This window comes from Atractosteus spatula, chromosome 3, assembly GCF_055471065.1.
Source record: "Atractosteus spatula isolate fAtrSpa1 chromosome 3, fAtrSpa1.hap1, whole genome shotgun sequence".
Lineage (NCBI taxonomy): Eukaryota > Metazoa > Chordata > Actinopteri > Semionotiformes > Lepisosteidae > Atractosteus > Atractosteus spatula.
The window spans coordinates 55862466-56433343 of NC_142708.1; the positions used below are offsets into that span (position 1 = coordinate 55862466).

At 37.0% G+C, this 570878-nt stretch overlaps 12 protein-coding genes across 22 annotated transcripts; 6 read left to right on the top strand and 6 right to left on the bottom strand.

Annotated features, from left to right (window-relative positions):
- Positions 1-8898: 8898 nt before the first annotated feature.
- slc4a4a (solute carrier family 4 member 4a) lies at positions 8899-115321 on the bottom strand. 3 transcript variants are annotated; one of them, XM_088910450.1, is made up of 26 exons: positions 114858-115321; positions 97430-97503; positions 90424-90597; positions 77104-77239; positions 72295-72455; positions 70898-71077; positions 65381-65457; positions 55911-56068; positions 54126-54213; positions 51180-51334; positions 50162-50275; positions 48293-48467; positions 44041-44174; positions 41369-41640; positions 34792-34862; positions 31113-31298; positions 26550-26663; positions 25410-25571; positions 24151-24329; positions 21947-22019; positions 20002-20070; positions 18680-18853; positions 17809-17970; positions 16625-16721; positions 14752-14828; positions 8899-11919 (listed from the first exon to the last, which is right to left on the bottom strand). In XM_088910450.1, the coding sequence occupies exons 1-25, from the start codon at positions 114875-114877 to the stop codon at positions 14785-14787; spliced, it is 3249 nt and encodes a 1082-aa protein (XP_088766576.1). In that variant the 5' UTR covers positions 114878-115321; the 3' UTR covers positions 8899-11919; positions 14752-14784. The 3 variants fall into 3 exon arrangements, with proteins under 3 accessions (XP_088766576.1, XP_088766577.1, XP_088766578.1); XM_088910451.1 differs by having other exon boundaries at positions 70925-71077; positions 114858-114974; XM_088910452.1 differs by lacking the exon at positions 16625-16721 and having other exon boundaries at positions 8903-11919.
- Positions 115322-118227: 2906 nt separating this feature from the next.
- dck (deoxycytidine kinase) lies at positions 118228-136250 on the bottom strand. Its single transcript, XM_088911810.1, has 7 exons — positions 136089-136250; positions 134258-134373; positions 126323-126516; positions 124607-124754; positions 123780-123895; positions 120991-121090; positions 118228-118975 (listed from the first exon to the last, which is right to left on the bottom strand). Exons 1-7 carry the CDS (start codon positions 136177-136179, stop codon positions 118949-118951), a joined length of 792 nt encoding a protein of 263 aa, XP_088767936.1. The 5' UTR covers positions 136180-136250; the 3' UTR covers positions 118228-118948.
- A 2277-nt stretch (positions 136251-138527) lies between these two features.
- LOC148837973 (MOB kinase activator 1B) lies at positions 138528-162443 on the bottom strand. The gene is made up of 6 exons (XM_088911812.1): positions 162246-162443; positions 148934-149100; positions 144499-144592; positions 143785-143918; positions 141798-141961; positions 138528-141492 (listed from the first exon to the last, which is right to left on the bottom strand). Exons 1-6 carry the CDS (start codon positions 162257-162259, stop codon positions 141415-141417), a joined length of 651 nt encoding a protein of 216 aa, XP_088767938.1. The 5' UTR covers positions 162260-162443; the 3' UTR covers positions 138528-141414.
- A 610-nt stretch (positions 162444-163053) lies between these two features.
- Positions 163054-173304, top strand: grsf1 (G-rich RNA sequence binding factor 1). Its single transcript, XM_088910696.1, has 10 exons — positions 163054-163503; positions 165207-165354; positions 165710-165865; positions 168635-168769; positions 169998-170136; positions 170222-170385; positions 171234-171346; positions 171594-171729; positions 172576-172625; positions 172975-173304. The coding sequence occupies exons 1-10, from the start codon at positions 163282-163284 to the stop codon at positions 173005-173007; spliced, it is 1296 nt and encodes a 431-aa protein (XP_088766822.1). The 5' UTR covers positions 163054-163281; the 3' UTR covers positions 173008-173304.
- A 1012-nt stretch (positions 173305-174316) lies between these two features.
- rufy3 (RUN and FYVE domain containing 3) lies at positions 174317-208234 on the bottom strand. 3 transcript variants are annotated; one of them, XM_088910695.1, is made up of 19 exons: positions 207719-207963; positions 201020-201176; positions 191879-192052; positions 190800-190917; positions 189959-190060; positions 189125-189248; positions 188796-188860; positions 187843-187908; positions 187641-187710; positions 187247-187339; positions 186696-186779; positions 184805-184972; positions 183789-183886; positions 180970-181089; positions 177886-178018; positions 177530-177606; positions 176790-176814; positions 176368-176445; positions 174317-175863 (listed from the first exon to the last, which is right to left on the bottom strand). In XM_088910695.1, the coding sequence occupies exons 1-19, from the start codon at positions 207749-207751 to the stop codon at positions 175720-175722; spliced, it is 1929 nt and encodes a 642-aa protein (XP_088766821.1). In that variant the 5' UTR covers positions 207752-207963; the 3' UTR covers positions 174317-175719. The 3 variants fall into 3 exon arrangements, 2 of the variants coding, with proteins under 2 accessions (XP_088766821.1, XP_088766819.1); XM_088910693.1 differs by lacking the exon at positions 201020-201176 and having other exon boundaries at positions 207719-208234; XR_016090815.1 differs by lacking the exons at positions 174317-175863; positions 176368-176445; positions 176790-176814; positions 201020-201176 and adding an exon at positions 180101-180192 and having other exon boundaries at positions 207719-208228.
- A 4341-nt stretch (positions 208235-212575) lies between these two features.
- vimr1 (vimentin-related 1) lies at positions 212576-215160 on the top strand. The gene is made up of 3 exons (XM_088910699.1): positions 212576-213058; positions 213518-214186; positions 215005-215160. Exons 1-3 carry the CDS (start codon positions 212593-212595, stop codon positions 215079-215081), a joined length of 1212 nt encoding a protein of 403 aa, XP_088766825.1. The 5' UTR covers positions 212576-212592; the 3' UTR covers positions 215082-215160.
- A 245-nt stretch (positions 215161-215405) lies between these two features.
- nop14 (NOP14 nucleolar protein homolog (yeast)) lies at positions 215406-236662 on the bottom strand. Of its 2 annotated transcripts, XM_088910698.1 has the most exons (20): positions 236598-236662; positions 235929-235986; positions 233964-234156; positions 232059-232193; positions 231024-231165; positions 229848-229996; positions 228826-228960; positions 228020-228142; positions 227483-227614; positions 226378-226696; positions 225868-225998; positions 225307-225392; positions 224394-224529; positions 224132-224233; positions 223659-223812; positions 221981-222140; positions 219827-219974; positions 218606-218724; positions 218245-218400; positions 215406-216598 (listed from the first exon to the last, which is right to left on the bottom strand). In XM_088910698.1, exons 3-20 carry the CDS (start codon positions 234144-234146, stop codon positions 216499-216501), a joined length of 2610 nt encoding a protein of 869 aa, XP_088766824.1. In that variant the 5' UTR covers positions 234147-234156; positions 235929-235986; positions 236598-236662; the 3' UTR covers positions 215406-216498. The 2 variants fall into 2 exon arrangements, with proteins under 2 accessions (XP_088766824.1, XP_088766823.1); XM_088910697.1 differs by lacking the exons at positions 235929-235986; positions 236598-236662 and adding an exon at positions 234723-234835.
- Positions 236663-236942: 280 nt separating this feature from the next.
- On the top strand, positions 236943-253185 carry slc75a1 (solute carrier family 75 member 1). The gene is made up of 13 exons (XM_088910700.1): positions 236943-237056; positions 239337-239541; positions 240773-240869; positions 242032-242135; positions 244513-244671; positions 245826-246014; positions 246637-246745; positions 247254-247365; positions 247954-248062; positions 249284-249374; positions 251155-251202; positions 252438-252527; positions 252883-253185. Exons 2-13 carry the CDS (start codon positions 239356-239358, stop codon positions 252984-252986), a joined length of 1398 nt encoding a protein of 465 aa, XP_088766826.1. The 5' UTR covers positions 236943-237056; positions 239337-239355; the 3' UTR covers positions 252987-253185.
- Positions 253186-253954: 769 nt separating this feature from the next.
- On the bottom strand, positions 253955-307052 carry add1 (adducin 1 (alpha)). Of its 4 annotated transcripts, XM_088910701.1 has the most exons (18): positions 306885-307052; positions 288418-288631; positions 285263-285425; positions 284766-284917; positions 282615-282695; positions 281856-282005; positions 281602-281745; positions 281059-281157; positions 279908-280081; positions 279078-279422; positions 274299-274394; positions 272361-272450; positions 272237-272254; positions 269344-269430; positions 266066-266222; positions 264955-265197; positions 263290-263391; positions 253955-257665 (listed from the first exon to the last, which is right to left on the bottom strand). In XM_088910701.1, exons 2-18 carry the CDS (start codon positions 288610-288612, stop codon positions 257295-257297), a joined length of 2667 nt encoding a protein of 888 aa, XP_088766827.1. In that variant the 5' UTR covers positions 288613-288631; positions 306885-307052; the 3' UTR covers positions 253955-257294. The 4 variants fall into 4 exon arrangements, with proteins under 4 accessions (XP_088766827.1, XP_088766829.1, XP_088766831.1 ...); XM_088910703.1 differs by lacking the exon at positions 264955-265197; XM_088910705.1 differs by lacking the exons at positions 264955-265197; positions 269344-269430; positions 272237-272254 and having other exon boundaries at positions 279171-279422.
- Positions 307053-308356: 1304 nt separating this feature from the next.
- Positions 308357-310167, top strand: c21h18orf32 (chromosome 21 C18orf32 homolog). The gene is made up of 3 exons (XM_088912134.1): positions 308357-308468; positions 309132-309351; positions 309837-310167. The coding sequence occupies exons 2-3, from the start codon at positions 309172-309174 to the stop codon at positions 309915-309917; spliced, it is 261 nt and encodes an 86-aa protein (XP_088768260.1). The 5' UTR covers positions 308357-308468; positions 309132-309171; the 3' UTR covers positions 309918-310167.
- A 1470-nt stretch (positions 310168-311637) lies between these two features.
- Positions 311638-458670, top strand: dym (dymeclin). Of its 2 annotated transcripts, XM_088910898.1 has the most exons (18): positions 311651-311844; positions 314050-314152; positions 322805-323001; positions 327928-327980; positions 328258-328351; positions 332187-332320; positions 334901-334973; positions 344027-344152; positions 345934-346076; positions 369479-369661; positions 371811-371989; positions 374317-374442; positions 385526-385639; positions 385998-386092; positions 410336-410441; positions 441531-441713; positions 443304-443417; positions 456745-458670. In XM_088910898.1, exons 3-18 carry the CDS (start codon positions 322862-322864, stop codon positions 456892-456894), a joined length of 2013 nt encoding a protein of 670 aa, XP_088767024.1. In that variant the 5' UTR covers positions 311651-311844; positions 314050-314152; positions 322805-322861; the 3' UTR covers positions 456895-458670. The 2 variants fall into 2 exon arrangements, with proteins under 2 accessions (XP_088767025.1, XP_088767024.1); XM_088910899.1 differs by lacking the exon at positions 314050-314152 and having other exon boundaries at positions 311638-311844.
- Positions 458671-475092: 16422 nt separating this feature from the next.
- smad7 (SMAD family member 7) lies at positions 475093-496752 on the top strand. Of its 2 annotated transcripts, XM_088910923.1 has the most exons (4): positions 475093-476687; positions 477727-477780; positions 482592-482663; positions 495804-496752. In XM_088910923.1, exons 1-4 carry the CDS (start codon positions 476222-476224, stop codon positions 496340-496342), a joined length of 1131 nt encoding a protein of 376 aa, XP_088767049.1. In that variant the 5' UTR covers positions 475093-476221; the 3' UTR covers positions 496343-496752. The 2 variants fall into 2 exon arrangements, with proteins under 2 accessions (XP_088767049.1, XP_088767050.1); XM_088910924.1 differs by lacking the exon at positions 482592-482663 and having other exon boundaries at positions 475104-476687.
- The last annotated feature ends 74126 nt before the right edge of the window (positions 496753-570878 follow it).

The following is a 570878-nucleotide window of genomic DNA, read 5'->3' on the forward strand; positions in this document are numbered from 1 at the left end:
TTTTTTTTTAATTATTCATTTTTTTATTTGTGTCTATAATGTTAAGTGATATTAACTGGGACTTAGGAAAAGCTGGTAGAGTAAGATCCAAGAAAACAAGAGTTTGTTGACACTGGACTAATTAGAGACAAAAGCAGTAATTCAGTAATGTTTCTTACAAAATGAACCAAACAAGCATTAATTCAACCACAGTGTGAACATTGGTTGAACATTGAAAAAAAACATACTAATTGAGCTCTATAATCTGAAGAACAGGAGATAATGACACACAACAATTCATTGATACTGTCGATTCATGGCACAGCAGGAATGTCCAAAGCTGAGCCAGTTGATCTGCAGGTTTACATTCCACATCAGCTTTTAACAATGTAAAGAAGTTCATAATTATGGGTTTAACTGGACCATTTTGGCATCAGATGCTGCTATTTTAAAGAGACATAGAAAACCCACTGACAGACCTGATCTCCAGGATCAAGATTGGACTGGCTGTAGGGTGTTTGCAGAGTTTCTGGCTGCTGCTTAGTCAGGAATATGTCATAAGGCAAAACAGCAAACTTTTTTTTAGGAGTGTAGTGTCATCATTTTCTTAAAAGATATTATCTCCAGTGCCTTAATATATTACTGCACCTGTGATCCACTCCAGGCAGGCTCTCTCATTACCAGACAGCTAATGACATGACATATACTGTAGAAGGTGGTTAACTGATATCTATATTGTCACATACTGTAGTTTAGTTTTTAGAAATTCTGCTTGAATTGATTTTCTACAACAGCTCAAGCTGTTAACAAATAGACTTTGCAATAGAAAGCACAAAATTCAGTGTTATCACAGTGTATAGTAGAACATTAATGGTATGAGCAGAAGAAAGCACAGTTCAGTCAACCAGTAGACACTGGAAAGTTTCAGCATGGAGGAGTGGGTGGATATCCCTGAAAACCTAATAAAAAAGCTACAGGAAATACCTGCTCAAGACTATCAAAGCTAAAGGTTTACAAAATACTGATTTCAAAGATATGAATACATTTGAATGTTTGGTATTTCTAAATGTACTGTATGTAACTCTGCTGGACAAACACTCTGTTTCTAGATACAACATTCAAATTAGATGACAAAAGAGATGGAGAAACAAAAAAATGGATAAACAGAAACTTGATCAAGGATGGAGAAAGCTAGAATCCAGCAGCAAAGATAGACATGGACTGGGATGGACTTTGCAATGAGAGAAAGAAGGGTCAAAACAAGCAAAAACATTTTGGTAGTGATCCAGAACAAATTCAGAAATATACTGTATGTTTGAGGGTCAGGAAGTACTGTACATTAGCCACCTAGTTTGAAGAGGAAAAAGTAAGTAACTGCTTTTAAGAGAACTAGGTTTATGTTTGGAGTATTTTTATTCTGACAACAACCCTGTGTCAGATGGTGTTATGTGCTTAGAACTGTCCCAACTGGCCCAGGTGTCCTATGCACCTAGGATACTACATGGAGATCTGTTATATCAAAAACAGTATAAAGTCTATCAATTTTCTGGATAACTTATTTTTATATGGCAGCCGTCTAAAGAGCAAGTGCTTACAGTATCATTCTCTGTACTGTATATGTTTCCCCCTACTTCATTCACTGTGCTGTTCACATTCAGAACAGAGTGTACTGTACAGTGTAATATGGGATCAGACTATTGTACATTACTTCCTAGAGGCAGCTGAACCTTTAGCTAATTTGCTTCTGGTGATTGATATGGGAGGAAAATTAATAACAAATTCCTCATAGCTTTATTGAAAACTGTGTAGCATAGCATCAAACCCATTGTCTCACAGGGGATACATTCAAATGCAAAATAATTGACTTTATTATAAAAAGCAGTAATGCCAACTAACCATGCATTCACTTTGAACTCTTCAGATTCTTTTCTAGTATATATTATAGAAGACTATAATGTTTTTTTCAGAAAACATAAGAACTGTTAGAAATGTGAAAGCCACTTAGCTCATCTCTCTTGTTTGGTTGCTAGTAGTTAATTGATATGAAACTCAGCTGTTTCTATAATGATGCTATGGAACCAGATTTCACAACTTAGCTGGGCAGCCTGTCCCATGCACACACACCCCTTTGTGTAAAGTGCTTCCTATTTTCATTTATAAATGCGTTACTCTTACCACTATTTCATTTTTCATTGCTGAGTTATGGTTTGACTGTTGATTCTGAAGTACAGTAGGACATACCTGACCAGGTATTAAGCGAGTAGATCCTTTAACTCTTTTTTGTATGTAGTACAAACCTATATTTTTTCGCAAAAATGGGACATACAGCCTCTTAATGTGACAATCGTGAAACAAAATCATTGCTACAGTAAAAATACAAAAGGCAAACCCATGCTATATATTTAAAGAAAAATAGTTTGAAAGATTCTACAGATTTATATTTTCAAGCAGTGTTTAATTATTCATGAATTTGTTACCCTTTTGCTTTCATGAGAACTGGAACATAGATTATTGAAGGTATTTACTATCATAAGTCAAAGATGTTAGATTGAAAACTGTGGGAAAAATCACAGACCTTACAAGATCAAAGTAAAGACCAATTTTTAGCAATTAACTGTCTTAGCCTGGAAAATGCTAGATGATTTTAGAGACCTGTCTTGACACAATTTAGGTCAATCCTGTCTTGTGACAGGAAAATATTTAGCTTTCAAGGCATTTTGTCTTTAACCCTTGCTTTATATGTCTAATATGAATTACTGTAAGTTTCATAATACCTGAACCTTTATTCAACCTTATCATATACATATTCTGCTTTTTCACATATATGCATAGCATAAAACCTGGTTTTCACAAGAGTTATGCATGGACATAATCAGAGTCTACCAAATGACATTCTGAGGACAGGGGATGAAGAATGATTTAACTAATGTATATTAAGTGCTCCTACCCTGGAGTATATTTTTCCTGAGAGATTTTGCTTTCCACCTCAGTGATTATAGTATTTCTATCATACCAGTTAGATCATTATTAAGTACAAGACAGAAAATGAGACTGCTTGCATGTAACTAAACTTCCGTGATCAACACTGGAAAATTTCATGTCAAAACGAATTTAGCATTTAAGAAAAAGACCAAATCTTTCTAAATAGCTAACAAAAAGCTTGCACGGTTTTACATTTCGCTTCTTTGTTTGATCTAAATAGTCTCTGAAAGTATAGGCTGACCTTCTCAGCATTTCAAAATGGGTTTCTGGCTGACGTGAATAGAAGCCTTAACTGTCTCGTAAGCAGCCATAGGACACCACCTACAGCGCAGCGTTCTATCTATATATGTCAGCATGATATTACAATATTAAAGACCTAAAAAAGCAAGCCAAAACCTTTCATTTAGTGCTGAAGGGGATTTTAACCTTAGTTATGCTTATGTTATCCTATTTGTACTGGAATGTGGAAAGAAATGTCATCAGTCTCCTTTTAAATCTGCTTGCATTTTCAGGTTTTTGATAATATAAGTTTCTGGAATCATACACCTAAACAGGCTTATTACGTGTATTTTGAAAATAGAACATTCTGTACTCTGTTCGTTACAGTGTGTTCACCTCGCATTTGTTGTTTATGTGCAATTCTCTACAAAATGCCCAAATTATTGTAATAAAATTACTGTCAAAACATCTTGCTCTCTCCAGGGACCACTATCCAAAATATTTTGCACAAATAAATATATGCCTGTGGAAACGGTGTTCTCTAACACCTTAATCTGGCACAGAGTGATGAAAAACCTTGCTATGCTGAAAGTCCTAGGGCCTATCAAACAATCAGGAATGATTAATATCACAATGCAATAATGCATTCCTTCCTTTGTTCTGATTGCTACCTAGTACAGGCCTAACCAACATCAAAGTTTACTTTTTCTCTGAGAAAAACAGATGAAATTTAGGCCTAAAATAGGAGTTTGTGTGATTCATAGTAAAGAGAATTCACAAAGCAAAGCTTGGCTCCAAACCCAGGTCACAGGTATGATATTGGGAAGCATTACCAATGTCATACAAAGTGCACTCAACCATGTTCAGGTACAGTACATGGAAGAAGACGTGGCCTAAAATGTTCTGACAATGACATTATTCCTCAATCTGGAGGGTTATTCTGACTGTAGACGTGAAGAATGCAGCCTCACCTCTGGGCTCATAATTTACTTCAACTGTGAGTCGTAAAATCTACCTTCCAAGAGTGAGAAACATAGACCAGTACAACAAGTCACAGAGACCACTGTGAGGGTTCGAAAATGAATGTTTTATTCCTCAAGTAAATTGATTTACCAGAAGTAAATTTAGATTAAATTTACAGGTGGTATTTAGAACTGGCTTTCTACTAGAAGTAATGGCATATTTAAAAGATAATTGATGCCTCTGACAGACGCACTGTTAGACAAGGTGGCTCCATGGGTCTGACTGCATGGAAACCCATGAGGAAGATACTGTACAAAGGAGAAGGCTTTATTGCAGAGTTAATAGTGATTCTTCCACTTAAAAGACTATGAAGTGAGGCTTCCCTTCACTATTATGGCTAAAACTGTCCTCAAACTGCTACCTAAAACCCAATCTCTTTATATACCCAAAACAAGTGTGGGATTAATGCTTTAGAAGCATCACAGGCTCCCTCAAACCAATTTATGTAGATAGGCTTTATTTATTTTCTTGCTTTGCACCCCAGAACATCCAAAGAATGGTTTTGTCAGTTCTATTTATTGGTGGAGTCAGATTATGGATCCAAGAGAACTCTACTAGCCTTTAACCAAATAGTGATACTTGTAGCTGCTGCTGAATAGCAATTCTGGTAGCAGTATTCAAAGTAAAAAGTAATTTGATCATTTATTTTATACTCAGAGAAGGTATCTAAGTTATCAGACAGTATTAAAACATGCAAATTCAGAAATAACTAAAAAAACAGGAAAACATCACTGGCATAGATTGAAACATGATATTTGGACAACTGCATGTCAATGAGAGTAATGTTGATAAGGTCAGCATTGCACATGATGCTAGCTGATGAGGGACTTGGTACACAAGTAGATCCATATTACCCACTCAAGCCAATCTGGTCATCATGGATTAGATTATTTGTTTCCATCTGCTTAGAAATAATTTTATACCTGATTTTGGCAGCAATGATGGACTATAAGTACAGTATAGCGATCTACAGGGTCTTTGGCTTTTTAAAAAGAAGAATCAAGAATGGAGATGATTTTTGTTCTAATGGAAACAGCCATTCTCGGACAGAGCATTACAGGGCTAATTCGATCCCACGCTGTCAGCATCTGTTCAGGTGGAATGCCAACTAATACAGAAGATTTCCACTGCTGTATCAATTGAGCAGCTGCCTTTAACTCCTGCAGAGTTTACTAGGGATCATAAAATTTCAGCTCTGTTAGTTCAGGAGGTAACTGAGATAGTTTAAATGCGTATAAAATGTTTGTGATCTTTGCCAAGTCTGCACTGGCTTCAGAAACTTAGAGATGCAAATAGCATCTTCATTAATCTGCTCAGATACGAGGACTGGAAATACACAGTTTCTGTGGAAGAAATGGTTTAAAGCATAGATAAACAACTTTAGTATGATAGTATATTATGTATACTATCTATAGTATACTACTATGTTTACCTTTTCACAATATCAACAACATATTTTTGACCTCCAAGCCCAAATCTAGGCTCCATGAAGTTGCCCCTCTACAAACGGCACAACTAATGAATCTCACTGAACGTGTTTAGTGGTCTGCTTGTGCCATTGAAAGTAATGTGTGCTACTTTCATTACCAAGCAATCACTTTCTGCAAGGTCACAGGAGAATCGAACCAGTCTCATTCATTTGTGTTCCATCTGTGGCATTGAAAGTAACTGCTGAGCTGCTTTCATCCCTGAGATATAGTGTTTTCACCCACCTTGTAGCTGGGCTAAGTGCTGTCAAACCCCCCAAAAGGACGGATGCTAATTTCAACTGGACAAACTCGCACTAGCAGAGCAGAAATGAATGACACCAGTTTGGTTCTCCAGTGCAGTTGTAAGGGGTTTGGGTGACATTACAGCCTTTGTTTGTGCTGTTTGTAGGGAGGCCAGCTTCATGGAGTTCCACACACAGTATGATGTGGAAGGTTTTAGAGAGGGAAGGAACAAAAAATGTATTATAAGAAGAAGAATTGAACAGAAATTAAATTCTACTCCTAAGACAAGTATGCACTCCACACAGTGTATACAATTCTAAGAGTTTAAGAATTTTGTAATCTAGACAACATGGATCAAAAACATAAAGTGAATAAACTAAAAGCACAGCTCAATACAATTCAACATTACCAGGACTTTACAGAAACAACCTCTGGTTTCATTATTAAAAATACTGCCAGTAATATTAATCTTCAATAAGAACAGCCTTTGTTTTATCCTTTGTGCAGAAACCATTGACTTTGTAATGCTTATTTTGTAATCTGTGATTATCTTCAAGTGGTTCTGGTGAAATAGAGCAATGTGGACATTGTACAGTGTAAAAGTACAAACATTTATTTTTTTTGATGGGTAAATTCAATAATGGGATTATTTTTGCTTTTGTTTTTCCACGAAAAAGAAATGTTTTAATATGGATTTTAGTACATTTATTTTTTATTACATGACATATTACATTTATTTTTCGTATGTACCAATAACAAAATATTACATACCTATTGGCATTTGATCAAATCAAGGTGTACCAGAAATATTTTTATAGTAAAGAGACAATTGACATGAAGATAATAATTGTTATAATTCCTGTTCTTCTGAATTATGTTCAGATGAAACAATTTGCCTACATGGAGATTTTTCTCTCTATTTGCCTTAAAATCAGAATGTTAAAGGAACAATTGAGATAGTATATTGTTTGCACCTGAAATCAATTCAGTTCCATCTTAGTTAAACAAATTGATCGAGCTGAAGCTCCTTCAAAATAAAGTACCGGGACAGTTGGCTCACAGACATCTGTTCTTGATCAGGTCTTGATTAGGCACCCATAAAAGAGTTGTGACCATTCTATCAGCCTGGCTTAGGTTGACTTAGTTTGAACTTTGTAGCTAAAAGGCAAAAAAAAATGTGAAGGCCAAAGACTTTTTAGTGGAAGAGAGACATACTGTATTTTTGATGCTGAAATTAAAGAAATTCAGTAAGAAAAATAGCCCAGAAACTGGGCATACTACAATCAACAGGAATAGTGAAAAAGAAAAACATGTCTAATTATCAATCAAACAAGAATGTTTTTTTCACTGTAGGTCCTTACCATGTTGGCCAGGAATCCTCTAAAACAACTGTCTGCAAAATTATCAATAACCTGCAAGGGGTGAAGTTGACAAAATCCAACTTCAATGGACTAGAATGACTGACACAGCAGGTTTACAAAGGCTACATCACAAAAAGTAAACCTCTTCACCTGCAAAGCATAGTAGAGATAATGTCATAGCCTGGGCATCCATAGTTGCCTCTGGAACTCACTCTTTAGTGATGATGTGTGACATATTGGCAACACATAAAAATGCTTCTGTACTAGGCAGGTGGAACTCTGCTATGCAGCATGACAATGGCCCAAAACTTGTGAAAAAATCCTAAGACTGTCCAAATCAAGATTTATTTTACATGTTTGTTTCATATTCCTACAACCCTTAGTATAAAGAGTCTTCCTCTTGTGTCTGGTTCATGCTTCACTGTTGAAGTTCAGTGTTCTGACTTTGTCAATACCTTTGAAACGCCAGTATAAAACATTTTCTTAAGCCCAGGGTGCATCTGGACTAATTCCAAAGCAGCAATATATTTTCTGTAGTGAGGTGACCACAATTATACACAATTTTCTAAATACTATTAAATTCTACACCTTTCACAATGCTTTTAAATATCCTAATATTTTGTTTGCCTTTTTTACCCACATTGTAGAAGATATTTTCTACAGTACATGTCTTAATGTAATAAATTTTATTGTAATTATAGTCAGACGTTTGGAGAAGTGGGTAGGACTTCTGCTGTAGGATTGTATGCTTAAACACTAGTTGTGGCACTGCAGTTATACTCAACAACAAAGATTCACTCAGATTGCTATAATAAAGTATAAATGAGTACATAGACAAGTTACTTTTAATAATAGCTTAATCCAACCCATTGTTTTTGTGCAGTACTTGTTATTTGTAAATTTACTTTGTGATTTTCTTTACCTCTATTAAGTATGATGTACTGTAACAGTGCAGAATTAGGCTGGTATTTCAACAGAAACACACTAAGTGCCTAAAAACCCCATCTGAAAGCATATTGAAGCACTTTCAATTAAGCATGCATATTGATGGCAGAGCATGATATAATGATAAAACAATTTAGCCATGTTACTTTTCCTGTTTGCTGTAGTTTTAAATAAATCTACAAAATCCACCATAGCTTCCACAGAAATATCAAATAATATATTTAATATAATGCAGTGTATTACAGCAATAAATAGAAATCATCTACACTATTACAACAATATGTATCTGTACTTATGCCGAAATATTTTAGATTGTCGGTCCTGTTTGAAACAAACCTAACATAAATAGCATCCAGTAGTATTTGAAAACTAGTGTTTATAATAACCTTGAAAATGCAATTCCTCCAATCATCTGCTTTACACAAACAGATGGAACTAGCTCATTTATTGCTGTATTGATCCTTTTAATTTAATAAAATGATTGGAGCAAAGCTGTGTAATGGAGCAGATAGAAAGGTTTCAAGCTCAGTAACCCTGCTGTAAAGAGTATCTTTAACCTGGATCAATGACATTAAAGCAAGAAGATAACACTTGTAAACAGCATGCTATTAATATCCAGTTGTAGTAACAATTGTTCATATTTTAGGCATAAAAAAAGAGAAGATAACATGGTGAAGTGCTTTAAGTCAGTTTATTTTCAGTATACATTTCATTTGAAAAATATAAATGCTAAAATAAATCATTTCACTTGTTTTTATTCTAAAAAGTCACAATAAAATCAATGAAAAAATATCAATTATTAATATCCTAGAATTAAACGTATGTTTCAAACAGCCTTAGTATATAGAATTTGTACGACATGCTGATATATTTGATTCTCTTTAAATAAATTCCATAAGTGATTTATGTGGTTATAACATTGCCTTATGGTGAAAGTACAGTACACTCAATTGTGCAGAGCTACATTGGTTTGGAGAACAGCTATAAATTAAAGAAATAACACAAGGAATGAACCAAACAGTATGGATTTATAAAAGATAAACATAACTTTAGGGATACATTACAGGTCATCGTAGTAGTTGTTTTTTTTAAATTGTATTTTTATCCCATTTCTACACCATTCTTTATATTTAAGATTAAGACACAGAAACTTTATTTTTTTAGGTCCGAGAGTATAAACTTTAGTAGACAGTGGAATACTTCTTAAAAATGTTGGAATTACAAATCAAAATATAAATTAATAGTTGTTAAAACTAAAACAGCATCATGGGCTGAAAAAAAGCAAAGATTTGATTCATTTAATGTTTGATCTATTTTCATTTGTATGGGTAAGGCAACTTCTATCTTCTCTCATTTGAAAACATTGCAATTGAACAAAACAAACTAACTCTTCTATAAAATAGCTCAATTGATATATACTGTATTGATAGTTACCTGCATCATCATTTTACTTTACATGTATAAGCCACTTACTGTAGGTAAGCTACTTGGTGCAGAATAAGCGTTACTTCTTATCCAAATACAGTTGGCAATCTGCTGAAACCTCATTTTTAGCATTATTGTGCTTGCAACTGGGGAAAATGTGCTGTTTATAATTGAGCCTGTGTTGGTCATAACAAGAAAACATGAAAGTGTAACGTGAGTCATGCAGTTGTTTTACAATGTGAAAAATTGGACTGAGGTCAATTAAACGGCGACTCTTCAGAAATAATGTCACACTGATGGTATTAAACCCATGGCTTCATCTCCAAATGTCATGTTTTCCAAGCACATTCTGAAACGGAAACTACTAAAACATCTAAAAAATAACACTACAGTACATCTCCAAGAATCTTAAAAGCGAGTTTCAAAAAGCATATGGGAAATTGTTTTAAATGTACCTGAGTACTTATCCAGATTCAACCCAACTGAACTTGCAGGTGCAGAAACATTTTTTTTTTAAATTGCAATACATTAGTAATAACTCAAAATGTCCCCTTTACAGAATGATGAGCCTGTTTCTTTCCTAAGACATACAGTAGGTATCTTTCTGGCAACATTGTATCACCAAAAACTATTTACAAGGAAAACAAACACATTGTAGGAACATTACTTTAGATTAAAAATGAAAGATATACTAGTACAAATGACTGAATGTTCCTGTTTTGGTTCACAATAGTGAGTGATGACAAGCAAACTGGCTATCTTTTGAGAATTGCCTTTTCAAGGTAGTAATGGAAACATTAAGTGCTGTCCTATATTAAATATACAGCTTGTTTTTTTAAGATTGTGTTATAATGCAGCACAAAAGCAGCATGTTATTTATTTTAATGTGAATAAAGTGCACATGTTGCTTTTAAAAATATTATTCCATCTGCAAACAGTTCAGCTTCCAAAAACAAATCAGTTCTTCACAAAATGAACACCAGGTACAGTATTTAAAGGACTGGTCCACTTTTCTGACCTCTCTGTACAGACAGTTGCAAGTTCTGAAGGGTAATACCCATGAGATTTCAAAAATAGGGTACTATTTGGTCTTGCAATGATGCAAGGTGCTTTGGAAAATCTTCAATACCAGAACTATCAAACACTGGCACACATTTAACTTAGTGAGAGAAGACATTTGATTCAATACTTCATATGAGATATTCATTGTTTTTTGTTAAACAATCATCAAAAAATACTGTATTTACTGTAGATCATCAATGTGATTACAAATAGCAATAAAAAGGGCATTAATGCAAACAGATCAGAGAATCATTATCATTGAAACTTCTTACAAATACTGTAAGCTTGTCACTATTATTTGTATATTACAAATGTTTTTTTTATTTCATAATACTTTTAATCTCTTGATTTTTTTGTTCCAAATGAACTCAAAAAGACAGAACAAGAATAAAGAATATTAATACTCTATTAAAATCCTATGCTGTGCCCTTAAAAAATTGATTAAAAAATCAACATAGTTTGTTTTACAGAATGCCTGGCATCTAAAAATAAGAGGTAGAGCTACAAAAAAGATCAGATTATTCTTTTCCTGCTACAGGAAAGTTTAATTACAGTAATTTCTTTTTTTAAACAAAGAAAAAAGTTCAGATAAGAAAAATAAAAACAGCAGATTAGGCCTCAAACTTCATTGCCATGTATATTGAAAAATGACAACATGAACTTCACTAATGCAGGACAGCAGATGACAATGGTGATGTTTTGCATAGTAAAGGATGTAAAAACATTTAATATGAGATGGCAGTGCTTAGTACTGTTTGTGCATGTGTGGAGGAAAACAAAAAAACAGAAAGATAACCAATTAAGGTTTCTCACACTTAAAAATAATTTCTAGGCATGAAAGTAGCATGGCAACCACAGTGCAAAAGTAAAAACACATCTTTCCTGGGTTATTCAGTTTCAGCTTGTTCTCTTAACAGAAAGCACTAGAGAGGGGAAGACGTCCTCCAGATTCTTACAAACAATGCTCTGGTCCCTCAATCGCTTTCAGGAAAGAACAGAATTCCGCCAGTCTTGATTGCAGAAAGATATGAAGACAGGGTGGAAAGGTTTCTTGTGTCTGTGCAAGGATTGGCTAGTTCAGAGAAACAGGCTGGATGTGTGTGCATTACAGTGATGTCTCTGATCCCCGACTCATCCAGAAGAAGCCATTGTCTTCAGGTTCAAGTTCTATTCTAATCTGAGGCACAGCTTTTATTGGATTTCTTTGCAGCCTGAAAAAGAAAAGTGTCCATTCATCAGCTGTCACAGGTCTTACAGTGCATTGCAAAATTATCTGCTCCCCTTCAAAAGTACTACATGTTGCTGTCTGAGCTGACAATGAATACAGTTCCAAACAGGACTTTGTTTAGAATCTACACAATCTACTCCAAACTGATCACACTAAAATGCCTTTTATTTTAAAATAAAATAATATGACGTTTACAGAAAATTACAAGATTTCACATGCGTATTGTAAGTATTGAACCCTTTTGCTATGACAACCCTAAATAATTCCATGTGCAAAATGACAACATTCTTGTCTGTGGAAAATCAAAGTTTAATTTGACTTCAAAGTTAATGCATGTGACTCTGTAAATTCTGTAACATATTGAATATGAAGCAACAACTCACATACTGAATGCAAATTGACCATGAAGACCAATGAACATTTGAAAGAAATCGGATAGTGGCAGAGAGGTACTGATCAGGAGATGGTTATTCCTTTGAGTACAGTTAAATTCATCATGAAGAAGTGGATTGTGCATCATACCACCCAGCCACTACATACAGTAGATCTAGTACATTGATCAAGTCACCCTTCTGAGCAAGCTAGAAACTAGTTAGGGATGCCACTGTGAAGTCAACAGCGACTTCAAAAGTTCTGCTATATACTGTCTACTGTATATGGATGATTGGTAAGAACGATGTCTTTACAGATTCATCTTTACTCAAGGTTGTGGTAGCGTCTTATGAGGGTTCTTCTCATCGGTAGGGGCTGAGGTTTGTCAGGTTTTGGGGAAAATTAAATGGTGCAAAGTACAGGCAAATATTGAGAAAACCTTGCTTGAGTCACCCAAGGACCTAAAACAGGGTTGAAAATTCAGAGTTCAGCAGGACAATGACAAGAAGCACAAAGACAAAGCCACAGAGAAGTGGTCTGATCAGAAGAGAGTGAATGTCTTTGAGTGGCCTAGTCATTGTCCTGACTTGAATCCAACAGAAATTTTATGGTGAGTTTTGATAATCGCAGCCCCCAAACTTACAGGGTAAGAAATGGAGCAATTGCACCAGAAAAAAAATGGGCAAAAGTATACCACCCAATTGTACAAAGTTAGAAGAAACCTGTTCCCCAAAAAACTGACAGCAGTAATAACTGCCAAAGGTGCTTCCACAAGTACTCACTTAGGGGGGATAAATACTTGTGCAGTCAATAAATTTCACTTTGTATATCTTCTTAAATATAGGCGTGGTCTCAAATAACTGGTTAAAGAAATTTTGCTAAAAGAAAGTAATTCCTAAATTAATGTAATGTTAAAGTTTATTACATAAGTTGTTTTTTTCACTTTGGTATTATAGTGTTCATTTTGTAGAAAGGTATGCATTGCACGGTTGATTAAGGATAATTTCCATACTAAAGTAATAGTAGTCTATCTTAAAAATATTATATCTAGCTGTAATTTAAGTTTGAGGATAAAACAAATGATCAATGTTATTTCAGAAACAGTTAGTCATACAAAACCTATAAACCAAATATTTCAATTTATAAATAATATAACAACAAAATTATATTTTTGCTATATTATTATTATTATTATTAACTTTAAGTAGTAAAAACATTGTATTCAGTTGTAATATTGAAATGTGGTGGTGAAACTCAATGAAGAAGTACATTTCATATTTCCAAATAAAATCAAAGGTAGAACAATAATACAGTCCTCAATTTCAGTCCTTCCAAGCAAAACTTGGTGCACCTAAACACTTAAACAGTACTCTACACCAAAATGATCTTATAAAATCTTTTAAAATACTTTTAAGCTCCCTGAGTCTTCCTGTCCTGAGCTCACTGGTAAAGCTTGAAATTGGCTTTCCTGTTGTAAGCCAGCATGCCCTTGGCTATCTTTGTCTAGAAGATTACCACACAAGATGTGTACATGAAGAGGATCTAAAAAAAGATACTGATTTTTTTTTTCTTGGAGAACAATTTCAATGGGATTTTAACTCAGCCCCCACAAGTCAGATAACATGGTTACTGTATTTTCAGTAAAAAAACACCAAAATTAGAAAAAAACAGGGGAATGACTTGACATTTGAAGAGCTTATTGTTGTCAATACAATTAAAATAATAAGAATTATTATTACTGTTGTTGTTGTTGTTGTTTGCGAATGCAATTGCAGGATTTATCTAAAGCCACACTTTAGCAAGATAAACCTCTTCAGTAGTTTACAGTCACATGCTGTGGCCAGCACTCTCATGTTGCAGTTTCATCATCACACGCTGGCTGATGGAGGCAGTTTAAGCTCAAATTCCCCCTTTACTGACAAATCTCATCTCCAAGGATGATCTGTCATTCAGCTAGAGAGCTCACTGAAAAACTGCTTTTCAATCATTTTAAACATTAGTTGTGTTCACATCTCATTTGAAAAAATAAACATTTTTAAGGACACTTTAAACTAGACACTACATTATTATAATTTTTGGATGTTTGAAACCCTTTATTTTTTGTATCATCTGCAAATAATCAAATGCTAACTGTAGCTGAATCTAAACAGTTGATATAAATCGGGACGAGCAACCAAACCTGATTTTATATCATCAGATTGCATTCCTTAAAAACAGTATATGCCTCCCGGGTACATTCCACATGTTCTTTCTCACATGTCAGTTTTCCATGAAACATGACCACTAGCCACCAATGCCTAAATGGACTGTTGCCCTCTCACCCAAAAACTAGCCCTGTTTAAACTGCACTGAACAACTTTATTCCCAGCCTTACTGAGTTACTGAAAGAAGCCTGCTGTGCTTCTAGTAACTTTGCTTTTTTTTTCACTACAAAATAGATTACCTGGACATGGAGTTGGATTTTAAATAAATCCGCTCAGCATGATGTGTGTCGTTCAAGGAAAGCTGGTGATTTTTCTCCTGTGGAATAGAAGACGTATGGTTTCTGGTTATGACAAGCATGAATTACTGTCGAGTCTTGTACAGCACATACTGTACGTTCCAGGATCTGTTTATGAGCTACACATTCCCTGCTCAATTTTAATTTACAAGAACAGTCATCAGAAACATTCTAATAACCACAATTCAGTACTGATTGTACTTCACCAGTATTGTATTTAAATTAATGAAAATGATATTTTTTAAAAATAGCTCACTTATGATGGGATAGATTTGTATGACAGATATAATGAGAGGGATTAAACACACAACAAATTAGTATTTGGAAACCAATAACATAAGGTGCCATTATATATACTCTCAGTATATTTATTATAATATATTAATAACTTAAATTAAAATAATGGACATATAATAAGCCCAAGAACTGCTAACTAGAAGTAAAAACATGAGAGCTTCAGTTTACCAGCCATCCTCTGAATACAGGAGATTCATCATAACCTCCACAGTACATTCATACAAGATGACAGTAAATATCCAAGACTCTAAAAATTCTACTGATTAACGTGAAAAGAATTTTACACCCTTCACAAGGACCATTCATGCACATCCTAGGCTCTAAACAGCTAAACTAGCTGCCCCTGTTACAGCCTTAGTCTCAATGGCCCAGAGGCAAACAGCAGTGAGGCACTCCCTTCTCACCCCCTGCAATGACAGAATTGCAGCTGGTGGTCTACAAAAGAACTGTAACTTTGGCCCAAATATATCAAGTTCTCCCACTAGGACTTCGGGACTGTCTGACGCTATTTATCTAAAAGAGAAATATTTCTGGATCCTAAAATAAATCTGAAAAGCAAGTCAGGCCATGACCACCCTACCATAACCTGGGTAATCACCAGAAATTAAGCTTATTGTACAATGAATTTTTAAAGTGTCCTGCTTGTCCAATACAATGCAGTTAAAATATACTGTATGAGTTGCACGTTAGTCAATGCAACTCAGCGAACCATTGTACAGAAAATACCATTTTCACACTCCTGTAAATTATCAGCTATTTCTACATAAAGTAGATCTTGTAATCCAATCAAAAGAAAAACAAATGTGAAAAGTGAATATCATGCATTACATAGGTAAAAAATACAATGCCTAGTCACAGTATATTGCCTAGGCTGTACACAGAATGTCCTGCATTTACTGTAACTCACGTAGCTATTTATGTTCATATCTAGTTTCAAAATAAGAAATGTAAACAGATGAAGAAGGATTTTTGTTTCCACTATGCTATGTCATAAAACAAATATATTTTTAATCATTTGAACCTTGTGTACAACAGAAAAGGTTTATTTCCTTCTAGTCATTTATTTGTACACTGCAGAAACACCTACTCTTAACACAACATGCCCAGTATATAACCAATCAAATATACAGTATAGACAACTTTGAGTAAATGTACTTTTCAATGATATCTTTCAATGAGTCACAGAATGACATTGCTTCCCATACTTTTATTTGCTTAGATTTTTTAAAAGGCAGAATTAAGCTATGAATGGGATTAATGGTACATGGAAAAAAAAGTATGGTTAGTAAGACCAAAACAATCTTGGGTGGAATTTCAGTCAAACAGTATGACTGAAGAGTTAGCAACAGAGTTGACCTAATAAGAGTCCAGAAAAAAGGGAGTTAGTCTAAGAGAAAAAGGAGACAACACAAAACCAGACAAGCAATGTGTGAGCAGCTCGTGGAAAAAAAAAAGTCAAACACAGAAAATGAGTTACTAGACAAGGGAGCAGAGAATTGGATAAGGCTCTGCTACTCACTGTCTGATGTTTTGCTATCACTTAAGAAGGGCTCCTGTTCCATCATGTCCATGGGAATTTTAATGCTGGGAACATTTTCAGGATATGGAAAATCGGACTGTGGAGGAAACGGGTAGAAATCTTAGAAAATAAAACATCTGCATTCACATTTCTAGCTTGAAAATCGGGTCTTCTAATACACATTCAGGAACACAACTGTGAGAAAAAGATTAATCATCTTATATAAGGCACTGTACTTCATCTTGTATGGCACAGAAAACACTAAAATAGACAGCAGAAAACAACAAAAGCCTGGAAAAAGTAGGTCTTCCTCTGCTTCTTAAATGTGTTTAATAAAATGAACACAAACACATTCTGATCTGAATGAAACAAATGTTGGTCCTGAAGATTATTTCCATTCTGGCAGAGTTGATAAAACCCCAGAAGCTTATTGGAAATGTAAATAAAAGATGCTGTATTTGATTCACACAATGTACAGTACGACAGGGATCTGGAGGCCTGAAGGACAGGTCTCTTTAAAGAACCGGCACCTGAAGAGCTGGAAGAAGATGTTTTTTTGTCCTATGAAGTCAATAATGAATAAATTTAGGAAATTAAGATCTGAATTGGAATGAAAATGTGCAGACACACAATTCTCTAGGACTTTTTTTTCTGGGTACTTTTATCCCATCCCCTAAAATTGTTTTTCGTACTTTGTAAAGATATATTTTCTAATTTAGTTATGCAGACCAAGCAATCAGTCTCTTTTTTTTCCAAATTCTGCCTAGTTTTAGAGGTTCATGAGAAAACTCTACACTTCATCCTATGGATGCGTAACCAGTTGAACTTGTAGATCCCAGTAGGGTTTACTGTATATTGGTTTAATAACTGTCAGCCTTCTGTTAACTAAAAGAGAAAGATTTGTAATGACCTAACCTGAATTTAGTTGTGTATATTTTCAAAACGTCAACATGACATTCGGTTTGGCACAAGCCTCCAAAAATGCTTAAGCTTGAACAGTCAGAATTACTCATTCAGGAATACCCAGCTCAGCGCTAAAGTTATCTAACACAGCTTTGAAGAAAAGGCCAACCCGTAATCCATTAATCCACGGATAAGTAAAAATGTTACACCTACAAAAGCTTTTTAATCCCTTTCCTTTTACATACAATGCTCTGACCCCTTTAAAATAATAAATTGCTCACATCATCAAGGTCACTGTCTATGCTCCCCTTCTTCTTCTTCTTTTTCTTCTCATCCTCCTTCTTCTTCTTATCCTTTTCAGGAATCACATCATCCAGGAAGCTCAGATCGTGCTGTGAGAAGAGGTAGTCCATAGCCTTTCTCACAGCCACTAAGGCAAGGATCTGTGGAGGGCAACACCTTGAAGTATTAGAGCCCAACAAAAGAATGTGACAGCTTATCAAAATGAAGGGGCAAAACAAAACTGTTTCAGCTGTTGAGTCTCACACCTGGAGAAGAGAGATCACTTTATTGGCCATATACAATTTCTTGCATTAGGAATTTATCTTTTCACATACCCCAACTTGCTCTCCATGAGACACACAGACAGGGAGAGAAGCTTGGGGTCAGAACACAGGGTCAGCCATTTATGCGGCGTCCCTGGAGCAGTTGGGGTTAAGGGCCTTCCTCAGGGGCCCAACAGAGTAGGATTTTTACAGCCAGTGCAGATCCACACTCAAAACAACAGTTCATTATAATTCCAATGAACAATAATTCCAAGGTTTCTTCTAATGACTCTGATCAAGTCATCATGTCATGCCATTGTCTATTCAATTTGTTACTTCTAAATTTATCTCATTCAGTAGGGGTTTAATAGTCTTTTACTAACTTCCCTTAGTATGTTAAGTAGAAAACATTTAATTCGAAATGACAAACATAACTTCAAAGTTGAAGTTGAATTCAAATCTTACAATACAGTGATCTCCATGCGCAAAACCAAATTAGTTCTAATGGTGCACAGTGGCCTTTATTTGGCAAAGTGTTGAGTGAAATGGAACAGGTTTGTGGCTTCTAGGAAGCTGGAAAGGAGGTGTGCCCTTACGCAGGACTTACCATGACTGGGAAAATAATAGCAGCCACGGTTGACTTGAGAATCCAGAGCAAGGCCAGACAGAGCACCTGAATAAAGGTGAACAAATGCACTCGACGCAATGGGACATGCCGAAGGTAGATAAAGTCAGGCTGATGTTTCGCTGGCATTAAAAGCAGTTGCAGGCGGTCCATGAACTATAACAAAACACATTCTACACTCAGTGTAACCAGTCACAAAATGAGGGAGCTAAAGATTTTTTTACAAAGTTTAACAGAGCTGTGAATTTTCTCTTTGCAAGAATGTTTAGTCTCAATCATCTCAATGGCAAATAACACACTGAATTTGCCATAATAAAAAATTAACCTTTTTTCAACATTTAGCTTTGAGTTATGACAAATATCTCAAGCCAACACTTCACAAGCAGATTCGCAAAATGTTATTAATAAAATATTAATGCCTTATAAAGCAATTACAACTATTTTATGACAACATCATATATCACATTTGATTGTACTGTAAGTACTCTCTAAGAAAATGTACAATTGAAATTGTGACTGCTGAAACTTCTCTACAAAGCTACTGTATGATACAATACACTTCCTTTTTCTATTATCAATTAAATTGAGTATTGCCTGCAAAACCTTTCTAACTTTCTAAAATGAACCATTTTGTAATGGTATTTTATTCTGAAGGGAGGCTAGTTATTTCTTGTGTGCTGCTCTGGTTGTTAAGGTCAAAAAGCACTTGTTATCAGAGGTTCAAGACCCAGTTTTTTTTTAATTAAACTACACATTATTATGGAACAAGTAATAGGTTTATTCCATGCTGAAAAGAGAAGAAAGAAAACACAACGTTTTGGCCGTGGAGCCTCCAATTACCACCAATTACTTGTTCCTTTGCAGCCTACGCATGCTGATGCAGCTACCCACCTGAACTACTACATATTATTATTCTGTGAAGGTAGAATATAGAGCCACAGTTAATGTCATTAGTCATGAATATTAACCATTAATCAGCAAAATGGCTATAAATAATAAATTAATAAGTTCCTTTGCTGAAAATGATGTTAATAATTTACGTTTGTTTCAAAAGGAAATTAAAAATCTAACAATGTGTGATGAAGGTTTCACTCAAGAGATGTTGCTGATGTTTATTCTGTGAGTACCACTGGTGTTTTCAACACTGAAGTGATATTAAGCACATTAAAGAAAGACATGCACTGATCATTTTTGCCACGCCAAGCCTGGCTTGACTAGATTCAGTGGTTGCCTGGTTAATGATTATTCACCCCTGTGTGACCTCTATTCAAACACCTTTATACATTTACCTTCTAATAACTCACCTGTACTCCATTCAGGGAAGCAACACCCATGTAAAGGAAAACTCCATACAGCACGGGCATTGGAATGAACTTAATAAAAGAGAATATTTCAAAGTTAAAATAACATAGCCAGAAATTAACATAGGTAAAGTACAAAATGTGTCCTCTTTGTATTTTAAATTGGTATACATCTCAGAAAACTGAAATTGCTTTATTCAGGTGTTCATATTGCTTTTAGGGAAAGGAAATTTATTTTTTTTCCAAAGAAAATAATCAGAAGGGTAAAAAAATATTTTTTTTGGAGTTAGGAATCATGCAGAACTGAAAATTAAGGTGAGGGTAATTTCTTTACACTCCTTTCATATTATCTTCTCTGCCTTTCTTTCTCTCAAATTTATATAATTTGTAAATGTATATTTAAAACAATTTTACACCTTTATCAATATCCCTATATACAGTAGTGTCCATTTGCATTAATTTTCCTATCCACCTAAATTTAATTTGACCACATATACAGTATATAAGATATTAAAGCAAATAACCACTGTGTGATATTATTATTTATACAATGCATTCTGTAATATAACTATTTTAAATTTGGTTAAAGGTGTCACAAAGTGTACTGGGGAGGCTATCCCTTTTTGTAACTGGACATCCTTGATCATTAACCAAACACCATTGGCAAGCCCTTATTCACCACCTACTGTACTGTATATACTTAGCATCAAGATCAGTAATTAAACACAAAATAAAACACACTCCCTGATATCACTGCAATATGGGCTATTCACAATTTTCAGCAAAAAAAGGTGGAATGACGCCGCATGTTTATGACAATAAAGATGAGGTAGAGTATGTAACAGAGTTCTGGTGGATGCTGGTGGCGACTGCTTTACACTTGCTTCACCCTAACTCCGTGATAGGAGCACCAGGCAGTACTTGCTCTTTATGTATCTAATGTAAACCTTCCGTAACTCAAATGGTTTATTATGGGACCAATGAAAGTTTTTATATAATGTCAAATTTTCGTACTGTATGTCAAGCCATGTGTAACCTGGGGAGAGGGTGTATTACAAAACACAAGCATGTAAAAAAATGGAATATCCATCTCAGGAGGACAAATACTGTACATCCATGCAAAAAAAGTAAAAACAGAAACGAAATAAAGTAAAAATAATTGACTTGTGCTGCAGGCTATATGAATAATGTGTATAATTAAGATGATCTCATTTCAAATATTCAAATTCAGTAAATTGAGCTTGCCACTAGGAGGCAGACACTACTTCACAATGTGAGATGTAATCTTCATGTCTTGGGTCTACAGCTCCTGGAAAGCCATAATATCTTCAGGTTTTTCTTATAGCTCAGCTCTGAGTGACTGAATTACAACAGTCAGTTACTTAAACAGGAGACATTAATATGCTTTTCAAATCTCTGATTCTTGACCCTTCAGTGATATTTATAAATCCTGCAGAACTATTGTTCTCCAATACCAAGTCCTCTGTTACATGCACATTGAAATGTCCACTATTAGTTTTTTCCCTAAGCCCTTTTTAAATATAAAATGTAAAGAGTTTTTTGTTCAAATTTAACAAGAATAAAAAACAAATGTTTTTATGAAGAAAGATAAACCTAAACCTTTGTTTTCCCAGATACTTAATAAGATTTGTCAATTAATTTCAGTTAATTAAGACTAAAACATAAAGCAACTACTCTGACACTGGCAAAAGCAGACCTGTTTATTTCCTTTTAAATAGGTTATAATTAACACTTGCATTATGCATGATACATCGGTTTGTTTTTTAAAGAAAAGTTAAAAAAGTAGGCCTGTATTGTGAGCAAACATTTGAACTACAGAGCACTGCAAAACATTGTCTTGATTCTCCTAATTTTGTTCTGCCCACAGCACATGATTTTGCACTTCTCTAAAGATAATTCCCACTACTAAATAACAAAATCAGTGTACCTTTAGCATTGGAGACATGAAGACAGACACACCCGTCAGAATGAAGACAACGAATCCTGTAACCCTTTGTTCTCTGAAAATACACACAGTTTTGTTCACCAAACCTGCCATGATTTTGTATTCTCTTTCTGAAACAAAACAAAGTTGTTCAACTGTATTTCAGGATTTTTTGAAAACTTACTGAGCACTCTAACTGCTATGAGCTGCACATTTAGCCATATTTAATTCCTTTGATGTTTAAACCATTTTGAAAAAAACTGCCCTGCTTTAATCAGATGTTTTAATCTTTTCGATCTCAAAGTGAAAGCATGCATATGCCAAAGAAAATAAATTACCACTTGCAATGATATTAGTATGAGAACAATTCTTGTACCCAACAGCTAAAGCCCAGATGTTTGGAGGTTTAACTCACTCCAAAATCCGATACAAAATACATGGATTTACACAGTTAACTAACGTCAAAATACTCTTAGCATTGTAATCGCAAACATAACAATACAATAAATAACTGTACTTTGTTTATTTTTGTACCAAACTGAACCTGATTAGAGGAATACAAAGATGGCCTTTTGTAAAAGCATTCATAAATCTTTGTTGTTTATTATGAAACAACTGCATGGAAATGAAATATTTTAACATTAAAAACACAAACGACATAGAGGTACTGTGTATTCTTGACTGAGCTACATGTAAATGTATCTATGGACATCCTAAACTGTTGGGGGTAGCTTTTAACACAAGCAGCCTGATATACTGTACTGTACATTTACTATATGTTTATTACATTGTTATGGTAAACTGAAATTTCCACACTGTGTCTTTTACCAAACACTCATCTCTACATTTTTGTGCATTAAATATACCATACACTTTTGGTTTGCAAACTTCATTGTGCTTCATAACAATGGCCTAATTTGTTGGTTTTGCCAAGTTATCTGTTCAGCTGCCTCATGACCTAATAGGGGGTAGTTAAGATTATTCATCTAGTTTTCATGCCTGTGGTCAGTTGCTTACCTACATTTTATAGACCTGCTTAACAGCTAGATGGTAGCAAGAGTAACTCAGATCAACTCACTAGTATTACAGATTATCATGCAATAATGACCGTGCTGAAAAACTACGTGATAGAACTGTGGGGTGGACTCCTTCCTCCGGAAAATAAAAAAGTAATATCTCCACCCCGGAAGAATCCCAGAATTTGTGAAATTGTGAAAGACCACAGGCATATGAAACACTGGTGGCACTAATGCTTAAATTTAATTTCGTACAATATTTTACATTGAAATAAGAAACATTGTATTCAGTACGTCTACAAGCTACCTGTTTATTTAAACCAATACTGACACATACAGTAGGCATAAATATGTTGTTCAACCAATAGCATTATTTTTGGGTATTAGTAAACCTACTACTTAAAGAAAGAGATTTAAGGTTTGTTAGAAAGAAGAACTACATCAAGAAGGAACGAATAGCCTGCAAAAATAATAACTACAAAATTTAAAAACATTCTTCAGCAAAGCCATGTGGTCACGGAAGTCAAAATAAAGCCATTAGAAAAATGTGTGGTAAAGAGTGCCTGCAATGTGTTTTAAAAGATACTTTGAATATAATGGAAAAAGCTAGACAAAAGTCCTGTGAACCAAACACATGCAGTACTGATTTATTTTTTTCAGTACATCTACAGTAATACTTTTTTTAAAAATATCATAAAACCGTCATTTTTCTTTCTTCACACTGTACTTTAGATGCAAACAAGAAGCCTTTTCTTGCATCTTTGGTTTTTAATATCAAATATTCTAATAAAATAAGAAATTCTGAAAACCACCTGAATAATTATTCTAGATAATGCATGTGTATACACATACATTGTTGAAAAGTTGGTCTCTGTCCCCGATAACACTGGCTTGGAAGGATTCTAAGAAACCTTCTAATGTATGTGGTCTTACAGTACAGTATACAGTATGTGCAGTCACATCTTGGATTCAAAACGGCACAACACTGAGAGCATAAACCACACAGTCGAAACAAATGTGACTCTGCTACAACAAAAGGTCCTTTGATGCAAAGGATCTGATAACTCAGTGGAGTGACAGGGCCAATGGTGCACAATAAGCAAACCTGGAAACAATATCTGGAAGTTGTAGTCAAAACTTTTTGAAAGCCAATTTTGTTAAAAAAAAAAAGAATTAAATCACTCTGCCTACCTTACTCCCAAAAACTTGGGCTGTTCTCCCGGAGCCGACGTTTCAGTTTCCATCTTCAAGCTATCAATGTGTGCAATTGAGATTACAGTTGCAGCTACATACCATGGGAGTGCCATAAATGAGCACACAATCATAATAATGGCTACCCAGAAGAGATCCAGGTGGTACCCAGCACCTTTCTGTAAGAGGAGAAATAAAAATGTATCCTCAATACATATAAACATAAATAGTTCCCCATGAAATAAAATAACAAAGGGGTCACAGCCATCTAGTGAGTTTCCTGACTTAATGGCTTTTTTCTCAAAACTACAATAGTATGCAATAAACTAAATTGTTATAGTAGGCGATAAAACATGCAATTCTCAGAATCTTGTCCGTGTCTTTATATGATGAAAAGCAAAAATTATATTTTTAAAACAATAACCTGCAGTATTAATAATAACTCAATAAGATTTTTACACAAATTCCAGTTCATCAGGCCTTGATAGTGACCCTGCTGCATTAAGACTTCAGAGACGCTGAAAACAGGCAAGGCTAACCTGCCTCACAATCCCAACATTGTACTGTTCTGCCAAATCATCCCAGATATTGTGAGTGATGAACACAAGGGATTTGGATCCATTGCAGAGTCGCAAAAAACAAACAAATCTATTGCTACAGTAAGACCAGCCATAAAAGGCAGAACTACCACTTAACCTCCATTCAAGGCCTGCAATTTCCCCCATGTGATCAATAAAGTATCTGTCTATTCTTTCAAACTACACATTAGAGAAATATAAAATACTTAACTTTTAACTTTGTGTTTTTTCTTTTCCATTCAAACTGAGTGCAAGCATTACATTATACAGTATGAGTGATGAGTTTCTACATAACTGTGTAGAGTAATTGTTAACCACTAGAAAACACATTTTTTTAGTTAAAATCAGTCATGCCTACACACATTTATTTATAAAATGCAAGTTCTTATAGTAGATCTTCTTTCTCACAACCTGTTTGTGATTTTTTGTAATGTAAAATATATGCCTCAGCAGTGCCGTTTTTTATGTTTTCCAATTTCAAAGAATGTTTTAAAGAACAAACATGATATAAGTTTATCTGAAAGAAAAAGATACACCTTATCTAAACAGTCAACACAAAGGTTTGAAAACAAAATGACGTCTTTAGCCTACATGTGTTTCCTGTGTCCAAGAATTTGTTCTTTAAGCACTACAAGGCCATTCTGTCTAAGCCTGCAGAGCTTTCAAGTCCGACTGACCCACCTTGAGCTTGTGTTCTTTCCTGTTGACAATGACAGCAGTGATCTGCTGGTCCATGAAGATGAGGATGGTCACTAACAGGGCAGGGAGGCCAGCAGCCAGGTACACCCACCAGGGGTTCTCTCCAAACGGGAAGACAAACCATCCTCTGTTGGGACTTGTTGGCTGAAAACGCCAAGCAGAAAACATCAAACACCGACACAGTCCCCCAGTTGTCTCAACTACAGTGTAAAATCTTCTAAATAAAAATATATTCATACTGTTTAAGAACCTCTAATTCATATTTTGTGGGTCATAATATGCACTTTTATTGCCATTATTAACATTTTTAATTTATGGGTACAGTAAATATTTTACTATCCAATGATATTACCTGATGAGATTTGATGACATTGAAACAGTGTTCAAGAAAATATTAATTAGGGGTGTACAGACTATGTATTTTACTGTGACTACATGACACTCAAAATCAAGGACATGATTTCCTTCATACTGATTTAAACCCTTTTGTAACTGACAGTATAAATCAATGTGGCCTTAGTTGTACTCACTATCAAAGTACTTTTTAAAAAACTTGTCTTCATATTATTTGATATATAGAACTTCCAAGACCAAAAAATAAGAAGAGGAAGTGTCTGGGCTACAGGGAATATAAATCTGTTTCTATGGTATTTGTGGTGAATTTATGTAAATTCGGTGGTAATTTAATACAAAACATTTTAGTGCTAGAATACTTAGCAAAGCCCCGCAGTTAATTTGAGGACACAAAACCCTACTCTTTTATCACCTGCATGGAAGGGCCATTCAGTAGCAATCTTTGCATATTAGATTAAATATATTTTTCAAGACAAAGCAACTTTCTAAACAATCTAATTCAAAATTCAAATTTGCTGCACCTCCTCTAATTCTAAATGAATTTAGAATCAGCCAGCTGTGCACAATATGTTTTGACTATTTAAAAAATACCACTTTCAAGACCTGTTTTGTTCTTTTAAGCATTTAGAAGCACTGAATAGTTTAGTTAATAAAAATATCTTCTCAATAGCAAAACCATTACACTCAGCATGTTGAAAATATATGGTCTTGGAATGCACATAAAGTGAGTTGTTTAAATACACATACAGTAAATAACAAGTCCCATACCTTGAATTCACTTGGCACAATGAGTTTTGGTGTATCCACTCCAATCAGTGCATCCACTCCACAGAAAATCAGGATAGCCAGAATAATGGCAAAGTCACTGATCAGCTTTCTAACCTGGAATGAAAGCCAATATCACCTTTTATCCAATGTAAGGCATTAAGTGAAAAGCAGCAGAGTTTTTCTGTAATGTCAATTAACATTTCAAACATACCCAGGTATAAAACAATTTTCAAAAACTAATTTACAGATTAGTAGGAAAGAAGACTGCTGTTCTGTTCTCTTACAGAGAAATCAGTGAATTATTTTAGCATTTTCATCCCAAATGCGACAAAAATAACAATTCCTTAGCCAACAATAATCTAACTAACCCATCCTCCACAGCAGTATTCCCCTCCAGGTTTCTACTTAATGGCTCCTAAAAATATGGTCAAACAGCTCAATGGAACCCCCATGCAATAAGGCTTTGACTGTGTCCTGCATCAGCAGGCTGGCCCTGGGGCACCACACCAGCACCATGTATCCTAGCAGTCAGAAGGTCCCTATACGCCTCACCTGAAGGACGGTGCCCTTTTTTACAGTATAGTGTCCCCGTCACTATACTGAGGCATTAGGACCCACATAGACCGCAGGGTGAGCACCCCCTGCCGGCCTCACAAACACCACTTCCAGCAGCAACCTTAGTTTTACCCAGGAGGTGTCCCATCCAGTTACTGACCAAGCTAACACCTGCTTAGCTTCAGTGGGTTGCCAGTTGTGAGTTGCAGGGTGATACAGTATGACTGCTCGCCATAATGTCGTGAGTGGCCAGGACCCAGTGATGCCAGGAGAAGGAATGTGGAGGCAACAGCACAATGCCAACAATTGTTGGCAAAAGCCAGATTTCTGCTGCTGCCAGAGGCCCAGACTAGAGTCATCATCCTGCGAGAGTACTAAATGTAACAGGGAATATTCCTATTTAGAATAAAGGACAGGCGTGAAAAGACCTTTTTTTCCAGAATCTAACAATCTCTGGTGTACAAATGTGCCTGTTGGCCACAGTGTGCTTATCTTTTAAATAGGTATGCAACAATGATATTAACTACAGAACCTTCTTCAATGGCTATATCATGTTAAGCCAAAGAGGAAAAATCTTGAGAGGGGTGTCGTTAATGCCAGGTATTTTACCCTTCGTCATGCCATGATCCTTCTCCTTTAGCTCAGAAAGATATATTCTTGCCTCTAACACAGCTGCCTCAGCTGTAGGAAGACAAAGAACCTAAGCAAGAGTTCTGACAATTAGGATTTTTTTGTTGCTCAAGATGGAAATATGAGAGCAAGAATCTACATGAGTAAAAAACTGCTTAACATGTAACTTCATTAAGGATGGGTTCAAATCCACGTAGTTTAACAGCCAAGACCTCATTTGGTGTTGCTACAGTATGTATCTTTTAAGAAAACAAAAGTTAAATGATAACATGCACAGTATTGTCTGTGCAGGGTTCTACACATATGCTTTTGTTTCCATGGAAGCAGACACCCATGGAGGTTTATAGATAGTGTATTCATATGCCAGTGCCTGCATGAAATACGAGTAACTAACTGACGGACCTGGACAAAACCTGTAATCGCCTAACAGCAATGGAACGGAGATCATATGGTAAATTGAGCCAGGCTTTGGAAATTTAATTTGCTGCACTTTGTCAGATACACCTTACGTATAAAGAATGGATTTTAGTTGGTCAAATCTAGTTGGTCAGCACTATATTCCTGAAAACCTCCAGTTTGTAAACTCTAGACCTGCATGAAAGGAAAACTTCATTAATATCTAAAATTGCAGTCATATATCATGTCCTCATCTTATACTTTTTTGACAAAAGCCATTTTCATATTGTTTTGTGTTCATGAATATGATACAGAATGTATTAATATCTCCATGTCCTTTGGTCCAAGACTCAACTGAGTGATAGCAATTAATGCACACTTAGTATGATGTACCGAACATAGTCTATGTATTGACAGCATTTAAGCCACTACAATACTATAGGGCAGTAAATGTTTAAAAACGTAAGTGTGAGAGCAGTCACGTTCCACGTCAGCTAGAACCTCCCTGCTTGGATACAAAATCACTTATACAAAATACAAAACATTTATAAAAAATCTGGTTTGGACAAATAAAATGCATAATAAAGAAATATTTGTCATAAGTTTGAAACAAACTGAATTATTCTTTAAAACCTTTCTTTGCTATTATACCTTTACTTTTATTACTTAGCTGGGAATTTGGGCTTTCTGTTGAGAAATAGTTTAATAATTCCAAATACGTTTCATTTCAGAAACCAAAATGTTTTTTTCCAATTGTCCTCCCACTGGCTTTGGACATTGGGGGTTTTACTCCAGGCCTTCATTACTGATTACATACCAATGAATGGGGAAAAAAGATGATAGCCTAAAAATATTCCTGGAAAACCACCAGAAGCCCCATCACTATATGCAGGCAGCAATACTCTTACATACCACAGAAGGAACAAAAGAAAATTAAATTATTTTAGTACAATTGTAAGATTTGACCCTACTTATTACAGTTTGTTTTCTATCTTCTGCTGAAAATACTAACCCAAATTCAAAAGTCAACAATATAGTATTAAGTGATATTAAAATGCTCCATGAAATACAAAAAGAGTAATTAGAGCATTTAGGAAAGTTTAATTTGAACTCCCCAAGAGATTTGAAATAGTAACCTGTGTTTAAAAATATTTAAGAAACAAATCACTAAGAAGAAAGGGTTTCCCAAGCCCAAATTTTATAAAAATTCAGGCATTTTTAAATGTCTGGTTTGTCTTAAAGCAATTGTATGTTCCAAGTCCCCTATGCCAGGAACTTGAACCAAAGCTTCACAACAAAATTGTTCTCTATTTTTTCATCCTCTTGATGCACAGGTATTTTATTTTATACCTCTCTTGTACTTTAGATCCTGAATTAAACAACTTTAATTGTGCTTGCTACACCAACCTAAAACTACTCTATCAAACAAAGTAATACAGTAGCTACTCCAGTGGAATTGACATACAAAACATGCTTTGTTTGGAACACTTAACACTCAAAAACTGTTAACAAAGCCAACACATGCTGTATAGTCTGATGAAGTGGGAATAGGACAAAAACTGTAGGGTTGTGGATATCCAAGACTTGTTTGCTCCAGTAGAGCACCTAAGAAGTGGAGACATCCTTGTAAAAGTCCTGGAAAAACTTAAGTGAGTGAGGATGTAGGGGCTATGGGGACAACTGCTTTGTATGTCTCCTTAATGATTTCTACAAGCCAATATGAGGACATCTTGAAGAAGACTATTTTCTTTAACATGGGATCTGAAACCAATGTACAGCAAGAGGGCACTGTGGTGTAACATTGTAAATACCTGACGTTTACTCATACTCCTTACTGATTTGCCTGATTTGATGTCCACCACCCAGGCTCTCTTCAAAGTATGTGGTGACACAGCCTTTGACAAATGGCTTGTTATTTAATTTATTTAATTCTCATATTCAGGACTTTTAATGTGTTGTACCAAATTGAGCAAGGCCTGATTGGTCTTAAGGTGCATTAATCAGTCAATCCACCCGCTATGGGAAGATTGCTATGCCGTGCAGCTGAAGACAACCCGCATCTTCCTAACAGCACTTAAAGAGACCGTGAATGCCTTTAATGTGGAGAATCCAAAACCTCTTCTTTGTGGACTATGATGGTTTCCAAGTGCTTTTCTAAGTGGAATCAACTTCTATTTGCAAATTGAAATTATCATATTTGTACTTTTAAATGTCACTTTTTTTAATAATGTCAACAAGGCCAAATATATACACAGTGCATAATTGTGATTACTTGGTTATGTAAGCTTTGTGGAATTTTGTGATGCTATTTAAATTATTATTCAATGAAATCTCAAAAACCTCAACCTTATTCAACCTCATTTTTCATTGTTTATCAGTTAATTTTTCATACTCAGCTGCAATGTATCTACTCCCAAGCAAGAGTGTTCCCTCAATAATGTCTATTCATGGAGTGCAACTGATGAAGATGCAGAACATATTTTAATTTTTAACCTGCAAAACCACCTGCTATAATGAATATAAATGCAATAGTAATATGCATTACCTGTAGCCTTTTCTAGGAAAAAGTGAAAAAAAAACAACAAAAAGTTAGATGATTGATGGATCGAATAATAGATAACCTTTTACTAGTAATGCTATTTTTCTGATCTTACCCCTCATACACATTACTAAGTATGTTTTTTTTATGTGTTCACTGGAAGGGCAACTTAAACCCGATGACATGTAAAACAACAAAAAAATTCCAACATAAAGTGGTGCCTAGTGTACTTACAATTTAACCATTTTCTGGTAACAATTATAGCAAAATCCAAGGGGCATCAATAACCATGTTTTTGTTGGGGAAGCAAATGTTAACTATTAACATTAATAGTGGCATGCACCGATGTCTTTAGGTTCACAACACCTACAAATCAAAGCTGTCTTAAGAGACAGAGATACATTCAGTAGATCTAAACATCATACAGCATATTTTTAACTTACAGTAGTGGGGAAGAATGGGCTGGTCTTGAATTTCTTCAGACACATGGAGCAGGTATACGTTCCAAGGAACAAAATAAAGGACATCAGGGTTATATCTGGAACATACTTGCAGGCCTCTCCAACTAGCTCCCCTCCATACTTCAGGCATTCCTTCTTTGAAAGGGAAGACCATGTGGTATTTAAGAGCTGAGGAATTTAAAAACAAAGAGAGCACAAATGCAAATGCATTAAAACTCAGTATAGTATGATAATTGTCCTGGCTGTTGTCATGGACATACAGTATGCAGAGATAGTCTTTAACAAAAATAAGAGCACTATAACTTTAACTATTACTTTTGAAAATTCCAAATATACAGTAAATACTGCACTGATATTTATTTAACTAAAATCAATTGATTCTGTGTTGACATTTGAATAAGTCTTGCAAAAGAAATGTCTGGTTTGGTCTAGAGGCTATCATGCAAATCTTCTCAAAGGACCTGCAAATACAATGAACCATTGACATTTCAAACCTTAATCAAGAGTTTCATATGTCACGTGGTTTGTATAACACATACAGTAGACCTGGAAATATCTTCAGGGCTTTTTCCATATCTATATAGAAAAGATGTTTAACTTTATTTCCATTTTTCTTTTAAGTATCATATGGAAACCTAATATCCATGCTACAAACCACAGGTAAGCAACAACAATATGTTAATTCATGTCAGAAATTATCCTCCCAACCTATACTTGCAAAATGCAACGTGCACTGGTTCACCAGAAATGCACAGTCTTCAGTTAGCCTGAGCAGTAGCAAATGTCCAACAAAGCATGATTTCAATTGAGACGTTTTTGCAGGCTTCTATCATACTTTGCTGTGAAATAAATATAGGGGTTTGCAATAAGGATACAAAGCAACATTCAAGAGCTTCCTAAACATTTTTATTGGAAATAACTCAGACCTTCCCAGTTTCATTACTGAAAACCAGAATTCAGTAGAATTCTATGTCTCCTTAAGTTATAAATTGCACATCACCTGGAGAAATATTCAATTATTTAATTAAGAGATAAATGATGCCATTTGAACCTTCTCCACACCATTGATCTGTTGATGACTTAGAGAGATATGGAAAACCCTCTAGATTCTAGACTCCCAGAACCTGGGATTTCTGACATAAGATTACATTGAAGCCTGGAGATTCCTTCATCTCTGAGGAAGTCATCAGACTGAACTTGGACCAACATCTATTACGAAAGGTTTAAATGATGAGCAAGAGAATGCCTTCCATTTGAGTGGATGCAGTGACCCAACACAATGCTAAAGACATTGATGCATAGATCTACAGTATATCAATCTCTTTCCCATGTTCTTATGCCACGATCATTGTAGTGTCCTCTTTCAGAAGCCAGAGCATAGAAATGTAATGATCAGGTTCACTCCGTCCACCTACACATCAAAATTGACTTTGTAGAACATACAGTACTATGAATCATCTGCGAAGAAAATAGAAGCTTCACTAGTTCATGGCCTGTTTGTCAGCATAAGACTCTCGACAACTCTGATGCTGTGGCTATAAAGGGACATAAACCACTGGTTGTTTGGCATATGGCACTAGTGTGTGTGGTCAACTCCTCATTGTTTGCTTTGAAATACAACTTCCACTTGCTTTTAAGGGGTCAAAACAAAGACTCAGGCAGCTGTCGCCTGATGTTTCTGCATCATCATAAGGACCACATCTGCTGTTGGGGCAGACCATGTATGACCTTGCCCTAAAGTTCTATGAACATCTCCAGGCTCTGAGAAATAGTCACAAACTCCCTTGATCACCCCTTTCTAATGACGCAGATATTTGACTCTATTACAACAGTTCCATGTTCACACCAGGTTTCTTCTTTCAGACAAGATGATATAATGGTTTTGTCACCACTACAGTACATATTTTTTTAAAAGACTTTCTTCAAAGTAAAAGCCTCTTATGTGCCCTGAATCCTAGTATTCCAAACCAAATCTACAGGACAAAGATAAAACTGAAATATGATTTTTAATGCTTTTCTACATGTTCTTGTATCATTACTTTACAGAAATTAGTTTATTTAAAATGATCAGTTTGTTAAATAAAACCAGATTTTAATGTGAGTGATTTTCGATCTACAATTGCTAATTGTAGCACAACTGCTACATTGCTAAGCATTAAAATAATCTTTTGTTTACTTTCACTTACTGTCACTATCAAAATAATGCCAACAACAATGGTTTGTATAACACGTAGACTTGGAAATATCTGCAGGGCTTGTTCCATTTCTGTACCTTAAAAGCGTGACCAACATTAATTAGCTTTGTTGTCTTGTCATAAAACATGCCATTTTCTCATTCATTACACACTGACAAATGGCACAAGTCCCCTGCATTTAATTGGTTCAAATTATCATGTTGCAATTTAATTTGATTTTCATGAACTTTTCATTGATCATTAAAAGGGGATATTTTCAGTCCACTCATTTCATTTTTTGTCTAATTAAAACCTTATTAGTGTGACTTAACGTTTTATACAGATCTCTATTTTTAATATTGTGAAAATAAATGCATTTTAGTCATTTAAAGCTAGATTAAAATGTTCAAATACATTAAACTGCTGAAAATTAAAATGTCTATATCATATGTTTCCATTCTTTCCAGTATTAAGTTCATGTTAAATCATCCATACTAAATTATAGTAACTCTTCTAAACAATAGATTATACACAAGTGGTCTACAGTATCGCTGCAAAGGAACAAGTAAAGGTTTATTCCATACTGAAAAGAGAGGAAAAGAAACACAACATTTCAGCTGTGGAGCCTTTTTCAGGTGTCAGTATCGCTGCCTGTTAAGGGCCCCAGGAATGGAGCTTTTATTATAATCCATGTTATAAGGAGGCTTCAGTTTTTATCTCTTTACCAGAAACTGAAACTTTCCAGGAACAGCGGGAGAAGCAGTAACTATCCCTAGATGAAGACATTGAAATTTGAGCAAGTACCCTAACCAAGATTTAGGGATTCATTGTTGCTAATAAACAACACGGCAAATAATTCACCGGTATCTTTAAATAAAGATAAAAAAACAGAATAAACATGCATTCTGCAAACACAGCTTACATTGTCTATACAATATCTGAATGGATACAATATGCAATATACAATATTACAGAATGGATAGGGAAATTACTGTATAATATCCTCCTCAATGCAAGTTAAATCCGAACAAATAACGTGGACTGCCTGAGTGTGCATATTTGCAAACTATCCTTCCTGCTTTTCAGATTTCCAGAAAGTCAGCTTTTTAACCAACTATCTCTAAAATGTAGTTAAGTTACTTGAGAAAAAGAACCACTAGGTTCATAGTTGAAGTGGGAAGTGAACTGAATTTTGTACTCTAATACATATAGTTGATATATCTCTAAGAAATTCATAAACGTAAGTGTAGGCATTTGGTGTCCCAATACAGCATTGCATCAATAACACTGCGGCCTTATGCATTTGCCAGTGAAACGCTGAGTGCTCCTCTAAGCTGTTACACAAATATCATTAAAGCAAAATGACCAAAAAAACTGATATTCATTGAATCGAATGTAATGCTTTACAATGTAATGGGCATTAAAATCCCAGATGCCTAAAATTTGTTCTCACTCACAACATCTTAGAGAAAAATTGAACATTTTACCAATTCGGTATGATTCAGTATCCAGGATGGTGGAGAATCCAAAGAATCAGTGAAGGTTCCTGAGCTGTTATCTATGGAAAAACACAAAATAAGAATTTGTAAGAAAAAACATTGTTTTAATCACATAGTATTTTTAACAAATTCTTCTTTCCTCATAAACACTTGAAATAGTGAATTTCTATGCACAAGTTAATATTGAATTCTGTTTAAGCTGTCAAATTGAAGAAAGACAGTAAAATAAAGGATACTGCATTTTACAAACAGAGCAAAAATGTCATTATTCATATAATTTTATATAAATATAAAAATTCTCCAGCACTGAATAATTAAGCATATCAATTTTGCTTCCATATGTATTTTATTGTAAGTATTAATTCAGCTATCAGTAATTCATAACTGATTTTAGTTATCAAGGCTAATATACAGTAGGATAACAACAACCGGTTTCCCCTGACAGCAGAATTGTTAATTACTTATCAAAAATTATGAAAAAGATGTTGAAAATTTTTATCAAACAGTTCTGACTCAATAGTGAATTCACAATTTTTCACCAGAAATCAAAACATTAGATGAAGATCTGTAAAAGGTCAAATTAAATTAAAGGTATCCACCAGACTCATGACATTTACATTACAAAGAAAAAATAAAAGCAAAAAGTCTGTAAGAACCAAAGGTTGGTAAAATAAACTGGCCATAAAAATTAAAATTAAAGTTCGCTTTCTTTGATCAGCTTTCCTGATCTTCCTGATCAAACTAATAGTTTTTGTTTGTTCATTTCAAGTCATTTTTAAATAAATAAGGGAGATTTACTCAAAATGAAACAATTTTTGAGTATGCAACAAATTTAACTATATGGATTTGATGAGCAGGAAGGCTAGGTATGCCAAGGAACTGCACCTTCTAGCATATCAGTAAGCTGTACACTGCACAGATAGTCTTTCTGCTTTTACGGTACATGTACTGTACAAAGGCAATGTAGTGTGACTAAAAGGAACAGAACAGTTTGTATTGTCTCAAATTAGTACAAGGATTGTAATGATTGTTCAAATATTTTTGAGTTGTGCCACAAATCTTTTACATACCTGTAAGAATAAAATAAAACAATACCTCAGCAATTGTACTGAAATGCTTTGATTCCAATAGGAAATAAAATTTCAAAGTTTGTTATACACATAACAGTACACTTAAAAGAACTCTTCTTTTAAGCCTGCATTGAGAGTAAGCAATCAAATGTTATAACTCTGTATGTCAAAAGAACAAGAACCAGAAAACCCTCCAGCAGACAGGTGCCATTTACACACAGTCAGAGTATAATTTAGATTATGTACTGTACTTTCCATGGATTCTCACCATTATAAGTACACTTTGACGTGCACTTTCAGGTTCTGAAAAGACATGAAGCACTATGGAAATGGAGAAATTTGTGGTGAAAAATCACTTTACAGCTAAAGTTAATAAGATTAGTAATTTATATAAAACTGTTCATTTTTCATGCTACCAGTCTGTTTTGACACTAGTTAGTGGTTGCCCAGACTAGTAAAGACACTACATGTACTGTAGACCTTGAAATTCTACCTTCCCATCTGTTTCAACAACGTGAGAGAGATCTCTGCTTAATATCTGTGATCATGACTTGATGACAAAGCTGTTTTCTTCTTTCTGTCTGAAAACATTTAGTCTAATACGTATGTATAATCAAGGTACTCTAATGCAAAGGTTATTCATTATGCACGATAATAGACATTTTCAAAAGCAACATTAAAATAAAATGAAAAAATACTTCAATTTCCACCAAAACAACTATGTAAAATGAAAGCAAGAAAGCTGGTTTAATGAACAATTGGAGAGCAAGAATCTATCATTCTTAGTACGTTTCTGAATGGCTAAACTTCATAGGTGAACAGAATCTAATAGTAATTCAATAGGAAATTGTGTCTGACAATAAATGCATTATGAATGTAAACCCATAACTCTTAACATACAATGAGATGCCCTTTGTTAGCTTCCATTATTCTTTAAAGAGTTGTCATTATACTGTATACTGCCTTCAGTATTCAGTATAATTACTGGAACTACATTTGTAATCTCTAGCATCTGTTGTTTCCCCTAGTGCTGTCTATCGCATTAAATTGTGTTTGTGCCTTCTCATGCAAGGCAGAACAGACTACACTGTTACAGCCAGAACCGAGGGCCATCATAGCAGAAGACTGCTTGTGGAGAGAGCAGACTCCACAGCGGTCCACTTTACACTGATGTATTTACTTTCCAGTTATGGGAGATAACAGCTTTTGCAGTCTGTTTGCTGAGTCACACTGTATCTGTTTAGCTAATTTGGTGGACGTTATGCCTAATCGCTAAATGTTGAAATGAAACATTTGAAATGTTCTGACAATTTTATTTATTTTTTTTTAGTTTTGTTTTTGTCTTTTCTTTTTGTAAGTAAGAATTCCATTGTACCAGTACCGGTTACATATGGCAATAAAGTTCAAGTTCAAGTTCAAGTTTTCTTTCAGCAACATACTGTCTATGGTTTTATACCTTGAGTGAATCTGTCCACAGTATATGACGTTGAAAAGGGGGAGCATTAAAAGCCATTTGCGCACATTCAGTCACGGTCATCTTAGTTTATCTCAAAATGTTTTGTACTTGATTAATTGTTTGGTGTTCTATTTAATCTGAATGCAAGTTACACATTTCCAGATGAGAAACAAGAGTACGAAAATATCTCTGACCTCAGTGATTGCAACTATGATGCAATTCAAAGATCATATCCACAGTATGCTGAAAATGACAACAGCTTCTAATGATAAAATACAAAAGGTATGTACACAGCATGAGATAGGGTCATATTAAAGAGTGACACACCAATGAAAGTATCACTTGGAGTTTTAGTGGAGCTCAATGATCTTGATAACATTATTCTCACTGGCAGAATGCCATTATACTTCCAAAGTAGAAGTGTAAAATCAGAAGAGCACTGCCAACATTGGATTGGGATTAGATGGCCAGGATTTTCTTGGTGTCCTATCAAAGTGACTGTACTAGGCATCTACAGGCTTGCAATATGTAAATGCCCCTCATCCATTCAGTACTTAGACTCTTGTATGACACCATGGAGCTTGTAACATGTTTTGATCATTTTGAATTACAGCAGTATTACCACATTGTAATTCTGATCTTGTTAGACTTGTTTAAACAAGGGGGCACTGTGCTGCAGGAGGTTCCATCCTCCAGATGAGATATTAAACCAAATTTCTGACTAATTCATTAAAATCATTAAAGTTTCCATGGTACTGTCGGTAAGGGTAGGATGATCAACCTTGATGTCATGGCTAAATTCCACTGTGGGCTTGCAAAATCCAGCATACCTGAGTCTAAATTCAATTGATGATTTACTTTGTCACTTGATCTGTTAGCACATAGAAGCTTCCCCTTTAGGTGCTACATTTTAGCTGTGGGTCAATTCTCATAAGTTTGTATACTTTGGGATCATTTGGGATGAAAAGCACTAAGCACTAATTGGCTTAGTGATTGGAAGTAAAAATGCTTTACAAAGGCGTAAAGGAAATCCTTCTTGCTGTCTTTCAGTACGTGAAACGTTTGTCATTATGAATCACATGATGTACTGTAGGTCTAATGTTAATTGTTGTATCATTGCTAATGTGATTTTGAATGTATCTGAATTTTGAAAATGAAAACCTTTCTAGAGATGTATTTGAAACTTCTGAATTTATGTGAAAATCTGACATTACAAATCCACAGATAAGCAATGTCTTTTGACTGGCAAGACTGCATGAACACTGATCTTATTAATAAAGCAAATGTAAACTTTTCTTACTATACATGAAACTATTAATGAGTAGAAATAAAGTACTCTATTTAAAGTCTAAGAAGAGTGAATGAATACACTGTCAGAATTAGACTCAACACAATTGTATGTTACTGCACACAATTGTCCCAACATCCAGTTAAGTATTGGCCAGAATTCAGTCATTTGTATACTTTTATGAGAAAATAAAACAAAATGAAAACTTACTAGTGAAAGTATTTTATTTTAGGACTTCTAAGCAAAGCTGAAAAACATCTCTTTGAAAAGTAGTGACTGAATATAAACCTATTGTACCCTTCCTTTTTGTCCTTTTGTGTTATCTTAAAATCTATATTTTTAAGGTAGCAACGAAATGTCATGTAGATGGCAAAATTATAGAAAAGTTGAGTATCCAGACATTTGAATACAGAAAGACATGACAAAAACATATGCCAATAAGGATTGTCAAAATGTAATGTAAATGCAATTAATAATTTAGGAAATGTCAGCAACCATTCTCTGTAAGAAAGACTCTCCAGAGGTATGATAATGTGACTAATTGCTTTTTACAAGCAAACCTAGAAAAATTATACAAAACTTTAGCTGCTAAAGCTATCTCATAGAAAATACTTGAAATTTGCAATAAGGAATGGTTTAGTCATCTGCATTATTTTGTTTAAATAATAATAATAAGCAGTATTAAATAGCATTAAGTATTGTCACAGTTCCTGAGCATTTATCTACAGTCTACAGTACTGGCACCACACTGCTGCTGGAACTTGTTTTGGTGGCCCAGTAAGCGGTTGGGGTTGCTCAGACTGGACAACAGTACCTTAACCTCCCCCTTAAATCAACTGGTAAAGCAACTGAATTGTAAACCTTCTGACTTGTGTCATGGGGCTACTGGCACAGAGTGGCTGGCATGTGCCACTAGTTGGGTGCCAGTCTACACCAGTGGGTAAAGACTTTCCTTTACATATTGTTATCTATTGTGGATGTCATTGAGGAAATTTCAGTGAAATGTTGAGTTTAGTAAAAGCTGAGAAAATGGAAAAATTCAAGACAAACAGCTAGAGATTAGCATTGTACAGATAATATTACTTATGGAAAAATATAATAATGAGGGAGCTCTTTTGCCTTTAGTTCTCTTTATTTAGTTACTGTATCTTTGTTAATCCAAATCTCTACTTGGCAGCTGTTTGAGAAACCCTCCCTTCATGCTAGGTGTTTCTATAACATATTATCCTTCTGCTACAGTATTTCTTAATGGTATTAGCACTACAACAGATGCCTATTATGTGGTCCCTAAACGACATTTGTTTCCTGTAAAGGATTTTTTCAGCCAACAAATCTTCTCATTAACAACTACAGTGACTCAGTCCACAAAGCATTACCTCACTAATGTTATCTGGTAGTTCAGTCAAAAAATCACTCCCTACTCATTGTTCGAAACTCTAACACCAATTTTTCCACTCCAGCCCCTTCTTTGTTTCTCCTTGACATAAATTAACCTTGTGATCTGAGTCAGTTTTCAACCTCATGTTGATTTAATTTGTGTGGACTTTCAGAAATCAATAGCTTCCACAGATTGCTATTTCAGCTTGCATCAGTTCAGTCCGGAAAGGCTCTCAGCAGCACCATGCATTAATGAAAGATAGCTGAAGTTACCATATGTAGAGCTATGAGAGCAGAGGAATGCCCTAGCCTCTGCACTTTGGTGCCCTTTGTAAAACTTTGAAAACCGTTTTATTATTAACCAAGCTGCAGCAAGATTAATTTAATCATATTATGAAAAATGCAATATACTCTCTTCTGTTTTGAGTTTTAATCAAATTAGGTGAGTACACCTTATGAGTACATCTTTAATGAGTACATTTCACTGAGTGAAATTAAAAGTGTTAGGAAAATGCATTCTATTGGGTTAACTCTCTCAATTCTGTCATTTCAAGTGGAAACAGAAGCATAAATGGTATCAAAATTGGATGGGTCTTCTAACTCTAATCCTAGTATGGCCTGAAATGCATGCTCATTTAAATAGATTTTCTAACGGTACTTTTCAAGTGAATGAAAATTTGCCTCCAGAAAGTACAGTTACTGCTAAAGCTCATTTCCCCTCCTAATCTACTCTGTAGCAGGACTGCATATGACAGATAACAAACATCACCAGAACAATCTTTGTTCTTTAACTTCACCCCCCCCACCCAAATACTTTACTCAATTACTTGAAATCTTACTTTGGCACCCAAGATAGACATTCGTTAGTTTGTGGGTCTTCATCCTTCTGGGAAAGAATAAGATGCCAATACTTGCCTCTTCAATATGCCCAGCTGCAAATGCATTTATTACTCAATAGGTTGCAAGCACTGCAGAGACTGACAGGAGTGTTAGTGCCAACTGGAGACACTATCTTGAGATCATATCAAACCTGTAGTTACCTGGGAAAGCACAGCATTTGGTGTGTGCTGAAAGACTTGAGGGAGCTCAGACTGATTAATCCCAGACCTTGAAAGCACTCTGCCAACTGTACATCTATGCTTGAGGAATCCCACTCACAGTAGGCTACTGACATGACACAGGCTCTGATATTATAGCACAATCTGCTCTTTTTCATAGTTTTCATCATTTGGTTTTTCTTCCTTTGTTAAATTCTTTCATGACACATGTGATATGCATGAGATTTGAGGTGACCAATGAATGGAAGTCATCAACATTATTATCAAAGCTTAGAGAACTTAATGGAAAATAACAATACAGTAAGTGAATTCTTACCTGCCGATGGTGGCATACAAGTACAGTCATATTGTGTCACATAATCAAATTTATAGTCAGAGTTGATAGGGTAATAATGAGCCAACTTGAGCATCTTCTTAAAGGCATCATAGATAAAAATGAAACTAATCAACGAGGAGAATCCTTCTTCAGTGAAACGGGTGAAATATTGTACAAGGAAGCTGGCATCCGTAGCAACCAGAATTAGGCAGAAAAATGCAGACCACAGGCCTATCCACAGTCGAAACTCCAAATAGTCAAAGCTATTATCCCTAAAATAGAAAAAAAACAAAACTGAAATACAGTTTTAGTTTTACCGCTAAACATTATAACACCAACCAGTTACTATTGAAGAAAAATATTCTAAAATTTTGCACACTAGAGAATTGTTCCAGGAACTCCGGAAAAATAACCTTGTACTTTTCATGTAACATAATCTCTTGTATTTGCAAGTGGTTGTTTGAAATCGTGAACTAAAATATTTGTTAAAAATTCCACCACCCACGATATAAAAAAATTGCTGCACTCTCTGGAATCAGTCCAGAGAAGAGCGATTTGATACATTCTGTGATTAAGTGAATGTCCAACAATGAGGTTGAAAGAATTGAACTTTTTACTCTTACTCTACATTTTAGTAGTCTTAGCAATAAAAAGTTCAAAGCACAACATAAAATGTAGCCTCCATTGACCTACTTAAATTTCCACCAAAAATAATCTACTGTATCATAACACTAGTTTAGCTCATTACTAGTAATAGAACAGGTAGCGGGTTTATTCCGTGCTTAAAAGAAAAGAAAGGAAACACAACGTTTGGGCTATGGAGCCTTCCTCAGGTGTGAAGAAGGCCTGAAGGCCACACTTTGTTTATTTTATTTTATTTTCAGCATAGAATAAACCCGCTACCTGTTCCTTTGCAGACTACGCATGCTAACGCAGCTACTGTACCTACTTGAACTACTAGTAATAGAATATAATTAGATAAATCAGCATATCTGTAATATCACGTATAAACCTACCCCAGGTAACACAAAGCACCTGAATGAGAATTCTTTATCTCAACAGGGTGTAGAAATCAGGATTCAGAGGAAATTAATCAACAATTGGGCACATCGGATATCTGTGGTTCACATATTTGTTTTGTTTTTTCAGATAAACACAAACACAATATATTGTGTTCAAGCCAGTTCTTATACAAGCATTATATTATTATTCTTCTAAACACATATTATAATTCACACTAGAGATTACTTTAAAAAGTACCCTTTACAGGTAACATGATAATACTAAAGTTATATAATGTCCATTATACTTATTCAGAGAAAAGCATTATACATTGCAGTTGCACTTTTTTTATATCGGTTATGTACAGTACATGTGCAGTATATTGCACTTTTGTACAGTAATTAGTACATTTATACTCTTAGTTCTGTTTAATATTTTAGCCTCATGGGTAAAACTAATGTACAGTAAGGCCAGTGTACACAGAGAGACCAAAAAGAAAATTGAAATATTAAGGACATAAAAATTCAGAACTGGGAGGCATACAATTGATTCTGTTATCAAATTAAACAGAAAGTACCCTAGTATTATAATATTTTTAGATCTTAAAGTAGACCAGACCCCTTATTTACTTCTTCTACAGATGCCGCCTGTCCATTCTGCTTTCATAATCTTCCAAAATTATTTTAATGACAGTCTGCTAATGTGCACACAATACTTCAGAGTATACAATTCCAAAACCAGCTTTTTTCACCAAAAATGCTTGATGGAGCTTATCCATTTGTTGCCCTGTAAATATCAGTAAAAACAAGCTTGTTTCCCTTCATGAAAGCACATTGTTGTTAAGGGTCTATTGGACAGCAAATATAAGTAAGCCTGATCAAGTAATAGCCAATCTGGGAAATACTGTTTGTTTAACATTATTAGTTCTGAGTCATCAGCTTTTTGTATTTTTGTAGTGAATCATTTCAGTGTTGAAATTGTTTTTTGAAACTTCTTTTTAAAAGAATGGACGAACATAATAAAAACATAGAAAGAACATGTTTTTAATGTTCTATCCATTTAGAAAATATATTTCATAATGGTAACATGACTACACTCAATTGAATTGCATTGTTACATACAAGGTCATCATTCATTAAAATTACAAGAAATATGTTTGGGTTCAAAATAGCAAAAACAAGGCTTTTAAATGTAAACAATCAAACAAAACTAAATCAATTCATTCATTTTCTAACTGCTTTATCTGCTAAGGGTTAATGGCAGATGCTGGAGCCTACCCCAGCAAGCAAAAGGCACAGGGCACTCACATCAAACAACAAAATCTGATTAAAATAGCTGTATGTCTTTGGACTGTGGGAGGAAACTGGAGCACCCAGTGGAAACCCATGCGAACATGGGGAAAAACTAACAAACTCAACACAGATATCACCTCAGGAATTGAACCCAGGGCCCCAGTGCTGTGTGCCAACCTCTTCCAAAGCACAATGACAAGCAATTTTTGCATTAACAAAGATGGTCTCTGCACACAGGAATTAAAACAGGAACTGCCGCAAGGTGGGATAAACCAGAAATTCTAAAAATGGTTAGCAGTATTTTTATGTCGCTGTGAATCATGGTGGTGCATGGTTTCTGCAGCCTACGGTTTGACTGGTAAAATACCTCGGACCTACTTGCTGAAATTGAAGAGCAGCCTCTCGAAGACCAAAACAGGACCTGTACTGCTGAGGATAATTAGAGGCTGACCACCAAAAAGGCAGAAAACAGCTCCAGAAACCGCAGTGCCCAGGAAACTCTCCAGAACTCCCTAAAAGAGAGGGGACAGCACGTTTGTTCATGAATTAATAATGCTGTGTGGGGGACATGCAGGCCGGAACCTCTCAAAGCAGCAAGCCTGCCTGCGCACAAACAGCATGCCGCTGTTTGGTGGAAGAAAAGCTTCTGTGTGAATGTGACTTTACGTTTGGCGGAAATCAAGGGCATCTGCCACATTTTGAGCACTGTCAAGGTAACCACATGATTTAAGTTCCAACAGTTACTTCACCCTTAATGTCTTTACATTATTGGAGGGTATTTTATGCTATGAGTCAATTGGAAAATGCAGCATAACATAAGAACAACATAATCTCTTTTTACACATCATTATACTGATTCAAGGTTGAATATAAGGTGTAAATCAAAAGTATCATTCTGTTTGATTACCTGACATTAGGAGATAAATTATATATATATATTATAGTATAGAACATACAGTATATACTGTATAGTCTAATTGACATACAGTAGTTATTTTAAAAAACCACTGGAACAATTGTGATCTTAATATAATACTAACCTCTAAAGCTTCCTTCAAGAATTAGGGTTGATAATTTTAGAATAGTACACTATATATCAATGAGGCAAAGCTTGCAAGCAGTGAACATGGAAGTGGTTAAACAGTCAATAGAGGTAGGATAGATCAACTTAACAGCGGATGCTCTGAACAAATTAATCAAGTCAGTGGTATGCAGTGGTATACAGCAAGAATTTTAGGGATCCAGGTCTGGATCAAATGTTTACATTCTGACACAGTTATCAAAATAGTTTAAACTTTGCAGGTGAAAAATAGAGTGGCAAACCTAGATGCACTGCAAAGCAAGAGTAAGACACTTTGAAAAAAACATGGATCGACCAGACACTTGACAGATAACATTTAAAATGCAAATTTAAGTGTAACGTGATCTATGCATGAAGTAGGCATAGACACAACACATCTCTTATGGGTGACTCCGAGCTGCAGTAAGCCATAATGAAAATGATTGGGTATTTAAGTAGATTCTTCTAGGCCCTCATCAATACAATGTAGACACATAAAAAAGAGAAGGTTTGGGTATGTAACAAAACTGTGTTTTAAATTTCTATAAATAGACGTAATGCTCAAACATTTCAATACAGGATCCCATTTAGAAAAATGTACTCAAAATCTCTTTACCAAAAAAGCATATTATAGCCATAGAGCTCAAGTAACTGCAACAAGAATGATTCCTGGTTTCAGGAGATTGTTATGCTGTAAATGGACTAGTTATAGGGATAAAGCTCTTCAATCAAGAGCAAAGTACTGTAGACTGAGAGGAGATATGAGCCAACTGTAAAATCGTAAGGAATACAGATAGGGCCAATACACTATTTGAGATTCTGTAACATAAGAACACAGGGTCACATTTTAAAATTAAAAGAGAATCCACTTAAATCAGAGCACAGAAAACACTTTACTTAAAGAGCTGAAGGTATCTGTATCAACTTCCAGATTGGTGGTTTAATAGGAAATTCTAAACTCCAAGAAACAGCTGTTTGAGATTTTTGATTCACTTAGCTATTAAATTTAAAATAATGAGTAAGATGCACTGAAAGGCTTTTTCTCATGTCTAACTCTTCTTATGTTGTTATATACAGTAATAAATGTGTCCTCATCTTTTAGCAGCATAAGATTGCTCAACAATACAAAAATAGGACATTGTTTTGTTCTTTCACTTTTCTATTTCCAGGAAGTTCCTTTGCTGTTGAAAAACAACTTATTCTGAAGAATGCAAAGTTTATTATCAGTACATTAGAGACATTACAGTCCACTGTAATTGGAGGTGCCAATAAAAATAAATAAAAGTTCAATGAAAGCCAAAGGAAATACACTTAAATGCACACTGTTGAAGGAACAAATCTCAACATTAAAAACCCAACGTTAAGACCAAGTTTTTGCCTGCTTTTATTTATGAAAATGTTATTGTCAGTTGGCAGTCATGATATCATATGATAAGATTCCTTTTTTAATTAAAATTTGATATTGTGACATCGACCAGACTTCAAGCATTCTTACTTATACACAATATACACAAATATTGTTTTATGTTTTTAAGACAGTAGATACGAAGATAACGTCTGTATCTACAATAACTGTGTCTATAAATACAATTTGTATTTGCCAAAATCTCTATGAACTTCAGACTTTGCCTAAGACTTTGGCCAAGAGTTCAATGAAGAGGAAAATGATAAGGAGATAAGTGTTAACAGTATCATATCTAACAACTAGAACTAAATATACAATAGTTTTACTTAATTAAATAAAATACATTTGATACATGCAGTACAGTATACCTATCCATCCATTTTCTAACTGCTTTATCCAGCACAGGATCACAGGGGAGCTGGAGCCTAACCCAGCAAGAAACAGGCTCAAAGCAGGACACACCCTGGAGAGGACCTCAGTCCATCACAGTGCACAAACAGACAGAAAAACACATATACTCCCACCAGGGCCAATTTTACAGAAGCCAATTAACCTACCAGTATGTCTTCAGACTGTGGGAGGAAACCGGAGCACCCAGAGGAAACCCACATGAACAGAGTGAGAACATACAAACTCCACACAGATAGCTCACCAGGAATTGAACCCAGGGCACCATCACTGGAAGGTAGCAATGCCAACCACTGTACCACCATGACGGCGTATATATACAGTATAAAGAACAATTAAATCTCCATTTGAAGGTGCTTTCTTTTTTTCTGACAGCAAAGTTTAATACATCAATGGCAAATAAATTTTTAAGGCTTCAAATTTTGTTAGTTTTATTTGCTCAGCTTTTTTACCATTTCTTCTAAGTTAAAACCTCAAAGACCAAAAGCAGAGAGAAGATACAGTAACTCAGACAGCAGAGACAATAAAGACCCACTGTAATATCTTTAGCAGCTGGTAGACGGATTATGTTTCCTATAGCAGACTTTTGATAAACTGTACACAATCTGATGCTATTCGGTGTAAACCATGAGAGCATGCCAAAACAAAACAAACTGCTATAGTGAAATAGTGGCATAAAAGTTAGAAAACTGAGCTGTGTATCTTTTACAAGAGATCATGGTGCTTTTATACAGAAATAAAGAACTAGTGGACTTGGCTGATGTAGCATGTTGAATAGTAGCTGTAGTATACTGAGAGTAAGGAGAAATGATGAAGATAAGCTGCTACCAAGTCTTGTTTACATGTCAATTTGTACAGCAAACCACAGGTGTTACTATGTTTCTGGCTTGAATGGATTTTCAGCTCATACAGTATATGTCACCCCAAGTAACATAAGATTAGTTTTTTTTCAAATATCTGTAGTTAGGCATGCTTCAAATTTTAATGCGGAGCACAAGATGCATTCACCCATGAAACAGTGAAGCATTACACTTAAATCAATTCAACGATAAACTATTGTTTGTCTAATAAGTAGCATTCTCACTAAATTTCTTATCCTATATACTGTATCATTTCCATTTTTTTAAACAGGTTGGACAGAAATCTTGCTATCATGTGTACAGCATGTATATCTATTCATCCATACAGTACTGTATGTGCAGCAATATTTCCTTTAAGTTATGTCATGCATATAATTAAAACAACTGAACGCTGAATCTTTGATTTTCAGTTCAAAGTTGAAATGTTTCTATATAAAGAGCATTCAGAATATTACAACATTTTAACACTAATGTGTTGTTTTTTTAAAGGTTAGTATAACATTCCTCATCCTTTATCTTTACCATTTACAAAAAGAAGCATACAAGCAGAAGCCGACTTTAACAAGGACTGCTTTGTAATCTGGCTCCTTAGTTATTTATAGCTCTGTTCTGAATAGCTCAATCAAGTCCATTGTAACTGGTACCCGCAGGTGCCGCACAGCTACTGCTGCACATCATTTTCAATCTAACTGGCTCAGCTACATAATACAAGGCTGTATGACCACATGCAAAAGACCAAATTACAGGGCAACCAGCAGGCCTGATTATATGAATCCGGACAGCTATCCTACCTATATATGCACATAAGGATAAAAGAAAAAGTAGCTGATGAGTTCTCCAAATATTTTTCTCAACCAAATTACCAACAAAGTATTTCGAAGAACAAAAACGGCTCACCTGCATATTGTCAGTCGCATCACCTAGCAAACCTCCGAAAGTGATTGCGTTGGTGACTGTTGCCAGATAGATGAAAAGAATTGCAGATAGTGATTGGATGTTTAAAGCATCATAAAAGTCACTCGCAAAATATGGGAGCTTCCTTTTGATGTCAAGGATAAGGCCACCACAAAACCTGACAAGAAACAGAAGCATGGGATTTGGAATTTTTTTATTCAAAATTTCACAAGAGTCAATTTTAAGAATATAAAAGCTACAGATTGCTCGCATTTCATCCCTTTTCTCCATATTTATTTTCAAAAAGATGCATCATAGCTATTTTAAAATGTTTTTAGTTGATGTGGATACTCAGCATTTAAGCATTCAGCAACACTTTCAGGACATATTTTATTACCAAATGTAAATTCATATTTTAATATCAAATGGACCTATAAAACTCAAAGTGAATGATGTTTGTTTCAATCATATTGATGTAACAATGAATTGAAAAGTACAGTAATTGAAATAAGTGCCAAATAATTACAGATGTTACAGTCGTTTTCAAATGTCTCAAGTACTTCTAACCTCAGGGACAAGTTACTTTACCCGTTTCTCTCCAGGTTATCACCCTTACATTTGTGTTATTAGTGGAATGTTTCCTAGAGGGTCATACTGTATGTGGTGCACTAGGGACAGCCACTTCCTCTCTATGGCCCAATTGAAGACATATTTATTGCTTCTTGTAGAGACTAAGAGTAACCCTGTTTCCTGTAGGTAGGCAGTTGAATGCTACTGGACTCACAGCTCAGACAGTGCTGTGCCAGAGTTTAAGCAATTGTATGGCCTGTGTGAATGAAGTAATCCAATCACTGTTCAATAATAAATCATGAATTAATTTCAAGAGACATCTGCTGTCCATAAATGGCAACCTTCACATCTCCATCTGACTCTATAAACTGGAAAATAATTACAGGAGGGTCATATTTTTTACATTGAGCCTGATGAAACATGCTTAAACACTGTTGTGTAGATTGCATTAATCTCTTTGCTTTGCTTATTTTTTCTGTGTTTATTTTTTCTAACTCACCTCCAAAACCTGTTTTTATCTATTATTATCTGTTCACCACAGTAATTCCCATACCAACACAAGACAGACACCGAACACAAGAAAAACAAGCAAGAAAGACACAACTTTAACATATTTCTGCTATACAATGTTTATCCTTATTAATATTTATTTAAGGCCAGTTTAAGGTCAGTGTGTCTTCAACAAGAGTAAAATAATTTTGTCTTTTCATTATTTCTGGGTATACAGAACATCATGTTTATAACAGAAAACAATACGTATTTAAGGGTCATTATGAATTTTCCTTACATCTACAGCATATACTGTAGTATGCAACACAAAATCATTTACCCTTCTGTATAGAGTATTATAAAATTTGTATCAAAACCACTTTCTTACAAACCATATAATACCTACAGTACACAGTGTTTATGTAATGTTTGGGCAGATTTACTTAATTTTTTTCATAAGTGTTTCCAGAAAATGAGGAGTTATCATTTATACAGTACAAATATCCAGAAATGCATACTGTAGCACTACAGCACTATGAAAAGGAGACAACGTACTGTACTTATTTCTATTTACCTTGTAATGCTGTTGTAAACATGCTTAGAAAATGAAACCACATACTGTACTACAGCCATCTTATGCTTTGCATTTGTCATACTTCTGCACATCACGCATTGACTGTCAGACCTGTCATTAGCCATTGTGCCTGTAGTTTCACAGTACAATAGCTCTTTGTGGGAAAAACAATGACCTGTGAAGTGTGTGTTTAATGGTTCTATTTTAAGCATTAAGCACTCAGGCAATTGATGGTTTACCTTCCAGTCTTCTTCAGCTCATCACTCACATGGTGCCCCCCACCTCCATGACCTCCGTCATGAGGTGTGTCTCCATTCATCTGCACATTATCCCCTCCAGCATACATGTTCTTTCTGTTCAGAGGGAGAACAGACTCCATTAATAACATATAGAGACAATTTCATTCACCAGGGACATAATAAATAAATAAAAGGCAAAACACAATTCATGAACAAGGCATATACAATAATGTGTTTGAAAATGTTCCACATTTCTTTTACAAACCATTAGCGGATCCACCTAACAACTATACCATTTAAACAATACTGAACAGAATAATCTAATTCACAGATTCAAAAAGTTATTATCAAGAAGAGTACTAAATCTTTGTAGTGTGTGTACTGACATTTTATTGAACAGACATAGGTAAATTCATCTGACATCATCAGTGCCACTCAATATGAGTTGTACTGTGAAAGCTGTGCATCTGTGACACTTAGCATCAGTTTGTAAATGTTGTATTTTTTGTCCTACTGTATTCCTCTCATAGACCGTGGTGTGATTCTGCCAGTGGGGCTAATACTCTCCTAACAAATTAACAGTTGGTCACCTTTATTGCAATCATTATTATTATTATTATGTGTCAGTTTTATTTCTCAAAGAACCAAATAAAATAAACAGAGCAAAATGATTTAACTTTTTTTACAATACAAATTACAATATTTTGTAGATAAGTTTTACTGACATTTATCTCAAAGGTTTCCATGTAGGATTATAATTTCTGACATTAATATGAGGGTCAATTAGATATTTTATGTAAATTCACAGCATTTTAATTCACGGTCATACAAAGCCTTCAAGCCTAACCAACAGCTCCGACTAAAGATGATGATTTCATTTTTGTTTAAATGAAACCAAAAGCAACAGCAAATTTCAAGTAAGCTTGAGGCTGTCAGCACAATTTTCTATCCCATAGCTCAGTGAGTGTGAACCGCTGCTTATTAATAAAAACACAGTTTTTTTTGCTCTTCTCTTAACCTTTTGTCTGAAGATGGAAGTGATTTTGGAGGTTCTATCCTAATGGCTGGATCCCATTCTCCTGGTGGAAGCACAATAACCTCATCCAAGAATTCATCAATGCCGGCCAGCAGGTCTTGCCTGTCCTTGGCTTTGTATGCTATGTCATGGAACACCTAAAGGCAATTAGAAACAAGATAGTGTACATCAAGAGGTGGCATGGTGGTACAGTAGTTGCTTACTTTAGACATTTTTTTTTAAAACACTACAGTGTAGTAAACAGAAATAACTACAGCGCAACATTAACCATTTAAAAATCTGTTTTCCTGTCATTATTTGTGAATAAAATCAATTTATGAATTGAATTAATTTCCTTTTATATTAAAATGTTTAAATGCTAAAGCCCTTATCACCTCTTATCACTTCTTTCATCAAATTGGTAGAAATTAACTACCAAACATTAATGCAAATGTTTAAAAGGAGGAAGCCTTTATTAAGCTAATTCAGTTTTCAAAATTATTTCGATTATAATATTTTATTTATACATATATTTTGAAAGAGATCACACATTTTTTATCATTCCGTGCATTCTGTCAAATACTGAAAACTTTAAATCTTTAAATCTTAAGGTGCCTAAAATGTTTTTTAAAGAGAAGTTACAGTAGGTCCTATTTTCATGTGTTTACAGTCAATAATGTCAACTTACAAGAGAGAAAAGTATCAAATGCTGTCTGTACAACTTTGTTAGGAACTGTACCAGAAATCTAAAGTTTACATATGGGTTTTGGATAATATACAATATATTCATGTACTGTATAGTAATGCAGTATATCTCAAGTGAACCATTGAGTGGCATTAAGCTTAGAAAACAGATTTCTATAATATTTGCTATGTTACTACATATTTATATGTACACAATCATTTAAACTTTTTTCTCCCTCATTTAGTGCAAAAAGTAATTCTTTGTAGTGTGGCTCTTATAAAAGAGACAAGGGAAAAGGCTCAACCCAATAATGGTCTTACAGGACAAATCTGTCAAAGCCAAAATCTGATAAATACTTTCTGGGCGCAGTTTTCACAGGGAAGTCACTAATTTTGTTTCAAAATGTAATTTTAGGAAATCCTGTTTTTGTGAATGTTTGCTTTTCTAACTACAGTGCTTGCTTATATTCAACAGATGGTGCAACTGGAAAGTACTGTATGTTGATAGTTAGCTTTAATATTCAAAACTGTAGTCGAAATCACACACTAAACTTTTGGTTCAAAAAAAAAATAAGGGTTAAAATAAGTCTATGAGAAAAAAGTCAATATCAGGGAAATAGAGATATGCAGCGCTTGTAAACATTCAGTACAACTTGAGGAAACAACAAAACCTAGATTAAAAGATAACTGAAGATACATTTGTAGATTTGAGTACAGGATCTTGGTCATAAAGCTTCTCTGCAATACTGAAAAAACTAATTTTATCACCTGAAATACATGTTTTTGTTTTTATAAACTTGTGGGAACAATGTAGTTAGTTACCTAATGCATCAAAAAGGAGTTACATTATCCACGATTTTCTAATCTGACCTAATTACATTTTTCTAATGACTCTAAAATAAGTCTAGACGCATAAAACTACTGTTTGAAAGCCACCATTACCATATAAATTATATTTATATATAATAGATATTTTGATTAGATTTTCTTAAATGGAATGCAGTAGTAGAATACATTTTAATTAATTGGTGTGTCTATTATGTTTTTCCATTTAGAAACAAAGTGTAAAATTCACAAGTGAAAGCTTTCTAGAGAAAAACATTGTTTTAGTAGAAAGGTTACATCCTTATATCTTCAGTATAAAAGCATGTGCATATTGTAATGAGTGGCCAGTAATAAGGAACATTTATTACTGAACTAATACAACAATTCTATTTGCTGTACTGCTGAAAAAAACAATGAAATATATAATAGAACACACAATTGCCTACAGAAATAAGCAAAAGGAAGGAAAGTGACAAAGAAGAATAAGGATAAAATGAAAAATGCCGCATGACCAGTGATGAAATTCTAAGACAACTTAAAGCACTTTTTATGCACCAAAAAGATCCTAATGTACTGTATGGTAAATAAATACTACATTCATTCTCATTTACTTCATTTTCACAAGAGACTGGTATACATGTAGTCACTTTAACTTTTATAGATTCCTGGACCACCAATTATCCAAATTCCCCACATCCAAGCATGGTGCGGTGGCTCTTTTCCAGTATTCCCTAATCTTTTAATAAATGGCATGTGTCCAATGATTAGCCCTGAGAAACCATTGCTGTACCTCAAAGCTACTAAAGCTGTCAGTCAGGGAAAAACATGGACAAGTACACTTCTATGTTGAGATTTGTTTTCTGTTTTTTAATACAAAAAATAACATTTAAAACTGAGACTTTGTCCAGATGTCCAGATTTCAATTAAACATGTTTAAGATGCAAACTACTAAAATTGTAAGACAGCACATAATCAAAAGGTAAAAGATGTGAAGACAGCATTAAATTAATCCTTTAAAGTGAAAAAAAAAACTAGAACAGTCTAAAGAGGATTTACCAGTAAATGATACCAGATTAAAATCCTATAATTTGCTAGTTACCTTGTTTAATTCATTTGCACTAGTGCCTTAATGACTCCTCGGTGTTACAGGATGGGAGCCCATTAATTAGTTATTTTGTGATGTCACGAAAAGAAGTCTTGTTAAATGAAACTCACCTAAGCAGAAGCACACCAAAGTATACTTTTAATTGTTACCAAATCTCCTGCCTCCTGGGACCCTCTGAGGAAATAGGTTGGCCCATAATCTTTTTTGATCTCTCCAGACCCAATTTGTAATCTACCTACTGATGTCATTAACCCATCTGAAAGTTTCCATTAATTAGCGGCACATTACCATCCCATATAAAACTGACAAAAGTCACCGGCACGCGGCACACGTACCTCGTCTGACATGAGGGTGGCTATCGCCCTTCCAATTTCATGGTAGGACTTGGCTTTGCCTTTAGGTCCCAGTAGGATAAACAGGAATCTGATAAGGAGACATGGTTTACATTTTTAGAATAAGGAAATCATGCAGTGGGTAAGTTTGTGCTAGACGCTTATCGCAATCACTTCCTTCAGATGCGACAGCCCCTTAGTTTGTGCTTGTGAATCTACAGTATGTCTGTGGCTCATAAAATCCTGGGAAAAAAATAGTTTCTTCTGTTTCTTGTAATAAACGTAGGATACATGATCATAATGGGGCCCGGTCTTCATTTTGTATCTACTTGTTTTCACAGATTATCTACCATGGCAAATTAAAACATTTAGTTGAATTCAGCTTCTGAAGTGTTTTTTTTTTCCAACCATTAAATGTTATTATTTTCAGATCCAAAGTAAACACCTAAAACAGTTCAACAAAAAAGATTAATATTTGGGGGGGGGGGGGTTCCCATTTCTTGGCAACAGGATGCTTAAACATGAATATGAAGTAGTCAGGAAATAACCAATAACTCATTTTATCTAACTTTACCTATACCCTTTAACTTGATTTAAGTTCATTTCTCTCTAGGGTGCTATAAGCCACATTTATTTGAATTTGAAGTAATCAGCAGATAGTATCATCTTGCATGTCCGCAATTACATAAAAGAGCGGTTTGTGCCGGATTTCCTTATTTTGGTTAGATTTTTAATGCTGTAAAGGTTAAAGCTTAAAACATACTTCATATTTCAGGTCCTCACCATTTAACATATTCACCTTTTGTCAAAATATATAAAAACCAAAGCTAAGATTGTTTTTAAAATGTCACGGTACAAAACACTTCCAAAATATTATATAGAAATACAATGGTAAAGGTCCTATTCTAACCCAATTAGTATTTAATTATCAATTTGATAAGGGTTTTAAATAGCTTAAATAATATACCACATTTAAAACATAATAGATATACCAATTCTCTATTATTACCATATCTTGGATAATGTTTACATTTGTCTCAATGCACAATAGTTTACATCTCTTTTATGTATATGACCTGCCTTAATACAATTCCTTCAAATAACTTTAAAGGACAATTGACCATTTATTAGAAAAAAAAGGTTACATCATTGCCTCTGGATTAAAGACATCTGTTCATGAAAAGAGGGGGAAACAAAATGTAATCTGGAAAAGACTTAGATGAGAATTATAATATAAATATAAATATAAATATAAAGAAATATAAGATAATATATAATATAATATTATATTATATTTATAATATAATAAACATTGTACTACATATACAGTATATGTAAAATGTTGTATAAGCAGTACTTAAGCAAAATAATATACCGTAGGATGGGTGGGATGAGGGATAAAAGATTTAGAAAAGTAATTCACAGCATGCTTGGATACATGGAAAGATTACTTCTTTAGAATGCTGGTGAAGATAGTTAAAACTCAGTTTGAAGGATATAATGCTAGAAACTTTCAGAATTATGACTCAAGTGGATATAGAAATGATAAGCGTTCACAAAAATGGCCTCAGTGGTCAGAATGAATTGTTTGCCAGAGGTGGATGCTAAAAGTTGTCGTGTTTGTAACTCCTCTCGATAAATATAAAAAACCAAGAGCTGAAACAGAGGTTGATTTAACCGTCATGACATTAACGGGTGTCGACATTCAGTGGAATCGTCTAACCTGAAAATATTTTCTGTCCCGTTCCTTTAGGTTTTTTTTCTCTCAGAAACATCTACATTTCTTACCTTGTTGGAACCGGAACTTCGGTCAGAGCTCCCAGCATGACTGCTTGCTGCAGCCGGACAAACGCCACAAAGGGGCTGTCCAGGAAGTCCACTTCACCCACCAGCACATTGGAGGCCTCCGCATCCCGGGGCAGTTTTTTCATGAACTTGTTTTTCAGCTTGCAAACGACAGAAAGAATGAGCAGGCCAATTAAAATAACGAGCTTAAAATGAAACCCCTCACACCAACTTTTTGTAATATACATCCATAAGAGATGACAACTTAATTTTAGTCAATGTGAAAAGAAATCATATTTTTCCTGGAATCTTTAAATACCATCCAATTTTGCTTTCAATTAAGCCAACACAGGTTCAGCATGACATTACTGTATGTGCTAAGATATGATATGTGGAATTCATAACTTTTAAGATTCATTTGGATTCATATTAATGTTTCAGTTTATATTTATTTACTGTATACAAAACAGTCACCTTCAACCACTTAATATACTGTAACTGTGTATAATCAATTAACTGTATATTAGTAAAACATTCATGTTCTTAAAAATAATTTACCATTTAGTTGAAGTAATTATAAAATAAGGACACTTCTGCTCACATAGTAAGTTATCAATTACTTTAAATATTACAAGTTACTTAAGTGGATCTTAAATAACTACTGTATGTAACATACATTATCAATCAATGGAACAGAAAAGGTGTTAGCCGATTCATTGTTTTACATCTACTTGAGCAGGGCACAGTACTCCTTCTATCAAAGAGATCATGGTAATCTCTCAAGACCTTCAGTCTACTACTGTACTGTATGTTGTTATAAAGATTTTCATTTGTATTGAATGACAGCTTTTACAGGTCAATGTACACACAAGTGACTAAAAAACTTTAAATAAGATCATAAATTTGCTCATTGGTCAGAAAACAAATGGGTGTATTAGATATTTCTAAATTTCTAAATAACTGAGTAAAACACTATTTTCGAATACTTTCAAAAAGAAAGAACTGTAGAAGACATACTGTATACGATGCAAAAAATTTAAATACAGAAAAGATTAAGATAGAGAATTATTTTCAGCAATAACCTTCTTACAGTGTACAGTAGTTCCAATCTGACAATGCAAGGGCAACTTACTGCAGTTCAGTAAGTATTCTTGGAGTTGTCTTGGTTATGTGTTATAGTGCATCTTCTCAACACATGTACTGTAATTGTGCCAGAAAAATTAAGCACTTGTGCCTAAATTAATTTAATTCTTGGCCAAACTGCTCGCTAGATTTGGATATGCTGGAAGCTTCAGCTCATATAAGCATAAACAGCTGAAAAAATGAAGGGATTTAAAATGTCAGCTACATTTCGAAATAACACTTTCTTTTGGAACAAAAAGAGGCTAATTCTTCTCTAAAAAGTAAGAAGAAAAAATATTTTAGCAGCTCCCCAACAGTGACACAGCTCCCCAATCAACCCTCTTCAGTGCCTCTTTAGTCTTTAGGAAAAGGGAATGTGATTCAAGTTTTCAAAATCCTTAACGCTAAATTAAAGTCAACTCAAGTTGAGTAGTTTTTTTTGCTCAAAAGGATGCATAAAAATCTTTGGGGGTATGAAACCTACAGGTCAGCCACAGCAATGATGCAGAGTACCTGAAAATCTTGAAGAAATGATTAAAAGAAGGACTGAAAAGCAAATTTTGGCGAAGCAATTTGTTTCGAGCAATACAGCATTCAGGATAGACCAAATGGTCTTCTCTTGCTGTAATCATTATGGACTTGTGTAGCAGAGAAAGTTTTCTGTGAAATACTTTTGCACATAAGACTATATCCCTGTATAAAACATCATTTAAAGTAACACATAAGAACTGAAAAGTCTAGTTAATAAACTAATTAACCAACTATAACCCCAAATAAAGAGCATTATTAAGGGATTTACTAAATCTGATTATTAAAATTAAATTGCAATGAAACATTTCTAGACAGTTTTACATATTTTGTCTAAAACTATGATTTCTACAACATCCACTCAATAATAATTAGAATATTAACAGTAATCTGTAAGATACAATGTAGGGAATGCTGAGTCAGTATTCATGTCCTCATTGTAGTATGCAGCCTTGTAGCACTGTGCAATCGGACATTGACAGCCTTTGCCCTTAGTTCACAAGGACACTCTTCTTAAGGACATAGAGCAAATATTCTGGAAAGGTTCAGGTTGTACTGTTCTTGTAATTGGCTTACAACATACAGCCTTCATTTATCTAATTCGTGAATGAATACTGAAATGCATTTCTGGATTTTCTTTTCTTTTATTGCAGAAGCAAGATGGTGGCAAGAAGGGGAGGGATAGCTGCAGGTTTTTTAAAACTTGGAAATGTTGACTTGTTTCTATTCAACTCTTGACAACTAAAAGTCATTTCTCAGCACAAGGTGTCAGAAGATTACACACACATTTAGCTGGCAACAGTGACAATGAATGTGATGGGGATAAAAACAGCTTAATTCCACCCTGAGAAGTGAAAAGAACATTTAACACCAGTGGCATCTCCCAGTCCAGGCAAGGTTACAGGACTGAATCAAGGATTTTTTTTTTCATAATTTCAAAAAATGTCAAGTAATAGAGTGTAACTATTACAGAAACCAATAGAGTACAATCTGTATGACTTCTGTGTTATATTCTATGTAGAATAGAATGTAGTAATAGTAATAGAATATAGTAGTACAGCAATTATGGAGCATTAAAGCACTGAAAGGACAAATTCAGCCCTAGGCAGGTGGAGCCTCACAAAACCTACAGGTTACAATGGCAGTTTGATGAACGAGGAATCACAAACTACCAATTTGATCCAGCACGTCAACATAACATGAAAAACATGTGAACAACATGAAAACTTTAACCTGCATGTAACTTTTACAATTTAAAAGTAATTTTAAAGATAGCTGTTGTTTTATCTCTTTGGAGTCTCTACCTGCATTTCTGCGAAAAACGCATTTGCTCATTATACTGTATGTGAACCCTTTCAAAATTGGTTTGAAGTATAACAAAATGGAACAAGAATCAGAGACTAATGCCTCACCATGTACACCGCTGGTGTAATTTGTCAGGAACTGAATGAGATTGAGATGGGATGTATTTTTCACTCCAACTGTTGTACATTTACTCAGAAATGAAGAGAAAGTTACTTGAAGACACTGCACTCCTAAAATCTGGACAAATGCCTGATGAGGCTAATAATTTCAGCAAAATAAATACCTTGATTGTTTTACACACTTGCTCATACAGTTTTTATGTTCATGAAAAGTCTGGTATACTCAGATTGGTTATTGTTTTTGGTGAATGATCAAATTCTAAGATTTAATGTAACAGACATACAGTACAGGTACGGCCTTCTTTCTTATGGCCTCCTTTCTGTTGTTTGGTTTAAAATGGAAATCTTCTGTTGTATATCTCTGGTCAAGTTACACTGTGGAGTGCTGGTACAAAACAACATTGAACTACAGTGGCAGTTATGAGGTACCCGCCTGGAAACCTGCAACCCCTGGGTGATGTGAAAAGCACTATAAAAATGAAGGTTAAGTTGTAATTCAGTCTAGCCAAGCAGAGTGAACTAACCATTAAGCCCTACCACTGCTAGAATTAAAACTTGAAAACAACGAAATCAAAATCCAGTATGTGCTTCAGTAAGTTACATTTTACTACACAACTATTACCTTACCATCTCCTTTACAAACCTATTATGAAAATAATTAAGTGAAAAAATACCTAAATAAAGGGCTCCAATAAGACATATGAGGAAATGCTTTTCAAAATTGAATTATTACTTTTTGCAACTAAATGAATATCAGAAACAGCATGACACTGTACCAAGTTAAAAATCAAGCTGTTTAAACTTTGAACTCTGACTGCCTGTTTCAATAAGGTGCTATAGTGTATCTGTCAGGTTTAATAGCTGCTGTAAACTTTCAAAGTTGCATTTATTAGTGTGTACAATAATTTTCCTACTAGCTGAGCTGAACACTAACCTTGCAATTGTTCTAGTAAGTACTAAGTTACCTTATTTCAGTGCTTTTCAATGCATTTTATACAAATAAAAACAACAACAACCTTTGTTCTGTGGCTGAAATCTACACAAGAGTTTCATAACAACCACAAGTCTATTAGGATTTTTTAAATACTGTCCAAGCTGTTATTCATTATGTGACTGGTGCTTCTTAAGGTGCCTTCTATAACAGCTTTGCATTCATTACTGTAATCACACAATTACAGGGCTAACCTGACCAAACACACTAATTAGCATTACCAATTAATTCTAGATATTGTAACATGGCAGGTCTGTATCTGCCTTGAAGAACATTATATCACCCAGGAGAACTCACTCAAGCAAAACAGTTTTTGCAAGCTAGAACACGGTTTCTTCACAATGAGAACTGTTTCCTGCTTTTGGGGAGGGTCACCTCATTGTTAAGTTTATTGAATCATAAAAAAAGGAAAACCTGCTTAATTTGATACACCTCTAATGAATTCGGTGATGCCATTGTATACCACCGATGAATAATACTAAGTCTTCTAGAGGTATGAATATCAATACAAATCTTTCTTCAATCAATCCTGAATATAATGTATTAGAGTCTTTCTTAATGTATCAGAAGTGTTTAAAAAGTGTCAATTTTAATCTAGAGATGATGATCAACAACTCCTTCATAAGTCAACAATTTCTTCATAAGTTTTAAATGAAAAATCTAGACAAGGCAATTATCTTTATCAGTCTGGTAGTTATTTTATTAACTATTATGGTAGTATTAAGGCATTTGACATGCAGTGAATTAAAAAAAAAACTCAGATTGCCAGGTGATAATTAACCAAAGGCTGGAATGTTTTTCTAAGGCAGAATGATAAATAGGGAAGGGTATTTTCAGGTTAATTTTTCAAAAGCACTGCTACTGAGCTGACAAGGTTTCTGTTTAAAAACAAAAAAAAAATATATTTCCTAATGTTATTCTCAGGTCACTTAGGGTCATGTGAACATTGTCTATGTAGTCTGCGAAAAAAGTTTGAATAGTAAAACTCAACTCATGGTTTGAGCCTTCTTTGATTATGGTATCCAGTTTTGACTGGTTCTTTAACAGTACTTATAATTTCACTAAGTTTCACATGAATTCCTTTTGGCTTTAGCTCTTAAGAATTAAGCAGCATACCAGTCACATTGTGACATTAACTCTGGAATACACAGTTACAACAACAAGGATGCTGTCTGTTTTGAGAGGCACTGAAAATGATATTAAATAAATATGTAAAATAAAGAAAGGATTAATTAGATTTCTCAACAATGTCAAAAAACAACATATAAACAGTTATAGAGACATTTTTAATAAGTCACTGCATTGTTAACTTATGATTATCAAGAAATCCCAGAAGATATTCAAGTATTACACTATATACAGTACCTTATACTTTGCTGTGAAAAGAACCAACAATCAGAACTACAGTATGTCATCATTCACACAAGGTCCTGTACTATAAAATCACCTTTCCTCTTCTTGTCTCTATTAAACTGGGGTATTGTTAGATGTATAATATTGTTGACACTATCTAAAGCTTGGGATCATTGGAACTCTTCATGCCAATGCATTAGAAATTAATATGTTTTTTTTTTATACAGTCAGACTTTCCCATATTAGCCTCTTCTTACTTATACAAGGAATAATCCTTCTTTTGGCAAGAAAGATTACAATATCAAATCACTTTAAGCTTAATAAGCACAATAATTGGAAGTTCCAGCATGTAACTAACAGTGTTTGTGTGATTAGGATTCCTGTAAAAATGAGAAGAAGCAGAGAGCAGAAATGAGTGTCATGGAATATTAGAAGGGTACTGTTTTGCATTCCAGTTATATCGAAGTCATGGTCTTGCATGAAAATCCACAAGAATATCCAAATGTTGGCCTTGTTGTTGAAGATAAATAAGCCCATGGTAAAGTCCCTCATCTTATCTAAATAAACAGTTTACCAAGGCACCCAGGCGCAAGAACTGTGAAAATGACTGTTCTGACAACATGTGGCTCTGCACGTGCAGTGTGGGGTAGAATGTAAAGACAAGGAGGAGTGCAAGGTGAACAAGTTAATAAACAGTCAGTGGAATTCAAAGCACAATCAGTAAAAGAAGGATTGCCCAAACATCCAAAACATCAAGCAATGGGAGTGCTTTACATCTGATCCAGGTGTAGTAAACAACATTTTCAAAAACACATGAGACAATGCAAATTAGTGAGCAAGAGAGTTGATCAAAGAGCAGCACCACAGCCATTCAACTCTTTTATAAAAATAAATCAAACTTAAGCCCCTCTAACCAGATCATCAAAGCAGTGGAAGCATTTATACAATTCAAGGAAGTGCCACAAGAAACCAGCTGGCACAGTGAAGGGACACCCTAGCTGTTTATTTCATTTCTGACTGCATGGCTTATGTGAGTTTACTGTACAATCCCTTGCAGTGACGTCCAACTGTCCTACATTGACCTTAGTATTTAGATATACAAGCTGTTGCTTTTTCCAGGTCACAAGTCCTAATTCCCTTATTTATACACAAATGCAAGAAACACTTAACAGCAGAGCACTACTGTAAACTGCACATCTCTGGACGAATGTCTTAAGTAGAGTTCTTTTTCATACAGTAAATACTGATATGCCAATTAAGATTATTGTATGCATTCAAGACAGATAGTCCAACAAGGACTTACAAACAGCAACATTATTTTTCAAGATATTCACTTTTGTTATTAATGAAGAGTTAGACAGCCTGTTAAACAGGTTACAGGCTCAGTCATTCTATCAAGGAGTCTCTTATGTTAAATTAAAATTGTCCATTTTATATGGTTATGGTAAATGTTTCATTTTTTCTGAAATCCAGAGAAACACATTATAAATATACAAACAGTATATATACTATATATATATTATATAGTTTATATATACTCTTCATATTAAAAATGTACCTTAACAAAAAAGATCTCAAACGTAAGTGATTAGTTATTTTAGGAATACTGTAAACTAATTAACTGCTTTTATAAGCCCTGGCATTAGGATACTTACCAATGGTGACAGTGAAATGTTAAAGAACTCCTATTTTAGTTTATGTGCAGGATTAAGTAACTGTTTTGGCTTTCCTAACTGACCACATAACATTGGTCCTTAAAAAAATCAAAGCAAAAAAAAAACTTGCCTGATGTCAAATTAATGTAATGATAAAAACATGACTGATAATAATCTACAGTAAACTACAGTATGGGTGTTACATACAGTAAAATATTATTAATAATATTAATATTATCCCAACAAAATATTGTTAACATTTTTGCTCTACTGTATGTTCTAACCATCATGTGTGAAAACTTTACCTACTTGTATATAACCTGACACAGAGATTTCAGAGAATGCCCATTAGGCACAGGGCTCTGAATCAGCACTTCAAGAAAAATGTCTGATGGGTGTGGAGGAAATGTGGTAGGTCTTACTGTTGATTTTGGACTGCATTACATATTAAAATTTCACATCGGAGACACTATAACGTCACATAGTTTGGTTTTAAATGTGCAAACCTAACATCATCCGCAAATACAGCTGCATTTCCTGTAATAATATACCATCTATGTGAATGGTAACAACATTGCAAATTCATGAGGCACCAGCTTTCAGTAAATGTTACAGTACATCCAAAGTTAATGTTTTGTTCAGTCTTCTCTATGGCTCATTTCAACCTTATGCATTATGCCCTTTAGGATTATGCACATACTGTATAGGAAACAAAAACAAAAACAAAAATCTCTAGGGAACCATACATTCGGATATTAGTTGTCACTTGTACTCTGGATATCTTCTACCAAAAGGGGCTATCAAAACATGTTATTTTTATTGTATCAATAAGATCTAAAAAATAATGCCTACTTTGGGCTCTCATATTATTCAGGTAACAAGTCACAGTTCAATCTGGGTAATATGAAAATCCAACCATCCACCCATTTATCCATTATGAGAAAGCATGTCAAGCCAAGAGGCAGTACAAAAAAAAATGACAGAGCACTATCCTGACTGAATAGGCTACATACAGTACCAGTAGGAGACACCCTCCTATGTTATATCCATCTTGCCTTCTCAAGGCTATTTTGACCTACCAGCAAGGCAATTTTATTTACACACACAGTTCATGAAAAGAAGTGTCAAATTATTAATCACAGTTATTCTAAGAATTTGCATTTATCAGTTCTCCCTTGAGCAATAAAAGGTTAAACAAAAAAAAAACATCTCACACAAACAAGAAAGAAGTCCAAACAAAGATGTTTATTTAAATGGACCTTGGCATATAAAGCAATGGATAAACATCAAAATCATAACAAATGAGGATTCACGACATGTGACATTTACTTGAAGTACTTACTGTATTATTAGAAATACACCTTAGATGATCAGCATCATCACAGTCAGCAATGATACTGTTTTTATTGTAGACTAAACTGAGATTTCTTTGACCAGTTTAAGTAAAATGTACTGTAACTACAAACGTTATTCATCTTGCATTAGACTAAAAGAAACAGCACAAATGCTGTGCATATTTTGTATCAAAGAGCTATATTTTTACATGTTATATTATAATATATTCTATATTATAATGTAAAACTTAAGAGTGGGGAGCCATGTCAGTGTAAGAACTGCGAAAGAATAAGTTGAATTCCATACTGAAAAGTAAAAAGAAAAGAAATTCAATATTTCACATGTGGAGCCTCTTCTCATTGTGTTTTTATTTCATTCTTTTTACTTATCAGTGCAGAATTAACCTCTACTTGTTCCCATACCAAACTTCACAGAGATTATAAAGGGATTATCCTTCCCTCAACTGTGACTAAAGTACAGTTATCATCAATCCAGACGTTAACCCCTGTAATTTTCTATAATTTAACTGCCACAGCTTTAGTTTGTAAGTATCGCACAACTGTCTATTAAAGGATAAGAACTTCAGTTTAGGAAATTATCAAGGGGCACCTGACTTTACCTGTTTACAGGCAACTAGGATGCACTTTAAGCAATGCAATTCAGTGAATAACAGGAGCCATAAGAAGGGTTATAATTATAACTGTTAATTTCATTAGATGCATGTGAAGAGCTGTTGTACCATGTCTGCGGCGTAAAGGGTCAGTCTGACAACAGCAGCGCTAATTGTGATGTAGGTGTTAAACATATATACAGCATTATGATTCACCACACTCTGTTTCTCCAGAGTCCAACATTTAACCACAGCACATGTTTTTGTCAAAGGGAAACTAAACTAGTCTACATGTATGTATATACCGCAGCCTACAGTGTACTGTTACAGAAGTTGTGATCTGTCAGTTTTTTACAGTTCTGATCACTTATGCTTATTTGAACATTACGAGTGGTAGCAGGCATCAGCACTTGTATATCCTTTAAAATAAAAATAAATTATGTCAGCACACCTACCTGCTCCTTCTCTGGTTTATCAGAAATGTCATTCAGGCTGCTTGATGTCAGGTTTCGGTGGGCAGTTGTTGGACTACCTAAAGAAACGAATGCCATGGACTTGTTAATGCAATCTCAGCCATCTCAACTTAACATAGAATGAAATGAAAGCTCAAGTACCAGAAATGGCAGCAGCATCTCAGTTTACTCTGGAACTGAGGGAAAGATGGAGTCAAGCAGAGAATGAATTTAAACTGTTCTTGTTTGGTTCATAAATGAATCAACCATCGACTGGGGCCCTAGAATACCTGATCATTTGCTTGTTGCTGCTACTGCTTGGAAACAGAAATCATTTCAATCTAAATTATGTTTTCTTCAATTAAAGATAACAATAATCAATTTAAGTGATGTTGGTTAAGATATGAATACTTTTGTAATGTCCAAAATAAAAAGCATTATATCTGGGGACAGTAGCCTGTTTGGGTACTAAATCTTCCCTCCTTTAAGGAGAATGTACAGTACTCTCCTAGGTAAGTGGGAGAAAGTTGTCACAAAGATCTGTGGGCTGTATTATTGAGTTGTGCATTTACACTGACAATCTGTTCAATTTGAATAATTAGTGTACACTTAAATACCACAATAGAGAATAAATATGTTTGTCAAATCGTCGTGTCTTGTGTGCCTTATATCTCTTGCAAGAAGTGTGGAGGGCCAACAACTAACCAATGCCTAGGCATAGCCTCATGTAGGTCAAAGAAGTTCACTGAGCTCCAGAAATAGAGCAAAGGAAAGCTACTCCTAAACCAGATTCCAGCCTAAATGGGCTGGGGTTCATTCATCATTTAGATTTAGATTTAAAGGGGAAAACACTCTGAACTACATTTCATAATAAAAATCTTGTTAGGACATCCAACAAGTAACAATTAGTCCTTAACAATGAACTAACTGCCTAAAATATTTAATATGATAAGCTAGTGCCAGCCAAGGTGATTGTATATGAACCAGAAACAAGACATAGTGACATAATGTACAAGAAGGATACTTAAAAAGCAGAATAGAGAGGACACAAACTATTGCCACTGTGATTTTCTTCTAAAAAGCTTTCTTGTATCCACTTTCCTCATGCTACGTCTTGTTCTCTAAGATGATATTTTTAATTGTCAGTTTGGTGCAGCCACTTTGAAAAAAAACATTTCTCATTCCCTCTACTGGGGGTGATAACACTTGGCATTTTGTTTAAAAAATAAGGTTGCAGCATATTTGAAATGGTGTGTATGTATGAGAACTGCATGTGTCTGTGCCTGGTAGTGGTCACTGGAAATTAGGTGCGATTCAGGGTTCAGTTACGTTCTGCATCAGCGGCAGCCATTCGCAGACGCAGCACAAAGTGTTCTACAGTAAAGCATAAAATGTATCCCACTTGAAGGCCAGGGATTCAAAAACAAAACATTGTTTTGAGCACTTTATAATCTTTTATGATAAAGTGTGAAGGTTAAATTTTCAAATTAATTATCAAACAGAGCCAACTTGCAGATAGTTGGGCCTTTTGATAAGCCCAACCACTCATCACTTCAAAGTGCACCTTCAATATAGCTCTGATAAGACTGGACAGCTGCCAAGAAGCATAAAACTGACAGGATTAATCTGATTCCATGTATTTACTTTTAGGCTACTTTATTTTCAAGATTTAATATAAGAAATGAAAGTGACATGCTACTCACAAGTTCTAATGTTCCTTGAGGTCACTCAACTTCATTTAAAATAAAAAATACATTTGCTGTATGTACAGTAAGATATCTTTGAAACTTAAACTAAATTTAAAAATAAAATTGCATGTTTGCATTTACATTGAATAATTTACAACATAATAAATAATACTGATTTAATAAGGCCTTAACTTTATAGTTCCTAAAAGCCCAATTTTATGACTGAATTCACTTGTTTCAAATTAATTCACTATTTACCATTTTCAGAAACACCAAAGGCTGCTGTATAATGGCAAAAAGTCCCTTTCAACTTACTAAGCCATCCCACGCTCGAACTCCGCTGGACTCGAAGGTCCTCCTCAGAGGTGCGGATTGTTAGACAAGGCACAGAGTTTTCAAGCGGACTACGTGCTTTAGTGGCAGAAGCAGATTTGGAGTTCAGGCAGTAGCAGCAAGGCAGGAAAAGGAAGGAAAGAGAGTAAGTGTGACAGAGCCAAAAGGCAAGCAGTAGCGGTTAAATAAACAAATGGAAGTTACAAAAAAATCCATTAAAATATGAACAAGTCTCTGAAGCTTTATGGTGCAGAAAAGACAGAAAGACATTTCAGAAATTTATTATGAGTCTAAATCCCAAGTCACTTTGGTTGAGAGAAATTATAATTCCAATTTAATGTGAACTTCAAAAGTTTTTTTAATACCTAATATCCTCCACATTTTCTCACACAAACTCCTGTGAACAATCCCAAACTGCACTTGTTAAAGCATATACAGTATTTACCGTATAACATTGTTTTTAATTACTAGATCTTTGTTTTAAGACAACTGAGAATGAACGGGCATAGACAGAAAAAATACAAATCGACACAAGTTTTCAAATGCTGTTTGAAATTAAATATTGTTTGAGAGATTTGTTTGAGAATAGATTGGCATTAATTCACATCTCATTTTATTCCAAAGAAAACAAAACAGTGTTTTGCTGGAAAATCCCAAAGAAGCACAAATATCAACTGGCAACTTTACCTTCTAATTACTGTGAATCTGAATACACTAAAGCTAAATTATTAACTAGGTGGGGATATGAATAAAACCTAGAACACATAAACTAAAGCTGAGCATGGATATCAGACATCTTGTACCAAATATCAACATGAGAAGATACCTCTCTACAATGAAAGGATACATACTGTACTACAGTATACCTTAATAACAAATTAGTTTTTTTCGCACTTAATATGATCACAAAACAATGCTGACTTTGAAAACTGAGACAAATGCCTGAAACTGATTAAACTGCCATAAAACCTTTATCTATTTATCCAACAAAGAAAATCTACAAACCAGGGATCATTTTTTACAATTAATTTGTGTCTACTCCTGTTGAACTTCCCCACCTTGGGTATCTAGTTATGCATGCAAGTGAATGTTCAGCTTATACTATAGAAAAACACAGTGGTTCACCCTGCACGGTCCTTCTTTTTGGGAAATCCGATGGGAACCAATGTTCAGTAGTTAATACAGTCAGTGAAGGTTCATTAGATAAATCACCCTGCCAAGGGCACAAGTGTCAAGAGTGGGTAGTGGCTGGGTTTGCTATAAAATGTTAATTAGTCAAGCAAAAAATGAGCTCTAGTATTGGCTGTGATGTTTTGAGTGCTTTAGGGAACAGTTACAGCATAACCTGAAAATTATTTTTGCCAACGATTTGTTAAAAAACTCAATGACATTTAACATCTTTTACGGCAGGGTGTAGCACAATAACTACCATAAATGAGAGTTTGTTAGAAACTCGAGCACAATATTATACATATCTAAATATATTACGCAATACACTCTCCGAGTTGGATTAATATCTTCTCAGTTTATATACAGTAACTGAAGACAGCAAAGGTTTTTTTTTATGATATAGTTCTGCACTCAGAAATAGAATGTGTTCCATAAACATTCAATCAAATTCAGCTCAATACGGTGTATAAAATACTAAATCAATTATCAAAATGTAAATTAAAATGGGAAAATTCACATAAGGGATAGTAATCTATGAGGTTTTCAAGAAGTAATCATACTTCTAAGAAGTATGATATTAGTTTTAACAATTTAATTGCACTATTTAAAGGTACAAAACAAAATTTACTGTACACAGAAACTAACTTAGATAGCCATAAAACTTGCTGTCAATGTGAAAGAAAAGAAAATTAGGTAATGCACTATTCAGCCATAATGTTTTAACAATTTTGTTTTGTTACATCTTTCCTATATTCATAGTACTGTTATAGCTGTTTTATCTTATTTATACTATGTAAGGTTATTTTATCATCTATACCTAAAAAACACCCTATTACTAGAAATATTGTAAGTCAAAACTATTAATTATTACTAAAATTAACTGGAGTACACACTACCCAAATTACTTGTGTAAAGGATTACATTTTAAAATTCATATGTCTAGGAGAAATTGTTTTTAAGAGATAATATATTACTTTACATAGTAACTAAATACACTGTATATTGTAGATAAAATATACTGACAACCTTTTAAAAATTATTTCCCACAACTTTTGTTCATTTAAAAAATAATCCCTTGCAAAAGTAACTTGAAACGGTAGTGGATTATTTTAACTTTCCCCAACACTTCTTTCTGGTTTGTTTGTATCTCTAACAACAGCAAGGATTTCACGTGGATTTTCATTCAGATCTAAAGGAGTTGTCTATATCATTACTATTTTTACCCCTTTGTACATACGGTATATAGAGGTGGCTAATTACTTTAAATTTGAATACTTAGAAGCCTGTATAAACAGCTTCTGTTTCAAGCGTTGTGAAACATTCTCACAGTTCATAGCGAAAGCATGAGTTAAAAAAACACCATAACATTGAATGGTGTTTTTTGTAACATACAGTATACCGTACAGTATATACACTTCTTGTTACATTTCTCCATTATCCATATGTGTTGTTCCTGCTTATATTATTATTTAATGTGCCCATCACACATTACAACAAAAACACCTTTCTTCACAAAACACAAAAACATGAAAGGACCAGACTAGACCAGAAGTAGCAGCAGGAGAAAGCGTGTCAACGGTACACTACAATACCTTAGCAGTACTGTAGGTAAGAATGTCTAGGAGTAACACAAAGGACAGGATGGGCTATCAAACCTTAGTATTAATGTCAAAAAGAGGTCTAAATATACTGTATTTGTACACTTCCTATTATTGTACATTATTTAATTATAAACAGTTACAGGTATACCTCTACTGGGTAGCCCATGCACTGAAAAACAAATATTTACCTTTATTATAAAATATTGTAGTTGCTTTTTACACAATCTGTCATGGTTTCTATAGACTTTGAATGAAGTTCAAAATGATTTCTCAAAAATAAACATACTACTTCTTAAAACATGATTTTGGGAAATGCATGACGCGTACCACAGCTCACTTCTGGATTGTTTTACAAAATCTTAATATTCTGGTCATATATTTATGCAAGAGGAAGGCACTGTTAAGCTTTGTTTATTGCGCAGGGATAAAAGCTAGCCATAAAGACTACAATAAAGCTCTGGATATCTATAATAAATCTATACTTTTCTTTGTCTTGTGATGTTGTGAACTATGAACATTAAAAAGGACTTGGTCACCTACTGTACATTAGTCACCCCAAGGAAAATCAAAACCTGGGGTAAAAAAGAAAGAAGAGGTGAAAAAAATTGTATGTATACTGTATACATACAAATTGTTGGTTGTAAGCAAGAAAAAAAGATGAAAGAATGGAAAAAAGATTCTTAAAAATAGTTTAAAAAAAGACTGCAACAAACTGGCATCTGTATTACCGTTATCCGGGTTGGAAAACAGCCTACTTGCACTGGAGACTGTCTTGCCAATGTCAGCCAGTGACCGCAGGTTGGACTTCTTGGTCTGGTGACGATGCTTGCGTAGAAGTGTGTACATCACTTTGTCCTTCAGGTCTGCTTTCAGCTGGCCACTGTCAATCTGGCTGTCAGTGATCATTTCTACAATAAAAGGACAAGACAGCTCAATCTTGAGGCTGTCACATATAAATTCATAAAGCATCCTCTCATGCCAACTTACTCACAAAAAATGAACTTTAAAAGATTATTCAAGATAGAACATGAGGATAGTGATACGTCACTGCTGAATTCGTTGGCTTATTATTTTCTTTTTCTTACAGAATTCAAACATACATGCAAGTATATTTCTACAATGTCAAAGAAGAAAACCACTAAAGAACAAAAAATAAAGAAAAGTCACAACAATTAACATAAGATCTCAAATTCTACATGATGCTCTGTTCTGCTGTCAGACCACAAAGAAGAAACAAAGCTGTTCTAAATGTCTTAATGAACACCTTGCCAGTATACATGCATTTGTTTCCAACACAAACACTTTTTCACAGAAAAGCTTGAATGTTATAACACTTATACTTACACAAACATATATGAGTAAAATGATATGGTGTACCAAAATGGAATGAGTGATTGCAAAGAAATACTTGTAGGTTAAATTGACTAATTTATTTTACAAATACCTGTTATGGTACTGAGGGGACGTTACTTTAACTAAACATTAAATTAAATTGCTTTTCCATTTTGAAAAATCAACTCACACAGACCCTGTTCAAAGTGGCTCTTTCATGATGAACAGCTTTTGCCATTTTTAAATTTAATTTCTATATAACTGTTATTTCTTACTTTTAGATTTCTTTCCTGGTAAGTGTCACAGCAACCTGGAGCCTAACCCAAAAATACAGGGCGAAAGGAGTGTCTCCCTGGACAGGACACTAGTTCACAGCAGGGCACACCACACACTGGCACAATTTAGGGTATCAGTTAACTGGGCCCAGGATGTCTTTGGAAGGTGGGAGGAAACCTAAACATGAAAACCAGTGAAAACCCACCCGAAGGTGATGAAAATATGCAAATTCCACACAGAAAGTGCCCCAATCCAGAATCGAACTCACAACCCAAGAGCTGAGAGCAGCACTAACTGCCTCATCACCGTGTTGCTTAGCAGCATTCCATTCCTCAGAAAACTGCACTGTGTGGCTGTCACACTCAGGCTCTCAAAACATTGTCTTCTTTGAATGTTTTTTTATCATTTGCTAAAATCACTATATGACCAAAAATCTCTCAATTCATTTAATCCAAGTCTTTTATACATTAAGGCCAGGCAGTCAAGAGAGCAAAACGGCCTGGTTCCCGCAACTTACCAACAACCTGAGGAAGAGTAGAAGCCTCCATGTCCAGCATGATGGTGCCTTTTTCTATACAAGTTCTCAGCTCAAACAAGCTGTGTAAGGACAATGTGGCGACATGAGGCTTACTCCACCGTTCCCCTCCTTTCTCTACTTTCTCTTCAAACTTTATCCACCTGTTTCAAGACAGAAAGTATTCATCAGGCTGACATCTTTAAACATTTTTTACAATGACATCTCCCTGAGCCTTCTCATCTTAGATGGGACACAGCTTCTATTAAACCAGTAGTTCCCAATTCTGGCCCTGGGGAACCAGACAAATGCTGTTTTTATTCAACCTCACCAGTCAATTAATTAATTGAATTCTTAATATACATAATAATAGGTTTAATTTGAACCCTTAACTTGTTTCAGTTCCTAAACACATAGGAAGTTGTCTTTTAATCATTGTGTTTCTTAACAGTTTAATTAGCCATTATTTAAATCAGTGAAGTACATATCTAATCCCTGTGTTTCTCTAGAAAATGTCTTGTTTATGGGTCCTGATCATGTAGTAAACTTGCACGCCCTGTTGCTGCGTTTAGAGGCATAGTTAAGTTTCAGCTGGAACAGAAGACCTGAAGAATGGTCTTCAGAAAAATGAGCCTTCTACAGGTACGTAAGTTATCTCCACATAGTGCACATGTGCATATAGTACTGCCATCAGTTATTTAAAGAAATACGTTCCTCAAACAACAGAAAAGAAGTAGCTAAATAAAATTTTGTGATATGGAGCACTGTCTACGATTTAGCCTCCTCGTTCACTCAAAGCATTGTACAATCTGTGTCAAATGTCATTTTTATTGGTTCAGGCATTTACCCTTTTAGAATAATAAATGTACTGATATTAAGGCTGAACTACCTCTTTATAAATAGAATACCCACTTTACCTCCTCACCTCATTCACTTTTGCTGCTTACTATAGCTTTTTTGAATCAGACTGCCGAGTAGACGCATGTAAGAATCTCTTCTCCACTCATATTCACTCCAAATCCTGGAAGACTACAGTATGGTCTTCATTCCATCCTGGGCTCTTAATTATTGTATTTATATCAATTATTCACTTTATTGTTCTATACTACCCCTGTTTCCAGATCTCGCTGAGGATTATTAAATATCTATAAAACGTGATGGACTGCAGCCCTCCTGGATTAGGAATGAATACCACTGCCCTATAGTACCCAGTAAAGTAATCTGAGGGATGAATGCATTATTGATTTAAGTTCTCAGTAACTCCAGTGATGCCACATGGGGCAGCCCACAACAAGGGCACAGATTCTAGAACACACCCCACACACAGCATTTAAAGTGAAAAATAAGGTTTTAATTTATAGAAATTTATAGAAATCTTGCCCTGCACTAAAAAATAAAGAGTAAATAACAGCCTGCACTGTGGGGAAAAATAAAGCTTCTCCCACAGGATTATGAGGAAAATACTGTAGTTATCCATGACACTGCCCTTCAGCCTGAGCTAGAGAGGAAAATAATAGTAACAGTAGTGCTGCCCTTTCAGCCGGAGCAGGGAAAAAACATTAATTAGTAGCAAGCCTTTAGATGAGGGACAGATTCGGTCTGTATTGGTTAAAAGCTGAGTGGTCTGACAGGGCTCCTCCTAGGATTCTACTCCTTGTCAACACCCTCTGCTTCTCCTCTTGGCTGTCCATTTATACTGTCTGGAGCAAGATGTACAGCTGATCCTGCTCCAGTGAATGCTGGTGTCCTATCCACCAGCCTGTGATCTGCATGCTGCAATTGTGGGCAGGGGAAATCTTTGAATAAGACTACTCTAAACCACAGGAAAGGCCACACTTCATGAGGTACATCCCTATGCAGCATCACACTATAAAGTAATAAAAGTCATTAGGTATATTTAGACTTAAGGTCTCCAACCACAGTCATGGCCCCAGTTATAAACCGCAATTAAATCAAAAACTTCTATAGTGCTTGCAACATTGTGATCATTTCATTGTGATCAGTTATGCTTCTTATTCATTAAATTTTAAGATAATAAGCAATTTTAAGATAATATGGGACCACAATCTGAGTGTCTTTCTGTCCTCATGGACTAGAAGTTTGTTAATTGAACAGAATTATTTTTTTACTTCAACAGTAATTCACCATCATTTCATCAGTACTTTACAGGTAGTACAGTACCAGTCTTAAGAAACAGGTGACCTACTGTATCAAACTCAGTGGATTATAAATCTACTGACAAGACTGGAAAACTCTGTTTAAGACAATAAGAAATCTAGGATTACAATGTCATATAAGAAAATTAATTTGAAGGAAAAAGGCCAAATGTAACTCCTATACTGTACATTTCCTCTTTAATAGCTCTGCAATCAAAAATGTTTTGCCTTCAGACAAAAACATTTTATTATGTTTTTAACTTCCTTAAAATTTAAAATTCCACCATTCTTTATGCAATTTTGCTTTCTACAAATTGCATTTAAATGTTTTATGTGGATTCTTACTTATGATGTTATTTATGTTATACTATCATCACTGAAGCCTCTTGCAATATGTTCATGTATTTTTATAATCAAGGTTAATCAAAAGCTTTTGATATTCCAGATCGTTTAATTCCTCCAGAAAAAAAAATGCATAGCACTGGTCCTGATATGGATTCCCTCTAAAGTTTTCTGAATTACTTATAGAACTGCATATAACGTGTAAAATCATTCATTTCACAACCTCTTTCAGGTATTAAGGAGGTTGAATGGAGGAGAAAAGTCAAAGGATTGTTTTTATGCATTCAGTTGAAGGATACCACGACCACAGGGCCCCACCATGCCCCTTGTACCCAAAAACAAATTGCACAAGAGACGACAGCTTTAAAACAGAGTGCTATGAGCTAACCTTTTAGAATAAAAAATAAAGATGTGAGGCTCCCAGGTCGTTCAAGTAATAAATGTGCTTGCTACGAGCTGAAACTGAGCTCTGTAACCAAGACTCTGTGGATGTGAGTTGATGTTATACTACTAGTCGAGCGTGACCGGATTTCCCCCTAGCAGCGTTACACAGTTGGCACACCGCTACCTAGTGGCAGGGCTGGGATTAGACAGCCACTGAAGGCTACTGTACGAGGCTATAGCATCACAAAACATTCCAAAATGCACAGGTATAACAGAAAGAAAAATTACTGATTCTAAAAAACAAACTGTCAGGATGAACAATGACCAATTTACTGCTGTTTTATGTCAATACCTTGCTACTTGTAATTGTTTTTTGACAGCCAGACTCTTAGTTGTATGTCAGTTTAGGCTCCTATAGTAAACTGGATGAAGAGTCCCCATCAGTAGGATTTTACCAGAAATTACTTGTATGCAATATATCCTAAATATGTCTTTATCTGTCATTTTCAGCCAATTTTTTATGTTTGCAGGAACAATGCAAAAGCGAGATTACATTTGCAACATTCTGATTATTTCTGATCAGCACAATCTGACTGACCAAATTATTTCCATTGACTGGATTAGGACACAAATCAAGAAGAAATACACTGTGCAATGTGACAACTACAGTAAAGTGGTAATTCAAGAAGCTTCATAAATTAATCAGAGAGTTGTTTAGTCACATTTGTTTCAAGCAGACATTATCACCACACAACAGAAGCCGAGTTTACTCTGGTCACAGGTCAAACCAGAAACAAAATCTAAAGTATCTGTTTTAACCCTATGCCAAATTTATCATCCCTCCTTGGAAATAAAACATGAAATGAACATTTTTTAATATGAAATGGTCCTCTTTTATTTCTTTTTAAATTAACATGCAGTACATAAAATAATTTATTTCAATATCTCATTTTGAGTACCAGCTTTATCCTTAGATGGTGAGACAGACCCTAACCTGGCACACACACCGTGGATGGAATACTAATCCATCTCAGGGTCCACAGACAGACATATGTGGGGGACATTTTAAAGATGCCAATTAACCTGAACAGCAATATTTCAACTGTGGGAGGAAAACAGACCAGCCAAAGAAAACTCACAGTGCCCTAGGGATAGCATGCCCTGGAACTGAACCCAGGATATGAAGCTGCAGCACTAAACACCAGTTCAGTCGTTGAGAACATTAAAGGAAGAGTATTGAGTCTACAGTATACTGTATGTGTTTCAGACAATCTTGCCAGGATTCTATTTTTAATCCATTACTATGATACATTTACTAATGTTACTAGACTAAAGCATCCTTTCAAATGGATGGGTTTTTTTTCAAAGCCTACTGCTGCACACTATCATTTTAACTCAAACGGGTGCTTGCCAAGTATTTCACATGCTGTAGATCCATCCTGAGCAATGCAGCTACCAGATAAACAGCAACGTCTGTCTCACAGAAGGTCTGTTGTTTAATTTGATGGGTGAACTTTTAATAATTGTCATGGGTGGTATTTTATTTAGACTGCATTATATTTTACCTACAAGTGCAAAACCGTAATATATAAATATAATAATTTAATATAATAATGTTGCCTTGGATCATACTTTGAAAAAGAATGTTTTTATCCAATTCATCTGAGGATTTGTATTTGTATCTTATTGGCAGTTTGTTATAGATTATTTTGGGGGTTCCTCCCTGTTAAATTTGTAATGCTTTTGGAAATCATTTTTTACATATTTCTTTTTTCGATATTATTATTGATATATAACATTTGTTTTAAGATCAGCTTGCAAGCACTTATCAACATCAGTTATGGCGGAATCTGGTGGCCTACCACCAGATATCTTATTCTGCTGGATTCTGTCACACCAAGCAGAGCCAGCGTATTTCGCGCATACTTACCGAGCCGTTTCCTTCCATTCCATCTCCTGTCCATCTACAGCCAGCAGTTCATCAAGCTCCGTGAAGAGTTGTGGGGGGGCTGGGCTGTCATCGTCCTCCCCCAGAATGAAGCGAATCCTCTCGGCTGCCGGGGAGACTAGAAAAGGGAAAATACTCCGGTTTACTGCCTGGGAAGCAATTGTGGATGTGAGGTTCTTCTTCTTGTCCTCTTCCCCATAGCCATTCAATTCCGTTTCCGGTGGCACCTTTCCTTTTGCCCTCAAACTGTTCCTGTCTCTGGAAAAAGACATCTCAATTCACTAAAGGATAAGGGGAGCCGTTTAAATGTGGTTTAAATGTGGAGCCGTTTAAATTCAGTAAATGTGGCTTATTCTTCTGGATGGCAAGATAGATAAGCCCCCAGAGAGTCAAAATTATAGCTGGACATCTACTGTAAGTAGAGCTTGAAAAGCAAGATCCACCTGTACTAACTGCTTATCTTCTTGGGTCCCCACTTTAAAGCAGTCTGTCCCAGGTAAAGTGGACAGAATTAAATCTGACCACTGTTAGCACCCTCCTCCAGACCAAAAAAGTGCACTTCATCATTGGACTTCAGTGTGGCTTGGCTGTAAGCCCTCAAACCCCTCATTAACAACTAGGAAATGCTTCACAAAACTGTCCATTCTTCACAAGAGGGCTTTGCTTGCCTTCTCTCTTGTCTTCTAATTTGAATATTTAGTTAAGCATCACTGCACACGAAAAAAAGGACTTGAGAATGCAATACTGCTGATATATAAATAAACTTTCCCACTCTCTGGTAATGCATTGAAATTATGTTCATAAGTTTGATCACTTATATTCCGTATAAAAGCAGTTTCCTCATTCAAAAGAGGGTTAGAAAGACCAGAATCAACAGAGGTACAGCACTTGTGCAACCTCTGGTGCAGGAAAACCAGTAGGTAGAGTTTCTCCCACAGGAGAATTGGAAAATCCAAGGTTCTGAAGTTACATCTCTTCAAGTAACCATTTCAACTCCCTGCTTTTTTTTTTTACTTTGGAGTCATGAAAACAGCATGAAGATTCGATTAATTTTAATTCACTCTTCATCCAGTCACAGAATATGGACCTCTAACTTCATATGTGACAAACAGCAGAATAATTAGTTATGAGACTTCCTTCGCTTGAAATGTTGTGATTGATGAGGAGTAGTCAATATACATATCTACAACACACTGAAAAAGATTTATAGTAATTTGTGCATCAGTTTCACAATGCATGGCATTTAAAAATACGCTTTGTATCAATGTCAGTCAATGTTCAGTATTGACAATCAACCTTTCTTAAATTTTGACACTTCATTTATACTGGTGCCTGTTTTACTAGTTTGTTTTTGTTTTTTTAACAAATAATTATTCTACATCCAAATACATTTTAAGAGAAAATAACATTAATGGCACTTTTGTGTTTTAACAGACTGTCTCATCATGTATCCATACCCTACAAAACAATGCTGATAATCCTGCATTAATATGATAGCCAATTACACTGAACAAATTGTTTCCAAATTCACAGACAGGAGGAATGCTGTTGAATATTGCACTTACAAAACATTAAAGTTGTTTTCCCTCAAAAACCATTTGGGCATAGAATAATTATTTGTGTGACTGGGTACATGCAAGTCATTATTGCATATGTTATTTTACAACAAAGACATAAAACGCAATAAGATACAACTGTAACAGTGTGTGTCAGTTCTGAATCATTTATTCTCTAGTAGTGGAGGATGGTTTTCATCTCTATAAACACAAACCCATCAGTATGATACCTGGTTGTTTAGGTCTTGTGACGTTTTTGAAAATGTCATGAAGAACCCTGAAGTGCTGCATGATTCCACTCCATTCGATTTCTAGTAATGTAAATATCTCAACTTGGATTGATTGCTTCCGGAGTTTCTTCATCTGCCCCAATCTCCCCCTGTCCTTCTTTATATTACTTTTAGAACTCAGCTAGGCTAAGATACACAAGATACTGCACTTTGACCTTCCCTTGGCCAGTTGAATCAACAGTACCTTGCCTTCAGAGGATAATCTATCATTACCATGTTTTCTAGGCTTTTTTGTGTGTTTTGCAGCGTAAGATACTGTAAGCCCTCAATACACAGACATACAAAATGTCATGGTGCCCAGAGTGCAATATGACTCTGCTTAGCCCTAGAACCACTTTCAGCAGTCCAGCTATTCATGGAGACTTTGTATTTGACTCTATGTGCTGTGGCTGTACAGTAGCTGTCGCTGCACACAGCACACGTTTCAGTCACACAGCCTTGTTGCCAGTGAAAACAGATTAAGTTATTGCACACACAGAACAGGTGTTTTGCCTCAAAGAGCAGCACTGTCAAAACTGAAACATTTCTGTTAACATAAACCATACGACTTTTGTCTGGTACTACTCAGTGTTGGGAACCAAAACACCACAGGTGCTGGTATACACAGGTCTTTTCTTAAACCAGTGTGAAGGAAATGCAGAAAGCTGTACAGGAACATATAACCTAGACATCATTGGAAAACAACACTGTATTGGTATTTACATTATCACGTGTCAGTCAAATATTAGGATTGACAGTTACCTACAGCATACAGTTTCAGATGTAATGCCAATGTACTGTTTAATTGCTGTATATTTTTAATTGGAGAGCCTAATTTATCGCAGGAAATACACAACATGATTTTGTATAATTTTTGTATAGTTAACAAATCACAAGTTGTTTTTTTGCTTAGTCTTTTCTGTTGTTCTTTATAAAAAAAACATTCAGTGGTTACTTCATAAAGGACACTGTTGTATAGAAAAACTACCTCATAAATTCCTTGCACTGTAATACCAGAGGCTATTGGCCTCTAACTCTTGCAGTTGCTAGGGGGAAAGGGGTTCAATATGGGTAGGTAACAGGGAGAACAAGGGGGAAGAAGAAAGATATAAATGAAAATGACACAGTTCAAGTGAATTTCAAAGAGATACATGCACTGCAGCCAAGAACCATGCCTGTACAAAGAACACTTTGTCTCTTGTGTAGAGCACATGGAAGTCTGAAAGAATGCTAGTTGCCAAAATGAGATTAGCTGAATTGCCATCGTTTGCAGCCTTAAAAGATTCTGAGTTTAAGCAAAAGTTGTCACTATAAATAACGAAATTTCTTTTTTATCATTTAACATAGATGCATTGAAGGAATAACAAAACAAAATTGAATATTGTTAAAACATTTTAAATTACAAAATAAATTTACAACCTGCTCCATGAGTACTGAACAATATTACGTAAAGTAATAATTTGCTTATTCATTACAAAACCAAAGCTGTCCTGTGATGAAAATGGCTCGCATAATCAAATCATTAGTTAATACTAACAGGGGCAGGTAATGTACTGATGCACAAAAGAAATGCAAGACTAAAAACGAATGTATTTCATTATATATTGTGAGTATATATATATCAAACAACAGAAAACAACACAGAAAATAAGAATAAAATAATTAATAAAATAAAATAATTAAAAAATAGATCAAAGAATCAAGATATGTATAAAATACAAAACTTGACCCACTGTCAAAATGAAAGCATGTCAAAATTGAAACTGGATGTGAGCTCCCTGACCATTAACACAATCCTCACAACATCAATGCAGATCTTAAATAATAGACTTTAATACCATTAATAGACCTGATAATACTCTATTCTGCCACTCCATCTGTGCAGTTGCAGCCAGAAATTAGAGGCTGGACAACTGTGATTGACAACAAGGCCTCAACATTGATTTCCTGAAGCAGTTAAAATCCTAGCACTGTGTGCTCTTGCATCGTCCATTTGGAAAAGTGACACTTCTAAATTGTCTTCTAGGAACAGAAACATTATGCATGACTACACTTAACTCAACAATGAAACTCAGAAACAGTTAAACTGGAATGATAATTAAAAAATAATCAAAGCTCACAGCTACCCACTGATATATTTTTAAGTAAAAATATTCATACTGTTACAATATTGTATTACATTTTGTGGATGTCTGGTTTATTTTTAAATCTGAATGTAAAAATAATCCAAGAAATTATTTTAAAAGTAATGAAGAAATGAGATATTTTTCATATAACAAAAAGGACGTTGTGCAGTGGGAGTGGAGCTAGGAGGTTCTTACTCATGTACCACCAGGGGGCAACGCTTCAGTTTTGAGGATACTGAGGTCAAGTGTTCGTGTGCCTTGCAGAACAGAAAGGAAAAATGAAATAACACTAAAGTGTCCACCATCCCAGAAACCTGTAAATGGTTGTGTAAACTCAGCTTCAATAGACAACAGTATTCACCATGCAGAATTGCACTTATTTTTAACATAATCTTTTTTAAAAACAAATAACTTTTAGATGCAATTACTAGTATTGGACACATGACTTATACTATACTGTCAGTGCTATTTTACAAGATTAAGTATGTCTTTAATAAGAAGAACAGATTAAACTGTTTCTAACCTTTTTTCACCTCAGTATTTATCTTACTGTGAGAGGTGACACAAATGCCACTATGCCTTTTTCAGCACTTCTTTACCATATGAAGCATTTGACATTCATCCAATAAAAAAATATAATTTATAGTTCGCTGATTTACAGTAAAATGTAAAGTTTCATAATATTTCTACCTCCTCCATATTACAAATACTCTTAAGTTGAGCCCAGTTTACATCACACGTACAATAAAACTACTATTATTTTTTAGCTGTTACTCTTATCCACAGCCATTCATACTAGTACCATTTGTACAGCTGTGAATTTCACCACAGCTATCTGAGTGAAGAACGGGGAATAACATGAGTGCCCCACCCAGAATTTGGGAACTCAACCTTCCAGCTCAAAGTCCAGAGTTATAGCCACTCCTCCGCAGTGCTGCCAAAATGTTTAAATATTTGCAGTTAATTCACCAGCAACATATTTTAATACCTAATTATGACCGTGAAAATCATTGGTTTCTAATGTGCTCACAATATTCTTCAGGTCAGATACAGTATGTGCAGATGCAAATCACAAAAGTGAAGCAATTAGTTCAAACCAGGAAATACACGATCTGGAATTATATTCAGCTAGAAAATATTAAGGGAATATATTGCTGTTTTTTATGATAATGTTCCATTTAGCTATTTGATTCGGGACAGGTAGTATAAGCAAGAGGTTAAATATGGTCTAAAAAATCTGTATGCAGGGAAAGGCTGGTGACTTTAAATATTTTATAAAGAAATCTCTGATCCTCAGACCCATGCTGATTTAATCACAACACATCAATGTGCAATGATAATGAGAAGGCTGTGTCCTATCCATGTGCAGGATAGGCAAATTAATATCTAATCCCGAGCACGCAACCAGTCTGAATCCTGTTGTCATACAAACTGTGTCCTTCCACATTTAGTCCAATTGTCCAAGGACTAAAATGCTTAAAATAAGAGTCCTATTAAAAGAATCATTAGAATACATATGTTACATCTGTTATTCCAATAATCATACTAATAAGATAATACTAGTAATGCTAATAACCTTATGGCAAATACGTTTATGGAAACAAGTTTGCCTTTAATACCTTATTGACTTTGTGTTGCTTTGATCTGAGGTCTGTAAATTGGGCAATATGATATTCAGACAACCACAAAATGCCAAATCAGAAAATATTGACAGCACGCCATGATTTGCCAAACTGTGCAATTTAAAAGTGTAACCCTCCTTGAACTCCAATCTATTGGTCAAGAAAAAATATGTAAAGGAAACTGTGCAGAAACAGCAGGGCTGTCTTTACTAATTACATCTGCCACCTAAAAGACAACTGTTTGCTAATTTATTTGGACTCCTAAACCAACATTTGCAGCATGTTTTTATCCCAGCAGGATGTAATTCTTCCTAAGTGACCACCATTCTCAAGAACGGCATTGTCTGGATAGAACAGCCCTATGGTCGATATATAAACGAAGTGCCGTTTGCCACTACTGAGGCTGACTGCTTTATTACTGAGCCTCAGACAGGTCTGCCAAGTAGAAAGAGGAGCCAAGGCGTATTTGGCCATCCAATCTGAGACAGGGATTCAACGGAGAGATTTTTGTAATTACATTTTAAATCATATTTTGAAACTTTTACTGCTGCAAATGTAAAAACAACTAAGATACTCTCCAGTTTTTTTTAAATGTAAAATTACTTTTATAAAATAGTCTCCAGTAGCTGGTTTTAACACATCAGCTGCAGACTGGACTTTTGAAAATAAAAATAACATTTCTACCAAATTTCCCAGCAGTTAACCATGTACATGTGGACACACAAGGCAGATTTATTAGAAGAATTAGGGTAGATTAGCTAATTATAACCCCCTACTGGGGAAGCGTTAGTAAGGATTAGTGTGGACTGGCTTTCAAATTAAGGAGGCTGCCTTGTGTCTGCAGGAGACAAGCACTCCTGTGCAATTCTAGCCCTCCTCCTTCAGAGATAAACCTACAGCATATCCCCGAGGTCTTCCAGACCTTCCTGACACTGACAACATGGACCAAATACAGGATCCAGTCTTTGCATAACTGAACCACAAAGATTAAACAGGATGCTGGGAATTGAGATGTAATTTTATCTACAGTATGTACTGTATATAAGTTTCCATTTATTTGCTGTTTCATAAGTAAAATGCAATATGTTTTTAATGTTTTTAAGCCATTAGCACATAATGCAATCCATATATGTATTCCTGAATCAGTCACTTCAGGTGCTGAGCCTTAAACTGTGAAATAATGTAATGTATACGGAATGCATTAACTTTGCAACAATTATCACAAATAACTGCCTTTACGGTGTTAAGCCATAAGGCATACAACTCCATTCTCTACATTGTATACAGTAGCTTGGATGATGAGCCAGACTCTGGGGATTTCAGTTTAACTTTCGCTAAAGGTTAGAAAAAGAAGTCCTTGGGACCTGCATATATATTTAACACCTGTTTTCATTATTTTATCTTTAGAACATACTTTTTTTCCTCACTAATGCTCAAGAAGCTTTTTAGGTCCTTGAACTTTGCCTCCAAGTCACATTCGTCATACTGTAGGTCAGGGGTGTGTTGTAAATTACATTTTAAAAGTTTTTCATATACTGTATCTACCAAAGCAAACTACAGATAGTTAACAGCATACAGTATATACAATGAAGAGCATCAATGAAATCTGCATAGAAAAATATGGGGAATTGTTTTGAGCATCATCTTAGGGACCCCTGCAGTCTGCTCCTTTTTGAATCAAAATGCATGGCAGTTTTTGTTTTGCTGTGTATCTGTTACTAATTTCTTTATGATGTTTCTATAATTATAGGAGAGTTACAAACAAAACATAACAATAACAAGGTCCTTTGCATGAGTCTGCTTCACCCCTATGAGTATTTCTCAAGTACTGTATATTGGAAGTCTATGCAAATCTTGATTTTCTGTGTACTGTAATTGTTAAATTATAGGTACTTTAACTTGGAGAATTTTTTACATGCTACCTGATATCAAAACATAAATAAATATGACAACAGCAAAAAAGCATTTTTAATTTTAAATTGTGGCTGTGTCTTAGGCAAACTAAAAATTTCTCCTTCAAGCTTATTTCTAAACCTGCAAATTGTCAGAACAATACTGTCTTTACTGAAGGAGTAAAAAAGGTCTTTACTGCATTGGTACATTGTCATAACTGTTAAGCAAATGTCAAACAAGCTGGTGCAACAGTTGACAAAGTGTGATAACTGAGAAACACCCAATTGCTTGACCTGTTCTTGTATAAATTAAATCCTAACTACTCATAAAGAATGTGTGCTGTAGGCAAATTTCTAATACTGCATTGTTTGTTCACCCGGAAATTCTGAATAAAAGATGGCTGCCTACTTGATGGCCAAGCACCAAAATGTAAATGAATCCCTGGCAGTGAAGGCCCTGCACAAGGCTTCAAACAAGACCTCTTTTAGGAGGAGGGTGGCAGGAGTACAGGGAGGCTTTATACAGTACCAAGATATAAAACTGGGAAAGGATAATGGAGCTACCAGACATATCAAAAACAAAGTCTGACAAAAAATGATCCTCCATTTTATGAAATATTCTTTCAAACTCTTTGTTGATATGAAACATTTAGCTAATACTGTATCTTACGTATTTACACACAAGCTATTCATGGCTTTATACTGTATACTGTATAAAGTGCTTTTTTCTCAAGCGAAGCCTCCTTAAAAATAACCAACAGCTATTTACTCTGCTTTACAGGCCCTACAGGGAGTGCTTATACACAAGTGCATTTGCGATCCATGACAACTGTGATGACTTCAGATTTCAATAATAACTTCATTTCAATGTAAATCATTCTGCTTTTTTTCCCCATCATCAAGGATTCAACCTGGTTTGAAATATACTGCGGGTGTCTGATTCACACATAGATGAACCCCATAACAGTTAACATTGTCTGCTTGAGATTGCCGTAGGCTGTTAATGTATCATATGATGACCACTTCCCTTAAAATGATCATTCTTCTAAAGTGCAAATGCTTCACAGAACGATCTGAAAATCATGAGGATGCATTAATCACCAGTCACGTTACTTTGTGCATGAATCCAACACACAGCATGAGAGATACATTTGTATTTGCTAAATACCACTCTGAGCTTGCATACTCTGCCCTCCCTAAATTTCCTCCTTCATTCAGTTGATGATGTAACTTCTCACCTCACTTCACCTGCTGTGTCGTTGGGCTGCTGGCACATAATAAAACATAATATGTACTGTATATGATTATTATAGTAAACTTCATATTTGTATTAGAAATTATTACAGATTAATACTACTCACCGTCATAATCTCACTAGGATTTTAAAAGCTCTGCAAAAACTCAGGGGTGTTTGAACTCGCCTTTCAATAGCCAAAGAAAATCTTTGTTGTGAATTACACTCCTCCCGTGCACTTTTACAGATTTTATAGTAGATAAGTGGCCTGATTTCCACAGAAAAGCTTGCATCTGGCCATGTGGGTGCCTGTGTATCCACGCATGTGAGTGAATGTTTTTTTAATCTCCACTGAGCAGTTGTTAAAAATTATGGAACAACCATAAATTTATATTTTAATAAGTAGTCTTAAACATTTTCAATCTATGACATACTGTAGATCTCTAGGCCTTTGCTGTTGATATGTAGCCAATACCTAAGAAGATGATAGTAATTCATCTGAGGAGGTCAGTGAGCTCCAGAATATTTTGTCAGAGATCAATAATGTTGTTATTGAAAAGTTAAAAGTGAAATGGTTAGGACCTGGTCAATCAGAGGTGATCATTCTGTTGTTGTCCAAAACAAGAAATTGCTGTGATGCTGCTGCAAAAATGGACAGTTCTGCTTCAGGTGTTTGTTGTTTACAGGGGACCTGGATTGAAACTAGAATGATAAAAACAAATCATGTAAATCTCAGAATTATATACAGAATATACTGTATATTTCCATTCAAATATATACAAAACAATTAGACAATAGCTACTGCATAAAAAAACAGAATTTGATCAAAACCGAAACAGGCCATTGAATGTGACTGATTGCTTGCAATTTTGTAGTGTTTTTGAACTGGCAATATCATGGATACAATTAACCGGAATCATCTTTGAACCCAGGAATGTTTTAATGACCAAGCGGACTTTGTGTTGAATACTGATAATGCAGTACAGAGGCATTTAAAAACAGTTTTGTTTAAAGATATTTCCAAGTGTGCAATGAACAGTTGGACTGTATGCTTGACGTAACCAGGAACATCCGAAATGAGCACTCCAAATGCAATATATATCACCTCAATCCCATTATGCAGCAAGCTGAATAAAAAAATATGTTGATTGAGGACTTTATTTTGCCAGTTTGTCTGACTTTTACTTTCTTTCTATATTCCCCAAGAGGACTGAAATTCTGAACCACTGCTTTAAAAGATTAAGCTTTGAAAACTGAATCATAACATAAGAAAAGTTACAAATGAGAGGAGGCAATTTGGCCCATCAAACCAATTTAGTACTGTAACTATCTTTTAAAACGTATATTTTTAGTTTTTAGATTATCACTTTACAGATATGTATCAGCTCCTACTCAGAACATAAGAAATGAAAGGAAAAAAAAATAAGGCCCAACTTTTCTATTGTGTCTAACATTTAACGTAGGATAACAATTACCAAAACCTATTTGTAACCTAACATTATTGTGTTCTTCGGAAAAACAATTATGTAGGTCACCGATAGTGTCCTTTTAGTACAGTTTCTTTTGTCACAAAATCTTTTTTTTTAGAAACTGGAACTTTATTCTCTTTAACAACAATAAGCCCAATTGTATTATAAATCAATATCCTAAGAGACAAAAGATGTCAGGAGCAACCTGAGATCACTGCAGAAAAATCCAAAGCTCCACTAAAAATAAGCCTAGAAAATCTTTAAAAATAAGCCTAGTAACCTGCCACTGACCTGAAAAAATATTTGAACTGTTTTGAATGAATCAATAGCTAGCTGTAACAGTGAACACTTGAATGTGAAAATGTTTATGACACCAAAACACTTTTCAACTGTCAAAAACATCAGCTACTGTGACTTCTGCATGTACCTGACTTAATGTTCAGATGCACACTCTGTAAAAAAAAGAACCTCAGTTGAATCAATACCAAGATACCTTCCACAGGGTTGGCTCATTTTAATCATTCAGATTCATACTGACAAACGATTAAGTGATTTTTAACACTTATTTTACATGGTTTCTCAAAGAAAAGACAGGAAAAGAATATTTGGAAAATGTTAACACAGGCATTTTAAATTCTAACTGATTAATACAAATACTGTTTACTATACACCAGTCTATTCACATTGGATTTCATGCATCTGAAAGGAGAAAGATGAAGTAGCATTGAAAGCAAGTCAGTTCATCAAAGCAAACTCATAAGGTACTTAATGGTGACTTGATCAATATTTCACTGCTGAACAGGGTATCAGTCTGAAACAGGTATAATGGCTACCTAACAAACGTAATTTTTTTTTCAAATTATTTTGTAAGCTAACAAAACATCAGGTTACTATCATCCAAGACATTTAATAGTTTGACTTTGTATACATTAAGATAATGCTTTCTTTTCATTATTACATGTACAGTATTAGATCTGTGATCCTGACTTCTAGGTCATCTGAAACTTGGTTGTGTCTGTCTAAAGAGATGTTCGTAGACTGGATTTTAAGAGTATGTTATAAAAGATTCACTTATTTTGTTTATACAAGTAACAGATAATGGCTTAATTCATTACTACTGTATATACCCCAACGCATATTACTGTGCTTAATAATATTTTACATACTGTACAGAACATACTGCATTGCACACTAATAGATGAAAATATTCATATTTCATGTACAGCAAACCGATCATTAAAAAGATTTTAAATGGCTTGATATGAATAACTATCCACAACCAACAACTCTCAACAATATTATTTACATTAATATTAAATGTACTGTTTTTAAAGCTACAAACACAGCTACATTAAAAATTCTTTCTTAATTAAAAAATATCATTTCAAATGAAAAAACACTTAAAAGCAAGTTTGTTAACCTGATCTTCTAGCCTCTCCACCTTAGGCCAGGGATATCCAATCTTAGTCTAGGAAGGCCTAGGGCCGCTGTGTCTGCAGATTTTTATTTTTCAATTTCAGTTTTTAACAAGTTCATGTCTGGGTTAACATAACCAATTTCACAACTTCGCCCAGCTCTTCAGGTGCTGGTGCTTTGAAAACCTGCTGACACACCAGCCTTCCCTGACCAGGGTTGGACATACCTACAGTACAAGTACCACAGGCCATGGAGAACTGCTATCAAAATTAAAAGAGTGAGAAACAATCAGTGAGAAAAAAAGCATTACCCTGCAGTTTTAAAATCACAAAGTTATTGTCTAATGAATTAGGCATGAAATATATTTTTTAATGATGATATTATTGCTAAAGCCAGCAGCCATATCACACTGCAGCTCTCAACTGGCTACCCACTGAAGCTAAGCAGGGTTGAGCCTGGTCAGTACCTGGCTCCTTGAAAGCTATGGTTGCTGCTGGAAGTGGTGTTAGTGGGACCAGTGGGAGGTGCCCACCCTGCGGTCTGTGTGGGTCCTAATGCCCCGCCATAGTGGCGGGGACACTATACTGTAGTGGGCGCCATCTTTCGGATGAGACGCTTAACTGAAGTCCTGACTCTTTGTGGTCATTAAAGATCCCCGGGCATTTCTTGATAAGAGTAGGGAGTTATCCCAGTGTCCGGGCCAAATTTCCCCCCTTGGCTTTACCGTGGCCTCCAAATTGTCCCCATGTATGACTGGCTTGCACTTGCCCTATGATGGACTGGCGCCCCGTCCAGTCCAAAGTGTACCCTGCCTTACGCTTGTTACTTGCCAGGGAGGCTCTGGCTTCCCGCGACACCATATGGTATAAAGTGCTTTGGTAAATGACATGACATGATATAATTGCTGCAGATCAACACTGATGCATTGAACAAAATGTATGGCCCATTTAAATACAGGACTAAAACACATTTAATTTACTTTGATCATGTAATAATTGTAAAAAATTCAAAAACAAAACATAGTGCACCTAAATTTACTCAAAATAAATGTTCCTTGTATCACCCTGTTCTCCGTGAATCTAACAAAGGTCACAACTTCAATTAGTGTGGAAACTATAATTCATATTTACACTGGTTTTGGTCAGGCTATTTGCTTCCTCTGTTGTTAGAAAGCTGAATTCACTTTCCTAAACAATATACAATAAACAGCACTTGATAAATAACAGTAGATTCAGTTCTGAGCAGAGACCAATGTCCCTGAAATGTAGAGCAATTCTCAGCTACTGACGTCCACACACAGTGATAGACACTGAACCATCCTGCCCCATTTGTGTGGTTATTACTTACACACTGAGAATCCCTATCAAAGTACTACTCCCAGGGGAATTCTGCACATGGAATTTTCCACAAAAATTGCTTAACACTATGTGTTACTAAAATATTGTGTAGCTCATATGTCGCTGACTTGACTTGAAAATACTATTCCTCTCAGATATCTAACTGATCCAGTGAGAGACAAGCAATTCTGATGGAAAATTCCACACCGTACCCAGCAGAGCAAAACCCATCTGTCTGATTTGACTGTCAGTACTCCATTCGTTGGGTGACCTAAAAATATCAAAAGGCTAAAAGTCCCTATTCCACGAGTAAGCGCCACTCCTACAGAAGACATCACAGGCTGTAAATGGAATGACAAGCGCTTTGCAGTAAGTACTTACTGAGTGGTTTGAGGATGCTGGTGCTGGTCTCATCATTGTTTTCCACGTCTGACTTGTCAGAGGCATTTTCTGTCACTCTCTCCTTCCTCTCCTTGTGTGTCGTTCTCCTCCTATGGCGTCTTCGTCTCCTGTAGCTTTTGGGCACGTGAACCCCAATATAGATGGTGTGGTGACCTACAGTAAGATGACACAATATATGACAAATTGCTCCTTGCTTGGCAATTTAACTCTTGCACTGGAATGGCTAACTGTATAGATAACTTAATTAAATTAATTTTGTGACTTAAGCTTATTGTGACTTATTATATGCTGTAAAATATACTGATTTTTTTTTGTCTGTTCAACCACACAGGCAATATTGTTTATACTGTATGTATATATGGTGTGATGTGAAAGGGAAGGAGTTCTCTGTTGTATCCGTGTCTCAAAGTAATGATTAACTGCAGGAAATAAAACAAATCATGCTAAATCAACACCTAATTTGTCCATGTACTGATATGGCAAGGCAAACCTTTAACATTTTGGCACCATAACAAAAATGAAAAAAACTCACGATTTTCTTTAAACATTACTGGAAGTATGTGAATATTCCTGTAATCCATTCATTGCCTAAGAAGGCTACCATTCAAAGTTTTCATGGCTTCATATATTTTTCTAGGTTTGCACAGATCGAAATTTAACACACTTAACCAGTGTAAAACCAACACACAAATCCAAAATGTCAGTTGCAATGCAAAACGTAGATCAGTTACAGATTAGCTAGTTAACAATTCACATTCAAGTGTATGGAAGGTACAGTCTAAAGTTGAGCTTTGATAAGAGCTGCTTTTGAGCGAATTAAGTTATGAATTAAGATACTTTAGCCATTACCTAACTAGACTGTTGTGAAATTTAAAGTTCTGTTGATTTTTTTCTTGTTGAACAAGATTGAAAGACTGTACATTCCTTCTTGTAACATGACATCATCAAGGCTCCTGAGAAATCTGGGTGTTTACACAGTTAGGGGAAACGTTGAACAAGATGGTGAAGTCAGGAATTGGGTGTCAATTGTTTCCTTCTGGACTACAGGGAGGGGATTTCAGCCCTTTGCCACAAAGTGAGGATGTTAATAAATGCCAACCACTTCCTAAATGCAATTTATACAGGAAAATGCTAAGCTTTTCCAGGAAACAACTTCTGAAAAATTACTTTTCGACCTCTTCTACAATTGTATACAATTGTAATTGTGTCAACCTATACAATATTTTAACTAAACAAAGTAGCAGGTAGATGAAAAGTTTGCTTTATTTTGGATGGCGTGGAGGGTCAGTAGTTACTTAATGTCCAAATGGTTTATATTGCACTTGTCAATTTTTACAGTTTTTGGAAGCTATGTGCTAAAAGGTTCATTGTATTTCATCTAAATAATATTTAACAGTACATAAAAAGCAAGCTCTAACAACTGAATACTAAAAGCATTGTATAGCTATGGTACACACTTGTAGGGCTTGTCTTAGTTGCTTTAAACAGGCTTTAATGATTGTTGAATCATGGCTGTTGTAATGTAACTTTTTAATGCTAGATATAGCACTAAAAGACCTGGGAACACAATATCCAGAACTGACATTTAGTGCTGTGTACTACTGGAGTGTTTTACAGGTCGAGCAAGCTCCTGCAAACAAAAGAATTCTTCAGCTTGTTCAATAGAATTGAATTGTTTTTGCAATCTTTACTATTACAATCCATATTACATATTACAAAAATATTTTATCCTGAGCAATTTTGGTATGAAGAAAATAAGCACCAGTGAATCAATTTTCAAGAGAACAAAAATCACCAAAATAAAAGATTGAACATTTACTATTATTTGTATGTCTGTTTTCATGTAAATTTGTACTTGTACAGGAGTGTTCTCCTTGATAATTACTGATCTCATTCTGTAGTGATTTTATAACTGCGGAAAGAAGTGAAAAAGAAAAGCTTACTTTTCTTCCTTTCATATGAGAAGAGTGTTTCCTTGACAACCACAGGCATTCTTAGGAGGAGGTATTAGCTCAGTTACTGAAGAGTTTCAGGAGCACAACTCTGACCTTATTACTTATGAGCCACAAGTCTCTGTCACCAAAGTGGGGAAATGATATTGCCTAACAGAACAATATCTTTTGAAAACTAGTCAGTTTAGTATCTCTAAATGTCTGTCAATTTTTTTAACAGTCAGTGCTCTTCTTTATACTTAATCACCATATTGAACTCTCTATTTGTTCTCCTACCAACCATAACGGTGACCTAAAAGCATTTTAAGATTGCAAAATGACAACTAAAACTTTTATATACTAATGGAAAAAAGAAACACAACCTTTTCTGGAATGAGAATACTATAGTTATAGCTTATGTACTTTCACAAAAAGTTGTCAATTTGTTTTAAGCCCTCTGACCAGCAATACAGCTTGTGCAGTGAGGCACTGCAACTTGCCAATTACTCAAAAGCTCGTTAGGTGCACTTTTACACAATGAGGTCCAGGTGGAACAATGGCTGATCAGGTCACCCTTAAAAAGGCCTTAATTCAAAGCTTAGGCCACTGCAAGAAAAAGGCCACACTTTTTTGTGTATTCTATTATGTCATCAGAAGCAAGGGAGAGGGCCATTGGTCTGCTGCAGGCAGGCAGGCACGTCCTGTGCCAGCGTTGTCAGACACTATGGAGTAAGCTGCTCCACTGTGTTCTGATTGCAGAGAAGGTTTCAGCAGACCAGCAGGACAGATGAACGTCCAAGATCTGGTCGCCCTCGAGTGACCACACCAGAGCAGGACCGACACATCAGACTGGTCCATCTGACAGATCGTTTCCGTACTGCTGCTGAAAGTGCCATCAGACACAATGCCCGCATCAGTGACAAGACAATGAGGCTCCATGCTGGTTAGAGCAAGGCGACCTGTCAGAGGCCCTCTGTTTACACCTCCTAGACCAACGGGCTTGGGCCAGACAGAGGCTGTGATGGACTAGTCAGCAGTGGCATCAGGTCCTTTTCATGGCTGAGGCACTCTTCAGCCTGTTTCACGCTGAAGGGCCAGACGGGAGGGCCAGAGTGTGGAGGTGGCCCAGACGGGAGGGCCAGAGTGTGGAGGTGGTTTTTTCCATCAGTATATTTATGTTACTTCTTTATCACAATTTTTTATACCAATAATAATTCTTTTTCTTCCATTCACCCATCAATTTTATATCCACTTCATCCAATTCAGGGTTGTGGGGGAGCTGGAGCCTATCATGGCAAGCAACAGAGGATACACCCTGGACAGGGCATCAGTCCACTGCAGGTTACACACAGACATAAACACAGAGATACACCCTCCTACCAGGACCAGGTTTGTCCAGAATCCAATTAACCTAAAACTATGTATTTGGACTATGGGGGGAAAGCAGAGCACCTGGAGGGAATCCACACGAACACAGAAAGAACATACAAACTCTACACAGATAGAACACCAGGTCTGGAATTGAATCCAGGTTCCCTCATTGCGGCAAGGCAGCCTTGCTAATGACTGCACTACCATGCCACCCTATTTATTTTTTAATGATTCTATTTTTTCTGTTTTTACATACTGTACTCAATGAGCTGCATAATAAGTAACACTTCATTTTCACATCCAGGGGCCAAATGTTAATACCAGTAAATAACAACTAAAGTAATAAAAATTGATGCTTCAAATTAAGAGCAACAAAGTCTTCCCATGCAAGTGTACTGTATATTATTAACTTTTTGTTATGACGTGTTAAAAATACAGCTTTAACAGACCTATGGTTTGTTTCAAATGTGGGTTGCCTTGGATAACAACTTCCGGCAAACAAATCAATAATACAAATAGCACAAATTGAATTCACAAATCAGAACTGTAGTTTCATTTAGCAGGTAATTCCAGGAAAACATCTGTAAGTTCCTTAACAATAAAAACATAAGAGAACAAAACAAACTTTATTTTTTATATTTAAACTAAACTTAAACTAAGCATCTCCACAATGAGTGCTGTCAGAATTCTCAGTTGTATTGCAGGGCTTTTGGAAGCACGACATACTACTACATTATTCCTGATGTTATTGGAAATGAAAAGATATAAAAGACAAGACAGAAGAGAAAAGATGTAGATGAAGATCTGTAGGTTAGTAGTTCATACATTTATATAGTGTTAATCCCATTGTGGTCTTTTTACTGGATCCACACTTTATTTTCTGTTTTTGTCATTTTATATGTTTTGGATATGCTTGGTTTTAAAGGCTTTACAGCTGTTTCACAAACCCTTCCTAAACCTGAGCTGCTGGGAGCTGTGTGTGATCCAACTAAGAGCCTTTCATGAGCTCTTAATGCACATCAAAATCAAATCAAACCACTTGGCTGTCGAAGGCTGCATGGAAATGTTCCTACAGCTAATAAAAGGTGGGAAAATTGCTTTTTAAAAGTGCCAGCAAAGGCAGAGCTCTGTTCACCAAGTTGCAAAGCCCCCCTTGTATTGCACTTCCTGTCCTTCCGTGAGGAGATTTATTTATAACATTAAAAAAGGGTCTGAATCAAAATGTTTATCACGCGATGAAGAGAATTTCTCGTGTTTGCAGTCAGTTTGGTTCTGCTCATTTAATCACTGGTGTTGTTTGCTTGCAGTTACCCCAGTAACAGAGTCAGAGGAATAGTTGCGATCAATGCAAGAGGTGGCACAGTGCCACCTGGCCCACAGAGCATGCTAATCAGACATGTGATTCTCCAAACAATCAATCAAGCACTCTCCAAAAATAAGCAAAGAGACATGGCTTAACTGTTATGATAATTCATTTTTAATTCCCTTAAATTACTTTATTCTTCTTTGCTATTAGCTATAAAACCATTACCGTAGCCACAGAGTAAACAGTTGCCACGTAAAAGTGGACACAAGTATGAAAGAAAATTTTCACACATCTGTGTGCACTGCACTTAAAGTCGGCCTTTAACAGTTGTGCATATGATTACTCTTCAATGGTTTTCTTTCTTAGAGTGTCACACTTTCAGTTTTCTATGGATCCTGTCTGTGTTCCTTCAATATGTAGTAGCTCTTAATTGTTAAAATGCAGACAGAAGGGTCCTGCAATAGGTCACAGCCATTAAGATAGCTCTCATTTGTGACCAGGATAGCATTAATAATGGGCTCAAGTAGTGTGACAGAAGCTATTGAATCCCAGAAGATAAAAGTCACTTTAATATGTCCCATTATACCTAGCATGTTCAGGAAACATTATAAAAAGGTCTTTTTCACAATAAAAATAAACCTAGTATTGAGGCCTTACTCAAATCAGGTGATAAAATCTCTGCTCCCTGAAGTCTCTCTTCTTTGATTCACATTAAAGTATGTTTCCTGCCCAGGGCAATTTAATGAGGCTGTGTTCTGAAGCCTCTGGGAATCAATGGTAGCAATTAAGATATTTTATTTCTTACAGTATTTTTACACAGTTGCTTCTATGTTTAAGATGTCAAAAATAAACAACTTATTGGACTTAATAACGTCTGAATACTTATTCTACATTCACTGTAATCACAAAGCAATGATAAAGAAAGAATATCTTTTAAAATAACTCTAACATAATGGTTTATTCACATCAACAAAATGTGCAAGATATGACCTGTGTGAACAATGATATAACTGAAGAATTATACAACACATTTTGGATTTTAAAGATACATACAAAAGGGTAGAGACAAAAAAAGTTGTATGTTTGTTTTAGAGCAGTATATTCTTAAATAAAATGTATCAATTTTTAGAGCTATGAAGATAAGCTGCAGACTGCAGAGCTCACTTACAAGTAGGACATCTAGGGTGTACAGGTTGAGTCCACGGTTAACATACAAGTCAGTGTTTCTTTCATACAAACTAGCAGTCCTTTAAATTCAAAAGCCATTTGATGCTAACTAAACTATTGCCGTGTTTGTTAACATTTCCAAGAGTGCTACTAAATTGTTTCCAGCGCAACACTCATTACTACCACTGTTCTCAGAGAAATGAGCAAACAGTGATGGGCCCTCAGTGAAAATGAGGTGGAAGATGGGAGCAAAGCAGAACGCCCTGTAAAAAACATCTAAATCACATAGCAGGATGTTTGGACAATGAATACCTGTGCAGAGGGCAGTTCAACCTTAAATAAACACTACTGGATTTATAATGGTAGACTGATGAATTAGCGTGTTTGATTTCAAGAGAAAAACTGGTAACCTTAATAAAAAAGGACTCAGAAGCCTACGGAAGTGTGCTGTAACCTTTATTCAAAGCCGCACCCCACAGAGGAAGCCAAAGGGGGCATCAGGGACAACGGAAAGCCAGCAGGAGGATTTTGCCCCATGCCGGACACAGCATTACACAAGCAGCAGGGAAGGGGATTATTAAGGGAGTCAGTTTAAGGTAAATGAGAAAAACAGACACTGCCACTAAAATGAGCAGCTAAAGATAAAAAATCTTCAGATTCATTTTCTTCCAGGGTGTGACATTTTTCGATGCGCCGTCTACATAAATGTATGTTCACAACATAAAAAAAACAACAAATACAGTGAAAGAAATGTTTCATGCGCACGCTATTGTTCTTCCAGAGAAACTCACTGAAAGATGACAACAGGCAGCATCATTCAATAATCATCCTGGATTTTTCTCTGTACTATTTTTCTTTATACTATATTGGAATATTTAAACAATGGAAAAATCATTCTTTCCCCACTTTAAATTTCAGCTCAGGTGAATATCCATCAGAGGGATGTTCTGCGTAGAATCAAAGGAAATAAGCAGGTAAAATTCCTGCATATCTTTGTTTTAATACCCCATTTTTATATCCAATAAAATGCCTGAAAAACAAACTGCTGTACAGCACACTGTACTGTTGTTTACATGTACAACGGTGTAGAAACATAGAAATTGAAAAGGACCAGGAAAGATTAAATAATAAGAGCAAACTGGTAGACGGTGCAGAGGAAACAGAAAAAACGTCAGCTGGGGGTTTATATTACAGCTTCCAGCTAGCTTACCTTCCACCTCTTCCTCATCACAGACATGCTTGAGGAAGGATGCCCCTCGGTCCAATACTGCCTCGTCCTCCATCCTGTAGTAATAAAATAGAAAGAAAGACTGCTCACACTTCTCCTGGAGGGAACTCGTAGAGCAAAATCTACTCCTGGGGTTGCTAACTTGCAAACTGTTGTTCATTTTTTTTATGACTCTTGTAATCTCTGTCAAACACAAAAAGACACTGTCCAAAGTGGTCTCACTTTACTAGAAATCCTGTCCTTGGAAGGACAAGGATGCTGACAGGTGTGAGTGAAGTAATCCACAACAGCGTGTCGATGGAGTGGGGGTGGCTTGTTGGTTCAAGTCTGATTGAGTTTGATGTCCACAGAGGTGACAGCTAGCGGTCCTGAATAAATCCTACATCATCCAAGATGTCCACTCTAGTGCACTGTCTGTATAGTAATGCACACATGAGATTCCAGCTCCAGCTGGCCTATAATACTATCGTATCCCACGCTCCTCACCTCAGCAACAAGCTGCCCATCACGTGGCTGCCCTATAATGATCTGTCGTTTAGGGATTAGCCCAGCTATAGTTAAGAGTGTAACACACAAGCACACAACAGGCATCCACTTGGGGAAGTCGACTGCTAGCTCACTTGTATTGACTTGCACCATATCTACTCAATGTGAATTCACATTTCCACAGTAAAGCATGAGAATCCAGCCTCAAGCATACATTTTTGCTACCTTAATAAATATCAATTTAGCTCTAATGATTTTGGTCACACAGCCTAAACATCTAAAGTGAGGATGTGTGAACTACTGTACGAACATCAGTGTCGTTTATTAACATACATTTTCTACAAAAGCCCAAAAACAAGAGATTCCTAAACACAGAGGAAATGCAGTTCTGCACTGCAGAGCTGGTGTTTCAGTGGATGGCTTTTAGAGTCATTCATTGCAACATTTTCAAGACTGAATTACGGGATTTTAAAATTGAGATTTCATTTTGTTATTATATAAACATTCTAATGGAAAACAAAAACAGTTTATGGGGTTAACAACTTAGAAATCCTAGTGGTTTAGAAAATGAGAAAAATTAAAAGTCCTAATAATTTCCCATTGGATGTTAAACACCACAATGTGCTGTAACAGCTGTTTTTGATTTTCACCTTACTTGGCAGTCCACAGTATAGTCCAGGAAGAAAAACTGTCACCCTCCTTGCAGACTGGTGATAAGAATAAGTGACACTGTGAAGATGCTTTTTTTAAACAATATGTCCCTTGTTCTTGTCCAGCATTTTCAAATACAAATTTGAGGACAGATTAAAGCCATCACTAGCTAGAAGTTTTGAAAAAGATTACATGAATGGAAACAACATTTTGTGACCTGTAAAGTGACTCTTTTAATCAATAAAGATGATTCATTGGCGGTAGCAGTATGTACAGTGTACATTTGTTGACTATTGATTTTCCTAGCTCCGTAAAATGAAATAGTAAGATGAGCACTTTACTGACAGAATATTCAGAAACCTCCCATGTTCCTTACATGTAACAGTACTGTATGTTCCTAAACTGTACACTGGGTCAAGGAGATACAGTACCTATGCATTATTATAAATTATTACATTATTAAATATTCTAAAATAGCTGTTGAAGAATTTTTAGACACGAAAATGACGCTATTATCAGAGAATAGTATTATCAGAGAGAGAGTATTATCAACTACCTCAGAAAAAAAGGGTACACAGTAGTCCAATTCACAGATTCAGTTTCTTTTACCTACAGTACTGTATATCTATGGTCATTATTTATGATTATTTTTTTACAGCTCTTTCTATTGTATATAATGAAGAAATGGTTAAACGTGAAATCAAGCAGGTAAGATATAGATGGATCTGATATTCTTCTTGTGACCATTACAGTATGTATTTACAATGGCTTTTATCATTATTAGTGATATTTAAACATTCCAGAAATACCTCAATGACAGAAAAGTTAACTCGGGAAATAAAAGACAATATCTTCTTTTACATGTACACATATATCCCCTCCTAATATCCTGCTGTACGATTCAGTAATCCTAGAGAATGAGGAACAGGCAGCATGCTCTCTCTCGCCTTAAAGCTATAAGCTTTCAACTTCGGAACAGGAGTGGCTGTGTTACCTCTGAAAACATCTGAAAATCGGCAGTGGAACTTTAGTGGTGAATATATGAAGGTCATTTGAAACCATAGGTGGATTGGAGAGATAGTCATGGGCCAGTCAAGCAGTAATGAGAAAACTGTTTAAGAATACTGGCTAGGACAACAAAGACTGCATTTATTTCTATTTGCATAAAAACTTTTGCAGGATTCATGCATCAGAAAGGTCCTTGTTCCATTCCCAGATCTTTTAAGCTCTTCTTTTCTGCAATCTAATAAATGATGATGATTAAGTAACCTGCCCCACATTTTTTCTTTCAACCTACTTATTGCTGGGACACTCGCATCCTAAGGGTACAAAAGCTTTGTGATTTGAATCCTCACAGATAATAGTAAAGAATCTATAGACATGTTTGCAACAGTTAAGATACAGAAAGACCTACAAGCCTAGCACAGAATCTACTTGATACATCTTCTCTGGAATATTAATTTACATCATACAGTATATGCAGTAACTTCAAACAATCAAGAAGAGTCCAGCCAGCGGTTAGTGACTAGCGATTAGAGGTAATACATCTTCCTCTAAGGTGTCCAAGACCACATGAACTTTGTTTTATCAAGAAATATTTAGGGCAAATCTAAAATTACTTCAAAAAGGAGAATACAATTGATTCAAATTCTCCATATGACCACCACATTCACTACCCCCATTCCATAAAAAATACATTATGCATCTAAGAACATTTAAACTTGTTTTCAGATGTGTTTTCTCACAAGAAAAGGGACCCCATTCACATTTTCTTACATTTCAATGAAAGTCCATTTCAGTTAAAATACTTTTAAATCACCATGAGTGAGTGTGGGAGTGAGGGAAGGAGATCACAAAGTAATTACAGTACATTGAATATGAATGTGCTGGAAATTTCAGATTGCTATAATAATTTACTGTAAAGGGCTTATTCTATGGTGCAGGTAGCTATATGAATCATAATGGTCAACCTTATAAAGGCAAGCCACACAGGGTCCCAATCAGCAAGCACAAATCTGTAGTCTGTATAATTTCTGATGGCGAGTCCACGTCACAACATAATGCATACTCTCATGTATAGCAGTGTCTATCCATGTAACATTTGTGTGTGCTGTTTAAACAATAACCATATTTTTCCTAAACCTCTTTTTTCTTTACATTGATTAGTACTCACATTTTTCAATTTTCTTTCAAAGTCTAGTTTTAATTTAAAAATGCATATGTCACAGCATGAAGTTACTGTATATAAGTTAGGTTAAAGATTTGCAGTTCATACCTGTGATCAGCTCGATATCCCTCTTACATTAGTACACAGAGTCAAACTAAACTGAGTACTGGTCATTGAGGGTAAAGACATCAGAAGCCAGCTGTGTACTAATTTATCCCACATAAAAAGAAAGGGGATCAAAAACAACATTGGGGCATTTGATCAGTGGAATTAGTATGGACCATTGACCTAAGCACTTAATGTCACTGGAAACCAGAACTGAGGGAAGGGTTCAAAATCCCTTTCTTAAAGAGGTCCTTACTGCATTGTGCAAGATCAATCAATGAGTTTGTAAGTTAATACATTAGAACATTTAATTAGTGACACTTGAATGCAAACTACGTATTTGTTACCTTCTGATATGGTAATTGACAAGTGTATATGAAAAACACGAAAAGAACTATCATAATGAAAGTTTAAATACCTGCTGATTTGTTCAATCAAGAAAAAAAATGTAAACAAATTAAATGGCTAATTCCAAACTGAAAAGTATAAAAGGTGTTTTCATGTTGTCCATACCAAAGCAAGCAAGGGCTACACATAAGGGCCAAATTAGCATTTTATGAACACACATTCTAGAGAGCACATCTACAGAATATATGAGGAGATTGCTGAAGTGTACAGGAAGGCTTAAGTTAAATTCTGTTAGCTTATTCACCATATTACCACTGTGGAATCTCCAAGTAAAGGAAGTCCTTGGAAGATGTGAATGTAACTGAAAATGTGGTATTATTTTTCACTCATACTCACTGGTGCAATAGCCAGCTGAAGATGCTGAGGCCAATTCTGGATGTTCCTGCAGAGGCCCTAGAGGTCCTACACTATATAAGTTGGTGCCTTTTCAAGACATCAAGAACATTTCCATTACATTTGACCTTTATTCTTTTGATAGATGCTTTTTATCCAAAGTGACTTAGAATTGATGGGCCCCAGCTAATCAGTGCCAGCAATGTCATCACATGTGTCCAAGGTTTACATTATGCAAGAGCGCACATCAGTGATGACCTACAGCAAGATGGTGGTAACCATACATTTATCAACAGAGATGCAATTCCAAAGTCGATGGGAAGATGGGAAGGTTTCAACATAACAGCGTGTCTGCATCTTTAATGGAGTTTTTAATGAAAGTTCGGGAGGAATGAAGGCAGCCGCGCTCATTCGACACAGCTGCTGCAATTCTCACTAATCCTGACGTAAGCAACCGGTCTCCATAAATATCAAATGTCACCCTCTCCTCTTCATCGTTTGTTTTCTGCATGGTTTGTTTTTGCCTAGCTCGAATCCGTGCTCCCTTCTCATGGATCTACAAATCCGCCGCTCCGATGAAGACTTTTTCTGCAGCGCAGGAGACTCTCCTATCCCTCTCGTCCAGTCCACCCCCCACAGCTCCCCTCACCTCCGTCTCATCGCCTCCTTCAGCCGCCGTGCCACATCAGCACCGCTCATCTCCCAGCCAGTCCTCACAAGATCCAACTCCTCGCCGAAGACTGCATTCCGCCGTCGTAGTCACTCTCTCATTACAAACCCAGCCTTCCCGTTCCTCCACGGCAAAATCTCCAAACAACCCCGGCTTCTCTTGAGGATGTCCCTGCCGCCGCGCTTCATGCAGATCGGCCCCCCCTTCTCCTGGATCATCTCTCGCGATTTCCAACCGGACCGTAGCAAGCCTCCAGAGGATACTTCGAAAACATGGCGTCCATTTTAAAAGAAACGGTTCCAAAAAAAAAAAAAGCTCCGTTTTCCCCGTACTTAACCGCAGTCTACACAAGGAAACATCAACTCCCCAGCTTCCCCCGGCGCCCTCTGATGACATCACCCGCGCCGCCGCCACTCATCCCAACGCGAGGACCCCGAGGCCGCCCACGCCTCTGCCTGTCGCATCTTCTGTCTTGTCTTGTCCTGATATATCCGTGTCTGTCTCTTCTTCCAAGCAATCCATTCCTCTGCTGAACAACTGCACCTAGCCTCTTCCACCCAGCCTCCTGCCCCCTTGCTGCCGAGTCTAAGGCCCCAGGCTCACGCCCCCCCCCTTCTCCGCTTAATCTAATTTCTGCACTCTCCTCTGTCTCTACCTCCGGCGTCCAACACGGCTCAAGCTCCGCCAGCTTGGTGCCTTCGGCCCCGGTTTCTTTTCTTTCGGCCCATGCTGCTGTCTCCACGGCCCGAAGGCCAGCTAGTAAACGACCCCCAGCTCAGCCAGCAGGCGGCCCTTACCCTCCCCCACCCCCTGGCGTCCAAGACGACTCGGCAGCCTCCTCAGTCCCTAACGCAGCCTTCGCCCCCGCTTCAATTCCTCAACAGTCTTCGGCTTCCATATCCCAAGCCACTGAGCTTCAGGCCCCAGATCCGTCAAACCCCTCCTACCACAACCTGCTTTCCGCTCTTCTTCTCTCCTCATCTTCTCCCTTCCCCGGTGTCCAACACGGCATCCGTCATCCCATGCCTTCGGCCCTGGATTCCAATCTCCCCTTTACTAAGGACTTTCCTCTCCGAACAGCCGTTCCTCTCCCAGCTCCTCCTAACACTAACGTTTAGTCCTCCTCCCATTCCCTTTTCACTCCGGCAGCAAATTCTGAGGTGCGGACGTCAATCTAGCTCACCTTCTCTCTTCCTCCACTTACAACTCTGATTCTAAAACAGTCGACTGCAGCTCGATTTCCGTTACTCTCAAACCTTCTGACCCTCACTCTGCTTCAGTCCTTCGAATTTCCGACTTCTGATTGGCTTTCAGCATTTTCTGCGACACCACGTGCTCCGCCTTTCCCCAACGTCGTCAGGAACTCGACGATTACATGCACAGCATCCCCGATCTATCTGTCCTTTTCGAGGGCTCCCTGTTCTACGATTACCATAAGCAGTTCTTGGCCGAGGCCGCTGCCCGCCTACTCCAACGGAACCAGCGCACCTACTGGGGAGCCCTCGACATTGAGCTTTACTGCCGCACTTTCACCGATGTCCAAGCCCTTTCCTGCGACTTCTGTTCCTCTCGGACACGTTCATCAAATCTTTGCCCAGATACCATCCGCAAGCCCAACCCCGACTCCGCCCCTTCTCCCCCACAGCATCTATTCTCCCGCCAGGTCTTCTTCAAACCTTCCCGGTCCAAAGATGTTCGCGGTCGCCCCATCGTGACGATCAGAGGCCAACAAATTTCCAACATCTTCAATTCCTCTACACGTACCTCTCCCCTTCGTCGCTTCCTTCACATCCGCAGCTTCTGCGGCGAAGCTCATGCTCGCTCTGCCTGCCCCCGCCGGCCCTTCCATGCTCGCTCCACCTTCAGCGTTCCCAAAAACTACTGGCTTTTCCGTCTACCCCAATCGACATCCCCGCTCTTGCTTTTTGCCTGCTCCGTCACCCTGACCCCTCTTCCACCCACATCTTACTCGACGGCCTTTCCTTCGGATTCTCACCAGGCCCGTGCACACTTCCTTCTTCCTTCGTCTTTCGCAAAAATTTGCAATCTGCCACCGCCGATCCCCAGTCCATTGATTCCATGCTAGCATCCAAAGTCGAGAATGATTTCATGATTGGCCCACTTGATTCTTCCCCATTCCCCGCATACCACATCAATCCCATCGGCATATCGGTCCGTCTGGGCGCCTGGCTTACTAAGGCCAACATCTCCAGCGCCGTTAAAGTTATGCCTCCTGACCCAGACCTCTGGCACCTCTTCGGAGTTCATTGGTGGAACAAGTTCTTCGCAGTCCGCCTTACCTTCGGACGTAGGAGTAGCCCAAAACATTTTCGGTACCTTAGCCGAAGCTCTCGGCCGGATCCCCTCGAATAACTATAAGCTTCCTTTTCTCGTCCACCTTCTCAACGATTTCCTTACCATAGACTTTCCTCACACCCCACCTGCAAGAGCCTCCACCACACTTCTTTCCGTTTTTAGGAAACTAGGGGTACCCCTTGCCATGGACAAAACAACTGGCCCCTCTCATATAATCCAATTCCTCGGGATCACCCTCAATTCCATCAATTTCTCCGCTTCCCTGCCTCGTGACAAAATCGACAGGGTCCAGATGTATATCTCTATCTATTCTTCCGCCAAATTTTGCACAAAGAGGGAACTTTTCTCTCCGCTCGGCCACCTCAATTACGCCATGCGTATCATCCCTCAAGGACGGTCTACCTTCTCGACCTCGCCTCTTCCGTGCCCTCTCTTTACCACCACGTAAACCCTTCAGCCAACTGCAAATCCGAGCTCAGGCTTTGGCAGCTTCTCTTGGCCAACTTGAATGGCATATCTCTTTTCTACGATGACCTCCTCTCTGACACTGAGGATATCCAGCTTTTCACAGACGCAGCCCTCTCAGTCGGTTTCGGAGGCTATTACAAAGGCCAATGGTTCACGGCCCCTTGGCCTCCTGATTTCTTTCCAATCCCTCTCGCCAACCAGTCATCGGCCTTGTTAGAAATATTTCCAATTGTCGTTGCTGCTTCTTTTTGGGGCCACAATTGGAAACAAAACCGTCCTCATCCATTCGGCCATCCATGCAGTAGTTCATATAACCAACAAAGGAAGGTCTTCATCCCAATCTATCATGAAATTCCTCTGCTGCCTTAAATGGATTTCTCTCACACATCAATTCATCCGCGTAGCTGCTCACATTCCAGGCCACATTAATGAGATAGCTGACTCTCTCTCTTGCTTTCAATTCAGAAACCTGGCACCAGATGCAAGACTGAACCTGTGCACAGTACCTCACGTTCCTCTGAATCATCCTTTCCATCGCTATCTCCAGCTGGCCTAGCAAACTATCCTCTTAGGGATCGCCCCTCGAACTCTCAATTCTTACTGCACTGCCCGGAAGGGCTTCCAATCCTTCCACCTCTCCGCGAACATAAAATTCCGTTCTTTCGACATTCTCACCGTATCATCCTTCGTTTGCTATCGTAGAAACTCACTCAAGCTACGAGCATCCACCACCAAAGTATACCTGTGCGGCATCCACTCCTTTTCGGCACGATCTGTCCATCCCTTATCCACCCTCAAATTACTCTCCTTAAAGGCTTTCAGTGGCTTGAAAACCCCTTCCGAACCTACGCGCACCACTTACCTCAGACATCCTTGAATCCTGCCTCAACGTTGTCAGGTCAGGTTACCACTCACCCTGGGTCGACCGCCCTCTTGAATCTTTATTCTTGTTAGCCTTCTTTATCTTCCTAAGGCGCTCCGAAATTACCGCTAATTCCACATCCTTCGATCCTTCTCCCCAACCCTGCTTATCCAACATCTCCATCTTACCTTCCGAGACGCTGACCTTCTATCTCAAGAAAAGCAAAACCAACCAACTCAGATCCGCCACTCTCACCTATTATTCCAAACTCTGTTCCTACATAAGCCCTTACGAGCCTCTATCCCATTACGCACATTTTCGCACCTCTGCCGGAGCTTCGCCTACTGCCCCTCTGTTCGCAAATGAGAAGGGCCGCATCATGATACCCTCCTAAACAATTCTCCGGGCACTCCTTTAGATCAGGGGCCGCATCCTCCGCCGCTCGCCAGGGCATACCCGAGTATCTCATCAAGCAACTCGGCCGTTGATCCTCCGAGGCTTACCATGCATACATTAAAACTAACCCCGGTATCCTCAAGCAGGCACTTTCTCTCCTCAGCTGAATTGGCCCAATAATCTTTTGTTTTTGTTTTTCTGCACTGGTGACTGGGGGTCCCGCTTGCTTCTTTTGGGGGTCCTATCCTCCCCGTCCAACGGCCGGGAGGTTGGCCCTCAGCCAAGCGGGTTACGCCAAATCTCCACATCACAATAAACGATTCTAATTTCTCCCAAGCTTTCGGCTGCTGTCATTCCTCGTGAAATGGAGTTTTTAATGAAAGTTCGGGAGGAATGAAGGCAGCCGTGCTCATTCGACACAGCTGCTGCAATTCTCACTAATCCTGACGTAAGCAACCGGTCTCCATAAATATCAAATGTCACCCTCTCCTCTTCATCGTTTGTTTTCTGCATCCCTCCTCCACCCCCTCTCCACCTTTGCAGCTACCCCATTGGTCGCATGGGGGTCCTATCCTCCCCGTCCAACGGCCGGGAGGTTGGCCCTCAGCCAAGCGGGTTACGCCAAATCTCCACATCACAATAAACGATTCTAATTTCTCCCAAGCTTTCGGCTGCTGTCATTCCTCGTGAATTTCAGATTGGGTATGTATAAGCAAGAAGTGGGCTGCACGAGTAACTGCTGGCTAACATGGTCACCTTCCTACTGATAGTTGCTGATATGGCTAAATCCCCTCTGCCAATACAATTTTCATATACTGTATAACCAACCTGTCACAATTGTCATCCCTCCTCTTAAGGGCGCTCTGAGCCTTTCGTATTTTACTTTATTACATGCACCTGCCCCCTGTTTAGTCTGTCATTATTTAAGCCTGGTGCTCTCACTATTCCTGGCTCAGTATTGGAAAATGGATGCCACAAGGCTTGCCCATTCCCCGGATCACCGTCGGCACCGCCCCCTGTCAGTACCTGTCTCTCTCTCATGTCCTGTGTGTGTACACTCCAGGCCCATATGTGGTTGGGACAGTTCCTGACTGTGTCCCCTGTCCTGTGTGTGTACAGACCAGGCCCTTCTGTGTTTGGGTCAGTTCGTGTCTGTGTCTCCTGTCCTGTGTGTGTACAGACCAGGCCCTGTTGTGGTTGGGTCAGTACCTGTCTCTCTCTCCTATCCTGTGTGAGTACAGACCAGGCCCTTCTGTGGTTGAGTCAGTTCCTCCCATCCATTCCTCTCCGTGTTTTCCCTATGTCCTTCTCCGGTCTCTTCTGGAATTTACTGTCTGCATATGGTCCTAAATACGCACTACATCGGAGTTAGGACTGGCTCCCGTGACACAACCTCTCCACTGAAATCAGCAGCAGTATCGCTACCACTGATGGTTCTTCTGAAATGTCAAATGTCCTGAGCCAGAGTTATCTCAGATGAGACAAGAATACTGTTGGAATTCTATCCATTTACCCCAATTAGCCTGGAAACATCTAGCCATACCTGTTTATCTGCGACAAGTTTTCAAATACGAATGGCAAAACCTAAGCGATTCACAGTTTGGGGAATGATGATCAGGTGTAACAGAATTGATGAGTGATGATCTTTTGTGTATAAAGCCATAATTCCTCATAAGGCAATAGAAGCTACAGTACAATGTTATCTGTCTAGAGTTCAGTTTCATCTGGATTTTTACAGTAATATATTGTAATAAATGGAAATGATCATCAATTCTATTATAAGTGGCAATAAAAACAAAAAAGACATGGATGTTCTGCCAGTTCCTTTTATCTTTAATACATAACTATACATTTCATTAACTAAAGTTAGGATTTGACAAAAGCTGAATGTATACAGTATGTGGGTAGAATGTGAATTGATTAAGTTAATCCTGCAATTAAAATATTGGATGTAATTGAACTGGACTGGAGACAGAACTGAGTTGTAGTGGAACTGACCCCAGAATTGGCACACATGTAGATTATTTGTGTTTGCTAATTCATTGCAACTGGTTAATCACACTCTTTTGTTCTAACCATGAGATGATCCCCAGTTAGTATACTGCTTTTAGTGTGGATCAACTAACCCCTGAAGTTTCTAAGAGTCGAAATAACTACCACACCAAACATAGGCCTATCAAACTACAGTCCTGTAACATGAAATGAGGCTGTTCACCCTCTCATTTCTTAAAGTTGGCCTCCAGCAGTGTCAAGAATGGGTGTAGAGTAAGGTCACAGTGTATCTGCATTCCCCTTCTGGCTACTTCTGTTAAATCAAATATATGTTGAGGAGCAAGTAAACTGAAAAACAAACAAAGACAGGAAACACCTACAGTTTTCATCAGATAACACTCCTGCTCATCTCTATTTTCCAGGTGGCTTTTTTAAAACAAACCTGGCTGGAACAAATTAATTATTTGATAAAGAGGTTGTCTCTAACCCAGCTAACACTGCGCAGGATCCTGTAAATATAATATAAAGGAAATATGAAGAAAAACACCTTGTTCTTATATAAAACCTAACTGAAAAACTAAAGAATCTGTTGAACACAGCTTTAAACAGTTTAGAAATCTCTGTGGGACACAGCTGCCTTACTGCACTCCCACTTTACAAGAAATCCAATGAGCATTGTGTCGAGTTCTGTTTCACGACAAGGAGCTTTATGCAAACATGAGCCAAACTTTAAGGGAATGCACATTTGTCAGCTCATCTGGAACTTAACCCACCAGCATTAACTCTTAGGATTAAATGTTACTAGCACCCTGTGCTGCCTCACTTTGACACCAGACATGGAGCTCTTATTTCACTAAGTGCCAGGCTACTTTCAATTCCAGAACAGATAAAGTTCTGTACTGATATAAAGAGCCCTTACTAACGAAGCAATGCAACAGTCTGCAATAGTAAGATAAGGATTAGTGCAATCTTACTATACTAATAATTATTAAATCAGGGGCAATTAATTATATACGGTTAGTCATTGTGGGACAAGTACAGTTCAGTATTGCACCCAGTAAACAGTATATTTCTTTAAGTTTCTAATGTAGTGTTTTAGATCCAGTGGTACAGTACAATCAACCATGTTAAAATGAGGTGTTTAAATTCTAGGCAGTACCACAAAGACAATCATTATTAGCTTCTGCACAGATACAAATAAAAGAGTTTTCAAGCCAAAATTTGCTTCATATAAACAAAACACTTCATTCTTTGAGAAGAAAATCTGTCTAATGTCCAAAAATCTTTGCTTTATGGGAGACAAGGCATTTTATTGCTGCTCAGCTCTCTGAGTAATACAGTTAACACAAGTAATACAAGACTGCAAGAGACTTTGAATTCTTTAGGATCTTAAAAACACTACTTATTGCACAAAAAAAGGTTATTTTTATCCTCATAAGCTAATATTTTCCAGGGAATCTCTAAGAAGCTAGATCTCACAGGGGTAGATCATCAGCAGGGGTTCCACATGCTCACTGAGGTGAGGCTTCCCAAGCCCATATTCTCTTTTCAGCCTGCAGGTGCACATTACAGGGCTTCCTATGGGTTCACAGCCAAGGCTGACTTCTCTGCAGGTCTGGGACTGGTACCAGCTACTGGCCTGTTGTATGACTCACCCACTGCACCACGCTTTGAGAGCGTTCTGCTAGGCGAAGGACAGATCTTACTAATATCAGAACAGTGAATCTCATTTACCAATTAACCATCTTTTGGTAAATAAGGTATTTTTAAAATTTTTAAATGAATATTTTTGCCATTACATTCTAAACGTGGTGCTAGTCCTATAGGGTGTACAAAATACCTGTAATTTTGCTTTTAATACAAAGGTTATACCAGGTAATACTGATCTTTTAATTGTTGATGGTACCTATAAAGGTAAACATTGTTGTATTTATTATTTTTAAATATATTTTTAACTGTATTGGAGTGACACGATAGGTCAGTGGTAAGCATTGCTGTCTAGCAGTTCTAGGGTCCTGGGTTAAATTCCTGGGGTGCTATCTGCATGGAGTTTGTAATTTTTCCCTGTGTTTATGCTGGTTTCTTCCCACAGTCCAAAGACATACTGTTAGGTTAACTGGCTGCTGTAAAACTGGCCCTGTTGTGAATGTGTGCATGTTTATGTCTGTGTGTTCCCCTACGAAGGACTGGTGTGCCTTCCAGTGTGTATCCTGCCCTGCGTCCATAGCTTGCTGGATTAGACTCCTACTCCCTCATGCCCCTGGAGTGGATAAACTGGAAAATGGATGGATTGAAAAACATATTTCTTGTACAATACATTTAACTTTTACAGAGAGAATTATGAATCAAATTCTAAAGGTTATAAAACCTACAGAATTTTAGAGTGAATCTTGTTAGTTAAACGACATTTTTAAATTTCAATGATTAGTAACTGCCTAATCACTGGCTATTCACCGGAAAGAATACATTATAGGCTTTGGGCTTTTTAATGTTACCATTGGCATATAACTGTGCTCAATTACATTTAATGTCACTCTTTGATAGAAAACAGGAAAGTGAAAATTCATGTACACATTTCAAATCTATTTGTGCATTCAGAACTGAATGTTTAATAAGGTAAGTGTGTTTCCCTACAGTATTTTCTTCAAGCATAGTTTTCTTTTGACAAAGGAAAAATGTCAAAAATACTCATTAGCTTGTTACTCAAAGTGTTTGATTGACACAGCTTTGCAAATTTGTGAGCCTGTTAATTGTTGTGTCTTTTCTAAAAAGGAATGTTATATCACTGCAGGAGATAATGTTTCAGAACTGAAAATAGATTTAATTTAAACGTTTTTTCTTCTGGGACTTCAAGGTGGCATGATGATTAGTGCTCCGAGGGCACTAATTAGTGATTAAGGCTGGGGCACCTTCCATGTAGAGTTTACATGTTCACCCCACAATTAACTGGCACCTTGTAACCTGTGTTTTGGGGATAATCCTCAGATTGGACCCATACCAAGGTTTTCAGATAATAATAAATTAATTTAGGAACAAGTAAAGGTTTATTCCATGCCGAAAATTGAAGAAAAGAAACACAACATCTCAGCTGTGGAGCCTTCTTCAGGTGTGAAATTAATTTATTCTAAGCCTCCAAAAACATTTTCTAAACCTTAAAAGGTTTAGAATTACCAAGGTAATTCTTTGTTAAAGTGCAAAGAACCAGAAATTGATCACATTTACAACTCAGCAGATAGGGATTTTAGTTCTTAATGCTTATCGTGACATGAAAATAATGCTGTGTAAGAAAGAGCCTAAGCTCTGTATGAATGGCTCAAAGGACCTTTTCGCAAGAACCTTTACTACAGACAAGGATGTGATCAAAAGCTAAAGATGGTTTCTGGCTCTAGTAAGATGGATTTGTACCAAGCAAAGGCTTTTGCCAGCTCTCTAACCTTCTACCCTTAGTCTCCTCTCCCCATCTCTCTCAGCCTCTCCCTCAACTGGCTCCATTCTCTGACTGCTTTGACACACCCTTTAATACGAACAAGAAAATGTGAGAATTTCATTCAACTACTGCTAACTACAATCACTGGTCAATTATAGACAAGACTACCCTTGAGGCTGTCTTCCAGGTAGCTGCCAATGGTGCCTCTTGTCAAAACACCCCTTCCATAGAGCGATCTGTGCAAATATCACTAACATGTCGGTAAAGGCACTAATCCGATTGCATGTTAAGCTCTGCAAGCCTGATCATTTCACTAACTGACTGTGACCAGCATTTCCCAAGCAGTATAAGAACGATTAGTAGACATAGAAGATGCCAGGGCTCTCTTGGCTCTCAGTGATAAAGCAGTCCCTGAGGGCTCCTGGGCACTTGGTGGTGCTGTTGATGAGAGTTGATTGAATGACGTGTTAATAGTAACTTGAAGGTGGGTGGGTTGGCTCATTTCCATTTTCCCCCATGTGCAGCTGTGGGGTTTGCAGCTCTGATCTGATACAAAAAACTGGCTACTCCAACTCAAGTGCGTGAAACAAAAATATTTGGCGTTTTTAAAACAGCTTTGTCGTGTTCCAGATAAAGTCACAAATCTAACTGAAAGGAAAATTCTTAATATGCTCCTTGAAAATGCACAGTGAAAACAAGAACTAGACATCAATGCAATACTGAACTGCAACATATGTGTTATATGCTTCAATGGTCATGTCACTGCTGTTATAGTGTGTCATCAAGGATGTAGTTCCTTCTTTAGCGTGACTTGCAGTACACGCTTTGAAAGCAAACCATTGTTAAATGTATCCCAAATACTTTTAGATATCTTATCTACAGTTTATCTATAGTTGTAATCTTCCTGTGACAAAAGTTTCTTTTTTCTTTTATGTTCTCCAAGACCAACTTAAATCTGTCTCACTGTGTACACAACTAAATTGATACCAAAAACGCTGCAAGTAACTTGTTTCCAATACAAAATGTCATTATTTGACCAACATTTTTATTCTCCTCTGAAGATATACTTCTTAATTTCTTCATTCTTCAGTGTGGTATGAGAAATATGCCCAACTATAGATTACATAACCTACAAAATAATGTGAAACTACTGCAAGGTAATAAAATACACCTGCTATCCCAATTTTCTGAAGCTGATATCTCTTATCTGTTGCTTTAATGAAACCTATTTTCCTTCAACCACACTGTCTTACTGAATGACTGAACTATGTATTCAGATTAAAGTGTCAAGGATCAAGGACAGATTATATTAATTCCTTAATTGTGCTCCAGGAAGTTTAATGATTGCTTTTTCACCTGAAAATGTGATTTACTTTATAAAGCAGGCTATTCATCTGTGCAAGTCTGTAGTGCTAGACACGTCAAAGGCCGCTGCAAAAGTCATACAGTATGTTTAAACCTTCGCACAGTAGCGCAGTATTTCAAGCTTTTGAGGTTTACTACTGCTTCAGAAAAAAACACATGAATCTGAACATTTATTTTAGTATTTTCTATGCTTACATCCATTTACACAAAGCTTCATTTTTAAACAAAGAATGACTTGAACCTTGAAACTGCTGAACCTTCCACCACTGTTTCAGTGACCAACAGGTATATGTCATCTGTATGTCTCAGAATCTTCCCATATGTAATCATATATCAATACAGGTTGTAAAATATGACATGTTAAATGCTAATGATTAAAGTAAAGATTCAAAACAATGTGCAATTAATTCTGTTTTTACGTGATCTTGAAGGTACAGAAACTGAAGTTTTCTGCTTTTGAATTGCAACCATAAATATTAAGTTACATAATGTCATAGAAACTGGTGTTTTCATGTATCAAATTATGATTTTAACCTCTTCTATTTGATAATTGTCTTATTTTTTGCTTGCATGTTCTTTCTTTGAAAAATAACCCAAATTCATTAAAATAAGAATGCTAAGTTACTAAATTACTGATGTCAGACTGGAAGAAAAGGAATCCAACTTATTAGCAAAAGGTGGATGTGTTAGAAACAAGTTATTCTTATTCTTTTTTCTCTCCCTCAGAAAAAAAAATCCAATATCTGTTAGGAAATTACATTTTTTATATAGTTTATGAAAAAAACTGCAAAAAATCCTATTCATTAACAATTTAAGGAAAGTAAAAAAAAGTCCCGTTTAGGAGTACAAGTAACTTTAAGACATGACTGTATATTGCCTCGTGCACAGACACTGCACAGCAAGTGCAAATCAGAACAAATCAGTGTACAGTATATTTATTCGTACAATTATTTATTTTCAGTTATTAATATTCTCCTAAAATCTTAATGTTTTGTCATTCTACATACACTTTACAATTTATTTTCGGGAATTTAATTTTATTTTCCTGGATTTAACAAACTCTTCACACACACAACACTGTGCAACTAAACAAGAAGGAAGACTATTATACAAAACAATTTCACATCGTGACTATTAAAGTGGAAATCATACAAAAATCAAATGCTAATTCTCAAACAGAATGATCATAATCGCGAATTACCCCCCCAGATGTCGTCTTGTAATAAACTGGATGAATATAAGCTTTTTTTTTTGCTGTCAACGCATTTAATTATTAGAATATGGATATTTCTTTATGAACCTTCTTGCTAGTTACATTAGCCAGTCACTAAAATAAACAATAAATGCCATTAGTTTGTTTTTTAGTTAAATTGTTCTTATTTACAAAATTTACTACATTGGGTTCCGGATGTTAGCCTTAATCCTGTTAGTGGTAAATATCTTGAACAGCAGTACTTGAAACATAATGCAGAAACAAAAACTAATAACAAATCTCTATGTAAAAAGCACGTTTTGATCCTCAGTGTGTGCAATATCCAAGACGCTGAAATCTGATACAGTTTCCAATAGGCTTCTCTCTCACATCTGCTGCAAGATCTTATTACCTACTTACTTTTGACCGGGGCAATATTCATATTAACTTTACAGCTGGTTTCAAAAGTACATTAACCGGAGGCATAAATCATACGTGAACTAGTTTGAATACAATTTTTAAGATCAATTAACACACAATCGTAACGCTTTAAAATGAATTTGATCACTTACTTGTTCTTATCGGCGCTCATTTTGTCTTTTTCTTATCCTGAGCGATTTCCTCTTCAAGAACCCAGGAAAAAACTGCTCAGTCAAGTGCGTTGGCTCAGTTAAAGGGGCGAAGTTGTCTTATCTGTTTTCTCTGTTTTGATATGCGGTCTTACCTTTATTTTTTTTAGGTTTAGTATTTTTCCAGTGTGCTAATCCCTGATATGATAAGGCGCGGCGATTAACTTCCAAGATAAAAGTTTCACCATGCACAATGAATGCCTTGCATGACTACTGCAGTGTCCTTGATTATAAGTATCACTCTTCAGACAACTTTTAAGTTAATTCTGTGAACAGCTAAAAAATGCTGCAATGCCCAACAAAATGGACAGACCATCTAGTAATACCTTCCTTTATTTGTACGTGTGTGCTTTCTGTGTCGGCATGCAAAATGTCTAGTGTTATGTGCCCGTGTGGTAGTACTACTCAGTGTTCTGCGTGTCTTTTTTCCATATTTAAAGCACCATCCCTCCTCCACGTCACAAACCACAAGTGGGAGGTAGAGACAAGAGGTCAGTTACTACTATGCTGAATCTTCTCACACTTCATTCAAGTTCGTTATGGTGGGTTTTGCTGTCATGAATGAACTGAAATTGGTGACATAATTGTATAGCGTAGACAATTTCAAGTACGTTAAAACACATAACGCGCTTACGTTTTTGAAGTTTTTAGAATCGGCAAAAAATATACAGTATATAATTATTATTTTTGAAAAATGTTCAAAAACCTGTCGTACGTTATATTGATCCACTTTTATCATTACATCAATAACGTTATATGCTAAAATTGATGATTGTTGTGATATTGTTTACATGACGTGTATATAATACAAATTTAGTTTTATCACTAAAATTCCCAAAATATCTGCTAGAAGTACTTTTCGTCTAGTAATTGGTTTTAGTCAAGTTAAGCTAGGAAGGCCACAGTAACAAAGGCAAAACGCTTTGAAACAGAATTGAGCTTTTTGCGACCTCTGCTGGTAAAATGAATTTCTATTTCAATATTTCTCCTCGTGATAGGTAATACTATTGTTTACCGTACCTGTGAAGTATACTGTATGTGAAATTACAAGAGTAATGATTGATGGTTAAAAATAACCACTTACACTCAATGATAGAAATGTGTAGTGCAGTTTAATCATTTTTAATTCCTTTCAGCATATCTTGAAATTCCAAGATATGCTGAAACATCCAAACATTAATTTAGAACTAATGTGTGCATACATTGAGAATGCATGCTGATGCTAATCAAATGTTCACTTCAGAAGAAAATAATAATGTATGAATACTGTATGAACACACTTACTTCAGGATTCCTAACAGTATGAAAACAGACAGGACTGCTGCAGAATACACAAAAATTCTATAGAGAATGTAGAATTCCTTAAGGATTAGCACTGTGGAAGTTCTGTAGGGATTTCTTCAAGATCCTTCTTGCCTCCTGTAGGAATGTAGGATTTTGCTGGATTCATATGGGACTGTGGATTATCCATAAAAATCCAATATTCTGTTTTCAAACATAGAAACTCAGAAGCACCCATTTGTGATCTTGTTTTTTTTTTAAAAGGTAAAACCATTTAATGACACAGTAGTGAATACCACCTTGACAAGCAGTCAGCCACAAGTCAGAAGAGCAGGCAGCCTAAACACACTGCTCTGGTTTTAAACTTGTTAGCAGCACAGTGGTGTCAGTTCATATTTGAGAGGTGGCTCACAGCTACAGGGGACAAGCTTCATTTGATAGGTTTTAGTGTAAGGTGTTCCATCAATGTCATTTAAATTCTCATATATAAATGGACTTTTGTACTTTTTAAATGCCAACAATGAACTTACCTGTAAAATATTCACTCATTCTGTCCTCTGCCGGTCCCTACCTGTTCTAAAGATCAGGTTATAAATGATGTGATAATCGCACCCCCAAGTGTCTTACAGAATTTTTTGTATCAGAATGATTTTTTTAAAACTTTTTACAGGGAAAAATGCATTATGAGCAGTGAAAAGGAAATGCTGTATATCAGTAGCACACAACAATTGCAGATTCAGTTTATCAACAAATGTATTCTGTTTAAGTAGCAGAGAGAATAATTTTAATATTCACAATTTTAATAAGTTGAGGCATTACTCTTGGGAAGAGCCCAGAGCCCAGAGTTCAGTCCAGTTGTGAATTATTGGGATTGATATCTGCTTCATGATACTTAAACTTCTGCAAGAGACTCAGATTAGGGAATGTTATTGAGTTTTATAAATCCAATAGTTTGTTCCATTTGTACACATGCCCATTCAGGCCTGTAAGCAAGTTAAAACTGATTTCAACAGTTGCCAATGAAAATGACAAATGGCACAGGAGAACACATGACTCGAGTAAAATTAGATTATCTTTAATGCCAACAATTGTTCTTAACTTGACTGTTCGGATGCATTTTGATCCCCCTTCAATAGACAGTTACCAGACCTTGTTATCTGAATATATTTAATGTTAATACAATTAGCATAGGAAAAGGCAGAAGATAATTCAATACCAAAGAAGCCTTTACACCTGTAATTATGTTTTTCTTTTTCTTTATTTCTACTTTTCAGTGTGGAATTTACCTCTGCCTGTTCCTTTGTAGCTCTCTCCCTGATGCTGCTTCCCACTCAAAAACTGTATAACTAATATCCCTAAGTTCCTGTCCATTCCTAAATTAAATGTTGCTTTTCCTTTGTATCTTTTGTCAAAATAAAAATGAACTGCATATACAGTAACACAATCATATTTTGCTGTTTAGAATCAAGCTCACTTTATTCTCACAACTGGCAAAAAAGGTGGGACTGATATTTCAGGTACAGTGCCTCCCTTTGTACAGGCGTAATGAATCTGTGCCTTGTGTGGACAAGATCACCTGTCTCTTTCAGGTGTTTTTCTTGTTTTTCAAACTTGCTGATCTTGTCTATGGAGTTTCTTCATCATACAGAATTCCCTATTCAAATAAACCCAGTTATGCAGTTCAAGTCCATTTTCAAAGTGATGATGTCAGACAATGTAGGAAAATCAGGCACCACTAGAATCATTTCACTAAAACCACTACTGGAAAAGCAGAGCTGGTCTTTGCAGATGACTCCTGACTCCTTCGGTGCCACACTGTTGAAGTGTCACATGCCATTCACTTCTTTCATGTGATTATATTAGCTTTCAAAATGTTTCAAAATACCATTCGAAGTCAGAGCATTGTTTGAATTACTTTTTTCGATTAGTGTCACTTCTAATGCAAAGTGAGACCAAGGGCAATATTACTGCACAGCATGTTTGATCAGGCAGTGAAAAATGGAAAATTATGTACATTTCATACATTTAATACTTATACTTTCAACCTTTATTTTAAAAAATAATTACTGACCTTTATTCTTTAGCAAAAGGCTTTAACATTTTAATTTAATACGTTCTGTGTTTGTGTATCTACTACAGAAAAAGTAAAAAATAGCAGTTCTTCTAACATTTTGGAATCCACATTACAATGGCACTTTTTATCAATCCATCCAGTCACAGAACTACAAGGATTCTTTTAAAGACTCAGACCTAATAGAACAAGTTTAACACTTAGAACTTTGAATAGGAGTTCTAATGAAACAATTTTACTTTTTCTCCAAGTAGTCGAGATCAAGTCTTTTACACATAATTATAGAAAAATAACAGGGATTTATATTATTGGTCTGTTACTCTAGGTAACAAATGCTTACATGGTATATTTTAAGTAATTTCTCATTTTCATTCAGAATAAAGCAAGCTGTTTACATCATAATATGCAAAAACATCATACAAATATAAAATTCTTTTTTGCAGATACCTTTAGTTATCACATAAACCAGAAAACACAAGTCTTCCAATCTTTAAAAACAAACCTGGCAGCACAGATGACATAAAAAGGAACAAAACAACAACAACCGATTACTTAATTAGATAATGCCTAACTTTTAGTTTCAAATACTAGATAAATGATTCAACCAAACATCTTTGCAAATACAGTACGTCTTTTCTTCACAGAATTCATAAGGAGCTGATGTGCAGACATTCACTTCAGTCTATAAAGTGCTCAGGAACTCACTGACCTGTAAAATAATGATCATACCATTATAAGGAAAAAGACTCTCTATGGGAAACATTTTGCAGAACAATTTACAATTTTACACAAACAAGATGAGATCTGCCTAATGGACAGGAACATGTAATTAGCATTGTAATTATGAAAACATGATGATTACCCATTTGCACTTTATATATTACTCTTCAACTATAATTTTAGAATTCCTTATTGTAACATAAACATTGTAAATCACAAAAAAGCAGAGTAACTATACGGTTGTGGGTTCAAATCCCAGGCATGGCATTGTTGTTGTATGACAGAGCAAGTTATTTCACTTTAATTGCTTCAGTAAAATGCACACCCGTACAAAGGAAAGCTCCTTCGGATCAAAAGTATCGACTATATAAATTAACAATAACAAAAGTAATCAATTTATCAAAAATGTAAAACTTAAGTTAGAAATGGTTCACCCCATATTTCTAAAACAGCACAGTACTTCTGTATTCAACCTACAGTTTGCTGTTGTTTAGTGAATTTGAGAATTTTGAGCTTCAGCTTGTGAAAATGTTTCTTATTGTAGCATTTGGATATGCATTTCTAGAATTGTAATGTACAAGTCGGCTTGTTTTTGCAGAACTGTTAGGCACCCCTTTATAATTAAGTAATCCAAGGCAGACAGTGAACATGGTCAGATGTTTGGATATTTCTGCATAGGAAGGATTTAACATATGTAACTGTATCTCTATGTATATCTGAAGATTTAAGTGATCTGTTCAATTTGAAATTTAGTGTTTACATTGTTACAGTTTTCTTACTGAGCTGTGAGTTACCAATAGGTAGGAATGTCTATGCAGGTTTAATATTGACACAACCAGACATTGATGTTCAGTTACAATAATTTGTGAAAATGAATTCAGCATCACACACAATGAACACAGCGACACAGTCCTGCAATGACAAGGAATTGTAGGAGGTACAAATGTCTGTTTTTTATTCAGATTTATTAATCTTTTAATAGCAATTTACTTATTTAACTGTAAATTTTTGTTTATTTGCTCATTTGAAATCACCTTTAGTCCTTGCACTCCCTGAAATATAAATATAAACATACATTTATACCTGAAATTATATTTAAGTGTTGTGGAAAAAGCATTAAGAGAGCAGCCAGCTATTATTGATGAATAGAGCATAATGATAGTTTATGTGGAGTTATGGCAATGAAACACTCCTTATTAAATGATGCAGGCCATGGATCTAAACTATAATAAATAATGTTCCAAACATCACTTTTTAGATCTCAACAACTGGCTGAACTCCAAACCATGTTTTATGACTTAAAGTACCACCTGAATTACAGTTTTAACTTATTCTAAGAACAGCTACAATAATAGAGAATTGGTTTCAGAGAACCTTCAGTTTTATCTATATATTTTTCAGGAAGGGGACTGACAAGGTTCTGAACCAACTCATTTGTGAATTGTCTTGCTGGATGTTTTCACCTGTGCAGTCATTTCAGTGTACACCAAAAAAAAAACCGTTTTTCTTCATTTTTCATATCCCAGAGACATTAAAAAAACAGTGGACCGTTGTCTGTGATCGGGTATGTGTGTCTGTCTGGTAAACATTAGAGCCTCATATATCCTAAAGTCCTAAAAAAGGGGTAAAAGCTTCTGTTAGCTCTGCTAAGACGTTTTTAGATATTGCAGGATTTACCCAGCTTTCAATATGTCTCAATTGAATGTCTGGGTCTGGGAACATTATTTTGGCAAGATCTACTGAGATGGATCTCATCTCTAACACTGAGATGAAGTATGGAACCACAACAACACTCAGGGAAAGAACATGTGTCTTCCCCACCTCGAGCAGCATGTTCTCAAAACAGAATTATATTATTACTCATAATATTGTTCTCTGACACAAAGACAACTTAAGGGTTCCTATTTCAGACATGTTTAAGCTGACATCAAAGACCATTCTTTTCTAGGCTAACAAAAATACAGATTCAAAACTGCCCAGAGAACACAAAAACATTTTCCATACCTTTTCAATCATAGTGGCACACTTTCTTTTGTCACCTTTAAAGTCTTCATTTACATCCAGAGTCAAGACAGGAACATCATTCAAGTAGTCAAAATCCATGCTGCAGAAAACAAATATTAAATTGTTTAGGTGTTCTTATACAATTCTTAAAAACAGTATCATGTCCCTGGATTTTTATAGCCTGTTGACTAAACCTGACAGGTTCTAATGACAGGTTCTACACAGTCATCAACGTTTAGTGTAATATACTGTATTATGAAATTAACATTATATTGAGTAAAGGTACAAATTCTGACCAAGGGTCTGCCACTGACATGTAAAGTATTGCTTGTGGTTTGAACTTGAGTTTTGATTTCCCCATTATTAGCAGCAAATTTTATCAAAAAGAAAATATCCTGTGGAATATAACAGAGCATTTAACCTTTCACTTAACAGAAATTCCTGTAAAACCTATTTGTTAACAATATATGCAGTAGATCAAGAAACAAAATATCCTATGAAATATTCTGAAATGACAGATGAACATGTTGTTTTCACATGTAGCATGTTTTATATGCTTATTTAAAGCACTTTAATATTTCAAAAAGCAACACAGTTGGTGTGCTTAAGAAAACTCTTCTCCACATCACTAAAACCACATGAAACTCAACCTAATCAAGCACCTACAGAGTCTTTAAAGAGGACATGACGGTAGACCACCAGCTTGCTTTCTTTATGGGAGTTGGGAGTGTAATGTTCAGTGCAGTCTGAGCACTGTTGTCCAATGAAGGAGCAGTTTCATTCTATACCTCTAATTATTGAAAAAGTATTAGTTTCCTTAAAATATTAAAATTTCACGTTCGGTCATATCACTATTATTGATCATTATTATTTAAATATTATAATTAAATTTACATTTTAATATATAATTATTACAAATATTAAGGGCAAAAATAATATTTAGCATCGAGTCCTATGTGTTGTATCTGAAATGTTTTAAAAATTCTGCTTTGAAGCAGATTTGCTGCACACAAAATACAATTTGCCTGGCATTCTAAAATATAAGTTAGAATTCTGTATAAATAAATACAAGTTTGTTTTAAATATCACCATTTGTTCTGAACATGTGTTGATTAAAATCTTTTAACCAGTCCAATGTTCTGGCAATATTTAATGTGTGATGCATGTACATAATACAGAGCATTATTTATTTTTGCTCCCTAGAACAGGACCTGTCTTCCTCTGCTATTCATTTCTTTGCTTAATTTTCTGCTTACAACATTTAAAAAGCTGGAAATAAAAATTGTATTCCTTTAAACCTATTTACTTGAAAACTCTCCTGAGGATAATATGAAAATATTGTTGTTTAAAGTACTTTAATTGCTTTCACGAATGCTTCCCAGCAGGTGACTCGAACACTGAATCAGTCATTGGCACAGTAACAAAGTGTTGGAAAGGCTGACTTTTAAACAATACAAAGGGTCATTTTAGGTATCTGCTTTGTTCATGATGGCCTATGACCTTCTTCAACTGATTGCAGTTTTGATCCTATAACCTACAGGTTAGCAGAGTATTAAAAACAATGAGACAAGAAATACATGTACCATCAGAAGAATGATTATAGCATGATACAGTACCTGTATATATATTTGTTTTATCATACTTTCCTAGTTTTCATGCAGCTTTACCATATTCTTACTTTAACTTCTCTGTGCTTTACTAAACTTTACTCATCTTAAACCATACAATTTTTAATAAGGGTTTATTTGTTTCAAGCGGAATCTTTGCACCAAGCCAATGCAATTTAAAAACCAAACTGCTTTGACCTAGATTCTACGGTCAATTGAGTCTCTATTAATCATTCTACACTTACAGTACATGGTGATAGCTTTTATAATTCTAAGTAAAACGTCCAAGTTAGACCTCTAAGCAACACTTTCTGGCACACTCTCAAATGCCCTTGTTATGAGACTTTACAACTCAAGCTCTTGTATAACTTTAATTGAACACTCACTGCACAAGGCACCGATCCCTTCTCTGTCATAAAACAGTCGCAGGGTGTCTGTGTGTCAACATGAATATGTATACAAGTCTGTCCAATGCATCACAGAATCTTATTAATAAGAAGAATTCCTTGCACTTATATAGGGATTTTCATGTAATTTTTCATGACAATTAGTGAGAAATTGTCACACCGATCGGATTAAGGGACAACTTTAAGAAGGAACAACTACACAAGCCCGGAGAGAGATTTAGCCAGGCCCAGAGTAATAACCCACTCTTACAGTCCCACAGGATTCATAATCAGGACATCTGTTTAACATCTCATTGGAAGGACAGTATCTCCTAAAGCACAGTGTCCTCTGTCAAAGTGAGGCGAACTGGGTTGAAAGGTCTGGTCTTGACGAAAGAGTACTACCTACCAACCCTCCTGCCCCACTTAACAGCAGTAACATGAGATTCTTTAGAGGTCTCCCATCCCAGTATTGATCAGGCGAGAAAGTGGTAATCAACACCATGCAGGTTTTCTATTTCGTACTTATAACAAATATCAGAGGTTGAAAAAAGCAGCACTTATGTAGATATGGTACTCTTAAAAATACTGTATGTTATTAGTCACAACAATGGACAAAAAATAGCCAAGGGTAAAAATACCCATGGTTAAAAACAAGAATCTTGAGATTTACAGCATCTACATCAATAGGGATTTCAGTGCCTCTATGACTGTGTTTTGCTTTTGAAGTTTTAAATGAACTCCTAAACCACACAGCTGGGAGGATGTTTCTCTGCAGCAGGGATAGAGGTCTCACCGCATGGTTTTATGCTGAAGCCAGCTCTCGTGCTTGAAGTGGAGCTTCTCCAGATACTCCAGGGGAATGCCTTGTTCTTCCTCTCGGCCCCGCGCATGCAGTCGTTCCATGCATTTCTAATATTGAATAGTGACAACAATTGACAAATTTGCCAACACCAAGCACTATAAATAATAATTCATATATAATATTCTACATACTCTCACTTTGAGATCACTGTTTCACCCCCTCTTTTTCTTGTGATCATAATGCAGCACACTATTTAAAACAATAATGACTAGCACTTTATAACAAGAATCTTTTTTAATACAGTGCCTATGATGTAAGTAATTAGCGTGCAAGTTTACTAGACCAATTTAAATTTCCTTTGTGTGCTGAGGCCTGAATTGTTAAAACCCTGCACTGAACGCACATCTGGGTTTCAAAAATAAAAACAACGCTCCTACAATGAACCTAGGACTAATTATATAACCATAATAAATAGTCCGAGACCTTTGATTGTTGTCAAATGCCGCATGTATTTTATATCACATGACAACAGGCCAGAGAAAAGCTGCCATGCCTGAAAGGAATGTCCAACAGGACAAGCAATACTGACTGCTCTCCATTACAGAGCATAATGACACCCTTCCCGCCAATATTGCTCACATAACAAATGTACAGCTGAGGGCAGCCTGTATCTCCCTGTACCAGAATAAAAGCAGGCTGCCTCACAGGGCCTACCTAAAAGGACCCTGAATTTTACACTGAGTGTCTAAAACGCTGAGGATATTGGTTACTGGATTCTAAGACTGTGAAATAAAGTGAAATTCCAGGTGCTCCCTTACCTCAGGAATTGCGCGGAGATAGATAATTCCATCTAGCGCAAGCTGTTTTCCAAACTGAGAGTGCAGCCATGTATGCCAGTCCTGATAGATAGCCCATTCGGTTTCATTAAAGCATTCACTTTCATACATATTAGAAGCAAAAATGTATCTGAAAAAAACAAAAAAGACAGGACATGTATATCTGGGATGTTGCAAGTGCCATAAAACAAAGGTAGCCTACTTCAGTATTCAAGTGCTCAACTATCTCTTTATTCTCTTTGTTTTACCACATTAAACCACAACATACTACTTTTTCCTCTGCAGGTGGTTTAATAGAAAAACATTTAACACCCTGTTCTTACTGTATGTGTCGTAATAGATGAGTATTTCAAGGTATATGTTTAGTATGGAACAGAGCGGACTGCAGTCTTTGAAGACTGAGAGGGTGCATGACTGATCAATAAACAGTTCTACAGGAAGCTGCACTTACGATATTACTCTTGTTCTGGAAGATCTGACTGAGTGGAAAAATGATACTTTGGAATAGGTAACTAACTCAGAGATATTGCTTTCCTTTTAAGTGTTAATGTGTAACGAAAAAGCCATAAAAATGAACTTATTAGAACATGACCCTTTCTGAAACAATTCTACTAATGCCAAGAAACACTGTAAAATATAAATGTCTTAAACCAGTTACAACAGGAAAGGCACAACTGAAAATCATTTTCTGAACTAGAGCTGGGGATCCACAATTATGGTATAAACATAAGTGTTAATAGCCATAAAAAAGATAATTACTTTAATTTAACTCTTGAACAATGCTTTCTAAGTGAGAAAAAAAAACAAAAATGTTAAGAGTTGACTTTCTGTAGCTGATTAGGTCAGGGACTTTTAGCATTTTCCAGAGAAAGTTTTGATTTGTGCAGTATACTATTTACATATCCAAAAGAAGTGGACAGCTATCTATGATTTTAATATTGTTTGTATTAAACAATGTGCTCATTTTTTGTTATCTATGATTTTTAACATTAACCATGTTAAAATGCTCGCTGTCAGTAGCATAGAGACAGGATTGTTTCACTACATGCTGGCTTGGGAGATAGAATTACATCATATTTGACAGTTAAATATCAGGTACTGGACTAATGTATATATATACATTATATTATATTTTATAATTATAAGATATTAAAGATATATGATTAATTTCTTACTTCTTGGCATACTCAGACTTCTGCAGTGCATCTGAGCATCTTCCTCTGAATACCCTGGCTTGAGATTACACATGGCATGTGCACACAGCATTATAATTCGACTTAAGTAAATCAATTCAGATAGCACGCAATACAACTGTGTTTTTAAATGCTGGAAAAATCAGTCAGATAAAAATAAAATTAACCTTATTTGCCTACCCACCAACTGATCACAAAATAACAACACACTCGTTATTTACCAGGGGCTTCACTGGGTTTTTGATTTGGTCCTGGAGGGTAAGTCAAACGTTTGAATTAATCTGAGACAGAGGCTTGAATCGTGTCTAAAATGACAGGGACAACTATGATTCAGTAACTTCCAGATACTGCAGGTCTTAGAAACAGGCACTAGTTCAAAGCCTGTGAAAAACACTCAATGTGTGACGTTCTAGTCACGTGGCTTACTAAAACTGGTAAGACAGAACATGGTGCACAGAGGAGGGGGAAGAACACTAGCACAGTCCATCCACCTTGCATACTGTACCTGTCACTGTAAACCGATCTCTCAAAGAACTGCACTGGGTTCTCAGCGTCCAGGAGCTTTCCATTCCGATAATTGAGCTGTGCACGCACTCTGCTCATGCAGGCATAGGTCTGAAAGGTGTAGGCCCATCTCTCTGGTTTCTCATACATCATCTGGAGGACATTCCCACCACTCTTCTGAGACGTTGTTAATTCCTTTTTTAAAGAAATTAAATACAGTGTTACCTTACAGCTCTATAAATGAGGTGGAGTAAAGAGAAAGATCATTTAACAGACGTACAGTTATATAAGCTTCACTTAGATGAAACCTGTGCAGTATATAATTAAAGGTTTTCTTGGGATCATTAAGGAATATTATTTTTTTTCCAGGGTAATGCTCCCACGATCATTCAATGCTGAATTGCACTGGGGGTTTTTTTCTCACATCAAGTTGAAGGCTGTTTTCATATGAGGACATTGCACATGAATATCTAGAGAAATACTTTCTATGACTCAGAGCTGTAAGATATTAACAAATCCAGGGAATGAAGAATATTGTCTCTTCCCTTAAACTTCCAGTACATGGTACTTCCAAACATTTGAATGGTACCACATAAACATATATAAACATAAATATATTTACATACCAATAAATATACAAAATATAATAACAATTAAGTACAATTTCAATTATGTAAAGCCAGCAAGGTTTTTTCAGAGTCTATTAGAACAGCACAGGGGACACCACTGTACATTATTCACCACTGGTGATTACTGTATAAGGAAAGGTGAAGGTTTACAGTTTAAATCAATAAAATGTCCCTTAAGGAACTCAAATTGCATTACCCATTCCATGAATACTGTACTATATTAGTGCCAAACATTAGTGCCAAAAAGATAAGACAGTCTGATTTGGTACAGTTAGTTTTACTGCAAATATTTGCAGTGCACCAATGGTAAATTTACTGAAGTTCTAGTCTGTATAACAGCCAGCAAATTTACATTCTCTGCTTTAAACAGATTATGAAGTTTAGATAAAGATAGCAAATTTCCACAGATGGAAAAGGTAATTTTTTCCAAGAGACTGTCAATGTTCATAGCATCTGACATCATGGAGTCCAAAGCATCAGATGACCAATATGATATGTTGTCTTGAGAATGACATGGAGCAGCTGGGGGACAGCTGCCTCTGCATGCTCCTAACAGCCACTAAAGGTTTGTCGCAATGGGAACTGTCAGGAATTGGAGCACATGACCATATTCTCTATGTCAGATACAGAGTTGCTCATGTCCCTTCATGACTCCTCACATTAGAGAGGCTGATCAGGCCTTGGGTACTTTCAGAAACATCAAACAAAGCAAATGTGGTCTGATAAGTAATAGTACAAACTTCAGAGTGAACACTGTTTATGGAGAGCATCTGTCCGTCTTCATCTCTCGCCTACAAAGGGATCCTAGGGTAAAGTATGGGGATTTGTCAACACAGACCTTCCCATTGTTTCACTTATTCCAACATTACTGTTATAACATCTGAGCATGTCATCCTCCTGCCCTTCTTGAGCTGCAGCACAAGGCCACCTGATCTCAACCTACTGTAACTGAATGTGAGTGGAAGACTCTTCCAGGATTACGTTCCCACAACATACTCCTACAGTAGATCCATTCCCCAGCAAGCCACTGCCCTTGAAGAATACGTTAGACACAACTGAAATGAGCACTGAACTTAAGGAAACAGCCCTTACTGTTAAATAATAAACCTTTACGTCCTACTGAAATAAATACATTTCCATTATTTCTACCTTATGACTTCCAAAAACAGAATTTATACAGTCATAACACTGACCTTTGCATCGATATTTGCATAGTCTGTTTAATGTCCAAAGGTTATCTCCGCCATGTCTTGAGTAACAGCATACCATTTGTAGCCAAAGGAAGAACCTTGATCAAAAGCTGCCTTTGTTCCTAGATCTGCTTACACCGATCGAACAATGTAAACATTCTCCGTTAAGGGAGTACATAAGTTACACCTTTGGCAGTAGTTTGCTTTTCGAGCCTCGCAAACACCTTGTGCTTCTGAATCTCCTATTTAACTTGTTTTTTTAAAGGTTTAGACCGGACTCAATCGCTGCTATAAAAAGGACAGTGCTAAGGAGAATATTTTAAAATGTCCCCCACTGTTACCTCTCTTCTTATGAAAGAGACATTGCACGTCTGTTGCCAGGTGAATGTTTTCGTGTGTCGCACAAAAGAAAAAGAAATCACTTCAAAACCTACTGTCACGGCACCAGCTAAAAGCGATTCAATACAATGAAAACATATAAAGCTGAAATCAAACAAAATGGATACGGAAGATCAAAAAAAGATTTTTTCAGGCAAGAATCAAAAACACGCAATGTGGCTGCCTAATGTGGCTGAGTCCTTCTATCTCCGGGGATGGAGACGAACATTTGGAACACATAATAAACCAGAATCTACCGAGTGAAGGCAGTGCGGAGGGAAGTTATGTAATGGACAGTAGAAACAGTAGAAACTTGAACAATAGCAAAATGAAGGATCTCAAAACCTGACAGGAAGGCAGTGCAAACACTCCAAAACAGGAGTCATCACTTACAAAGACACATTCAGAATTCTAGCTGCCGAATTCTGTTCATATGTGTATAGTAATATACCGTAAGTGTTGTTTCAGAGGCTCTCCAAGTAGGGTAGTCCATAAACAATCATTGAAAACAATGCATGAACCATTTGTTCAGCTACAAAGACAGACAACTTATCAGTTTTTTTGTGATTTATTTAGATTTCCAGAAGGCCTTTGATCAAGTTCTCAATTCTCAAGTTACAGGTAGTTGGCATTCAGGAAAAAGTTACCTAAAACTTGATTTACAGTATATCAACAGTCTTGAGTTGATTCTGATGACACACGATTCTGCTATAGTTAGTAGGCAAGTTTGTGGATGATATTAAATTAGGAGGATCGGTGAACACTGCAGAAAATGAATTTAGAAAAGATTTTGATAAAATTCAAGATTGGGTAAACATGTGCTAGGTAATGTTTAATGTAGACAATTGCAGGGTTTTGCATGTAGATAGTAAAAATATCAACTATAAATGCAAAACTTAAAACACTAAGCTACAAGAGGCTACTTATGAAAAAGACATGGGTATTAATCTTGACACATTGTTTACATCTTCCAGACAATGAGGATGAAATAAAAAAGAGACAAGCTATACAGCCATGTGTTTGAAACCCATGGCTGTTTCCTTCAGCAAACAGCTGATAAGATCCTAGATTCTTGTAGCAATATGCTTATAACCACCAAATAGGCTATATCGGCCAAAACGCCTCCTCACTTCTGTAATTTTAGTTGTGTTTTTATGGCAGCAAAGGAGTGAGCCCGGAAATATTTCTAACACAGAAAAACAATACTTTTTTCCAGGAAGTTCAAAAGCCAGTACAGGATAGTTCAGATAATCTGGCCCGTGGCATCAACTAAAGATAATAAGGCATTGGTTTCACATAACAGATGGGAGGAAAACAACCGAGGCATAGTGCATTAAATACTGGTAGGGATAGGGAAAACAATGAAAAGAAGATGCTACAATAATTTATGAGCACTCATGGATCCTCAAAAGCGGTATTTAAGATTCCTAAGAAATAATCAATTTAAAACGGGGTGTGTAACCCTACAACTCCACTAACTTCTGCGGAGAAGCAGAAATAGACTGTGGCTTACATCTGTCATTTAAATAACAAGTAATTATATTTAATAATTAGTAAATAACGATGCTGGAGCCAATACATATGTTTGTGAATGCATTTAGCTCTTTTCGATTAATGTGCATAATGGTACAGTATCTATTTTTCAAGTTACGCAAAGAGCCATTCTCTTGCCACGCCCCTTGGTAGAAAGGCGTGTGGCTAAGGCAGAAAGGCTTTATTGCCTGTCTTTGTTTCAGTATTTTGTGAGGACATTGCCACCTTGTGGTTAATAGAAGAAATAAGCTATAATAATCCCTTACACTTCCACAGCGTTTTTCTCAACATTCCACACTAAGTGCTTTACAGGTAATAGGAACTCCCCTCCACCACCACTGACGTATAGCCCCCACCTGGAGGAAGTGACGGCAGCCATTACTCTCACCACACATCAGCTGTCAGTGGGGAGGAGAACAGAGGGGTGAAACCAATTCAAAGATGGGAATCATTGATAAAGGCCTGGGGAAAATATGGCCAGGACACTGGAGTTCACCTACACCTTTCGAGAAACACCCAGGGATTTTTAATGACGACAGGGAGTCAGGACCTTAGTTTTATGTCTCATCCGAAGGACAGTGCCTTTTGACAGTATAGTGTCCCCATCACTATACTGGGGCATTAAGACCCACATAGACCTCAGGATGACTGTGCCCTACTGGCCCCACTAACACATCTTCCAGCAGCAACCTTAGCTCTCCCATCCAGGTACTGGCCAGGCTCACACCTGCTGAGCTTCAGTGGGTTGTCAGCTGTGAGTTGCAGGGTTATATCAGATATATTAGAACTGTGGAAATGAAGCTCTTGTCATCCCTTTAAGTATAATGCCTTAGCCCTTTATAAACTACCTGTTGAGCATTTCTGCCCAGAGTAGCACAGGCCAATTCAGAGGCTATGGAATGGTGTGTGTAGTAAAGGTTAAAGCTGCCTTTAAGAATGTACAGATACTTTGTGAGAGGTTTGCAAAAAGTTTGACACATGAAGCAGAGACACAGATTTAGTGATGGGCTAAAGCACTATGGTAGATTATGTGCATGTACTGTTAATATACTTTAATTACCCCTATGTACTGTATGGAAATTTCCTTGCTCTGGAATACATTAAATTGTATTATTTATTTTATTTTTTCATTTTTCCATTTTTTTAATTGCAGTGAATATTTGTTTTTGTGCATCTCTACATTTTCTTGTGTATGAATTGCTTTCAGTTACAGCACTTGTGAAAGTTCGAGTAGGGAGCCGCGTCAGTTTGCGTAGGTTGTAAAGAACAGAGAAAGGTTTATTCCATGCTGAAAGGAAAAGAAAATGTTCTCTTTTCTTTTCCTTTTAGCGTGGAATAATCCTTTACTTCACTTGTAAAAGTTGTTTTTCCTTTAAAGGAGCTATATAAAGTTAGATAGTTGCCAATAAATAAAAAACATGAAATAAAACAAGTCAATATATTTTTACAAGTGTAATAGCTGTCTAACATTTAACTCAAGCTTGTTATAATTAGTTTGCAAAATGGCTCCAGTGCAGACTTTCTCAAACCACACAGTATTTTATTACCCCACTGTGAAATATGTGACTGCCGTTTGCCAATGAGATCCCAGGAATTTGTCAGAAACATTCTCAAAGTCGCTTACGAGATCCAGTGCATGCCAGTTAGCAATCTAATAAAGTCATTTTTTTCCCTAAAAACACTTGTTCAGAATCAAAGAATTACTCTACATTCTGTCCACTGATCAAAATTGTAAGCAGTGCTCAAGGAATGTCACAAAGGAACTAGCAATTCACATACTTTTATACAGATCCACCGCGCTGGTGAATTAATGAGATGCATAAGGCAGAAATAAAGACAGCTGGTCATTGGGGCATTTTGTCAACAGACGTGTGAAATGCATGAAGGCACTTGTTGGGGCATGATTTCTGAGACGGATCACTGGCATACCACATGCACATTGTTCTGCCCTCAGCAGGAATGTGAAATACATTGTCTGTGGTGATAAAGCAGCTCTCTGTAAATGTCTATCTGTTGAAAAGGTGCCCTTTTAAAAGCTTTTGTGTGTAGGAAAGCACTGCATCTTGTTTTCTGTATGGTACGTTTCACCTGGTTGGCACTACACTACAAGACACAGTAAAGATGGCATTCCGAGTGTAGGAGTGCCTACTGGCTGTAAAACGAGCCTGCAGTTATGCATTGAATCTACAAATAGAAACACATAGAATCATCTGTGCCTACTTAGATGCAAAATGCATTCCTTCCAGCTCACAAAAGTACATCTCTTGCTATGATTCTGGTGCGTCACTTACCCTAAATTACAATTGATAAATTGTAGTTATGATTACAGACTATTAGTTTATACTTTTCCTCTCTGTGCATATATGCAAGGGTCCCTTTCACTTATTCAAAGGATGTTTCCTACCTGAAAATGAAAATGTTATTTTTTCACGTGTTTGGAAAGGCTCCTTATTAAATGTTTATTTAAACTGTATACAAATGTTATGCATTTACAAAAGACCCTGGATGCCACAAAAAGTCCCTGACTTCCTATGGCGTTTCTCAGGTGCTACTAAACAGATGGTAGGTTTGCACTTCTGAATAAGGACAGCTGAATCCATGGTGATGTGCTCTCTGCTGTAGATCACCGCAAGGCAGATAACTGGAGCCGGAAGAGGACTGGATCAAAACGCAGCTATTCAAAACTATGCCATCTGTTTAGCTGCTGTGTTTAACCTAATACTGCAGGACGAAGCAGCTGCCGTCTCAGAAGTACCCAACAGATGGCAGCCTGCATTCCTCACGCAGCACAGACAAACCCTCCTTTCCTTAGGACAGAATCCTGTCAAGCTTCAAGATATTCCCTTCAGAAGGCAAAGTGATGGTGTATTTCATTGGACCACTCCAACTGGACCAAACAACAAACTCAAAGTCAAAACCGCTATAACTTGTGGACAAAGTTTAACAAACAAAAACTATGTTTCATTTCATATATCCTTGACAGGATTTTTCCAAAGTTTGTCTAAAATACCTGGGATTGGTTTATTCAGACAATTACAAAATTTAATTTTCATTCAGACTTGATTTGAAATTTCTCCAGTGTAAGCCATGTGAGAGGAAAGCCAGAGGTTAGTCACACACCTCAAACACAGGTGGTCATGTTACCCATTATTACCCATAATGCTAGACCATTGCTACTCACCCCGGGGTCCATGGAGAGGGAGTCCCTAGAAACAAATTAAACTTCTGATCTGTTCTGACGAAGGTAATACATTGACTGCTCAGTCTGTGCATTCTCAATATTCATTTTATTTCAGATAGGATTACTAAAATTAATTGTTAATTTCTGGGTTTTATGTTTAATTAGGGGAACCTTATTAAGAGGGATTTCTCAGATAGGAGTTCCAGCCAAAATAGGCTGAAAACCCTGGTGTAGATTATTACATTTCAGTGATATCAGGAATTGTGTATTCTCTAGAGATCCCTGTTTAAAACAGGCACATCAGTTCAGCTAGTATGTGCACCATCTGCTTTACAGACTTCAGGCACACCCTGCCCTCCATAAAATGTGAACATTTTACAGTGGAGCATTTATCACAGCCACTAAAAGTACTGAATAATCGGTGCACAAGGTCCCCTGCAAAATACCACTTTTACAAACCTTCTATAACACATTACATCACTGAGCAACCAAACTTAGTTTTTAGCAGAAATGTTGTGACTAATTGATTGTGAATTTGAGACTACATTGACTTACAGAAAATACTCCATTTTGAATATTGCCATTACAGTTGTGTATTCTGTCAGTTTAAATAGGACGTTCCTATTCAAAGTGATATCCTTATAACAGGTCCCTCTTCCAGAATACTCTTGAGCAACACCAATCTAGACAAATAGCTTGAAATGCAGTAAGATGTCATTTAATATCTCCCTAAACCTCCACACTGCACCAGTGTATTCGGCTGTAGACCTGGGTGCTATGTGAATGGAGTTGGTATGTTCTCCCTGTGTTCGCATAGGTTTGCTCCCACAGTCCAAAAGACATACTGGTAGGTTAATTGGCCTCTCAGAAAATTGTCCCTGGTGTGAGTATATCTGTGTTTGTTTCTGTCTGCCCTGTGATGGACTGGTGGTATCCTGCCACCAGGGGTTGGGCTCTGGCTCCCCTGTGATCCTGTTTTGAATAGAGTGATTAGAAAATGGATGGATGAATCGAAAATCGGGCACCTCATATTCGCTGTGTTGAGTCTGTACATTGCACCACCTGGCTATGGGCTCAGGTACGATCTCCCACTCCTCGCTGTATCCCTCCAGCAGACGCACGAACGTGGACTTGCCTGCAGCTGACAGATCAAATAAAACAGGAATTCAACTGTTATTCAAACCTTCAGAACCGGACAATCTGATATTTCATATCCTGGGGCAACACGTCCATCATTACAAAGGGGATGTCCTTAAAAAATAAAATGCCTGTCCCTGAAGTGATGTCCTTAAAAAATAAAATGCCTGTCCCTGAAGTGAAAAGCTAATTTGAAAAAGAATATTCTCCCATTGTTAGAAAGCTTTGTATTCCTGGTGATGGTCATGGCAACCTGGAGCCTAACCCGGAAGCACAGTGCAAGACTAGACTCTTGACAGGATGGCAGTCAATCATGGAGACACAGACAGGGACACTTTTGAGACACCAATTGATCTAGACAAAACAACAGAAGACAAAACTGGTGCCCTTTGAATAAACTCCAGGTGAACATGTACACTCCACACAGAAGGTGCTTCAGTCTGGAATTTAACCCAGGATCCCAACAATGGCACTAATTACCACGCTCCAAGCTGATCTTAAAGGTAATAGTGATACACTAGGTGATTAGTCTAATTTAACTAATATCTACTGGTCAGCTCACATCTAGACATCATTTTCACACTTCTAGTTACCAGACTAGTTAAGTCACCAGGCCAGAAGAGACACATTACCTAACTTGTCTTCTTCATAGTGATGTATTTGTTCCAAATTGACTAAGTTGCAATTATTAAATATTGCAAAGGAACAAGTAATAGGTTTATTCCATGCTGAAAAAAAGAAGAAAGAGAACACAACGTTTCGGCCGTGGAGCCTTCACGTTGTGTTCTCTTTCTTCTTTTTTTCAGCATGGAATAAACCTATTACTTGTTCCTTTGCAGCCTACGCATGCTGACGCAGCTACCCACCTGAATTATTAAATATTGTTTAATACATATATCTATTTAGAAACATAAAATGGATGTGTCAATTACCATGTTTATTGATCACTATGTGCACAGTGGTTACTTGACTTGTGAATAGGGCTAATTACAATGAACTGTGAGCAAGAAAATTGACAAAAACGTGTATTATTACACAGTCCTATTTATTTTTACACATTTGCCTTATTTCTATAAGAGTATAGTAATCTGAACAACATACTGTTCTATTAATTAGAATCCATTTTTACAGAGGAGAAAAGCCTTCATTCTAGGTATTGTATTTAAACAAACAGAAGCATAAGCTCTCTACACAAACGACTCTAAGATACTTATAATAGCATCTGTTTTATTGTTCTGTTTGATCTACTAAGTATTCATGATTTTTAAGAAATGTTTTATTACACGACTGAAAATAAATTGCGAGACCAAAAAATGGACACACCATAATGAATACTGAACTATGCGGCACCTTCGGGGAAAAACATTTTAGGTATATTTTACATTTTAAAAATGCCTTGGTTTGAATTACTTGATTTCACAAAATAAAAGAAAAGCTAATTTCTTCTTGTTGACACAACATCAATACATATTAAGTTACTGTAAGATCTTACAATTATGAAAACGGCGCATAGATTAAGAATTTGGCGCCACATACGAGGAATGTATGAAACAAAACTGCAGCTCTGCCACTTTAAGCAGTAAAACTTTATATTAAGAGAATTAAAAACACAGTCATTCTCGGAACATTTTATGTGTAAGACAAAATAACAGTCTGGATATAGATTACCAAGCTCATGTCGAAAGAGAAACTCCAGTTGACGTTTTATTTTATACTTACCAATATTGCCTTCTATTGATATTTTCTTAACCCTTGTCTCTAAACTGTCGTTCAGAGGACTTGTGCAGGCTCTTTTCGGCGTAGGTGACATACTTAAAAGACTGAAACTTTAATTTTAAAACGACAATAAGCGCTTCCCGGTTCTGTGTGCAGACTGCAGCAGAAGTACAGAAATCGCCCAGGAAGGAAGACAGTTTGAAAATTTGGCGCTCAGAGCTGTCAGAGTGTCAGTCCTATGAAATAAATCACGATTTCTTAAGCACCGCCTACTGCAACACTGCAGCTGTCAAAACCAAAGTGTTGCACTTTTCAGCTGTTTCAAAAATGATATGCTTTCTGAAACTTGAACTATATAAAATATATGAAATGTACTCCAGTGTATAAAACAAGGTGTATTACAATAAATAAAATGTAATGTTGTTTATTATTGAGCAGAACCCCTCTAGCGCCTTCAGGTTGCACAGGACTCCCCTACTACTGCAACACCTACTGTACCATAATGTTCAATTACACTGTGAAGACCAATCAAGAACATGGAAGTAAGTTTGATTAATGCTTTATACTTTTATTTTTTTGTAAAATATATTTACAGCCAAGCTTGAGCTTCATGATGTAATGTATTTTTTTTTTAAATATTCTGGTATATTTCAGAATCTGTCTGTTCCTCAATTATAACAAGGACACCAGTAGTCCAGGATACAAACCACCTAAAGAACAGATCCAATTCTGTCCTGACAATTCCTAAATGAGCTTCACCTGTCTGTGCTAGTAATACTGCCACAAAAGTCAGTGTGTGTTTTCTCCAATAACATTGTTTAATCCTATTTCATGTGGGAGTTGATTAGTTGCTGTTTGGCGAATGCATGCCTTTTCATTTGATGTTGTCATGGAACTCTGGCACTGACTCATGATTCATGCAGTCAACCTCGATGGAAGTCTAGGAGACATCATAGATTTAGGATGCCAAAGTTTTTTTGAAGTAACCTAAACTAATGGTTGTGTGATCAAAAAATGCTTTTTCTGATTGTCCATTTGGATAACACTTTATGTCCTCTTCCTTGTAGGGTAGCAACCATTGCATTAGACTTGCACCTCTATGGACACCACAGTCACAAGTGAGAAATCCTCTAGACTAGTTTTATCATTCAGATATTAAATCCACTATTTTGTGTGTACTGAAAAAGAAAATGAAACTATTTCAAGTACATTATACACAAGTTCTAAAAAACCTTAAAATACATTCACAGTGTGCTTTCATCAATGAAATATTTGTCGGCCCATTTAAAATATTAGTCATTAACAGCTGCTGTACTGTACATACTCCTGCAATTAGCCTAATTGAAGAAAAACACGTATTAAAATTATTTTGCTTTGTTTGAAGTAATACTTCCTCTGTCTCCGTCTTCTTCTATCTTCTTTTAATTTAGAAGAGTCCATTACTCCATTAAAGTCCATTAAAGGAAGGATAAGTAATTCTTTGTAGAAAAGCACGGAAATTAAAAGAAAGTTAAAACCTGGAAGAACCATTTTTTTCATGTGTCGTCCTATTTTTTACCCTCTTATTGGAGGGAATTAAAATCTATACGTGCCAAACGTTTATAATTACATCATATTTTTGTAGGTGAGGAAAAACAGCTAGTACTTTTTCCTGATTTCAACCAACGGTAGAAAACATTCTGAGGTGATTATTGTTATGAAAGACTTTTATGGATGCAGTGGTCACCAGTATTACATCAATTTGAAGTTTTATGGATCTTTCAACAATGTATAGTGGTAATCTGTCCAGATGCACACAACAGAAATGTGTGCTACCCACCCAGAATAAGCTTTCAGTGGAAAGTACCCTAGAGAGAAAGGGGTATCCCGTTTTCTAAGAGAGAGTTCACTGTGTGATAATTTGCAACTTAATCTTCAGCTATCACACGCTCATTTAAAATAGCCCTTCTTCACTCCCATCACAAGCCCTTCATCCAAGTGAGCCCTAAACCCTGAGGAAATAAAAAATGCTCTAATGGAAAGGTTTCTTATTAGAAAAATATTTATTAGGAAGCATGTTTAATCTGCTTGAAATGTCAGCATTTTGCAAGGAAACCAATTAGTTAAGGTGTAAATTTTTAATCTACGCATTAGAATCTGGCAGCATTGGGGAGTAACGGTTAGGGCTCTAGATTCACATCTAGGTGGTGGGTCCAGATTGTGGTAGGGCACTGTTGTCACACTCTTGGGCACACAACTTTATTTAGATTGCTTCAGTAAAGTGCCCTGCTTTACAAGAGGCTTTGGACAGAAGTGTCAAATAAACAAATTTAAACAGAATCCAAAGAGTAAACTCTGCAAAAGGACTAAAATCTTCAATGACTGTTAGGAGCTCCTTTGTTTAGTTATTGGCGAGAGCACACATATTTGATTTTCAAAGTCTTTAAAATAACACAATAACGGTTTGGTCAAAGGTAGCTTTTATTGTCCTTATAAACAGCATTCATCATACCACAAAATCCTATAATTTTAATATCTTAAATCCCACCACATAACACAGTCTGTGTACATTATTTACAACCTTCTCCGCATAAATGTGTTGTATATAACAACTAAAAAATTAATTTCACATGGGCATTTTTACAAATCAGCACAAATCTGCCTGAATCTCTTTTTCAAGAGCAGAAAACAGTTGGCACAGGTACTTTACAGTATGTCAGTCCAAACAGCATTATATAATGAACTCTTCAGTTTCTTCCCAACACATTTCATTAAACATTAATGAAACAAATCTTAGATCGCATATTATTATTTTCAAAATAAACGTGTCACTTATTCTTTTTACTTAAACCCCTTAAAAATTTTAAAATGGACACCTATGAATAAATCTATGCCCAATGTTTAACTGAGCTCTGATGTAGTAGTGTGTGATTTTCTGCATATGCTACAACATATGTAGTTTTGTGGAACAGTCAGCATTCCTTAACTTTAGCTAAATTGGACCTCCAGAAAATGCTTTAAAATAAAAGCAATAATATAAAAAACTTAAGTGCAAAACATAAATAAGAATACTAATAATTATAACAGTAATAAACTAAAGCAAGTACTTCGGATGACCAGTTTTACAGTGAATGAGTTAAATGCAATTTACTGTAGTCTGCACCTTACAATGAAAGATAACGTGGAAGTCCTTTGAGTGACCTATTACTCTCTATTTTAATTCAGTTTTAAGTAGTCTGTGTATCAGGTTTACTATGGAGTTAAAAGAAATGTCGTATTATCTGAATAACTGTAAAACTACAACAAACTTTCATTTAACTACACAAAATGCTTTAAAAAATCCCAAATATGTAATTTTTCCCTCAGGCAACATCCTTTTAACTATTACCACCATAGTCCTTGAAAATGCAGGCAGCTGGTGTCCTCTAACATGCAACAATGCATTTCTGGATGAATAACTCTGAATATCTGTATATACGCCTTTTGAAAAAAGAACATCACCACACTCCAGCCAAAGGTTAATATTCATACCTAAAATTAAGCTAATTCTGAAGTTTTAAGTGCTACAAGGATGTATATGCAAATACTTATCTAGTGCAATGGAAAGCACATTAGATTGCATAGTAAACTACAGCTCAAATACAATTTGAAAGTCCCTCACAAGCCCTCCCTTTACTTCAGGACTTTGGCTCAGCTATTGCTCACAGTGAATCACTATACTTAAATGCTGTAACAAAATTCTGTCCATAGACTGATAAAAAGGTCTGCAAGTCTGGCACTTTGTGGGGAAAAAACTGGGGCATCCTGAGGGGATACATTGAGGAAGGCATTTAATTTCAAGTTATCAAAGATGCTGAAGTACATCCTAATCTACCACTGATTTCAAATTCAATTCCATTGAATAGGTTCTCTGAACCTGAGGGTGTGTACTTCAAACCATTTAGAAAATTCACTGTCTTTTACCAGTGCTCTTATGCTGCCACTGGACAATGGTACTAGAGCTATTCACAGTGTTGGACATTTAACTGCCCAGTGTGAGGTACTACAAATCATTTACTAGACAGTTAAAATGAGTAACAGCACAAAACCTTTTCTGTGAGATTTTTTTAAAATTTGGTTCCATTGTAGAGACTCCTTTGTTGACTATTATAGCAAAATAGTTCAATAGAAGTTGTTAGTTGTGTTCAAAGCAGAATAAAAAGCAGAGAAAAAGAAAACAGTGTTGAAAAAGGTATAAACATCATTTGGCTTGAAAAGCAGTCACACCAGCCTTTCTGATTCATCCCAAGTGAATCAGCTTTTTCATTTTTCTAGCTGTTTAATTAAAATCTTAATGTGAAGGTAATTAGGTGAAGACAAAGCGATCCATTAAATTGGGAAAATAAGTAAAAAACAGCAATACCCACATAAGGATTACATGGTACCATGGCTGGTGTATTCGTAAACCAATCTGTTCTGTGCCTTTTATACTGAACTATCCTTTTCAGCTAACCTCTCACACTCCATGTTTTACAGTTTTAACAGAGAAACTGTCACTAAGACCTAAGATTTACCAAATTCTCCATAGCCGAAACTACTATAACGTTGCCCTGGACCAGTAGCTAGCATCATCTTCTTTTGTCTAAGGTCTTATTCACTGCCTGTAGTGTGGCACAATAAACTGACAAGTGCTATGTTTCCAAAAAGGAGGTTTTTCAAAAATGTACACACATATACTCTGTAAATTGTTCAATATACAACTTTCATTATACAACGCCAGAGTTCAGCATAGCTATTCATAAGTTATTATTTTTTAAAAGTCTCAAACAAAACAAAATGAAAGCATATATCCTGAACGCCTTCGTAGTGTACCATCAGGAAGGTCAATGGAAGTACCTTTGAGTGTGTGAAGATTTTCTGCACAAAGACAGATCTCATCAAGCAAGCATAGGTAAATAAATTCATTAAATAAAGTCTAGAGCACTGATTTTAATTGCATTTTGTCAGTCATTTAAATGTACTGTAATTGCAGCTGTTTTCAGCAGGACTGTACCTACATATCTGTGAACCTGATTAGGCACTTGAATAAGACATGAGCTCTGTTTAGGGATTTACTTCAGAGTTACACTGGTGATATGTGAAACATTAACCCACCAGTAATGTAAATGTGTACGATGTTAAAGTCACTGCCCCAAGTAACATTTGCCAACAATCTGCTAAGCATCAAAGTCTGTCTTAGTTCTACAGCACTAAGAAACATCCCCCTAATCCTTATCACATAATGTAGTACATAAAATGAAGCGAGTTGTCTGTACAGAAAAAAAGAAACTGGAGAAACTGTGAAAATAAAACAGAGCTGGCATATCCCCATTTATCTGTCCTTGGAAGTCAGCTTTTCAATCAGTTCCTGAAGGGGAGCAAGTTCTTTTCTATCTATCAGGTTGAACTCCTAAAAAAAAAACAGAAGAACAATTTCAAGTACTGAAACTATTTAAATCATCTTTCTACTCTATAGCACTCTTTTTTTAGTGTTTTTTTTTATTTGAACTCACAAATGCATTTTTGACAAGATTTTGTCTTCAAGTGGTACAAAACCCTTCCAGTCTTTGAATCTTTTATTACGCTGATTTTAATCACAAAAGTGAAAAACAACTCCATACTTTGCATGCTTATTTTTAATATATGTTTCAAGACAAATCCAATAAACCTCTGAACCTCTGTGGCCAATCACATCTGTGCAAAGGATTCATTTACCTGAACGAAGAAAATAAAATGCTTGAACGATGTATTAAGGTGAGCCTCTTCTTGTAGCTGAATTACAGCATCAAAGTGCTGGTGGTATATATGGGCATACACCCGAAACAGACGCTTCAAGATGGTCTTTGCCACAGACATGAAATTCTTTGGAAAGGGAACACCTAAAATAAGAAGTTTACAATGAAACACACAGGGGAAAGTTGAACCACCACATTCTGGAATTACACTGCAGAACCTTGTAATGTTTAAATAATGAGCAATTTAAAATATGGGTAGGGCGGCACGGTGGGAACTGTAACTAGGAAATGATGACGCTCTGGCTAGAGAATGGTATCACAATGCACAGTAGACAATCAAAAAAGCACAACAGGCAGAAGAAGAAAAGGAACATGACAGAATTTTAAATTCCAGTCAAGCTTGGAACAGACACACACAAAATTGTTGATACTGAGTCAGTGCAGTGTAATTTGAAAAGAGCATCTGCTGTTTCTGCAATAAAATTTTATGTAGATATCCAAACGCGAATGAGTCTGCTACAGCAGGGATGGAACGTACTAATCGTGTTTGACAAGGGGTGGTCCATGCAAGGCTACAATCCAGTAGGTTTCATGGGTCATCCATAAATGATCCATTTCTAAACATGTGGAGCATTTTTGACTTCTGAAGCTGATTACTTGTTCCATTAAAAGAGAACTGCAGTCCCAATTTCTCAGACCCATTATTAAATCTCGGTAACAAAATAAACTAATCAATGGTACAGAATAAATTTACAAATTAAGTACAAAATAGTTAACTTTGTGAAAGTACTGTAAGTCATGTTGTCGTAAAATTCTGGTCTCGCCACGGGTAAGAGCAAGAGTTCACGAGAATTGCAACGTGAAGCGGCCATTCCTGCTCACTAGTCACTGTAATGAATGACTTTCGGCAATGGCTAATGCAATGGATGTACGAGTGCATAAGTACAGGTTGTGCAGCAGACATTTCACCGTAGAAATCTTCCAACATGATCTTCATGCAGAGCTGACAAGTAAGGTCCATTTATTGGCAAAACCATTGGGAGCCATATTTCTATTGGATCAAAAAAAATGTGTTCTGCCTGCTTGTTTACAATGTAATAAGGCTGCTTTACGTCACCTGATGTTTTGTTGTCTCATTCTGAATCGCGAAATATGTGCATACCTGGAAATTCCATCTATTTGTCCTTCTGATGTGAATTGGAGGTTTTACAAGTGTACATTTGACTTTTATTGTGGTTTGAAATGCACCCGTTAATGCTGATTCTAATCCCGAAATATGAATATATTTTTGCATTTTCCCTTTAAGCAGACAGCTCGATTGAAATGGAAATATTAACACCCTGTAGATCTCAGGACCACAGCTGGCAATTCTTGACTTAATTGAATCAATCAGCTTACAATGTTGATCAAAACCAATGTGTGCTCCCATTCTGTACAAACTGATTATTGAAGGATGAGATACACCCATGATTTACAGTAGACATTCACTGCATAATCCTGGAATAGTGGGACATAATCCAAGATGAGCTTGTTTTTAAGAGGTCTTTTATTACAACTGTTTTTGCAAGTTATTCTATTTTTATAATTATTCATTATATAGAATAAACTATTTTAAGAATGTTTTGTAACCGCAAATGATCCTTTGAAGACATCACGTAAAGTGCTAATTTAACACATTTTCTGTTAGTTGTCATGACTTTGAGCTGTATTCTTTTTGTCAGGTTATCACGTATCACTATATGCCACTTAAAATAAAGGAATCTGCCAAATACAAATACAAAATCCTTATGGATATCAGGCATATTTCTAGAAACACAATATCATTTCCATAAGCGTTAAAATTAAACAACATTAAAACAAGCCAAAACTGACCTAAAAATAATAATTACTTAAGACCTACTGATACTGATACTTTATTTTTTGCAAAGTTTGGAAGAAACTACATGAAGCGGAGAAGCCTTTTGTACCTATTTTTGATGGAAAGAGTGTCTCATCATCAAGTTGGTCCTGTACCCAAGTCATTAAGTAATCAATATATTTCGGTGCAGAACATTTAATTGGCTTTTTTATATTAGTTCCATCTGCCCAATGGTACTCATACCTAAAAGAGAATAAAGCAAAAACAATAAAGTCAGACCTACATCTCAGTCAATGTTTCCCTTTGTTCTGCACTCTCTACTTGCTTATTCATTCTTCTTTTCCATATTGTTTCATAAATCAACAGCACATACAAACATTGTATCAAACAAATAATCAAAATGTGCTATAGTCAACAATTAGGTAGAAGATATATCAATTCTTAACAAGCCATTCACCTAGGCAGTTAAATAAAATAAAATAAGCAATGAACTGAGCAACCACTCAACAATATGGCTGAAATTAAATACATATACCCATCTATTATTAGGAATCTGCTTATTGCTGGTGTGGTAACTTGGAATCAATCCTAGATGCATTCGGCACAAAGCAGGACTACACCCTGGGCTCAAGAGCTAAGAGGCAAGAGCACTAATCAACATGCCACTGTGTCACCCTAAATAAATACATGCAAGTACACAAAACAGACATTCCTCTAATTAAAAATAATTTAAAATTTAAAGCTTGACAGGATGAGGGAGTTCTTCTACTTCCATGCAGAAAGGACAGCCACAAACGGAAACACAGAAAACAGATTGTCATACTTGGGTCCAGCTGACATAAGAGGGCAGCTCTCTTCCGTGCAGAAGTCAGTGATCGTCCCATACAGCATGTTGATCTGATTGAAGAAATCTACAGCTGCATAGCAGAAATAGAAAGGTAGAAATAAAGTGTTCACATGCAAAGCTGGGATATGTATTGGTACCTACATGAAAAGCATGAATTGGAAAAGAAAACTGAACTAAGCATCTTAGACTTCACAGAATTGTTCTGAAAGGACAAACACAGTTGTGTTAAATCAACTGTAAATGAAGAACTGTTTTCAAGGTAACTGGGATTTACAGTACTGTTCAAAGGTTTAAGAACACAATATTGTGCATTGGTCTTTAGTGCTGTTCCTAATTTCCCCAATATCATTGCTGTCCTGGAAAAATAACAGTGTCCACTTCTGTAATATAGGATACTACAGACACCTACTAGAGTCTACATTTATTGACAGCCCAAACAGATCCATCCTTTCAAGAAATCAGTACTTACTTAATTACTTAATGTTACTTTCTCTGAACACTGTGGCTTTCCTAAAATGTTGTAAACATGGTGAAGTGTGAGATTATGTACAATTTAAGCTATTATTCAATGCACAATAACATGATTTATCAGGCATCACACAAGCCCTCTCATATTATGAAGTATTTTTGAGCCCACAGCAACAATTACACTGCACAATGTTGTCTAAATTAGCTAACAGTTCTATTCACTCATCAGCCTTACTTATTATAATACATTATATCATATAGTCCTCTGCAATCAAGAACAAAGGATCAATTATATTTATGAATGTGGCATATTGCCACCTATTGATTTCTAAGACTGTTGTTTTCAGCCCAAAGCACTTGTTTATAAAACCATTCATCCATTTTCTAAGCACTTATTTCAACTCAAGGTAATGGAGTCAGAGCCTATTCAGGCAAGCATCAGGTGCAAGACAGGATACACCTTGGATGGGACACCAGTTCATCAAATGGCAGACACACAGACACAAACACAGACAGAGAGTTGTGGCTCTCGACAAGAGGCAGTCCAGCTCACAACCTTTTTCCATTCCAAACTATAAGACTGCCTTCGGAATTCTGCCGAGACAGTGCAGAGGTCAAAAACTGTGCTGGTTTTCCACATGAAATCCAGACAAATTGTAACCCTATTTCCCGCACAAATATTATTTTTTATTTGAATGCACATAAGACAGCAGCAGTGGGTTAATGTAACTATAATACATGTATCCCTAAGTATTTTGGAAAAATGCAGATGAATTAATGCAAATGAATCGTGCCAAAAGTTAACACAAAAATTGACTCAAATTTACGATGACTGACCTGTGTTGGCTTTATAAAACATTCATTTTTTACATTCACATGATCTATTTCAGGTGTGTTATTGGCTACTTTTGTAAAGTCCCATGAGGGCAAAATGAAAACTCAAACCCTTTTGATATCAAAAAATTGCTTGAATAACGGTCTCTCGTCCTCCTGAAACTCAGTTCCAACACTCTGTTCCTGAAAATGTGGCATTGTGTTCCCTAAGCCTCACAAAGCATGACCTTGAAGCCACGCTAGTGTCGGTAATATATCCCACGAGCAAACACTCAAAGGAAAAGGAGGGGAGGCCGGGCATCAATTTAACGCCGATTACACTGAACGAGTTCCAGTGTCACAGAGCGTGAAAAGGGAGTTGCTTTTCCATTTTTATTAAATGTCAGAAGTAAATCTTTGATGTCCAGAAAACAACCCAACATGATTAACGGACATCTTTCCAGCGCAGGAACACCATAAGTTATTATACTGGCTAATGCTGCATTATTTCTATCTTTTGGTATGTGCTTACGTAGACTCTGGGGAAATTAAGCAATAACAATGCTTTCCTGGTACTTTTTGTCTGGATCTAAATTGCCACATAGCTTAGATTCAGGGGCAAGTAGAGAGAACAAAGAAACCATGGAGGCTCTTTAGGAAATTCCGTGTTTGTCTATCTGGAAAATTTGGAAATGTGTGGTGGTTTTTGACATACCATTTAAATTGGACACTCTCAACTCTATCGACTACAAAACTACAAAGGCCCTATATTATAGACTACGAAATTGAAATTGTTGTCTACCATAGAGGCCTGCTTATGTAATAAAGTATACATTGATGCATCAAATAGAAAAGGTTATTTGAGGTTTAACACTCTACACTGTTCCAAATGTGTACCAACCACTCAAGCAGAATAATGTCTGGATCTGTCATGAAATAATTTAAGCACACCCTCAACAGTAAGCATATTCCTTTACCAGTTACACGCTCAGTATCACTGACAATACAATCAATAATATTTTAATTGGGATACTGACTCTTCTTACTTACATCCCTTTTATAAGAGACTGTTAGATTAAAAAAAATAATAAACAAAAAAGGAAAACAGCTAGGCATACTCATTAATCTCATTCTCCATTAGCATAACATCTAACATCTCTCCATACAGTCTTTTTTTGAATGCTTACATATCATCATTCAAACCATACTCAGCTGTGTCTGTAGATGGAATATTGATCTTTTTTTTTTCATGAGGTCACAAAGTTGTTTGTCCTAGGGGAATGCATCAGATAGTCTCCCTCTTTACCCTAGACTGCAAAGGACCCTCCTAATTGCCTAGGGATGTCTACAATTGGGCTTACTGAGCCCAATTCTGAGACAAGTAGAAAAGCAGAGACACCTCAGTGGTGATTTACAATAGCTCCTTCATAAAGGGCATAGGGAACTTGACTAAGTGAAAAATGGTAGAGTGGGGAGCTGTAATAGAAACAAGTAGAGGTCAATTCTATCTACAGTGAAAAAAAGAAGCAAAAACACAGTGATTCGGTTGTAAAGTACAGCACCCAGAATGCTGTTTTTTTTACCTTTTAGTAAAAGGTTTTCCATGAGCTGTTTTTGGGAATTGACCTCTACTTGCTCCTAAGTGAAAATGAGCCTGACAAGTTTAGGCTACATCCAGCACTTTCATTTCCACTGTTTTACACAAATTCAAAATTTATTTTAAAAAGGGAGCAGTGATTGAAAAAAATATCCAGAGTATTGGAATAAAATGATACTGAAAAAATCAGAGCTGCTGACACACACTTTTTTTATTGCATATTTTGTCAAATTCGTGCCATTTTGTCATCTTTTTTACAGGAGTAGAAACTGTGGATTTAATACTTATGACACCACTGTGTACATACAGTTGTCTGATATTGCCTATATAGTATTTTCATTATTGCACTGCAATATGTTTTCAAGTCTAATTTTTAAACTGCTTATTCTCTATTGTAATCGGCTAGTACTGTACATACATGAGAGCAAATACTGAGGTTTTTGAGACTGGAAGCAAAGACAATTATACATTTTAATATAAAATGTAGTTATATTATAGCAGTTAATGATCATTTTGCTGCCTGTTACTCTACAAACCCAATGTTCTAGGGCAGAGGTCTCAAACACCATTCCTGGAAAATCGCAGTGTCTTTTGTTCCACCACAGCTCTCAGTTACAGTACATACTCTAGTTGTGCTAATCATTAAATGAACTGAATCACTGTAATGCTTCTAACCTGGCCCCAAGTTGATTTGTTGGTAACAGTACCCTTACTGAAGTAAATACTTTGAATAATCAACAGTTATTAAGACATTAAAAAAATTCCATACATGTTCAAGAAAATAATAAGCCTATTTGACTGCTAAGGTTGGAACAAAAATCAGAAGACACTAAGCCCTCCAGGACCTGAGTTTGACACCTCTGTTCTGTTCTGTTACTAACATTTCAACAATTAGTATAATTAGTAGAAACCAGGGATACTCATCTTGTAGCCCTTCCAAACTAAGCCATTTATGAAATTCACTCCAACCAGGTCTATATTTATTCAATTGGCCATCAGGAGGATATATATAAGAATTAGCAAGGTGTTGGGACTGGACTGAAAGGGCCACATGTTAAGTAGCAGTGATTTAAACTGCCCTGTACAGCCTCTGTTTGCAAACAGTCTACTGTCATTGTCTAACCTCTGGACAATGATAATTTCAGTTTTGGAATGGTCGCATTAAAAAGCTTTTGGCCAACTGTGAAACGACTGTATTCATTTCTGTTTGGTGATGACATCCTATTAATCATGACAAAGATTTTGTTCTCTTTCAGTAAGCACTACCTTCCCACATCATTCTTCAGCCAGTGGCACTAAATCCAAGGAAAAAAGAAAACTATGCCGGTGATCTGCAAGACATTTCTTTCCAAAGTACACAGATCTGTACACATACTCTGCAGAGACTGGTCCTATTTTTAAGAGGATGCAATACTTTGTCAAGATAACTGCCAATTTTATACCGATTTAAGAGTGTGCACAATTCATGCATTCACCTCCAATTACTTTCAGTGAATGTTTTTTGTTCCAGTTGTTGCTGGCCTGCACACTTACTGTTCACTGCCACCCACTCATTCAAGTCTTCCCCTTCGGGCAGCATGACAGCCATGCAAAGGTTTCCACTTCCCAGAGTGGCTTCGGCATGTTTCAGGAGTTCATACTGGTGGGAGCCCTCAGGAATATTTTTCTTCGGCTTAAACGTCTTCGATGAGCGACTTCCGCTGTGAGCAAGAGCAACAAGAAAATGAAATTATCAGAACACATTTTTGTAGGAAAGCAAAGCAAGGCATGGAAAAACTGGATACACCGTTATTGTTCGAGGGTACCTGATGGCATGAAGGGTAGTATACATTGTTTATAGGTATTAGATGACATGAAGCTCTATAAATATTAATGAATTCAGAGGAAATTTCAAATGCTTTGACATCAATAAAAATGGTTAATTGGTATCACAGATTGAATACTTAAAAGCACATCTATCACCCCTAGGGAGATGCAAGCCCTCCAACTACAATGTCCAGCAGCACAAGCCATTGGATTTGGATTTGTGTGAAAATACAAACAAACCCTAGGAAACCATAAAGTACAACAAACTATTTTTTTCACATTTTAATATCAGCGAAACATCCAATGCTTGTTAAAATAACAGCACTATTAAAATCTGCCTACATAACTGTAACTTATGTCATCTGAAATCAGATTTAGGATCATCATTTGCTTTAAAGTACAACTCTGAATTGTTGACATCAAAGTTTCAGAGTGACAGACAAATGGGATATTCTTCCCATATTTGCCTACAGCAGAAGCACCTCTACTTTAATTTGAGAACATACACTGAAAACATAAAGACCTTTAATCAAATGTTTGTGCATACAATCCTACTATAAATGTTCTGGATTTTAAAATGACCTTATATTAAGCAATATGCCTTATACAGTATTGACAAAACACACCTTTAAGATAAGTAGTAGGGCATGAAGTACTAGTATGAAATTTGTTTTAATATATATGATTTATTATAATATAATATTATAATTTATGTATTATAATAATTCAACTTTATAACACTTTCAAACCCAGTATTTAGTGCCTAAGCTATATTTCATAACCCAACCAGTGAAAGATGGTACCATTAGGTTAAAGTTTACTTTGAGCTAAAAAAATATTAAGGGTAACTGCAGGCAACAAAATTCTTGTTTCAGAATTCACATTTTCGTTTGAATGGCAACAAATTACCTAAACGAAAGAAACTTGATGAAGTTTATAGCCCTGGAGGGTAAACTTTCTACTGAGAAACCGAGTCAGAGGTTTTTTGCTTGGCTTGTGAAAACACACTTCCCTGTGCTGACTTGCAGAAGATTCCCCTCATATTCCAACATGCATATAAAAACTCTCGCGCCATTTGAGTGTCAACAGAAATGAAGGTGATGATTCACCGACTTCTGCTCTGGAAGCTGAAGTTGCAACAGGCACAAAATAAAATAATTTCCAACTGAAATGAATTTACCTGGTGGCATCCCAAAAACACAGTAATACAAACTGTACTAAAATCTATTTGAGTAATTTACACCTTCTGATTAAAACAAGTGAATGTCCAGACAGTGCTGTTTATTTCATTTTAACAAAAAAAACTGAAACATTAAAATAAAAAAAAATCTGGTTTAAACTGCTAAAAGGCATCACTGATATACATACAGTACACGACAGATAGTTAAAATGCTCTTAAATACAACATTCTACAGAGACAGAGGTACAGTATACCATTTTCTAAACAAAATGACGAACTCTATCCAATTTACCTACAAGACACATTCATTAAGTATTTGACACATTATATGGTTTTCACTTGGGGTGCTTATATTGGTGTGATGCAGATCTTTTATGACAGTTAATGGTTTAGCAGTTTTCCTTCTGTAATAGCTGTACAGCATATATCACCCAGTCTAGTCCTGGAATGTCAACATGTTGGATTTTCATTTAATTTAATTAAGCTAAATTAAATGAGCTATTTACTTAAGGCCTCAATCCAACTGAAAGTCATCTCACACCAGTCCTTTTCAACTCTCATTCCAACTCCATTTCCACCACAAAATCAGATGACAATTTCAAACTACATCAAAAATATCAAAGCTCTCGTCCTTAAAGCAACCTGATAAATGATTGAGAACATGTCTGGTTACGTTAATTACTTCAATAATGTGTCCAACTAAGTAACCTGGTAATCAACTGGAATGAAAATCTGAAGGTACTGAGGTTCATCATACTCGATCTTGGGGTTCCCTGTTCTGCTGCTGTATAACTCTGTAAGGATTCAGAAGCTCTTTCAACAGAATTACTGCCATAACTAATTTTTGCGGTATAGTCGTGCACAGACGTTACAAATAAAAGATCAATAAAAATGTACCTTATATACAGATAAAACACATCCTCTAGATAAATGTGTATATACTGTAAATGTATCCAATACCTTCTACCCCAGAGTCTTTTCTGTGGGGGCAGTCTTGAACATGATGAAGCATTGCTAATTTTGGAGGTGATAAGTTCACATTGTACACTGTAAAACAAATCTCATTACCGTATTAGTATGCTTGATAATTTGAAGCATGTTTATCTCAGCCTTGTGAGAAGATCACATTGTAGCATCCAATCAGATAAATAGGCCTTCAAGGACAGCCCCACCACATGCAGTCATTTTAAAGAATGCAGTGCTGTTAGCAAGGGATGTGTTTCTTCTCCCACTGGCAAAGGAGCTGTATTATGGGACTGTGGATCCTGTGACATGTTAAAACACAAGTGGCTCACAGGTGGGCAGGCCTCAGGACTCTGCCCACACTTCCTCATTTTCTCCTATGTATGGCCATGGGGTTGGTAGCTGTGAGCCATTAGCCGAGAAGTAAAAAAAAAAACAAATCCATCCATTTTCTTCTAATTACTGGAGCTATCCCAGCAAGCAACGAGCCCAAGGTCTGGCCATTTTCTCAGTACACTCTGGAGGGGATGCCAGTCCATCACAGGGCAATCACACAGACACAAACACAGTCACCAGGGCCAATTTTCCCAGAAACCCAGAAACCAGAAACCTGGGGCCCCAGTGTAGTGAGGCATGGTGATTCTAAATTTGTATATAAAAAGCTTCTGAAGGCTGCAGCAGCTCCCCTTTGGTATACAGGCCATGAAGATATTTCCAAATATAAATGCTAAGAAATAAAATCAGCGTCAGGCCAGATCCTCACAAACAACACTGGGACAAATCAATTTGGAGAGCGCTGCAAATCATGGCCCAAGAGACAGACATGGCTTTTGAATGAAAGGGAGCAGGAAAAACATTCAAAATAACCTGATTAAGGTACAGGTTTATTACCCACACAATGCAATGTTGTTTTAATTTGGGATCTTGAAATGGCAGCAGTGTGCCAGACTCACTGGAGGATGTGGGTTAAAATACCAGGTGGAGTACTAATGTTTTACCCTTGAGCAAGACACTTCTGTACAAGAAGAATTAAAAAGATTAATTAGAAAGGAATGAAGAAAAATATTCAATCCTGAACAAAAACTATTCTTTTATATTTGCTCAGCACTGTACCACCCATAACCCATCCTGCAGGTACATCAGGCAGCTCAAGTCAGAGCTTGACCAGGGTTTAAACTAACATATCAAAATCTACTCTGAACTTTTTATTCAAATATGCTGTCTAACACACTAAAAACACACAGATAAAAATTATTTCTGATCCTAAAGAAATTTCTGTCCATACAAATATCAGTTAGTGTAACTGATCTCAGTCTGGCCATTTCCTGAGTAAATCATAAAAAATCTTTATTCTACACTTTGCTCGTCATTTTTTTTTAACAATAAATAAAATTAACTCACTCATTTGTCCTCAGATACAATAAAAAGTTCCTATTTTTTTGCAAACAAAGAGTAACTACAGAAAATTAATATATAGTTTTTAATAAAAATGTGAACAAAACATTTTTACAATTTCCATTTCTCCTGAAGCAATGAATTGGATGAGAAGTCTGAAAATAAGATTTGGGCTATTGATAGGTGCTCTCTTGTATTACACTTGGCTTATTTATTTGCCATATTCACATATATAGTTCTATAGGTACTGATGTAACTTCTATAAAATGCAGACAATCCTAACAAAATAAAAACTGGCATTTATTAACCACTTAATACAGACTACCCCGGTTTAGCAATTTCGTTTTTTTTAAACGAATCTCCCCTTTTCATTTTCAAAGTCTTGAGTATACAAATGTTTTATCTTGTTTCCCCATTTATCATCAGAGTGCACGTCTTCAAGCTTTTACTGGTATTATGCATCAAAGGCCTGAAATCACGGCAACACTTAAAAGATTTCTATATGGCTGTGGCCTGCTTTTTCATTCAAACCAGAAAGCTGATAAAACAATTGGACAAATGCACAACACTTGCACAACCACATTAGTGCAGCTGAAGAAATGTATGTATGATAAGCATTTGAAGAGATTTTTCAATTCTGGGTACACATACTGCATTAACAATATCTGAAGTTATTAACAAGGACATGCACGTTCTTCTAAGGAAACTCAAGAGGATTCTCAGTGCAAACTAAGATTAAATTCAGTGTTTCTTGAAACACAGATTCTATGCATCTGTGTTTCAAAAACAGAACCTCATTGTGTGTGATATTCCACTTTGGAATTGCGTGACCTGGCCTACCTAAATTCCCTCTTAACTCAATTCATGAAGTAATTTCTAATTTCTCTGCCTGACCCTTCTGTGTAATGGGGCTGTTAGAATATTTTTCTATCCCTCAGAACAGCGATTAAAATGACAATCTAAGCATAATAACCACAGTTCTGTTCTAAAGCTGCATTCGCAACTAACAATGAAATAACAGAAAAATGCAGATCTGAGCTGTTCAAAGGCACTTGTCCATCAGAGTTCATGGAGTTGTGAAAAATGTAGCAAGTGCCAGGTCTTCAGGATTTACTGTCACACCCAGATGAGAGAAAGGAGTTTTCTTCAGAGTGTGAAGATGAAGCTAAGCATTCAAGGAGCATTACTGTAGCTGATGGGCATTAGTCTTTTCATTTAAGTGGTGAATTTCTGCCATACCTGCCATTCCAAACTGGAATAAGAACAACAACAAGACTTTGCAAAGGACTCCTTTAATGTGTGCTTCACTAAACACAAGAACGTCAGGAACATGGTTTTATCATATTTTATTTTTCATTTTGAAATCAAATCAGATGGCTTTACATAAACTCAAAACCGAAGAACTTGCTGACTTTTTATGTGGGCTTTTCCAAAGGTTCTTTTATTCCAGGTCCCAACCCAAGGCTTTGCGTTTCCCTAGCAACATCTGAATTCACCTACATCATTGCTGACGATTACACAGGGCCTCAAAAACAATTAGCTTGGCCACACATTTTAAGCAGCTGTCATGCATAAAAAGAACTTATGCTCTACATATTGTGAACACATTAAATGGTCTCTTCTTTTACTTATTGATCCTTTCAATATACTGGTCATATGTAATGCTGTAATGCTCCTGTGATAGATCTCCCACAGTTGCAAAGAGGCAAGCTCCTGTCCTAAATTTGTAAACAACTTCGAAAGCTTATTTCTTTAGAAGGTAGTTTATAGGACCAATGTTAGGTACAGAATGTAGGATAGATTAAATTAAAACAGTCTAGAGCACAAAAAAAATACTCAGCCTTCAAACCAATCGGGCAAAAAGCCTAATTCAGTTTTAACAGTTCTAAAATGGAAGGTTACAAGAACAAAATGAAACATGTGTCCTGTAAAATTAAAACTGATAATTCTGACATCAGACAATTTCCTAGCCTTCTGGAACAGTGACTTTTGAACAGCATACCATATACTGTACAACCACTACCCTTGGTAACAGCTGGTACTTGGAAAAAACCTTACTCACACCAGCACTGAAACATCAAATATGCCCACTAAACAGCAGGTTTGATGAGTCATAAAAAAAAACTGTGAGAAACGGGGAATAATGCTTTTCATTTTGCAATGTACAGACCAACGATGAGCCAGAGCTTACCTTCACGAAAAAGATTCCCCTCCAAAAAAACCTTTATAAAGGACACAGAAGATATTCCCACAATCAGTTACAATTGCATACAGGTATGAATTTATCAACTTGTAGGAATAAGCATTGAAACAAAAAAATCCATGTCCTATTCATCAGAGTTGCAATGCCAAACATACTTTCTTTAAAGAGAAAGAACAATGCACTTCCATATACAGCATAAGCAAAGAAAGAAGGAAAACAAAGAGTAAATAAAACAAATATGAACTATACTAAAAAATGACAGTGCAACTGAAAATACTATTAAAATATCTGGTCATGTCCTGCTGGTAAAAGAAAAAAAATGCATAATTAGAAATGTATACCCATTAGAAATGTTCACAAACACCTAAGGTAGAGTGGTCCCCAATCCTGAGCCTGGAGTGCCAGTATACAGTGGTGTGAAAAAGTGTTTGCCCCCTTCCTGATTTCTTATTTTTTTGCATGTTTGTCACACTGAAATGTTTCAGATCATCAAACAAATTGAAATATTAGACAAAGATAACACAAGGAAACACAAAATGCAGTTTTTAAATGAAGGTTTTTATTATTAAGGGAAAAAAAAACTCCAAACCTACATGGCCCTGTGTGAAAAAGTGATTGCCCCCTAAACCTAATAACTGGTTGGGCCACCCTTAGCAGCAACAACTGCAATCAAGCGTTTGCGATAACTGGCAATGAGTCTTTTACAGCGCTGTGGAGGAATTTTGGCCCACTCATCTTTGCAGAATTGTTGTAATTCAGCCACATTGGAGGGTTTTCGAGCCTTAACCACTTTTTTAAGGTCATGCCACAACATCTCAATCGTATTCAGGTCAGGACTTTGACTAGGCCACTCCAAAGTCTTCATTTTGTTTTTCTTAAGCCATTCAGAGGTGGACTTGCTGGTGTGTTTTGGATCATTGTCCTGCTGCAGAACCCAAGTGCGCTTCAGCTTGAGGTCACGAACAGATGGCCGGACATTCTCCTTCAGGATTTTTTGGTAGACAGCAGAACTCTTGGTTCCATTTACCACAGCAAGTCTTCCAGGTCCTGAAGCAGCAAAACAGCCCCAGACCATCACACTACCACCACCGTATTTTACTGTTGGTATGATGTTCCTTTTCTGAAATGCTGTGTTACTTTTACGCCAGATGTAATGGGACACACACCTTCCAAAAAGTTCAACTTTTGTCTTGTCAGTCCACAGAGTATTTTCCCAAAAGTCTTGGGGATCATCAAGATGTTTTCTGGCAAAACTGAGATGAGCCTTTATGTTCTTTTTGCTCAGCAGTGGTTTTCATCTTGGAACTCTGCCATGCAGGCCATTTTTGCCCAGTCTCTTTCTTATGGTGGAGTCATGAACACTGACCTTAACTGAGGCAAGTGAAGCCTGCAGTTCTTTGGATGTTGTTGTTGGGTTTTTTCTGACCTCTTGGATGAGTCGTCGCTGCGCTCTTGGGGTAATTTTGGTCGGCCGGCCACTCCTGGGAAGGTTCACCACTGTTCCATGTTTTCGCCATTTGTGGATAATGGCCCTCACTGTGGTTCGCTGGAGTCCCAAAGCTTTAGAAATGGCTTTATAACCTTTTCCAGACTGATAAATCTCAATTACTCTGTTTCTCATTTGTTCCTGAATTTGTTTGCATCGCAGCATGATGTCTAGCTTTTGAGGATCTTTTGGTCTACTTCACTTTGTCAGGCAGGTCCTATTTAAGTGATTTCTTGATTGAGAACAGGTGTGGCAGTAATCAGGCCTGGGTGTGGCTAGAGAAATTGAACTCAGCTTTCCAAAGATGTGATAAACCACAGTTGATTTATGTTTTAACAGGGGGGGCAATCACTTTTTCACACAGGGCTATGTAGGTTTGGATTTTTTTTCCCTTAATAATAAAAACCTTCATTTAAAAACTGCATTTTGTGTTTACTTGTGTTATCTTTGTCTAATATTTCAATTTGTTTGATGATCTGAAACATTTCAGTGTGACAAACATGCAAAAAAATAAGAAATCAGGAAGGGGGCAAACACTTTTTCACACCACTGTATCTGCAAGTATATCTATAAGTGTCAAAGAGCTAAGAGGAAGTGTAGATGGTCCAAATAAGCTAATATAAAGCCGATTAAGGTGATTAAGAGCTCCGCTGGACTGAAAATCTGTAGATACACAAGCCCTAGGACCTGAGAGCCAAGGCAAAGAGTTAAATGGGGGATGTAAATTGAAGGAGAAGCCTTTTTCTGTTGTTCAGATGAAGCTGATGCAAATGATGGGGATTTCTGTAGTAGAAGCCACAACATGACTGAATTGTTTCTGCTGTGTGCTGAATGTGGGTATGTAGAGGAATGACACTAATTGCTGTGAATGTTTGCTCCATTTTTTTTACTTTTTTGAACTTGTATATCCTTAGCAAAAAGCCACCACCACCTCTTCTAAGAGTGATTATAAGTGGAATTGATGCCATCCAACAATAAAATAAGAAATTCAGATTTATTCTCACATTTCTAGGCAGGTGTTACAGAATCAGTTTTTTGGCTGTTTCCTGTGGGTTTTATTGTAACAAATGCTTCTAATACAGTTTTCTTGTTTACTGCACTGCTGTGAGAAAATGTGCAGTTCAGTAATATCCTCAGGAAAGGTCCATCCTTCTGGATACAAAATAATCCTTCTTGCTCCGTTTCTTCACTATCTGAGCATTGTGTACTTAGAACAACTGCTTCATGGCAGCAAAATAAATACTTAATTTTTCACCATCTGTCTGGTCTGCTCTCTACTTTATATTAGAATGTTTAGGAAGTATGACTGGATATTCAAACAGGACACTATGGAATCATAATTTAGAAAAAAACGCTATGTCAAATCTGTTCTCTGTGTAAGTATATTACACTGCATCTTAACATGGCAGAGCTGAACAACACTTTTAATGTTTGTCATTAACATGAAATGTTGTCAGTGATGGGCTGATTCCTTTTTATAAATTAAGCTGTTTAAAAAAAATATCTAAGAGTTCACTGCAAAACATGTGAAAAGTCAATTCAGTTACTTAAAATTTTAAATAAAAGCCATTTTCTTTGTTACACCAAGCATTTTTTTTTGCTCAGATTCTGTACATTAGCAGTATTTTAGAGAGTAAATCAATTACAATATTTTCCAAAAAGCAAAAATAAGGTTTCATTTCATCAGGCATCAGTGCCATTTCCTACTTGGAGAAGTCTGAAAGGGTGGAACATTTAAGCAGTGATAAGAGGTCAGAAGCTACTGTGAGTCAGAAATTGAACAACACAAATCTTTTGAAAGGGGAACTGAACAACTGACTAAGAAATAATGTAGAACACTCTAGCGAGCTGTTACTTGTTTCCTGTTGAGGTTCATGAAACATCAGATTTTTAATATTTCTTCTGCCCAAAATGCAAAATCTGGACTAAAAATTTTTACAAATACAGAAAATAAGACAAATATTTAACATTTTAGATATTTGAAAATGTATAATGTTGGATGAGCTGCTATGATGTTGTATGACACTGGAAGGACTGTATTTTACTTCTCTTAAATTGTTACATATTAATTTTATTGCAAATACTATTCATTTATTCATATATCCTTCCATTACGGCAAATCACACAGAGTCAGTTCCTACCATTTCAACCTTACTGTGTCATGGGACAAACACATTCAGACATGATAACAGAGCCTAGAAGAAATTTCCTACATGAAGAGAAAAGAAAAACATCTAGGAAAGGAGAAAGCGGCTGATTTCACCTCATTTGTTTCATGCATATCAACCTTATACATTTTAGTTGCATTTAAGATGCATATCAACCTTATACCTGTACATTTTGTGTGGGTATCACAAAGTTAAAATGAAGGAAAATAGAGAAACACTAAATAAAAGAAATTGAGTACCACATCCCAATATACTCAGGAAAATTCAATAAAATATTAGTCTTGTTTATATATGTTAAAATACATATTCTGCTTTCTGATTTCTTTCTATGTTTTGGAACTATGTTCTAAGAAAAATGAAGACTGACTTACTGCATACTAGATTATCGATATACTGAAATATAACTAGAGCAAGGTGACTGTTTAACAGATATCTCCAGTCAAACAAAATCCTTTCAGTGTCAGCATGCTAGAAATATAAATCTTTATTTTGGAGATGCCTTCAAAACTGAAAACAGAGACATCTGACATGAACCTCCCAAGAAATTAATTTTGCCAAACTAAAAGGCCTACATAAAAATGACTTATTATCATGCAAGACTGTTATTTTTCCAAACCCAACCATGTGTCAACAGCAAGAAGTCTCTGCTGACACTGGGGCAGCAAATAAGCGCTGAGACTTTTCCTGGAGATTTTCAGTGTGACTTATCAGAATTCTGCTATAATTTCTACTACTGTGCTTCCTGATGCTGCGAGATTTTTCATAGGATCACTATGGGAATTCAAGACACTATCTCGTTTTTGTTCTCACTTGATAATTTAATTATACAATTAACCTAATTATTACCTCAGACTTGTACTATATATAGTATCTAAAAGATGCTCAAAAGTTGTAGTCTTGCAGAAATACAGCATTCAGGAATGCTGTGGCTGGAAGGTTGCCGGTTCAAATCCCGCAGCCGGCAGAGGAATCCTACTCCTTTGGGCCCTTAACCCCAACTTCTCCAGGGGCGCTGTACAATGGCTCATCCTGCGCTCTGACCCCAGGCTTCTCTCCCCGTCTGTGTCTCATGGAGAGCAAGCTGGGGTATGTGAAAAGACTAATTCCTAATGCAAGAAATTGTGTAGTGCTAATAAAGTGATCTTATCTTATCTTAAATTTGGGTAAGGATTACTCATTGACATTTCAATAACAGTATAGTTAACTAAAACACCTTGGAATGTGATCAGAAGTATCGAAATTCTGCAGTTAATTATTCAGACCAATTATGTTACCAAGAGCTCAGATGGAACGAAAACAAAACCAGAACAGAAACCAGAATCCATTAGACCCAGCCCTCCAGGAAGCCCTTGTTCTAGGGGCTGGTTTCACACACCATGTTAAGCTATATTCCTAGACTGGCTTCAAAAGATTGTTAATTAGATAACTGTTAGGGCTTGTCAGCTGATTGTATTTAAAGAGTGGAGAGAACTCCTGATTTTATCTCTGCTAAATCACTAATCTGAACATTTCACCATTAATTAGACGAGCCTTGCTTGCAATTCCTTGTTATCCTTAGGTTATCCAAGATAACCTGGCATTGTGCATGCACCGGCAAACGTTTAGCAAAACCCAACTTCGAGCAATTCGCTAGAGCTTTAGTCTACCCAAGCATAGGTTCCCAATATAAATATTATTTCTGACAGATGACAACTTTCGATCATCTTTCAGATACCGTTTAGAAATACAGTACACAGTACAGCAGGGAATACAGTAAGAGGTTCATCAAGAATGAGTATCTTTTATTTTTTAATCAAGGAAATTTTGCATAGTTATCATTTCTAAGCTCTCCCTTACGACAGAACGCATTATATAACTCCAGAAGATGCAAGTGGAAACTTTGTGGAGCTACTTTTTTAACCAAAACGGGTAATGTCTAGAACAAACCACCCAGCCATGTTGCTAAAGCAGATACTTCAACTTTTAAAAAGAAATAGCAGACCACGATCCTCAGATCAAATAGTTACTCGGACCCAAATGAGCAAGAAACTGAATGGCCTCTCTTATACTCTTACGTAATTACAAGAATAATGTTACGTGGATGAGTAGTCTCTCATTTGCTCTTCATTGTCTTTAGTTACATGTACAGTACAACCACAAAGAAACGCACCATCTGGATGATAAGAATGAATGAACACTAGTTAATAAAATACTGCACGTTCATAAGCATTTTGCTGCCGAGTTGAGCAAATTTAGTTTTTCTTTAACCAAATCTCGCTATGTTTACACAATACAGAACTAGTTACTAGATTTGTTGGACTGTTGGAGACATAGAGAAGAAACTTTAAAAAAAAAACCCAGTCAGGGCATTTTTGTTTAGAGAAGATAATAACTAAATTATAACTAGGCCAGAAAAATGCGTAGTACATTAGTAATTGCTAGATTTACTGCAAAACCAATCACAGTAGAGGTATTAGGCTAAACCTTAATTCCACATGTACTTCTATAATCCACAAAACAAAGCCGTAGACACGATTTGCATAGATAGATATTTAAAAACGCTAGTAATACAACTTCTCCAGCTATATAATCTCTAAACACTTAAGTACAGCATTTTAGCTCATTTCAAAACCGACTTGTCAGAAGGTACACTTACATATCTATATCTCTGTGACCTCGGTATTATTCATTCAGCTCAGATAGTCAATGCACTGGAAAGCTAGCCAATGATAATTTTGAGGTCGTCCAACAGAAATCTCCGATAAAATAGTAACGCACACAATCAGAAAACGGGCATATACCTGGTTCTTGGGAAAACACATACTGTATATACAGATTGAAACACTTCGTTAAAACAGTACTTGATTACAACACTGTTCTGTAATGAAACAAGCGTTCAGACGAGCAATGCTGGCCTACTACAGCTTGAATTACTAAATCACAGTACTATGGCTCACGAAATGTGCAGATGTGACTTTATATGACAAGAAAACGCCAGAGATTTTTTGCAGCTATAAAATTGTTCATCCAGATTTGTGCTTTTTAGCTGAATGTTCGAAGTCACTGTCTCTTTGTATCAATCTAGTATATATTAATAGTTACTGGATTGACTGCATGCAGAGCCATAGACTCGGTTTCACATTGTCCAAGATTAGTCTAGAAACAGCAAAAAGTAATAAACACTGCATAACGTAATACTGATGACATGTATCACCTTAAGACTACACTGATGTTTTAGCGATACCCTACCATCATTTACATGTACTGTAAATACGGCGACTTGCTTGATGCGGTTGACTGAAAAAAACATGTCAACGCCACCATCTACTTTGTCACATTTATAACTAGAGCAGTCGAGGTTTAAAAACGTAATGTATTGTACCGGCTACACTCAATGACAGCGTGCAACTGTAGCAGTACTTAAAATCCATCGTCCACCCCTTAGTTATGTAAAATAATCGCCCAGTGCAGTAATATCAAGTGATTCCGTTTTACTTCAAACAGCAGATTACCCACTTCTGCATCGCAAAAGTAACACCTCGGTTGAGTTTTAACCTTTCGAAAAAGACCTTAGCTGATATGAAGCAGATCTGCAGTACCATGCAGTACCGAACCTTCCAAAAGCAAGTTGATCACAGGCACGCACACAAAAAACATATACTCACAACAAAAAGCTCATTTCTCTTTGCGAAAGAAGCTCTGCAAAAAAGAAAAAACTCGAGGACAATTGGACTCCAAAATGCTATTAAATTAAATATCAGTGTATCCCAATCCAATTAATAATACAGGACACAATCGGCAGCTCTTCCCTTTTCCTTGTTCTAGAATCCGAAGCCAAACTTCTTCTTCCTCTGCGAAGTCTCAGCGTCTGGTACCAGCGCCTCGCGAGAGCGAGCTGTGCTGTGCTGACAATGCGAGATTGAGAGATCAGTGGAAAAAAACCAAGACTCATGTGTTAAAAAATAAACGAGAAAGTCGATTTATTGAAAACCAAAAACGTCAAGTTTTAAAAATATTTCGCTATATAAAAACGTTCACTTCCATAATTAATACATTCTAATGTTGCTTTAACTGGGTATGAGCCAGATAACGAAATTGCACATGTGTAAATGATGCATGTTTTAATTTATGGAACTTCGTTCTCTTCGGAGTTCAATGTAATGCTCCTTAATATGAAAGATAATTTTTAAGTGAAATATACTTTTATGTGTATAACTCACGATTAATGTAATAAGGTACGTGCTTATAGAAAAAAAATAACTTTCAGTTATAAATACTTTCATGGTATAAAGTAAAGAATATATATAACTTTGAACCTATCACATTATTTTAGCATGTACTTCATTATAAAGCAAGACACATTCTTCCGTAAGGTACACCACAGTGCAGCCAAACCGTATCTTCGCCCCTAGATGTCACTGTTCCGATATTATGTGCGAGTTTTGATGAAGGACGTTCTCTTTGTGGTCTTGTTTATTCTGCTTGACCTTAGCGCACATGCGTTCATTATGCTGTTCCTTTTGCAGTTATATTATGCTGTTAACGTTATAATTAATATAGTACAGTGTATCTCCCTTTACAAGTTATCTGAATACAGTAGCAATTTAAGTACAAAGGCTAAAGAGGTGCTGTACAAAACAAGGTACTGTAACGACTATCTGAAGAGATCTAACTTTTCCGTAGGTTAATGTAGTACCGAAGATGTCAATGCTCATCTCCGTGCTTCTCCGAAGGTTCAATGGGAGGCTGTATTTTTCCTCGAAAAAAATCTTGCAGCACTCAAATGTGCCGATAACCTTCTGTCCTACTGCAAGTACAAGCGGACGACTTCCTCGCCACCAGTGTGTATCTACGTATGCTCACTTGTTTCAGGCCCCTAATAATCGGGGAAAGCTTCCGGCTCAGCGTTGTCTATCCAGTCAGGTAAAATCATTTAAAGTGCAGTGATGCACAGACATTTTACATGTAAACCTCATTATGCATATTCTATTGGATCTAGCAGTACCCTACTGTCTTTTGGATTTGGTTTCAGCTCATTGACCTGTATCTAATTATTAGGAGTATTAAGAAGCTGGGTGTGTTTACTTATTGCATTAATACTGACCTTGAACGAGTTTCTGGGATGTACATCTACCCCTCATTAAGGTGTGCGGAATGTAAGTTGACCCCAGAGTCGCTTGTTTGAGTGGACGTTCGATACGTCACCTGGACTCATGTCTAGTATGTATTACCATTAAGTCAATCCATTACGAGTTGCTAAAATGCAGCAGCAGCCTGATAAGCAAATTGGTAAGACAAAGATCAGGGTTCTGTTTGCTGTCTGTATTTGTTTACAACAAAACACCTGCAGCAGAGTATTTGTGAATCCAGATGTTGGGTACAGAAACTTAAAAGGTTTTAATCATGCAAGAAGTTCAATAATAGGGATCAGTTAGCCTCATTGATTAAGAGGTCAGTTAAAAGTAAAACCAGAAGAGACTGGAATCAGAAGGTCTAAGAGTAGCCACCTTACCTCAACACCTCTAGTTCACGGTGTTACAGGACTTTTTTAGTGTCCAATAAGGTTTGAAAGCGTGATTTCTTAACTCATCCTGCAGCTCATTTTTATCATTAAAGATTAGCTGGAGCAAAGACTTGTAGTGGAACAAGTAAAGGAGACACAACCTTTCGACTGTGGTGCCTTCTTCAGGTATGTCCTGAAGACGTGCACTTCGCACGCCTTAAGAAGACTCCACAGCCGAAACACTCTTTCTCTTTTCCTTTCAGCATGGAATAAACCTTTACTTGTTCCTTTGCAGTCTGCACCTGCTGATGCAGCTACCTACTCGAATGTCAAAAGACTTGTAATGACTTGTAATCCAGGTGTTAAGGATGACTGTGGATGGAAAACCCTGGTTTTGGAGGACTGGTGCCTCTGTGGATTTTTGTTCTAACTCCAGTCTTGATGATGTAAAAGTTTGTTACTTTTTTAATGGGGCCAATCTGACAACTTCTTCCAGCGCTTCAGGTGCTGCTGCTGCTTTGTAGAGTGATCTGTAGCACCCACTTAAACTGTGTAATTAAGAACCAGTTCAGTAATTGTTACTGGAAGTATAAATGTCATGGAATCTAGATGCCAGCATTTCCCACCCCTGTAAATTGTATTTATAATTTAGAATGTCATAGATTGTAATAATCAGAACAAAATACTAAAGTTAACCCAAATCTTGAAGTTGTTTTATATGTATCGAGAGCAATGTAGTTCACAGATGCAATGAACAGTTTTGCAGAAACTGTCCAACACACATATTAGGCCCCAGAGTCTACGGCCCCAGAGGCCCCAGGAAGTTAGAGAAATTGAATTTGTTTGAGCTATAATGATGTGTGTACTTGTAAAAAAGCAACTTTTGTGCCTGTGGTTTACAAGGAAGTTGAATAGCTGCCAGTACCAAAAAAATTCAGTTGATCTTCAGATGGTCATAAGCTGAACATCTGAACACAATTGAATGTTTCATCTATGTGGTGTAATAAACATAAACAGAACCTAGTGCACAATATGTATATATCTATTTTTGCTAAACAGCTTAGATAATTGATGGAAATGTCCATGCCTGTTCGATGTAATGTCTGATTCATGTCCACAGTAGATTGGGCTTCCTTTCCAAGAAGATGAATACCCTCCCCTGCCAGACTACAATGCAAAAACAGAAGCAGAAGCAAAGGAGATCTTTATTGTGCGAGCCAAAGGCCTTCCCTGGACCTGTACAGCTGATGATGTGCAGAGGTTTTTTTCAGGTAAAAGCATAATCTTAGTTAAGGCGGGTAAAGTAAAAGTGATCAAGAAAAGTTGTGTAGCTCGATGACTCCAGAGAGATTTATATGACTCTTTTTTGGAAATATGCTTGTGTATTACCAGCAATTCTTCCTATCGTTGCATTTATATATATATCTAAATAAATAGGCATCTTATCTTACACTGTAAATCAAAACCATCTTTTTGGAGAGACCACTGTCTGCTGAGATAAATTAAATCTCTCTGTAGACTTTTTAGATTTTGTATCTGTGTCATTGAAAGTCAGTTAGATAGCTAAGTTTTTATTGATGGCTTTAATCTCTTTTTGGCAAAATAATAATTTTTGCTGCTTTACAGAATGTAGAATCCGCGATGGTGTAAACGGAATACACCTAACTACGAAAAGAGATGGAAGGCCAAGTGGCGAGGCCTTTATTGAGCTAGAGCATGAAGAAGATGTCCGAAAAGCTTTAGAGAAGCACAGGCAGTACCTGGGACCCCGCTACATTGAAGGTTTGCCATTTTTCACATTCTGTGTTACAAATGCCCAGGTAGTAAAACTCAGGTAAACTCAGATTTGCCCTGAATGCTGTTTTTTTCCAATACTGTAGTCCCACATTTACAGTTTGTCATACTATAGTTATCTTAAATAATATCCGGAAATAATTTCGGAAACGTTGTTTTGTAAATGTTATTTTTGGTCAGGTCCTTAAATAAGAAAACAAATGTGTTTTTCCAAGCTGTGATTATGTGAAGCAATGTGCTATAGATCACACTTATCTAATAATATTTTAAAAATTAGTATTTTAACATAATAAGATTTTTTTAAGGACAGTCTTTAGTACAGTTCACAATGGAATAGATTTGTAACTTTTTTTTTCTGTTTTTAATAGCAGGAACAGAAAAGTAAAATCTGCTTCATCAGAAGCTAATTTACTTCAGTAAGTAAATCTGAAGTAAGTTAGCTTTATTCACAGAAGTTAACTAACTGGATTGAAATATGAGCAAAAATGTGGTGGATAGAATCACTATAGGAGACCTGCTTTATACCATATACAGTATTTAGAATAAACATTACACAGGGCGATAAACTACCTAGTTACCTTTTAAATCCACAATAAGCAATCCTCATTTGTCTAAAAAAAATCATTGTAAACTAGGATTTTCAACAATGTATCTCAGCTGTAAGACTATGGGATGATTCTTTGCCCAAACAGATTCTTTCAAACCCTTTGGATAGGAATAGATGAGCTGGCCTATCTGGTCACATTGTACCTGGAGGGCAGTTCCACTGCAGTTAATTTATTCCTTATATATACAGTGTGCTAAATTAGTGGTAGTAAGCTGATCCAAGGTTCTCAAATGACTGGGTGATAAGCCGTACTTGTCGTTTACTAAATTATAATTAATTCACATTGATCAGAATCTTCAAACCTCTAATTACAACAGTTCAAGTTAAATTGATTTATACATAAATTAAAAAAATATATATGAGAAGTGTAAAAGCAGACTGTAGACTTCAGGATTTAATCTAAATGGTGTTCTCCACTTTTAATTACGATTAGATGTCTTCTATAAATATTGCCGAAATTCCAGAATACATAAAATTCCGCCTTCCTATTTTCCAGTAAAAGGTAAAGTTAATACCAGAGTGAGGGTTTCTGTAGTGTTTAGCAGACTAGGGAGCATGTGAACCCCCTGGATGGGTGTTCACTTCATCGCTAGGATTAACCCCTGGCGACGATCCCGACTTACACAGCTGGGAGGAGCTAGTTGGGTACCTCACTCAAGATACAACAGCAGTGTCTGCAGCAGGAATGTAAGCCCACAACTTGTCAGTTATGAGTTCAAAGAGTTACACACTGTGCTATGCTGCTGTCACAAATACCTACAGTGATATGAAAAAGAAAATTACACCCCCTTACAATTCTAGGGTTTTACATATTAAGAGATACCTGACTTTCATTTAGCCATCACCAAGTTCCAGCAGCAGATAAATCTAGCTTCATGTAACGGATAGCACAGAAATTATACTTTGTCATAAAAAATCAACATTCAGTAGCCTTGTGTGAAAAAGTAATGTGTGGTACCCCCTTTAGCAGCAATAACTTGAAGTGAATGTTTACCTTAAGAGGTTATCAGTCTCTCACATTGCCTGGGAGGAATTCTGTCCCACTTCTTCTTACAGAACAGCTGGGCTTTCAGCTCAGTGATGTTTGAGGGCATCTGTTTATGCACAGCTTTAGGTCCTGCTTCAACATCTCAAGACTTTGACTTGGCCATTTCAAAATCCTGATTCTTTTCTTTTTAAGCCATTCTGTTGTAGATTTACAAACATTAACCAGCTGTTACCGTTAGGAATAATGATTTTAATGTTACAGATGAAGAAACATAAATATAGTTGTACATTTTTATCATCTGCATAAACCTTAAACCATTTTTGTCACTTTTCTGGAAGGAAGGAGTCTTGGTAGTGTGGTGGAGGAAATGTTTTGACCTCAGGGCCACACCATGACCACATTCTGCGAACTGTTAATGGAAACTGGCAGATATGCAATTTAAGGAGAGACTGGTGTGAACCCTCTTGCCTTGTGACAAAAGGCAGATACTGGGCAACTAGAAATCTAAGATTAATAGATTTACATTTCTTGCTTGGCTTAAAGGTTGCCTTTGTCATCTGTAGAGATGCTGTGGGGGCGTCTTGCATTAGTGAGTGATCATTCACTGCAGATGTCACCACTCTTTTATCTACGGCTTAACTCCCCTCATGAAGACGTTAATTGATGACATACCCATCTTAACACTCAAGAGACGGTTTTAGCACTGTGAGCTTCCTTCCTACATATCTCTAGCTTAATTAGTTATGACTAAAGAAAAGTTAGTACTCTGAGTACATTTTTAGAGCTTCCACAAATAGTGTCATCAAGGCAAAGTTTAAAGAAAAAATAGTGTTTTAATAAAAACACAGAATGACATATTGCGTGTGTTTGGGAATCATAAGAAACTTACTCTTTCATCGCCAAGGTAGGGCAATACAATAAGGCTCATTCATACAGTAGTTTTTTAACATAGACTTTAGAAAAAATAGTATGGTTCAAACATATTTAAAACGTGTCCTAACAGTGTGTAGGAATTTCAGCTGTTAACTGTTAAACACTCATTACCACTTCCTTAAATGCTATTATTTAACATGTTCCAGGGCAGTTGGACTAACATAATAAAAAATGGCACTTTTCTCAAGCGGTTCTAAAAGGTACCTGAGGCATGTTTCATTTTTTCCAGTGTTTGAAGTGACAAACAACGATGCAGAAGATATCCTGAGGCAGTCTGCAGATTCTCCAGTTAAGGATGGAATTGTTAAACTCCGAGGACTTCCATACACCTGCACTGAAAATGATATAATTCAGTTTTTTTCAGGTTTGTTTAGTTTTGTTGTTGTCAAAGTAGAAGTACCATTTACTGCTGCATACTATACTTTATTTCTCAGCTTTGTTTTTTCAAACCTTTTTTAATAAAAGTAAACGTAAGGTACAAAACATAAGTAAATCATAAAGTTAGTTTTTTGGTATTTACAATCCCAAATTGTCACTGCAGTATGTGTTCTTTCAGTACATATGTAGAGACATTTATTACCAGCACTGTGCTTTAGCGGCATGCATTGTCAATCCAGTCTAGCATTTTTTAAATGGTTTTCAATGTCTGACAGATCTTTCCAGTTTTTATGCTAACCATCAGCCGAGTATTCCTTGAGGAATAGAGCATGAGCATATTTTTGTCTTTATTTTCATGACTGTGTTGCATTGTTATTTGAATTATTTCTTTGTTGTTATTATCATCTGTTAATTTGTATTAATCATTTGTATACTGTATTTCAAGGATTACAAAATTGTACACAGAATACAAAAACAACAGGCAACTCTCCAGAGTCATACTACAGAAGATAAGTTGCATAACAAGCAGAGTAAAAGGAAAGCCTTTTTATTTCTCTCTCAGAGGATCTGAGCATCCCTCAAGCTCCTTCCTGTCACATTTAAAATGTATTAGGATCAAAGGAAGATGTTCCATAAATTTGATACCAGTGACAAAAAAAATATTCTGTTCCTTATTGTATATGCAAGCCATTTTAGGGCATATGCATCTAAAGCATTCAGAAAACCCTATTGAGATTGCTAATGCTAGCTAACAATTTAAAGCTGTACATTTTTAACTATGGCCAGTGCTAAGTTATTAAATCTATATTAGTGATCTGTCAGTAAATCTTCTATTCAAACAGACCAAAGGGTCATCTGGAAAGGGATTTCATCAAGTGCATGACATAAAAATCTTTGAAGGTTAGATCTGTGTAGATTATTCTGTAATCTTTGAAATATAATCTGTTCCTCCAATTACGTATTAAGGTTTTTAGCTGCACAAGCACACTGACGGATAAAAAAAACTAACAATAGAAATGTCACCTCGTGGCTTGTATGTTTCCTCTCCTACCTCACATTCAGAATGCACTGAAAGTAGTGCAAGGTTAAATCTGTGTAACTGTGAAGGAGTGTTTTGCTTTTTTTTTTAGAAAATTTAAATACTGTATCACCTTAAACATTAAAAAACACTTTCATGCTGCATCTGTAATTAGTTGAAAACATTTTGCACACAGGTCTTGACATCATTCAGAATGGAGTGACACTGGTAAAGGACTCCAGGGGACGGAGTTCTGGGGATGCTTATGTGGAGTTTGCATCACAGGAATTGGCTGATCAGGCATTACAGAGGGACAGAGAAATAATGGGAAACAGGTACGAACATACTTCACAAGGATTGCTTGAGCATGTGACATTTCTATGACTTTGTTTATATTAAAAACTACCAGCTCCTTTTCAGATATATCGAAGTGTTCCCGAGCCAGAAGCGTGCGATTCGGGCCCAGTATGGTTCGCAGAAGAAGAGGGCAGACTTCCAACCTTCATTTCTGGAGCCTGGGTCCAATCATACAGCCAGAAGGACTGTTGAAAATGTCACTGATGTACCTCCTCAGCATGGGAGAAGTAAGATTAGCAAGTGAACTACGTGGCTTTAACTGATATGTTAAATATCTGAATAGCTCTTCCTTTTTTAGGTTGCAGTTAAAAGAAGCCATGTGACCCCCACTGCGTTGTCCTGTTTCACACTTGCAGATCCTATTCTCTCTCTGCTGCATGATCACATTTTTGTTCGTTTTCATCTTAGGCTTAAAAGAGCAAGTGGTTCTTCTTGCCCTACCTCCTCTTAAAGTAATATACATTTAGGCAGAAACAAATGTTTTTCACTTTTAACACATTACATGGAAGGCAGCAAGAAGAGTGGAATTAATGACTTCTGACTTAAAAGTACAACTTTAAAGCACATGTACATCTGTTAGCAATAATCACTCAGTCCCACACAGCACAGGGTGATGGTGGGGTAGGGCATTAATCTGCCAGGTTCACAGTTCACAAATCAGGATATACCCATAACAGGACATCACTCCATCGCAGGGCACACGTACATTTATTCACATGGGAGACAATTTCGAAACACCAGTTAGCCCACACTGGCGAGAAAATCACAACAGCCAGATAAAACCCATGAATAAGCACATAGAAGGCTGGCTAGGCTGAAACTGGACTCAGAACCCAAGAGTTATGAGACAGCAGCACTAACCACCACACTGCCGTAAGACATTCTGTATTCTCGTTAAATCCCTGTTCACCGTGGCCGTTGTTCACTATAAAATTAATTCCTCAAATTATTACGTGTATTTAATTTTTTAAAATTGAAATAAAATTAAAAATCTTTTGAGTTTAACCATTCACTGTAAATTTGGCATCTTGGAACGCTGCAAGTTTTAAGAATGTAAATGTTTTATTTTTAACAGGCATTTGTGCTCCGGAGTGGGAGTCTGAAAATGAGCCGAGTGCAAACCTGTGTGCTTACCACATACATATTAGAGGCTTGCCATTTCAAGTTACTGGACAAGATGTTGCAGATGTAAGAAAATCTCCAATTCTTTAACAAAAAGTTTCATTTATTGTGCTTATTCATGTATCGTGAATAACGGTATAGCATGCAAGTGACTTAAGAAAATCCAGTACTCACAAGTGATTAGCCCTCCTGTTTACAGTATTATAAAGAACTTTAAGCACAAGATTTTATGTTACTTAAATCCTGTTCTTTCTAGAACAATTAATTGTAGTTATGTCACCAGTAATGTGCAAGCTTTATTTTATTTTTGCAGTTTTTCTCTCCGCTGAAGCTTGTGAAGATCCAGATCGAGTACAGCGGGGATGGCAGAGCCACTGGTGAGGCCGATGTGTACTTTGCCACTCACGAAGAGGCGGTGGCGGCCATGTCCCGAGACAGGATGCACATCCGTGAGTTTCCTTCACTTCATGCTCTTACCACGGGCCCTGCAATATTTTTTGCAGTGCAGAAAATTCACAATGCAGCCAGCGGCTCCTTTGTTGGGGTTTCTATTTTATGGCAGAAACATAAAATGGTCTTAAGTGGACCATTTTAATCGTTTCCCTGGTCTGAAGCAAGCAGGTCCATAAGGGAAGGTACTATATGTAACCTGTAGACTGTAGCCTCAAGAAAAAAAAATGTAGAACACTTTTCTGTAGCTCCTTTAGGCTGAGTTACTTTGTGAATTACAATTAGAATTAAAATATGAACCAAATATGCATCACAAACAGAGGAATATATAGCACTAGCTGTATAGTATGCATGGCCAAATTCAGAGGGTTTAATTCTCAGGTTGCGTGGGGTTTTTTTTCCAGAGATTTTTAAAATATTTCGGCACTATCATGACCTGGTACGTCAAGACTTGGAAGATTTCCTCTGCCATCGACTGGAATGTATTCATATTATGCATATTTCACATAGTTCTGTGATCCTGCCATATTATAATAATATCTGTGCAGACAAACACCAAGCACAAAAGGGAACAGACTAAAACATCAACAAGAGTTGATGTTTTTATGTTGTTGACTTTGTTCTTTAGTCAACAAGAGTGGGCAAGAGTCCAACATAACCTGTGTTTCAAAAACTGAATGCATTCAGTACATATGAATGTGCTTGTTTTAACATGACAGGGCTCCTTATGCTAAATTGCAAATGTTTCGTTTTTAGGTACTGTCACTGTAACTTTCTTTGATAGTTTTTAACATTTCTTGTACCAATACAGTGGATATTAATAGTTTTTCTTGTGTTGTACCCAGAACATCGGTATGTGGAGTTGTTCCTAAATTCTGGAAAAAACAAAGAGGAGGTAAGATTAAAGCTAATATCTGTCCTAGGCTTGAGATGTTACAGTAAAATTGTGGGGGGGGGGGGGGGAAACAACTTAATGAAGTTTTCCTACCTACTTCTTGATTGCATGAGTCACTTAACCTTAGTTTAAAACTAATTTATATTTCTTATTATGCAATTAGTGATAGCTATTCTGAGAATGTCTTTTATATTATTTTGAAAAAGATTGTAACTTTCAGCACAGTATCAGCTATCAAAACGTAAAAGCTGTAGTATTAGGAATGACATACATATTCATAGTAATTTTATTCAAAAAGAAACATTTTTACTAGTAGTAACTCTTACTAAAATTTCTTTACCCCCTTCAGGTGAAAACAGGAGCCAGTGATGAGACACTGTGAAATCTCAAGAATGCTTTATAGAGCAATATCATTTTGGAAATCTGAATGTTTATTTATTGATTTTTAAAATTACCATGCTGCTTTTCAAATGGCTGTCCATGCAATCTGTTGTACACTTAGAATAAATTGCTTCTGTGATTTGATAATGAGTGGACGAGTAATACCCATTTTATTTCTCTTGTATATCCACACTGTTACATGGTGCAGTGTTAATACAGTGTTTTCCAGGGAGCTATCCTCTTCCAAGTCCTTACACATTCAATGACAATGGAAAATAAAAAGAAAACTGCAGAACCATATGATTTTGTGTATCATTTCACCAGAATATTAAACATGTTCTTTAAACATTCACTATTAGTATGGTTCTCAATGTACAAATGAATGATCAATAATTCTTTAATGAAAAATGAAGTATCCATATGCACAGTACTGAGATGTATTGTACCACATATTACCAAATTGTTAAAATAGCTTTTAAATAAAAATATGTTCTTGAGATTCTTGGGTACATCAAATGAACATTAAAATGTGTGTCTGCAGCAAGATATGTGCTTAACTTTGCATTTTGTGCACTGTAGATGCAGGACTGTAGAGCATGGTGCAGTCTGCCAGTCTAAACTAGGCCATTGGAAAAGTCTGAGCTGTCAAATTACAAAATTATTTTGGCACTTAGCATAAGCTGTTTGAATTGAGAGGAAAATTCATTTAATAACTTAGACTCCCCAATCTACTGAGCAGCATGCACAGTACAGTAGGTCGAAAAAAAATATGAATGCACAATGACAAAATATTACTGCAGGTTTGGTTTATGAGTAGCTCTAACCTTATTGTTTTGGAAGGCATTTCGTGGGGCTGTGCTGCACTCAGGCAAAATTCTCACAATTGGGACCAGAAGATGAATGCACTCCTGATTACTCTTGGGAATGCTAAACTAGATTGATGTCTGCTGTTAATATAGAAGATGCCTTATTGACATCTTGAATGCTGTTCAGAAGATCACCTTTTTTAAAAAGTACTTCTGAATTGTTCTAAAGGCATCCATCCATGAAAGCAGAGTGTAAGAATGAAAGGAAGGATGTGATGCAAGACCTCAGTAGTACTACACCCCAATGTTTTTCAACATACCCCAGCTCTGCAGGTGCATGTTCTGGTTGGACAGCTTTGTTCTTTTAAGATGACTTGTACAATGCTGTTGGACCTTATTATAAGTTATAGTTATAAGCATCTGAGGGCTTAATGACACAAATTGTGTTTTTTAAATGTTGGTCTAGAAATACTATGTATCTAACTGAAGATCTTAAACACGCCAGTTATTTAATCATTTATTTATTCATTCAAATCAAGGAACAGATTTATTTTAATAATCTAACCATTATTCTGTCACAATTTCCATAACCATATAAAACAATGAAAAACATCTTAATTACTCAAAATGATGACCATTCTATATTACTTTAATAAAAAGTTAAGGTTTAACAGTTTTCAAAATAAAAACTGAAGATAACTCAGTTCTAACCAGTTACTATTCTGCAAGAAAGTCTGCATCTTGAGAATCCAAGTTATGAGGATAGAGCACGATTGTGAACCGCTTCTATTATTAAACAGCAAAAACTTCAGCTAATAAATGCTCAAAAACCAGTACTTTTGTGAATTGAGAGGTCACAAAATGCTTTTCACACTAAAGCTCCAATAGACTGCACACTCCTATTCTGATAACAGGAATAATGATTAAACTTGTGCCAGCCACTAACAATACATCATACAAAGCAAAAGTTAAAAGGTCTTCCACTTCAGTTTTTTTTAATTGTAAAATCATACTACTTCAACCAAGAATCCATATTTATTCCAACTGACAGGCCACAAACAAATGTAAAGTAGGGAAGTGGTGTTAAGTTTGGCTTAAATTTGTGCATGTTTCTATGGCTTACAAAGTACAGTGTAGGAAAAATATGCCTTCTGTATTGCCCAGTGACATGAAAGTTTTGGGGGTGTGCTGCACACATTTGTGCAAGAATTTAAGAGAGAGGAAAAAAAGCTGTCCTGCATATTGAACTAAAAAGGGTTACTTCCTAAATTAAGATTGATAATCATAGGGTGAAATAAAACACTGTGTATTGCACTTAGAATCATTATCACAATTGTAACATTTTGATGGTATAGTACATAAAGAGAGATTAAAATTAATTCAGTTTGCACATACAGAAAGTATTGGTCACCTTTTAAAATGGTAAATAGAATTGACAGATGATAGAGTTTATATTTTTTATATTGTGTAATACAACAAAGATGTTACCATTTAGATAACCTTTCATTGCATTGCCTGATATTATATATACACAAAACACAACAGATTCAGAAAAATCAGTTAACTCATGCACCACATAAATCCACTCGGTGGACATTTCTAAAATTTGTCATAATTCATTCTGATACAATCATCAGAAAGAGGTATTAAATGTACAATACAAGCACTTGAAAGAACATTTCATGCATTGCCTTGACTGTGTTGTTAGTAACTATTGTTGATCAAAGTGAGCATTCAGATTAAATCACTGAAAATAAATCCAAAAAGCCTTGTAGTATTTTTTTCTCAGATAAAAGCGCCCAATTAAGATAACTGAAACCCTTTTACCTGTTTTAGATGATATGCTAACTCATTTATACAAAATAAACAGCTGCTGAATTCCTGGTTTTACCAAGGTTCTCGATAGGTTAAACTGGACTTGAGGAGTACTGCTTGAGTAATTTCTTATGACACACAGTGCACACTTGCACAGGATTTATTGAAGAGGGCAAAGGCAATTCGTTCGCAAGACAGTTCTCACAGAAGTCTTCTCTGCAGTTATTACACTGCTTCTGTAACGATAAAAAAGTTAAAATCACCAGACATTACAGTTTTATAAATGAATCATGCCCTGATTATAGCTCTCCTTCATGGTCCAGACTGCCACCGAGTTGTCCTAGGTACTGTGCAGAGTTTATTGATGTTAGAAATGCAAGAGTTAAATGCACACCAATTTTCTGAAGGTTAAAAACATGAATAAAACATAAAATAAGTAACGCTTTATAGAATTAAAGTTCTAGAAACATTTTGCCATGTCTTTTAACTTCTGATGCATTACATTCTGAGACATGTAATCTATTTGCAACCACTGTCACACGTCACAAAGCGGGTCGATGAACATTAGCCACTGGCTACATTATTCAGTTAATCTTCGTAGTTAAATTAGTGTTTCCATGTAAAGCCAAAAATACATTTTAATAGACATCAGGAAAAGCCTATATTGAAAACAATGAAAACAAAATTAATATCAAAATGTACTACTTTTTCCTTCACTTAATGTTTCCTTTCTTGCATACCTTCACTCTTGTTAAGGAATCTTCCTCTTTGCACAGTCTGCATAATGAAGGTTGACTGTTTTTAGTTGAAGACTGGTCCTGGAACAGCATGCAAACCATAAGTGAAAAAACATGGCGCAATACAACTTAACCCTGGTAGAACACAACAGAAAATATGGATTCAAGAGAAAACATCACTAATGAAAACGTGATACAGACACCCATGCATGTGTCTGCCTTTACATAACATCACGCAAACTTTGTCAGGAAACAAATTATAAAGTTATCTCAAAATAAAACACTGACTGGGATGTGAGGCACACAAACAGCTGTTCAATAAAAAAGCCCTACAACTGACCAGCTGATATTGTCTTCACATTCCATTAGCAGTACAGGGTACTGTACCTAGCTGGGGGTTTAAGTATCTTGCAAAACCTCATTACCTGTTCTTCTTCAGTCTGAGACGATCTTTAAACAAAGAAAAAAAAATAAGTGCATTATATCCTGCATCCAAATCAAGTTCCACATTTTACTCACACAATCTATACTGACAAAGATGGCAAGATTTGATCGATTTTGATTTTTCAAAGGTATATTTTAGAGTACTGTATATAAATTTCAGCTATGTAAAACAAAATTGGCAAGACTAGATGAGAAGACACAATAAAAAACAGTTTCTTTTGCATGTAAAGGTGTTACACTGTATTTTATGGAACTATACTTTCCACATCTTTTTACACTTATAGACACTGTGCCCACCACAGTCTTCTCCAATTTTGAAAAGGCCATTTTAAAAGGCTTTTCAACCCTCTGGACCAGCTGATGTCTAGACTGCCTTGGGTTATTTTGTAGTTGATGTCTTTAACCTGCTCTTTGATGTAGGCTGCAGCATTAAACCATCTCATTGTCAGTCTTTAAAGGCATGATCTTTCCTGGCTAACAGTTCTAGTTTATTTCAACAGCTGTTTCATAAGTTACACCTTTTGTCATGTGTATGGTAATTGGTGTCAAAGAGTCACCAACATTATTAGCATTAGTCATTTTTATTTGCATCTCTTTTTAATTTCCTTCAACTGTGTTAAAACGTGCTGTGAAAAATTTCTCACTACACTAAACATGTTCACACTGTTCCACAGTATTATTACTGTGTTATACTGTGTATATTATAAAACAACCAACTTACAAACTTGAGTTGAGGCTTTCTTTTCCATCTAAAACAGTTCTTAATTTAACATTTTCTTCTTTAACAGCCTGAAGCTCCTGTCGAACAAGAAATTCTGTTAAAATTCATTTTAGAATTTCCATTGTGTTACTAAACACAGACAAGATAAACTGCAGCAAACACAAGAATGCAGACCAATGTATTTTGATGGAAAAGAATTTCCATACCAGAATCTCAGTTTGATGGCTTATTAATTTGATACTTCTTCAACTGACTCCAAACAACAAAGCTGCATACTGTTTTATGCCTGGCAAGAGCGATTACATACCAAGCATACCTTTAATACACCGTTAAATGTCGTTTCTACTGGCTCTCACCCTTTTTATATCCTTCATCTGCTGCTTGTAGTTTTTCACTGGTGGAGATGCCTTTATATCCACTGCTACAGACTCAATATGGAGGCCTGTCTTCCTCTCTCTTTCTCTTTTCAATTCCAGCTCCAAAACGGACCTGCAGAAAAAAAGATGTGTAGATGTCCATTTAAAGATTGCAAAAAAACTGATGTGGTAATCAGCTTTAATTAAGACCAATATATTTTGGTATACACGTGCATACTTCCAGATTTTCAGAAAACCACTCAATCCTGGTAAGGGTCACTGCAATCTGAAGCCTATCCTGGAAGCACAGGGTGTAAGGCAGGCAGGACTATGCCCACGAAAGGACGTCAATATTATTTTTATATTCAAAATGAGTGATATGCGCCTTCAGTGAATCATGGAGTCCTCAGTCACTGCATTAAAAATGAAGTTTTAGTAAGGCATGTAATACGCATCTGTAGAATATTCTCCCACATGCATTTACAAGCCAATTAAAGAGCATATACTGCAATTTGTGTGTGCATGGGAAAAAGTAACATTTGAAGCAATCACCCACTTTATCAGTATAGATGTTTTGAAAACACTGGATTAGGACACTCAGATTTGCACCACAACATAAAGAACCAGCTCTGGCTAATCTGCTACTATGCCCTATGCACAAAACATCAATTTTTCACACAGCTGTTTAGATCACTTCCTACAGTTTTGAAGACGTGCTAATGTACAGGCGTATCACAGAGACTTAAGATCAGGACTGTAGGACGGTTCTGCAAACTCTGCAAAGTTCTGTGCACCTTCTAATATGGCACATTCCTTGAGTGTCTTTACAGTGCCTGCAGGATCAGAACATGCCCCTGCCTCATTACCTAACATGGCACCAGCTAAATACCTTTCAAACAATCTTTAATATCGTCGCAGCGTCATGTACTGCCTCGGAAATGTCAACAAGTCTTTTTCTGTTCACAAGTAGAAGAGGAACCTTCAAGAATTTAATTAATTCATTTTATTACTGAGGTGGCACCGCATAACCTGAGTTACCAGTAATGAACATCACAAACAATAATAGCTTCTGAATGCAGACGATTTCCAAGTTAATCCTCTGTGAATACGAATCAGTGTTCAACAAGTTATTTGAAAGAATTTCTATTTACTCACAATACATTAAGAAAAGTGACACTGCTCAAAAACATATCTTTAAAGCTGGCCTGTCAGAGAATAAGGTTACATATCTTAAAAATGTACACTACATCTGGACTGTAAGAAATAGAAGAGAACTATTTATGTAGGCCTGAACATATCCAGTAATCACTAACTTCATTCTTTCATCCAGCAGTTGTAATGTGATCCAATTAATCACTATCAGATGTGACTGACAGAGCTCTAATTAAAAAGGAAAGCTTGCTTATCAACAACAGATTGATGATCCTGACTAAGCACTATTCTGCAAAGAGCACATCCCCCTGTTATTATTACAAAAGTTGTCTCTTTTCTGCAAGGTCCACAGCAATCTTTTAGTAGACTTTAGGTGCTCTGTTCACTGTTTCTTTATTTGCAAGCTATGTTGGAAATAATGGCAAACTAAAACTTCCATGACATTGAAGCTTACGTCAATAAAGAACAAATTTTAAGAGCAAATGAAAAAATCCTAATTAGCTCTAAATGTTCTTGAAAGTCAGAAGTTTTTCATAAACTTTAAGTACCCCTGGCCTACGGTCATGATAAAAGACACGTTAAAACGTGCAGCAAATGGAGAAAACATCTTTCCTATTAATTAATGAGAGAAACTTCAAATAATCCATCATAAAAGAAAGTGATCTGCAGTGCATCTGACACAAATGTGCCAGGGCTCCAAACTCTATCACTTCAGAGCTTCTGTTTGACGCAGATGATATCAAAACCAACCCGATTTTCATTCTTTGGATATAACATGAAAAGTTGCAATGATTTTGTTTTATACATTTTATAAAGATGCAAATTACTGATAAGTAAATACACGTTTTGAATAAAGTGCATTGTTTTACCTAGGAGATTGTCTTAACGAGTTTAGGTACTTAGCATAAATCCATAGGTTCTGTATTTCAAAAACATTAAAAAGTTACTACTACATAAGACTACATTTTTGTTTTCAATCGTTTAGAGGGTTTAAGAAAACTGAAGGATAACATAAATGAACATTCCTATTGGTTTCAAATTGAAAGCAAAAGTTCATACACACCCACTGCCTGCATTCCCACTTCTGCAGTGTGCCTTATAAAACTTGTTTCTAATTGCTGCCCTCTAAATCCTGATATCACTCTCTTCCTGTAACTGAAGAGGTAAAAAAGAAATATCTGTGATTTCATTTAAACCTTTGGTAATTTCTGCTGCTGTTGGTATGGTGTAAATATGGTGGTACAATACTTAAGTACGGTTGTACATTTAATTAATAAACATGCTAGGTAATTAGAGTATTCAATTTTCCCCAACCATGAAAGTTTAAGATTAAGTTACAATAAAACAGATCTATCAAATTATGCCTCATTTATTTCTGAATATACAGTTATTTGATTGCAACCAGTCTCCACTAAATAGACGATATACTGTAGAAATCAAGACGTGCAGTAAAAAGACAGGGAGGTAAGTATTGTGTAACTATTTGTGTGCAACTACTAAGCGAGGGTGTGACTTGTTATTTTTAAAGAGAATTGAGAGGAAAAAATATAGGAAAGTATAAATCTACAGGGTTCTCTTTGTGAGAAAGGCAGAAGTATTCAACTTGGTGTGGTCCACACAGCTACTAAAAGTGGGAAGGGTTAAGACCAGAGAACAGAAGCCTTGGAAAGTCATTAAGAGCTGACACCTTGGAGAAAAATAAATGTTAAAAATAATATCATGAAGGCTGGTCCTTTGCAGGGCCAGATGCATAAATTGATTATTTAATACATTGTACAAAAACCCACAGTGGGGAATGTGCTAATGGTCACATGTACTGTGCTGATATAATACAGCAGGTTTTGAATTCCAATAAGGCTTTGGTAGGATTAACAGACCTGGAATACCAAGAACCTCCTGGCTCCAGGCTCACCGGTGAAAGGTGTTGCATACCTCTGCTTTCTCAGCTGCTCGATCTCAAGCTGCAGGCTCTCAATTTTGTCCCCAAACTCCTTCTTGAACAGCCGGTTGGCCTCTTCTGCTAAATCCCGTTCCCTCTCTGCTTGACGCGATCTGGATTTGAGCCAGATGAACTTGTGGTAAAAAACTAAAGTCATGGTGGGGAGGAAGATCCATTTTAAAAATAAAAACAGAAGAACCCAAATGAGAGTTGAAATAAAAGTTAAGGACTGTGAGAAAGATGGAGGGGATCTGTCAAAAGAATGTGAACCAGGCAGATTTTTTTTTAAAGTTCTTTTATTATGCTATTTCTTACTACAGTTTACACCTAGGTTAGATCAACATACATTTCCACGTCTTTCATATGCTGCATATAAATAACCAGCCCATCCATGACTTTCATACAGACAAGAAATCCTTACGTATTGTTGTGGATTGTTTATGGTTATGTTATGCAACTATCAGTTTTATTGTCTTAAAAACTCAGATTATTTTCTTTCTCCAGATCGTACTGATGCTACCAGCTAACTATGCAGTTCAGGCACATACTTCCTTTGCAAACCCTAGGCAGGCATATGACATCCAACTCTTTGTTGTAATTAGACTTGTTTTGATCCAAAGCCAAACAACCTTTATGGGCCCAGTATTCAAAACACTTAGCTGCTTGGCTTCCTATAGGAATATAAGGACCCTAGTGTTGTGAACATAAATTATAATATAGCAGGGCGTTTTACTAGAACAAGCTGGATCAAACACATTGATCAGGGGCACAACAGCTTTGCCTCATCTGGGATCTCATCTAATCTGGGATTGTGGGGAAAACCCACAATCTCCCAACCTCTGGAAACAGAGCCCTGACCACTCCTCCAAACTGCTGGAATCCAACTGTTATACAAGAAAAAGCCTTTAGATTTGAAAATGGTTACATTTGCTGCGATGAAATGAAAAATGTATTGGTAAGCTATTTCTAAGTGGCTGACAGGTTTAAATGCTTTCAAAAGAAAAAAACCTTTTTGAATACATACCGTATTCAATATTGTTAAAAACAATCATTATGCCCCTTTGTGGTGCAGATCATCATAGCTTCCAAATTTACCTTACACAACTAACACATCTTTGATTTTGCAAGCATTATCAGCCAAAGTCAGCATTTTATAAACATTTTAAAAAGGTCTTATACTCCAAAACATTCCTCCTTGTTAGTACAACTACTTGTTAGTTCACGTCTGTTCTGTTTTTATTGATCTGTTTACAAATGCAGAACTCCAACTGGCTCCTGAACCACAATGCCGACAAGGCCACACGCACACAGCGTCAGATAAATCCACCATCAAGAGTTTATTTCCTTTCCCACAAAGCACTAGAAAGAATTCTCACGTTATAAAAACATGTGAAGGCAAAAGAGGAGGCAGTCTAAGGTTAAACTGTACTGACAGAGAAAATTCAGATGTCTAGGACCTCAAAATTTCACTGCATTTACCCTAAAAACTGGAAACAGTGTTTTGCGCGAAACAAAAGGAAACAGAGGAAAAGGGACTGATTTTAAGTTGCCACTTCATGATTAAAGCAGATGCTAGGAAAAAGTTACCTAAGAAGATTCAAGGAGATTTATTTTACAGATGATAAGAAAAGTAACAGTTATGATCCACGTTTAACCTTGAGATTATTTTTCTGGCTTGGTCATATCTATATTACACGGGGTTTAAATTCAGTCATTTGCAGATTTACGAAATGGTTCATCATGTAGGTTACAGCCTAATGCTGTTTCGGGAGGAGTTTGCCTGCAGCAGAATTTAGGTTTCTGGCCTGTTTCACCATATCTTTTTCACTTTTTGGAAAACACAAAAGAATAAGCAATGAAGAGGATGAAAATGAAGTGATGGAACAAAACAATAAGAGACAGAACAGGAGAACAGTTGTTATTACAGGACAGGAGAACCACCAAGTCCTTCAGAAGTGGGTTTGTAACTCAAAGGAAACAAAATACAAATCTCAAATACACATAGGTGTACAATAGACACACATTTACCCAAAGGTCTTTATAATCTGACTCAGCAACACAATGCTAAGGCAAATCTAAATCAGAGATGGGCAGCTTTTCAATAGCAACCGATCAGAGCCTACATCACAGGAGATTCTGCTTCTTATCCAAATAATTGAATCGATTAGGAAATTGTGCCCAAAGGTGGAATAAAAGCTGTGGGATACTGCAATTCTTGAGGATCCCTGATCTTAATGATTTTAAAAGGCGTGTCAGATGTTCTGCTTGTTGACTTGTATCATTCTGTACAATGTTTTTCTCCAAAATCTGACAACAAAGTAGCAAATAAAAATGTCTGTCTGCTAATAATCAGAGTTTAAAATCTTTCTAATCTGCATATCAAACAACAGACATCAAAAGGAATTTTTCCATGTGTTATATATTAGAGGCATTTATGTCTTAGTAATATGGCAGAATGTTATAAATCTACTAAGAAGCATTTAAATCTGTGTTATTACCAAACAGGTATTTATTGAAAGCTGTTTCAAAAATATGTTTAAGTAGAAGAGGACACTTTACGTAAAAATGGTGCAAGGATCCCCAAGTTGTCATTTAAAATCAGTTTGATTGTTTAGTATTACACAAAACATATTCATATCAGTAAGTCTGGCTAACTACTGATATAACCCTGACATGATCCTCTATTTGTCTGTCAAACAACACACAAAGCCAGCAGTTACAATACTGGCTTTATTAATTATCGACATTTGCAAAATATCAAGAGATGTTTTGCAAAATTGCCCCGAGGAAGCACATGTTCCTTCTTTCTTACCTCTGTTCAAGTACTTTAATTGTTCCAGCCATCTGGTTTGCTTTTTCTTCTAAACGGCTGATAATGTCACTCTTCTGTTTTAGAGCAGTGTCAGAGCTCTAAGCAAAAATAAAATGGATATGATAACATGAAGTCTGATTTATAACATGGGACAATCTAGGAATTACATCTCAACTCTGACACACCCATAAATCTCAAATGGCAGCTGTCCAATGGCTAGAAGCAGCAAACTCCAGTAAACAGGAAGTCATCACCATATGCTGGTTTCGGAATTTACTGTAGGCAGATGAGCTGGGGCTTTGACTTAATATTTAACACAGGAAAATCAAAAAAATATTTCACTTTCACACAAAAATTAGGATACTTGCCACATGGCTGATTGTGATGTTAATCACAATTCTCTTCAGTTTAGAATCTTTATTCTATTCTGTTATAATACATTTCTAAAACTGATACTGCTACATTTCTCTGCATCATTTCACAGCCAGCTTTAGAGATTACACCTGACTTCACCCCAAATAACTTCACTTATCCTGAAGCTCTGACTGCATTATAAAGTACATCAGTACATATAAAATAAGAACACACACTTCCTGTTTTCTTCATCCTTAAATTAATGTCTAACAATTTTTAGCTACAATGTTCTTCTGGCTGCTCCAGCTTACGGGGATACTCATCAGGATAGCTAGCTTACAACCAAAAGGATGGAAGCTGATCAGATCAATTTTATTAAAACAAAAATGCAATTGTATACTGTATCTCTTTTCCATTCAATAATATTTTAACCTAAGAATATTTAGAATCCTGACAACTTAAAAACCTCTTTAAACAACTGTTGTACAAAAAGATGACTGGGATTGTCTTCCTTAACTTCATTACAAATTAGAAGAAAAAAATAACAGCTTTTTTGACTTTCATCAAATTAATCAGAACTATTTTTTAACTCTAATTTCCCTCCACACTAGCAATGGCTAGGATGGCCTTGTCTCATTTGTTCTTATACCCTTATACTATACCTGTGACTTATGAGAAAGTTCATGATTGAGTGTCCTGAGGTCATCCAGCTGCTGTCTGAGAGCCACCAGAGCATCCTGCTTTTCGCAGATGTCTTTCTCCAGCATCTTCATGGACAACTCCATCTCCTGCTTCATTCCAATCTGCACTTCCAGCTCTTTCTCCACATCCTAATTACAAGGAAAAACCTTAAGCTAGGGCCCTGATAATCTTCATTTCGCTTCATTATGCCCAATTTTTTTGTTACATTCCATCAATATGCTGTCTATTTTCATTGTGGGTTTGGTCGCGATAGGAGCTACAAAACCCAACTGTATGTAAATGAGAGTGTGCAGGGGACTTGCTTTTCTAATGGATCAGGTTTTTCGTAATAAGGTCATAACACCTTTTATGTTGTTTAAGCGAAGAAGAACAAATTTCACATGCATTCATATGTTTGGTGCTTTATGGTCAGCATAAGCAAATCACATTTTGATGCCTGAGCATTGCTTGTAAATTTTGTTAAAAATAAACTAATGAACCTGCTACACCAGCTTACAACTAAAATACCAGGTTATCTGAACCAAATGTATGAGTTACCTAATAGTAAATACTTTAAAGCAAAGGTAAAAAAGGAGACTACATGGCTCAGTCAGTAGTGATGCATGCTCTGGTTGAGTCTGAATTTCTGGTTTGAGTCTGGACTTCATCCAGCTGACATCAGCCAACTGACTTTTCTGTGCTGTCCGTCATGCTGTATGAATGTCACCAAGACTTCTGGAAGTTGGTAGTATTTAGAAAACTCAATGCGAGAGGGTCAGTTTCAGGTGTAATAACGTTTTGTACAGTAAATTACTGCATGGATGCCTCTAATGTGACTTTCTACACTGAAGAGTTAAATATACTTTCACTGCCCAATGTAAAAGCATATTTTTAAAGATAGATAGATAAAACTTTATTAATCCCATAGGGAAATTGATGTGTTACAGCAGTCCAGCCCAAGACAAGCAAAACAGACATCAGAATAGTTATAAAACAAAAGACAAACAAGATAAATAAAAATAAATACATAGGTGTGTGCAAAATGTGCTGATCATAGTCACTGTAAAAACAATAAAATATGTGCAAAATGTGCATAGGTTTATACAGACTGATTGTCCAAAAAGTACAATGGAGTAAACATGCTGTCCACAGAGGAGCAAATGAAGCGCTAACAGTCCTAGCCTAGGGCAGCGTTATACACCCTGACAGCTGCCGGGAGGAAAGACCTGCGGAAACGTTCCCTTGAACACCGTAGCTGGAGCAGTCTATTGCTAAATGTGCTCCGCTGTCCAGTAACAGTCCCATGAAGCGGATGAGAGGTGTTGTTCATGATGGCTGTGAGCTTGGTCAGCATTCTCCTCTCAGCCACCACCTCCATGGGGTCAAGGCTCATCCCCAGCACAGTGCCAGCCTTCTTGATGAGTTTATTGAGCCTATTTGCATCTTTTGTCATGATGCTGCTGCCCCAGCACACCACAGCATAGAAGATGGCCGCCGCCACCACTGATTCATAAAAAATGTGTAGCAGTGTTCCACACACACCAAAGGACCTGAGTCTCCTAAGAAAATAGAGTTGGTTCTGACCCTTCTTGTACAGGGCATCAGTGTTACCAGACCACTCCATCATCCAGGTGTACCCCTAAGTACTTGTAGGAATGTACGCCCTCTATGTCCTCACCCTGGATGGAAACAGGGTTCAGCGGAGACTTATTCCTTCGAAAGTCAAAGATCATTTCTTTGGTCTTGCTGGTGTTAAGATGGAGATGGTTAAGATGACACCACTCCACAAAATTAAAGAGCTTCTATCAGAAAAAGGAAACAATGACTCAAATAGGTGTGGTGCCACATTAACATATATGCAATCAGACATACCAGACGAAGCTGGGTTTCTTCCTTGAGCTGTTTCCGTGTTTCACCTAATACCTGTCCATCAGCACTCCCATCCACTTTAGACACCTAGGAAAATCACAAACATAAAAGACCAAATAGTTATATGGTACTGATAAGCACTTCAATACATATCAATTAATGCTTGGATTTAATTATGCATTTAAAGCATGGTTTCCAATCTTTGTCCTGACAGCCCATAAACCTGTTCCACAACCCCCCACCCCCACCCCCCCATATTAAGGACACTGAAATCTGGTGTGCTACTACATAACAAGCTCCACAGTGAGAGACAGAACCTACTAGAGGAACAGCATGGCTCTTATTGGTGTCACTTAAGCTTATTGGATGAGGCTAGGATTACAATAGAAAAAATACAATTTTGTACAAACACCTATTGAACAAATGACTTGTTGTAAGATTAATTTACAAAATATGCTTAGAATGCATGCAGGGGTGCGTTTAGGATACCAGAGCCTGGCCCTGGCTTAATGAACAAGTGTTAACTGCTTGCTTCACAAAGACTCCAAACCTACCTTACGGTTTGACTCCAGAAGATAGGAACTCTCTTCCTTAACTCGTTCTACCTCTTCTTGCATGGTTATGATCCTGTTGTTTGCCACTGCCAACTGACCAAAATGAAATGGACAGGGATGTTTTGGTTGAACTACAGGGAGGTGTACATGCATGACATTTTAATAAGGTGCTCCACCGGTGCCCCACCGGCTGCTAATCCAGCCAGAAAATCTAGACAGGACAAAAAAATCTCAGAGGACAGGCATGTGTGGTCCTAACCTAAGCTAATAAACTAATAAGGACAAAAATTAAACTTTTAGTTTTAAAATGCTTGACTGAGAAACCATGGCTGATTTAAAAAAACTTAAAACTTTCACATTAAAATATATGAACAAACTCAAAATAAATACGAACCTCTTCTGTTAGTTTTGTATTTGATTTCTCTAGAGCATCCACTTTCGCTTGCAGGTTATTCACTGAAGCACTGTTGAATACGAAGTAGACCAGAGAAACAAAAAAATTATCTTAGTCAACTCTTTGCAATTAAAAATCCATTTTGTAAATTTTCAGTTTCACTTATATCATCATCAGAGTATTCTAACAAAAATGCTGATACCTGAGGTGTCTGTTAAGTTCTTCCACATAATTCTTCTGGTCGAGAATTGCTGTAATTTGCCCATCTCTAAAATATAAAGGGAAAATAACAGTGAGCATATTTTGATATTGTTATATGTTGGGTATAAGGCATAATGGATATTTTCAATTGTCTCTCGTCTTGGAGAGCTGCTCTGGTTTTATCTGACTTGCTAGTCTTGTGTTCATGCAATGCATAGCTATCTGACCAGATAAACTGCCCCAAACTGAGGGAACCCCCAGATGTCAGACCACCTTCAAGACTGGAACTCCTTGGAACTTGACATCCAAGTTCAAGTGACCAACTATAGGCCACAAAGATAGATAGAAAAGATATACTGTAGAAGGGACAAGAAAAGCCCAACCTTGGTCTGCACTGCTGATGCACTGCAGTGCAAACCCTGTCAATCACTGGACACTAAAGAGCTTAAATATGGATAAAGGATCTGTATGTTTCATGTTTGCTGAAATATTTGTAATTTAAAATAGGCAGGAATAGTTTGTCATCCATTTGTTTTGGAAGAATCCATCCAAATACAGTTTTACAAAGGTCTGCGTTTACATCTAAGCGTATTACAGTTTGTCGATGTGAGTACCTCGGTGTGGAAAGCTGGACATATTAAATCAATATTAATTCATGTTTTAGTTTTGTATAACCAATCATACTCTGTATTGTCCAAGCTGTAAGGGACTATTATTTAATTTACATATTTTGATTGTATTCAAGCTGGTGTGAGGACTGACTGATATTTTATCTGTTACCTACTGTACTAACATTTATATAACAATATAAAATTGTTATTTTCTTTCAAAAAGATCAGGCTAACTCACTGAAGTTGACAAATAAAATTCCACAACTTCAGTGAAGGCTACACAGGGTGTTAATAGATAAATTCCATCTATAATATACTTTGGACATGTGTACAACAGCCTTACCCTTCAGTGCTCTTACTGCTGTGTCCTCCATCTTTTAAATACATAGAAAAATCTATAACGCCAACCTGCAGAAAAAGAATGCAATTAAAATTTGAATGTGAAATACTTCTATTTCACTAACTTAGCCACTACGTGCTTAGGATTTGAGGAGAAAACAAATTTATCAGTAAAAACATACAAAAGTCCACACAGAAGGCAAACAAACCCAGGATCCAACAGTTGTAAGACAATAACACTAACCACTACACCTTCAAGCCCCCTTCAAGCATAAAAACAACCTAAAGCTTAAGAGTGCTCCACACACTACATATATTCAAAGAGGGGTGCACCTGAGAATCTAGATCTTCTCCCTTCATGCAAAGGTTTGCATCAATCACATTTAGGCCCACTAAAAGTCCAGCAATCACAGCTCCTTCTTCTTCCATCATCAGTGCATTTGGTTCGTAGAATTCACTGAAAGTAGAAATGAAATTTTTGTTTAATTTTCATTTTGTTGCCAGAATATATCTTAAATATAAGGGTCGCTGCTGTGGGAATGGCTTGAGTCAGCCAGGGATTCCTTAAATTTCCATTAAACTGCTACTCCTGGGAGCAATCAGGCAACTGCTAGCCTGTAAAGACATCAGTGGAGTGACACACTGCTCCTCCAATTAGTGCAGACTCTCCTGTAAGGCTCTATGGAGCTTGCTGCATGAATAGGTCCTGTCTCTCATGTGTAGTATAAAGAGGCCCAGTGGTATGTATGTGGCTTGTATAGATAAAACACATCACTCAGAATATATATAAAAGAAATTACATGCCAATTCCAAATTTAAATAAAATTCACACTTCATTACACCATTGTCTTTGTATTCAATTTACACTTAAAAAAACCTTCTTTGCGAAAGGAATTATAGTTTTTTAGCATTATATGTCCAACTAGATATTGTTTAAGATGACTCCTTAGGACGTGTGACTGAACAGATATAAGTTACCTAATCGATCAATTACTAACAAGCAAAATGGGCCCCATGGCTTACTCTCATTTTAAGCCCTTCTTTTGTTATTCTTATACTTGTTACTATGGGTTGTTCTAAAATATGAAACATATGCAGTCTGTAAAGCAGATGAAATCTAGGGTATTAAGGAAATAATTCTTCAAAGAGGAAAAAAATCCAGTTTACCTGAGAAGGTCCTTTCTGTTGATTAAAGTCTTCATATAATCAGATAATTTTTTCTGCATTAAAGCAAGACGGAGCCAGGCTCTTCCTCTGCCTATGGGAGTTCTAGAACAATAACAATTATATTATAATAACAGAAAGAATTGCTCTAAATATAAAAAATAGATCCAAATGTTCACAATTTAACGTGATGAAAAAGATCATTATCAAAATTCTACATTCAGCTGTCAAGAGTAGGAAGATCCTGGATATGTATGGCAGTGGAGGCTAATTTAAGGAGAAAGATTAAAACAGAACACGGAATAAGGATCATTAAATACAGAATGATTTAAGATGTCCATTTTTCCTAAGCTACCTTACTTGTCCTCCCCCTGATTTTCTGTATCCACATGTACATTTATATAGGCAGCAAGCAATGCAAAATATATTTTTAGAAGTTATCAAACGAAAGGGGGACAGCATTTGCTTCCCTGAAATCCAGAACCAATGCAATTTGTCAAACCAGAAAACTCAAAAAGACCATTAACTATGAGCTACAGAACATTTTTCAAATTTAAGAGGAAAAGAACTGATTAGTGCATTGCTCTTTCTTTGGCTCTCTGCATTACAGTACTCTGTACACAGGGAAAAGTATAGCAGGCTAGATTTGGGTTTTCTACAATGCTAAACTCATGGTGTTTTACAAATACCACATAACTTTTATTAATTCCAGCATAAACCTAGTATGGCATCTCTGAGCATTTTCAGACTACTAAAAAAACTAAACTTTTTTATGCACAAGCCTGTGAAATGTAATCAGTTCCAGTAACAGCACCATGTCAGCCAACAATATTGCTTTGCTTACTTGAGTCCAGGCAGATCCTTAACACTGGCTGTGATTTCACCTGCTTCAGGGGTTAACTTTTCCACCAACTCCAGGGGTCCCCAGAAAGACTTATTCTGTCCAAGAAAAGTCTTCTTTGCTGCAAGAAAATAAACCATATTGAAAATCATGTGGTAAAAAGTATGCATGACTTCAATAGAATACAAAAACCTGTATTCTTTCTGAAAATAATTTTAAATAACTTAAAAATAAGTACATTGGAACTCAGTTCTCAAAGTTTGAATCACAAAATGAAGCAAAAAAAAAATGTAAAAAACCTTTAGTTGCACTCTCCGGCAAAAGGAGCATTTTTTCCAGTGCTCAAAAAATTCACAAAGTATTTTGAGCATTTATGTCCTTTTCTGCGAGTGTAATCATTTGTATACTTGTTCAAAATGTTCTCAAATACAAGTGTGTGGTAAATGAAAAGCTTTCAAAATAACACCACAGATGGACAATTAAGAATAGAGGAAAAAATGCTGCAAGCAATGTTACCACTGTTACATAAGTATAGGAATGTTTCATTTCAACCAATACAAACTGCTTAAGTTTTAGAAAAGATTAGAATGGGGCTAAAAGGTCTAAAAACAATGAAAGAAATGAACTGCAATAACTATGTGGTAAAAAGAAAATGTCCTCACTCCTGTGTGTAAGATCACCAGCACCAGACCATCTTGTAACAAGCTCCACAAAGCATTTTGCACAAGATGTTTTTCATTTCATGTTTTTAGATTGGTTCTCAGGGAGTGTATCTTCAATTCTTACTTACATATCTACTGTATGCATAAATCAAACCAATGGATGGAAAGCAAAGATCAATTTCAGAACAATCGCTCTTTTCCATCACCATTATCAAAATACATTGCAAGACAAAAGTTCAATACTTTTTGAATGCAAAATGCAGCAGTCCAAGAAGATATCACTCCCAGTTGAGGAAAAAATGGGAGAAATCTTTACTTCACAGCACAAAAAAACAGCTTCACACCTATTTTCAAAGCTGTGGTGCTTTGATCCTGTTTTTATAAACCTGTTAACATAATATATAACTTAAAATATCATACTTTTTAGTCCGTGTTTTAGACAGTGTTCCATCACAACAAAGAACTGCTGAAGAGGAGCGTAGTCAGAGTCCAGCGTTCGCCCAAGGTTCAGCGCAGACTCTATCAATCCCTTTATGCTCAATTTAGCCATATTCATCAAATTCAGCCTTTCAATTGCAATAGGATCCTTGGGATCTAGGAAGAATGGTGAAAAGAGTTAGACATAAGGCACCATGTCCTAGAAATGACAATGGGCCAAAAGAATTCTGTATGTCTGACTTCAATGCAGCCATTTGTACTTCATTCACTTACACCTGTGAAAACAAGGTCATTTAAGTGACATGACAATGAAGAAAAACAGTAAAGTATGTTGAAAATTACATAACAGACTAAAGAAGAGCAAAGGAACAAGGTTAAACATTATAACACCGACCATACACGACATTTTAAATGCAGAGACAAACCTACAGATTTATGTTTGTACAAATTAAAAATAAAACATGCCTGCAATAAAAAAGAAGTCTATTAAATAACTGATGCCAATGAAGTACAGTAACTGCAAATACTTCCTCGTGATAAACATAAAATGTATATATTTGTTATATTTTGTAGTTTCTTACACTACTTAAAAATTTTCAGACTGAATAATAGATGTTTTAAAATGTAATTAAAAATCGGACACTGGCTACAGCAGAAGCACAAATAATTGACCATACTATAATGATTAGAAACATCTCATCATGGCTGAGTGGCCTCACAATTCCTGTGATGAATAAAACTCTTAACTGGACTTGTGCTATTACAAATGACAACCATTCTTTAAGAACGTACATCCTACGTATGCACGATCTTACTGCTTTTTGATTGTTTCACAAGCACAATGATCATCATAACAATAAAATCCCACTTTATTAAAAAAGTCAGTTTTATTTTTTTAAGTTGGCAAAAAACATGAACTAATACAAGTTACAGACGTACAGCTTTTCCATATCATTTCAACACTGTATGAATGAATACAACAACAATACTGCCAGTATCACCTATTTATTAATCAGAAAAAAAAACACAATAAATAAATAACAGTGTTTACTGTCATCGAAAATAACAAAGATTTTTTCTTCTTTCAGATTTTTGTGTACAGTTTTGCTTATAAAAAATATGTTAATAGAGGAGACTGTGGGACAACTTGATACAAGCAAGATCCTCAAAGGTTAGTTAATGCAAATTACTATGTTGACAGATATAATTCCCACTTATGTCCTTGATAGACATGAACTAAGGATGTGCATTTAACACTAAAGACAAGATTACTTTTTAGACGGGTCTTGTAGAACACATTTGTGAAACAGAGTCTCTGAGATACTTCAAGAAAAGCTGAAGGAGATTCTCTGATCCATAAGTAGGAACTAAAGGAGTCAACCATGACAGCTTATGAGAGGAGTCTTTTTATGTTATTACATTACACTAAATATTATACCAAACAAACAAAAAAACACTAAGAAAACAGATTTTCTTGACAAAATCATAACACTAATATTAAAAGTAGTATTTGGATACATGATGTTCAAACAGTATGGATTTGCAAGATCTTCTGTCTGGATGTTCATATGTACCATGTACTAAACCTATTGATTTTCCATCTACAAGAAAAGAGTTACTGGATGTTATCATCTATCATCTATCCTTGAATTTTATTTCACTGTTTTCCTAGAGGATTTGATCAAAATCATGATTATAGATAAGAAACACATGTTCTGAAACTGGAAAAAAAAACATAACTGATATCATAAAGAGATGTGTAAGAAAATTAAATTGATTTAATGTTAAAATGTCTTGTAATGGGACCTCCTGAGTGGCTCAACCAGTTTGGGGTTTTCGTAGTCATGAGTTGAGACCTGAGAGAAATTTTGGATTCCAAATTGTTTGGGTACAGAGCAAGATAATTGCTAACTTATTTTATTAAAAAAGGAAACTTCAGCTCATAGCTAGGTGACTGCTGGACAGTATGTCTTTCTTTTGCATACTAGTGTTTTGAACACACAATAACCCCGTTTTAAGTCGCTGTAATGGCTGACAAAACTGAAAAGGCTACGGAGTTGTCTGGTAAGGCAGATTTTCGATTACCTGCCACCAAACCAAACTTCATGACGAAAAATCGGTTTAAGACAAGACAAAATTAGAGCTAGCAATGAATCTTTTTGTACCAGGTCTGAGGAGGTCCTTTCTGATAACTGATTTTTATTTTAGAATAACTGATAACTGTTTTATTTTAGGAGTGCTACAATGTATTAAACATATTTTGGATGCTACTACCATTTGTACCTCCTCATGGGTGTCTTATTGTCCCACATCTACTCTGGCACCCAGCATTATCTGAGTTGCTAGCTAGAAGGTGATAAGATCCACTGACAGCTTGGTTTTAACCTAATCAATCAGCAGGAGACCAGATGGCTCAACAACCTTTGGAATTGGAATTTTCCATTGATAATCAGCTAGGTCCTGCAACCAGCTGTGTCCTTAAAAAGTGGAAACCCTAAGAATAGGCCAAGTTAGAAGAAAGAGCAGGAGGAAGAGAGACTGGAGTGAGGAGCTTCAATACTTTATTTTTCTTTGACACACTGAATCCTATCTCATATTTGGCATAAAGTGACTTGGAATAAATGTAGGGAAAGAAGCTTTAATTTTCCAATTTGTGGAAATATTTCACATTTAACCTATCCAAGCAAATTTTGTCACTCTTGCTTATTTGAGTGCATTTTTGGATAAGGGCTAACATTTGGATGCTTAAAAGGGGACTTTATTAGCCCTTTAGAATTTAGAATCCAGGGCCAAAATTTTAGGCTACTGAAAACAATACTCTAAATGCACAAATGTATTTCATATTAAAAAAATCCAGAGTAATAAGTCATCTGAATAATATATTTCAAAACAAAAATATATTATTAAGTTTTGACAATAAAGTCATAACACAGGGACTTTAGACTTCAAACACTAGAAATACCAGATTTATCGACTTCAAATGGAAGTTTTTGTTTTTTTATTTAAAAATCCATATCCTCACAAAATCCGAATTCCTAAAAAGACAACAGACAACACGATACATGTAACAGGAGTTACAAATAGAAGATAAATATATAGAGTACTACTGAAGTGCAATTTTAACCAACAAATTATAAAGGCAAACATGTATAAGATAAGCCCAGAGAAAACTTACATGTTAAAATGTAAAGACTACTCTATGATTTAACTACACCAGACGAGGCAAGAACCTAAGACAATAACCAATAATGACCAAGCTTACTGCAGGTGTTTCATGCAATGTAGTTCATCAAATGTCAACTGACAAATACTTCAATTATAAAAGAATTTAGTATGGCACACTATGTGTGAGCAAGGGGGATTTGCTTCATGAGGAAATGGAACAAGAAATACTATGAAATGCAGAGGAATCATGCAGGTTTATCAGATCCTGGCCCATAAGCATGAGGAAGACAAGTCAGAATAGCAACTCAACCAGCCATCTACACCCTAAATGGCAGCTCTGCGCGCAAGCTGGAATGGGAGGAGCTGGATGGTGATGCTGTGATACGCACCTTCAAACTCATCAAGCATTTGCATTTGCTCCAGCAAATCTGTGAAATCCTCCCATGAGTCTTTGCAAAGGGCAATGGCAAGAAACAGAAAAGAAAAAGAAAAGGGTAGAATGTCATGCACACCATGGTTTGAAATAAAAGTAACACTACGATTGCAACCAATGGGAAGGTGGTAATGTCTGGGCAATAGAGGCAATATAACAAAGCAATCTTCAAAAAGTTTCCTTCTCTCATACACTATATAATGGATGGACATGGCTTTATTAACACATTAAGAATTTCAATATCCTCTAATGTGATGTGTTAAATTCTACTAGCCATGATGTTTGGAAGTGTTTTTTTATTGCCTTAATATAGCAATGTAATAGGTGGGATCAAAATCAGGAAAAAAATGTAAATCATTAAGTTCATACTCATTTTTCTTCTGTAATAAATTAGGCTAATACAAGTTTAAGTAAAAATCTTGCCTGACTATGTACTGTAAGTTGCGACACTGAATTATATAACATGTCTATAAATGTAGACTGAAAAAGAGTACACTTGGCACTATGTAGGACAATTTGGAGTGTTTAACTCAATTATTCACCACCACCCATGAGATGTGTAATTTTTCTATTAGATTATTTTATTGGGCTCCTGTACTTGACAACTATTCTCACACAAACATTTGCCATAAACTGTGCTTGGCTCACTCATAAAATCCTTCAGAAATAATTACTGAAAACTGTTCTTGCATAAAAAACAAACCTTGGAAGAAGTCGTGATTTTCTTGGTAACCAAAATTCTTCAAAGACTGAAAACAATCAGACTAAAATGCTTTCGGGCTTATGATCCATGATTCCATTCATTTTGTGAAGCTGAACAACACTAAGCTCCTCCAAAATGTTGTGCATTTTACCAATGTTGACTTAGTTCCTTGTCTGCTATCATTTTTGTTTAACGTGATACACATTTAATAATATAAGAAAATACTGTATTTTTTTGTTTTTTGTGAATTTTAGGCACAATGATTCAATTTCATGTCAACAACAAATTATTACTGCATATGTTCTCAAAAGGTGTACATTTTTGCATCTGGAAAGCCGAGTACTTAGTGAATTCATCATACCCATCTAAGACAACTTCGAATTCTCAATTTAAAAACCAAAAACAATTGCAGTGGTCAAAACTTCTGTGTTTATAATGTAAATGATAACCTATATTGGAAATACTAAAGAAGAATACATAAACACTTTCCATTCATCCATTTTCTAACCGTTTCTTCCAGTTCAGTGTTGCGGGGAAGCCAGAGCCTAGCCTGGCAAACCAAAGATGCAAGGCAGGGTGTGTCCAGGCCAGTCCATCACAGGCCACACACAGACATGCACTCACTCACATCAGGGGCAATTTCCCTAGAAGCCAGTTAATCTACCAGTATGGTTTTTATGGACTGTGGGAGGAGACCCACACCAACACAGGGAGAACATACAAACTCTATGCAGATAGCACCCCAGGTCCGGTATTGAACCCAGGACCCCAGTGGGAGCAAGGCAACAATACCAACCACTGCGCCACACGTAAAGACATTCCTTTATAATGTCTCTCAACCGTACTCATGACTAAAATGAGTCAATCAGTAATTTCATACAGTTTGCCACCGTGTTCTGCTCCTTTAAGGAATTGTCTATCAAAATAATGTATGTACGGATATCAAAGTTCAATGCATCCTTTATCTATGGATTCTTAGTGTTTGCAGAGTGATTTCTGTATTAAAACTTGATTAAGATTTCCATTAGTCTTGTAGAGTACCTGTCTCTGTAACCAGATTCTTAATAACACTTTGAGGGCATGCTAACTATGAGGGTAAACTTGATAAACTTCAGTTTACAAAACAAAGTAATTCACAGAATTACTCATTGGAAAAATGGTTAAAAAGTAGATTAAACAATGAATAAACAATGCAAAAAAAACAGAGAATCAAAGAAATAAAAGCAATACTATCCAAAAGTTAACATTACATGCAATGATATAAGGATGTCTCTTTGCTACACCTCTTTATAATTATATATTATTTATATATATATATCAATTATATTAAGTTGTATGTGGACACTTCCGGTTATTCATCTAAGATTATTCACTCCATTTAAGACCACATCAGGGTTTTTTTTATTTAAATGATGGATGGATATTTCGTTTCATGTAACTGGAAAACTAGAATTCAGTTAAAAGACTGTGCTCCCTAGATTCTTTTTCAGGATCTTTTTCAGTCCATTCCAATATTTATTGCAAAGACTTTCTTCAAAAAGCTCACCCTTCATTTGGAATAATTAAACTCGAGGCATTTGTTTGCAAAGGTGTGCTTCTATGTGTTGTATGGAACATCATCAAGTTAACAATGTTTCTTTTAATTAAAATATTTATCAACTATGCATTTTCCTCATAATATCTTGGTATAGCAATGTCCTAGTCTAATTCACACACTGCTGGCTTCATGGTGGATTTTGAAAAAAATATTTTTATGCTGGGACCACATTGTTAGCTCTTCAGTCCATAAAGATGCAGAAGACCTTTAAGAAACTCTTGAATCAAACAGTTGTGCTGTTGCATAATTTTAATTCAAGCCTGTTACCAATACTCTGTTACTTTGACAAGCCTTGCTCAAATTTTGCTTTGAATAGGTTTGAAAGCTCCAATGGAATCAGTGACCATGTGATATGCTGAGTTCCCTAATGACATGCTAGTCTGGACTAGGATTGAAATAAAGCTTTACAAACCCTAAAGGAAGCATGAACAACTGCCGTCTTACTCAGTGATTCATCATACATTGCCTTATGACATTGCTTGTTTCAAGGGCATTACTAAAAATATTTTTTTCTGTCACATTTCTACCTGATAAAGCTATGAAAACACAAAGACTGCACCAGATTTAAATCCACTCTATTGTATTAAACATTTCCTGAGCATTATTGTGGTATGGTATTGACAAATGTGATATGCAGTGGATGCAACACTGATTAGAAGATTAAAAATAGGTCTTAATTAATCAGTTCTTAATGTCATTGGTTCCTTTGATGATAATCTTCAAAGCTATGTTATTGGTATTGGCTTATCTCATTTTAAAGAAACCGATGAGTAACTAATGAGCAACTGCTATACAAGTGATGTGCAGGAGGAATACGGAGATGAGGAAATTATAGTTCTGTCTTCATAGCCTACACTTAGCAAGCACCAGACTAGCCTTATAATTAACAAAAAATCTTTTTTCCTCAGACAACAAAAAGGAAAAGAGTACCATATTAAATCATTTTCTTTACAAATGTAGCTTTTGACATCCTGTACGTAGGCTGCTGTCATATTCTTTATGCAGCCACAGTCGTTTGAAATGATTAATTTCAGATCTTATTTACCCTAACAGCACCTTTCACAATTACATGTTCTGATTTTATGGGGTAGCATAAGTACAGTAGGTTAAGAGAGCCTAGTTTCTTTATATCTTTTCTTATATTAGCATGCTTTTCCAGGTCCAAGTCTTTGGATTTTTAAAAGAGAAGAAATTGATTGACCTAGAGTTTTCTTGGCCACAGGTATTGACTGTGTAAATATCTAGCTTGTCATACAAATCACCAAACACTTCGAAAAACCAGACACCCAATACATATCCGAGTTTCTGTATGAATCATGGCTCTTGTAAGCATAATATAACCTTTAGTTTGAAATATGTAAATAAAGATGTATTTTTTCAGACGCTGACTAAATACATTTTTTAAGAGTGAGAGACTGAAAACAATTACACTGTACTGACATTAGACTTTAACAAATGTAGTTCTTCCCCAACCATATATCATTTTTCAATACTTAGTAACCTTTGGTCCCTCAATCAAGGCTATACCCTTGGGTTTTACACATTTCATGAGCCTCTCACCAGTACAGCATCTTTGGAAGTCGGGGGCTAAATTAAAGGCCCGATTGAAGGCAGAGAACCAGACAGAAGGTGCCACCTCCCACCACCACCTCTTGGAACACAGACCTAGCAGATGCTGCATTCGTCCATTTAAAAGCAATTATATTCTGATGATGTAGCTTACTTAGGCCAGGAAATCAAATGTAATTCTAACAAGCTACAGATTAAAACTCTTCGTTTTGCATTTGAAAGTCTCAACAATCATATTAAAATGATCATTTAGAGCCTGCATAATATGCTTTAAAATGTATTAATTTTTAACAACCAAAAGACACAAATGAATTGGATAACATAACTACTGTAACAGCATATGAGACAGTGAATCGCTACAATACTGTTGCTGAGTAGCACTTTGAGGTCTTCAATTTAAGAATTGAAAAGGATAAAAAGGATTCATCAAAACTCTCTAATACAAATTCAGTCATTATACAAATAGCATGGACGGACTCACATATGGTTTAAGCTTCTAAACACAAAACTGTACTGCAAATTGCGAGTGGTACCCAAATGGTAGATGTAATTTAAACAATATCCCAAGTACTCTACTACAAAGTGTGAAAGTACAGTAATGCACTAAGCGTTATGATTTCTACAACTTAACCTTTGCTTTATTGTGTACAATCCATCCTTTTCTTTTCTACAGAGCTAAATTTATTAACTGTATCCCAATTTATGAACAACAAGAATGATGATGGCTAAGAAAAGGCCTGGCATTCCTAAATTACTATAGTGCTGTACACAAAACAAAAGATGGTGTGAGACAGTGAGTGTCTAAAAATGTTTATCACATCCAGAAAAAAGGATTAAAGGACTTGTTTTTAAATGCAATAACTCTGTGTAAAAGATAAGTGTTTAAACATACAGCAAAAGATCTAGAACAGAGGCACTAAACATATTTCTCTAAGCAGATTTTTTTTATTTTTAGCTATTCCTTTAAATGCTTACTAAACTACAACACAGTGAAGACTGAAATGTATCTGAAACTCGTGTCACAATGGTAAATATCAAATCTGCATTCTGCATTTACAAATGCCCTGGAGACTACACCAGGCTTATTAAGATGAGTAAACAAGAAAAGTAATTATGCCGCAAGCTAGGACAATTTCTTCCAATTATGCAAACTCTGAATTTAATCATGAAACATTCAGAAGCCTTCCGGCAACACTGACTGAAACCAAAATGCTAAATTTTTATACTTGCACACTATGCGTTATCCATAAAACTGTTGCTACCTCTGCATGAAGGAAGCAGAGCAAAACTGGCATCCAGAAAAGTCATTCCAATTATTTTTGTATTAACACACTTGACAAAAATAAACAGGCATGTAATCTGCTGTCTTTTCATGTGGATTAAACATGTTTGCAAAAGTGGGCTTTTCATGGGATGCCCACATGTAAAATTTAACACCTTTGCAATATCTTCGTCTTCCAAGTTTCCAGTGATAAACTCTCTCTCTTGATACCGGAGTTCTTTTCCTGCATTTAAGCCATTAAAACAAGACATTATGTAAAAGCACCAAGAGGTACGTGTCAGAAATAATAGTACAGGACTACAGTATGAAGTTCAGCTATCTTTTAGCTCCTTTTCGTTGTCATCGGCAACACACTGACATTTTTCACTACATACCTTCGTGGGCTGGCTCGGGGTCGGGAGTGAGAGAAATGTCGTTCAGTTCTCGCAGGCAAAGCCATTCTCCATCCACAGAGACCCGAAAGTTGCAAAGGTAAATGGTCTCCCTGGCAGCCTGTGTGATCTTGTCAGTGGTGGGGGTTGGGGCATCACTCTGAGGCGTCAGATCAGACATGATGACTCAGCTGGTACCACAACACAGAAAACTCAACTCTCCCCGATGAGCTCAGTGCCAACACACACCCCAAAAAAAATCAACGCTGTAGCTGCGGCAGCAGTCTTTACACAAACAAAACAGGCTGAAACCAACCTCAGCAATGCAGCAGGAGCACAAAGATTCTCTTTTCTCCCTCTATATCAAACCCCCACTTTGCTCCCCCCCCCCTCGACAGATGAGTAAAAGGAACACTGCTGTGACAATAACAAAGGCTTGCCCTGCTGTTCACTGAGCAGCTGCCACTATGAAGCACTTGGCCCCAGAAATTACAGAAGCTAAAACGCCTAGTGCTCCTGAAATCACAACCTTCCTCTCTCCTGGTCAGCCTGGTTCATACTAACAGGATTGGCTGTGCGCAGTGCACTGGGTGTAGACCAAAATGGCCGGCTAATAAGCTGTATTGAAGATCAAGAGTCACGTGAGCAGATGGGCTAAGCAAAAACAATTCCCAGGATGCCTCACTGATGCTAGGGATGCTGATGCAGGGAATCGCTCATCGCTCTCTCTTCCATCCCAGTCACCCCTGCCCAGGCTGTATTAATTGAAAGCACATTCACGAGGACAGATTCATAAGGAACACACACAGTGATTGTAGTACACACTGAAATGACTGAGGTAGAAATTAAATAAAAATAATGGCTATAATTTTTGGTTGGAGAGTTCACATTTTTTTACCAGGTGTTTTTGAACAGTATTTGTTAAAAAATGCAGTGCATAGAAAGCTGGCTGTATGTTCCATTATGACCAGGAACCAAAGTGACTAGCAGCCTTCTAAAGCTACTCTGTAGCACTGATAAAGCACTAAGATTTTGTAGTAAACCCACAAATAAATACTTTTTTAATTTTATGCCACATGGTTCTAGATCTCCAGCATACAGTATAACATTGAATTATTGAATTTATAGTGCTCAATGCATACTTAAGTTCATAAACATATTTTAACTTTAGAGGCCTTAAATAATAAAAATTGTGAAATAGTATTTTTCCTGTTTTAAAGGATATCATTAATTTAAAAAAGCCATGTTCATTTCTCCTCCTTACATCCTTCCTCTGCAAAATGCATCGTGCTGCAGCTCTGAAGTCTTGCTGACACAGTATCTAACCAAAATTAGACTGAACATAGTTCCTCATGCAGTTATAACAATGAAAAAATGACTGCAGACATTTTAAGATGCTTTATTCCCACTAAAATCAAAAATAAAACCCTCTTCACTTAGAGAATTTATCATATTTTTCAAATGATCACAATGCATGTCATGTTTGTATTGTACAGCTTTCCTTCCACACAGATATTAATGCTAAGAGACCTTTGAACCTTTCAGTTAAAATCCAGAGTTATGTTATCACTGTTTTTCCTTGTGGGGGAGAAGGTTCCAAACAACAAAACAACTGTGGTGCAGGCTAAGAGCCATAGATCTATGATCTGTAGTATCCAACGCCTACAGGACCCATCATGCAAAACAACAATTCTGCAAGCGCTTAGCTTTTAATCCATAATTGTTTATTAATATTTAACTTTCATTTCAAACTCCAACAGTCTTTTCAGGTACAGCTCAAAATCAACCATTTAAACCTTAATATTAGCTGTTTTTTTTGGCTTCTTGTATTAAAAGGGTTATACATTCTAAATCAGCTTTTGATTCAGACTAACAAAACTAAAATAGGAAGAGTAAAAAGACAGAAAATCTGTGACATTTTCATTTGTGAATAACTCCTAAATATTCAGGGAATCTCGGTGCTTTCCTGAACAGAATCAGAGATATGTCACTCATTTACTAGTGTTGAACAATACTGTTTCAGTATCCATGTCCAGCCAACAACTGTACAAATTACAAGACTTCAAAATTAGATGTCTTTAAAATTTAATGATAAAATAAATTAGAAACATCAGCTACAAAGAGACACTAACTACTGATTAGATAAAATGCACGCTTAATCAGAAAGCTTTAGAAAACTGAAACCTACTTCAATTTCTAACATTGATGTAATTATTAACTCATACCTCATCATGTATGTTTATAACGTTCTACTTTTTTAATTTAGAACATGACCCAGACAATAAAACATGGTACAGATTTAAAAAACTTAGTTAAGCAATCAAGTGATAACATGTGAGAAAGGATTAGAAATTCACACAGTGAAACAAATTGCAGGCAAGAGAAAATAGCTAAAATTGGTTGTAAAGTTGTTTTCCACATTATGATTCTGTACCAGATATACGAGCTGAGGTCTAAGAGAAGAGCTCATTTATATAACTTGCAACTTCAGTGAAGGGGGCTATTTCATTAACACAAATGTGAGGAATTTTCCTTAATTTCAAGTATCAATTGTTTCAGGGGGAAATATTTTTCTTCAGGTCAGGAGGTAACATGTTACAGAGGTCAAATTACAGTTCAAAAACTACTTTCAACAAATTACCCAAGATGAATCAGTCTTTTAAAAGTTTCATTAAGCTCTTGTTCAGAGTGACATGTTATTTGTCTCCTCTTAGAGATTCCTGAAATGAAGAAAATCTTGTGAGAAAACCAAAGGAACATACACTTTAACAGTCATACTGTATGGCACTGATTGAAAATTGAATGACCTTTTAATATTCTAAAAATCTGTTGCTGATAAGGCTAGGGTGGTCTATTGAATAACAGCTAAATTTATATATTAACCATCTATACCCAAACCTGTGCACCTATATTTTTCTCTCAGGAAATTACAAAGCTTCCTCTACCAACCTGTATTACATCTGACTAGTTTTGCATTAAATTAGCCTAATAACTGTAACCTGTCAAGCACCATATATTTTGCCTCTGGAATTTCCATACTAGAACAAAACTATTTTGTCCTATATAGAGTCATGAAGATTCTAAACATTTTAAACTTTCTGATACTATATCTATAATATTTTTCTTCTCAAATATTCATTTTATATCATACTTTCCACTTTACATTTACAGCTTTGCTTTCTTTTTTTACACCATTAAAATAAAGGATACTCTGCAGGAGTTACAAGTATAACTGCATCTGGGAGGGAATGCAGAATAGAACTTATCTATGTTTTTTTCTGTTACAGAGTCTGACATTTCATCATCAGTTAGTTTGGCTGGTTATTGTTTGCTGTGAGGGGAAAACACTACATTAATTTAGTCTGGACACAGATGTAACTAACAATGATTTAGCTGTCCTTACAATGTAATAATTTGATATAATCAAATAATTTGTATCTAGGCACCCAAATATTCAAAAAAGCAGATTAAATTGTTTGATCAGCACGCAGCAGGTGCACAGATGTATCTACCAGGAGAAATCCTTAAACGTGCCCAAGCTACAGAAGATTTTAAAAGGTTTTTATATGTTAGAAATGGCAGCACCTGGCAGGCAAAAATTTGTCATACATAACATGATTACAGAATGCAACCCTGCTGTAATGTTTTTTTTTTACACTTTTACTACCAATTTCTGTGTCAAACCTAACATTAATATTACAGTAATGTTGACAATGTTAATGTCCCACCTTGTGCTCCGCATGTGAGACAGAAACAATAAGACAGCGAGTCCTATCCTGGTGCACTGAAACAATTAACTTAGCTTGTTGCACATAAATTCAAATGGTTTTCAACTCTTGGTTGAATACATTTTACCAATGTCTTTCCTACCTCTTCAGTAATCTCAAGAGGAATCTTTTTTGTACATGGAGAAAAATTATTTGCCTCAGCTCAAGTTTCCAATGATACACCATAAAAATATGTCTCTCCAATTCATTGGAGCTAGCAGCACTATTCAGACACAGTTATATCACACACTCCCCTGTCAGTTGATCATATGACTATTTGCTAATATGAAGCTCCTGCCCTTTGTATTATTCACCTGTAGTATGTCAAATGAATCATCTGTGCTCTGAGGAAATTACAGCTACGCTATGTGATTTAATTCAGTGTTTGCACTTAAAAAGAAATAATGTTCTCCAGGACAGCCAGTTACAAATGCAGCATTCTTCTCTTTTGTTGTGTGTCTTCGTTAATGACAACACAAATGTCAAGAGACATGACAAATGATTTTTGGCTCTAATGCTTCCCCAGAAGGGTCAGATTCGCTTTATTTCCAAACAAGTCAGTAAATGTGAAAAATCAACTTCACACAGTCACCTGCTTATTTGTAATACTGTATGTGGTAGAATATTTTTCTGATGTGCCACATTATTGCCTCTATGGCAGGGGGCACAGAACACCAAGCAATATGTGCACTAATTATGGCCGAATCAAAATGCCATGACAGCTGCAAGGTAAAAGGAAACAGACACCATCACATCTGCAGTCATGATGCGTTCAGACAGGTTCAGCTCAAGAGTGACAGCAGCTGAAGCAGCTACTCTTCACCATGCCTGCACACAATCAGTATATCCGACTGAGGTATCTCTCGGATCTACACTGTCCTACATCCCTGCATCCAGAGACACCCGAACGTCACTGTACTTAGGCCAATTCCTGTGCAATAAGATGGCAACTCCAGGATAAGGTCATCAGAGCTTACAGTACATGTCGACTTCGCATTGAATAACTGACAAATCGCAACCTATCGCTCCAGGACACAAGAGACGTTCCAACAGAAACCTACGAAATGCACATTGGCACAATTTTGTGTTCAATAATGAGCCACAGTTCAGTCTACACCAGCATGATATTAAGCAAAGACAGATGCGGAGAAGGGTACCAGCCACAAACAAATAGGTGCAGAGAAGGTAAGGCTTTAATACAATATGGAGATTATAGTATTTATTCGCTGCTACCCGACTATCCAACGCGACAAAAAATGTTGTCTTTGTGTACTAACTGCACCTCATTTTGCACAAACTTACATGTATGCTCTCACATTCATGCTTTTGTCAGACCTTCGTGTCACAGCCCAATCTACAAGTAATTGCAAGTAGGTGGATAGCCCACAGAAGCTCATATTCAAAACTCCTAATCACCACTTGCTGTAGACTAAAAAAAGTACAAGATGTAATACATACTGTAGGCTACACATTTAGACATTTTAACCAAAGTGTATAATAGTAACAAATATATACATAAAATGCAGTACTAAACCACACAAGACAGCTAAGGGATCAGTGCAAAAGTCATTTTTTTTGTCAAGAGTCTCTGTATGTTCTGCAATGTATTTTTTGGAGATTTGACTTTAGCATCAAACACATAAAGGACAAAGGGCCAATTTCCCTTCAAAATGCCATATGACTAACAGCAAAACTCAAAGTACCAATGTCAATATAGCTGAAGTCTGCAGTCAGACAAAATCAGACTTCCGCAGAATGATCTGGAAACAAAACTCCCACTTGACAATGTCAACGGACAACAGTGGCAATTCAAGAACTAAAACCGTATGCAGAGTATTTATTAAGGATGGGCATTTCCTTGCAGTAAAACGCTTGCTGCGTTCTACAGTAGTTTAAACCAAGTTGTTCAAGCACGGTATTGCCAATGGTTTCACCAAATAAACAGAATAGTCACACTTTTAAGCCAGAGCCGTTTAAATTATCCCACTTGTAAACTTAATTAAGCACTGTTGCATTACTTAGTTTAATCGAACCAGTAATATGTCCAAAGTCATATACATCAAAGTCATTGCTTAATTTGTCGTTCAACACAAAGTCCATTAAACTAAAGTACTAGGACTGGAATACGACTGCAATGTCTACAATAAATCTATATTGTAATGCTTGTTTAGGGGCAAGGGGATAATTAATGACAAATGGCATTTTAAATGCTGTAACAACTTTTCAATTTTAGGATACGTGATGCATACAGTATGTCAAATACGGTGCTGCCAATAAGGACCATCAAAAAATTAATTTATCTTTCACGTACGCATACTTAAGATGATCTGCCAGTGGTCTTGATGAGACTTCCATTCATCATTCGGAACAATGTTGCGTCTATTTAATACTAGTCAGGAAGTACTGTGCAGGTTACTCAATTATCACTGATAATATCAGGTCATTTAACAGCTTCTCGCAATCACAAGTGAAAACTCTCTACACAGTGTTAATAAAACTGAGGAGAGGTACGCACAAAACCAAAAGACCAAGACATTTTTAGACACCAGTCTTCCCAGGGGGAATCGGTAAAGCAACGGGACTCCCCGCAAAATTTGCTGCACTCCAAATATTACTCACAAAAACACATTTTATTCAAATAACTATGGTCTCAGCTGTGCGAGTTTTACGTTTTTTGTCGGGTCAGAGCGCACAGCTGCACTTTCACGGTTCATGAAAGCGAAATAATTTGAAAGTGGAAATAATTATTCTTCCATAGTAATATTTGCAGAAATACACTGTTGCCCCAGCGAAAGATATTTTAATTTCAATGCATATATTACATGCACAGATGAAAATAATAAACATTGCAAGCATTCGTAATTATTAGACTTTTTCATAATCTTGAGACTGCAGAAAAAAAGAAAATTTGTAAAACCATCCAAAGACTACTTACTTTTCTTCTTGGGTTTCTGAATCTCAAAATCATATTGCAGTGGAGCGGGAACCGTGGGCTCTGTCCTGCCCATCTGTATGCTACTCGCCGCGATTAGGGCTTCCTTAAAATAAATGACCGAGGTGGGAGAATGAAAATCCTCTGTCCTGTGTCCATTTTCATCTTGCTGTGCTGCAGTCTTACCGTCCTCCGCGGGATCTGAACTTTCTAAAACTTGCAATTGCTGGAGTTGCCCTGCTGATGCTGTACACTGCTCCGCCATCTTCAGCAGCTGCTTCTCATGTGACTTCTTCTCGCAAAAACGAAAGAAAGCAACGTTGCCGAAAAAATACTCATTTGTAATTACGTGAGAACGGAACGCGTCAACAACTGCTTATTGTGTATCTTAAAAGAGATATATCAAGACTTAAACTTACTGAAATCTCTTTCCTTACACTTCTTTTAAAAACTTAAATGTACTGTCTCAAGTATGACGCGTCTTGCTGTTTACCTGCGCGGCTGAACTTCTCTGTCTCTTAAAGGCACAGAGACACTTCAGAACGATCTTCTAAAGAGCAATGGGGCTGCAGTATGTCGAAAGTAACCTTTTATCAAAATGACAATTGAAAGGGTTTCTATCTGATCTATTGTTTGTTTGTTTGTTTGTTTTCTACATGCCTATCTGTCTTTATCTATTAGTTCATAATCACACATTCCTGAATGTCAAGTGAATCGCTGAGCCAGGAGATACTGACATCTCCCTCATGAATAAATAGCAGAATGAAAGCTGGAAGCACTGGGCAGTACAGACTGTAATCCCACAACACACGGTAGGTTTAAAAGGGGTCTTTTAGTAGTTTAAATTAGGAAGTAATTTTATCCATTCTTTGTCCATACAAATACAGTTTATGTCCAAGCATACTGTGCTCAAAACTCCTGAAGCACAGGACAACATATTTGAGCAGAGCTGGATGTCCAGCAGCGCTGTCGGCGGTCGGCGTAATTCCACTTTCTCTGGCCCATTCATACGAACCACAAACCCTTGCATATCCATATGCATGTGCATTCTGTGTTTTTATATTAATCTGCTCAGCATGAATAATATGAATTTAAAAGAGCAAAGTAAGCAATCCATCATTCAATACACTGATGATTTACCTAAAAACTAATTTTGATTTTTTTTCTGGGGGGAAATGTTAGTCTTCACAAGCCTTACACGTTGTCCGTACGGTCTGCTAATGATAAAATAATCCACAAGGTGGTGCTAATATTTTCTTTATCATTAACTTCATAAAAACATAAATAAATTTGCCTCAATTTATTCTTTTCCCATTATTTCATGGGCCTTTTAAGGCCTCTCTATAGTTTGTATGTTCTTTAAAGTGTAAAACTGTCAGACCATGCACTATTTTATATACCTGCTACAGTAGCATGACTTTCAAAATGTGTTTGATTGAATGAAGAATAAAGATCTGTTCTTTTGAGTCAGCTTCTTCAATTTTAACTTGATCTCTAAATGTGATGAAGCTGTTAAATATTACTGTTTTATTATTACATTCAATTCCAAAATAGGTTAAACGTGTAAACAATTATCTTCAATTTATATAATGTGTTTGATATATGCCTGTCCATTTTTATCACATTATGATTATGTATTAAAATGGTCTTATTAACAGAAGTCTGTCCATCCTTTGTCTAGTTATTGTTTCAGTACCCAACTGAGAATTGTGTATACTGTAGTTAAGGAATTCCCTAATTACAGTTCAGGTTATGATCATGGTAGGTGGATCACATTGGTTTATTTATTTTTCAGTTCCTTGTTCTGAAAACTATCTTTCAGTTCCTCTCAGATTTAAACCTGTCTCCACCTTCTTCCTTCAATCTAAATCCTTGTTTAAACACTAGTTGTTCTATCAGTTCTCTCACCCAGCACACAAGACTCTTTCTTGTTCAGGTGGAGTCCACACACCTATATAAGCCACACCTTTTCCAGAAGGTTTCCCAGAGCAGCAAACTCATGTTTTCATAGCCGGGTACATGGCACTGATAGTTTTTTCAAGATAACGGCAGCGTAGCTTTTGCTGTTTTTTAGCTAGCTTTTTTCTTCTCCCAGCCATGGCTACAAACCTATCCTCTTCTGTTGAGGTATTGGATGCTTGGGCACTGGGCAAGCTACATATTTTATGATACAGAAAATCCACAAACCACCATCTGTGCTCCTGATAATTGAGTCCCCACAATGAAGTGTTGCCCATTTTGAATGGATTTGGGGATGCAGTGATGCTGAGCTTGTACTCTAGAGTTAAAAAACACTTGAGGAGCATGATCCAGACAGAACTCAGCTTCCATTAGCCCCTATGTCTATTGTACAGTATGTCTTGAGTATGTAAAATGGTTCGCTGCACATTACAAAGGTTATGTTGCCACCTTCTGAAATCTAGAAAGTGTAAAACTGCTGTGGCCCCATGAAAAAAATGTTGCCCATTTTGAATTCTTTGAGGAAGTTGTGATGCTGAGGTAAAGGTAAAGGTATGGAGTAAGATGTTTTTACTCTGGTATGCGTTACCCTGAATATTCACACTGTGGCAGCTTTGTAGTTCAGTGTGTTTCACTATGTATTTCAAAATCCAATAACTGAGTCAGTAAAGAGAAAAACCTGAGTATACATTGTTTTTATCTGTTTTCTATTTCTACAGGGATTTGGTTTAATTAAGGGGCAGTGCAGTGGCTCTGTGGCTAAGGATCTGCGTCTGTGGCTGGAAGGTTGCCATTTCAAATCCTGTGGCTGGCAGAGGAATCCTACTCCTTTGGGCCCCTGAGCAAGGCCCTTAACCCCAACTGCTCTAGGGGTGCTGTATAAATGGCTTACTCTGTGCTCTGACCCCAAGGTTCTCTTCCTGTCTGTGTGTCTCATAAAGAGCAAGTTGGGGTATGTGAAATGACAAATTCCTAATACAAGAAATTGTATATGGCTAATAAAGTGATCTTAATTTGAAACTTATTTCCCTTACCTGTCTACAGAAACAACATGTTTGCATTTTAGCCTTCCAAAGCATCTTTAAACAATACCTATAAATCAGAAATGAAATTGGAATTTTCACTTGGCCTCAGAGAATATCGCAGGCACTAACTCATTTCCACTCTGCCTTTGGATGAATTGGATTGTCAAAGACCTTTTGGTGCCTCCTTAATTGGAATGTGGTCACCACATAACAGTCAATCACACATAAAAGATATCTGTGGAGTGTAGGCAACAGTTATCTGAATATTTGAGAACTAATGTAGATCTTAAAAGTCTTTTTGAAATACACTTCTAAAGCCAGAAATTTTACAAAAATTATTATTTGTTTTAATTTTAATATTGATGTGTATATTTGTGTGGTGGAAGAACCGTGTGAAGAGAAACCTTTCACAGGAAACTTCAGTAACAGCATTGACACAAAGCAATAGGACAGTATTTTGTGAATGTGTCCACTAAGTGGACAATATTTCAGAAGAGAAGTCTACTGTAACTTTGTTATGATTAAGATATCCTTGCACATTTACGTCTATGAGTCTCTACACTTAAAAAAAATAAACTCTGTTCTAACTTTTCTGTACCAATCAAATATTTTGGGATTTTAAACTGAATTAACAAGTTAAGTTTGCACTTCTCTATTCTGCCTGTTTCTACAGAAATGTGTCAACCAATGCTGAAAAAGCTAAGTTTTGAACATATTCTAAACACAAATCACATCTCACACAGATAAATAATCAGGATCAATTCCATGCAAATTATTGCTTGAAATGGCTGATAACAACATGTTTAAGTATTGCCCCCATATACTGTACATTTGTCAACGGAACCGAAATTAGTCCAGTAAAAAGGTATTTATAAATAACTACAGCATTGAAATGACAAAGCTGTACAAAATATGTAAATTTTCCTTTCAAGAGTTTTGGTAGTGCATATTAATAGGTTTTGTCATCTTATAAAAGGCCCATCATCTAGTTTCTAACAGAATATTCTGATAGTGACCAGTTAAAATATGGTAGCAATAAAAAAGTCAATTCCTACAGTTTCAACAGCATACTGTATGTGGTAGCAACAGCCAATTTCTTTATTAAAGTCTTCAAAGCAGTGGTTTTAATTACATTATTACATTTAAAAAAGTGGTTTTAATTACATTACAAACAGCAAAAACTTTTTGGTGGCAACTTATCATGTCTTAGCTGCAGACAGTCTAACAGTCTAATAGTTTTCAGAACAGGAAAGATCATATGTTTTCATATCTTCTCTTTTAAGGAAGATTTAACCAGTGGAAGACTTTTCTTCGGGACTTTTTAAAAGCCTCTTAAAGGTTTTCCTTGGGATATCAGTTCTTGAATTATGCGCGGACATGCCTCTATTAAAACACATAACATTACTGCAGTGGAAAATTGTTGCCAAGACACTTTTCAAGTGTTGCCACAAGCACAAGATGCCCTTCCCTCAAGCACACAGCCCAAGCTGAGAACAAAACGAAAAATAACATCATACACACACCTGCAGGCATGTACCACTGAGGTGCAAAGCCGGGTCAGGCCATCTTGACTCCATGCTCCTCATGACAATGCAATTCACCAACAGTTAATAAAGTGTGTGGTGAAGGTCTTGGCTAAAAGTCATCCTCCCAATTTAAAATGTCTAAAACATGTGTGATTTTCAAGAGTAGCTGCAACATTCCTTGAGGCTTCATAAAAAGCTGCAGCCATCCACAGGGAGCAGCAGTCCTGAGGGTCATACGCCTGGAACATTTTTAAAACAAAGGACTTTGATTATTTAAACAAAACAGCCAACTTAAAAGCAATATTTCTGCTTCCCTGCAGACCTGTTACAGACAAGAAACCCTTGACGCAATACATCTCCATCTGCCATGAGGAGCACATCCTTTTCCCAGAAAACACTGACGGTGAGCGGCTCGAGCAGGATGCGGGTGCAGAGCCCCTCTCCCTCCCGCTGCAGAGCGTCCTCGTACAGCCGAGGCCGCCAGGGGTTCCCAGGCGCCGCAATTGAGGTCGGCACGGAGATCCACCACCACCATGCCAACGAGAAGGAGGAGATGCAAGAGCTGAACACCCGGTTCGCCGGCTACATCGAAAAGGTTCAGGCCCTGGAGCAAAGGAATGCCTCGCTGCAGGCTGAGCTGGCGGCGCTGCAAGGCCGCTACAAAGGGGGGCCCTCCAATGTCGGTGACGAGTACGAGCACAAGTTCAAGGAGCTGAAGGAGCTGATCGAGACGCTCACCAATGAGAAGGGAGCTGTTGACATTGAGAGGGGCTACATCCAGGAGGATATAGAGGTTTGGAGACTCAAGGTAGAGGAAGAACTGGCACTTAAAGGTGAGCCTTTTCCTTTACACCTCCTTAGCCTGCAGCCAAAGATTAAGTACTTTTTAATAGTATTTCTTTCTACAGTTCATTAATTGTCAGTAACTCAGTAACACAGACACTCCTCAATATATAAAAAATCCCAACTTGGAGCATACAAATTAAAGCACTACACAATATTATCTGCACTGTTACAATTAAAATCCTACATTCCTATGTTCTTGTAAATCTTTTATATTGCTATGAATGAGAATGCTGCAAAGAAAAAGTTACCTATTTACCAACCTAAAATAGTCAGCCTTAGTAACGTGCAGCATACCATGAAATATCCCTTGATTTGAAAACACTCTTCATTCTTTATAAGCCACACAAAATCTCTAATGTTCAAGTAAAATACCAAGACACCAAACCGGGATAAAAAGATTTTCTCTCCTCGATGTTTGTAACCTTGTTTCCTTGCCATGAGCGCAGAGGAGGCTGAGGCGATCCTGCGGGAGTTCCGTCAGGATGTGGACAATGCCACGCTGCAGAAGGCCGAGCTGGAGAAGCGGGTGGAGCAGCTGGCGGCAGAGATCGAGTTCTTGAAAAAGCTGCACGACGAGGAGGTGACCGACCTAATGAAGCAGATCGAGGACTCCAAGGTGACTGCCAAGCTGGACACGGAGCGGCCCGACCTGGCTGCTTACCTGCGGAACGTCAGGGCCGAGATCGAGCGGGTGGCCGCCAGGAATGTGCAGGAGGCCGAGAAGTGGTACAAGAACAAGTTTGACTCGCTGAAGGAACACGCCAGCAAGCACGAGGGCCAGATGAAGAGCATGAAGGAGGAGATCACCATCTTGCAGAATCAGGCCTCCGAATTGCAGAGCCAGATTGATGCTTTAAGGAGCCGCAACAATGCGCTGGAGCTGCAGCTGGAAGATATGGAGCTCAGTCACCTGGACAAAGCAGGCGAGCTGCAGCACCTCATCAACCAGCTCGAATGCCAGCTTGGCGAAACCAAGACGGAGATGAGCAAGTACCTACAGGACTACCAGGAGCTCCTCAACATCAAGCTGAGGCTGGATGCAGAGATTGCCACCTACAGAAAGCTCCTGGAAGGAGAGGAGAAGAGGCTGGGCATTTCTTCACAAAGCATTTCAGGTGAGTGCTTCCATAGAAGTGGACCAGACTGATTTAGGATGACCGGGTGACAGTTCAACATAGACAAAGTGACAAATCACCATGCATTCTAGGAGAAAGCAGTTTTCCAATGCATGTGATAATTCTAATTCCAACACCTGTTTCAAGAGTATGACAGTAGACAGGAAATGAAAATGCTAATTTAGGGTTTGGGATGACAAACTTGAACGATTTTTAAATGATATTTTTGAACTGAAAATATTACTATCCATCTAATTAACACAATAAAAACCAGACCCCATATCCCTGCAGCAGCACCAAATACAGGGATAAAGGATAATTAAACTGTTTTATACAGTTCAATCATCTTCTGTGCCTGTCATTTAATGGACATAGACAACCATGTTCTTTGAAGGTTTGACACACAAAACTGTTTGATGAATCATGCCATAAAACAATGTCAATGTCTGGGATACCATTGAAATGGGAGCACTGATTCTGTACTGGTGGGCCTGCACAAGTAAAAAAAGAACAGCCCCTTACACAAGAGGGTGCAAGCTTTGCATACTTCAAATGGCCGTGCCCATGCATATGGGAGTGAAGTAAGCACCTCCTGTTCATCACAGAGTGCTGTGAAAAGTTGTAAATGGGTTTCTGCATCTAAGCATCACTTGAAATACCCAGTACTTTCTGAAAAGTGGTATTTTTAAGTGTCAGTCTGAGGGGTAATTGTACTGGTTTCCTTACCACAGATTCAGTGTCAAGGTTTTATAGCTGTACGTCTTTTATTGCAGTGCAGTAGGAGAAAAAGCTCCATTTTTTTTTGCTTCTCTTTTCAGCTCACGGAGTCACAAAGGAAGAAAGAACCACCGCAGTGTCTCGCTGTGTGGAAACGGCCACCAAAGTCATTGCCTGAGAACCACTGGCCAGTACTCAAGCCAACCCACACTCTGAAGGCTAAGAGTGCCTTACAACCAGTGTTTTCACCCACACAGAAAATCCAATGATGTGGGTAGTTATTACTAAGCACAGGTTCAAGTTAATGAAGAATATACCCTCAGTCACTGCCCAAACCCTCACCAATGTAACAACAATAAGAGTGTTCACATCCATATATAAACCAAGTACTAGAGTGTAACCTCTTAATAAAGCTTGACTTTAAAGCAATAATGTTGTGGATTATTTTTGTAGCTCTTAGCTCTAGGAAAGTTGCACAGAAAAAAAAAACATGGAACTGGTATTTTCCTCTTTTTAAGGAGTCTTTAATTTAAGTCTGTATTCAAATCTGCAGTTCCACATTATCCTCTGCAATGAAACAGTGGGTGTGATACACCATGATTCCTCATTAAAATGGTACTTTTTATGTATTTTACAAGGGAGCATAAAACAACCCATCTGGATAATACAACAGTACAACCATTTAATAAAAGTAACTGTGTAAATAAATGGGTAGCTAATGCAATCTTTTATATTCATTTACAGTAATGAGAAGAAAAGTCTCACTAATTGCTTTCTATAGAAAGCAGCTAAAATGGACAATAAAAAGATCAGAGTTTTACTCCCTCATCAACACTAAAACATTTTAAATCTTTTATGTATTTAAAAATATCTTTAGCAATTTAGTCAAACACTGTCATTACCTAAGAGAATAGCGGCAGCGTCATGGTTGTAGGATACCGTTTGTGTTTCACTATTAAGACTGCACACATGGAAATTAAGTGAAAGTGCATTTCAAATTGAGAACAGAAGGCACTTCTTTACCTAAGAGGGGTTATGGGAGTATGGAACAAGCTGCATGGCATTGGTTAAAGCCGATACCCTGGTTTCTTTCAGGCCATTGGCCTCCTCTCACTTGTAACCTTCCTAATGTTCTTATTGTGGTAGCGCTGACGGGACTCAGGCAAGATGGGTTTTTCTGCCCTGTACAAATGTGAAAGCAAGCCTTTGCTGCACATAAGCACACAGATGTGAAACACTGTAAAATGCACTTTACTGAAGTTCATGTTGTAACCCTGTCCATTATAAAAAGAAACGCACCAAGACTCTTGAACACACAAGATCAACTGCTGTAATGCAGTACCATCAACAGAAAAACAGGACATGAAATTGGTTTGTTTTTTGAGGGGGGTTACACAGCTCAGAAATACATAATGAACATAACTGAAATCAAAAACAGATGGACAAGAAACCATTAAACAAAGACAACAGCTTTTTTTGCAGGCTAAGAGAGGATTTGATCCCAAACTCCTCTGGTTATGCACACGATGAGATTAACAGGACAACCCCAATGTGTGCCGGAGACATGTTAAAGGGCAGTGAATCTTAGCAGGACCTCAGCTCTTGTTCTTCCGTCTCTTCAAAGCTTTCCACTCTCCCTCCTGTGTCGCCAGGCTGCCGAACAGCTCTTTCACCTTCCTCTTCCTCTCCGAGTCCCTGTGGCAGTAAACAAATAACGATTCATACTCTCAAGAACATACATGGCCCATGTAAGATAGATGAAACTGATTAACATAGAATACCAATTATAAAATGGAATTTGAACAATTTATGAATAATGATCTAGCTAACCTAGATACATTTAAGAACGAATCCACACAAACCATATACCATTAAAAAAAGGCCTTCTAGTCTGTGACCATTTGCCCTTGTTTCTCAAATGTGAATTAAAAATTACAAATGGATGACGTATCAGAACAGCTATAATATCTGGGCTCTTGAGTAGAATGACCAGGTGTAGACACTTGAACCGAGTACAGTTTAGGTTTAGGTTTAGGTCATGTCACTAGTCCCTATCACCGTGAGAGGAATTCCCCAGGCAGTGGCGCTAAGAGTTGGACATAGATGTGTTAAGGTTTGGACACTGATGGCCAGAGCTTTCTAGGCTCTCAGTCAACAGTGACCCCTGTGACAGTGAAGGCCACTTCTCTCCTTCGAAAGGTGTTTAATCTCCTATATAAACCTGTGAAACTTGCAGCATGTAAAAAGATGGGTGGATTGATGGCTGAGCAGGTGGGAAAAGCTCATTCTACAGTTCCTCATTCTACCTGTGAGAGCAGTTATACAGTATTGTATGCTGAGATGTAAAGACACACCTGGCAATTCCTAAATGATTATTCAATATTCCATATATATATATAAATGGCAATTCTTAAATTTAAAAAATGTTTGATTTATTGAGTGTTCAACTGAACTGCTACTGCATGTCATCCAAGAAAGCAATATATCTTCTCCACATTAGAACAGGAGTATTGTTGAAATCAGGGTTCCCCAATCTGGATCCTGGAGGGCTGGTGTGTCTACAGGTTTTCGGTTTAGCTCAATCAATCACCTTAACTTAGTAGGACAAGTTTAAAAACTTTTCTGAGACTTTGGGGTTCTGGCTCTTTAAAAAGTCATAAAAAACCTGCAGACACAATGTCCTTCAAGGAGCAGGACTGGGGATCCCTGAATTAAACAAAGGATTGCGTTCCACTGATGCAGCAAAAGCGACAAAGTTGTTTGTAACAACAAGCTGTATGTAAAATCCTATTTATGTTTAAAAAGACAGTGTATAGAAGTTAAAAATCTATTAGCCCTGGAGGACAATATTTTGCTTTAGAGAAAAATACAGATTTTTGACTGAATGTTACAGCTTTTCTTTTCAGAACAATCTACTCAGAAAAACATTTTGAACAGCTTCAAAGCTTGAAGCAACAATATGAAGCCACAATTAATCACACAAAGGAGTGTAATCATTATCTCTCTCTTCTAAGTGTCTGGATACTTTTAAATTGTACATATCACTGATCATTACTTTTATCTGTAGATTTCTTTTTTGTTACTTTATCTTATTGGAATTTATGTCAACACCTGCACCATGAGAAATTCCTTGTATATCGTGTACTTGGCAGGTAAAGTTTCTGATTCTGAATGGGGCTTTCCAAAGCATCCTTTTATGGCGTACGTTATCTCAGCTGAAACATTACAATTAATATAGACACAAACCAAAATCAGACAAAAGCAATTACACACAAAACCAGCAGGAACTCCAATAACACAGCCCACCAAGACAGAAGCAAACAATGAAAGACTTTACGTACCTGGCCATAACTTCAGACAGCTTCTCCCTGGCCAAGAACCTGGTGTCCTTGCGGATCTCCCGCAGCGCTCCCTTGAACTCCTTCTTGTACTTGTGCTTCAGCCTCTCTCGCTCCCTCTCCTGTTTCGTGCAGCCACGCTTCTTTCCGTAGTCCAGGCTGGAAACACAAGCAAGTCATGAAAAAATGGAGACCAGAAACAATTTCAGGGGAGACCACAAGTTTGTTTTTACGCCACACGTTGAAGCATTTCCACTGTGTAAAAATCTGTAAGGTGCCCCCGAGCTAGCTTTGTAAAATATTCAGTTTCATATTTAGCAATACTGAAAACTTTAACTCGGCTGGACTTATTTAAGACACTTACACTTCCACGATTTTCGGCGTGTACAATTTCAGAGGAACAGGCTTCTTTTTTTCAAACACTAGCGGCACATGTGATGTTGGAGTGCTGTTTATTGCTTCCAGAATGTCTTGATGAAGTGCCTAGATAAAAAAAAAATGGATTACTGAAATTAACCAAAACAACCAGGGTTGTGTTGGGACTGGTTACAGGATTTTACGTGAAACCAACTAAACAAGCGAGGTTCTTTGATAACTTCTTTTTAAGCCAACCCTTTTTTAATATTTTGAAATAGTGATCTGTTTATGTTTCATGGGTTCTGCTGACATGAAAGAAAAACTATTTACTAATTAATCTTGTAGAAGTAAAACTGCTGGCAAGAAGCACATCCTAAACTTTTAATAGCCAACGTAAAAGATTGGAAGTCTGTGATACATATCTGGATGTTTTGCCTTGAACTGTAAGCTTAAAAGTTGTCTGCTTTTGTTTGGAATGTAATCACACTCCTTTCCATCCTCATATTTAAACCTTTTTTTCTTCTAACTGATGCATCACTATTACAAATTCCATCGGTGGTGACCAAATTTGCTTCACAGGGGTTAGTGGTCACCCATCATTGGCATTCTGTTTCTCAGGCTGAGCATCTTGCTGCTCAGTGTGAACTCCTAGTGGTTCCATCAGAACATTCCTTCCATCAGCATTTCACAGAGATCTTAATTTACCCTACAGAGGAATTTCTCATCTGCTCCACTATGGTCACAATCAGAGCTTGGCCTGATCTCTCAGTAAAGTGTGATGAATATCTGCTCGCCTCCCATACATGCCACACAGGTAAGCCTCTTCTTAGCTCAGGGTTTTCTCAAGCAATACTGCTGACTTCTCCTTGATAGTATTTTCAGATTTTGGCATCTTCTTAAGTATTAAATCAAGGTGTAGAGCCACTTTGGTTTTAACAGAGTATGTCTGAGGATTTCTGTAGCAGCGAGTTGGTACAGCGTGAGCTGAAAAGTAAAATGTATACCAAAACAACCTGGCCAACCAAGACACTGTCATGTTTCCTTACTTTAATGAATTTTTAATTTTTATGGAGACTGGAGCAATTCATGACTGATACTTTGTCTATTAATATTTATTGCTTGAGGAATACTCCAGATCACCGTCACTGAAAGGATGCTTGTCCTGTTAGACCTTTATTTATTGCAAGCTATTGACCCACACTATCAGTATGGAGGTAACAGTACTAACCTGTAAGTGTGAAGGATAGTTTTCTACAGGAAGATGTTTCATAAGGAGAGTTCCGATTGGCTGGAAGACTTTGCTGAAGGAAGGTAATGATTTATACAGTGATGTGCACCTTTTCACAAGGTCTAAACAAGTAGCCAATGAGGAGAATCTGCAACACAGAAAACAAACAGAAGTGAAAAAAGGACAGTTGTGACCATCTTCTATCTCAGTTTCTCAAACAACAGAAGTGTCTACTATTCTGCCACCATTCCACAGGAAAGACTAAATCATTTTTTTTTACAGTGTAAAATTAATTATCTTTTTTTACAGTGTCATACTACCCCAAATTTTCCTTGCTCTGAAAATGTAAAGCATATTACTTCAAGAATCTGCTTTTTCTTATATTGAGTAGAACATGAAGATCGGGCATGAAAATAGGTCCAGTACTTAAATTTACTGAAGACTGTACCTCCTTTCATGGAATAACAAAATTATGGAATGCATCTTGTTCTGGACTGATTTTGAGGACTTAAAAATGTCAACAGACATTTAAGTATTTTAATAAACACTGCCAGTGAGGTCTTCCACTCTTAAAAAAAACAACAAGGTTTAATATCAGAATTCTAGATTTAAAAATTGAAAGTTCAAGTTCAAGACAAGGGAAGGGAGTTTAAGTCTTCTTCTAAGTAGCAGAGGTCTCAGTTTCAAATTGCTCATGAATGCAGCTTTCTGTATTAAACTCTACAGCTATTTTATCAGGTTCAGTAATTTAACAAACTCATAAAATAGTCTCAGGAGAAGAAAATGTCAAACACGTCCTATAAACACCTGTCTTTTAAGTCTCCTGATCTGTTTGCTGGAACATACAAGGTGTTAGGGTCCTACAAAGACAGAAGCCAGCAGCTAAACAACTATAACTTTAGATGCTGCTAAAATAAAAATGCACAACTTGCTGTTCACACTTCTTAAAGTGAAACTTTACTAGGCTCTACAGAGACATCCTTGGCCTTTTTTAGGGCTCACACTGTTGTGATAATTATGAGTATTTGCAAACACTTAACACATGCTTGTCTCAGCATGTATCTTGATACATGAATTAGGACTACGAAAAGGGTGCTACAGTACACTTAACTATGAAGGCTGTACAGCAGTGAAAGAAAAAAAACAGTGACTGAAGGCAGCCTGTATGTGAGCAAAATGGCACAGAGAATGAGATGCATTAACAATAAGCAGACTAGTCTAGAGGAATTAGTAAACTGCTTCTGTGAGGCACAGACCACTGAACCAGGACTGTCACTATCTGTGTTATCATCTTCAAACTGCTGCAGCTACAGCACAAGACATTCAAGGAAGTGGTGATCTGAACATCAGCAGAATCACTGTAGCTCTCTGCATGCTACAGTTATTCTGCTATTACATGCTACTACTTTAGGTCACTCAGGCATGACATGATAAAATTACCATCTGTAAGTAAGACCCGAGGTGCAAGTACAGAGTGAGTGTTTTATTTACCAACGAATGTAATTTTGCCCTTCACAGACCTGAGCATAGTGTGTGTAAAGATGTTGTATTGTATGCTACGTGGACAGTCATAATGCTCAAGTCAAGCAATGCTACTGTTCAGTGATACACCGAAGATGACCTTGAGCCAACAGTTGTTCTGCTCCTGCAAGCCAATCTTGATTTTCCAGCACGGCAATGCAGGACCACACAGAGCTAAGATTACAATGGCAACGTTCCAGAAAAAAAAATCCAACAAGGGTTCACTATAACCATCCTTTTTTCCTGACTTGAAACCGTCAGAAAGGCCATGGGACCAAACATTAATTAATCATTAATTAGCTGCTGGCTGTAGCTGCACAGGAGGAGTGATAGAGCATCTCCTTAGCAGCCTCACCAGAAACTCATCTGGTCTACGTGCAAATGCTACAAGGAGTTTTTACCAGTGCATGCTCAGGAAGGTCATTCCAAAATATTAACTCTATGTTTCCAGTTTCAGACTTATCATAATTCTCTGTTCTGAAACTTTTGTTAACAGTATTTAATGTCTATTCAACTTTGGTATTACATTTCTTCTGTACCTCACTATATTAAACACCATAATATAATACAACATATGCAAAAAAAGAGAACAACTTAAATGTCTCCAGCCACTTTCACAGACTGTTCTCTTACTTGAAATGGTCAATCTCCAAACTGTCCTTAAACTTCAGTCCCTGAACAGCAGAGAGTGGCTGTTGCTTTAGCTTCCAAACTTCAGCCGCCTTTTCGTTCTTCACCACCAGCAGGTCAGAGCTCCTCCCTTTTGCCTTGAACGGAGGCACCACAGCGTACCCTGAAAGACCCAGTGAACAAAATATAATTGACATGTGCCTGCAGGTGTCGTACATTGCAGCTGTCCAGCACTACTACACAAGCTATCTTAATTCTATAATTAACCGTTAAGAATTTTAGTACACTTTGAGCTTTTGTGTGCTGTATGCCTCTTTCATAGGAACAGCATTTGTGCAGTTTTGATTTGAACAACTCAGCAACCTGTAATGATCATACATGAGTACATGAATGATGACAATGTGGGCTAAAAGCCTAAATTGGGATCAAAGTCCAAAACTCAGTATTAATTGGTATAAAACTTTTTTTTAAGAAATATTACATGTTCTGGATCATTAATCAAGCAAAAAAAGCTTCTTAAAGTAAAAGTGTCTAAAAAGAAAATAAAGAAAATAAATTTAGTGTGATCAATTTAAAGATTATAGATAGCACTTTACCACTGAAAATGCTTCTGAGACAGAGAAATATATCATTGCAATCAGATCCTAACAGACCTTGAAAAATTCCACTGTGTCCACTGTGATGTATGTTAAAGTGACAGCACGTTGCAAGTATTTAGCTAGCCTCTGCTAATGCTATAATTCCTGGCATTAGAATTAATTATCAGAATGTGTTGTTGGCTCTTTATTGAGTTTCCTTCCTTCCTTCTTAACTATTATAAAATGGTTATCTATTATCTTATCTATTACAAAACCTCTACAACATACTTAAGGTGATAAATGTTTGTACTAGCAGGGTCCAAGTCCAGTTTAAAAAAATTATAAAAGGGAAAAGAGAGGCAGAGCTATAGCTGCAAATGGAAAAGGCCGAAAAAAACTACTGTTTTCACGAAATGGTGACTTTGGTAACATTATTCTAATGTTACACCATGTTATACAACAGAATACAAGTCACACTCATTTTACTAAGTCTCTCCTGATGAAGAGATTAAAAAACCCAATAAAAGTAAGTTTGTTGTGATCCCTGTCAATCAATTCCTTCCTCAATCCATGGCTTTTCTTACTCCACATACACACTTTCCTTTCTTAAGTTTAATCAGGGCTGTGACACAACCCTTAACTGCACCATCTTAACAATTTAGCTCACCTCTTCAGAAGTTGCCGCTTTAAAGAGACCTTTAAATAACCTGCAGAAACACTGGGCCTCCAGGACTAGGACTGAACAGCCCCATCTTATATTAAATGCTCTATCATACTATGATTGTCTTGTTCCTGCCTACTACTACTTTCCCTCACAGGACCAACCACGAAAGTTTTGAAAAAACAAAACAAAAAGTTATCAAAATTGTTGAATTTGATGAGATGTGAATAAATGCATAGACCCTATTCCACCTAAAGGTTTACCATTTTTAAAGGAATGGAGCCGTGCCACCGGACGTGGCTATACAAGATCGGCGCTACGGACCTCTGTTGTCCAGGTGTTATGATGATGATGATGATTTTGTTACTGATCATTCAAATCAACTTAGTCACAGACACAACAAATAACCAGAACTGAGACCGGAACATCACATATACTGTACCTAATGATGTTTTATCAGGGACTGCTAAATGCAGAATCCCCAACAGGAAGTTGATGAGTTCTGGTACAAATCTCTGGGATAGCGATACATATTCTACGGTGAGGGAACAAAGCACAAGTCCTGTAGTCACATCTTCCAACGTAGTTACTGGACACTGCAAAGAAGCACAAAAAGAATTTTCATTTCATTTGTTTATATAGTCTGCATTTAACATTTGCAGAATGATGAGTGATTTTTTTTATTAAATAAACTATTCAGTGCTAAAAGTGACAAGACAATAACTGTCATATCTCAGTCAGCCTGGATCAAAGGTTTCTGAAGTTTCATCAGCTTGTTTTTAAAATAATCAGAAAGTTGTCAGAAGAGCTAGACAACAGCGCACATTCCATAAATCAGTGGCTGAGAGGAAGTAACTGCATTGATAAGTAAAGCTGGAAAATAGTACAGCTGGACTGATGTTAGTAAATACCCACCTTTGTAAGTGACTGACTGATGTAAACCATAGCAGGAGTGACCACAGGGTGTCTGAAGTCCGAAGCAGGGAACAAAAGGGATGCAATCTTCAGATAAATCAGCTGAGAAGAAGGGAGAGGATGATTAGAAAGAAGCCACAGTTTACTAACACGTTTCATAAGATGTGATCTGATGGAAAGCTAACTTATATGATGGATTATACAAGAAGACATATCTGAAGACAAAGCCATCTACAGTACTATATTTCTGGAACATCCATACCATGTCAAGACCTGGAAAAGGAGAACGTCCTTTAAGTTCTATTGTTTCCTCCATGTCATGTGCACTGTCACACAGAATTGACTGCATTGATGTACAGGCGGCTTCAGGGAACATCTGGCACAGGCCATACAGCTGCCTGGGTGTGGGACAAAATAGCACAAAAATAACAGTTCTATAGCTGCAGTTCTGATTGGCAAATGGTGACCTGCCGTTCAATGTGGGTTGATACCAGTCAAAAACTGCCAGTTTTAATAGTAACGTTATAATAATAGAAGAAAACGCTGGTGGAGACTTTAAGCTAATTGTTTATGCTAATAACACAATACATATACTGTAACTTCTTACTGTATATAAGATGCCTTTTGCACGTCATATAACGTTCTCTGTACAATTTACAATGCATACCTAAATCAGGCAATCAGGTCAAAAGGTACATGTTCACAATGACTCATATCTCCATTTGGTGCCCTTTTGTAACTGCCTTTTTAATTACTGAGGCAGCTTTTGTAAGGCATTTGGTCAGGTATAGTCAAACAAAGGCTTTTAATTTTGGGATAACTAAACTTTCAAGTAGATTTCAAAGGATGGCTTTTTGTAAAACATTAGTATAAAAGTATTTTGTGAAAAAAACTAATGAAGTTATATGTACAACTTAAGTATCTTATTAGCAGACTTCTATTTCAGTCACAACACTGCACAGGAAAAGCATGTAGAGGCAACTTCCTGTTCTATGCACTTTTCTAGATAAGTGTACAAGCTCCATCAATAAAACAGACATCAATGGGCCAAATTAAAGAAGTGTTATAGGTCATCTTCTGCAAGAATAAGCCATTCAACTATTTTGCTCATTTAGCTGCTAGAAGGCGTAGGAGTGGGCAGAAAAACAATAAGAAGGGTGGTGGTGGGTGCTTACGGAACAAGCTTGTTCACTGTTAGCAGGTCAACGGGAGTTCTGGTTGCCAGTTCACCAACATATTCGAGTAGGAAGCCGAATAATTTCTGAAAAATAAACAAGTAACAGAAGCACCGGTTACGGCACAAAAAAAAAAAAATCAAAGCAAAAATATTTTCATAAGGACAAAAAGATAAGGCAGTTTAATTTTAAGTATTGTGTATTCTGATTATTGAAGCACTTGGGTTTTATTTCAACTTGTAGCTTTTCACTTTCATTTCTCTCTCTCCTGGAAATCAGAATTAAAAATGACGGCAACAGCTGATAAACATACGACAGAATTATATGATTTAAATAGGACAACTTAGTGGTATAATTTGCATACAGCTGCATGGGTGTCTGACAAAACACCAAATATATTGTCGTACATCCAGGCAGTATATAAAACATTAACATCCTCTATAAAACACATTGCTAATAGAATCCAAAAAGCTTTTTTATTCATGATATTACTAGCATAGACCCCAATGACAGCTACAATAATGTCTAATAAACTTAGGAGATTTATTGATCATCACATACTTGAAGTTTGAATTTGTTTCCTGATGCAAGACTTGGGTGATTGCACTTCTGAATCCTCCCAACAATAATGCACTGCTTCTCAGGTGAATGCCCCTGGATTAAAGACAGCAAATCACTATAGCTTTCAGGAGCTAAAGAGGATAGAAAAGAAAAAAAGGGTAAAAGTTAACATCACTACTTTTGTCTAAACTGTAGTTTAATTTACTGCAAAATTCTAAACATTTTCAGTTCTATTCAAAGATTCATCAAGTTCCAGTTTGAAATACAGACACAAATCTAAACCTTTTTCTGTGCTGAAAAGTAAAAAACTGAAAGTACCTAGAGCTTAATAGAAAATTGAAATAACACCATTTTGTCAGAAAGCCTTATTCTTGCAAAGTTTTAAAAACTCCAGACTCACAGAAGAAAAAGCAGAATGGACGTTTGAATTTTTTTCAGACAGAAGAACTGTCCTGAATTTGAGTCCCACTCTTAGTAGAAACAGACAATATCCTGAGGCTGTTGTCTAACCTGCAAATGTATATGGGAGCTCAGCTTTTGCGGCCTCCTGCTGTGCTATTCTCTCCTCCTCAGTCAGGGTCTTCTGCACTACGGGAGAGGCCTCTGTCTTCTCCTTTTCATCTTCCTCCTGGTTGCTGTCCTGCTCTGAGTCCAGGTCAGAGTGGCTGCCCTCATCACCACTTTCTGCATCCTCCTCAGATTCCTCCTCCTCTTCATCTGCACTCTCCCCACCTTCCTCTCCATCCTCTTCCTCCTCTCCTCCTAGATCTTCTTCATCTTTCCCAGATTCCTCACCCTCCTCACCCGCCTCGATGTTCCACTTCCCATCCTGAGTAGGCAAAGCACAAAAGTTAGCTTTAATAGGACATTAAAAAACTAAAACACAATAGCTAAACTCTGAAAACATAATGACACAGAAACTCAACTGGTCCAGTAATTATGCCTGAAACCGATTTTAAAGTGCTTAAAACTGACTATAAAAACATAAATAATTGTGACAAAAAATAAGAAACATCTTTATAGACTTTAGGCACTTCCAGAAGGATGTCTTCTGTTATTGTAAGGAGTTAATTAACTTGTTTAAACAATTTTAAAGTGAATATTTTTATTTGTATCTTGGAATGTCAAGTTTTTCATAGCAACTACACAATTTGGGATCAACACAGAAAAATGTCAAAATCATCTCTTTACCAACATCAACATTCCGTATGGATATCACATTTCAAGGTACACCTAATTTAAGAAACCAGAGGATGAGAAAGCAAACTATACAAAATTCCTACTTTGCAAATTATTAGATGGCAGTCATTTTGTATTTTAACTTTATACACTTGCAGCGTGCGGCTCTAAAAAAGTAGTTTTTCACAGACATTCAAGCTGAATGAACACTTCTGTGCAGCATTTATTTTCAGGAACATAAGCAAATGAATTTTCATTATTTCTTTCTTAGCATTAAAAACAGAAGTGACAAAAATAATGCTTCCCACTCAATTCACTGTCAAAACCTTAGTGATGTCCCATGGGAGATGTTAAGAATGTGTACATATTTTAATATAACCATGTTTCTATAGTCACTTCGAACTGCAGAGTTGTGGCATACTTTCTAATTACAGACCTGGTACGAGAGTGTACGACGGTCCTCTTTATCCAATATGAACCCATCATTCAGATCATCTGCAGAGAGATGAGAGACCTTCTTTGTGCTGTCCTCTTCAATGTCCCCCTGCATTCGGCGCAACCTGTCGGCCTTCAGAAAACGCACATTTTAAAACAAGTCTTTTCTTGGTTATAAAGTCAGGAGCATTACACTGTGTCAGCTTTTATATTTATCTTGAGATTAGCAAAATAAATCTTTCCCAACACTGAAATACAATACAAAACAACAAACAGAAATCCTTGTTGATCACACTTTCTTAAAAAAAGTATAAAAATTGTCTCACTATTTTGTTAACGGGAGCTGCAAATAACTTTGCATTCGTCCGTACCTACATGTGGAATTCACCTCAGTATTTGTCGTGGTGTACTTACTGTACCTTTTGTAATCTTGCCTCCAATAAAAATAAAATCCCTTTCCGAGCAGTATTCCTTAGCACACCAAACAGAAATGAAAGCTTTTGCATTTAACGACTAGTTAAAGAACAGAACAACCCACCTCCAGTTTCTGGAGACGTTCCTTCTCTTCCCTGGCTAGTTCCTCCTCAGTCTTCATCCTCTCAGATGGCTGAGCTTTCATCTCAAAGCCCAGTTCCCGTACAATCATGTCATACTCATCAGGCTGATGCACGGCAAAAACAGATTGTAAGACTTTGCATTATGTTTTATTAGAATACTTTCGGCTTTATTTTACTGAAAGTCATCATGATGAGAAGTGCAAAATTAAGGTACTGGAAGCAATTTAGCCTATATGTCTAAAGAAACCTTGGTCTTCCTATTCTTAGGAAGGCCCAGCTCAATGCATAACTCCCAAACTGATCCTTTTCATTCAGTTCTTTGCCTCCATGAAGCCCAGCAGTTAAACAGCTGCTGACAAAGTCTGAATCCAGATCATCAGATCGGTTAAATCATGACGTCAGAATTGAACGGAGTAAGTTAGTGTCCACCTCTTCACTGATTTCAGCACTGAACTTTTTTTTTTAACTTGAGTATTACATTGTGTAATTAATCTACATATAATATACCTTTACCTTTTAATAGAAACATATATTATAGTGTGCAGTTCTGCAATTTGACACAGATATATTGTAAACCTTTTTACAGGCGCTGTTATAGCCGATCATTACGAACTTTCCCACTAAACTTCCATCGTACATTTTGTATCACCACCTCGTTTTACCTTTTAGATAGATGTTATTATGAAATTGTGCAATCCAGTATTCAAACGTATTAAGCATTTCAACTCTCATAAAAACCACAGTGCTGTGAAGATATGGCTTTCTAGAGCAGGTCTGTCTGCATTACCTTGGGCTTCTCATCTGCTTCCTTGAGCTCAGATTTTGGAGTCCTGTGAACCAGCAGGCTCTGAATGGATTTCCAGTCATTGTCGAGTTTTTCTGTCAATTCCTGTGCTTCCTCTCTCTGCGTCTGTCGCTCTCGCTGGGAAGGATAGCAAACAGTTTATTCATTCAATACAGTACTGACACCCCCCCCACCACATCTGATCATCTAGTTATCCAACACAAACTACAGTCACCTTAATTATGGTGAAAGGCAGACCAACAAACACTTCTATGTTTAATCTTGACATCATGAAATTATAGACGTATCTGTGTATCCATTGCTTAAGACAAGGGATTCAAAGAAATGTCCAAATCTGAATGATCAAACTATATAAACAGCACATTTATGAATGGTGACTTAATTATTTCCTTTAGACTAAACGATTCTCCCTGAAGTCAGTAGTAAATGATTTATGTGATACAAAGCTCCTCTGTGCTGCACTGCATTTCACAACCAATAAAATCCAAGGATAAGAATTAATACATTCCAGGGAAGAACACATGCTTTGTGCCTAAAGAATGTTTTTTTCTGTCAGCCCGCAGACAAAGTCATAAACTATATGGAACAGACAACATTAAAGAAATGTGACTGCAGTCCCTTTTGTAGCGATGCCTCGCACAGAAATAATAATTTATAATTACCTTTAGACTCCTTCAACTTTTAATGAGAGCTTAATACATTAAGGACAACAAGGCATTTAAGAAAGCATCTGGTTGAGTATTTACATTTGAGTAAAAGCTAAGAAAACATCTGAGGTGCTTCTATTTTCAAGACAAATGTGAAAAATTCACCAGTTGAATTGCAAAGTTACTGCTAATTGTATCTATAGGATACAATTTTAATATAAGGATACTTCAAGCTTAAGAATTTCCAGAGTTTGCTCTGTTCAACAGCAAGTTGATCTCCAGAAATTTTGAACTGAACTGTCTGATCAGTCCATGCTTAGACAGAAACATTGCGAGTGTTGCTGCAGCTTCCTGTACCTTCTCCAATTTTGACTTGACGATCATCTCTTCAATGAGTTCCTGGCGGGTCTTGGGCTTATGAGTGCCATCATCATCGTTTTGCTCGTGTGGAGACTTTTTCCTCAGCAGGCCCCCTCCTCCTCCAAAGTGGGATGCAGTGAGCTCCGCTGTCAAAACAGGGACGCAAAGCATGTCAGAAACAGGGAAGGGGTTGAGACACTCGTCTTCTAACAGTGCTGGTTCGTGACTGAACAACTGTAGGACATTTAAGGAAAAATAACATTTCTTCCATTTCCATTTCTTCTGGCTTCAGCATCCATTCAAAAATTACGCCCACATCAGCTTTGCCTCACTACATCTTGTAACTTTTCTTTAATCTTCAGCAAAATAAATGTAATTTGCCCCACCATTAAAATGAGTCACATTATGTTGCTATGCAACACAAGCAATTGATGGAAGCTGAAGGAAACAAAACCTCAGATTTCACTAAAATAAAATACTAATGAAGACAGTGCCTATAATAATCAGGGAACACTAGTTCTTACTTTCTTATCATTTTTAATAATGAATTTAAATAATTAAATAAAATGCTCTGTATTGTCAGGTTTTGAGTGTATTTGGTACAGTATAAAACATCTTAAACGAGTGATTTGTTAATGAGATTCCTTTATATAAAATTACAGCTTTTGTGCTCCACAGAAAAGCTATATAAAATACAAATGTTAGCATTATGCATTTATTTCAGACCCTAAGTAAACTTTAATGTATTTTGTAATTAGAGTATCTTATTTCATTGTGAAAATGTAAACGCTGATCTAAATTAACTTACTTTGTTAATCAAAAGCATGGTCACCAGTATAAACCTGAATAATTTCACTCTAACTGTACTGAAAGTAAAGTCCATGTCCATCCCACATCTTTCATTATCAACATGAAGATATTTGTACACAAATGCATGCTGATTTAATATCAAACTCGGATAACACCGTATTGACACTCTCTGAAAGAGCCTTTGGTTGCTACGGTTACAGAGCCTTGTTAAACTAGGGAGAGACTTTAGGAAATGGGGGCTGCAGAACCTATCACTTACAGAACTTACGTCATTTAAAAAAATGTACAGCAAAATACACTGGGGGCAGAGGAATAAAATCATTAGTTGAGTGATGCTCACACATTTACTCTTCCTGTACGTACCTGACAAAAGACCCTTTTCCTCTGTGTCACTGTCACTCTCAACCACATCATTCAGCTTCTCAATGTCTGCCAAGGACTGGCCATAATGGGTTAATTCCTCCTCTTCGTTCAGGTTATAGATATCCTTCTTGTCATGAATGCGCTGCAGAAGAATATCCAAGTTAAAACCTGCATAATCAATCTTAAATGAAACTTTAGGACCGGTGACTTCAAAATATTTACTACCCATAGAGGTCTGCCCCATTTTTTAAAAACGTTTTCATTGACTTGAGTTATAGTGCACAACAAGCTGTGGCCGCCTGTGAAATGCTGGACTATCAGTACTTGGTTTGTGTGTCCTAAAAATGGGTGCTTGTTTCTTACATGAGCTCCAGTCACACTATGAAAGAATGAAAATCCTAACTTTGATTTTCAGATATACCAGCATTCATGTCTTTCCAGTCTTGCACCATTCTGATTTATTCGCACTTGCAATTCTTAAACTTGGTTCTTCCTGGTCCCATCAACACCTTTGCAGGCCCTACATCTACTTTAGCTACGTAGTAAAAATATCAATATTACAGCATAGTGTGATGAAAACACAGGGGGGTGTTTGGACAAACTGTTCAATGTACAGCATGATTACATGTATACTTATCACATTAACACTATTCTCTACGTATTTACTTTACCTGATGTTAAAACTCAGGCAGTCACATATACAATCCAGCATTTTGGTTAATATAATAATACCCGATATCCTTTATATATCATTGTTTTCAAAACACAGCATCACCTCTACTTGAATCTGCCTCTGAAACAAGCACACTGAGCACAGATGAGCGAGGACTGATCTCACTTTCTTTACAGGCAGACAATTTCAGATGCTGTTTTTGTGAGTACAGGATGACTGACTTCTGTCTACTTCGTCTCATTCAGGTAAAACAGAATTATGGTCACAGAAACTCAAGAAAAGTGCCCAACCAACTCACTGTCCCTCTGCCATTCTTGTTTTGCTTTTCACATTTTCAGTTGTATAAAAGCACTGATAAGTACCTGTCTCTCCAAGGCAAACCTCTTCAGTATTTTTTCTTCTGGGGCCATTTTTGTATCATATTCTCCAAACCGTCTGTCAATAATTTTATTGGCCTTGTTCTTCAGTTTGTATTCTTTCAGCAGTGTCTCTTTACGCTAAGGATAAAAAAAACATTCAGAAATATTTTCAATTATTACAATTTATTAAAACAAATACAAATAAGGAGCCCAAAGAACCTTACTTTATGCCTGTTCCTGTCTGAAAATAATGTCTTCCTGAACTAAAATATGTGTATTTGCTCACTTTCTGGTTTTCAGTTATTTCTTTAAAGCACTGCTCTTGCTCCAAGTTTGTGTGTTTTATGATAATATAAACCAAAGTGGTCACAATAATCAACAAGATTATAGCAGCAACCTGAAGGCTGTATTAGAGGTTTTACCATATACTGTATATTAATACTAATTGTATTACAGAGGGTTTTCTGATTCAAAAACATTAATTGAAAAAAACTGCAAGGTCTGATGAAGAGTTATAGTTTTAGGAGTTATAGTTTTAACCCTTAGTAAAAATTTTGATCTCAGGACCGAAAAACCAAACTCATGCTGTGTTGAAGAACAATACTAGAGTAAGACATACCACGTAATTTTTAAGATAAGTTCTAAAATGTTAAACATGTTAAAAGGGGCAGCTATAACAGAGATTTAAGAAAACACACTGCTTAAGTCAGAGATGACTCAAACACAGTTCTATCTGGTAGCTTGACCCTGTGTACCATCTAAAGTCTGACACAGATTCTAATGCAGACAACTACTATTTATACTCAGCCCACAGAGGTGTTGTGAGAAATGTGGATCATTCCAGTGTAAATGGGTGGGGGGCCATATATATATAAATATGCCAGAGATGGTGAAACAAATCTGATGCACTGATTCGGGATGCATGGTACATTCGTAAATTCCCAAGCTCCTTTCAACTTACAATGATACGAGGGGGAGATAACTTAAAAGTCCAGCTGAGGGATCCTCTGAGCTGCTCCACCGAGCGCAGGTTGAGCTCTATAATAACCAGCTTGGGACATGTCATTAGCTGCCTGTTCTCCTAAGCAACTGGCGGAGTGCTGCCAAGGACAAGCTCAACAAGCACAGCCACCCCTGTAACCTCCCGGGATGCTTGTAGGTTGTAAGATGTAAGATGTAAGATCACTTATTAGCCATATACAATTTCTTGCATTAGAAATTCGTCTTTTCACATACCCCAGCTGGCTCTCCATGAGACACAGACACACAGAGTGGGAGAGAAGCTTGGGGTCAGAGCGCAGTGTCAGCCATTGTACAGCTGGGGTTAAGGTCCTTGCTCAGGGGCCCGACAGAGTAGGATTCCTCTGCCGGCCGCAGGATTTGAACCGGCAACCTTCCAGCCACAGGCACAGATCCTTAGCCACAGTACCACTGCTCCACCCCAGTGCTGGAGCAGAGCAGTGCTGGTTGGCAGTGCTGTTGGTGCTTTCCTTCAACCGGCCGGCAGGAAATATCCAGTTTGGGGTGCATAGCATGTAACAAGATAAAAGATAACTCGATGGTAGGCGGGCCTGAGGAGTAAACACTTCCTCTTTCTCCCCTGTGTGTGGTCACAGGGCTTGTAGCTACAAGCTGTGACTCATGACACACACAGGTGCCTATTCCAGATCACGTGAGTAGAACTAAAAACAACTGGCTCTTTGAAATCTTTTGAATCTTTTCTGCTGTAAGCACTAAAGTGTACATTCTCCATCTCATGCTGATGCATCACTCACAGTATCCATCAGATTTTACAGGCAACAGGCAGATCTATATTCTTGTGGGGTGATGATGATAAAAGATAAATAACGTGGTTATAAATTTTAAAAAAAGATAAGTAATTTACCAACTCTCAACCTATGCTCTCACCTTTTTTATGGCTTTGGAACGGGAAACACCAGGCAGGCCGACATCGTGCTTTGTCTTTCTTCCTAGAACGTCAAACTTCTTTCTATTTATCTTCACCTCAAAGGGGTTGTTCTTTATCTCCGTGGCAGTCTTGGTCTTCTGCACTTTGTCAGCAAGGCCTTTTTTCTTCTGTGTCTTCCCCATCTTGGACAATCTGTTACACAAACACACAAAGATTGACTGATCTGGCATTGTTACACAGTATTAGGGTTTATTCATCTTGTTGGTTAAGAACTTTTACGTAAGAATAAAATCCTATAATGATTGGCCGACATACTGTATATATGTAATAAGTTGCAATTATGGATGTACTGGCTTTTTAAAGCATCTTAAAAATGGTAAGTTGTACATAATCAGCAGCAATACTTTAGAATTTCACAAAGAGTTGTGTCTAATTATTTTTAATTATCACTAGCGTAGGCTGAAGCTGGAGAACCCATTAAAATAGTTTGAAGTACAACACTAAAAATCTTTCTGTATATTTTAAGTTATTTTAGTTATAAATCAAAGTGCATCGTTACATAACAAAACACTAGTTTTACAAACAAAACATCGCGTCTGTGCATTTATATCAGGCACAGCAATCAGTGCTGACACTTGTAAATAATTCTGCAAAGAACTAACCACTTATCTCATTGTCAGATTTCTGTTGCGTAACCTGAAAGTATGATATACTTCCTGGCGATTAGTAGAATTACAGCAATTCAAATCGTTGCTTACCCTTTCTTGGATAAAAAGTCAAAACAAATTTAATTTTTCAAATTATTAGAACGAAACCCACGTTGCTACAACACAGTGGCCATGTTTCAATGCATAAAAGGTCGGAGTTCAACAACCCTCTCTTCCGCCGTTCGTTACTGAAAAAAGTTAATTTTCTGTTTATCGCCTACTGCTGGTAGCCTCCCAAAAGACATTTCTTTCGTCTTTGTAGTACATTACGTTGTTTTCAACTTATTACTGCCATCTACTGTATTGGAGTATAAAGTGCACCTACCGTCTGGAGTTGTACTGTATACTGACAACTTGCTCCTGCTTTCCAATTCAGGTTCTGACTTTCAGCTCTTGTAAAAGTGATTGGGATTTATAACGAATTTCGGTATCTGCCAGAATATATTATTTCACATATACTACATAGTACAGATATCATGTGTTGGACTACAGGAAGTTGCTGACAATCTTTAAAAGATATTTAAACTTTCAAATGTTCTTTTAAATATATCTTGTGTTCTCAAAAGATACATAATTCCTATAATTATCTGATGTTATTATTATCCACCTGTTATTATCTATAATTTACTATAATTACAATAAATATGTTTACATTTATGAAATGTAGGTTTTACTGTAGGTTTTTGCACAACTTACAGTATTACATAGTGCTATATTGGTTTAATATAACAATTCCATAATTGTACTATAACAGGTGTGAATAATACTATAAATTAGTGTTTTAATTATGGAAGTCCATAATTGCTTTATATTAAAATTATGTTTATTGTAAACTTTAACTGTGTTTAATAAATCTTTTTTTTTACTTTTTAATATAATTATTGCTTATTACAGATGAGTGAGATACAGCTATATCTTCCTAATCTACAGTGCATTGATTGTGTCTAGTTTGGGATGTAAAATTGCCACCCCACCACCACATATTTTAGTCTATTAAAATATGCCAGTCAAAGAAATGTATGCAAAGTAGAAAGACTTAGGCAGTGTTTCTAATACAAAACCACGAGTCTGTATATGATGAAAAATTGACTAGAATGAAAATAGTGTCCTCTTATGAAACAGAATAAATGGTGAAGGAATAACGATAATAAATCGCAATTCAATTCTGAGGTCACTGAAGGCTTTACCTTAAGTAAAAAAAAAGTCAACTCACTTCAGATTTTAAGTCTAGATAAAAGAAATGGACAGAGGGCTTACCTTACAGATGCAGCAGTGCTTTGTAAGGCTTCTCTGTATATTTTGCCTTCAACAAACCCTTTTTTGTTGGAAACAAATGAGAATGTAAGAGATGATTAGCAAAATTACTTATGGGATATCTCTGTTCACATGTATTTCAGTGTCTTAGAAGATCAATAATATATTCAGACTAATACATTATTTAAACTGTAAAATAAAGACTAGAGCTGTTTTTGTGTTATATTCTTGACTTAAATTGACAAACGTTTTAGATTTCAAGGCTTTCTTGATTGTTTAATGAATACACTGTCAGATCACACACAAGATACTTCTGACAGTATCTTGTAGGGGGAAAACAACCAAATTATTAATAGGTGGGTAGCTGCGTCAGCATGCGTAGGCTGCAAAGGAACAAGTAATAGGTTTATTCCATGCTGAAAAAAAGAAGAAAGAGAACACAACGTTTCGGCCGTGGAGCCTTCTTGACACCTGAAGAAGGCTCCACGGCCGAAACGTTGTGTTCTCTTTCTTCTTTTTTTCAGCATGGAATAAACCTATTACAAATTATTAATATCTTTGTTTAATTTTACATAAGTAAAAAGCTAAAGTAACAATGTATTGAAATGTTTAAGAACTATTGCTGCCAACTACTGGACAACATATGTAAGGAATCTATACAGTTGTACCGACCAGTTTCTTGAAGAACCTGGAACCTTATTGTAGGCCAACGAAAGTAGTCTTTTCGTTTAAACGTATCTCAGTTGGAAAACTAGATTTTTTTTTTCTGTTGATAAAATAGGTTTTCACCGGAGTAAAACCATTAGGAAGTCGTCTTCTATATCTCAGTTGCAGATTTACGCCCTAAAATAATATCTCCGTCAGCGGAACTATTACTTTTCGTGTCAGTATTACACATTTCACATTTATCACGTCTTTGTAACCACACATTACTTAAGGATCTGCGTTTCCCCTCTTTAAAGCCAATGTTTTCAACGCATGCGTCGCATTTGTGTCATTGCAAGTGAAATCTGAAACCGCTTCCTGGTCCTTGCAAGACACAAGTCTGTGATGTACAATTGTAACTTGATTTAAATGTTAATGCTGCTCGGAGACTTCATGTCGCATACCTGTAGTCAGTTTGGAAGAAAGGTAATAACAATATTAGTTTGGAAAAAGTTTTTCTCGGGCATGTTTATATTTATGGGCTTAATATTTTTATTACACGTTCAACCTTGTAGAGCATCAGTGCCGTCCTGCGTTAGAAAAGAAATAAAACTAAGCGTATATGATGTCTAGAATGTAGCTAATGACAGTACAGCACTGCGAAATGAATTGAACCATCATCTTAGCTTGAAGTCGTTTTGTAGAGATGAGATGGCTTGACGTCGCACTAAGCTTTAGTAAAATATTTTGTATATGGAATATATTATGTTAACATGCACGTAATAATTGTACACTTCACGAGATAAAAACTTTAAATGCAGTAGCATTTATTAAGTCACTGTGACTTAATAAATTTGGTCTGTTTTTACTTTCTTACATTATTTTAAAAATATTGAAAAAGTGGTAATTTAATTCAGAAGTAGCCATAAAAGAGATGGGCGGGTTTAAACCTATACGTTTTATTCATTGGAACACTGTTTTATAAATTATTTTCAGCGTTTACAGGATTGATTTTTTTTGTGACTCGTCTTTGATCTTTTCAGACTTCAGGGATAAAGATACAGGTGCTAGACGGATCAACAACAAGTGCGATTCGGTTTGCTACAGCAACACACCACTTTTTTCTCCCTGGCTTTCCAAAAACATTTAACTTGTGTCCTAAAAGTGAATGCTTTTGTATGTAGATAAGGATATGTCTTAAACCATAATTTTTCAAAACCGTTTGTGGGACAAAATTAAAAAAAAAAAAAACATACTGAGATCTGTTGCAATGCATACACAGTTTTATTTGGCCAAAAAATACTGGACACAAAAGTATTGTACTAAATGGTTTTATGCTGCACAAGGAAATGCTTTAGCTCATTCTGAAATTTCCAGTTGGGTCAAATAAAATTCTGGTGGTAATATAATTGCCAGGTTCCTAGCAGACAAAGCACAGTGATACCTTCGATTTTTCACAGCTCAGAATATCACTGAAAAGTAATCATGCCTGATGTAACTGCATTTGTAGCTGTTATTTCAAATGATGTGCTGGTATACCAAGTGGATTTGTTTATTGTCAATGTATTACACCAACAAGAACAGTTGGAAAGCAAATAAAATTCAAATTCATCCCCAGTAATGCCAAAGCTTTATCTGTGGCATGCTTGTCATTTTTGTTCAGGCTCTGATGTTTGGTGAATAGCTTTAATCCTCTGTTCTGTACTGTTCACCTGCCAGTTGTTACCTTCAGAGGCTCCAAGCTCAATAAGTAGGATAAGGAAGGCTAAGAATAAGGATAATATTCAGCACACTTTTATCTTGCCTGTTTTCCTGTCATTACTCCAGGAAGTAAATTCAAGGAACTAATGTGTTTCAGGTCATATTGACTTGTCGGTACAAGTAAGGGTGTTCTTACTGGCAAGCATTTGTTTTTTTATTTTTCCTTTATCATAGTCATTCTGATTATAGAGTACTTCTTAAAACATGTTTTTATGGTGCATCTGTGATTCTCATGCTGCTTCTTTTTAATCCTGTAACTTTTAACAAATATTTTGCACTGTATTCAGTCAAAATTTGTACAGCTGGATTTTTTAATTAAGTACTGTGTCAGTGTTTTGCTCCTGATCATTTTAAGCAGAAGAAGGCAGTAACTGCAAAAATTGTTTGAAACTTTGGCTAAAAAGAGTTTGAAACAAATACATTTAAAAATATTTCTTTGTCACATGTAGCTAGTACAGTATACAGTAGTTAATTTAGAATTATGTTCTAAGTGTACACTTAATAAATAAGAAATCTTCAATCTGAAATTAAACAGCTTGTTTTTTCAAGTCTGCAAGGATGCAATGTCAATGTACATCATTGTTTAATTCACTGTTAATGAATAGCTAAGAAGTATTTCTTTCCTTGTTCTTACAGTATATTGCGTAATTATGCATCTCCGACCTCTAAGACAATGTTTCACCTTTGTTGTTTGAGGGAATCGCGTCAGCCTTTTCGAGGAAATATGACACAATCATTTATAGCCAAAGTAGATTTCACCACAGGAGAAAAAGAGGAACAGTTTGTTTTTATTTAACTGATATTTGTGGCATGTTTGTTTAAGGTATTACAGTTACAATTATGTCCACTAGTTGTTGGTTAGAAAGCAGTGCATCTAGTTCGGTATTATAATCCTATTAGTCATGATATGCATGCAAGCTAGGCAGTAAGGATTTCTCTGCAAATTAAATTTAAGTTTTCACTACTTATAGTTTTTGTGCCGTCTCTGTTTTCTTGTTGTTATAGGAAGTTCATCTTGAGAAGTATGAGTGAAAGAAAACAGGCAGGAGGCAACATGATGGCAAACCCTGAAAAAACCAACACTAAAGCAGAAAGTGACTCTTCGCGGGTCATTACTGTGGTTTTCCTGGCTCTCCTGTTGGATCTTTTGGGGTTCACTCTGATATTACCACTTCTCCCTTCAATTCTGGACCACTACAGTCAGACCGAGGTAAGCACAACACTTTCAAGGTGCATCTTTCTGCCGAGCCTGGGTAATCCTGAGTTAATGGGGTTGTTTTGACATTAATGCACAGATATTCGAAATGAGGGATTCCTAAAACAAACTTTTTGATAGAGACGGTCAATGGCTTTCTTCAGCTTTCTTAAGTTAAATTACAGCAGATAACTTTCATTGTTCCATTTCTTATTTTTCTGTTTTGTTTTAAAAGAGTGCTTTTATGTAAAAAGGCATTCAAAATATTAGGGTATACTTTTACTAAAAGCAAATTTTCCATTTGTGTTGCTTACTTCCCTTCCGAAATGCCCAGTCATGTTCCTGAGTTTCTAAAACAACTGCAACTTAAAATGTTGTCAAACCTTAATATAAACAGTTGCTTTATAAAAATAACTAAAAAAAATAATCTTCACTTATGGCAATGGACATAAGCTAAGAAAGGATAATAAGAAAACCACTTTTAATAACATTTTTTGGGCTGTCATTTTTTACATGCTTAAGTGTCAAAGTATGTTTTGGAGACAGAGAGATGAAAGACAGTTGGCTTTGAAGGAGCTTGACTGTTGTGCAGGAACAGTTAGTCCTTTGTTTTGCTGAAGATGCACATGGTAACCCGTGGTGAAATGTCAGATAGGTCAGCTGGCTATCTAGTGTGTGAAACCCCAAATTCTTTGTCGCCATATTTGTATGAGCTTGAGAAAGCCTTTGGTGTCCCTGCATGCCTAAAAGTATTTTCAGAAGATTAACATAATGACTTTGTTACATGAGGCAATCGGCTGGCACGCTTTATCTCTTGCACCTACAGTATATCCTGCACTGTTTCCCTGTGTAACATTCCTAGAAACCCACTGTTGATGCCCCAGCCACCACCTGGTAACACGATGATGGATTGTACCCACCCTCGTCAAGTTCCGGTGAATAAATGGACACTATGAAAAGTGCTCATCTATATGTGCTTCTGTGTGTCCAGGGCGCACTAGTGTCCCATCCAGTCCTGTCTTGAGACCTGTGATTCCAGGACAGTCTTAAGTTTGCCATGGCCCTTACAAGGAATAAGCTGCTTTGTGATAATAAGTGGACAAGAACTAATATTTTCCCATGAATCAAAAACAAAGTTTTGAATCTTTTAGTTTTCGTTAAATAAACAAAAAATAATCTTTTTTACTGTTCTGAAAATAAAGAATAGATTTGCGACGGAAATTAAACTAGTTCTTTGTTTTAACAGGATGGGATGTATCAGTCTCTACAGAGCATTGTGGACTTTTTTGGGGCAAGCATTGGGGTTCCAGTGGAAAGGAAATACAATGGTGTTCTGTTTGGAGGTAAGTTGGAGACAGAGACAATGACAGAGGTCCTTAACCTGGCCTGCCCTCCAGCCATGATGAAACACTGGGCAAAAAGATCAGTTCAGTAGTCTCCTTCCATAGTAGTGCTTTAAATGGTTATGAAAATAGAAAAATCAGAAGTGCTCTTTGGTGTCACCTGCCTACTTAAAAGAAGCTCATGTTCATTGAAATTTGTGTCATTTTTAAAACTTTGAAAACCCTTCAGTTATTCAGAGAAGAGTACTACACTGTGCTGACTTGCTGTGGTAGTAAAGGCTCTAGAAGTAAAGAGACTGTCTTGACTAACTTCTGTGCTGCACAGGTGCTGCCAGTCTTTTGTTGACCTGTTTTGCACCGCACGTTGTTTAAAGGTATACCATGCTCCAAGCACATTATTCCAAGAACTTCAGCAAACAGAGCCTCACACGCTCTCCTCCACTAAGAGTTGGCTGACTGAACAGAATAATAGGTTGGTCATTTTTTACGTACAGACAGAAGAGGGAATGACCATGAAGACTAGGACTTAAGGCACATCTGTGGAATACATTGCAAAGCTTAGAAATGAGAATATTGTTGCTCTTAACAAGCACTCGAAAGACCACTTCTGAGTGCTGAAAAGAAGACATCCTAGTCAGTAGGGTTTATGTAATTACTGTAATTCCTCATTCCCCAGTGTTGCAAGAATCTGTTATCATTGCAGATGTACTCGCGTTATTGAGCTAGGCCACTGTTTCATAGATATAGTATATCTCTTCTTCTCAATTTGCATTGCATCATCGTAGTGATAAATGGCAAACAGACTCAAAAATCAAAATAGATTTTTTCACATAAAAACCATCCTCAGCACGTTAGAACAGTCATTTAAATGAGTGATTTGTTTGATTTGAAATGAACAATATTTTTTTTTGGCAAATTAAGAAAACGCATAACTCAAAGCTGTGAGAAGAGGATGTAAAGTGGACAAGTGTTTCAGAGGAAAGCCAGCTAAAGTTGGTTCACTGGTGGATGTTTCTGCTTGCTGTGGTGCCAATTTGCATCTTTCCACAGATTTCTCAGTTAAATGCCAGGGAAAGTATCTTCAAAAGCCTTTTTATGTGGAATGCTTTGTGAGGTTTCAGGTCTGTGGATTTTAGCCCAGTTCTTTTGCTCTTCACATCAGGTCTGATTGGCTCCCTCTTCTCCCTGCTGCAGTTCCTATCTTCCCCTCTCACGGGTGCTGCCTCAGACTACTATGGAAGGAGACCACTGATGATGCTTTTAACGGTAGGGGGCTTGGGTCAAACATGACCCCAAGATAACTACTTGAACTGCTAGCAGGGCAGTCAATAATCAAACTACAGATGACACATTTGGTGAGTTGATAAGGATCAGTCACTTATTGCAGTAACTTTGGTCTTGACAGAGGTCTGATTTAAACGTTTTTGTTGAATCCATGTTACATCATCATCTAAACAGTGCTAAAGGCTAGTGTTTAATTATCATCAGGTTTAGTGGGAACACAAGTTTGCTTGTGATCAATATACAGTAGGAGTGCTTACAAAGAATCTGATATAATGATAGCATATAGATATACAGTAGATACTAAAAGGATTTTGACAAGGACCTTGTGGATGTGATCAACTGTGTTGAACTGATGTGAGCAACTTGTTTTCTGTTAGTTAGATAACGTTGAAACCACAGCTAACAGCAAAGCAGTTCCAGTAATACCAACAACCCTTTCTAATCTGTTAGCAAGGTGGTCAGCAATAGAAAAGACAGCAACAAGGTTCAGCAAGAATGGATACAAAACATTCAGCAGTTATTAGCAGATCATTAGTAACTTTATATAAGAGCAGTTTCTGTACTGTACTTTGAGTACAATGAATAGAACCCAGAATCGAATGGCTTGTAGATTTTATTTAAAGTGAGCTTATAAATGCTCAAACGACCCAGTGATCCCTGAAGCCTCCCGGATGCTTGCAGGCATGTGGTGTTGTACTGTAGGCTGTTTTAGAACCTTTGCCAAAATGGAAAGTTAGATATTACTAGGCAGGCCAGGGTCTACTTTCTGCTATTTTTATTTTTAATTTAGAATTGTCAGGTAGTTTTGTTATACACATCCAGTCAGCTTTTCCAAATTGTTTCTCACATCTTGGCTTACAGCTACAAGCCTCACAATCATATACACAGAATATCCGTCAACAATCTTCTAATCGGCCGACCTTGAAGCCATTTGTCTTTTGATACATGCGTCATATGCTACGCAGCCCGCTACTGGTACTGGATGTTTATTACCAATTGGAGCAGAAGCCCCTCTCCTACAACACTAAATGCCTGCAAGCATCCGGGATGCCTCAATGTGTAGCTGAGAGCTGAGGAAGCTACAAGCCTCACAAGTACCCCCGTCCAAGTACCTCTGGATAAACTCAGCCAATTGATCATCACATCTCAACTCTCAGCTACTAACCTAGTGGCTGTACACAGGGGAGAATAAGGAAGTGTAGGCAGATCCCTCTGCCAACTATAAGTCTTTTGTCTTTCAACACATCAGCCCTATACTGGAGGTTAGGTGCCGATTGGAGGAGAGGAATGTCCCTCACTGATACGTTGTTGCCTCAGTTGGCCATGTACTGTGTCTCTTAACTGTTACTTAGTATTTGCCGTTATTCATGCAGATGGTTCCATAACAGGAATTTTAGTTTAGGGCTAAAAAACCTGTTCAAAAGATTTAAACAAACAGAAATTATTCAAAGTACAGATGATAAATAATAAAACTTGGATGGGCTTTCCCTTTTCCGTAGTACAGTCTTAAATTTTACCCTTTTTTGGTCTCTAAAAGTGTAAATTTGCTTTTAATTATTTAAAAAAAAAGTCTCAAAGATTCACTCTGTGCATGCACCTGAAAATAGAAGGGTTTGCCTCACCAACACAAGTACAGTCACCAACAAGACGTCCTTGAAACTAAACATGCATGGCACAATTCTGTGTCACTCCTATGAACACCTCAGCCTCATTACCACTTTTTTTTAATTGGCCAAATCCAAGATGCAAACTTTCTTTCTGAAGCACTTTGAAAATCAATCAGTTGCAAGTCAGTCCATACAAATTCTTTGTAGGAATCACCATGATCCTTAATGAGCAAAAAACAGTAGTGGTGAAAAACAGCATCTACCTGTGCTCACTCAGCTCAGGGTTGGAGTATGGCATAAGGACACCTTGCCAGATTAAATGTGCATTAATTGTGGCAGTAGATCATAATTGAATGTTGTACATTTTCATTTGGATTGTTAAGTATGCTATTTTCATTGCATTGCAACTGCTTGTTGAAACAGCTGTGTAATTAACAGCTTTTTTTTAAGTAACAGTGAAATACTGCTTGAATTAAAGATACAATGTGGATCTGAAGTGCTTAGGTTGCTTATGCCTAAGACATTACAATGTATTCATGCATCTCATACTCATGTGAGACAGATTTTGTCAGAATAAGAAGATGTGATGATTTTTCATATCATCCACTACTTGGCTTGGTCTGGCTTTCTTTCCTAACAAGCTGGAGAATAATTAGATATGATCTAGACAGTAACCCTGCTTTCGACATGTTTTGAAAACAGGTACCCCCAGGTGCTTCTACACTGCAGACTTGTGTTCTCTTGGTTCATAGATGGGGCTGATGTCTTCCTATGCACTGTGGGCAGTGTCCAGGAGCTTCAGTGTCTTTCTCCTGTCCAGAGTTGTGGGTGGAGTATGCAAAGGCAACGTCAGTCTCTGCACAGCAATAGTGGCCGACCTGACCTGCCCAAAAGCACGCAACCGAGGAATGGTATGAAATTGGATGGATTAGGAGCTGTTTGCTTCTGTTTTTATGTTAATCTACCCTCTTTTATTTTTAGTCTATGCTTGCAAATAGTTAAGAAGGCTTGCACTTAATTTAATCTGATACCAGGGAAGTTTAGCGCTTGTAAATACTGACCAGATTCAGTTTACTGCTACTGGTGGAATTCTGCCAGATTTTTTCAAGCCAGCTTCTGATAGAGATGAACCTACTGTTTGAAGTTATGCTTCAATCAGTAGGAAATGCAGTGATGACTACTGGGACCAGTATTTTTCTTTAAGCACCATATCTTAGAGAGCCAATACTACTCCTCCAAAATACCTTACCCTGTATGTTGCTATTTATTGAACCCTTGTGTTTGGTTGGTGTGGCTGGTCAGCTTTAGGAGGGGCTGTAGTAACAGCTGATCTGCCGCTAGAGGTTGCTATTTATCATCTAATCTTTATAAATAGCCACAGTGGGTGTTTATTAATTTTTGTAATATTGGTAAAGGGACGCAAATTTCACATTCTCACATGGGTGCAATTAAGCTTTTGTTTGGTATTTTTGAGATGTTTGAGTGCTGTCTTTTTGTTGTCTGTGACCTGAAAAAGCATTTGATAAATACTTTTGGACTTTACATCTTGATCTTAGCAGTTTTTGTGTGCAGACCCTTGGGATCAGCTTGGTTAAGGAGAGGGTCTGTGACAGCTGTATTTTCATTTTCATTTTAGATTTCACTTTTGATTCATTTTAGCTGCCCTGTATAATTCATTATAACATTTAATGGATTTTAGTCAATGTTTAGTTATATGTTGTGTCACTTGAAGAACTTCAGTTCACTAAGAACTTCAGAACTAAGTAATTTAAAAAAATAAATAAAAGTGTTTTACTTCATATTTAAGGGTGACTTCAAAAGTCATGGCCTCTTGAGGTTGGAGCAGGACTGTAAACAAGTATAGAATTTAGGCTACAGTATTTTTTATTATCTGACAATGTAATGTTCCTTGATGTCTAGTTCTAGAAAGGTATTATTTGGGGACAAAATTGACCATTGACAGAACAAATGCAGCATTAATAGAACTGTCTGCCCACCTAGAATTTCTGTAGAACCAGAGATCTGTAGTTCACACTTTCACATGTATCGCTCTTCACTGTTTTAGGCTATGATTGGTGTTGCCTTCTCTCTGGGCTTTACCTTTGGTCCGATGATTGGTGCCTACTTTGCCCTGAAACCCACAGAGGATGAGATCTTTTACCAGGGTCCTGCTGTGCTGGCTCTCTTGTTCTCTGCAGCCGATTTACTCTTCATATTTGTCATGCTTCCAGAGACACTTCCCAGGAACAACAGGGTAAGACAGTCATGCTGGATTCTACCTGAGGAATCTGCGGATTACATGACACATTTTAGAATCTTCTGCTGGCACTTGATAAAAAATGGTAATGAATTGTGTCAAGTATTGTATTCACGGGAGTGTACTACGCTTAAGAAAAGCAGAAAAGTAACATGATGATGAGATTTTGTCAGATCTCAGATCAGCACTTGAATGTGAGTCCAGTGAAAACCAGGTTGTTGTTGTAAGAGGTGTCAGTGGATTTATTGGTGGGACTCTTTATGCTAGACTAGAACTTTTAAATCAAAGCCCCAGTGTGATATTGGAGTACCATCCTTTGGATGAGATGTTAAACTGAGGCTGATTAATCGGGTTTACTTAAAATACCCTCTTAATTCATTTAGTGAAGCATTTTTTTGGTTTTCTATAAATGGGTCTCCTTCGACATGTAAAGATATTTGGGATTCTTTGTGATAACTAAACAAACTTTAGTACAATTATTTTAAGTATGCTTTAGTAAACCAAAAAAAGTGACAAACCAGGAGATGTTACTGCCTGTATTTTTCTATTTTCTTAAAGATTTTTTCTCTTAATACCAAAAGGGGAAATCCACTGATGGGGATCAATTTGTTCTCTTCAGGTCTCCTCAGTGACTTCAGGGATACAGGAATCCACTGACCTGCTGAGCCCTCTTGCCTTGTTTCAGTTCACTGCTGTAACAAGGAGACAAGACTCTCCTTCTAAAGAGAGTGAGTATCCATTGTAAAAGGGACTTCATTGCACAAAAGGCTTGAGTTTCCTGAACAAATTACATGGTCCTGCTGACGGCATTACTCTGGGTCCTTAAAATGGAATGGAAAAAAGTCTGTTTTGATTTGCTATTAGAAACTGAGTAATCAAGATGAGCCCAAAGAACCTCCTCTTTTTTCTAAATGCTTTTCTATATAATGTGCAAGAAGGAACATGAAATAAAGTTGTTTAATAAAAAGAAAAGAAAAATCTTTTAACAGTCTAAATATACAGTATTCTCTCTGCAGAAGAATTCTGGTACATCATTCCCAATTTAAACTTTTCAACAAATGTTTTTATTGTAAAAAGAAATACAATAATAGGTTCCTTTAAATATTAATAAAAACATTTTGTTTACAAAGAGTGAACATTATACAGTGTATCTTTTATCACTAGTCCCTTATTAATCTCTTATCTTTATAAATAGTTGAATTTTCCTTTTTTCTGTGCTGTTTTTCTTCCTTTCAGGTGTACAGAATCTTAAAGTCTTGGGCTTTGTCTACTTCTCCTACTTGTTTCTCTTCTCTGGGCTGGAGTACACATTGAGCTTTCTGACTCACCAGCGCTTTCAGTTCACTAGGTATGTAAGTGTCCAGCTGTGCACCAAAGGTCCTAATTTCCTTACAGTCTGAGCTGTCCTGGTAATTAATAACATGGGTGGTTTATTAAGGAAAATTATTAGACATTAGCTAGAGATCTAAAGAAGTGGGATTTATAATTTAAGATCCCTTTTATACATTTCTTTTCTGGTCTATTTGGAACTCTGTAAATCTAGGGGCTCATAGACTGATAACACTATGGATGGTGCAGGGTTTAGACATCTCTAAATCAAGTGGGCTGTGAATTCTGACATTAGAAAGGAAATTAAGTATTGGGTGCTTCAGGTGGCTTAGCAGCTATTGAAAACCAACAGCTGGCTTGCCAGCTTTTGTTTTGTTATTGTCTTCTTTTACTTTGCTATAACCTTACCAAGGCAGTTCTGTAGTCTGGTAAAAAAAAAAATCTAATTTAATATCTAATCTTTTTGGGTCATAAATAATTACCCTTGTCTCACTGGATCTTTGCTTTGTATTTAAAGTGTTTTTTCACAATCTTGGGAGTGTAGGCACTGTGCTGACAGAAATGCTGTTCTTTCATGTTAAGGCAGAGGAGTGTCCTTGTCTTGCAGCATGCAGCAGGGGAAGATGTTCTTCTTTGTCGGCATTGCCATGGCGTTAATTCAGGGAGGGTATGCTCGGAGGATTAAACCAGGGAAACACATCAGAACGACCAGAATGGTAAATATAAAGATCTTGCAGGATGTGATTAAAGAAAAAAAAAGTGCAGAGAGAGTTGGTAGAGACAGTTATTAAAACATGTTGAAATGAGTAAACCAGGACCGTTGGTTTTTTACGATACAGTACAACATGTTTGTCGAAAGGAACAAGTTGTACAATAGAGATTTGAAAAGGTTTTCATTTCAGGGAGATATTTCGGTGGGGGGGGAGGGGGTTGTAAAAGAAATTTCTGTTCACAAGTCATTGGAAATCATTTGTTCTTTTCCTAAAAAAAGAATCGCCAATTATTTGGGTTGTAGGGTATAGATAATTGTGACAAGTATAAACAGTATAGACAATATTTTAAGGTTTGGCTCACAACTTCAAACCCCATGAACGCACACAGGAGAATGAGGACAGAATCCCCTGACCTGCCCCTGTCATCACGTCACAGCCGACCAACTAGTCTCAGCCTACTCTGGGTGGCACTCAGCCAGTTGAACGCTGCCACTTAGGAAATCTAGTTTTGTGACATGATCTCTTTTTTTAACATGAATTCCTAACTTATGAAAAAAACTCATGAGGGTTGAATCATTATATCTTGCCACACCGTGGAATGCTTCAGTCTGAGCTGAAACATCCTTTTCCGTGCACAGGATAAAGTAAGCTGTTATTTGACTTTGCTCGCAGAGTGTTTTGGGGCTGTACTCTTTGAATCATGAATTGAATCAATTCCAAAGTGTGGGTCATGATTCTCTTGTGCTCAAGTACCCCTCTTCCCAGATTCATATCACCATATAGCTTTATAAGTGGTAGTAATGAGTCGGATTCAGAATGTTTATGTGAATTACTACAATTGTATCATATATTTAAATCTGGGAACCTGCTGTATTCAGACTAAATACCATACCTTTTTCCTGTAACCAATATACTAGGGCCAGCCATTCAATTTTGACTAGCAGCTTTCCTGAATGAAGACTAATTGTACTGCAAATCTACATTTTATAATGGCCCTGGCGATGCAATAGCTCTGTTTTGGCTTTAAACCCAGAACATTTATAAGCTTGTGAAGATTCAGTAACAGTTATGCCAGGCTAGTTGAAAAATCAGAGTAAATATAGTTTTTATTTTAGATCCATGTCTGTAATGTGTGAAATAATTGAGTTCATGGGATTTGTGTACCGGGATATTTTTCTCAAGTTATTTCAGTGACGAATTTCTGTGTTCAATGCTTCTTTTCAGGCAATAATAATTTTGATCCCTGCTTTCATTCTTATTGGCTTGGCTTGGAGTGTATCGATGCTGTATGTCGGACTATTGCTGTACTCCTTTGGTAAGCCTCAGAATTCTGTAACTTCTCAAAAAAGGAGCTTCATGAGTGTCTCAACGCACAAACAAGATGGCTAGAAACAGAGGTTAAGGCCTATAGTTAAGACATTTACCATTTGAGTCTAAGCACAATATGTTAAATAATAATAATGAGGCTAGTTCAAACTAAATGAGAAAGTCCAGTGCTGCACAAAGCAAATGAAGCAGAATAAAAAAGCACAGAGATATACTGTAGGTTTGAGATGAAATGTTCCACTCTCAACATAGAAAGAAGAAAAACAATTTGGCTGCAGAGCTGTTTGTGCTTACAAACGTCGACCTCACGTTTGTTCTTTCTTTTTTGTTTTTCAGTATAGAATTAGCATCTACATTTTCCTTTGCAGTATGCAGAGTAGTAATGTAACACCCTGCAGCTATGTACTGTATACCTTGTTTACAGTGAGATCAATTAGTAATTTGGATTACCAGACTGAAGGATTAGGAAACATAGCAAAATATAGTTATTGAAAGATGCGATTGAGAGCTGAGAGATCACAGGTGTCTAACAGGTTGTCTAAACAAGTCTTGAGCAGATGAGGGTGGAGAATGAAGAGGGTGGCTGTAGAAGAGGGAGAATACAGAGACAGTACAGAAAGTCTGGCATGAACTGTAATGCACTAATGCTTGAAGGAACATCAGACATTGATGAAGTCAATCAGTACTATTGATGATGATAATGAACACAACGCTAGTGGCATTGCTAGTCAGCTCTTAACATAAATATTCTCTCAGGTAATCTCTATTCTTCTCTCTCTCAGGTATTAGGCAGTGAGGCAGTGAATTAATTACTGATAATTTCACTGTATTTAGCATCTTTTACTTTGGAGATTCGTACCTTTGTTAAATATATTGTTATAATTTCATGTGTTTAACAATTCACCGCAACTAAAACTAGTCAATTTTGCTTTTTATCATAAGCTGAAAGAGGGTACAAAGGCACTATGCTACTTTTGATTTGGGCAAGTTCAATTGATGGAAGAATTAACTTGTGCCAGCCATGAATTAACTTGTGCCAATTCATGGCTGAATTAACTTTCAGCCATGAAAGGGTGAAGAAAATACTATACTTAAAGGAAAATAAAACTCAGTAATTGATCTGAATAGAATTGACTAACATGTAGAGCAATTTGCATGCAGACAAATACACCTGCTTTGGGAGTCATTATTTTCTGAAAAAAGACTAAAAAGACTGCATTGCTCTGCCACTGATAATAGCTTATGATAATGTTCCACTGCCAAAATATACTACCAGGCTGCATCTTTAGAAAATAATGCTAATTTATGTTTGCTGCTATTAAGGACTGGTTATATGCTTATTACAAGCAGTATTAATTAAAGCTCTGTGCTATCTCTCAGTATGTACTAGACATAATTTCATAGCCTAATGTTACATAGGTCATACTGTAAAGAGAATTTTAAATGTTTAAAATATAGATTTTATTGAATTTGCTTTTCCTTTTCTTCCATAAGAAATTCAGCAAGTCCAAGTGGGGCCCCGCTTAAAATAATTATACAGCACACTTGTTGTACATGTAACCAGATTGATTTTTTTTCATCTTTAGGTATTTAGGATAGTTTCAACAGAAATTTATTTTTTAAGACTTACTGAAGCCATTACGTTTTTTTTATTCAAATGAATCTATGTTTCATTTTCAATATCAGAATAATTTGTATTTTTAAAACTTTACCAAGGATCACAGAGTGAGTTCCAATAATTAATGGGTGATGAATATATTTGATTGCAGCTGCTGCCGTAGTTGTGCCTTGCCTGTCAACCCTGGTTTCTGCCTATGGTAAGTGAAACAAATGTTTTCTTCCACTATACCTCCATCACATTAGATTTAGCTGCTTTTGAAGGTCAGTGAATATTAGGACGAGATTACAGGATCAGTGACACACCAACACGGACCTTTCATTCCCTAAGTAGAAGAATTTCTATATAGACTATTATAGATGTGTGCTGTTACTCTCACACAGCAACATATCTGGCACCTGAAGAAAACACAGCTTGTGCTGAGAAAAAAGATGTTGTTTGTCCATCCATTTAATATGTCTCGACTGGGTTACTGTTATCCTCTGTCGGATATCACTGCAGTGCTTAGATCTTCTGCTGGAGAAAAAAATGTTTTTTCAATGGATTTTAAAAATAGTTACAGAAACTTATAAAAACCCTCATGGCCGAGGACCTCCACTTGATCCAGGTCACTTCTCAAGATCATAAAATGGGGATTTATTCATTTTCCATGATAATGTCTCCAGCTGGCTGGTGAGGGAGTATTCAGCTACAGTGTCTTTCACTTGTAAAACTGGACTATTTTCAGATGTCTAGATACAATTACTTATTAAGTAGTTATTTTGTCAACTTGCCACTATTTACTTTTAAAATCTAACTGAGAAAATGTAGTGAAACAGTGTTACAGTGAAATAGCTAATTAGTATATTAAATTCTACACATGATCATAAAATCCATAATAATGTTATAAAGAAGATCAAGTCAAGTGTTCTTACTTAAGGTCATAAAATATAAAGCACCTTGAATTTGTTCTAGTACAGCGCTGACCCTGGGACTTGAAAAAATGCAACCACAATAAATCTGCAAGAAAAGCCAGGCATGGTTTCAGTCCTGAACAGAATGACTCTAGTTAAGATGCTGAAGTCTTTTTAGAATTGAAACAATCTAGCCAGCAGTGTTGAGGAAACCCTCCCTATTATCAGTAAATGGCTGGATGAGATCAATTAGCTACTAACAACAAAGTGAACACGATAGCTTGAATTGCTCCTCTCATTTGTAATCATTAGTATATTTTAAGTGGTTACATTCTATGTTCTATTCTGTCTTTTCAATTATATCCACTAGTTAATCAGCACTGAATGTATATTAACACAAAAAATGAATACTCTGCAAGATGCTCTGGTCGGAATACAATCTTTTTATTTTACTGTTAACAATAAGTAGTCTGCTCCAGCTGAACTTCTAACAAACTCCAATTCTGCTCATACGGCATAAAATCAATTGTTTTGTCTCCAGGCTCAGCTAGTCAGAAGGGCACAGTGATGGGGATCCTACGCAGCCTTGGGGCTCTTGCAAGAGTTCTGGGTCCTATTGTAGCATCTTCAGGTAAGTCATTCACTGTTCTTATGAAATAGCATGGATGTACTATATTGAATTTCATTTTAGATTTCATCCTAGCTTAGACTGATGTTAGTTGTTTCTCTTTGGCTAGTGGTGAGCCAATCAAAATAAATCAAGATGAAAAAAGAAATGCTCATGGGAATTGTAACTGTTTTAACTGAAAATAATGATATACAGACATAAAACAGGAAATTTAGAAGGCAGTGTGACTTCTGTCAAGGATTGTTTTGACTGTCTTGTTTATTGGAAAATCATCCAATATTGATTTATGCTGCCAGATTTTTCTGTCATCATTTATCCGCACAAGGCGAAACTCCATGATCTTTTTTCCACTTTGCAGTGTATTGGCTGGCTGGGGCACAGACCTGTTTCATCGTGAGCTCGGCCTTCTTCGTTGTGCCTCTGGCACTCCTCTGGAACTTCAAGGACACAAAAACAGAGTGAGAGGAGGTCCATCGGGCATTGTGAGGAAGTTGGGGTGAATCAACATGCCACGCTGATCAACAAGGGTGTCTGAAAAGTGTAAAGATGACACATTTAATAAGTTGTATTATTATTTTTACACCTTTTTTAAATAATGCTATTATATGTATGTTTGGAACATAGAATATATTTAGTTGATTAAATGGTACAGTTGGAAAAACTAAGAGTACTGTTGTCATTACATTTTGCACCATTCCGTTTTAATCTTCAAACTGATTTCATGGCTGCTTAAGACCATTAACACTTTGCTGAGACTGTATGTACAGTAGCAGTTGAAAAGGCATGACTGGTGAGAAGAGGGTGTGTGGCTTCAATAGGATTATTCCAGAATATCCACAATATACAAGCAGGCTAACCATTCCCAGAATCCACAGCTTACTCCATCTCTGCGCAGAATCGCCTCCTGTTGTGCACTGTCTCACTGTGGCTTCTGCGTTCTAAATCCAAAACAGCCGATTCTTTACTTCAGCCGTGATTGGAGGAAGGAAAAGAATCACTACGAACAAAACCCAGCAGATTCAGTTTTATCAGAACTTTATTTTTTTTTACCCGGATCTGACAAAAATATGTACTGTATATCTCAATATACCTGTATAAATGCAGCTGTGCTTAGCACATCCTAACTGTGACCCTGCTTCCATTATTTCTCAGTACATGTATTTTCCACAAATGCTGCATACTGTGTATTTTTGCCTTTGGAAATACAGGAGAGGGGACTGTTCCAAGTATTTAAAGGAAAGGGGAGAGGTCTGGTACTCCATGGATAGGACAGTGAGCAATGCTCATATGCACATCCCAACTAATTATACACAACAGATAAAAAGGCAAATGTGCCACCTTCTTAAAGCGGATAGTTCAACAGGTCAGAAATTTAAATTGCTTGTTTTTGTCTGAAATAATTCTTCCCACAGAAAAATATGAAATCAGACTTTTTTTTAAAGGAAAAGAATTTATTCATGGATAAAACAAAACAGTACCATGAAAATAGGAAAGCATATGTCCTCCACAAATGCACAGAAGAACATACCAATGACTTTAAAAAGAATTTAATGTGAGTACAAAGTAGAGCTTTAAAATTGATACATATATAATACAGAACTTGACACTAGATGATTACTGAAATGTGTCTGATGGCTTAGTACTGTTATTACATAAATCTGTCAATAAAACACAAAATAGCAAAAGAAAGTTACAGAGTCTTAATGTACAAAGAACAAAGTATACAAGCTGAAAGCCATTAATGCCATGCAGTCCTTCAAGAAACTTTTTGCACAAAATAGTTAGCAGTTTTATAGTGGTTTGTAATTGCAAGATTCACAAATTGTCTGGTCAAATGTAATCAGCATTGGTCCAGTGTCAAACTGTCCACATTCTTATTTCCACATGAATGATTGTTTTTTTAACAATTACCTCCCCTTTGTGTCCGATTTTAAGATTTTAAAATATCTTCACATGATTTCTAAAAGTCACCTTTCCAAAAAAAATGATTCTGAGACAAGAAGGAAAATCCAGGTGAAGTAGTTCATGACATCCCGTGAGAACCATGAAGCATAGTCTAACAAGAATATTACCTCTGCCTTATCCTAAGAAATGGAAGAAGTACTGGAATATTCCCTTTTCTGATTAAAAAAACATCAAATTTTGATGCTGGATAAAATGGAATCCAGAGTGTTTTCATAACAAATACACTTTAAAACAATAATTAATTTTGCTTTGGAAGCACTATTTAATTTTGCAGTACAATACACTGGTGTCTTTTTCTTTTGGTACTGTCACTCATTTCCTTACTTCCCAAAGCATCGTTCCCCATCACCAGTACAATGACAGACACTGCCTGAGGGAGCAAGGAAATATTTTGTCCTTCCAAAGCCAAGAACTGCATATATAAAACCGATTAAACTGCTAAACAGTACAACTAAAAGGACACAGGAAATTTACATCGCATTTTTGATGCATAATCCCAACCCAGCAGATTCCTAAGAAAAAAGAAGTTTGTTTACTTATTCTATAAACAAACTAAGATATGCAGATTCTTGTATTATTTTGAGCCACGAGTTTGCATGATACTTTTCTTTGTAGCTGATGCAGTTTGCCGACAACCACAATCAGTTTCTTTGCTCCAGGATGCATTTATTGTGTCATTACAGCCATGCTTGTTGAGGACGGAAATACCTATTCTAAATTAAATGTACTAAAATCATGTACAATGAGTATTTTCATTCAAATCTTGCGGCCTCCAGAGAGTAACAAATGAGTAACGTGAATACATTGAAGCATTTTAAATTTTTCAAAAACTCTGATTTGGCCGAAACAGATTCCCTTCAATTACAACTGGTTTCATTCATTTAAAACAAAATTTTCCATTAAAATATTACTTGAAAGAAATCTGGCTAGGTTATATTTTATTAGTGCAAAGGGGACAGTGTGGTCATGGATTTTGTAAGGTTTGCTGCATTTTTCTTCAAAATTGTTCAAAATTTTACACCCAAACCATCCACTCTGTGGTCTCCAAAAGTGATTAGATGTACATTATCTTACTGAAGTCACTGATATCATCTCCACATATACTAGAAGGCACCACTACTTATACTTAACAGCCAACATTTTAACAGTGTCTAGGGCAATGGAATTTAAAATCAATCTGTGTATGTTTTTGTCAGCTGCTGGTAATTAAATTCAGAAAACACTTGCCATCAAATCTGGGATTGGTGAGTGTGGCAAATCTTTGATTTATTCCAGGTTGATTTTAAGACAAATCCTCATATTCTTTTCCTTTTTGTACCGTGCCAATGCCACCTGCTTTTCAGGAACATCTGAGAGGTCCGAGCTGGTTAACTGAAGTGGCAAGAAGAGTCACTGAACTGCACTGGAGTTCAAATATGGTTCTGTTCTGTACTGCCTTCCATTACATGCAAAGGTCAAAGTCAAACACCTTGATGTAAGCAGGACACCAATGTCATGTGTGTACTTGGCAACATAGTTTGACTTCTTATAATTGAGGCTTTTGTTCTTAATACTGGCCAGTACAAACTAGGCTCAGCAAGAAAGCATCTGAATCTAATTAACCAGCCTGTCACAAGGCAAAGCAGAACTGTAGTTGTACTCATTAATGGAGCACTAGAAAGACCTTGCAGCAGGCAGACTACATGGTCGGACGCAGAGCTTGTTCCATTTTGAAATGGATTTTATTGAAAGCTGCAGAGATTAACAGCAGGAGTAAGGTCTAAATAAATTCACACTCCACTCTCAGCGAAACCATTATTTTTTCTTCTTCTAGAGTTTGTTTATACATTTCAAAAGTACTTTTACATTTTTCTCACCTATAACTTACTATCTTGAAGTGGAAGAGCAAATGTCCCAGAATAAAAAGAGAAACAGTGCAAAATGAGACTAGTTCTCCAGATTTCCAAACCTTCGAAGCCAGCAACATTTTAAACAAGTAATATGAGCTCTGGATTCTTTGAGGCATTTTCTCTTATATTTCTGTACAGGTAATGAAAAACAGTTCGGCCAGAAGAACAAGAAACATTTACTACCAACCTTTTAGCTCATTCTCAAGGAAAGTAATAATGTAAGTATTTCCGGCCGAGTTCTGTTTTAGAGCCATCTTGGACTTGCTCATCGAACATTTTATGAATTCTCAAAAATGTATAAAAATCATTCAGATCAAAAATAATAAGATAGAGGTTATTTAAGTGAGACATGAAACAAATATTCTGAGTATGTAAACACAGAAGGAAAATATTCTACATGTTTCTGAAGGCAGCTTAGCCATGCTATCCTGTGTTTCAATATGGAACAATAGAAATAGTTGAATGCCAGGCTTTTCTCCACAGCGCCATAATGGACAGCCCACAATAAAACACTATCAGACGTAGATGATTAGCACCCTATTATTTTGCTTTTTAGATTATGGTGACGTCAATTAAACACAATGAAAAGCCGTTTCTTCTTGTTTTTGTTGCATTCCTTAATCTAAAAGATAGTACTGATGCAGTCCCAATACATTCTAGTGGTTAATTGCATTTAGTAATATAAAAGTAAAACACTAATGCTCATGTCAGATGTGCACCAAAAATGACAAGTGTAACAAGCCACATGCTGCACTTCATGGTACTTTTTGAACTCAATCGCCCCTAAAAGCACAGTTCCAATGCATCCAACTATAAGCAACTTCACCCATCTTTCTGGTGCATATTGGAGGTGAACACTAGCCTAAACAAACAAAACTCAGAGAAAGGGTATAATCGGCTGCGCAGAAGACAGGCCTTAGGGCTCCGATTTCTTCTTGTTCTTCTTGAGGAAGGAAGGCGTGCGGAATTTCTTCTTCTTCTTGGAGGGGGACTTGCTCGGGGATTCGTCACTGCCCAGGTCAGCGGAGGCAGCAGCGGGATCGTCGGGGGTGAGGGCGACTTCCAGGTCAGCCGGGGTGGGCTGGCTCTCGGGGACCTCAGGCTGTGGTGGGGGCTTCTCGGCCTGGGTCTGGGGCTCGCTGTCAGGTGGGGCAGCGGCGCTCTCCCCCGCGCTGGCAGGAGGAAAGGCTGGGGCTTCGGAGGGCTCGTCTGGGGTCAGGTCTGGGAGGGTCTGTCTCAAAGTGGCCGCATCACTCTCGTCCTTGTACGTCTGATCCTGCTGAGACTCTGCAGGGTGAAGGAGGAAAGGGGGTGAGAAATGTAAGCTTTTCTAAAGGAATACCCATTACCGGAGGTGTTAGGAAGCCAGCCAGGAAAGAAGCAGCAATGGAGTCCTTTACTTGTTTTATTTTTTCCCATATCCCACAAATCAATTATTTATGTATTAAGGACTCCAGTTTGTGAGTACTATATGCCTCATAAATACACTTGATCTTCCAGGCTGAACTTCTGATCTGATCAAAGTCAATGCGTCTGCTATAGCTTCCCTTAGTACTTACCTAGTAGTATTTTAATGGCTGGGTTTACTTTAAAATAATAAAACAAATAAGACCATTTTCACCACACCACTTTTGCTATGCTTGTCAACAGTAAAAGAGTTCACGTGTTGCTGTGTCTGTCACAATAATCAATATTGTCAAATGGTGCCCCAAATTAAGTGGATTCAAACTAAATAGTAGAAACTGGTTTTCATCTATACAAAAAACGTTGACTGAGACATGAATGCATGGGTTTACTGATGACAAAATTAGGAAGATTCTTTCTCGTAAAACTTTTTTACACCTTCGCTAACACCTGTTGGTATAAAGTACACAAACTAAAGAGTGCCATGTCTCCGGATTATGACACCCACATAATAGTCTTAATTGAATAATTAACACTAAATGATATTTAATTCAGTTGGTGCCAATTCATACACAATTAATTAAATTAGTAAAGTACTAATTTACAAACTATTAAGAAAACAAACGTGAAACATACCCTTACTTTCTCATCAAGCTTAAAGAGAATTAGTACAGTACCTCTTCAACCTGTGTGCTTCATAAATTATCACATAGTGTGACTATCACTATCAAAGCCTTCAAATAATTTTTGAAGCACTCTTACTTTCCCTTCTGATTAAGTCTGCATTTAGCCATTGCCCCTTATCTATGGGTTATGGTATCTCATTTTGTTGCGTAAAATGTAAACATGAGTCCTCGCGATGTGCCATCAGATGGCAAAGGAAATGTTCATATTTATTTCTTCTAGACCTTTACGAAGTGTGCTCGATACAAAAAGTGTAAAAGCAGCTCTGGCAGGTCACACATTTCAAAAGCAGCTCAAGCCCAGTTTTATTAAAGTGTCACTCTTCAAAACACTTTAGGAATAACTCCTTACAAAATTACTTTCAAAATAACTTTACAAAAACAAACATTAAATTTATTTTGCTTATTTTTTTCTGAATTCAAATTTGGGAAATCTCCAATTGCTATGCAACATGATGAACACTATACTTTATCGCTGACAGACTACTGAACTGCTTGAAAATCCATAATGTAAAAATATAGGAACCTACCTAAATATAACTCACTTCTACCCAGAAATCTAAAGATTCATGCCCTCAACACTCAGTTCCAGCTGGGCTATGGTATGCATATCACTATGGTATCACTTTTGTGCAGGCACTGGAGAATCGCAGATTTAAAGCTGACAGGTGGCAGTCAGGACTCAGCTATGCAACCTCCAAAATCAAGTGTTATCCTGTCTCCCAGTAAGCATTTTATATAAGAGTTCCTGAAGAATACTACTTACCCTTCTTAGAAAATAAGGAAATGGAGGCTGCCTAGTACTGAAAATCTTACTGCCTGAAGCATTTAACAGCACCCTAAAGCTTAAAATGTTTTTTTTAATGCTTCTGATACAGTATGCTGAACATCAGCAGATTACACTTCATAACCCATGATTCAGACATCTGCGAAACGTCTGATTTTACTTTAATATAATATGGATGTTATGAGCATCAAGTCTGCTTCAATAAAATAGTTGCTCAGAGAGAGGCAATACCTTCATTCCCAGACACTGGGAATGCATTTGAAGTGCACTAGCTATTGGAAGCAGTTGTCAATATAATGCTAAGGCAACACAAAGCTTTAACCCTGCAAGCTGTAAAGCACCGAAGAGTAAAGCACCAATAGTTTTTATTAATAAAGCACAGCCATAAAAATGCTAAAAAAGAGGTAGACACATACCTTCAACTGGTTCCCTTAACATTTCACACATTATCTTAAACCTCTAAATAGAATGATTAGAATACAGGTATACTGTATAATACATAGAATTTCTGAACAATTTCTTAACTGTAGTTTAAATATTCAAAGAATTGTTAAAAGTAACATTTCTTAATATTAAAGGTAGAGACTTTTTGTTGCTAGGATTATTATGAACTGGTCAGGTTATTTTTCATCTCACACAAACACCTTCTTTCGAGTTGCATCATTCAAGGAAAGGGTGTGTTTCTTGAAAACAGTTGAGTTTTTGCAATAGTGAATGAATATTAAAGGTGCAACTTTTCTTTTAGCTATACCGCAGGAGCGTCTGCTATAAATCACAAAAATGTAGTTATTATAGATTATATAATTGTATTATATTGTAATTTTCCCCCAATTCAACTAAGATATTTAAACAGGGAAGGTTTCTCCTTTCTTATGCAAACCTTATTATACTGTCAGTGGCTTCTACAGTAAATTCAGAAGTGTTCTAAACTTTATAAGATGAAGAGAAGGAGGTTTGCAGTTTGTTTTTAAAATCAGTCTATAGAAGAATTCTTTATATTCCGATTCTTATGGCAACCGAATAAAAGTGTAGTTGCTGAGAATGTTGTGTTTTTGTGTACAAGCGTGTAACACTACACAAAGAGCAAGGTGTGTAAGCTGTTCTATGCTGGGTGAATGTTTTGTTTTCATATGAGACGACGTCTGGAATAGTACCTGTCCCCAAAAGGAAAAAAAAGAAGTAATACAGTCAAAAAGAAACCAGCAAATGAATTAAAGCGCAGAAATGCAGGATAATCAAGCCATGCAGGAGGAGGTTAGAACTGAACAAGGCCATGAGATGTTGTACAGTACTTACTATGGCAACAGGTACTCTTTTGCATATCCATCTCCTGTTTGTAATGCAGGCACAGGAAGAAAAAAAAGCACAAGTAGAAACATGTCTATGCGGTCATCACAGCCATCGTGTTAAAAAGAAATACATAAAAAGAATGGAGAAATACCATTCTTACAAGATCTCAGAAATGAAATGGAGAAGTGAATGGGGAAAGTAGAACAAGACAAGTGATGTAACTTATAACACACTTGCTTAGATTACACCTTCTTTAAACTTATATAATACAGCAATTTAAAGTTTCCTTCTTTAGAGAAACTGTCTTGGTCCAAGACAGTGAGTGGACTTGCCATGGCCGATGGCATTGCAATACAACAATATTTTGAGGGGCTGGCAGAAAACCTTGGAACAGGGCAAAGACAGTTTGTTCTGTGCATTATGCCAGCATGCTAATCCTTTTCCCTGAAAAGAAGGTACATTTCTTTGGTCATTCTCGGCTATTGTGCATATACGATACTCTGTACTATTCAGAAAAGTTATTTAGCTCCCATATCCCATAATATAAGGTGTAATCCAAACACAATATAGACAAAGAGGTGTATTTTGAATACTCCTATCAACTGTAGTGGATATATATACTGTATAAACTGAGCATCAAAAGATACCTCACTTGCAACTACAATAGAAATCATGATGCTACCCTAAACGAAATGACTTTTTTTGGCAGATGCAGAGATATTTTAACAAACAAACAGGACACAGGAAGATTCATTCATTCGATTATCCCATTATTCATTATGCTGAAGAACTTTTGTCATTAATAGAGATCATCAACAAGCCGTCTACTGTTCAAGTCACAGGCTATCAGCATGTCTTACCACCACAGGAACCTGTGTATCTATGACATGATGATGCTGTCTTGTGGGATTCTTTCCTATTTCCTTTGTAGAGTCTAGAAAGTAGGGCATCTAAAGCATCACTAACATTCTCATCACGCAAGAAAGCCAAAGACACTTAATCAGCTTCAGGATGTGTGTTGTCATGCTGGAATGTTGATCAATGCAGTCAGATTGCCATCAAACACTACAAGTGGAAATCTGCCATGACAAGACTCTTTTGTCCACACCCGCACACATAGGCTCCCAAATGTTTCCACATTTGTTGTGCTATTCTCTCTGAAATCCATCAAGGTGGTGTACACAAACTTGATTAGTCCCTAAAGAGGACTTGGCACCAGGGCTGTCTTCCTGCAATGCACTAATGTTACAACTGTGAAAGGTTTACATTCTTGATTAGCGGGACATGTTGGTTCCTTTGTCTGTTTTTTATTTTTATCACAATCAAACACACCTCATCACTTGTGTCCATTCACCTGTCTCACTACTAAGGTGATTTAATACTTGTGCAACAGACAAAGTTGCACGGGTGCATGAAGATCTCTTACAAATTATTGATCAAAAGAATTCCAAAAACATTTAAAATAATATGCAAAATCTACATACTTTTTCTAAAATCAAACATATACAGAGTCTAATGAACCTTTGGATGCTCAGTATATATAAAGTACCCTTCATACATATTTATACCCTCAATGAAATAGGAACATCATGTAACAGAATCAGTTACACATTGGATAATGTGTCTTGCTTAAAAAATATTTTAAAAAGTTAATTAAATCATAATAGCATTAAACATTTCAGCTGTGAAATATTAGGAACAGGGCTCTGTTATGTTGTTTTAGGGGTTGTTTTACACCCCTTGATTAGATAGAATGAATCATGAATTTACTACTGAGAAGCAGAAAAAGGATATTATAGCATGTGAAAATAATCCAAAACATATATCCAATTCAACACAGCAATGCTTAAATGCACACAAACTAAAAGTTCTAGACTGCCCACCTCCATCTCCAGTTCTCACATTTGTAGTTTAAAATCTAAAAGCTACTGTAGTTCACAAACAGAAACCAAAGAACCTGGTTTCTAAGTCTGAAGGACCTAGAGCAATCCTGGTTGGAGGTATGGTCAAACATGTCTCCTCACAAGCACCAGAACCTTTTTTTACACCACAGGACTTGTGCTGTCAGTGTAAACTATGCCAGAAGAGGATTTGTATACAAACTACAGGGGCATTAATAAATGTGACCCATGTATGTTTTGAACACAAGTTAATTATGAGAAATATGACAATTTGTTTTCAGCAGCACACATTATCCAATCTGTAAGGCTTTCTGTTATGCAATGTTGTATTTGTTCCTGTTTCATCTGGGGTATGAATAACTCTGTTAGGTATAAAAGTAAAACAGATTAATGTTTGGGTAGTGGAATGAAAATTAAGAAATGTACAAGAACTCAAACTCCCTTAAGTGTCTTTTCTTCTAATTGAATACTTGGAGCTTGTTCAGCCTCATTCCATTCAACAATGTCAAAGCTGTCATTGTCAATTGCACTGGATCTCTACAAGCTAAGGCATTGAGAAATGCCCAAAGAGACTTAATTGTGTTGCTGGCAGTTTCAATTTAATGCTACTGCCTCTCAAAACATAGGAATCTTAATTTAATAAATATACAATATTTATTTTAAAGATGAATCCTGACAAAAAATAATTAAGTAGCAGTACAAAAACTGTTAATTAAAAACACCTCTTCGTCTATTATTGCATATAATCAACAAGCACTTTAAATTCAAAAGAAATATACACTGCATTCCTGTTATATTCCATTAATCAAACTCCACGGTGGACCGATCGAAGTGGAGGCAACGTACCTTCCTCTGCCCTGATGGGAGTGCTTGGAGGAGTGCGGGTTGGGGTGCAAACAGCAGGGCTCTGATCTTTCACTTCCTCCACCGCCTCCTGCTGTGACTGGTCTAAGACACACAATCGAGAAGCTCATCACAAAACAAAGCAAAACCGTTTTGTCCGGCGTTCATGTTGGGATGAGATGATGCACACATCCGGTCCTTAAGTGCTATAATCTTCCAGATTTCCTGGATACCTTCAAAGAATTGATGCACAGTTGCAAGAAAAAGTTTGTGAACCCTTTGGAATTACCTGGATTTCTGCATTAATTACTCATAAAAATGTGGTCTGATCTTCAACTAAGTCACAAAAATAGACAAACACAATCTGCTTAAACTAATAACACACAAACAACTGTACTACTTCTTGTCAATATTGAACACATTGTTTAAACACAGTCCAGGCTGGAAAAAGTATGTGAAACCTTGTATTTAGTAACTGGTAGAATTTCCTTTAGCAGCAATAACCTCCGCCAAATGTATCCTGTAGCTGCTGATGACACTTGCACAATTAATTCTTGCAACTGTATTTATATCAGTAAAAATATGAACTGTTTAAGATCAACAGAAAGTGAAGTCCTATTTAGTTGCTAAAAGTCAGAAATAAGATTCAGCGCATCTCAGAAACTGGAGTTGTGCATCACTTGTGTGACAAATTCCATTAATACTGTATATCAGTGCTCAGGGTTCCCACAATTCCTCACAGTTAATTTTCAGTGATTTATTCAGGATGTCTGTGGTGGCCTTGCCTTCACCTTCTATAATAATCTAATCCTCAACACTCTTTATTTTACTTTAATTTTAAACGCTGACTGAGGGAAGAACTGACTGCCTTTACCAGACGCCTCAGAGTATGGCAGCCAAATCTCCACTTTATTTTGTCTAGCCGCTTTTGCATACAGCTGAGTTCAACCATTTTTCCTAGCTGAAATTAAATATGGCTGCCTCCTTCATCCACTACAGTTAATAAACGGAAGCCGCTATACTTCAAAGGTCAAACAACAGAGACACATGAGATGCACTGATTAAGCACATCTCAAAAGAAGCAGAAACTCTGCTTAAACCTTCTGGTGTTTTTTGATTTGTTTTTTAGGATGCGTGGGAACCCCAAAGAGAACTCAGTCATTGGTTTACAAAAACAATATTCTCTGGGCTTTTTATTCATCCAAACAAATATGAAAAGCAAGCCTGAAACATCACATAGGTCCAGGTAAACACTGATTAGAGGACTCTGACACCAAAGGGAATCAAGCTAGATGCACATGCTACACTCTTTACCACCACCCAATAAAGCTAGTTATGGGTTATCTGGAAAATGAGAAAATAAAAATATTATTAATATTAGTATAGCTCCACAAGCCCCACAAGACCATGATCGGTATTATTAGAGGTATTGTCCAGCCAGTATAATTTTGTATTTTTTTTTTATTATTTGCTCTGATCGTACCATCACCTTTAAAAATCACCATTAAGATTTCCCAGATGAATCAATCACCAAGAGGACCCAGGGTGGAATCAAAAGCCAGGCCAGGGTCAGATTCTTTTAGAAGACACAAGTGAGGGGAGGGGAAAACAGCCGGGCATTTCATCTGAGAAATCCCCGAATGCAAGACAGAGGGGGCTCAGAAGTACCTGAAGCCTCATTCAAAAGGTCAGTGTTCGAGCTGAGGGCTCTGAGGACTGCAAAGTGAAATTCCCTGTGCGGTGATTCCACTGAGTCCATTTCCTCTACTGCAGGTGTCTCGGAAGCCCCAAAGACGGGAAACTCTTCTCTCTTTTCAATATCATGAGGCACCTCAGACCCGACCGGGAGGTTTGAGGAGGGCAGTTCTTGCTGGCTAGTGCATTCTGTAGCTTGGGCCTCTTCCCCCTGTACTGAATGCAATGTAACAGTTTCTATCTGCTTCTTGCCCTGCGCGAGGAGAAAACATGAGACGGGACTGCTGGACATCCAGTATATATCACACATGAAGTGGCATATTCTTGCATCTCCCCCATTACACCACAGGAGCAGGGGTGCAGATGGAGGCAATGACTTGAATAGCTCCCAGTGTGAAAGATAAAATGGGTGAACTTTATCCATAGTTCAACAGCTACATTAAAATCATTTCAGTGTCAGTACCTGTTATGATTAAAGAATTCATCTGAATGAACTTTTTTTTGAGTGTCATTATTTCTGAAAAGCAGATTCAAATACAAAAAAATTTTCAAATACATGGAAAATACTGTTTCATAAAATCTCTTCTCACTGGGATTAATGTTTCTCCCATTACTTCCAGGAATAAGGCATTTTGATGGAAAAGTAATATGAGAGATTAAGCTAATAATAGCTTGTGTGAAATAAAGGGACAACAAATGAAAACTGATCCGAAAATACAAGAAGGCATTATTTTATTTCTACCTTGCTGGGTGAAATAGTATGTTTAAAAAGCCATGGAATTTCATATTTTTAGATAAACAGTTCCAAGACAAAGCCATGGTATAGCAGCTGTTTCAACTGGATTCACTGGCTGTGGGGATTATTTCCACTTCTGCCTTTTTATTCCTGGGTTCCTATTTTGCCATATACGATTTTGTTTTCAGCCTGCATCGAATACATAACCTTGGCATTAATCAGCTGCTCTAAGGCATACACTGACACTTCTGCAAACAATACTGCCCTTCCTGTTCCGTTTCCACGGCATCACTCCCATGATGCTAGCAAAAGTTAATGACAAGAATGAAGCCTCATGGGACACCTTACCTTCAGGGCCTTTCTGTTTGCGCTCCACCTCCTTGCGGTACTCTTCCAACTCCTGGTCGGTCAGCTTGTTGAATGGGTTTGGTCCAGTGGTGCTCATAATCACTCGTGGCTGGTACTCCTTCTCAATAATGGCTTTAGAGGCCGTCACCAGTTCTCCCTGAAACAAAAATACAGAATACATCCTGACAACAGGTCTCTACATTTTTATTTTCACTTTATTATGTCCTTGTAAATTGAATGCCTTGTTTCTATTTGCCACTAAAACTGAAAATAAGCACTTCCAAACTTGTAATTAGTCTGGATTTGTCATACCTGTTGTGGAATTATTCCTATAAAGCGAATGAAAAAAATCACTTAATATACTGTAAATGAAGAGTATACACACATTTGCAGTTGAACATGTCAACTCGATTCTTCTAGATTGGTGTAGGTTGGTTTCTCTGTTAACAGATATTTCAATATTTTCATAACATTGAGCATTTTCGTACTTCTGAAACTCGTGTCATTTATTTGCAGTGAGCTCTTTTTACAAAAACATGAGGAGACTCTAAGTCACTGTTTTCTTGTTGCTAAAAATCTCATTACTAACATTTAGTATTAATCCTAGAGCACTGAAGTTTTTAAGAATGTCTAAAAGAGAGCTTTTTCACATTTTCATAAATCATAAAAGTCTTTAAATACTCAAGTCTAAGGATCTATTTAGCCCATTGGAAAGTAAAAGTATGTTTGAAAACGACAAATAATGAATAATAAATATAAAAAATTAACCACTGCAGCATATAAAACAATACTGCATATGAGTATCACATTGCTGTTCATTTTTATTTATAACAGGTCTTCAATTCCGGTTTAACACTTATTGTACCTCTCAGCATCCAAACTGCATCACCACAAAGAAATATTTTTAAAAGGTCAGAAATTTTCTAGCAGCAGTTCCAATTTTCAAAATCCACAGCCCAGCAATTAAACAACTTAAACTTTAAGGCCAAGAACTACCCGTGGCCACCTGTTTCCAAAGGTTTTTTGATGGCTCTAACCCTCTAAATAATATTTATTTTTTATTTTTGAGGAGGGAATTGGTTTGTTTGTGTGAATGAATTCTTTGAATTCTCTTTAATCAGCCTCCATATTGTTTCATTTGCCTTTGAATGTCCCTGCAAAGCTAAATAACAGCAAAGTGTTATTTTACAGAATATACAATTGAATAAAATAATTTTACAAAGCACAAAAGTGAAAATAAATCAGAATCAGTTACTGGAACGTGTTAAGAAAAAGATGCTCCACTTTCACAGTTTTTCTTATTAATGTTTATAAGTTTTAGTTATACAGAGTTTTGCCGAGATACAAAGAGAAAGTCCACAAGACTGTGTTAGGAGGAGAAGCTCAAGAAGAGATTTAGTTAAACTAAGAAGGATTTTTCCAAACATGGAATGGACTTCTTCAAAATAGGATAATTAGACTGGCCTCTGATGGCATCTCTCATTTAATGTCTATCATATAAGTTCTCTTTTTTGGTCTATCACTGAGTCTCTTCAAGGTACTTTTACAGTCAGAACCCCCAAAAAGTTGCTGCAGTTAAAGATTTATTATAGACATGAATGACGTATAACAAAATGTTAAATTAAGACATTACACTAAACCATTTAAGGAAAATCTCATTGCAAGCCAGACTTTGTCTACATGCGTTCTACAAAGCCAAGTCAATCTTCACACAAAACAGGCTATGAGCAGATGATTTCTTTGACAGACATGCAGCAGTCTCACAGGACACGTGCTACTTATGCCATCTTATGAAACAAACATAAATATTATCTAATCAAATTTACAATGGCTTACATAAACTTTACATATTATTATTCATATATTTTATTAAAGCTTTTATCTAAAGCAACTTAAATTAATACAGGGGGATATTTTGTTGGTGCCATCTGAATGAAGCCCCTTGCTCGGCAGCTGTCCCTCATCCAGGATCTGGACCCACAACCTCCCTGTTGCAGGCCCCAAGCCCTAGCCTCTAATCCACACTGCTGCATTATTCACTTGTTTAAAAAACAGACTACTGTACTATATGGCAGTGGTTAATACTCTGAACATTGTACTACTTCAAATCCAGTTTCCTGGAAGTCTAACATATGATTCCTGTGTATCAAATGTACTGCATTACATGTGATTTAATTATGTATTTAGTATGATTAAGTTAAGATTTCATCATAACTTCAGAAATCTCAAATGTGAAGAGGCCATTTGTGCTCATTTTAATCTATCACTCCCTAGTCCTATAGCCAGTATTGAATTTCTGTTGACTCCCCACCCCCACACTTTATTTGGACAATTTAGACCTGACAAATCTAAGTTGCATGTCTGGGAGGTGATGAGAAACTGAAGTACCTTGAGAAAACTAAAGCAACATGGGTAGAGCATGTGAACACCACATGGACAGGTACTCTATTCTGGAATTGAACCCAGGACCCAAGTCTTGTGAAGCAATGCTCAACATCTGCCAACCTCATGTATAATGTAATTTAACAACCAAATAAAATACCAAGTATTTGGCAAATTCTCTGTATTGTTTGTCTTCCTTTAACGATGTAACAAGAAGTCAAAGATATTAGCAAACTAGTGTTGGCTTCTTTGTATCAACAATGAAAGAAGAAACTGCTACAGTCTATTCTAATCCACTGAAATATTTTTTCAATGAGTACTTTGTCCTATTTAGCTCTTTGTTCTTCTCTACCTTTGCAATCATTGTGGTAAACACACCAAATGCGCGTGTTTTTATTTTTTTCAAAGCTTTTTAATTCCAACACCACACCCACTATGTACCAAAAGTCAGATTTTCCCCCAAAAGGAATGTCTGAGGAGAACCTTAACATAAGTCATAATTTATCACAAAAATCTAAGCTTACTTGTTTTCTGATCTGTTGCCACCTACTTTGGAATAATATTAATTATCAAACATATTTCAAGGGAAACATCTTTTCGGCCCAATTAATGAAAAATTATACTGTGCATTACAGTGTTCAGGAATTTGAATTTGTTATTCAAATGGAATAACAAATAAATTCAAATCCCATTTAAGACAAATATTTTTTAAGTATGCTTAAAGAAAACTCCTTAATTTCCCTTATTCAACAGTTGAATAATAATACCCGAACCCCTTAATTTCTATCTTCTGTAGGGCAGTGGAGAACAATACAGGGTTAAGGACTAAAACAGAGACCGGGTCAGAAACAGGAAAACAGTGCAGGGTTAAGGTTTAGTGACAAGGCAGTAAGTACCTTTCTAATAGACTTAGCAGGGCTATTTGCCTGCTCTGTGTGATCGAGCCCATCAATAGTTTCCGTACAGTCAGAGAGGGGAGCATCCTGAAACAGTAAACTGAGTGAACAGTGCACAACCAAGCCCTGACTTTTACACCCATAAACCAAGAAATGGAACACTCCACACAACACATGCAGAGAACATTCCCAACAGTGATGCACAGAGACATGAGGATGAGTGAATTGTCTGAAGTCATGCATTAAAAGAAAGGAGCAGGCAAATGTAAACTAATGTTGTACGTCACCATGTGTCTGCTGTTTGAGCCACTGTTAACTTCATAACTTATAAATTGCAGTGTCTTTGCTTTCAAGTGATTTCTCAGCATTATTAGTTATCTGAAGTCTATCTCTGGGAATGGAGAGTTGCTACTTTCCGCCTTGTTGGCTGTGGTTTGGAGACAAGCTTCTCTAGTAAATTTTTGTGAAATTAAACATACACCCCTGATGCACTGAATAGAAATCCTTCTTAAATACCCAATTTGAAATCACCTGTTTTGTCTTTGCATTCACTTCCCTTTGCCCACATGGGGAGAACGAGAAAGCGCAGATAGGCTTCTCTGATACACACAACCATCTAGCCATTTGGCTTCTGACACTACAAGCTGTGCAGCACCATACAAGACCACTAACTGGAGGAGGAAAGTGCACCTAACTGACGTCACCAGGGGAGACAGGAGATAGGAGAACCCAGGCTATCTAACCCTCACTTCGCCCCTGGCAGTCTTGAGCAAGCTGGGCACCGCTGCTTGGAGAGAAACTACTGTAACATCTTGACAGTGTCGGAATTGATTTTTTTTACTAATTTACAAACACGAGACAAAATAAAGATCAGAAAATTAATTAAACAGTAGCAGAATTGCATGGTGATGTAGAACGCATTTTTCATAGTCCCACTATTTTTTGTTTAAACAGAGACATAGTACCTAGTCGTACTTCACAGACTGTGAACCATGATGACTCATTTTCACATGCACTCATAGTTACAGATGCCAACATCAACTGTTTGGTTCTCTAGCTTTACTAGTGATATAGTGTTCATGCTATTTTCACAGCAGTAAAAGAGGATTATTTTTCAACCTCACTTCTTAGTAAATGGTTTGGGGATTTCTGAGATTGTCTGATAATGTAAATACTGCCTCTCTGATTGCCAATGGCATTGCCATTTTGGAATTTTTTTTTTTGGTAAGAGGTGAATAACTAGCAGTGAAAGGGATGGGGCACTTAATGCATGATGCTACTGTATTGAACTGGAGCACCAGAAAACCAAACATGGCAACTGACCAACACTGACAGCTACTAATGTAATGAGTCAAATATCTTTTTATCACTAAAATCTGTTGAAATACTCCAAATGTTTTTTTTTATAATCTATATTATTAGTGGTGAAAAACCAAAGTTCATAAAGAATTTAAAACCCTCAGTGACTAAAAACTCACTCATGAAAACTAACAGAACAGCAACAAAAACCATAAAGTTGCTGAGAGATAGGATGGTATGAATATCCCTCCTATGAAACTTGCAGCACCCTAGACCAGAGGTATCATTCCATTATACAAGTGGTCCCTACTCCCTTCCACTCCTCTCAAGTTAGGGTTAGATGGGTGTTCTCTCTGTTAAGCTTCATAACATGACAGTCCAACATCATCTTAATCAGGAATGGCACAACTGTTGCTCACTTTAATACATTCTGGTGTCTTGATTAGTAAAAAAAATCTTCAGAATTGCTTATGATGAAAGTTACTGTGTGGGTGAAACAAACTAACCAGTCTTTCACCCTGACTGCCTTTCTATTTAGTTTTTGTAGCGGTGTGATTATTTAGGCCATTCAAGACAAGTGAGCTGGATTCCAAGTGGGGTTATACAGCTGCAAACCATGTGCAAGAGGTCTGGATTTCTATTTCATTGTCCTGGTGTGATAGCTTTTGTAAAACAGCTTCAAGGACAGATCTGACAAACCACAAATGTTGTAAAGACATGTTATTTTACTCTGAGCTGTACGCAATGCTTGAAGAAAACTACTTTAGTAAAACTACCTACTTGTAACTAATTTGTTACATTATTCTGCAGCATATGACAATGTCTAATAATAAATGTGAACATAATAAAGAAAAGTTAAAAAAACTCCCCAAATATAATTAAAATAATTACTATCTAAAAGCAAAAAATACAAATAAGGCTTCACAATGGTCTTATAATTTATAAAGTACAACCTGCGAAATATGGAGTTTGAGGAAAAAAGTGGAATTTTTTCCTTTATTCTGTCTTTTTATCTAGGTTATGAGTAGCTTAAAGTCTACTTTAAGCTGTATTATGTGCTACTTGGAATAAATAGATAATTTTGTAAATATCAGAGCTTCTCTCAATGCACAATTAAACTTCTTTGCATATATTTAGGTTATTCTGCCATTTATAAATTGCAGAATAAAACAACATGCCTTTATTTATATGGGTACGGGAAACTGTTCTGAGAACAAAACACTCCTCAACACAGGACAATATGGCAACAGAAGTGCCATAGTAACTTCAGAAGCCAACACGTGGATAAAACAAGGCCAGAATCCTAAAGCCACTCACTCAAAAGCACCAATCATCAGAACACATTTTAAGAAGTTAAACTTCTAAGTAGTAAATGAAATTTAACAAAACAATGGGGGACACAAAAGCTGAATGTCACACATGCAGTTTCAATGCTCACATTGACCAAGAGCAATGTGTTCGTTTGACATGCTGTAGCTGCTCATTTAAAGCTCAGCTTATAAAAAAAAGCTCACTAAACCAACAAAAAGAGGGACACAATCTGTCTCTTGTTGCAGAGGTAGTGACACAGAATGTGGTTACCTCTAACACTTACCTGCCAGATTGTAACTCTCTGCAGTCAAAGAATAATTTTACAATTACTATTGGGCTGTAGTTACGGAAAACCAAATGTCAAAAAGCATAAAAAATGCTGGTTTGCGGCCTGACAAGAGGCTCACCTGGACGTAGCTGCGATCAACAACGGCTCCAGACAAAACCTGGGACTGAGGTCCTGCGGTTTTGATGTCTTGCAAATTCTGTTCACGGATCTAAATGAAGATTCAGATTAAATAAACTTTAGAGAGTCAAGAAGCATTTTCACACTTAATTCAGTCCACCAAAACTAATTAAACTGCTCAACTATGATCAGAGGCTGTGAAAGGACTGCAGAAAATGCCAGTACTCTTGTAACATTTTTCTACTCCTCATTACCTACCAAGGGAACTGCAACAATAAGTAGAAAGGTGTGCTTGTGAATTTAAGTGTGCAAAGGTGATGCAATCATGTGTAGAAGGCACGCAGGTTCTTTAATCACGCTAGAACAACACTGTGGCTTAGGGAAAGAAAGCTCATTGTAAGCTCGCTGCATGGCATTGCGTCAACAGCTTTTTGAGACCAGACCTGTGGTATAACTATTATTAAAGCAACAAAAGTTCAGACGTCATCTCATTTCCACACAGCAAGCCATTCAAGGCTATGTGGATCAAGCTGGGATCAACGTCATCAACTGGACTACTTTAGAGTCTGACCTTAATCCAGACTAGTAACCTGAGGAATGGGGTGGGGTGGAGGTGTACAGGGACATCAGCCACTACCAAGTAGCACTGCTTAGATTACAACATCATTTCAGGTGACACTCTGGAACATCCGTGTGGGATGATTTCTATAAATTTACTCCATGACACCTGCACGCATTTCAGCTGATGAGGGAGCACATGACCTGACTGCGTCCCACTGCCCACAACAACACGTAACTCTTTTTGGAAACTTGTTTGCAAGTGATAATCATAGAGGTAATATTTAAAGTGTAAACCTTCCACGGGTCTTTTAATGATTATCTGCGATCTTGGGTTGTGTTGGAGTTTCTTAAGAGGTGTTTAAGAATGCACCTCACTAGGTTTCACATACTTTCAGGATCAACACTGACTTGTGGCCTAATGCAAAGATACCAGGCCAATCAAGTCCCTGATGCATTTATTATTCATGTGTCATGGACAAACAAGTCCCTGTTACATTTCATGTCTTACAGTTGTAGTCTGTCACTCGACTAAAGTTTTGCTCCACTGGAGTGATACTACACTTGTCTAGAAGCATCAGATTACATCAAACAGATATGGCAGATGCTGCAGGAACAAGATCACACAGAAGTACAAATCTTGTTTTTATTCCAAATTTGAGATACCTTAAAAACCAGATCTTAAGTTTTTAGCTCTGGTAGCCAGAAATGTATACCAGTCTCCTGTTGCACTGCATTTTCAGAAGCTTCAGGTTTAACAATTACATACTTGTGTACATTAGTTTGCAGTAATTGGTTAATGATTTGAAATTAATCAAAGAGAAAGACAGCAAGCTAAATTTTCTCTCTATACATGACTGTATACTGTATATGGCTTTCTGCCCTGTACAATTTCTTCAACTACTATAGCTAATATATTCTGAAATGGATTAAACCATCATTGAACAGGATTTTATTTCCCTGAAGATTACTGATACTCAGACCTTCCACAGCTCTGAATTGAGGAGGAGACTCCCAACATTTGGCACCTTATAGGCAACATAATTTAGAGACAGTCTATTATTTTATAGTCTTAACAAAATGTATTCACAGACATAATGGCCATGATTGACAATTAATATGCCACTTTTGGGCTCATGAAAGTCTAAAATACAGTACACTGTATGTACTGGACTTGCCTACAAGGCACCTTTCATCGGAGACCTCCAACTCCTTCACCTTTCTACAGTTTGTTTTAAAGTGGTATCTTCTCCGACACATACAACAGGGCCCACGCTGTAAGCCCGACTAGAGATGCTTAGAAGCTCAGCTGAGAAAGCACTGCGCTTTTCCAAGGCTGCTGAAAGACAGCATGTTGTTTTTCTCGGTGACAATACCAGACCTTGTTCCTCATCTCCTGGACCTCTTTGGGGTTAGTGTTCAGTGGGACAAACTGATTGGCAGCAACCGCCTGTCGGAGTCCTTCTTCTTTAGTCCACTGTAATACCACGACAGAGATTAAAATTCATTGCAAAATAAACACACTGGAACAAAACAAGGCACACAAGCTATACTCCACAATATGTCATGCATCTTGAAAAGACTATGTACAAGAAGAGCAGCAAACCAATGATGATGCAATTTAAAGCTAAAAGGACCTGAACATTTAATCTTTTTAATTTGCATATACATTTTATGAAGTGCAGTAGTGTTAAAAGCATAAACAAAACAAAATGCTAAACTCTACACTGGTATGTTTTGTCAATCTTAATTGTGGTTGCTTATTCCTGGTTCAGCTGACCTAACATCCAGAGTACATCAACATTAGGTTCTCAAACATTTAAATTCTTTGGTAGTGCTATACTGTATCTTTACAAGAATCAAAACTAAACCCTTACTATCACCTTTTTCAACAAGTCAATGATAGAAAAGAGCAGAAAGCTGAGCACTGTTCAAACTGCTTTACACCACGCTTATGCAATTTAAATAACACGGATATGTAAGTGATCTGCAAAGTTGCTTTGCTGTTAATTCTGATACACCTTTAGTTAATCTGAGTGTGTATCTCCAGAAATACCAAAAGGGGAAAACTGATTTTTTTTTCAGACACGTCAATGAAAACTCATGATTCCTTCTACTACAATAACCTACGACAAGTATTTTTTTCACAAAAGGAAAGACAGAAATGTTCCAGTTCTACTTTGGTGATAACAATAGTTACACCTTTCGTAACACCACTGCAGTAGTAACACGTTCCAGTGAAAAGGGGATTTGGCATTTGACACTATTATGGTCTTCAATTTCACAGCCTAGTGACAGCCCCACCCTTGTCTCTATCCCTTCAAAGAAAGGCTATCCAGTTAGTTTTCTTACCTTTTTGAAGCGGTTTAATCTTTTTTTGTACCATCACCCTTGTGGTCAGATATGCTTTTGGAACTGTACATGAAAATACAAAAGTGTCTGCAGATACTTGCAGAGTCAGACTCTCATTACTAAAGATAAACTGACATGTATGTGCTAATTTAAGAAATATTTCTTAAGAAACATCATAAAGTCAATGATTAAAAAAATGACTCCTACACTCACTGATAAGCATCATACAGATTGTGATATTAATTGACCACTACCAACATTTTAGTCACTTACAGATAGTATACCCTTATTTTTCAGCCTAACACAAGGTTAAAACACTGCAGAGATTATTTTTATGTTCTTACTATGTGTACTATATCTCTTCATATGGAACAAAGTGAGGTGGACACACTTTTAACATTCACATTTTATAACCTACCTTGTACAAAAATCATTAACACTACTGCATGCATTTACCAACACCAAGAAGAAATTGAATAAAAAATATATGTTTCTAAAATTGCATTAATTAACAGGATTATTATCTGATCGGTTATCTAATCTAAAAGTTAACTAATCTTTTTGGGGCAATGGACTATTTTAAATAATCTTTGAGTCATTAAAATGATGACAAAAACTTTTTGCTTATGAAATAAAATGATCAGCTTTTTAGAGGGAGAAAGCTGTATTAAGTAGCTTTTCTCACTGGGTGCTGGAAGAAAAACTATGTTGGTGGATTACTTAGAAAAATAGTTCAGATGTATTCTAAAGAGTTTGGTTTTCATTCACCATAATATGTAAAATACAGTTTATAATAAGATTTATACATGGAACACATACAGGTTAATTCCATGCTTAATATGGAAAGGAGAAAATATTTTGGCTGTAGAGCCTTCTTCGGGATGTGAAAAGTTGATAAAATTTCTATAAAAACTTCACACTAGCTGACCTAAGTCAACCTTATAAGCTAAACCAAACTGCTCACAGTGAGTACACTAACAGTTCATGTGCCATTCCACACAGTAAATTCACAAGATGTTTTTGGGGCAGTGTTAAGATTTACCTATTTAATCACTTAAAGTAGCAAAATAGGAACGGGACAGACAGTTGGCCCATTAGACTAGTCTTTATCATCATTGATAATCGCTCTAGAAAACATCAAACACAAAAGCCAACTGAAAGCATAAGATGAGGTGTCCATGGAAGGTGAGGCGATATAACTGGCTTTGAAGCTACATGAAAGAGCAATATAAAAGCAATGCATGAGCGGGCATCACCAAAGTTGCATGTCATTAGACTATTTTACAACACCAAAATAAACATTCATCTTGAAACCACTTTTTTTTACGTGGGCTACTTGCCTAACACATTTAGATGAAGGTACAAGATTTAATACTTTTATATGAAGTCTGGTACAAGAGATAGTACAAAATGGTTAGGTCTATAATTAAATTTAAAATGAAGATCAGTAGGCTAAATTCTACCCTAACAGTTAATGTTATATTTTTTAAACGTTTAGGCTTATTTCTGTAAATTTTCTGTAGCTTAAGGCTCTTTGTTGCACACATTAAATGTAAATGTCTTCCAAATATTCCGATATAGAATCTGTCTTAAAATTATTATATTCTTGTGATGTTAAAATGTTTTGTTAATTTCGTAATTCTTTAACACTGGTAATGCTCAGCTCAGGTAAAAGAAATTCCTTTAACATTTTTTGTCTTAATACAAGTGAGATGTCCTTATGAAGGCACGTCTGTAACAGTAAGTGCGATGTTTTAATGCAATCCTAAAATCTAAATATGAAAATTTCCAAACAGCACATACTGTTAAAACAAGGCCTTTAAAATATTGCATATGCTATTAGTTCAGAGTTATTATAAGATGTTTGAACACAGCAAGTTAATTGCAAAATTAAAAGTAAAAATTTAAAAATGTGGCGCTAAAAGGGAACATGGAATGTACATGTAGACATGAAATACTCACTGATTACCTCTTCTCTCACAACAAAACACTTCCACTTTTCCACTAGACTTGTTTTGGAGAGTCAAAAAATTTAACAATTTAAAACAAGTCGTTCATGCCTGGTAAAACTTTAAGAAATGCACATATTTTTGTTTAAAAGGAAACTTAAAACAGGAGCTAAATGACCTGAGAAAACACAGGCCAGAAGGTAGGAGGGACGGGCATTAAAATTATAAGCAGGCTGTGACTCTTAGAATTTAGCCTTCAAACAAAAGGCTCCAAATCTTGAGCTTTTCTTTCATCAGGTTCACGCCAGCTGACAACAGAAAGTAGTGGTCAGAGCAGCAGAAGTGAATGAAAGAATGGCTACAAGATGAAGGAATGACAGACTAGGGAAGACCAAACAATGTCTGAAAAGAAACTGCATGCTACATTAGGGAAGGCTCCATAAAAAGCAAACAGTTCAATTAGCTGTCCTGTGTGGCTTGAAAGGTAAAGACCTAGCCAATGTTAAGAGGGATTTCTGGTCAGGGCAACGTAGTCAGGAGAAAACCCAGCAACAGCAAAACCTGTGAACCTGTTTGAAAGGTCTGTTATCTTCCTCTGGCATTATCGTTCTTTTGACCATTTTAACATTTATATTCACTTCTTCATATTGTCAGTGCATTCTCAAAAGTGGATAAAATCAATCTAACAGACTCTAAATGGTTTCAATTTAAATTTCAAAGTTCTGGATGATTTAATAGCTGAGTTACACTCATCTCGATTTTGACTATAATGCAAGCCAGCTAAAAATGCACTTTATATTACCTTTCTTTAGTTTTTTCTAAAAGTTGCAATGTTTACTTCCTCATTTAGATTTTTCTTGTTGTAAATCTAGTACAAGTTTCCCTTAAGGATACTAAATTTGGTCACACTGATAGTTACATTAGATTAGATTAGATGTCTTTGCGACAGCACAGTTGTTGCTCCAAATAGGAGTTTGCAGACAGAATGGAAATGGTTCCTAGTTTCCTACAAGCCATACTACTGTATATTGAAACTGAACTGGGTTTTCGTACCGACAGTCAGAAACACTCCCCTGCGTGCCATTCTAATTATATAACTTAATCTGTCAGAATAGCTTTTTTGTTTTGTTTTTTGTCATTTTAAACATGCCTATTATTAATTAAATAAAGCTCAGGGGAATTCTTGGGATTATGAACAGCACAGGTAAAAAGAACAGTGCTGATCTGGAGTGTCAATCACTAGGCATCTGCTGCAGGCCATGGCTAGTCTTCAGTTATGCCACACCCTGAGGGTTCTCCAGGAAAGCATTCACAATGTCATCTGCACGCATGCAACATTTCATGCAGCGGGCAGCTGGGAATGGGCACGTAAAGGCTTTAGGGATTTCAAAGACGTGTTCTGATAAATGGGTTAAAAAAGGAGAGAAAAAGATTATAAACTGCTTAAGGGAAGTAGTAGGATTAGTAAAAACACAGGTCAGTGAAAAGGAAAGAACGCTCTTAAAATTAGTACCAAAGGAGTTTTTAATGAATCTGTCATTTCCCAAAGAGACATAGATTAAACCTGCATAATGTACAGAAAAAAAGGAAAGCTGTAATTGATATGAAACAGCATCATTAGCAAGAAAAGCAGTCTTAAGCAGTTTTTGCTTTCTGTAAAGATTTGACAGACAAAAGTACTGATAGCAAGTAAGAGACAGAATAAGATAGAAGCCAGAGGGAAGCTACTGAATTCTTTAGGAGGCGACAGGCAAGATTTGCAGAAGATTGCTAGTTAACATCCCCAGAGCCTTCAAGAGCCAGCCAGCTGCCCAAAGTAGCTGTACGGTCTAACTATGAACAATAAGGTAGGCACAGACCAAGCAGTTGGTAATACAGCTTGGCACGCAGACACCGGACGAGAGAGACTGCAGCAAGGGTTTCACGTGATCGTGTGTAACGTTCGTCCACACCTTAGTCTTCGACTTGGGGCTACCGTCATTGGGGCCTTCTTCAGAGGTATCATCCCCCCGGCCCGAGTTCAGCCACCTTGTCTTCTCTCGCTGCTGCCTCTGAAAGCTGTGCTTGAGAGGGGAGCGAGCACCTGAGTCACTGTCCTCTGCAAAGGAGTAACCCATTGCAGAGGGAGGGATCTCTACATCACTGTATTTTTTTGTTTTGTCACGCAGAGAAGGGCACCGGTAAGGGTAGCCAGTTCTGTACCCCTGGAGAGAAAAAGACAGAAATTAAATAGTTATAGAATGGCCTAAATACATGGCACAATTATTTGTGTCATGAACAAATATTTGAAAATGTAAGACCTGTAAAAAAAACTGTTAAATACTGCTGTTAATCTTTCAGACATCATGACAGATCTTTGGGTAAACATTTTTGTAACACTCATGAACTCCTGGAATTTTGGACAATTTGTTCAAAGGAGCAATAGAAATGAAGCCTAATTAATTTCCAACTTTAGCACCGGCATTTTGTCTTGGTTTGTGATTGCCCTCTCAGAATTATCAGTTTATTCATGACTGACCTTTCTCCAAAGTCTGCAATTAACAATCTGATGGTTTATTTGAGAATAGGGACAAAATGTTCTGTCCAATTCACGTCATTTTCACCCTTTGTTTTTTTTTTACTTCTGATATATGAGAAATCGACATTTTAAATCACAGAAACATGAAGTATAACCCCCAAAAAGTCTTACCAGGTTATCCAGCATTCTCATGAGCGCCTCAAACTCCTGTTCTCCGACCTGCCACTTAGGATGAGAGACATTCGTGTCGGAGGCAGACTCATAGAAGTGGGGCTTGGCTTTGTACTTCCCAGGGTCCAGCATTACCAGGTTATCAGGCCCTCCTGCGCTGGCCAGAGTGCGCACCTGTCAACAACATCAGCACTTACACTCAACCACTTTGTCTGGAAGGATCTTCTGCTCAGGGATGTGAAAAGAAAACAAGGTACTTACAAACCTTTTTTCTTCTCTTAAAGATTGCTTTCTGTGAGAGCATTTGATAACCTGCTCTAGACAATTCATGTTGATTTCAACAACATAAGCACATTTGGAAACAAAGTAAAAATGTTTATATAATGCAAACCACACATTACAGATAATTATTTTTTGTCTAAAAATGTTGGATAATACAATAGTATACTGACATGCTACAATATCAATGGTTACCAGGCAACCTCACAGAAAGTACTACCACTTTCAGACCTACATAAGTACAGACAGTGAAACCATTGGAGAGTTTTAAAGATACAGTAAATATTATAGCTCCTGGCAAGCAACGGAACGCTCATATAACATAGAAATCAAAATTTTAACTATTCCTTTTGACAGCTTGCAGCCTAGCTTTATTCTTCACCTAGTATTCTCAGACTTTAAGGGGCAATTCCTCAATCTTTTACTGTCGACAAAAAAAAGTAATATTAATTTCCTTAAAAGCATTAATGTTTTTTCTTAACATTAACATTACACTACTATAGATCACGCTATGCAACAGCTCAAGCAGAGAAGTGAGACTTGTGTAAGCCAGACTATAATAAAGGACACCAAATTAACAGTGCTACTGTTTCTAAATGTGCCAGAAGATCTTTAATGAAGAAGCTTCTATTGTTCTTTCCTCGGTTACCAAACTGGGGCACTAGTCTAGAAATTCTTGTCCAGAGACAAAAGTGCCACCTACTGGACAACCAAAACCACCTACAGCAACTTCATTTTCCTTTGATGTCTTCCACTCCAGTCAGGCTACAAGATGGTAACTCTGCTATATAAACTTACTCCTGCCAAAAATAACTAATAGAAATGATGGTGATTATCGACAGATTTCCAAGGGATAACATCGTTGCTTCTACCTGTATCTCACAAGCTCTGACCAGGTTGTGAATGTAATAAAAAGCTTCTTCTACTGTTTCTCCAACTGAAACCAGGCCATGATTTCTCAAGATAAGAACCTGCAATGGAAAAAATGAAAAAAAAATCTGTTAATGCAACAATTATGTAATATTGTCATCCTCTTAGCAAACACATAAAACTATCCAGAGTTTTCGTCCTGGTGCATGATTAACTCCAGTCAATCACTCCTCAAGAAGAATCTCCTTTAAATAAGAACATATTAATTGATGGTAAATCTGAATACAACTGATCACCACTGCAGAGCACTAAAACTATAGCTAGTGCTTTGTGGTTTGGAGAAAGGAACCAGTTTCCAAGTTCAGGAAATCATGACCTAAAACACTATTTTTTATTAAAAAAAGCCAATCCATTCCTAACCACCATTGTCGCCATAAATACTTTTTGCTTCTGTTTCACTCCAGGGGAGGTGCCTTTACTAAAGCTGAAACACTGTGCTCACTGAACTCAGGCCATCGAGGATGATTTCCTTTATCCTGAAATACCTTGCTCTTAGGTCCTAGATTTTTCTGTATTAGCACATTCTCCTCCTCATTGACCAGGATCCCATGGTAATCATGATAGGCCACCTCCCCCAGGGCAAGAGCTTCTGGGGAGATGGGCAACAGGCCGCACTTCATGGCTGACACCTGCAACACAGCAAGGACAAGGCTGATAAGATGTGAGGCCCATGCGTCTTATCACACGTAGCTCACCCAGTTATTTCAGGGTCAAAACTCAAACAACATTTGAGACGTACCGCGGCCCCAGCAGGTGTGTGGATGTGTACGATACACTTGATGTCGGGCCGGGCGGAGTAGATGGCAGAGTGCAAGGTGAATCCTGCTTGATTAACACCCAGGTTAGTGCTCCCACGGTCAACAATTTCCCCTTGCAGGTTTATTTTAACCTAGAATTACAAAATGCATTTAAGTTATAAAAACAGAAGGGTTTTACAAAATGCCCTGCCAAGTCTACAATCAAACCAAACACCAGGAACATCTGGGGATGTTTTGAACATTTTGAATTATAATTCACTAGATTTCAACTCACTACGGTTACACAGAATTCATACAACCCATACAACAGAAGTGGCAAAGATTTACCATTTAATAACAAATGCCAAATCATAACAATGTCCCTAAAGCGCTTCTTATTTCAGTACCTAAAAAAACAAACCTTTTCATTTAAATTAAAAAAAGATGACATAAAATCAAGTAGCAGCACAGACTACATTGACCAGTATCTAGTTTTCAGACAGATATAAAACTAAAAAGATATAACTGGTGTATCATTATCTACAGTCTATTATTCTTTTTTTTCCCTTAAAGAAAGCATACAAACCTTCAGTGCCTTTTCATATCAACAATATTACATAAACCTACAGTACCTAAAGCATTCTTAAGACAACGAATGGAAACTGAAACACCAATGAATGAAATTCTGTTGTCATCTCCACCCTGGTGTTCACTGAAGAGATTCCTTCTTAAATGGTTCTAATATAGAAAAGGCAGCATACCAGGTTAGAGGCAGTGACTTCACTGTACAGAAGCCCAAATGGCACAATCAGGAAACGCTCTTGCTCTGAATTCAGCCTGACCTGTAAAAAAAAAACATGCAATCTTTTGTCAGTACTCAACAAGGGAAAAAACAATGATTCCCATGGCCTAGGTTTTCAAAGTTTTAAGGGCAAGAAATAAGGGTGAACACTTAAGTTCAGTTTAGATTAATTCAGTGAGTGTAAAATGTATTTGGAAACTTGTTAGATGTCAATTCTGCACCGATATTAGAAAACACGTATAACAGATTTAACAATGCAAGGAATAGGTTACCAAACTTTATTACAAAATTGAGAAACTACTGGGATTTAAGATGTGTTTGAAACAGAGTTCACAGAAAAATGGCAAGATCTGAAATGGTAAAAGTTATGTTCTATTACGTTTCCTTTTCTCACTGCATTCTCACACTGCATTCAAGAATTACTAAACAATCACATGGATTAAACAAAAAGATTTCAATGGCTGAAGGCAAAATCGACCTGTTGCACAACAGCTAAACAGCACGGTGTTTAATATATTTCACGTGACCTGTGGTAGGCACTTTGGGTAACAACCTTCAGCAAGCATGGGCAATGAATAAAGAACGCAATGAGGCCACTTTCCATCATGGGTATTTAATAAATATTAATTATGTTAGAAGATAGCAATTAGAAACATTTTGCTGAATAGCCCTTTCCTTATGTAATAATGGCAATAAAAACCTAAGAGTTCTTTTGCCTCACTTCACTGTTTTTCACTGGCCAATCTCCAGGAGGACACACTGTCCTACAATGTAGGAATTATGGAAAGCTGGAGTAGTAGCTGGAAAGTAATGCTCTATTGAGGTTGTGGCAGAATGAAACAAGTCTTCATTTGGATTTCTAAATCTATCCTTCAGAAGTGCTGCTTTTATACTCTTTATTGGAAGGTAAAGTCCTCCTGCTGTTAGATTTTGGTCTTTCATTATACTATAACCATAGTGTCTATGACACAAAGCTTTTGAAAGAAGCAAGAAATGCTGTTTGCTAAGACCGCACGTGTGTCAGGAGCTAAACGAATATGCTCTTACACAAGTCTAACAAGAAGCTTGATGCCAAATGTTTCTTCTCTCACAAATTGCTGTAATTTTGCATTCATTTGATGAATACAACATTCCCAAACCCTGTATATGAACATCTCTGATTCAAACGCAGGATTTGCCAGTCTATTATTCCTAGCAAAGAGCCATGGCTGCGCTCCATGGATCTGAAGGTATATACCACTATGTTTTGGGGGGGTGGGGGGGGGGGTTATCCGGTCATTAAGTTGCTTGTCCCTTCACATCAAGCAGTGTTGGAGGGACCTGCCTGACATATTCTTTAGCACATATGCATGTCTAAGCTTAGTTACACAGAAACTCTAGTATTCTGCGATTCTATGGCAACCACCAAAAATCACTGCCACGAAAAACACACTAAAAAAAAGAAGCATAATTGTTTCTTCTTTACAGGCATGCCATACTGTAGCAACCGAGAACTGCCGCAGCAAAAACTTCAGTCATGAACTCCACAGATCTCCTTATAGATAATGCAACTGCAAAGATCAAACTAAACACTGCGAGCCAATGTCCTCCAGGAAGACAGCAGGAAACCTTCTGAAATTTATGCAACATTGTGCAAATTAACTGTCCAAGTCAATATGATTTCACAAAAAAAGAAACATTATGATTTGAACCAACTTAATTAAAAGAAAATGACCATAGCTGTGTTATATGACTGTTGTGAATGAGTGAAAAATATTTTTTGTTAATAGAGTGTACAGTTCAAGTGATTTTTAGCTGAAACAAGATATCAGAAAATCTCATTGGCAATCACAGAAAAACAAGATTTCAACATTAACTTGGGAATCGTTCAGAAATGTCCAGATATGTATTTATAATTACCTCGCTACACTGCAGTCAATAGTTAAGGCTTTTTAGTATCATTCTAGTAACTGAGACTTTTAATGCACTTTTGATATATTTCTCAGTACCATTAGCAATGCCCTCATTATCCCAATGTTGCAAATTCCAGTAATAGCTCCGTCTTATCAAGCCCAACTCTTGAAAAATCCCAAATACTGCCCAGTTAACCCAAAAGTGTTAAAGTGCTTACCGTTAAGTGGTTGTAAATCAGTTGCGACCACCCAAATAGGTCAGTGAGGCGGTAGAAGGCAGCCAGTTTACAACGAAGCAGTTTCTCGCCCTTCTCGTAAGCAATGGAGTCGGAGCCTCGCAGGTCATTGACTGGAGTCACCATCCCTAAACCTGTAAATATCAGCACGGCCTCATAACTACAAGTTATAACTATCCACTCTGCTACTGAGCTGGATTTGGAGTTCACACCAAAAATTGACATCATGCTTGGATAATGTAGACGTAAAAATCCTGCACCTTTCAACAACAGTTAATAACTAGGAAATTCTGTATTCACGCAAAAGGTCAGGTGGCTTTTTATCTTTGCGTTATTTAAAAATGATCAAACTGTGGATGCGTCCTTCTGAAAAAACTGAGCCCAATGAGAAGTATGAAGCAGAGAGGCCTGCCAGGCAGCATGGGAGAATGCTTTCTCCGGTTCTGATGTTCAGGTCATCACTGTTAAGTTCTACTCACTCATATTGAGGGCTGCCATCCCGCCCTGTGGAGTGGCTGGGTAAATGCTGGGCATGCTAGTATTCATGAAGTCTGCGATCTGCTGCAAGGCTAGCAAGCTTGTAGGGTTCTTGCCCTTCTTCAGCTGGTCTTGGATCATTGTCTCCAGTTCCTCACAAAAGGCCTGCAACGCAAACAAAACATCTCAGAATTCAAACCCCACCTCTGTTGTTTTAAGAAGACAACCAACAACACCTTCAAAATACCAAACCACAAATTTATTTCAGGATGTATTTGTGTTGATGTATACAGTATATTGCTGTGAAAAAACATTTAGATATCTTCTCACAATCAGCAATTACAATAGATGCAGATAATGAGCACCATCAACTTCACTAGTGTTTTCTACTATAGACTACATGGCCTGTCAATACAAAGGGTTGCAGCAGTAAATTCATCACATTTACAATCAGAAATAATGGGTTCATTGTCAGGCAGTCCTCATATTTATCATTTGCTCCTCTATACATATCCAGAAAGCTTAAACTCTACTTTTTGTTCTACAAGAATAGATCTATCAGGATTAACTGTTAATTTAAAACAAAACAATTAAACTTTAGATAGAATTCTATCTGCACAAACATGGAAAAGCAAGTGAAAACTACAAAACAGATTTTTGCACAACACTACATAAATCAAACACAATTACAGGCATTGGAAGAAACCAAACCTTGCTCCCTTGCATTTCCAGTTCATAATGTATGTTCACCCGATTTCAAATTCTAGTTTGATATGTGTCACTATATGGGAGAGGATCAAAACTGCCCCACAACTGTGAAAGAGCAATGTATTTTGCTGGAAAAAAGTTTATTAAGAATAGTAAATCCTAGGAGAGAAATGAGTGCAGGCAACATTAGAACAAAAACAGGAAACAGGAAACAAAGAGAATCACAGATTGAAGTAATAAAAGCTCTATAGACCATAGCTCTATGTGCCAAAAAACAAACAAATCCCACTGTCTCTATTTAAGATATCATACTATCAGTGTTTTCTAAAATATCTATCCAATTATAAATGGCACCAAAAGTGAGGTGAGTAAATTATACACACTAACTGCAAATTCACAAAGAGTAAAAATACAGGCAGGATTGCTCTGAAAGGATAGATTTGCTAAGCAGCTAAATAAATCTCCCAGATGTTTTTAGTTTTGCATTGCTATTGTGGGATAGCAGTGCGAATAAGACCATGTTTCCATGAATTATATTTGCCTACCGTACCACAGTGAACAAAGCCTGCCAGGATGTCTCTGTGAAAACTGTATAGCTGTGGATAACAGAATTGATGCAATAAAAATAATTGTAACCATGGTAACAACTAGGTCTCAGAAACATCAAGACACAGATTTAAATCAATTTCTTATGGTTTAGTAGTGATTTTCAGCTTCATTTTACATAAGGAACTCACAGGGGATTCTCAGAAGAGGTAAGCCAAATGTGTATCCTCATTCCATCTTCACAGCAGTGAAAAGCATTTTGTTCTATTCTGGTATTTGTAAGATAGTTGTTGATAAACTTTTTTTAAGTAGTCATCTAACCATGATCTTAACAGTGTTTTAATTTCATGATCCTCCCAGACCTACCCAAGCTCTGCCCTTACCAGTGTTAACTTTCTTGTGAAATGACAACCTCATGGACATCATTTACTTTATTAAGAGGTTACCAGGAATGTTTGCCTAACTTAAAACACACTGTAGTATTTAAAACTACTTGAAGGTGGGAGAAAAGAATTGCTGCTAAAATGTTCTCCTGGTGGATTTTTTGGACTATGTAGTGCAGATTTATTTTACTAATTTCTTTGGGAAAAAAAAACAGGTTTGCAGCACAGATTTAATTCCTGATCTTCTGATTCTGATTTATTAAATTTTCTTCTTTTTTGAACAATTTCCATAACAGCTGCTATAACTGCCTTTCTGTACAATGGTTTAAACAGTGCGTCTTCCATGCAATCTGATCTGCCTGTGCTAATCATATTAACACATCATAAGCCAGACACAATCCAGTCATTTGTACCCTGTAGAGTTGAGGTTACAGTTGGATAAGGCCTGCCTCCTACTGACATTGTCCAGGAATGCAGACACTTGGCCACATTTCCAGCTCTCAAAATATTTGCCTAAGGAGTGTTCACCTCTCTACCATCTATGATACCTTTGTGCTGACGTAACAGATAGCGTAATCACTTGGATCTCTGCCTGCTTTTCCTAGAGATCTTACACTCTATATAGAAACTATATCAAATCTGCAGCGCAGTGGCTCTGTAGCTAAGGATCTGTGCCTGCGCCCGGAAGGTTGCTGGTTCAAATCCCGTGGCCAGCAGAGGAATCCTACTCTGTTGGGGCCCCGAGCAAGGCCCTTAACCCCAACTGCTCCAGGGGCGCCGTATAAACGGCTGACCCTGCACCCTGACCCCAAGCTTCTCTCTCCCCGTCTACTGTATGTGCCTGGAGAGCAAGCTGGGGTATACGAAAAGACAAATTCCTAATGCAAGAAATTGTATATGGCTAATGAAGTGATCTTATCTTAAAACAATGACTTGTTTTATTGTACTCTTAAGGAAAATGCATGAACACTGTGGGATTTTATTGTTGCTGTTACACAACATCCTCTTGTATCTGCTTCCTTCAATGCTAAGTACTAAACAAAGAGCCTTCTGATTAGTTTGAGAATATAACTTTAGTGAATCATAACCTTTCACATGGAAAGAAATAGGAAGTAAAGTTTCACTGTGTGAAAGTTTATTAAAAGAACTGCTTTTTAAGGATCAGATGAACTTTGAGCTATTATTACCACCTAAGGGAATGAATATACAGCATGTATATCAATTTGCAAACTGCAGGATGTTTGAAATCAATGACGCAATACAGTAACACATATACTGTACATGAGTGAAGTTATACAGGATCCGGGCATATTGAACTGCTGTAAACTCTGCCTGAGAGATCGATGAGACTAACACTTAATAACTGTAATGTGAAATCTAGCTTGCCTTTTTTCCACAATTAGCAAAGTCAGTGTTATATGTCCATTGATGACAGAGTTAAAAAAAAAGAGTCTGGATATCCTCAAGGTTTTGCATTTACAGCACTCAATGGCATGGAGACCTGGAAGGGTAAAACTAACCGGACTCTGCAGGATCATAGAGACCCTCTTCCTCTGCTCCATCATATTGAAGTCCTGGCGAAGGTCAGGCGCCATGTTCCTCTCTCTCTGGTACTCGGGGCTGCTTTCGTCGACTCGGTCAAAGTAGCGCTCCTTGTGAGGGGCTGTGGTCGGGGGTGGGGAAGTGACCACCCCAGCGCCGGAGTCACCATTCATAGCAGGCTGAACGCAGCTCCTGAGAACACGTTAAACAAGTATGCTTAGAAGAACAAAATGAATGTGCTTTGCATAGTGTGCAGAAAAGCACTGCTATACGGATCACCAATCCTAACCTTCAGGCTCAGGACATGAAGGTTAACCATAGCATTAGGTAACTGCAGTGCAATTCTGCATTTGCGGTCTCATATGAGACCGTAACATATTTTTAGCATATTACTCTTTTCGTGTCCATTCCTCAGTACCATTACCTGTACTTAATAAAACCAAAAATTACCAAGAAAAAGTTTCAATAAACCACTATGGTAAAATGATTGATAGATAGATACTTTATTGATCCCGTGAGGGAAATTGCAGTGCAACAGCAGCTTAACACAGACAACACAGCCACAGCGTAACGAATGATACAATAACAATAATAATACAACACATACAATACAATCAGTACAGTGAGGGGTGCACTTAAAGAGTTACTTTTAGTAACTCTTTTAGAAACTTAGTCTTACAGAAAAATGTCTTCGGTTAACTATGCTCGCAAAGTTATGCAAGTCATTATGTCACAATTTTTTCGCCCATTTATTTTACCCTATTCATTTAAACATTGTCTTTCTCTTGAGCTTCTTCTGTTGAAAACTAGATTCTCTCATCATGTGGGCAAGGCCTTCTCAGAAACATACCCTAGGCAGACAGCCTATAATTTAAAGACTGCTAGAAATAGACACCTCCTATATAGGGTGACACTAAACTTGAAACGCCTTTTCTTGGATTACATGCTAAAGACATTTGACGAAGTGTTTTATTCGTTTTTGCAAATGAAAGGAAATTCTGTCATACAGTGCTGCAATTGGGATCTTTGATGAACTCCAGGTCCTCTGTATTACTGTTAGCTATTTTAAAATTTGGAAATGAAAAGAACATTAGTGTAAGATGCCTTCAGATAATCAATTATTACACTTGCTGCTAAAGCACTTCATAAAATAGATTCCATTAGTGCTGCCAACACAACGGCAGGCATTCTGCTTTCATATTTTCACAATACAGCTCTGAACATTTCAATCACATGCATCAAGGAGCAGATTTTATTACCAGATCATCATTAGTGGAAGTCTGTATCTTGTCTCCAGCTCCAGGCATTGATGAGTGTCACAATCCCACATTGTTCCAAAACTATTCAGTACTGAGTACAAATGTAATGCTACCCTTCAAATTAAAGACACTTTCAAATTCTCAGAAACTGATACAGATTGGGGTCACAAAGATTTATGCAGATAGAAAAAGATAATAAAAGTGTATGATGTTTGAAAATAAGAAAACAAACTTCAACAATACAAGGCTAACAAGTCATAATTTAAATATCTTCTCTTCAGCAGTTATGTGAGAGACCTTGCGTTTGGCTACTAAATTCTCATTATGATCTATCAACTAAAATTATATATTTTACTCCATCTAATAGTTTAAAGGACTGGCTGGTAATGGTATTTATAGGTAATTCTGTGTTTTCTGCTAAGTATATATTTAATGGGACTATTGTATACTACAAACATTCACACTCTATACTTTTCAAATGGTTATGTCTATACATAATACATTATGATACATTATTGATCCATAATGCTTTTGTGAAGGCTACGGTCTACATTGGAACTGCTAGACAGGAAATGCTACATGATCAATAGTAGACAACACTAATGAAGATAATGCTCAGTCAAAAACAACAAAGTAAAGCAGAAATCAAAGGCATTTTGAATATTTGTACATATTCCTGTTATGTATTAATTATCAATGAAGTTATGGGTTGGTGGTTGGTTATATTCATGCATCTATAACTATTATATGTGTTTTTTGGACTAAAACTACACTACCTCCACTGTTAATTAAACTTCATTAATCTATATTAATTCAAAAGACCAGTACTGCAAAGTTGAGCTGACAATTCTTAGTAACACATTGCATATAAAAACATTTGCACACATTTTAAACATCTACACATAAACCAGTTGCTGTTCAGTTACTCTGACATTCAAATTAACTTAACGTTTTCTGTGTGCAACACTGTATATTGACAGCTACAGGTACTGTATTTTATTCTTCAGTTCACAATAGCAATTGATGAAGACAATTTACATCAATGTTTGATAATGTTGTTAACTCTGGCTCAATGCAGACAACTGAATTGTTGCAGCCTGTGACAGGTTTCTTTTAATTGGCTTGTTAAACAGATTTTGATTTACACGTTTAACAACAGACATAGAGCTATTAATCTGAAGATGTGTGAAGGCAACATGTCAAAAGTCCAGGATTACTTGTCAGCATGACTACAGAACTTCCATTAGTGTCACCTAATGTGCATGTAAAGATGGAAAAGGGAATCTGCACATAAAAGCAGAAAGCATCTAAAAAGGAAGGCAAGAGATTCTGGACCCATAATCACATGTTGGTGAACACTAAAAATGGTGTGGATTACTGGTTTGGGCTCTGGACTCTGGACCATAGAGTCGTGGGCTCAGATCCCATATAGATCACTGCTTTTGTACCCTTGAATACTTTACTCACAATGCTCCAGTAAATGACTTGCTGTTAAGGGGGTCTCCAGGTCATTGTTGTAAATGAGAAATTATTCCTAATTGACTTGCCTGGTAAAATAATGAAATAAGAGTGCAGATGCAGACAATTTAAGTAAAAAAAGTTTAGAAAGCAGGAATAGTACTGGCCACACAAGCCACTAGAGAACACAAGTCAATAATTGTAGGATTATGTAATGGCATCCACCCTAACCCATGTGCAATGCGATTTCACAACTTGTTTTAAACAAATTGACAAAAATTCTCCATTTTGCTGCCTTAAAAGTTTCTTTGTAATTTTAGATGTCATTATTAATAGAAATGCAAGCATGATAGAGAAAAGTTCTGTTTTGCAAACATCACAATATTGACTAGACCTATGCAACAAATGGAGGAAGCCCATCCATAATCAGTACAAAAGAAAATGCATTATTATTTAGTACACTCTTTGTAAACTATATTAGTCTAACTTTACTAGGCCATCCTACAAATGTAGTTATCTCTAAGAGAATTTCTCTAAGTTTTACTGTATTTAGCAATGTTGGAATTCTCAGATCCTGCTGTTTGTACCAAGGATGTTCGTGACAGGACTGTCAAGCAGGAACCATAAATTTTCCTTTACTAAAGAATCTCATCTGTATTCAGTTCCGTCTGTTCTACCCCCAAACTTTTCGTTAACTCCTCGGGCGTTACAAAAATCTACACAAACAATATTTTACAACTGTAAATTTAACCGGTTCTAAGCTTTGAAAAAGTGTAGGAGAAATACAGCATGTACTACATCTCATTTTAATGGATTCAAAACAAAACTTTTACTTTGTGTTCCATATGATCATTCACTGCTTGGTATACTCAACAGAACACATGCTATGCAAAAGTGCACTTCGTAGAAACAACACACTGGACTAACTCCAGACATGCTCAAAGTGCTCATTTCCTGTGAGGCCATTAAAAGAAAAAAGGCCATAACAAATAAAACATCAAAATTGAACAAACTACAAATTTATACTTGATGATACTGGCATTTTCTATTCTTCCAGAAGGACACTTGCGTGCTTCTGCAGTCAGTGTGCAGTCCCAAGAGGCACCCAAGCTTGAACAACAAATAAAAATGAATACTCTGGGGAAGATCTGCATACACCTCAAAACAGCTTAGACATGCAACACCATTCTGTCTCTGCTTGATATTGATGCCTCTGAATAAAAAAATAAAGAAATTTAAACTGTACAGCACAAAGAAATAAATATGCAATGCATGCTATTACTTCCAATACTCATTTATTGGGTGTTGATCCTTCTCAATATATATAGTTAAGATATAAAGCAATGTACATAAATGTCAAAGCATCAGAGCCATCAATTCAACAACTTGTTTGTAACACTGCCCAAATATCCCATATAAGCTATCAGTCAGGTGCATCTTTCTTAGGGTTGAAAATTTATATTTTCCAACACTAAAGTGACACACCCAAGCAGACACCTGTTCACAGACACACATCAACATTATCAGAAAGCTACTTCGTACTTCTATGTACTGTATTACCGTACACACTACCTTGCTTATCATTCACGAAACAGTGTTTCTCAGCCTCAGTCCTGGAGTATTGCACTCTGCCTTCAGTTTTTTTTTTATCAAAATGTGCTTTTTTGAAACTTTAATTGGACTATTTGGTTTTTAAACTTGGTTTCAGGGTTCCTGTGTTCAGAAAATCAAAATTATGTTAAGAGACCTTACGGAAGTAATGGAAAGGAAAGGTTAGAAATACGCGGATTCACATGCGACTAGTGTCTGTAATGTGAATGAATCTACCAATTATGCATTGATAACTAATTAGGCTGAGCTGTTTAGAACGCTCTAATAAGAGCATCAGAAAAGGCACAATCAGTAGGAGTATGTTGCAAGACCTGTTGCAAAACCTCTATTCTGGGACATTTCTGCACTGTTGTCCTCTCAATCTGAGCTTATACAGTTGTTAGAGGGGTCTCACCAAGATTGCTTTGTATATTACGCCTAAAGCAGGGGAAGAGGTGCCATCCCCCAGTGACATTTATAGTGTAAATTCAGAAATAGTAAAACCAATGGCACAACCAATTGTCAAAGTACACAGCTGAGCAAACATAACAGCTTGGTAGCTATACTCTGCAGAACACATGAAGGAATGCATCTTGTACTGTTTATAGTACATGTAACCAAGAACTAACACATTCACATATCGCCACCAACTACATGATAACAATACAATTTTTATGTAAATGCACTCAAGTTCATAGGCTTAACAAATCCAGTTGTCTCAATATGGGGGAAAATGAAAAAACCTGCTGAGATATACCAGATACAGTCATCTTATTCATTATAGGATACACAATAATTCCATGATACTACTCTACATTCCTTACTTCACACTAACAATGCTTTTGCAATGTTTTTTTAAAATTAAACTATTTTAAATAATGAATTACCTCCAGTATCCTCCCCGTCTGAAAAAAGAGCTCTAAACTGCACCTCTGCAGCCAACCCCAAACAGGCCTCCAGCCTCCCACATCAATTGTGCTCGATTTCCAGTACTATGATTTCTGCCAGCACTCCAGAGCCAAACTGTAGACAGCTCTGCATTGTTCAGTAAATGACTACTGCTGAGCTCTTACTCATCCAGCAGTGGCTCTATTCAAGTACCGTTAAGGAGAAAAAAACATCTACTAATAATTACCAGAAAAGCACTCTTAACATGCATCCAGATATGTAGATTGCATTTAAAACGAAACACTGCTCCAAATATTTCCAAGTTCTGACACAATTTCAGGAATGTATTACATTGCAAACATAATGTGCTATTTGAATAAAATAGCACAGCTCCTCCAGTTTCCATTTAATCTCCAAAAAAGTGTTAAGTGCACGTATCACAAATCTCTCAGGTCTTGCATCCTCCTAGGTCCAGCCTTTACTGAGCAAGAACATGTGGACCCGGTTTAAAAGAAAAACAAAGCAACAGTGTTATAATTTATATACAACACCCTACATTTATTTTACTTCTCCTGTTAGCCATTACTTGCTGAATTCCAAAAACAAGTACAGACATATTTCTTCCTTGTGCTCAGTATTAGTAAACATGGGTAAGTTCAAAGATGCATGAACAGATGACAAAATAATTAGAGTGTATTTAAACGAGTTAAATTCTCATGTTTTGTAAAAGTCTGAAGCCACCTTTGACAGGTTTGAATTACTCATGATCTTATATTAAAATCTTCATTGCTTTATAATAAATCTACACCCAGCTTTAACCAACTAACAGCACTCTGTGACCACCAAAGCCTTTAACAATTTTTCACTTGCACTACCCCAGTCACAGGCAGCCAGTGTCATGACCCAGTCTCGAACTTGAGATCGTAGAGCTCAGCTTGCACTCAGGTTGGGGCCCCTGAGCAACTTGAGAGTCCCCGGATCTTTGTTTTTAAAGTTGTGCTGCCTTCTTCCATCTCTGAACAGAATAACCATCTCACCACATTTAAAACTGCCTAACTATTTAGAGAGGGCTCATATGTTTCATACAACTTCTTGCTAGGTGAGTAAGCTTTGTAAAACTTATTTTATATACTGTACACAACTCACTGACACCCTATATTTATTATAATATGTCAGATGAAATGCAGTATATATGTATTGGCAATCAGAAACCCAGCATGGCTGAGCCTGGACAGCAGTCTGATGGGAGAGCACCAATGAAATGCAGGACTCCAATGAAGCGTACAGAGTGACTAGAATAAAGTTTTAAAATAAAATAATGCCAGAGGATTGCGACTATAAAACGAGCGTAAAATGCTTCACGGTCACGGCATGAAAAACACTATATAAAGTTCAAGGGGATTTTAATACAAAACTAGCTAGTGTTAGGGTTTTTTATTAAGATGCTCAAAAACAACAGGTCTTAACCTGTCATTGAAGACTTTCTGACAGCTGACATTAGCACAAAACCTGAAAAAACAAAGCATCGGTCTTCACTATCACTTTGGATTTTGAGGAACACTGAGTGTGCCACTGCTTGCATTATGAACATAAGGAGAAAGAATCCACATGGCTTTTGTTTAACTACTCTAAAATCCATTAGCCTTTCTTCACAAATGTTATGGCCCTTTCTTCAAGATTAAGCAGGGAGACTCCACAAAATGAAACCACTCTGAAATAACGTAAAAGGAAAAGAAGTGAACAAAGAATCAGTCTTTTTTAATACTGTATTTGGAAGAAACATTAAAAAGGAAGGTTAGTTAAGCAGAAAAGGTATTACCATTTGCTTCCAAAAGAATGGAAATATCTAATTGCTCTATGTATGAGTATTAGACACTAGCTCTTTTATTATTCCAACTAAATTAAAATGCTGCATATTTAAGGCACAAAATACTAAAATGAAATGTCCATAATTTAAGGTAAACTCAGCTCACCCAACTTTTTTCAAACCATTTAAACGATGCTTCAGATGATATTTCATGGATTTAAAACAGTTTAATGTGTTCAGAACAATCAGGCAGAAGATTCTGAATGCAGGAATTAAGATGTTTTTTTTATTTTTTTACACACTTATTGTCAGTTGACGATAAAAACTAAGAGTACAAACTAACAGGGAGGGAAGAATGCTACAGCAGGCTCTCAACATTGGTCTAAATAAACATTCGCTGGGGGGCCCTCTGAAATGATTTCAAAGCAACATCCCACTGAGTTGCAGGACCATGAAGCACTGAGGGGAACTGAATGTTTTTTTCTTTGTTGGTACTAAGGCAGTAAGATTTCGGACGTGACTGCAGCACTAGACACCAAACTTCCAATGTCCAGGAAAGAGTTGTTAAATAAATATGGATTAACATTAGTACAACAGCTGAAAATTGGTATTTCTGCTAGGTTTAGAAATTAAGATTTAAGAAGATTTAAAATGTGAAAAGTTTAGTACATCTGTCTTATTAAAAGATTCTTAAAAATAATATTGTTTAGCAAACTTAATAAACCAAGGGAATATGGTATATTCTATCAGCATTAACTCTTTGAATTTACAAGACATGGCTCCCAGTGTTAAAAAATAATTTACCATAATGACTCATCATAAATTATAATAAACTAATCATCCAGACTAAAAGGGTAGACCTGTCCACAGTGTGGTTTTAAACAAGGCACAGGACAATGGAAGGCTTTTCTTAAGGTTTTAAAGAAACAGTACTGTTTTGACAGCCGCTGAAGGGTTCTGACCTCTTCCTAACCCGAGCACTGGGACTGTACACACCCGTCAACTGAAGCATTACTGCTGCAGAAAATATGCACTGCACATTGAAAGAAAAAAATGGATATCTACAGTATAACTAGGGCTGACTTTTCAGACTTCTTTACCCATCTTTATAGCTATAATTCCCACTGTTGTACCACATCTGCTTCTTCTTTTAATACTTAAACAAGCTCATGCATTTATCTTACAATTCGGTCTTTGAACAAAACCAGTCACTTTGTTCTTGCTATAGGGACCTGACATGAGAAGGTGTGTGAAGAATGCAAGATTAATTCCAATCCAAAGACAAAACTGAAAATGAACCTGTAATAATTGAGTTTTACAAATGAGGTGTTACTCACAAGCAGACACTATTAAGCTCACATTTAATTTAAATGAATTCTAGCTTGCCTTCCTACTACACTGTTGTAACAACTCCTGATAATATGAACTGAACAGATGGCAGGAAATTATTATACAGCGAAGAGCAACAGTAGGTCCAATAAGAACAGACTGTGTGCTCAAACGGAATAGAATTAAACCCTCCTCCAACTGGCCTCTGCTCTCTTAAAGTTTTGGTTCTCAGGACAGCCATTTCATACACACCAGCTGCTCTGAATGTAAAATAAAACCTTGCTGACAGCATCACCTGTAAATACCTCATTTGAACTGAAGAGAGCTTTTCAATTAATCTCTTTTAAGATGAAAGATTTCAATAAAACAAGTTGTCTCAGTGAGCTCAGAAAAGCCATCCTTAAATAGAAATCACAGAATTATGATCATTTTAAACCCAAAGTTGTTGAAAATCGTACAATGAATGGAGTCACAGTTTGGTAAAATATCCACTAACATTTTGAGAATGTTAGTTATTTTAGCTTCCTCCTCATTGATTTGCTGATATTTGAGAGTGCTTCGCTTCCATGAGCTAAATGTCACTGTGCATTGGAAACTTCCATGACTGCAACAAGTAGTGTCTCTTTAGTTTCCTTGACTTCACTCGTCAGAGAAGTTTTTTTGGACATTGTACCGTGGAAATTAAGCTCCGACAAATAAGGTGGTACCGTAGCTGCTGACAGAATTACATGCACTTTCCTCATGTAATTCCACCCCATCAAATGTACTCTTTAGCAACATGTTGCCCTGCAGATTAGCTGTCCTGGGGGACCCCTGTCTGATGATTTATATTCCAGCTAAGCTCTATATACCAGTGCTAACCAATCCCTTTAATTGATCTGCCTTCTTGTTTAGACTTAAGCTTGTACTCCTTTCTGCTCCATGTTTCAAAAATATCCTTTGCAATACAAATCGTTTCCAATGACGTTAGGATGGTCTGACCCCAACTTGCTTACCCATATGTTTTACCAAACAGCTATTAATACAAGATATGATGTGCCGTGATGTGTTTATGATGTATTAATGCGGTTTATAATTAACAACACATGAGGGATTAGCATTCCTACAATGAGAATTTTGTTTTCCCTCTGCCATGTCCAGATGGTTACATTTCAGGCAACAAACCTGAACGAAGACAGTTCTGAAACTGGGCTCATCTGAATTACAAATCCATTTCAATGTTTCACTTGATGGAAAGCACATGAAAAAAAATAAACTAGCTTTTCATGAAGAAACTGTACTGTGAAGTTGCATTTTGGCACAAACCTCTGTTAAGTGGTAAATGATGTCACTTCACCATGCAGTGTCGCCACTAGTGGTCTGTGACCTTGTAGGCTGAGGTTCAGGTTTTTCAGCTCATGTGTCTGCAAGGAAAGTAAGACCTCATCCTCAGGTCCCGGCAGGGCTGTTCAACTCTTCCATCAAACATTTGATCTGTTTTCTTGGATGAAAAAGTTTTTCCTTAACTCATGTTTCTCTGTGTTATAAAATGTCCCAGTACCACGACTGGAAAAAAAAGAGTACCTGCACTGCAGGGCCTTGGCTCGAATCAAACTGACACACCACACAACTACTGAAATAATACGATTTGGTTTGCCTTAAAGATGAATCATACATTGCTGCAATGCATAATTGTATAATTCCAGTACCATCTGTTCTTATAACAGCTAGCAATGTCCAAGGCTACCCTTCGAAAGGCTACTCTGCCCATGGCCTTTCCAGCTTTTTCAGTATTTTGTTTCCATTTTTCTGTCAGCACCACAAATAAGAATTTAAACCTAGAACTTGATGCTTCTAACAAATATATACTTGCTGGATCTGGGTAGGCACAGAATGATTTGGCTTCTGGAAGGTGTTTACTGTGATCACTTGCCAGGTCAGCTATGTCATCAGGCATCTGACAGCAAAGCCATACTTGCTGCTGTTCTCTTTCAGGAACCCAAATCTCTGCTACCTTATTGTGCATTTCAGTCACTAGCTCCAAATACCCCTTCAAAGCTATTTCTCCTATTGTAAATGCAACGTTTTCTTTAACTGGAGAACACTGTTGTTTTCCTCTCCTCGGTATCTGTCCTATAGATCTGCCACAGTCTCTCTGCAAATCAGACATACACCATTCAGTTTGTTTTTGCAACAATAACATTAACAATAACAATAGCAATAACAGTCCACATTTCTTGAATTCATGATCTATTTACTGTTGAAATACTGTCTGTGTATCTGTATTCTTGAACCACTTTCCTCTTGTTTATACTGATAAGCCAGGGGGACTGGGCTAAAGCATTGGGGAAATGTTACAAAATTGAAAACAGTGAGGAAAACTATATACTATGCACGTAACAGTAACACTGGATTGTGAAAACAAAGTTAAGACCTAGACAAAATATTTATAAGAGGTCAAGTTATTACTTAAATAGTAATAACCACAGAACCTAAAACAATTTCAGTTATTCCCCCTCTCAATCTCATCTTTTAAAATGCAACACACTTATCCGTAGTTCGTGTGTACTATTATTGTCAACAACAACAGACAAGCTAATTTAAACATTGTATGGAAAGACTGAATTCGATTTATAAAAACAATTCTAATTTATGCTAGGGGATTTAAAAAATGACTATTCATAATCCTGTGCACTTCTGCATAGTCTTTGTGGTATGCACAGGCTTCAAGTCAGTCACTGGCCTCTAAATGTATCAATACTACTTTATCAGCTACAGTAAAGAGAAAACGTGCAGTCTGAGAAAACTGGTACAACAGCTTCCTGTGAGTGAGAAGTGGATCTTATTTCATAATGTATGGCGAAATTGTGATGGGCTGTATAATACAGACATACACTCTAATCTTTACAGGATCTGCATTCAATAGTTATGACAGCCATAGGCCATGAGTTTGTGAGCCCTGCTATAGTAGAAATAAATCTTTCTGTTACTAACAGCAATATTTAATTTTTCATGTTTCCCCTCTCAAGCAATGACCAGTCTCAGAACTCCATCTTACTCTGTAAAAAGGAATTATGAGTGAAGTTAAACCACATGGACTCCCTTCTGCTTCACATTTAGAGCTCCAACTGCAGTAGACACGTTGATCCAATGTTGCCAACACAGAGGGTGTTACAGCAATACGCCCTACTTTCACTGTTAGCTCTAAAGCCAAATTGAGACTTGAGCTGTAAGCGCCATAATCACTATTCCCATCTGCAGATATTTGAACACACTGCAGCTGTGCAGTCTCACGACAGTGCTAAAGCAGAGCAGAGCTGTCCAGGAGGACTCTAGCACAGGGTCCATTAAAATACCTCATGTACGAATACCTATGGTCAGTTACCCAAACTCTACCATCCACATAGTAAACAACCATACCTTAGATCCCCTTATAGCAGTGTGGAGCAGTGCTTAGGGTTCTGGACTCAGAACTGGAGGGCTGTGGGTTCAAATCCTATGTGAGACACTGCTGTGGTATTCTTGAGCAGGGTCTTTTACCCGAATTGTTCCAGTAAAATACCTCACGGTATAAAGGTGTGAAAACTCCCCATAAGTTCCTTTGGATAGAAGTGTCTGCCAAATTAGTAATTAGTCAACGGAATTTAATTCAATAGTTGCTGTGCAGTTTCACAAGACTGTGATGGATTACAACACAAGGGTCAAATTGTCAAATACACATCTGTAAAGTTTCATAAAACTAAAAGGTATTACACTGTTTCCACCACAGCAAGAAAAAAGAGCTTTCCCCTCTTACACAAGACAACCTTAAGACCTCTTTCCCCTTTGAATACCTTTGTGTCTTCACACTACGAATTTGCCATGGGGACAGACTACAAGACTAATGTTGCTTGCTCTTTCAGGGCACCTTTTTTAACCTATAAATTGTCTTAAACTAAGGTTTACTATACCCCCTTATTATAATCTGAAAGCTTGGTTCATAACCATTAAACGAAACTTTATTAGTTTAACCTTGTATAATACAAAAAATTCTTGATCATTGCATATCACAAAAACCTTGCACAGAGGTTTCTCATTCAAGTCAAGAATATAATGTTTTATGCACATCAGACCCCCTGAGATGGTTTTAAAAACATAAAAAGCACAAATAAAACAGATTTTTCAATGTTATTTTAAAAGCCGCCTATGAAGCTCTCACAGTTGCCTGCAAAACCAAGAACTCAAAAGTATTCTGATTATAATGTACGAAACATAAAACATGTTCAAAATCTGTCAGCTTGTTCCAAATATGAACCAGAAAGCTACTGTACATATCAAATAGCCATTCACCATTTTTATTAGTCATAGTGTTCACTATGCAGATACCACTGCGGATGTTTTTTGGATTCTGCTGTATTTCACAGTAAGGCTTGTAGGAAGTCATTTCTCTGTTAGGTTCTCAAGATGTCCAACATCTGACAGCAGCTCTGACTACAAGAACACAAAGGACTAAAACCATCTTTCCATTTAAAACAAATCAATATAAATTGTGTTTTAAGTGACCTTAAGAGCAGTCAAGGCTGTATAAAAGAAAATGTCCAGAATTGCATCCAAAGACGTGCTCTGACAATACTTCCAAGACATGTTGGAAGGTAGATTAAATGAGACTGCAGTGGCCTTTTTTAAATAATCTAAATAATGATGTTCATGTTTAGAATATGTTTTATTGACATACTTGATTATTTATGATTTTTTTCTGGACTTGGTTTTAAAAATACCAAAGTACAGTATTTCTCAGTCCTAGTCCTGAGTGACCTCTGTCTCTTCTAGGTTTTGCTCTTAATCCCCAACTTTTTATTTCAATTTTCTATCTGAGGTCTTCATAAAAAACTTTTGAGTTTTCAGCTAAAGAAAAGCTGTATGAGACTTGTAACTGGTATGATTCCTGCACTAATTAGTATGTTTCAGGACTGACCTCATTCAGGTATGCTAGCTAAAATACAAGCAGCTGGACTTAAGCAGAAGTAAAACCACTAACTCACTGTGAGAGTGATTGATACAGTGTCATTCCCACCTGTGACTTTTCATCAACAACTGATCACCTGTTAAGAGCTGTTCAGTCAGAAATAATGGAGGAAATTCTTTATAAGCAAGTTCAGGAAAGACTTAAAAAGTTCTGAGTGCTGAGGCTGTTTGAAATAATGCACTTTAGGTCATTTCTGAAACCAAGGACTAAGTGCAAAAAACATTTAAGCCAGTAGATCAGTTACTAACACCAAAACAAAAATCGCAGGATGAAAGGTTTCTTATAATCACAAAGACATTCTGAAATAAATTAAACATGTTAAGCCTCCATTATAGCATTCTTTCCACTATTAGTTTTGCCTGCTTGTAGCTGATTATGTTTCTTTACTTTAATTGGATCTTTTTCTATTACAATCATTTAAAACACAAACTGTGCTTTAAGTGACTGTAAGGCAAACCACATGGAAATTGTGCATGGCACCCCTACATGATTAATATTCTGACAAGGTTTTAAACATTTTATTAATTAATAAAAAGCATATAATTAAATTGTGTCACTCTTATATTGTGTTGTAATGAATGGACCAAATCCCTTTCTAGTACTTTTTAAGGATTTAATATTGCTTTTTAAACATCATGCAAACTGCAAAAAGCACATTTTACAATCTGCATTGTGCATTTTTTCTTACATCTTGTTAAGTGACATAAATGTCCCGAGTTATTCCCAATAAGGAACAGTGTCTGAATGCCTGGCACGGCATGGCATTGACTCAAGTTACTATCAACCTATGTTGTTAAGATAAGAAAGGACACACACAGTCAATAGGGACGCATTCAGAACAAAGAACCAGTTTTCAAACAGACGTGATATCAATGTCTAGACCTGAAATTATGATAAAAAGGTTTCATGATTGATAATCTCATGTTATTATACTTAACTTTAAAAATCTCACCGCCATTAACATTTCTTTATTAACTGTAACTGGAAATTAAAGTGGAGACAGCATGAATGTTCTGTGTTGATAATCTACAGTATTACAGGATGTATATGCTATACATCAGAGCTTTTTTAATTGTAGACTTGCTGTACCCTCATGTTTGCTGGTATTCATTCCAAATTAACTTTCAGTTTTTTAATTGGGCCTTCATATGAACAGTTGGGAAAATGTAGCATATCACATCTAATATCTAAAAAACATTTATAGCTAATCATCCATTTCTGAGTTAAGGTTTCAGTCAAGTACCTGAGAACTCAGTCACACTTACAGTCATTTCAACTGAAAAATAAAACTCTGCATTCAAACTTTTTAGGTTTCGTATTTTACCCTAAGGTCACTAAATTCCAAAAACACAAGGTTAACTTATAACTTAACTGTTAGACCATATTTAAAAATACTGCACAATGAAGATTTAAATGTTCCAGGTAGGAACTCGGTAAGTTTGTGTAATGCACCTTTTAATGATGACATTCTGTCTCTCTCCAAAAGCAGAATGGTTACACATTACTAATGAGAAAAGCTACCCAGCTCCTATGAAAATGTCAATGAGCAATTTTTCTTCAGGATTTCCCACCTTCCACTAATCTTAATTTCCTTTTTGCTTTTGCAAAGAGTGATCTGGTGAATATTCCATATAACGTCATCATACATGTCAAATTTATGCACTGTGTCTAACCCCCACTGAAAGATTTTTAGAAACTATTACCAAATCCTAAAAAATCGGAACGGAAATTACAATAAGGTGTACGTCATTTGGAACCCCCCACTCCACACAACCACATAGATTATCAACAGGGAAATGAAGCTTCTGTCATCTATACAAGTTCATCCTGTCACAGGAACTGTATGTTCCTGTAGGAAACTTTTCCTTACTTTTAAAACACACAACTACAATATCATGACAGATTTACATGCAAACACTTCAGCAGAACACAGCATTATTCTTAGCATTAGAGCAGCTTTCAAAGTGTTAGAGACTGAGTAGTATTCTTATTTGTTGGCAATTAGTGTTTTAGACTTCATTTTTTCAAATATACTTTTGTCCTGCATAGCCAACCAAACAAAGCTAACTTTTAAAAATTAAACTTCAGTTTTTTATATTGAATTACATAATTTTATTCAGTATTTTACTAAACTGATAACCCATATTACATTATGCTCCATTGTACTTCAATGCTTGTCCATTGGAGATTATATTCTTTTATAACAGATTACCCTTAATTGTTGTAAATTAGTCCGATAGATGGTTAGTTGCTATGACAGCAAACTCAGCTGCTGAGATCTTCAAAGCTGACTGTGACAAAGCATAGCAGGGAAGGAGATTAGAAAAACTTAAATCACCCTGGTAAAGCTCTGTGCACTGATGCCCATACATCTGGCTTCTTCAAACTTTATTACTGGAACCCTCATCACACAGGCAAAAGCTTAAAAATATGCTAAAAGGATGCGCACCACCACACTTACGAAATGAAAAACAAGATTCAGGAAATGCACAAGTCAACCACTCCCTCTGATGTCTTCATGATGTTTTATCACTGAAATTAAATCTTCTCCAAGACATTCAACTGTTATACAGACTGCCAGAACACAGTTAACAGCTTTGGCACCAATACTATTGCTTGCTTTAAGGGAATATTAATATTACACTATTTAGTGCAACGGTGGTGTCTCAATTTACTTCTGACACAGCATAACACTAGGAGGTACTGGAAGAAATACTACATCTGTACTGTATGTATGCAACACATGTTGTACAGTAGCTTCAATGCTATCATGGTTTCATCTGCATTTCTTCAGCAGGATTCTGCAACTCTGAAGCCTGCATAGGCTTAAGCTTTTTAAATGAACCAAAAATGTCGTTTTAGAGATGAAGACGGAGACTTTAGAAAATCATAAACTTATTTAAAAATCGCATCGGAAGAAGACCCTATAACCAGTACAATTGATTTTGACAAGACTTGATCCACAGACCTTTGACTCTCATGGCTAGGTAGTTGTTCCTTAGCCAAGCAAACCCATGCCAAAGGATACTGTAATAATCTTAATATGATTGCAAACACATTGAGCGGTGGGGTGTCATATGACTTTTCAGCAGTGAAAGGCCCCAAGAAAGAAACCTACAGTGCATGCAGGAGTATATATATAAAAAAACAACATTTCAAAGAAATACAATAAAACATTTTTAAACAATCCACTGTGTCTGGATGGGAGGCAGGTTATTTCCTTTATATTGACTGTGTATACGTTCACTCCCTATAAGACATGAAATAAGCAACTTCTCTGAACTACAATGTGGTGTATGTTTCACCACAGTTTCACATTATTGGAACATGGATGTGGCCATCACAGTGGGTGATCAACATCTCATATCTAGGCTCCAAGATGACGAAGACCATTTTTTCCCCATCTGACTAATTCAAACATTTAATTTCAGGTTAAACCATCATTGTCCGCCTTCACTCTTCAAACTAAAGCGTGACTATTACACAAAGATTTCTCATGGAAGTATAGATTTTTATTTCAGATGAAACATTGTGCACTGAGTGCTGTTATCCACTTTGCAACATGCAAAAGATCTAATGAAAAAAGCAGCAGAAATAAAATCCATTAAGGAGAATATCAGTAGCTTCTGCTGTAGAAGGATGCTAACACCATCGCACATACAGAGCAGGACATTGGCAAACCACAAGGAAAACCAGACAGGCCTCATTGATGCATAGTGATCATTATATAAACATTTATGTGTATAATATATGGCAGATTAAAGAACATATCTATAAGCACTGGTATGTATCTTGGCCATTATCAACACTTCATTTTTTTTTGCATTTTCATCTAATGCTTGCAAAAGAGATTAATTTCACCAACAAAAAGAGTCCCTTTACATCCCTTTGTTCTGGAGTCTGTGAGCAGGATATCTCTTAAAACTGAAAAACATACAAATGCTCCGATATATCCAGCACATGTTATGACATTCGGCTGACTTTGATCGACAAGCGCTCGCTTTGCCTAACTGTGGTGGCAGTCGTTTCTCTGTCCTGTGACAAAAACTGGACTGTGTCATCAACTGGACTTCCAAGTTCTTAGTGAAAAAACTACTGCGACTGAAAAGCAATGCATCTAGAACTTTTCAGATCCTATTGAAAATTCATAGTTCACTGTGTGACTAGGCCTAATTTAAAAAGCAAAAGCTAAAAAAAAAGCTTACACAGAAGTAGTCAGGCCAGGCTGCATAAATGCCAGCCTTGAAGGTATGCTTGAAAGAAAAATGCTTACTATTTAAATACATTTTACACACACACACACATAGATATTAAGTCAAATTATTTCACGTAGCAAATCTTTTAAAGCAAGTGTATCTGTCTAAATATTTCACCTAAAATATTACGCCAATAACAAACTATAGCAGCATGACAGCAGAATCCTAAATCCACTCACAATCAACGAAAAATTATAGTTTTAAGTAAAAATATTCTTACTAATAAATAGTCAACTAGTTGACTCTTCGACATCAAGTTAATTGTATTATAATTGTTATTAAAGAGGTTAATTAGGCAAACAGACTACATGTTTGAAGCGGGACGTTTTTATGATTCCCCATGGGACAACAACACGCAAATTTTACGTTTTCTAAATACTCTGGATTTTGTATACCACTGCAACGCTGTCATCCTGAATTTACACAGCAGATTGATTTATTTGATTTATTTGACCAATTCGATATTCGAATGATCTCATTTAACATTGGTGTTTAATTTTCAACAGTTTGGGGCAGAATTTGTGCTGCTAGAGCCCAGACGTACCCAATAAGAACATTATGAAATGTACTTTACTTCCATTTTGGTGCTTCATTGTAACATCCATTGAATATTTTAATTATACCACGAACAAAGCTATTTCTTCTGCTTTTATATTCAGCCTATGAATGTCAATTTCTCTTTCTCTGAATTGCAACCTCCCTGGGTAAAGAAAAGAAAAAACAAAAAACAATTTGCCGCACACACGCCCCTCTGCAGGACCGTCTACGCTATAGTAGTAGCCCTGTAGGAGAAAAGCTACATATTTTTTACAAATGGTAAATAGAACATAATAGCAATACACAGCCAATACTTGCAGACGTCTCATGATCTTACCTTTGAAAGAATCGAAAGAATATTACCGCGCCGTACCGCTTCTCCTAGAGTTGTATGTGTGTGTGTTTTTTTTTCCCCCTGCTCTTTCGCAAAAACCCTCCGTATCCCCAGCACTTCTGTGTGCGCTCTCCTCCTCCAGCCGTCTGTCCCCGGCCGCTCCGCCTCCCCGCCCCCCTCTCTGGGTGCGGCATACCCGAGAGCCGCAGCTCAACAGCGGGCCGCACGATTGGACGGGCATGGATCTCACAGCCGCGCTTCCGAGCAAGGACGACGCTGGTTGGGTTCTCTGCCTTCGGGCCGTTACACTACAGTTACCAACCTGCCCGAGAAGGGTGGAAGTGATGTTTTGGTTTGAGATATTTGCTTTGTTTGTATTGTAATTTTTGTTATTATTTATGTATAAATAAAAAAAACTTAAAAAAAACATTTGCTTTGACGGGGAGAGCTAAACAAAAAAAAAATATTTTATATACACATTATTTGTGGATTGAGACTGAAATCCTATTTTTCAATGTAATTCCTCCTGTTGTTTAATTTCGTTCGTCTGTGTTCGAAAATGAACAGCATGACGCTTTGATAAAAAATATACGTGGATGACGGTTCTGTTTGTTTTGTTTTTAATGTTAAACTTGAACCCAGTAAAACCTGATACCGAAAACGAGAAAGTTAAGGTTACAGTTAAGGAAATGTTAATGACTGTCAGTCGTTTAGTGTTTAATAATTCTTTTGATCTAACGCAGGTGTTGAATATCGTTACTCATTTTAGGAGACGTCTTCACCAGTGTTGCTGTAAAAATATAAAAAAAACACTTTTTGCACGATCTGAGATGGGCTGGATTGTTTTAGTCGCTTCCTGTAAAGAATATTCACTTACAGTATCACATTCAGATATGAAAAATTGCCTGTCCTTAGGTTATGTAGACTTGTTAAACATTAAACATTTGTAATCCTCATTAATCTTTTATGTGAATAGTTTCACTTTCGAACGTATGATAAGAGATAATTATTATTAAGGATTTTTCTATATCTTTGTTGCTTATTGCGATTTTATCTCTGAATAATCGATCAGCTTATGAACCCTCTATATCATATATAACCACAAAAACCTGTAATGAAAAAAGCGAATCCTGTTAATTTACACTACAAACTGCAAAAAGTATAAATGTTAATATGCAGTTTAAGAAAACAGCTTTTCTGATGTTTGCTTGTTACATTTTTCGTTTCATGATTAAGCTAGTTCTGTCCAACAAAAAATTAATCGAGCCTTGATTTAAATTAAACCATTCTGTTAAATATTGTGTTTGGAAAAACAACGTATTTCTTTAAAACACTATGTATTAAAACAATAATGGGTATTAAAACCATATAATATTTATAAAAATATTGTATGGAACATCCTGCTTTTGTCCTTTAAAATGTTTTGGCCTCCAACACTAGGGGGCGTCTTAGTTAATTCACCGTCTTTTTCTGTCAGCTGATGGCGTCTCTGTAACTCGGCCGAAGACTGCCCTCTCATAGTTTGGCTGTTTCTGGAACAAATTGAGGGTTAGGTTTCATTTTGTTGAAAACGATCATTTAGTAAAGGTAAATGGTTTTCACTTAACTCTTTATTTGCTAAACTGTTAGTTTTATAGATCGACTTAACATAATAAAATGACGTAAAGTATGAAAGTGGATTTTCATGACGTTTCGTCATTCAATGTAATATCCAAGCTTAAGTATTTTGTTGCGGTAAAGACAACATGCTTCCTTTATTCAGAGAAAAATGTAAGAGTAATTATATTGCTTTTGTAATCAAGCGTTTTTGTTTTGGTGTTTAATTTGTATTACACTGTTAAAATATTTGAGTTAGGTTTGCTGCGCTAGCTGGTTATGCAAATAGTATTACAAAGAACTAGCAAAACGTTTAATTTAAATACGTGTATTTTTTTAAGCACGTTAAATTAGATCCTAGCAGTTTCTACAGTTTTTACGAAACGTTTAATTTTAGTTTGCTTAACTCGTCACTGAAGTCATAGTTTCATCAGTCTGTATATATGGATTTATGTTATAAACTTCGAAAGTACACTGTATTGATAGTGAATTCATTTGAGTTAAAAATGTTCGTCTTAAGCGGCTCCCAACATTATTTTACTGAATTACGAAAATTACTGCGGCCATTTTCCTTGTGGGACTCGAAACTTTTGTTTTTAGAACTTTGCTTCTCTCTGGATTGATTTTCGCAACAAATGTTTGTTGTTTTTGTAGATCTGATTGTGAGAAGCAGCTACAGTGATTCATTCCAGCCATGGTCTGCATTCCGTGCATCGTCATTCCAGTCCTGCTGTGGGTTTACAAGAAATTCCTGGAGCCCATCATTTACCCCTTCATTTCTCCCATCCTGAGCCGTCTCTGGCCTAAGAAAGCAGTGCAAGAGAATCGGACAGGCACTGCAGCAGAAAAAGGGAAAAGTAATGGAACGTGCAAGGTAACCTTTCTGTGACAAAAAAAAACCCTGCAAGAATTTGTGCTTTATAGCTGGAACATAGTGAGCGTTGCCTTTCTTTTTTATTGATAGTTTTCTCATTGGCCAAGACAAATGTAAATATATTTCCTAAAATGTTTTTTGTCTGGCATTTACTTTTTCAAATCCTTAAAACGGTTTTAATGCCTGTAATTCATAGACCATTAAAATTGCAAAGGACAAGAGGAGATCATTTTGACTTCAGGAAAGACTGTTTTAAAAAGCAGAGTTTTAGAAAATTGTGTTAATCGAAAACATTGCCGTTATATTTTAGTTGACATTCAAACCAGACTGTTCATTCATGTCAGGAGTTAAAAACACCTGAAGCATGCAAATATCACATGCTGTTTACTCAGATGGCAGGGCTCGTGTAACATAGTTGTTCAGAATTTCAGGGAAGGCCTCTTGTTTTATTACGGCTTACTGGTATGTACTGGATTTCCTTTCAGACGGAATGTGACTGCAATGGGGAAGCGAACAGTTCCACTGCCAATGGACCCACAGCAGTTTCTGACAAAAAGATGGACTAATATAACATCGCTGTAATTGAAAGAATGAAGATTTTTCCTACCCAACGGAGATTACCTGGATTATTGAAATAATAAATGATTTATTTAAATTATCCTTTTTCCTCTGTAAAAAAAAATGACCTCTGACTCTGGGCACATCAGAATTGTTTTTTGTATAAACTGAATGTAAACTGTGTTTAATGTATATCAATATGTAATAATTTAGAAAAATATTTAAACTGTACAATAGAAATCTGAAATGGAATCAAAACCCATTCTCTTTTGTAAGGCTTCTGGTGCCTCCGATAGTTGTATATCATGACATTGTTTTTTTTATTTACTACTCTTACGCTCTGTACTTTCTCACATTATTGATTTAATGTGGTGCATTTTTATTTAATCACAACAGTTTTACCAATGTATTATTTGCTTTCCTAAAAAAATTGGAAACAAATTGTGGTTTGAGGTCTCACTCAGTCTCAGTCAGTTGTGAAACATTGCTTTGAATTTACAGATTTATAATGTTATATGCTGCACTCCCTTGTAGCAGTGGAAAATCTGGTGTCTTTTGAAATCAGCAATTTGCTCGATTCCACTTAAGCGTGTGGTTAAAAGGACAAGCACTGGATGAATGGCCTGGGTTTTTAATGACTATTAAACTAGTAATAATAATTGCTTACACTTGTATAGCGCTTTTCTGGACACTCCACTCAAACCGCTTTACAGACAATGGGGACTCCCCTCCACCACCACCAATGTGCAGCCCCACCTGGATGATGCGATGTCAGCCATAGTGCGCCAGAATGCTCACCACACACCAGCTATCAGTGGGGAGGAGGGCAGAGTAATGAAGCCAATTCATAAATGGGGATTATTAGGAGACCATGATTGGTAAAGGCCAATGGGAAATTTGGCCAGGACGTCTTAATTCACAAATAGTTTAATTTTTTGTTTCCTAGAGAATTTCTAAATGTAATAATCGTTAACGTATTGATGTGTCAGAGGTGTAACAAAGTGAAACCTGTGTTAGTAAAATAATCAGGCTTGAGCTACAGGTCCCCTTGCAGTGATTGTGACTAATGCATATGCATATAAAGAAAAATATTTTAAAAAGAAGTTCAAGTTAAAAAGTTTTCAAGAATTTACTTTGTTTTGATGGATTGTGATGTGTATAGTAGTTCATGTGTATAGGCCCAGTGTTTCTGAAAATGTCCTGTTGTGCTTCAGAAATCCAGTAGATGGCACCATAGTGTCTTATAAAGCAAGAATCGAGACCTACTCTCGTGGTATTATCAAGGTGTAATTATATATGCCAAGCAGCAAATCTCCTGCCTCTACTGTTTAGTTAAAAAGAGCAGTTAAGAAAGCCAGTGTGCATGCTTGATATTCTAGCTGTCTTTAAAACACAAGCACCTGAAAAGCTTGAAGAAGTTGTTAAATTGGTATGTTTGGGTCAAGCCGAGGTTAAGAGTTGAGATGGAATGGAAATTTAAGACAATATGGCCATACAGGATTTCTGTTTAGCAACAAAATACTTAGAAGAAGTATTCATACTGTACATAGTGCCTAACAGGTTTATAAATATTTAGTCAAATGAAACTGTCTACATAAATACGTAATTATTTTTATAGTCTTTTACAGCTCAGTGTTTCTAAATAGAAGGCAAGGATCCGCTTAAACCTGCAAGTCCCAGAATGCATGTGTTCATATCCGGGATGCATCCTGTTAACCTCTGAACCTCATTCCGACGTAATAGTCAGTGGCGACGTGGAAATATGGTGGAATAAAACAGAAAAGTGCGAGATACTGGCAATATTTAATTTTGGGTTAATTATAAACAGGGACAACCTTTCGATTGAAGCTTCCTGTGGATTGCACAGCATCTGGGACACAAACAGTCGGAAGGAAAAGGTGTCATTTCGATCAGAGCAATTGATTTTTTAAACAGGTATGGTTAATATTTAAGTTCTTTAAAGAGATGTATTTATATGCACATATGTATTTTCTATTTATTTCATATCTAGGTATTTCAAGAGGTTATGCCTGTGATATTTTTAAAACAGATCAAGAAAGTAAGTAGAACCACAAATACTTATTGCTTCTATTATTTATAGTACGTTATAGTAAAGCTTCTCGACATGATATAAATTGCATACTTTGCCTATCTCCTAATATTTCAGTTATATTTCTTCGCAGAGTATGTATGTGTTGTTTGCTTTGCACATCAACACAAACGATATTGTATTTTGAGAAGAAACCAATGGCCACGGGTGGATACAGGATCTGGGATAATTTGAGAAATCCTTTTTGTAATAGCTTGCTTATTAAATTGCAGACATTTAATATTATTTACTGTGATCGATTCGTGGGACATGACATAGCACTATCAGCGCCATTTCAATCAACAATAAAGATAAACTCGCAGTGCTCTTACTTTGCTGTGTTGTACTGGTCTGAACAGAAACTGAAAGTTCACGCCCTCAGTCAGTGATGGTCACGGTTTAGAAAATGGCCATGGAATTAGTATTTCTTTAGCGGTAATCGTATGACCGTATGATCTTTATATATCAGGCTGTGTAGGAACCAACAGCAATTTAAAATGGTGCTGTCAGGAAAGGTTATGGACAGGTAATGTGACGCTTAACTCCTGTCAATGCGGGGTAGAGTCAACATCCACAGAATATTCAGTGTAGCTCAAACCACTCTAAACTAATGGAAACTAAGGGTAGGTGCATTTGGAATTGAAGACGGCAAGCTTTGTTTGCACAAAGGTTTGTGATAGTATGGAGCAAATCACCCAGCTATATTGTATTTTTTTTAAAAAAAAGAATGAATGAGATCCTGGGTCAATTAGCTGTTAGCAGCCCAATAACTTAGAAGGGCAGAATGTCTTCTTGCGCTTGGTAAACTTCCTTGTGTTGAATTGTCTGAAAAATCAAGATGGAGATGAATGTTAATTCTTTAAGAATACTTACATCACAAAAATCAAACAAAACTAAAAATACTGATGGAAGATTGCACAATGTAGCGTGGTATAAACAAAAATAGGTTAATAGAATTTAAAATAAGACAAGTTTGAAAAATTATTACAATACTAGGAAGATTAATAGTTTGTAAATGTACATTCTAAAGCAAATGAAACAACAGCAATGCTACCCTTTTACAGGATGCATACAAGATGTTGTTGGAGTCTAAGTATGTTACAGAATCTCAAGAATATGGTCCTTGTTAAAAGGATATTACAAAATCTTACACAGCCTTCTGTATCATACTGTATATATGTACATATCATATAAATTCTATATCATATCCAAGCGGCAGAAAGTAACAATGGTACAGTATGTCAAATGACCACAGCAATGCAAGAGAATGTAGACAGACGAACTAGAGGACCAGCAGGAGATGAACAAAGAGGGAGGGAATAAAAGAAGATGAAATATTGCAGATAGGTGGTGGCAGATGTAGGCAACAATATTATCAGACTTCATTTGGATGTGCTATATGACTATAATGCTTGAGAATTCATTGGAAATTAATGAATTCTCAAGCATACATTCAAAATTGACTGTACTGTCAAGGCACCGGCTTGCTTGTGTTTGCACTGTAAGCAGAAGGCACAGGTCGCAGAGCTTTTTTTAATCGGCTCTCTGGTGCCTCATTACTGGACATTTAGGCTGGTGAGCTGAGGATATCCCAACCAAGTGCAACTTATCCATTCCAGACAGCAGTCTGTGCTACCCTTTGAGGATTTCACATAATAGTCAGCAATATACAGTATAACCTGGATTTGATCCATTGAGTTCTAGCAGACTACCATTATTGTCTATTGAGCTTAGCATCATTTTTAAGCACTTGATTTTTTTTATGGTTATTAGTACAAAAATAATTAAATACAGTGCCACAGAGCATTGCTTTATGTATCAATGCTTTAACACACAGGTCATGTCCTTGACTAGAGGTTGACTGCACCCAGAGACCTTACTTGCCTCCATATCCAAGCCTACTGAGAGAAAAGTCAGTCTGTCCTGGGATTATGGGTTAAGTACTCATAATGCTTGCAAAAGCAATCATTGGTTTTTAAAAGCTGCTGTGCTGTTGGATAAGCAAAAGCAATAATTATAAACTATTCAAGAAGCCCTTACTTTCATTGCAGGAGACTTAAAGATTGATCTGGAGTCTCATATTTCTAGAAAGAGCCAGAGAGGTACCTGTGGAGGCAGAGTGATTCAGTCAACAAGCAATTAAACACATACCAAGTAAGCAAAGTAGTCTGCTGAATCTCTGAAGCTGTTTTAAAACTATATATATATTTCATTTGTACATCTGCTCATCCAGAATTTGTTCTCTTCTAAATCCTTTATCCTAACTTGATATTGGTCAATTCAAGAGTTTAAGACCTCTGTCAGAAATACAGCAGTTTTCAACATTTGAGCGCTGCAGCTCAAGTATAATAGCAGTAGGATTGTGATAGGTATTTCAAAATGCTGACTTCTGTGCAGACTTGAAACCTGACTTTAAATGTGGTCTGTGGCTGCTCAGGCTTTGTGGAATATTCCCAAAAATTTTTGGATGTGTTTTAGTTTTTGTGTCTTCTGTCAGTGGCAAAACAGTATGTGGATTTCCTTCGTGCATTAGACTTTGCCAGCCTGCTCTGTCAACTTTTCTGTTTGTTTTTCGGTGCTAACAGGTTTAAAGTCTACTTTTGGGTTTGCTGTTAGCCACATGAATAAAACATTTGCTGCTTTGTTTACTTCCCCATTTAATTAAACAGCACAAGGATGTTGTGACGATTTAAGGATCCCTGTTTAAAAAAAAAAATTTTTTTTTGGTTTGGAAACATTAGTATTTTTTTGTTTTTCAAAAGACCAGAAAGTACTTCATGAATGAGGTTTTTTATGCCTGTGGAAGTGGGCTGAGATTTGAGAACAGACCAATTCAATCCCTGACACAATGTGAAATGCAGCTAGGAAGTCAGGAAATGTCCCAAGTCCCACCATATTTACTTTTAGTTTATATAGTGCCTTCAGAAGTAATCATTTTTTTAATCATACATAAACTCTACTCACAGTGTTGTCTACTCACATTGCATATCCCAGTGTCCTGACAAGAGCTGTAAGACCATTGATCATTGGATTCTGGATTCTTATTTCTAAAGTCACTGATAGTAAAAAAGTGTTTATAATTTATAACTCTTTCATGTTCTGGAGTAATATGCCTCTGCATTGACCTTTTTTTGCCACATGCAATTGGTGCAATAGCGAGTTGACTGAGTCCTTTTTCAAAGCTGAAGCTGAAAAGCTCATTTGGGTTTTGCTCTAATGGGGCCCCTACTGTAAGTCAATCTATCTGCACCCGTCTAAACAGCAACAAATACGCATTTTTTTAATTACAGTATCAGTCGTATAAATCTAACAATGTTTTATTAGATTTCAGAATTTTTTTCGGATGCGTGATGGGGAGCAGCTGGTATTCTGAGACTTTTTGTGCTGAATCTCGAGTGTTGTATTCAAAGATTTGTACCAATGGTGAAGATACTTGACTGTGCGTTGTCTCCTCCATCTTCATCGAGCTGTGGCATTGTAGCGAGGTTAGAGTCGGGCCTTTTTCACATGCACACGTCAGCTTGGCACCTAAAAGCCAACAACCATACATTTCTCACTCTGCATGTCTTGTCATCCTTGAGAACTAATGCAGAAGGGAAGATAACTTCAGTGTTTTCAGCAGGCATTTCACAGGCTGATTATTCAGTTACTTCTGTCTAACTAATAATACTTATGTGTTAATTGTGTTACTTCATTATATTCAGAAAATTAACAATAGCCTAAACAATTAAATATACTGTACGGTAAAAATATTGACTAAAACATTCCTGTAAATCCTGTGGCCGGGCCTCCAACTCACAATTTTAATGTTTTAAAATTGTTTTTAACTCATGGATTGTGGATAAATTATAATTTAGGTTGTCACTATTACATTTGAAATACTTTGTCAAACTGATGCATTGTAAATTTTCTTTTATTTAACGAATATTTTTAAAATAAAATATTTTTTCTACATGACCTTGTTGGGCTACTTGTGACTTTCAACAATAATTGGAAGAAAGTCACATTTAGTCTATGCTGTGTTATAGCTCCAAGCAAAGAAAGTACTTGTATTTTCACATATTTGGCTCACATTTGTCCAAATTAAATTACATTTACACCCATTCAGACAGCTGGGTCTTTTACTGTTCCAAGTTCAAGAGCAAAACAGCAGTTCTCACCTGGGATTTGAACCCTCACCTTTCCATTGACAAGCCTCGAACTCTAACCTTGTGAAATAATGATTTACTTTGATTAATCAATGAAGAAAATGAACTTAGCAGGTTAGAGTGTTTTCCCAGTTTTTCCTTTTCTGTGTAACTGCCCTGCTTCTCCCCACTTTTACAGCCCTGTGCCTCTGTGAGTCTCTGTGGCTAATATGTTTCACACAAGTCTATCGTTCTAACACCTTGTGCCTAATTAAACAAGGCAGGCAAAGAGCCATGATAAATCTTAATGGATACATTTTAAAAACAACAACATATTTCATGTGTGCCTAGGGGTGACAGCACCTTGCCACTCAAGGCCAAAGGTCATTCTGCCTTCTCCTGACTGTGAATGGAATTCATACTGTTGTACACATAGGAGTGTGCTTCTCTTTCAACATTTACCACATAATACTGTATGCAGCCTTGCCTGTACTGCACTGCAGTAAGTGGGTGCATTAATAAAACATAAAGGGTACTGACTGCAGAATAACCAAAAAATAGTATTATACTGAAATTCTGGACTTTCCATGCTGGTCTGAGGTGATTATTATAGAACCTAATTTCTTAGCTGCACTGCAGGTCTGATTGAAAGTGCATGATGTGCTCCCAAAAGGATAGACTGATCTTTCAGCTGGAGTGGAAGCAGGAGAAATTTTTGTGAAAACTAACTTATGCATAAAGATTTATGAGTATTTATCAGGTCGTAGCCCAGTTGGTAATTCCTACCACTTTTGGCTGGTAGTGAATTTCAAGTTCTCAATGGTCAAAAGTTTAGAAAGCTATGTTGGGAGAAAACATTTCCTCTTGGGGAAATGTTTCAGGTACACAAGGATCCTGCATGCTTTAGATATAATGAATAGCCCAATATATTTGGTGAGACAAAAGTTTGAAAATGTTTTACGTTTTGCTAATAATTTACAGTTCAGATAGAAGGTGTAGCAGTGGAAATTGTCGATTTTTAGGGCGAGAATTGCAGGTTCTTGTTGCACACCAAAGAACTGAGGAAATTGTTCTTGCAGCTGTTTTTATAACTGAATTCACATCCATGAAAGACATATTTCTTTAACAGTTTTTGTTAAGTGGTATTCTTTTTTTCCCCCACAAAGGGTCAACCTGAAAAACTTGGTGTGTTTTTTTTCCCCTTATGGTGCTGTATCTCTGTAGTCATGTCGTAATCTGCTCTTCTCTGCCTTTGCAGTCTGTAACAGAATGGCTGGGATTAGTCTTCTCTAAGCAGCCCTGCTGTCAGGCTGTGCGTTTATTCAGACACGGCCGTAGTGGCTCATCCTGTTTCAGACCAGACTGGCCTATTTCTCAGCCTTCTGTCAGGATCAACGTTTTTCCCCCTTTCATCAGGTCAGCTTCCATGACACATTGCTGAACCTCAGATGGCCTTAGAAGAGAATAGAAGAGGGTCTGTGCCCCGTGTGTTCTTCCGCTTAGTGCAAAACCAATTTTGAACAAACTGCTCTTCTTTTTGAAAATTGGAAAACAGAAACTCTGCCCACACTCAGCTCCACCTACAATCACCCCCAACCCAAACACTCCACCCAGGCTTGAAAGCAGTGCCGTTGGATACGACAGACACCACTTTAGTTGGTTCTAAAGTGAGGGAGGATGATAGTTTTGTATAGAGAGGGGTGAATTTAAAGGGGTCTAATCCTGCAGATGTAACAGGCTGTTTTTTTTTTCCATGTGAATTAGTACTATGATCAAAAATGCTAGGATTACTGGCAGACATGTGACCAAAAAACAGGTTTTGTGAATTTTTCCTAGCCATAGATATCAAATGAAAGGTGTGTACTTTGTTTACCTTTTATTTTTAATGTACTTGACTTCACAAAATATACCTTGAATGACATCCTGTCATTAGAAGTTAATAATGATCACCATTAGCTACCATGGAATGTTTCTAGTATAGATTGCTGTATCAACCTGTTCTTCATTACTGGCTTATAAAGAAAAGAATAGTGTAAAAATCTTAATAGAAAAATGTTATGTATATACTTGGTACAAAATGCTACAGGAGCCACATAAAAAGGGAAAGCATTCAGCCACAGGACAATTACTGTACGTTTTTATTCGTTATAGAGGATTATACATCTAAACATTCAAGGTGTTTTATCATCTCGTTCCTCCTATGTCAGAAACATTGATATATACTTTATTATGTTTGTTATATTTTCCCACTCAAATTTAAATATTTTTTATTTAATCATTTTTTAAACAACCATGCCACATAGATGTTATTGTTGCACATAAAATTTGTGCTATGTTCTTTGTCTTAACTCCCATGTTTGTCAAATCAGTCGAGATTAGTTTATTTGAAATTGTAGGACTTAAAAATCCTACTTGAAACAAAGGTATTACAATACTTATGGTTGTGTAAAGAATATTTCACAATTATTGCTCAACATAACTTGATAATCATAATATGAAATATATACATTTTTCCAACGTTGGAAATTGTATTATAAAAGTTTTGCCAACAATTTTGGATTAGCAGTCTTTTTTTACTTTTGAAGTTGCTTGAGTGGGCTAAAGCATAATAAAAACAGAAGAAAACTAAAATTAAAAAGCAAAAAAAAAGACAATATTTTATAGCATAACTGGCTTTCTAGCAGAGTATAAGATACAAAGTTCTAATATAATACTAATTTTAACTTAGACTAATATAGTTTTTTATGTATTTTATTATTCGAATAATGGAGGTAATTTAGAAGTGATATTTAAAATGATTTGTTCTGACACACGAATTAAGATGGGTGAATGTTCTGATGCAGATGGATTAAGAATGTCCACATCCTTACTGGGTACAAACTTTGATGTGTTGTAGTTCATTGAGTGGCTAAGATACGAAACAGGATTTGTTATTTTTTTAATGATCGCTGTTTTGTATTTTCTTTTTAGTTGATACCCATTTAGCGGTTATTCCAGATTTTATTTCATTTCATCATATATTCTTTAACATCAGTATGCCCTTTCAAGTTTTTATCCGTGTCATTTCTTTTTAAGCAAGGACATTTCTCCCTCACTTCCTTTACTGCAACAATAAATAGTCATAAGACATATTGCGTGTCAGTGACGAAGTTAAATTTTGAGCTGCATCTTTCTGGAGCAGTTGCAAGCTCTATACCCTAGTCACTCGATCACTTAATGTGTTTACTTCTGGACTGCCAAACTTCTCAAATGTTTTCAAACCACAAAGATTGCTTTCACTGAATTAGTGATTTATATGATGGACATTTATAAACATTTATATGAAGTTTATTGACATAAAAGTGTTTCTTGCAAATCTTTAATAACAAAGGTGATAAGTTCATTATTTCACTATGTTGACTAGAGATAGCTAAAGCTTTTGAGGTAATATTACCCTTTTATATTAATTAGAGAATGTCAGTGCAGTGCCACAAAACATTGTAAATTGTCCCTGAAGGGTTACATACTCTAATTACAATATACAAATGGTAAAAAGAGTTTAACTAAACCCTATGGTTTTATATCCTGCATCCTCTTGTGTGTTCAGTTAGGAGAGGTTTTGAAATAATAGCTCCAGATATTTTGAAATTTTGCTTCGGCATTTGTAGTGTGTTGTGATTTCTAGTCTTTTATGTTTAATGTTGTAGTATGTTGCTTTGCAACTGAGGTGTGAAGAGAGAGTCTGAAAAAAAAGTAAGAAGTTTTTTTTCCGTGAAATCTGAAGACAGGCATGGTTAAATAATTAACATGCTTACACAGAAGGATTGTGAACTGAAAAAAGACAATGCAATAAAGAAGCCCAAGCCCTAAGTCTTTAAGCTAGGCAAGATGAAGTGCTAAAAGGCATACTGTTCCATGGTGACTGGTGTTACATGTGTTTAATAACTCAAGGTGATGAAATCTCAATGGGCAGGAAGACCTGCTACTTCTAATGTGTCAACCTGAATACTAGAGTAACATGTTAAGATACTTGAGACTCCTTTACCCTGATTTGTTCAGTATAAAGTCAGTCACTGTGAAATTATACCCAGCTTAAGTTGTTGAAAATGTAACTTCAGTCAACATGGAATTGCACTGTATGCTTTTTCTTTCCATTCTTCTTGATGCGTGTTCTCTTCTGTAATATGCACTGCACTTTTAATAAATTCACATGCTGTCTGTTTAAACCCATGCTATGTATTCTGGCTTCTGCACTGGTTATCAGCAGGATGCCTGGAAACTCCAGTGGCATGTCCAGGTTGAGTTTCTTGCTGTTAAGTGCAGCGTGAACCTAATGCATCGAAATGAAGTCTTTTCATCACTGGCATCTGATATTCGTGATTTTCGATGCCATTTCTAGAATTTAAAGTTCGGTCTTTTTGATTCTCAGTTTCTGCTTACATCCTGCTGCGTTTGTGGGTTCTGACTGAGTTGTAGTCTGATGTACTGTAGCTTCTCCTGGGATTGTGTATACAGCCCTACCTTTTTCAATGTAAAATTGCTCACTGGGAGAGGTCTTGTGACTAACTGTGCGGAAATGAGATGCAGATGTGTGTAGCACAGGGCTTCGCAATGTTGAGCTACGTTTATTTGCCTTGTCCACATCACTCCATCTCTGGCAGCTTTGAGAAACCTATCCACATTCATTTTTGATCCTGGAAGTTTTATCTACGTTGACAAACAGTCCTACAGAGTAATGGTTCCCAACCCTGGTTCTGAGGTACTCCGTTGCTGTTTAGTTTTTGTTCCAACCAAGTTATGTAAAAACAGCAGAAAAGGTAAAAATAAGCCCATTATTACTTCAGTTCTCTGAAATAAGTAGCAGAGGAGGTGAGCCCTCCTGAACCACTGGCTTAGGGAAAATTTAGATACAGACTTTAAAACTTATAATTTTTGTTCTGGAAAATAGGAAACTATTATCTCATTGTTATCTTTGAAAGAGTACCTGACAGTTGCACTCCTAAAGCTTATGTTGGAGTGGAAGTGGAACTTTAGTCAGCTTATGCCCTGAGAACCTTCTTGCACTCTAGTCACTCTACAGCAGTAGTTTTCTAACAAACAACCACTGGGTGGAAGCATAAAACCTGTTAAAGTTTGAAGCTACATTTTAATGGCATGTTTCACTAAACCGGCTTACACGTTTAACTGCAAGTGTGACTTTCTTGTCGTTAGGAAGAGATGAGCTCTGTCTGGCTGTCAGATTCGTTTAACTCCTCCCTGATGTGTCTCAAATAAGCGCTGTCAGCCAGTTGATAATTAAACGATTGTGCCATTAGCAAGCATTTTTTTAAAGTATATTGCCCTCATGCTACCATATTGCATTTTCTTACTAATTAACTTGATAGCTGTTATGACAGATGATATGATGGCACACCAGCTGCCAGTCTCAGCGTGTCTCTGTCTGGAAAGTCATGTGAGCTGTGGTTCACTCGCATGGCCTGTGGCTGTGAGATAGGGGGTATCTTGTTGATGTAAGGGGCCTCCTGGGAACTAGTGAAATCTAACTTTTCTTAATATCTTTCTTTGAAAGGGGGCTGAATTAAATTTTAATATACATACAGTCCCACTTGAGTAAATTAAAGATAATTGAGAATTTGTTGTCGGTCATTGTAGTAATTATGAAAAATAGGTGAAGCGTGGTGGGTAGTGCGGCTCCTCAGAGTTGGGGGGAACCTGGGTTCGATTATGGCCGTGCAGAATTGCTCCTACTGCAGTTTCATTCCCTGGTGACCATGAAAAAGGGAGGTGGGCAATCTGTCCAAGTTCTCTTCCCTGTCAAAAAGCACCTCAGGTGTGTCTCTGTTTGTTGTGTGAAATCAGGTGCATGTTACATAGAGAGTAAATTAGAATCACATTAATAGACGTGTCATGTCATGTCATTTGCCAAACCGCTTTAAACCATACAGTGTCGTGGGAAGCTGAAACATACCCGGCAAGCAACGAGCGCAAGGCAGGGTACACCCTGGATGGGTCGCCAACCCATTGCAGTTAATAGTCATGTTGTTGTTTTTTTAAATAAATTGACTATTCCAGTAAAGACACAATTCCTAAAGTAATTAAATTAAAACGTTTTTGCACAGCAGGTGGCTTTGGGATTTGATTTGATTTTAGTTCTTTCTTTCAAATGAACAGTACAAAGTTTCAACCTGTTTTCCTGGCACCATCCATTGTTTATGATTATCCTATTATTTTTGTTAGGCTGTTATAGACTGAGGTCCAGCTCAACACAGCAAGCCCCAAATTTCAACCCAGAGTGCATTTTCCAGAGCTTTAATAAGGGTGGGGAACTGATGGAGTGTTGCTGATAATGACTGAGCTCGTAGTTGCCCAGCCAGCGATCTGCTTCACGCCTTCACTGCTGCAGCCTCACTTTAGTCTTGCCAGCTCTTGGCATCCTGCCAAAAGCTCTCAGCCAGGATGGGCTTGTGACATAGCCTGGATGTGAACTTGCAACCTCCAGGCTAAAGGACACATTCTGCTTTCACAGGTTTCATTTTTTTTTGTACAGGGATGTCAAGTAGCCTAATCGGAAATTAGTCTAACAAACAGAGGGCTCCCACAAAGGATACAAAACAGAATTTTACAAGTGATGTGGAATTGACAGCTGCTTTTGCCAGCCTGAATCTCTGGGTAACACTGTGATCTCTTTTCCTCCCTCCAGGGATCACGACTGAGGACAATGAAGTTGTGACGGATCCATCAAGCCCACAACTAGGAGATGGGAGCAAACACGAGCCGCGTGAACGATCTGTCAGAGAACCAGAACCTTAGGACCTTGACTGGGACAGAACCCATCTCGGAGAATGATCCCTTCTGGAATCAGCTCATCTCCTTCACCTTTGCCAGTCCTACCAATAGGTGAGAGCTTTGTCCAGCATTAATGAGAGCAGTGTTTTTTTTCTTGGAAGAACTCATTTAGAGGATACCCTTGGCTTAACTATGAAGACATTCTTCTACTGCCCCTGGCAGGAGAGGGGTGATAGTAAATGTTATAAAATGTGAGTTCAGTGGTATAAAAAATTAACATTTTTTACGGAATGAACTGGGAGTTTTTTTTTGCTCAAGTCAGACTAAAACTTACAGTCCAGACTACAAATATAAAACGGTCTTGCTGGTGCATAATGGCAGCTTTGCATCATCATTGTGGGTGCTTCAAGTCAGTAGTGGGTGAAATGGGTCCCGTTCTGTATGTATTCTCAGAACACCCTTTTGGCTGACATATCTTCTGAATAGAATGGGCAGCTGTGGTAGTTTTTAAGTTATCAAGCACATGAAACCTCAAGTGCTCTCTTGATGATTAGTTGTGAAGGTGGTAGGTGGGGTGGGTTGTAATATACTGCTTGGGCCTTTATCAAGCCATTGAATATGCAGGAAATTACATTTAGATCCACAAACCTTACTCATAATTGGGAAAAGGTAGCTTTTATTTAAAGTTGAATAGGCTATAATTTTTCATTAGTCTAGTTCCGACTGCAGCTGTACGCCAGAATGCACAGTTTGAACCACAAACCAAAACACATTAGTGCTCTTTAACTTGCCATATTCATTTTGCCTTGGGGTCTGTTTTGTGCTACTTAGAAAGACATTAGTGCATGAACAGAACATGACTTTTCTGTCATGTTTATATAACAGATCCTGGAAAGAAATCTGAATCTTATATCTGAAACGTTGTCAGTGATTTTTTTAAAAACATCTTTGGCGTTGACAAGAAAGGTAAAGTGACTGTCTGCTTCAATGATAAACCTTATCTATCAACATATAATAATAATAATAACAATAATAACAAACTTTATTTTATATAGTGCCTTTAAAGATGGCTTCTCAAAGTGCTTTACAGATTGACAACAACAATAAAAAAAAAAGAATACACAAGATACATATGGCAATAAAGACAAAAATGAAATCGAAAAAACCCTTTTAAGCAGCAAGGCATTTTCCTAGAGGGAAGTAATTTGCACAAGAGTATAGTAGTGTTCCCTCTAGGATTTGGGCCACAACCCTCCAATTCCAGACCCAGAGTCCTTTTCACTGCTCTGCACTGTTCTGTCTTGTCATTCTACGATACTTTTGGCTTTGCCCAATTTCTACTCTGCATACAATATAAAATGCATACCAGCAACTGTTGTAAGAAAACATTAGAATCCATAGGGTGCTGCTGTGAATGGATAAAGCCTGGAGCCTTTCATGCACTTTAGCTCTGAGGGCCAAACTCTGCAACCTTACAAGGCCACTGCAGAAAATAGATTGATCTTCTTACAAAGACTAGTCTGTGTTGCACAACCGGGCAGTTGTGTAGGCAGATACGAGGCCGAAAGCGCAAGAATCACTGGGACTGGCATTGAAATGTCCCTTCCACCCCAAAGAGGGTTATTCCCCAAACCTATATGTTGTGAAACAGTATAGGGATTTAGTGCATCAGTGAGCTCATCTCATCTTCCTTTAACTAAGGGTCATATTCATAAACCTGCCATTGATGTGCTGCTTTACAACCCATTATTTTCTTACTCTGAACACAGTTGACAGGCATGATATAAACCTTTCAGGATGCTGACTTCAAAATGACTGCATGTCATGTGCGTTTTGTGACATTGCTTCTTTGAACAGGCAAAGGAGTATGCAGTGAGGTTTCATGAGAAACGTTCAGACGCAACAGGAATTTCCGAGGCAAAGACAGTAATCAGCGGTTGAACATTCCTTACGTTCAGTTTTCTTCAGTTCATTTTTAATGCAAGCTAGAAAGGTTTTTTTCAGTTTGCTCTATAACATATGAAAAAGAATTGCAGGTCCCTTGGAAGGCTCCGTTTTAAATTAATCAATCGACACAATGTGAAATTCAATTTATTGAAAGACACTGTAGATTTCTATCAGCAGAACCAGGAGACTCAAAAAGCAATGGAACAGCATATCGCAAAGCAGTGTCTGTGTATATCCTCAGACCTAAAATAGGTAATCCAGTATGGGGCGCATAACCTTCACTTAACAGTGCTTTTTGTCAAGAGTTTTATTGGGGAACCTTGATACTGGATATACCACATTTATGCACATTTCTTATAAAATAATAGAATTAATAATTTGGGCAAATGCTTATTTTAGCCTTGGAAAACTAATTTAAAATGTATTATTTCAATTGCTTAGAGTTGGATTTAATTGATAGCACCTTTTACACAAATGAGAAGACAGAAGGTATCTTAATTTTCCCTTTTGCATATTTCCTCCAAAAGAAAATACAGAAATACAGAAAATAATAATATCTTTTTAGGATGCTCCAAAGCATTGTATCAAAACTTTAAACTTATTTTATATCTCTTTTGATACGTTTCATGCTTCTGTTTTTCATTGTTTTTTTTCTTCCGACTTATTTTCTGATACCCTTCTCAGACCTCTTTGTATTTATCACAGGTTCATCAAGTTTGTTCTTTGAATTGTACAAGGAAGTGGCCTTGTGGCAGGCAATTCACATCTGCTTCTTCAAAGGCTGTTAAGAGTGACTGGCAGTATCGTCCTTCATATTTAAAAAGATGTGCTTTTACTTGGGCGGCGTGGTGGCTCAATGGACAGTTCGGATTGCTGCCTCGCAAGGCTGGGGCACTGGGTTCAATCCTGGACCGGGGGTGCTGTCTGTGTGGAGTTTGTATGTTCTTGTGGGTTTCCTCTGGGGGCTTCAGTTTCCTGCCTTACGCCCTTTGCTTGATGAGATCCAGTTCCCCTGCGACCCTGTATTGGATAAAGAGGTTTGAAAATGCGCATGAAATTCTTCTTAAGATGTGCAACCCCGCTGCAGGAATTGAAATTGCTCTTGTGTCTTTGATTTCCTTAGGAATTTCCTTTGAGGATGACGCATAAAAGACATCCTCGTCTGTAATCCGAGCTGGTCCACTGTTCTCTGCTGTTCGGAAATGAAATTTTGGGCCTGTAATAGGACAGTCTTTCTTTCACATGGCCATTAGATGGCATTGGTGTACTGTGCTCCCACATGTTTAATGATGCATTGCAGTTTGGGCTTTTGAAGAAGATGAAAGAAGAATTGAATTTTTCATGGTCCAGATAAAAAAAAAAACCCAAGCAAATTCTAATTTGAAATTTCCTCACTTCACTAATGTTATTAAGTCTGTTCTAAATAAAACCCTGACGGTGGTTTTCTATTTAGTGTTTTAGATTGATATTTCATAGCTGTCACTGCAGCTTGCTGCTTTTAAGAGTTAAATCTTATATTGCTTCTTTATTGAGTGCCATGTCGGTGAAGTTTTATAAACACCTAATAAACCCATTGTATGCACAACAGTGAGCACCCAGTCGTTGCATTTAATTACTGATTACGTCAATTAAAAATATTGTTCACTTTTATTCAAAGGATTTCTGTATTGGCAGTGCAATGAATAAAGTTAATGTTAAGAACATTTACTGCTGACATTCAGCATTTTGTTCATGTTTTGAAATCAGCATTTGGGGAAAAATGAAATGCTCAGTCTCTTCTAAATAAAGTGCTAACATCTGTATTCTTTTTACTGCTTCGTTTCAACCCTTCCTCCAAGGATTTTAATCAAGCACCAGATTTATTTGGGAGTGATTGTAAATTGAAGTTGAAGACCCTGGGTTTATGGTCCTAGTGATACTTAGTCATTATGCTTTTGATTCAGTACCATGAAGGTCTTACAATCATTTCTAGCAGAATTCTGTCTTTCTATTATTTGGCCTTTGGACTGTGATTACCTGTGTTTTCAATCTGGGCTTTATTTACCAGATTTCTTAGTGTATGTTTAAACTACCTGTAATGTCACTCTTCTTACCTGTAAATGAAGGTACAGGGTTTATCCAAAATGTTTTTTAATATTTGCCACAGATGGTCACTAGTTTTGTTTAAATATTGGTTGATCTCAAATGAATGTTGACTAAAATGAAGCGTGCATCTGAAAATTTCAGGCTAAGGAATTTATCATACTGCCAATTTCACATCTGTGTTCCCCTTAACTAGCAGGTTTGGATAACAAGTCCTCATGTGTGATTGCTTGTTGAAAACAACCAAAAGAGATTGCTTCCAAAGCAATGGGTGTGTCCCCGTTGTTTGGGAAAACAGGAGAGTTGATAGAAAATTTTTAAGCAAGTTACATAGATCCATGCTAAACTTTGTCCATTAGGCAACTGACTTAATGGAGAAATCCATGGCCCTTTGAAAATTGAATTTTGAGACCGTAATATGCAGATTTCCTTTAGGAAATGTTTTTTTTTTTTGGTTCTGCAACATTAGGTGTTTACTTACAGTCATGCACAAAACTGGAGGTTTGTAAAAAAGGTTCATAAAAAGCAATTATACAATTGCCTTTCTGGTTTCTGGTCCTGTAGTATATATAGTGTTTTGTTTATCCTGTAATTAGATTACCCTGTTATTGTTATGCTTCTTTTACCTTTGCTTAATTGTAGTAATTATCTTACACATAGTCAGTGATGCTTCTTAACTACTACCTTACTGGACTCACATGTTACCTTTTTATTTTTGAATAAAAGTACAAAAATTAGATTTTGAATGACATGACATTTTAGTTTTTAGTAGGCTTTTTTCCGTTAGTACTTCTGAAAAGCCTCACTGAACACACAAATCCTAATTAATTGAATTTTTTTCCTGCAAGTCAAATGTGCTTTTACTCATTTGTTTAAATTACAATTTTGACAGTTGTGCTTATTTTGATTTTTTTTTTATCACAATAAGATCTTGTGTTGATTGGCGGGGAGGCGTCTTGCTCAGGTGGTGGATAGAATGAACCCTGAGGGATTTCTTTTCTCTTGCAGTGCGGATGCAAAGATTTTGGAGGAAGCCATCACCCCACTTGCCAAGAACCTGGGTATGTCCCCACCTTTTTAATTAAAAAAAGAACCTTTATTTATCCCAATATATAACTCTAGTTCAGGAGGTGACGAGATGAGAAATGAGAGAGAAATGAAAAATAATGCTGATGCATTTCAGTGCTGTCAGAAGGTCTTTCAGCATAAACCCTTATCATAACAGAGTTTATAGTTCGTTGTAGTATTGTACCATATTATTACTGTATGTTAAGAGCCAAACGCTGTATTTATTTCTGTTTATGTTTCCCCTCATTCCTCTTGCTTTTTTGCTTCTAGTTGAGAACAATCCAAGGACAGGAAACTTTGGGGCCCTTGTGAGAATTTTCCTGAACAGAACCAAAGAGCTGAAAATATCCACAGAATGTCAAGAGTAAGTATATAGCAAAGAAAAGAAGAAAAAGCTGCAGGCTCTGATGTTTCTTTCTTTTCATCCCTGACAACAGGGAACTTGTTAGCTAAGTTCTGCTACAGTAATTGGAGGGCTGTTCTTAAATAAAGATACAGTGGTTATTTATTTTTAGAACCATCATCCATAAGGCATGGTTTAAATCCCATTGCTCATGTAACCGGAATATTTGTGCCATTTGTGAAAACACAGTGAACACGAAAGGTCCATGTGGTTCTTCAGTAGGAGATGAGAACTTTAACAGATTTTGAAGCGACCACAGAGAACGATGAGAGAACGGTGCCACTCCCATTGTGTTTGTGCCCGGCAGGGCTGCTTTGCCTGAAGGCAGAAGCTATCGAGCATATTCGCACACTTAGTGTTTCCTGAGGGGGCTGGCTATCCTTGTTTCGGCACTTCCATTGCTTCCTCCAGCCTTCTCTCCCAAGAAGATTTTGAAAGCTGTTGAGTTGAATGGCCAGTGTAGACTGAAGCTCCTTTATTGGTGAAATCGCAACAACATTTTACCATGTCCTGAGTCCTGTGATGGGGGTGAATCATCAGTATAAGCACTCCTTCTTGACCTCGATGCAGCACAGAGAGGGACTCATTTCTGACATTAGTTGTGCGTCATTGGGGGAAACATGTTGGGCATCCAAATATATAAGCTGAAATTCAGTTTGCTGCAGTTGGTTTGATTTTTTTGTGTTCAGTTTGCGTCGTCATATTTTGCTGTTTTAGTTGAGTTTTACTGCATTACAGTGGCATAAAGTAAGATGCCAGCGAACTGCCTCGGTTTGTTTTCTTTTAGGAGTGTCACACCTTTATTTTCTTTCAGTGTCAAAGCTTGAAGTGGCACTAACCTGCAATAAAAGGCAGGAAGTTTTGTTTTTAACTCCCAGTTACATGCTAAGCTGCATTTAATCTGCGTATTCGCCATTTATATGTATTTATTGTAAATCAGCCAAATTCTGTGACATCCGAGGGCAGTAAATTATTAACAACTACACAGATAAGAGCTGTAAAAAAGAAAGGAAATTCTATACTTGATTAGTGATTCTCGTATTCAGTCTGTACCTCCTCAGTGGATGCTTTTCGATACTGTATCCCTGCCTGTGCAATTCCTAAGTAAAACCATTTAACTACAGAAATAAATACCTCATTTATCCAAAGTGTAAGAATATCCCACCTGCACTACCATGCAATAATAGTTTATTTATGATTGTGTGAGTATGTAAACTTACTTTACTTTCATGTCAGTAGAAGCAAAAGCAAGATGCAATTTTTTGTATAAGGTTCAGTTTGTGCTTATTTTTTTTTCTGAGTGTAACTTCTTAGGGCCAAATTGGCTTGGACTGACACAAGAAGGCATACAACAGTACAATAATTTACAACAATAATTGATCTTTGCACAGTGTAGTTCATGTTCCCCTGACAGTGGATCCCTGATGCAGTATCATTTAAAATAGGTTATACAGTGCTAGTACTTGCGGTCCCATCTGACTTTATACACAGTGATACTTTTTTAAGATTGTCTACATTTTGGAAACTATCATTTCCAAGCTATGTAGTATCTATTGGAGGCTCTACTGCTGATGTGGATTTCCAAAGTGTTTCTATTACCTATGCATATACAGTAATTAAACATGGCATTAACTGTGCGTATAGCACAGAAAAGTGCCCAGTGTTTATATAATGCTTTATACATAGCTTGTCTTGTAATCCGGTTGATGAAAACTAAAGAGACCTCATGATTCAGAACTTGCACGGGGACTTCCGGTGGGGAGGAAGTGGGCTTGTGGCTCATCCATAAGGATTCCTGGATATGCGTCTCCCTGGCCTGAGAGGCAGCCGACTGGAACAATTGAGGCCGCATCAGAAGCAGACACCCTGGCTCCAGCTTCGCCAGCTCATGCCTCACCACGCAGGAGCCCCCTGGAGCCAGCGTGTGATTAAAGGCTTAAATAATACATTGTAGTGAAATCCACCGCTTTCCAAGGGTGCGAGACAAGTGAGAGAAGCACGAACTCGTGCACGGCAGTAACCGATGCCCCAGCAGCTGACGAATGGGAGAGGGTCACAGGTGTGGATGCCAGGTGTTGCACTTCTTCCAAGGGGAGCTGCTGGGCTTTCTGCAAGCCGCGCAGAGCTTTTTCCTCTCCTGTGCAGACGTAAAGTTGTATTTAATTGTTTGTCAAAGCCAGCTTTACTGCCAAACGAACCCTTTGGGTTGTTAGGAATTTGTGTGGTGCACTCCAAATAACGGAAGTACAAAGACCTACAAAAAGAAGAGAAAGAAAACTCATAAATAACATAGACCTATCATATAGAAAATACGTTGGTCATAAAGCCTTTCAGCACTAACAGTCCTTGTCTGCAGCTGTTTTATAATAGTTTATAGTTTATTATACTATTACCCCATATTACTATGTCAAGAGCCAAACCCTGTATTTATTTGTGTTTACATTTCCCCTTGTGTGTGTGAGGGCCTTGATTTCCAAGAACTTCAACTGCATCCTATTTTAGTGGACAGATACCAAACCCTTTGTAGATAAGGATGCACGTGGACTTTTGTGCTTATCATGTCCTGCGCAACTGTTTTGTCCACATGGCATTACGGTAGTGTGGCGTTTAGTGCTGCCGCCTTGCAGCTCTTGGGTCCTGAGTTCGATCCCAAGCTAGGGTGCCCCCTGTGTTGAGTTTGCTCTGGATGTTCTGGGCTCCTCCAAAACCATGATGACCCAGGTAGCTGGCGTCTCTAAATTGTTTCCCGTGTGAGTGAATGTGTGCGTGTGCTCTGTGATGGACTGATGTCTACACTGCAGAGGGGACCTGCCTTGTGTCCTGTTCCTGCCAGGTTAGGTCCCCACAACCCTTTAAGTATAAAAGCGGTTCCTAATAATGTATAGATGCATGTTTGTGGTACTTCAGTATAGATTACATTCAACTACATAGCATTGCATTCATTACGCATTATTTATTTTAATTTTCTGGTCTGTCATTGATGTTTAATGTCAATTAAAATACAGTCTTCTACGATGCCGGTGTTCATTATTGCCTCTGAACAGAGTGGAAACTGTGGAAGTCATAGGCAGAAGTGGGTCAGTGACCTTCCATGCAAAGATTTTGTTTTCCTTGTAATTGGCTTGTCTTAGATTCCTTTTACTGGAGACACTAAAACACCAGGAAGGTGACTGTGTGGCTGTAATCAGTGTGTTCGTGTTGGTGAGGTCAGAAACTGGAATTCATCCTTCCTTCCTGAAATTTGTAAAAAAAACACAGGGCATTCCCCTTACTACTGCATCAAGGGATTTTGTTCCCCTAAACCGGATGTTTGAATGAGACTCTTTGCCCTGCTAACCAGTATATGACAACTAATATGTTTTATTGTACAAATACCATAAAAGACAGGACTAGAGAAGGGTCAAAGAACATTTTTTATAGTTATCATAACATTGAATTACCTAAACACCTTTGTGTTATAGCTACATGAGTGTTTGACTAGTGCTCTAACACTGCTTTAAGCTGTATACTGTTTTGTATCCTTCTGTTATTTTTGTCAGTTTTTCAAGTTAATATCATAGTCCCCATCTCTGAAAATATAATGCCACAGAATCAGCCGTATAATAAAACATTGTTTTATGTTATAGTTGCATTTTGTACTTGAGGTGGAATTTTAGATCTTGATTTTAGGTTAGTAGTGTTCTTAGTACCCTCAAGTTTCTCAACTCTTCTTCTGTTTCATTGCATGTGAATGTGTGCAAAAGGTATTTTGGCTAGTCGTAAGTCTAATGCTGTCATCTTCTTCTTACTTTTCCAGTCAGCTTTTTATCTGGCAGGCCCACAATACACTGTTCATGATCCGCTGCTTGCTGAAGGTTTTCATAAGCCAGATGACAGAGGAGGAGCTGCACTTACAGTTCTCCTACCAGAAGAGGGAGCCAGGCACGTGTGGTAAGCCTTGTGTTAACAGCAAATCTCTTTCAACCAATACTACTATAACCAGAGTGCTTGATAGGCTAAACACTTTGATAGAAGTGAAGAGTTTTCAGGAGAGGATAATGGACACATTGGAGGAATGATTGAAAGACATTACTGCAACAGGTTTTTTCATAAAGCTTTCTGCCCAAACCTTAGTATATAAACTACAGTGGGTCAGAGAAATAAAATCTCACTGGTTCATTTATGTGCATTTTTGCTGTGGTAAAAATATTAAACATTTAATTTCTCTAGAAAAGCTGGTAGAGATTTTTTACCTGCTTGTGCTTCATATATATATAGGATCCACACTTAAGAACTAATAGATTTAATTAAAGTTTATAGTAGAAGCATAGATACAGTATGAACTTAAAATGGTGAAACTTCCTCAGTTTTTCTCTTTGCCAAGCACCTGCTCTTGGCTTAACTTTGAGAATAACATCGGAATTGAGCCAAACAAATTCACACCTCATGTTTTTCTAAAATGGCATACTCTTTTTTTATCAGAATTTTCAGGAAAACAGCTAAGAAATAAAGTGAAAAGGTCTTTATATATAATCGCAGGCAGCAGCATTGCAAACTGGTGATCCTAGTCTGATCTGAGCTTGAAGCCAAGGAGGGCTGGGCCTGATCAGTACCAGGGTGAGAAGAGAAACCAGTAAGGAAAAGCAGGTTGCTGCTGGCTTGGTGGATCCATGGATCAGTGGACCACTCTGCTGTAGAAATGTGTTGTCCTTTGGGTGAGATGTGAATCTGAAGTCCTGATAACTTGATAACTGATATCCTGATAAATTATGTTTTGAAAAGAGTAAGCTTATTTTAGTAATTGCTGTAGAACATTTTTTCTTATTTAGGCTGCAGTTTATGTTGGACACATTGGAATAACCTCAGTAAATGTGAACAAGGTGTGTAGTATAGTAGAGATGTATAGTTTTTAATCACATAAGTAATTATTTTTAAAAAAACACTACATCGCTGTTGGGTGGGTTTTTTTCAACAACGGATCACATCAAATATGCGCCATTGAACTGAATAGCTTGCATGGGGGTTTAGTTTCTACATGGAGTAATTGAATGACCAATTCCTCATGGAGTAGTTTTTTTGAGATTTTGGTATGGAGCGTTGAGAAAGTAGAGTAGTGAAGTGGCCGTCCTCTCCTTGTGAGATCAAAAATCATCCGGCATCAATAAAATTGCACCTTTAGCAAAAGACTGAAAACTGGCGACAAGAAGGTTTCTGTTTCCGCTGGCTGCTTCTCCTCAGCTCTGTGGCTGAAGCGGTCAGGATCAAGCCTGGCGAATGAGTCAACAGTTGGCTTGTGCCCAGGGCTGCTGCGTGTGAGCACGTGTGGGAGCTCATGTGTCTGCTCATCTTTATTTTTTTTTGTAGTGTTGCGAGTTTGGAGTGAAGTTACTGATTCAAACAAGGTCCATCAAAGTGAAGAAACACAGGGGCAGCATCGACTTTGACCCTTCTGTAGCTCTTTCTCCTGAGACCTGCTCTTTAATGAGAAACGATGGCATGACAGTACGCATTGTGCACTCTTGGAACGGACTTGATATTTGAGGAGATGTGGCAAACACAAGCCTGGCCTGAGACTGTATTTTTCTGTCAGTCTATCCCTTAGTCTTTCAATTTGTTAATTTCTAAAAGAGAGCAGAGTTTTATGTTCTTTTCAATATTACAGGCATACCATACCTTATACAGAAAGGCAGATTACTTTAGAAAAAAAATAGTTTTGTGTTTGTCTGTTGGAATAACCATGTTCGAGCTCAGTAAGCCCTTGGTGCTGTTCTGCTTTGAAGCAGACTTTATAAGAGACTCAGCTGCATTCCCTGTGTTTTCAGGATGAATGGCAGGTTAGGAATGAATGCTGTTTTCTCTGTCTTTACCGATTGGAAATTATACATGGAGCAGTATGAAGACGCTTTCTGTGATTTCTGGAGACGGCAATAAAACGGAAATGGCAGTCAAATTGTGAATTTGGAATAGAAAGGAATAATTGCATTAATATTGCCCATCGTTTTTTTCAAACGTTTGTTGTGAACAGCTGGTTTCCTTCTGTCTGTTTAAAGTATAGTAGATATGAAGATGAGTAGACAAAATTTTGAAATTCAACCCTTGCAATTAGCTTAGCATGAGGCTCCCTTGCTCTCCAATTTTAATAGGAATTTTACTGCCAGTTCTGGTGAACTGGTCTCCTTAAGATTATGAGGCTTCAAATACACATTTCTTTTTAAATTTAGATCAGCAATACAAGATATTCAGCATTCATATTGGTTACATAGAAATCCCCTTAAAGAGCTCTTGCCATTCCTGGTCTCCTCAGCAACCAAACTCTTTGATTCTCAGACCGTTACAAGTTCCATAACCCCTTATGTCTTTGCTGGGACTGAGTTTCTTTTTATGTTCTGTGCCTTAGAGGGTAAACCCGCTTACAGTCAAAACCAATGCAGTGCACTGTTATGTTTGTGGTGGAGCAATAGTTTTTGAGATGCTTAATTGTAACGATCTGTGGGGACAGTGATGAAACAATTCTCTTTCTTTGTTCCATAGCTTCTGAGAAAGAGGACCTGCTGGAGGAGATGATGTGTAACCTGGTTCATCTTATCATAGAAGTGCCCTTGCTGTGAGTATCCTTCCATGTCAGGCAAATCTGTCTTCCTTTCATCTGCAAGGGTTGTTTGGTTTCTACATCAAGAGCTGCCAAGCTCAGTTTTGTAGCCACTAATGCTCACTGGTGCATTTTTTGGGAAGTTGCTTCGTAGGAAATGGATAAATGCTGTTGTTTAAAGACTGTTAAGGTCAGTGACTATTAAGTCCTCTGTAGTGGTCTGTGGCTAGACATAGAGCTGCTGCCTTGGTACATTTGTGTTGGATTTTTCCATTTTTTATCCACTCAGTTTGGAATTCCCAATCATTTCTCTCTGTCTCAGCTCCCAAAAATGACTCCTGTACAGTATGGTGAGAATGGGGATGAAGACCTGTCTGCAACCTCCATAGTTATTCTTTTCCCCCAATAGTCATTTCTCATACTAACATCAAGTCTGTCTCCACCTTGGGACTTACAGGAGCAAGGAGACCTCTGGCTGACTAATTCCAACCATAACTCTTGGGGAGGTGCTTAGACAAATTGTTTGCTAATGTCTGTGTGCATCTCCCTGCCACTATTAGCTAATCGCATGACCCAGCTTGAACATGTGATATGTTTTTTTTAGAATTATTATTCCTGTGGAGATTTAAAAGGTTCATAAGGAACTGGCATTACTTCAGAAAATCCAGTCACCTATGTGATGAGTGAGTAGTGGCATGCAAATAGCTTTAATGATTAGTCGCCTTTTCAGCTGCGTATGGCCTTGGGAATGGTATTTTGCCATTTAGTATTGTACCATGATGACAGCATTTCCATGTAGCACCTAATTTTTATTAAAATACTAATTCATTGCAACATATGAGAACTACCTTCTGCTCTGTCTGCACATGTATTATGACTTCCGTTTGTAGTAAATGGTAAAGTTGTTATATTTGTACCTGCCAAAATACAGCTCTGTTGCATACTTATTGGAATTGTTAATATATTAAATGTTGTTGAGATATTGCAAGAGCAATATGGTCCTAAGTGGAGGAGTCCTAAGATTTTTGAATAACATGGTCAAACATTTGAACAAAACAAAGCACATGGGAAATTAAGAGAAGTAAGTCATTTTTGTGACTTCTTTTACATTCAAGGAATAGTGTTTGGAAAAATGGGATGAGACAGTGTTTAAATTTCCCTAGCACACCTTATTCTGAACGTGCCTTGGAATGGGACAATAAGTGTCAAGAGATTTAATTTAGAGATTATACAAAACAAAATATTTCTGGATCTATTTTGTAGATTAGCAGAAGTGTAATTAAATGTCAAGAGCAGAGAAGTGTTTTTTAAAAAATCCACCTATATTATTTGCGATAACTCAATGTTCTTGATTACCATATGTTCTTTAATACAAAAACAGTGCCCTTTCCAGGTAAATGCTTCCAAGTCCTTGTAAAGTTGATAGGTTCCCTGTATGTTTGAGATGTCAGTAGGTAAAAGTAAATATAGTATACCCAATTCCTTCACTTCCGAGATTTCATCTGGGCACCTTGATTTGTAAAGATCTTCTTCAATCATGAAACAGTTCCCCAGCTGAAGCATGGACACAGAGAAGATGACTGTCTCTGGAATACACAGCTCATTCTAACTAGCACTCAATACTATGGAGAAATCCAGGTTTGTTTGATATTAGCCTTACCTGTTGTGTTATTCCTGTTTTCAAAGAGGGTGGAAATGGGGAGTGCATCAGGATGCAAGCTGCAAAGGTAGAGGTTAATTCCCAGCTTAAAGTGAAATAAGTAAAAAATAAAATTGAAATTAAGATTTTCGAATTGCCCGTAACCTACATAATTTATTTTTTTCCATAAGTGTGCCAGGTAGCACATTACTGTGAATGGGATTTTATTTCATTAACTTTGACAAACTGAAGTGTCGAATGCACTGACATGGATTCTAGAATGCGTCAAGCCCCACTGGAGATCCAGTGAGCTGTAGATCCCAGATAAAACACATGTACCTCCCATGTGAGCTGCCACATTAATTTGGGGCGCAACATTGTATCTGTTGTGCTAAATCTTGTATGGGTTTTCCAACTAGTGTTCGGTGCACACTGCAAACACACAGTCTAGAAGTAAACAGTGCTGTCATATTACAGGAAAATAGCAGTGACATATCCTGTAATGAGAGTCGCTAATTTTATTTTTTATTTTGAAACAAGGAAGTGGAATTCCTTTTTTTTTTTTCCAAAGAAGTTTACATTGGGAGTGTTTTCCTGATCTCAGTCTATTTTTTCCTCAGAATTATATACCATTTTTAGGCATAAAATGATAAGAAAGAATGTCACATACTAGGCACTGGTTTGGTAATTATTTGGAAAGTATGTCGAGGTGTACTTTTTACTCACCTGAGAAATGGAAGTACAGGTTTTGTCTGTTTTTGACGGTGGTTTTCCATTATTGACTTCAACTCTTTCCCCAGCAGGGCTTTCGTGCCAGTTAGGATTTTTTTTTTCCTTTGCTCTCATCACCATGCATTAGATGGATATTTTTGGCAGGGGCAATGAAAAGCTGATGAAAAGAGCAGGGGTTCCAATTGCACTGAAACCTGCCTGCCACAGGTTCAGAAAGTCAGTGAATAAGAAGTTATTCTATTTATTTAAAGATCTTTTGTGTAATGGAAGACAGAGATCACGTATGGAATAAGACCAAATATAAAGGGTGATTGATAAAGACTTTACTGAGATACAACCCCTTTTGTGGGGGAGAGTGTTGTTACAGTATATTTCAGATGTATCTCATTGCTCAGTGATTGAGAGGACTTAAAAGTGTTATTTGACATCCGCTGCCTTATAATTGTTTCTAAACAAACAGGTAGAATTTATGCCGTTCAGGATTACAAAACCAGTTATTTTACCATCGGTCCTTCAAAATCCTTATTTGTAAGTCCATTAAAGTTTTCTTACCTTGTGTCCCACAAGGGCTTTCAAGTCATTTTGGATCATTTCATTCTAAGGCCTCCTTGTGGGGCCATTAAATCTGTTAGCAGATCGAAGGTAACAGGAAGTCATTTTCATTATGAGCACACCTAGTAGTCTGAAAGCCATATGGTTACTTTAGCAGGAAAATGCATTTAAAAATCACTCAGAGGTTGACAGCTGGATAATGAATTTTTAGCTGCCCTGCTGCACAGCAGTTTGAAAGCAACCACTTTTGCATGTATTCTACAGAAGATTGACCGAATATAACTAACTTGTTCAGGGGCACTCATAGGTCAAAGGGCATTGTAGATTTTATTTTTCGTGAAACTAATACACCTATGCAGGTGATGATCCGGACAAAGAATTTTCATAGAGGCAACAGCAATATTTAAACGGGGTCCTTAGCACATTGTTGCTTTAGTATTGGAATCAGAATGCCTTTATCTTCTTACATTATCCCTAGGAAACAGATTATTTAAAAGGTTTTTGTAAGTGGAACCTTACAAAGATCTACATGCAGTTTTGAAATGGCCATTGTTCCAGGGTCTCATTGCTATGATACAAAGGTTATCTGATGTGGGTCCCTGTATGTCATCAGCAGTTTTTAACAGTGGTGCACTGGACACACCCCTGCGGCTGCTCGGCCCATGACAGGGACAGGATAATGCTGATATTTTGGGAGAGCGCTGGTCACACATGGTCCTTTGAAGGTAAAAGTTCCCAACGCAATGTGGGATCACTTTGCTGTGAGTATTTTAGAAACCCGGGGTACTTGGAGAAGATATGTCAAGCTTGTGACATTTGACTTGGAGCCAAATTTCAGGAAATGCCCCCAAAAGAGACCGTTTATTGTTTTCGTGGAAGAGTCCCTCAGCTGAGCTCTGATCTTTGTACACTTGCACGACTTCCTTATCAGATAGGGCCCATGTAATTCATTCTGACAGAGGAGATTATCAGAAGTGCATAATTAGACACAAGGCAGGCTTCGTCCTTCACTTTTACATTTTAAAACATCAGCTGCACTTCTGACTTGGCATTGTGTGGCACTTCCTATTGATACTTATAGTACCTCTTACTCATGTTTAAAATTAGATTTTTTTGGAAGGTCTTGGTTTATACTCCCACACTGTGTTATGGTTTTATATTGTCCGTATTTTGCCACAGTACTGTGCTCATTTTTCCTTTAAATTTTCAAAATACTTTGTATATGTCAGAGTATTTTGTTCACTATTTGCAATCACGTCCAAATGCATGACCCCTCAACCCACATCTATTTTCCACAGCCATTGACCTGATCCTTTAATCATGATGGCAGGGGTGAGTTGATCATTAAAATGGTCTTTTTTTCCTTCAGACCAGGTAGTGTTGCATGGCTTTCACCATCAAATTTGAACGTTCAGTAAATCTGTGTGACATGTTCCATCCTGGAGCACAAAAATGGGTCAGGAAGAGCTGGTCTGTTGGTGAAAGTTTAAAGTCGGTGAAATGTTTCCTTGTCCTACTCGGGAAGTACTGAGATTCTTTTGGAAATAAAAAATTACCCCGAGGTCACTTCAGGAGACTGATCTCAGCCGGTTGTGTTATTTCCTTCCCTGTTCTGTGCCATGAGACTTCGGCAAGCAGAGCCTGGAAGCTGCAGTACCTTTTGTTGTGGTCGTCACAGAATGTCATTTTTCTTTTCTGTTTTTTTTTTCTAAATGTCTAAATAAATCTTTAAAGGTGCTTAATTTAATCGCTTAAGTGTATTCTGGAGGAAATTGCTCCATCGTTTGACACATAAAACACCTTTTAAGTGACCTCTAAATTATTATCTCATAAAACAAACTTGCTCCTACTATAAACGCTTTGCCGGTTTGCTGTGACGTCCAGTGCTGTCGAACTAAGCTTTTGGTTGCTGTTTTGCCAAGAAATGGAAGGCTGCCTGTTTTCTGTCATGGTTGGATTTGAATCCAGGGTGGCAAACATGGACTCTGGGTGTCTGAACTACCCTTCTTCATATCCTCTTCTCATCAAACCTCTGACCATGACAGACTGTCAAGATGGGACCTATGAGGGCAGTCCCCTCAGTCCCATTTCCCAGCCTTCTGCATAACCTTTCGCCATCCTGAACGCTGCACAGGAAGGACGATATTTAAACCTGCTTCCTGTGCGATTTCGAGGGCTGCGATTAGCAGTATGTTTTCTGGCCCGACGGGGAGTGACATCAGCTTTACAAGCGGATGAAACTGCAGATATGGCGAACAATAACTGGCCTCCTTGTCGTGAAAATGCTGCTTAGTGGTGAGAGTGGACCAAGTTTTCTCTCACTAAATAAAGCAGGAAAAAAAAAGACAGCAGATCTTAAGCACGGCCCATTTTGTATATCCCACAAACATAGTGCTGTGGAACACTTAAATTTAACTGTGCAATTGACACTTTTCAACTAATGAAACACCACATTTGAACAGTCTTTGAATTAATTGTAAGAGCAATACATATTTACAGGTTTTATTCATAATTTAATGTAAGCATGGTTTGTCTAGTCTAAGTTTTTTTTAAATGTACAATGTATCAAAAACTGCACATGTTTTTTTAGACTACAATAATAGACACCTATATATTGGTCTGTAGTATGGGATTTTAAGTCATGTATTAAAACATCTATTTATACATTGACTTTGCTTCTTGAAATACTTTCATGTTCATTAATAATGTAATACACAGCAAAAAAAACTTACCTGCATGCCCGTTCAAATGCTCCAAGAAAATAGTTTTTGCACATCAGTTTTTCTGTCTAAAAGGCATATAGTACTGTTGATCTATGTTGGAACATTTCAGTCAGCATTTAATTTTTATGTTTGCACCTTATAATTTTTTAAAAGGCAAAGTATTTTAGCAGCATTGTATTTTGTGTGCTGTACATTGTTTAATTATCATTTTAAAGGGGTTTAAGGTACTTTAATAAAAGCATATGCTGTATACTGTATATCGTTTGTTGACAGTATTATTAGAACTTAGGGCTTTGTCATACAGGTGACTTTAAACTCTCTGTAGCTTATGTTCTTGAGTTCAAGGTGCAACAAGTCACTAGTGTGGATGTGCTCAGCAGGCAGTGTCCTGGACAGTGTCCAAAGACAGTGTACTGTCCTTCACCTCACCCGGGCTGGGTCATACTGGTGAGTCTAGCTGAGAGGGAAATTGATGCATTCATACGTATAGATGAAAATTAAGAAGAAGGAAAAATGAAAACAAAAAGGAAATGCTGATTGCATAGCACACCATTGTGACCAATTCTGTGGAAATTAATGTTTTACAAGTAATGAAATTCTGAAGCTCTGAAGGTGGTCAGTAATGTCATGGGTGTAGGAAGTGAGGAAGAGTCAGCTGTGCCAAGGAGACCAAAACTGCCCCTTGACTGATTCAAGAATGTAAGAAAGACCGTAAAAACTGCAGGGAAAGACGAACAAATCCTGGTAAAAATAGTTAACCATAGTTAGAAAGCGAAAGGTGCCAGTGCCAAATAGCAGCACAGGGTAGGAAAATGAACGTGATAGCCAATGAAATGAAAAGGAAGGAACGAACAATAGGCATTGCTGGGACAGGAACAACATTTCAATCTGATACCTTTGTTGGCAGGCACTGAGGCGTGGAAACTAAAGCCGCACGTTTCTCAAGCATAAATATACAAGTGGAATTTTAAAGGTTCGGTGAGATAAAAAGAGCAAAACTGTTGAGGAAAGTTCAACATACTGCTTTGCTCATTTGTGAATGTTCCTCATCTATAAGAGTTGTGGTTATTAATCCTCTCTTGTAGAAATTTAATGAAAATGACTTACCTCTCCAATAACATAACAAAAAACTAAAACATATAGTCGTAAACGGGTAATAAAATGGATTGTGATTTGCAGTCACAGTTGAAGGCAGAACTATTTAGTTAGGTTACTGAGCTAATCCATCAATGAGTGTTACTGAGGTAATCTATATTATGTGCTCTTTGGTGCATTCATCTTATTCCTCGCTGCGATTTGATCACTGTCTTTCAGTCATACTCCCAACCCCAGGCCAAAGAGCACCCTCCAACAGTGGCCAGTTCTGCTCTGCCAAAAGGCTGGCCCCCTGTTGTGCGAGTTTTAAATGTGATTGGTTGTCCTAAGGGCTTATATCACTGTAACAAGCACATGTGGCGAATGTGCTCTGTTACAGTTGCGTAAGTGCAGTGTACTATTTGTTTTTCCATGGTAAAAATGAAGATTGATAACAGATGATTTCTCCATTGTGAATCCGAAGTTAAAACCACACTCGAACCAACTCCTAATGTTGCTTGGGTGACATAAACTTTAAATTGTGCACAAGATGTGAAGCCCTGTTTTACTACATGTATAATGAATGGTAACATTGGCACCAAAAAGTTTTTTTCGTCAGGCAGCATTCTAGTAAGAAAGTGTGTTCTGTCTTCCCACATTGTTAAAAGCTCTTGAGTGTTTGTTAAAGGTATTATAACATCCAGATATGGATTCAATATAAACCAGTGTAATTTGAATGTGTTTATGTTTAAAGCTGAAATATGATACCCCATATAATGAGTTTTTACTACATGGGAGAGTCGTCATCAAGGTGGTGTGAACCAGAGAGAATGAAACAGCAGGGAAAAAGAGAGCAATTTTACAGCAGCTCCGAATTCCAGCTTCCTCCAGCTCTCGCCCCTATCTCTCAGACACTCAGAGGTTACTGCGTGTCGTCTGACTCACTGCCTGCTCCGGGGGAACACCAGCCAATGTAAATGTTGATAATAGGACGGCAGGTCGCAGGTCAGAAAACAATCTGGCACGTTGAAGAGTGCCTGTAGCCCAGAAACAATGCAGAGCTGCGGGCTGACGCCAGCCCCATGTCAGGATCCTGCTGAAGTGTAATTAATTACACCCTTCAAGCTCAATGTGAGCTCTCAGGCTCCTCAATACTCAGTGTATTGATTCTGATTCCATCAGACTGCCAGTCTTCCTGTCTGACGATAGACTGCTGAAAGGAGAGTTCTGTGGTCTTTTTTCTCCTCTTTTGTCAAGCAGTGCCACTAATTTTTACGGTAAAGATAACCGGCACAGATCAATGCGTGGGTGATTTGTCTAGTCTGGGGAGACCTGTCTGCATTTCGCTGCCCTCTGGCTTGAATGTAATGGTCTTAGTTCACCTCCCAGCCCCTTTCTCTTGAATGTCGGAATGGAAGATTACGGGCTTGGCGCCAAGCTGCCAGTCTAGGGTGATCCACAGACCATGCCACACCGGCCTTGGTAACTGTACAGTAAGAGCATCAAGGAGGGAGGACTGACAGGTGGTTAAATACCTTCTAACATCCCTGTGATCTCCCATGAACTGTTGCTCTGAAGGGTAACACTATGCATTACTCAATTTTAGCTCTTCAAATTTAAACAATAGATGAGGATTCCTGTTTTGGGTTTTTTTTTTAAAGCAACTTGATTCTGTTTCTCTTCCTTTAGTGTTTTTCATTGTGCTTACAATGATCACACTGCCACGCTTTTCATACGAGTTCGATCTGTTGTTTTCAAGTGTACTTGCCTGCGTCATTTGTGACCCCCAGAAAAGGAAAAGCACTTTTGGTCTAGATAAGGAACATCCTGAAAACATTTTTTTTTTCAGAAAGAACCCAAACTGACTAATTGTTTACCGTCCCTTTTCATAATTTCAGTGTTGACATTTTGAAGCTTTCATCTCGCATGTATTCATTTTTTGTCAAGCTGGAGGTTGAGATCTGAGGTCTTACCTGCGCCACTGTCAGTAATACTGTTTTCTTATTTTGTTTTTGGTCCTTCTGAAATAAAGGGACTGTATACTTATTTATATAGTATAATTTAATCTTGAAAACTATATCCTGAAACCTTAGTGGAAGTCAAGACTTTTCTTGCTTGAATTGATTCTTGCTTTCTTTGTTTTTTTTTTATGTGCTTTTTCTTTTCCCTTATAAACAAGTCCCATCATTCGTGGTCCACTGTGGGGTAAAATTCCATTGCTCTGGTAAATTCTGTCATTTTCTGTTATTCAGATCAAGGCTTTCTAACATACATCCGCTGTACTAATGTAAACCAAAGAACTTCATTGAACTTTGAGCTGATTGAATTGACATCTTTTTTTTTTCTAGGGACATCACTTACAGCATCCTGTTTGAAGCAGTGACCACTGTCCTGGTCCTACTTTCTTCTCAGCTGTTTCACAAGGAAGTCTTAAGAGATAGTCTCATTTACAAGTACCTGATGCAAGGTCGTTGGTGAGTGGGATCATTTGTTTTTCTCGAGTTCCAGTTTCAGACATTAACCTCACCATTGAATTCTGTGCTTCATTATACCCCAAAACTGTTCCTGCCAGAGGAGGCCATTGCATATAACCTGCATGACATATTGATGTGCATATTACTGACATACAAAATAACGTTCCCACACATTCTGAAATGCTTCCATAAATGTATTTATTATTGTATTGAAGAAATACAGATTTCGAGATTAATGCATATCTCTTTAACTCTCCTTAGTATGGAGTTACTTCTATGTTGTGCCAAAACTGTTGGAATGTTAATCATTTATACTCTTATCTATACAAAATCATATTGAGGTATTACTGGTTTTTAGTTAATATATAGAGACATGTAAACAGTATTTGAATTGTATAGTAATCATATTGTAAAATACTATATACGAGTCAAAATGTTGACCTTGTTGGCATGCAGTATTAAAAAATGAGATGACTTGGAAAGCAGTTTAACAAATATTTTCTTTTTCATCTTTAGTGTCGTGCAGTTACGGTAAGGCAATGTGAGGAAATTCTGCAACAGCCGCTTAAAATAGTAGATAAGGAGACTGCTAATGTAATATCAGATCAACTAGATATTTTTTACCAACTTGGAAAAGAAGACCAGTATTTTATCAGTATTGTTGTTTTCAAAAGTAAACTTACAAGACAGATTTGAGAAATCTGAGAAATCTCTTTGAATGAAAAGGGCAAAAGGGAAAAGTTATGACAGCTGCTATGGAAAGGCAGCGGTGATTCTGCCAAAAAGATACACCTTGATTACAATATGGTATTTACCATGTTTTTTTAGTACGGCTGTTTTGCATATTTTAGGAATTTGTTATTTTAGATTTTGGAAATAGCTGAAATTGGATTGTTTTTGAAAGCTCACTAGACATTGATATCTCTGTTACAGAGCAACATGAGCAATTTCCCTTTCTGGGAGAATCTTAAAAAGTCACCCAATTTCCTCATAAAGAAATAGGCACAAAAAAACAAAGTATGTGTTTAATAATCACAAAGGCGTACTGAAATGTGATATGTTAAGAGTGCTACATAGTGATTTTTTGATACAGTATGTGAATTATGTTTAGTTGATAAATTTCAGTGCTTTACAAGGGCACTAATTCCAAATGAGAATTCAACACGAAATAACTGTGGTTTAAAATAAAAGTGAGGGTTATTATGACCAACTAATAAATGCTGAAATCTTTTGAAGAGTCCCTCACCACTTTTTAAAACAACATTTTTTTTCTTTCCACGTGCTGATAATTTCCACAATTTTTGCAGCTATTTTCTAAATCTTTTGCAGTATTTGTACTATGTTCTGATAAAAGGACAGGGCTTCTACTACAAACCCTTACCAGGATGCTTGCTTGCCCCAGCCATAGACATCTCCCAAAAGCCAAAGAGTGACTGGAGGATCTGTTTGTTTAAAATAGACAGGATATACTTAGCCCAAGGCCTTGTAGCTTGTGCCCTACAGACTACTGACTTATTATACCTGTAAAAAATATGAATATAAGATAAATTAGAAATAAACAGACAAGAAATATGTTAATCTGAGTCCAAAGTGTACATAATTGGTTTATTTTAAAGCCCCATCGCAAGATAAAGCACATTGTTAATGTTTGTGTTTTTCATCCAGTTCACCTTGCTGGCATTTCAAATGGTGCAATGTTTCTGTACGTCGGAACTTTGTAAGTGCTATTTTAACCCATGTTAAAGTGCATTGCATCTCTGATTGCATTTGCTTATTCACAGTTTGCCGCTCACCAGTAGACTGGTGAAGACTTTGCTCTACAACTTCATCCGGCAAGAGAAGTGTCCACCTCCAACTACTCAAATCTTCGAGCCACAGGCAGAAGGAGGAGGACTTCTGTATGGACTGGCTTCAGGAGTTGCAAGTGAGTACTGAAGAATGAACTAAATCTTTAACAAGCCTTGGGACATGCACACAAAGCTACTGTACTTTGCACTCTGTGTTTTAGCGATGGATAAAAAAAGCCTGTAATTTATCTAGCAGGTCCTGCAGCTTGACTTGACTTGTCTCTCATCACACTAGTGACATTGGTATTAGGTGGGGCAGGAGATCGGGTGAGCAGCGAGCTCCTATTTTCTGCAGTTGTTTTGGCAGTCTATTGTAATGTTGTGCGTGTAAAAAAAATCTATTATACAACCTTAAAGGAATCTGCAATTTAAATACTTAGAGATGAAAACTCACTGTGAAAACAAATGAAAATTATTCTTGTTCTGAGCCTGCCTGACATTGTTTCTCAGATACAGCGGCTCTCACAGCAGGAAAATATTACAGCATTCCTTTGGGGTGGTTTTAAAGGCTCCGAATTGGGTTCCAGATAGGATTGTCACTTTTTCAAGAAATAAATTGAAATATTCATCATTCAAAACTCTGTGGGGTTTTGTTTCCACAAAGGAGTTACATGAAAACAGTTGTAGTCAGTCTATAATGAAAAAGGATATTACGAAGAAAATGCAAAAAGCTAGAAAAAAGTCAGATGGATTCGGAACTTTTTTTTCGGAACTTTTTTAAAAGAAATTAATGCCAGCTTTACAGCAGTAAATTCCATTGGTCCTAGTTGTATGTGCATGTAAATGTCACGCCATCTCCTTATGGCCTGGTCAGTCACTGAACCCTGTTGATTGTCTTTGACTGATCCATCTGAAAATGTCTATGTAAATCCTCACACTCCCTAATACAGATAAACAAATTACCAGGTATTTTATTTAATGTAACATGTCCCCCTAATCAGTTCGATCTACCCGTGAGACTCCAGAAAACCTTGAATAAAGCTGCCACAACGTTGTTGTCGAAAAGGGTGCTGATTCTATAGTAGTGTCCTCAGTTCTGATGTGTTGTGTCAGCCGCTAAATCTTTACACCTGAAATGAGCAAGTGACACCTCTCAAATGGGAGAGATGATTTAGACCTTTACTGAATTGGCCTCTTGAGCGACTCATTTCAGTTCATCCGTGGTATTATGAACTCACTTGAACAAAATATTAGTTTTAATGAAGTCACTTGAGTGTTTTATAAACTCGCTCTCAAGCTTGGTCCGTTTTACATCCTGTAATTTGTAGAGTGTGAGGAGAACACTCCTGACAGTAATGCATTGCCAAGGCAACCGACGCATACTGTGATGTGCGATACCTGTTCTCTGAAGTCCTGTGCAGTTTCTTTTCAACTCTTAGCTTTAAATGAAAGTTTTAGTGTATACTGTAGTCTCTGGATCGTAAAATCTTGTTTATTGCAATAGAGGACAATTTAAATCGCTGTGTTTTTGCATATTCCTACTACATTTCTAAAGAAATATTATTACTGAAAACTGCTCTCAGAGTAATGTGGTAGTGGCAAAAATTGAAAATTTAAGCAATACAAATCACTTTTCTTAGTCATGTAAGTGGAGCCCAATATAAAACCCTACTAACAGTTAAAATCAGAAGTATTTATAAACTGAACTAACTATAAAGTAAATAGCAATTTTTGTCCAGCTGTGTTAATCTACCTTGCCAGTACTTGGAGCTATAATTAGTGTCATCGGGGTAGGTAAGTCTAACAGTAACTCACTACAGTTCACTTCCCAAATGCTTACGTCAGGTACAATATGTGAGAATAGAACTTACAGCAAGGAGATTTCTAGCCTATCATAATGCCAAGGATCATCTTTTAATGGTGAGATTGTGTTTTTCAGAGTGTGAATGCTGTCTGTGTCACTCGGTGATGGAATGGTTTGAACTTTGTGAGCTTCATCTCTAAAGTGGTACTTTAACTTTATTGGAGGATATATCTGCATTCTTGTGGTCTGAGATGCAAAGACACACACACAGACAAATCACCCACATACACCCATTCTGTCAGACAGGCGGTGTCTCTAAATTACATGGGCTTGGCGGCTTTGCATGTCTTCTTGTCTTGTTCATTTGACAGAACTTGCTGTCATATTTATTCCTCCTCCAGGAGGCGATGCGCTCATATTCATGACACATTTCAGCTGCTTGAGAAGATCAGTCCCCTCTGCAGCTTCTGTTCACAGGGAAACGGCGTCTGAGATGAAGTCACACGTGTCATTAAAAGAAAGCATTCCAAACTGTAATCTTTTCAGGGTGTTGCTGCAAACCAAGGAAGACCAATGAAGCCTCTATAAAATGGGCATTTTGCAAGAGTCCTTGTTTCGCTCATGCTATGGGACTCTTTCCAGACATTTCACAAGGCTTTAGAAAGGTCAGCAGAAGGTCTGATTAGCATTTTTTGCTGCCCTGAGACTATTTTGTGCAGACTGTTATGAGTTGCGGCGGAGAGGGCTGACACTTTGGGCCTTAATATTTTTTCCTGTTACATACTCAGAAGGTCAGGGAGATTTTCCAACACTGTGTGGTAAGATTAATAAAATCTGCACTACACAAGTATATTAAGCCGCACGTTTTGTGTAAAGACCTGTTTGTGTGCTGATTTTCAGCTGCTAAAGGAACATTCTATTTTCTTATGGATCCCCTCACTTTTCATCTTTAATTTGTCTGAAGACATTCATTTTCACAATTATGAAGAATAGAGCTGAAATACTAAGTCTCACTGTAGCATCTCTATTTGCAAGATCCTGCTTTGGGACTTATATTTTTGGGAGATGGTTCTTTGATGCACCTTCCTACACAATTAAGCGTGGAGAGATCCTTTAACAAATTAAAACTGGCACACAGAAATTAGAAGGTGCTATTAACAGTTTTATACCATCATAAGTGGTATACCAAATCTTTTTTTTTTGACGGTATGTTATTATAAGCAATTGTAAATTATTTACGAAGTTGACAGTGAGATGTAAACCCAGAGGGGTGTTAACAAAGTAAATTAGATTTTAGATGTATTATGGACATTTTGTACTGTCATGAAGTGTGGATTAAAGAAACTCAAGCATTGAGGAAGTTAAGGTACAGTATACTGTACTTATATCAATCTATGCTCTCTGCCCCAGTTTCAAATGTGAAGTTATTGCTGAAAGCAACTCCTGTTGCTTTTCCGTTTTTTACATTGTAAAGTTGGTGTTCTTTATAACCACTGTTTAATTTCTGATATAGAAATAAACTTTCTGTTCAAAGGATTGAGAACATGCTAGAAAAGTATATTGCATCAAGTATTTTACATGTTCCAAAGGAGTGGCTGGAACTAGGTACTTCTGAATATTTATCAACACGCCATTAATCTCAGCCTTTACAATTTAATGGGATCATTTAAATGAAACAAAAATATATTCTGATATGAAATAATCCATGAAGCTCCTCCTGCCAACTTCACTTCTCTTCACATTCTGTTTTTTTCATCTTTGTTTGAGTTGCCAAATCTTAGCTATTGACTTTTTTTTCCTTTAAAGAAATCATTTCTACCCTGCTGCTTTGTCTTGGCTGTTATTTAAATCCAGACAGGTCAATATAGATTTAAATGCTTTTTAAAATCTGAAGGCTTTGGATTTTCATCCTTACCACGTAAAGTAAATCAGGCAAACACTGTATATGCCTGATGGCAGGTATCCTCTGTAGATGTTTTATCAATAGACTTTTCAAATTCTCATTCCCAAAGCTTTTACCTGGCTTCTTAGATTATTTTTTGTCCTCCAGTCTCTTGTGAAATAGATAGTACACAGAATTGAAATCGATGATCAGAGCCAAAGAAAGCAATTGTTCTTATCTTCGTGGTAGCCATGATATTCAGATATTAGTCTACACTGAAGTTGTTTGCGTTGAGCCAAGAAAGATAACCAAAATGGTGCATTCAGATTGTCCTTTTTTTTCTCCTGGATCCTGGTGTGTACATGAAACACATGTCTATATCAAGGCTCCTGGGGACCTCCAGTATCTCAGTATGACAGCAATCTTAGTCATCAGAACAGCGTCCAGGTTGAACTATTATCTGAGAAATATTAATTTCTCAAGCTAAAGACTAAACAGCCTTAAGGCTTATTCTCAAATGGCTAATACAGTATTGTTGTCATTCATTATTACACCCATTGTGTATTATGGGCTTTATCCTCATATTTCTTAAGTTAATGCACTGAATAAATATCGTAATGATGCCCAAAAAGAAGCAATTCACATTCTTCGTTTCAAGTAGCCCCTATTTAATCATGATAAGGTACAGTCTGTGTGCATTGTAGTGAAGTGTAGTGAATACTATGCATTAACGTTTGTTTTTAACACATTGGAATCACCACCTGTGATTGCTGCAACTGGAACGGAAGGAAAGAGTCAAAATGTGACAGCTGTGCTCCGATTGTATTGCTGCTGTTTCAAACACCTGATCATTTGATCTTAGAAGTATTTTAGATCTTCGTGAACTGCTGATAACCCATTATCACTACAATAGTGTAAGTCGTTGTCCTAACAGAACAACCTCGATCTTCTTTAAGGAATTGACAGAGACAAGTACAATTAAGCACTTTCTACTTATCCAAAAGTTGTAGTAGAATTAGCAAAGAGATGACTGGAAGTACACATTTACATTTATAGTGTATATCACGGGTAAGATGCATTCTTACTGCTCCATCATCTTTAACTTTAACTGCTATTTTGTTTTTTGTGTTCTTCAGTGTGGTTCTGTGAGTCCTTATGACAGTGATGAAGTATGCTTTATTAATTTAGCTTGGGGCTCTGACCTTTTCTCTTTAGCTTTAGAGTTACATGCACATGATGTGACCAAGTCTTGAGTGGCGACTCTTTTTAATTACCGAAGTAATTTGATTTCACGGGGCAAGAAAATCTTGCACATCAGTTCGCTGCGGGTTTGAACAACAAAGCGCCTTCATAGTCAGATCACAGGATTTTGTTTAATCTGTTTTTGCTTCCCGTTACCTACCTTAAAGCCCCACTAATCAATTGTCTGTTTTATAATCAATCTGCTACATTTTCTATTCTACTTATCTGAAACTTTGAAGGCTTGCTGCCACTCATCTGATTATTTCCTTTCACTCTGGTACAATGTACTATATCTGTGCAGCCCTAAGAAAGACACTTTGTGGAGTGGCAAAGTGCTGTATTGTTGAAGGATGAGATGTTAATACATTGGCATTGTTGATGTTTAAGATGTACAACAATATCACTAAATATATGGTTGATGAATCACTCTTAAAGCCTCTTAACAAATCACTCTCAATTGTATGCACCTGAATCATACAAGTCTTCAAGGTCTACATCTTCATCTCTATAACATTACTCAGCGGTGTAAATGCATGTCACAAAGTTAATATTTCACATGATCAAAGGCAGCATCGATCTGTATCAAGTGGCAAGATACTGTATCTGCATTTCATTGCTGTGCACTGGCTATTGCAGCAGCCATCTGAAGATGATGAAAGGTGCCCTTAATCCATCTGACTTGTAGAGATGTCTTTTCTCAGTGCTGTCCTTTTTTTTCCTCTTGCAACATATACTGTATAAACTGTACTGCTACATATGGGTACTGTACTATAGATTTTGTAAGTAACCCCAATACCTCAGAATTTGTCAAGTATTTTTAAGGTACGGTGGGTCAGATTGACCATCGCTGAAGAAAACAAAATGTTTTTAAGACTAATATAGCCAAACCTGCATATTTGTTGCCTCTTTTATGGTTAAAAAATCACCTACTCAGATGGCTTACATGGCATGTACAACATTTGTTATATAAGCAAGGGTACAAGATACAGTCAGAAACTCACAAAGCTATTTGCTTTCAAGTGCAGGTAGCAATGTTTTATTTTTTCCAGCAATGCTTGAATTCGCAGTATAAAATGAACTTCTGTTTGACCTAATTCAAGGGCTTTTCACTAATTTTTTCCAACTCACTTTTGCTAATGGATCCACCTAGTTGTCCTAATGGGCCTTGATGTCCTTAATGGACTTTTATCTTATTCTTAGCGGTCTGCATGCTGTAACAAAGCTAAGCTAACCTAGGTACTCATGGTTAATAGAAATATTGAAATGGTGCAGGCCCTAATTTTGAGGTGCTTGTGTGGAGGTGGGTGGGGGTTCTTCATTTATTATTTTCTGTACATGCACAGGTTTTCCTTCAGATCTCTTCCCTGTTTAATGCTTATAGGTAGATAAGGAACAAAAATGCACTTACTTGCACTGTGCTAATGATCGTCACAACATGAGGACAATTTTTCAAACTTTATTTTTATTGTTATGACTTTGAAGTTTGAAGGTTCCTGTCTGTTGAAAGGTTTGCAGAGGAAGCATCATAAAATGCACTTTAAGACAACATGAGCCATCTACAGTATAAAGGTGACTGCCTTGAGGTGAGAATAAAATGGTGCCATACTCTGTGAATTCAGTGAAAAGTATTGTTTGCACATGTAGCCTCTAATGAGTGATGCCTGTCCTAGCTCTCTCATGTCATACAACTGAAAAGGCTCTGAAATGGCATCTGTCTGGTTTCAGATATACAACTGGCAGTGTACCAGGTGTGTATCATTAGCGTAAGGAGGCTCTGCTTGCGAAAAAAGATTTTTCTTGACTTGTTTTTGAGTTTGCTTTTATTATGTTCCTATGAAGGTTTAATCACTCCACTAATGACAGTTCAGATAATGGTTGGGGCAGGCCAATAGATAGATTCAAACCTCAGTTTTTTCATTCTTTCTTTATTTTCAGACCTCCCTGCCCTCTCTCCATTTTCCTCCTCACATCCATTGTCTGCTAAATAATCTTTCTTATTTCTCACCATAACTTTCCGACCCTGAAATGCATCTTACAGCCCTACTGTGAACCTCTTCTAAGTAATCTAAGAAGTATTTTATGATGTGGTGAGCAGAATTGAATACATTGAATAATGTGATGAAAAGTAAGCACTTTTAAAGCTTTTTCACTGACGTATCCGTGCTTTTTGAACCTTTTCAGTGTGGTACATGGTACATTTTGTTTTCTGGGTAAGAGCAGTCTGCAGTTAAATGATGTCATCCCAAAATTCTTTGGTCTTTAAGTAACGTCAGATTGAGCTGATTTTAATGTTGATTGATGTTAATGTTTTTATGTTTATTGATTTCCTTAAAGGAAAGTAAAAACCAAAATCCCAATATTTATTCTCAAATCATAAGACCATAAACTAGATTACAATCAAGAAGCCATGCAGCCTCTCTGTTTGGTTTCTAGCAGGTAATCTGAGAATCTCATCCAGTCAAAAGAAGCTAGGGCATCACCCATGACTACATGATTGGATAGATTGCTATACCTATATACACCAATAACCTTTTGTGTAAAAAAAGAGGCTGCTGTTACAGTTTTAGCTCACTTCTTCCCAGTTTCTGCCTGTACAATCTAGTTTGTGTTTCATTGTTGATTTGGAACAGGTCAATGGGGTTGACTTTGTCAATACCTTTCAAGGATTTTGAATAATAGTCTGTGTTTTGTTACTTTACCAGTAATTATCATTTAGTGTTTTTAGCATTTACTATTTTTTTCTTTCTGTACAATTATTCTTGCATAATTTATTTGGCCATTTTAATTTCTTTTGTATACGCCTATGTGATATACAGTAGCTGCCTTGTCTCAGTCATAATTTGTTTTACTTTATTATCTTTTCAGATATGTTTCACATAGAAACTCCATTTTGTACTCGTCACTAATTTGTTTGAAGTCTGACAAAAACAGTCTCAAGTTTGAAAATATTGTGACCCTAATGTTTAAAATATATGCTATTATAAATCCCTGTTTTGAATTTTAGCCAGTAGTATCTCGACAAGCTTTTCCTCTTGTGGGGGAACTATAAAACTATTTAACAAAGATTTTTCATTCCCCAGTTTGGTTACTAGTGGTATCTATCCCAGCCTATCATACTTCTTTATCTTATGTGTGCATCAAACATTGTGCAATATCACAACCTCACGCCACCAAGTGGGCATTCCTGATGTCATCACATAGGTTCTTGTTAACTGTTACCACCTCAGTATAACCCTAATGCTAATTTGCTCATTCATAACTCCAATATTAATCCATACATTTTCAGATTTTGCTTTGGTGGTTACCTTTAATAAGAAAGCTGTGTAGATTAGTGGGTAGGGCTCTGGCTTGCAGATCAAATCTCTCCAGGATTTGATTTACATCAGGGTTAAATCTGGTGCTTGAATGAGGTCCTTTGCTCAGATTTGAAATGCCCTGCTGTGTAAATAGTTACTCTCCCAATTTGAAATGAGAACGAATAAAAAAAAAAACTGCTCTGATCTGACTGATCTGGAGGAATAGGTGAACAAATAAAACAGTAGTAACAGCCAGCAGAAAAACTTTAGGGTAACATACATCAGCATCAGGAAGATGCATGTGACACAAGCACTCTCCCAAAAATCCCTGCTTTATACACAAAATGTAATGCAATTACACCTCCCATGGAGGCGATTATATATTTAAAGACTGTGGGTCGATGCAGAAGAAAGTCCACATTGTCTCAAAGTTTACACTTTGAGTTGAGTTGATCACTTGGAGTTGATTAAGGGTGGAAGTTCTTTTACTTCTTAAAAGAACCTGCTCCTTCCCCACAAAGTAATTCATGTTAAGGTAATGTGCTGTTGCTTCTGAACTATTGGTTCTATCCCAAAGTTATAAGGGATCAACTATTGTACCTATTTAACTACTAACTGAAGTGACACTTGCCGTGTGGCTCAGCTCGTGTACCTCAGTCAAAGATATTAAAGTTCTTGGCTTCTACATACCTTTAATAGTTCATTTTGTAGCTTTTGTAATTTAAACGTAAGTGGCTCAGATGCGTTATATTTCATAGATACAAATTTCCATTCACTGCGAATTGCAGCGGGCTTTGCATTCATTTATATAGTGATTGTTAATTAGTTTGCTAATAAGGTTATTAGGGTGAACTAATTTATTGTTCCTGCATTTTTGAAGGTTGAGGAGATGCTAATGATCTACACCACTGTAATTTAGACAAGTTCATTGCCAGATCGTGCAGCCGTTTGCTGATTTACCAAGCTAGTGAGTAGAAGCGTCGTCAGAATTATGTTATTCTCATTTAATTAAAGTTAATAGACTGTTGAGTATAACATTTCTAGGTTAACCCCTTAAAATTGTTAAAAGGATGCTTTGAAATCATGTTTAAAAGTCATCTCCTTACTTGATCATTGTCTTCCTTATCCATATTTGAAGTCGTTGCTTTGTGGTGTAGTCACTACTAAGGAGATGGTTTGAATTACAGTTTCTCTCTGAAGCACTTAAGGATTCTGTTATCTACATTAGGATATTCGTGGCAAGTTTACATGCATTACTCCCATGCAGTGGCGTTCCAGGGTTAATGCAGTAGTAATGATGTACTCATGTATTATGAAGAGAAATTGTTTTTATATTAGAAGATACACAGAATCAACCATATATTGTCACTATTTTGTAATGTGATGTGCTGTAACATTTCCTAATGTTATGTGAAATGCTTTCATATAACATGGCTCTCACTGTCAGTAGTTAGTGTCAGAACTCACTGTCACAAAATGTGAGTTCACTCGCTGTAGTTTTACAAACCTTGACTGTAATTCTAGGGGGTTCAGGGGTGCTATGTTAAAAACCTTTTCCAGGGTTTTAAGCTGGCAATGGATGTTTTAAAGAGACCTTTAAAACATACTGGCATGTGGTCCTGGAAAAACAAAGTGAAGAATATCTAAAACAGAAGAAGCTATGGGGTGTGTTGATTCACGAGGAATTGTTGCTTTTATAAAGACCTCTTGCTTTCTCATGTTAAGATGCTGTCTTTCATGTACAGTAGTTCCCTTAGGCTAAACTTGCAAACTCTAAAGGTATGCGTTTTAGAAAGAGTGATGTTTTTTGTGTAATGGCTTTTTTCAATAACTATCTGTACATTGCTTAGTAATGTCCTCTAATTCATAAGGCTTTGATATCTTGGATCTGGTATTTTACAGTAAATGGAACTGTCTTTCTTGTCAGATTTCTTTGTTGTTCCATTGTTGTGATGTATTATTAAGACCAGAATATTTTCAGGAAAGACATCTAAAGGTGACCTCCCATCCCTTCTCCTATATGTTGTCATAAGATGTTACCTCTATGATTTTTTTTCCTAATCTATAACCTGAAGCTGTTTTTCTCATAAAATCTGTTTAAATCTTGATTGAACTTTACTAAATCATGGTACTAAAAATGCTATAGCTTTCTTCTTCAGCTACTTACAGCCCAGCATGTTCATTAACACCTGCTTCTCGAGGGCTGTTGTCAGTACAGGCATTAAATCATGCACAGCCTCATGATAGCATGGTAAAATTACAGTTGACATACATCTGTTTTTTCATTCTTTCTAGTGCACGCGTATCATTTTATGTAAGTGGAGGTTTGTCTTAACTGTAAAAGATTTTCTTAAGGATAGATGTCAGATATCAAGCCTTAAGGATTTAAGAAATGGTCAGGATAGCCTGGCCTTATCTAAACAATCAAACTTAGTTATATTAGTTTTGAACCATATACTTTCCAAAACAAAAACAAAAATTCATTTGCAAATAAGTGAAGGGATCTTTTTATCCATTATTATCACAGCTCACGCTCATCTCTACTGTACAGATGCAGGATTAGTTAAAAGTCAGACAGTTCCGGCTGTTCTTTTTAATGAACTGCAGAGTGCTTGCTTTGTCCCTCTGTACAGATGAGAGAACCAGTCTCCTATCTCTGCCTCTGCTGTGCAGGCAGGGATGTGCTCTTTAGCAACACTGGGCTACTTCAAAGGACCGGCTGGATGCCCATGAGACAGAACCACACACCCTGACTAGATCAGATCAGAATGGCTAGGCTCCATGGTCTTTATGACCTTAAGGGAGAGAAGTCCTGTTAAAATTAAAATAATCATCCATTCTAAATTCGTTTGAACAGAGTTTAATTTTCCCAGCAGTGCATGGCCCAGGATGAAGTCTCCTTTGTTCGTTGCAGACGCGTATCGACTCGGGATCAGCAGACAGTTTGTCTGTGGTCTTGTTGTGATTGTAACTCTTGATTGTATTTTTTTTTTCTTGGAGAGCTTTCACGTTTGATGTCTCCTTTGAAAAATAATGAACACTATGAAATGACTAATAATGTGGAGGTAGTCTATTGATATTTATTATCATTTTATTTTAAATTCCATCATATCTCTGAGGGTGAGCCCAATGTGAGATGTTCCTCATCAGTTCACTTTTCAAGCATTTTACATTATTGGAGAAGATTGAAAATTGTTGCTTGATTCTGGATGTTGAGATGTTGTTTTGTTGCAAATGAAGCATCTTTCTCTCCCTCAATAGTACATGTACAGAATTCAGTGTAATGTAAGCATCTTTTGAAATGTATTATGTAGAGCTGTACTAATATCATATGCATTTTAACATTTTGTATTGACATTACATCAATCTTCTACAAAATGCATGGTAATTAAACAGAACTCAACAGAATGATTGATTGATGATGAAAAAGCCTGCACATTACCTCAAACATCACCATGTTTGAAAACATAATGATGGGATTAATAATAAAATCATCCTGTGTAAAGTAGTGGTAGTGTCTCTGACATTCTGAAGCATTAGATGAGACAGCTTGCTGTCTGCATGTTGTGTTCTACTCCGAAGCATTTTTTCAAGAAGAATGTTCTTTTTGGATATAATGTATTACATGCTGCTTCATTAGAGATTTTTTTTTTCCAAGTGGTTCCACATTCCGAATTTGGGCACTGACAAATAAAACAAACTGCCTGGTTGCCATGCTGCATAATTAGTCACACTTAAAGTTAAGGGGGCCTGTTCAGGGGAAAGCTGTTATTGCAAGGAAACAGGAGATGGTAGCGTGAGTGAAGGTCTGGGAGACGACAATGCTGCATTAAGATTAAACATCCTATGAGAGTATAGAATCTTTGTGGTTTGTGCTTATTAAGACCGGGTTAGTCTGTATGAGAATATTGGCACTGTGTATTTTGTGATCTTGCCTTGTCTTATATCGTCAAGAGTGATCTCTGAACCCTTTGTTCTCAAAGTAGTAGGTGGCTGGTGTGAAAGCAAGGACTGCTAATTATTGAATTCCTTATCAGAAACATTGTGACACATATTGTGAATTAGAATGTACTGTAGGACATTGCAGAAACATTTTTTGCTGCTTACTGAAGAAGCCAAAGACTAGCATTCACTTCCTTCTCATAAATTAGTCATCACGCTATTATAAAACATGCATATTTGGGGTCTAACCTAAAGGAGAATCGTCAATGAGATGTTCCAAGAATATAGTTGAGCCAAACCAATTGTTTTTGTGCCACTGGAGTCTTGGCTTTTTCTCTGAATTTATTTGCCTTTTATCAATCAAATATTATTTGCCTTTTATCGATCAAAATAATTACTGATTTCAGTGTATCCCCATATAATGGAAAATGAAGAACAGTTATTTAATTTCAATGCATACCAAAATGCTGCAAGCAGTGTTGTCTGTTAAATACCACAGTATGAAAAAAGCAGCGGCAAGTTACTCTACATACTGTAGATACACACCAGCAAATGTTTTCCAGATTGCTTCTCAAATCTTGGTGAAGAGAATATTTCAACTGCTCCATTTTCCAAGTTGTTTGGACAAGGTTTTAGTGCCAGAAGTGGTGGGTGGCTGTAAAGAGACGGGCAGTTTAGCCAGATCATGAAGACACAGACCTTCCAGTTACAGTAGATCTAAATGGAGGTCCTCACATTCTGATTAGTTGAAAAGAAATTCCAAATTGTTCTTGACATCTGTGTCTTGGTAATCCTCCGTTTATCTCTGGGTGAAAAGACTTATGGGTGGCATGGTGGAGCAGTGGTTAGCATTGCTGGGACCTGGGGTTCAATTCATAGGGTGCTATCTGCGTGGAGTTTGAATTGGATAAAGTGATTAAAAGATGGACAGAGAGGATGGAAAATAGCAATGTTTTATTGCACTGTTCATCCACAAAGATCACTTTGTCCATTACTGAAGTGCAGTACATTCTGGGTTGGAGTATGGCAACCATTTTGCACCAGCATCTCGTTACACTACACAGGTAGGAGAACTGAGGAACAAACCTGTGTATGTGCTAGACAAGAGGGGATATAGCATTAGACCAGATGGGGAGCTTTGAAATTGAATTTTAGCACTGTGCTCTTCAGAACAGTCCTTTGGCATTTTAATAACCATGAATGTTTAGGACTTAAGTTCAACATCTCATCCAAACCATGTTTCCTCTTACAGTAAAGCCCTCTTGCCATTCTTGCAGCATAGGTTTTAGACTTTTTAGTTCAGTACCACCTGAACAGTGAACATCAGCAGAAGTAACCTGGTTTTCTTAAGAGCCTTTCTGATATTCTGGGGTCTGATGGTATCAAACTTCAACATACTGTAGCTCCGTGAGTACCACTTTTGAATAACACTCCCTTTACAACTCTTGGTGCTGTTGGTGGGGGATGAGCCACTCCTCTGGCCTATGATGTTGAAAAATGAGTCGCTCAAAGTCAGGTGGGTTTGAGGAATTAGCTTGCACTGCCTCCTTTCCTCTGTGTGCTTACTGTGAACCGAGATGTTAAAATACACAAAATACATGGAAATACATGAAGAGACCTCATTACTACTTATTTGATTCTACAGTGAACCTAGTAAACAAGCCAACACGCTGCTCCTGCAAATCAAATCTTTGCTATTGTGTATAATTTTTTCCTCTCTATGCCACACTAACTCCTCCGCACCTCCCTCCCAAATTCCTCACCCTGTCGATTGATGATTTTTTTTCTTCTCTCTAGTGACTCAGGCAAGATTAGTGATGGCTTTCATAGCCGGGCTTAGACTGGCAGCTGGCCCTGCCTGTGGAGCCTGTGGACTGAGAGCAGCCCATGACTCAGGTTATATTAAGCGGCTTTCATCCTGGCTGCTGCTGGTTCCTGCTCGCAGTTGTTCAGGCACAACAGCGGTTATCAGTTGCGAGCCAATAGTGAGTTTGCGAAGATAAATGTGCAGCTTTGGCCGGAACATTCACAGATTTTGTGCATAGGAATCCTAAAAACATGAACCAAGAAACAAAATACGAATTCCTGAATTGTGGTGCTGTAAGCGGTCAAATATCCTGCTTCATTTTTCATTGAGAGCTGTCTGACTGTCTTTTCTCAGGTATAACCCTGGGTTCACAGAGTGCATGAATACTGCCTACTCTTTGACTACTGTTACTGTACTTATTGTAGCTGCTTCAATAAAATTAGGTATGAGGGAGCTGCAGAGTATGTGCTAAAAACGCCTCAGAGAGAGACTGTCTTGCATTTGAATTCCAGCTTCATTGGTTTCGCTTGTGAAATTTCTAGTGAGAATGTGCGTTGAGTGGAGCTCTGCCCTGCCCCTGCTTGGATTTGATCACGGTGCCTAATGCTAGATACCAGCAAATTCCAGGTATTCTGCAACAGTCATCTGTGATTTTATAGTGCCTAGGTTTCGGGTGGGGGTGATGTCACTCTCTGTAACATACTAGGTGCCACTGCCCCACTCTAAACTACAGAGGAATCTCCACACCATTGACATCAGCCTGTGAAATCCAAGTCGTTACATCAAAATGACTAGGGCAGAGGAGATGCAGTACTGGTATCTGAACACTAGGGAACTCCGCTGCACCAGAAGACTGGGTTTTCTACTGTGGGACAATTCCACACTGTTGGGATTTTAAAGTGGTTAATGGCTCTGCTGTATTATGCACAGTAGCGTTGAGCCCAGTTATGCCAGCGTCACATGACATGACGTTTCCTAGGATTTTCAGTCGTAGCCTTTATTTACATAATCGTAAGAAAATCACAGCGAGTTGTAGAGAGTTGCAAACAGATTTGATTTTCTCATAGCAAAAGTCGTAGTGGTGGGGTCTTGTGTTTGCGACAATCAACAGCCAATGAGTGCTCAACCGGAAGTACAACGCGTACAATGCGGCTGCAAGAAAAGAAGGAAAGCAAGTGTTTTGGACTGTGCAAATAGAGGAGAGGCTCATTGAACTTTGGAGCCAACACAGATGTCGTTTGTTTACTTTCGTGCAGTGCTCCTCCTCTTATTCCAGTGTGCTCCATGTTGGCTGCCAAAATGAAGCGAACTCGCGGCACTTTTGCAGTGCAATACGAGATTTGAAACCATGCCGAAAAGTCGTGAGGTAATCGTGTAATTAGTCACCCCCTGCGATTCCTAGTCGTATAATTTGACTCCCTTTAGGACAGAAAAGGCAGCGAGATTCAGCAACTGCAGTGGTTAAATATGACATGCTCCAAGTCGTGTCGAGTCCTGTAGTGTGACAAAGGCTTTACATATGCCATTATGTACTATAGGTGAGGTTTATGTATCTTGTTCACATCATTTTTGCTTCTTACACTTGTATATTTAATTGTGAGGCTGGAATATACAAGGCCACAATCTGGAGAAATTATTTTGTGAGGTTCAACAAATGCAGATTGATTTCCATTTCCTGCTTTTTAGTTGCTAGGAGTATAGGTGATATTTTATTTTCACTTGCAAAAAGTCAATTTTGGCAATAGAGTGCTTTACCACGTCTGTGTATGGTCCATGATCTAATATTGTTACCATGTTTTGTTAAACATTCCCTTTTTGTTGTACCTCGGAGTAACAAATGATTTTCTTGAGCTAATCTTGAGTTTTTTTATGTATCCCTCTCAGTGGTCTTTCACTTACGAAACCGTTTTAAACGCATACAATATGCGACCATGACAAAGACAAATAACCAATGTTTATTTTAATCAATTTTCACCATAGCTACCCATGGAGTCAACCCTTCTCCTCCTGTATAAAGATTGCAAAGTTACGCAAAATGTTACTAACAATTGCAGGTCATGCTCGGAAGTAACATTGGAGTTAGGAACATAATTCTACCTAGGTATGCGAAGAAAAAGACATGTTGTCTTTCCTAGTATTAAAAGTCTGTGAAAAGCCACATAAAAGATATTATTTTAAATTATGGAAAATTTCTAAATATAAACTGTATTCAGTATTGTCGAACTTTTTGATATATAGTTGAAATCGGAAGTAATTGAAATTGAATAATTGTGGAGTTACCTAAACCTAGAGCTTCAGACCTCTACATTAATGAGTAATCTCATGTCCCAGACCCCTTCTGGGCAGTTCCTGTGATGTTGCTCTTGGTGTGCTTGTGCAAAGCGGCTGTTCCACCATTCAGCTGACAACAGTCAGTGTTTCAGGTTGGTGAAGCCCCATTCTTGGCTATAAATACAGCGTTGTTGTCAGTGTGTTTATTAAAGTTTGATGTAGCTTGTCTCTTCCTAGTGCCCAATTTATTGAGGAAACAAGCATAAAAACTTAACCCTTGTCCATTTACTGCTCCTGAAGTTAGAGATAGAATTGTATTCTATTAGTGTTGGACCTTTTAAAGCAGGCATTAATAAATGGAAGTTGAAATGAATTGACTTACAGACAAAATGTTTGACGTAAATTAAGAAAAACAGATTTGAAAAGTCATAATGATTTTTTACATTGCATTATTTACCTGCAATTCAGCAGTTATCTGTAATTAATTGGTATCTCACTTTTTCAACCTGTAAGAATGTCTTTTATTCATATCTCTATTTTTTTAAATAATTTCAGTCACTTCAATTAGTACCTGAAGTCATTTTGACATAGCTGGCTCTTGCCGACTCTTCATTAAGCAATATCTTGTACTTCTGTGACACCAGATCACCCAAGACAGTCTGTACTAGTACAAAGTATTTCTGAAAAAAACCTTAAGAATTCTATTGCAATTTTAACGTCTCGAGATAAACTGGAGCTTGGCTGACAGTGCGTCTGGTGGGAGGATTAATGCCCTGTCTGGCTTCTGTTCACTGACCATTCAGAACTACAGCCAGAGGGAACTGAAAAGTAGAGCCGGATTACCAGATTTAAAACTGGGAGTCGAGGTTGACCATGGGGGCAAGCACAGACGAATTGCATCAACAGAAGGGAGAACTCAAACTTGACAGGAGCAATATCAGCTAGATACCATTGTGGCTTTAACCTTAATGGGGAACTGCCTTGATGAATCCAGGCCTTTAGTAGGAATACACCATGAATTAGTTCAGTCTTTCACTTTCCCAATAGTGCATTAAGGTCTTCATCTTTTTAATATTTATATATGACGGTGCTCTTGGCTAAATGTAAGCATAACGAATTTAAAAGGAAATGTTGGTTCAATCATGAATTTACTCCAAAAATATTTTTCCGACTGACTGACCGATTGTCCCTTGTATAGAACTGAATAAACTGCGACCATATAAACATGTTACCATGAGATTGGTAACTTGTTTGCTTTACTGTTTTGGCTGCTGCTTGGCCTAATGGTGAAGTGGTGAAACACCACATGCGCTGTAGCTTAACACCAACTCAACCTGTCTTTCTGATGTAAAAGCTTCACCTAAAAGTTACAGTAGCTTCCAGTGCAGATTTATGGCTTAGGAAATTACCTCATTTTCCAAGGCTTTAACAATGTGCCAGATACAGTACATACTGGATATGCAAAGCTGAACACATGGCAGATATATTGTACTTGCACCCACATTCAGGTGAAAAGTATAGAAGCCCCAAGCGAGCATAGTAGTGAGGCTCATTATTCATCATTTTATTTATTTTCTTATCTTACAGTGTTTTCCTCTTTCAGGTGCCAGACAGAATTGCAAAGAAGGGTTTTTCCTTGGATATGGTTCTTTTTCTGTTGTTTTATGATACAAGTTAGTGTTTGCTCTCCATAATTCCAATTTCTGGTTTCTTTTCCGTAATTGCAATCGCCAGTTATTTTGTTTTTAAATGTGCCCAACCTGGAACTGCCACCTGTTAAACAGGTCGATGTTCGACACAGTGTCCTGTAAGGGGAGACAGCGGAGCTGTGATGGGCCCACCTGTTAGAGCTGTTTGACATGCTGTGAGCTGCACTGTCCGCCACAGGAGCTGCCGACTGGTACTGACTAGAGAAGCAGCTTATAACGCACAGACAGCTCGACAGCTCCCAGGAGATTACTGGCCGGTACAGCTTGACATGCACGCTGAGAAAGCAGCTTTAGTATGGCTGAGCTGCTTGGGAACCCCTGCTTTTTTTCATCGTACCCCAGGCTTTTCATTTTATTTTTGTATTGCACCCTTCATAACAAGTTTGAGACAGAGTGTTTTTGCAGTTATTTAAATAGATTATATGACTGAGTTATCCAATATCGCAATATAAAATTAGTGTAAATGGATGTAAAGTAGTTTAGTGTATCACAGAGTAACAATGTATCTTTTAGCGATTTGGATAGTCCTGCTTTCTTTTTTTGTTTGTTTTTCTGGGCTCTTGTTTTCATCATGAAATATGCTATACTATAATTCTGAATAGTTAACCAGAGTGTCACTTTTGGAGTAGTCGTGCAATTGTGGGAAAGACTGCTTCCTTACAGTTTGTAGGTCATTTAAATCGGGGGGAAAAAAAACCTCTTCTCTGGAATCTACTTAATTAGCAGATATCGCAGAGCACGGCAACCCTCCCCGTTTTCTTAGAAAAAGGAGGAGACGTTGATTTGCCATGAAGCTTGTTACAAGCCATCTCATCCATCTCTTCGAAGCAGTTTTTTTTCAAGCCAAGACAGTTATCTGTATGTAGTTGCCAAAATATTAGTAAGTCAGGAATTGGAGTGAAATAGCATGAGTAATATCATCCTCGCCCTCTTGGACACCATTTATTGATTCCAAATTTTTGACCTGTAGTTTACAAGTGCCATTACGCTGCCAGAAAAGAATGAGCCTCTCCTTCAAAGCACACATTAGGGCTCGTGATTAATAGAGGAAATGTTACACACTGAAATGAAAAAGTGAAAGAAATTAGACATTTATTGTTTCCCGTTTTTCGCCAATTTGGGACATGACCCTTTTTTAATGCAAGGGATTACTATGTGTTGTCTCTGTGAGTCATGTCCAAGAAGTGATGATGTGCAATGAAGAGCACAAATTCTGTCTTGGGTCCTGCAGTATTCTCAAGCACTCTTGGGGTATTTAGCAAAGGAGGTTGTGAGGTGTGTTTTCTTCTGTTATTTCCCTCTTCAGTACATATCCATGAGGAAGCAGTCATGTTACACAAGTCTGAATGTTATCAGACAAAAATTAGAGTATATAACCAGCTTGAAATGAAATAACAGGAAAAAACAGATAAAATGTACTGTAGTAGTACTTAAACTCACAAAGATTCCTGCCTACTCTCAAGGTCAAACGTACTGTTTTTTTAAGGGAGAAGGAGTTCAGTTTTTCTTATTTTTCGGAGTTCAAACTAATGGTGATGACCAAATTCTAAAACTTATTTTAATACTTAATTCTTATAATGAAACTGGCTTCAAACTGATTGTGCCACTTAGCAAACATCGTGATCAGAAGTTCCAGGAAGAAATACTTGTGAATAATGCACGTGTATGGGGACTTCTGGTGTGGGAAAAGATGTAGAAATGTTGCTCTGAACAGACTCAGTTAATAATACATGAAACCACAGGACACTGAGCTGTCTGACAGTATGGAAATCTGGATTAGACGAATTAACCTGATCTCCCTGCATTAAGTATTGGTGTTACTGCCACAGGTTAAACTCACTGAGCTCTGAACAGGAACATAGGTCATGCTTTTCCACAAAAAAAGTGGATCACTGCAATTTCTGTGGTGTCATTTGTGTAGTGAGTGAATGTTAATGTTTTTTGCCATCTATAACCTCATTCTTTGAATTTTTTTTGCAGTTTTACACATTAAACCTGGCAGCTGTATTATAATGTAAACTCTTCATTAATCAGTGAGAAATCTTAACTTCTGTTAGTTGCTTCATTAGCATTGCAATCCATAGAATTAATAATTGAGTTCCATCTAGGTTATTTTTTGTTCATTTCTCTAAAACTTTTCTTTTCCTTTTTTTCTGTAGTTATTGCATATTGACAGCAGCTCGCCCACGTCTCGGCATAAAAACTAAAATCATTACTCATGGAAGTGTCAAACAGTGCACACACCTACAAAAATTTGAAGTGGAGTATTGAAATGTTGAATTTGTGTTTTTTTTTTCTCCTGTCAGCCCACATTGGTTCAGTGCAATTTCATTCCAAATTCTAGAGGCAAAAAGGGCCCAGCGTGTCTCCTGCTTTTAAAAATACAATTTGTTTAGTATAATATTGAGAATATTTTCACAATATTTTCAAAAAGTTTCAACGTATCTCCTCATAAACGTATTATGAAGTGGTTTGATGAGTCTTGTTGTCCCACTGTATTTTTACCAAGCTACAGTAAGTTACCCTACTTTGCCTGGTAACAGTGACCTGGATTTACTTACTGTTGAGATCAGGAGGACTGAAAATCACATCTTTTTTTGGCACCTGGCATGTCCTCTTTCACCCGATTTAAAAAAAATGGAAATGGTTAATGTGAGCCCAGAGGTGCTTTCTTTCAAAACAAAACATTTTTTGCAGTGGATAATTTAACAGTTTTAGCAGTGCGAAATGTGAAAGCACTGATTGTAACAGAGCTGTTATTCTATTATAGTGGCTAGTATTGGTGGTTGATAACATAATCCTCTGAATTTTATATTTCTTCTGTTTATAACTCTATAACGTTAAAAACCAAATGCACTTTTTACATAAACACTGAATTAATACACTCTCAATGTACTTGGCTGAGGAGCCAGTGGTTCCACATACCATCTGTGGAAATATGACTAAACCCCTCTAAATCAGAATCCCCCCATAAAGTCATTAAAACAAACAAAGTACCTCCCATTACACAAATCCCCCCCCCCCCCCATCAGTGGTTCCCTACTCAGTGTTTCCTTTCAAAGGGCCTCAGAAGTAAAAAAAAGTCAACAGCAGACATTTAACATAATTAAAACCTGACTGTATCACCCCGTGATAATAATTCTGAGTGACTAATATTAATAGTTCCAGAGATTAAACACTTATTTGCCCAAACTGTTTGCTTCAATGTGTGAACATCTTGTAAAAAGGGTTTGCTCTCTTATTGAACTTATATTGCAGTCTAGATAAACAAGCAGATAAGCTGATCTGCCTAACCTGGAAGGATTCCCTTTGGAGAATGTAATTTGAATGAATAAGTTTTTAAAGGATGTCTCTTGAAGGTTGCTACTTTTTTAGGCTTCAATGTGGGGGTGAGAAAGCCTGAAAGGTGCCAAAATGTGAAGAACAGTCTTTGTGCATTTCATAATTTAAGTATTTTATTAGAAATTTATCATTACGTATATGTATTCTCAGCTTAGAAAACTCAAGAACACACTGGTGGAATACTATCCTCTATATCTGTATGCATGATAGCACCCTTTTGTTGTCTGTGTGGTCGATCCCTGGGCGCCAGCTGTTGGTGTTCAGACAAGCAGACAAGTTAATTAAAGTGAAATAGCCCTGCATACACTAATGTGTCCATAGAACAGTTTTGATGCATGCACAGCAGGATGTATGTATGGGGAATAGGCAATTTATCTATGAAACTGTTACCGTTCCTGCATGTCCCTGTTTCAAGGTCTTCTGATGGAGTATATTCTTTCAGGAAAATAAAAAAATAGTTTCCACCCTCACAGCCAGAAACTCCACTATAAAACGTTTCAAGAATTTAAGTGATCTGCCTCAGAAAACATTTTGATCTTTTTCCATTTTTATTGATTTATTAAAAACTTAATGTTTGTGGACATTGTTTAAACAGTGTATTTCATTCCGTGCAAAATAAAGTACAAAGGGTGATAATTTATTTTTGCCGTGCAGTAATTCTGGAACTTTTGAGCAAGTGGTTATCTGGCACGTGTGGCCCATTTTTTTGATGTACGAGGTCTTGGAGTCACGGAAAGCTTGACTCCAGGAATTGTTTACGCATGTGTTTGACCTTGGCATAAGGTGTGGCACAGCCTATTGACAGCTGTTCACTTCAGAAAGCCCCCCAAAAAATATGCCCCTTTGACTTGAAAGAAAAAAGAAAGAGTTTGACAAATAGTTGTGATGTAAGCTATGGGGCTTCAGGGAAAAAGCCAAGTCACTCAGGAAGCAGTCATGCCAAGGCAAAGAGTCTTGGAGCCTTGGTCTAGCCTCTCTGGTGCCAGCGATGTGTAGGGGTCAGTCACAAGACATGGTTATCTTAACTCAGCCTGTCAGGCATTCACTTCTCAATTGCTAGACGTGACAGAATTAGAATTTTTTTGCTGGTGTAGCGCTGCAATTATTGTATCTGAAAACGCCTACTCTGTGCTAATAGTTTAAAAAATTATCAGAGTGAACTGGCCAGAAAGGTTTTCTTTTTTTTTATGTCGTTGTGATGTTACTGCCAGGGGCTGTTGCTGACTAGTACCAATCCATTAAGTATGCAGACAGTAATTTTTCTGTGTCTCTGCTCCACTGCCCACTCTAGGCTTTTAAATAGCAATGGGGAGACAGCAAAGAAAAACTTCCCCCATGCTTTCAGCACTGAGCAAAAGACAGCTTGTCTTCATTTGTACACCAAGTGGGTCTAATAACTTGAATTCCCTGGTATTCTTTCTGATGTACGTGTAGAAATTGTTTGTTAATTTTATGTACTGTATGGATATGAATATACATGTATTTATGTGATTTATCAGAACACATACTTTCAAAAATGTTTTCAATATGTGTGCAAAAGTCTTACACATTTTAAGCACAGAGTTATGGTATAGGTATGCTATGAGCAAAGAAAATTCACTCAAAGTGAAATGGAAAACTAAGCTGTTTTAGAAAATAATGTTTTCTAATACAGGTTAGTTTGGAAGAGAAGAAAACAAGCTTTGAGCAGAATCTTCAGAAATGCAATCACAGCTGTACATGAGCTGCCACTGTCAAATGTAGTAGTATTTAATCCATATCCACTATTGACGAGGTTTAATATTACAGTTGTATTGTATCCACACGTCTCTTAAATTGATTGATTTACAGTAAGATGTACTTCATTAAGGAGAATTAACAAACCATACAGTATGTATGCAACACTTACTGTGAGAGGCAGGTTTATTTCAGTGGGATGGTGCTTAGTCTTAGCGTGTTACTAGAAAGGTATTGGTTTTAATAAGGAAAGATTTAAGTACATCGATACATGCAGTATACTGTCGATAGAGTATTTGACAATCCATATATATGTCTGTATATGTAATTTAGAAAACATAATACCACTTGTTTTTCTTAGTTAATCACCACCAGTGGTAAATTCCTACAGCAGTTTTCAATTTGTGTAAATTCAAAGCTGCAAAACTCCTTCAGATTTCCTTTATAGTCTTTTCACATTCAGAGAAGGGCATCCTAATTGTAAAACACTCATGATATCACATGTTTCTCTTCTGTGTGTGTTCCCAGGTGGCCTGTGGACCGTGTTCACTTTAGGAGGAGCAGGAAGCAAACCAAACCCTGACCAGGAGCAACTCCTACCCCTATCGAATCAGAGCCTGCTGTTGCTGTTGGTGCTGGCCAACCTTACTGACAGGCCGGACTGCCCCAACCCTTACCGACAGGCAATTATGTCCTTCAAGAACACACAGGGTTAGTACCTTTTGCAGGGCTGAGTTTTATCTAGTCAGGACCATTTAATTGTTCATTTGATCTCAGCTCAGTAAACCTCAATAATGAAGTCAATGAAACCTCTGGCCATTCCATTTCAGGATTACATAATCTACTCTACCTAAATTTCCACCTTCATTTAATTGACAGAGCAGTATCACACTTCCCCCCTAGTGCGCTGTGTAGTGAGGATACAGGTGCAAAAAAGGTTGCTGCACTTCACTGGTGAGTGAATTGGGTCCCCGCCTGTGTTCTTTGGGATTCTCTGGGATGAAAAAACAAGGAATTGTCATCATCATCATTGTTACCTATTGACCTTCCATTTTGTATGAGGAACCAATTGTTTTTAAAGGAGAATTTTAAAAACAATTTGTTCCTCATACCGCTCATGGCAGAGCGGTGGCTCTGTGGCTAAAGATCTACGCCTGTAGCTAGAAGGTCGCCAGTTCAAATCCTGCAGCCGGCAGAGGAATCCTACTCCGTTGGGCTCCTGAGCAAGGCCCTTAAGCCCAACTGCTCCAGGGGTGCCGTACAATGGCAGACCCTGCGCTCTGACCCCAGGCTCTATCACTATCTGTCTGTCTGTGTGTCTCATGGAGAGCAAGCTGGGGTATGCGAAAAGATAATTCCTAATGCAAGAAATTGTAAAGGGTTAATAAAGCGATGTTATAAATTTTCAATAACTTTTATATATTCAAGTTGAAAACCTTTGAAATATGCACCAACACTTGTGACTCTGCTGTGCAGAAAACATCTTAAATTTTCTAAATTCAACGTTGAAAACTGATTTATCACAAGACACGCTTTCAAAAATGTTTTCAGTTTTAGGTCCTAATACCCTCAAAGTCTGTGCCATTTTCGGCATCTCCAAGGTAACATAGCCTGAATTTCCTGTTGCTCTGTAGCAGAGTAATAGTGTCAGCACTAGGACAGGCTACACTGATACAGCCCAGTCCTATAGGCAACTGATCATACATTGCAGCTAAGTATTCGGAGGCCAGAGCCCACCTGCAATAAGGGCTGAATGGTTTCTCTCTTTTTTGACTTTTCTAGTATTCTGTCCAATCTCCACATTTCCTGATAGGTCCCGGTTGTAATTTGCCTACATTCTCATCTCTGGCAGCAGTTCATTAGTGCTACAGACTGGGTTTTAACCCACTGTCTCGAACTTATTTGGGTCATCTGTCATTTGTCTGATTTTTTTTTCTTACACATGCATGTTTATTGAGGTTCCTATTCTCTTTGTCTAAGTACAATGTATTATGTAAAATAAAATGTGCTTTGAACCTAATCTGTCTAGATTGAAGCTGCTTGTTATTTTGGATTTGCAAAGGAAACGGCTCTGGGGCTAACTGCATACACACTTCAGAATGCTCTAGGACCTAACTAATTAAAAATGATCATTTTACATTAGCCTTAATGTTAAACAATAAAAAAATAAAAGACTTGTGTGATTTATGTGAATTTCGCAATAGGTCTGTTCATTTATCAAACAAAAAACGTGTTTCTTAAGTGGTCTGCAGGTGCTGCATATAAACCTTGATCCAAGTCTGTTTTGTAGTAATTTTCCCATAAGTCTGTGTGACATAGGATGAAAGAAAGATTATCGAAAAAGATGCATGTCTAAGGCCTTCCTGACAATGCAAAGGGACTGAGTGCATGCACTCCCCTGGGGCACCTTGCAGCCCTGTGCAGTAAATAAGCCATTTTTCTCTGTAGTCAAAGCTCGGTCCTTATAACCTGAAGAGAAAATGTATAGTATCCACTGTATTCAGTATTTTTTGAGTGCATTTATAAAAAAAACAACATTTCACTTCTGAAATAATAAGGATATTAGTACGGATAGCCAAGGCAGAAGTTCCATTTGTTTATGTGTGATGACTGGCTCACATTTGCACTCGCTATGCTTCCCTTGATTAAATAAGATGTCAGTTTTGCCGTGTGTATGCATTTTGTTTCCCTATATTCTTTTTTTTTATAATAATTGGGGGTAGCTTTAAAATAAATCTGCATAATTCCAACAGAATCAATGCAAAGTGTGATGAGGGTTCCAATTAAATTTGAGTACAATGCATATAAGGTCAGCTTTTATTCATTGCCAGTTGTACATTGACATTTTTCTGCATTTCAGATACATCCTCTGTCCCCTCTTCACATCCCCATGCTTTCCAGATCAACTTTAACAGCCTCTACACAGCACTCTGTGATGGGCAGAGATCAGACCAGGCCACACTCCTCCTTTACACACTGCTTCATCAGAACACCAATGTGCGAAACTACATGCTGTCGCGCACAGACATGGAGAACCTTGTAAGTACACTGTTATCTCATCACCTCTCATAAAGGATATGTTTAAAAGACTTTAACAAAACTTGCCTGGTAATTGTCTTGGGAGAGAAAGGGCATTAACACTCAAAATAAAATATACATACACACTGTGTCACAAAACAAGAGAAGTTCAGTGAGTTTGGTTTTGACTATAATATATTTCAGGCCTTGCATTATCACTATTTGTTTCGCCCTTGTTTTGACTGAACCAAACTATTGCATTCAGGACCTAAGATTCAGTCTTAGTTTTGTTTTTTCAATATTTACATTTAAATATGCTTATTATATATTTAGTCCTGTCTTTTGCTCTCATGAACAGATGTTTTCATGATAGGAGTTTTCAGATCACTTGATGTTATAGAATCCTTTAAAAAACTAAACCTGACACCAAAATGTTTTTATTATAATAGATATTAGAAAATGAAAAGGGTACAGGAGGTCTTCATCTTTTAAACAGTAATGTATGTAATGAAAGCCCTTTAAAACTTCAAGCTCTTTATTAAAGTTGAAGCTGTTTTGAAGGAGTAGCTTAAAATCAACTGTTGTATTGTGCTGTACAGAGCCCTGTACATCTCAAAGTCACAGCTGTACTTTCTCCTGTTTCACGGCGCATTTGGGGCACTGCTGTCCTTACTGTCTGCAAGCTATATGAAGGTGCAAGTTTATTCAGGGTAATCTTAGTCATCCGCTTTGTCTTTGGCATTCATTGTTTATCTCTGACATAATGGTAAATTTCAGACAGTTGGCACTTCATCTGGAATTTTGCATTGGCAGATGTGATCTTATCAGGTTTTAAGTGTATTAAGCTCAGCGTCTGCAGCTTCCGCAGTGATATCTTATAAGACCCACCTGTGGTTGAGATCAGTTCCATTGGTTCCTGGAAGTTCTGTGCATTTGTATTGGATAAACCAGAGACAGACGTAAGAACCTCTAAAAGCCTTCTATTTTAAGCAGAAAAAATCATACATGTACATATTTGTACATCGTCATCCAAATAATTTAGAGTGCTACATATGGAAACAAGAAAGCATTTATTTTCATGGCTTAACTATATTAGCACGGTAATGCTAAGGAATGTTACTCATTCTGCAAGTACTTGAGAATGATGGACTGGTGCACAAAATAGTTTATGACATTTCAGTTAGGGGTATCTTGCGTCCCTGTTTTAATGGTGGGCCAATTATACATCTTCATTGTGATTTTAGCTCACATTGGGCAATTTCACCCACAGTTTGCCTGCAGTGAAAACCAGGCCTTTCAAATTTTGAAATGCTTCATTTCACAATAATGCATTGTGACCTATTTTAGTCAACACATTAAAGAAAAAATATTTCTGCTCCAGAATCACTCCAGAGAGGAGCAACCAGACACATTCTGGGAGTTAAAGGAATGTCCTACACAGACTGAAAGAACTGAACACTTTAACCTTCAATTGAATAAAGACTAAGAGGAGACCCAATGCAATTATTCAGAATCCTAAGAGGCATTAACAAAGTCAACCCAGTGGACATCTTCAGAATGAGCAGTGAAACATAAACCAGATAACACAAGTAGAAACATGTTCAGGTGTGTTTAAGACTTAAAACAGAAGGAACTTATTTACCGAAGTGGTTGTGAGAATATAGAACAAGATATCAAGCCATGTAGCTGAAGCCTATACTCTGTCTTCCTTCAATTTCAAGCTGTAATGCAAGAGGGTACACATTTATATTTAGTAAAAATATGTATTGTGTAAGAACAAAATTAATTAAACAATATTTCAACAGTTTTGGTAGAGTCATGACATGCACGTGAAGGTAATGTAAACTTCACAAACCTTTTGCCATAAGGGCTGTTACAGACACGTGGAGGCAATTTGGCCCAACTGACTCATTTGCTTATTGATCGAAGGATCTCATCCCAAAGGGTAAATCCCATTCTGGGCTAGTATATTCTGGCATTTCTGAAGTTGCTGTTTAGTTGGAATTTCTCAGTTTTTCATCTGACCTGCTAGATTACTCGGGCTGCAGGTGTATAAATGTCTGCTTCACTTTGCCCATGTGGGCACTGGACTGTAGTTAAAGTAAGCCCCCCATCATATGTTAGACTTTGGGATCGATCGGGATGAAAATCATTATAAATAGGTGCAAGAATTATTTATAAGATCTGCTTGGCCAAACTCTTTAAACTTGCGTTTAAAAGAAAACCATTTCAGGTCACACCAGAAGGGAATAAGTTCAACATAGAGTTGTCTTTTAGTACAGACATCCTGTACACACAGAATGCCGTTTACATTGGATTTTAACTGCAGTCTTCTCTCTTTCATGTAGGTGATGCCCATTCTGGAGATTCTGTACCATGTAGAGGAGAGAAATTCTCACCATGTCTACATGGCTCTAATCATTTTGCTCATACTGACAGAAGATGATGCCTTCAACCGATCCATCCATGAAGTGGTGAGTATGTATGCACTTTGAGAGGAAGCTTTCTCGCTATTGATTTTTCCCAACTTTGAGGCTAGAATTTGTCAGGAACTGAGCAGAAAAGTGATAACATTTTTGATATTGTGTTTGTGGATATCTTAAAGTTATCTGTCTCTTAATTTTTATTTTGCACAGTGCTGACTTCTTGTTTAATTTCTCTGTCACTACATACACCTGCTTGCACAGATGTGAACATACACTTCTAATAGATCAATGTGACATGTGTTAGTCTCAGGAGGACGCTAAGAACCTCCTAGACAAACCAGGAAAAATGGCAGTCTAGTTCATTGTGAAATGTGCAGATGCTAGAATTTTGTTTGTACCCCCAAAAAATTAACATTACTTGTGCAGTATGAAGTGTTTTGTCTGAATGCATTTGAAACAGTAGTTTAAATAGTTCCAAGCAGTCTGGGATCAATCAGCTATTAGTAACCAAATGAGTTAGATGGTTTGAATGGATTCTTCTCGTTTACCTTTTCTGGTCGTATTTAAATTACAGAAAAAAATACAGTATGCCAATACATGTAAAAGGCATTTACAGTATAAGCTTTTTGTTGAAAAAGTTCATTTTCATTTTTTTAACCAAAATTATTAATTTAAGAACATAAATGACATTTATCATCTTTTTAGAACCTACTGACCTCCACCACTCTGTTGGATCTGAGGAGAGTTTAGTTTAGTAGATGTATGGAGACTTTTTATATTATAAAAAGCTGTTTTGAGGAATAAATGTTTGGAAAATATGCACAATTTTGGCTTAAATACAGAGTACAAAACATGCATTTAACAGTCTTTTATGCACCAGCGCAATTTTGGTATAGCTTCAGATCATTCAGCTCTCTTAAAGCAGACTTTGAAACCTTAAAAGCACAGTTTAGTTTTCTGAATTTAAGGACCAGACCTCTGTAAAACCACTGAGAAAGGGGTTGTGAAGGTGGTGTGGTTCTCCTCTAATGAAATAATACACATAATGTTCAAAACAGCATGCTTAAACTGCCCATCACTTATATTAGATTATATATACAAAGTCAAAGAAGAGAAATTGCAAAATACCTTACAGTTAAATAAATTACAGTTTTGCTAGTTTTCATTAATTTTCCCTGATTCAGCTGTGTACTTACAGTAGGTTTTTGAAATTGTAGTGACATTAGAAGTCAATAAAAGCCCTATACATGTCTGTATGATTTGCTGGTTGTAAGTTTGCCATCCTTTGTACAATCTTTTTCTACTTTTTTTTTGCAAATTACCTCAAACAATAGGCTTCTTATTAGATGTGACTAACAATACATTGTGTGAATGCAAGCTATCCTCAGCCATTACCTTCAGGGTGTGCTTTCCTAAACTGTGGTATACTGCCCAAAGGTGGACTGCCACACAGCCCCAGGCAGTACTTGCAAGCAACTTGTTCTGTATACTGAACAGAATCTTGACTTTTTTCTCTCAAAATCTGTGGCCCTTATTCTTTTGTTTCAAAGTACATGTTGTGTGAGAAAGCTTGTGAAGTGAAATTGTGGCAACTTTTTTTGGTGCTTGATGTACTGCCCTGTGCATACAAAATAACTTGCTTTTTCCTTCTTGTGTATGTCATCTGAGTTTGAAGATGTGCTTCAGTGCAGATTGAATGAGGTAACCTAGCAACAAGAAGCGTCCTCCATTTACAACTCTGGAAAAACAGCAGCAAGCATTTATGGTTTGACCTGGAATCATTCATTTTTAGTAAACACAGAAAGCACACTGGGGAGAAAAGTGATATACTCAACATAAAATGAAGCAGTTGAAACCTAACAGTAAAAGAATCAGAAAATACAGAGAAACAGATTTAAGTCTGCATTGTCCTGTACTGGGCCAAGTGAGCACAGCTTACCAAGCTGTTGTGCTGGTTATTTTGCACTGCATATCCTCTGGCTTATGTGAAATTTTTAATTTAAAAAATATTTCTGCAAGAAAATATATATATTCTTTAAGGCTACATTTTTTAAGTATGTACTTGTCTTTTTAACTCAAGATTCTATCGAAAGTGACACTTAGTTCAAAACAAAATCTGTTTTAAAATCGATGAACAGGCATGCTAGTACAGTAAGAACAAGTAATTCCATGTTGAAATATTGAAAGAAGAAGAAAAAAGATTGTGGCTTCACACCTGAAGAAGGTTCCATAGCCCTCACTCTCAGTTTCACACTTAAGGACTGTACAGCCTTCACACTTGAAGAGGGCTCTACTGATTAACTGCTGTTTATTCTTTCTTTCTGCTCTTCAGTGTGGAATTAACCTATCTTGTCCCTTTGTAACCCACATGCTGTGGTCACTGCCTACTCAAACTGACTGCTAGTATGAAGTTTTGCCAGTTGGGGAGAGGTACAGTTTTTCAGTGGTTAGCATTGCTGCCTTGCAGTTCTGGGGCCCTGGTTTCAATTCTGGATCTGGGCTGCTATCTACGAGTTATTAATTGAAGCTAAATAATTTCAAAGAAAATTTGAAAATTGTGATTAGTTTCTTCCCATTTGTAATCCTGAGGTGTTGTATTATTAAAATGATTTCCATTTGGATGAAAAAGAAGAACTTGGCTTATTCAGTTTGAATGAGGTAAAGTTGTTAAAGTAGTAAACTCATAATTCTACCCAGTGAGTGCTAATTGTGAGCCCCAGTGCCAGTATCTGTCACACAGCTGTGAACTTCTTATATTGGACACAGCTTTGTGTGGCCTAAATCTGAGTTTACAAGTTCTCAAACACTGTTCTGTTCTAGCTGAACAGACACAAATACAATTTTTTTCGTGCTTAGGGTAGTGCCTCCATATGCAACTGATGTCAAAGGCTTAAGCACAGCAATTGAAAGGTGACATGCAACAGGTCATTTACAGTAGCTGTGTATTAAAAGTGATAGTTCTGTTATCATTAAGTGGGGTTGGGAACTTCAGTTCTATGCCATTACAGCATCCACAATTTTATTTATTACTGCATTTATAGCTGCTGACACTCAGACCATAAAGTCTAAGGCCCTTTTCATTGTCTGTTGTGTAAGTGTCTGGCGACAGACCAGCCGTTTCACATGTTTTCCACGTCCATTCACTGCAAAAGCAGCTTTGAAAGCGCAATCCATTCTGCCAGTGTCTTGTAGGAGATTCAAAACAGCTTGTGAGCTGTGAAAGAATGTTTATTTTCCATTCTCAGTTTAGGGTTGCAGTAGCTAATTCATTCTGGTTTATGTAATGCTGAAGTAAGTTGGAAGGACTGGAAATATGATTGTATTGTCTGCCTTCTGCTGTTTTGCCTCTATGATGCACATTTTCAGAGGTAAAAGAGCAGTGCAGTTGACTTTTTTTTCCCCTCAGCCTGAATATGCTGTTGGGTAGAAGTGGGTTCTATTCCAATACCTTTCAGTAATACATAATGCTGTGTGATTCTTAGAATTGACAATACTTCTCCCAGACATGCTTGTTTGCTTTATTTAATGTGTGTCTACCTTGCTTTTTCCAACAAAAATCTTTCCGAAAAGTTGGTACATATATTAAAGACTATACCTTGATTGAGACGTTTTGAAGTTTGGTTTAAGAGGCATCTGTTTTTAGAAGACAATTTGTCTTCCCTGTGGAAAACTTCCCGTGTTTCCTTCCAGTATACCTGTAATGAAGCAGAACAGATTAATTTGCCTTCTAGTGTTGATTCCTCACCAGGAAGTGAGTAGAATAAAACAAAAACATTTCTCCTATCCCACCGTTGTCACCTGTCGTACCAGGTAAAACCCAGAGTTTCCAGTCAAAGGCCAGAAGACCAGAACAGGAGAATTACAACTGAATTCCATTGACTGTCTTCCTCTGCTCCCCTGACCAGTCTCTAAATTCTGTGCAACTTGTTTCTTTTTGTGATAGTAGTATTTCTGTAATTCTCATTATGATTCTGGAAATAACATAGAATGCTGAAGCTGAAACTAATGCATTAGAAATGGGCAAAAATTATACAGTAATATGATTTTCTACTTCATGAACCATGGTTATGCATACAAAGGTTTCATTTTTAGGCCCTGGTTTTTAATAAAGTAGCATTATTGTAGCAAATGTGATATAGCTACAACAGCTTTAACAGCAAATTGCATAATTCAATAATGGTGTGAAAATAAGGTGTTGACATCATAATATGAATTATGAAGAAAAACACTTGATCATTGCAGGTCACTTAACCTTTGTTTGGTACTATATAAGAGGAATTTCCACGCAGCATAATTCAGTAAGGTACCGTGATCATGCTGATTTGTCCCTTGAGCATAGCTCAGCTGGGCCACAGTTTCAGTAGCAGCTGCTGAATGCCTATTATATTAACATTGTAAATGCAGTCCTGTGGGGAATGTGTACTTACAAATAAGTTAGATCCACCCACAATCACCTGTGAATGCCCATTTCAATAATATTGTTATTTGTTTGCAAACAACTATCTAGAGTGAAGTTCTGTATACTAGATAACAAATGTAAGGTAGAAAACAAGAAGAGCCATCTTCCCCATTACAAAAATTCTCCAATGTTTAATCAACGTTCAGTTGTATTTTGAGAACTGTATTGGTATTTTAAATACCAAGATGAAGTTATACACTCTGATATTTTTATTTGTAGAATAAAAAAAATGCGGCAGAGGTCATAGTGTACATATCCATGGTACAGATAGTAATGGATGTGCAGTAATAATGGATGAGTATAGTACAATTAGATGCAAAAAAGCTTACATCTCTCAGGCCTGCTAATTAAAATAAGGCAATGGATTCTATTAAGGAAAACAACTGTAGAAAAAATTTGATATTTTCACTGCTTTTCAGCTTCCCATAATGAATGCAGACTAGTTCCTGAAAATTAATGATAACTCTGATTTTCATTTTGTTTCCCACGCAAGTTAGCCAAATAATTATGTCAATCAGTATAAACTCAGAAATCAGATTAGCATGATTTCCTAATAAAAAAATGCACATAATGCCCTATTCAAAATGCCAGAATCAGTAACTTGTTCCTTTACACTGACACTGACTTGTTCACTGACACTTACTGTAGCGGACAGCAAAAGCACTGACTACAATTTTCATTGAAAAATCCCCCAAGTGCCTGTAGCATAATATTGCAGGCATGATCACATGTGATCTAGAGTGACGTAGAGTACTGGCAGTCCTGAAAATATGCGTTAGTTCAGTTTTAACAGAAATTAGTTTAGTTTTTATTGCATGCAGATGAATAGATGAGCCACATGTCCAAAACAGCTGGTGAAATCAAATTACTGAACACCGAGAACACTGTTGTAACTCTGTGTATCCTGTGCAAAGCATTGCATTCAGTTGGGTGGAGGTGTTTTCCTCAGTACCTTAATGGAACATGTTTTGTCTGTCATTTGTTTTGTGTCATTAAGTCCCTAGAGGCTGTGTCAGAATGACCTACAGGACGTATGGACTTCAGTAAAAGAGCAGACCTTGTGCTGTGAGGAACTAGTTTCCCATTTGCCAGAGAAGATCTTGGACCCAGCACTGGCCTATGAATTACACCATCTTAATTTAATATAACTTAATATATTACGACTTCTTAATCAAAACGTTTGAGATACAGTATGTACAGTATGGTGTCTTCCATTGAAAGCCAAAAGAAGGTCTGTCACCCCAAAGAATCTGAGGAACCTAAGGGATAGGTTGACTGTGTGTGCGGTACATGTATTGTTCTGTTCTATTCATATATTAAGTAAGGTTATACCTTTTCTGAGTCCTCATTTTTCCCCCTTGGTTTGCTACTTGGCATGTGGATATACTGGGCTTTGCAAAAATCTGTGAGGGATGTCAGTGCCTGCAAGGACATCATTTCCTTGTTTCTCCTCCCCTTACACATCATCATCTTCTCTGAAGTATTGGTAAGAAGGGCACAGGTTTGTTTGTAGAGTTCTAGCTCCTGTGTCTCAGAAGGGATAAATGGAGAGCTTCCTGTGCAATCTGACAAAGGATAGTGAAGAGAGCCGATGGTTAGGTTTATCCTAATATGAATACTGTCATCGTTGTTCACTGTAGAGAAATCAGATAGATGAGCCCCTATTATTCTGAGAGGTAAATGGTTGAGAGCATGCAGAGCACGTACTGTACTCTTATAGCACATACTGATGGTGGACATCAGAATGATTAACTGCTGAGTTAATGCAAACTATTATTACTTAAATTAAAAAAAATCGATTTTTTTTCTAAGTCATACACACTTTCTAATTTGAAAATGCCACATTCCTTCTTTAAATTATATTATATTTAAATTATATTTAATTTAGAAAGGATCTGATGAGCTAATTTTGATTTTAATTCTTGCTCTTGATGTGATATGTTGCAAAATGGTTGCTAGGCACCAGCACAACACACCATTGCCTAAATGGTATTATAAGGCAGCTAACCAAAGCAGCTTATAATAATTATTGAGCCACAGAGCTCAAACTTGGCTTCTGTGTTTGTGAAGTGTGTTACTGGCGGAGAGCATAAACCCTTGTAATAAAAGACTTTGTACAAAAGTCACTGTCTCCTAGCAGTTTAACTCTCTGACTGGAAAAAAGAAAACAATGCATTTGTTCAGTGACAAGAGCTTTGGGGATATCTCAGTTCAGTCTTCACTTCACTTGAGCTTTTGTTTTTGTGTATTATGGGCACAACTACGGCTGCAGAAAAATAACAGAGCGGTGTCTAAGTAAAACAGACCCTGCATCTCAGATCACATCACTTTAAAGGCATTCTGTTCACTCAAGAGCATTACATCTGCACAAACATGTTGCAGGGTACTACCACAGACAGAATATTGCAGTCTCTTTAGATAAATATTAAAATACATTTAAGGAATAACATTATCCAATATCAAATAATGCAGGCGTGTCTAAAATACATTGCTTAAAATGAAAATTAATCTGATCATAACTGTACACAGAAAAATGATTGTACTTAAAACATTTCAACCCTTAAGTTTTTATGTAAAAAAGTGTTGCAATGGCCACCTCGTACCATCATATTGTCAGATGTTTTTCCCCCTTAGCAAGCCAGAAAGGAGAGCTTTGGAATGTCAGAAAAGGGAATGATCTGGGTAGAGGTATGATTACCTTATTTTCAGTATAAGGACAATAACTGATATAAACACAGGTTAAATGTTAACACTAGATACAGCACTGCAAGACTGTACATGTCCTATAAGACTATTGTGAAATAATAAATAAAATTGTGAATAATTCACACTCTAATGTTCATACAAGAGACTGAAGTGAACAGCAAAAACACTGACTACAAGCTTGAGGTCCCGCAGTCACATCACAGCTACTTTAAATAGTGTGAATAAGCTTCAATGCATCCAAACATTTTTTAAATGCGTCTCAATCGTTGCATTTCAATTTTGAAATTGGGGTAGAGGCTCTACTAGGGGCTTCTTTGCTTGTGACCATGTGGGGAAACCAAAATCTGCGGGTTTTTTTCTGCAAAAATTACTTTATTGTTTTACAGATGGTTAATTTGAATGCCTTCCTTGAGTGAAATTGAACATATCTTGTCTTTAAGTCTCAATAAGGGAGTTGCTACTGAGGCAGCATGTTTATTATATGATTATCTACAATGGATGGTAAATCCTTATGCAGGGCTTGTTTGAATGGTATTTGATAATTCCCTCAAATTATAATCAGAACCCCAGTAAACTACTTAGTAAAAAAAACTGCATAGACATTGTACAAGAAACCGGTAAGAGTCTCATAAACTGCTAAGTGAACAAACACTTCATTTACATCTACACTTAAGTTAGAACATGCTCAGCTTCTAAAGAATAATTATAAACTTAGTTTCTCAAAACTCTGAAATATCAAAGGATATACTGGTGTCAATATATATATAAGTACAAATAAAATGTTTAACATTCTGCTTTTAGATATTAACAAGTAGAAACCAAAGCAGAGTAAATCAAAGCTCTCCTGGAAACTTTCAAAACTCTTGCCAGTTGGTAATGTTTAGTTTCCTGGTCCTTTCCCTTTGCCAGGTTTTGTTTATTTTGCATTGTCGAAATTTAAGGTGAAAGGTTGGGATTCTCTTACAGTGAATCTCAGCCAAAGCAACAGTGAGGTTTTGCATTGATAAATCAGTATATATCTTGTTAATTCAAGAGGCTTTGAAGGTGTATTTTGTATTGTACAATGTACTGTTGATAGGCTGAGATATCAATGCACAAGACCGTGAATCTGAAACAGCAGGAGGCATAAGTGATAATCCAAATACAATCAAAGAAATACCAAGTGACGTTCTACTTTAGAGCCACTACAGACCTGTCGTTCTTAAGTCATAAGAAACAAAATGGTTCTAAAACTTGCATAGAAGTGAACAATAGGTTGCACATATGTATATTAGAAGAGCTGTCCTGAACCCTGCGTGTACAGTACATTCAGCCTTGATCTGACTATTTTATAGTCATAAAATGCAGTCAATAGTTCATGGTTGTGCTCTCATCATGTTTAGTATCTTGTCAAATACATACTAAATCAAGTCATCTTTAGTATTTTCATGGTCAGGTATCACTCCTACAGAATAGATAGCTGTGACCTGACCCTACTCGGGCACACACTTACTTCTTGTTGTGGTTAATGCATAGACAGGGATGAGGAGGTTATCTCTTTTATACCAAATGAGCACATTCAGAATAAAGGTGATTATTCTGTTTCAGAAAGTGGGGTAGTTTCTCTTCAAATGTTGATACCAGTTGCAAATCTGTTGTTGTTTCTGATTAAATTTAAAACTGTATTTTGAAATAGACTTTAAGATGCAGCGTGATTGAGCCATGTAATAGATGGGGTTATATAGTAATACAGGTGCAGTACTTTTTCTAAGTGTTGAAGATTAAATAGCATGTCTAATGAGGGAACGTTCCTGCCGTCAAACTATTGTTTATGCAGTAAAGCTCAGCAGTCTTTCTTATTCATGTAGTATGAATTGTTTCCGTTCTTATTGAGCTGTAAGACAATTTCTGCTTTCATGCGATTTAGCATGTTTCCATCTTAAACCAGATGGAAGTTTCACAAATTAAAGCCACCTCTCAGTGGTCAGAAACAGTGTTTTTAGTGAGATCCAGTCGGTGTGAAATGCTGGTCTGCTACATGTAGTAAACTAGTTAACTAAGCCTACCTTGTAGCATTTAGCTACCAAAATAAAAGGAATCAAAATGCAAACGCAAGACATTCAGGAACTCTTAAAACAGAGGCATTATGAGACAGCAATCTGTCAGTAAAAAAAAAGACATGGATTCTGTTCATTTAACACGATGAACCCTGTCTACATGTTAGTCGTGATATAGACAGGCCTGTTTGATCAAGGGGAAATGCCCTTGTGTTAGCCAGATCTGAGCTAACACAGTAAAGCTCTGTTGCAGTTTGGTATTACTTTTTATTCTAGCTGCCAAAACTCACCTGTTTTGGGTTTGGTGTAGTCTCTGTTGTTTGTCTGAAAATTAATTGTGAAGTGCTCCTTGTAAGAATTTAGCCATTTGCAAATGGTATCTGGATTTCACTCATTTGAATTCTCCTTCATTTTTCTCTTTTAAGGATCTGCTGGTACTGTCTGTTTTCCTATTAATGGCAGTTTTGTGAATTGAGGTTTCCTGGATTATTTTTTTTACTGCTTGCTATTTTAACTAGATGTACAGCCAAAAACAGCCTATGAGAGCCTCAGGAAATATACAGGGGGAGATCGAGAAATTTCACACCACCCTGAAAAGAGTGCTCTATGAAGAAGGCTGTGTGAGACAATGTATGTCCCCACAGTATTTCAATTTCCACCCTCCATAAGCTGCATAACCATCATAACTGACGTTTTTGTGTAATGAAGCTGCTTTTTATAGTCCTAGATGGAATGTGAATCCTGAATTCCCTGACCACAGGCACTCGCACAATATGGCTGTACTTGCTGGGGATGTTCATACAGAGCCTTGTAAAAATATCCACACCCTCACAATAATATCACATTTTGATGAATTACGTGTATTGATTTTATTCAAAGGAACATTAATCAGTACTGTAATGATCAAACTTAGCACTATTTATTTAAAGATAAAGGTGGTTGAATGTTAACAAAACCTGCAAAGAAGATATACTGTACAAAGTTACATTTGCTGTTTTGATAGGTGTTCTGCCCCTTGTCAGTCAGTATTTTGTGGAAGCACCTTTGGCAGCAATTGCTGCTGTCAGTATTTCTGGATAGGTGTCTGCCAGCTTTGAACTCAGGGATAGTATAATTATGGCCATTCTCCCTGGCAGTACTGCTCCTATTCTGACAGGTTTGTGTAGGATAATTGATGGATTGCAATTGTCAAGCTACATCTTAAATTTGACTGGGCTTTGACATCTTTGACTGGCCCATTCAAGGACATTCACTCTTGTCAGACCAGTGACAAGAGTGGCTTTTAATTACAAGTACTGCAATAAAATGTGAAACAATTGCAGGGGGTGGATACTTTTCACCCCACTATCTCTCTTAAAGAAAGTAAGGGACTCAACATCTATAGTAGGTTGCTGCTTTTGTTGTTGTTTTAGGGCAGAATGTGACCTGATAAGATAACCAGAACTTTATGAAATAACATCATTCACAGGACCAAATGAGCAGATTCAGAATGCCACAGGACTTCAAATGATTGTTTAACTTCACAACCACATTGGTTTTGATGTTTTAATATTCACAGCAAAAGGTATTGGACTGAACGATTTCCTAGTAGTATCAGATCATGCAAAGTGTTAAAGGAAACAATTGTTCTTTTTGTCAGTATTTTTTTTATTTCATTTACATACAACCTTTAATGTGCAGTCCTAAGATATGAGAAATGACATTTCGTGCATGCACATTTGTTGCCAGCACAAATAAGAACCAGCTCACTAACTGAGGTGTATTGTGAGAAACATTTCATCAGATGCCTCCATGCATCATTCTTCCTCCATCAAGGTTTGCGACAAACCACCACAAAACCTATACATTACCTGTATCAAATATAGAAAACAGCAGAAGGATAAAGGATTCCATTAATCATATTATTGTTTTGTGTTTTAAACCTCCACAGATATTGAAAAACATTACCTGGTACACTGAGCGCACTCTGTCTGAAATTTCCCTGGGGAGTTTGCTGATCCTGGTGGTAATTCGGACCATTCAGTTCAACATGACAAGGACAAGGGTGAGCTTCTGAAACTAAAAAAATCAATAAGTCTTTAAACTGGATAATTTTTGCCAATTTTTCTGTTTTAACCTTTAAAGAGTCTGGTGAGCAGCTGTCCCTTTAAGTCATGTGATTCATTTTAAGGAAGCGTGCGTGTTGTACAGTAGCTTGACACAAAATGAAAATCATTCCATTTGGTTTGGGTGTTGTGTATTACAGAGCTTCAAAAGCATTTGACTCATCTGTAAATGTCGTTGTGTCTTGGGAAAAAAAACAATGACAGAACTGTGAATGTTCAAGCGAGCTGATTGGTTATGTACACAAAGTTAATGGTTACTGTTTTGTTCACTTTTCCTCCTTTTCTAATTTACTGCAGGATAAGTATCTTCACACAAACTGCCTGGCTGCTTTAGCAAACATGTCAGCCCAGTTCCGCTGCCTCCATCAGTATGCAGCCCAGAGGATTATAAGGTAAAGATTTTTTTTTTCATTCAAGGAGTTTGAAGCTGGCTGTTTTTTTGCCTTTGCTTATAGTACATGAAAGTGTGTCAGTCCAATCTGACCTGGCACTGGATTGAATGCCCAGTGCTGAAATAAGGGTGGGAAAGTGAAGTAGTGGCTGTTTAAATTAGGATGAGGTGTTACTAGGCTGGAACTATTTCTTCATCATCATATGAGAGGTGTCATGTATGTGAAGGGGGCAGCTCTTGAGATTTTGTTGGTTTGAGCTGTAGTTGCTATTTCATGCTGAGAAGTGTGCATCTGCCCTCAGGCTTCCCAGCATGTTTTATTTTTTTTATGAGCAAGCAAGGAAATGTTCACTTTAAAATACTCAAGGAGTAATGACTTCCTGAGAACCATTTGTGAGGCCAAGTAGATGTTTCCCCAGCCTAATTTACATTCTTCTGGGATTGGTACTTTATCCCAAATTCTTGATTGTGTTTATCAGGTTTAAAGAGGAGACACTTTTCTTATCCATCACTTCATTGAAGCACCACTGAGGGTAGAGTAGCATTTGACATTTGGAATTTTGACCAGCAGACTGTTGGTTCGAGTTCCATATCTAGGTACAGTTGTGTACTTACATGTGAAACAAAATGCTTTACCCATTTTGATTAATTTCACCTGTATAAAGAAGTACAATAACCTACTAGAGATAAATCCTAAAGGGTCCAGCAGCCCAATCAAGGGAAAAATTGGTAAACAACTTAGGATCATGTAACACTAATTTAGTAACCATGTACATGGTCACATGTTCATAGCATTTTACAGTTCTTACTTTAACATTTTAAGTTTTTTTTGTTTGCATCACTTTCCATTATATCTTTGAATGTATAGTACAGTGCTGCCATGTTTTCTTTTTAATGTTTGTGCCATATGAGTGCACGGAGAAAAGTGAAGTTGAAGTTCCTTTACCACAAAAAATACTCATTTATCCTTCATCTTTGTGCTTTACATCCCTTTCCAATAAGAAGACAGAATTGGCAATTAAAAATTGGGTAAAGGCTGAAAAAAATAATGTTTTGTTTTTTGGTTTGAACAAGCACTGTGCCACCTGAGGTTTGAGAAAATATATCCACACAGATCAATTGAACCCCAGCTGGTTATGGATAGTGTCTTTAATTTGTTAACTGTTACCTTGATCAGTTCCATATCATTTAATCTCTTTGTGTGAATGCTGTTGAGCCGGTGTGCCCTCTCTATGTAGTTTTCACGAAATGTTAGTAGATGACGTTCTTGTCTATTCTGAAACATTTATGTTGTATCCCATTATATATTGTTTGTGTAGCCTACATGATGCAGCTTGGGATTTTGGAAAACTGTATATAGCATTTGTACAGTATGTGCCTTGTATGTTATATATAATAAGTTGCTATTTCTGCTCTGGTTTTATTGTGTAATCACTCTTGCATGTGCTCTAGTTTAGTGTTGTGTTTAATTGAGGGTGAGGGAGGTTAATCACAGTTGCAAACTTGAAATAAAATGTCTGATCAAACTCAAGTTTACTCATATACTTATCATCAGAAATGCGAAAACTAGTTTTAATTAATTTACTTTTCTTGAGAATTCACAATGAATTGCAAGGGAAGTAACTGAGCAAAGTAATCACAAAGGGAAAACAAACTAGAAAATTTAAGAAGGGCCACATTTATGCCACAGGAAATATTAAATGATCCAGTTCATGAAATGCCATATGGTTGAGCCTAGTGATAAAGATCAACTCATCCTCAACATTTCTCATGAAATACGTGCAAAGAAGGAGAGAAAAGCAGCTGAAAAGGCAGGAGCTGATGAGGGCAAGAGCTGTGCTGTGCTGAGGACAGATGGTGAAGTCAGGCGGTTACAAAAATGACAGCATGATGCAAGTCAGTTGGAAATAACCGGTCTCTAAAATAAAAACAGAATTGTATTGGGACATTATCAGAGATAAACAACAACAAAAAATGAAGGCAAACATTCAAATATAATTACCGTTTAAAAGATTTTTTAAGGATGTATGTAGCATACAGTGGCCCAACGTATATTGCGTGATTGTCTGCCTTGATCAGGACTCAGACTCAGTCGTGTGAGCTGGGATAAAGGACATGGTGTAATGGTATCTTCAGAAATTAATGTAGGTGCTGCACATTCAAACATGTTTGTATGTTTCACTCTGAGTTTTTGGTGTTCTGATTAAAGATAATAGGCTATTTTTTACTCACTTTTTTCCATGTCTGACATAATTCTGCCAACTCCGCATCATAGTACAATCGACTGACTTCACTCGCTGAAGCTGTCTGCTTTCTGTCCATTCTCTGGTGCAACTCTGGTTCATCTTTTTTGTTTTTCAAGGTTCTCCAGTAACACATGTAGACAAAACACCACACAGTTTAAAGTTTCCTACAACGTCGACTAACACACTTTGAGAAACTGGAAGCTATGTTTTTAAATTATATTTACATTTGCTTTCAGTTTTTCTAGGGTGGAAGCTCTAGGGTCCTTAAAAGAAGCTAAAGTCAGCTTAAATAAATTCAGACATTTTCAGAATAATTCAGAATAAAATTCAGATATTTTCTTCACGGTTGTACGAGGAATCCTCACTCTGTGCAGGAAAACAGGATTCACCTGTTCACCTAATCTTGATGTTTTGCTGGACACAGGTTTGGCATGGTTCAGCCTGCCTCAGAAATTATTACATTTATAAACCATTTGATTTCCTGCCTTTACAGAAGGTGATTTTCAGTTTAATTTCAGTTTCAGAGACACGACTCTGCATTTCTGTTTAATGTAAATATATAACATATCAATTGAACAATGGTTTCTCCAGTTGTGTAGTGACTCATATGTCCTTCCACAGAGAAGGCAGCCTGCTTCACTATATTTATGTCCAGCTATTCCAGTCTGTATTATTACTCTGTCAGCCTGTGTCATTATGCTCAGGCAGCAAAAGCAATTTACCCTTCTGTAAAAATCAGCAATGTAATTTTCAACTGAAAATCATATATTTCTCTTACGGTAGATATAAACACAGAAGGAGCCCGGATATGAGAAATATAGATCAGATGTTTACTTTTTTTAAAGCTTTCATGCCATTATCTCCACAGTTACAATGCTGTTTTCTTAATTTTGACAGACAATGAAATAGATTTGACTGTGTGGAAGGTTACACACTCTATTGATTGGTCTTCCATACAAGAAGGGGATGACGATCATTCTGCTGCCCCCAGAAAAAGAAAATGTGCATGGAATAGCAGAGTGGAGTATTTGTGAAGAATATGATGTATTCTGAAAAAACAATTTTCAATGATGGATGAAACATTTCTAAACTGCACTTGTGCCTCAGTCACCCAGGTCTTTAAGTTGTATGTCCAGACACAGTTAACATCACACGGGGAGATGTAAATGTGAGTCACAAAGTCATTCAAACATGAATCCTATAATCATGTAGTGTAGCCTGTCGACAACTGTGTGCTGGCAGATTTTTCTGTTGCTAAGCAATGTTCTGGCTCTCTCTTTTCTGAAGGTGATTATGGAGTTATGCGACCCTGATCCATATTACATGTTACATTTCATTGAATAAATTGCACACACTTTGCACACACAAATTCAAGACATTTATGGCACCTTGAATTCTTTCTTTATCACCAGATTTAATGAAAAAGATGTTTTGGTCGTTGTCACAAAAAAAGTACGAGTTTATGATCTATAGTTTTTAAACATCATTATGTTTTTAATTAATTAATTTATTTATTACCTAATCCCCAAGTCTGCCCAAGTAATGTTTGTTTTTCTCAATTAAATTAGGTACAAAAAAGCTCATTTGCAGGGGGCTGTAAGTTTGTATCTTGCGCAACAATAACAAAGGACGTTGTTCAGGTTTATTACTGTTTTAATAAAGAAGATGGGGGACTGGAGCAAATTCAAATAAAAGATGCTGTAGTCTTGGTTATTCATTTTCTCTGAAACTGCTGTTGTACTAATTCAACAATGAAGCTGAGCGTAGAATTAAAATTAAAAAGGTCATCTTTTAAAAAACTGAAATTTCATTCTATGTCTAATTTGTGTCTCTATTCTAAATGTGGTTTACTATAATTGAAAATAACTAAACTCACTTCGTTAGTTCAAGAGTATCTGTCTTCCCCCCTCCCTGAGTATAACTAAGGGTGCAATAGCATTAGAGAAATTTTAGTACCAAAGATGGGATTCTGCTTGTGTGTGATAAAGAATGAAATACTGTTGAATAAGCCTAAAGGGTGTTTTTCTATTTCAAAGCTTAACTTTTCAAGGCTTCTGCTTCTCACAGTGTTTTTTACCCCACAGCCTCTGTTACTCTGTCTTCTTAACAACTCTTTTTCACTCCTGAAAAAGTTTATTTTTAAACAGCACACCAGAGAAAAAAAAACAGTTTGCTTTTTGGTAGCAATATTGGCACAGAATAAGTGTGATTATGGAAAGCTGAAGAGATAGACAAATAAAAATCGATACCAGTGTCGTGGCTAAGGTGGACTTTTCACCATTTTCTCTTGCTGTGTTTTATGGAGAAGGGACAATTCAAAGAAGAGTGGGAGCCAGTGGTTACATAGTAGTCAAGGGAACTACTGTATATCGCGGCAGAGGATGACAAAATACTGCAAGGAGAAAAAACAGCAGGACCTCCAACTTTATTGCGATGGCTTTTTCAGCTGTCGGCAGTTTGTCAGCACCAAAGTCAAAGTGGGCGAACAGCAGCCATAGGCAGGGTATGAACTGAGGGTGTCCATATCGTTTTTACCTAAAGCTTTTACCTAGCTTTTCATGGTCCAGGCAGTGTCTAGGAGGGCAATGTTCGGTATTTTCCATAGGCTCTTAATTCTTAAATACACTTTGTGAGACTTGCTGAACTAGTGTCCAATAGATTAACGTTATAATTGGTATTATTAAAGAAATGTGGTATTCGGACATGGTAGTAAGGATCTCTAAGTCACCTGGAGCTAAGGAATCTATACTAAAGTGTCTGGAATTGTCTGTTATTCGAAGCCTCGAAACTGATGCAGAGCAGAGTCAGCAGAAGTTACGAACTTTCAGGGAATCCAAGAAGGAAGCAGTTGGGTCTAATGACTACAATCTGTTTGCTAGCATCTCCCCCAAAACACTGAAAAGCCAACATTGTTCAGAAGCAGAGACAATTGTTTTTGATGGGATGGGTCCAGACCACACTCTTTTGCCTTCCACGCCCAGGCTGCCTGCCACCCTCCATAACCTCTTAAAGCAGAGAGAAAGACAGTGTGCAGGTGGTGAAAGACTTAACACGGAAATGGAAAAATTGAGCAAACTTGGGTTTGTCATGATTTTTCGTAGCAATCTTCTAGGGGTAGGTCACAAGTGACAGGTCCACGGAGGTTTAGGAATGTGTGTCAGCTGTTTTTGATGATGTAACATAAGGGATTGTGCAAATGTCTGAGAACTTTGACGGATCTTTTCGTGACTGAAAAGAAATAGATGGTTAAGATGTAAAGGAGGTCTTTCCTATGTGTAAGTAACAGAATTAAATGCAAACCATAAGCTTTTCAAAGTAACCACATGACAACTCAGGGGTAGTGTCAGTGCCTTACCTCATTTAAGTCTTTGATGCCATTCAGTGTTATTACACTTTTTCTGTGGTTCTTGTTTTTTTCTTTTTGAGAGCCGAATATTTCATGCTTTCTCATTCACCAAGATGCAGAAAGCAGAAATAAAAACGAATTATGCTTGCATTGTCCTACTCAATAAAATTCACTGTCAACTTAATGAGCACTGTCACACTGCAAACACTTAAACACAGGCAGTCCTAACTCTGATAAAAAAAAACATCGGGAGACTCAAGCCAATGACATCTGAGAAGCCTGAGACAGTGGTGTACAAGCAATGAACACCCCATTAATCAGTGCATTATAATCCTGGATGTGACTTCCTTATGCTATTTACTTTATGAACGGAGCACCTCGGCTTTACCGCTTTTCCAAGGCGAATGTAGTGCAAAAGCCACATTCAGTGCATTACAATGCATTCTAGTAGTTGAAACACTTCTGTGGCAATAGTAAAATAGTTATGATAAAAAACCGAGAATCTTGGAGAATCTTCAGGGGTTCTCTAAGTAATTGTATTTGTTGGGTCCTTTAGTTTCAGAACACTCAGAATACAGGCTGAGGTGTCCGCCCCCTTATCTCGTAATTACAAGAAAAGCATCTCCTAATTACGAGATAACTAATTATCTCATAATTGCAAGATAGCAATGATTACTTCGGTGTGTGTACAACCTGTTACATTGTGCACTGAATGCAACTAGAAGCTACAGTGAGCTTGGACGGCACTTTCAGTTTAATGATTGTGTCAATGTCCAGCGCTGCAGAATTTGTATGGATTTGCTTTCGACTGGGGATTAGTCATAATGAAATCGAGCAATTTTTGGCACATATGAACACAGTCATTATAAGCATGAGGACCAGTTTTGTGGGATTTAGAGATGAAAGCAATGATGGTTCTGTTAGTCCACACATAGGGATATAGGTATAATATGACAATTGTGCTATCGCGTGACCACATAAATTATGCGAGAATTACTATCTTGTAATTACAAGATAATTTTCTCATCGTTGCGAGATAAGGGCGAGGATTTGTTTTTCATCCGTGGCAGCAATTGTACATTATTTCATAAGTTCATTTTAAATTGATAAACATGCTGTCGGATATACAATGAATTTTGTCTGTAATTCAAAACCATTATTTCAACAATTAGTTGGATTACATTTCCTTTTAATGGTAATGGCATTTGTAAGACCTACATGTTATGTTGTCTTGTTGACCCCTTACAAGCATGAATTCACAGACAACTTTCCTGGTGGGTCTTTCCTGTCTCCAAGTGAGTCAAACTTACCCTCTTTGCTGTTGTTTCATTTTTTCCATATAATTCCTAATCAAAGATTTTTTTTCTTGATTTCTGATTTAGCATAACATAAAAAATACTTTTATAGACTCTTTTAGTTTATTGCTGAAGCAATGTACATGGTAAAGTGCAGTAACCATAATATATTTTCAAGCCTGACAGTATTTCCTTCTTTAGTCAACTGATTATCCCATTTAAGTGGTGGTTTCAGTAAAATGAAAGCTAAAACACAATCAGCCTACCAGATCTGAGCTTGAAATGTCTACGTTTAATACATTCTTCTCTAATGGAGAGAAATGGGTCCATAATTGTCAGACTGTTCCTTTATTTTAGTTTTTTCTACATGGTGTGGTGTTTTTTATCGGGTTTTTTGTATAACTGCCAGTGACTAACAGTACTAACTGCTTATCATGGGGAATGACAACGAAGCTGGCTGTCCTAGTGATGTGCAGAAAGGGGAATGCTGGGAAGCATCACTTCAAAGTTTTGTTTTTTTTTGGACAAGTTGTGGCTGCTGTTTTTTACACTTCTGCTTTGGCTGGCCTTTGACCTGAGACATAAGTGCCTGTCATCGGGTGTCTCGCCTGTTCCTCGTTCTCCATCCTTTTTTCCTGTTTTCTCCTCTGGAATCAACCTCCGTTCCCTCACTGTGGCGCACTACGCCTCCCTCTGGCTGGAGAATAAAGGAAAACATTAAAGATAAGAGAAAGAGAGAAAAGAAAATCCCAACTGTTTTTTCTTTCTTCTTTCTGTCTCTTCCTTCCCCTTGTTTTTCAGTTATACCTGCCGCCACATGCGGAGATACTTGTATGTCTTGGACAATATGTATTTCCCTCGCTCCAATTGCACCACGCTGGAGCACTGCTTCACTTCCCTGGGTGACACGGGTGAAGAACTCCTGCACTTTACTTGCTCTTACATTCTCAGGTCCTATGCTTCCAGGTTAATAACCTTTGCTGTCCATGTTTTGACTGCATGTCTGCATGTTCAATGTGACTGCTTATAGCATGACTAAATGTAATGTTTTTTTTAATCCTGCCATTATTAGCCTTCTTATCTTTATTAGAGGGGGGAGGGGGAAATGGGCCCAGGTTATGCTATTCCAGACACTCTGAACAATTTTGATATTTGAACACTGAAGTAGATGGATTGCTCCACTAGGAGGTTTAAAAATGATCTGAAATTCATATTTCATCATGCTACATTTCACAAGGACCACAATTTGCCATTCCTGATCAATTAACTTTCTAAATTGATTAAAACTCATGTGCACTGGGACTTAACAAAATCATGAGTTCAGGGTGACCTATCATTGAGTGGATCTTGCTAACAGTCTAAAATAGTGTCATGTAGTACTGTACAGCAGTGTGCTCTTTTGGAAGGCAGTCGGTAATCACCATCATGATGCTAAAAATGGACTTCTTAAAAACAAATGGCTATAAGATTTCCTTGACAGTAGCAAAAGCATTGTAAATACTGTCACAGGTTCACAGCTGGATTAAGTTTGCTTTATTTTTGTTGGAGAGGATTTGAAGACATGCTGTTTTGGTATTTCTCTCTGCTTCTTTTATGTGTTCATGCTGTTGTGTAATTCCAGATCTTTTTAACATAGTACTCGATGCTTTTCTAACCAGGCTTTTTTCCCTCGATAAAAATACTTTAAAATACTTATTTTTCTATCATATTAGCAACTTTGAACACGTAAAAGTTTTTACACATGTTACTGCAAGCTTTCTCTATAGAAGCTAATTCTGGTATGACTTTCTTTTAGGAACTACAAATTGTGTGCTGTAGCACACTAACACATTTCCTGTGATGCATTAAAAACATAAATAAGTTGAGAGTCTATTTCTTCTTAACAAGAGAATAATGCAAACGGATTTCAGTCTCGGGTAGAAAATGGAATGCACATAAAGCTGGGGTAAATATGACACATTAACGCTCAAATCCATTACAAATCAAAGGAGGTTAAATACCAATGGGGGTCTATTTTTTTCAGTGAACCAGTTCATTGCCTTTTGAGTCCTGCATTTGCTGCTAGCAACACTTGCACTCAATGTGGTATCAACATTACAAGAACATGTACAGTATTTCTCTTTGGAAAGCCATATACACACATGCTGCCTGCTAGGGAAGTCTAACAAATGTATGTGATGTGACTGTGCGTTGATATGCTGACCTTTTCCATAACTGTGCACAAAAGTAAGTTAAATTGTATAGAAAGATAATATTGTATCTGTGGCATTAGAGACTACATAAGCCATCACAAAATGCTAATTGTGATCTCTGCCCACCTGGTATTGCAGCCTAGGCATACCACTCCGCCCTGTGCCAATTATTCAACACCAAGCCAACATGTACAGTACTTTCTGACGCATTCAGTTTGGAGCTGTTGTCTTAAGCTACAAAACCTGATCTTGCCACAGTGACGTTCAGGTGTCTCTGCACAGTTTGGGATGCAGGATAGCGATGATCCTGGAGATGCCTCAGTTGGATATGCTATATTGTGTGCGGGCATGGAGATGCATACTGTAGCTGCTTTGGCCCATTGTCAGTAGTGAGTTAAAGACGTTAGATTGCATTGTGTCTGCAGACATGATCAAGTCAACCAGTGCACACTACAGTGACTAGTGACCCTGGACATTGATATTCCTGCCATCAGTATCCCAATGGCCTCTTCCCTTCTACATTGCAGTGGTCATGACATTTTGACTCTGACATAATTACTGTGGGTTTTCCTCAGTTTTCTGTTCCCATGGTAACAGATGCAATACTATGTGAACACAACACGATCACGTCCACACATCCACAAACTATTCCATCATATACAGTGTTACTGTACAGGTGACTGGGATTTTTTTTACAGTTGGTTAATTTGTTAATTAAATGAAAGAAAAGATTTTACTGATAATGTGTGAACATATACTGTAGGGAAAATATTGCAAACAAGCGTGTTTGTTGTCATTTTAATGCCTCTCACCATGTTAAAAATAACCTAGCTTTAGTTAGTGATGTGTTTTTATCACAACTCAGTTGCTATCAGACTATTTTATCTCCATTGATATTCAGACTAGAAATGGTTCAAAAATAAAATACATGTTGTTCTTCTAGCTTATGTAAGGACAGGAAATCAATGTGCTTTTATTTCCTCACTGGTTAAATGAGAAATATCCTGGTAAATATTCTTTTTAAAATAGGCAGTGACATAGTATACTTATCATAACAATGCAGTCAAAAACAGATAATTAAAATAAAAAAAACGTGAATAATTTTCTCCTAATTGTTCATCAGTATTGCTTAATGTTTCAAGGAAATCTGATAGATCAAAAATTAAATAAAGAAGGTTAGAACTCTTAAAAATCTGTTTGTGTCTTTATGCAGTATAAGATGCACTACATCTCAAATAGCATTGACTGGAAGCAATGTAGTTAATAACCATCAACTGCTATTTGCTGCATTTTTATACTGCCTTTAGAATAGAAGGAGTTTAACTGGCTTGATACCAGACTTTCCAGACATCCAGATTTCCTATCACCTTAATAAATCTAAAAAAATTGGCAGGTCTGTGTAAGTTTGTTGATTGAATTTACTGTCTTACTATCATCTTAAAACAGTATGATCCATCTCATAGACAGGTATTTTTAATAATTTTTCTATCTAGCAATTTATGACAAAAAAAGAACACTTGCCTGAAAGGATTGTGTTAGTTTACGGATTGGACTGAATCTTTTCATAGAGTTGTGCTTTTTCAGACAGATGTAATACCTGAGGCCCACTAAAAACATTTAATTGGTAAAATACATTACCCCATTAGTTACAACAGCTGTGTATGAGAATGTGAGAAAAGTGAGGAAAAATCTTATATCTTCCATGGTAAGGATAAATGTTCTTTTTTTGTAGTAAATTCCAGGAATAAAAAGAAATTATGTCTGCGCTCTGAAAATTAGCCAAGAGTTAGGAATTTTATTTTTTAGAATCATCGTGTTTATATGTCCTTTAACACATTGTTCTCTAGTTGCTTCTGAAGCGAAGGTCCAGTGCTGTTTCTTGGGTGGCTTCACTACATATAGATGATTGTTTATGACCAGACAAAGGCAACAACACTGTTCTTAAATCTGGTTGTGTCCTTGGCAACAGGAGATTCTTAAAGACATGTTTGTGTTATTTTGTGACAGTACATGCAGCTGCTTCAGTACAATAATATGGCAATATACAGGTGCAGTATTAGCAGTTCCAGTTAATAAGCTCTATCTACAGTGAAGGTGTTCGATACACTAGATCTGTTCCCACCCTCCAACAGGTAGCAACTCATTTATTTTCCACCTGTCTCTGAAATTGATGAAACTGCTTGCATTGTTCTTGATTTTAGGTCTAGCAGTCATCTTACCCCAGACATTCTGGTACATTGCGAGCACATGGTTTTTGCATGTTGACAGCTTTGGTGTTTCAGTGAAAAAAGTGAAAACATTTTTTCCAGCATCTTCTGATCTGCCCTCTTACTTTCTGTTGTTAAAGATCCTGTTTTCATTTGCATGTTATTATCATGTAGTGTGAAAGAAATTTTAATCTCTTATTAAAGACAGGGAATGTTTTAAAATATAATTCAGCATTTTAATAGCATTATTATGATTAAATTACCTACCACATGCCTACTGTCAAGTGTAAGGCAGCAGCTACTTTTTTCTGGCACCTTTGCTACTATTCCTCATAATTTATAACCTTTAATAATATGAGTATGTGCTATCTTTATTTTAGAATGTACACACATGAGTGGTATAGTTAGATTAACATTCACTTTTATCTATTCGCTTTCAGAAATTGTTTGCTTTGCTTTATTTCCTCCTCAGTTTGGTTTGGTTTTTTAAATATCCAGTAGCAAAGTTATAAAACTGTCTTTCTCAGACTTGCTTTTCACATTGACAGAATAAACAATAAGTTAACAAAGGTATGTTTGCCTTGAGCAATGAGATTCCACAAGTGACAGATACTCAAAGAACTCAAATATGTATAAATAACATGCCCCCATACCCTTATGAAATAGGAACAGAAACCATCAAATAACATATTTCAGATTGGATAAAGTGTCTTTTTTTAAAAAAAAAAAGGTGTTATATTGTAAATTTAATAGTTTTTCACAGAGAAAAGACAAGTCCAGAACACACCCCTAGTTAGTATTTTGTAACTGTCCTCTTGCATGGATTACACTGACAAGGTGCCTGCTGTAGTGTGCTGCAAGGTTCTGACTGAACAGAGACAGAATTGCTTTTGGTCAGTCAAACCCTTAGTTTTCCTTTTCTGATCTGTGGCCATGAGTTCAGACCAAATCGTTGGATTGGATTGAAGTCTGGAGCTTGAGACGGCCATGAGAGAATGTTCAGTTTCTTTATAGTTAACCATTTCTTTGTCACTGTGGATGTAGGCCTGTGTTTGTATCATTGCCACACTGGAATGTCCATTTTTGGCCAAACATGAGCTTCTTGGCAGGAAGAACCATTTGTCTGGCCAAAATGTCCTAGTACATGATTTCTCCTATCTCGACAAGGGCTCTAGGACCTGTAGATAACATACAATCCCAAAACAAAATAGAATATTTCATAGTGGCACAAGTGTTTTCTCAACTTGAGCTTTTTTTACGCTAGGTAATTCTGCTAAGCATGCCCAGGAACCTCACTTTTTGTTGTTCAGAATCTGACCAAAAGACGTGTTCCAACTGGCATTCAGATGTAGTTTGACAAATTCATATCTTATTATTGTGGTTTGCGCTCAGAAAAGGCTTCTTCCCTTCAAATTATCCATGAATGCCCCATTTATACAGGAGTGGTCGCATGGTGGTTTTTGACATTTACAGTAGTATCTGTAGGATGCCAGTGTGTTAGGGATCTCCAGCTGTTCCCTTTGGATTTATGGTTGCTTCCCAAGCCGCTTGTCTCATAGCCTGTGGTAGCAAAGTATATTTGCTTTGTCTTCCTACTAAGGTTGCCATTATACCAGTAGCCTTAAATGTCTTAATAAAGAGCACTACATTGGAAAGTGGTAGATTAATCTTTTTATTGATTCCTTTACAGCCGTCCCCCAACTTATAGAGGGGAATGACCATTTGCTTGCAGTCTTCATAAAGTTCTCTGACATTAATCATGATGATGCATGCTGAATGTCTTCTGTGTATTTGCCTCCTTTTATACCCCAGAGAAACAGGGAACCTTCCGAGGAGTCTGTACAGTTCTGGAGGCTTCAGTTGCACTTCCAAAAAGTAGAATGTTATTGTAGATTTGGTTTTGTTGGATTTTATTTAAAGCGATACTTAGACGTGTGCACAAATGTTACCTTTGTGTTTCCAGGAATTCAGTTAATTATGAAAAAGATTACTTTGCTCTGTGCAATAATATTGTGATTGCAGTCTAAAATATTTATAACTAATTTATGCAAAACTCATTAACCCACCTGTACCTCATGCTGTAGTCAGATGTTTTTTTTTTATATGTGTGAATTCTGGAGTACTGAAACTGAAGGGCACTGCACATGTTACTCATATGAAATTAGAATTACAACCTATCTCAAGGTGAATGTAAGGAAAACTGGGTACTTTAGATTTTTTCTCTAAAGAAGATTTAAATAATATTTTCTGTTACGAATATATCAACAATACATATGTGAAATTCAATTTATATATCACCTGAAAACCAATATTTGAATTTAGGAGTCAAATCAGCTGATCTTTTTCTGGGGACTAGGTATAATCTAAAGGAAAGGCAATTGTTTTATCCACCCCCCAGACTTGTTTCCTGTGCTAAACTGTGTAAAGATTATACACAAGCTTCAAAAAATTAAAAAAGCACAAAACACAGTTATGTTAGGGGAAAAGAAAGAAGAAGAAAGAATAAAAGTCTATGGGCTACATCCCTGCAAGAGCAATGAAAATGAGATGGATGCACTGAAAAAATTATGGATCGTCACAGAACCAGAAAATACTAGAGTTGACCATAAGAAGAAAAAAAAAACTTTTGCAAAACAGCAAGTTGAAATCCAGACGTTTGCTGGTACAGAGTGCTCCCGAGGCCTTCACACAGGAATGACTTGATAAAAGCTCGTGATGAAATATCTATGTCTGTCTCTATATCTATATATTTACATGCTGCTGTGCAAAAGTCTTAGACAGCTTGGTCCCAATCAGGAGCTATTTATACAGGTTTCCCTTGCCAAACACAGGGGTTACGTTCCTGAAAAACCCTACATCTGGCGAAACCACAGTTGGTAAATACTTGAGACGAGGGTACGCAGGGGTTTGGGCTCACATGGTCCATGTTCGATTCATCAATGGCTAACTTGCAGATTTGACCCTTAAAAAAATACAGTAACGTGAAATAAAATTAAACATAGGAAAGTAATGAAGAGTGGTACGCAACATGGATGTGTCTTTGTGAATGAGGGAAACCTGTATATTTGAATGAACATCAACAATTCAGAGAGGGGAGTTCTTACTACTGGACCACAAATCGCAACACCATCACATTCATCAATCAAATCTAATTTGCTTAAATTATATCTAGCACAGAAGTGTATCTACAACAGAACTATGATCCCTACATTAAGAAGGGTGCCATAAAACCATCTCGTATAGGTCCCCCACAACGCACACTTGTTTTTGTGCTGTGATCTTTCAGTGTGACACAGACAGCGGATTTACTCGGGTTATTCTTTGGAGCCTCCAAAAACGTCCAGGATATAGGGCTTACCCTGCAGTATGACCAGTGGCTTTAAGTTTAACTGAGTTTTTTAAAACAAACTGAATGATGAGAAACAACTGTTTTCTTTGGTGGTATTGTGCAATAGCATCTGAATTCCTCATTCCAATAACATTTCATAATTTAATAGGTTTACAGTTTGGCATTTAAGGTTTTGGTGACTTTTTTTTAAATAACAGTTTAATAAGATGTAAACAGTTTTATTTATTCCAGTCCATTAAAAATACAGAGCACCACCTTCAATGTTACAATAGACTCCTTAAATTTTGAAGGGCACCGAAAAGGTTTCGGTCATCTTCAGAAAAATGAAGCGTGTTTTGTTCACTTATGTCGTCTCATTTTGTCCAGACTCACATTACAACTGAGCCAGTAGGTCAGCATGACACAGATGCCTGGCACTTTGTGACACAGAACAGCAACTTGTAGACTAAACATAAATAATACAAGGGACTGTGAAAAAAAACGGTGCCTTTTATATATCAGTGACACATAAAACTTCATGTTGATTCTTTAAAATCGGTGCTTATTTCTTCATCTGTGAATGGTTCATAACACTGTAAACCACATAGAAACAAATGCTAGAAACCATTGCTGTTGGTGAAGTTTTGACTAAAGAATATGAAATACAACAGCAGTGATCTCATATTTCCTTTACTGTCAAGCTCAGAACTTTTCAGCTGCCTTCATATAATCCCTGAGGCAACATAATTACAGAATCCATTCAAATATTTTACATAAGCCGTTTAGTTTTCAGTAGGAGACTAGAGAAAAAACCTAAACCTTTTTGTGAGTTTAAAGTAAAATGCCAGCTTTCCATTCTCACCACAATAATTTATTATAATGCTTTATGGTTTAAATGCTTAAGCTACAGTACATACTGTACATGGAGCTCATCGTATTCTGTACGACTGGCTTTAGGGTTATCTTAAACTAAGATGCAGAAATGATTTAATATATACAGTATAGTAAGTGGTAATGCTGGCCCATGCTTTTCCAGACTCCTTGAACATGCTTACAGTGCCACCTTAGTTTTTTAATATATTTTAAGAGGTCTGACTCTGCTCTTACTGTATATACTTGGATCCCAACTAGGATTCTAGATCTTACATGTCATTTCCCTTTCAGGGAAAGACTTTCCTTTTGGTTGTCTTGACTAGTCTTTTCCTTGGCTTGTTAAAGAAATCTGACATGGGCATTTATTGTTTAATCATTTACCCCCATTGCCTTTTGGTTCCGTTTTGCTGATTAGATAAAAATTCCTTTTATTTTTTGTCAGTAGGTTTGCACACAATCCGCCTTATAAACAGCCAGGGAAACGTTTCCCTTATTTTTCCTACCACTATTCTCAGAAGGTCACCATCAGGTACTTATTTGAATATGTCAATTTCAGGTTCAATTTCGGCCTGATATTAAATCCCGACTCTGTGTTAAGGTATTGAAAGGTATTGTGCGAGACGTGTGAGGACGATTGTAGTCAAGTCGTTTCAGCAACACTTCTGGACGAAGCCTCTTGCCATGAATGCTGCTGTGAAGAAGATTTCTGTGTTATTGCAGAGTTCAGGCTCTCCTTTGGGCACCACAGTTGCCTCATAGCTCCTTGGTCTCGGGTGTCAATTTATGCCAGATGCGCCTGCCTGTGTGCAGTTTGCATATTCACTCTGCTCACGAGGGTTTGCACCATGTGCTCTGGTTTCCTCCCACTTCCCTTGTAAGTTAGATTTAGAATGATAATTATATAGCTATTTTCAGCTTAGAGGATCCTTAAGTGTCAAACTGGGTGATCCACAGCTGCCGTTATGTATCAGCAGCACTTCTTTACAACAAATCTCACAGAAATCACTCACTTCATTAATTGTATTAATGAAGAACTTAATACACCCTTGTTGAAATTAGGTTATTCATAGGAAGTCATTACTACTCTGTAGGGTGAATCACTATATAAGATTCTTTCAAAGCTGGAGTATTTTTCTGCATTTAGCTGTTTTGACTGACAGTGCATATTGATGAACAATGAATGCAAACATTTGATGTTTTGTTTTATAGATTTTCAGAAGCTTTTAGCACCTGTTCTGTCACCCAATATAAATTGCTCTTCAGGATAAGTGTCTTTTTTCCTCTTTGCAGTAAAGAAAAGACAGTTACATCTTCAGGTCTTCGCTGTGCTTGACAAATGGAAAATGCAGGCTGATGAAATCAGTTACTTTAGGCTATAACTTGCCACTTGAACTGGTCGTTGTTTTCAAATTCAAGTTCTACCCTGAACCATATGAATACTAATTTTGTATTCCTCAATTCCCTGTGAAGACTAGCAGCTCAGCCAATGCTTGGTTGGCATGTGTGGAAAACATGATTTTTGTGTGATGTAATTTGATTAGTTTTTCTAAAACCTCTGCCCAAAATCTATGAAATACTCATCTGTAAGGAGAGAAATATTAGAAGCCTTCCGTAATGTTGCAGCATTTATAGTCTCTCTGATTTGCCATGTATTGTACAAAACTATTTTAGTGCACAGTTAATAATGGAATAGCTTTAGTTAGACTTGAAATAACCGCTAGTGAATCAAGTAAAACAATTATGGCAATTCATTATTATATGGTTTTTAATTAGTGTAGTCTCCTGTGAAATATACTGTACGTCTTGAACACTCCTCTAACTTTTAACTTCTGCCTGTGTTAGCGAAAAAGTGTTATTGGTTTTTTTCCCAGTATCTAGTCTTTGATATTTTTTTTACTTTTATCACCATCTATTTCCTGTAACTTATTTTCCTTCCTTTGTATTGCCAGGGGTCTTTTTATTGTCTTTTTGCCAGTCTGAATTGAACCCTGAAATTAATCTTCAAGAAAGATTGATACAGAGTAGTTTCAAGTTTATTTCTTCTGCACAGGCTTTGATTCCATAGCTTTGCTACTGTGTGTTTCAGAGCTTTGTAGGATGTGGTTTTGCTTTCAGAAGTTTGTGTTTTCTCCCTGTGATCTACTTTGGTCCAGTTCTGGGATCACAGTGCAGTAAGTAACCTTATAGATATTCTGGTCTTTCTGTAGACAGTGCAGGTAGACACAAGCTGATACCATTTCAAAAGTCAAGTTACAAAATGGAAGCATGATTTTTTATTTATTAATTTTCATTAAGACATGTTGTCTGAAGTTTTGTTGTTGCTTTATTAAATATCCCTTAGTTTCCCATTTCTTCTTTATTCAGCTTTTGGCAAATTTTATGATTGTGGACCCAAGTGCAAATATTTTTATGAGTCCCCTCTGTGCTACCCCTATCCCCTGACATCACATACTAGCAGCATTATAATAAAATAAAGTAGTGTTTTTGTCTTTGTGGTATCCACCTCAAACATTTCTTTTCCTCTTTTGATTTGTTTTTGAGATCCCCACTGGTGCTATTATGGCACAGGAAATGTAGCATAACTTTAGGAATTGTGGTGAGGCCTCTCGGCCAATTTGAAAAATTCCCACCTCCTTTGTGTTTGTTCTTGTCTTTTTGCCATTTATTTTTTTAATTAGAATATTTACATACCACAAGAAATTTCCCACAGAACTTTGTGTGGTTGCTCATGTAAGTCTCATCAATTAAATAGGTAGATTTAAATTAATTTTATTTTCCTTACACTGAAACCCAGATCTAACCCTTGCCATAACTGAATTCTGAGTTTCAAGAAAAACTTTCAAGGAAATGATGAGAGAATAATTAAAAAGTCCCAAGACAGAAACAGACATTCAATATTAATAGTATAATATACATTAAACATAGTATAATAGAATAGTAACTATTTTCCTAAAACATACAATGTTTAACTTGCTACTCATTGTCCTGTGACACATTCACACTAACAGTCTACAGTTCCATCAATGAAGTTCTGCATTTAAATAATAAAGTGGGCACGATGCGCATAAGAAAAATTGGACCTGAGCAGAATGCAGCTTCATTCAGTCAGAAATTACATTTTCAGTGGCTGGAATAAATTTTATTGAAACAAAAAGGTCACTGAGAAGTAACTAAGTATTGATAAAGAGTCACAAAATCCAACATTTTTGGAGGAGCTTGGCAAAGAGTCACGGAATATGATCAGTCCTGTCAAGGTAAATCCAGACAAGTCCAGTTGTCAGACTGCATTTCACCCAGTTTCCATGTGTTTTGCCTGCAAAAGAATGTATATACTTTCCACTGTTTTGGTAGCTTGGTGGCCATCTTGTGTTTTTTCATTCAAAAGTCCACCGAAGTTGTTCATTCATGAGAATAGAAGGCTGGACTGTTTTTTTTGTAAAGCGTTCATCTTGTCCATGTGTAGATAAAGTTCTTGACTGGTCCCAATAAAAAGAGTTGTGTTTATCTTTTCTTCTCCCAGCATTCCTCACAAATTCACATATTTATTTCCTCACCACATTGGTACTAGAGAGTCCACTAGCTTAGGCTGAAAGAAGGACCTCATGGGCTTCAACAGTCATGAGACCTTCATTGGCAAGTTGCCAGGGAAATAATGATGGCTGTGCCTTCCCAGTGCAATACAGGAAACAGACAGACCAACAGAATGAACCAGTATAAGTCATGTCTCTCTAATGCCAATTAAATTAGTTTTTTTTTATTCCACAACATATTTTTTTTAATCTGTGTTATTATTTGCTACATAGACAAAGTGGTCCTTACAACACAGTTATTTCCCTTTCTTTTCTGTTGCTGACTTGAGTTCCCATCTTGGCTTTTCAGAGATGGATTTTTGTAGTACATTTACTTATTTCTTCTCAGTCTTTCCCTATTAGCCTATTTCCTAAACACTTTTCCTTTATTGTACATCTTTTTTTTCTATAATAAATGTGTTGCAATCTGTTAAAATGAAAACCTTTATGGTAGTGTTGAACCACATCTACTCTGACTTTCAGATCAGTGGCATTACAGTGCCGAAGAAAGGAGGGATTCACTGATTTGAAAGGTGTAAAAAATTAAAATCCATAACCTCCTAGTTATTGTAGTGCTTGCCACGGTTGCTGCCTTTGTGGAGCAAACTAGCTGTGTCGCGACATCCGGTTATGTCATCATGCAATCTCTTTCACTACTCCGGCTGCTGCAGAAACTAATCAATCGGACACTTGGAGCACCTGGAGTCAGTTTATGACCATGCCCATTCCAGGTGCTCTTCAGAATAAATACATGGAACTAGACAGAGTTCGGGGCTCTGTCATTGAGGTTGAACACTGAACCTTGTGCTTCATTAAGTTTAGAAACAGGTTGACAATTAAGCTAATTTCATTTTTAAGAGAAAAACCACAATCTTTGATAAATGTTTAAGTGAAATGAAAAATGAAGGGGGCTTTCTGGAAGTATATATTCATAGTTACATTTTCATTGTAATTAGCCATCAAATTTAATTATCTGCAGGCAGCACTTCAGAGATTACATTTTTAAGAGCTCCCCCACAAAAAAGAAGTCTGAAGACTTCACCTGAAGCCTAGAAGAATCTACACAGTAGATCTATGGCCCTGTGCTTCTCTTTTTCATGCTTTCTAATTATTAATTGCATTATTTATAAATATGATACTAACAAAACCTACTACTTATTATAATCATCATAGTGATTCAATAAAAGTGATTTAATAAAATGTATCCCATTGGAGGATGAGTTTTTTGTGCTATTAATTTTACAATTGAGAACTCTGCTCATTGCAAATGTGTACTTCTCTGCCTCACCACTATTGTCTTTAAAAAAAGGAGGTGTTTTATTTCTAGTTTATGTTTTTAACCATGATTTCTTGCAAAGATAAACTTGCAGTATTGATTGGACTGGTCTGATATCCCATTCTGACTTCAGTTTATCCAGCTCCATATTTCCATCCTCCTTTGTCTGACCGTTTGAATCGTTGTGCGTGTTGCACTGCCCAGATTCCAGGAAATCTCGCAGTTAAATCAGAAATTTAGCTCAACAGGAGGAATCCTGACCCCTGTAGGTTAAGTTGTGATGAATAGCTCTATATATTAGCTTGTTGCAGAGTGATATTTACTTTTGTTTTTAACAAATTAATGTTGTTCATAAACCATTAACAAAACTCTTCCAGCATTCACTCAATACAGAGGGTAGTAACCATTGACTGAAAGAAGTATGTGTTTTATTACATGCCTTTCATACAGTCCCTCATAAAAGCTTAATTTTCAAATCTCTGATGGTAGCCATTCAAGTATAATACAAGTGTTTGAATTGATAACTGGCTAATGGATAAAAAACAAAGGGTACATATAAGGAATAAATGCTTAAATTGGAGTGATTTAATTACCGGAGTACCTCAGGGATCTGTACTAGGACAAATGCTCTTCCTAATTTGTGTCATTGATATGGATTCTACCATTGTTTGTAAACTTGTCAAGTTTGATGATTAGAAATATGTGATTAGCAAATGTTCTAGAAGCTGCAAAGGAAATTAAAAAAGATTTTAAAATTTAAGTGTGCAACCAATTCTTGCAGGTAGCAAAAACATAAAACTACAGTTTTAAATGGATAACACTGAACTTGAGGGTGCTACATAAGTAAACATAAGTATCTGTGTTAACATATCAATTTAAATTTGAGGAAGAACTAAAGAAGACAAAATGTTAGTATTTAGAGTTAAAAGTGTAGAATTTAAAGCAAGAGATGTTGATGTCCAGTACAGCGTGACTATGTACAATCCTGGACTCGTACTGAATGTCTTACACTGACAGGCTAAAAATCCTTTTTGCCTTGAGAAAACTATTAGGGGACTTCAGACTTGATTCAAGTATACAAATAGAACCATGGAAATAGAACCAGTGCAAGCAAAGGGAAGTACTTTTTAAGTGGAAAACATCTGGCACTATTTTACATAAAGGATTGTGACAGTCAATGAAAAGCTACCCTGCTATGCTGTTGAGTCTAATAGATCCATTTCTTTTAAGAATCTCCTAGCTGACATCCATGAAGCAATTAGCTCTGAACAACCAAACAAGCTAAATGAGCCAAATGGCCTTCTCTTAATAGCAAACTTTCTGTTCTTATGTGTGTTTGCTGGCTTGCAAGATATGTACCCCTTACTTCAGATGTTCTGGGGAACTGTCAGCAGTGTTTAAACTTGACATTAACCTCTGTGAGTGTGTGCAGTTGTACTCGGGGATGGGCTTTTCTGAAAGTGAAAGAAAATAATGAACTCAGACCTCAGAGACATTGCTGTAATACTCTCCTGTCTGAGCCTGTTGCTGTAATGGTGTAATGGTGCTGTAGTAGGCTAAGTTAAATTCTTATTATGATGATGCTAAAGATTTAATAATTATATAATCCTTGAAAAACAGATAAGAGAAAAAAATGTCACTTATGTAGGAATATTTCCCTAACATCCAGAGGCAACATTACTCTTGAGTATGCCATAAAATTGAGAGACAATTGTTTTGGATAAGGCTGACGTAAAAAAAAAGTATTACTAATGAAAGCTAGTGTAGGGCTTGGACTGAAAATATTAGAACAAGGAATTTAAAGGACATTTTATAAAGAAACTTTTTCTATCTTTTTAAAAAATGTACAGTTAAGTCATATTGTTCAACATACATTCCTGTGAAAGGACAAAAATTGTGATGAAAGTCTTGTAAAGCATGGCTAGCTATGGTAAAGAATGACAGACATTTTGGGAAATCCAGTAAATGTAGAATATCGATGTAGTGAACCCCAAGAAGAGTCGACAAAATGCCTTTTATATTTACTGCAAAATCTGGCATTTAGATGTGGAGATGCTTTTTCTGGTGCATAGTTATCCTTTGTTGAATTTGATTTTGTTGTTGTGATTTTACTTGTATAGTTAATTTTAATTAAAACAAATTTAAAGACAAATGTATTAGGTAACGCTGGTTAGAAAAAAAACAGGTAGCAGATATTAGTACCTATTGAAAGTGTCATCTTATCACACTGCATAAATTGTCATTGAAGCCACCCAGCTGGATCCTATAAATGTTTATTTCTTGCCATAAACTGCAGCCAGCAGAGTGCTTTTTGCAGTAAGATTAATGGCTAGATGTGAATTACTCTGTTGCAGGAGACTTGATAATCACTTTACAGAAACATGGTCATTTGATAGAATTGTGAAAAAACGTTGTGATCTAAGAAGCCTGATCTGTGATGTTGTTTAAGTGAAAGGCTGCTGATATATATATATGAATGCATACTGCCAAAACTTGAAATTATATTATAGCAGTCTAGGTCCAGTTCTATACAGGATAGTTTTTGTCCATTCCATTAATGTATTTGATTTGTATGGTGAAAAAGGTTTCTTGCCATATTATCTATGGCAACTATGAATCACATGAACACAACTGTTGGTCATAAACCCTCATATCCACCCTGGTCCTGTGAAGATACACATTGGAATATTTAGAAGATGAAATTGGATAGATTTTTTAAATTTCTGTCTCTGAAGTATTTTAAGCAGAACAATGCTTGTAAAAGAAATGGGAAGCAGTTACATTAAATTGGCACTTGAGAGACTTAATGAGCGGTACAAGAAAACCTTTTTTGTCATTGTTGTCATCATTTTGTGTATTTGTTTTTCTCTGTGTTGCACTCTTGCATGACTTAATGTGAAACTGTGTTTACGGTAGCATACCAATAATATATCATTTGGTTTATCGTTCTTGATTGATTAGCAAAATACTGCTTTTAGTTTGTGTTAATTTATTCCACTGAATTTAGCACTAATATTGTCTTTTGTGAAAGCACAGGGCAAAGGAGTCATGTTAAAGATCTTACATGATAACCTGAACTCTTTTTACACCTCCTTACCCCCCCCACCACCACCACCACAAAAAATGAAATTACTTCATTCTTAATTCTATTGTTTATTTTTTATCCTATCTTGCTTCTGTACATGACACATTTTGGAGCTGAAGCTGAAATGATATTTTAGTGTATGAAAATGAACACAGTAACACACCACTGACAGACAGCGCTGTGCCTCTCAAACTCCACTCCTACTGTCCTCTGCAAATATCAGAGTAGGAGTGGAGCTTGAGCGCTGGATGCCTTTCGGCAGAAACTTTAAATCTCTTTGCTAACATCGTAATTTCACTCGATGTGAGATATTATGGTCTTGTGCGCTTTTCGCAAGTTAAAGCCCATTTTTGGATGATTGGTAAATGTGCACTTTGGCCTTCCTACTGTAGTTTTATCCACATAATACCACTGACGGCTTTCTGACAGGTGACTCCATCAATGCACAACTGCTCCTCTTTGCAGAATTAATATGTACTTCAGTACATTCAGACAGCACAGTTATCATTTTGTGCATTTACACATGCTGAACATTTATTTTGAAAATGTATGGAACTTACAGGGATCGTCAAAAGTTTTTTTTCTCTTTCGCATTTTGGTGCAAAATAGAACCATTTGGCACAATAATATTACACAAGTAGTGAACAGAATTTCAATCGCACTCTGTGGGAAGTGTTGTAGAATTCTCCCAGCTGCTAATACTAAGTGCCCTGTTGCACCATCCTGTAAAAATAAAACATACTGTGTATGAATAGTTTAGGAGATATAGTTTTAATCATAAATCTCACACTCCTTTTTATCTTCCATTTTGTAACCCTGTTTTTCAGCCTTTTTGCCTTGCTGTCGAAGAAACACAACAAAGTCCTGGAGCAGGCCACGCAATCGCTTAGGGGGCCATTCAGTTCTGATGACACTGCGTCGCTCCCGGACTATGTGAGTAATTCTGCCTCATGGCTTTTGTCCGCTCCCACTGCAAATTCGGGTGATTCACTCGATACGGTTTTTCCCAGGTTCCTTCTGTCTGTTCTGTTCAGGCCTATGATGTCTTTTCTTCCTTTCTTTAAAGAAACATACGGTACAAAAGGAAAGATTCAATAAATTGATTTTCTCAAAAAGGCTTGAAAATATCTGAGTTGTTTGAATACGTTGAGTACTTATCCACATTCATGAGTCTATGTATGGGAAGTATTCAAAAATCCCCCCAAATTTTATTTTTTATCACAGAGTATCTTGGCTTTCTGCTTTGTCCTTCAGTTTGATTTACCTCCATATGCACTGTGTGCAGTTCCTCTCTATATTTGGAACTGGAGGGATTTCTAAGACTTTACTGTCAATACAGCTGCATTCATGCAAGAATAAATGGATTTCTGATTCATGTTTCACTTTGCCAGGCTGTGTTAAAGGCAGTCTTAAATAAATACAGCACCTTGCAAAGGTATCCACTGCCTTTCAATGATGTCCTGTTTTGTCAAAGTTCCAAATGATGTTTACATTTTAAATATATATTATTTTTAATCAAAACTTGAAAGCTTAAGCTGAGCACTTTTGTAACTGTTTGGGAATTATCTGCAGTTCTTGCTGACATTTAATTTCTTCTACTCATAAAAGCATTTAGTGTGAGCACTCGGGTTCTGATTAAAATATTCACTTTTTAAAAGCATGTACATATTTGTTATTTAACGAAAGGGGACAGAGACTGAAAGCTACTGCAAGGCACTGTGTACGGTGTGGCACAAATAAGTAATTTGGCCAAAACTGAAAAAATGATTTGCATTACACAGTACAGAGATTCAATAACTCAACATTATCATTTAATCTCAAATTATATTATACAAGTAATACTGAAATTATATATATTTTAAATGAGTTTTGAATGTGTCAAAAGACATTAATGGATTTAAGCGATGAGCTCCTCAGACATGGTGCTGTAAAAGAAAAAGCACAATCACCCATTGTGTAGAGTCTGGTCTTTGGCAAAGAATGCTTGAATCAGGAATCTCAGATTAAGGGCTGGACTATACACCTGCAATACATTCTTAAAATAACCTGGAGCTAGAACATTTGGTACCATATACGTGGGAAGGAGATATTTAAAGTCCACCCTAAAGTTGACAGGGCACCAGTGCAATTTACACAGGACAGGAGTTATATTGTGTTTTAGTTAGCACAAAAGCTTCAGAAGTCTAGACATACTGAAGCCTATTTAGTACCCTAGTATGTAAGCCATTGCAGTATTCTAATCTTGTAATCTTAAATTAAATGACATTGCCTTTGTATTTTGCTGTATAAAGCAAAAAAAGTTTCCCAAACAGGTTATAGTTGCTGCTTTATTTACAATACTTTCTTATCAGTGCATATGTGAACTGGAAAATACAAGGATGTACAGGGAAACAATAAGGGAACTTTGTCTGCACAGCAGTTTTGACTGCAAATCTAGCACCGCAAGGGGAGTTTTGTGTTTATAGGTAAGCTATCATAGCAAGGAGCTTCTACGACCCCAAATGCTAAATTAATTATTTCATTTATGTAAATGGATTAACAAACACCATGGGACAAAGAGAATCTGACAGGCTCCATATACAGTAGCTGTCATAGTATATGACTGATTTACACTGATGCTGCCCAATGCCTTCACATGCTAGCAGACAGGAGCAGGTAGTTGTGAGGCAAGGGGAGAAATAGTATACAGAAGCATCTCGCTGATAGCAGATGCATACAGTTAAACTTGACTTTCTTGCATGGAATGACAGTGTTGCTCCATGACTTTAAATAGTACTCTGAGGTTTCCTTAACTTCAGACTCCAGTTATGTCCTGTCCTTGTCCTTACAGTCCTGGAGGTGCTCAGAGCTGATGTCACAGTTGTCCTTGGGCCTCTAATTCTTATTCATCTCCTGTCGGTTTTGATAGGTGCCTATGTCTTTACTGTGCCCTTCTGTGCCTATGGATATTCAAAGAATTGGAGCCTGAAGTAACTTTCTCACATCTTTTTTTAGTTGTTCTTTTTTTATTTCTCATTGCCAAAGCGGCACCCTTTCAAATTATTTTTATTACACAGTCTGTTGTGAAATTCTGTTGCATTTTCTCTAGAAAATGCAGGTTTTATTGGGACAGCAAATGAGAGGAGAATGAGATGGCAGTAGTTAGTTGTTATGCTTCTACACTTCTTAATGTTAGTGTCATTTTTTTTCCCCTGAAAATGACAGAAAAATATACAAAATCTAGAAATTGGTAAATGCCTTTGCATGTGTTTCTTTCCTAGTTTAGTAATAGACATACAGTATATAACATATCATCCATTATTTAACCATTTGGATGAAAATGTAATTAAAGCAAAGATCTTATCTATCAGCAACAAAAGATCTGCTGAATGTTGTAAACATAAATGCATACCTGTGTGTTATCTCAGGTTTTCACTGTGGGATGTTCTGACCTCCTTTACAGCAAATCCCCAAAGCTGCCATATGGTCTTTGCAGTCTGGAACTTGCCTGGTTAGCGCAGCAGTGCACCTCTATGAGCCCTGATTGATAGGCTATGGAGACAAGCTCTCTCATTGGTGGTAACAGGCTAAGTCTTTGTCAAACCTTTCGATTTATTTCTGACGTTGCATTTATTTAGGAATTTTAATATCTCAAGGTACTGAAAGTTCACTGTACTGAAAAAGCCAGTACGGTGTTTATATTTTTTTTTTCCAGTATTGCATTTGGTTTGGTTATTGACTCTAGATATTATAAGTGCTGCATTGCTGTAAAATGTCATGCCTGTACTTTCAGCCAGCAAGACTGCTCATCACACAATGAACTTTATTTTGTCTGGCTTGTTTTATATATTGCATTCTTAATTAATTACGTACAGTGTTTGCATTTAGAACTCTACACATTAAGATTACTGTAATACGCTTTGAAGGTATTCAGATGGCCTTTGCAAGAATACATAATTAGTGTTTTGACATTTCTTTTTCAAATGAAACGGTTTTAAAATCATTTCAAAACCTTTTGGGTAGTATAAGAAATCTGTTCAAGTTTGCTCCAGCCACTTCCAGACGAATTGATTGAAGTGGTCCCTATTTTATGGGTTTTTTTAACTGTTGTTTAAAAGCTTTGCCTTTTTTAGACTACTTTACAATATAAATAGTTTGGGCAGTGTTGCAAAGACTGTGGGGAAACCTGACAGAAATGTGTGACATTTTAAGGGGGTTCAGGAAACCATGGATTGGGGTGAATGGTCTGGATGACTCAGCTTTCTGCAGAATAGTGACCCCTTGTGGCTGACTAGACCCCGGGATCACAGGCTGTGTGTGTGAAGTTCTGTCTCCTCCACTGCCGGGTGCATAAGCTGAGCTGTTTCCATTTCAGTTCACAAAGCAAAACGAAGCAGCTGGCCTTTAATTCCTCTAGGTCACTTCTGGAGTCCGGTGGCTGGGCGGATGCTGACTGATTGTCAGCAGACAAACAGGCGACAGTGAAAAATCTGCTTAAAGACGCCAAACAGTCTTAATTAGGGATTTTTATAACAGGGAGACTTTATAACCAGAGAGGTTATATAAATGTCTTAAGCTGCTAGGCCTGAATAGGTGCTTTTGCTGTGCCTGGCTCCCCACAGGTGGGCAAAAGTCAGTCAGGAAAGCTTTGTGAACAGACTGGCATTGTACCACCAAGGTCATGTGGAGATTTGAATTTGCATTTGCCTCCCTTGCTTAGCTCAGTGTTACATGGTCCTTTTCACAACATTTGAGATGCAACATGGGGTTTTCTCCATAAGAGAAAGAGTAAAGCATCCTGTGTTCATCCTATGTTGTGAAAGATACAAAATAACCAGAGTCCACATCGCTACCTTCCCATTCACTAAACTGGACTTACTTTCAGGTTAGGTTGGAAGTTATTTGAATGACATGGCACTTCTATACGTGATTGTTGATGCCATGGGTAAATAGGCAGTCCCAGACCACCACCAAGCAATGATAGTTACAGAGTGGTGGAGACAGTTGGTGGATATTTTAGCCCTTGTGAAACACACAAAGAAAAATTATAAAAAGCCGTGCTGTGTGTAACTCATTGGATTGGTTATATTGAGCATTTATGCCTTTCATTCCTCATTCTAGCTAGGTCTGTTTCTTATTTTCTCTTTAACCATAATTTGCTAGGAAATATGGATGTTTTATATAATGTAGCATCTGGTATGAAACGTTTTCCATGACTTAAACAGTAAGTGAAAGTAAGTGAATGAAAGGAGTTTAAAATGAAAACTCTAGAGAAAAGACTGCCTTCAACTCGTGGGACACAAACCTTACTTCATGAAAAGTTAAGATACAGGTTGCAAGTTGATACTTCACAGCATGCATCGCTGTGAAGCCTTAACATCAGGGGGTTTCTCCAGGTTTGTCATGGCCAGGTTTTTATTCCTCAGATGCTTACATTTGAATCAGACTGTGGCAAAAATATTGAGTAAATCTTCCAATACAGCTGAAAACACAATAAATTAATGAGGTGGCTTTCTCTCCTTTACCCTTTTAGGATTTGCTACCAGAGTGGCAAAATGTGTAATCCTGCTCAAGAAATTCCAGCTAGATGATTCTTATACTGTTTTAGTAGTATAAGATTATTCAAAACTAGCCTGTAGTGAAAAAAGCCTTCCTTATCAGATGGGATTCAAGAGGAAAAGGTTAATACAAAATCTTTGGCCACATTAGTTTGTTTAACCTAAGATGTATGTAAAAAATATTCAGTTATTTCTAATAACCTGGATTAAAAAACAGGCTTGAGGATATTGGGGCATCTTAGTAAGTGGTGTTATATGGATGACACTGTAAACAGATGTTTAGTTTAAAATATGCATTTATTTGCATATCTTGAAATCTCTGTGGTGTTGTCGAATATGTAGTGTTGTGCAGGCCTCTCAGAAATCCTGCCCAGAGGCATACCCAAGAGCAACACAGCTCCAACTGTCTTATCCACTTTGCCTTTGACAAGGAGAGTTTGCAGCTTGTTAGAGCCGGCTGTGAAGGTGTCAGTGTACTTCTATGATTGCTGCCTAAAGCAGTCAGTATCTGTAGGATGTACTTATTTTGAAGTACAGTAATTACTAATAACAACAACAGGCAGGCAGAAGATCACCTTGCTGTATGTTTGATTAAAAAGAACCCTCTTTAACAATTTTTCACATTTTGAGTGGGATTTCCTATATGCCAAGTGAGCCACCGATGTTCTTTTATTTCCCTTGGTGTTTGCATATATCCATAATAAAAAAAATCGATATGTCCTGGACAGTTCTAAAATCTCAATACTAGAGCAGAATGGGAATGGGCTAGATTTTTTGGAGCTGAAATAAGAATTTGTTTGTAACATCTTACAAATGTCCAATCATAACCCATATTATAAAAACTTCGAATGCTGGGCATTATCAAGTTCTTGAGGATTAATTTGAATAAGGCTCTGCATCGTGTGGAAAAAAAGTCTGAATGATTTTAAGCACTTAAATGGACAGTTTGTCCTTGGCATCAGCATCATCATTAGAATATGTTTTGGCTAGTGCAACTAGAAGAGCTGCAAAGAAATCATGAAAAAATGAACTTCCACTGAAGTTTTTCTTCCATGAGATAAAACATTTGCTCTGTGCTTCTGTGTCAGCACTGTGCAGCCTTCTGTTAAAATACAGATTGATTCTATTCAAACGTTGTTTCTAACCTCTGTTATTTGATTTTTAAATTTAATGCATATAAATGTCAGCAGACCTTATACTTAAGAAGCATAAAACTACCTCTATTTTTGAGGCATTGTCTGAGTAGTCAGAGCTCAAACAATCCAATGAAATATTTGAATTTTATTGTCATGGGTTTGTTAAAATTACCTGAAGCAATAATTTATCGACTTTTCAACTTTGGTCCGTCCTTAGTCAAGACAATGAACTCCTCTCAGTTGGTACCTTTCTTATTTTCATAGTTTAAGAACAAATAATGATTACATATGAGGAAAATCCATTTGGCCCATCTAACCTATGTGGTAGTTAGTAGCTAATTAATCTGAGGATTTAAGGCAGCCATTTTTAAAAGTACTTAGAGTATCAGTTTCAGCAACATGACTGTATAGCTTGTTTCATATTCCCACCACCCTTTACACTATGAAATGTATTCTTAAAACACTTATATCACTCCACTTTGAAGAAATCTGAATTTAAGGGATTGAATATGGCTTCATACAAAGTTTTTATGCCAGTCTTCAGGTGACTCGTGTGTTAAGCCAATGTTTGCGTATGTGTTGGCGAGCAGAGTTGTATTGTAGAAAGCTGTCTAAATCTTTTACAGAAAGTAGGTCAACTTAAAAACAAAAAAAATAACCTTTCAAAACCTCTTTAAGGTCGTGGTTTTGAAGACTCCTGCACTGTGGCTGGTGTAGTTTGCCAAAATCTGCCAGTTTGAAACAGTGCTTTGTGTTGTTTTCACTTTAATAATTCTGCTGTGAACGAAGGTTGGAAGAAGAAGTAACCATCCATCTGTTTGAGCGCCAGTGGGAGAGTGAGTCTGTTGTGTTCTGGACCCTCCTGTCTCTGTATATGCAGTTTATTCGCCCTGTCTTTGTCAGTGTTTATTTTAGTCCGTCTGTGTTAATATGCCAGGGAAAAGCATCTGAAGCCAATTGAAAGATAGCTACTGCTGAAATGAACCTTGGTCCTCAGTCTAAGAAACCAACATCAGAGTTCATTAGCAAAGCATGCAGGCAAGGGTATACAGTATCATACTCTCCTTGAATTTTACACAATTACACTGAATTTCATTCACATTTCAGGCTCATGCCCATTTACCTGTTAATTGTTCTTTAAGTCTAAGTGTATATCTTTACTATCGAGCGCTTGGGTATAGAAAATGGCTATATAAATTATTTATGGAATGGTTCCAATTGGCTTTTATAGATTTTTTTGTTTAATGACATTGGTAGACCACAGTACTTTTCACAAATTGATGGCATTACTTTAATTTTTAAGTCAGTTATAGAGGGGTTTTCCTGTTGTGGAGGCGTTCATAAGTCAACAGTGTCATTTTAATGTTTTGGGAGTACATACTGTATATACTGTAAGGGCTGTATTAAAGATCTAAAATTTGACTGGGTGAATCTGTGTGATGTCTTCATTTTAAGGCGTGTCTAGGTGTAATATTTTCATTTATTAAAAAGGGAATCCAATCTATACAAGGATAAACAACAGTGAATTCAGGAGGCATCAAGGTGTCTGAGCTGAGGGGTTGAATGTGGCCATGCAGCGTCTTTTTAATGAAGTCAGAAGAGGTTTTGGGGATTAGTAGAATTTGGTATCTACAGTATGTGTCTGTGCTCATGTGCTGGGCAGTAGTGGTGTGTATGTGCCTGTGCTAGTGTGCGGGGCAGTAGTGGTGTGTATGTGCCTGTGTTAGTGTGCGGGGCAGTAGTGGTGTGTATGCGCCTGTGCTAGTGTGCGGGGCAGTATTGGCGTGTATGTGCCTGTGCTAGTGTGCGGGGCAGTATGCTCTCTCCTATGAGAGGAAGTAGTGTGCATTTGCAACATCCCATCCGTCATACTTTCCCCCTTCTCCCTGAGTCCCAGTTGCCTTCAGAGTTAAATGGAAAACAGCTGTCACTCTAAACATCTTGTTCTGCAATGCCTCAAGCAGTGCAAATGGCATCTGGAAGTAATGCAAACGGTGAAGTGGAGCTGGGAATAAAAGGCAATGTTTGTTTAATGTGGGATGCCCGATTTCTTGTCCAGGTCCTGTAATTGCCCTTTACAGAAAAGGGATATTAAAAAGAAGCATTGCAAATGCAGCAGGCTGGACATTACTCTCACCCCCACCTTCTATTTGCTGTGTTTAATTGCTGCTGATTAGTATTGGGACTTATAGAAGAAGCCTTTGGTTAGACTCACAAGGGGATGGGAAGTTTTCTTACAGCTTATTATTGTTTAAGTGATGTGTTTCTGCTCTCTTTCACTCAGTGCAGTAGCTAAGAAGGTCTGTGTTTCCTGTTGTAAAGGGTGGAGTAATAGAGTAGTGCAATGTCCTGGTCAAGGTGTACACATGCCTCCCTTATTTGTGGAACTTTGTTGTTAACGGTGCTGAAAAAATGGAAATACTTGCACCCTTTTAACTTCTTCCTAACAAAACCTTTCTATTGTAATTATGTAAGGGTTAATTTATTGTGATGCACTTCTAAAGGAAGAGAAAAATAAGCACATTTGCGCACATAATTCTTTCCTACCATAAAGCTCTGCTGAAAGCCTCTTGTAATTAGTCCCCATCATTCCTGGCCGCACTCTGACGTCAGAACAGATGGGAAGAGATCGGCATGCGAGTCTATGCCCAGGAGCCAACGGCTGTCTGCTGCATCTCAGAGTCTGTGTGCGTAAGGGAGATCCCATAGGAAGACTCAGAGATAACTGCAAGTTTCTTCCGTTTCCTTTTTTACCGGAGTTAAAAAATGATATTTTTAGATGATTATGAGTTTTGTAAGGAAGAATGCAGAGTAAGGAAAATTAATTTGCTGAGAGATTTCTGTGGCAATGTCAGTGCATGGAGTGCAAACACGTTTATTTATGCTTGCTTGCTGGCTACTGAACATTTTTTTTTCAGAGCTTGTGATGGAATTCATTTATGGTCCTCTAATTAGATACATGTTTTTTCAAAAGACCTTATTTTGCCCTCAGCAGGCTGGCACTGGGGTTTTGTGCACTGTCATTTGCATTCATTAAGCTGTCATCTCCACAGCACGCTGGAAACCAGTGTAAATACAGGGCGTGGAGATGAGTCAGGGCGAGCGTCAGGACTCCTGGTGGGAAGGCTGTATCTGCCCTATAGAGCACTTCATCATGATAATGCCAGGCAGCAATTAAGATCACCCTGCTGCGGATTGGCTTTTTGTGACCTCTCTTAAAACACTACATCTTGGGAGATGTGGAAGTTCAGTATCTGCTTATCATTTTCGAGCGTCTTATATTCATTTTAAAAAAACGGTGTGCCCCACACCTTTCTTGCATTGTCAGCTTTTTGTACCGTCAGTAATTCTCTTGTTGCTTCTCTCTTTTATTCTCACTGTACAAAGATGTGCTTAAGTTGTTAAAGAGCTTGCTCTGGTGCCTTCTCAATATAAAACAGTCCTCATCTGGGACCCTCTAATGTCAGCTCCTGCACCCCTCGATAAGAGACAGTCCACACTCCAGAACCTCTAATGTCAGCTCCTGCACCCCTCGATAAGAGACAGTCCACACTCCAGAACCTCTAATGTCAGCTCTGGCACCCCTTGATATGAGACAGTCCACACTCCAGAACCTCTAATGTCGGCTCTGGCACCCCTTGATATGAGACAGTCCACACTCCAGAACCTCTAATGTCAGCTCCTGCACCCCTCGATAAGAGACAGTCCACACTCCAGAACCTCTAATGTCAGCTCTGGCACCCCTCGATAAGAGACAGTCCACACTCCAGAACCTCTAATGTCAGCTCCTGCACCCCTCGATAAGAGACAGTCCACACTCCAGAACCTCTAATGTCAGCTCTGGCACCCCTTGATATGAGACAGTCCACACTCCAGAACCTCTAATGTCGGCTCTGGCACCCCTTGATATGAGACAGTCCACACTCCAGAACCTCTAATGTCAGCTCTGGCACCCCTCGATAAGAGACAGTCCACACTCCAGAACCTCTAATGTCGGCTCTGGCACCCCTCGATAAGAGACAGTCCACACTCCAGAACCTCTAATGTCGGCTCTGGCACCCCTCGATAAGAGACAGTCCACACTCCAGAACCTCTAATGTCGGCTCTGGCACCCCTCGATATGAGACAGTCCACACTCCAGAACCTCTAATGTCAGCTCCTGCACCCCTCGATAAGAGACAGTCCACACTCCAGAACCTCTAATGTCAGCTCTGGCACCCCTCGATATGAGACAGTCCACACTCCAGAACCTCTAATGTCAGCTCTGGCACCTCCCAATACGAGACAGTCCACACTCCCAAATCTTTAAACTCGGGTCACGATCTGCACCATTTGAGGTTGTGATGAGGGTAATGGTGTGTGGGATTCAAGTGCATGTTCCACTGGTTCCAGCAGTGTTCAATAGGATTTAGATCTACTGATTGTTCTGGCCAGGGAATGTGGTGAAAGACTGATTTATGCTCCTCAAGGGAACATGTATTGCCTGTCTCTAAGAGAATCTGTTCATTTGACTGGGGGTTCCAAAATATTTTGGCCATCAAGTACAGACAGGTATTACTCTGATCTGTTTCACCTTATTTTACAGCAAAATGGGCAGCTTTACATGCCTTTTAAATCTTTTTAACTGCAGATAATATTCCACTCATTTTATGAGTGCTTATTTTATTATAATGAAATTTCAGAGTCTTTATTATTTTCTATATACCTTGAACATTAATGAGCTGATCTAGCATAATGCGATATCAATTTTTCATAAAGTATATTTTAATTACTTTTCATTGGAACTTCTTTATAAAACCCAACCAGTGTAACACCTTACCAACTGATGTCTAATATACAAAATTGATCTTTGCCTATTAAGTTGATTAATAAGCATGTTCTTAACTGTAAATCATTGAAAATTTGTAAATATTGATATCACAGTGATTATTTACATATCAAAGTTAATTATTTAACCTGTATCCAATTTTATGGTTATTTCTGAGAATTCTGCTTTGTAAATGTCAATAATAACTGCTAACTTGCATTTCTATATTGTGCACCTGACATGATATACACCTGCTGTTATTTTGTCACTTATTGCACTACCTCACACGTTTTCAGTGATTCTCTGTTGCTCCTGGTTTTGCCAAACATTTAAGAAAAGAAAATCTCAATATGAAGCAGAACTCATCATAAGTAAAAGAGAAAATGGTATAAAGCTATCCATCCATTATCAGAAAGTCCTTTATCCCTGTTAAGAGTCATGGCATCCTGAATCCTGTCCTGGACTCACAGGGCACAAAGTAGGACTGCATCTGGACAGAGTGTCAGTCCAGTGCAGGTCACACATTCTGAGGGACAATTTGCAGACACCAATGAACCTAGCCAGCGTGTCTTTGGAAACCAGAGCACTCCAAGAAACCCGAAGCGGACACAGAGAAAACACGCAAGCTTAGAAATGAACACTGGACCCAAGAGTTATAAGGCAGCAGCCACAGCACCATGCCACTCGATCCAATAATACATTCCACCACAATTTGTCTTCCAATCATAAAATTTGTGCATTAGTTTGAAAGCAGTACAGTATGTTGTTTGACCATTTATATATTGCTTGTAATTGGGTGCTCTTCTGCTAAAAACAGCTGAAAATTCTGAGGAATGAAGTGGTTGAACAACCATCCTGATCCTACCAGAAGAGTTTTTATTTTACCTTTTTCATGTGGTGCAGTGCACAGTAGCTAAAATCATATGAAAGCACTGCTTCTGAATGAAGGTTAGAGGTTGGTGTTCACGAGGTGCAATTTAAAATTAATGTAATATCCATTTGTTATCTGCAAGCCACTTATCCTGATAAATGTTGTCACAAACCGGAAGCTATGGCAAAAGATGAGTCCATCACAGGGCCACTGAGAAGGAGACAATTGCTCATCAAAACTTTGCACGGTGAGATGTTGTATTCTGCAAACACTCACACAAACGTGGGGAAAAAAATGTTGACAGGTGCCTAAGACTCTCATGAAAGCCTGTGGAGAATGGTGGAACTGTGAGGTTTCCTTAAATTGTATAGCTGTCATTTTCTTATATTACAAGACAATAGTTTGAGGAATATTTAGAGCTTTCAAAGTTTTCATGCTAGCTATTTTAAATCAAAAACTTGGTCAAGTACTGTAGGGGTGAAGGTGAAAGGAGCGAGCTCTTCTCTGACATTTTCAGGGTCGAGTCCACTGAGACAATCAGAAAAAATGAACCAAGTGGGCTGGTTATAGTACATTAAACATCACTTTTCACTTTGTCTCTGGATTGTATGCTCTCTTCTCTATCCCAGGAGTAGCTGGGACATCATAAGGTCTTTTGCCTGGAATTTATTTCCCCAAACTTCTAATTTAGTCATGACTTATCTTTCTCTGCTCCATTTATGTTTCACCCAATTAATATAATTCTCACCTGGACTGTTTGTAGAATGATTCTGTTCCTCCATCTTCTCTTTGGAAATGATGTGACAGTGAGCTCAAGATACTCCCAGTAACAACCCTCCAGCATAATTTGTTAAATGAATAAAAAGCAAAAGCTAGTAAGTAAGTGGGAACTTAATACTATAAACAAGGGAGTTGGCATGAGCTTTCTTTTCCTGACTAATTACTTTGATGATTTGGGACTTGGAAGACCAATGGTAATAAAAAGTAAATACAGTCCAATTTTTGTTGCTGTTTTAAAAATCATATCAAACTGGAGATCAATCTTGGGGTGTCTTGCTGCGCAGCTCTTACTTTTGTATTTATTTTGTGCCCATGTATTAGAACAAGGACAAAAATCCTGTTCTGGGGACCTGCACTCACACCTGATTGAACGCTTGATGTTACTTGGAAGATTGATCCTGATTTTACTTGGATGCTTATCTGTAAAAGGTTTAGGTTTTGTAACCTTTGCAAGGTTTTTTTTTCTGCTCAACCGTTGGAGATCTTAAAAATTGAAAACACAATACAATTACCATACAATTTCTCTTATGAAATATTATGGTTAAAAGGAAAAATCCTACATGTGTAGGAAGTGGTAACAAAAAATTTAAGTTAATCTTCACCAACCCTGTTTTAAATTAATACAAATTAAAATTAAATTAAGGATTGAGTTCTTTAATTGAGAACAAAAACCAGCAAGCATGTGGATCCCCCATACCAGGACTGGAACCCCCTGTGTCAGGACATTTAGTTATAGCTGCACCTCCGTGACTTGGTATAATGTGAGCATTTGAAATACAGGCCTCCCAAAAAGATATTTTGTGTTTTGTTCCCTTACATTTTCCTTTTTTTTCCTTATAGGACATTCTGTTATTACCCTTTTCTATCTGTTTGCCTTCTTTCTCTGTCCCTGTCTTTCAGTTTGCCTGCATTCTTCCCGACTAGCCAAAACAACTGAATCTCCCCGTTTCTGTCCCCTCTCTTCTGTTATGCTTTCTTTTCTCATCTCATTCTCTCTCTCCTTTTTTTCGCTCTGTCTGCCCATCTGTCTGCCTCCTTCCCTCTCACTCTTTGCCCCCCCCCTCCATCTTTTTGTCTGTCTCAGTGGATTTCCGCCAGGCGCTCTCCTCTCAGTGGCAAACTGAGAGTCAGTCTCTCTCCCTCTCAGCCTCCCAGTCTGGTCTCCGTGGTGACTATGCTTTCCTAGCCCGGTGGGATTTTGTGTCTAACAGGTGGCCAGCCTATCCTACATTTCATATTGTCACAACACCCCCCCTCCCCCCTCCTTCTCAGCTAGACCAGGTCAGTCTACCGACTGTGGCTCCAGTTCCAAGTCAGCAGGGGGAAGCAGCCCTCAAGACTGGGCCTGTATCTCTAATGTAAGTCTTTTGACTGCAGTGTAGAACCCATGGCACTTAGTGAACTGGTTAAAGGAGAAATGGACATTTAATTAAAAGAAAAAAGAGTTTAAAGGGGAAATGAAAAGAAATAAAAAGAACATTAAAATTTGGAGTTTGATAAAAATGCTAAGATTTTTAAACATACAAATTTCAAATGAAAAACGAAATGGGAGAGTGGAGTCCATGTGAAACTATCATTAATAAAATTAATCTTGTTGAAAAGTAAATTAGAGAAATCGTGAAGCCATTATTCCATTTCTATAATTCGATAATTCTATAATGGAATCCATCTTTTCTATAATGAGAGGATTCTGAATGATTTAAGATATTAATTTGTTTTTTCTTTGTGCCAAACATAGTGAAGATGCTTCGGAGTACAAACCATTTTGAGTCTGTTAACCGCAAGTGGCTCTTTGGTAGAGTCCCTGGCTTTTCCAGTTCCTTTATTGAAATTCAAAAGCATGTCTCCTCCACAGCAATGCTAGTAAGCATATCCAAGCTCTCCTAATTATCTGGTAAAAGTTCTAATTGATCTTGTACTCTTGTCTCATGGATTGCCACAGTGTTTGTTTTCTTTAGCTCAAAGCCATTGCTTCCTGATTGGAATATTACCAATTTTTGAGAGGACTGACAAAAACATTTTGTCTTGTAGAAAAACATTAGAAACAAGTATCAGCCGATTAAATGAGCATATAAACACAAATTGATTTTCTTCACCCTTCTCTGTTGTTAATTCTAGACTTACTAATGTTTTTCCTCTGAACTATCTGTTGTTTTGTAATATAATATAGATTGATGTCTCAATGGTGATGACAGCTTTTGGTTAAAAAAACTGTACAACTGAGTTGAATATGTGCCTGATATATCAGCTCATAGATATACAATAAATATATGGGCTTATTGAACATGTCTGCTTTCTCTAACTGTTGTAAAGTTTCAAACTGCAAATGTGAAATCTTTCCCAAATTGTTAGTAGCAAATTAATTAAGTTACTTGGTTTATCAGGATACACAGACATCCTCCTCAGTTGTACAGCTTTGCTAGAATAAGGACAAATCTGGCCACCATCACATTATCAACATCCCTATTGGTGTCTAATTCATTGGAGACAGCTGCTTAGATGTTTAAAATACACATTAACTCAGAGGTCTGTGAAGAAAAGAACTACCAGTGTAGCCCTTGTTCTCAAAACTTTGTAATTAAAATACAAAAGAAACTATGGCACTTAAAGTTGATTAATTATACAAAACATACATACCATCCCTTACTTTACAGTACTTTCCTGGTAAAATGTGAAAATATTGGACTGTTATTATCTCACTTAAGCAACATTAGTGTTTGTTTTATTAGAGGAGATGGGCATCTCTTCAGGGTGGAGACTATTCTAGTGATTCATTTAAACTGTCTAAGAAATGACAGCACTTTCTTACACGAGTTCTCTAAAACACAGTTTTTAGTCAATTTAATTTGGTCAATTTTAAGATTCTTTGAAAACAGGGGAGATAAAAAGCAGATTTATAGTACTTATACCGGATACATTAGTGTGATTGTGTAACGAGCGTGTGGTATTCTAATACACATCGGAGTAACCCATTTTGTACTTGACATATCATGGTTGCTTCCCTGCCAGGTCCAGATTCTTTTATCTTTACAAACTGTTTGCTTTCGTGGGCTCTTTTCTACAGTATATCTTTGACAGGCTTCCCAGCTTTTGAATCGGTGTTTTAATGTTTTTTCTGCCATTTCCATAATTCAAGAGCAGCATGATTTTCTATGGTGTATCATTACTTATATGTGGTCCTACTTTTACAGGAGTTATTAGTGTTGTGATAGAACTCACATATGTTGTCAGTTTATGTTATTACAAAAAACTTTTGGTGTCTCCATACATGAACTGCATGCATGCTTTGAGATATATTTTTTTTATCTGAACGTGAAACTTGAATGCCAGATCACGTTTAGTAAAGCACTGCCACTGAGTCAATCTGGCATCTTAATGTATGAAAACAGAAAGAGAGTAGCAGCATAAAGGTTGAGAACAACTTGATACTATCATTACTGATCTCCTTTTTTATACTTCTGTGTACAATACATTGTAATCTGTAAGCTAAACCAAAGGCACTCTATAAAATAAAGGATGCTGTTGAATTAAATATTATAAATAAAATCTGCAAGTTGCTAATTAAAAGTTGAAAACAGATTGAGCCGTGAATATGAAATGGGCACAAGTCAGCTGTCAGTAATGCCTTTTTCAAGAACATTTCTCAACTGACATTGCTTTGCATATGACCATATATAGTCTAGTCCTCATTAGAAACAAATGTAAATTATGCATAGATAACATTCACTGTGAATAGGTGAATGGACTATTCAAATCAAAATTTGTTTGTAAAAGAAACTGTTGTAGATAGTTCTTTACTTTTCTAGTCATTATTGGAGCTCCATTTGTGTTGAACCTTTAAAACCTACTAATATTTTATCCTCTATCCTGTGTTAGGTCGATTATCTCATTTCTCTAAATAGCTCAATCAAAATAATTTTTCCATGCTCTTAAGAATTTGAATACTTCATAGACTTCTGCAACCAAATCTTCCAAAATAGATATGTAATGTTTATGGTCTTATTTAATACACAACCAAATTAAAGTAACATAACATGCATGATGTTTTAACAATTAGCATCCTGGAAAAAAAACACAAATACAAAGAGACAGCTCATCCTGCATATTCAGAGATTTGTCCTCTTGCATGAGCACAATTTGGGGTGGGGAAAAAAGGAAGACCTAGCTTTTTATGAATAAAATATACTTGGAGACTCACAGAAGCTTTTCAGGTGTATTTTTTCTTTTTTTTGTTAGATTATGAATAGTCAACTGTTTTTGGAGTGAAACTGTATTTGTCATCAATGAAAAACAGAACCTGAATAAAATTTCTGTCAGTGAGTCATGAATTATATTAGCTGTTTACCTCCGACTGCAGGGATTTCTGTTTCATTCTGTATTGTCTTATTATGTCATGGTATTTGAAAGAAGCTGTTGACTTGCAAACGCTCAGCTCATTTGTTCATCGTGCTTTTGTTCCTGTCATTCATCTACAAAAGCATTCTCTGTTTCAACCACAAAACTAAATTACAGTGATGAGGCCTGAGCTGTTAGGTCTGTGAAATCATTGAGATATTATTTTCTAGTGTAGTGGTACTCCTTTGAGGATTCAAATCTTCAGTCTTGTGTCTTATATACAAGATACAAACTATGTCTATATTTATTTTTTTAGTCTATAAGCTTCAGTATTTTTTTGAAGATGCATAGTATTCCCCGTTTGTTGCCAGCTCTTATTTCATTTTTGGGAAGTTTCTAGACATGGTTCTTTTTTTTAAGAGTTTACTGACCTAGTATGCCTGTCTTCTAAGTGGAATCCAGGGTGGTTATTTCATTTTGTTTTGTGTAACACTTGTTTTTAATGTTTATGGTTCCAGAATAATATTTTTTAAGCATAATGTGGCAGGAAAAGGCAGCAGGAAATTAGAGTAACATGGTTTCCAAGATGGAATCACACCTGATTCATCTTGCATTTGTGTCCATTTTGAAGTGCTCAGTTTTCATTGTTTAGGAGTGTCCTCAAAGAATAATAATAATAATTGCTTACACTTATATAGCACTTTTTCTGGACACTCCACGCAAAGCGCTTTACAGGTAATGGGGACTCCCCTCCACCACCACCAATGTGCAGCATCCACCTGGATGATGCGACGGCAGCCATAGTGCACCAGAACGCTCACCACACATCAGCTATGAGTGGGGAGGAGAGCAGTGTAATGAAGCCAATTCTTAGATGGGGATTCTTAGAAGGCCATGATTGGTAAGGGCCAATGGGAAATTTGGCCAGGACACCGGGGTTAAACCCCTACTTTTTCGAGAAACGCCCTGGGATTTTTAATGACCACAGAGTCAGGACCTCGGTTTTATGTCTCATCTGAAGGATGGCGCCTGTTTACAGTATAGTGTCTCCGTCACTATACTGGGGCATTAGGACCCACATGGATCGCAGGGTGAGCGCCCCCTGCTGGCCCCACTAACACCTCTTCCAGCAGCAACCTTAGTTTTTCCCCGGAGGTCTCCCATCCAGGTACTGACCAGGCTCACACCTACTTAGCTTCAGTGGGCTGCCAGTTGTGAGTTCAAAGAAGATAAAACTTCATTAATTCATTAAAAATTAATGAAGCAAATATTTTACCAGGAGTGTTCAGCTACAGAGCAGCATTGACTTTTTTCAAAATATTTGTCTCCCTTCATCCTTAAGAATGAACACATGAACACATGAAAGGTGACAAAGGTGCCATTCAGCTTCAAAACATATGGTTGAGTTGTCCCGGACATCTTCTGCTCTTCATGTAAGAAAGTGCTTCCTGTTTTCAATCCTAAACACATCTCTTCTGAGACGAGATTTGCTTGTGTTGCTGAGGGTTTACTGTATATCTTTTCTGTTTGAAGCAGTAATCTGGTTTGACAGTGCATTTAAGAATTCTGAATACTTGAATCTAAGTCCTTCATTCTTTGTGCTCCTCAGGACTAGAGATAATCAATTCATTAAAAAGTCATTGGCTCATCTTTAGAGCGCACCAGTGTTCTTCTTCTAATGTGAAAACCATATCTAACTGCTTTGTGAGATCTTACTAACACATTCCATAATCTCAGCTTTGGTTATATTTATTTAATCTAAAAATTTCTCATCATATTCGTCTTGCATTCTGAAAAGCTGGTGGAAAGAGGAGGTGTAAGTGCTTTAGGAAAGAAAGTCAGTGCTGCAAAAAATCTTTTTGGAGGCCCCTTCCAACAGGCCTATGGCCTTTTTTTACTCCACAGTATATACTGTATGGATATGTTTCCATTCCCACTTGAGAAGCTGGAAATTTTATTGTTTGCTCACCTTGGCCCTACCCCTGTGCAATTATAATCAAGTGTGTTTTGTCCTAGTTCTGCAGATATGCTGTCTCTTCCTGACCCCCTTTATGACAACCCTCTAGATAATCTTCTGCCAGTTCACTCTCTATGGCAAACACAATCCCTTGCTACCAGATGTGTATTAAAAACAATGTCATTAACTAATCACCGGCCTCATCCCTGGCGCACTCTAATCTGTAAATGATAAGGTAATGGCAGACAGATTGCACAGCGAGTTCAGAGCTCACGTATCCTCCCAGACGCTCATAAGCATCTATCACTTTCAATTACCAAATGTCAAGTGGTAGGCAGCTGATTTCCGCTTCATTTTGCTTTGCCAGTGCCTGTCAGCAGCGCCTGTCTGCGAGGCTCTTGCATTTTGGTTGCAGGGAGTAAATTTAACCTCTCTTAACAAAGCAGTCTGTAACACTTTGTGTTTTCAGAGCGTCCGTTGGCAAATCTTGCCTCTCTCCATGTGGGCACTGCGGCATCACAACAGGTTCTCTCCAGACACCGATAACGGCTCGAGCTCAAATGCAAATGGTGATATGAGTCATTCTAGGGGTTTCTGCTGAACCCTTTTGCTGTGCTTTCTTACAGACTCTTATTTTGTGGCTGTCATGAATTTATCTTTATTTTAATTGACTCATTTTTAAAACCTTAGTTATTTTATATTATGCAGTCTTTGGTTGCAATTGTTGCTTCCCAGAAATGGTTCAACTTTTTCAAGGGTTCCTTTTACGTAACAAATGTAAAAAAGTAAATTATTGATTGAATCAAGATTAACGGATAATTAGTCCCCTGAAACTGTTTTCAGTTACAATCATATCTGCAAATTGAGCTTTAATTTTTTCAAGGGCATTTTTATTAAATATATTATTGCATTGCAGTTATGTAACTGTAGCTGTCAGGTGTAGCACATTGTATACAGTCATTCCTAACATAATTGAAAATTACAAATGCTGCAGGGACTTTTAACAGTACGTAAGTTTCTGAATATTCTTAATTGTTATTAACGTGAATTATTGCATTTTTCATTGAAGCTAGGGATGCGAACTTTTGTCAGCAAGTGTAAATACAAAAGACAGATTGGCTTCTTTCCCTTCAATTACAATTCAAGGACAATAATTGTCCTTCCAGTTTCCAGGTATTACAGAGGTGTGGTGCGTTCTTCAAATGCCTGAGTCCTTCCTGACTCCTCCTGACATCATTCATTTGTCTCTTTTTATTCATTTAACACACTCCATTTCTCTGTTCCGTTTCTTAAGAATGATACATTACTGTATTTGGAAACCTCAGAAATGATCTACAGAACTGAACTCAATAGAAGCAATAGAAGAATTATATATTGCTTATTTCTAATATACAACATATTTAATGTAACAGTTCTGAGAAAATTAGGTCTACGTCTTACATGGTACTGTTCGGTTCTGAAATAGCACCTGCTGTATGTAGAGGCAATTAAGCACCTAAATATGTGTTTTTATAGGCTGCACTAGACCAAATTCCAATTAATTTTGTTGACATGGCAATAAAGTATTGAACACAATTGAATACATAAGATTTATAGTGTTTTCAAGCAGTTCTGTCCTGGATATCTGGGAAAAATCAGAAAACCTTCTCAGTCCCTGAGTCAGTGGTTATTCATGGATTGACATAAAAGACGTGCAGGACTTCTGGCCCAGATCAACGATGGTCCCCTTTTCTCTGATAAGGAACCCCAGCGGCAGTGCAGAGCTGTCTGGGGTGGGAAAACAGGGCCTGGCAATTGGACTGTAAGGATGAAAGGGTATACAAGACGACAGGAAGTTATGAGTTATAAGTTGTTATGGATACAAAGGTATCTTGTGGATGGCAGAGAGTTATGGTATCTAAGGAAGGTCCCCTTGAGTCTTCATTTTCTGCCTCCACCTCTTACTTTCCAGGAGGTCTGTGTAGTAGGAGTTTTCTGAGTGAATCTTTGTTGTTATTCAAGCACCTGTGTGTCATTAGTTTCTCTTTGTCTCTGTTTGACACACTAAGGGAAATGTACTGAGAACTCACTGAAACTGCTGCGTTCATCACAATATTCTGTTTATTGATAATGCTTTAAAAATATGTTAGTATATGAGAATTTGAACATTTCCTGTTTGATTTGCTGCATTAGCACAGGGTGAAGCAAACACCAGAACTGTTTATCTATCTTGTATTAGCGAGACATTTTCTTTAAACCATACCTCACTGTAAGTATACTAATCTGAATTACGGTTGATACAAAAGGGATAGCCAGCAGCCATATCACCCTGGAGCTCTCAACTGGCTACCCACTGAAGCTAAGCAGGGTTGACCCTGGTCAGTACCTGGATGAGAGACCTATGCTATGGTTGCTGCTGGAAGTGGTGTTAGTGGGACCAGCAGGGGAGCCCACCCTGCGGTCTGCGTGGGTTCTTATGCCCCTGACTCTCAATGGTCATTAAAGATCCCTGGGCATTTTTCAAGAAAAGTAGGGAGTTATCCCAGTGTCTGGGCCAAATTTCCCCCCTCTGCCATTACCGTGGGGTTCTGGGGTGCTGTCTGTGTGGAATACAGTGCTCCAGTTTCCTCAAAAGGTCCAAATACACACTGGTTGGTTAACTGGTTTCTGGTAAAATTGGCCCTGATGTACCCTGGTTTGCTTGCTGGGATAGTCTTCTGCTGCCCCGTGAAAGCGAATTGGAATTGGAAGGGGTGGTTAGAAAATGGACAAAAGAGATATTCTAAAGTTATGTGTGTTCAGGATGCAGTCTACCGATGCAGATTAACTGAAACATTTCCAGTTGATAAATTTTATTGTACATTATGTATTAATTTTTAATACATTTAAAATTAAAACCCAGAGGCTAGCAAATGAGGAGTTCAAAAGCCTTATTAATTAACCAGGCGCAACACCCAGCTCCTGTACAGAGGTGACTAGGAATGGGGTGGGGTTGGGATTGCTCTTACGTTTATAAGAAAAAATTGATATCCTGAATGATTTTTGAAATGGTATTCCCATCTGTTTTGACTCTTCTGCCAGGCTGAAACTGGGAAGGGCAGGAAGTACAGAGTGAGTCTATGTATGAAAACCTAGAAGCCATTGCAGATGACTGAGAGTGCCAAAGGAAAATGTGCCTTTCACACCAGGGAAACACGAGCTCAGCTCATTTAATCAGGCTACTGTGTCTCCCACACACAGACGTCTCGCTTCGCAATTTGCATTTGACCTTAATTCCCTGGTGTACGGCAGTTTTTGAGGGTAATCTTATTATGTGCTGTGATATCAAGGGACCTGGGCCACAAGTAGTGAGCACGGTTCTGCCTTTCAAGCAACCTACCTATCACATCTCACCCATATTCTCCAGCACCATTTCACTCCAGCAGCAGATCAATGATTATTAGTGCTTGACAGATCACTAGTGGTCATTTCTCACTGCCTACTCTTTCGTCATGCATATTTTTTATCTTACAAGCCTTTCCTCTGCTGCAGACCTAATGGAGGTGGGAGTTTGACATCATTATTTATTTTCTTGTAAGAGAACTCCTCAACCTCAGATGAGGATATTTTGGCACACGCTGCGTGCTCTTTGAAACAGCTTGCCTTTTTCCCTGCTGTGCCTTAAAACCTACTTAACAGCGATCATTTTGATCCAGTTGACAACCGCAGTTCAGCGAATCAATTGTGATGTCTGTAGCCAGCATAGTCATTTAGTGATGTTTAAATCTGATAGTTTTGCATTTACAGCTGTCATCTAAAGAATCTTTTATAGTTCTAGCAATAATGCAGCAAATAAACACAAAATGTCTTCTGTCCAGTTTGTGATGGATACACAAGGATGCTTCACACAGCTCAACATGGAAACAAGGTACTGAAATTCTTACAATACAGAGACAGTAGTGATTCATTAATCTCTGAATTCCTTGTGAATCAGGGAGTGAGCAGGCATTTCTGAGGAGGTCTAGACATCCTCAGCACCTTGAACTGTTTCTCCCTTTCAGTACTTAATCCCGTGATGAGGAGTTAAAGAGTTTTCTCTTTTCCAGTTTCCCAGTATCACTGTCAAGCATGCTTTGATTTATCAATATGATAATCAATGTAGTCTCTACTACACTGATATAACTGTCTGTTTCAAACATGATGAGGGCATCACATGATTTGTTTGTCATTGGTTACAAAGTGTAAGCAAATGAGTTCTCATTCTGTGTATAATTTTGACTTTTTTCCAAGCAGGTCCTGCTTGCAAAAACCCAGCATACACCAGACAGTCTGTCAGGCAGTGACCTGCTTTGAAGCAAACTGTAGTTTCTAGGCATAGACTTAAACAGTAAACTGAGAATTAATAAACGGTAGAATTAATAGATCCAGCTAGAGCCTTTGTTTTGTTCATATAATCCTTATTAGAAACTATAATCATTCTGAATTCAGAATTTATTGAAGGTCGTCAGGAATTAGGAGAGAAAATTGAGATGAGGTATAATTTTGAGGAGTCTTGCAGTGTTAATGAAAAAACTCTTCTAAATGTCTCAAAGCTGCAGTACTGTGGGGATGCAGCACATTTGTGTCAGTAATGATTTGGGATGTGTGACAAAGAGACGTGAGAGTTAAGGGCAGATGTCTTTCTGCTCCAGTAGGTCAGTACGTGTCTACTGTATGTCTGTGGCAGAGGCTAGACTTAGCCGATAGCTATGCGAGACGCAGAAATGCAGAGATATTTAGACAAACAACAGAGGCTGTCTGAATTACATCCTTCTGTGGGTGACCTTTGCAGTCTTAGTAAAATCTGTGGAAAATCATGTGGAAGGTAAGCACTATATTCAGAGTATTTAGTGCATTTAATGCAGCATTCAATTGAGACCACTGTTTTGCCGGTTGTCATGAACTCAGGATTTAGCTTAAAGACCAGTGTTTCATTCTCTACTAGAAGCATGATAGTACTTATTGTATTAATACACCCCTGCTAAAAAAACCTACAGAAAGTGATCACTTTTTCTGGCATCAGATAATATGGAGCTTCTAGAAAAATGCTTCTTCATTCTCTTTGCTTCTCTTCAGAGATGTCCTGTGACAGTAGTGTGAGGCCTTTCTTAGCAAACTGATACAGTGTTTTTATTTTTTCATTTGTTGTGGCACATTACAGATTCTCTTGCCTTTGTTTTAGATGCAGACCTGAACAAACATTGGCCTGGCTTTAACTTTCTTCTTTTAGGATGTAACCTGTTTCACCTGATGGATTTCACTGAGGGTTGTATTTTTATGAGCTCTTTCTGAAGCCCCGTATCCTTTGTTAATCTGATGCACCACAACTCACTGCATCACTCACAAGAAAGCGCACATACTGTAAAAGAACCGACTGTGGAAAAATTCACTGCTTAGTGCACTCAGGCAGAACTCCCATTGCCCTATTTTAATGTTTTTTTGTTTCTGTTGTTCTTCACTACTACTGCAGCTCTTGTTAGCAATCAGCAGTCATGTTCGAAGCATCCATTGTTTGTCAGTGACTATGCCATATTTCATTTGACCCTCGATTTGACTGTCTTATATTGCAGCAGTGAATAAATTCAATCACTGGCTAGAATTTGAAGAGGTGCCAAAATGCTTAAAAAATAATTTGAATTAAAATGGAAAACTTGAAGCAAGCTTCATTTTTGTTTTTTATTTCTGCGTTCATTCACCTCTGTATCTTGGAGCTCCTGTATTATAAAACATATATGGCCTCAGGTGATATTTTTGACGACAGTTAAAAATGGTTTTCAATACAAATTTGAGATGGTCTATTGGGTTCCCAAATAGCACAGGCAGTCCAAGACTTCTCTCTGAGTGTTGGCTGAGCCTTGGCCTGGATATCCCTTCTTCTCAGACAGTTTGCCACACTACTGTACGTATCTGAAGCTGAGAGAGTCCCAGAGGTATTGCTGAATTATTTGAGTGCCACTAGGAGTGGGTGGAATACAGCAGCCAAGGGCTTCCTTGGTTCATCAGGCAGAAACAACTCTTGAGGCTTACCAGGCGCCTGTTGGACTGAAAGGTATTAACTGCATTCCAGTTGGCACTGATGATACCAAATCAGGTTAAAAAAAATAAAGGTGATGAATTAACATCCAAAGAAAAACCACTACATTTTGACAGCCTATAGTCATGTGACTACATAGATATTTGGGTGTAAAAGTAAATTACTTTACTGTTGTGTTATGCTTCAAATTGTGAAGTGATTTGTTGTTTTAGAAGTAGTTATAAAATCTGTGACTCCAGTCTACAACAAAGCATCATTGCTCACCTTTAGGCACCAATGTCCTTTCCTGCCTTTATAGTACTTGACTGCTATATGCCAAGTTTATAATGGATACACTTTCAATTCAGTGTCCTCCAATGTTTCTGTAATTCTGAGTACAAGCCATTTTTCTTTGTCATCAGTTCAGCAGATCCTGCTAGTAACAGCAGTGATATTCTTTTAAACAAAAATACATAAAGGAGTAAAGCTGTTCTTTTTTGCTATTTCAAATTAGCATCTTGTAACACCTTCCTTTTACATAAGTCTACCAACTATGCGTTTATTCTCATGTTCTGCTGGCTAAAGTGCATGTAGGTAGCTGCATCAGCATGCATAGGCTGCAAATAAACAAGTAAATGTTTATTCCATGCTGAAAAGAGAAGAAAAGAAACACAACGTTTTGGCTGTGGGGCCTTCTTTGTGTGTCCAGAAAATAAAATAGAGTGGTTGAAAAGAGAAGAAAATACAATGTTTCGGATGTGATGTTTTCCCGAAATGTTATGTTTCTTTACTTCTCTTTTCAGCATTGAATAAACCTCTACTTGTTCCTAAAGTGTATGAGGGCGGGCCTGTCTTTCACTCCTTTGAAAGACAGACCTGCCTTCTGAAAGACAGACAGGTTTCAGCTCCAAACCTTCACCATTCTTTCAGCTTTCAGATATTTTTTTTGCTCCAACTAAAGCTTTTGTTTCAATAAAGCATCTTAAATGGTAGGGGTCATGATCTTTAAAATTTAAGCTTCTTTTCTCAGGCCTATGCTCTGCAATAAATATTTAGTGCTGACTTCCTAAGAGCAGGAGACACGTCTTCATTTAAGCCATGCTGGCCTTTCCCTGACTTTTATTGTTGTCTTGAATAGTTCCTTTTTTTAACAATGAAGTCCTAGTACCTTCCGGGATTTGTTTATTGCAAACAACTAGCTGCTGTTGACTCAAATACAAAAAAATTGTACTCTATTTCCATATTAAACATGACTGGCTATGACCATTGTGGTATCCTCCTGCCTCATTGTGGTTTTCCCCTCTGGGAACAAGTCATACACGTGCCATGCTAATTCCCTGAGGAGCCTGGAATACTGAATTTCTGACCGTTTGTGACCGTTTGTATCTCCAGTTTCAACCTTGGAGGGCATTTTTAGTACTTATTTGGTTCTTAGTCAACTCTTATCACTGTATATAGGATGATTGAATGCTGTTAAAAACTATAAACCAGTCAGATACACTCACACATTGTCCAGGTCTCATGCTTGGCCTGCTGTTCTTACTCCCTTCCAGCTAAGTGGCAGGAGTGAATTGCATTCTTGGCCTGTGGGGAGCTAAAAGCAAGAAAGCCACAGAGACGTGTGATGGTCGCCATTATTCTTTTTCACTTGACTTAATTAGAGTGTAGTTTTCCATTGAAATGATTGGCATCATTATTTTTTTTTTTGTTTTTGTTGTATTTTGTGCTTCACTGTAATTTCCATTTTTGCTCTGCTGTCGAGCTCAACCACATGGTTTTCAACACCATCAAGTAACCCCCCATTAATCTCACTTTTCCCTCACTGCTCCCCTGGTCCCTTCTGTAAAAACTCCCCTTACCACAGCCCAAAGCCTATTAATCTTTCTTTGCCTCATCTTTATTCTTTCCTCGCCTTGAAGTTCACAATGTCAGGGGAGTCCAGGCCAGCCTAAACCTCATTCATCTTTCTCTACCTGTGGTCCCTCTCCCCCACTATTTCCCATGCATTTCATTTGCACTTTTAAGCAATAACCTTCATGAGTTACCTTTACTGTCTGGGGCAGAGAGGTGTGTTCTGTGAGAATGCAGTCGCTTTTGTATTCACAGATAAATCTTATCAGTGTATCTAGCGCTTGATCAAAGTGCAGGCATATTGATATACAAATGAACAAAAATGTGTGGATGTACAGTAAAATGTTTATGCTTTGCACTTCTATACAATCTTAAGCAATGTTTTTGTCCTGACATTTTGTGGCTTTACCATAAGGTTATTCCTTATGACTTCTTTAGTTCAACATATAGGGGCTAAACCGTTTTCAGTCTACTGCAATAGTCATCCTCTAGTGAAATAGCAACAGCAACAAAAAATTCATTTAACTTCACATCAAAACAACTGTGAGAACATTGGTCTTTCTTTAATTAGACCTGTGCTACGTGCAATGTCCTACCATCCCAGATAAGGCGCAAAGTTATAAATGGGAAGCTGACGCCAGCTGTTCCTTCTTTTCCTAGTTCAAGTCGGTTCACCAAGGTCTGTCAGCTTTGTCCATTAGAATCTGTCTCCCCTTCTTTTCCTGTTTGTGCTTTGCTGTGCAGCACTGGACCTCCAGTTTGTCTCTCTGACTTTACATCAGATTTGAAATCAAAGCTTTCTCTCCATACACTAGTTCAAAGTGGCAGTGTTCTTTCTGCTGCTTTTCAGACCAATATAGAATGCTGCCCTGATTGGTTTTCACTCCAGGCTGTCCATGTCAGAAGGCCAGTGCTTTTTCTTTCGCTGCAGGAGTGTTGGGCTAAGTGTTTTTTTTTCCAGGTTTCCAAAAGTTAGGCAAAGAATGTGCAGTTTCCAAGGAGAGTCGTGACTCTTACTGCAATTAAACTGGTCCTGGAGGAAACTTGGCCATTTTTCATGTTAAGCTTTAAAGATCAGTGAGTCTTCACAGTGCTGTGTTTTATTTTTTGTGATGTCTTCCAGATCAGATCTACTTGTTTTGTAGATCTGAATGTGTGCGGTTGTTTATTTACCCTAACCCCATCCATTCTAAACTCCCCAAACATCCCAGTGACTTAATTAAAGGAAAAGGTTCTGACTGTCAAAGCTGGTGAAGAATCTAGCAATGAAAAGAAGTGTGTTGAAGTTTTTTGAAGTCTTCTTTCCATGGTCCTGGAAAACCACAGCCTTGCAATTTTTATCACCAGCGTTAAATAAGGACTCGAGTTGGGGACTGGAAAATGTGTTGACCTGTGCTGATTATGTTTGATGTGCAGGTGTTCCGAACACTGCTGAAGTCGACACCAGAAGGTTCTGTGGTTTTCCAGGAGCAGGGTTGCAGATCCCAGCTCTAATTCCCGTTTTTCAGAGTGTCTGTGGAGACGGAAATGAATTTACATGTCGGTACCGAAGCAACAGCCAAGCACTGTGACAGGAGGTTCACACTTAAACACTTCCTCTTGCATTATATTCTGAAAAAATCCCCTTCTGTTCAGTGCCAACGGCATGTAAAAAAAATGTGGTTTCATGACACAGTAGGTTCTCACAGGCTCCTAAATGAACCCCCTGTGCCACTTACTGTGCCTCCTCCAAATATGCAACAGGCCACTGAGAGCACAAAATCTCCGTCATTAAAAGACAGCGGGGATTTGTGATCGGTCACCAAGAGCATGGTGTCATGTGTGTGTGTTTTGCGTGCAGGGTTTGGTCGAGTGATTTCTCATCTAACCTGAACGACTCCAGAAAGTCTGTTGGAGCAGATAAGATCTCCACAGCTATTTTCCAGCCCTTATCCCCACAAGCCCAACATGACTAGCATGCCACGTACGCTCGGTGACGGACATTCACGTACCCCCGGCTTCCTCTGCTGTTCTGGCTGAAGGTCAGGAAAGAAGAAAGCGTGTGTTATTTTTAAATGTCTCTTTAATTCAACGATATGCTGTAAATCAGGCCTCCAGCATTAGAAATTCCTGCTTTTGCTTACAAAGGCGCTAACAATAGAGGAAACATTGGATGTGTTTTTGGAAAGCCCCCTTTTTTTCTAAATAAAAAAAAACTTATGAATACAGAGTCTATTGACCAAAATAATACAAAGCATTTCTTCAGATTAAGGAATTTTTTTGGAAGTTTAGATTCATCAGAGCTGTATCCAAAAATGTGTTTACTTGTCAGAACCTTTTACAAAATCTGACTAGCCAAACATGTTTCAGCATGGATAGGTGTAATTCCTACATATCCAATTTACATTATATTAATTAGTGAGCTTTTCCAGTTGAAGCATTTTTAAGCTCTTTGCAATCTCCATATTTTATTATTCCTTTTTCTTCAGGGTAAATCAGCTATGTTGTTGGCTTTATTGGGAATTTAACTTGTTACACCAAGATCTCCTGGTTAAGCATAATGAAGAACAGATGGATGTAGAGAATTATCTGCATGGTTAACTCATAAGGGGATGCTATATAGAAGGTGCTTGTAATTCCCTAGTACATACAATGAATTCTCTTTTTGTTTCAGCTACTGAAGGGGTGTTTTTTTTGTCTTTTCTGAACCACTTTATTATATTTCTTAATTTGCTACACTTAGTCTTCACAACGATACATAGCATGTTTGAACTCACCTGTGTATATTACTCTACAGAATCACTATTCTTTCCTCTGTGTATACCTGTAAATACTATGTGGACAGTAACAATTTAGCCTGTCTGTTAAACTGGAAAGATGACACACAAGTGTTTTCCGTGACCTTTGTATTGTCACCTTGTCTGCTTCTTCTCTTCGCCAAACCTAATAATACCATGATTCAAGAGCAACGTTGGTATAGGGAAATATTCCTCCCTATATATTCCTCCCTTCCTTGCTGGTACTCCACAAAAACTGCTGGCTGGCTTCTAACCAGAATCTAGAACCAGTGTGAACATGGCCTTTTGCTGGGTGAACTGCTCAAGATCCTCCATCTATTGGTTTAAACAAAGAAAATGCTAAACACCTCGATATTATAAAGAGGGAATTTCCATAGGATTAATATACAACTCTCTCTATTAGTGACTGTTTTAACATGTAAAGACAAAACATTTTGATTCAGCCTCAGGTTTTTTTTTAACTTTACTTGGGTATTCATTTTGGGGGGGTACTGATGTACTGATTACTGATTTAAGGGAAAACTGCATGTCTTGTGGTTTTACCTGTGTTAACATCTTCCTTCTAAACCTTTTGTGGGCTGCATCTTTGAATTCATGGAGAGAAATGCCTGGCAATGATCACAAAATATGTTCATTCACAGAGCAACTTCTTGTATATATCATTGAGAGTTCCTGAGAGATGCCTTGGAATCAGAAGCTAAATGTCCAAGAATACTGAATCATATTAGTAAGGAAAAGGTCACTTATACTGGCCATAGCAATTTAGACAGAACTGACATGAAAACTCAGTGACTTTTATTGGCCAGTTTTAAAGACTCAGTGTTCAGTCATACTTTGTAAATGAAGAGTACAGGCATCAGTTTTTTATCTTTGCTATAATAAAAGCCTACAACTAAAGCAACTATTCAATTAGAATGACTAGACCCAACACTTTTTATTCAGTCAGTATATTTTCAATGAATCCTTTAAAGAATTAATTCAGTAAATATAGAGGTGCTGTTGATTTTAAAACCCTGTTAACTGTGTGTGCTGCTACATGTAAGTGGGTTGGTGTTTTGGTGTAACATAGACCTTAGCAGTACAGTAGTGATCTGAGCAAGTTTAGAAATCAGTTACTAAACCATAAATTAGACAATGCATATTGTTGTTCACTTTTATTCATTATTCAATTACTTATTTTAGTGTTCCCAGTGAGTGATGCATAAACTACAAATATCAGTGCCTAAAACCTACTGGATCAGGAAAGCTGAGGAAAGTATCCTACACCGTTATGATGTGTGGCTTCTCCATAGTTTTATCTAAAAAAGAACAGCACACTGATAGAAGTGTTTACTACTGAGCTTTTATGACCCTCACTGTATTGCTTCTGACGCCTTAAACTCAAGGGTGTGCTGTCTGAGGCAGATACTGACAAAATAATACCTTCAGTGTAACAAAAATGTTTTATCTGCTCGACAACATTCTGAAACTCCCCTCTTAAGATGGTGCCATTCTGCTACGCAGGGTGATAGCAGCCAACTAAATGTAAGTCAAGATACTGATGGAGCTCAGAGACACTCCAGGAGTTGTAGAAAAGTCCTTGTGTTAGTGCATACCACTGTATGAAAGTAGTGTAAGAAAGAATAGCAGTTCTATAGCAACAATAAAATATAATTAAAAAATTATAGTACAATAACAATTCTTAGCGGTAAGTAGCAAAGAAAGCTGAATAAAATAGACCCTGTATTGTGCTCATGATTTTCTCTGTCCTTTTTTTAAACTGATCTCAATTTAATTGCCTTTTTTAACTGAGATATCATCAGATTGTCTAATCTTTTATTTAAAATGAGCAGTTTACACACATAGAATAGATGCTTATGGATGGGAAACGTTCCCAGAGAGAAGAAGAAAAGGTTATTTTGATCGAATGTTTGAGTCTGTGTTATAGTTGTCTCAACTCTGCATCTCTCTGTCTCTTGCAGGCACAAGATCTAAATGTGATCGAAGAGGTGATCCGCATGATGCTGGAAATAATCAACTCCTGCCTTGCCAACTCCCTGCACCACAACCCTAACCTGGTCTATGCCTTGCTGTATAAGAGGGAGCTCTTTGAACAGTTCAGAAGTCACCCTTCCTTCCAAGACATCATGCAGAATCTAGACGTGGTAAGCAGAATGAGACGGTTTGGTATTTGTAGGAAGCAGAGGACAGGGAGACAGATTCCGCCTTTTATTTACTATCCAGCATATATTTCTCAACCACTAGACTGCATTAGAATGGCTAGTGGTGTATTCATCCTTCTCAAAGGCATGGACAATATCAACTCTATGAACTTCAGAAACAAAACAGACACGAACCAATGGATACAAATAGAAACATTGTGGAATTCCATTTAAATCCGAGAACAGGAGGCACTTTTACTCAAAGGGTGGTGTCAGTATAGAACAAGCTACCGTGTTGTTGAAGGCTTCTTTCAAGAAACATCTGGATGAGTAGCTTCAAGTAGCTGCTGTCTAGCAAAGACACCTGTTTCTTTTTCATATGGCAAACCCCACAGCACAAAGAACAGAGTTTGCATATTGTCAAACCAAGCGCTGGTACAGATCTCACTGACTAGAACACAAGCTCACAGGCCCATGGCCACAGAGGAACTGGTGGATAGCAACCCAAGGACACCCCAACCAGATATCACCCACCCAGTAGTGTCCCACACCCTGGTAACTCCTCTTCACAGCAGCCTGTTGGTTTATTCTACAGCTCTTAGTGAAGCCTTTAGCTTTATGAACCATTCAGAGTCTCCCTGTATTATACATTTTATGCTGCACTGCTGAGATTTACATGACTTTAGATGTCTGTATGTCTGTTTTTAATAACACAAGATCAGTGGTGTTTAATGTGCTATTCAGTAGGAGAAACACACAGAGCTTTCACAGCTTTGTTTCGGATTGAATGCACTTGCTTTTAGTGTGGGAAACTAAAATCAAATTAGTACTTGGATATTTCCAACAATTCCTTAAAATATTGTATAAATAGAGGTGTACTATAACTATGCTGAAACTACATTTAAAATGTATGATCTGGGTATGTTTTTAAATAAAATAATATAGCAGAAATCCTTAGCAGGGGAGGTTACCAGGGTTAGCTGTGTCCTGGGAGTTTTTGATATGCGTTTTCTGTTTTCTACCCTGAATTTTAAGAAGCAGCTTAAAATCCTGTCATTAAATCATCCCATATGTTTCTGCTTACACTTAAAACCACACAGTAGCGACCAAGTCATGAATTTTACATGCCTTCAGCTAGTATCATTTCACTGGGGAAGTGGAAATGCATTTCATAGTTTCTGTGCTTTACAGATTTGTGTTCATTATTTCTTTCACCTCATGCATTTCTAAGCTCATGATGCCTTAACTCCACTCCATCTTAGTAAAATAGGCAGATATTGCAACACAGAATATTTTCAGCACTTTTCGTTGCAAGAAGAACTAAAAAGACTAGACAAAGAACTCCAATAAAAATTGCTATAGCTACAAATAATAGTGAGCCTTAACAAGATCATGTTACTCTGCACATATTTTCGCCCACCTCTTTCTCTCACTTTTAGCAAAATGAAAATGTCAGAGATTCGCTTAAGGATTCTCAGAACCAAAAGTGTTGAAAAAGAGCTTTGTGGAATTTGGGCTAAAAAAAAGATGGTGCTAAGATGGTCCTTGTGAACGTGGCTGCGCCACTGGTGATGACGCGTCTTAATCCCACAGGTGATTGGCTTCTTCAGCGCACGGCTGGAGCAGGCCGGGTCTGACCTATCAGTGGAACGTGTCCAAGAGGTCATCAAGCAAGGAGCTGTGGCTCTGCCCAAAGATCGGCTCAAGGTAAGACGCTGTGGGAAACTCATGAACATCTAAAACTGGCCTGGTCCTTATTGCTCAAAGCATTTTAAGTGCTAAATATTTTATTTTCCCCAGGCTATGATATTGACTTCAGTGTGCTAAGGCACTCTGTATTGTCTCCTGGAACTAAAGAACACTTAAGGGAGAATTTAACTTAACTCACTTCGTGCAGCTGGCCTCAAGTCGTAAAATCTGAAAAAGAGTACTACTTCATCAGGGACTGTATGTATGTCTTCATGTAATTACTTTTGGAGGGGATTTCAGATCAGGTGATTTAAGAAACTTCTTATTTACTGCATAATATCCGATTATATGATTCATCTTTCAGTGGACCTTAGCCATGATAACATTTCCAGTGTATTAAAGAAAGAATATACCTCTCATAAATGAAAGGGACTTGAAAAGAATGTATTTGTAATACGAACATTAACATTACAAACATGAGAAGGCCATTCAACCCATCTAACACAAATGGATTAGGTGTATGTAAAACTTGAAGAAAGATCTCAACTGTTTGTAGCTGGATACTTTTATAATAAGATAACACAAAACTAGCTTGTTAGAAGAACATGGTTCTTCACCACAATGAGAAGGAAAATTACATAGGCCTCACATACAAACATTAGAACTATGTGTTTTATTGTTGAATAACAGTTGAATAATATGTATTTAACTGTTATTAGTTATCTTAGTTTGGGTGAGAAGAAACCAAGCTTGTCATTTATCAATCTTTGACGCACATTGATCTGATTTTTCAAAATACTTGATTGTAACAGCTGAAATAATTAAAATATATTTGGTCAATTAAAAAGGAAAGGTAAACAAGGTAAATGAAGGAAAGGCAGTGAGTGCAATTAGGAAAATCATGCAAAATCCTATGCAAAAGTATAGACAGTACTGTACAGTATGTGTATATACTAAAAATACTTTAAGCACAAAATTAAAAGCTTTTCACATTGTTGCATTCCGTTTACACTAGTTTCAAAGCTCTAGAAAGAATGATATGATTCATGTTTTCAGAGAAAGAAATCAGTTATCAGTAAATTATTTTTTAATATCTTAAGATTAATTGCATAAATATGTTCCTTTTTTTTGAGTGAAGCTGACTTCAACTTTAAATGGGCACAGTGAGTTTGTTGTGTTATATTAAATAAAATCTCTGTTCCTTACCTTCCCTGTATTTGTTTTAGTTCTTCCTCCATCAACATGTTTCCAGTTCATTGAGAGGGTGTTTTCCAGCCTGTTTTTTTTCAAATGGAAATTATATTGTTCTGTTAGGGGGAGACCAATGTTCTCCTCAGGCTTGTGCTCACTCTGTAATCAAGAACTATCATTTGGCATATCTGAGTGTTACTTTGGCTATAGCATAAAACTGTTTCTTTTATCCTTTTTCGGGGCTTTCATGATCATTTGTCATTAAAAATTCAGAAAAACACATAGTGTCTTATTTCTCTTTGATTGTTGAGTTTAGCAAGAAAAGTAGCAAGCTAAAAGAAAACTCATTACTGTTATGGTGGCTTTTAGAAAGTTAAGTGGGTTTGTTTTTGTAACCTTTTAAATGTGTTTTCTTCTGCCTTTGAAATGCAATTTGCATCACTGGTTTTCCGAAAGCCTTGTAAGTCGATCTACCTGCCATTTAAGATGTGTTGAATCAACCCATTTTCTGAACTCGGCTCAGGATAGAGACTTCAATTTTAATGTGTAGCCAGTTGTTTTCACTGCAGCTTGAAGGATGCTTTTGGTGAACAAGAAGTAGAGAAATGGTGATGCTGCATAGAAAAACATTCAGTCACTCTTTGTGCTGAAAAGTTTATTGCTGTTTTAAACTGGGGCATTCATACAGTAGCCTAGTGAATTTGTCACTTTTCTTTCTTTTAATTAATTAGAAAAGGGGGGTCCTTTGACAGAAATGATCTTTGTGAAGCAAATGCTAAACAATACAAAACTGAAAAAACCAAGTCCAGTGGCAGAAAGTTATGCTTTTCTTCCTCAGTCATCTCCACCTTAATTAAGAAATACAGTGACATTCAGTCTTACCACTATTGATTACAGCTTTAATGCAGAACAGCCAGTTGGAGACAGAAACTGCATATAATTCACAGAATAATAGTCTTTGGTGTTGTATGTTACAGAGGCATTTCAGTAATTAAGGGTGCAATGATCAGGTTAAGTAGCCTGCAATATCTTATTTCTGGAATACCTGTGCTGGATAATGAAAGCTTGGATAAGATTAAGGGTAATTAAAGATGGCAACATTTTCATTAGTATTAATAGCTACCTAGAGCATGTGAAGCATGGCCTTTTTATATAACATTTAAATATGTGTACATTATTAGATTTACAGGGAACCAAGGCAAAGGAACGTGTAGTAAATCACTCCTTTGATAAAATCAGGAGGGGGAGAAAATGGCTTCATTAACATGAAATCATGGGAATAGGTTGTCTTCTACAACATTCTGCTTCTGCCCCCTGAGTTGGAGAGCTTACAATAAATCAAAGTCAAAATCTATGCATCTGTAGTCACCAGCAGGCTCCAAGCATTATTCATGACCCACTGTTGTGGTAATTTTTTATTTGCCTTCTGTAAAAGACGTATTAATTTATCATAAAAGGGGCTGCTGTCTAAACTCCCAGGTGGCTCTGGTAGTAAAGTTGCCCTCTTCAGTTGGTGGTTAAGCCTGGGATCCAAGCATCACAAGTGCTAGCCCAGGCTAAGGACATCAGCTCACTGGGACAGGATTCCCTTACGAGGGTCCTGGTATCACATTGCAGAAAACATTTTCTCAGAACCAATCTGAGTCAAGGTCACGGTCAAACTTTCAAGCACTAACAAATGTATAAAGGAAAGACAAGCTTGTCATTTCATTTCCATTGTTGAACTGTGAGCTTAGCAGACCTTAACTAACTAAAGGTCAAATAAGAGAGTAAATTGATGCAGTTGCTTAAGGTCACTTAAATAATTAGGTATTAGTCAAAACAAAGACTTGGGTGGAACAGAATAAAGATGACAGAATAAAGATGGACTGGAATTCCTGGACCCTGGTTGGTCAGCCATTCAGTGGAATGATGGGAAATGAGAAAATGCAAATTAAATGCAAAGTAACTTTGTGGTCACAAGCAGGAGTAAGACTAAACATCAGTATAAATGTAGATTTTTAAATAAACATTTTCCATGTTAAATGCTTTTGGAAAGCCGCAGTGTCCAAAGCAACTCAGAAACAAAAGCAGGTACTGTAAAGGTAACTGCAAGATCCAGACAGCCAAAAAGAGACATGTGACACCAGGTACACCTTGGGAATAGGGGTTTTGAGTGTGGAGCTGTCTCGTCTGCAATATGTTAACCAAACTATGAACATCTACTGTATGTCACTGTGACTTAGTATTTAAATTAGGACTAATTAGGGTTGTGGGAGTATGGAACAAGCTACCCAGCCATGTTGTGAAGCTGATACCCTGGTTTCTGCCAAGAAGTGACTGGATGAGATCCTTGGATCAATTAACTGCTAACTACAACCTAGCCACATGGACCAAAAGGCCTCCTCGTTTATAATCGCGCTTAGATTTTTATCAAGGCAAAAATCGGATATCAGAGGTGTAGTAGTTCAGGTGGGTAGCTGCGTCAGCTATTTGGGTAGTTTGCAGTCATGCTTAGACTGCAAAGAAACAAGTAATAGGTTTATTCCATGCTGAAAAGAGAAGAAAGAAAACACAACGTTGGCGAAGAAGGCTCCATTGTTCCTTATCAGAGATATAGCCAAACACTACGTATTATGTGCTTGTAGTGCTGCTTTGTGTTATGGCCTCTGATCAATACTGTGTAGTTGAAATATTTTTGTGAAATAAGGAACAGAATGAGTATTGCTGTCTAAGTGCATCTATCTCTCTGCACAACCCTCTTAATGCCCCCAACGTCCCCTTTAGAAATCTGCCTGCTGATGTTCCCTGAGGCGCCACGTTCCCCCTTGTTTCAGCTGTCCTTCAGTTTTGGTCGCTGTAACGTTCAGGAGAGGGCAACTCCACTGTAGATAACATTGGTGTCAGAAGGCTCAGATATTTGAACATTTTTTTCATTATATACCAGTTGTTTATGATGTAATTTATGTGCACATTTCTGCATACGTGATTAAAGCTACAATACAATGTCAGAATAATGTTAAAATAATTTCAATGTTTTTCTTTTCTACTTTAGTTAATTTTACATTCGAATTAAGAGTATTTTTTACCTTCATTTCACTACATTTTGATCTCCTACCTTGATCTCAGTAGTTAATTCATAAATGCGTTCATTCGGGAGGCTCAAGACTTTTGTATCTGAATCTCTCAAAGATGCAAGTTAGACTTTTCTTCAGTGTCTGGTAATATTTATTGTGTGCTTACATACAATCATTGGCCAAAATGATAGGAACTCCTGGTCAAATGAGCAGACACCCTCATGCATGACTGGCTTAAGAAGCATGTTCACATTCTATGGGCAGAACACGCCCCAGATCTCTGTCCTACTCTGTACTTATTGAAGTACTGGAATGTTGCGTGCAGTCTTACACATTACCCTCTTCATTGTCTAAAATGAGTAGTATCCAGATTTAAGAATGAGATAATCTCTGTGCATTTAAGAACCCTGTGAACCATGTATCACATCATTTTCAAGCTGTTCTAATTGCTTTCTATAAGCCCAACACTTTGTTCATTGAGGTTCCTAATAATTTTAATTGGTGTTTGTTGAGTGGGGCAACTTTCTTTATCTAGAGAAGAGAGAAAAATCTATGCTTTATTTTTTTCCAATCTGAATCCAGAAAACACAGCAAAAAACAAAGAGTAGGTTTATTCCATGCTGAAAAAAAGAAGAAAGAGAACACAACGTTTCTTCGAAGAAGGCTCCACGGCTGAAACGTTGTGTTCTCTTTCTTCTTTTTTTCAGCATGGAATAAACCTATTACTTGTTCCTTTGTAGCCTACGCATGCTAACGCAGCTACCCACCTAAAAAACAAAGAGTGTTGATAATAAACTAAATTCATCCCACAACTATATGGTTAAAAGATATATAAGAAATGCTTTAGTTGACAACTGTCTGTGTGTATTAGGCATGGTTTTGTTCACCGGCGCTAATGTCCAGACTGTGCCTATTTTGTCTGTCAGTTATCCCCCAGGCCTACCGTAAGGCCTGCAGACAATGGCACCACCCCAGTCCAGCCAGCCTGGCTGCCAGCAGCAGGATTTTTTTTTCGTTTCTCAATTTGAATATCAACAGAGACAGGACTGTGTTGTTACTCTGGCTATCAGGCTCAACGATTTTTAGCAACAGCTTTCTGGAATTTTTTGTTTGGCCAACACTGCCTTGCTCTGTAGTGATAAGCAATAGACTGTCTGGCTCCTCAGCAGAGAGGCTTGCTAAAAACTAAGCCTTCCCGTTCCATAATTCTTTGGGTGGCCCTCCCATGGCTCACAGGAGCACGGATCCCTGTGCGTTCCATTTCAAGCAATCTGAAAACATGTCTTGTTTGTAAGGATACGTTCATTTTTTTGTGTTTTGTCACAGTTCAGATACAGATTATATTACAGTGTGTTACTCCTCTTATTTCTCTTGGCTTTATAGCTGCACAAATATTATGTAAAAGTTGGGTTAGAGAAAGGCTGTTTTTCAGGGGTTCTCAGAGCTTTTTCCCAGCATTTAAGTTTTTTTTAAAATTTTGGGCTCTCATCTTAAATTGTATTCCCAGTAGCACCTCTCTGACCCCCCTCTGTTACCTTCTTTAATGGTAAGACAGAGCAAAGCATTTCTTTCCATTAATGAGGTTTCATACTGTTAGTGAAAATGTGTCCCTTTGCTGTGTTCTCCTGCTAATGCAGTTATTTATGGTGTCTTCAGCATTGTAAGAAACAGATTCTCCATGAATGTGAAGCACTGAGATGCATTTAGTTTTCTTTGCAGATCTTATCATTACACAGGTTTTGCTTGTTTGTTGTTTTGCTGGAAGGTTCACTGAGTTTTTCTCAGGGCTAAAGTCAAATTGAATGCAGATATTGTGGTTTGGCAGTTTTCCTGTAGGGCAGGGTACAAATTTATCCTTTTCTGAAATACTGTATATATACTGTATATCTCTCCTGCTCAGTTTGCTAGTTGGCAACAGCCATCCTGTATGGCCACATTTGTGGATCCAGTGTCAGTTACTTATGATTACGATTTCATTATGATACTGTTGGTCGTTGAAATCAGCTGAATCTTAATTAACTAACAGTCAGAGAAGGTAACAAGAGCGTCCAGGACCAAATATATAATAGTTATTTAGCTCTGTGTTTGCACAGTTCTGTGGTAATTTCACAAAAAAATCATTAAATAAAAATGCAATCACACTTGCTGAATAGGGATACGATCACAAACATTGGAGGTGCTGTTGTATGAACAGTACCCACAGAGCTGGCCCGACAGCTAGGACTGAAAAATCAAATAATACTACAGAACAATTTTTGCAATAAAAGGTTTTTTTTTTTAGTTCCACCTTCATCTCTCTTTTATTACTTTGGACAGCCTAGGCCCTTGGTTAATATTGTGACTCCTTCTGCGTGTTTAAGGCTTGCAGGCCAGGGACAAAGGTGCTTGTTAACCACTGTGGCTGATATTGCACTAGCAGGGTCTCAGCCTTGTTAATTCTCTGCAGCCAGCTCACGCAGGAATGATTGAGGAGGCGAAGTGTGACACGAGAGCATGACTGGCATCATCATTGCGGCACTCATGCAGGCACTAAGGCACAGGTACACCTGAAGGCTGGGAGAGGGCAGAGCCAGCAGAGAGCATTACATTACATGATGAAGGTCTATTTTATTTTATCTCTGCCCTACCGCAGCTGTGGTACTGGATTTCACACATGTATTTTCATAGTTCTACATGTATGGTATTCCAGGGATATCCCCTCTTAGGAAATGTTTGAAAAATTAATTTTATTATAAAAACATATATTTCCTGACGCATAAAGAACAATTCTGGTTTTGGAAATGAGACCTTGGGGTAAATCCTAGGTATCACACAATGACGGACTGCATTACAACAGTTTTCTAATGACTAGGACTAGTCAAATAGTTTACTTCAGCAAAGAACACTTTATTTGAAGTTTAATGCTGGTAGTGTTTAAGTGTTAACCATGCAGTAGCCCAGCCAATAGTTCCTAATGACAAAGCTGACTAACCATTATGTTAAAAAGTTAAATTTTACTGGATGTGAAATGGTGAGTGAATTCAGAAATAAAATATATTTTCCGGTATATTTTCAGTCTTGTTATAGAAGTAACTGATGGTAACTTGGAGGGAAGAGATGCTGGAGCTTTGTGAGTATATCCAGGGAGTGCTAGTGTTTCAGTATGCTTCATCCCGAGTGTCTATTCCAGTGTCATATTATAGATACTATATCTATGACAAAGCACATTGTTGTGTTGCAGCAATCTTAAGTACTGGTTCATTGGACACAAGATAAAAGTATCAGATTGGTTTGTGTGTTTTTAAAAATCATTTAATGATTGAAATTCAAAAATGTCCTTTTGTCAGATAAAATAGTTCCTTTTCTCACGCACTCCCCTTTGGAGGTGTGGCGTATGTTTACGTGCAGGTACTTCAGACTTGGATGTTATGCCATGGTAAAATCCAGACATCTTCCCATAATTCTGATTAATTAGAAATCAGCATTTTCTCCTGCTGTCATGTAATACACCATAAAGCCTATTAAAAGGTGCCAAGTCTACAAAGGGATTGATGGGATCAAGACTCCATTCTCATGTATTTCAATGATGTAGCTTTTATAACTTTTTTTCACATACTTGTGCCTTCATTTGCCCTCATATCTTTTTCAGTCATCGCAAATTGAAAAAAGCTAAAAGGCTTCCTCTTGCAGGCCTCCTACTGAATGTCTGAGGCATCTATCACAGACCTAAGTCACCACCCTTTTTTTCTTTTCAAAAATGGCATATAGAAGATTGTCGCATTTGAAGACCTTGGCTGCAGTAAGTCTGCAGAGAGAAGAGGAGTTTGTTTGTTTTTCTTGGTAAAAGAGGCTGATAAACAGGGGAAGAGGATTTGTATCACAGGACGCAAAGATCAGAGGCCTCAGTTAGCTTTTGGATGCGTAGTGTTTCAAGTCAGTGAGTCCAAACTAAACCCTGATAACAGTGGCTGGTCAGTCTGATCTCACAGTTAATGATTGGGGACAGTATGTCTGTCTCTTGTCTCTGTTCCTCTGTCTCAGTGTAATTATTAGCCCTTTTTTGTGTAAATGTCTGTTGAAGGAAACGGAAGAGATAACGTGTTCAAGACCAGCCTCAGAACAAACAGGAATATTTTTCCTTCCGCTTTTGTTAATTGACAAAAAAATACATCAACTACGACTTTTCACTTATTTTTCTTTGAAAGCAGAAAAGCTCAAATTGGTTCTTATTTTGTCAGACAAACTGATAGTAGCTCTATTAATTGGACCCCATTTCTGAACAGACAGATCAGAGAGGGGTTATACCTCCTGGAATTGTTTTAGAACATTTGCTAGAAAAAGTGGTGAAAATGAAATTAAGGGCTTTCTGTTGCACTGATTAAGTGTTTTGACATAAAGTGATTAAGAATAGTCCTCCACAATAATTTAGATTGGTCTTTATTAAAGTATCTGAACAGGAGACATTCAGCTCTTCAGACACGTTTATTCACCTCATTCCTCAGCTGTTGTTCTCTACCAGAAAAAGGGTATTCTCCTACCATGGCATTGAACAGATAGAGTGATTTAAAGTCTAAGCTCATCTGAATTAAGGGTGCACGTCTGTTCCATTATACTGTATGTCTGATCAAAGAAAACTGATCAGTACCATCACTAGCCACAACTTCCCTATGCTGTAAATCATAAGAGGTCTCTTTGCTGTATTTCAGGTTGAACGTTCAATAGGATTCTTAAATTTTTATTTCTTTCATATCATGGTATCTACTTAAGGAAGTTCCTGTATTCTTCCCATAATCATTTATAGTTCTTGCCCATTCCACAGTGGTTAATCAAGGGTGTATCATTATCTACCAGGGTATCACGTTGAGGATAGCATCTTGTTAAAGCAACAAAGTACAGAGCAGTTTGTAAAGCACAGGCTGCATTTCCGTGTAGACAGTGCTTGCAAGGGAGATGCTATCTCAACCAGGCAGGATTTCTTTTTTTTAACTACAGTAAACATCATTCCACCCTGTCTGTCTGAGCAAACTTCCTTTAAAGGCAGAGTAAGAATGAAGAGTCCTGAAAGTAGCTATCTGGCCAGGCACTCAACACATAAAGCATGAGGCTGAGAACAGTCTGTCCGCCTGTCTTTGTGGGGTGACCCTGGAGGAAGTCCAGCAACAGAACACAGTCCCACACACAGGCACACAGGCACTGATCTCTGAGGAGCAGTCTTGACTAATAGGTTTGCGATCCTGAACAACAAGTGCCAAGGGCATATACCACCTAATGAAAATACATGTTTCCTTAGTGTTCAGGTGTTAAAGCATATAAGCAATATATACTAAGAAGTTAAGGGAATTTGTGAATTGTTCAACTGCTCTTGATCTGTCTATTCTGAGCACTTCCGCACCTTTCTGCCACCACTCCTTCATGACAATAAGATGTTGCCTGGTCCTCAGAGCCAGCCCTTCACTGCCATGTGAACCTTATTATCCCCACTGAAGTACTAGCCTTGGAGAGCTCCCCGATTGAGCCGAAAAGAGGTGCCAAAGTGTACACAGCACCAGGAACGTTCAAGTTAAGTCCAAGTGTCAGGAAATTGATAATGACAATATTCTGGGACCAAACACTATTCATAAATATATAAGTAATTACTACATGATATATATAGAGTATGTATGTATGATGCATACTATACACATTATGTGGTAACTGACTAGAACTCATCAAAACAATGATTTAATTTATGAAAGGCTTTGCCAGTGTAATCATTAATGATGATTTAATACAAAGTACTTGCTAATCAAATATGTTAGTAACAGAGCTATAGCCTAATAAGGAAAAATAATATTCAGATAATCTACTCAATGTGAAATTTTAACATATTTCAGATTTCATCACTTAATCTTTCAGTATTTGCAGCCAAATGTGAAACACTCATTTCGTGAGTCAAAACACCAGGGAAGTGAATATAGTCAAGGGTTACTTCACAAAAAATTGCAACTGTTGATTTCAGGCCATTGTGAAAGCAAATTTACAGGAAGACAAATATTGAATATTGTATAGCTGGCAAATTTTGGGAGCACTGTAATGCTTCATGTGAAAGCATTAATAAAGCTATAAACCTACTGTCTTCCAGTTTCCACTTGGGGATCATCATTTGATTATTGAGCTTAACCTTTGAGTTAAGTTTGTCAAAAACATACAAAAAGCTCCACTTTAGCATAATACTTTTTTTCCCCTTTCTGAAACTGTAGAAAGCCCACTATGCAGAATCTTGAAAAGTTTGCACGGTCAGATTTGTACATGAGTGTGAGCACCATCTTAGACAGACTTCAATACGATTAAAAGACATAAAAGCAGAAAAAAATGCATTGCGGCAGAAATATTCAATTAGGAGTACAGAAACTACAGCAGGTGGATGTGGGTCTGTTGGCTCAACACAAGGGAAACACTTGACACTCAGGGCTGTGGAAATATGATAAGATATTCCTCCATTATTGATGGAGGGGAAAAAAAACTTGCCATCCCTTAGTCTTCTTATTCTGCTCCTGCCTGTCTGTGGCAGGATATTGTTGGCCGTAGCCAGGCACTTATAAATAATAGAAGGGCTTGTCTTTTATCTCCTTTAGTAATCACTGAAGTATGACTTTCCTCAGAGACAGTACCTGGATGGTGACATACTGTAGGCAGCTGGCAGACATGGTCACCGAACATCTATCTCCTTTTCAGAAACAGGCACAGTCCTTTGTAGCGGGGAAAGATCACCCTTTTACATCTTTGTTCCATGCTTTAGCCTGAGCAAGCAGTAGAAATGAATTCATTTAAATGTGTGATGCTTAAAGTTGTGGAATAAAAGTACTTCTTAATGTGTTAAGCAGTGTTTTTTTTTAACAATTCTATTTGGAATGATTCCTTCATCACAGACATAGCACATCACAGTAATTTTCCAAGTTGTGAATTCTAAGCCTGGAATGGTACATGGCCTCTGATGTCAGCGTGAACCAGAAGTGTAGCCACTTGAGACAGAAAAGAAATTTAGCTTCCCAAGCAATGTACAAAAGTACAAGTATCGATGCTTCTATACTGAGATAAAAACATCGTTCATTTTGAAGGCATTTATTGTAGCACAAGACTACCTGTTCAGCTGTTTTGATTTTCTTTGTTCAAGACATGTTTACTTAAGGAGCTTTGACAACACTGAATGGTTAAATAAGAGATCTGAGAAATATTTTCTTAATTTTCCACATGCTATGGGTAATGGTGTGTAAATGAACAGCTGTGATACCACAACAGTTTTTTGAGAGCTGTTAAAGCTTTACCAATTATGTTGCAAATGATTCTAATTACTTATTATTAACTTAAGCCACCCAAGGTCATTCACTGGGGTATTTTGATAGTACAACACATGCTGTGAAAAGCCTAGGACTGAAGGTTGTGCTATGCCTGATGACATAGGCAAAACTGCTCCACAATCACAATGGGAATATCAGTGAGGCACACCTGCCTTTACAACTGCTCTGAACGAATGAAGAGGTCATTGATCATAGTTTAAGATCTACATCTCCATGCCTCTACACACCCATCTGTCTGTGGGTGGAAATAGTAACAGTGATTGTTGATAACAATCATACATACAGTCTTTTAATTTCTAGATCACGTGGCAACTGCATGGTAATATTGCAACCACAGGTTATAGTAATACACTGAAGCAGTTTCTTTCCTTGGCATCTTCTAAAAGGACAAAGCCGGAGTGCTGAAATAGCTTCTTACTCAGTTGAGCATCATACTGTCCCATTAAAGAGCTCCAAATCATTAAGCGTTATCTTTTGTGTGGTGCATGGTGTTATGTCTAGAAATAAAATTGTGTATTGAGGTGAAAGCTAAAACCTTTTAAAATTTCTGAAATTTTTTAAACTTTCCATTTAAGAGAAAAACATTCTTGATTTTGTATTATATTTGACAAATACAAATAAATTATATTGTAACAATACTTTAGACACAGAAAAGTATATTTAATCATCAACATGAATATTGTTTTGTTAATTTTTCTACCTGGGTCATGTTTAGCCAGCCTTATCTCTCTACATTTTGCTTTCATATATAAGACACTGCAATACCTTTAGATGTGCATGCAGACAGTTACAGACTAGAATAATCCAGCTGTGTTCATCTCTGTTTAGAAAACATGTTTCTGACTAGCCTGTTGATGAAGATTGTACTAATAAGATAATCTTTTGCTTTTATCCCTGTGGTTGGTGCTGGATACATCTTGTTAAATGAAACCTGATCCAGACACTGCTAGTGACTGACTGCTAAACATACATGTTTTGTCCACAAAGCTATACTGGAAGATTCCAGTAGATTCCAGATATTGATCTTGAAGCAGTCGGTCAAAAACAAGTACAGTGTTGTGGTGGATTACTGTGATATCTGAATTAAAGTTTATTAAATGATTTGTTGGAGAACATGATAGAGGTTCATCTACAGAAAGATGCCTATTTTTATTTCTGCCACCCTGCAACGTCTTAGGTTTTAACCTGGCATAAAGTCATGTTGTAGGTTCACACTGGTTGTTTAATGTTAAAACATTTTGAAAGAAAGAAAGTATTTTGTAAAAAAAAAAACTAATCAAGTAGGTTTCTTTTTTTACATATAAACATGTTTACTCATTTAACACCAAAAATATTACTTTCACCAAAGGGTTGCAAGACAGGACCATACTCTAGTCTGGACATCGATCCATTGCAGGGATCAAAGCACAAAGCTTTCAGGGTACAATTTAGAAAAGTTTGATATTGAGGAAAGCATGTCATGGGATTGTGGGATGAAACTGGATCCTCCAGAAGGAACCATATGGGCATGTGGGGACCATGCAGACTCCACACGGAACGTGTTCCAGGCTGGACTTGAACCCAGGAGTTTGAAGTGTTGAAGTATCTGATTTTTCTTTAATGGAGATTATAAAAAATAGGCTATGTACAAACAAGTGGAAAGCTGTATGGGACACACAACAAAATTGGATTATTTAGGGTTCAGATTATCAGATTATTACTTGTGGCACCTTTCTGTTTGGCCTCCCTGAAGGGCTGTCTGGCGCTGCACCATTGTTCCTAACTCTTCATGTTCTTACGCAGAAGTTTCCGGAGCTGAAATTCAAGTATGTGGAAGAGGATCAGCCTGAAGAGTTCTTCGTGCCGTACGTCTGGTCCTTGGTCTTCAACTCTGGTGTGGGTCTATACTGGAACCCACAAGGCATCGAGCTCTTCAGCATGGACTCTGGCTGAGCGTCTGCGCAGTGTGTGTGAGCGCCCACGTGTGTGTGTGCCGTGTTTGTGTGTGTGCATGTTTGCAAGTGACAATATCCTCCCCCATGTGCAGCAGCATGGGCTGAGGTCCTGCTGTCTTTGTGGTCCTCAGAAAAGCTGTTGCACATGGCTTTCCATTTCTCTTTGTCTGGGACTCAACAGCTGTCTGCAGTGTTCTGCAGCTTCAGTATCGGAAAAAAAGGGTGAGCTAAGCAAACGGGAAAGTACGCATCCATGGCTATGATCTTAAACGAGCAGCTATATAGACTTAGGTGTGCATTTCATTTACTTCTTAAGTGTTTATTATGTGATTTTATTTTTGCTGCTTTCTCATGTTTCTAAATATTTTTCATGATTTTGGAGAAAGAAAAAAATGCCCGGGCCCTGAAATTCCAAGGAGATGTGATGTGATGAAATTGTGATGCGGAAATTAAGGATTGCCAGACCCCTTTCTCTTAATTTTGTTTTTGAAATATTAAGTAGGGTTTTTAAGGGTCAGGAAAGAGGTGTGTGTGTGTTGAAGCAGATCACTTACAACAGTCATCCATTGAATGTGTAGGTGCTCATTTCACAGATTTTTTTCATTTACAAGTACTTCTTCTCTTAGTTTAACACTGTGTTTTTACACACTAAGAGGGAAGCTCCAATAAATTCATCTCTCACAAAACAAGACAAAGACGCGATAAGGCTGATAACTTGATGTTGTTTATTTTTGCTCACAGGAGGTAATCTCAGTACTAACATCCTAGACATATCTCTTATACGTCTTCTTCATACAGTAGATATATTTGTCAAATACTCAGTTAAGCCTGCCTAGAAAATAGTATTTTCTTCCTGGTCACTGTGTCAGTATGAAGCTCTTTGAACTCAAGAGAAATTAAAGTGTGCAAAAGACAGCATGCCTTTTATTGCAGAAGTTTAAATATGTTTTAAATGTGTTTTGTACTTAAAAGGGCTGAGGTACCATACAATACAAATATAAATGAGGACAAAAGGAGAGCCCTTTATTATGAGCACCTGCGCATTTGACCTTTAAATTATCTCTGTTTGGATTTAGGAATGCATGTATTATTGTACAGATAGTTATGGAAAGCATGTTTGTTACACTGTCACAAATCCCATTGTAGAGATTCTGGGTTATAAAGAAATGTGCAAAGCTGATGTGATTAGGTGTTGTTTGGCAATTTCTTATTGTGTTACATTCGTAACAGCCGAACAAAATGGGTGCACTGCATTGATATTACTGTATAATAATTTATTGGGATTGCCTTAGCTAGCTTTATATTGGGCTGTTGTGAAGGGAGACGGAAGGGGTCTTCACTTTTTTGTTACCTGCAGCTCTGTGGTTGTGATTGATAGCACAGATCATGCTGTTACACAATAAACAGGAACATCAGTCACCAGCAAAGTTCAAAAAGTGCTGTGGCAGTGTTTTTTTTTTATTTGGACTGTTATTTGGTAGATAACACCTTTTATTTTGCACAGCACACTGCTGTTTAGGAAGTTTAAAAAACATTTTATTGAAACAAAAAGGGCCTGTGAACCTGCTGGCCTGTGAAAATACAAAACTGTTGAATGTTACTATTCTCAGGTAACTAAATTAGAAGGAAAAATACAGAAAATTTAAAATATTTACTTTAAATGTTTAACTGTGGGTGGCAAAATATTTATCCTCTGCAGAGCTTATACCAGTCTACACTGTAGTGTTTTTTATTCTACAATGTAAACAAATACAAATAAAAAAGATCAATACTGAGGTAATGGATATTTGTTTTTATTGCAGTGATGGAGTTCTTTGAATCTTTGATGCTCTAACATCTTCTGCGAAGCATGGCTTTGAACACCATGTTTCAGCAGCGTAAACTCTGTGAAATCAATATTATATTTTATTTTTTTCCTAATTCAGAAATGGCAGGTTATTTTATTGCTCTAAGTGTAGAGAAATACAGAACGTGTAGAGCATTCACTACTTGTAGTGTATAAGCTAACACCCCAAGTGTATTTCAGTCTTATAATTAGAACATGAATACATTAACCACCAATTTGAATGCAGCCTGAGTATCTCCACTGAAGTTCTGTGAATGGTAATATCATTTGATTAAAATCACTCATATTCTTATCTGTGCAGCAGTTTTATTTATGCTTTTTTTTCTGCCACATTATTATTTATCAATTCCGAGCTTACATTTCAGAACTTGTTTTAACAAAACCCAAGAGACAACTTGTAGGGCTCATATTCTACTTAGTCAGAAGCGTGCCACGTTTGTCTTCAGTTTACTTAAAATTGAGATATTTTTACACCTGTTGAGGACTCAACATTAGGTTTAATTAAAGGCATCTTTAAGTTGTTAATTTGTTGTAAAAACCTGTATCACCACAATAATTTGTGTCATATATGTCATAACAAATTAAAGAATGAAAAAATAGATGCAACAATATGCAGAAAACTGCTAAATTACTTTGGATTTGGCTTTGTGTTTTTTTAACCTAATGAGGCTCTTGGAAGACTAACCTCAGGAAATTATATATAAGAACATAAGTAAGGTTGCAAACAAGAGGAGACCATTTGCCCCATCTATCACATTTAGTAGTCAGTAGTTAACTAATACAAGGACCTCATCCATCCATTTTTAAAGAAGCCAGCCCTTGTTTATGTAAATAAGAGCCTCCTATTTTTTTAAGTTTAAATTCACTTCCACTTGTAACCTCTTTTTCATGTTTCACTGTTGATTCTAAAGTTCACTGGGTAGGCTTTGTCAATGCTTTTGAAAATTTTGAATACTCAAATCAGGTTTGATCTTTGTCCTCTCTGCTCAAGACAAAAACATTCAGTTCTGTTAGTCTATCATCGTAGGACATTCCTTTGAGCCAGTTAATTTATCTGGTTTCCTTTCTCTGGACTGGAAAAAATATCTTCTTTGTAACATGATGACCACAATTGGACATAGTGTTCTAAATAAGGTCTTACAAGTGCATTGTTAATTTTCAACATGTGTGTTTTTAACTATGTGTCCTCACATTTTGTTTGTCTGTGGCTCTCCACTAATTATTTTACCCCTTAATAACAAAAAGTAATTTGAGTTCAAGATGCTGATTAACCTCTTGTCTGGAAATGTTCTATTTTCATTCCTCCAAAACATGGCAGACTTCAAAAATATGTACCTCTGTGCTTGACATCATTTTACCTGCATCCCAGCAACCTTTTTGATTGATTACATTTAGTGTTCCACCCAACGTTAATATCCACCTCTACCCTATATCAAATGTCAAATTCACCGTTTCTTCTCAGAGCTTGTGATTATACAAGTGACAAAGAAGGACTGAATGTTATTGAACACCTGAGCTTATTTTGTCATCAGTTGATTTAATTCACCCGACCAGTATAAGTTCAAGAGGTTCTGAATCAGGAAGGCAGAGTTTAAGTTTTACCAGAGCCTGCTAGTGGGATCGTAGATTGCCTTTTGGACCAGAATAGCAAAGATAATTTAATCTTTCAAGATGAGAGATGAAATGGCCAGGATGCAAAATAGTGACATCCTGTATAAAGAGATGTACTGATCCAATAGACAGTCCCTCATGGTTGCCTGTGGTCCTCAGGTTCCTGTCCTGCACAGGGTAATTCAGGAAGAGCCAGCAGAGAACGGAGTGCTGCTTTGAAGGATCGTGAGAGATCTTTTCTTGTAAATCATACTGCAGCTATAATGTGTTTCAGCAGCTGCTTTATTTTTGGAGCTTCTCGGCTAGCCTCACTTGTTCTCCTGCATGTTTCTGTTTCTGTTCAGTTCCTTGGTTTTTTTTCCAGTTTCTTCTTCTCCATTCCAAATTTGCCAATTAGAATTCAGAATATTAGCTTGCACTGGGTAGAAATCAGAACGCCTCACATTAAGGCTTTTTTGTTGATGTGACAGGCTGTGTTCAATTGAACCCAGCTTGAAACTGTTTTGTTCTGCTTTAGAACTACCTTGTTATAGGAAAGTGTTTTTCTCATGCGTCAGATCTAGAGTCATTGAAGAGCTGAAGTTTGTACTCTTGGTTGTACCCTGCTGCTGTTGCATTAAGGTATTCTAGCCCTCCAGGACAGATTTGAGTCTTTCCTTATTAATTACATTTTCTTCTCTTTGGGGTGATTTTTTCCAATCTGAGCTACTGTCCATTGGAAAATGTTTTAAATGACTGCATTACCACTGCTTAGCATCCCGCTTCATAGCATCCTGTGCTTCGTAAAGTGGAAATATAGTGACTTCATCCATACATGATATCAATTTCTACAAATGCTACTTCTTCCACATCTTCAAGACTGTGCTTGCAGACACATAAAGATATAGACTACAGTTTAGATCTAACATTTGATCTTAGTGTCTTACACTGCTTAACTCCTGAGTATGTTCATTGGACCTCAGAATTGGTTTGTTTTTAATTTCTATATGCTCTCCTCTAAAAAGGGTGTTTTACTGATGGGTGAAAGGTGCATGCCGTTATATTTAATTTTGTACTTATTTATTCCCATACTCTTTATTATTTTAGTTGATGAGTATGCATAAAGTGGATGTTGAGACTGGTGAAGGCATAGTGCTTTATATCTAAATGGCAAAAAAACTATATTGTGACATTTCAGTTTTGAATTGAAAATGTACAATAAAGATGTATCATAATCAATTGATTTTTTTTGAAAAAATGTATTTTAATTTTTCTTCATGCTTGTGTGGCTTTCTACAAACCTAACTGAATGTATTTCTTCCTTGAATATTAAAAGCAATGGAAAAAATATTTCCCATAAAACAAATAAATAAGCAAGTAAAGAACTTAATTGTATAGAACTCTGTTTTTTAAGTCTTTTTGTTAAGTGTTTATATGCTTCTTAACAACACTACCTTACACCTTGGGTACAACTCTGTGAACTGTTGTTTCATTAACTATTTTAATGTAAGTTCAACTTAAAAGCCTATACACCTCTAAGTCTATTTCCTCTCCTGGTTATTTTAGGTGGACAAGCAGCTTGGTCTGACACTAATTTCTTTGCCTGCCTTGATAACCTGTAATGGTTAAATATAAAAATAAAGACTACTGAATTACTTAAACCTCAATAACTACATTTATTTTATGCTCATTATTTTTATGGATGTGCAAATGATTTTCTCTTAATATAAACACAGAAATTGTTTCAGCAAGAAAGTAATAGTTTTTACTCAGCATTTGACAGCATTCTTGTGCGATGCATGTGAAGACCTACACCTTTTTCTCTTCTTAAAATAGTCTATTTGTGTCATACTCCACTCTGTAGTTTGGCTCTTCTATAGTGAAAAGTATGAGGTGTGACGTCTGTCCCAGCTGTTTTCTTTAAAACTAAAAAAGCTATGCCTTTGATCCTCTGCTTACTCACCGGGTGCTGAATGCCCAGAGAATAATTCCATACCGTCAATTCACATTAGAGTAAGGTGCCATTCTGAGGATTTCTAGCGTAAAAGAAAATACCAGAAAGAAGATTCTAACCCGTCCAAACCAGGAGCAATGAACAAATTTTAAATATTTTTTTAAAGTATTCATAAGTAGTTCAAACCAAGACTTTCTTTATAATATATAATGGTACTGAACTGAAATAATGATTGGTGCTCTAGGTGCATACCCACATGAGAAAATACTTTTCCTACCTAAAGCATGTGAAGTACCAGCTGGAAGATTCCTAGTTATCAAAGTGACATGTTGGAAGCTATTCACCTTCCCGCACAAAGTATGCCAAATGGGGACTATGCAGTCTGATAAAGGTAAAATAATTACTTCATTCATTATTCATTTTAGCAACCACTTGGAGGCTTATGGTGAAAGTCTAAGATGGCAGGCACTGGTCGCAAAGCGGGACTATACCCCAGATGGGCCCCATATGGAACGTGCATTTGGGGGGCTGAGCCAAGGTTTTAACATTGGAGAAATCCATGCTGACACAAGGAGAACATGCAAACTCCACACAGAACATGCGGCAGGCCAGTCTTAAACCCAGGATCCAAGAGCTTTGATGGAGCAGTGCTACCTACTATGCCACTGTATTATTCCATATACTGTAGTATCATATGTATAAATATTACATTATATGGTGCTACAATGATTACAAATATGGCAGAAGAAGTTAAAAAACTAAAATGTATAAGTGTGCCTTCATTAGAAGAGTATCTTATTTGGAGGATTCCATTGTTTGACAGCAATATAGCAGAAAGTACCTTTACCATCCTTTTTTACAAGTTACAATAGTTGCTGTGTTGGAAACATTTTCCCTCACAGATCATCACAAAATATGAGGCAATGAGTTATCCTATTCTGCAATGGACTGGCGGCCCATCCAGGGTGTATCATGCCTTGGTCTCTTTTCTTGCCAGGATACACTTTGGCTTTCTTGTGAACCTGTATAGGATTGGTCATTAAAAAATGGATGGATGGATCGTGTTATCCTAAAACGTTTAAGATAATTCCACCTGTAGGATGATAGTGGAATATTAAAGGTTAGCTAGAACAGCGGTTCCAATTTCTGGCCCTGGGGTCCCACATACCTGCTGATTTTGATTCTGATTGCTAAGCCGAGCTCTTAATTACATCACTGAAACTTTATTTCACCTCATAATAGGGTTCTTTTGCAATTTTTAATTGCTATCAGTTCCTACACATTGGGAGGTTGCCTATTAACTGTTCTATATCGCAACTTAAGATCTCCGACTTTTGAGCAGAACAGAGACTCCAATCAGACAAATTATTAGTTCAGTAAAGGATTCAGTTGAGTAAAGAGCTCAGCAGAAACAAATCCCAGCATTTGTGTCTAGAACCAGGATTGGGAAGCCCTGAAACGGACTATTTCAGTGAAAGTTAGCATAACTTTGTACAAAGAAAAACAATGTAGGTTATTTTTAAACCTTTCCTTTTTTTAAATGAATTCCTTGTTTTAAAGTATGCATCCTTTCCTAATACAAAAAATTGTATATGGCCAATAAAGTGATCTTATCTTAACTCATAATGGACCACATCTTTGTTAAACAAATGCTTCTTTAAAGAACCTTTACAACACAAATATAAAAAATCTCATAACCTTTTCAAATTCTATTATATTCATATCCAGAGGCCTACTGCTAACATGCAAACTCCACTCAGACAGATGCCTGAGACCAGATATAAACTGAATTAAACCTAGTGCCTTGAAGTTGTCATGCAGTAGCCTTACACCATCATGCCAATATGCTGAATAATATATGTCCATCACCATAAATTGCTAAAACATTTTTTGAAAATGTCGTGGAAACACATTGCATTTTATTCAATAATGAAATAATTCAATATCTGGGAAGGAATAAATGTTTCTTTAATTTTGTTATTCTTACAATACATTATCTAGAAACATGTGTATATACACTAAAAGTAAGATTATTTAGACTCAACATACAATGTTACAGATTACAGGTATTATATTATGCTCAGGAACAGGTTAAGGTTCATTCCATGCTAAAAGGTCAAAAAAGAAACACAACTTTTTCGTCTGTGGATCCCTTCTTCAGGTGTGTGACTATTGTGTGTATACTGTATTATGTCACTAATTAAGAGTAGTAAACCTGTCTCCTTGTGCCGCCAACTTTAGGTTAGTAGGTTCAGTAATTCCTGACCTGATCTTCCAGGGTGCAAGTGTCCAGTGGCCAATGAAGTGGACAGCTAACTATACTGTATGTGATTAATAAACTGTAGATGAATATTACAAACTTGCTACATAATTTTGTTGTTGTTGTCATTTGTAGTAAGAAATTATATACTACAATGAAAATGCTTTGTCTGCCTGCCACTGCACAACTTACATCAGCGAACTTTTGGGCTTGTGTGGGCTGCCTGCCCTTTTGCTGACCTTGGTCTGCATTCCAGCCCCATCCTGGAGGGAGGGTCAGTTAGGACAGTTAACAACTATGGCGTAATCCTGGAGTCTGAGAGAAATAGGCATTTGTAAACTAGTTTCTCTGATTGGCCTTTTCTGTTACTAGTTTCCTATGCAGGAGGAAGTTCAGAGACTTAAGCGGTCAGCGGTATTACTGTGTCAGTTACAGATTTCTACAGGAACAGGAGATAATGTGACTTTTAGTCATCCAGCACCTCTTATGTCATCAAAGTCTGTCATCATGGTTTTATTTACATGTTTTGATATCACACTTTCATAACTTTCCATAATTTAATGGTTAATAAAAGTGAACTATTTTTTTGTAAAAAATAATCCTGTATATGTATTTTAAGGAATTTCATGCTTTCCATATCATTATGCCAGGAAAATATTCCTGGGTGTTATAGATGAAAGAAGAAGAAGATGTTTTGAACTTAACAAGTTGATTTTCACTATTCACTAATTATTTCCCTATTCCCATTCATTACTTGTATTTATAATCTTGCTAATGCTAAGTGTGATCTACACCACTCAGGCTGCAGTTGTTGTCTTTTTTAATAAAATACTCTTTTAATTAAATACAGCAGCTGCAATGCTTCAAAAATTTCCCCACACATAAAATACAAATTCCTAGTAAACCTATTCCCTTTACATAAAGGCAGCCCATTAAAATATTTTTGACCAAAAATGTATTGCTCTTTTTTTATTCCAAAAAAATTAAGACACAAAACACAAATGTTTTATATAATTTCAAAAAAGTGCCTTGAATAAGCATTCAAAATCTTAGAGTGGAATGCAAATAAGCTATTAAGAACATACAAAAACATACAAAGTATGGAATCAGAAAGGAGTATCAATTATTTAAAAAAATATTTCTAGTTCCTTGCATATAGTACTGTATTAGCATTTTTTTCTTAATAAATGATTTTATTATTAAGTGCTTTCAAAACCATGAAGTTACTGCCTTGTTTTTGGTGTGTCATTGATTATTTAGATAAGCAATTATGAGATGAGAGTAATTTAGATTATTTAAAAAAAAATCATTTCAAATCACTCAGACTGTGGAGCCTTGTAAAAGCCTTAGCCACTGCAAATATTTCTGTTGAGGCATATTAATGACACAAATCCATGTTAAATTTAACATTTGCTCCAATTCCTGGGACTAATTTTGATATTCAGAATTATGAAAGCTTCAAAGTCCTGACTCAGTAATCATTTGCAATTAATCATCACCAAAAGACTGAACTAACTTTGGTACCTGTATTTCACTCTGTATTCAAGTCTAGGGGTAGGGAGAATTTATTATGATTTGATGAAGTTTCTTAAATAGTTTGCTGGGTCCGAAGATCAATCGATTGATCTTCAGACCCAGAACTATGGATAACAAATCCATAAAGCACATTTTTCTTCAGAATCTGTCACTGTGAAGGGCACTTCTTAAGACCTTCTCTGTCACTAAGCATCTGTCACTTTTGTAAAATTCATAAATATTTTTTAGACACACTGACAGAAGTCAAGGATAATTGTTTTGAGTGCAAATCATTTGCTGGGTTAGTTTTATTCTACAGATAAGTACAAATAACAAAAGATTATGGACAGAACAATATCTTCAGCAGCTACATGCTTTTAGCTCATATGGGATTTCTGCCATTTCAGAGTTTGTCAGTTTTTACAGCAGTTGTATTAAGTGCCTTGTTATAGATCATTCATTTCATGTCTATTGATGTCCAAGGCATCAACAATGGTTGGTAGAAAGGGCAACCTGACTTTTGAGCCAGCTTAAATATTGGTTGACAATCATCGTTGTGCGCACATTTGGAATGCCTGGAGGGAAATCCCTGCACTGTTAGAACATACTCCCTTGTGTTTTGACTGGAAGGTAGATCTCATGAAAACTAGATGACATGATAAAAACAAAAATAAAGCATTTTTTTTTAATGAGCCAATTTGAATTGTTTTATTTCACAGTAATTCAGAACAAGTTGGTTTTTGGTTTGTTGATATGAAGATGTTTTTTTGTCCCACTTCCTGTTTTTTATAAATTCAAATCTCCTAAACTGCCTATGAATAGAGGAGGGAAATAAACTGATCCCAGAGGTTTGGTCACCATAAAATGCTTTGTTTGTATTGAATAGAAGTTGAAAATGAACTCTTCAGCAAAGGATATTGTAGTTCCATTGAAACCATCTGCTGGTACAGTATATATTGGCCAGAACAGTTCCATTAGCGAAAATTACATGGGTGTTCCTTTGAATGTTCTTGAATCATTATTAATGACCTACCAGACAATGTGCTGTGTTTTAAAAAACAAGAGTTTGTAGAAAAGCCAAGAAAATACTCACTGGCATTAGCTGCTAATTACTTGACAGTTGTACCTAGAACTGTAAATTGTTCGAATGGTCTCCATTTGTATTTCAATAATGTTGAATAATGAGTAACATGTACAAAGCTGATAATGACTCTTTGGTTTGTTGCAAAGTGTATTAGACTATAATACCCTTCTGTTTGTCCTTGCCAGTGACATGGGAACAGAAATTTTTCCTGGAGTCTAAAAAGTTTATCCCAGCCACAAAAAAGGGGTTTTAAATTTTGCCCAAGCTGAAAAAATATACTAATATTCTGAAAGATGCAATAAAAATAGCTCATAAAGGCATTGCTACACAGTGCTGCCATAGATGTGTGCACACACAATGAAACAGATCAACAAATAAACTTGAGTCTGTGCATGAGTATCTTAAGATGTTGTAATTACCTCTAAGGGGACACTGTATTTAAAGTTCTGCAGTTGATTTTTCCTTGTCTTATAATTAGAAACTCTTGTCTTTAATATGCACACAACGTGCCCACAGGTGTCCACTAAAGGTATAAGAAATGTGATATTTGAATGAACATTTTTTACAATAACTCCTTGGGCTATAAAGCTAGCAATTTTCTTACTGTATTAAAACAGAATTACAGCAGTTGTATATAAACCAGCTGGCAGAAGCAGCTCTTTTCTTATATAATAAATCATCTCTCACTGTTCTTTATTCTGATTTGTAATACAGTTTTTTTAATATGCACTTTGCTGTTTTATAACAAGAGCAAAGAGCAATATGTTAACCACAACTGGCTTTCTTTCCCTTTGTGTTCCAAAGTATTGTCAAATGCTAAATGAAATAATTGCCTTTTTTAACCACTAGCTATTACAGTAGTCAAAGTGCTGAGTGTGTGAAATAGGAAGGAATTTAAAAAGCTGCAAATGTTGAATAAAAATAAGAGCATGCCACAGTATTTCCAAAGTGAATCTGAAATCAGGAAAAAAATATAGCTATTTTTGAAAATATAGAGGAATATTCTTCCCTTTTAAAATTTATCAAGCCATACTAACCAACCACATTTTCTACTTTAAAATGCAGGGGGGTTGACAAACATGGAGTTTTTAGATGAGGATTGTATAATGGCTATGTACTTTACAGCTTCAGGGCTCATGACTTCAGTCTCAGCACCTACTTTTGTCTAGATCATGTTTGTGTAGATTCTGTCTGGATACTCCAGATTCCTTCAACCTATAAAAGACATGAAGGTTAGATTTGATTGACTGCCCAAAACTGTGTTTTTCTGGGTGGGGGTCTTAAAAATTTTATAGTGGTCAGGTTTGTTCTGAATACAACTGTTCTGTACTCTTAACAAATGAGCACAGTGGGTTGACTCTCACCGTGGCATTCCTGAGCAATATACTGTACAATACTGTATATCAGGCTTTACACAAATAGAATTAAATTATTTTTGGTCAATTCCAGTTTGTATTTAATGCCCTTGGCCTCCGACAGTACCCGTTCTGATTTGGGATCAGGGAGGATAACAAGAACTGAAACCAAATTAGCTTAGATTTGAGCTGTATGTGAAAATGGGGTATACAGGTTAGTAGCTGGCTGCCTGCTTTCCTGGCGACTTCCCCTGTCAGTGGAGTCTCAGAAGTGATTGATTGCAGTTTCCACTTTAACCAGAGATAACCATATTAAATGTCTGTAAGGCCCGAACTGCTACCTCACTGTCTGAAAGGAAGTTTGCATCCTTCAGGGACTAAACAGTAAAAGCTTCTATATATACTGTATTTGGTACGTTCTTGGTTGAAAAAAAACTTGATGCAGCACATGTGGAACATTTTCCTTGTATAAAAAGCATATTCAGTATATTACTTGATAACTGCATTAATAATACTGTATTAAAAAAAACAATATTGACAATAAAACAGAAAGTTTGGTAGAGCCAGAGCTTTGGAAATAACTTATCATAACTCTGAAAGATAAAAACCAAAATGCTATGACTTACCTTGAAATCTACATGTGGTAAAGATAGCATTGGTTTTGATAGGCTGGCTATTTTACCATGAACTACTAGAGAATTCTAATTGATTGCTGGGTGTTTATTTATTGTTGATACCATCTGTCTAAGTAGATCATTTTCCATTAAGCCAGTGATAGGCACACATGCACCATTCTGTTCTTACAGTTACAAGCACATACTATATACATGCATGTGTCTGTATTCATATAATTGGTTAATATCAAGTTCTGGGACTGTTAATGGGTGTGTTCTATTTTTAAGGTGGAGCACAACCTCCATTGACTTTGCTCGTGCACATTTACACACCAAGAACAGGAGGCACTTTTTTACACCATGTGCTGTGGGTAAATGGAGAAAGCTACCCAGCCAGTTGTTTAAACTGATACCTTTGTCTTTGTTCAAGAAACGGCTGAATAAGACCCTTTGATCAATTAGCTACTAGCAGCCAAACAAATTAAATGGACTAAATGACCTTCTCTCATTTGTAACCTATCTAATGTTCTATGTTTTGAGGAGAAAGCTGTCATTAAATTACTCACAAAGGAGTGCGAGGAGATTGTAAAATTTCACAAAGTAATGATGGATGACTTATAGTGCTTAGCCCACTCCAATGTGCAGAATTGTGTAAGGTTTAAAGAGAGACAAATGAGCCCTCATGCTCTGGGAATCCATGTATGACAGGGAATGCTGAAACCACTGAACATGTTTGACAGGATCATTCGAGCAAATGGGCCTCAAGTTGCAGGCTTTGCAAGTGACCTAGAAATTAGCCCATAACTATTTTAAAAATCACCCTTTTGATCACCCTGTATGCATAATATGAAACCCTCAGAGAGTTTGATATATTCATAACTTAGCATAGCAGGTACTGACAATTAAAATTGAAAATAACACTTTAATATTGGTTATGTGCCTTCATGTGTCACAAGTGCAGTTCATTCGCAGTGTGATTTAATCCATAATCTCTCTGCAAACCTCCACACAGGCAGGCATACACCAAGTGATCCAAAAGATGTAGCAAGTGAAAAACTGGGTTTGCTGTACCTCTGAAGTTCCAGAAGAATACGTTATTGTATCAGACTCATAATGAATGAGCCCTGCTACACATGGGCAGCATGACATGCCTTTATCTGATAACTTCTGGAATCAAACGGCTTTTGAAATAAACCGTTCTTGATTTTGCCACTAGGATGTTAGCTGTCTCTTCCACTGTCACATTCAATGACATATTAAATGTAAAAGTGAAAAGTATTACGAACAGGCAGAATGAACATTACAAAATGTAGAATGTGTATTTTATGTGTTTAGGTTGAATAATTATTTTCCTCAGTGTGAGAAAATAATAAACAGGTTAGAAAAATACTAGATATATGGGTAAATGTGTAGAATTTACACATTTAGCTATATGTCTTGGAGAGTAAAAAGCACTTCCACAAAGTGTTTGTTAGTGTTCTGTGGTTCGCATCTCGTTCTGTTGATTCCAAGGAAGTCCACACAGTTAGCTTTGCCAACATCTTTAAGGACTTTGAATATTTTGCTCAGGTCCTATCTTGTTTCTTCAAGACTAAGTTCTTTTAGGCTCTCAGTGTAGTACATTCATTTTTACAAGGCATTTTCCCATGAAACCTTATTCCAATAGTCCCACATTTCAACATGTTTAACATCTATCATTGAAATGAGTTTCTTGATTTTTTCTCATGTGCCTCTGTGTCTTATATTCATTTCAGTATTTGGATGGACAAAGCTAAACCTAATGTAAATTATATTAAAGATATGATAGTTTCTGTCAGTTTGTGAAAATGTTGTTGTGACCAACTAAGCAACCATCTTATTACAACCTGGTAAAGCTAAAGTTATTTCGCAATACTAAAAATGATTTATGTTTTTATAACCTGGGGAAATTAAGAAATAACTCTGTTAGAAAAATGCACATTATCTATAATGTGGGAGCTAAATTTATTTCAGAGCTAAGCTGGGGAACTACAGGGCTGGTCTTTTGTGTTACATGTAGAAATGAAGAGCCTGTCATTAAAATGGTAAGGTCAAGAGGGAACAGTAAACAGTAAACAGTGCAAACTGCAGCTGGATGGAGCTCATGTTCGGAACCACATTTTAGCCTGTGGTTAAAATACTTGTAGATTATTTACCTATTTGTATTACCTTGTATATTTATTATTTTTTTAATAAACAAATGCCTTATTTCCAAACTGGCTGTGGAAAAAATGGAAAATGAAAAATGAGCCTTGTAAGTGGCATCATTTCTTTTTGAGCTTTGGACTCGGATAAAGTAATTCTGCAGGATCATTCCAATACAACACTCCAATAAAATAATATTTTATGTGGACAAAATTCTTAAATATTATATTCCTTATTTTATTTTTCTCCAATAAATAATATTGTTTGTTTACGAAAACAAAACCTGGGACAATTGTGTTTTACAAAGGTTTTGGATTTTCTATTTTTTTGTGCTGTCCATTTTATAATTTATTAAGATTGGCCTGGTACTAACATGCATCACAGTTCTATTATATAAAGACTTTTTGCAATTATCACACATCCCTTACAGATAAAAGTATTTCCCTTTTAGTAATATACAGTATGCTAATAGTCAAGCAATCTTGCATGAAGAGTATAATTGTTTAAGAACAAGAGCAGCATGACACAAAATATCGCATCTGATAAGGCTACAAACTGTATAGTCTTTTTTAACAGAGAACGTAAGTATTATGTAGCAATATAAACCATATATAACTATATAGCCTGTTGGTGAAAATCGTTGTGTTTTTGCTTTAATTGCAAATGATATGTTTTGATCTTTATCATTTTTCTTATTCTGTTGAGGCCATTCACGGCGAATATATTTGTTTTAGGTTGCATGATGGAAAGATGCAGATTGCACAGTGTTTTTAAGAGAGCTGGTCGACTCGAACTTCACTTTATTGTGAAAATTGCTGCAAGGAGCAATTGCATTTTGTTACAATTAAAGTCAAACAAGACCAAGAAGACCTCGCACCCAGGACGAACAGCAGGCTGCCCTCGTACTGCCGCCCATGTAGTACAATGCACTCCCATTCATGCAAACCGTTCAGAACAGACGTGGGTCACACTGAACCGGGTAGCGCCCTCTGGTGTGCGATACGTGCCCTCCAATGTTCCCTTCTGTATGTGTGGGCTACCAAATTTCAGTACCCCATGGTACAATTTTCACGATAATTGCTGAATTATGTAATTTCACTTTATAACCACCCCCCACAATTAAATTTCAATTATGCCCTTATGCTACTGGTATATGTATCAGGACAATACAGTAATGTACGACTCGTGATACATTATCGTAGCGATACCTTAGGAATCCTGCGGTATTGCTCTGTTACAATAACTACATGCTATGCTGTATCGTGACGTCACAGCCCACTTCTGTGCGCTTCAGCATGATTACTTCCAGACTACCTTAAATGTTGAAGGTTGCTAGTTGAGCGCAGCTCTTGTGCGGCGCCAGTGGGGAATCTGCTAACAATGGGACTGAACCATTGACTGGCGGCGCCTCCCAAGCACACATCTCCCATCATCATTATCATCCATCCCTCTGCCCTGCAGCGACACTGACTGGCACCCATATTAACATACTGCACCTCCCCTACTGTCTAGGACACAATTACGTCGGCATTCTTAACTCACACAAGATCTCTGTCCACCCAGCCGCCGAGGCCGCTTAAAGGGCCAGTTTAATCATCCCGAATAAATACACTCTACACTTCGCACTCAGTTATGAAAAAACGTATACATACAATTTCGTTCCAGCCGTTATTATTTAGGGAAAAAACACATTAGAATTTCGGCTGTATCAGTTTCTTTATAAAACCCTGTAAAATGAGCCATTAAAATTGTGATCGCATATCTGTAAGCTAAATCGCTCGATTTGTTCGAAAATGTAAACCGGCCAGAAGTATCTTTTCAATATGCTTCTCTACTGTGCTACTTTGTTACTTTTTATCTGGGCGAGTTGCTGCATGGTGAAGGCTAGGTTACATATTATTATGAATCAGAATTATGTATTCCACCACTATGCGATTACTGGTATCTCGTTAAATTTCTGGTCTAGATATTATAGTTTCAAACGTGATAATTTCCAGAGGTCCAGAACACAGACGACTACTGTACAAAGAAGTAATCACGATTTTTGTCCAATTCAAACACATTTCAGTGCAGAAAATCTTCGCACCAGTTTCAGTGTTCTTACGCTTTATCATACAGCACCTATACAAGACATGAAGTGAAAATACGTGAAATGCGTGTTGTGATTATTAATGTGCGTCGGTAGAATTTCTAGATTTTTGACAATAGAAATATTGTCTCTATGCACACGAACGCAAAATACTCATTCGTGGAAATACTCGGTAAACTACCTCGCACCTTCACTATAGCCCAATCCAGCTAGACATTACTAAGACGCAGAAAAAGAAGTACATGTGTAAAATAAACACCCTCGCTCATCAGTAGCTGCTTCAGAGATGCGGTTTTCAAACATCTTGCGTATTAACAATTGCTGTAGCCTAGTTTCTCGAGTACAGTATATCTGAAGTGCAGTTCAGTTTAAAGCGTATAGGGTAACGGCTACAGAAACGATTACCCACAAAGTTTCTATTCGTCTCTACAGTATGTCTCTCACTCTGGTGCAGTCAGTGAAATAGGTTAATGCATGCTGTCTTCGACTGTCACGGCACAATGCCAACTGTTCTGTGCATTCTGCTTTTTAAACCATAGTTCATTTAAACCAGTCTCACAACCACATCATTTAAGTAGATAGTTTAGGTAAGAAGCACGGGGGATGTCCGACAAACACGTCAGCTTTCGAGTACCAGAAGAACTGATGATTGCAAATTGATCTATGCGTTCGTTAACTATATACACTGTAAATATACAGATACACAATTAATGAAGAGTGACATGGAGCCGATTGCATACATTGGAAATTGTTATAAATGCTAAATTTCATTGTTATAAGTGTAAACTAACGCATCGAATACTATACCAAATAATACAATCAGAAGTTGATATATATATATAAAATAACAATAAGAAATTAGCAAAACATGCTTTACTAAAATGAAATGTATCTTAAATTTGAAAGGCCGAAACTGATCCAGTTAAATAATTCTTCATTCATTTGATCAACACCTCTTTGTTATTAACCATGTATTGTCTATCATTAACCAAGTTTCAGAATCGCGTTTGCTATTGAAAAGTAACTTGCTGTGGTGTTATTAATGTTTTCCAATTTAACTGCCCTTTCTGCCACCTTGGTTTATACCGTATCTGGCTTTCGGGGCCAAGTAACAGACACACACCCGCCTGTCCCTTTATTTTAACTTAGAAATTGACCCATTTTACATTTTCAGAGTTATAGTAAATATCAATTTACTTGACATAATAAGTCTCATCAACCTCAATGCAATTATACTGTATACTCTGATAGTATATATACTGCCTATTGCTTAGAATCGGTTATTCTGAATGTATAGACGCTTCAAGAAATGCTATTAATGGTAACATTTTTAAAATGCGTGAACAGGACGAATATTAATTCCAAAGCCTAAATTACGTCAAAAGTGTCATGTTAAACGATCCCACAATCATACCTTTGCAATCCCTCTCACACACTAAACATTTTTTAATATCTTGGTTAGCGAGAAAATGCAATACATGAATACATGGAAAAGCGGACACAACGTCTTCCTTTTGCTTGTCAACTTTCATTTTCCCAGTCAAACGATTTTTCATCAGCTCTGAGAATATGCAACTTTTTTTTTCTTCCTAAGAACGATTTCTCTGGCTTTAAGTTACTTGATCTCTTGTTTGCGCAACACAATCACTTTTTTTTAAAGCGACAGGGTGTCTAGACACCCACGTGATGGGGCGCGCCAATGCGCACTGGAGACAGAGCTAAGAGCGGAGAGAGTCGGGGAGAGAGATAAGCAAGCGAGAGAAGGCAAGGGCACTTTGGGCAATTCACGTCACTTTCAGCCCTCTCTCCCGAAGATCGCATCACCGCTGTGCAGACTTACAATTTGGAGTCTCCTTCTTTGACGAGACGGAAACTTCTGCTTAAAAGAGGTCGGATAACGGAGAATAAGGAAATATAAAAGATACGGTGCTCGTAAAAAAGGGACGAAACCGAAGGGTCTGCACAGTATTATACTGGCAAAGCAAGTGTTCAGTACAAGACATTGCAAATTTGGACTGCCACTTCACCAGGTCACTCACGGATTTGCTAGAGTTCAGACCGGTTTGGATCTTTGGAAAAACAAACAAAAGCTTATGATTTCTTAAAATTAATAAACCTAATGTATGACCAAGAGTGCAGAACAGACAGGCGGATATAATCTTTGAAAGAAGAGAAGGGGGAAAGACAGTCTCAGCTAGTCCTGTTATTTAGCAATCGGATCAAGGATTGTGTGGATTAAATCTTAAGAAAACCAGGACAAGATTGGCTTTGGATGTATTTTCTCTCTGCATTTTCTACTTTTCGTAACATTTTTATTATCGTTACCATTGTCCACTGTAGTTGGTGGTTTAATTTTTTTTTCACGTACTGTTTTATATTACGCTTTAAATATTGAAGGAACTATTCATGTAACGATTTTTGATTATTTCCTAACATTACCAATACCGATGAGTCCAGGTACTCTAGTTCGGCTGCTATTTTTGTGTTTTTGCTTGGTTGCATTGAATAGTATTACGCTAACATAACCTACTCTAGTTATATTTCAGTATTTTTCATTGAAGAGCTAAACTGATTAGGTGCTCCTGACTTTTGTACCCCCAATATAAAGCTAATGTGAACGGGGGTTACACGGAAAGTCGTGCGCCTTTTTAATTGAATATTTTTTTTGTGGAATTTTGGTTTAGAAATAAAAGAGACTGGCGTATGCTACAGATTGCCTTTGCTGCTCCAAATCCTACATTTTCCGTAATATTATTTCAGGCTGCTTGTCGTTGCCTGGACTCGGATCCCGGATTCTTCATGATTTGCGGACATCATGCTCGTTTTTTAGCCGGGAAACCCTATTTTCGTCCCGCATGTTCAGGACCAAACGATCGGGGCTCGTCCGGCGACTCTGGAGGAGCCGTGCGCCCGTGGAGGGCGACGGGGAGGCGGATACTCGAACGCATGGAACCGGGGGCTGCTGCATGGGGAAATCGGCTAAGGTTTCCAAATCTAACCGCGGAACGGAGGCTGAATTGAAAGCATTGACCCATTCGATACTGAAGAAAATCAAAGAGAAACAATTAGAGGCGCTTTTGCAGGCGGTGGAGTCAAAAGGGGGTGCCAGGAGCCCCTGTCTTCTCCTGCCGAGCAAAGTGGACTCCAAACTGGGTCAGCACACGTACTCCCTTCCTTTGCTGCTCTACAAAGTATTCAGGTGGCCGGATCTCAGGCATTCCTCGGAATTAAAGAGGCTATCTTGCTGTGAATCTTATGGGAAAATTAACCCAGAGCTTGTTTGCTGCAATCCTCACCATATGAGCAGGCTTTGTGAATTAGGTAAGTTGGTATTTTCTTTCTCCGGTATTTTTAAATAACGTGACAAAAGATAACAGGCATGCTAAATTTTAACGTCAGAGTCGAAAAATGCCTGGCCAGGCAATTGGGCGACAGTATTCTGACATTTTTAAGGGACAACTGAAAACCGTAATGCAAAGTTTTTGTTACCTAAAATCTAATCGATAACTTCGTGTGTTAGCGGTGGCAACCTGAAACGACCCAGTTAATTAAAATTTAAGACAGTAGGTAAACGCAAAGAAGCATAATACCAATGTATTACAGACTAGTAATGTCTTTGTAACAGATATATCTGTACAAGAATCTATAATACACATGCTTTGATCGCCTTTGTAAGTTTAATAAACTGTGCATTCTAGACCAAAAAGTAACATTTTTTCCGTGCGTAGTAAACGAAAAGGTGTGGTAAGAATATATAGAATTAACTGCACTTTGTCACATTTTCAATTCATTAAATTGTAAAATAAGTAAGGTGTCTACCTTTTTATTTTGATTGCCTAGGTCTGTTGCATTTTTGACGTTCCCTGGAGCCAAAATTTTCAACACACTTATCAGCTGTAACGAAGTGTAAATCGGATTATGGCGAAATTAAACGAGGCAGGATTGAGATTTTTTAAATTACTTTTGATGGTCCTGAGAGAGGTCATTTTTTATATATATAAATTACACTTAAAACTCCAAACCGATAAAACCAGTCTTTAATAATTAAGTACACGAGGTGCTACAGGATAACCGGACAGTCGGGATCAAGTTGGTAGTTTCCAGAGACTGGAGAGTTTTCAGTTGAGCCAAAAGAGGCCCGTATCACACAGCCTGAGTCGCAGATAGCAAGGAGACTGGCGCCAGGCGGCCCCCTTTGTTTATCTGACTGCTAAATATCAAGGCAATCACCGCCTCGCTGCCCTGCCTCCAACCCTCGCAGCTAAGACAAACAGTTTTCTAAAAGAATGCCACTGTTATCATAAGTTTCTGTCTCCCCTCTCTCATGGCTCTGTCTTTTCTCTGCCGTTTTTCATTTCAGAGTCTCCCCCTCCTCCTTACTCCAGATACCCAATGGACTTTCTTAAACCACCTGGTGAGTTAAACTTGGTTTATTTTTGCAATTTGTTTTGCCTTAACAGTAATGGCTGGAGGTATATGTGAACCTGTCACAGCAGGTTTATTTTTTGTTAATGGTTTAATTTTAAATGAACGTGTGACATTGTTTCATATGACTTTTAAGTAGTTGCTGAAATATTAATTGTACTTTATTTTGTTATTGATGTTGATTCATCACTGCTACGACTGATGATAGTCATTTCAAAGGCAGCACAAGGTGACAAGCAGAAATAATGACTCGATTGTTATAAGACAGCAAGGTCTACCTGTGACGTGTAATGTACATATGGCGCTGTGGGGTATGAAGGATCTTTTGCCTCTTTTGCAAAATCAAGAGTCTCCATCAGATGTTTTGATTTATGGCAGGGCAATCAGAATGCATTTGTGTATGCCAGGCCCCTGTAATAGGATGGCCTGCAGCCAAGACTCAAGCCCATTCCAGGCTGGCACCAGCTCTGTAGTGGTTGTCTGCACAAACTTTTGGCTGGCGGGTGACCTGGCAGGCCAGATAAACAGCACTGGCAGCAGAGCACAGCAGGCTGGGGGCAAGAGGGGGGCAAGAGGGGGGTGGGAGGGGGGCAGCGCTTGAGAGGAAATCGGAAATGCGGATTACTTGGTGGGGAGGGGGCAAGATATTTGGAGCCACATCTAATCTGGGGAAGGGATCTGCTGATTGTAGTAGACAGACACGGAGACACCTTGGGATGAGTTGCCAGTGCAGCCTTTGATGCAGCTTTGTTGTTTTCAAGTGAAAAGAGTAAAGAAGTCGGTCTTGGTGTCTAAACATGAGTTTGGCAAGTGTATTCTATTGCCTGTGCCATTACAGCTGGATTAGCTGGACATGAAATGCTGCCGTGTAGTTCACAGTTTGATAACGCATGAATTATCCACATTTTGTAAAGTTTGCCCTTTGTTGTACTGTAGTCTTAGTTCAGACTGGTATGTATTTGGCGCCAACTTTGTTTCCCAGCTAGCACTGGCATTCTGACCTCCCTGCTGGTCTGTTATGAGACAGATAATCTAATGTGTCTCAAGTCGGAAAAATAAAAGCACACCTCTAGCACTTTCACCCACTTCGTATTGGATGTTCAGTACTTTTCCACTGAATGTATCAGAGTTAAATATTTCACGTTTTGTGTATGTTTTTTGTTCCACCACAAGATATCTTCCAACATGGTTTTAAGAAAAAAAGTATCTAAAACTAATACATATATTTAACCCTTCAGTATGGTCTTATTTACAAAAGTTGACTGGCTAGCCATATGTGCTGTTTTATACCTACTAACGCTAATCTGAAAGAATGTTTGAGTTGGGTCAGGAGAGATAGAGTCATTTGTCCAAGGCTGCCTGGACAGTCAGAAAGGCAGGATTGGATTCATATCCAGATACAAGCTCGGATCCTCCCAGGTTTAAGGTTTTGCACTTTTATAGTGAGTCATAAAATAATTGGCGCTGGAGGATCTGAAATTGCAGTGAGCTTTTTGAAAAAGTATTTTCGAAGTGTAAAAGCATTTTTTTCTAGTGGCAGTGTATACAGTACGTTCTTATTTAGTGCTGTTTTAACTTTTATTTTAGAGTTATTATTTTTTCTCCTGGTAGCTGCTTTTAAAGCTCTGGTACATTGTGAATGGGGACTGTGTAGCCACATTGCCTAGATAGGAAAACATATTTTGGGAAACTGCTTCCTTCAAGGATGCTTATCGGGGCCTCATTAACCTTTTACTACTCTTCCGGTGAGCTTGGCAGAGTCTCGTTTTTCTCCTGCATTCCCAATGAGTGATGCGGATTAATTAGCGCGTGCCGACCCTGACGGGCGGGTAGCTGAGCATCAATAAACACAAAAAAAAGTCAGCAAATAAATGCACTGTGAAAATAAAAGTTCCCCACCATCAGCTGTGAGGAAGTGATTAATCCAAACATCTGTATAACTTGTAGAAAGGCTTTTTGGAGCTCTTTTGAAGGAAAAGCAGGAAAACTTCACATTGGGACAATGGGGTGTGGAGAGAAAGGACTCATTTATGGGGCTTTCGTTTTCGGCCTGGCCTCACAGATGTCATAACAATATCAGGTGAGCTTATCTGAAAGCTGGGTCAGGAGAAACACAACTTTTCCCAAGAGATTTCTGTTATAAACATCAGTCTCCACTGTTGAAAAATTTGATTGCATTTTCTAAGTATTTTAGAAGCGCAGTAGACAAAATTTTGAAAGCAATTTCACTATGTTCACATTTCTTTTCAAGTGCAGTCCTTGCAGTTTGACGCAAGGAATTCAAAGCTTCAGGCCTGGTAAAACGCATTCTTTAGGTGTTAAATTCTAGTCTGGTGAAAACATTCGTAGCACCTCAGCTTTTGTGGAGTCCTTATCAGGGCAAGCCTATGGAGTTTGGTCAGAAAGTTGTTTAGAACTGTTACTGGAAAAAGGAAAATGGGTTGGATAATAGCCAAAGAAATCCATCCTGTAGTTGGTTCACTGCTGTACCTTTAATGGAGTGTCTGCAGCCCCACTGTCAAGCGGATCAAAATTTTCTGGACAACTTTCAAAACTTTGTTTTGCTGTTTTCTGTTCCGTGATCTCCAAATAGAATACAAAACTTTGTATCTCACCAGATTTTTAACTTCCTTAAGAAATCTGGGATCCAGTTTTGCTCTAGAGTGTAAAGTTTTATCAGTCACTCTGAGCTAAACGTACATGCACTGCTGAAATGTCTGTCATTGTTTTAAGGAAAACAATACCAACATTCCTAACCACAAAACCCATGTATATTTTGCTTTTGTGAGATTTTTTTCATTTTATTTATCGTTCTTTTCTCTAGAAAGTGTTTATTTCAATTTAATGGACTACTCCCTAGAGATGTAGGTGGAGGTGCAGATTTCTGGGCAAGTTGACTAGATTGTCATACTGAAGCATCTGTTGGGTGGAAAAAATAATTATAGTGACATTAAGGTCTTTTTGCAAATTAAGGTGAAGCTAAAAACTAAAACAGTATTTAAATAGCAATATAAAGATATATTTGAATGGTGTCCAGCAATAAAGTATGATGAACTATGATTTAGCTTGTATGTGTTGACTGTTATTTTGTTATTTCATTTTCTTCAAATGAAATAACAAATGTCAGGATGAATATTGTACCTGTGCTTACTGAGTTGAGCCCTTCAGGGATGAGAGGGGTGCATAAAGTGCCCCTATATATCTTTGAGTCTGTAAAGGTAAAGAAGTTACCGTTTTGGTTCTCTACCAAATGAATTGTGGAGTGTTAGAAGTTAAGGATATGGTTCCTCAAGCTGCAAATTTTCTAGGACATTTTGGCTCAAACATGGCATCACAGAGCTGTGGTCACTGATCTAGCCCTCAAAACCCAGCCTTAGACCCTGGAACCCAATCAAAGTGCACTGTATATGACCATGCATCTAGTTAAAGTAACCACCAGACGGCACAGGTACAACCACTCATCCAGATGTTAGAAATTCCAGCCTTGCCAATATGGCAAAAAGTTGTGTAAACAATAATGAGTAGTGAAAAGTTCACTCTGTCTTACATACACTTTATGGAAATCATGTTTAGACTTTATTAAAAATCATTTTTAATTAAGCCTGAGATTATTGAGCAAGTTTTAAAGCTTGCAGATTTGTTTAAACCTTAAGCAGTGAACTGTATTTAGTCCCTCACACATCCAGATCCTCTATCATCCAAAAAGAGCATTTTATTGCTAAGGTAATTCTGTTGAAGAATCCACTTGAAGCTCACTTTACTGTTGCTATAGTTTAAGACCTAAAAAGCTGTAAATTATCAGCACCCTTACTATGGCATCTTAAAATCTGAAAATGCAAAAGTGCAAGAAGTTATAAACTCTTCCAAATGCACATGAAGGCACAGTATTTTCCAGAGAAAATCTCCACAGACATAATTGTTGTTTCTTTTGAAACACACTTAATTGTTTTCATTCTAAATCATCTAACAGAGTTGAAAACATGTACCAGAACAATTTAAACTGATTAGGCTACAGGGATATAGAGAGAGAGCAAGCATACTTCCTTAGTTCACTAGAGTGCCATTAAGAAAATGTACTGTATACAGTTTTCAAGACTGAGGCCATTTCCGGTCTCCTTCATTGTTTTTGGTTTGATTAAGTGTATCCTGTTAAACTGTGTATTCCTATTATGGGCTGCACGCTGCGCTGATAAGTTCACAACGACATGTTTTAGGCATTCCCTTTTCTGTTACTTGTTTGTATATTTTATGCTTCCATCTTGGAAAGAAATGTTACCATGTGAGAGTGCCCTAACCTGGAGAGTTCTGGGGAGAAAATATGCAGCATCACCTCTCTGTTCTAGGTTCAGTAGAGTGATTCTGGGTATTGTTCAAAAGGCAAGCTTGGTAGGTGGTAGGAGATGCTTAAAGTTTTGATGGTGGGGTTGTGGGCTCCATGGTCTGTTCACGCATAATACTAGAACAATTGTATCAGAGACATTGGGATCTTGTACACAGAAATACTTTTGTTTATGTTGTTCTCTTTTTTGTTTAAAGTAGCTTTTTTGGAAAGTGTATCAGAATGAATGGGTAGAGCCGTAGATCCTGTTGAATGTATAGCTAGACATTTTGCCTTCCAGTAACAGTGGTTACCCTAACTAAGGAAGGGTTAAGGCATCTGTGGTTATACTTTTCAGGATCTGCTCAGAGGTAACGGTGAATTAACTTAAGAGTTCAGCATCTTCATGCAGCATTGATTTCATACAGTGATTAATAGGCACACAGCTGCTTAAATTATGTTACTTTTCTCTCTCTCTGCAGATTCTCCAGACTCTGTGCCTTCCTCCACTGAAACTGGGGGAACTAACTTTTTAGCCCCTGGGGGGCTCTCAGGTAGGCCATGCTCTATTACATTGCTGCCTCACAGCATTCGTTCACATTAAGCATTTTAGTTTGGAGTTGTCACAAAACAGTTTTTCACAAAAGCACACAAGTTTATGATGCGGACCTACACATAATCAGTTTAAACAAAAAACAATGTGCACTGTTTTGCATGAATAAAGTAAAAACAAATGCTTTTGCAAAAAATACAGCATTTGCTTGTGAAACCAACATAGAGTCTTGTTACAAGATTGGGTTTTCTTAGAAAATGTGAAGGATACATTGCTAAATACTGAAACTTACACAAGCACGTTGTGTGCAATTTAAATATGATAATGAACTGAGCACTGTATTTAAGAGGGGAAAATAATTGGTCAGTTCGGGCAGAGTACAAGCACCTCATTTAAATTTGTTGCATATTTTAGTCCCCACAATGTGAGACTGTACTTTCTCTGATGCAACAAGGATAGCGTTCAGTAAAACATCAAAGCTTCCTGCATCCCTAATGTGAGGGGAAAATATTTGGAACATATGGTACAGTTGTTGAAGGAAATGTATTACAGCATTTAGTTTTCTGGCGTTTCTTACTGTTTTTCTTTCTTTAATGGAAGTCTAGCGTCAGTAATTGATGCCAACACAGAAAATTGTTGTTGCTTGTTGTTTGTTTCTGTGGGAATGTGCAAGATTTCCTTAGACGCCTGTCAGTAAACGGCAAGCTTCTGATTCTGTTACCTGAATTCTTGTAGACGGCTTACTGGCAGTTACCATTGTCTCACTTTTGGTATAATAAAGGCATGAAGCCCCCACCTTGCCATATGGGATGGGTCTCAGAGCTGTGACACCCTTAAGTGGATTTCGTTTTGTTTGTCTTCCACTTTACTGTGCACTGTTTTGCCTGTCAGAGATGCAGTGACGTGTTTGTTCAAGAAGAAAGGACTGATAAACCAAACATAACCAGTATCTACCTGCTCTCTTTTTAAAAAATGTATGTGCAGTTTACTGTACACAGAGAACATTAATTACAAAATTACACATATTCAACCCTTTGATGCTTTGTAATGGCTAACACTGCTCAGTGAAACAGCCTGTAATGTATTTTGCCTCTCTTTTAGATTTGAGAGTACTTAGGAAGATATGTATTATGTCACAGATGCATGTGCCCATTACTGTGGTCTCAATAAGTGGTAAGGGAGTTAAAATCTGTTGTTTTTTGAAAGTGTAGTCAGATACAGGTTTTTCACTGCTGCTGATAACTATTGATGAGGATGTTGTGGAGAAGGTTTCTGGGGGTCAGGTTGAGAGATATCAGGGAGGTGGGGACTGAGTTCCTCAGGATACCGCAGCAAGGAAGCCGGAGCTATTAAAAGAGAGCGCTCTGAAAGTTTTCAGTTACTGATAACATCTCAATGTCTGGGCTGCTGGGAGAGGGAGGAGGGGGTGGGCGTGGTGGCGGTGTTCTGGAGGGAGGTGAGGGGGGGGGTACAGGAAATCACAGTTCTTGTAGGAGTGACTGCCCAAGGGCCCTAGCTTGGGGAGCAGTTCAGCTAATAATCAAAAAGTATGGCAAGAGATTAAAAAAACGGGTTACCTGACTGCTCCTTTAACGGGCCATGGTAGTCCCTTTAGCCTTGGGGCTTAAGTGCCTGTGTGTGCACTTCATTGGGCCTGTCTTTTTAAACCCTTTCTATAGGTTCAGAAGGAGCTGATAAGAAAGTATTTATGATGAGACCAGGTCAGGAGAAAAGTGGCACCGTTAACAGAAATTCAGCAAGGCCCCTCTCTCTCTGTTCATATTACAGATGCTTCTCATTACTGCACTTTAAAGTTTTTTATGGCAGTTGGTAAGCACTACCCTTTTTTCCCCTTTTGTTAAGGGAAGGGGGTGGGGTGCGCTTGGGGGGGTCAACAGTCTGGTATGTCTGACGTTTAAGATAAGGCCCATTTTTTTATACACAGGTCAGTGGCGTATTGATATATATTGAAATAGTGCTGGAACTGGAAAGGGGAATTTGTTGGGTTGAGCTACTGTTTTTCACAACAGAGAAAGACACAGGGTAGTGGCATTTCTGAAGAACATGAGGGGCAGATTTGAATTTTTAGAAAATGGCTAAAAAACCTGATCTGTCCATTGCAGACAATGTTCCATTGCAGTCCTGTTGGCTTTTTAGAGAAAGAGTGCCAAGTCTGTGGGCATTAACCTAAAACAGCCCCTCTCAGCTACACCCTGCTCTGTAATGAGCAGTTTATGAAGTCTGTAGTATTAACAAAACACACATTTTAGACCGAGTGCAAACTGTGAAATACTAAACTGGAGACTATCTGCACCCCCCCGCCTGCCATCCCCCCAAACATGCACACACCCCCCTGTTTTCCTTCCTGGCTGGGCCCGCGCCACACTGAGTCTGAGTAATGAATGAGGCTCAGTGAGGGGAGGGAGGAAGGCCTGGAGCCAGGGACTTGATTTCTCTGGCAGGGGAAGAAAACTTTAATCCCTCAGGGGCTCTCACAAAAGAAACAGGCTCCTCCTGGAGGCACCGTGTTGACCTTTTAATTCACTCACTCTGCCCTTTTTATGTTGCGCTCTAGACTTTGTATTTAGAGAAGAGAAGGGGAGGGTGGGTGAGGGGCTGGGGGTGTGTGTGTGGGGGGTATTCAGCGCTCTTTCATGTCTCACAGGAGGAAAGGGAATTGGTGCACTTCTTTTTAAGAACAGATTTAAGAGTTTTGAATGAGTGTTGTGTAGCTTAGTTATGTTACTTTGTTAGCATTGAGTATTTTCAGGGGAAAGTATTGGAAACGTTACAGATTCTACTCACTTCTGTTGTTGGTAGTGGAAACTTTAGTCTCCCTTGTTTTTTGTTTCTGTCATTTTTGAAATGTGTTTTCATTTTGCGGATTTCTGTGTATCTTTTATGTTTATATATCAAATGTAATTGTAAGTTGTGTTGATCATGGGAGAAACTCCAGGGAACTTTACAGACAAATGAACAAGATGGATATTTATTACGCAAAATATTTCTTAATGATATTTCTTCTTCACTATTAGACAACCAAGTGAAAACTTCTATTCCTTGATCTCATCCGTCTGTGATGCAGAGTTCAAGGAATAGAATGCCCTTTTTTTAAAATTACTTTTAACGCTGTGACCATAGTGAAATCTGAACTTAGGGATTTTAGTTGAACAATGGGTTGGCAGAGCTGTGAATCAAATATTTCAAACTAATAAGCTTTTAAAATGTAATTTGCCCCCCGCCCTTCAACTGTAGCCGGTATGTAAACAAGGAAATGAGGTTTTGGTCAGCCTAGGATTATTTTGTGCTGTGTTAAGAATCTCCTGTCTGTCTGTGCTGCTGCTGTTGTCCTGGAAAGCGAGGTTATTAAGAGTTAACCTCAATATGACAGTGAAAGGCTTTAATGCAAACTAGGCCGCCTGCCAGACTGGGAGCATTAAAGCTCTCCTCACACATCATCTGACTGGAGCAGAATGCAGCCTGGCCAGTGAAGTGGATAGAGACTGCGACTTGGCAGTATCTCCCTGTAGCTTTTGGCCTCTGACACTCTGTTCCAGTTCCTCCTTTTTTTTGAGTTAGGTCTTTCCTGGCAGACACTTTCTTCTTCAGCCAGGGTGGGCTGGCTCATGCAGGCTGAGGAATGGAAGGCTCTTATAAGACCATGGGTGTGGGGGGTTTATGTTCTCAGAAATACTAGGAATAAGATTTTCCTTTTTTCTTTAAACTTTTAAAACGTTTTTTTTTCTATCCGTGTTATGGTTGTGCATTTCAATAATATAGTTATATTGTTTATGCCAGCGGAGAGAAAAATGTTTTTTCATGTATAGGATTCAATGCCAGACATCCATTCTAATTTCTATCTCCGCCAGATAAGTGCACATCTTTTTCCACTTACTGGAGCATGTAAATATTTAGGCCTTTGTTATTGTGCATGCTAGCCAGTGGGATCTGTGTCGCAGGATTTTAATGATTCTGGAAGTGACAGTCCCGTTCTTAAAGCAGAATGGTATTTTTTGGATTGCCAAAGCTTGGAGAGTTGGGGAGAAAGGGTGGTTGAGGTTGACATTTTAAAGTGGCACAGTGATGTGTGACTTAATGTAATGTAAAGTTAATTTTTAAGGCCCCCTTTTTAATTTACTAGTGTTAAGTACTTACTTTTTGCTGTTAAAGTTAGTTACACTGTGAGCTGGTTTAACGGGATGTATCAGAGAAGGGGCAAATGGCGATCAGTCTTCGTATGGTGGTGTGTGTGTGGAGGGGGGTGTTCAAAGACGTAGGTGGAATGCCTGTTGGTGCCGACTTGAAGTGACCCTGGAGTGGCTATGTAAAAGAATACCATAAAATTGGTGCTGACAGCCAGTACCCACTTTCTCAAGCAGGATTGAATGACCTGCACAGGGACCTGGCTGCCTGCCTACTGTCACAGAGTAGCTTCCTCTGTGGGTTAAATTTAGGCTGAGGTGTATTATTAAACTGTGAGCTCCAGGCCTCAGGGCAGCTCCACTCTTCCTAGTCATTTGAGCTTGCGTTAATACATGGTTCATCATGTAACCTTTCGAGAGATTCTCTCACAGTTTTCTTGATGTGTAATTTCAGACGCGTCAGTGGTGCCATGCTGGTGTTTCACTGCGTGTTAGATTTATTTATTTGTTTTGAAGTTACCAGTACTACAAGACCTGCTCTAATTTCTATAAAGGGCATTCCTTCTGAGACTGTCTGCTTGCTGGGGTTAGACTGCGCCAAACTGGACAGCTGTCTTTCGTGGGTTACGTCTCTATCAGCACACATCTGTCTTAAAGATAACATTTTAAAAAGTGGAGAAAAACATATCCATTCAGCCCCATTACATTCTTGGGTTATTTGGGTTAACAGGAAAAGAAAGGACAACACAGGAAATGACATCATGTCTTTGAGGAAAAGGGCTAAATGGTGTAGCTGTGGGCCTCCTCAAAATGTAAAACAATCTCAGAGAATGAAAGATGATTCAGTTAGAGGGCAGTAGTAGGCAGCTTGAGAGTTTTTTATTCAGTTTTTTATGTAATAGTGCCTCTTTTTATTGAAGGAAAAAAAATGCCGGGTCAGCGGCAGTTCTCTTTAATTTTATTGCAGCCGTGTTGCTCAATTGACTGAGTGGGGATCTTTCATTACTTTCCACTTCCTCTCCAAAATATGCAGCCAAGGAGGCTTTTTGGCTGGGAGTTAATTTTGGTTTTGGCCTTCCACTGTTCCCCACCCAGTGTCATTATAATCCTTGAAATTTTGCAAAACAGCAAAAGAACGAAGGGAAAAGGCCAGGAAAGGCTGTTATGCATATATGATACTTGATGTTAATTTGTGATTATGTGTGTCTGAAAATATTGGGGTTTTTTTTAGGGTATGTCTTGAAGTAAAACTAAACTGAGCCTTGCTCCAGGAGAAACTGTAAATAAGCTTCTTCAAACTTGACTACAGACACAGCCCTCAAATCAATTTGGAAACCTAGTTTTCTTAATATCAGGAAATAAGTGATGGCCAGGCACCTACTGGCATGAGGAAGGAAGGTATGAGAGTTCTATGACTGTGCTAGTCAACAAGCTTGACTTTTGTTGTATAAATTTATCCTGATTACATTGTCTTATTTGGGTTAATCTAAGCAACTCAAGGGTGACCAATGATGCCAGTTGGATAATGGATCTCTAGGCTGACAACCGCTGATCTGTAAGAATTCCCAGGTTATGCTCCTGTTGTCTAATCATTCTGGACATAATGTTCAAATACCAAAGATTAATATGGTTTTAGTGCTGTCTACACAGTTAAATTTGTTGCACCTTTGCTATTCATTTATATATATTGCAAATGCATGACATGTGCTTGTTAATCTGACACTGTAATGTATTACAGTACCTTGTATGTTGTCTAGGTTTAAAATAAAGCTGATATTTAATAATAATAATTTTAAAAGCCAAAAAGAGCTCTGCCAAGCATACTGAATTGGTTGTTTTGAAATGGCTAATGCAAGGTTCCCACGGAGATCCCTGACATTCTCGGGACAAAAACAATGAAGCCAGTTGTTCAGTCGGAGATGTGCTGTACCACTGTGGTTGGCTTTTGTGGACTGGAGATTGGTGGCTGTTTGCTGGGTAGAATGGTGAATGACATCACTGACTTTTTTTTTCACTGTTTTACTTATATTCATTCTTTCTGTTACTCCGGAGGAAACACTGAGCCTGAGGGTCTGGCCAAAATGAGTCTGTGTTTGAATAATAACATGGTGAGGTAGGGAGAGCCAGTGACCTGTGGAGTAAACTTTGTTTACTGTTCTGCACTGCACAGAGGAGTCAAACCATCCTAATGCTAATGGGAGAGTTCACAACTGGTGTGTGTAGCGGCGCAGACCCAGTTCAGATTCAGGTCATGCCAAGTTATTCAGACCAGGAGCTCCAGAAGAGAAGCTCAGGATTGGCAAAGCACTTTTAGAGTTATGGGGAGAGAGACTGAATTGGAGATTCCTAGGTTGTCACACACAATGTTTTTTTCTTGCTATCGGGGTAACCATTGCAGTTATTTTTTTTCTGAGATGCTAGGCATAAGCGTATCCTGGAAAAAAAGTTTAAAAACAACATTTCAGAGTCTCAGTCTCAATAAAATACAAAACTTTTATTATAATTTTATAATTTGTAGATCCAAAGAACTGTGGTGTATGGAATAATTAATGCAACAACAGAAAATATTTTTTTTCTAATCTTTGACCTGAAACTGGTCATTGAGTCACCTTGTCCTGTGTTGAATGGGCTTTTAGAAACTATTAAAAATACTCTGAGGACACATTGACAGTCCTCAGGAATTACTTGGGTCACACTGCTTCTTGTATGGAATCCCAGTTCTAAAGGATAACATACTGCCAACAAAAAACAGTTTCTATTTTGATACAAAATTGTGTGCATTTTAATATTGATTGATTCTTCTTGTTTGCTTACTCCAGAGAAGCATCACCTTACTTCCCATGTATTTCAATTGAGAAGCAAAATTGGGAATTTGCATTTCATTTTTAAGACACGTCTCCAAATTGGAATTACCAGTTGCTAGATTAGACCAGCACAGGAAGAATGAGGACTTTATATCATTTGTCATGGGTCAAGTCCCAGAGAGCCTACAGTAATATTGGCTGTGGCTGGCAGACTGATGCAGCTCTCGCTGATAGCACTACAAGCTCATCAGCTCACAGCAAGTTACAGTGGACAACTAGGTCAGCTCAAGCTCAGTCAGTTCCAGCTGTGCAATAGTAATTGTGCATGTAGTCTTGGAGAATCCTAGCAATGGCAACATAAATACTATAGTCCAAGAAATACCTGGATGAAGAGACTCACTCTGTGCTTTGGGCAGGTGCTTTTACTTGTTGAATTACTCAGGATTCCAATTTTTTCCTGTTTTCTCCTTACCTCCATACCTTTATGAAACTCTGTTAGCTTTGACAATTAGTCTGCCTTATTTATTTCAATCAAAAGATTTTAAGCCTTTTTCATTGCTTTGTTAGAAAATAATTATTTCTGATTTCTGTTTCTCATTGTATAATTAAAGCAGTCTTATATGCATGTTTTCCAAGCTTGGTTTTGTGGTTTGTTAACTTGGCCATCAGGTTAAAATCTTCCTGTCTTTTAAGATTGCTGAAAACACAATAATGTGCTTGCAATGAAAGAAATTATTTAACATCATGAAGCATAGGTTCCAGAGTTCTTACATAAATGGTATTCTATTAAGTAAAATGTGTTATTTGTTTGCTTGGTGTAGTTCAAAATATATTTTATGCATAATTGTTTTTTGTTTTGTATGACGTTTCCTATAAAATTTATTTTTGGAAAGGAAACGTGGTGTTATTTAAGAAAGCTAAAATCTTCAATTCATAATGTACTCAGTAGTTAATTTTGTTCATGATGTTTTCAGAACTACATAGATATTCCTTTAGCAGTATGTTCTTAACACATTGGAAAAAGCAGTAATTGGGTTCTGCATTTAGTGACACTAATCTTTCGTTAGTGACCTCTAGACTCTGTACACAATTTCCCTCTATAATTCCAGTCAGCCGTAATGCCTTCAGTAATGGTTCCAGTCTGGTACTTTGCATAACCTGAGTGGTTTATAGTAAAACATCACAGTTCAACCCGAAAGTTCTGTTGGCCTTGTTAGAATACGATTTTTAGAAATAATTTATAAAGTAACAATATAACTAGTTTAATTTCTAATCTGTCTGTCTGACTCTGTGTGTTGCGTAAGCTCTCATACAGAAACAAAAAAAAAACTTTTAGTCAGAAAAAAACATCCAGAAAGTTCCTTTTCCCCTTCAAAACTTCGACATTGAAGTTGGTAAGGGAAGTGTTTAAACCTTATTTTCTTCTAGCACTTTATTGTAAGGTAATGGACCAGACCAGGCAGGAGTGTGTGTGTGAGTACGGTTCAATGAAGTGTGTGATAGCATGTTCAGAGCCTGTCTATGCCAATGTGTGTGTCCAGGAATAGAAACAATCAGATTATGAAGGCAGACAGTAGTAATCATTAACTTCTTCAGGCTACTAGCTGTCTCCAGTCTGGCGCACCATGCCCCCACTCTGCTAAACCCCCCCCAATAGAAGAGTCTGCAACTAGAGCCAGAATAACAGCTATCATGGATGGTTGTGGGGTCGTCACAACAGAACATCTAATTGGTATAATACTTTTTTGCACAGTGAGTCAGTAAAAATTATTTCATATTCCTCTGATATTCTGCTACCTCCTCAACATTCAGTTCGAACATTTTCAAACTTTGTTTATATTTAAAAAAAATAAGAACCAAAATCACACACATGAGTAGCAATATTGTGTGTCTCCATCCCAGTAGTATTAAAGTATACAGAATTTTATTTGTGTGGTCCTGAGTGTTATCATGTCATATCTCAAACGTTGGTTTTTGACCAAGTGAGAAAGTCCTTGTTACTTCAGCTCACATTTCGTGAATGTAAAGCGGAATTGATGGGCTTTACAAAGATCTGTTTGAAGTAAAATAAGGGAAGATGGTATTGATTTGCTGTGAGGACACAATTAGTGTAAACTGTGAGGCTGGAAGGCAGGGGACTGCCCCACCCTTGCCTGAAGCTTCACTACTGGGCTAATGATGTGGAATGAGGTCTGTAGCCGGAATGCAGCACTGTAATTTGCATGGACAATGAGGCCTAATGACTGGGGCCAAACTGAAACAAGATCACTACCCATCTCCAGAGATCAAAAAGTCTTATCACATGTAACATACAGGGGACAGAGAGACACACACAACCAAGACTGAGAAAGACAGCTCCCCACAGCCTCCATGCATATTCCAAGCACTGAGCGACAACATAATCTTAGAGAGAGACAGACACACGGCAGGAATCAGAAATGCATTCTTGACATTTTTACTGACAGATGTCCTAGATGTGTATGTAAACCAAGACATGGACAAAGCACACGTGCGAGTTGTGTTGGAAGTCTGTCAGTTGCAGACATGCTGATACAACATGCACTAGGCAGGCATACACAATGCACACATTAGCTCAAGTAAAGAAATATGAGCAGTTTTACTGAGGAACACAAGGGCATTCAGATGTTCACCAACATCCTGAGGCACAGGAACATGTACTGTGTTTTGGCTTTGGTTGGGACTGTGAACAAATCTCAAAAGACAATATGCTTCTTTCTACTGAACATATATTCTGAGTGTGTTTCCAGTAATGCGCATGTGGACTCTTAATTCCACCTAAAGCCTGATACTGTATCATGCTGTGATAACTGATATTTAGTATATATCATGACCAGGTGTTTCAGTTTACAGTGCCAATTTCAAGATTTTTATTGGTCTAGCAGATCTGGGAGCAGTATAGTGAAGTGGATAAGTCTGGCCTTTTTATAGACAGGTTGTGGATTCAAGGCCTCACTGCAGACACTGCTGTTGTACCTTGAGTGAGGTACTTTACCCCAGTTGCTCCAGTTGCTTGCTCCACCCAGCTGTATAAGGGGGGACCAGGATTGCTAGGGGTAATATTGTGATGGACTAGCATCCCATCTAGGGAGAGAGTCATATGCTCTCTAGTCTGTTAAACACTACAGAAACCAAGATAAATCTCTGGTCTGATGAGTTGCTGTGGAAATTACCTACCAGTTGTGTAAATTGTCTTCCAGTTAAACCTGGTTAGTTGGAGGTGTTGAATAAGCACATGATAATCATATACTTTGGATTGCTATTTTTAGGAGGTAAAGCATAAATGAAAAAGTTTGAAAGAAGAAAAAGGTACCTTTCTTGCATAGCTTTAAAACCTTGTAGCTCAGCTCGGAGCCCAGCGATTTCTAGAATCTCATTTTAATTTTCACATTTTCTCTGTCTTCTTGTCAAGAATAATCTAACACTGTTACTCTGGAATGTGTTCTGGTGTTTCTGTCAAAGTTGCCTGCAGTGAACTCCTCAAAGCTTTCAGCCAGCCAAGTTGCATAGTCGTGGTTTTGAGATGAGACAAAACCACCAACAGCAAATGCTTGGGAGCGGTGTAAGTTTCTGCACTCTGCAATTGAAGTCTCTCCCTCAATCCACGCCAGCCTACCTAATTGTCATGTGAAGGTTCGAAATTGGCAGTGGTCTGACAACCTGGCCTTGGGATGGAGACCAGCCTGAGTGGGGGGTGATTATTAAACCACCAGGTACAGTGAGAGAGAGTCGAGCAATCAGACCTCTGCTCTTAAACAGGCACCGAACTGGCTGACTAATTCTTTCCTCCCTTCAGCTGCCTTGACAAGTCCCTGCAGGTAACCAATTAATGACCCACAGGCTTGGCGACACCTATTACTGTGCAAATAACACCCTGCAGTTCAAGAATCACTGGTGACCTCCAACATAAGACTTGATTAGACTCCCGAAACAATAATCTTCTAGTAGCCAGATGAGCAAAATGGCAGAAACGGCTTGTTGTTCTTGGTAAGCTTCATGTTCTTCTGTTCTCAGCCATGACAGCTAAGCAACATTTGTTCTGAAACTCAAGAAAATGAGGTGTGAGATAATTCCAAAACACACACACATAGTGAGTGTTTATGTGTGGGCTGCTGTATCCTAGTAGATTGTGATGACATGAAAGGAAAGGCTTCTTCAGTTACATTATGGAAAGAAGGTTTTGTTTTTAAAAAATATCATTCTCGTCACCATAAATGAACACTGGCTCATTTCCTAATAACAGGCTGCTTTTGCTTTAAGAGTTTTTTTTTTCAGAGGTACTGCGCAATTAACATAACTGAACAGTTCCCTCTGCCGATGTCTGCTCGAAAATTACTGGGTATGCTTGGTGTCCCATAAAGATGAAAGAGAAAAAGACGGGAAAGGGAAAAAAAAGGCTACAATGCCGGTCTGAGGGATTTTGTTTGGAAAAAACTTTTTTTTTGGGCAACAGTGTGAAATGTTGAAGAAAATCAAACCAGAACTGAGTGAAAACTGCTTTTCTCTTTATGTGAAAAGTCTTCTTCACAGCGGTTCTCTGCTTGTCATTGTTATTCGATGCATCAAAGGACAAAAGATTTAGGAGGTGGGGTAGACTGAAGAATTGAGATATAAATATAATCCAGTCCAGAGGTCTGTAGTCCCCTTCTCCCTTTCCACCAGTGTCCTGTGCAGTTCAGTGTCAGAGTTCTTCTAATCCTCAAGGCAGCTTTAGGTGAAGGCAGGTCTTAAGTGAAACTGTAGATATTCATACTGCACTGTACATGCAGTTATGCACAGAGAGAAAAGTTGTGTGAGTATATCATCATTTTGTACTTTTATTTTTCACCTATCCTTTTTTGCGGGGGAGGGATCTTTGGTCCAGAAAAGAGGTCAATCAACAAAACCTTTTGAGGCAAGCCAGCCAGCTATGAGTTCACTGTGGGTACATTCTGCCACTTTACAGAGCCATTATTCTCAGGAATGTGGCTTTTTCTTTCCTGTCATTAGGCCGTGGTGTTTGAGTTGGGGCCTTTTATTGGATTTTGGGATATAGAAAATCAAGGATGTCATGACTAATGCTGTCCGTATTTGTTGAAGCATTTCAGTTTATTTTTTGCAGAGGAATAAACTTTGAACATTTTGTAAGAAAGGGGAGGCAATAAGACTTTCACAGTATACAAATTCCCATGTTCCCCCCTCAAAAATAATTAGACTGTTACAGACAATAGCTTCCTATTGTAAGATGAGGCAACCTATTATAAAACAATGATTGGGACAGATTTATAGCACACTTTGCGTCAGAACTTCAACTGTCCTGCAACAAAATAAAGAAACTCAGACAGCAGATAAGTACTAATGCTTATGTAAACAATGCTGTGTGGCTGTTTGATTTCCAGGGAGTTGGACTGCTTTTCTTGTTAGAATTCCAGGAATTCTTCTATTTTTTTTTCAACATTAGGGATGCAAACGTTTATCCGTGTAAGCGAAGGTCTTCGTTTGCCTGGATTTTGACGTGCACAGTGCCAAAACTAGCTTTTATCGAATATAAGGAAAATGTTGGTGTAAAATGTGTAATAAATGTCGATCTGTTGTGAATAATTCTCAGTTAGCGCAGAAAAAAAGCTTTTCATAACTTTCTAGGTTTTTAATACTCTTAATATCTAATATTTGTTCGTGTCAAAAAATCTACTTCAAAAGTCAGTTTCAGAAACTATCACTGACACGCCTGTATCATTGAATCATACATACCAATTTGTGCTATTAGTAAAATTGTGCATGTGTCCATGTGAAAGCTCGGCATAATTAAATAGGCATTTGCTTCTGGAATATATACCTTTTCAGTCTGGAGCATTGTGGTACTTTCTGTATATTATACTTCAAGGCATTTCTCTTTGTGCCTTGAATAGCTGCAGTACACTTCCACATTGTGGGGATGAGATTAGCAAGTAGAGGCGCCGTTCATTCCTGGCATGGAATACATATTCCGGGGTTCCAGGAAGTGAATGTAATGGAATATTTTCAAAGTATTTGTTCAGTATGTGCTCATAGTATTCATGTCCTGTGAGCACTTTTACTATTTCACCACGGACCAACCTCCACATGTACAAAATCTGAATTAAGTGTTCCTTCACATTTGTTCGCTGGTCCAGTTTGGCAGTATCATTAACCAGCTCTCTAATTTCTTTGTCCCTCCAGATTCCCAGGCTCTGCAGGGGCAGGGGGATCGTGCGCACTGGTGCGTCGTGGCGTACTGGGAGGAGAAGACCCGCGTGGGCCGCCTCTACTCGGTCCAGGAGCCTTCCCTGGATATCTTCTACGACCTACCTCAGGGGAACGGCTTCTGCCTCGGTCAGCTCAACTCGGACAACAAGAGCCAGCTGGTGCAGAAAGTGCGCAGCAAGATCGGCTACGGGATTCAGCTGACGAAAGAGATGGACGGAGTGTGGGTGTACAACCGCAGCTGCTATCCCATCTTCATCAAGTCTGCCACACTGGACAATCCAGACTCTCGGACGTTGCTGGTTCACAAAGTATTCCCCGGTTTCTCCATCAAGGCCTTTGACTACGAGAAGGCCTACAGCTTGCAAAGGCCCAACGACCATGAATTCACACAACAGCCATGGACCGGCTTTACTGTACAGATCAGCTTTGTGAAGGGCTGGGGCCAGTGCTACACCAGACAGTTCATCAGTAGCTGCCCTTGCTGGCTGGAAGTTATTTTCAATAACCGATAGCAGCAGATTTCCTACTCCGCGGAACAGGACTAAACCCCCCCTTTGTTCGGGGTGTAAAAAGAAGAAGAAAAAAAAGACAAAACTGAGGACTTGTTTAATAAATGAGTAAGATTTAATTAAAAAAAAAAAGTGTATTTTATGTTATATATAAATATATTATTACTTGTAAATATGAAGACGTTTTATAAGCATCATTATTTATGTATTGTGCAATGTGTTAACAAGAAAAAGAAAATAAGATGCACTTTGCTTAATATAAATGCAAAACAAAGAAATGCCAAAATTAAAAATAATAATAATAATGAAACACAAGATTGGTGTTTTTTTTCTATGGGTGATGTCACCCAGTTGAATGTTTTTTTAAAAGGAGTTAATGTTCTATTAAAAATAAAACTACACCTTTTAATTTATGTCCTGTATAGTTTTCTTTGTTAATGAGTAGTGGTGTAATTTCCACTCGTCTGTTCTTTAAGTATTGTACAACATAGCCTTTTAACTTTATTGATATTGACAACACACTACAAGCTAAAAAGACCAGCCTTTTAGCTTTAGACAGATGAGGGAGGAGTCGAGCACTCTCAGTCTGTTTAATGTTACAGAAACAGGGATTCACTCCTCCCTTATCAGCATCTATAACTGAGTTTAGATGTTAGTCCAAACATTTACTTTTCAGACTGAAAAGTACCAGAGGTTATCAGCCTAAAATGTTATTTTTTATAATTTTGAGACATTTTGTAGTTAATAACATGTAAGTAGCATACTTTCTGCTATCCATGTGTTTCAGCACTATAGTTGTTTTTATGGAGATAACTTTCATTCTATATGAACACACTCCAGTATTTTACAGTTCTACAGGTAGACCTTCAACACAAGGGATTTTAGCAAGTTTATTTTTCAGTGTGAATCAGGGAATACCAATTCTGGTCCCTGGGAACCACACACCAGCTGGTTCTTGTTCCATTTAAATAATTGAGGCCTTAATAGAGCTAATGTGAACTCTCTAATTGTGTTCAGTTTTTCAACCTGTTGGAGATTGTCTTTTAACTACCGCTGTTCATAAGTAACTTAAGAACGCCAGTCTCTGAGTAGAAAGGTGGAGCATCTATCATTTGTCTCTAGATTTCAGGGTCTAAGGTGCTGATCAGTATCAAATGTCTGTATTGACCTAGATGACCTATATGACTTTAAATTACTAAATGCTATAGCAACAAGTTTTAAAAAAAAATTCATTAAGCTAAGTTATTTTACAAAGTTTTTACAAAACCCTCTAAAAAGTGAGTCTGCAAAATGCAGATTTCTGTGACTTATTTTCAGATAGTTTTGATTTTAAGTGTTGTATTGAACCTGTAGGATGTATTTTTTCCAGGAAGAGAAAAACAAAATTGCTTATAATATTCATGTCCCTTACTTGGCTACCTGTTGCTGGTTTAAAAGCACATTTTAAATACATACCTACTTGAAGCACAATATCCAATATACAGCATCTAATTCAACAGTGGATTTTTGTATCCATATTATTTCAAAACTGGAAATTTAAAGAAACAAATCATTTGAATTACAGAAACTCCTTAGACTCATTTCATAGGATAATTTGTAACTTCAGAGATGGTGTCCTCCATCAAAATTAAAAGCTTATAGACACATTCCTAAAGGCTGTTTTAATTATGTTAAATTGCTGTGATGGCTTTTGTTTAGAGACAGAAACTTTCAAAGGGGGTGGCAAGTAATCTGTTTAGGTTCTGGTTTTGCTTCTTTCTTTACTGTCATTTCTACTACTTATCCCCTGAATGAATTTAACTTAGCTAGGTGACAGCATTTATTATACAGTATGTGCCATATTGCTTGTGATTAAAGTTTAAAAAGGAGACAACACTGCTCTAATTATGTGTTTAGGTGATTGCAGAAGAAGGCACTGGAAATGACAAGTTTGGTCAAAAGCATCTAGCTGCCAACACCTCTAGTATTTTGCACAGAGTTTCCCGTTCCTTTTCAAACAACAATTATTTTGCTCCTTGTCTCTTATTTGCAATAACTATTTTGGGAATATTTTCTCCTTCCTCCCTCATTAACAGCCCCTGACATCACAGGAAGGAAGCCATAATAATGGCATTCAGCAGCCTATAAAATCAACAGGCCATTAAAACTTCAGAAGGTCCTGCAATGCACAGACCCTGACAGACTGACAATTGCGCAACAATAAGCAGATGGTGCCTCCAGTCTAGAGGAGTTGAGGAGGGAAGTGAGGGCTGGCGCTGGAGAAATTAAGCACTTCAAAACTAGAAAGAGGTTTGAGAGCCCATGGTACCTTGTGTTTGACTGTCAGCTGTAACTTGAAAGAGAACTGGATTGTTCAGGTAAATAAAGGAGGAAGAAAGTCTGAGCAGGTATTGTAATTGTTTTTCACAACAGGACATAGGGTTGCTGTGAAATGAACTGGTACCCTTCATGTGAAGTAATGGAATTAATTGTTTCTTAGTGTACAGTTGCTTATCAATGACATAAAGTTTAATTGATTCATTCTAATGAGTGTTGTTAATCACATTCTTAACAAGACCAAAGAGCACAGAGGACAGTAGCTGAAACAAATCAGTAACAGAGGCCTTTATTTATGTTCACAAAACATTATTAAAACACTGCTGTTTCCTCTTTAACCAACAATATTATTCTAAACATTTAATCGCAACATGAAGGTCATATGATCACAGAGGCTTTAAAAATGAATGGAAAATAAATTCACAGAGGGCTTCTTTGGTGTCTCAAACAGTATAGGTGGCACACACAGGCTGAGATCTACGATCTAGACATCCTGGGTAAAAGCTTTGGTCCTGTTACTAGCTGACTGGGACTGACATTCCCCTGGTACCCTAACAGCTAAATATTGCTGAGGATAGAGTTTGAGTTTGAGTAGAGTTAGCCAGAGCTCTCTCAACAGATTTCCAACTCAGGTGAACATCTTAAAAAATTAAAATTCTACCTTTAAAACAAAAGCATTTTGATGTCAAATCCTCTGCTTTGTAAAGTTAAGTTACAGTATACAGAAAAAAAGTGATATGCAGTGTTTAGGTGCTCATTGAAAAGATGTCCTGCACTGAAGTTTGGGCAATTTCTGTCCTTAATTTATTAAGGATGTTGAGGAAAATGTATTGTTTTCTTCTATATTAGGATCTTAACTTTTCACACCAGCCTCATGGAAAAGATGACAGAAGTGATGAAGGTGATAGAAAATGCTTCTACAGAGTTCTGTGAGTCTTTGTACTTTGGAATTATGTGAGAATATAGAGTTTGTGCGGAAATGGACTTTAAATTGGGTCATGAAAGAAATAACACATGATCAGAACAGTGCTGATATGCTCAAAGCTGAATTTACTAAATATCCTTCAAATACTAATGTAGACTGACTTCTAGGTCTAATGGATCCAGACAAATGTGAATTATGAATCTCATACAGACATGTGGTTCTAGATTTCTAAAAAAAAAATCTTTCACTGTTTCTATTGACCATTCTGACCATAAAACCATTCTGAGACAAGGAACCTTCGAATAATTATTTTCATAATGTTCATGAATAGACACAACTATATCCAGTCATGGGACATCTCCATTTGAGTTTAAAACTAAAGAACCTTATGAGAGACCCTTTATCTTTCCTTGTCTGGCAAAAAGTGCCTTTAGGCATCTCTCTTCCAATTTCTTTCACATCCTTGGAAGTGCAAGTGGAACCACAGCAAAACAATTAACGTTCACTGGATACTCTGGAAATATCTGATATGAAAAATCTTTTTGGCTGTGACAAATACAGTATAGTTATCATTTTTTCTTATTATCGATCTTTCTATTCTATGGGTAAAAAAACATAAGAATAGAGACATAATTATCTCACAACATCTTGATCACAACACAACAGTAGATTCTATTCCAGCACAACACTGGCACATGACGAGGTATATCTGATGACTTTGAAAAACACAATTAAGTCCCCTCTGAGTGGAAATTAGGTACAGTCACTTACCTTTGGCGCTCTAAACTTTATTTTATTATGTTTCATAATTTATATTATTATTATGATGTTTGTTTGTCTTCAGTCCTATTTAAATTTGTACTGTATATGTTGTATGTGTGTCTCATCTGTGTTATTTGATGTACCGAAAGCAAATTCCACCAACTATTGTTGTGTGGCAATAAAGAATAATCTAATCTAATCTATTATCTTCCAGGAGCAAAGCAGGACAGCCCAGATACAAGCTGTGAGCACCCATTTCCTTATGTTCACCTTTGGCACACCTTAGTGATTCATTCTCCAGAATGCAATCCTGAGGATAAGGGACATGTCCCTTCTTCCTCATGGAAATAGTTGTGATTCCATTCCTAGTGAAAGCTGAATTCCTAATACAGCTGGAATGGGTTGTGATCCAGAAAATGAAAAAGCATCTTCTGATGGTCTCCAAAACTCTGAGGACACCGAGTTTGCATAACATTTGGTGTTTCATATCATTATTAAAGAATCCATGAATTCTGCGAAATGGTTGTGAAAATATCAAGTAAGTCTTAATATAATATTAAACACACTAGTACCTTTCCCTTCTGAGATTTGATATGTTGAATCCATCAGAACGCCTCGGTTTAACGCCTCATCCAAAAGACAGATCTCTTAATATGAAATTTAGATTTGCTAAAGCCAAGCTCACTGTGTCTGTTTTGCTGAGTAATTTGGGCTCCTCTAAGTGAAACCTATACTGTTTACAGATAAACCTAACAGACCTTTGAACTGTTCTATAGGCTTCTACAGAAGGGTGATTCATCTGTTTTCTTTTCAATGTTATAGTACAAAGTTATATACCAAAAACACATGCAGTATAGGTCTACACATTTCCTTTTCCCAATGTTTCAGCCATGTTTTCTTTTTTCATTTATATACTGTATGATTCATCTCAACTTTAGTATACATTCACCAGTCACAGTCTGTGAAGTACTGTATGTCTTTGGCAGTTGTGAGGTTTCGCTATCTCCCTCCCAACCTTTGGAATTGGAAGTTGCTGGAAGTCAGATGTTACTGAAATAACTACCTCATGTTATTATCCAACTGAAAAAATGGGAACATGTACTCTGCTTGTGTATCTCTAGTTCAATGTAAGAAGTCATTAGCATGGTCTCTTTTTAAGGTTTCTCAGCAGGCCAATTTGACCCATTTTGACAGAGTGCATGTGTTTGAGGGAAGGATATATGTACTGTAAAATCTGCAAACCAATTGGAAAAGACAACTGAAATACGCTTGAAATACCATGTTTTAGGGAAACGAAGAGTCTGTGTTAAAATGAGGCATCACTGAAAAATGCAGAGGATTGATTTTGATATGATTTTGATATGCTCCACAGCTTGGCTAAATTCTGATGCAGTTCCTTTATGAGAGGTGCATCAAAGGCACCTTGAAGTCAGGTTTGACCCAGAGACTAATTTAATTCACAGCAACTTGTTGTGTGCAATATACTTGTTGATGATGAAGGATGGATCGATGAATTTTCAATGTGTCTTAATTGAATGGATGTTTTGAAAGTTACTTTTTAAATTCAGGTACAAGTGAATGAGGCATCATTACTCATTATGTAAATAAGCATGAAATAATAAGCTTGTTAAAAATTAAATAAAAGTGGCCAGGCATTTTCAATATTTTTATTATCAAGGCCATTTTTTTCTGCTTGTAAATGCATGTCTTGTAAGGAAAGGGTGTTTGATACTTCACTAAATCTTAAAATGAGAAAAAAATAAACATGGCACCATTTAACACGGACAATGTACTGGAGACAGTAAATGCATGACTTAATGTATTTATGCAAAATATTTTTTGTTGCATTAGGAGCAGAGACTGCACTGGAATACAACTTTGACATTCATGCAAAAATCACATCTTACATTTTACATTTAATTGGATAACCTAAAATTCCTATTGTATATTTCAAAATGCTGCTGTTTAGTAGGCATTGTAACACAGACAAACAATAACAACAGACAAATAATCAAATCCAACTTTAAAAATAAAAAGCTTACACAATTTCCCATTTTATGTATTGCATATTGATGCATATTATGTGTATTCAGGAATTTCACAGATTATATAGAATTGTGGATTCTATGTTATCACAGTATTTTAAACAAAACTTTAGGATTATGACTTAAAATGTGATACAGTCTTCTTTCACTAAGGACTTCCTCATACAATGAACACAGGGATTAGGTTTTTTATTTCTGCGGTTTATACAGTATGTAAAGTACGTTTCAGAGGTTACAATCTAAAACTATGCTTCATGTACAAAAAGCCATCATCTGTGTCTCTCTGTGAATGTAAACGGTATGATTATACTCAGCCGAGCTTTGTGGATGGTGTTTCTGAGAAGAAAATTGTACATTCATGGTTGAAATATGTGCACTACCAGAAGGTATCACCTCAATGCAAAGTCAGTGGACATCCTTATCATATGAATAATGCAGATGATCATAAACGTTCCCTTGCAAATACTGAACGTTTTGTGCCATTATGTTAGGAGCTTGTTTAAAAGGTTGATATCCTTAGGAGCTTATCATTTTTTTCACTAATGAAACAGGAGTGTATAGAAATGCTATTGTGTGAGTAGTAACAGAGAAATGAACCTTTTAAAAAAAGGAGCTTTGTTGGAATTTCAAACTTCCCTTACAACAGCCTTTCCAAGACAGGAAGCACCACCCTGTATAATACCACAGACTGCAAACTAGCGAATGAGAGACAGTTTATTTAACAAGACTCGACACCATTGCTCCCCAGCAAGTCTTCTAGCCTTTTGCCTGGGCGGACAACACAAACTGAAAATGTCAGAGAAAACAACAAAAATTATGAAAGATTGTGACCTAGCAAACACTACTGTTATAAGGAGCTTCCTTAGTAACTGGTTACCAAGGAAATCTGGAGATTCTACCACAAGTTTGCCTATGTATGTTTACAGATTGAATATCTTTTACAATATATGAACATATAAAAAAACGTGATGGTTTGAGAATTCTTTAGCTTTACTAAATAAAAGGAAAAAAACCTATAAAGCATGGGTCCATCTACAGTTGCAATTGGACATAGGAAAGTCCAATTACATGTCCACGTACAGCATCAGAGGATAGTGACACAGCAATGCTGTTCTGCTAATGGAATTCTTTCTACACCTTGTTAATGCATTAGTATGTGATAGGGCAAAGAAAATCAGTATCCACAATCAACACAGGTGTATATTATGCTTTAAACATTTCACCTGGCATCTCTGCCCATGGGCCTCATCCTTGGAAGTTTCCTTGCCCTCTGTGCAACACTTCAAAGCCCAGCTTGCCTGGCTCAGCAGCAATCTCCAGACAGGGGCGGCTTATGTGCTACCCCCACCCAAGAAAACTGATGTATCCTGGGAAGGAGGGTGCAAGATCAAATACACAGCAAAACTGATTCCAAGAGGCTATTCCACAATCTCTTACTTGCTATTTCCTGGGACTGTTTGTTTATTAAGTAATGAATGGCTGCTTGTTATTATTTCTCTGGTGTGGTGATGCAGCTCTGTGAAGTTGCCCCCACTGTACATGTGGTAAAGTGAACATACTGGCACAAGGAGGACATTGTTCACTAAACTTCTGATTGATTTAATCAATTACTGGGGTTTTAATTTTAAGAATGTCTTTTTTTTGGTATTTTAAATGTGTGCTTTGCTTTTATCTTGAAGTTAAATATAAGTACGCAGCTTTAAACATTATTCCATAATTTACGGTTATATAAATACATAACAAGTAATGAAACAGACATAACATGGCAAAAATGGCACCTGTGTATGTGAGAAAACACTTGTATAGTATATACTGTATATTCATATAGGTGACATTACACCTGTGTTCTCATTAGGTGCTGTGTCACATGTCTCATATTGTTCAATAAATAAACTGCTAAATATTCAATATTTCGCTCTGGAAGATGTTGTTTAGGAGTATTTACAAACTTGTGTTAATTGTAAAGGTTTATGGGCTATTTTTTTCAGAATCCACTTGTGTTTACTTTTTTACAGAAACAGACAAAGATTCTCTTGAGTTCCTAATTGTAAGGAATCTGGAATACCTTGCCTCTTAAGAGAGAGGCCAATTAAGAGAGAAATACAATTATCACTGTATTGCTGATATGTTAACCAAATTGCGTTCCTTTAATCCGGAAGTTTCTGGTTCAAATCCCAGCAATGCCACAACTGTGGTAGGAAGCTCCCAGGCACAAACAGCCCAAGTGTTGCCAGAGCTGGTTAGAGTGGATTCTGTTGATGGATTGTTGGCTTAACACACAACAAAAACTCTTCGTGCTAGTCAGGCAAGTGCAAGTGGAGGGCAAGTGTAGGTTGTCTCATCTCTCTTGGGGAGCTGGGGGTGGATTGTAGCTGAACAATGATCAGCTGTTCCAAACTGGAAGGCATGAGAAGGAGAAAGGCAATTTCCAACTCGAAACAAAAAAGAACAAGGTGGATAAAATCAAAATAAAAACTGCTGGAATGTCCCAATGGGTGTCCTTCCTACAAGAAAGGGAGTTATTTAATTAAGAGACATTTGTATATGATATTGCTAATTACCATGGCATACCAATGAAGGTGCATTCCACTGAAAAAGGGGGGCGGTTTGGCATGTTCAGTCAATGTGGGTAGGATTCCCCTGCTAAATTAGTCTCTGTGATTTGGTTTGTGTGTTCCAATTTGTTCTGGGAACACTTGGGGAGGGAAAGCACAAGGATTAAAAGTTGAATTGCTGAGATAACTCCCACTGGAATGGCTTTAATGATAATGAGCTGGGGTACAGTTAAATACAACAGCTCAGCTGAAAACTGACATGAGTCCAGTGTTGGGTGGGAATGGGAAAGGAGCTGCTACCTCTATATCTGAAAAGGTACGAGGATTAGATTTAATTTGCCATGTTCTGTCAGGAATTAAGGAAACTTTCCAGTGTAAAGGGGAAATGTATATCTACACTTTTTTTATTTTTACTTGTTATTATGTTTTTACCTATTGTTATTGCAGGTGAAAGCAGCACAAACATACCTTTATTTTTTGTAATGATGTCATGCCCTATGGCTCTGCCTTGTACAGCCCTATAAGGAATCAGATACTTCACCATAACCCAATCAGTTCACTATCACCATAAACAGACCAAACCACCATAAACAGACTAATAACAACAATTAAATACATTTTACGTAAAATAATCTTCATTCATGTAGGAATCGCCACAAAGACAAAGAAAAAGATAAAAAGGCAAGAAAACAGTTAATCTCTTATAAAATTCCAAATTATAGTCTAATCTCAAGAAAACAAGAAATGACAGTGCTTAAACTTCTAACAACTGCTCTAATCCTCTGAGGGAGGGAATTTTATAGCTAAGTGTTAGTGAAAAAAGGTACATTCCAATCATAAAGTCTTTGAAACATAATTGTAAAAATAAATATTTCTCTCAGAATTAGGGAAGTACATTTACGTGCTTGTAAGTAATGTAGTCCTTTTTTCAACCATTGTGTCTTTTGTAACTAACCTCACATAACCCTATATTGCCTGATTTCAGTAAGTGTGGACTACTCAGTTATACCTTCAGCTGGAAAAAAACCCATCATATACAGGTAGGAATGGACAAACCTTTCTACATATATATATATGTGAGTCATAGTATTATGTGAAGGCCTTTCAGGTCTTGAGTGCAAGAACACTCAGAATTACACCTTGACATTCATGGTGTATAGTTTGTTTTGATCAATTAAAAATAGAAAATTATTAGAAAAGGTAGAACCTTTTGTAATGTAAAGTGCCAGAACATATTAATGACACGATACTTTAGAATACACAACCCAAAGGAAAGAACCAGGAGAGTTAAGCGAAGTTTTTTTTGGTTTATCACCTCTTACAATCAAGCATTTTAGTTATATGTTTACCCTGTAAATATACCGGACCTTTTCTTGACTCTCATAAGTTTCACAGTAAGTAATGGTAAACTACGCTTATTATTCCTTATATTTGTATACAATGTTCACAACCCAAAGGAAAGAACCAGGAGAGTTAGGCAAAGTTTTTTTTGGTTTATCACCTCTTACAATCAAGCATTTTAGTTATATGTTTACCCTGTAAATATACCGGACTCTTTCTTGACTCTCATAAGTTTCACAGTAAGTAATGGTAAACTACGCTTATTATTCCTTATATTTGTATACAATGTTCACCCCATACACACAGCAGCCAGTGTAAGCCAATGTAAGATAGATTACCTACTACACAGCACATCAGTTAGATAAGTGAGAAATTGCTTCACCTATTGAACTTAAGGGCAACTTGAAGTACTTACGAGGTTCAGGGAGAAGAAATGTCCGCTAAAACCATTTAGAGCAGCAACCTAGATTTTGTAAAGGTACAGCTTACGCACACTGTTGTGCAGGTATTTAAACACCTAAGTATTTTGAATACAGGGCCCTGTGAGCAATATACTATCAATCTACATGTACATATTGCAGAGAATGGTACTGTATATAAAAGAGATCTGCTTATAATCATTTTAGTCACATTAAGCAAAATATTTCTTCAAATCACATTTACGCCTGAGAGGCATTAAAAAGAACTTGTACATTGGTTGTCCCTCTCTGATCCTTATTTGTATTACAAACAATTGTGGAGTACCCTAGGATGTTCACATTATTTTTAACTTTGCTATTCACATGTAATAAATATTTTACTAAGCTCAGGCCCAGCTTATGCACATTTCAAGTGTTTCTAACAAATTTGTTGACAGTGTGAATTTCACAAAAGTCACTTTTTGCTCACTATTCTCACCACTGAATTCCAGATGTATGCTTCGAAATTGTAAAAACCACTTCTTTGAATAACTCTTGCAAGCTCCAGCAAGCTCCAGCTGTATTGATCTGTTCACACTTGCATTGTTCTGATATAGTTATCTGGCAGCTTATGATGAAATACAAATAAGCAAATTTAATAACAAGTATAGCAGGACATTACATTTAAAACGTGATGCATTGCAGGTACAAGTTACATGCATAGATGATTATTTTTTAATCTTAAAATTTTATAATAATAATTTTATAAACAACAAGTTGAGGGGAAATAAAAAAAGAATCAGATACATTTATCTACATGGTATGGGTATACTTATAGCTATATGGGTAAAGTAATTTCCTCTTAAAAACAATTTTCCCTATCTTCTTAGTAATGTAAAAACTAATAGCTCATAATGGGAATTGTAAATGTATTCATTTTTTTTTCTAGCATGTAAACAAGTGATAGATCTAGCTGCATGTATTTTTATAGATCTGTGTTGAAGCGAGAGCATCAAATAGGCCTGGAGAGGGAGAGCACATTCTGGGAGCAACCAGAAGAGAATGAAAAAAAAGGCATTTTGGTATATCAAAATAGGGGCAGGACACTGCATTCTTCATTGAGAAAATGTGTCTTAGTGCCCACCTTCTTAAGGAGTATGTGCCTCTAAAGTCACATGACCAAGCATTATTAATCATTAACTTGTTTTAGCATTTATTACAACATAAAAATTCTCAAAATTTTGTAACAGTTTTTGTTAAAGTAAGAATGTAGCAAATTTAGGAAAACATAAAGTACCAAACATATTTCACTATATATATGGTTACCTTTGTGGGAGCTGTGATATGAGTAATGTGAAGCATAATAAAAACAATCTTAATTAAATGTTCTTGTTCTATTTACTTTTAGCATTTTGTGTTGCTTCTAGATTTTTTGTTCCAAGGGGCAATATAGTCTGCTTAAGGTCAGAAAAGGCCTAAGTTCACTTTTTTCTTTTCCCCGGATTTTCCTTAGTAAATCTTGGTAGTGTGAAATGCTCTTTGAACAGTTTTTAAGTGAAGAAGAAAAGGAAGAAGAAAACACATTGCCAGAGTTAAAGAAAGAAAATCTAAAAGAAAATCATTTAAAACATTTTTACAGTCACATACTTCAATTGAATTAGCAATGACTTGCACCCTGAAATACCTCTTCTCATTCTTAAAGAAGAAAGTGTCCGTTCAGGCACCGAAGGTTGATCAGTGGTTTAAATCTGACTTTCTGTTACATTATAAAATAAAGAGCCCAATAACAGACTATTGCTTCAAAGTTAATCCTGATGAAAACATCTTTACACATAGAATGCACAAAAAATGACCAATAAAGAACATCTGGAATTTTAAATTGTTCATATCTGTTCAGCTCAAATTTGTCCTACAATAATGACAGTAAACCCACAAATTCTTATCTAAAATACCAGCATCATATTTTACCCTGAGCCTCTTAAGAAATAATAATACATTAAATGATCAGTAAGGTACAGTTTTGACATAGATTTAATATATTGTCTGAAGGTGTACATGCAAAGAAAAATGATTACAATAAATACTGTACATAAAACTATATATATAAAAGTTTCTAAAACAATTTTATTTCTTGTTTTTCATCTATAACTTGTTTGTGCATTCCATAACAATTATGGGTAAGTGGTGTTTTTCATAGTCTTGTGGCAGATTAACAGACAATTATCATCTGATCGATGGGTGGGGTTATTACAGAACTGGAATCCATAAAAGTAAAGTTTGAACTACAGCCTGAATTGCTAGCTGACTCAATTTCTGCCAAAAACATGTAAATGTTGTTGGGGGTCAAAGAGATGGATGCAATTTGTCGCCTGTGGTTTATGAATACAGGTTACTAAAGGGCCAGCCTCTTTTGAGCTCCATTTCCATGAAATACTTACTGTCAGACTAGTCCTTTTTATATTAATGAGTCCACAAAAGCTACCAACAGCAACATAAAACTAAACATTCCCCTCAATGTGGTTAATGATGTGGGGATCTGCAGTGAGGAAAACAGGTCACCAGAGCTTTGTGCTTCTATAAGTGCCAGATTTCTGTCTCAACACCTCTGTTTAGAATCTTTTAAACCTCAAGAAATAAGCACATGTTCAATGAAAAGGACCTGTTCCTTCTGTTTCTTTGAAGTCAGCCACCGTGCTGACTTAAGGAAAGTCAGCTGAGGTCAGTGGGCCTAATACTCACAAGAACTGACAAGAACTGTGGAAGACAGGTTTCTGGGCCTTACTTTTGATTTGTTATTCTGACTTCAATGAGTATTTTTTTGCCCCTGGTTTGTTTGCAATGGCTGGGAGTTTTCTTGAAATAAACCCAGCTTTTTTTGTACTGTAGATTGGTTCAGAAGGAATAGCTTAGAAACAGCCTTCCCAAGCCACCACAGAATTTATGTTGCTGTAATCTCTGCCAGGTAGATAGTGTATTTTGGAGGAGCAGGGACAGCAGAAGACTGTAGCAGAGCAGATATAAATTTGTACAAGACTTGCATTTTTTATGGCTTGCTCCCATTTTTCAAAAGTCAGCTGTGCACTGTAGTAAATTAAGGGGAGAATGCTATAAGCCAATGTAAAAAAAACAAACAGAAATATGCTATCTCAGCACAAAAACACAACAGATAACAGCCATGCAAACACAACCATATGAGATAAAACTGAGGAAAATATAACAGTATTGAAATATCTGACCTGAAATGCACTTCCATGTGGGGCTGTGAGGAAGTGGTTACAGTAGACATGAGGAAGGATCTGCTGTTGCACAAGTCCCCATGGGAGCTTCCTAACAGTATTTGAAGTTATGGAAAAAAATGAATCAATCCTCTCAAGTCCGACATTTTCCAGTTCAGCCATGATTGAGGTCGCTTCTAGTTGTCTAGAACTTATAAGAAGCACTTTTCAGGGATATGGTGCTTTTAAGAGCAAGCAGACGTCACTGTAAATTCTGGAATATTTGTTGAAGAACCGGCTTTGACCATTTCCTAAAGTTCGGAAGCAGAGACAATATATAAATACATATGAAACGAATCTTCAGATACCACATGTCTGATTTATAGTTAAATTGTTAAATGACCAGTGCTAATTAATACTCACATACAGTATATCTGTCATCTTGCTCAAATTATCTATCATGATTATAGAATATCAAGTGCTATAAAGCCTTAATTTGTAGACTTCGTGTTACATTCTGCCAGACGTACATTTTTTGTTGGGTCCTAGGTAAGCACTTTCTGGAAAAAAACAAAAACAATTGTTGCATTGTTTTTACTACAGTAATGATTAAATTACAATTTACTTGAATATTTGAATACCTAATATTTCCTAATATTGAAGTATTAAATCAAGCTGTATGAGCACATATTAGAAATCTGCAGACCCTTCTAGCCACCTTGGTGGGGTGTCTTGAAAATGCTTTGCATGAAAAGGGTACATGCATGAGATGCTGCATATAGAACCTCAGCTATTAGATTCAATACATCATACTGTATGAGAGACAGATGAAATTACTTACACAATTGTATTGTGATTTATTAATTGATTAATGTAGAAATGTATGATTTGCCAACTGACTGATTGCCAAGATCAGAGTTATGAGTAAGTCAAATAGCTGAGAAAGCTTAAACCCAGCGGGAAGCACACAACTGTACAAAACAGCAGAAATTTCCATTCCAAGAAAGTGAAGTCCTTGGAATGATATTCACCGAGAAATTTAGAGACCTCCCACATTTCAAACAAAAGCGCATTGGAAACGGGAAAAAACGTTTTTTCACTCTTAATTTACTCTTAAGTGTTGATGTGGTTGCAATAGGATCACAGAGCTTTCCTTGAGCTTAGCCTAGTATGACCTTGGTGGCTGATGTACTTGTAAGAGAGGTATATTACAAAATTTTTAATTAGTGGCAGTATAATATCCCGTTATGTGCATTCCATGATACTGAGGTTTCTGAGGTTTTATTTAATCATTATTTTTTATGCTTAATTTTGTCCCCAAAGAGAAATTGAGAATTATTTCATTAAGCATGACTGTAAACGTACAATATTTAATCAAGGAAGGAAGGAGAACAATATACACTAGCATAATAATAACTGACTCAGTACTATTAACCCGAAGTCAAGTCATACTTCATTTGCAGTGTCAATTAAAATACAAAATTAATCAATAAATGTACTGAACTCATCTCAACTCTACATAACTTCACATCATCATAAATGGAAGTTATTAACTGATTTTTGGGGAGGATAATAACGACAAGTTAATCACACAACTGCACCTAATCACTATCACTATGGAAATTAGCTAAAGATATCAAACACAAAACACCTCCCTTCACATTCATCTCAAGGCTCTTCCATCCCATCTGTATCTCGCAGCTGCCCCTTGGTTTACTTCTTCTGAATGGGGTTCAAGTGTTCTTGTCCTATGGCCAGGAGGCTACCCATTAACCAAGCGGGATAAGCCAACCCTACAGTATCTCACCAAGTATTCCAAACATTCACAAAGCATTCACTTCTTGGACTTCTTGTCATTTAAGATCCCAGGGCGCTTCTCGAAGAGAGTAGTAGTGTTACCCAGGCGTCCTGGCCAAATTTTCCATTGGCCTTTACCAATCATTGCCTCCTAATAATCCCCATCTCTGAACTGGGTTCATCACTCTATTCTCCTCCCCACTGATAGCAGATGTGTGGTGAGCATACTGGCGCGCTGTGGTTGCTGTTGCTGTTGGTGGTGGAGGGGAGTCCCCATTACCTGTAAAGCGCTTTGAGCGGAGTATCGAGAAAAGCGCTATATAAGTGTAAGGAATTATTCTCATAGAACAAATGCCCTAAAAACTTATTTGACAATGAAATCAAAGTATAATGATTTTACAAGTTCAAATACTTTGAAAATGTAAAATGTAATTAGCAAACCTTATTCATGACCTATTAAGCATGTTTATTACAATATACATTAGTAATGTACATTACTTGGTTATGTAGCTTTACCACAATTACTAAGGATATAGGTCTCAAACATTGGGCAAAGCAGTCTCTGACTCCTGGAAGACAGAGTTGGTTCCCTGGTGATACTGCATATGGTTGTAATATATGATTGAGAAGTTGGTTCACCCTTTGAATGGAAGGGAAAGTTTAGGAAGGCCAGATCGAACAAACCCATAGTGGAATTTAGCCAGCAAGGACACCATCTTAGCCTTTGAAAGAGTGGGGATTTTTAATGACCAAATATTAAGAACCTTAGTTTAATATGTCTCCAATAGGGGGTGGTACCCCCTGGAGCATGGTGCCCCCAGTCATCGTCCTGGGGCCTTGGTTTGGAAATTGGTTCAGAGGGAAGAGCGCCACCTACTGCCTAGAGCAGTGATTCTCAGATGCTTTGAAATTATGCCCCCCTTTTGGTTTTTACCAAAAACTACTCCCTCCTTCCCACCACATACAGCTTTTTTTGATTGAAATGGAACCCTTTGCACACATATTTATATTAGATTACTAAAGTTCATTTGCAGTTAGTTATTATGTGGTACTCTTTATTATATATAATCTAAAATAGATTTTGGATTATATTTTACTGTGGGTTTTGTAATGCATTTTGTAAAATTTGTTCCTATATATTTTGTAACAGATTTGCAATATAGTTCATATTGATCAGCTAACTATTTTACCACTGTAAATGGTGCAATTTATATAATGAGGAGATCAAATCCGCCTAGTGTACTTGTACACTCGATGGATACAGCAGTGCCCTTGCTATAATTATTAGTTTGTTGTTTTTTTTATTTGGATTGCATAATAGTAGTCCCTGACAGGTCATTGGGTACATATATATGAGGCTAAAATCTGGTGCCAGTCTGGCCCTGAGCTGTCAATTCCACTCCAACAAATCAAAAGCTATCTTTTCAGTCAGGCTGTGTCTCGCAGACACTAGATCCCCTGTCTCTGGGACTGATAAACAAGATAAAAGGCTGCAAAAAATTCAATTTTAAGATAAAAACTTCCTTTTGCTTGTGGGTGGACTGTAGGAGTCTCTGCAGAATAGATATAACAGCCTGTTAGGAAAGAGTCCTCTGGGAATTTTACCACCACAGACTGAAGCAGCTGAGGAAAACCAAGGCCAACCAATTTTTGTTTTTAAGGGGGAATAAACGAATCTTTGACCATATCAAAACACTAAAGCCTAAATTTGAAATAAAACTTGGACATATTTTATGGCTGTAGGGGTTTTGAAATTGTGCATACAATTCTTATAACCATTGGAATAATGTAAATGCTGAATAAAGAATTGATCTGTGGGGATAAATCCACTTTCACCCTTATTCATACAGTACGTATCTTGGATCATGATAATACATGATCATAATAGAATACATGACATAATTTACTCAACAATTTCAACAAACCCTTTTGATCACAGCGGGAGAGTTTTAGACTAAACCTTATTTGGAGATAGAATCCAGCAACACCTCTTGATATAAAAACAGTATTTTGATTACTCTGTACAATTAATTTCATGACATTATAATATGAAACAACATTTGATATGCATACAGTTAATCTTTATAAAGAACTAAATGTACTAAAATGTACTAAAAGATTAACATTTTGGTTGCATTTCCTTCTTATTTCTCCACACCCTTGATGAGGACATAGAGGAATTTATGTAAATACTCATATCCCTTTCATGTAGCAATATGTTCAGTTTATTTCTACATCCTTTACACATATCATTTTTAAATTGTTTGTCAAGCATCTGCTAAATCCATTAGTCAAAGTGTTTTTATACTACCCTTGCGTGTTCTGTGTTTGCCACACCCTGTTTTTGTATCATTTGCAAATTGGACTAGTTTGATATATATCAGGCAGAACAAATGGATCCCAAAATGGATCCCTGCTGTACACTGTCTACATCTGCCCAGTAAGAGGTGACAACCTTTAAGATTTCAAGTCACTGTATTATGTTAATTTCTTGTGTAACTGAATTATTTTGCTTGTATCACTTTATGCATTTTGCATGTTATAGTATAGTATAGTATAGTATAGTATAGTATAGTATAGTATAGTTCTTTGGTAGCACATTGCCTTGAATAGTAATTAGCAGATGTAATTATTGGTCAAATGTTTGAAAATAGGTGTTTATCACTAAAATAGCTGCTGGCATTAGCAATGGTCGCTTAGCAACTACATAAAAATGTTCATTATAGCAAGTTAAAAAAATTATGAGTTCTGTTTACCAAAAATAGAACCTCTTTTCCATGGTAACACCTAGAATCAGTCTTCAAAACTTGTAAGATGCATTTTGTTGCTACTTGTTTTCTGAAATTAAACAAGTATCAGCGACATTTATCAATCAGGTATCAGAAACACAGAATCAGAAATCCAGAAGCACTTTTTATGTCCTCATAAGTAACATTTTTGTTAAACTAGCACAGTTTATACATTATTATCCTCAACTGGGAATCGATTACCAGAAGCTTTTTTTTCCATTACTATCTTTACATGAATTTGAAAAATAAGGTAGCTGCCTCTCAAGATTTCAATTGTGGTGACTCATTATAATCTGCACTAAGAACTTAGACTCACACTGTTTCTGTTTTTTGTTTTGTAGAAAAAAACCTTACAACAACATACAATTTGTTTGGATATCATCAACTAAATGTTTCTTCATGTCTTTGCTATGAACCCTACAATCGCACACAGGGGAGAAGACAATACTCAACCCTTCCATCTTAAGTGACCCAGCCAATTGTCTTTTAATACATCATACACTATACAGTCCCATACTGGAGATTCAATGCTGATTGGAGGAGAGAAGCATCCATCACCGGCAGCACGGTGTGCCTGCAAGCACCCAGGAGGCTGCAGGATTCATTGTGTTTGCTGAGAACCAAGAGAGCCTTAGTCAACTGATCTCACTCTGCTCTTAACAAACCTAGGGAAGAGCTTTTATCACTTGAGCCATTTAGGGTGGTTATTGGCACTCTGTAAAATTAATTTCTATTAATTTTCACAGCACATGTCAATATACAGGATCTTCAAATGGATGTTTAACATTAATACTGTTGGTTAAAGAGAAAACTGCAGTGTTTAAAATCCTAAATGAGGATAAAAAAAGGCTACTGCTACCTATTTTTTCACAATAGTCACAATAGTTCTGTAGGGTTGAAAATATCATTAAAAACACCAACTTGGGTTCTTACTTTGCAAAGATTAAATTGAACTTTTTTGGTTTCAGTGAAAACAAATTAGGTTAACAGACATAAAAAGGGGTTTCACTTGAATTAAAAACGATATACTGTACTCAGCCATAAATGCAGATGCACTGCCGAAATCTTCACTTCTTTTATGTCTTTAGAGAAAATGCCATTCAGATCACTGAGAAATATAATTTTTCCTCTTTGTTGCTTTATTCAAAAAAAGCGTTTAATACCCCAGCTACTGTTCACCTCTGGCAAGACTGATGTAGACTTTGCTCAGAGTGTGTGTGTTTTGCTTGTGTTAATCTTGGATCCTTCCTCACACTGTATTATATTGTAGTGTCAGGAAGGGGAATCAGCAGGGGGTCTAGGGGGATACTGTCTCTCCCCAGTTAGTCCTGCTTGCTACTGCTGTTAATACACCATAAATCAATTTTCCACGGAGCCGGATTGGGGTTTCTTCAAGGAACTTCCTTTAATCCTGGTCTTTTATCTAATTAAACTGTCTGACAGAAGAGCAGCAGGGAGTCAGAAACATACCCCAGCCCTCCTCCTCTAAAAACACACACACACTTATCAGCATCACAGACCAACTCACTTTTACCACGTCTTCCCTTCTGTTTTAAAAAATTGTTATTGTGAATCTCTAAATTGTATTAGGTACTTTTTTTCGGATTAATTAAAATGTTTATAGGAAGGAAAACAGAGTTGTGAATGTTTCATGAAAAACTGAGAGAAAATCACAAAAAACACTCAGTTTCACTTAATAATGAAATGCCAAAACAAGTACAGAGATCAAAAAGGTCAGGCAACACGTGATCTCCAAAACAGGAGTGTTTTTTAAAACAACTGTATATGTTCTTATAGTTTTATCAGATAGTTTGGATGCTTTGTAAAAGTCTGATCCAGGAGATGTTTGAAAAAGTATCACACAATTGCTTGTGAGAACTTGTTGATCAAAAAATATGGAAACAGACCTCTTGATCAAAGGAAGTCTTAATCTGTGTTCGTCTGTACTGATAAGATGAATAGTTATATTCTGAATATAGAAAAAGCAATCAAAATATATTTTTTGTACCATACATATAGAAGCATACAATACCTAAATTCCTGAAATGGTTGTTGCCATTTTGCTTTATCCAAATGAAACGATAAAGTAAGAAGTGTATGGCTCCAGCAATGCTACTGAACACATGGTATGGTATGCAGGTGTAAAAAAGGTATTTTGGAAGCACTAAGTGATTTAACTTATCTTAATGATGTCTGTAGTCTTAATCACAGACTCTAAAGGCCTATCTGGGCTGTTGCCTCAACATTTTCGTCAAACAATTATGACATTTGATTACGTTAAACACAGAAGTCTTCCATCGGCTTACGCTATTTTCAGCTTTGCATGCCCTTGCTTGCAAAAATCATCATCAAATAGATTGTTTTATTCTAACAGTCTAAGATTTTTCAAGCAACAAAGACAAACAAATGATATGAGGCAGTCTACTGATCTTTTGCCAGAACAGTAAAAATAAATTTGAACATTCTATTTGAAGAGCTAATGCTTTTGTGCAGAATTTCATTGCAATAGATCAACTAATCAAAATTAGTTTATTGTTTTCTTAAAAAACAATCTCAGTCTTGCCAAACAAGTTCTTAGTAAGAAGCGATTCCTCAAAAGGACAAGGTCATCTCTACACTATACACTTATCTATGTTTTCCTTTTTTTGCCACTATAAAAGCAGAGTACTGTAAAACACTAGAATTTAAGGTTCCTATTCACAGAATCAATGGAAAACCACAACAAAGTAAAGTAAAAGAATGTAAGAATGGTTAAAAAAGAGGGGTCTATTTTGGCCTATTTAACTTTGTTTAGTTACAAGTAGTTATATGATCCAAAGATATGATTCAACTGATTTTTGAAAGAGGCCAGAGTTTTAGTTTTGTTGACATGGCTCAGTAGCTTGTTTCTACAAACCATTGTATAAAGAATTGTCTCCTTTTCTCAGTTTTAGGTGTACTATCTTTTCCATCATTTACACTTGGTTTGGAAGGAAGACCGTTGGGTTGATTTTGTCATATCCAGTTGAGGATTTTAAATGCTTCAATTGGGTGCCTTCGTGGTTGTCACCTTTTAAGACTAAAAAAGACAAATGGTGTAAGAATTGATAAACCATGTGAATCTTCATAAAGGATAGCCTTCACCTCTTCTTAAGGCACTACTGTGCTTGTTACTATGTGCTGTTGAGAACGTGTTTGGATATTGTGAGGCGTTTGTTTAGAGGAAAGGACTGTGTGTTCTGCCAGTGTACTGGTTTAGAGCACAATGCTTCTCGTCTTTGCCGCTCATTGTGAATATGTCTGGGTGACCTAAGGGGAACATACTGGCAAATTCAACTAAACATTTCTTCCTAATGAGGTTATAGTGTTGTGGGAATTGCTGGGTGTGTCTGGCTGTGTGAGCTGGGGGATTGTTATTCTGCTTACATAGGCATCTCAGATAGGTGCCAATGAATGACATGACCTTTACCTTTTGTCTTTTTCAAAACAGTTCTTGTAGTGGTCTTATAAATTGGACGTAACATAACCAGATTGAATGCAATTATGGACACCACCAGCTGTTTTTCTAGAACTGTAACAGCCATTGTGCTGTATTAGGAACCACGCTATTTTGCAGGAGTGTCCATAAACATGCCAGTCATCTATATCTCCAATGCATTGTTTAATTTAATTGCAGTTGATGTTCTATAACTCCAGGATCACTCTGCACTCCACTGGAATAGGTGATTTAAGAGCTGTCTCCATATACAGCTTCAACATTAAGTGAATACATGTTCAACCAGTGTTATGAATAGCTGTCTAGCCATGAATGAATCAGTAGTTGTTTAAATACTTCTGCTGGGAAACTTATTTTTGCATTCTTTTTTCTTATGGATACACAACTACTCTTGCAAATGTGTGCTGTGTCAGGTGACCTGCCACTGTCATTGTTTTCTGGAATGTGAGTCAAGGATACAAACAACACATATTTTATTCCAGGGAAAGGACAGTCACAGATCTCTCTGACAGCACCACAACCCATCTTCTGATCAGTGATAAGAGAATTATTGTGCTGTCACTTGAGGGTCATCCAGCCGAGTTCCACTATAGAACAGCAATTGATTAGTGGCATAGTGGAATTGAACCAGCAGCTACCAATTTGAAGGTTCATCCTGTACTCTGAATAGGTGCTTTTAAAAGACACTACTCAGGAAAGCTAGTACCCTCTTTCGTCCTGCCATTGAATGCCACAGAAATAGTCATTGTACAATCTGGAACAAAGGTTTGCCCAATAATTGGACTGCAATAAGTCTCCTGCAATCCTGTTCGGTTTCTGTTACATGATATTTAAGTATGCACAACTGCTTTGTTTATTTCAGACTCTTTATTTTTGGGAAATCTAGGTACAATAAACTAATGAACTTTTATCAAGTGTGTAGTTTTGACTATATGCACAGAATATGTGTGGCTGGGGTTTTTCTGTTAAATGTGTCTGTTGTCTGTTTACTGAAAGCTAAGTAACCACCTGCTTTAACTAACAGCTTTTGAAAAAGATGAAGGGGCAGCAAAACTATTATGTATAAAATACTGTGTGTTAAAGGTTAGGACTGTTGAGTCAAATCTTTAAAGAGCTAAAAACCACACCATGGTGCTAACACCAAACACAGTACATTTTACTGGACACATCATCAAAATATTACACATACATCATATTTATGTCATCAAATCAATTTTCCTTTACATGTGACTCACAGTGTATAGAAACCTTTAACGTACAGCAAAATTTCAAGCCCTGATGGACTGAATGTCCTGTTTTCGTAAAAAAAATATTGTATATCTGGGTCATAAATCAGCTGGAGAATGGAGATGAAATCAACACTCGCTGGACTTGGTAACCAACATAAAATGATTGTTGTGCTTTCTGAAGGTGTAAGAAAAAACACATCTCCTTGCTTTATATCTTTCTATGCCTTGCTGTTCCCACTTTTGCACTTCTGAACAGTACTGCACTGAGGGCGTTTTAGTATGAGGGCATTTTTATGATACATTCAAAAACTGTGATGTAATCTTAGGATCTGTTATGTCTGTTTTCCCCAGCTGAGTCAAGAGATTTGATTTCACCTCCTTTACTCAAGTGACTTACAACCTAGGGTATGTAAATTAAAATAACAAAGCAATTCTGATTATGTTGGCTATGATATTTAGAGAGAAGAAACAGCACATGAACAAATATGGTATGTGTTTTATTTGTTGTTAACTGGGCAGGGTATTTCAAACTCCATTAATTGATTCCACAGTTGTTGCTATGAAGACAGACAAGTATAGGTGGGTTGCTAATTTAATTCTAAGCAAAGGATCTATAGAGTATTGAGCTGACATTATACAAAAAGAAATAGCTTTAATGATGGTAATATGCTGAATAGAAAGTGGGTGTCAGTACAGCTGAAGTTACAAACCACAAACTAATTGGAACAGAATGCTGAGAGACTCTGTGAATTTTTATTTCCATAAATCTCAGAAAATATTAGCCAGTTTTCTATAGTTCAAAGGATGATCTTGGATGTTGATTTTAAAGAGAACTTCCTAAGAAGCTGTTTAATTTTTCCTTGTATGAGAAGTTCAATACCCTGGAGCCTCATTCATTTTATTTTGTTCGTTAAATCATTCAGCATGAAACAGAAAAGAATAACTAAAAAATGAAAAATAATAAAACAAATGCCTTTCTCAAAGTCTTTTCTATTATAAAAAACAAAACCATGTGCAAATTGTGCACGCCTTGGATGTTATTTTGCTTCTTTAAAATCTATGGCAAGAAAGTATGACTTTGTACTTGCTGTAAGCTGTTGGAAATTACAAGGTCCAGACCCTTACTGTGATTCCTTGTCATTAGATGGTAGTACTACAGAGGTTCTTGTTATATATTTTTTCTAATGCCTAAGCTGTTTCTTGAAAGAAAGAATTTGTGATACTACAAGAGCATAGAGGTTCAAAAGTCACTGAACAGCAGGGTAATAGCAAGGCAGAGGTCACAGACAGACAATATAGGTACAATGGTGCCGTAAAATTTAAGTGCTGTTAAGAATCAGTGAACGTCTCCCTCCCATCCCCTCCACCCCTCCTGCCAACCAAACATTCTCACGTTTTCTGAAACTGAGTACATATTTCCTGAAGTCGCTCACTACGGATGGAGACAGAGGAGAAGACAAATGCTCTCTGACGTCTTTCCATGTTTTCTTCATTCCTGAGCACAAACACACCCCACTCCCTACAAACTAGGATAATTAGCTGCTTTACTTAAGTGAATCTAAACTTCATGCTTATTTCCAATTTTTGCAAACACAATGTGAGAAAAGCATGTTAACACCATCCTCCATCACTGCACAATTACTCAAAGCAATGGTTCACCAGTTCTTTTCTGCAACTAAAGAAAATAATACACTGTTCTTTTCACTCACAGCTTTGTTATCTCGCCATCTTGCCTCCATCATCCAGCTTTTCCCTCTAACTACAGCATTTCTCATCTCACACCTTGCTGCTTGCCATTTCTGCTGTGTTCTCTCTTACCTGATCATAGGATATGCTTGTTGATTAAAGTCTGTGTTAATTTCAGCACAGCAAAACAATGGCTCACTAGAAAACCCGCCCAAGTCTATTGCTTTCAAAAGCAGAGCACTCAAAAATTATTCATTCATTTTCTAATCACTTCATTCAATTCAGGGTCACAGGGGAGCCAGAGACTGTCCCAGCAAGCAATGGGCACAGGGTGGAATATAGCCCTGAACTGTCACTCACTACATATTCCATATCCATTGCAGGGCACATACAGATAAAAAAGAATATAACAACAATACAAGCTTTGAATGGGACATAACATTTCGGTTTTGTTCCTGGCTAAAGTTTGCAACCATCAGCTGACAATTTCAGCTGACCACCCGAGCTTGTGAATGTAAAGAAAATAAGCAGATGATCATGCATGCAAACAAAAAGTGATCATGACAGGAAACAGAGAAGGAGACTGTCTTTAGGATTGTACCACTGCCAGCATTTGTGACACTAGACCCTGTGAGCAATAGGACACTATCACACTCACAAGGTATGAAAGAGCACAGTCATTATTCACATTGAAGCTTCTCAGTTACATGATGCCAAGAACACAGCAAAATTGAACAGGCGGTAAAAAGTCTGGTCTGTGGAATGTGGGAAGACATCATAGCATCTGGAAAGAACACACATTCACATAGAGAGATGCTATACAAAAGATATCCCAGACTGGAATTGAACCCACAATATGACTAAAAATAGTGGAAGTATTTTTTCATGATTTTGCTTAAAGGAGTTCTTACACAGTTCTGGTGGAGTTCTGGTGTTCCAGTCAGTATTGGAAGAATTACTGCAGAAACTGCAGAAAATGATTTGTTCCATTGCAATGCATTGACCACACTAAGCATTTGTTATTAATGTATAATTTAACTCTAAAACTCTTTCGAAAATCACAATGTACTGAAACCTGAGAAACAGAAGTTAAGATGTCAGTTCCTTTCTGAAACAAAAAATTCAGTTAAACAGATTTTCAAAAAACAGTATCCATCTTTAATTTTATGGCACATTGATTGGTACAAATTGCACAAATTATTTTGATGTCAGGAAAACAGCATATGGCGAAACTATTGTTGAAGGCATATTCATTGAGAATTAGGAACTAACAGCTGTATAAAACATTAGATCAAACATTTTTTGCAGTTCTCTGAAGTGTTGTAATATGACTCTTATGTGGTCTATCTAGTACAAACTTGCCTAATTGTTGGTTAGAACTTCTGCCATCAAGACAGTTATTGTGTAACCATGGCAACTCACCAACAAGCTTAAATATGGAGAGGGCATGAGGGTATCGGAAAGTCTATGGCCAAATTTCTATGCAATGACTGAAAATTCCTTCCCTCTATCCATTTTCAGTGACTACTTCATTCTTAGAGGGTCATGGAGAGCTGGAACCTAACCTGGGAAAGAGTACAATCTAAAGTAAGATGACAGGTTGACTGGGATGCCAGTCCATCAAATGACACACACACAGTGTATATATATATATGGGGTATATATATATGGGGCAATTAACCTACCCAACTGAGATCCAAAGCCAATCAAACAAAAGCTCCTGCACCATAAGTTCTGTCAATGAAGAACTCTGCATTGATGTTATGGGCTATGGGTTCTCTGAGCCTCTGTTGGAGTCCTGTCAGCCTCACCTTTATGGTCAGTTGAGTTACTACAGACAACTCATTCAAGCGAGATATGCAAAATAAGTGCTAAGCCTATAGACATTGTATATAATTTGCAATAATTATATTTTAAACAACACTGAAAGAGCTCTTAAAAGTTAATAATTAAATTAAAAAAAAATCCTATTCACTACATTGTTTGACTATTACTGTTGTTATCATAATCATAATATGTTTTAATAGTTGGAGCTCATAAAATCAGGGAAGAGAGTTCAAACATTCCTTCCCAGCATTCCTTTCTCAAAAGCCCTTCTGGCTTGTTGTGAAAGGGGGTTTGAGTGCCTGATCTTCTTGGCCAGGCCTTCATCCCTCAAGCCAAGCAGACTCGATTCCAAATACGTCGTAAACCTTTACCCATTTAATGTACTGTAAAGGCATTCACTTATAGATGTCCGTATCTCCTGAATTTCATGTAGAATGTAAATAAATTCATATTTGCAAACTTCTGATTTGTTTAAACACAATCAGACATACAGCATTTAAAAATGCTTTCAATCTTGGCAAGGTAAGTGTGATTAGAAACTAGACAGGGTATCACTTGTGTGATCAGTGACACTTAATAAATCTGACTGGGTCTCGGTGTCCTGTTACCTCCTTTTGAGGCAGCAGCTTGATGGAAGTGGGCATCTGTGAGCCAGATGAATTAATCTACCTGATGGATAGCTTAGATAGCCCAGTCTCTTTTTGCTGTGTTCCCTGCCAGTGTTTTACTCTCTCTCCTCAGTTGCATATCTCCTCACTCTTGCAGATATTAATCTGGCGTGGAATGCTTAAACAACCAATAAACACTTAATGTGACAACATTTTTGTTAATCAGTTTGGGGTTTACAACGCAACTTTAGGAAGAGGACAAGCTCCTGATTCTCCCTCCTCTACATAAAGACATCAGACTTCTTGGTTCTCTGATCAGTAGCCCTCTGCCATTCCCACCTTTGACACCATCGTAGCATCCTTCGGCTTATTTCATCAGGACAGTCAGATTTTGCCCATAAAGCCAGGTTGTCAGCCATATAGTCAAGTGGGTTAAAGGCAAAGTTAAACACAGTAACTGCATGGTAATCATCTATATGGCCTGAACATATGTTTTTGTATATGAGGCCTTTATCCGTGATATAAGTGGTGTAGTGCCTTTACCTTTAGTATTCTTAGTGGTTCTCAGGAATCCTCTATTTAGGTTTCCTAGTGATTCTCAGCTAGAAGCAGTGGTTATCCTGGAAGACAGACCCTGTATCTTCTGGTATTCTTACTCACTGAGCCTAATCGATCCCTTTACAATTGCATGAATAGATTTTGAACCCATTTCTGCATTAAGTTTCAAAAGTACTCAGAAACAGATCTGTTGTTGCATATATATTTGCAACTAAATTCTATTATCTTCTTGATTTGCTTATTAAATGTTGTTGCCTTATTTCTGTCTAGATGAATTTTAATAGGTGCCCAGTTAATGGTGTTGAGTCACCGTTCTAACCAACCAAGTGATGGTACAGTATTCTACATCTCTGAATAAGGGTCACATCCAATTTGTTAAGCTTCTTCGTAATCTCTTAGCTAGAGATCAGGAACTCATTTGAAATAACAGGCATACTCAAGAACAGAAGTTGAGAACCACTGCTTTAAACAATTGAAATACATCAAAATGTGACAGGAATAATGGGTCAGAACAGCCCTAACATTCAATCTCTCAATAGCCTTCACAAAACAGTCTCACATCTGTCTCTCAGCAGTTTAAACCCCTGTTCTACCAGACCCTGGACTCCTCTGTCTTACTCCCTCATTTGGTTGAGGCTGGGGATTCCTCTTGTCCAAACAGTCAACCAATTCTGGCTCACTGCCTGACCCATTCCCTATTGGTATGCTGTAATAGTCTGTCCCTGCACCCTGCCTTCATTCAACACGACCCAGATATCCAGGTGGCATGCACAGAACCGCACATCGTCAAAGACACCATGAAATCCATCTGTCAAGGTACCCCTGATACAACAGTAACACGACAGTGACACCCTTCTTAGGAAGCACATTCCTTCCTTGACATATCACAAGATCAATGAAAAGAGGTCCAGTTAAAGAAAAACATTGACCTATACCATCTCTTTATGCAGTACGTAAGTCAAAGCCTCCAACACCAAATCAAATATACTAGCACTGATTTAACCTTGTCTTTGAATAAACTGTCCCTTTTATTAACAGTATGGAGTTCAGCTTTTATAAATGCACCCTGACACTCAATAAGCTAAAGAAACAATGAAGATCATGCAATGGACTGCATGTTTTTTTGTGTCAGCTTTAAACATTGGAACGTGCTAATCCTTCGGTTGCCCCTGGGGATTTTGGCATGTGCTGAAAATCATGTTGATGTTGTGACAATAATTAAAGTGATTTAAACACCACAGACTGAAATTTAATCTCATTAGCTCAGATCACAAATTCCTAATAGTCACTTGAGATCAATCTTAAATTTGGGAAGAGCACTTTTTTTGTGAAACAGAAGAAGGGTACAGTTTGAAAACAATAATGCTATATACTGTAATTGAAGTGAAAATATTAAATCTGGTTAAGCATTGTACATTTCAGTTACACAGTGATTTATCATGTTGACAAATGTTTCTGATGATATTTTAAACTTATGGTGCAGTAAAAATTTAATTGTTGACTTTGAACTCTGTCCATTTCATTCCTTTAAATACTAGAAGTTCAAACAGGTATATGTGGAAAACTGATAGCAGACTGTTTAACTGCCTAACAGGATTATGTTCTTTTGTAGCAGGAGAATGACTTTCTGTTTAAAAATAAAGGACTTTTGTAGTATTCTTGGATCTCCTTCATATTGTTTTTCATAATAAGTTAATCTCAAAATATGACTAGCCAGGCTATTTTCTTGTTTAAAGGACTCCTATCCTCTTCGATGTTACTATTTAGATACTTACTTACATCTTTGTTTTGACTATATTTCACAGCCTTGCGCTGTTATGAATAATATAATGCATTTAGAAAGAGTATATGTCATAACAACTAAACTAATCCCTGTGTAATAGTTTTTTATGTAAAATTAAGTTAAGACGACAATTCCCTTTTTAAATACAATTAAGTGCAGTTTCTTCATTCCTTATTTTCTTCACATTGAACATTGAAAAGTAACCAATATCACTTATAAAAAATAATACATTGTACTGTGCCTGAGGTTTTTTCTTGTAAAAGAAAAAAAAATATTTTTCAATATCAACTGAATGATCATCAGTCCCTGATGATTATTCTTTTCAGTCCATGTTGTTTGAAAACAGTGGACACTTCTCAGAATACAGCTGAGTTTAATTAGATATTCAGAAATGCTTAAGAGAGAAAAAATGCATGAAGGTTTTCCGGTTGCCAAGCAACTGATACTCTGAAAGTCTGTTTGGAGCCAAGAAGGGGAAGAAGGCCCATGTTTCAATGCTGCCTCTAAGCATTTTTGTTCTGTGGTTTCCTGCAGTAGCACAAGTCAGAGACTGACCCTTCAAGGTCATGACCTTTGCTAGCACCTCAGTTTCTTCACTAGTGGGTTCATCTTGCTGATATACTTTGTCTACTATTTGGACAAATCAGACTCTCTAAAGGTCCTGCAACTGGTGTCTGATGAGGAAGACACCTATGGTGTAATGACTTCAGAACAAAACACATTTGGACCATGTGCAGCTGCAAATTTAAAACAGCATAGATTCTCTGTATTGCTCTAGGCATGGTCAGAATCTAATTTGATGTATTTGGAAAGCAATTAAGGTTTTGTTTCCAAATGTCAACCAGTCCATGATACATAGGGAAGATGGAAGACAGTATTATGTGAACTGCTGAAAAGCTACAGCTCCCATTTGTATGGTCATCACTGTCTTTTGGTCAAGGGATTGAGGTGGAAAGGTGAGTTGGGAATTATCCAGCTTACTCTAGTCTAATGTATCCTGTCTCTGTGGCACCAGTGGGGACTCAGTCACAGGACTGAGTTTCAACATGCAACATCCAGACTTTAATACCCATGATAATACTCAACTTGTCAGTTTTGGAGGATTTTACTACAGGAACTGCTAAACCAACACCATTAAAACTTTAATTATCACCACCCTAGGCTTCAGCACTAGGACGCATAATCGTGGGGGAGCTAGTTTCTTTACAGGATCTTATTGCACTGAGTTACAGGTTTAAAAAATATGTTGATTTCAAGAATATTGTGATGGCATTTTCTGGCTTTGAACAAATAAAAAAACCCCGAAGATATCTGTGGTATAATAGGGTGCATTTGATATGAACCTTTTATGGTGACATAACCCACAGTAGCTTGAAAGGCATTTCAAAACCCTTGACTGGTCTTTTGGTACATTAGATTAAGAAGACACATGGGAGAATGGCAAGTCAAATTATAAAATTAAATGATAAAGAACAAGTAGATTCCTGATCTTAAATTAAGACCAATTTTCTAAAACTATTTATTTAATCTTTTAGACACCCTTTTTAAAAAATTAAGGGAGAATAAGCGTTAGCAGTCTCTTTCAGCTAAGAACATTACTTCTATTGCAGAAATGTTAAATGACTATTGTACAGTAAATGTAGGAGATTCTGAGACCCAGCTTCTCGTTAACATTTTAAAAGATACTCTGCCTAGTCAATTAGCAAATAGGTAACTGAAGGTTTCAATATTTCATTAAGGTTGAATTAAGGTATTTAGGCTAGTATCATAACCACTACGACTGTTGTGATGACCAGAGCTTCATTAGCTCCAATTAAAAAAGCATTTATTTTTTAGGTATGCAAGACAAATAGTTCCATTTTTTGGTTGACAGCATTATAGCACTGTGTAAAAGAAACCTTTATCATAGTATTTATACATCTGTATCACCTTGTCGAGCATTTTGTTATAGTATTTATGCATATAGTGAAGAAAATTGTCTTCTTGTGTCTTCCATGCCCTGTTCAAATCAGGCAGAGCCATGAGCATACAGTACCTGTACATCACATTAGAAATTTCTTATTTAAGCTTGGGTGTTGAAAGAACCAAACTAGATGTACCCCACTAAACCTCACATCTTTTTTTCTAACAGTTGCTTTGTTTGAAGGAGCAGTTTTTCACTGTATAATAATCACATACAGGGACATACAATGTTTAAAGAGGCTGTGTGGTCTGGGATAGCTGTGCCAACAATCTGTCTCTCACAAAGGCAGAAAACCCTTATTCCTGTTGAAACCTGAGCAGAACTGCTGTCGTCTAAAAGTGAACCAAAGGACACTATTATCATTATAATAAAGATGAAATGTGAATGTGACAGCAGCATTCAACAGTATTCTGTGCTTCTAAGACTAAGAATACCCAGACAGAGAGGGAATTATTTAAATTTCTTGTTTTTTTTTGTTCTTTATTCTGGTTCTGATGCCAGCTTGTCCAACTATCCACTATCCAGCAGCCGTTAACCCAAAAGTGTAATTACTGTGCATAAAGTACACAGAACGTGGCAACTGACAATAAATCAAGAGCTTAAATAAAGTATAAGCTGAAACTTCATTTTAATTGCTAGTAAAATTAAAATACATTTAATTGCTTTTTTTTGGCATGAACAGCAGAATTTTACTTCAGCAATTCATTACTCAGTTGTAGCAATATAGTTTAAAAGATGAGGGCAAAAGTTATTTTCCAAAGTCCAGCAACCAAGAACTTATCAATAGACCTTGTCTATAGGTAAAAGCAAGACTTGCTGTCTGTGTTCAAAGTTTGTCAGAGGTTTCTCATAAAGTTGTAAGACGGTGGAGGGTTAAAGGTGGAGTAGCTTATATCTTTCACACAATAATTGCCTTAGCCTTTGAAAGACCTCTATTATGAAGTCTGTACCAGAATCGAAGGCCAAGCTTTACCTTGGCTTCTAAGTCAGCGTTATATCTGGTTAAAGTCACCTTCATTAAGTCTTACACCTCATTAAAAACTTCAAATCAATACTGTCCCAGAGGAGGTGTTAACTGTGGGTGGAGTATCTGGCAACTCATTTAAAAAGAAAAAGAAAAAATATATTGGACCCCCTTTCATACCCAGTGAGTATTTTTTGAAAAGCAAATTTGGGTTTCTCTTTTAAAAGAAGGTCTGTAAAAACAAAGTTATTAAAGTGTGTCCGATGAATGACTTTTCTGTATTAAGTAAAGCGAGCACATTAAACTGCAAAAGATCAAAGGCTCAGCAGTGAAACGATTTCCCTATTTTCTGCTTCTCTCTCCTTGACTCACTGCCATAGCCAGCGGAGGGGAGTATGTAGACATTTTCCTGTAATGAAATGTAATGAAGCCGAGAACTTCTATCAGTCTTTTGCGGTTTCCACGGTCACCCATCCAGGAAGGCAAGCTGCAGGGCTGCGACGCAGATAAACATTTGTATTTAATTAAGATGTTCCGCTTAAACTGCCACTGAACACAAGTGCTGATAAGTGCGCATAGTCTTACACTTGTGGGATAGCCCCTGCAGTCATTGTTATTGCTGAAAGATGAGGCCAATGGCCAAAACGTAATAATAAAAATACAATTTTGCCAGACATAAATGTGCCTAATGCTTAACAGTGATAATGCAATGATTACATTTCTGCATTATCACCGAAGGTATTTATTCTTTTTTAAAATATAAACCTTCAAAAATCTCTGTGTCACAAAACCAACAGCAGAAACTCACAATGTAATCCATAGAATCCTGCAAAAAATGTGTCCTGGTGGCAGAATTCTGACTTACAGTATGTCTGAAAAAAACCCACAGACGTCAAGACTTTTGCTAACATTTATTTCTGCAGCTGCAGCACTTCCACATTTTGTTCTAAATTTGTGTTAAACCAAATTTAAAAAAAAAAGCAAACAGCCACCTCTGCTCCCCAAAAAGAAACAGCAACTTTTTAAGCATGAGAATATTTTTGGACAATGTTTTAATGGTCATAGACATGTTTGATGATTTCTATCACATTATATGATATAATTCTAGTAATTTTATCATGATTATTGAATAAATATGGGTTCAGATACATTTGATGCATTTATATGAGACTGAAAGAAGGAAAATTTCAAAGCACTAATGTTACCATTCTGGAAAAAAAAATATTTAGAATAATATAATAAAATGTATTAATAAAATAATAAAATAGAATAATTCAAATTCTTGATGTATTTGGCATTCAAAGAAGGATTTGACATTGAACATCTTTCATAATCTGATTTTTATTAAAATTCAGATCCATCAATTTCTCTGTCCTCCCTCCATCCCCCCACACGCAGACTTTTATGAGGAATAGTCAGTTATTATTCAAACCAATTTACTGCCGAGACCCCACTCCAGCTGGTGGAGATGAAGACAAAATGCATGTGTCTCCTGAGACCTATGCTTCATCAACACATCAAGCCTTCCTGCACTGAGCACAGACAGCAGACCATTAACGTTAACTGGACAGCAGGCGCAGACCTCAATGCTGGGCCTATCTCAGGGGTCTCTTATTTGTGTTAAACTGTGAATGTCCCAAATCCATTCCATTCATGCTTGGCAGCACTCAACCAATTGTGCCCCTCCAAAAACAATAGCCTAAATTTCATTAAGCATCCTTCAGGCATGCGGTGTAATTCTGTAGTCTGTTTTTTTTTTTACCAGAGGAGCCACTCGTGTAGCGTTGTTAACCTTCCCTTAGGTTTAAAGAGGTCCATGAAAATAAAAACACAGTAATGTGAAAAGAGCCACACAGGCAACATCACACCTGCTTCTGAAAAATAATGTTCTTTCTTGCCTTTTCTAATGTTGAGTAGCACTTGTGAAGGTGAATAATTTATATATAGAGAGAAAATATCAAGATAGGTAAACATATTTGCAGAACTAAATGGAGACTCAGCGAGAAACAAAGTTCTAAATTGTGAGAGCTGCAGTGAAGCAGAATATTTGACATGCGGTCCAGTTGAACAGCTCTGTATGGAGTCCCATGTGTGTGGGGGAGGTAGTGTGGGTGTGTGTGTGTGCGAGGGAGAGACATAGAAAGAAAGAGAGGTTGCTTCAGCACTAATTAGCATGGGAGCATTAGAGCAGCAATGGGACACTTCCTCAGTGCTGGCGACAGTGGTAGCATGTGGGGCCAAAGCCAGACGCGGCATCTGTTGGGTTCTGCTTTTTTTGTGTTGCAGATTTATTTCCCGTCCTTTCTCTCCCTTCATGGTTAGCCTTAAGTCTGGCTGTGACAGGCAATGTTTGTAAAATTTTAAATGACATGACCCTTGAAAGAAAGAAAAAGTGGGAATAATCCAGCTGGAATATGCTCATTAAATTACTTTTATTTTTCAAAAAATTCTCCCATCATTACCAGTAAAGGTGTAAAAGTATTGCAACTGTACTACAATATCTAAAGCCTTACCATTATATCACATTTCTCTAACCTACCTACAGTAGATTCTAATATAGCTGTATGAATCATTCGCAATTTTGTTGCAGTATTGAGCAAATTGTGTGCATTATTAATAGTAAAGTATTAGAAGAAACCTTTACTGAATGCTAATGGGTAGAAAGATATTAACAGGTATTTCTTTGTCATTCTTGTTCCTGCTTTAAATGAATCATATGCAGTTCAATGGGTTTTTTTTGCACCTCAACAAAATGTAATATGTTTTAATATTTTTCCAGTACCATCTCTTTGATAGAATTGGAAGTGTGAAGAACTGTTTGCTACTAATCAATATCTCATCTAAACATTTCTCAAACATTGTTTCAACAGCTTGACAGATCGGTTTGGTTTAGATACCTATAACCCTTTGTGTTTCAATAAATCTTCTGTTTGTAATTCTGCATCCTATTTTTGCAATCAGCCCATATTTTTTAAGAGAGTTCTGAGATGACCTATCTCCAGCCTGGTCATTTACTGTGCAGCAGGCTGTAATTATTCCTAGTATTCATTTGTATCTTAATGACTGATAACAGCAACTGCAATGGCCTCATATTGCCAGGTTATTTTTTTGTTTTGCAAAGGGAGTGCACAGTGTTTCCAAAGTCAATAAAGCACAACGAAATCATAAAATATTATGTGTTTAAACAGACAAAAGGTTGATTCCATGCTTATTGAAGTTACATTCAACTGCTCAGAGCTGGTGTCTCAAGAGGTTGCATTATGTATTGCTTTTAACACTTTTTGTGTGATACTGACGCTTTAGTAAAACTGTAAAACTGTATGTCTTTGTCCCTTGAGATATTTTGAATATGTCAGTCACTGTAACTGCCTGTAACTGTCATGTTTTCATGCATTTAGAAGTAAGTTAAGAAGTTGCTTAAACATAATGCTTAGAGATAATGCTTTTGCTTTTGTGTTTGCTTTTCTTGGAATACATGCAAATGGCCCTCTGACCTTTTTGGTCTAGGGCGAAATTTGTGACTGCAGATAAACTTTACAATGATGGGGGGAAGGGATGTCTGTTATTGCCGAATGTCTATCAAATCATGTATGACATGATTATATATACAATATGTCTGCCTTCTAGATTTTTCCCTAATGTTGCAATCAACACAGGCAATGAAAATTGTTCCTGAACCTTTTTTATCGTAAATATACAAGTTCTTCATTGCATGTGTCATGAATATACTGTATAAAATTTTCTTAAGCATATAAAACACAGACAACACCCATCTTCATCAGCTGACCTACCCCTATAGGTCATCATTGATATTCCTGAATTTTAAACATACTGTATGTTGAATTTAATTCTACCTTGTTTATTATTTGTGGATTTCCCTGTTATTGTGAGGAAAGTCTGGTATTTCAGATTGTACACACAAAATTCAGCAGATTCAGTCCATTAAATCCAAAGTCCATTAAAGCGAGTCCGTTTAAATGAGGGCTTACTGTGCTTAGATTGTAAGAGTTTCTAACTAGATCTGCACCTTGAAACTTTTAAAAATACGTTCCAAAACTAGGAAGTAAATGTTTCTCTGGATTACAGTTTTTACAGTCCTCCTGTTAATCTCTTCCCTTTCAGAGGCTGACAAACAGAAAGATAAAGCTATCTTTTTTTCATTCAAATTGTCGGTGAAATGCAATGTTTTGGAGAAAGGGAATTGAGTGTCACAAAAAGCTTGACGCAAACACCAGAGACACATCTGGCTTCAATTACCACCTAATTTCGGAAGTCTGAGCTCAGACGACTTAAAGGGTTTAAGACAGGGAGATAAAGGAGAAATGTCTTGCTACAGCTTTAATACTTAAAGTAGTAATGGAATGTTACAGTGTGGAGGATTCAGTGCTTTTACTGTAGCTGACTTCTAGAACAGCTTCAGTTTTTGTAGAAAAACTCCAATAGTACTTTGCGGTCATCTCCAGTAGACTCAACTGCAACAAAAATTGTTTTCTTTGGAAAAAAGAGCTACACTGCAGTACAGAACCACAGTGAAACACTGGAATTCTTGTACTTTTCCCTTTAAGACATGATGTCTTGACCAGATATTGTGGTTCAAGAAGCTCTATTTTATCATTTCTACAATAACACCCATGATTTATGCACATACTGTTGATTTTTATTTTTCAGTGAATTGATATTGTGCGAATCAGTATTATCATTTGCAATGTTGTTACATTTTCTCAGTTTTCTAAGGGTGTGCTGTCAAGGCAAAACACTGTGGTCAGAGTAATCCAAAACATTCTGGTAGGTGCTGTTTGGTTAGAAATCACAGGGATGACTCAATATCCTCAACAATGCAGAGCTAGGGCTTTGTGGTTCAAGCCTCATTGAATGCTTCTTCGACAGGACTGACTTCAGAGCTAAACTTCCTTTTGGTAAACCACAGCAAGAGGGGATATACCTCAAACCAAGGAATAATAGTGTTGTATGCAAGTACTTAACCCTCTGAGAACCAGAAAAATCCAAATCAATGAGTGAAACCCAAAAGAAAAACAAAATTACTTATAGAAGTATCCCTTGAAAAATTATCTAGCCAGATTCATTAATTCATAAGCTATCCCTTGTGCTTGGGGCTGATTGCCTGTCTCTGAATCAAAAGGTGAGTGATAAGCAGGATCAGAAATAGGTGAAACTCATGCCTGGGCCCAAACTTTTAGGTTAGGTTTTTATTTAAAAAAATATTTTTAATATTTAACATAAAATACAATATGCTTTTATGCTTTCTACTTAAAAAACTAGATTTGATTTTGCATGGTATTAATACTGAGTTGTAATTTATTTATGCACATACTCTACTGGTGAAGCGCGCCAAGATGGTTACACAAGTTATGGTTAGTTACTGCTTTTAGCTGCAAAAAAAACTTTGTATTAGCTAAATTTGCTCACTTTGTGTTACCACTAAGCAAAGTCTCTTTTGGAAACAGACACACAAAAAAAATGAAGTCTATGCAACTAACTGAATTCTCTGAGAAATATTAATGCCATCTGTGACTGCCTAATAATTGAAATGCAACAAAAGTACATAAAATTAGAGTAAAAAATGAATGTTGCAAACAACTTAATTCTTTCAATGCTTGTGATGCTGTGTAGCTGCAAAAGATTTAAAATGACACGTCATTTTGAAAAGCAGAAACTTTAGCAATGACTACAGGTATGTATACTCTAAAGTACGGAGGACGCATGAGGGCACAAGCCTTTGAATGGATGCAGATTTCTCTAGATTTGTCACTCTACCTGTTTGGAGTGCTGTCATTAACTGTATTGTATTGTGTGCAAAATTGCCTCAGATCAACAGCAAAAAATAGAAAACTTAATGTGTTGGCATTATTAGAGATTAAGTTTCTGGAGAGTTTGCCAGGAACATTATTAATTGGATTATTGTGTATTTTAAGTGTCAGATTTATATTCTCCTTCATACCACTGCAAATTCAGTTGTTGCGAACAGTTACGGTAGGCTACACCATTGCTTGAGCACTGTTGTTTATTTCAACTTGGAGATTGAAAAGTGTTGTTAAAAGACAATTGTGCTACATTAATATTCCAACACCTGTCTATCCCGAGAATTTTAAATGTGGTGTAATAAGCTGTATTAATTTACAGTGTTCAGATTTATGGGGGATTTATGTTTGTGTAGCTCCTCACAGAACCAGTAGGGGATCCACACTCAATGGCAGGTTGGGCAGTTGCTGTCTTGGGGGATATCAGGTTGAGTTTATCCCTCTCATCCACTCTTTTATGTTTTCACTTGCTTCCTCATTTTGACATCTTTGGGTTTCAAAGTGCTAGGCTCTTTCCCGGATGCTCTCCCTCCATCCGGTTCGATCAAGGGCAGAGGGATAAGGAGAGATATTGATGTTTCGTTTCTCCAGGTTTGCTTTCACAACATCTTTGATGGTAGCCAGGTTATAACCAATATTATACGCTGTCGATATTCTTTATATAACAGGGGCCATCCTGTATCTTTTGTCCTAAGAATTTCACTTGTCTCTGTCACTTTTTTTCCTCCCGACACCTGCACATAACAGTATACTGTATATCAATCATACAACTTTAATTACAATCACCAATTTAAAAGATTTGTATTATTTTTACTGAAGTCTGTCAATAATACAAAGTAAAGAGGCTACGTGACTAAGAAAACACAACAGATGTGGCAGTAAGACTTCCTGTTTATCAGTCTTTTAGTCAGTGTTTTATGTTTCATTAAAACATGCAAGCAATCATAGTCAGCCCTGCTATGACAAAAAGTCTGGAAACTCTGCCACCCTAATCCACTGTGTAGTAGCATTTGGATTTGCTTTACCAGGGATTATTCTAGGCCCTCAGCATCCCTGACTTTAATGCTTTTCAGCTCCTGTTTGTTTTCTAAAGGAATTACAGTAATGACTCTAAGGGTGAGACCATTGCTTATGGTTGCCATTTTAACCTTTAAGTGTCTAGAAAATGCATCAAAACCATGGAGCTGAGTGGCTCCCTTTCTGAAGAAAGCAAACTGAGACCTGTTTATTTCAAACTCACACCGTGAAGTGAGTATTTTACATTTTCAATTAATTGTCTGAATGTTCCAAGATTGATTAAAATAGTAAAGGAGGAGTAATGTCATAGGGGTATCTTTGACATTTTTAAAATATTAATTGTAGAACATGAAACTCAATGTATCTTTTTTTAGTGTACAATTAGAACAAAATGATACCTACAGAATAAACACACATGTAAATAAAAGTACTTGCAAAACCAAGAGATATAAGAAAGAATAAATGTAAACAAACAAATGAAAAGGAATCAATAAATAAATATCAGACGTTTGAAGCTTAAGAATAAAATACAGGAAGAGATTTTCGAAAGGCATAATTACACTAATGTACCTAACTGATTGCTTTGTGTTTACCTGAAATACCATAAGCAGAGCTGTTAAAAAGCTTCATTCATCCATTCTAACATGATTCACTTTAACCATTAAGATGCAAGTCCATTGTAGGATTCAAGTGTACATTTGAATGACCCTTGAAACCTCAAGATTCCAATCAAACAATAAAATGAATCAAAAGGATTCTTTGGAGATCAATACTTGAACATATTTACTGGCTAAATGTATAACTTGTATGTAATGTATGACTTGTCAATATGAGACAACTGTTAAAATTCAGAACTGAATATCACTACAATAAATACGTTTTAAAAATGAGCATCATGAAAAGGTGATGCTTATGCAATATCTTCACTCAAAAATAAATACATGTGAGAGAGAACATTAAAGAGCCTGGAATATGTATAATTTACCTTGAAAGAGGAATTTGTCTGTTCAGTTATCTCACTGAAAAACTATATAACCTGTGGCTATTTAAATCCCTAAGAAAACATAAGCTAAGAAGAATAGATCATTAGATGTGAATTTTAATAATGTCACTGGATTTGTGTCTGATAACATGGACTGCATTAACATTAATTCAAACTTATTGTCAGAATAAGTCCTTTTGAAATGTAATACTAATATACAGTACTTTCTTCTATCTATAGTAGTAATATACTATCTACTATCTTGCTTTTTAATGTGTGAGGAGAAGTATACAGATTAAATATATTTTACTGTAAATGCACTGTAAAGGTAAAGATTAACAGAAGTGATATCAATAGATTTCACAAGTTTTTGTTGTAATTATGTAATGTTGTAAGTAATGAGTATATGGTAAGAAATGGCACAAGATGTATGGATCCAAATGCTATCAAACTACTAAATTCATTCCTTTGAAGGATAAATTAGTATTACTACAGAAAAATGGTGGACTTCTTCCACATTCCAAATAAAAGTTTGTCTTGATAGCAGTGTTATAGCCCGATCTTGTCAAACTTTGAGTAGCTAAGCAAAGCTTTTTCTGGTCAGTAAAGGGATGAAAAACCTTCAAGGAATTTCAGGTTCCTGCTGTAAGTAGTGCTAGTAGACAACTAGGAGACATTATTTGTTTCAAAAGAGTTTTCTAACCAATGCCCAAGTATAGTGACCAGGGATACTGTGCTATACTTAGGATGAAATATTAAACTCTGCTCTTTTTTGCCATTAAGTATCCCATGGCTCTATTTGAAAGAGTAGCAAAGCATCCTTGCTAAATTGTACTTTGGGCTTGCACAATAAAACATAATGTACCTAAAGCCACCCTTTAATTAATTTGGTGTGTAAGTAATTCTCTATTTCTCACTTCAGCTATTATGGAGTATGTAATTCTAGTCCTGAGTTAAATAAAGATAATTGCTGAACAGTAGAAAATAGATGACTTCAGATGGATGTTTGCCAAGAAAACTAAGGAATGCTTCATTACAATTTTGAAAGTGTCTACATTAACTTTACTCAGTAAGACAAATGACCAATTCATAAAGATGTAGTGCAGGTAGAATATGATTTGTACATGCTCATATGTAGTCACAGATAGCAATTTACGGGTAATGCGATGTGTAGAGGTGTCTTTATCAAAATTATACTTACATTGTTTGACAGTAGTTTAATAAAAGCTTACATATTTTATTTCCATCTCCTCATCTTGATATTGCTTAATGCTAATGAGTATACAACAGTTACAAGATTCTGCATCGTTTTGAAGGAGACCTGAACTTCAGACTCTCACCTCAAGAAAATTGAAAATTTTTCTGTCTTCAGTACAGATAGGCTTGAGCTTCATATAATGTCAGCATTATCTCTTTGTAATCCAAGCCACGCCTGAGAGTGTAGAGTAGAACAGAGGACATCTGGTTTGTCCCACCTGAGTGAAATACTGTACTCATGAAAATGGAAGTCTTCTTAAGACATCAGCCAAACCAGAGCTCCAGATAGTTTGGGTAAATCCAAATTTAAGTGATGTAGTGACAAAGTGAAAGTTTATTTCGTTAGGAATTTCAGATAATGTAGTGTATTGAAAATATGTATTGAGTGTTTGAGTTTGAGTTTGAATAGATTTGACTTAGCCTCCTGGCCATGTAGAGATTGTGACTCCTATCCAAGTTCGAGAAGTGACCAAGCACTTGCTGCAAAGGTGGAGATGGGGTTGGGGAGAGATGAAAAAGAGGAACATGATGGAGAGAAATGGCTTCCATAAAGTATTTATAATTTTTAATGTGAGAAAATGATGACAGGATTGATTATGAATTAGGACTGCTGAGGCCGACTGAACTTAGCTGTTGTCACCCCTCCTGAACTTTAGTTATAAACTCCATTTGGTATGACTCACCTGTCTGAGGGAATGACAAACGTACAGTAAGACAAAACCTGACGGGACCCCTCCTGCATCATGTGGAATGAGCCAGGGAGCTGCTGCAAGGGTGAAAGTGAGTTAGAGGGAGGGGTGCGAGGGTACAAATGAACAGGATTACAAAATGACCTCCTTCCAAACTTCTACAATAAACATACCTTAGACTATTTTACATGAAAAAAAGAGAGTTTACATGAATGCATTTTGCAGTTGTAGGTTTAGGAGCCAAAAATAAAAAAAATAATTGACAATTGTTTCCTGGTAGAACAAGTTTGGATAATAACTGGAACCTGCTCATGATCTTAATAAGCATTCAGGCTTTGCCTATCTGTACTGTATAATTATCATACCCATTCAGACCCATTTGATCTCATTGCACTCCTTCCACAATGCTGTTATAGCAAATTGTAAATAGTCTCTATCCTTTTACATTCAAATTCTGCTTTCATGTTTGAGTTTGAAGATTACTAATCCCGAATTATCTGCTTTCTGTCATTTAGTTCATTGTAAACAAATGTTTTTGGAAGCTTTTCTGTTATAATTTAGGCAAGGGTTTTAGTCTTTTGACCTTTATAGAACGACACCTCAAAAACCAAACAGGAAATGTATTTATTTTTGTTCAGTGCAGTTTTTCACTGGATAAAATATTCCTGTTGTATGACATTGATATTATCAAACTAAGGCGTCTTCAGTAAATGACTTCAACAGATAATGCTGCTGTTCTTAATACTGTTTTTCATTATTTTATTGTAAGATACATAAATACAACAGGAATTAAACAAATCTTGTCTATAACACATTAAATTAAAAAATCGCACACCCTTCTTCGAAGACATGGAAAGAAAATTGATGACTTAATCAGGTCTCACTGACAGTATATCAAAGAAATTCTGTTGCAGTACCAAGAAATTATCATGTCTGCTTTCAGATTGTCTAAACCTGTTTCTTTTTCACACCCAATGTCAACCACAAAGGAGGATGTAGTAGTTGATTTATCCTGCTTCTTCACCAGCTGTGCGATTGAGTGCGTTTGTATGTTGGTGTGAGAAGTGCCCTTTGTGTCACTGGAGCACAAAGCATGACGCTGATCTTTTCAGCTGTTTCTATCTGTTTATAAATAGAAGAAAATGTCACATATTGTACAAAAGTGATACCAGCCAGACTTCAAGATGTCTCTACTATCCTCTTGTTATCATGTTGATGTTTTTCTGTGACAAGAGCAAAAAATAATGTTTCTGGTTTTATGGCAATTTGTCATTATTATATGGAAATATACACACACTGCATGCTATGAAAAAGCAGGAACCAAACACTGGCTTTATGACAGCATGTGAGGCACACTTTGGAAGCGTGTCTGGCTTTGTTACATCTTATTGCTGGGATTTACTTGATTGTATTTTCATTTTTTAAGGAATTTACACACTTTTTAAAAATGCATTTCTTTTTAATATAGCAGCCGTTTTTTGTTGAGTTGCCTTTGTGCATTTTGCACAGGATGGATTGTCTGAGATGGCAGAGAGCTGCTGGTGTTCTGTAGGTGGCACAAACAGCATAGGAGAATGTACAGTAAGTGAGTATGTAGATAATCTTAACAATGACATTCTAACTGCTTTTTTGTTTTTTTGTTCCAGTCATTTTGTCTCACATCAAACAAACAGGTGATGTGGCAAACTAGCACTTATTGGATAGAATAGAACTGATAGAACTGATTGATAGAACTAACACTTCCCAGTCCTCAAATCCCAGTCACCTACAATCTATAATTTGGTGTTTTACTTTGCTTGTAATCAAAGGAGATTGCTGTCAAGAAATGCAAGAGGATGGTTTCTTACATGCCAGAAGGTTATAGAGGGAACATAAAATTGATGCTGCACCATGTTTAAATAGTTACACCTTCACAGTACTGACTAGTACACCACAGTTTCATGGTATAAGTTGGACCATTTGGTTGAAACATGATACTGGCAGATGTTGCTGAATCGTAGACATAACTGAGTATGTAACCTATATAAACAAAACCAGACAGCAGTAACTATGTCCTTGAATGTATCTCAAAGTGCCTCTTTAGACCTTTAGTCTGATCTGTGTTATTTGTATATTGAAAGCAGGGTGCATACATTATGAAAACTTTCGGTGAGTAGATAACATCACAGTGTTCACATAAAGCTCTGAAGAACAAGAAAAGCCTCCCATCTTCTGAAAGATTATGTGCTTTCATTGCAGCCACAGCAGCACATCAGGATTAAACCTCACCTCTAAAAGTTAACAGAGTCTGATTCAGATCCCCCACAAGCATTTCTATTAACAGAATGGCTCCCCAGCATACATTTCTGAACTATGTGTTAATAATTCTGAACACATTGACTGTCCTGGACTCTACTTGGTATTAATGTACTGTCACAGCAGGGCCTAAACATGCATGGAAGAATGATGTTGAACGGCTAATTATGTATTAGTTTTAAAAACTGCATTAGTGTGCTGGGTCTGAAGACACTCTTTGTTATCAGATTTCAAAGAAAATGTAGTCTTACTGGTATGTCCCAGCCTGCAATTTTTAACATGGGGTTAGATCTTGTTTTCACCACTAAAATACATGACAATCAGTAGTGTGGTTCTCAAAATAGAAGTAATTTCAGGATTGTAGCAATAATTCCACATTGAGTTCTTTCTTAACCATTTTGCAATTTTTGCATTTTGGGGTTAGGGTGTGAAGCATGCAAAAAAAAATATTTCAGAAAACCTAAAAAACAGCTACAGGTTGATCTTTAGACAACTGCCATAATTATCCAACAATTTTAATGTAAACATAAAGTTTGAGTCAAGGCTAAGTTGTGCTCTCACTCCTCTTCGATCTTATGTAAAAATACTTGCTGCTGTGCACCATTTTGCTGTCATCTTTTGCAGCATCTGTCCATCCACTCCATCTTCACCATTACAGCTACCTCCCGGGTTCATTCCGTAAGAGTTTTTTTGGTAGTCTTGACCTTACGGCCATGTCACGATCGTAAACCCCTCCTCTTAAGGGCACTCCAGCCCTTTCTTGTTTTTTACTCATCTCTCGCACCTGCTCCCTGTACCAGTCCCCTTTTCAGTTTCCCTTAAAAGCCAGACGCTGACGCTATTCCGGGCTCTGCATTGGTTTTCGTCCCAGGCGAGTCCGGGACCTGGCAGCGCCTGGTCCAGTTAAAGTTCCCGTTCCCGTGCCGGTTCTGACCTGGTTCTTGTTTTTATCTTGTCTGTCTTGGATCGATCGCCTGGCTTTTGACTTTTGCCCCGTTTTTGGATTCCCCTTTTGGACTCAGCTCCGGACTGTTTGCCTCGGCCACACCTCCCCCGACCACCAGCACACCATGGACACGCCCCCCTGTCTTCATTCCCGACTCCCTGTTTTCCCCGTGTTTCCTCACTCTACCCCGGATTGTGTTGTCTTCTTAGGGTCCGGTAAGAACGCCTTCCTGACAGGCCAGGGCGGTCATTTCTTCAGTCAGGTGAGTAAATGCTAAAAGTTAAAATATTAAGCAGTATTAAGCAATATTATCCTTTTATATTTGTTGTCTCTAGATGTAATTAGAACTTTACCAGCCTACTGAAATACATGATGCCATGACCATTAGGGCTAATAGGTGAGGTCAGGAAACATGCTAGCCTTTAATTTGGGTGTTTATAGAACAGCATAGAAAAATATACAAAAAGGCAACCTTGGAGAATGATGTGTACTGTAGGTACACTGTTATACTTTTTTTGCCTTCTTACCTGCAATGTAAACATCCCTCCATATTTAATGCAAAATAAAAATCTAAACAAATACACAAAGCCAGGAAGTGTTAACACAAGAACACGTGAAAAGCATACATTTTCTGTTGCTATGAATAACAGTACAATTGCAACAGAAATGTTAATTAGACCACAGAGTGTAATTCATTAAACTTGTACTCCATTACAGACTGCTATGACAAGACACATTTTACAAATTACTGTATACAGCAGCTCTGGCATGCAGCAGTATTTTGAACCTCATGCAAACTCAGTCTGTATCATTCCCTGAAGACAACATTTGAATGGCTTTTGTACAAAGGCACTAGTCCATGGGTCATCAAATCACAATGAAACCTTACTTCTCCCATGAGTTTCTATGTAGTTTCCCATTTCTTTATGGTAAATGTCTACACTAGCTAATCCTTGAATAATTCCTGCAGTAAATAAAATCAAGCCAGGAACCACCAATCTATTCTCCAGCCAGGAACATGTGTTTTCCATTAGTCATCAAGTACCTATACCATTGGTGATGCCATAATGTAAGGGTAATCTGGTTCTGGAGTGTTACGCAACTGAGGGCTTCATAGGCAAAAATTGTCAGAAGCTAATGACCTGAAAACTAAATTTTAATGTGTCAATAAATAATTTTTAAAAATCAGCTTCATAATTTGATATATTTTTTATATTATGATAATTATATCATATTCGATTTTTCACTTATTCATAATAGACTCCTTTAATCTTCAACTACCTAATTTTAAGGAATAAAAACATAAATACATGATCCAGTATATTTAAAACTTTCAATAAGATAGCCTGGGGATTTTTGCACATTCATTGTTATATAAGTGAAGCAACTGGCATCACAAGGAAGACTCCTGGAGAATTCCTGTAGATTTGTTGCCAAGAACAAAACTTCAGACTTTTGCCTGATGGGTTTCATCAACAAATTTAGTTTTTGATAAAAGAACTAAAACTCAAACTAGAACTATTTCAGGAACCCTGCAATTCCAGCCCACATCTCTGAAACTAAATTCTCTCATTTTGGTCTCCTCACCACCCAGTGAAAATTAGCCTTTTAAAAATACCAAAAATCCAATCTAAAACAAATAATAAATTCAAGTCAGTGTTAAACACAGTGGTTAGTATTGCTGCCTTTCTGTGCTAGGGCCCTGGGTTAAATTCTGGACCTGGGGTACTATCTGCAGGGAGTTTGTGTGGGTCTCCCCCAAGGTGCTCTGAGTTTACTCCCACAGTCCAGAAATATACTGGTAGGTTAATTAGCTTCTGGGAAAATTGGCCTGGTGTCGGTTTGCCTGTTTGTGAAACCTGCAATGGACTGGCGTCCTGTACATTCACTTGTTAGTGACAATTTGATCCAAGAATCTCATTTGATCATTTTTGGAGATACTTCAGGAAGAAAACTATAATAATATCGTGGAATATGCTGAAACAGTATTTTTAATAAATCTCTACAACTCATGTAATGGGAGGTGGCCTATTTTACTAACCGATTGAATGACACTCAGCAAAAAAAGATATGGTTAATTTGTACTTTCTACAAAGAGCACTGTAGCAACCAGCCAGATTCCCACCACATCATGCTTGTTTCTTTCCTATATACAGTACATGACCAAACAACTCAAATTTAATTACATAGCCTAATTGAATGCCAGAGCCCCAGACTAATTCAATTGCTAAAGTTGCTTCTTTTCAGTTTACATGTTTGTTTGATGGTTTTGGTCACTGGAACTTCCATCAGCAAAGATTTGACATTGCCTGAGAGCAGTAACCTAATGGAAGTTTTGAACTTTATGAACGTAGCTAAAACAAATACAAATCTGATTCCCAACTGCATGTATAGGAGCTATAGGTGGGCTCCTTCTATTAATTCTTTAGGTTTGGGGTGATGTAATTAATGAAGTATCATAAGGACCTGTACTATGACCACTGCTCTTCTTAATTTATATCATTTATATAGATTCAGATAGTTTACTAGTTAGTAAGTTAGAATGTTTTAGTGAGTGTGCCATGTCAGATTCATTCATTTGCTTGTTAAAAGTGTATTTTAAGTTTATTTTTCAAATAAAAGGCACAATTCATGCCTTAAGGTCCTATGAGAATAACCAGGAGGAAATTATATTATATTGTATGTCTGAGAGTTTTCAAAATATGAAAGGAAAGAAACAAGAGCAATGGCAATTAACCTCAGTAAGCAGATGCAGGGACCCTACTGGAAAAAGTACTGCACTAATATTTTTATACACAAAGAATTACTAAAGCCTGTAACTGATTACTATGCAGAGGTGTTGTAGGTATCTGGGTTAGCTGGATACACAATGATTTTTCATGATTTACTTTTTTTGCTTGTTTTTTTTTATTGAAAATTATTTTCTGAGACAATTAAAGGTGATTGATGGCAATAAACCAAGTATTGATGCAGTGAATGAGCTCATTGCCTTTAAATATCATGTTGGTCAAGGGAGATATGTAAAAAATATTAAGAGATAAGAAACTAAGTTATTACAAATGCTATATAGACTGTATATACTGTATATTGTATGATGCATGCAAATGGGTAAGCTCTATGAACAGGGGCAACTGTCACATCAGCTGCTAATAGGAATTCTCCACACAAACTATCTCTTTCCAATCAAACACCAGCTGGAGGCAATCCCCTCAAACGTCGCTGATCTACCCTTCTTCCAATCAGAGCACCTCACTTGCTAACACACCATCCACTTCCAAACCCACTTAAGCCTTCTCCGTTTCACTAAACATTACTCGGTATTGTTAGCTTTCTCGGAACTTCTTGCCTCGCTTGGACAAACCTCGCTTGGACAAACCTTTGGATCTTGCTTTTAGATATTCGAACCCTGAACTCACCTTCGACCTTGACCTCGTCTAGCGCTTTCGATCTGTCTGCCTTTCTCCTTTTGGATAACCATTGGTATCGAACCTGGAATTCACCATCGACTACGTCTCTGCCTTACGTTTTGGGATCACCTGAAATCTTTCCTGACTCGGCTCCCCCAACTCGGCATAGGGTTCTTAATTCGAACAACAACAACGTGCCGTGTTACAACAACATTTGTTTTTGGCACTTCAATCATTGAACATGGAAAGACTTTTCTAGGAAATTAGGCGCTGTGGTTAGGTTTATAAGGCTGCTTCTAGCGTCTCATTAAAAAAGCACATATGCTGGACAACTTCTTGTTCTGACATTTGCTGAAACACGATGCTTGTCTAAACCAGTGATTGACTATAACTTTAAATGTTATTCATCTACCCCCCATGTACTGTATATTTACTAGATAAATAGTTCAGGCCTGTTTTTTATTTTGAATTAACTTAACAAAACAGATATTTGGGTGGCACTGGGGAGCAGTGGTTAGAATTGCTGCCTCGCCGTGCTGGGGCCCTGTCTTCAATTCCTGTGGTGCTATCTGTGTGGAGCCTGTAAGTTCTTCCTGTATTTGTATCACACAGTTTCTCTGGGTGCCCTCTTCTGCTCATACTGTCCAAAAACATACTTGTAGATACATTTGCTTCTGGGAAAATTGGCCCTGGGTGTGAGCGTGTGTGTTTGTGTGTGACCTGCACTGACCTGGTGTTGCGTCTAGGGTGTATCCTTCCTTGTGTCCATTGCTTGCCAGAATAGGTTCCGGCACCCCCATGATCCTGTATTGAATATAGTGGTTAGAAAATGGATAGATGAAAACCATTATTTATCCCCCTCAGAAAGAAATGTTTATTTATCCTTTTCTTTAAGAGAAAATAACAATAGCCTTCTTATCTGTTTTATGGTTTGAGACCCTAAAGGGTTTTAGATTTTAGATAATAGTAATAAATCAAAAAAGATGCCATGATATGGCATCATTTTATAACAAGCTGATAAAATAATTAGAATGCGATAGAAAGATGAAAATGAAAAGGTCTGGAATAAGATTCCATTTGCAGATCTATGAATTTGTAAGCAACTGCCTTGCAACTGTAATGTAACAAGTGCAAAAAACAATGTGAATTTCAAAGCACCTACAAAGATTCCTTCTGCTCATGGAAATTCTGAATGTCCTGAGCTAGTTTTCTGTTTCTCAGATTGAGGCCATGTCTGATACTATACACACGGCCTCATAATTTTCTTTCTAGTAATAACCTTGAGCTGAAATTCAATTAATTTCCACAGAACAAGGTTTTCATAGAATTAATAAAAATGAAAAAAAAAATACTCTTCTGTGGAAATGCAATTTGAATTTAGCACAAGGCATTTGCCATGTTGTTTCTATTATTTCATTTTTTAAGGTCATTGTGAAAATTGCTGGATAAGGAGCATGCCAACAAGCATTCCAGACTCAGTCATGCTGTATGCTGATTATTTAGTATGTTGTGAACAAAAGGTAAGTTCTAGCCATGTGTTTGTTTGTTTTCCTTAACCTCCAAGGGAAAAAAAGTTCCCCAAAGACTTCCCATTCAGCCTGCTGTGCATCGTAACCCCTGGTTTAAGCTGTATTTTTTAGAATGTATGGGTTGTACTTACAACTTACCATACAGGACAATCCAACTCGTAATCATTCCTTAAGAAAGGATTTAACTAAATGCCAAGAAGTGAACATTTGATGAGCTAAAATGTCTGCATTATTCTTGTCCTTTCAGTCTGATCTTATTTTTATCTGTGTAGCCTAGGTGGGAGTGTTACAATGAACAAGGAAAAAGAGCGTGGAATAGGGAAGCTCCGAGATGTTTGTGCTAATTGTGGTGATGCTGATTGAGAATATACTTCCTCCCTCATCCCTTCTGTTTTCTGCACAGGAACCAATTCCTATGGTTACAGTGCTTTTTAATTGCCTGGCTGACAGATTTTGAAAATCTGCTTCACCTATCATTTTTACCTTGACAGAACACATTTATTTTCTGGGATCTTTAGATATTTAAAGTATTTTTCTTTACCCCCAAAAGCTAGCTTTCATAATCAGATTTCTTAACTGGGAATTAAGAGGGATCCCACTGCAGCAGACCTGAAAGCATTTGTGTTTTTTTTAAGCTTTACACAAATAAAGTCGAAGCTAGGTCATAAAGCATAAACATACAATCATACAATCTTTGCAGAACTGTGCTTGACTATATAGCTGAGCTCTCTCAGCTCCTATGCATACAATATATGATTCTTATTAATATTAACTACTTCCATTCATCAAGAGAATAAGTCCCTGCAAAAAAAAGAGGAGAATGAAACACAATTGCCCACACACAGAGTCCCACACCATCACTGAATCATCCCCACAGTTGACAGCAGGAATCTGGCGCTTTGTATCATATTTCTAATGTGGTTTTTCACAACACCCACCACTTTAAAATATTATTGACTAAGATCTCTCCCCTCCATATTAGTCAAGAGCAGTACTTCATTGCTATCAGAGGAGCGGCAGTCCTCTCACTAATGTCAGAACCAGTTTTTTTCTGAATTTGCAATCATTGGCAATTAAAGCTAACGATATGTAACCCTCAGCTCAGATTCCTGAGGTTACAAGATTCCTTTTTTATGCTCTGGTCTAAAAGTAGCTTATTTCAGATAGAAAAAAAGATTAAGGCTATGCAAAATTCCCAGCCAAATAAGAATGTTTTGATAATGTTGCGAAAAAAAAATAGAAATGCTTCACACGCTATAAACTGTGCTTCACATCCCATTTTGTGTTAAAAACCATAATTATTTTTTGCAAGGACTTAAAGATACTGACTGACAAGAAGAGCTCTATAGTAGAGAATCTTTCTACTTTGAAATGATAGCTTTGGAAAATGGTAAACAAAAGTATCAATAATCACAAGACTGCACTAAAGTGGCTGCTTTCTGAATCGATGTGTTGGTACATGTATTGTAGCTAAAACATTTGGAAGGAATAAATAGGCACAAGGATGAGAATGATACGGTTCAGTTTTACTCACTAATCCTTGGCTCTTACTAACATCTTGGCATCCCTCGACAGAGAGCTGTCTCTTACTTAAATATATTCTTAAGACATTAATGAATGACAATATAAGATCTTTTTTAGGACAGATTTACAAGTGGGGAGGGGATATGTCAAACCCAATAAATCTACAGAAAAGACATTAAATTAAATGCAGTATTGTGGTTTCTCTACTCAGATAAATGTTTCCTGTTTTCATTATCTATCTTTCCCATTTGCATGTTAACATCCCACATACCATGCCATTAGTACCAATGCAAAATTACTGTATAACATTTTTATTTATTTTTTTATCTCAAATAAGGATCAGGCAAATGGAGAAAGTCTTAGTCACTACAATCCTAGTGGTATAATATAAAGTTATTGGCTGAAACTGTTAAATGAAACAGTCATACTATGATACCAGTAAAATAATTAAATTCCAGGTACTGCAATTTTGGAGAAACCATACTCTACTCTAAGTCAAAATAAAGCCAGTGCTGTTTTCAGTAAATTCCTGTCTATAATTGACATCAATGCTTAGTTTTTGTTTTCACCTGTCATTAGGAAAAGCACACTTTTCTAAACTGTTGAATTCTAATATTGAACATTGATACTGAAATAAAACAAATGAGAAGACATGGTATGAATTTACTTCAATTGTTACAGCTCTGAGACACATATGAGACATTGGTTACATAGTAAGGACATGAAAATGGCACTGGAAAGCTTAATATAATGGAAAAAACCCAATGTTGTCTTTAACTTTCTGTATTAAATGGAAACTACAGTACTATCTTTTACATAAAGAGTCCATACCAGCCTGACCAGATACTGGAACAGTCTTGATTTCTTGGGATGATGTTAAAAAAAGCAAATCCAGTGATCTTTTATAAACAACTGTGGATTAGGGACTAAAAAGCCCACATTTGTGCTTCTACTCAACAGGAAGCAAATTAGGGAATGGACTCATCAGTGCCACTACTTATTTATCCTGTAGTTGCCAGGGAGTGCTTCTGAAGTTCACTGACCACTTTGGAAGTGATTGTGAAAATGCTTTTCTCTGATTAAATGGTCCTGGGCAAGTGTCACAACTCTCAGCCATCTGCTCTGTGGATAGTCACATGTTCGTCCCAGCTGCTTGTAAGTGTCTTTTGAGATCACAAACATTGAAATGTTTTGCAGTATTCAAAGTAATGAGTCTTACTGTATGCATCTTCAGATTCCTCTTAGCTCCAAACAGCTGTGTCACTGGAATAACACAATTAACATTAACATCAGGTTTAGACTATTTACTGTTTTTATATCTTATATATCTCTAATCAAACAGAAAATATATACCCCTAAACCTAGGAAACTTCAGCTGACGCAAGAGTGCCTAATGGCACATGCTGCACGTTCAAATGAAAGACTTCAAATTTCCAAATATAAAGTTATTCACAAGCTTTCACATCCATTTTATTGACACAATGTTTAGTTAAAATACTGTCTTAAGAACATTCACATATACTGGAACTTTTTGTTGGAGTTTATATGGCAGAAAATAGCATTTAAGGAACCTTTGTTTTGCTTAAATAATACTTGATCTATTATGATCCCATTTTGTCAAGTCAGTAGGGGATCTGACTTGTCAGTTCATCAGGATGGTGCTAGGCACTCTTTGTGGCAAATAAACAGTAACAGTATTAAATAGTATTACATTTTAAATAGGTGCAGACATAACATAAAATAGCTATGCTTTTGAGCTAAGCACGGTATTGTAACTTGTAGGATTTATATGGAAATACAAAAAATTGAGAAAAGTTTGTATTGAAGCAGAGCTACATAGTACTGCTACTTAAGTCATATACTAAGAGCTGTTCTTGATGGAATATTTAGTATTCATACTATTTAGTAGAATAGTACTCTATTTAAGATGACCAGAAATAAAATAAACACATAAGATATGAAGATAATCTGAGCTAATTAATATTAATTCTTATTAATATTTGTTCCCAGGATTTATAAAGACAACAATTTGTGTTTTAGTATGTGATCAGCAATTATATATCTCAATATTTTTATTTTAGCCTAGTTAACAAGAAGTAAAAGAAACATTTTATTTCCTGACTTTTTAAAATAAGCAGATTTACTATACATTGCTCTGTGAAATAATTCTATTTTGTTAATTTATTGACTTTATTTTCAATTCTGTACCCTACACTAGCAAATAGAAAAAAAGATTGCTGCAGTTCATAAACATAATATCCTCTTTTAGGTTCATGTATTAATGAGGAAATATATTTATTGCACTGTAGTTATGCATATTTCCATAATAGAAAGACCTTCATATTTTTTTTCTTTCAAACTGCACTTTTCATCACACATCATAAATATTTTGGCTGCCAGCCAGAAAATAGATACTTGTAGTTTCACAGCTTCTATCACACCTAATAATTGTCTCCAGATAAACAAAAAGCTCTATATTTTATCTGTATGTTTGGGTATTCTGGGTTATGAAAATCCACCACCATTATTTTTTCTTTAGGATAATCAATGTAGTATTATTTTAGCAGAAACATACACTATACCCTGCAAGATCCAAGGACAACTGGCAGGTGTTAGGGTATTTGTGGAAACCTGAGGAACCTGAGGAAACATTTAACAATTGTTTAGTTTTGTCATCAAGGATACAGCTTTGGAATCACATCTTTGTCGTCACATGTTAACACTAATGAATAAACTAAATATACCTAGATTTAAATCATAAAAGGATTTTTCACATTAACTGAGTACAGAAAATGGTAAAAAACCTTCACAAAGTATAATAACACCCAGTTAGAAAGTTGTTGTTAAGCAGAAATTCATGAGGAAATCAGAGTGTTTTATATTCATATCTTCCTTACTATATTTAAATTCTTCCTGGCCACCCACAACTTTTCTTTTATAGTACCCCAACAGGACCCTTGTGGCAGTCTCCCTGGTTCATTCTTCATCAGTGATTGGGATTTTGGTAGCTTTGATCTTATAGACAGGGCTATAATTTCCTCAGCTAAGCAAGTTATCACCAAACAATAAACTATTAAGCATGCTACCCCTTTATATCCATTGGCTTGTTTTGTCATATTTCCAGTTTGACCAAACAACCAAAAGTGCCTTAAGGGATGTTTACTGTGAAGTCAGGCAAATGGCGGTTTGGCTTAACCTGCTTGACTGAGGGTCAACCACCTGGCTGTAGGACAGGGAAGCTAGGACGCCCATTAGAGTGAGTAGTTATTCAAGAAAAAGCTGAAAATGTGGAGATGGGTTGAAGTGTGATGCAGAGAGACAAATGAAAGAAAGAGAGGGGGATTTACTATGGTACTTATAGCTTTTCAAGAAATTACATCATGGAGGATTAAGAGTAGGAGTAGCAGAGAAGAAGGAGAATTTGCTTGTTGTGTTCCCTGCTGAACATTTGTTAAAAGCTATATTTAAACATATATCAAAGAGGTGTGTGACAAAGATAAGGAACACTATATATTTAAATTGGTCTTCTAAATTTCTTATAGCCCGATATATGAAAAATGTTCCAATAATTGATAATTGTGGTATAATCATGATCACATTTGGTAAAGACCGGAGTTCACCACACATTAATTAGATGCTGCTGCTCTGAAATGTTTTACATGCACAATCAGCTGATAGTCCTAACCTGGGGACCCAACACCTTCAGCTATGAAGCCTGCACATTTTGTACACGTTAAGCTAGAGTTAGACTTAGTCTAACTAAGACTTAGACTTTGGTTGATCTCCGTGGCCAGCCGGCTTCTTCATCCCTTGCACAGTGTCTCACAGATGGATTCCTTTTTCCCTCCGGCAGCCGCAAGCTATTCTAGACCAGGCCGTGGCATAACACTTAATATTTGTTAAGTAAATAAATTACATAAATTGAAGTGCTGCTTCAATTTATCATTGGAACCAGTTCCCTGATTCATGCTTAATTCCTTAATAAACTTTTGACCCCTTTATGTGCTTCTCTGCTTGTCTGACACCATGTTTCTAGACTATACAACTCTGTCCTTTTTGAAAATTGGTTTGCTACACAACATCATTAGCATCAGTTTAGAAAAAAATGTAACCGAAACTAAATATAATTCGTACATGATATGCAGCAGATCATCTCATAAGACAATGAATCTGTCACAGTCTCTGTGGAGCATGGAGGAGGATCTGTTATGCTCATAGACTTGTTTGGATAGAAGGTGGAATTGATTCCAGAACTCTGAAAGTCCAAGGACCATTGGGATGATGACCTTTGGTGACAAATTGTTCTTTTCGCAGGATGTGAAAAAAGTGAAGCAAACGTCCAGTTCTACAGCCAGCTGGATTAAAAGAGAACAAGATTCAATGTCTGGAATAGCATTCAGAATAATCTGACTTTAGCCCAAAAGATAAAACTGTTATATAAACAGAAATTTGCTCAACTCCCATGGAGAAGTGCCTGGACCTAGTAATGGGATCTAAGCAGCATCTTTTAGAAGTTAAAAGACAAAAGAAGAACTACATTGCACTTTTGTATGAGGTTCTGGGGGGGGGGGGGGATAAAATGCCTCCATTGTGTTTATTTTTATACCACAGTGTATGTTTATGGTGGTGCCTTAGCCCACCATTTAAGGGAAAAAGAGAGTATTCAGTTGCTAAAAACCCTTGTGCAGTTGGATAACTGCATTATTAAATATGACTCCTTTATCACAATTACAGAAATTTCAGAACACAGTAAAAGTGTTTCAAATACTTTTCAATCAAAACCTGCCATACTCATTTACTAATATGTGTGTATGGATGTACATGACTGCACATGTATGACATTCTGGAGGGACTCTCCTTCATATTGGCAGTGATCATTAAGTGTTGAGTGTGGTGAGCTCATTTAATAAAAAAACCCAACCGTAACCACAGTGACAATGAGAGGGGCTATACCATTCACCTTCCACTCCCTCTTTCCTTCCAGCTTCTGATGACCAGCCTGGATATTCACAGCCAGTCAAGCCACTGAGAATCCTAAAGCAGCTTAAGTATCAACAGTACTCTAAAAACACAGTGATTTACTGCAATAAAACTCAGGGCACAACAAAAACAAGCCTGACTTTCCAGCAGATGTACTCTGCATATAGTGTGATATTTAATGAACTCACAGTTATTATCCTGACAAATTTACAGTTAACACTTTTATTGGATCAAGTTTTAATTTTGTTTTGTGATTTCAGCTTTTTCTTGGTAAACTTCTGTTTGTGGTGAGCTTATGTTCACAACATAATAGAATTGCTGTTTTTTTTCTTGGTGTACTTTAAACAGGACCATGTTCAACCAAACCTCATTTTAATCACTTACACACACACAACTGTCTATGCTTGTGGGCAGTGTGCAAAATATTCAGCTGCTTCAATGAGCATTGGGTGTTCTTCAAAACACCTACTTGTATACTATACTTTAATGGCTCCACTGGTCTAAGTCCTGGGACTGTATCACTTGTATTTATCATGGTTTTTTTTTTTGCTATCCTGGCACAGACCAAGTGGCCTGCAGAAACTAATCACATGCTTAGAAGGACACACACACAGGCAGACATGTCTATGTAGGCTGATCCCCCTGTGCTTCCCATCTGTCCCTGTGTGCTGAAGTCAGCAGTCCCAAGCCTGGCTCTCTGCCGTCTGTCACTTCAAGACCTGTGGAGCCGAGGTCATATCACCCCTGTTATGTGGTGCAAAGCCTTTACCAGGCTGAGATTTTGAAAAATTGCTGGAATGGTAAATCAGCATCCCTGAACTGAAGGCTGTGACTTGGAAGTGTACAGTCATGAAAAGAGAGAGGTACAGTGAGGCTAAATGAATGAGCTAAGACTCTTTGAACAATACCACCAAAAAATATGAATATTTATCTTCAGTCAACAGTCAAAAAGTGTTTATTTATTTTGCCCTATACTGTATATCTATTAATATATTAAATATTTAATTGCCATTTATAGAGTAATGTTTTTTAATTGTCATTGCCTATTGTTCTATTTAGCTCCTTTTTGCTAAAACGTGAGAGCAAAGACGACTGTGACTGCAATATGGAACTGCAGTAGTCTGTTGGCCATATTTTAGCATCAGACATAGCACCAGCTGTCAGACATTCGTGAGGGCATACGTATGCGCATTTGGGTTCCAAACTGACCAGTTCAAACCAGGTTATTCCTGAGCACAGGGATGGGGTACAAACAAATGAGCTCAGAGATGAGGCAGCATCAGAAATTAATGCTAGAGGACAGAAGGAAGATTGGAAGAGGTGACTGATTTAGACTTCTGGGAAAAGATTAAGCTACTAGCTCTGCGTTTGTTAGAGCACAGCAGCTAAGATCTGCAAAGTGATTCAGGATGAACCTCTGAGAGGGATAGAATGAACATTATGTCCCAAGATAGTAGAGTATAATGCCTCCCAGCTTTCAGTAAGAAAAGTATAATAGGGCATTAATATACCTATTTAATAATTCATAAAACTGACAAATTATTAATTTTAGATCAAGTGTATTTCACAAGTCTTTTTTTATCTATTTTTTAAAAAAAACAACTAAACCTATGCTAATTCTCAAATCCCCAGTCTTAGTAAAGGGCAGCAAGCAATGAAGCTGATGATGCCTGATTCCTGGGGAATGCCATTAACATCTGACTCACGAAATACTTGTAGAAGATACATATTTCTCATTTGCTTTCCGTATTTTTTACACCCATTTCAACAACACTTCAAGACTGCGTTTGTATTGAAGTAGATCACACAAAGCAGATTTAAATAAATGTGTAAATTTGCACAGAGCTCTACTTATATCCCACACCAATGCCAGGTCCTAAGTGACTTGAGTTAGAGATTAGGGACTGTGCTCTGTCTTATCAGATTCAAAGTAGAAATGGTGGAGCATAACAGTTAACAATAAAATCTGGTTTTTGGAGTACATCAGTGGTTGTATTAAGGGGAGTCCCATGAAAAGCTTTATGTTAAATTTGCATTTACAGTGATTACTCCACACATTTTATGCTCTTGTGCTATATTTTACCATTCTGGAACAACCCTTTACATACAGTCTACTACAAAAGCAGTCATTCAAAATGGTACACTCTTTTTGTGTGGTGTAAAACACTAAAACATCACAACAGATTTTCATGTCATAGCTGCCATGAATGGGAGTTTGCTTCTGTCAAGACAGAAAAGAATGCTCTGTGAAAAAAAACATCCAAATAGCAGCACAAAATTGATTTGAAAAGCTGTCCATTTTTCAGGTAATTGCAATATTCTTAACAACCAGTTTCACAAACTGCCAATGTTCGTTATTTCAGAGACATACACACACAAAAATGGCTGTAATGACATGGGGTTTGGAGGGTTATGCTAATAAAACAAATGCATACAGCAATCTAAGCCACACACCACATACCGTTTAAATTTAATCCTTCAGTGTTCCTGGCGTGCAGGACTGAATAGCTCATACAGCAGCTTTGGATCATTTATGTGAATGGGACAGTAGGAGTGTGATAAATGAGTCATTGTTCATGTTGATGTCTGCTGTATTCAGTGCTTGGCTGTCAAGACTGCAGGGAGGACCTTGTGGTGGCACTTGACATGGTAAAAAATACAAAATGTGAGGTTTTGACCTTGGTATGCTATGATAGACTAACTTACAGAGAGATACTAAACCACTGGGTAGTAGATCATCAGCTAAAATGGAGAAATCACAAATAGTTTATCCTTGTATTGTTTTCTAAATGTTGGATTGTTTTGTGCTGTTTTTTATATTTTTTATATCTCAGGAGATGCAAAATATTGTTTCAAAAAGAACATATCATTGTCGCGGAAGATGCTGGAAATAGTAAAAACCAAGTTACACTAAGTTAAACTCATGGAAAAATATTCCAGCCACCCACCCTCTGAAATGTGCCTACACTATCTTGCATCGTAAGAGGGATCCAATTCAAGTCAATTCTTGGTGTGTCTACGTCACCTTGTCTTAAAAGGATGCCGAGTTGCATGAAGGCATGTCAGACGTGTAGGATAGAGACAGAGGAAACCATGTCAATTGTATTAAAATCCATCTTTAGCCCACCCACCATTGTCTTACAATGACAACACTTGTTCCCTTTGGCTCATAGCTGATTATATAACTAGGAGTGACTTTCTGGCTGTTGTGTAGATTCTAAATCATTACAGCAAACAGCTTTAGCTTTAAAAAGAACAGCAAATTAGATAATAAATTCAATAATAACTCACATAATTAACTGTTTAAACCCATATATTAAGCAAAGCACAACACAGCACTATACAGCATATTAAGGCTTTTGGCCTTGCCTTCAAGGTGCCCTAGGCCAGAGCAACTCATCAATGCCTGACCAGACCAAGGTATGGCGACAATATAGCTGTCATCCCCTCTTAAAGATGAAGCCATTAAGCTGATGGGTAGTCCTGGGGGGAAACAGGATGTTAGAAAACAAAAGCTATTATACACATAATTACCCAAGCTTAATCACTATACAGTACAAATGTAAACCTACATAACTTCCAAATTATGTAGCATATATTCAACAGTTTAGATTTTTGGGGCTTTAAGCTAAATTACATGTACTATGCCGAACATACTGTACAAGCCACACTTTTTAAAAACAGTGAAAAACGGCATTGCTTTGCTAGCAAGAGGAAAACTGGTTAAAATCAAAACAATGTTTAGCCCTAAATATAAAAGGCAGAAAACGATAATAAGCACCCGCAACAATGAGAAGGTCAGGGACGAGAAATCTCTTTGCCTTTGTATGTCATAATTGCTGTTTTCAGAAGCACCACAAAAGAGCATTTTAGTTTTTTAGAAACAATCAGAGCACTGATGGTGCCCTTCACTAGTTCACCAACACTGAGAAGAGTTTGGGGTAGAAATTATGTCAGAATTTTGAGGCAGAAGGTCAGGAAAGATTGTAAGTAAAAAGTTAGGAGGAAAAGTTATTGCGTTAGCCTGTTAGTGTGTTACTGCTGTTTTTGAAATGTTAGGAACCGTAGACATAAAGATGTAATGGACAGAAGTCACGAAAATCAAAGAATACTTCTCGATCCTAAAACAGCAGAGTAGAGCTGAACACCTGAATATTAACAAGGGCTTTCAGGTTGATTCTGCCTCTAGGAAACCCCCCATCTAAATCCGATGAGCACTGAATTAAAAAATGGCAAAAAGGCATAAAAACATACTTGGCCGATGCATTCAAAATACAGTATAATTACAGTATAAAAAATACAGTATAATTCAAACACTCTAATAAAAACATAAAAACTAATTTTCCATAAGAATACATCTAAATTAATTTAGGCGCCCAAAGTTAGCTTAATGATTCACATAATTAGTGGAGTAGCCTTTGTCTGTCTATAATAATAGTGGTTCTCATGACTTTAGAATGATTGAGGTAGTGAATTTCAAGACGAGACAACCTTTGAAAACTAAAGAGCTTTCAAATCAAGTCAGGTATAAAGTCATTGAAAAGCACTGTTTAGGAAAAGGGGACAAAAATATTGATGACTCTGAATATCCCTGTAAGCACAGTCTACTCAATCGGCAAGAAATGGAAGGTTTATCTTACCACAGGGAAACTGCCTAGAACAGGTGGACCCTTCAAACAGAGTAACTTGGCAAGGTGGAAACCAGTTAAGCATGCCACTATGAGGCCAACGACAACTTTAAAAGAGTTACAGGGTTTACTGGCTGATACCAGAGAAAATGTGCATTAGTCAACAGTATCCGGAACACTTCCTAAAACTATCCTGTATGGCAGAGATGCAAGAAGGAAGTCATTACTACAAATAAGTCATTTCAAAACCCGCTGGGAGGTTGCGAGAAAGCACCTGAGTAATCCTGAAAAACTGGGGTAAAGGGCGTTGAAGTCAGACGAGACAATCAAAATGGTCGATTTCAGCACAGCACAGCTCTCAGTCAACATCTTATACAGTCAAGCATGGTGGTGGCAGCACTACACTCTGGGGATGCTTGTCATCAGCAGCAACTGGAAAGCTTGTTAGGATTAAAGGAAAAATGGACAGAGCAAGATATAGACAAATACCAGAAGAAAAACTGTTTAAGTTAAAATTGTGACAAAACATCACCCTTTAGCAGGACAAAGATCCAAAGTTATACTGGAATGGTTTAAGAATATGAAAGTGAATGCACTTCAGTCATAGTCATAGTCCTAACGTGAAGCTGTGGATAGACTGGAAAACTGCTGTCCATATGAGGGCTGAATACTTATGCAATCAGAGTATTTCATTTTTGTCTTTTTAGGTTTTGCTGACAGTTACTTTAATTTATCTTTGAGCATGCTGGTTTCGAGTAAAACAATGAAAAAAAAAATGCAATTTTACTAAATGGGACACCAAAAGAAGTGTCTGAATACTTTTGCAGGGCACTCTGAATATGAAGGAAAGTCTATTGTTTGTGGTGGGTGGTAAACTCTGTGGAAAACCCATGAGTCATGAGGCCATAGATTCACCAGGACTGATCAACTACAGTAGCTTTGGTTCATTTACTCTTAATGAGCCTTTTAAATTTAATTTATTTTAAAGTCCCATAAGTAATATTCCAAGTAATGTCTTCCTTATTTAGGTTTTTAAGCCATTATTAATTGTAGACTTTTATTTATTTGAATGTTAAGGTTTACAGTTTATGAAGAGGAAAACTGAAAATAAGACTACCCAGAAGCCTGTGTGTCACTCACAGAGGTGACATCCTGTATCCTATCCATTATTCATCCTGTAGTGCAGCTCAGTATGCATATATTGTCACGAACATTCTGTCAGGTTGTGTTAATTAAGAAGTTGTGTTAATTTAGTCCATGAATAAGAAGTGGTATATTATCTTGAGGTGCATTAAACCAAAAGAGCTTAAATGTTTACCTGCATTAGTATAGTGTTTTGTGCTTGACGTTTTTTTAGAGGTATTGCTACACACTGCATCCTACCAAGGTGAAATATTTAAGAAAGAAAAATGAGCAGAGACTCAGTCAGAAGAAAACAAAACTAACAAATAAAATGCCCTAATAGTTTAACATTAGTGATTTTACATAAAAAAACAGAATAGAAAATAAAAGAAACACTGATGAAAATATTTGATATCGATTTTCATTTTTTACAAAAGAAGAGCAGAGTATTTAGATAAGTACAGCAAATATTATTTGCCTGAAAGTGTCAGTGGTTCTGCAGGTGGTTTTTTCAAATTGCAAAGCTTTTTCATCTCTCTTAAGATTTGTTTGTTTTTTTTACATTTATGGAGTTTAGAAAACTCTGGAGTGGTTTTATAGTTTGGGGATAGGGTGAGAGTGCCTTAGGTGAGGCATTGTTGCTAAGCAACAGGCTTAGATTCTTCTTGAAGGCTGCTTGGGTTTAGTCCAATAACAGGGTGCTGTGCCCCTACTGAACAAAGCCAATGCACACTCTTCCTCATTGCTGTGTTGTGTGTCTCTTTGTAATCTACAGTTACACTGATGAGCTACACATAAAACATGTTAGTATTTCAAAATCCTATAGCCTTCTTTTGTTTTTCTATTAACTGAATCACAGTTACCAATGGATTTCAACACAGTGTCCTGCTTTAAGGGCTGTGGAGTAGTTTTTTCCTTTCTGTCACCATCATAACTTCCCAGTGTTAAATAAACAAGGAAAAATAAAACAGGACATTCCTATAAATCTGACAAAAATCCACATGGTCGAAATCTGTTATTGAAGGTGAAACGTTCAAATGAGATGTAAATATTCCACACTCCAGTAAAATTAAGTATACAGTCAGTACAGGCATTTGGTGCAGTAGTACGGTATAGATATTAGAATTCAAGAATATTAGAATACAGTAAAGAAACTTCGTAGAATACAAGGGATAAAAATTATTTCACTGCCACATCTTGGAAGCGTGGCAACTAAAAGTTTTGGTCACAACTGTTTTGATGGTAGGGCACAATTTCAGAACAATCACAAAATTAACCAATTTGAGGTCACAGACAAACAAATGAGAAAATAACTTCTGGACCAGAAATGTTATGCGTATGTGCGGCCTCTCTGTAATGCCCATTTTTAAAGTATTTTCAGAAGATGCTGATTCACTAAGCAGAACATGTCAGAAAATATACCAGCTTGCCTAAATGTTGAGCAGAAATGAAGAGGTTAAAAGACTTTCTAGGTATGAGAAATTTTTATTTTGTGAAACAATAAAGGTGATTTTTTTTAAGTCTAATAGTTTTCAACTACTTTTTCTTTAGATACAACTTTATGACAAAAATACTTGTCTCTTCCATAAGATTAAAATTAAAGAATATGCTGTGCTGTGTGACGTTATTTTTCAATTTGTCACATAAATTCTAATATAATGCAAAAGTAACTGAACAATGCATTTTTTTAAAGGTAGAAATATGGTATAACACTGAAAGGTAAGCAGGAAAGGTGGATAATTCAATTTATCTTTATGTTTGTACTCAAGAAGTAAAAGTCCTTAAGAGTTTGGGAACTAATTTCTGTTGAAACTGCAATTTCTTTCCTTTTTTGCAGTTCGGAAATGGGCTCTTGGATGTGCTGACAGATTTTCTGTAAGCCAGTATGAGTGTGGTTACTAGGAGACAGGAAGTAATTATTTACAGCATGCTAGTTCATGTGGTTGAGAGCCTGCTTGCATCACTTTGAATGCAACAGCAGAAATCATATCTGACAATATGGCAGCACATGAAAAGAAAGTAGTTTTGAAAACATGATTGCTATCTGTGTGGATTTAATGTCTTACTGAGACTAGTACATGTCAATTTTTCTCTAATAAATTCACTTTCATTTCAGTTTGAAATATCTTACTCTCACGACAGGTAGGAGGCAGTTGAAGACTTTAACATGCGATAAAAAGGAACATTTTCATTTTCTTTTATCTTATACAGAAATAGAATTAGGTTTTAAACACACAAAAGCTCAAAATGAAACAAAAGATAAAACTTGTAATAAGTACAATTACAAATAAAGGTCTTCAACATTTTCAGCTTCACTGAGGAAAGTAAATAGGAATGGAAGGAATATAGGACAAAAAAGATGATGACTCATAGACCAAATCGCCTATTATTCAGTTGTTCCCTGTTATGGGACTTAAAACAATTTATTGCTCAACAGACTCACAATACAGGCTCTCCGCTTGGATATTTTAATTTCATGTTCTTAATTATTAAAGTTTGTTTTTCCCCACAGGAAATCAAAGCAATTTTTTCCCAGTTGTTTCATTTTTTTATTTTCATTTGGGCCTTGTGGTTTTATAGCTAAAATCCACTCTGTAAATTAAACAATTTGCCATGCTGTTGGAGAAGCAACCCTGGCTTCTCTCAAGTAATGGCTGGATTTGCAGAATATAGCAGCTTGCTACCAAACGGGTTAAATGGGCCGAATGGCTTCCTGTCATTTTGTAACTATCCTTACGTTCAATGCAGGAACACTCCTGCAACCCCCTCAGGGCTAAAGCTGTGATGTGGGGTCAGGCTGTTCATTGGAATTACAGCTCAATTACATTGATCAAGCACTTGCAAACAACTGGGATTCAGCCAGAACAGCATATGCAGGAGCACTTAACCACTGCTTAATGAACATGAACAGGTGAAAAGCAAAAAGAAAACCTTGTGGTTTTTTTTAGAAAAAACATAAAATACTCAGCACCGAGATTGTGACTAAGAACGAGCATTGACCTTAAACCGTAGTGCCAGCTATAATGAAGTCCAACCAAACTGTCCATGTCAGCGTGTGAAAGGTGATGTATATAAGCATTGGCTCTCCACCTTCAACAGCATGGACGTAGTGTTTGTTCCACACTGTTCCAGGAGGGCAACAGTTCTGATTCTACATTTATTATGAGCCATTAACTAAAGAAGGAAGTGGGGACATCTGATTTTTGACAAAAATCTTGGCTTCATCTTCATCATTGCCATCACTCACTGAGAACAGATTGTACTGTTTTGAAGAATTCCATAGAGGAATGGATCTTATTACCTATTTACATTTGAATGAACCATAAAACAATATTACTAAGGTACTGTAATGGTACAAAGGTGGTTGTTTTGGATGCAGAATCTCTCCATCGTCTTTTGTTGTACTTCTTTTTGTCAAAATGTTTGCTTTATTGGGGAAAAAAAGATTTTGATCTAAAAGATTTAAGCTGATTTCCACATACCAATGAAAAATGATAGCTTATAAGGTAATGCTTGAAAAACAGAGCAGGAAAACAGTACTTATATGGAATGGTTGTCAACATGAAGACGCTTTTGTTATGAGTGTGGGTCACATTTTGATTGGTATTCCGGAGCCAGCTTTAGTGTCCATCTTTCTTCCAACAACCAGCACCAGCATTAGCATTTAGCCTCAGAGGATGTGCAGGCAGGCTCACAGTTAAAGACCTCTTTGTCAGTCGACCCTTTTAAAAGATGTAAAGAAACGGCCCCACAAATGCTTGTGTAAGTGAACTGACGGAGCAAAAGGCACATTCTGTGCAGCTGACTCTCTGTGCCCACCAAAATTCCAGCCATCTCTTGAAAAACAATGTCAAACTGTGCAAAATGGAGACAGTACAGATTAGCGTCTATGAGTAATATACATAAAAGACGCGAGTTAGAGCAGCAGAAGGCGGGACTGTGGTGAACCCCTGGCTCCAGACTTCTGGTCTTCAGAAAGGAAGAAGTACTGTGCAGTTTCAGCAGGAAAAAGGGGATGTGGAGTAGTAGACAAATCTGCACATAAGATTTCGCTCATTGTTCTTTCCTTGTCTTCATCATGGGGTTTTTCATAGTCTGGTGGATGTCCTTACAGTACGGTCTTTCAGAAAGGAGAAGTCCAGACATGTACGCAGTGGTAAGAGCCTTTACACAAGTGTTTAAGCCACAACAGTACTGCTGCGAAGAATTCTGACATTTTATGTCTGTGGCAATTTTCAGCAAAACAGCTAAAGATGTGTAAATGTGTGGCTGGTGGCATGTGGCAAATTGAAGGTAAATTCTTATGACACAATAAAACAGGATTATGTGGAGCATTGATTTAAAACCTACAGCAACATAACATACAGCAATTATCTTTGGACTAGACATTTACCATACCACATTGTTTTGTGCTTTGACTTTGACTTGAAAGTTCTCAGACAAAGAAATAAAAACAAGAGCTTGCAGCTCATTGCTATATGCATATACTATATGCTATATACTCTTAAGAAATAAGATCAAAAGCCATTAGATGTTGGGACTGAACATGTTTAAAACTGAAAATGTTTTTTATTGATAGTTTTCTCCTGATTAGGTCATCCACTATTATTCTCCGAGGTTTGAGAACAGCTTCCACACTTCTGATTTTTCACCATTCTTCCATCTAGAACCACGTCTGCTCCTTCAGATTGTACAACCTGTACCTATAAACAGCTTTCGTTAGCTCCTACCACTGATTTTCTGAAAACTGTGATTGCCAATCAAGAACATTGACTTTTTCCTCCTAAATCATTTGGCAGTAGATATTATTTAAATGTACTTTATGTCCTTATCCCGCTGGAAAGTCCTTTTGCAATCACATTTCAACTACTCAGCAAGATGTTTGGATAAATTATTCCAATACACTTGGAAGCCAGCCTTCCAGGTTAGGTTAGGTTAAGTTAAGTTCACCTAGGGCAGTTTTGATTTTCTGGTTATATCTGGATTCTTGCAGATTAATACTTTGCTAAGTTCTTCTACATTTTAGTGCTGTTGTAAATTTAGCCTGCAGATTCAGATGGTGTTTGAATTAGGGATAGAAATGGGCTAAAACACGGTTTTAAAGTTTCCATGGCACAAACATTCTCATTATAAAAATAATTAACTAATGAGTATGTTTATATAGCTCTTGTGTCAGAATGGGTTTAGCTTCAATTTTTTCTATGGTGGAACAGTGTTTTTAAGATCTGAGAGTATGCAGAAATTGACAAGTTACACAGCTGAGACATGGCCATAATATTATGTGTTACAAGTTGTCTGCAGTAAAATTTCCACTTTACTTGCAAAAAGTAAAGTGAGGGTTTGTAACTGGCTGATGGATGTACAAAACAAGAGATACAACAAAAGCACCATTTATTTCTTCCAATTCCAAATAATAAGTAGAATATTAGCAATAATAAGTAATAGTAGTTCAGGTGGGTAGCTGCGTCAGCATGCGTAGGCTGCAAAGGAACAAGTAATAGTTTTATTCCACGCTGAAAAAAAGAAGAAAGAAAACACAATGTTTCAGCCGTGGAGCCTTTTTCAGGTGTGAGAAGAAGGCCCCTGAAGAAGACTCCACGGCCGAAACATTTTGTTTTCTTTCTTCTTTTTTTCAGCATGGAATAAACCTATTACTTGTTCCTTAATAAGTAATAGGTGGCTTGTAGATGAAGCATTTAATTTCCTATACAATAATGATCTTAAAAGCACTGGCAGAGTAAATTTAATGAATAGCAAAATGTTAATATAAATGTTGTCTTAAACAATTTAGTAATGAAATAATTTTATTAATGCATGCTATTGAAGAAGTGCTTTACCAACATCACTTGTACGATACACAAGAATCAAAAATTAGAAAATGAAGGGTCTATCTATATATGACCGGAGAGATTGGAGTAAAAGCCTTTTCAGCAATACTTCGAATCAAAGACAAATTGCCAACAGACCTAAGGATCAAATAACTTAAAAAAAAAACCCTGCTCCTCCTGAGTGGCTCAATAGACTTCAAGCACTCAACTTGGACCTTAGGCTGAGCACAACAGTCCAGACACTGACCTTTTGAACCTGAGCTATTTTATTGACTGTAGCCCATGTTCCTGAGCTTTGGCACACAAATATCTGTGCAGATCAGATCCAAATTATCCGGAGTGTGTGCTTTAGGAGGAGAGGGGTTCATGTTGGAAAACATTTTTGTATAGTGAGCTAATTAAAAATAAAGCACTGTTTTTCCTTTTTCCAAACAGAAATGTACAAAACGCTCCAAATCAACAGACACAAAACACTTTTTTTTCATGGCTGAATTGAATTTTAATATATGAAAGTTGTGATCACCTTCACAACAATCCTCATAAATGGTAGCACTATTCAGCATCAGTCCATATGAAAACAAAAAAATGATAACTTTAAGCAATTTCATTATTTTGCATATATTAAAATGCATACATTTACAATAGCAAGATACATACAAATGAAAAATGTGCAAAAAATTAAAAACATTTCTTTTGTATACTGAGGTATTTAGTCATGCTATTAATGACGTCACGGAAAGCAAAAGAAAATGAGGGAAAACCCCAAACAAAACAGGAGGGAAGAAATGAATAAAAACTGGGTTCACTGAGTTCATCCTTTCATGAGCTCTTCAGCAGTAAAATGAGTGGTTATGCTGCAAGCTTTTCTGCTGGCTGTTTACTTTTGCATGTTGTTATAGCAAAATCAGGGCTGTCCAAACATTCTTAAGGGAAGAGCCACTTTGTCATCAAGTTGGCCTGATAGCCACAGAACAACAGGCATGGTGACATTTTTTTACTTTAAGAGCAGAATTTTTGTCTAATTTTTTTTGCAATCGAATTTGAAAATCTTTATAATAGTGAGAACAACCGATAATGGATTTGTGCCCTGTCTTGGAATGTTTCTTTATCATTAATAAACTGTCCTGCCCTTTTGATGGCAATGTTTTGTCTCAGAATTTGCCCCACGCTGTAAAGCCTTGAACAACTAATTAAATAAAATGAATGAGGATCTGGACTTTATTAAATATGTACTGTAAGTGAAACATATTTAGCAAAAATGATGTTAGGACAGCCCTGACCTGAAATCACTGATTAAATAAATTAGAACAAATTTTAATAACAGTAATTAAGATAATTTTGGAAATGGCTATAATTGAAATATGCTTAGAACCTTTGCACCACATATTGATGTATTTGTAAAGTAAAAAGAGAAAAAAAACATATCTGTTGTTTCAATATATTGAAACTCTAAATATTGACTTTATTGCATCAAAAAAGTCTGTGAAGATGATGACAAAGACAAATTGTAGCCACATCATTATTTATTTGTACCATGAGGTGTCATTGGGGGTACAATTTCAACACAAACAAGGACATACCTTGTAAATAGCGAAGACACATTCACCTCTAGTGGCATGCAGAAGCATGGAGGTTTAAATACATTTGCACACGCAAAGCAGCATACCTCACACTGCACCCTGCTTTGTCAATCAGATGTATTCATTTGTATTATCCATGATGTACTGTCAACACATCCTAAACTCTCAGTGAAGCCCAAGGTTTAAACTGAAAGCTAAAATCATACTATCTATTGTGCTTAACAGGCACACATCCTCAAGCAGCTCAGCACCTCACCAGTGTATGCTTCAATCCAGACAAAGTAAGCAACTTTTCCCCCCAACATTAATATTTACTAAGTATTTATTCTGGAAAATGTGTATTTTAACAAAACAAAACTTTCACAGAGCATAAACTCTGCATGGATTTCTTGCTTGTATGCATTGAATGATTTTAATTGTTGTGTGCAAAAAATAGCCAGAATTATGCAATGTGTTATACACAGAAGTTTTATATTTTCATCTCTCAACAAAGGCTTGAAGAGACATTACTACTGTAGTATGATTTTTTTACAATGAAAGTCTGGTAATAAATGACAACAAAGAGTGACATTAACTGAAGTTACCACTTGTCTGGAGCTGAGCTTGCCATCATATATAAAGATGATTATTGGGACACCTTTATTTTTTAAGGTTACTGTGCTTAATGTATGAAGCCCTGCAAAATCAGCCTTGTACAGCACTGTCTGCAATTATGTTAGCATGGGGATAAAGACAGATTTATGAAATAAAGGCATTGAGGGTACTCCAAGTGAAGTCCACTTGAAGGACTACTAGGCTGCCATTTTAGTAAATAAGCATTTGAACAAACTCAGCGGGTTCCAAAAATGTTGTTCTATTGAATCTGGTAATTCTTTAAAAAAGTTATTTGTGATGCTTAACAATATCTGTAGAGCTCAGACAGAAGACAAAAAAGACTGAAGGGAGCCCCCTTTTAACCCATTTTAAATTTCTTTATATGTGACAATAGTTAGCTCCACATTCAATAAACTCAATTAGTGTTTACAGGCATTTCCAATTTCTTCTTAAAATGATCAACCACCTTAAAAAAAAAAACAAAAAACTAGTGTCCCAATAATAGTTCAGAGGCCACTATGAAGTGCATGTACATGTTTTGCACTCCTCTTCAGCTGACTGTTATTCAAAGAGACACTTTAACCTGAAAAGATACTGGCTTTAGCGTTACTCTCTTCATTTAGAAAATAACAATTTCAGGAGCAGCAGCTCTAAAAACAGTGGTCTCTTTTTCCTCCACAAAATTTGAATTCCTGTTTTCCCCTTTTCCCATTTTTCCAGCCTTCATTTTGGAAATAGATCACAGTCAACGGTGACTTCTGAGTTCAGACTTTCATTGTCTGATCATGTCCTATATCTAAAAAAATGAACCAAAAGAGTAACACAAATTTGTCAGTTGTTGTGCTAATCTTCTATATTATGATGAGGAAAACCCTGCCTTCTAAATTACAAAGCAAAGCAAAACAACCCACCTAATTTTTTAAAGCAACCACAGATCCAACTTAAAAAAAGATTGTTATTTTAATGTAAAAGAATACATTACATTGCTGTCCTCTTTCAAAACTGTAAATCTGGATTTTGATAACCTAACAGATACTTTTTGTGTACAAAAAGTGCCATATTTATCAAGTCTTTTGACCCATGGATGATGCTATGTTTGGAATCAAACAGCACTGCATGAGTCAACTTTATGCACTTCAATTTAAAGCAAATCTGAAAACTCCTTGTTTAAAACATTATGATGCGAATTTTGCCTGAAAATTGCACTTACAGTATTTTTAAAAATTCCCAAACTGACCATAATGTTAAAAAAAAACCAACATACTGCTCCCAAACCTGCAAAGTTACACTGAGTGTGCACAAATAACTGGCAATTTCTAGCAAGGCCAAAAGAGACAAGCTAAAGATTGTCACTGAAGTTCATGTTGCCAAGCAACAGAGACAGTCAGGAAGTAGGGCAGAATGCTACAAGTGCTAGACAAGTACTAAAGTGTAGCAACCAACCCATCAGGTGTTACTTCCTGCTGTTAGTCTTAGAACACCTCAAACATTTCTCACTCTCATTGCAAACTGTATAAAGAAGACATGCTAATGCCATGATACAGAAATCATTAAATATAAATTTTGATTTGTTAAAAAAAAGACTGGATGGCAACTTTAGGGCTTCCAATATATGTATTGGAAAACCAAGTAATATAGCCACCAGTTTGTTACTGCTTAGTACATTTCCTAGCAATGTAGTCTCCATTTGTTACTGCATTTTTCTCTTTACTGTGCTTTAGCTGCTGGCTAGCACGGCGATTAGAGGTTGTTCTTCGAGGTCTCATTATGCAATGTATGGGTGGCAATGGCAAATGTTACAGCAAGATTAAATTAACATTGACTTCCATCTCTAAAAAAAAACAACTCAAAGTTTATTTAGACATTAGACCACACATTTGAACACCCTGAATGAAAAACAGAACATTTGGTATGTTGTACCTACACACAGTTTATGGAATGGACCATAGTCTTCAAAGCTGCTAGTCCTGTACTTTCAGATACCCATATTCATAACCATCAAACTTAAAGTCCATTTTTTAATAAATAATATACACATATTCCAGAAGGAGGGAATTCTCTAACTGCAAGCTTTGAAGACCAGAACAGGATGAGGCATACATTCAGCTCAAAGCACCAGGGAACTCTCTTGCAACATCTATGTTAAACCTGGTGCTGCGTGCTGATAGTTTCCATAGTATAAAAGCACACATAATACAACGACATTATAGATGCATAACTTAAATGATAAAAAAAGTATTTAAAAAAACAAAATTTACTTGACATTATACTCACAACAAGAAGTGGGCCAAGAGAAAACAGAAAACATTTCAACATCCATTAAAATGTGTTATTAATCACTCTGAAAATGACCAATTTTCACAACATGCTGCAGATGAAGGGCTCACATTCAAACCAATTTGTAGTCCAAGCCAGTTCAACCAGCGGGTTTACTATAGGAATCCCTTTTGTCAGTGTTAAGATGGCTTAACATGAACTGGATACACTCTGCAGATGACACCATTGGAGTTAAAAGGCCCTGCATTATGCTAGTCTGAAACCTAGGTATTGTAGTCCTGTGTTTCTATTAATTAGAATCTTTTAAGTCTGGCAAAGTAGGCAGACTTCAAACCTAACTTTTCACCACTGGAAAACACTCAACACATTCAGATGCTCAACGTGTGTCTCAACATGGAAGAGACTTCACTGTGTGAAGTTCAGCTTTAGTCAGCAACTGAAACCCAAAGAATCATTAAACAGTTAATTCAGGAAGTTAACAGGTCATGACATCATTTCCTAGTTGCCATTCCAGGATGTGAGAATATGACTTTCTGGTTCCCTTATACTGTACATAAAAGCTCAGCTTACTTCATGAATTATTGAAATTGTTTTTGAAACAGAAATCATGTTTGCTGTCTTAACTAATATTACCTTGTAATTTACAATCATTTTAAGACTTTTGCCTTCAACATTACATTTCCTGGAATTTTTCTCTGGCAGCAAAAATAAAGAAAAAGAAAAACTACTATTAAAAGGCTACAATCTTACTGTAACTGAAGAAAAGCAAAACCTTGAAGCCTAATGCTAAAAGGATTGTATATCCTGGTTAATCTGTCTTGGATAAGAACAAGGTGCTTGGTAGATATTAAAATGTCCTTCAAAAATGTGCTTCAGGTATACCATAAATGGCTTTAAAACTGTTTTAAATTAGTTTCTTTCCAATTTTTTTCTTGTTTTTTCTTATGCTTAAATGCAAGGCATCAAATTCAATTGATTTTGGATGCAACTTCATAATTGTCAAAAATAAAAAAGCAAACTACTACCAACTAGTTTGTAGATAACAAAATAAAGAGCAAATTATTTTAGAATTTGAAATAATGGCTTTGATGATAAACGCAAGGAGAACTGATCCACCATCAGAAAGCTGATCCAAAGTACAAGGACAATTCAGAGACAGCAATCAATTCAACCAAAATGTCTTTGGAAGGTGAGGGGAAAAATGGAGTAACTGGCAAAAAAAAACCTATCTCACCCAACATATATGCAATGGCAGGATGACTGATTCTATGATAGCTTTTGTATGCATATAATTATTCCCTGGATTCACAAAGAAAATTCTCTCAGGGCTTCAAAACATGTTTTAAAAACTGCTCTCCGCCTTACACATGTCAACACAATTACTCAGTTAGGTTAAAACCCTTTTTTACAAACCAAGAGGCTTGTGAGGGCCATTCTGGTTTCAGCAGGTTTATGTGACTTTGACGTTATTAGATTCCTGTGAGGTAGGATACTAGTCAGTCACAGGTTGGCTGCATATAATTGGCTTTAATACATTCGTAATGATAGATTTGACTACCTACCCCAATAATAAAAGTGATTGAATATAAAATGTCCAGGAATGAACGTGAACCATCTGTGTGTATTTAAAGATATTTGTTAGGTTTCATACAAGCTTCAGCATGCAAGACAATTAATCTAACTTCTAATTCCTAACTTTTAAAAATAAACAACAAAAATATATCTGACCAACATTCATTTGCTACACAGCAAAGCCAGTCGGGAATGATTCAAGTTCTGGGCTTTATGCTCCTGATGCAAAGACACAGTCCACCTGATATGGCACTTTA

What these genes read in the sequence shown, in the direction of transcription:
- c21h18orf32 (XM_088912134.1), top strand. Translation starts at nt 309,172, where the DNA reads ATGGTCTGCATTCCGTGCATCGTCATTCCAGTCCTGCTGTGGGTTTAC. An exon ending in AAAGTAATGGAACGTGCAAG is followed by an intron (nt 309,352 to 309,836) that starts GTAACCTTTCTG and finishes ATTTCCTTTCAG; the next exon opens with ACGGAATGTGACTGCAATGG.
- nop14 (XM_088910698.1), bottom strand. Translation starts at nt 234,146, where the DNA reads ATGGGGAAGACACAGAAGAAAAAAGGCCTTGCTGACAAAGTGCAGAAG. An exon ending in GTTCCAAAGCCATAAAAAAG is followed by an intron (nt 232,194 to 233,963) that starts GTGAGAGCATAG and finishes TTTTATCCTTAG; the next exon opens with CGTAAAGAGACACTGCTGAA. An exon ending in AACGTCTCCAGAAACTGGAG is followed by an intron (nt 227,615 to 228,019) that starts GTGGGTTGTTCT and finishes CGTTTTCTGAAG; the next exon opens with GCCGACAGGTTGCGCCGAAT.
- rufy3 (XM_088910693.1), bottom strand. Translation starts at nt 207,980, where the DNA reads ATGGCGGAGCAGTGTACAGCATCAGCAGGGCAACTCCAGCAATTGCAA. An exon ending in TCAGAAACCCAAGAAGAAAA is followed by an intron (nt 192,053 to 207,718) that starts GTAAGTAGTCTT and finishes CATTCTTCCTAG; the next exon opens with ATCCCAAGGATCCTATTGCA. An exon ending in GAGAAGATCTAGATTCTCAG is followed by an intron (nt 188,861 to 189,124) that starts GTGCACCCCTCT and finishes CTTTTTCTGCAG; the next exon opens with GTTGGCGTTATAGATTTTTC.
- add1 (XM_088910701.1), bottom strand. Translation starts at nt 288,612, where the DNA reads ATGAATGGTGACTCCGGCGCTGGGGTGGTCACTTCCCCACCCCCGACC. An exon ending in GCTGTATTACCAACTGCTTG is followed by an intron (nt 274,395 to 279,077) that starts GTCTGTGCCTAC and finishes GTGGTATTACAG; the next exon opens with TGGACTAAAGAAGAAGGACT. An exon ending in CAAACAGAAAGGCCCTGAAG is followed by an intron (nt 265,198 to 266,065) that starts GTAAGGTGTCCC and finishes CATTGCATTCAG; the next exon opens with TACAGGGGGAAGAGGCCCAA.
- LOC148837973 (XM_088911812.1), bottom strand. An exon ending in TGAGTGGGTGGCAGTGAACA is followed by an intron (nt 144,593 to 148,933) that starts GTAAGTGTGCAG and finishes TCTGCTATGCAG; the next exon opens with CTGTAGATTTCTTCAATCAG. An exon ending in ATTTTATTTTCTTCGTTCAG is followed by an intron (nt 141,493 to 141,797) that starts GTAAATGAATCC and finishes TTTTTTTTTTAG; the next exon opens with GAGTTCAACCTGATAGATAG.
- slc4a4a (XM_088910452.1), bottom strand. Translation starts at nt 114,877, where the DNA reads ATGAGCGCCGATAAGAACAA. An exon ending in GTTTTCCAACCCGGATAACG is followed by an intron (nt 65,458 to 70,897) that starts GTAATACAGATG and finishes TCGTTTCTTTAG; the next exon opens with GTAGTCCAACAACTGCCCAC. An exon ending in CTGCTCTTCAATTTCAGCAA is followed by an intron (nt 41,641 to 44,040) that starts GTAGGTCCGAGG and finishes TTTCTATTTTAG; the next exon opens with GGATAATAGCTTTGACTATT.
- dym (XM_088910899.1), top strand. Translation starts at nt 322,862, where the DNA reads ATGGGAGCAAACACGAGCCGCGTGAACGATCTGTCAGAGAACCAGAAC. An exon ending in GAGGGAGCCAGGCACGTGTG is followed by an intron (nt 332,321 to 334,900) that starts GTAAGCCTTGTG and finishes TTTGTTCCATAG; the next exon opens with CTTCTGAGAAAGAGGACCTG. An exon ending in TACCTGATGCAAGGTCGTTG is followed by an intron (nt 344,153 to 345,933) that starts GTGAGTGGGATC and finishes GCTTATTCACAG; the next exon opens with TTTGCCGCTCACCAGTAGAC.
- vimr1 (XM_088910699.1), top strand. Translation starts at nt 212,593, where the DNA reads ATGAGGAGCACATCCTTTTCCCAGAAAACACTGACGGTGAGCGGCTCG. An exon ending in GGAAGAACTGGCACTTAAAG is followed by an intron (nt 213,059 to 213,517) that starts GTGAGCCTTTTC and finishes CCATGAGCGCAG; the next exon opens with AGGAGGCTGAGGCGATCCTG. An exon ending in TTCTTCACAAAGCATTTCAG is followed by an intron (nt 214,187 to 215,004) that starts GTGAGTGCTTCC and finishes TTCTCTTTTCAG; the next exon opens with CTCACGGAGTCACAAAGGAA.
- dck (XM_088911810.1), bottom strand. Translation starts at nt 136,179, where the DNA reads ATGTCACCTACGCCGAAAAGAGCCTGCACAAGTCCTCTGAACGACAGT. An exon ending in ATCAATAGAAGGCAATATTG is followed by an intron (nt 134,374 to 136,088) that starts GTAAGTATAAAA and finishes TTGATCTGTCAG; the next exon opens with CTGCAGGCAAGTCCACGTTC. An exon ending in ATCTCCGCGCAATTCCTGAG is followed by an intron (nt 123,896 to 124,606) that starts GTAAGGGAGCAC and finishes ATTCAATATTAG; the next exon opens with AAATGCATGGAACGACTGCA.
- smad7 (XM_088910923.1), top strand. Translation starts at nt 476,222, where the DNA reads ATGTTCAGGACCAAACGATCGGGGCTCGTCCGGCGACTCTGGAGGAGC. An exon ending in GGACTTTCTTAAACCACCTG is followed by an intron (nt 477,781 to 482,591) that starts GTGAGTTAAACT and finishes CTCTCTCTGCAG; the next exon opens with ATTCTCCAGACTCTGTGCCT. An exon ending in AGCCCCTGGGGGGCTCTCAG is followed by an intron (nt 482,664 to 495,803) that starts GTAGGCCATGCT and finishes TTGTCCCTCCAG; the next exon opens with ATTCCCAGGCTCTGCAGGGG.
- grsf1 (XM_088910696.1), top strand. Translation starts at nt 163,282, where the DNA reads ATGTCAATGCTCATCTCCGTGCTTCTCCGAAGGTTCAATGGGAGGCTG. An exon ending in CTGGACAAGATGTTGCAGAT is followed by an intron (nt 171,347 to 171,593) that starts GTAAGAAAATCT and finishes TTATTTTTGCAG; the next exon opens with TTTTTCTCTCCGCTGAAGCT. An exon ending in CCGAGACAGGATGCACATCC is followed by an intron (nt 171,730 to 172,575) that starts GTGAGTTTCCTT and finishes TGTTGTACCCAG; the next exon opens with AACATCGGTATGTGGAGTTG.
- slc75a1 (XM_088910700.1), top strand. Translation starts at nt 239,356, where the DNA reads ATGAGTGAAAGAAAACAGGCAGGAGGCAACATGATGGCAAACCCTGAA. An exon ending in CACTGATGATGCTTTTAACG is followed by an intron (nt 242,136 to 244,512) that starts GTAGGGGGCTTG and finishes CTTGGTTCATAG; the next exon opens with ATGGGGCTGATGTCTTCCTA. An exon ending in ACTATTGCTGTACTCCTTTG is followed by an intron (nt 249,375 to 251,154) that starts GTAAGCCTCAGA and finishes ATTTGATTGCAG; the next exon opens with CTGCTGCCGTAGTTGTGCCT.